Source organism: Anolis sagrei, chromosome 3, assembly GCF_037176765.1.
Source record: "Anolis sagrei isolate rAnoSag1 chromosome 3, rAnoSag1.mat, whole genome shotgun sequence".
Taxonomy (NCBI): domain Eukaryota; kingdom Metazoa; phylum Chordata; class Lepidosauria; order Squamata; family Dactyloidae; genus Anolis; species Anolis sagrei.
In genome coordinates, this window is record NC_090023.1 from 196,973,719 (window position 1) to 197,518,111 (window position 544,393).

Genomic DNA, 544,393 nt, shown 5'->3' on the forward strand with positions numbered 1-544,393 from the left:
TATACGTGTTTTGTTTTCCCTTCATAAACTGCCTTAGCTTCTGAAAACATACATTTATCTCCCGTCTCACAACTCAAGCACAAACGTTTAAGTCTTAAGTCAGAGATGAACTTAAATGAAATTCACTATTTGACTATTTCTCATTTAAATATCTTGCATAACATTTTCATTGTAAGTACATATGTGATGACAAGGGTCATTATAGTAAAAATTTACATCAACACAGGCCAATCAGAGCTCTATGATTGATCTTTTGCTTGCCAAAAATATAAATTGGTATCCCCTATGACAAGTATTTCAAAAAGAATGTGATTTCATCAATGCCAGAAGACAAACAATCCCAATTATAGAAAGCAGTAGAGGAGAAAGGATGTGTCCAGAAATGGAGGACTGGACTTTACTAAATGTTTTTTAAAAAAACAGAAGGAAACAAAGCAAGTACGAAATGACGGAGAGACTAATTACAATCAACATTTAAGAGACAAAGGAAAAAATTCAGAAGTCAACCAATAAGAACTTTTTATTTTTACTTTTGTTTATTTTTATTTTTTCTTTCATTTTTCATTTTTTTTCTTTTTCTACTATTTCATTTTTCTTATTGCCCCCCCCCCCCTTTTTCCCCCCAGCCCTCTTACCACTACTCCCACCTGTAGGGAAACCCCTTCCTTAGTTAATTCTCTTTCCCACCCCCTAATTCTTTTACTATCTCCCACTGAATTCCCAAATCTGCCCCCCCCTTTCCCCTTCTTTCCCCCTAAAATTCAATAAAAATATTTTAAAAGAAAAAACAGAAATGGAGGACTGATTGTTAATTTTACATATCATCTGGAAGGGTAGTCCAGAAGATCAAGAAGGTAAAGAATAAGAAGGAAGAGTAGGAACATAAATAACTAAACAAAAAATGGTGGATATCAAGTGGACAAGAATGAGATCTACTTTGTTGTTCATTCATTCAGTCGTCTCCGACTCTTCGTGACCTCACGGACCAGCCCACGCCAAAGCTCCCTGTTGGCCGTCACCACCCCCAGCTCCCTCAAGGTCAGTCCAGTCACTTCAAGGATGCCATCCATCCATCTTGCCCTTGGTTGGCCCCTCTTCCTTTTACCTTCCACTTTCCCCAGCATCATTGTCTTCTCTAGGATTTGCTGTCTCCTCATGATGTGGCCAAAGTACTTCAACTTTGTCTCTAGTATCCTTCCCTCCAATGAGCAATCGGGCTTTATTTCCTGGAGGATGGACTGGTTGGATCTTCTCGCAGTCCAAGGCACTCTCAGAACTTTCCTCCAGCACCACAGTTCAAAAGCATCTGTCTTCCTTCGCTCAGCCTTCCCTAAGGTCCAGCTCTCACATCCATAGGTGACTACAGGGAATACCATGGCTTTGACTATGCGGATCTTTGTTGCCAGTCTGATGTCTCTACTCTTTACTATTTTATCGAGATTGGACATTGCTCTCCTCCCAAGAAGTAATCGCCTTCTGATTTCCTGGCCACAGTCTGCATCTGCAGTAATCTTTGCACCTAGAAATACAAAGTCTGTCATGGCCTCCACATTTTCTCCCTCTATTTTCCAGTTGTCAATCATTCTTGTTGCCATGATCTTGGTTTTTTTGATGTTTAGCTGCAACCCAGCTTTTGCGCTTTCTTCTTTCACCTTGATTAGAAGGATCCTCAGCTCCTCCTCGCTTTCGGCCATCAGAGTGGTGTCATCTGCATATCTGAGGTTGTTAATGTTTCTTCCAGCAATTTTCACCCCAGCTTTGCATTCATCAAGCCCCGCACATCGCATGATGTGTTCTGCATACAAGTTAAAGAGGTTGGGTAAGAGTATGCAGCCTTGCCGTATGCATTTCCCAATCCTGAACCAGTCTGTTGTTCCATGGTCAGTTCTTACTGTTGCTTCTTGGTCTTGGTCTACTAATTCATAGCAAATCATCAATAGATGAATGCAAGAGAAAAGACAGTCCATTTCAAGAAATTTATTACAACATAAGCCTTTGTAGGTTGTAGGAATGGACTCTAGTTCATGAACATTCACACCATAATATATATGTTATTCTTTGAGGTGTCAAGTCATTGCCATTTTTGCTGCAGGAGGCTAACATGTCTACCACTCTGGAATAAGACAGAGGGAGGGATGAAACATAGAGAAAATGGAGGGAAGTAATGTAATGCAATTATTATTATCAGTTGACTGGATTGTGAGCTGAAAGGAGTGAAAGAGAAGACTGAACAAGAGCTTCATTTGAATCAGTAGAGGGGAGGGAGAAAGGGCAAATTTTATAGACATCATAAAGCAGAAAGCAGCATGACAGCAATTGAATAAATGTGTGGAGAGAAAGGAAGAAGAATTAAAGACCTCACAAAAGATGGAACAGACAATGGGATATCTAGCAGAAAAGAAAATGAAGGCCTAACATATCTGCCCTATTCATATATAAAGCGGAATGTTGATCTAACCTTTACATAAAAGGAGAACATAGTGGAGAAAAACAAAACGGCTCCCTGACCTACCTTACTTCACTGTGCACTCCACTGCTTCAAGCCGTTTTCTATCAGGCTAGCTCCAATACCAGAAGTGAACCAAAGAGGATGAACATGGCTTTAAAGCAGTGGAGGAGAATGTGGTCCTTTAGGACCCTAATCTGGTCCTTCACACCCTAGAAGTCTCAGGGCCCTTCAGGACAACCCTTTCACCCTGGGCATGTCTCGGGTTTACCTGAGGTCTCCAAATGATAACTCAGATAAACCCAAATTAATCCAAAGTAAACTGGGATTTCCCAGTTTACTCCACATTAAACACCCAGAAAGATCCAGATCATAAGGTAAGGTCCAGATGTTTGCAGGTGTGTACCCTGTGGGAATTGACTCTTAGGACTGCTTCTGCCATCTCCATGGCAATCGTAGTTCTTTGGGCTCCTGGAGCCTGAAGAAGAAAGATTGCACCCCAACAGTCCCCTCCCAGTGCCCCATTTAGCCCTTAAACTAAATGGGGTTGGCTGGCTGCATGCTCAGGTCCCTCTGTCAAAAGCTCCTGGCACATCAAAGGAAGGGCATGTAGCCCCCCCCCCCCCCCGGAAAGTCTGGGGTTTGGGGTGTGTGTATGGACTAAAGCTTCAGCCCCCCCCCCCCCCCAAATTCTCATGGTGGTCCACGAGAAGGCCTTACTGGTGCATTATTTAAACTGTTATGTTTATTCATATCATGATCTGATCACCATACTCAATATATCCCATATGCATGGGGGTATTGGGGCAATGATACAAAAGGTTTGCTAGGGTAAGGCCCTCTTTCACTCAGACTCAGCCCCCCCCCCCCCCCAAATCAAAATCCTGGCTACGGGCCTGCCTGTGCATCATGTAATGGGATCCAGCGGGCTCCATGCTTAAAGGGAAACCGATATGGAACATGCTGCCAATTCTACCCCCATCTGATGAGGCCATAGTATGTTAGATACTGAGTAAAGTCCACTGATTTGGAAGCAAAGGAGGAACTTGTGTACAGTTTTGCCTCTTCCTAATAACAACTGTATTTTTCTTACATTTAAAATGTAAGATATTTAAGAATGTTATTTAGCAAATAGAATCTAAATATGCACAGAAGCATCCTGAGGAGAACCACCAGGAGAGGGAAGGCAGAAGAGGACAGAGTGGAGAGAAAAAAAATGTGATATATTGCCCAAATCCAGTTGTTAATCCAAACCAAAGAAGATCCATTGAATCAATGAGAATTACATGTGCTGACTTAATGAGGGCTATTCACTCAATTGGCCTATTCTAATTAGAACTAACAGTTGAATTCAGTAGGGCTGGGCAATTCATTTCGTTAATTCGTAATTCGTTAAAAAATTCGTTAATTTTTGAATTACGAAACGATTACAAAACTTTTTTTTTAACCTGGAAGTGTTTTTAAATATCGAAACGGCAGGCGCCAAAAAATTTTGTATTTCCGTCCATTTCGGAAATACGTAAGATGGCCGCCTGCCGATGCTTGCTGAGAGGGCGAGCTTTTACTTTTCCTTGGAAGGGAGAGGGGCGAGCGAGCGGCGAGCGAGAGGGCCCGCCAGAGTGAGTGCCTGCCTTCCCTCCTTAATAATAATTAATAATAATTAATCCCTATTCTACTAAATTAATAATTAGATTTAAAAAATATTTTAAAAATATTGAAAAAAAAAGGGCGCCATCTTTACAAAATGTTTTGTAAATATTTACGAAATTTCGTAAATACCGAACTTTTTTTTTGGAAAATTTTGTAATTATTTTAAATATCGAAACAAAAAAAAACCCCAATTACAAATCGATTTTAGAAACAAATTTTTGCGTTGTTACCCAGGCCTAGAATTCAGCCTATAGATATCAGCAGAAATGAATAAATAATTGAAACAGGTTTGTATTTTGGCCTACAAGAGCTAAGAGAAAATATGCTATAAACAGAGCATCTCTTACCTATCACATTGTGTATTATGTAGGCCCCAGAATCTCTCCTTGTTACAATATCTTCCCCACACCATTTTTTTTCTCTTTGTTTGGGGTCATTTTTTCTTCTTTGTGGCATTTACAGTATTGAAATTTTGTATTTTCCTCTGAAGACATTTGGTAAGAGATGCCACAATGCTTTATTGCTTACTTTTTATTATTATTTTTCTATAAATTAGTTTTTTTAAGTTACTTTTTTCTGTTGACTCTTAAAGTCAGTGTCACTATTTAATTATTTATTCAGTCTTATGTTCTCTGTATAGAGGGTTATTTTAAGATGTATCATATTTCCCTTTATGTTCTGCCCATTCCACATTTCGACAGATGTTCCCCTCGATGGTAATAAAAAATGAGATTTCACAATTGCATCTGCTTTTGCTGCCTATTGTTCACCTGGAATCATTCTCTGCCCATTTTACAACACAGTAATTTTCATAGCAACCAGTTTTCATATAATACAATGCAGAACCTAATATATCAGTCACTTCGAACAGCGGCAATATAGATCAATTGTTATGAGCAAGAGCCATTGTGGGTGTATGCATGTTAGGGTACACATAAAGTTGGATTGAAAATGTCCATTTAGCTTGACGCTCACAAGGAAATGAAGAATTACTATATATAAAACAATCTTCTTATAACGGATTGATTTTAAGAACCTACATTCTTCAGCCAGAGCACCTAGGACTGGGTCCAATGCCAACTTAACATCGTGATTTGTGTTGCCATTTCAGGAATTGTTTCTCTTCCAAGCAATGGTCCATTGGCTTCCTACTGTGCTGCCAGTTGCATAGCTATTCTGTTAAGGTCACTCTGAGTCCCAGAAATGACACTCTATGATCCTTAGCACTTAAAAACGCAGATTCTGGCATAATCACGCATTGCCCCCAAAGATAGAAAATATTTTGTACAATCTTTCTTAAGAAGGGAGGAAAACGTGTGCTGTCATTGCTAGGAATAGGATGTCAGTACAGTTATTTTGGGATAAACCAATGTTTGCGACCTTTAGAGTATTTTAAATGTCTTTGTCCAGAGCTATGATATTCTATGACATACTCTAAAAATGGCTATTTGTATACATAGGCTTTATCTCAACCCCTTACCTTAACAAAGGAGAAATATAACAAAATACATGTTTTGGAATAATGTTATATGTATGACTGGCACAGCAACACAGACAGAAAATACTAACAGAATCAGTCAAAGCAATGCTAACTCTTAAAGCAATAAACTTGCCAAAGAGGTCTCTATGTGTTCCACTACTCCACTGGGGATAAGGGAGTTTAGATATAGAAACTAAACTCCAGATATGTTCTTGTTGCACCAACCTGAAATTTTTCCAGGAGCTATATCACACTACAGAATTATAGTTTTTTGCCTGAGGATTCTGAATGCCCCTTTCTAACTGCAAATCACCAGATTCTATGCATGGTAGTTAAAGTGGAATCATATAACCTTGTCACATGGCTGCTGGCATTGCTCCACTTTGTTGGGGGCATGGGGAATATGGCACGCCACACCCTGCAAGGCCTGAATCTAGGTGAGGGTGATCACATGGGAGGAAGCATGGAGTGTGTGGCTTCCCCTCATTGATTCTATGGCATCATGAGAAGCCTTTCATGTTGCCTCAGTGGTGGCATGCACCAGTTCTGCCCTCCTTCATCTGTGGAGGCATGCCAGCATCATCTGATGAAAGCCGGCCAGCTCAGTGGGTGACCTGGGCTTCAAGATAAGCAGCGAAAAAGCAGGTGTACAAGGAGTGATGTCATGGGAGGGAATTGAAGCTTTTAAGTGGGCTTCAAGTGCACAGCTCTTTGTGAGAACAACATTGCATTTCAAGTAGATACAACATATGGCCTTTCTCCAAATGTTCAAAGTTTTTGGATTGTGTGTCTTGTTCATGTTTTCTTGTTTAACTTTCAAGTTTCTGGTTGTAATTCCTCTTCAGGTCTCCATGGCTTTTGGTCTGGATTTTGCTCTGTTTTGTTCTCAAGTTCTGTATATAATTTTGTTCAAGTGTATGGATTTGCCTCGTTTCCCTGTAGCACCTCAAAGTACAGTTCCAAGTTTTTGCATTCTTGTGATTTGATTCATGGAATTGAATGTCACCTATACTCAGCAACTTTGGAGTTTCTGGATTTGTCTTCTGGATTTTGGATTGTACTTTTTATTGTGCTATTTCTTATCTTTTGTTTTTCTTAATAAACTTTACTTATTGGATTCTCTCATTCCTGTGTGGTGTCTGGATGAAAAGGTGTCCCACGGCTAACAGAGAAATGTAAAGACAAGTTTTTCTTCATATGGAGCTGCGCAATTTCAAAATTTTAAAAATCAAAAATCTATAAAAAGAAAACAACATTAATTTAAAATACATTAATTATGGCCTTCCCTAAGGTCCAGGCTGAGCGAAGGAAGATCGATGCTTTTGAGCTGTGGTGCTGGAGGAAAGTGCTGAGAGTGCCTTGGACTGCGAGAAGATCCAACCAGTCCATCCTCCAGGAAATAAAGCCCGACTGCTCACTGGAGGGAAAGATACTAGAGACAAAGTTGAAGTACTTTGGCCACATCATGAGGAGACAGGAAAGCCTAGAGAAGACAATTATGCTGGGGAAAGTGGAAGGCAAAAGGAAGAGGGGCCGACCAAGGGCAAGATGGATGGATGGCATCCTTGAAGTGACTGGACTGACCTTGAAGGAGCTGGGGGTGGTGACGGCCGACAGGGAGCTCTGGCGTGGGCTGGTCCATGAGGTCACGAAGAGTCGGAGACGACTGAACGAATGAACAACAACAATTATGGCCTTTCTCAGACTGGCACTGGAAGTGTACTGCCAGCCATTTTGGTGAAGGAGGATCAAGCAAGATGAAAAGACTGCCCCAAAACATGTCCTGAAAAACAGACCACTAGCACACAAGATAAGCTGCAGAGAGGTTTGCCCATCACACTGAAAATGCATTTCAGACATGTGTGGAGAAATTAATGGTGATTGCACCATGTTTTTAAAAAGATTCTTTGCCTACTCCGCTGAACTGGCCACGTTGTCCGAATGCCCGATCACCATCTGCCAAAGCAATTACTCTACTCCGAACTCAAGAACAGAAAATCGAATGTTGAAGGACAGGAAAAGAGATTTAAAGATGGGCTCAAAGCCAACCTTAAAAACTGTGGCATAGACACTGAGAACTGGGAAGCTCTGGCCCTTGAGCACTCCAGCTGGAGGTCAGCTGTGACCAGCAGTGCTGAAGAATTTGAAGAGGCACAAATGGAGGGCGAAAGAGAGAAACATGTCAAGAGGAAGGTGTGTCAAGCCAACCCCAACTGGGACCGCTTTCCAACTGGAAATCGATGCCCTCACTGCGGGAGAACATGCAGGTCAAGAATAGGGCTCCACAATCACCTACGTACCCACCGCCAGGACACCGCACTTGGAGGACAATCTTACTCAGACAACAAGGGATCACCTAAGTAATATATACACAATTTCTTTTCAGAATAAAGTTTCACAATTCAAAGCTCAATCTCTTTAACGCCATCATATTTCTTTTAAATTGCTTAATAGAGGATGCTGAGGTTTCTAATGTATGATTGCCGTCACCATGCAGAATCCAGCCCTTCAAAACCCTCATCTCTCAGAGTAACTCTGATACTCACCAGGTTCAAGTGAGTTCAAAACTGTTTTGAATGCATCTCTTTAACCATGCAGAAATAAAACCCAATTATTGCCTCAAAGGTTAATGTAAGATTGACTGAGTGTACCTACAAATGGTCTACCTTATTAAAAACTCGCTTCACAATGGATTTTACTTCTGTGATTCATCCAGCTGTATTTTGTTCATCAATTTTTGTTTCTTCTCTTATTTCTGTAACACAAAGAGGGAAGTCACACTGACTACTTAATTGGCCAAATACATCAGCTGAAGTGTTATGTTTTAGAAGCTGCATTGTTGTTTTCTTCAATTTATTTACTCTTCAAGGTGGAAAAATAGCAACGTTACCATAGAATTCAATTAAATTTTCCCAGGTTAATGGGTTCTGTGTCAAGAATGAATAACCACAAGTGCGTAGGCAATGAATACAACCATAAAGATTCATTCCTTTCACAGTATATTCAACTTCAGAAGCATATTAGATTTTTTTTTCTTCATAGGGAAAACAAAAGGAAATGCCCCTTTTGTTTCTCCTTTTACACAGCAAGTGCTTCTGTCATTCTTGGTTTCTGCAAATTCCTTATAATTATGCTAACCACTTTTCCTTTAAGTGCTAGGGGCCACTAAAAAGGGAAAAAATCTTTCACTTGGGTTAACTTTACTGAATATATTTAGTCAGTAAATTATTTGCCTTCTGAACTAGAAGAACCAATATACATTTATGTTCCAAGAATGGGTTGTTTTACTTACTTTATGAGTGAAGGCTGCAATAGTAGCTAAGTCAAAGGACATTTAATTAAGTTATATTTGCTTTTTCATGATCTTTTAGCTCCAGATTATAAATCAAGAATCAATGAGTACTTAATTTCCTCTTATAGCATTAAAAGTAATTGCTTCATAAATTCACTTTAGTAATCCAAATATTTGCACAGAGTACAGCACAAAGAAGTTGTTTCACTGATGAGATGCCTAGCTTCCTTCTATTCATTAGAAGAATATGTGATTTGCAAATTACAGGCCCGAGCTCAGTCCTAGAATGTGCCACATTTCTCCAAACATTGAGCTTTGGGAATGTTCAGAAAAGCTTTTATAATATGCTCATGTAGGGCTTTTAGATTATTCTTCTTGATTGACTTTTTCTGCCTGGCTCATTCCTGAAAACGTACTTCTCGGATTCCACTTTTTGTCTTTTTTGCTCATAGACACAATTTTAATAGATGCGTACTGTTTGTTTCTCTGTATATATGAAAATGCCCAAGGCTGGAAACAACATAATATAACAACAAAATAGAAAGAATGCAAACTGTCACAGAGAATGAAAAAAAGACAGATAGCAATTTGTGGATAAAATGGCAAAGAGATAGGAAATGCAACAATTTGACATACCATACTTCTAAAGGGTGAAAAAAAGATTGTAGACACAAGATAGAAAAGGGAAAAGCTAGACATCTCTAGCTAAAGAGTTCCAGAGTCTAAATGCAGCCACAGAGAAGGTGGCAAAAATAGCAGTAGACTAAAACTGCTCCATTCCCAGGTTACCCATATATAAAATCTACATGTGAGTCAAACAGCACTTTAAGAAAATAATAATAGAAATATATACACAGGTGGAAAAATGAAGGAAAGCAGGAGGGGAAAGGAGCTTTGTAAGTATTTTTTCAAAGAGTGAAAGTCAGACCAGATGAAATTGGAAGTAATATGAAGTAGGGTAAACTGACCCAGGAGAAGAAAAGAACAAGGTAGTTGAATTTAATAAAGATGGTGGTGGTCAAAGCAATTCCAGGGCAGTCGCAGACAAAGTTCACTTTTGCCTACAGATCATAATTTAGATGTTGCCTTTAGCCTATAAAGCCCTAAACGGTTCTGGCCCAGTTTAGCTGTCCAAACATCTATCTCTCTACAAACCACCAAGGAGTTTATGATCATCAGGGGAGGCCCTGCTCTTGGTCCCACCACCCTTGCAAGTGCAACTGGTGGGGACGAGAGACAGGGCCTTCTCAGTCATGGCTCCCTGGCTGTGGAACTCCCTCCCAAATGATATCAGATCTGCCACCTTCCTCCTGACATTTCAAAAGAAAACTGAAAACCTGGCTTTGTGATCAAGCTTTTGAGCAATAGATACAGCAATTGAATGAGAATGACTTATGCGACCGGCAATCGACTGATTCTGGATCATGATTTTAAACTGCGGAATTTTAAAAATTTTAAATGTAAAATTTTGAATGTTTATAATTGTTTTTAACTGTTGTTTAATTTGACTGTTTGATTTGAGGTTTGGCATCTAATGGTTGCCTATTGGAAAGCCGCCGTGAGTCCCCCCTTGGAGGTGAGAAGGAAGGGTACAAACGCTTGAAATAAATAAATAAATAGTTGCAAGAAAGTTTGACAGAATTTAATGACTATTAGTGGGTGAAGATATTCCTTAAACTTTCATAATACCAAATCATGTAAGTCTTTAAGGGAATGTATACCTATCGATATTTACTCAGAACTAAGCCTTATTGAATTTAGTGAGGCTTCTGTTGGAGCAAGTATAATGGATGACCTCATCAGACGGGAGAAGAATCAACAGCATTCTCCATTTTGCCGCCCCTTTAAGCATGAAGCTCGCCAGCTCTGATTACATGACATACTACTACTTCCAGAGGAGCTCAATGCTTAAAGGGGCGGCAAAGTTGAGCATGCTACCACACCAACATGGGAGGCTTCCCATGTTACCTTGGAGTAATGGGGGAAAGCTGGACAGTCAACACTTTCCCCTATGGGATTGCCTTGTGGGTAAGCCGGGCAATGCAGGGTGTGGGACAGTGGGTTCCCCACACACACCGACGGTGGTCACTGGATTTGTCATAGTGTGTGCTCTGGCAACCAGTGTGAATGGGTCCTAAGTGTGCACAGGATGACAGCCTTCGGGATACATGCCTAATACTATAAATTAAGTCTCGAAGTACCATGGAAATTCGATGTTTTAATTGATTATGTTTTATCATATGGTAGCTATGAAAATATCCAAGATAGTTTTCAAGCTTTCAAGAATGGGAAAATTGTGACATGGACAGAGATGAGGTATTCAGTTTCATCCAAAAGATACAACCTTGCCATTCTCTCCCTTCGTTGAGGATGACCTGGCAGAACTTCCATCTCCTGAGCTTCACAGAGGTCCTTGGCTACAAAAGGTGATAGCCTTGGAATACTTCAACTAACTCCTTCAGAGTGGATGGAACTGACAACACAAAAAGATGGCTTTCACTTCAGCTACAAAAACAGATTTCTATAGTTCTAATAGCAAAGGGTGTCAACCCTAAAAAAGTGTATGTGGCTCTCTTCCAGTCACCTTTTATACAAGAAAACCCTTGCTTTCTCTCAGTTTGCTATATATAATATGATTATTTTGACCACTTATCAGACACAGTCTGCCTGCTCGAACCTCCCTGTTCTTCTGAGACTGAACTCTCCTTCTCTCAGGGCTGACCCTATCATATGCCTCTGATGGCTTCTTTTGTGATTCTTAGTTCATCACAGAATAGAAGACCTACACTGGTTGCCTCCTGGATGTACAAGGTAAGCTTAAATTGTGTTTGGTCTATCCCTAGCAGTGTTTAAAATAGAAATTTGATATTTATTTAATATATATAATACTGATACCCATGGTAGGTTTGTCTTAGGAAACTTTATGTCGGAAATGAAGGCACACAACAACAGCAAAAGTCATTATAGTGGCTAGCTCTCTTGTCCATAAATATTATAGCAAGACAACTGATCACTGACAAAGCTTTGGCACAAGATCTCCTGAGCATAAAAAAATGAGCAAGGACATTCTGGATCTGTAAAATTTCCATGTGATCAAAAACACAACAGAAAGAAAGGACATGTTCTATCAAAAATGTAGTATTGTTGTGATAGGGCCTTCATGTTTCTGTTAGCTTTGAGCTTACGAGAGAAATGGCAACAGATTTCCCTGACTGAAATTCTTGGATCCAGCTCCATCCTAATGTGCTTATTTCTTTAACAGGTTATTTCAGTGAGATGAAAAGGGGGAAAGGAGGCCTGGGGTCAGAAACAACTGTTATATTAGGAGGAGATCTCCACCCAAGTGCAAGGGAATAATCAAGATTTATTTAGAAAAGATTGCTATTAAATAAACATTACAGAAACTTTCGACTATCAAGCTTATTTATAGCTTTAGGCGTGAAAAGCCACATTAGTATGTTGAATTATATGAGTTCACTGCTGCTAGCTGACAGCATGTCAAATTATTTGCAAATATTTTCTGGAACAGTAACCTTGAAGGATGCCAGCACTATTCAGTGTAACCTTATCACAAGACAGGAACCAAGTGTTGAGGTGAGGTCTGAGGAAATTGAGTTTTTAGAAGCATACAACCTCTAGCATTTGGCCTTAAAAAAACAGCATTCACCAGCAAAAAGGCTCCTTCACACCCATTTTTTGGGTAGTTCTTTGGACTGATTCTATGGAGAGACTGTAGAAAACGGTGCATGAATGATGCCTAACTGAGAAACTCTGCTTTGGGCAGGCATTTGTGAGTACATTAGTCACATTTAAGTGGGTTTATCTCATCCAGCCTGCAGTACCAAGCTTCTGCAAAAATTATGTAATCATTTTAACAAAGTGTTCTGTAATTGACATGAAAAAGGCAAAATAAAATTTTTAAAATGAAATTCTCCTTAAGCAGTTTATCCATTTTAACTGCAATCCATAAAGGGGGAAAGGGAGGGAAATTGGAATACAAACCCAAGATCTATATGAAAGCGGCACCCTTGTTGCAACTGCATGCTTTGTATCATTTCAAAGAATAATGCTCACCATCCAGAATGTTTTCTCGCTGAAAGATTGGCGGAAGAATAATTCCCAGCTTTTAATTGCTTGTTCAGTAATTGTTGTTCCACTTACGGGTTTGGTTTTCATCTATCTGAAATAAGGAGCACAATGAACTTCTTTCCTTTTCTAGCTTTTTGTTTGGTTTGTTCTCTACACCAGTCTATTAATAAAGTTTGAGCTTTGACTTTACCATTTTAGCTCACATAAATTTAAATCTTGGTTCCTGCAGCTGGGACTGGGGAAGATTTTTCATTTTGGACATCCTATACCTTCCCCCACTGGACTCCTTCTTAGCTTTCAACTACACTTTCAACATCTATGGTGCAAAGAGAGAGAGAGAGAGAGAGAGAGAGATGGGCTAAGCAATACCTGCCTGGTGCACTGTTATTCCTTATGGACACTGATCTTATTGCAAGCATTTCCTCCTCTGACATCTTCCTTGAAGTAAAAGAAAGGCAATCTGGGTTGATGGTCTAGGGCAGAGGTCCTCAAACTAAGGCCCCTGGTGATACAATGGGTTAAACCAGGGGTCCTCAAACTAAGACCTGGGAGCCAGATAAGGCCCTCCAAGGTCATTTACCCGGCCCTCACTCAGGGTCAACCTGTCTGAAATGTCTTGAAAGCACACAACAACAACCCTATCTCATCAGCTAAAAGCAGGCCCACACTTCCCATTGAAATACTAATAAGTTTATATTGTTTTAAAATGTTTTTTGCACTACAAATAAGACATGCGCAGTGTGCATAGGAATTCATTCATGCTTTTTTTCAAATTATAATCCAGCCCTCCAACAGTTTGAGGGACTGTGACTTGGCTCTCCGTTTAAGAAGTTTGAGGACCCTTGGGTTCTCAACCTTTGGGTCCTCAGGTGTTTTGGCATACAACTCCCATAAATCCCAGCCAGTTTACCAACTGTTAGGATTTCTGGGAGTTGAAGGCCAAAACATCTGGGGACCCACAGGTTGAGAACCACTGGTCTAGGGAGATACTTCTTCAGATGTATCCACGAGGTTCCGAGTCATTAAAAATCCCTGTTATCAATACAGTATTGAAACAACTTACCAATTAAACACCATCACAAGGAAATTAAGTCCCAATTGATAAACAATGTTCACATACGCCCCTTAAAGGAGGGAATCTGTTTTATTTCCTGGACAGATATATTTCATCCTGGTGCCAAAAGCAATACAATGTGGGCAGTAGTCATGCCCTCCTCTAGAAGATATTATAAAGTTTGGTAATAAACAGACATTATCATTCCTTCTGGAGTGGTACATTACAGTTCCACCTAAACCAATTACTCAGAATTCTATCAGTAGAAATCTATACTCATTGAAGTGTTAGAATCATGTAACGCATTGCAGTAATGTATTTTGGAAGTTACCAGAGAATGGATCCCCAAGCCAGGCTAGCCCTACTCTGGGAGCCCTCAAGAAAAGCCAATAAAAAGTGCTTCATGTTATAATTCCTTTAGTGACAATGTTGAATGCAATCCACAAGTAATGCAGGTTTGAACTTCAAACCTTTTTTAAACCCAAACTCTATACCACCTAACTATATTTGTATGAATGGGCCTTTTCAAAAAAGCCTTTTATCAAAGAGTTTGCTAATTTAGAAAGATGGCAGACCAAACTCAACGATTGTGATCAATTTCTGGTCCAAGGGAGAGAGGTTTTTCATTTCAATGCAAACGAGTTATGCTTTGGGAGGATCAAACATACTGCTTGGGATATGCTTCTCAGAGGAAATATTTCAGGTAAAAACCTGTTTAAACTTGACTTAAAGTGGTGTCATTCTTTTGTGCCAGCATTTTGCAACAAACTGTCATTCCTAGTTTAGTCTGTCTCAGGCATGGACAAACTAAGGCCCATGCAGCCCTCTGGATACATATATTCATTTTGCACTTTGCATTTTGCACTTTGCATTTTGCACCGGGAGCCCCTGGTGGCGCAGTGGGTTAAACCCCTGTGCTGGCAGGACTGAAGACCGACAGGTTGCAGGTTTGAATCTGGGGAGAGGCGGATGAGCTCCCTCTATCAACTCCAGCTCTTCATGCGGGGACATGAGAGAAGCCTCCCACAAAGATGATAAAAACATCAAATCATCCGGGCGTCCCCTGGGCAACGTCCTTGCAGACGGCCAATTCTCTCACACCAGAAGCGACTTGCAGTTTCTTAAGTCACTCCTGACAAGACTTTGAATATATCCAGAAATAACGTGACCTATTGGAAAAAGCTATAATTCATGATGAAGAGGAAGGCAGCAAGAAAACAGGAAGACCACATTACAGATGGATAGTCTCAAACTAGAGTCCTGAGTTTGCAAGACCACAGCAGACTATTGATGAGCAAGTCATAGGGTTATCATAAGTCAACGCCAACCTTATAGCAAATGTCAAAAACAATGACAATTCTGAATCGCAGTGAATATAGAGCCTCACTGCAGAGCTTCCCCTGATTGGATGTTAATCCTTCACTTACTGCTATTTTGTTATTTAAAGTGTTCAAAAGCATTGCTGAAGCTCAGTATACTATGTCTATTAACCTGCCATTTCAAGGTACCTGTTCTAGCATGATTTGTTTTTTTGAAAATCCATGTTGGGCAGTTCTATAGATATTCGACATAGCTCTGTAAAAAAAAAACCCCATATTTCACAGAATCTGTTTCATCTAAAATTTCAAGAGCTCAATAATGCATAGAAAAATCTATTAACACAAAATGGAAGCATTTGTGATTACATTTATGGCATCATAAAATTAGAGTTTGTTCAGTATAAAAGACAAGTAGATCTATTGAAGCTATCTTTGTCATGCAGTAGGCACTGAGGCAGTGGAACATATTTAATGACAGCACAAAATGACTTGAATATATAGTTAACCTTGACGAACAAGTGTGAAACAGTAGGAGAGCCATAAAAGTGTTCATTTTTTAATGTCTACCATTCTGTCTTCTGGATACTGTTGCACATGCCATCAATTCATACAATATTTTTGGGATTGGTGCCAACTGGTTTATAAAGTTTTGCAACGATGATCCATCACTGATGGGAATAATAGATGCAATCCTCACATAAAGCAAAGAGAAAAGAAACATAGACTGAGCCAAGGCAGTTATGTTTAGAGCCCCCTCTGAGAAGTCCATCAATGATGAGATTATTTTGCATCTTATGTTAATTTAGATTACTATCACAAAAGTAAGACTTGAGAACCTTCTTGGAAATATGTCTGCTACAAATAATGAGGCTACCCAAAAGACTCATTCTGAAGAGCAGATGCTCCACTTTGTGGCCAGCTTGCACAAACCTCAAGAGAGTACAAAAATTATAGAGATATATAAATATAATACTAAAAATATGCAGGGACAAGTCCAGAGCAAAGGACAAGAGAAAAGAAATCCAGATTGCCCTTCTCAAAGAGTTTGGAATTGTGTAGACTTCCATTTAGTCACCTAGTGTATTCCAGGTGTATAGGACTATAATGCTTATCACACCAAACTACAATGATGGGCCTTAGGTAGAAGGGCATCAATTTGGAAACATGAATGTAGTCTGAGAATGAGAAGACAGGAAAGCTTGGAGAAGACAATGATGCTGGGGAAAATGGAAGGAAAAAGGAAGAGGGGCGGACCAAAGGCAAGATGGATAGATGGTATCCTTGAAGTGACTGGATTTACTTTGAAGGAACTGGGAGTGGCCACGGCTAACAAGGAAGTCTGGCGTGGGCTGGTCCATGAGGTCACAAAGAGTCAGAAATGGCTAAACTAATAAACAACAACAACAATGTAGTCTGAAGGCTCAACACATCTGGGACAAGTGATGGGTCCATGAAAAAGTTTCACCATAGGGTCCATGTGTTATTTCAGCCAGCTCCTTTCCTGTGACTGATTTGAACTCAGAATTTAGAAATGTTGTGTATGTGTGTGGTGGTGCAGGGGGGAGGGGTGATATTTTTCCAAGCTCTTCCTTTGCTAATGTAGTATCCTATCCCATTAGTATCATAGCCATGTGCCACAACAATGCTTCAGATCAATTAAACATTACTTTCATTTCATTTACAATTTGTGATTTATTCAGGTAGTAGTGAAGGAACAAGATGTACCAAACTCATGAAAACCCGCACATGAATAGTGCCCCCTTTAACAGAGTGAACATTGTGTATCCAAATGCCATTTCTTTGTACCATGTTTTTAAAAGCATCCCATTTGGTTTGTATGTTATTTCTTACAATTGAAACCAAGCCTCCCTTCTTTTTTCCTTCTCAAGTGCACTTGCTGGGTATCGTTCTTTTGAATCTCTTGTTTACTCACTAGACACAGTATGTGACTGATATTGTTAGCTTCATCTTTGTTTAATTGGCTGCATTTTGGGTTGACACAGCAGAGAAAATGGATTTCTCACCATACGTCTGTTGGGTTAATGCTGGTCTGATCCTTCTGTGCACAACCACTTAGGGTGCTCCTGGAATTTGGAAGAATGCTCAGGATAGTATTCAGTTAAGTTTGCATGTTTCTTAAGAGCATTTTTCTTTCAATTTTATTGTAAGCTTTCTTTTTTTTTTTTGTTGCTTATTTTTGTTATAAACATCATGCTTTGCCTTTCACCAGCAAATTTTACCTGAGCAGAGGGGAAGAATATGACATTACTTGAATAAAGCTTCATTTAGGAAACAATCTCTAAGAGTCTTCAAAAATCATTGTCAATAAGTTTTAATTTTATTTTTTCTTTTGTATTTATTAAAAATAATTTCTAGCCAAGGGCATTTTGTAGCATTTCTGGACATGCATCCCTCCCCGAGATAGAAACCACTGATTAATAAAAAAAATTGCATTATCACGGTTAAATTTGCTTCGTAGATTAAAAACAAAAATAACAAACCCGTAATAACCAAGCTGGCTAATTTTATGGCTGCTAATTGCATTCGTTGCTATGCAAGCTAGGATAATGATAAGGGTAATCAAATCTCATGCTTCAGGGTATATGCTCATCACCTGTGGATGCTGGGAAGGATTCATCCCCCCTCTCCACACAGCGTAAGCAATTAGCAAGATATAGTGCAATTGTTGATTGCATTTTTGTTTATTTCTGTTTCCTTCTGAAACACCTTCTCCATTACAGCAGACTATGAAACAGGATACCAGATTCTTGGTACAAGCCAGGGATTGACTCACTACGGGAATTTCTAGGGACCTTCTTCTAATGTTGTGTGTGTAAAGAGGAGTAAGCCCCACATTGTCCTCTTTTTATAGGGATCTGAAAACCTGGATGTTCCTGCAAGTTTTCGAGAATGATTAGTCCCTGAGCCCAGTCCCTAGGTCGCCAGATAGTACTCTGTTCTGCACATCTTCCATTTCTCCGGCTCTATGATACATTGTTTGTACTATCCCTTGCCCAGCCCTTTTATCCATTTTGTAATCCTGGCCATTGGTTAGTTGAACCTTGCCTGATGGAGCTACAATGCAATTGGGTTTAATTTTTTTAGTGTGTTTTAGCAGAATTTTTGTATTTTATTATGCTTTTATTTTTATTCCTGTGTTTATTAAGTTAAATTAGGTTGTTTTATATTGTCTGATGTGTTTATCTTGATGTAATTTGTCTGTATGGTTTTCTTTTTGGCTGACCAGAGTCTCTTCGGGGAGATAGGGCAGTATACAAATAAAGTTTATTATATTTTATTATTATAGTTCAATCCAGAAGAAAAAGTGGGCAAGAAATTACTGAACTGTAACTCAAAACACTCAGCTGAGGAATGTTGAAAAGTGCAATCCTGCAGAACCTGGAAGCCCCTCTATATTTTGCTCACTTCCTACTATAGACCAGAAGAGCTTATTTGCCCGTATTTACTTGAGTATAATGTGCCATCTGTTGTAATGTGTACCTCAAAAATGATTTGTTGTCAAATATAACGCATGGCTTCCCCTCGGCTGTTGGCTATTCTGCCGCCCACCTTGGAACCATGCCTCTCCATCAGGCTGTGGCTGGCGAACTCTCCAGCCTCATCCTGATGGACAGGTGCTGGCTTCCCAACAAAGGCCTCATTCACAAAGCCTTCAAAACCAAGGGAGAGATTTTGAAGGCCTCATGAATGAGGTCAGTTGGGAAGATGTGTCCCCTACCTGGTCAGTCTGACACTGGTGATTCTGACATGCCATCAAATCTAATACACACCTCACTTTTGACTGTGCAATTTGTTACAGTAAGTAAGTGTGTGTGTGTGTGTGTTAAAGAAAACTTTATGCTGTTAATTATTATGTGCAGCTGCTAATGTATGTCAACTAGTAAGTTTGGACCACACCCGGTGGGGTATAACTGTATGGTTTTTAGAATACAGATCAGCTTTTGCTCTGAGGAGCCTTTGCTCAGGTATTTTGCTCAACCATTTCTACTGCTCTCTCATTTTGATGAAGATGAAGAAGCCTTATTCTGTATTGCTTACAAAGACTATGTAAGTTTGTTGCACTGTTTGTAACATCGCAAGTTTATGTTTTAACTCTGCTGATAAGAGTAAAGTTTTTCTGGGTTTTTTTCCTCTTGCCTGGGTGCAATGTTATTGTGTCTTCTGCATTGGACTTGACTGAAATATACTTAGCGCAACACAATTTAGCCCTAGAAGATGAGCATTAGATTCGAGTAAATATGGTACTTCCCTAAGTGAACAAGTGCAAGATTTCTAAAAAGAGGACAAGAGGAGAGGAAGAGAGAAAAGTCCATTTTAGGGCTCATTCACAAAAAAATGCACAATCCTTCATCTTATCATTTGAAGGATTCCTTTTTGAGGTTATTTATTTGTTCCTTGATGGCTTCTTGTGTACTTGAAGGTTACCCTTTGATAGTGCTACAGTTCTCAAGTAATGAAGGCGCATGCGATTCATTAGACTTGGAAAACATATGACTAATTTCAAGTACCACTGTTGTGGCATCAGTCACATTAAATTAGCTTGTCAAGCACTGGCCAAGAATATAACTAGGAACTAGCTTCACCATATCTAGCCAGGAAACAATTCTGTGACTATTTTAATAAAGGAGGTTGCCAAAATTAAATAAATAAAATTAGAGGAGTGGGAGAGGCACAATTTCAGAATTCTTTCTTATTTGACTCCAGCTATTCAAAAATCAAAGATCAGCAGCTGTCTCCATAAGTGATCACTGTCATTCTAGTGTGGATGCTTGTAAAGAATGGGTTCTTACTCTTTGTAACTCTAATATGCTCCTTTTATTAGAAATCCCTTCCTTTTCCTTCCTTTCTTGTTTATTTCTGTTGCTGCAGATCTGCCATCTAATTAATTGATTGGCCTTTATCTAAAGCCAAATGAAATTCCTCTGTTCCATTCTCTGCTGAAACAATCTATTGACATTTATACTTCCTAGCAGGCACCTTTTGTAAGTTTTATTAATGATCTGTGTGACATGCATGCATAATATTGCCATCTGTCTATAAGTATTTGGGATATAAAGAGTATGTTATGTCTATAGGTGCTCAATGGTATCCTTGAAGTGACTGGCTTGACCTTGGAGCCAGTGGTGGCGACGGTCAACAGGGAGCTCTGGCGTGTGCTGTTCCATGAGGTCACAAAGAGTCGGAAGCGACTGAACGAATAAACAACAACAACAGAACTATTTTGGAACAAAAGATTTCAAGTTCAGCCTCAATGTCTCCTCTCTCTCTCTCTCCCATCTATCATCAGTCTATCTATCTAACTATCCCTATTTCTATCTCTCTCAAGTGTCAGGTGGTAGGAAAGGCACTGTAAGAAGGTCTTTACCCTTCTGTGACAAATGATCCTGGTGCCTCACCAAACCACAATTCCCATGATTCCATAGGATTGAGCCATGACAGTTAAAGTGGTATCAAACTGCATTAAGTTCACAGTGTACATGCATCCTTCAATTGATATACCTGGGGCTGCTGGTGTCATTTCCCCACTTCTCACATTTCTCTTATCTTCTAAGGCATTGGTTCTCAGCCTGTGGGTGCCCAGATGTTTTGGCCTTCAACTCCCAGAAATCCTAACAGCTGGTAAATGGACTGGGATTTCTGGGAATTGTAGACCAAAACACTGGGGACTCAAAGTTTGAGAACCACTGCTCTAAGGAAAAGAATATAACTTAGATATACTGCATGAACAAGTGTCTTAATAAAAATTAAACAAAAAATTAATCAGGAAAGCAAGCTTTAAGTGATTTGACTCCAGGTAAAACTTACTTTAAACCAGAGGGAGCTTCCAAACAAGACCTCTACAAAAATTTTAACAGAGCACTTCTTCAGTGGCTAATACATCTGTGAGCTTTATGCCCTATATAAATGAGTCATGTTTAACATATGTTTCCAGGTTCAAGGCCATTAACTTTCATGGATCTTGTTTTAGTGTATGACTGGTAATAGTGGTAAAAATACAACAATATTTACAGAGTCAATGTCTTTTGGAAAAGTTAGTGTATGGAATATTTCCCTTGTTTCTGGATCCATTGTTCATGGATAGAGTAAAGATGCAGGTGAGCACAAAAGCTCAGTTGTTCTCTTCTGTTCCTTTCCTTTCTTTCCTTTTTTGCATATTGTCAGCACTCCAGATTGTATCCTAAACTAACCATCAGACTTAGGAGCAAACCAATAGCAGTGTTGACAGACAGGCATTTATGAAGGGTATGCGCGAAAACGAAAATACACTGTCTCTGATGAGGCTGACCTAGACTATTAATTATAGCACTCTTCCTTTCTTTTGAAGATGAATGCAGAGGACTTGAATAAGAGGCTTATCGGGGATTTGATCATTGCAAATGTTGAGAATCATGTGGGATCAGTATCCTTGTCAAGTGCCTAGGTATTTCTGTAATCTAAAGCAAGCGCATTGCAACCTATCATTTATTTTTCATTGTTCCTACCCAAAGAATTAAACAATGTGAGCTGTTTCTTTTTAGGTGGCTTTAAGAGTTCTATGATCATGTAATTATACAGAAATGGAAACAGATGCGGCAAATACATAATGCATCATAATTAGAAATGGAGAGTTTCCAGATGAACCAACAACACAGCACATAGCTTTCCACAGGTAACCAGGATCACCAGGAGATTTCCAGTTTCCTAGGATAGCAGCTTGATTTGCACATATTTGAGCACCCTTCCTTCTGGTCTACTTGCACTTCTTTCTTATATCAGATGTTTCTGTCAGTGATGACATCTAATGTCTTCTATGCTGAGGTTGAACTTGAAATCTGAAACGTTCATTTTGAACTATAAGTTCCACCAGCATACCTGGCAGACAAGCTAGTTGGAAAATTCTGAGATCTGTGGTACAAAATTAGCTTTTTAAAAAACTCTTGTCTCAATCAGAAAATCATAGCATAATAGAGTTGGAAGAGACCACATAGGCTATCTAGTCCAACCCCTTGCCATGCAGGAAAAGCACAATCAAAGTACCTCTGACAGATTTCCATCCAGCCTCTGTTTAAAAGCCTCCAAGCAAGGAGCTTCCACCACATTCCAAGGCAGAGAGTTCTACTGCTGAACAGCTCTTACCATCAGGAAGTTCTTCTTAATGTTCAGGTGGAATCTCCTTTCCTGTGCTTTGAACCCTTTGCTCTGAGTCCTTGTTTCTAGGGTAGCAGAAGATAAGCCTGCTCTCTCTTCCTTGTGACATCCTTTCACATACATGGCTATCATGCCTCCTCTCAATCTTTTCTTTTGCAGTCTAATCATAACCAGCACTTTAAGATGTTCCTCACAGGACATGGTCTCTAGAATATCCCGAACAAGTAGAAAAGAACACCATGTGTGTGAAAAAGAGATCTGTGTTGACTTGGAGACTTGCACCTACAACCCAATAAATACTTCAGGGAGAATGACAGGACAAATGACAGGACAAATGTTCACAAGCATCTTCTCAGTGTCTCCAACATGGCAATTGACTTTGCACAGTCATACCAGAAACTGTAGCTCAATGTTACAAAAAGAACTTTGCACTGACCTCTCCAGAAGGCCAGAACATGGAATTTGGATTTCTATCTAGAAAATTGTATCCAAGCTGTGCAACTGTACAATGGATTTATAAATACCAGACCTATAAAAACCTACTGATTACTACACATACAGACATGTCTCTAGTTTCCACCAGAACACATTGCCAAATCTATTATTTACAACCAAGTCATCCGACACAACTATATCTCCTCAAAACTCTTGGGTTTGCAATAGATATATTTCAAACTGCAATATCCACTTAAGAAGGTGAAGAAATAAATCAACAAAGCAAGATTAATACCCAGGAGCAATCTTCTACTGGACAGGCCAACAATGCAGAATGACAGAACATCTCTAGTGGTTCCCTGTGATCCCTAGCTGAGAACACTCAAATACATCATCAATGAACTGCAACCAATTCTGGAGAAAAGCACAACTGACGCTGGAGACAACATCCACATCTTAAAACATCTTCTTACTCCCAACAGGGACATACGCAAATGGTAACATAGGGATAAGAATCTGTCATAAACCCAGATGCCAATTTTATAATAGCAACCCCTGAGATTTTTCAGGCTCTGTTTTGTGTAACCATTGGAGGGAAGAATCAGAGGTCAGAATGAATATAAAGGTACTCATGAAGATTAAGATTCTTGAAAGACTTTTCTTTCAGATTACACTAGATCATAATGTAAACATTTATAGTCGTTGAGCTCTTGATTTCAACCAGAGTTGGATATTCTGCTCATGAGAAATTCCTCTTGCATTTGTTTAATGTTTCTTTAAAGTTTCACTCAAAGAGGTCAAAATAATGGCTGTGTTTTTCTCTGTTCATAACTCTCCTCTTCTTCCTTTCACAATTTTATTTGCAGTAATCCTAGAAAATAGTTTATGTTGAGGGATACTGACTGTACCAAGTAAAGTTTGTGGAACTGTGACAATTAGAAACTGGATCTCAAACCCATAGTTCAACACTATCCACTACAGCACATTATCTTTTCTTATATACTGTATCCACATCCTCCCAGCTTACTTCTACATTATGTATACCAGAATAAATAGTGATTCTTGAAAATGGCAACAGAAATAATCGAAGATTTAAATGGGAAGTACTGCAAGAGCTACTTAGTGCAACTCCCTGCCAGGCAGAAAGACACAACTAAAGCATGCCTGAGAAATTTCATAGATGGCCATCTAATCTCTGTTTAGTAAATCTCCAATGAAGGAGAGGCCGCTACCATCTGAGACAGTCTAGTCCACTGTTAAACAGCTCTTAGAGTAAATAGTTCTTCCTAACCTTTTGTAGGCATATCTTTTCTTACAATCCAAATGTATTGATTTGTGTTCTAGTGGTTAGAGTAGCAGAAAATAAGGTCACTACATGACCTCCTTTCAGAGAGCTGTTGTTGTTGTTGTTCATTCGTCCAGTTGTTTCTGACTCTTCGTCCACGCCAGAGCTCCCTGTCGGTCGTCACCACCCCCAGCTCCTTCAAGGTCAATTCCGTCACTTCAGGGTATCCCTGAAGTGACTGGATTGACCTTGAAGGAGCTGGGGGTGGTGACGACCGACAGGGAGCTCTGGCGTAGATGAAGAGTCGGAAACAACTGGACGAATGAACAACAACAACAACAGCTCTCTGAAACAACAACAACAACAGCTCTCTGAAAAGCTCATCTTGCCCTTGGTCGGCCCCTCTTCCTTTTTCCTTCCATTTTCCTCAGCATCATTGTCTTCTCTAAGCTTTCCTTTCTTCTCATGATGTGGCCAAAGCACTTCATCTTAGCCTCTACTATTCTTCCCTCCAATGAGTAGTCAGTCTTTATTTCTTGAAGTATGGACTGGTTGGATCTTCTTGCTGTCCAAGGCACTCTCAGAACTTTCCTCCAACACCACAGTTCAAAAGCATCTATCTTCCTTCACTCAACCTTCCCTATGATACAGCTCTCACATCCGTAGGTGACTATGGGGAATATCACTGCTTTAACTTTGCAGAACTTTGTTGCCAGTGTGATGTCTCTACTCTTCACTATTTTATCAAGATTGGTCATTGCTCTCCTCCCAAGAAGTAAGCATCTCCTGATTTCCTGGCTGCAGTCTGCGTCTTCAGAGAGCTAAAGATAGCTAAATCTCCAAATCTTATACTACTTTGGTCAGCTTCCTCAGAATATAGTCTTTCTTGGTTATTCTTCTGGAAATGTGGTACCCAGAACTGGACATATTATTTCAGATGATATCTGACCAATGTAAACTAGAGTGAAAATATACTCCCTTTGATCTGGGTAATATATTTGTGTTGATACAACTTATGCTGTTGAGTTTGTGGTCTACTAATAATTTGTGATCATTTTTTGTGTGTGGAAAGCATGTATTTGCCAGGATTCAACATACACCGACCAACATTTTACATTAGATCTCTGCATGAGGAACTATGAGATGATTGTACTTTACAAACCTGTGCACCCAACTAAATGCACAACTGAAGGAGCACTATTGCAAACTTCAGCAGAAGTAGACATATACACATGGGCTGAGAATGTGAATTCATATGTACAATATGCTCAACTCCAGTTGCATGATCTTGAACTATATGTCAATCCTCACATTGAGTAAAGTTTCCAACAAAGACACTTTCACAATTATGAAATACTAATAGGATTCAAGATTGAGGTGAGATATTAATAATTTTCTTACATGTATTTAATCTGCACCTAAAGAGGCAGCAGCCACTTGGGTGGCAATGTGTCGTTTCCCTTGGTATGAGAACCCAGGAGGAAGTATGCTGTCATTGCACACTGGTGTGACTGCCACTGGTGGGTGGAGGCCTGCCAATCACAACCACAAGGGATTTCTGCTCTGTTATTTTTTTTAATGCCTGTCCTTTTGCCTTCCTCTGGCAGTGATGGATATGTGATATGATATGTCACCACTTCTTGTCCTCCTTTCATCAGACACTTTTGATGATTCAGGGGACTGGGCAAGCAGGGTGAAGGAAAGACAAATATAAAGAAATGTTGAGCTGAAAGCAATAGTTTTAGTAATTTAATTACAATTTCAGTCAATAGAACCTACTTCCAGTCAGTGCATTAGAATATAAAACCTAATCTTTTTAACTATTTTGACATTCCGTGGCAAAATTTACAATAACCTTTGAGATCCTACATAGATTTGGATCCATACTATCTGAAAGATGTCATCACATTGGGTTGTTTTCGGAAGAAAAGTATTTAAAAAGCAATTAAAATCAGTCCAATAAAAACAACACAGCACCTTCTGAAACCCTTTAACAACATATGCCAGGATTCATTCCTACATATCTCCAAAATAATAGTGTAATTCTGGCATTTTATGTTTGTAAATTATTTGGTATACAATACATCTGTGGTTTTATAATCAGCTGTCATTTAACCAATCAGTAATTAAACAAGTACTCTGCATTTAGAAGGGACGTATAAACTGAAAATAAATTGCCTACTTCTCACTTGATACTGAACTATATGTATGCAGGGAGTGGAAAAAACATTCTGAGTCTGATGGGAGTTTGCTGTGTGCAAATTAATTTACAAGCACATGACGCTAGCATAACACAAGAAAACAGACCTATTTGACTGTTGATAGATGTGGGAGGAAAGATTATATGGACATTTTCAAAGGGACTTCTTGTTTAATGATTAATCTGAGTCAGTTTATAATCTTGCTCCTAATTTCTATCCCAAGTGGTACCTCCAATGTCATTAGGACAATTAATCCCCCCTGACCTTTACATCTAACTATAAAGGTTCTACTGAAGGTGCCTAACCTATTTTGAGAATCCAAAAGGAAATACATCACAGAAAAAGAAGGAAAAGAATGTGGATTTGTATGAAATGCACACATGCTAATTTATATTTATAGGAACAGGGCGTCTAGGAGCAACCTCTGATCCACTTCAGAAATAGAGCTGGTGTAGGCAAGCTCTTAGAATTTCCAGATCACTGTTTAACACTCCAGCATATCATACTGTTATTATGAGCCCTATATATACCCCTATTGTAAAAGTAAGCAAACCATATGAGAGGGCTATGTAATTTCATATATGCATAACCACACAAGTACACACTTTAGAAATCTACTCTAGATCCAACTAAGTTCCTATAAATCAGAAATATTTAAAATATAACAAGGACGGATTTTTCTACTTTTCTATGCAAAACCAGCCCTCATAGCACTGATGGTCTTGGTTTTTGGGCCCTTCCACACAGCCATATAAACCAGAATATCAAGGCAGATAATCCATAATATCTGCTTTGAAGTGGTTTATCTGAGTCCACCCTGCCATATAATCCATGAGATGCAGAGCTAACCTTAAGAAATGGGGCTTCAAAGTGGAGTCGACATTATGTGAATGTGGAGAAGACCAAACCGCAAACCACCCATTACAATGCAGCCTGAGCCCTGCCACATGTGCAATGGAGGACCTTCTTACAGTGACACCAGAGGCACTTGAAGTGGTCAGCTTCTGGTCAAAGGAAATTTAGTATAATGCCAAGTTTTTAACTTTGTTTGTGGTTTTTCTATACATTATAACTTTATTCTCAATTCACTTCTGACACAGTAAATTAAATAATAAATGTGGAGAATTTGACAAATCCCACCCCATGTGTTTTTTGCCATTTTCTCCAATTGTATAGCAGTTCCTGAGCTCAGAAGCTGATCTGTGCCCATATTCTTTCTCCCGTTTCCTGACACTTAAGAAACACTTTCTTAACAAGTCATGATGGATGTAGGCAGGAAATATCCTTGTGCTGTAGGATGGGCTTTGTTATACATTGGTTTCTTTCTGTATGTACAAAAGGGGTGGGGGGTGGGATAACATCTTTAGTTTTTTTGTTTTGTTTTATGTACATTTAGCTATTTTTTGAAAAATGATAATGTCTTGTTCACTTTACATGACGTATAAATATCGGAGAGATTTTAACAGTATTCTAAAGTTATGGAACAGAAATATCTGATGGCACATATTTAGTGAAATAAACCTTTTGTCATTTAAAGTTGTTTCTAGGTTGAATATACCATACTTAGAGCTGAACATTCAACAGCATGTATTTCCCTGAAATTAGATTTTAAAGGAGAGGCAGTGAAGACACTAAAAACTTTGAACACTAATTTAGCAGGTCCTAAAAGCTATGCATATAAATATATGTAGTGAAAAAGTTAATTATAGCTTTGATTTTAGATTTGGCTGGTATTGTATCATTTCAGATGCCCAAATTGACTCTTATTGTATTCTTTCGGTATGTTATTAACTAATCATATGAAATAGTGCACTTCTAAAAAGTTTCTGTGGAAAAATACATTGGAAAATTCTTTACGCCACATCATTGTCATAGTGAAGCAGCTGCCACTTCTGATAATGGAATCCAAGGTCTATTTTTCCCTGCCTAGAATTATAGCAGTTAAAGGTCCAAGAATTAGTTAAGTCCAAACTTATCAAGGCAATATGAGCTGATGTCTGAGGAAGTCGCGGTCAACCAGAACCAGAAGCAATTCAAAGAATACATCTATGAAAAATAATTCTGCGTTATCTCTAGATGAGAACTTCAAAAGGTTATACCATAAACATAGAGGAAGTTATGTTCACCATATGGCAAATTCCAAAGCCCATATGGTGGAAACACCTTCATTAGGTCATCCAGAAAGGCACAAAAGTCTCAATGGAAGCTTTTGAAACCCACGTTTCTTTATCAGTCAATTTGAAAAACACTAAAAAGTACTCCAAAAAGAAACGGCGTGCCTGTTATTTTGAGATGCTATGAGAGGAAAGATTGCAGACTTTCAAAGCCATACACCCCAATGGCCCTGAGCTCACTGAGAGTAACAAAGGATTCATCTGTACCGTCGAACTGATGCAATTTGACATCACTTTAACTGCCATGGTTCAATGCTATGGAATCCTGTGAGTTGTAGTTTTATGGGGTCTTTAGCCTTCTCTATTTCTGCCTCACCAAACTACAAATCCCAAAGCATTGAACCATGGCAGTTAAAGTGGCGTCAAATTGCATTAATTCTACAGTGTCTGAATCATACCATGGACAAACTGTATTGAGTAAATGAGCGTATTGTAATTGGGACTAACAGTAGGATTCAAGTCCATTGAATCAACTGACTGACCATTCAACAATCAATTCAATGGGACTAATCAACAGGATTCAAGCCATTGTTTTCTTTACAACCCTATTTTTATTTTTTGTGACAAATGAAGAAGGAAGACTGTGGTTTTATCAACGCTAAGGACCTAATCACATGGAGGTCCTTAAAGTGAACAACAGTAGGGGGATTCAGCGGGCAACTCAGCCAATCTGTGGAGCAGTGGGGAAACCAACAGCACTTTCCCCATCACACAAGGGAAAATGTCACTGTCCAGCTTTCCCCTGCGCTGTTACATTCTCTGCAAAGTCTCCTGTGTTCTCAGGTTTCCGTCCTAGGACACTTCTAGGGCGAAGCCAGGATGGACCCCCACCAGAAATAGCCCTGTGTCATGTGATGGGCTCCAGTAGGCTCCATCCTGGAAGCATCCTAGCATGGAGCTGAAGCCCAATGTGATCAGGACCATAGTTCACTTTGGATGTTACTTAAAGCAGCAGATTCCATATGCAGGCTTTCCTGTGATGAACATAAACAGCTCCAGAAGGGAGCCTTCTATGTGCTAGAACTGCCCTATAGAAAGGATAAAAGAGGAATTAAGAGGACGAGACCTAGATTGGTACAAGTATCTATAACTGGGTAAATGGTCAAGTGACATAAGGAAAAAGTATGATGGAGGTAGGGAATATACAAAAATAGAAAAGATGATAACTCAAAGGGAGACTAAAGAAGAGAATGCAACATTAAAAAGCACAGTAAGTGATATATATAAATTATTATTAATGGAGGAACAAGAACAAGTTTATTTGAAGGAAATATGGGAAGTAGATTTGGGGGGGGGAGTGAATAATCAAGAATGGGCAAGCATATGGAGTATGAGATTACTAAAAATATGTGTATAAGAATTAAGGAAAATTACTATAAAACGGTATGGAGGTGGTTTCTAACTCCCATTAGATTAAATCAGATTGATAAAAAAAAATACTCAAATCAGTGTTGGAGAGGCTGTCAGGAAATAGGGACGTACCTTCATATGTGGTGGTCATGTGAAACTATACAACAATTTTGGGAAAGTATATTTAAAGTAATAAGAGCAATAATAAAAATAGATATTATGATTACACCCAAATTAGCATTATTGCTTATACATGATAATACAATTCCAAGAGGAGAAATAATTGGTTTCTAATTTGATAACAGCAGCTAAATTGCTAATAGCAAAAAACTGGAAAGAAAATAAATTCAATTAGAAGAATGGTATAGGGAAATTTGGAATATAGCTATTAACGATAAGCTAACTTATAATATTAAAATTAAAAGGGGAATATGGAAACAAACAGATTTTTGGAAAATATGGGGAAAATTTATTGAGTATTTCTTTAATGAGGAAAGGGGTATAAGCCAGCAACAGAAACAATGACATTTTGGAATTGTGAAATAACATGAGTTGGTTGGTCCTGATGAAGGGGGCACAAACTAAGGGGAAGGGAAAGAGGGGGGGGGGTGGAATAGTATAATAATAATTATAAAGAAATAAAACATGTATAAGTAGATTAAAGATGTGTGGTAGAGTTATATGTAGTATAAGTTGTAATGGAAATTTAAAAATAATGATAAGAACTAAGCTTAAAGATGTTTTTGATTTTTTTTCTTTTACTGTTAGATTCTATATAATATGACATATTATTTTGTCTAAGATATTATAAAAAGAGGGAGGACTATATGCTTTTTAAAAAAATGTTCAAAAAATAAAGGACCAGTTTCACAAAAAATGAATATCCCAAAGAACTGTCCTACACAATTTAATGCCATAGTTCATACTAGAGGTTCCCAATACTGCCATTTGGTGACTGGTAGAGAAAGAGAGGCAGGAAAAGAGCATCTGCTATTGTGCTGGCACGGTAGTGCCAGGAGTTTTGAACTTCTTTTTCTTGCACTGCTAGTTTGTATGTATTTATTTAAGCCATGCTTAAATAATCGTTAGAGTCTTTAGACCCGCCCCTTTTCCCAGGGTTTTGGAGACAAAGGAGGATTTTGTTCAGTCTCACTATTTGGAGCCTAGCAGCAGGATGTGTGGGATTCTCTATCCCACCTGCATAAAGGCTTCACTACTCACAGTTCTGCTAGGGGAGTAAAGGAATAGTTCCACAGCTTTTGCTGGGGGAATACAGCCAGCCTTTGCTGGGGCAACAGGACAGTTCCTACAGCCTTCGTGGAGTAATCTAAAGGACACCTTTCAGCTTGGCAGATCTACAGAAATCTTGTCTGGTAAGGGACCACTTGGGCTATCCATAAAGGAGGGGTCAGAAGATTTCCCTAAGGAAGAAAGGAACAGTTTACCACCAGTTGCCTGCCCCTTGTTGGCAGATTGAGAAAGCTACCGGTTTTCCAAGGTTATAAAGCATTTAATTCATTTGTTTGAAGATTTAAGCCCAAATAAAGAATTTTGAGCCTCAATAGAACTTTGTGTTGGGAAATCTAAGAGTCTCTTCAGCTGAGGCATCCCGCCGTCCCGTTGGGCATACAGAAGGCACGTCTTGTAAACAGACATTATTTCAGGCCCAGCATGCGACAGCACAGCTATGTCTCCACAGCCCCAAATACATAATGACAACATCACCCTGAAGAACCTTAGGACAGGGATGTCAACCTCATTCTCACCAGCAGCCACATCAGCCTTATGGTTGCCTTCAAAGGGCTGTTAGTAATTATAATACTATGTAAATGTAAATACATTGCCCTGGTAGAGAAAGTCTCATGGGCCACATGAAATGATGTGATGGGCTTCATTCAGCCTTCTTTATTTATTTATTTATTTAAAACATTTGTATCCCTATCTTCTCTACCTCCATAGAGGGGCTCAGACCAGCTAACAGCAAGAATTCAATGCTCACAAACAAACCTTTTAAACATCATATACAAACAATAAGTTAAAAATACATATCAGATAAGAAGCATAATAAAACATTAGGCAGGATAAAAACAACATCCAACTCAGGCCTCATGTTTCATACGAGTGCTTTAGGAGTTTCTGGAAGATCATATTGTTGTTATGCATCTAGGGATATGGACATAGTGAAACTCTTCTCTGTCCCCCTTTCTTTCCACCAGCCAGTAAATGGCTGTGTTGAAGGGTCCTGAACATGAACAGGCAGATTTTAAGGAGACTGGGATTGATGAGCAAGGGAGATGCAGAACTCCTGTCTCCACGGTGATCAAAAATCATATACTAACAAGATGCCATCCTTTAAATTGGACAGAGACTTGAGAATTCAAAATATGTTGATTTTATTTTTAAAATGTTGCCTTGATTACTCTGAAATGAACGTCTGCTACTAAGTGAAGGAGCCCCATGTGATGAGGACGAGAGTAATTACTGGACAAGCAAGCTGTGAACCGAACTACAGGCATTTTGTGCCTATTTGGTATGGTGGCAACAGTATCAGAAAACTGCAGGAAATCAGGTTTAATTATATCCCAGCTATTTACCTAGCCATTTGTTCAAAGAACAGGATGTACAGGTTGGGGAAAACAATCTCTGTCCACAATGCTACTGATGATGGATGACATAGGAGCTGATAAGCAAAGGCATGCTCTTCAAAGGAAAGTGGAAAGCCCATTCTGCATTGCACCTGAACTAGCAGGAAGGTAAACAGATCTGTTGCAGGAAGCGAGAGAAACCGATCATCTAAATGAACAGAGACTTGCTTAAATCCCTTGTTTCCCATTACTGCATTGCTGACACATTCCCTTAATACCAGCCAACTTAATAGGCAAACTTGTAACTAGAAAGCCAGTGCTGCTGCTTCATTGCTTCACTTAACTCTGGCAAGTTTATTAATAGCAAAATTGATTGAACATGCCATTTTCGTCCATCTTCTACAGAGGAATTCTCCTCTTCATGAAATCTCTTTGTCATTCAGCTAGGGCTAGGGAATGTCAATAAACCAAAGGGCTTTTTCATGGAGAGGGACAATCTATATAAATAAAAATGTAATGTTCGTTTGTGGGATTAACGTAACTAAAAAACCACTGGGCGAATTGACACCAAATTTGGACATAAAACACCTGTCAGGCCAAAGAGTGACCATCACTCATAAAAGTACTGAAAAACACAGTGGAAGAGACTTAAACACCCAAAAAGTAAAACAAAAACATTACAATTCATGCATAAAACCACATATGTACACATATTATACACACACAAAACACATATACACAGACTGGGCCACAGCAACTCGTAGCAGGGGACAGCTAGTCTATATAAACAAAAATGTAATGTTCGTTTGTGGGATTAACATAATTCAAAAACCAGTGGACGAATTGACACCAAATTTGGACACAATACACCTATCAAGCCAACAAGTGACCATCACTCATAAAAAGCACTGAAAAACACAGCAGAAGAGACTTAAAAAGCAAAAAACAAAAATACACAACACATGCACAAAACCGCATATATACACATATATACACACACAAAACACATATACACAGACTGGGCCACAACAACACGTGGCAGGGCTGGCTAGTCTAAAATAAATTAGTTAGATATGTTATGTGTGCTGTTTTCTTATGAAGGTGGACTGGAAGCCATTGGCACTTGACCTTACAGTGGGAAAAAGTGAAGACATATCCCTCCGCCTACATGTTTCTGCTTGGGTACATATTTATAACGAAACTGTAAGACTTGAACAAGACATCAAGTGTAACAGTGGTATTCACAGAGGAGACTATTGTCACTCACCTGGGTGTATTGGTAGTCATGGGGAAATGTCTATATTAATTTTGTTTCTACCTCGGATGAAACACACACGCATACAGGAGTGGTATACATTATCTTCTTTACATTGGCAGATAAAAGATCTGTGACAGATGACAGAGCCCTTCATGAAACATATTTTGCATGTGTTCATGTCAGATGACATACATACATGTTTTAATATCAGTAGTGAACCATTTGAATGATTCTTTTGGTGTGTCAGGAGTGACTTGAGAAACCGCAAGCTCCTTCCAGTGTGAGAGAATTGGCCATCTGCAAGGACGTTGCCCAGGGGACGCCCAGATGTTTTTGATACTTTTTTAAAATCATCCTTGTGGGAGATTTCTCTCATGTCCTCACATGGGGAGCTGGAACTGACATTGGGAGCTCAACCTGCTCTCTCCGGATTTGAACCTCTGATCTGTCAGTCAACAGTCCTGCTGGAACAGAGGTGTAACCCATTGTATCACCTGGGGCTCCATATTTGGATGATGTTCAGCTTCCAGAGCAACCAAATAAATAAAGAAGGAGGTAGCGGTCTAAAAGCATGCCTGGATTAACTGAGTATGGTACATGAAAGATGCCAAAGAAGTTGGAGTTTGGTTAATAGAAAAGCAACTAGATGACCTTAGGAAAGTGCTCACTGAGTTTTTTTAATTATACATTTTTTATCAAATAAAATCTGCAGAGAATAAAAATAAAATAACAAAAACAATCTACAAACACAACACACAGAACTAGCAAATACATGCAAATACAAGAAAAAGATATAAAACTTAGCACCTAAAAATCTAAACTACCAAAATACAGAATAAAAGCCAAGACTAACAAACAAAAGAAAAATGATGACTTTCAACAACTTTTTCTGCAGTTATAATTTTAACTCCCATCTACCCTTACTTGATCTACAAATTGTACTTCATCTATTCATTAACTTATATTAGTTAACAAAACCAACTGTCATCATATCACCATCATCCCCCCCCCAAAAAAAATCTGAAATTTGCAATCATTCAAAAGGGCATATACTGTTCAAAACTATACATTTTTAAATCTATTTTAAATCTTTCAAGCATCTGTAAATAAGGAAATCATTGGAATGTATAGTCTTCATCAAAAAATGTTATTTTGACTTCACATTAAAATACTTATTGTGCTGAGGCTCACAAGAGGGTTCTCTGGCATAGTCTAGGTTTGAATTTAGTCCATAGTCTCAGTAAGGCGCATTTCACATAATGATTATAAAAATCAAAATTCACTGTTGAACAGTAAAAATCCATGCTATTCGAGCCTCTGATGAGGACCTTCTATTTCTAATAATCTTTATTCTTCAACACTATTCATTCATTTAGTTAACAATACTATATTTTATTGATTGATATTGAAACCTGCCAAATCCCCAGATTCTTTTAGCATTACCACCAATCTTTCTGCACTAGAGTGGATTTACCAAGAGAATCATCAGCAAACACCTTTAATTTATATATCCCCTTTACATTTTTATGCCTGTACTCTTTTCATCTTGCCTGATATCTGTATTCAAGAACTCAAGGGTCAAGATGAACAACAGTGGTGTCAATGGACATCCTAGTCTTGTTCCATTTTGGATCTCACACAGACTGGAACTCTCCATTAATTATTATTTGTATTTTTTTATGTAGAATAAATAAATCTAAACCAAAACTGTCTCCAAATCACATCTCTTCCAAATTTCTAAAAAGAAATGTTCAGTTTTAACTGTCAAAGGCCTTTTCAGCCTCCTCTTTCCACCCAAAATCAATGGAGCCAGTTTCTCATTGAGCCACTCCAAATATCTGCATATGTTCAGTACATTTCTGATATTATCTCCCAATTGTATTTAAGGTAAAAATCCACATTGGTTTTCATATGTAAAATCCTGAGGAATCGCTTCTTGTCAGAGGGTTGGTTGGACTGGATGGCTCATGAGGTCTCTTCCAACTCAATGATTCTATGATTCTGTAATTGTAAACAGCTTATAGTCATTGTTCAAAAATGATATTGGTCTGTAGTTCATTTTTTTGTCAGTCAAATCTTGATCTGTATTAAAACTACATTTGCAACTTTCAGGGATCTTCCCAGTCAGTAAAACCGAATTCTATAATTACATAATGTAATTAGAATTTTCTCTTTGGCCCCTTCTACACAGCTGTACAAAATCCCACACTATCTGCTTTGAATTGGGTTATATGGCAGTGTGGACTCAGATGACCCAGTTCAAAGCAGAGATTTTGGATTATCTGTTTTGATATTCTGGGTTATATGGCTGTGTTGGAGGGCCCTTTGAAGCATTTATACTAGAGTGTGCGCAGATACCTTTTCCTTCGTTACATCTGTTCTTTTGTTACGGGAGTACGTAACGGGAAGCCCCTCCTGATACAAAAATAAGTTAGACATGAAAACAAGTGAGAGTCAATCCTGGCTCTTAGTCTGCTTTCCATGAACAGACTCCTTACCTTTGAAAGAGTGTGTGTGTGGTGTGCAGGACCAGAAAGTGTGCGCACCTGCCTACAACCAAGCGATTCCTCTAGAGTAAGAAACAGAACTTGCCTCCTTGCCTTGGAAAGAATGCATGTGTGTGTCGTGCAGGCCCAGAAAGTGTGCATGCCTGCCTGCAGTCAAGTGCTTCTCCTCTAGAGTAGAGAAACAGGTAAATCTGCCATTTTTTCCTGCCATTATAGGAAAATGTATAAATATCGCTGTTCTTCTGAAATTTTAAGTAAATTCTGTTTTGTATATATTATTCCATTTTCCTCATTCGAATTTCCTGTCATTTATATACAGTGAAATAAAATCACTTAAACATTTTCCATTTTCTTTTGTTATTGGTAATCATAATGTTACCCTGAATTTTCAAGATCATTTTCTTTTCTCTGTGTGTGCAGTTATAATACTAGCATTCTCCTTAGCTTATTTCAAAATTCAAAATTATTTTGCTTTGCTTAGAAGAAGAAGAAGAAGAAGAAGAAGAAGAAGAAGAAGAAGAAGAAAAAGGAGGAGGAGGAGGAGGAGGAGGAGGCGAGGAAGAGGAAGAGGAACTTTATTTTTCTACCCGCCTCCATCTCCCCGAAGGGACTCGCGGCTGCTTACATGGGGCCCAAGCCCAAGGCAGAATACAATTAAAAACAAAGCAAAACAATTTAGACAGCATAAAACAGTGTAAAACAACATAACAATAATAGCTAGCAACAACAATAACAGCAGAACTAATTTGGGAGGAGGGAAGGAAAACCACTATATGAACTAGTTAAAGGATACGTGGTTTAGTAAGGTGGATAACAATGTATAACGGCATAGGAAATATCATGGAACCAGAGTAAATTAACAGGATCAGTTAATATAGTATAGAATTCGAACTTTTGCTCTATCTCATTTGCCATTAGCAACAGTAATCACCTATGTAAGGAGCCACGGTGGCTCAATGGGTTAAACCCTTGTGCTAGCTGAACTGCTGACCTGAAGGTTGGCAGTTTGAATCCACAAGACAGGTTGAGCTCCCATCTGTCAGCTCCAGCTTCCCATGCAGGGACATTAGAGAAGCCTCCCACAGGAAGGTAAAACATTCAGGCATCTCCTGGGCAATGTCCTTGCAGATGGCTAATTCTCTCACACCAGAAGCAACTTGCAGTTTCTCAAGTTGCTTCTGACACGAAAAAATCCCCTATGTAACAGTTTAAACTGCCAATCAGTTAAAGTCTTCAAAGATTAGGGAGCTGGGCCAAAACTAACAAAATGAATTTTGGCATAAAGGAATGTATGATATTACAGAAAAAAATGAAATGCACAGATATAGGATGGATGGCACCTGGCTTGAAATCAGTATTGTTATTCCTGTATGGATTCACTAACCACTCAGACAAATATTAGCTCTTGTAGAAAATTTTCTTCAACCCCTCTGTAGTGGGTGTCTTTTGCTTTTCTCTGTGGTTTGCTCCTGTATTATATCAAATCAGTAGGAAAGAACATGAAAGCTTTTTCTTTAAATAATGAATTTGTGTTTGAGCTTTGTATTGTTTTGCTGAAACACTTCTGATGTTCCTGGCCTTGTAGCTGCTAAAACCTTTTCTTCTTTAGCTACCTAGATCTAGATCTTTCATGTTCAAACTTCGCACTAGTTTTGTTTCAGATGCTTAAGAGACAATTCTCAGGGTAAACTCCTTTCAGCGGATTCTTTTAATAAACAATGTGTTTAGAAACACTTGCAAACTTATTCATCTAATACTAATTAAAATAATTGAAAGACTCCTAAAACTTTTCAAAATTCCCAATAAGCTGAGAGGCCTGGGGGTGGATGATTCAATAAGAGGTCTTTAATGGTTGCCAGTAAAAAGTTAATGTAATCTTTCTGGCAGCTTTTTAGGCACTAACCTTTAGACCTTCTGGCCAATTTTACAGTTCTTAACAATAACTGGTATTAGTGGAGAGAAGAAGAAAGTTCATAGTTCCCTATATAGATATATCAATGTTCATAAGTCACTAATCAAAAGTTTTAAAATCCACACTGCCGAAGTTTCCAGGTATTTCCTATATTTATTTTAGCCAGCTTTTCTCACACTAAAAGATTCCAGAAGGCAAGGGTGACTTGGATCTAGACCTGTTTCATATTACACAACCCCTTTTCCCAAGGCATACAAGTTTTGGGATAGCCATCTTGCCACAAGGAAGCACGTGAGAGTAATAAAAAGAGTCACCATGCCTTTGGCATTATTTGTTTTATGGTTGGACTGGCTGAGCAAAGAAGACCATGCACATTCTTCAAGGCTGTTTCTTCCCACTCAGCTCAGAATAATACAAATTCCTATTGCTTGGTATAAGCTACCACCATCAAACCTCTTGAAAAGAATGTTCTTCATAATGACATTTGCGGTCTAGAAAAATATATATCCACACATGGCCTCTTTGCATAATCTAAGGCAGTGGTTTCCAACCTTTTTTTGACCAGGGCCCACTTGACTAGATCCAACTTGATCAGGGCCCACTTTGATCAGGGCCCACTTGACCAGGGCCCACTTTGTCCAGGGTCCACTTTGTCCAGGGTCCACTTGACGAGGGACCACTTTGACCAGGGACCATTTGACCAGGGCCCACTTTGTCCAGGGACCACTTGACCAGAGACCATTTTGTCCAGGGCCCACTTTGACCAGGGCCCACTTGATCTGGGTCCACTTGACTAGGGACCACTTTGACCAGGGACCACTTTGTCCAGGGACCACTTGACCAGGGACAACTTGACCAGAGACCATTTTGTCCAGGGCCCACTTTAACCAGGGCCCACTTGACCTGGGCCCACTTTGACCAGGGCCCACTTGACCTGGGTCCACTTGACTAGGGACCACTTTGACCAGGGACCACTTTGTCCAGGGACCACTTGACCAGGGTCCACTTGACCAGAGACCATTTTGTCCAGGGCCCACTTTGACCAGGGCCCACTTGACCTGGGCCCACTTTGTCCAGAGCCCACTTGACCAGGTCCCAATTTGTCCAGGGACCACTTGTCCAGGGAGCACTTGACCAGGGACCATTTGACCAGGGCCCACTTTGTCCAGGGACCACTTGACCAGAGACCATTTTGTCCAGGGCCCACTTTGACCAGGGACCACTTTACCTGGGTCCACTTGACTAGGGACCACTTTGACCAGGGACCACTTTGTCTAGGGACCACTTGACCAGGGACCACCAGGGACCACTTTGATCAGGGACCACTTTGTCCAGGGACCACTTGAACACAGACCACTCTCCAATATTAGTACCAAAAGGGGCAGGGCTGGTCTGCTCTGTGGAAAGGAGTGTAAATATAATAAATAAAGAAATAAATAAATTAAAGAGGAAAAAGGTTCGCGGACCTGATTTTTGTTCTTGTAGCCCACTGCTGGGCTGCAGCTCACAGGTGGAGAACCACTGCTCTAAGGGTATATTCCTTCAAGTACTTGGTCATGTCCAATTTTTCCATTTATTTTTGATCCTCAGAAACTCAGAGTGCCTACCCAGTCAAACGGAGAGCTGTGGAAGAACGGGCCCATGCCTGTTTCCTTTCATACTATTTGCGAGAAGCTAAATCAAGATACATTACCTTCTGCCATTTTAAAAACCCTTAGATTAATAGGGATAGTAGGCACTCTACCATACTTTAAATTCAGGAGTCGGATATCTTGGCAGGAGTACATTGAGTAGTCAGCAATTCTACAGTAATGAGAACGTAGGCTTAGGCTGTTGTGAAATTGTGAGTAGCCCAACTTTCTTAATTAAGTATCCTCAGTAACCATTTAAGCTGTAACAGAGGAGATGTGGGTAGACTAGTGGAACTGATATGAAAACACAATATAGAATTTCTTGAAGAGGAGACAAGAAAACATGTCTCAGCGTTCATGAGCTGTCAAGAAGCAGGAATACAGTAATTATACATGTTAAGCACCAAAATGATGGCAAATACTAAGGATTCTTTTTAGATTAATATGTTTTTTATTTTCAGTTTACATATTCATTAAAAACAAAGAAACAAATATATATACATGTATACATGCATGAACCAATACAATACTTCCTAACATCTCGTACAATATTTGTATTTGATTATATTCTTCCCTCCTCCCACCTCTCCCAATTTAATGACTTCCCATCCCTTGGGTGGAGACAATCATATATCATTCCATTCTTCCTTCCTATTCCTTATTATTATTATTATTATTATTATTATTATTATTATTATTCCTTCTGGCCTGATATTATTTATAAATTCCCTCTACTGATTCCAACAGGTTAAATTATAAAGCCTTCTATAAATACTTTTCCTGTTTTTTCTTTTTTTTCTTTTTTTTTACAAAGTTTAGAGATGCTTCTCAGTCCTTGATAAAGTTTTTTTTTGGTGTTTTTTCTTTGTTCATCATTGTTAATTTCCCCATTTCTGCTATTTTAAAACTTCAACCATCCATTCTTCTATTATTGGGAGGTCCACCTTCTTCCAGAACTGTGTGTATAATATCCTTGCTACTATCATGTAGTGCACTACTTTTTAGTTTAATGATTTTATTTGTTTATTTGACATTCCCAATAAAAAATAATTCAGGCTCCAATCGTATCGTCGATTAAAAAATTCTTACATTTGTTTGTACCTTGCCCCAGAATGCTCTTGCTTTTTTTACAGGTCCACCACATGTGGAATGATGTTCCTTTTTGTTCTTTTCATTTCCAGCACTTGTTGTTTCTTCCCTTATACGTTTTAGCTAGTTTTACTGGGGTCAGGTATGTTGTGCCTGACATTTTTTATCCATTTAATCATACAATCATCCTTTATCAGTTTTGCTTCCATGTATTGTCAACGGCTTTCATGGCCAGAATCACTGGGTTGTTGTAGATTTTTCGGGCGGTATGGCCATGTTCTAGAAGCATTGTCTCCTGACATTCTAGAACATGGCCATATAGCCCAAAAAACCTACAACAACCCAGTTCTGTTTCAATTTCCATCTTCAATAATAATTTACATATTTTTCCAGTAAGATGTTCTTCATTAGTACACAGTTCCTTTTCAAATTCTGATTGGTCTCTTTCAAATCCCATATTTTTACTGTCTAGTGTAAATCTTTATTTCAGTTGCCTATATCTGTACCACTGGAGGTGAAGTCCTGCATGCGTCAATTCTTCTTTAGTTTTAAATCTGTATCTATCATCTTCATGTATTATTAAATCTCTGTATGCAATCCAGAGATTATAGCTTTCTACAATTAGGAGCCCATGGGATATTTTTATAGGAATCTGCCTAAGTAAGTAGTTCCAGCATAATCTTCTGTTCTTTCTTCTGTCTTCTGTTTTCCACCTACCCCATCTCAACATGTATCTCCAAAGTGAATCTTATTGTCCAGGAATGGGTAGGGATAGTCCAAATGTAACTCTAGAGCACAGCTTCTTAAATTGCATCTTCCTTTATAGTTTGGCTTGCAAGAGGATGGGCCATCTGCATCCATGGATTCAAACATTCACAGCTTGAATATCTATATCTAACTCAAATCTAGACTTTGCCATTTTATGTAATGGGCATCATTTTATTACACCCTTGTATATCATGGGATTTATGCATCCATGGATTTTGGTATCCAGTGTGTATCCTGGAACCAAACCACAGTAGAAACTGTGGGTCACTGTATTTTACTTAAAGGGTTTGGTTTTTATGTAGTTGGAAATTAGGCATGTCCCAATTGTTATTGCTGTGGCACAATTGGTTCTCCATATCCATGGATATAACCATCCAATATTCAATGGAAGTTTAACTTGTATATAGGCTATTTTATATATAGGCTATTTTATATACCTGGGGTCACATTTAAAAAATTCAGGCCAAAAGGAGTCCAGAGTAGAAAAGTTTAAGAAGCCCTGATCTAAAGCAATCACATTTTAAATCCAGGAATGAATAGACACAATCCAAAAGTAAATAAACTCCACTTCCAACAGTCTGCAACACAATTCTTGTCTTCTTAAAACCGAAACACTCTCTCAGGGCTCATCTACACAAACACGAAGCAATCTATGTAAGGAAAAAGTATAATATCCAAAGAGCATACAGTATATAATTTTATCAAAATTCCCAATATACAGCTCAATACAGTGGCATAAAGCAAAGTGAAAAGGAGTTCTGAGACTGATAGATTCATATATAACAGTTCTGAGACTGATAGATTCATATATATATATCGGCTTTAGGAATATGTGTTCACTGAAGAAATATTTCAAAGTAAACAGGCAATGAGTCATGCAGTCCAAAGGGAAGTCCAAATAATATCAAAATCCAAATAAAGTCCAGTGATAATGGGGCACCACTCTCAAAATCGTCTTCATAGGCAAAATCCAAATGGCATCGATAGGGGTGCCTGGGTATTTTTGGTACCCAGTTTCAGAGAAAAAAATCCCCTTCTTCAGGAGTAGATATGCACAGTGACTCTAGACTCATATCTAAACCATCTACACAAATACCATACTTCAAGGTTGGACCACAGCAGAAATACTATGGACTGGTCCTGGATTTTGCGGAGCTGTTCAGATACTCCACACTAGATTTGCTGCAGTGGTGGGAACAGAGTCCTGACCGTCCATTTCATTCCCGTGAAAGTGATCATTGTGCAGTTGGAAAATGTAATATTAAGAAGTTCAGTGTTCCTTATGGATCATGTTCAACACAATATAAAGCAGGACTTCAAGAAATGTTTAAAAGTAATTTATTTAGATGTCCCTTGCTCCAGCCACCACTGTTTTACTCACTGAAACCAACATTTGAGCTGGCTGTAGTGGAGATATGTAGAATATAAAGAAGGACAAACCAGATCTGTTGTTTATTAATTTACCCTTTAACACGTACTGTGTAGCATACATAAGCTATCAAGTGAGGAGAGAGATGTGTTCCTTTCCTCTTTGTGCTAAGCGAGCTTTCTTTCTTACTCTACTGCCAATCTGCACAAAAAGCCCTGACAGAAAAATTGTCATGAAAGTTAAACCAGACACGTCCAATTTTGTTACAGGATAATCTGTGCTAAAACATGTGCCAGTTTGGGTAACCTTCTCAAGCTCATACTTTGTTTTCTATTAAATGTCAGCTCTGATAGACTAGCTTGCTTATTGGAAAGGGCAGGTTTTTACTTCAATAAAAACAAAACCTTGTTAAAAAGACAGGCAGTCCCTCAATAATATAACAAAAAAAAAACCCTTACAATACACGAAATATTCACTCTTAATTGGCATGACTGCACTGCAAAGTTTTATTGGTGGTGTGAAGGCTACCAGAGATTATTTGTTTTCAGGGGATTGTCAAGGTTATGAAACATTTTCAAGGTAGCAGAAGATGCATAAATTAAGCCTGCGGTTGGTGATAATGTTCTCGTGGTGTTGAATTAAATATGCAGGAGCCTTCAGGAAAAGAAAAGTATATATAGATATATGTGATCACAATTTTGTCTCTATATTATCATCTGCAATGAAGTGGCTTTGTTTCCCATTGAGAGTCTTGTAATCGTATTAATGTACAGTTCTTCAAAATGTGTGTTTGCAGGTCCATACTTGCTGAATTGAGTATATTATTCTCAGAATGTAAGACACAAGGGAGAGAAATCAGTAACTTAGAGCAAATCTATGCTTATATCTCTCAGATGCATTGGGCTTAGCTCAATCCTGGGAAAACAAGGAATCTAGTAGTCAAATGACAAATGAAATAATTTAAGTAAATAAATACACACACACACAGGCAAGTCAAAAGGTTTTGCCTCCTGTGTCATAAAAATGCTATGAATAAACATATAACAGCAGAAGTTGCTAAAGATCATAGCCTGAACTGTCCTCTACACAAAACTTCAATTCAACATAGTCATAATTAATTTGTACATATTTATGTCATTGTTTAATCCAGGCATCAAAACTATTTTGGAAAAATGCAGGGTTTTGCTTCGTGACCCATTATTTTAAAGCTCTTTTAATATCATTCAAGTCATTGACTCTGAAACCACGTAGGTTGTCTTTCAGAGGTCCAAACAGGTAAAAGTCAGAAGGGGCCAAATCATAAACATTCTTCAAGCGATGATGGATTTCCTTAGGTGCACAACCTTCTTTTGCAAGAAATTCAGTGTCGACTCTTTCTTTTAGCTTCAGATTCAAGGTACTGTAATTAGTCAATTGGAAAAAGAAAAGACTATATCAGTAGAGTAAGGTTACCTCTATCATATCATGCATAGATAGTCCAGTAGCTGTGAAAGAAATAAAAGTTAAGAGTGATGGAGGCATTACTTTTTGACCCACCCTCGTGTGTGTTGGTGTGTGTGTGTCATAACCTCCCCTCTTAAAAAAATATGTATGTTCATCCGGAAAGACATAAGATAGGGGAGTAGCTATGGAAGGATGACAGCATTGCTTCCCCAAAAAGAATGATCTCCTCCTAAATGAAAATTTTCCATCAGTTCCCACATTTCTAGAATAACCGAGAGTGAAACATTGACAATCTTCACATCTACAACTCTTACATTTTATGTTTCCGTTTCCTTAGTAATTCAATCTGCACCTTTTTTTACATGCCTAATTTGTATTTCTATATGCCTGATGAAAATTTTAAATTAAATGCAGTGCTAGATATTTTGGGATTAAAAGAAAAAATAGTTGGGAAGGGGAAGCAAGATTTTTATCAGAAGGACAGTGCCTTCATTTTGCCACCTCTGTAGCTACAACCCTAACGCAAAGTATGGGGAAAGGATAGGAATTGATAAGATGTATGTCTGTGTGCCTTCAGGTTGCCTGTTGACCTATGGTGAATCCATGTATTTCACAGAGTAGGAGAAGACAAATCAAAGATTAAAAATGGAAGAGGAAGGTAAGAAGATGTCTTCATGCCAGATTTCAAAAACTGCAGGTAGGGCAAGGTGCAGATAGGAAGAGAATTAATTCCAGTGGAAAGGAAATGCAAGAGCAAAAGGACAGAGGTCTGGAACAGAAGACAGAAATTAAGGTTTTATGAGAGAGAGAGAGAAAAAAATCAGAAATGAAGGTGATGAGAAAGTGAATAAAGTGAAAGATGGTTAAGAACGCTATAAACACAGAATGGTAGTCAATGAAAAGAAAAATAACAAAGGAACAAAGTTTGGGGGAGGAACAGAAGCAGAGTTAAAGATGGAAGGAAAAGGTAAAACGGAGAAAGATGCAAATCAAAACGAAAATAATTACAATTATCAAATGGGGAAAGAATTACAACATTAAAGAGCACATTTACAGCAGGATATTCAAAATATGACAGAGATACATAAAGGTGATATGTAAAAAGAAGTACCAGAGAGGGCTTCATTATAATGCTTCCTATCTGAAAATGAATCATAAGGGCATTACCCATAATAAGAGAAAGGCAAGAACATTATTAAAACAAGAGGATACACCTAATAACTGAGGACTAAATTCAGTGGCAGTGCTGCTATAGTGTCAGCACAAATTAGCATAATGAAACTTTCTTCCACTCCTTCTTCCATCTTCAACCCCCCTAGAAAGTGGTTCTAGGTTTCCTTAACCTCCAGAGAAAAATCTGGGGATACAACTGGGGTTCCAAGTTGAGGGGAATCCTTTCCCGCAGTCCTTGTATCATTACATTCACTGTTGGTGGGGAAACAAAAGAAGACCTTCTTAGTGGGTTCTTATTAGACTCTGGAACTATCTTCCGGGAAGATCAGGATGGCCTTCTCCTTCTGGTCCTCCCAACAGCAGGCTATGCGTATAAGGTGTATATGAAGCATAAATCAATTTTGCGTTTAGATGGGAGTCTATCTCCAAGACATGCCATTATGCCCATATATGCAAATATAGGTATTCTGAAACCTGGGAGGGGGGGGGGAATAAAATCCAAAACACGTCTAGTCGTAAGCATTCCAAATAAAAGATACTTAACCTGTAAACGTATGGATGCACGTACACAATAGGAGTCCATCAGTGGATTTGTCCCATTAGCTCCTAGTTTTAAGGACTTCCTCCCACAACCCTGGGGAAAGCAGAGGAAACCATCTTACCCCATTTCCTACCATCTTTCCCAATCTTCTGGGATGACCAGCCACTCATATTCTTCCAGCACCAATGCTCGTCTTTCCCAATCTTTCTCCCACGCTTCTTTCTTTGGAGTTGTTTAGCACCGAACTTCTGAAGATGGGTGTAGGGCTCCATTACCATGCAATTCATAAAGAGTCCCATGGATTCCCACCAGAAGTGCCTTTATGTCATGTGATGGTTCCTGTGGGACTCCTGTGGGGCTCTGCTTCCAAAGCACATGGAAACAGAGCCCAAACCCCATAGGATGAACTCCTTAATGTTGAACATATGATAAGAAAAGGTAGTTTTATACCCACAGGGATCTCAGGGGGAGGGGGGACTGCTAAAAATTGATATTTTAAAAAATGCCAAAGTGGCTAAAGGTCTATGTCTAATTTGAGGAAAAAAATGTTTGCTGAAGTGAAACAGTACATGAATGAAGAAGCTACAAATATTTTTACGTAGTGAAATTTCATCCTTTTTTTCCTTGCAGCCCCTCAACCTAACATAAACACAGTTTTCTTCTGTAAGCAAATATTATGCAAATATTATTTCAGTTGCAAATATTTTAATGCAGCAGGAGATTCCTGAAGCTGCTATATATTTACTAGAAATTCTAATTTCCAAATCCTCTCCATTCATGTCATGTTGCTCAGCAGCGTATCTGGCTGATTTCTCAAAAGTCACTGATGCAGATATTTCTGGTCCCTGAATGTCCTTGTGGTTGTATCTTGTGATGGAGTCACATTTTAAGCTGAATCAAAACCCGAAGAATATAAAACATCCAAGGTAAATAATCATTGACATTATTTGCTTTTTTTATATGGCTACCATCATTTGTGCAATATAAATAGCTTGAAAGAGCCAGCTTTTGGGTAGCAATCCATTCCTTTTATCTCTCTCCCCATAAAAATCAAGACACAATTCTTTACTTTTACCGTCATCACCTGTTGTCATAGAAACTATTGCAACACATAAGTACTGCAAATGACTGCAACTTCATTGAATGGACAGGGGTGGAGATGTCCCCCCTCCAAGGGGAACACTTTAGTTTAAACAGGTGTGTCCGTAATAATGGGAGGGGGGTGATAAGAGGAATCATTCAATATCACAACAATACAGTGCGAACGACATCCTTTATTATGCTAACAAACTCCTGAAAGGGTATTTACTGAGCCTTTTGTTTATTTCCGTGGCATTGTTTTCCACACGATATGCAAATGTGCCTGAAAATAAGGGGGTTCATTGTCATGGAATGAATGAAACACACTCACACCCCCATTCAAGTTCTGTACTAATTTTATTTCGGAAGAGAATTAGGGAAGGCATGCGTGTACGGTTATGGATATGTACGTAACATTTCCACTTGATTTATTAAAAGATGTTTTAGAGCACCTCGTCGGTAGGTTACCATTGGCAAGTCTCGCGAATGATTTCATCACCAAATACATTTATTTTGTGTTAGTCATTTTTATAGCACCTGAAAATTGACTCTGCATTCTCTCCGGCTTATCTCCAGCGCTGTGCTCTTCTCTAGAATCAGAAGGTCAGTTACAATACAAGTTAGCATTTTTGTTCTTCACTCAAGCTGCAAAATGCCAGAAGAGCTTTGATTTGAAGCCTGGAGAAAACAGTTATTCCTGCATCATCTCGGTGGAATGCAAAAGCCCGACAGGTCCTTAGGATGTGTAAATGTCACGGAGATTCAGTTCTGCAGAGAAGCCATTGACACTCGAGTGACAGCAAGCTGCATTTTGCTTCTGGTTCAGTACAAATTACAGACAACTTGACATTAGAGACCTCGGAATGCAAAAGCAGACTAAAACCCTACATGATCAACTGACTTTTTCATATTTTGCAAAATGTAGCTCTCACTTAGACCTTTCTGAAGGGACATTTGGGGAAAAATGGCAGGGGAAGGGAAGAAAGAGGAATGAAGACGAAATGGCAAAGTTCCTAATTCATATTATTTTCTTCTCTGTACTTAAAAATCTAAAACGAGCAATGATTTTCCCTGCAAGATATTAAGCATAAATGCTGCTGGCATATTCTTAGGTTTTTAGTGTGCATCCCGCAGTCGCTAAACCCCTGTTGCATAAAGTATAATAGAAAGGCAGACCGTTTAAACAAGAAAAGATCTTAGCAGGTTTTCTGGCCCTTATTCCTGTTGTTTACTGCATATAAATTCCTACATTCTTTGTTTGCATTTACGTGGCAGCTTTGCTCTCATCTTGTCTCTTTTTTTTTTTACACGTAAGAGGCAATCTGGGTGTCCATTTTATCAAGAGGTCTTGCCGGTTCGATCCTGCATTTTGAATGTATTTACTGAAAACAAAGCAGGTGGTTAGAAGCAGCCTCTCTATCTTATCTTATCTCTCCTTTTCTGTCTCTATTTAACATGATACTAGGCCAGTGGTGAACATGACACCTTTGGTTCAGCTGAGAAAATAAACAAGATAAGAAGTCAAGGGATGTGTTGTACTAGGAAACTATTATGCCTTGGGCAGGTTGTTAAGAGTGGAAATCAAGGGACACAGCTAACTGAGAAGTGGCAATAAATCCAAACTTGACATACTGTCAGCTGGTACTTATGGGAATTCTTAAATAACACAATTATAAGTTTGATGGGGGGGGGGGGGATCAGAATTTGTACAAATTGATGTGCTCTTGCTTGAAAGAAGAATTGTACATTGTAAGCAGACCCTAAAACACTAAGAAACCCAAATTCCTATGGCAGAAACATCACTTTGTGCAACCTAACATGAAAATATAGTTGAAAATGGCTGAGCTATGGATTAAGTCTTCTCAGATATTTCCCTCATACATTAGTCCAACCCGTGAAGGGAGAGTGCAGAAAGAACCATTAGGCCCACCCAACAACTATATCATTTCTCAAGAACATCTTCAAGGAGAAACTGTCACACAAAAATCAGTATATGTAAAGGCACCAATTGTGCTTACAGGTAGATCTACGGAAGACCTTTTTCTATAGGCACTCTGACAAGTACATCTGTCTTGTCTGGATTAAGTCTCAATTTGTTTGTCCTCATCCAGTTCATTACTGCTGATAGGCACTGTTTTAGGGTCAGGATAGCTTCCTTGGCATTAGGTGGAAAAGGAATAGTAGAGCTGGGTGTCATCTGCATATAGGTGGCACAATACTCCAAAACTCCAGATGACCTCTTCCAGTACTTTCATGTATATATTAAACACCATGGAGGACAAATTGGAAGCCTGAGGAACCCCACAGGTCAGCAGCCAGGGGTTCCAATAGGAGTCCCCCAGCACCACCCTGGGTACAGCCCTCCAAGAAGGACCGGAGCCACTGTAAGACAGTGCCTCCCACTTCCATCCTAGCAAGATGACCCAGAAGATACCATGGTCAATGGTATCAAAAGCCCACTAAGAGGTCAAGGAGAACCAACAGATACACACTCCCCCATCTATCTCTCTTTGTAGGTCCTCCACCAAGGTGACCAAAACTGTATCTGTTCCACAACCAGGCTTGAAACTAGATTGAAATGGATCTAGATAATCCGTTTCATCCAGAATTCTCTAGAGCTGGAAGGCCACCACACTCTCCAAGACCTTACTCAGAAATGGAAGATTGGACACTGGCTGATAGTTGTCCGTTATAAAGGGGTCCAGGGATGGCTTTTAAAATAAAGGTCCCATGACTGCCTCCTTTATGCAGGTTGGAACTGTGCTTTGTTCCAAAGAGGCATTGAACACCACCTTCACCCACTCTGCCAGTCCCCCTCTGTCCTGTTTGATCAGCCAGGATACAAGGATCTAGAATACATGCGGTAGCAATCAATTCTCCAAGGATCCTGTCCACATTCTCATGTTGCACCAATTGAACAGTATCCATTAACATTGGATAAGCCGGAGCCAAAATTACATCCATTTGAACCATATCAATAATAGTATCCAAGTCGGAATGGATCTGAGCGACCTAACTGCAAACTGCCTTATAAATTCTTCACAGTGGGCTGCTAAGTGGCCAGGGATTTCTCCTTGAGGACTAGTATGTAATAGCCGTCTGACCACTCAAAACAGCTCAGCTGGACAGTTCTTTGGAGATGCAATGGTGGCAGCAAGGAACGATTTCTCTGCTGCCTACATGTTCAATACTAATTACTAAAACGTTTCAATACTCATTAGTAAATTAGGGGATGGGGGATCATTTCTAAAGTATTTCTGAAACTAGATGGGGTCCACATCATAACTGTAATGAGGTAGCTAACTTTTCGTTACTTTTTCATTAAGTAATTGTGCCAATCAGGAAACTTCAGGGACTCCTTTATCCCTCATTGTTAAAGCTATTGACATTTACAGAACATATTTATCACTGTTAGCGCACAAAGTTTCAGAATGTTTCACTCATCCACCAATCTAGGGGAAATTTTTAAAATTTTATGGGTGTCTGAATAAGCAGAATAAGCCGAAAACTGTTTTTTAAAGTGGATCCGGTCACAACCCTAGGAACTATATCTGTCATGTTATGTATTTAAAATGTGTTCACATAAAGAAATTGAATGCAAAGCCATTGCTGGAGATAGAAATATATAATAAGCTAAACAAGAAATAGTAGTTCGAATGACTTTAGATTGTGAAAACAGACCAAATTCTCTGTCTTCAACCTGGACTGATAAGCAATTGGGAATCTGGATGGGGAGTTGGGGAGAAATGCTATCAAGGTCATTTTTCCAGGGTAGACAGTGTGAACAACCACGATATAATGATGTTATTTAGGAACCGATGGCTGTTCAGGCAGGGAAATGTAATGGTAGAATATAGTGTTAGACAATGAACATAGCAGTGCATATTTTTGAAAGGTTATGCCTTTATAACTTTATGTAACTGGGTTAACCTTTTAGTCCTGACAACGAATAGTGTGTAGATTGCTTTTGCTTAAAAGGGAGACTTTTATTAAAAGACAGACTAGGCCTATACTCAGTATATTGGAAGAATTATGGTGATGTGCCCACACTTATTAGTTCTCCAGCATGATACAAATCTGTGCTTGCTTCTAGAGCAGGAAGATGAAATGCACAAAAATAGTCTGATGCAGTCTAGTACTTCATGCTTGTTAGTTATAACATGAACCTTTTCTGTAAAGTGTGCAAGGTCATACAATTAGCACAAATCCCAACCATCAAATCTTAGATTGCTAACTAAAACCAAGGAGACAGCAAAGTAGAATGACTATGTTTTACATGGAGTGAGAAATAATTTAAAGTACTCTTTCTACTGCATATCTTTTGGTTAAAAATGTACTTGTTCTTTTGTAGGATCTCAAGTGAAGCATATATAAATTCCTGCACAATTTGATGGTTATATCATTCACATCCCATATTAGGAGATGGCACTAGGTGATGCTCTTTTCTGTGTTAAGTCATATATTAACACCCACCAACCTCACAATGACTCAGTGAAGTCTTCACTAGTAATTCATATATATACTGGCTATGGAACTTCATCTATAAACTGTGGCTCCATCGTTATTTCTTCATGTTATAAAAGAAGGGAAAGCTCACATTAGCTTCTCATGAACTCTGTGATTTCAAGTGAAGTTATATTTGCTGGTGAATCAACTGAAAGGTATATGGCAGGGGGCATATACTTTTCAATTGATTCAGCAGCAAAAGCTTAAAAACAGAGCCCTTCTATTTGAAAAGCAGACCTTGCTCTCAGCTACAAAACTGAAGCGCAGTTTGTTTAACAACCTGTGCTTGATCCCTAAACATATAGAGAGAGTTTATGCTGCACCAGTTCAACTCAGGGCCCTTCCACACAGCTATGTAACCCAGAATATTAAAACAGAAAATCCCACAATATCTGAACTAGGTTATCTGAGTCCACACTGCCATAACTTCCAGTTCAAAGCAGATAATGTGGGATTTTATTCAGCTATGTGGAAGGGGCCTAAGTGAGAAATAAAAGCTTGCAAGTCAGTTTAGGACAGTAGCTTATCACAAGAGACAACTTTTGCTCTTGTTGACTCAACTTACCTAAAAATATAACATGAGCACAAAAAAGATTAATTAAATTTACCCTATGTTTTGGAACACTATCACAAAGTAACAGTACGTATTTTTGAGGTGGGAAAATAATAAAAAAAATTCAGTAGAGCTGAGGATATAAAAATGAAAATGGGAAGAGAACAAGAATGAGAATTTAAGAAGAGAACAAGAACTGAAAAATATGTAGTTGTGGGGGTCTTCTACAGACCTCCAAGCCAGACTGAAGACCTAGATGAAGCCTTCCATGAACAGATGACCAAACATGCAGAAAGAAGAGATACAGAAGTAATAGGAGATTTCAAGTATTCAGATATTTGTTGGAAAACAAATTCTTCCAAGAGTACGAAGTCCAACAAATTCCTCGCTTGCCTTGCAGACAACTTTATTGTTTAGGAGATGGAAGAGGCAACAAGGGGATAAACTATTCTGGATCTGATCCTAACCACACTGAGGTCCTGATCAACACTGAGGAACTGGTCAGTAGAGTGGATCCTTAGGTGGGAATGAACATGTTCTCCTGGAGATTGTGCATGCATTCTAGACTGTAAGAGAACTGATTTCAGGAAATTTTGGAAAATATTGAGTGTGATCCCATAAATAGGGAGTTAATGATGGTTGGGGGTTTCTTAAAAGTGAGTTAGTGAAGGCATAATTGCAAACAGTGCCAACAAGGAGGGAAAAAGACAAATCTAAAGAAACCAGAATGAATGGACTTTCAAGTGAGCGAAGATTTAAAAGGGTATGTATAAGAAATGCAAAAAGGAGGAAATCACTAAAGTGGAATTCAAAAGAATAGCAAACATATGTAGGGAAAAGGTCTGAAAGGCTACAGCACAAAATGAGCTCAGGCTTGCCAGAGAGATTATGTCAGCAGAAAAAGGAAGAACAAGGAAATGGTAGGGTCTTTGCATGAATAAGATGGTGAAATGTTAACAGGATAGAAAAAGGCAGAAGTGCGCAACATGTTCTTTGTCTCAGTCTCCTCCCAAAAGAAAATCAGTATTTAACTGGAGCAATATGGAGCAGACAAGGCAATGGGCAAAATGCAACCCAAAATAGGTAAAGAAGTTGTCCAAAAATACCTGGCTACTCTAAACAAATTCAAATCTCCATGAGCAGATAAACTACAGTGTATACAAGAAACATATATCCAAAAATAGAAGTTTTGCAACATTTTAAAATGTATTTGCTTTCTGCAAATGTATATTTTCAGTGACATTATACAATTTATTAAGGAAAAGAAAGAAAAAAGAAGTGAAAATAAACAGGGGAATAAATTACAAAAAATGGAAATACACATTTATGTATAAACTTTTGGAAAAACTAACACAAATGCACACATGCCCTTGATTTTCTTTTATTCAGCTTTAAATAGCTGTAATGTTTGTTTTTTAACATTTTAAATTGTTTATGTGTTGTTCCATTGTTATTCTTTGCATTATTTTAAATCCAACAGGTTAATTTTACTGTATGCTACCCTGATCTTTAAACAGAAAACAGTTATAAATATATAATATTAATACTACTACTACTGCTACTACTACTTGGGGAGATAGGGCAGCCTATGAATAAAGTATTATTATTATTATTATTATTATTATTATTATTATTATTATTATATAAAAGAAGAAGAAAAGGTGATCCTGTGCGTGTCCATGTAAAGCTGATGTCTGTAAGCCAGATGTTGATATAGTGAAAGGGTCATGAGACTTTTAGCCACAGAAAAGGACGTGGACAATTAATTTCAATCAATCAAAAGTTAATTTCCAACTTGTAGGAAAATAGGTCAAGAGCACATTTAGATGCACAAATTTCAAAGACTGCTGCAAGACAAAATTAATTTGAATGACAACTTTTCCCCAAAAGGAAACTACCACTGGGCATAAAACTGTTGGGTTAAAAAATGAACGCAACCAGCATTTAGGATAAATAATCAGACCTTTGCTAAATAAACATTTTTTAGACCTATATACCTGAAAACTTGTGTCTTTGATATATAAAAATTGGAATTTAAAGTCCCCAGATATAGCAGGTATGGTGCCCAAAACCATAAAACACAAAATTATTTTAAAATATTGTATAAAGCTACCTTCATGTTATGTGTATAAGATATACAAGGATCATAACTAGATTTCAGTTGGGTCCCATATATTAGATATACATAAAATCCAAAATCAAAACCATTTGTGGTCTCAAGTGTTTCATATTAAAGATACTCAACCTTTATATATAAGTAATATAGTTGTGTGCAGAATTCGTTTCTCCTGTTTCCTTTGTTTCTTTCGTGTCTTTCGTTTCTTAGGGAGCATGGACCAGGAAGGCCCCTCCTGCTATGGAAATTAGCTTGACATGAAGGCAAGTAGGAGTGGCTCCTGGCTTCTGGCCTACTTTTCAGCACCACAGAGTAAGAGTCACTCGGCTGCAGATGCTCCTGCATGCCATACATGCACTGTCCTTGGAAAGTGTGTGTGTGTGTGTGTGTGTGTGTGGCATGCAGGAGCACCCCACCTACCAGAACCTGCAGTCGAATGCCTCCTCTAGAGTTGAAACAGCAGGTAAGAAGAAGTCGCCTTAAAGTGAGCACTTGGAAGGGAACCTGGGTGGGAAGCCCCCGCATAATGGGCCAATATAAAACTGATCTTTCGGCACCAAAGAGCAAAAACAGATATCTGCACTCCCAATTTTGGGAGGTTCCCCAAAAATGGATTGGGGGCCCCATCTGACCACATTTTCAAGATTTATGTCCTAAGTGAAGCATTGAAGGACATATAATCTCACCTATATTTTTGAAATTGTTAATTGGGCACATGCAATAAAGAAACCCACAGTAATTTTAATAGGGTTGTGCATTCAGGGTAAACCCTGACCTATTTTGTGTCCCAGCTTTCATGCTCTTGTAATGTTCCAAAATTTCCCAACAATGCAAAAATACAGATTGTTGCAATTTTGACTGAAAGTGTTGGGTTAAAAAGTGGGAAAATATTTATTTGTGCATATTCATTTTATTAAAATATTTCTATCCCACTCTTTAGCCAAAGATTCCATATGTGCACAGTTTCACCTGATCATTGAATCTGGAGTTTCAAATTAAATAATTGTAAGGGTTTTCAAATTTTAAAATCTGCTTTTCTAGATCATGACCCGTTTCATGGGACATGAGAGAAACCTCCCACAGGATGGTAAAACATCCAGGTGTCCTCTGGGCAACATCTTTGCAGACAGCCAATGTTCTCACACCAGACGTGATTTGCAGTTTCTCAAGTCACTCCTGACACACACAAAAACCCGTTTCATGTCACTTTGATATGTTTCAGCTACAGAAAGGAGGGGAGGAAAGAGCCATCTTTTGGCATCCTGTTAATGGGTAGTGTTGTGTAGAGTAACCAATCAGAAAAGAAGGCTTAAAATGGCTAATTAAGTCAACTGTCATGAAATTAAACTATCATGTACATTGAAATGCGCCTTTTTTCAGGTGCGGTTATACTTGGGGAGCCCCCCTCCCTGTGCCTGTTTAGCTGTGATCCCTTTTGGAAATAATTGGTGTGGTTTGATTGATAATGTGTATTCCTCTTTAAAAGAAAACACGCTATTTTTCATAATCAGAAGCTGAATGCGTAATGAGCATTCTGGCACTGCCTTTAGCATCAGGTCTGTCAAGCTGCACCGTTATTTCCATATTGATGCAAACTAAGATATTACACTCCCTCATTACATTGACACGGCGTCTCTTTCAACAGTCAGCTCCCAATCATACGTTCCTTGCAAACAAAATTACCTTCATCTTCTCTTTTGCTGTGAAAGGAATCAGTCCTGGAAATGTGCCCTTAACAAGCTCATCAACTAATTTTAGGAAATGTTTGAACCATTTAGCAGCCTCAAAGAAAATAAGGAAGGAAAAGTTGTTAATGGAGCAGGAGGGATAAACAGAAATAAATAGACAACTGGTTGACTGAACATTAGCATCCTTGAGTTTGACTCGAGTTACAGTAGAATTCATTTCACAAGCAGGAAAAAAAGGATCTATTTGTTTCCCAAAGACAAACAACCTCATTTAGAATATACATACTTAGGTATATACTCTCCTATGCAATTAACAATGCATAGGAGAGAGAAAGGCGGAGAGGCCCTTCTTTTACGTACTCCATATTTCTTGCCTTAAATCCATTTACATGTAATCCACAAATAAATTTGAGTTTGGGTTTCTGTGCTGCAGATGAGAATTGTGTTCTTGGTCAGGGTCATTCATTTCGACCAACAGAAAACTGAAATGTCCCTAGATCAACAAAGAGTTACAGACTGTCTCATACCACTTTCACAGTGAAGCTCGACAATGAAGTGTGGCAGAAGCATGCTGACAGACTGTGATTTAACACACTAACAATGGGGATGGAAACAAGGAGGACTGTTAAGATGAACAATGGCAAGCAAGAGAATTTAATAGAGTTAACACAGAGAGAGCCTCAAAGCATACAGAATCGGCTAACAGAACTTGGTGCTGTCGGAGCGTTGTGTCCAAATAACCCCTTCTATCAATAAAATCATTTACATCAACGGAGTGGAGAGCAGGGAACTTCCTCTCCTGTTCACCTTTCATTTTGAAAAATCCCCTTTAAATTACATTAGTGATACAGCTTACTCATACCTTCATTACTAGGGAAAGAAATGCACTACAAGTAGCCCTTATTTGTAACTATTCAATCCCAGGCTCAAGCTTGGACATATCCAATCATCTCAACTGTCAGTCTGTGGTTAACACAGTATTTTAAAGTTATGTGCACAACTATTTGCCCTCTAGGGTTGAGTCCCAATCTGTCCCAAACTTGGCATGAGCCTCCGTGGTCCCTGAAACAATGAGGCCCCATGTGCTCACTGTGATTGCCTCTGCCTGAGGTCAACTCTAGACAGCACATTGTCCTGAGGCAGTAGAAGCACAAGTCAGATTCAATAGATGCAGCGACTTGTCTGGTGCAGTTGTGCATTTCAAGCAGATAAAGTTACCCAAGATTTGTAGAGCACATTCTGCCACTTTCAATAACAATAAAGGAAGACAAACAGAAATGTCTACTTTTTCAGACTATGGGCTCCTTATTTGTAATGATATGGACAAAACTAAGTATGTGATTGGATGCAGCTGACTTTCTAAACCAGTTGTACACTTCATAAAGGCAGGCATCCTGTTAATGACATAATCATGCACAAGTTGCAGTGCACAGAGGGTCAAATTATTCGCCATAGCACAATGACTGCACTAGAAGTAGAATGACACCACAGCAACACTGAGCCATGTGGTTGTGAAATTGTGGTTTCACATTGCACATAGTGGTGACACAAGAAACATAGTGTATCATTCATTGTGCTTTGCAGATTGATATGCAGATGATACCACTTTGATGGCTGAAGGCGAGGAGGATCTGAGGAGTCTTATAGCCAAGGTGAAAGAAGACAGTGCAAAAGCTGGGTTGCCGTTAAACATAAAAAAACCCAAGATTATGGCAACCAGACTGATTGATAACTGGGAAATAGAGAGAGAAAATGTGGAGACAATGACAGACTTTTTATTTCTAGGTGCAAAGATTGCTGCAGATGCAGACTGCAGTCAGGAAATCAGAAGATGTTTACTTATCGGGAAGAGAGCAATGACCAATCTCAGTAAAATAATTAAGAGTAGAGACATCACACTAACAACAAAGATCTGCATAGTTAAAGCAATGGTATTTCCCGCTGTAACCTATGGATGTGAGAGCTGTACCTTAAGGAAGGCTGAGCAAAGGAAGATAGATGCTTTTGAACTGTGGTGTTAGAGGAAATTTCAGAAAGTGTCTTGGACTGCAAGAAGATCCAACCAGTCCATACTTCAGGAAATAATTCCCGGCTGCTCATTGGAGGGAAGGATGATAGAGGCAAAGATGAAGTACTTTGTCCACATAATGAGAAGACAGGAAAGCTTGGAGAAGATCATGATGCTGCGGAAAATGGAAGGAAAAAGGAAGAGGGGCCGACCAAGGGCAAGATGGATGGCATCCTTGAAGTGACCGGCTTGACCTTGAAGCAGCTGGGGGTGGTGACGGCTGACAAGGAGCTCAGGTGTGGGCTCAACCATGATGCCACAAAGAGTCAGAAGCAACTGAATGAATAAACAACATTGCAGAATGGCAATTTACATGTGTTGTGCATTGTTGCTATTCTGCCCAAGGGTTGTATAGTGATAGTGTAGCTTATCTCCACATGTGGGTATTTATGCTGAACTGATGGGAGATTTGATTGCTGTTAAAGTCTGCAGGCTAATGAGAGAATCCCTAATTTGCAAAACTACTGGAAGGAGAGCCGGTTTTTCCACCAGTGATCCTATTATAGCCAGTTGCATCAAAGTTGTAAATGATTTAGCAAAATATGAAGCTTTAATTATGAACAGGTATATATCCAAGGGACTCTCTTTGTGTTTTCACATCAATGTAATCTCCAAAAAGAATGGCTTAAATGCATGGTGATATCGATATATTGAAGAAAAAGAAAAATGCAAATACCCACCATTATTTAAAATCAATGTAGTCAGCATTATCTGCTGACTAATCCCAAGAATGACAAGGTGTCAATGACAAGAATGACAAGAAATAAGACACAATAATTCAAAGATTTCTGTTGAAGTATAAATATTTCGTCTTTTCAGCTTGGTTTATGTATCCATAACATGTCTTCTGGGTCTCTTTTGCTGATGTTAAAATGCAGAGTTGAGTGTGTTATTTTAAGAAGATGGTACATTAGCTGATCAGTTATGAATGGCTTGATGAGGCCATTGATCTTATTTAAATCAAACTTTCCAAGTTCTGTTAAAATGTCACAAATGTTATCTTTGGAAGAGAACATTAATTGACTGAAATCCTGCAAAGTTTAGCAAAGTACAGTAGTTCCATGTGTGAAACTACACAACAGATGTCATCCATCACCACCAGACGTGAAATGATTAGATCATCTGCTAAGATCACCAGATCTCAGAAAGTGATGCAATCATTTTGCATGTGGGTACAGGACCACAGCCAGAATCTTCTCCAATCTCCCCCAACTACCAGACATAGTATCAGACACAGGAAAAAGGGAATACGATAACAGGAATCATAGAATCATAGAGTTGGAATAGACCTTGTGGGCCATCCAGTCCAACCCCCTGCCAAGAAGCAGGAAAATCACATTCAAAGCACCCCTGACAGATGCCTTCCAGCCTCTGTTTAAAAGCCTCCAAAGAAGCAGCACATATGCGAATGGACTTATACCTGCATACACTACTAATAGGACACCTGCCATTCTGCATTGAAAAAATACAGGTTTTCATATTTCCAATAATTTAAGTAAGGTTAAATTGAACACATTGCAACACGTGTTCAGTGTTAAATTCGTACTTTCAGAATGGGGTTGCTTATATCAACAATAGATGACCGCAATCATACAGGAAATCACAGTAAGAATAGGCACTTGAGGGGGAAAGTGTTTTTAGGTTGAAATGTTGTATTATGTTAGATATCTATAAGAGATTAGATCTGGACTATAAGTGGGCAAGTTCATAGGGGCCAATATTCCACCTCCAATCTCCCCCTGTAGGGTATACACTTCCTGAAGGTACCAAACTACTTTCCCCCTAACATGTCTTCCAGTTCTCCGGGCTGATGTCATGTCACTTCGTTTCATAGTTTTCCTGGGTAAATGGAGGGTAACAAGGGTGTTTGAGGGGTTGAGATCTCTGGGAGGGATTTCAGGGAAAGGGGTTCTTTTTGTACTTACTTGTTGAATGTAATTTTTGAGAGCATTGAATATGCCATGTCTCCAGGCCTGTAGCGAGGGGGTGGTTTTAGGGGTTCAACCCCCCCCCCCCCCGAAATGTTTCAGATTTTTTTTTAAAAAACCTGGTTTACTCATGAATTTTAACTGGTTAACCAAATCCCCATGCAAAGTCTATGAGATGCAAAATATTAAGAGTCCCTCCAGAACTGTAAGCACTATCTCAAGCAAATATAGACAATTTATTCACACTGTCATTATTTGCAGCAATAGCCGATGTAGTGAAGCAACCAAGTTGGGTATGTGTGTGTTGAATGCTCTCATTAAGGAGGCCAGACTTGGTGGAGGTGGTTGACAGGGGCGGCGCTGCAGGCTATTGAAGGCTGCTCTGCCCCCTGCTGTGCTCTTTGCTTCAGCGTGAGTTAGGAGGCAGGTTTTAATCCCCCCCCCCAAAGTTTCAACCCTCCCCGAAATTGTCAACCCCCCCCCCCCGAAATTGTCAACCCTCCCCGAAATTTTTTTTCTGGCTACGGCCCTGCATGTCTCTATCAATAATTCCTTCACTGTATTGTTAAAACCTTCTAATTAAGTATTTTGAAGCTATTATAAGACTAAATGTTGCCTTATATATTTTTCTCACTAACTTAAGAAAAATATTGTATGCTTTTGGTATGCCTAGCTGACTTCTTTCTTGTTTTATTCTGTGGAGCACCGTGTGCTTTGAGGATGCTACATCAACATCATTTTCATCATCACAGACTAGCTGCAAATATTATAGAAATTAGGTGAATATGATCCAAGTCCTTCTGTTCAAAATAAAAATTCCACGCATCCAGCTCATAGTCTAATTCAATCTCTATGTCATTTATTCAAAAATACATAAAAGATTCAGATTGTCTGAAGCCAGAGAAGGGCTTAATATTTCTTGTCCCATAGATTGAAGTGATTGGAATTGGTTGGCAAATGCTGAAAACCAAATTGGTATCAGTACGCATTTCAGAAAGGCCATTTTTTAAAAAACATGAAGCCATAATTTCATTTTAACAGAAGACAGAATATTATTTTATTAAAGTTAGAGGTCCACTGGATGAAGTCTCTTAAAAAGGAAAAATATGGGCTATATATTATGAAGATCACTAGAATTTATTGCAAGCTTCATTTGTGAGATTTTATTGTTAAAGAAAAGGCAAGGTTTTAGAAATCTTTTGTGTTTCTCTCTTTTCAGGAAGAGATCATACCAAATAAAAAGGATCATTAAGCTTTAAATTAGATTCTCAGAAAAGCAAGAAATTTCACTTTGAGTATTGCATAGTATCAAGATGTCATTACAATTTTTTTGCTCAGGCAGAGAATGGGTCAGAGACTGCACTGGCCTTAATTGTGCTGTTCAAATAATGACTTTAGATTCAAAAGCAAGGCTTCAGGTAGGAGCTGAGCATTTCAATTAACAGGCTGATGACCACAGCTAAATAAGAAGAGATAGGAATGTCCCAAATGAATATTTGTTTCCCAGGATGGATTTCTATCTGTGGAGCATGAAGCAAACTATGACTTGAAAACAACACATTCTACATTCAGGGAAGTGAAGGTGAATACCTGTATTTCACCACATAATAGTCGCACCTCCTTTTTTTGCCCCCCCCCCCCAAATTGGTATTTTTCCTTTCATCACATAATTGTTGCAGCCTTGATTCATCACCCCAATGTCTTGCTACTCTATACAAGCAACAGCATCACCCACACACCTTACTTTTTTCAGCTATGTCACTTTACATGAATGAGTCCAAAAGCACGGGGTTAAAGAGAGACAGTATTGTCACTCTCTCCAGACTCAGATGTGTGAAGCACCGTAACTGGAAGGGTGCGGGTGTGTGAAGCTGAGACGAGGGTGGGCACATGGGCAAAGCTATTGTTAGTATAGTGCAGATAATTGTAAATCACATAATAGTCGCACCCCCATTTTTCAGGTAAAGTGCAATGAAATGAAGTATGCAGATGATATCCAACTCTATCACTCCTTTCCACCTGCTGCTAAGGAGGCTGTCCAGGTCCTGAACCAGTGCCTGGCAGCTGTGACTGACTGGATGAGGGTGAACAAATTGAAATTGAATCCAGACAAGACAGAGGTACTCCTGGTTAATCAAAAGGCCAAACAGGGTATAGGGTTACAGCCTGAGCTGGATGGGGTTACACTCCTCCTGAAGTCACAGGTTCACAGATTGGGAGTTCTGCTGGATTCATTGCTGAGCCTGGAATCCCAAGTTTCAGCGATGCACAGGACAGCTTATTATTTATTTATTTACTTCATTTCTACCCCGCCTTTCTCGACCTCGCAGGGGACTCAAGGTGGCTTACAAATCCGGCAAAAAATTCAATGCCACACAGATAAACAATAAAATACCTATCAACAAAATGTAAAACAATCAAAACATATAAGCAATTAAAACATGCATCGATTTGCACAATTAAAACTTTGCACCAGTTGTGCCCATACCTTGGGAAATCAGACTTGGCCATGGTGGTCCATGTTCTTGTTACATCTCATATAGACTACTGAAATGTGCTCTGCTTAGGGTTGCCTTTGAAGAAAGTTCAAGTCCAACAGGTGGCAGCCAGATTGCTAACTGAAGCAGCATACAGGGAGCACAGAACCCCCCTGTTGCGTCAGCTCCACTGGCTACCAAGTACAATTCAAAGTGCTGGCTTTAGCCTATAGAGCCCAGCTTACCTGACTCAACGCATCTCTCCCTATGAACCAACTTGGATGTTAAGATCTTTTGGGGAGGCCCAGTTCTCAATCCCACCTCCTTCACAGGTGCGGCTGGCAGGGACAAGAGACAGGGCCTTCTTAATGGTGGCCCTTCGGTTGTGGAACTCCCTTCCTAGTGATGTGAGATCAGCCTTCTCTCTCCTGACAATCAGAAAACAAGTAAAATCCTGGCTTTGGAACCAGGCATTCGGAGACTAGCTACAATGAACCAGACAGCTGTGAATTATCGTGACTGGAACTGGATTGGCTCATGGACTCTGATTATGGGCTATGTAGTTGTTTTAATTGCTTTTTAAAATCCTGTTTTAATTGTATTTATATGTTATTGTTTTATGTTTAATGATTTAATGCTTAATGTATTTATAATTTGTTATGTTTATATTTTGATGTGGCATCGAATTGTGCCAAGTCATAAGCTGCTCTGAGTCCCCCTTGGGATGAAATAGGGCAGGATAGAAATATGGTAAATAAATAAATGAATAAATATGATGTCTCTCATATAATGTAGACAGTGGTGATCAATTTTTTTAACAGTGTAATCCTATGTGAGTCTTCTTAGAAGGAAGCAATACTGACTTTGCTGTTTCTCTGAAGCTACAGAAAATTTCAGTGTTCCCTTTCTCTGAGGATCACTTAGGCTTCGCTCTTGGCTCCCTATATCACCTTCTTCTCTCTTGGCAGTTTGATTTCCCCCTTTGGTCTCCAGTGTGATTGTTGCAATAATGACATCCAACTCTTTTCATTTCCTTCCCTATCTTCCTTTGTTCTTACTAATATTTCCAACTGTCTTACAGCTATTCCTGCTTGGGTGATTTATTCTTTTCTCAAACTCAATATGCAGAAAACAGAATTTATTGCATTGTTCCCTGCACCACTTTCACCTCCTTGCACTCTTTTCTCAAATGGCAACATCACTCTTCAGACCTCTTGGCAAGTTAAGCACTTAAGCATTATATTTTATTCCCCCTCCCATCCCAGCTCACATTACTATTCTGGCTGAAATCTGTCAATTCTCTTTTCATAATACATTATAAAAAATGTAATTTTAAAATCAGTAGTCCCATTTGCTTATCAGTCTTTCTGTTTTTCAGCTTAAAACTGTTGGACAGATTCCTGTTGGGTAGGCGTAACTGGAGTAGTCTCATTGAATCAATTGTGGAATGAAAGTCAATGGAAGTAAATTCCAATTATTCAGTGAGTCTGCACTGCTTGGGACTAATAATTTGATTTAGGTCATTACATTTGTTTGGCAGATATTCTGTGCACACTTTTCTGAATTCTTTATTCCTTTGTCTTCATTGACTTCCTTATTAAACTTCCATGTTAAGTTTAAATGTCTAATTTTAAAGTCTCTTCGCTACTTTGCCCTCTTTTATCAGTCTTCAAGTTCTCCATCTCTATTCTCTTTGATCTCCCCCTTTAACAATTGTTGCTTTTCTTTCCACAAGTTCCACCCTGTCCTGATATTTGTAACTTTCAGCCTCTGGCTATCCTTTGTGCATATAACTCTGTTCCTTTTAGGTAATCGGCATACCTCCTCTTTGTCCTTTATGAAATCATCGAGAGGTTTTTTTTCTTGCAGAAATTGTCTAAATTTGGGAGTTCTAACTTTACAAGATCTTTAGCCTTCTCTACCAAAGCGATCAGATGCTTCACTAAATTACAAATCTCAGTATTCCATAATATTGACCATTAAAGTGGTGTCAAAATACATTAAAATACGGCCCTCCAAGGTCATTTACCCGGCCCTCGCTCAGGGTCAACCTAAGTCTAAAACAACTTGAAAGCACACATCATCATCAACAACAATCCTATCTCTCAGCCAAAAGCAGGCCCACACTTCCCATTGAAATACTAATAAGTTTATATTTGTTAACATTGTTCTTCATTTTAATTATTATATTGTTTTTAAGTGTTTTTTGAACTACAAATAAGATGTGTGCATAGGAATTCATTCATGTTTTTTTTTTCAAATTATAATCCAGCCCTCCAACAATTTGGGGGATGTGAGCTGGCCCTCTGTTTAAAAAGTTTGAGGACCTGTTCTACAGTATAGCTGCACCCCAAGATATCTCATTACATGCATGCAAGTATTCCAAAATCCAAAAAAATCCAAAATACAGAACAGTTCTGGTCCCAGCCATTTCAGATAAGGGATGTTCAGCCTGTATACATACATACAGTTTATCCGTTTCAGGGTTGGTTTCTTTTTCCTAGACATTATTTTCTTCCATTTCAGCAAAGAAAGCCTTGAAGGCAATTGAGGAGGGGTTGGACATTTAGAAGACAGCTAACTTTTTGCCTAAAAACAAAATTAAAATGGGGAAGACAATCTGGTAGCTTGTGTATATGTTTATAAGCGAGTGGCTTCATGCAGGCCATGATATGCATTTTTCATGCCTACAATAAAACCACTGTGCAGCTGTGTATGCTGAAAATGCAAAAAGTTGCCATGCAGCCATGGCCATTAATGAATATAAGTGGAGAACTGCAAGGAAAAAGATACCAAACACTATAACTAGGTATAACTGGAAAAATATTTTAAAAGTTTTTTAACTTTTGAGAATTATCACCTTATTTGCTTCATAACCAAACAGACAAACAGAACTATGTTTACAAACAGGACATGGCCTTGAAAATATATTAGCTCCCAGACCAATTCTGGTGTATTCCAGACTTAGTATCTATCATTAATTGTCTCACAAAAGAGGGGTTGGGAAAGCAATATATCATTAAATTTCAGAATATTAATAACTATTCTCTCGGTAGAGTTGTGCATTTGAGGTAAACCATGACCCGTTTCATGGTGGGGGCCCCAATCCCATTTTGGGGGGGGACTTCCCAAAACTGGGAGGGAGATGTCTGTTTTCACTCTTTGATGCCGAAATACCTGTTTTCTATTGGTCCATTAAAGGAGGGGGGCTTCCCACCCAGGCTCCCCTTCCTGGTGCATGCTTTAAGGGGGCTTCTTCTCACTTGCTGTTTCTACTCTAGAGTAAGAGGTGCTTAGCTGTAGGCCCTGGTAGGTGCAGGCGCTTTGAGCCTGCATATCACACACATGCTGCCTTTCCAAGGAGAGTGTGACATGCAGGAGCACCAGCACCCTGCCAGGGCCTGCAGTTGAGTGCCTCTTACTCTAGGATGCTGAAAAGCAGGCAAGGAGCCGGGACCCGCTCCTCCTTTGCTTTCGTGTTGAATTGATTTCCATAGCGGGAGGGACCTTCCTATTCCGTGCTCCCTGAAGAAATGAACAACACAAAAGAAATGAAGGAAACGGGAGAAACTAATTCTGTGCACAACTCTATCTCTCAGTAGCTTTTCTATGGACATGGTGCTGAAACAGTAAATTCATCAAAGACATTGTGACATTGATAATGGCTTCATTTGCACATCCTGGAAAGAAATAACTCCTGGCAATGCATCAGATTTGGTGAGCATGCAGTCCTGCATGTATATACATTAATGTGGATGTCTGCCACCTAGTTCAGTGGAACAGACAAGAAGCCTTTAGAAAAACTGAGAGACAAGGACTCCACCAGTGGAGTAGAGAGCAGTGATTCTGAATTGGCACAGAAATAAGCTGAGCTCTACTTATTTCCTAGCCTATGTGGCTTGCCAAACTCAAGAAATCCTGCCAGGCACAGACAAGGAAATTGACACACTAATTTTTAAAGACATTGCCTCTGATATATCTGATTAATAAATGGTGTTACTAATCAATTAGTAAATGAAGTTAACTTTGCCAGTTAATATTATTACACAGGAATGTTAGACTTGGAAAATACAATGACTTGAACGTATATCTAGGAATAAGCACACCGATTCCCAGTTATGAATCTGAAAACAAAAATAATCACAGTTGCTATGAAACTAGAGAGATGCAAGTGTGATGAGATGCTCACTCAAAAAGAACTGGATTCAGCAGGTCCACCCCCACCTCACTCCTAAGTTCTTTATTTCTATAGCTCTTTGCATTAATAATAATAATAATAATAATAATAATAATAATAATAATAATAAATTTATTACCCACCTCTCCCTGTGGCTCAAGGCAGGATACAACATCATTAAAACAAGAGATACAATGCTATTAAAAGACACATAACAAAATATACACAGATAAAATACAAGTTAAAATCCACTGATAAAGTGCAGAATAAAATTCAAAATTTAAAATTAATTAGGTAGTTGTGCCAATAGCACTGAATACCAAAGACTGGATTTTTTTCTCACTGTTTTGTGTCCACAAAGTGCCTTCTTCAAGGCCATCTGCTCCTGGAAACCTGCTTCTTTGAAAGGACTCCCTTTGGTAAATCAGAATGATAATGTTTAACTTTTAGTATTACAAAGGCTTGGAAAAAGTGCAACCTTGAAAACATTTGCACTGTTCTCATATATTGCACAGAATGAAGATGGGCAGGACAATTGTACAATGTTGCTCTGCTGTATGTGGGGCTATGACTGCAAATAATGTTCAGGGCAACTCCCATGTCCACCAGAGATACATTCCCAAACTTCACATGTGTAAGCAAAACCTAGTTAATAATAAATCTGATTGAAATGAAATACTTCCTACTCAAGAATACCATAGAATTGTGCTGCAGGACCTTAAAAAAGTCGAGAGGGAATATGTGTATAAATGAAATGGTCCTGTATCCATGGTGGTTGACTGTACCATCTACCACAATGGTGTACGTAACAGGTTGAACTAGTGTTGCAAGGGACTTCCATTGGTTCTATCTACAGTCAGTTCTCCATGTCCATGGATTCTGCATCCACTGACTCAAGTAAAAAATACTTCCCAAAGTCAAGTCTTGCTTTTGCCATTTTATATAAGGGACACTGTTTGGCAATGCCATTGTATATCATGGTACTTGAGCACCCATTTTGGTATTCATTTCATGAGGAGTTCTTGAGCCAAACCCCAATAAATACTAAGGGCATACTGTACTTTAACTCAGCATAAGATTCCAACTAGAAAATTAGAATAATGCACCTCCAAGAGAGCTCACTTTTCTATTGTACTGTGGAAGAGTTCCACAAATATCACTAGGGACATCCCAAAGAGACATGGCTATTGCGATAGTGGGATAATGTTTCTCCACCTGCTCAGTGTTAGTACCTACAAGTAGCAAAGGGATTAAGGTGACTGTGCAGTCACACCTAGGTACTCTAATGGTTGAAACTATGATGTGCTTCTTTCTTTAGCCGGGTGGACCGCGGGGGCCTTACTTTGAAGCTCAGGAGTCCCAGCAACTAAGACATCTCCAGACTGAACATCAAACAAGATTTTTATTTTCTCAAAGTCCTCGACAGGCTTGGCACAACTTGTTGAGGTTACAAATACAAATAGTCAACTTATAAAATCATGTGGATGTTCCTTTCTTACTTTTCCCTTCAGCTGCTGAGTTAACTTCTTCCAATGGTGGAGAAATCCTGGAATACTCTCTACCCTAGCCCTGAGTTGCTATTCTAAAAAGAGCAGGTCTTTCCCTATCTAAACTCAAAGCTAGCTTGGAGGTGAAGTAGTTAGAGATTCTTCCAATGGCAGAGAAATCCTGGGATATTCTCTGCCCTAGTGCCGAGTTGCTATTTTAGAAAGAGCAGGTCTTTCCCTATCTAAACTCAGGTTAGTACTACGATGGCTTGTCTGAGCTGCCTGGCTTGACCACAAGCACATCTGAGTCTTTTGCTATACTGTAGAAGGCAGAAGAACCTCCCAAAATGGAGATTTCATCCCCAGGAAAAAGGGGCGGTCCCAAAATCAAAAAGATACTTTTGCAAGCCAACAGCAGCAAAGGCTTTGCAGGTTGACTTCAAGCCTCTGTTGATGGTTAACTATCAGGGTGTTGCTGAGTCTGTAACAACCCTGGAAAAAATGCAAAAGGGATGCCATTTCCTACAACTATGGGGCAATGCAAATCAAACTCCTGGGAGACGGAACAGTGACCCCATTTCATCCCATGGGTGGACAGTGACAGTGCATCTCAGTAACCAGAGAGCTCAGTCGCTTTGCCTCAAGTTGAATGCAGTATGGGTTGTTGTAGGTTTTTCGGGCTGTATGGCCATGTTCTAGAAGCATTCTCTCCTGATGTTTCACCTGCATCTATGGGAGGCATCTTCAGAGGTTGTGAAGTCTGTTGGAAACTAGAAAATTGGGTTTATATATCTGTGGAAACTCCTAGTTTCCAACAGACCTCACAACCTCTGAGGATGCTTGCCATAGATGCAAGTGAAACATCAGGAGAGAATGCTTCTAGAACATGGCCATACAGCCCGAAAAATCTACAACAACCCAGTGATTCCGGCTATGAAAGCCTTCAACAATACGTTGAATGCAGTATTCCATGCAGTGTCTTTCCATTTGTTTGTGTTCAGTGTGAGATGTCTTAACTGACAGATTATAAACTCCTCTTCTTCAACTCACCTAACTCAATTTTTCTATTCTTATTTCCGCTACTCTTTATTATCCATAATTGGATAACTTCTCTCAATTTTCTCCTTGGAACACTGAAGATAAGGTTTCTGTTTAATCATCCCACTTTAATACAGGCAATCACACAGGATATTGCTGCTTTTTAAAATAAGACAATGACATTTAATGACTTTTATTTCTCTGTATGCAAAAGATTAATTTATGTGCTGGGATCACCATTACATTTAGGAACTCTTTTCTTCTCTCTCTCTCTCTTCAAATGATTGAGTCTGGTAATCTGACTTTATTTGGCTATACAGAGATATATAGAGATATATTCCACTGCATGTACTTCACTGCATGTACGCTTCCTCCTATTATTTAATTTTCCCTTTTCTTTTAAATAGTTTCAAAGTAAGCACCCAAACAAAGTTCTGACTTTATTTTGTTTTTGGAAAGAAAGTCAAAGGAAAAGTGGCTAAATTTGAGGTGGGGAACAAGAGTACTACCAAACTACATATAGCTAATATACAACGGAAGGAGAAATTACACCTACTGCATAAAAGTTCACTGTAGTTTATGAATTTATTGAAAAACTAGCCATCCCTGCCATGAGTTGCTGTGGCCCAGTCGGTGTATATGTGTTTTATGTGTATATATATGTGTTCATGTGTGTGTATTTATATTTGTGTATATGTGTATATATGTGTGTTTGTGTGCATATATGTGTATTTCTGTGTTTATATGTGTATATGAATATTGTGTATATGTGTGTGCTTGTGTATATGCATATATGTGTGTATATATGTGTATGTATGTGTATAAGTATATGTGTGTATAATGTGTACGTGTATATGTATGTGTGTGCTTACATATATATGTGTGTATGTGTCTGTATGTATATGAATTTATGTGTATATGTATATATGGTTTATTTTGGGGGGTTTAGAGTCCGTTCTGCTATGGTTTTTTGTGTGTTTTTTAATATAAAAATAATACTGGCAGAGATATTAAATTGACAGACTGGACATTTTTTGAAGAATATATAAGAAAGAAAGAGTGCTGACAGTAAGGGAAGAAAAAGGGAAAGAGAACACATAAAGGACTGGAGGTTTAGCACAGCTGGTAAATGATCAGCAACTATAAGATCTATCAACCAAAAGTTCGAAGCCCCCGGTCGGTGTGAGCGGCCAACCGTCAGCCCTGTTCATTGTTTACCTAAGTACAGGGTGAAGCAGCAAAACTTCCTTTTGTAAAATACGTGCCATTCAGTCAGTTTTCTATGTGATTTTTTTGAAATCCCATGTTTATGTGAATCGTCCAAGGACCCTAAAAGATTTGAAGACCAACATCCAGGAAGAAATTACCAACATAATGCCTGCTATGCTGGCCAGAGTCATGACAAACGGCAGAAATCAGTTTACTCAGTGTATGGAGAATGGGGGAACGTCACCTACCTAATTGGATCTTCAAAACTACGTAAAACAAAACTTTAGGTATGTGCCTATATTAAAAAAATAAAAATAAAAATTTCTGATTCATACAATGGGTTTTATTAAGTTTTGAAAAAAGGAAGTTGTGCTGCCTCACCCTGTGGTACTGCTTAAGCGGGGGAGGTGTTTTACAGCACCATAAAGAAAAAGAAGATCAGAAAATGCTGGAATGAGGAAGTCCTAATGGCTCTTCATCATAGAGGATGGAACGACAGCACCCCCTGTGAACTCGAACCCAACCGTCCATGGCATTGAAACAACACCTCCTTCTGTTCTGTCTGTGTACTGTCTATACAAACGGGATTGAATGTTTGCCACGTATGTGTACTTGTGATCCACCCTGAGTCCCTTTCAGGGTGAGAAGGGCAGAATTTAAATAAAGTGTTGTTGTTGTTGTTGCTGCTGTCATTATTATTACTATTATTACTATTATATTATTATTATTATTATTATTATTATTATTATTATTATTATTTTCTGGTTATGAAATATAGCCTGAAAAAGTAAACAGACAGAAGGAAGAAGAATGGAAGTTAATATCCTACCCCTTTCCCACCCCTTCTTTTCTTAGTTTTTTTTCCCCTTAACCTGTCATTTCCTTTCCTTTTTCCACTCTTTCCTTCACTTTTTGTCCCCTTTGGCTTTCCTCCCCAGAATCTCCTTGAAGAACCCCCTTTGTTTCCTTTGTTTTATTGCAGTGTTAAACATTTCTCTTAATCAAAACATGGAACAGAAACATTCCTAGCCATTTTTCACAACTTATTTGAGGTTAGATACCATGTTATATGTGTTTTCTTTTAAATTACTGTACATACTAAATTTTATATCTTTGATCCACATTCAGGAGGTCATTAATGCCTAATAGGTATCACCATGAAAACTCAAAAGTCATATACGACGTCGCAGCTTCACTTCCAATCTATTAAGGGCAATTTGTGCATATCTAAATCCACAATAAAATTCTAAATGACTTCACTGGGATCGCATATTCGCACACTTAATTTCTTCTTTTGCAAACCTATGGGACTTAGTTTTATCTTTTCTATGTTCATTTGAGTATCTGACAGCAAAAATTGGGCTATGATCATTAATATGTAGCTGGCCATCTGGTGCTGATATTTTTCTCTTTGTTGGTTAAGGAAACAATCCTAGTACTGCAATTATTATAAGTATGATTTTTATTAGTTAATTTTCTTCAACAATCGGATGCCGAAAAGAGAATGAGATGTGGCATGACAGATTGTAGCTGTTGTATCTAGTGGCCCCAAAGGCAGCAATTTGTGTCTCAAAAATGCACTAATTATATATGTCTGCAACTGCCTGTAATGGCCCCCAAATGGTTAAGAATGGAGGATACTGTCACCAAGAGTTGCTGAAAAAGTACTAATCATTAAAATGAAATGTAGATTGTTCTTGGAATCTCATATAGGGCTGTTGTGTCATTTAATAAATAGAGTGATGCTGGTTGCTAAATAACAACAGTGATAATCCACACGAAGGCCTTAAATGGAAACAATCCAGTGGAAGTAACTGTGGATTTGTCCAACATTTTGCAAAAGCAAGAAAGCATTCATACCATATTATCAATGCCTGTCTGCCTCCACCTTCCACACACACACATTATGACAGGTTTGACTGCAGTTTTATGACTGGAAGTCATTTTATGACATCGCTTCAAGATTTGCAAGCATGATTTAACCCAGTCATACATACAATAATAAATTTTCTTACTTGAATCTGTTTTTTGAATGGATACTGATGTTGTAGATTTCTCAGTCAAATTAAACAGAGTCTGGACTTCAACTTTATCTTGCCCCAAGTATCACACAGTGGGCACAATTACCAAATTATGGCAGCTACAAAAGCACAAAACCTTAATGTATTGTCGAAGGCTTTCCTGGCTGGAATCGCTGAGTTGTTGTAGGTTTTTCGGGCTATATGGCCATGTTCTAGAAGCGTTCTCTCCTGACGTTTCGCCTGCATCTGTGGCAAGCATCCACAGAGGTTGAGAGGTCTCACAACCTCTGAGGATGCTTGCCATAGATGCAGGTGAAACGTCAGGAGAGAATGCTTCTAGAGCATGGCTGTATAGCCTGAAAAACCTACAACAACCCAAACCTTAATGTGATTATGAAGTGGGGAAGAGGTCAATGTGGTGTTTGACCAACAACTCTCAAATTCACAATGCACACAGTGGCTTGTTATAGACTTCAGTGAAAAACAGACCCTCCCCCCATACACACATACACACCCTCCCCAAATTAATTTGAATATACACCAACATCCATCATTATTACTGATGTCTGTTTCAGTCTTCCCATTCTTACAGTCAACCCGTATTATTTTTGTTAAAAAGAAATCTGTGAATTTTGGCAGTTTAGCAATCGCCCTTTCAGCTTCTGCTCTCTTTTTTCTTTTTGCAGCTTGCTTGTTTTAAAAATTATTTAATTTTCCAGATGATATAATGCAACAAAAAAGACACAGATTGGACCTCAGAGAAGGGACATAGTTTTTATGTTTTAATTATTATTTATATTCTGCCTTTGTCTTGGCATGAGATCCACCCTTGATCCTTTCATTCTAGCATGCATGGACAAATAATTACAATAGCGGTTGCTATGAGTTTTCCCCACCTCCTCCAAGGTGAACCACCTAAACTGGGCTCTTCAGGCCACTTTAGACATCAGAAAAGCATGCAACAAGAACAAGAACAAGCCATGAGAATAAAGGCAAAGATCCACCCAGAGGAAAAGTGTTATTACCAAACATCAAGGAAAGCACTGACCACATAGGGAAGCTGATGAAGAAACACAATCTACAAACTACCTACAGACCTATTAATCCAACAAACGCTACATTCAGCAAGGGACAAAAGGGGGTTCCTCTCACCTCTGTAAGCGTCTACCGTATACCATGCAGCTGTGGACAAGTCTTCATAGGGACCACCAAACCCATCGCCCAAACATGAATCAAGGAACATGAAAGGCACTGCAGAGTAACTCAACCAGAGAAGTCCACCGTAGCAGAGCACCTGATGAACCAACCTGGACACAGCATATTATTTGAGAACACAGACATGCTGGACAACTCTAACAACCACCATGTCAGACTACACAAAGAAGCCATTGAAATCCACAAGCATGTGGACAATTTCAACAGAAAGGAGAAAACCATGAAAATGACCAAAATCTGGCTACCAGTATTATTATTATTTTTTTAAAAAACCCTCTAAAATTAAATGCTAATCAGGTTGGCCAATTGCAACATTCACACTTGCCTCAAACAGACAAAAATTATTTCTCCCACCCTGGACATTCCACAGATCTATAAACCTCACTGGCTTAGTTTCCAACAAACCTCACAATCTCTGAGGATGTCTGCGATAGATGTGGGCGAAACTTCAGGAGAGAATGCTTCTGGAACATGGCTATACAGCAACCCAATGATTCTGGCCATGAAAGCCTTCAACAATGCCTAGTCACAATAGAGTTTTCCCCACTGTGGGAGAAAACAAATATTCCTCCACACTATTTTGCCCTTATCTGAGCATTTCTTTTGCAGAAAATGGTTTCACAACATTCAAAAACAAGGAGAAAACTGAACAAAATTCTCACTAGTTTATTAAATTTTCTAACAGAATTTTTTGACTTCTGAAAACCCTGTTTTTCAACACGTTAACAAATAATAAACAATATTTCTTCCATCATTACCTTGGTGCTGTCAAAAACTTTGATGCCTTTTCCAGACTCAGCATTTCCCTTCAAATTCTATGATGAAGAGATCTGAAGTTTACCGCACTGTTGGCCAAATAATAGTATTACACAAACAGGGATTTTGGAAATTAAAAATCAATATGAGAAAAAAAATCTGGTTTCTTCTGTTTCTGGGATCTCTACAATAAAGTGAGGTGCAATGCAAGATAGCAACCCAAATACTGTCCCTGAAAAGTGTCAAGAGAAACAGCTACAATAGAGTCTTGGATTTTTCTTCCCATTTGTAGTGTGAATTAGTCTTCCTCCCTCTATTTGTTGTAAGTCGTGAACTTTGCATGCCCATAGTTAATAACTGTTGCTTTACATGTTTGCAGACTTTCTGTTTATTTACTTTACCACATCAACTGTACTAATACTTTTTTTTAGCTTTTCTTCTTTGTGTTCCATTAGACCATGTGTTTTATTCTGCATAAGTATTAATAAACAAAGCTAACATTTATGCTTTTTATGGAAAAGACTAAGCTTATTTCTTGTCGTTACTAGACCTCATGTATGTGTGGATGTGGGACTTGTAATTATTCAACTTCTGGCTTACAAATTTGATTACTCTGCTTGAGGCATCCAGTGCTTTGTCTTCCTCTGAGACTGAAATAATGTGATTTGCCCAAGGTCATCAAGGAGGTTTCCATGGCTGAGCAGGAATTTGAACTCTGCTCTCCTGAATCAAAGTTGAATGCTCAAACCACCATACCATGCTGGCTCTCATTTAAACAAACAAGAATCTGCAATTTACCCCTTACACAGATATCATTGTGAAGTCTTGGTTCTGCCTTCTCCTCTCCTCTGCTTCAGTTCCTCCTGTTCATAAGCTTTCCCAATAGTGTAGTTACCTTCCTTTGTATTAGTTTTTGGATGGAGCATAAAAACACCCTCCAGAGGCCAATGTTAGTTGCTCTATTCCATTTCCCTGTATAGAACTCTTTTGCTGGACTCCTCCCTTTTCTACAGTCACTAGAGACTTGGATTTTGTCTGGTATCCTAAGCCTAGCAATCCAAAACAGCCATTCTTAGCACCAGTTGCATTTAGCAGTATTATTATTCCAACAGTCCAAAGGACAACAGAAGCTTTTGGCCAGCCTAAGATTCACATGAGATAAGATTAAAAAGTTTGTAAGCAACAACTTATAATACATCACTTTGCATCAGAGGCAGAAGATTCCAGAGAGTTATTTATTTATTTATTTATGTCATTTTTATCCTGCCCATTTCAGCCCGAAGGCGACTCAGGGTGGCATACAGCATCGGCACAATTAGATGCCGTATATATATACATACATATCTCAGTTAAAAGCAATTAAATTACATTATAAATGCATATAAAAACCATAGAAGCAATAAAAACTATATAAATCTATAAAACCAATGTCTTCCGGTTCAATTCCTCATCCATTTACATCATCTTATCCATTCCGTGTTCATATACCTATTTGAGTTTATCTGGTCACACTGAAGTTCCAAACGCTTGCTCAAAAAGCCAAGTCTTCAATCTTTTCTGAAAGGTCAAGGGGGGGGCAATCTAATATCCGTGGGCAGGGAGTTCCACAGCCGAGAGGCCACCACTGAGAAGGCCCTATCTTTTATCCCCACCAAACGCGCCTGTGAGGCAAACGGGATCGAGAGCAGGGCCTCCCCAGATGATCTTAAGTTCCTAGATGACTACAGCCAGCAAATTCTTCTTTTGTAATGTATTGTTTCACATTATCTTATAATAGTCCCGAGTGGAGTTAACCCTTTATTCATTTTGTTTCAGTAAACTCATTTGGTTATATTTTTACCTTGCCTCAAAGTGCCTTTGTCTGCTAAGAGTCTTAATCTTAACAGAAGGTATCACATAGCCCCCAAGTAAAGCCAGAGAATATAGTTTTCCCAAAGGCTCAAGCGTGCCATCACACATTGTGTTGTGATTAGTGATGCATACATTTATGTTATAATGTGTGAACTTTTGTCAGTTGTCAATAATCCCAAATGTCCAATTGTCAATATTCTATCCCCAAGATAGAACAGGGATTTCTGTTAGATTCAAATTAACTGTGGTGGTGAATCCACACCAGATTTTAGTTTAAAATATCTACAGCAAAGGACTGCCTATCATTAAAGTGAATATTCAATGTGTTATTTCATATTACCAGCCTTGCAAGCCTGTAAAATAATATCAATGTCAAGTGAAGAGAGAGACTAATTGAGATGTAGCAAATAGACTATGTTGGCCCTCTTCCTATATCTGAAAGCAAGCAATATGTTCTCACAGCCTTGGATACTTCTTTTGGACTACTCTGTACATATACTAACAAAAAGGCAACTCAGTATAGCACAATTAAGAACCTAGATGAACTAATAAGGTACTATGACATGTCTGATCAGATCAAATCAGACTATAGAATGGACTATAGTGGACTATATATTCATCAATGGATGGAAAACTGGGGCATCCAATAGGTATTTCACATTGCATACCATCCTCAAGCCCCTGAAATGCAGTTGACTCTTCAAACAAGGGATGATCTAATAGAATTTGGTAAGCAGATGTTGAGCTCAATAGCACTTGTGACTTCATCACATGATGGATTTTTAGCATCCTAGGACACTTTTGCTCCAGTTGAGTGTCACGTTGCCAAGGCTCTGCCTTATTTAGATAGAGATGAACCAAACTCCCAGTTTTATCAAACAGTTTAATTAAAACTTGCTGGCTGTTTTAATAGATCAAAATATAAAACAAAGATAGCACTCAGCCACAGAATAAACAAAAACTGATAGCAAAAGCTACACTGTAGTCAAAGGGTCCAGTCCAGTGGTCAAACGCCGAGGGTTCAATAAACAAAGTCCATGGATCAAAAGTCTATATCGTAAAAAGGCAGTCCAAAGGTTCAAGGTTCCAGGGTTTCAAGATTACAGGAGACAGGTCAGGATACCGAAAACCCAACAGACCTGGGGAAAAACCAGCAGCATCCACCACCAAAATATGACAATACTTTCCTCCCGAAGAGGAACAAGTCGCATGGTGACACTTCCCCACATGTGATGGGGAAGCATCTGTCAGATGGGCAGGGCACGGGATGCCAGGATTACTCTGTTTCCCCACTGATTTTGTCATGGAGGCTGGTGAATCAGCACAGGGGACCTCATCAATGTGCTGAGGTCCTGAATATTTTAACACAAATCAGTTCAGAACCTTGGATAACTTAGACTAAAACCTATGAAATCCTACTGGTTTCATAGCCACCAGCAGTCAATGGAAAGAGAGGCACAGTGTGGTCCTTCCTCAGCAATAGGTTTACCCAATAGATACCTCTTGCAAGGCGCATCTTCCATTTTGCTTGCGAATTTGGCACTGTAGTCATCATGAAGAATGACTAGACTCCAGACTCCTCATTTCTTTGATGCAGAGATAATTGTGCAGAATTATTTTTCTTCTGATATTGGCTGGATACGCATGTTACACAATTAGCCCTAAAAACCTCTCAGTTGGTGGTTGAAAATTGATATTAAAATGACAAATGGATTTAAGTGAAGGAAAGTACGAAGTGTAGCACACACACACAATAAAAACTCTTACTTTGTATCTATGCTGACAGAGTCTCAGCTGTCAGTGACCATCCAGAAAAGAGGTCCTGGTGTTGCAGCAAAGAGCTTGATGAAAATGACCCGCTGGGCAGCTGTGAAAAAGAAAAGACCCATTTTGGAGTTTATTAGGAGAAGAATTGAAAAGAACAAGCGATGGTACAGCCGAACTTAAGATATTGTGAACAGTTATGGTCACTGCATTTTGAAAAAGATTGTGCTGAATGCTGAAAAGTGCAAACAAAACAATGAAAGCACCAGAGCAACTCCTCTGTGATCTTTGGATCACAAACCATGGTAGCAAAATACTGAGTAATAAAAGGGAGATAGTTAACACCCCATCCCTATGAGGACACTCTTGGCCAGTTTATCATATCTCCTTTCTGGTTCTCAGACAGCATTGTACTACATTGTAATTAGACCCATCACACTTCTTATGGTTATCTATTCACCCTGGCCTTTGGCAACATCTTTCCTCTTGCACTGGTTCCTCAATGGCTATCCTTAAAATTGAACTTGTGCCATCTCATCACCATTGTAGGAGTTTTAGTACAACACAGTTCAAATAAGACATAGACTGTCTGTCTCAAATGGAAAAAAATAGAGACATAGGTTCACAGACCTCTGCCAATATTGAAACCATGGATAATAGCAAACTACATTTTGACTATACTTGGGCAGGAAGCTTACTATAGAATCACACTAAAATACCCGGAGAGACCCACACTTTTCTTGGAGTAAGAGTAGCTATTGAATTTCTAGACATAGAGGTCATGCTGAACAGGATTGCTTTACATTTCTCATGGTTGCCTTTGCTGGACTGCATTTCTTGTTCCAGTTGAATGGAGTTATTTGCAAGAGAGCAACTATGGGCGGGGGGGGGGGGGGGGGAGGAAAGGCGGCATTGCCTCAAAATAAGAATTCCACACCTCCAAATGAATTTTTTGTCAGTCCTCAAATGGCTAGCATTTCAGGAGTTTGAAGTTGACAATGTTGATATTTCATTGATATCTTTGTTTGCCCTTTTTCTTTAGATGTCTAAACTATATCTCTAAAAGCTCAGCAGAAGTTCTGTGTTATTGCAATGCAGGAACTTTGGAGATTAAAGCAAATATAATTGGGGTAGCAGAATCCTTATAGGGTGGCAATGCCCTAATTTTGCCTCCTCCATCCATCATTGACATCACCATTTGTCTGATGGTAAGGGTTCATGTCTGGAGTAGTGCTGAAGGATACCTGTATGGTTTCATGGCAAAACAGTCCATTCAGATTCCCATATGTGCTTTGTAAACTTCTCTTTTGTGTGTGAAGCCCATTTTTCCTGAAGTACTCTTCTGCATTGTGTGCCTTTTCCAATAGTCTCCCCTCAAAAGAACATAATAACACTTTATTTATATTCCATTCTTATTACATCATGAATAGATTACTGCAACAGGCTCAATGTGGGGTTGCTTTTGAAGACTGTTCAGAAGCTCCAATTAGTCCAATGGGCGGCAGCCAGATTGCTCACTGGGTGGTGTCCAGGAAGAACACCATCCCCCTGTTATGGCAGCTCCACTGGCTGCCACTCTGCCATCAAGCACAATTCAAAGTGCTGGATTTAGACTATAAAGCTCTAAATGGTTCTGGCCCAGCTTACCTGTCCAAACATATCTCCCTTTATGACCCACCTTGGAGGTTAAGATAATCGGGGGAGGCCCTGCTCTCGATCCTACCACCTTCGCAAGCGCGATTGGTTGGGACAACAGACAGGGCCTTCTCAGTGGTGGCCCCTTGTCTGTGGAACTCCCTCCCTAATGGAATAAAATTGCCCCCTCTCTCCTATCATTTAAGAAAAAACTTCAATCATGGTTGTGGGACGAATTATTCGAGCAACAGATGTAGCAATAATAATGTAAATGACTTATGTGACTGACAATGTACAGATTTCGGATTGTGACTGGTTTGGGATTTGTTTTTAAATAGATGTTTATAATTGATGTTTTTAACTAATAGTTTTAATTGTAAATGATATTATAATTGTTTGTTTTGCATCTAATGGTTGCTGGTTGTGAGCTGCCCTGAGGTCTCCTCCCCCCCCCCCCCCAGGTGTGTGAAAAGGATGGGATATAAATATCTGAAATAATAATAATAATAATAATAATAATAATAATAATAATACCACTCTATGCCCCCAAGGAGACTCAGAGCAGATTCCAACATACACAGATATGCAAACATTCAATGCCTTTTAATACAGTGGAATAACAATGACATGCAAACACACAGAACAAAGGGAAAGGCTTTCCCTTTCATTTCTGGCTTTCTGGAGGTGGTTCTCAACTCTGGCCATGAGGAGGTGCTCTTGTTCCATTTCCAAACCAAGGAGCCTGTTGTCCAAAGACATCACCTGATCGTGTTGCCAACATGACTGCATGGGTGCCTTTATTACCTTCCCACCAGAGCAGTGCCTATTGATCTACTCACATTTGCATGTTTATGGACTGCTAGGTTGGCAGGAGCTAGGGCTAACAGTGGAGCCCCAGTGGAGTCAGGGGAGCTCACCCTGACCTGTGGCTTCAAACTGTCAACCTTTAGGGCAGCAGATTCAACAGTTCAATGGTTTAGCCCATTGCACCACTGTGGCCCCACAACATGGGGCCAGAAAGATAATAGTCCTAGGTTGCAAGGCTGATTAATTGGTTACTTCTGTCAATTTAGGTTTGTACAACAGTGATAGTGTGTTGTGTTCCTGATTGCTGGATGTTGATTTAGACCACATTCCAAATTCAAGTGGATAAGATTGGCAGTGGTGATAGTCTAATTCAGCAGGGCTCTTCTTATATTCATATAACTGAGATGGAAGCGAGGAAGCTGGGCAGACAAGTAAGAAATCATATTCACAGCCAAACCTCTCTTATTATGGACCATAAAGAGCCACTGCTGAATTAAATAGATTTCATACCAATCAGAGAACAAACTCTTGATTGTTCTTACCTGCTTTTTTGTTCAAAGTAGCTTCTACAACTGAAACATTTAAAAGGTAACAAAGAGAAAATCCTTTCATTCAATAAGCAATCTGCTGAGAAAGATTTATGCATTCCTTCCGCCCACTGTGTGTATTTTTTTAAATACTGAGGGTTTAATAGCTAAAACCACATACTTGCAGCTCTTCGTTTAACTCTGACCTAATATGTTGAATCGGGATAGCCTCAAAGCCGCAGGGAATTATTCAGCCAAAAGTAAGGGTCTAATCAGCCCAAATTACTAACTATAGCTCTGGAAGGGCCAAGGTTGGGTTGATGCCTCTCTTGCCTCTTTAAAGCCATAGTTCTTTTTCATACAGCTAAGGTCTTTGGCCAGGCAAGACAGGCCCCATCAAGAGAATACTTGGCTAATGAACCAATATAGCATTTTGCTACCCGTTTCCTTATAAGTACAATTATTACTGATATCAAAGATGAGAACATTGCCTTGAGATATGATTTCCTGCAGAGGGATGAAGGTGATCATTCTTGTTTGTTTTTGTTTTTTCTCTTTTCTTCCTCCAGCCAGTTCCACAATAGCCACCATTATAATTTTGATTATATGCTCTTCTCATTTGGTCTACATGACACATTTGTTATTATTTTTATAAGGAGTTGAGGCGGCAATCCGCAGGATGGATTGCGAGGAGGCTTCCTATTTTTGCAGGAAGAGATTTGGGCTACGAACATTAAAGCGGCAAGCGTGATTTGTAAAAGTTTGCTTTTATTTTATTTACGTAAACTCTAAAAAGAGGAAATAACAGAGATATTTCTAAGAGACAGGAAAGCCTGCGGCTACTTGGCAACAAATGATTGCAATTTAGAATTCATGTACTATTAAGAAGTCCTGATTAAATTGTAAGGTCCTTGGGAAAAAGGGAAGTCACTGAAATGAAAAGCCAATGGCGTCTTTGCAGCTCGGGGAGAAGGCTTGCACTGGCTCATCTCCGGAGAGGCTAAATTTACAAAGGTGACCCAAGGGCTTTTTGCTTTGCTGGATGAGCAGCATCACAACTGGACATGAGATCAGTGGAGTAAGAAGTTATAGATACTTTTCTTTGTCAGCAATATGCCAGCATTGCTACCTATCTTGACGTCTTCTGGTCTTCCTATTTCACTATCTGTGCTATTTATGTACATGAAAATTGCTGTCAGGCTGCAGAAATGCCATGAGAGAGGCCCCTCCCACCTTCTGTACTGTACTGTACTGAAGCAGGAGCAACGAGAGAGCTGCCTATGGCATGCGATGAGAATGAATCTACATTACATAATGATAACACCCTGATACACTTCAAATGCCATTGTTCTATCAGATGGCATCCTGGCATTTGTAGCTTGGTGAAGTACTTAGATATCTTTGCACAATGATGTACTTGATAGCTCATGGACTCTGATTACAGACTATGTGGTTGTCTGAATTGTGGTTCTGAATCCTGTTATAATTGTATTTATACATGATTATTTTATGTGTAATGATTTGATGTTTAATGTATTTAGAATTTGTTATGTTTATGCTTTGATGTGGCATTTGATGTGCTTTGATGTGGCACCCTCAGGGGTGAGATAGGGTGGGATAGAAATACAAAAATAAATAAATATTTCAGGGGAGAAAATTAGAGACCACTTGGGGTGCAGCTACACTATAGAACTAATGCAGTTTTGCACCAGTTTAATTGACATGGCTTGATGATATGGAATCCTGGGTTTCGTAGTTTGTTGAGGCCCTAGCACTTACTGGCAGTAAAGGCTAAAGTCCATGTAAAACAACAGGCAGGCTGATACAGACAATCTGTATGTGAACTATATAGGACTTTGTAGATCACAACCCCCAGTGGCGCAGTGGGTTAAACCACTGAGCTGCTAAACTTGTTGACCAAAAGGTCACAGGTTCGAATCCGGGGAGTGGCATAAGCTTCCGCTGTCAGCCCCAGCTTCTGCTAACCTAGCAGTTCGAAAACATGCAAATGTGAGTAGATCAATAGGTATCGCTCCAGCGGGAAGGTAACGGCACTCCATGCAGTCATGCTGGCCACATGACCTTGGAGGTGTCTACCGCTTTGAGTCGCCTAAGGGCTGAGAAAAGCGGTATATAAATGAAGTAAATACATACATACATACATACATACATACATACATACATACAATACTGGCTCTTCGGCTTAGAAATGGAGATGAGCACGACACCCCAGAGTCAGACACAATTGGACTTAATGTCAGGGGAAAACCTTTACCTTTACCTAGATCACACCCAGGTATCCCAAACTAAGGCCCATGGGCCAGTTGTGGCCCTCCAAGGTCATTTACTCGGCCCCTGCCAAAATCATCAGCCAAAGCAGACACACACTTCCCATTGAAATACTGGTAAGTTTAAGTTGGTTAAAATTGTTCTTCACTTTAAATATTATATTGTTCTTTCAAAAAAAATTGCACAACAAATAAGATATGTGCAGCGTGTATAGGAATTCTTTCATGTTTTTTTTTTTCAAACTATTGTCTCCTCCCCACCCCCCACCCCCCAACAGTCTGATGTACTGTGAACCAGCCCTCTGTTTAAAACGTTTGAGGATTCTTGCTGTAAACAAACCTGTAGCTGGTGGAACTGTTGCAACAAAGGAGTTGTATGCTCCCTGTAATCATTCCCAGACCTTTGGACCAGCTCAGATTTTTGAACAGGTATACCCAAACAGGACGTAACTAAAGAATGTATCATCATAGCCAAGTCAAAAATCATAAGAAACAGGTGCTGGAGGAACAGAAGCCTTAACTGCGTGAACGTACTCCTGTCTACTGACAAAACTTGGGTTCTAGTGGCAAAAGTAAGATTAATGGTATAGTGTGGATGCATGCTAGGAGTGGACTTTAGGAGAGCAGCATGGTGCTAGGGCTGCAGATCTGGGACCTCTCTAAACTGCCTATTTTTCAGCAGCGGCAACAAGAGTTCAGTAGTTCAGCCACAGAACCCGATGGCTCCCATCACACCCCTGAGAAGTAGCTCTGTGGCTGAACTGCCAGTGCCCCCCAAAAATTGCTACCAGCAGAAAACAGGAGACTCTCAATTTTTCCATTAGAAAAGATGGGTTGAGCCAGCTCTAGAAGGCTTCCACTTCTGTGATAAAGGGGAGCCAGGGCAGAGTGGGACAAGAGTGACAGGTCTCTACATCCCCTGGGCGGACGTCACTGGAATTCCCATGATTTGCGGCGATACCCAATGATTCCAGTGGCAAGGTCTCTAGAAAGAGCACACGGGCCAGTAAGGGCTTGGTGTGGCTTTCTGGGTCTGATAAGGGTTATCATTATAGTATTTCCATCTTGTTATTTTTTTAATGAAATCAAAAGGTCTTTGCATGAAGATGCTTGTTTAATTGCTTTGATTTTGAAAAGTGTTGTGTTTTTTTCCTACAACAAAGCAATGCTCATTTCCCACTAAATGCATTTATCATCATGTAGACACAAACTCAAAATTATTCCTGCAGTCTATTCTATATGAGCTGAAAGTATAAAACTGCACATGGTCAGAATATTTCTTAGCAGTCTTTATAGCAGCTCAAAGAGAAAAGGAACAATGCCACCTGAACAGTGGGGCAAGGCTAGATGTAAGCATTGCCATACCCCCTTCATCTTTTCCCCAAGACCAACAGGGATTAGTGTCAGTAAGAAGAGTCCAGTAAAAGGCTGCTTTATCTTGATCCCTTGGTGCTAGCAGCCCTTGCTTGCGGACTCAAAGCCTTTCTTCTCTTTGGCTGGCTCTTCAAATAGCTTTTATATATCTGCCTAAACCTGCCTCCAGAGCCAATGTGAGATACTTTGCTGTTTAGGACAGGAAATAAAATGGTGACCTCAACCCACCCAAGAAGAGGTAGACAGTATACAAAGCCAGGCAACGAAAGTAGAAAACCCCATGCACATTTTTCTTGATTATTGGCACAATGACAAATTAAATGTCTAACAATCTTTTGGTAGTTCCTGACACCCTGCTCCTTGAGATGGCTTCCTCATTCTCCATAATAGTAAGGCCAGAACTGGCTAACTGTTACCCTTCAATACAGGGAGTAGTCCAGGCTTCCTGGAGTTCTAACTTTCCTTTATCACTGGACCTCATTAAACCTAAACTAAGGGATTAGTTGCAAGCCATAAATCTGTGGCAGACTATAATTGCTAGATTTTCCCCATTTACTAAATTATTAGTTTTTGTTCTCCTTGTAAATGCCTTAGACATGATGGTAAAGTGAACTATTATACTAACCATTTGCACTAAAAGATCTGGGTTGGTTGTAAGCCATAATGAAAACAAGCTGTTCTGTAGCTGCCACTTGTTTGCATTAAAAACTTTTGTGTAATTCAAGACAGTTGGCATTTTCTGCTCAAGGAACTCATGGGCTAGAAAAGGCGCTAGGAAAGAAAGGGGGGAATAAAACTCTAGTGATGTTTAATTAACAAATTCTATAAGTTGCAATCTTGGGCAAGCAATTTTGTTTTATTTTTATGTTTAAAAAGATGTATATATTTTATAGAATATCATTTTAAATATTTTGTAACATGAACAGATGTCTGAAGTGGTGATCAAGGTAAAAAATATGCAACAAGGAATATATTCATCTGAACTATTCATAATAAATACACTATCAAATCAAATGGTTCCTGTTGAAAGATATTTTCACCAGGCAGTGGGCAACAATATAATTGGAGCATGATTTACATACACAGGAAAGTTGTTCCAAAATCTAGATACTTTCATGGCATCTTTTAAAGCAAAAGAAGGCTCTCTTCTTTTCCTGGTTTAGATAGGTAACCAATGGTTACCACACAATTGAGAAGTCTTCATTCACTGCTTGGGTAGAACAATATGGGAGAAGATGTTCCCAGGTTATATAGGTAATTCAAAGTGCGGGTTTTGACCTATAAAACCCTATATGGTTCCAGCCCAGCGTACCTGTCCGAACGTATCTCTTTCTACGTCACACCTAGGAGTTTAAGATCTTCTGGAGAGGCCCTGCTCTTGGCCCCGCCCCTGTCATAAACATGGTTGGCGGAAATGAGAGACAGGGCCTTCTCGGTGATGGCCCCCCGCCTGTGGAATTCACTCCCCAGGGAAATTAGGTTATCGTCATCCCTCCTCTCCTTTAGAAGGAAATTAAAAACGTGGATGTGGGACCTGGCCTTTGGATAATCTTGCAGACTTGACGACGACAATGGCTATGGAAATGGTTTATGGACAAGCTTAATGGAGTCTTCAATTACAGAACATGACAGAACAATGGCCACCAGACTGGCTTTCCTTTTAGCAGATTTTATTGTATTAACCAAATGTTTTTAACTTTTTATAATTATTGTTTTTGATGTGTATTTTGTTGTGTTGCTTGTAGGCATCGAATATGTGCTGGCTGGAAGCCACCCTGAGCACCCCCCCAATGGGGGGTAGAGAAGGGCGGGGTACAAATACCCGAAATAAATAAATAATAATTAATCAATAATATTTCACAGCTAATGATAAAATCTTAAATCTTGACCATTATCATGCTGAGGTTTCGTGCGAGATATCGCAGGTGCTTATTTGACCCATATGAAAATATAATCTTCCAAATTATTTGCTAATTTGGAAGATTTAGTGAGGGTCATACATAAGATTAGACTGTAATATTCTTATGAAACTTGGTGGTAAAAATTCATCACACACTATGTTTCTCTTCACAATGTTCAACAAAAAAAGATTTTGTGTCTCCTTCAGGTAATTTGTGGCATTGAACCAAACAAAACATTTCCCAAACATTCATTGGCAAATAGTGAAAAGAAGAAATATCAGAAACCTGCATCAATCCCTTGTTTCCCTTCCAAGTGTTGAACAAAGGAGATATGTTATGCCTATTTTAAAATGATATTGGACCATCAGAATTTGCACACTTGCACTTGTCATGACATTTGTTGTTAGCTACCATCACAGTGACTTTGATTTATGGTGATCTCATACAAGAGAGACCTCCAAATCACCTTATACTCACCAGCCATGTTCAGGTCTTGCAGACTCAGGGTCGTAGTTTTCTTGATTAAGTCTATCCATCTGTAACATTGTCTTCCTCTTACACTACTGTCTTCTATCTTACCATGATTGTCTTTTCTATTTAGTCATATCTTCCCATAATATGAGCAAAATACAACTGTTTAGTCATTTTGGTTTTTAGGGAGAGTCCAGGCTTAGTTTGCTCCAGGGCCCATTTACTGGTCTTTTTAACAATTTACAGTATGCTTAGAACTCTTCTCCAGAACCACTTTTCAAATGAGTTGATTTTATTCCTGCCTGTTGGAAATAACAATCTTCTCAAGCCTCCACTAGTTATTTGTTATGTATATAACTCAGATTGTTTGCCATATTGTATTTGTGTTTATTGGTGTGCGATTTTACCGTAACTCTTTGTTGTGGGAGGGGCTTCAGACCATGTGATTAGGGCTGGGCTTGTTCAGGACTCAGGCGTGATTTTAGACCATTTGCTTTCAGACGCTAGCGGGAACAGTATGCTTTAGAGTTCAATAGGAACGGTATGCTTAGAGACTCCTTCGGTCTTTCAGACTAGACACTCTATTAGATTCTCAGAACAGAGAGATGCTTTGGACTTTGGACTGTTTATTATCAGAAATGATGCCCTGCATTATCTACACAGAGAAACTACTTCAAATCCTATTTGTAACTGGATACAAATTTCATGTATTTAGCATACAAAGTGCCTGTATGCTAAATACATGAAATTTGTGAGAAAACCAACTACAGTATGTTACTTTTAAAGAAGTCTACTTATTTTTGTTTCTTGAGAGCATCATTTAAAGGCAAATATATTTTAAGGGATAGTAGGTATTTTGGGGCAACTAAAAGGAACACTTCTGAATCTCTGCTCTCTCTCTCTCTCATATATATATATATATATATATATATATATATATATATATATATTGTTCGTTTGTGGGATTAACAGAACTCAAAAATCAGTGGGCCAATTGACACCAAATTTGGACAGCATACACCTAACAACCCAATGTATGTCCTTCACTTTAAAAAAATGATATTGTCATTTGGGAGTTGTAGTTGCTGGGATTTATATTTCACCTACAATCAGAGAGCATTCTGAATCCCACAAACGACAGAATTGGGGCAAATTTCCCACACAGAACCCCCATGACCAACAGAAAATACTTAAGGCCATCCAGTCCAACTCTCTTCACCAGGGCAAGAAAATGTAATCAGACAGAGCCCTCCTGACAAAGAGCCATCCAGTCATAAATATAGATAGATAGATAGATAGATAGATAGATAGATAGATAGATAGAGATATGATTCACACACATATAGTATAATAGATTTGAAAGGGACCCCTAAAGAAGGACTATGATATGTTGCATATTCCAGAGTAGACAAACCAGACACTCTCCACATCAATACTGACAACAAGAAACAACAAGAAATACTGTTTACCCACAAGCATAAAGAAATTACATATATTAGAAACCAACACTTGCTCATTACTTTATTTTCCAGATCACTAGACTGGGCCACAGCAAAGTGTGGCAGGGGATGGCTAGTGTATTATATAATACTAATAGTATAACATGCTGGTAGTGTATTATATATATTGTGGTATAATAATATAGTTCAATATAATATATAATAGTATAATTGTATATTATATATTACATGTAATATTACTAATCATATTGCAGTATAGTGGTATAGTGCAATAGAGTAATATATAATACTAATATTGTGCTGTGCTAATATGTATCTACATATAATGTTATAATACAATATGTAATACAATATATTACTAATAATACAGTAATATATAATATAGTAATACAAATATATTAAATAGAAGTACTACTGATACTATATAATAATATTATATTAGTAATACTAGTGTGTGTGTGTGTGTGTTATGTGCATTGGCATATCTTTGCCCCTAACAGTTCAAAGACATACCTACATACATCGGTTTAACAGCTGAGAAACCTAACTGCTTTACATGAATGCAATTTTCCCAAAAGGTTATAACTCTAACAGGTCATGCTTTTACCAAGAGATTATGACACCATTTTTCAAAATGTTATGACTTCTAACAAGGTCATGCATTTCCAAAGATCATAAAATATCCAAAAGGAGATTTCCATTTTCCAAAAATTATAAATGAGTTGATTTTATTCCTACCAGCTTTCCTCACTATCCAGCTTTCACAACTATACATAAAATAGGTAATAAGATGGTATGGAAAATCCAAACTTTAGTATTTATGATACATCTTTTCACTTCAAGACCTTCATAGTTTCCTTTAAAAAATCTTAGCCGTTTTCTTGACTGCAGTCTCCATTCTGATTAATGACTGAGCCAAGGTACAGAAAATCTTGAACTATTTCAGTGTCTTCATCATCTACTTTAGAAGTATGTGACCATTATTTTTGTTTTCTTCATGTTCAGCTGCAAACATGCCTTTGCATTTTCTTCCTACATGTCATACTGATTGATACTGGTAACCTGTAAGTCATAGGTTCTGGCACCACCTGGCATGTTGCACATTTATCCCTGATCCTTAGTCCTATCAGAAATGTATCTATGCTACCATTCAAACATTTGGTACAAGTTAGTAAACAGAAGAGGAAAAGGAATCAGACTAATCAGGAGAAAGTCAGATATACTTTTTTTTTTTACCTCTGGGGAGATTTTCAACTATAACAATGTGTAGCTTTGAGCTTCTGACAGATGCTAATGAATTGTTGTTTACATGTTTGATTTACTGCCTAAACAAAGATAAGACATGCTCTTGAAAACACATTGAATGCACAATCCAAACACATCCATTAAATCTGTCACAATAAACATGACAGCTTTCTTCTAACCTAACAACTGGCATGCCTCATTTACATATTAATGAGAAAACTGGGATCAGGCAGCACAAATTGCTTCTATCTGGAGAAGAGGAAGTTACTGATCGACAGACAGCATTGCACTCTGGAGCGTAAATACCAGAAGTAAATATCATTTACTGCCATTTTAATAGATCTTATTTTTATTTGCTGAATCACATCAACTGTTATTGATTAGTTGCCTTTGCTAAGTTACAGAGATAGATGTCAGGATTATATAAGAACCTTTGAGCCCCCCCCCCCCCCGATCTATTAATCACATGTGAACATTGTATTTTAGCATATGGGGGATTCTTCCCAGATCCATGAACAATTCCATATGTCTGCATGCACAATCACTTCATCAAATATCACAGGAAAAACGGTATTATTGTTGTGTCTTCTTAATCACTTTTTAAACATATTCAACAGTATGTGAAGAACAAAATGCAACTCTGCAAAGTCCGCTTCCTTGCAATGAAAGAAAGTTGGCAGATATCTTCAAAGAAGCAAAGGGTTGAATTGTTCAGCATATTTGCCTTTCCTGAGCATTATCTGACGTCTACAAATGTTGCTCCCCAAGGAAATGCAGGGCAGGTTTGTGAAGAGTAAAGCAATATTTTATGATAGTAACAGAAGCACAAATCTGTCCTAGATGCTGTACAAATAATGAGCTGATTTTAGCCTGGGGAAAATATCTTCAGTATAAGTGATGCTTACCATGAAGATATTGCAAATGTCACAATACAGTATGTTAAGTACTGTAGTTAAAATATTGCTTGGCAGTCAAATTACTTTAGAAAAGTTATGGAGTAGGTAAGAATGAAAAGCAGAGCTAGAAAATGTAGATCTTTTGGAATATACCTTCAAGCCAGCCAAGGGATTCCAGTAACTTTGTCCCAAAAAAGGAATCCTGCAGTACTGTAAACAGAAAGATTTATTTGATGAATAAAACCGAGCAAATTTGAGAGTTTCTGAGATCTAACCATCTAGTGCAGCATTTCTCAACCTGGGGATCGGGACCCCTGGGGGGGTCGTGAGGGGGTGTCAGAGAAGTCATTAAAGACCATTAGAAAACACAGTATTTTCTTTGGTCATGACGGTTCTGTGTGGGAAGTTTGGCCACATTCTATTGTTGGTGGAGTTTAAAATGCTCTTTGATTGTAGGTGAACTATAAATCCCTGCAACTACAGCTCCCAAATGTCAAGATCTATTTTACCCAAACTCCACCAGTGTTCACATTTGGGCATATTGAATATTCATGCCAAGTTTGGTCCAGATCCATTATTGTTTGAGTCCACAATGCTCTCTGGATGAACTACATCCAGATGAACTACAACTCCAAAACTCAAGGTCAGTGCCCACCAAACCCCACCAAATCCCAGCAACTACAACTCCCAAATGACAAAATTAATCCTCCCCACAACCCCAGCAGTATTCAAATTTTGATGTATTGCGTATTTGTGCCAAATTTCATCCAATGAATGAAAATATATTTTGTATATCAGATATTTACATTACGATTCATAACAGTAGCAAAATTACAGTTATGAATACCAACGAAAATAATGTTATGGTTGGGGGTCACCACAACAGGAGGAACTGTATTAAGGGATTGTAGTATTAGGAAGGTTGATAACCACTGATCTAGTGTAAAATATATAGTTAAATATCAAAACTAGGATTATCTATGCAATCATATTTCCAATTTCTATGTGTGGTTGTAAAAGCTGAACAGTGAAGAAAGCAGATAAAAAGAGAATCAACTCATTTGAAATATAATGCTGGAGGAAAATTTTGTGGATACTACGAACCGCCAAAAAAATAAGTGAGTCCCAAAGCAAATCAAGCCTGAACTCTTTCTAGAAGTTAAGAAGTTCTATGTTATTGCAATGCCAGAAATGTGGGGACTGAAGGAAAAAAATAATTGGGGTGCAGAACGACTTGCCTGTGCTTTTGAACTTGTTGAAAATGTTAAGAAGTGCCATTTCTACCATCTTATACCATTTTTGAACTAACTATTAACTTTGTTGTGTGACCTGGAATACACTGTTGCTGCTGTATCCCTTCAAGTCCATTCTGATTTATGGCAACCCTTAAGCATACCTATTGCAGTGGTTTCTTGGTAATTTTTTTCAGAGGTGATTTGCCTCCGCTTTCCTCTGAGACTGAGAGAGTACCAGTCACCTAATAGCTTTCCATGTCCAAGTAAGAATTCGAACACTTGTCTCCAAAGTTGTTGTCCAACATTCAAACTGCAGCATTCTGGCTCTCTAGAGCAGTGGTTCCCAGCCTGTGGTCCACAGACCACCAGTGTGCCACAAGAACTAAAATATGGTCCGTAGCCTCACCATAACTACGCCGTTGCAACAAGAGCGACTGGTCTCGCAAAACCTTCTTATAGTGCTGAAGCTTATTAAATATGGTTTTCTGTGGGTGAGAAGATGGCAACTACTGGATGGCATATGTTCTGAATCAGAAACTAGAACTGGTGTGGTCTATCCAATGCAATTTTTCTGAATCAGCACCCCAAATAACCAAACTGAATCTAAAGTTGACCAAAAACTGATTGGTGCTAATGTTGGAGAGTGGTCTCTGGTCAAGTGGTCCCTGATTTAAAAAAAGGTTAGGAACCACTGATCTAGAAAATACAGTACCCCATAGATCTAATGAGTTGTTTTTATTCAAAGGACCATTAATGGTACTAAGTCCCTGAAAAACTGGGAAATGTAAATTAAGCTACATGTCATTAACTGAATTATTATTGTTGTCCATCACATACATGACTAGGGGTTAGATTGCTCCTAAATGTCCTCTGTGTAATAAGTGTAGCATCCCTTAATCAGTTTTCTGAATCTCTTAATGAAGCATGACCTGGGTGGACAACCTGAGCAATAGTGGAGAAGAACCTTGGTGGAATTGAAGCACAGGTTAGAGCCCATTTCAGGGCCTTATTCTGGGGATAATTATGATAGTTGAGATTTGTCTTCTCTTGTGCACCACAGGCCCCTTCCACACATTGAACTGGATTATATGGCAGTGTGGACTCAGATAACCCAATTCAAAGCAGATATTATGGATTATCTGCCTTAATGTTCTGAGTTATATGGCTGTATATAACTCACAATGTCATTTAGAATCCATGGATAAGGTGGCCAAACTGCTTCATACTGTTCTTCCCCAAGCTAGTAAAGAGAAGCCTTCTAAGACCCACTGTAATATAATTGCTAAGACATTTTGTTCACAAAATTGGTCACAACCATGCTCATTTCTATTCTGCATTGAGCACAGATTCTGTAAAAGTACTTGTTATTTTTACTTCACCCAAAGGATGTGGAGTAAAGATTGGAAGTTCTTCCTTGAAAGATAAATACTAGTAAGATTGCTATTTTTAAAAGCTATATTTATCTCCTACCACTTTAGTAACTAATTGGACAATATCAAATCATCATGTTTGAAGTTGATGTTGAAATCACAGCTCTGCTTTCTCAGATGAACTCCCACTTTCTCTTGAGTCTGAATTTAGAGCTGGGTCATGGTCAGAATGAATGACATGTACAGGAGAAATGTGTCCCTGCTGGTTTTGCTGGCCTTCTTAGTAGCATTTTATACTATCAGCCATGGCATCCTTCAGAGATTCCTGGCCATATGAAACTCAAAAGACAATATGTTCAGTAGCTTCAGGCATATCTGGACAAAGGTTTCCAGCAGGTGGCACTTGATTCCTTGGCCTTTTGTATTCTTTGGGACTTTCTTTTGTTTCCTGTATGACAATAACTTTTAAACTACTTCATTGGGCCAACCAGTATTTGGGAACTGCGATTTAGCAATATGCTGCTCATACTCATCTCTATGTCTGCATTTCAGAGACTGAAAAAGAGGTTGTGGGATTCTTTTTGTGTGTGTGTGTTCAAACTGATTATTTATTGTGTCAGTATCAACCAGACAATTTATTACATTTTTAACAAATGTTTAACAAATTGTGGGATTCTTAAATGATTGTCTGAAAACTGAAAGGTTGCATCTAGGTGCCATCACTGTGTTTGTGTTGTTTGATAAGAAAACAAGCATTTGTGTGCAGAATCTGTTTTGGACAGAGTAATTCTCTTTCCATACCTTTCAACTATCACAATTTTTTTCGTCTGTTACCCCACTTTTCCAGTGCCTTTTAATGTATCCTCGTTATGCTCTCCCCTCCTTCATTGCTTTGGCGTGGAAGGCACCTCAGTTTGCATTTTCTGCAAACTGAGGTGCCTTCCACACAGCTGAATAAAATCCCACATTATCTACTTTGAAATGCAATATATTGCAGGTATGGACTCAGATAACCCAGTTCAAAGCAGATATTGTGGGATTTTCTGCCTTGATATTTTGGATTATATGGGTATGTGGAAGGGCCTTGAGCTCAAAGCACAAAAATAATTTGCAGCTAGTTGATTCAGCAGAGGGATGAGTGAAGCAAGCAATGGAAGCTTGCCCTTCCTTATAGACCTAAGCTGCGTCCTCACCTAGTTTGTGTGTTCCTCTTCATTAATAAATTTTACCATCATAACCACACACTGGTATTGCTTGGCCAGATGTTTCCTGGTTTTCATCTGTGAAATGAAAGAACCTGAAAATGTGGTGCAACAGAGGATTAAGCAGGACCGTTCCATGCTAATTCATGAAGTTGGGTGGGTTGTTCCCAAAAAATTAAAAATACCCATAGATTGTGAAGGAAAACTTGCCCCAAATCAGAGGAGTTTATTTGTGTTATTTGTATAAGTGTTCATTGAAATCACTAGTTGGCTCAACAACTCAGATTGCAAGGAGACGTGAGTATGATCAAGGGTATAGATATGGAGGGGGTGTGTGGGATGAAGACTAGGGGGTCTTCCACACAGCCCTATATCCCAGAATATCAAGGCAGAAAATCCCACATTATGAGTGTGGACTAAGGGTGGATCTAGACAGCCCCTTTATTGCGGAAACTTCCACAATAAAAAGAGGATTGTCCAGACAACATCCTATACAAACCCAAATTAATTCACCACAAAACCCAGGGAAACCACATGGGGTGTTAACACTTCCCTATGTTTTCCAAAGCTCTCTTTCTCTATTTGGCTGGATTTACACTTTAAAATGTTCCTGTTCTGACTTGCATACAAATTCAATTTAAGAACAAACCTACAGAATCAATGCTTTTCATAACTGCCTGTATACCTGATCTTTTAATAATAATCTGTAACTGTTTTGTTTTTTGTTTTTCTCACTTTCATCCTTAACTCTGATCAGTACTCCCAATCTTGTTATTTTCTTCTAGTAATATTCTCTGGAAATCCTAAATCACAGATGTTCCTTCTTCCGGGTTTTTATACATCCTTCCTCTCAGTAATCCCACTTTCCATATGATATATTCTGTATATATATCAAGAGATAGAGTCTTGTACCCTTGCCAATGGGAAAACATTCTGTTTTTCCATATTCTGCACTGACAGTGGTCTCTTGTGCATAGTATTGGCTGTATAAAATATTGTAGCACTCCCATTTCTTTTACAGTGACCCATAATTGTTCATGATCTACACGGAGGGCTTTGCTATCATCTATAAAACACAAGCTGATTTTCTTCTGAAATACTTCTGTGCTCTTCATTAGCAAACATATGCTTGCAACGTAGTGCCTTTTCTGAATTCACCTTGAATATCTGGTATTTCATATTCTGTATATAGTCTCTGCTATAAAATTTGAGGATCTATTTGTTTTCCTGGTGTCGCCTTTCTTGGGGATCGTGCAGCATTGAACCTTTCCAGTATGTGATATTGTTTTGTTTTTTCATATTTGTTTGCAGATTTTTGTTAGTATTTTACCACATTCTGTCTCCATAACTTTTTTAAAAAAGCTCTGTTGGTCTGCAAAAGCTCTGTTGGTCTGCCATAGGTCTCTTCCTGCTGATTTATTTCTACCAAGTGCTTTGATGGCAGTGTCCACTTCACTTTTTAAAATTGTGGTTTCATCATCAAAAGGTTCTTTCTTGAAGAGAATCTGTTCTTAGTTTCACATAAGGCAAGAAAGGCCTCTCAAACAACTATGAGCAATCAAATAGTATTTTTGCTGGCAAGAGCTGGTATAAAACAGCAGCTCTGATGCTATTCTGTATGGTTGCCAATGTCAGGGTGTGGTTTCTATCAGTCTCTGAAAGAATGACTACGGAAGAAAAATGTACAATACTGTAATGTATTGTACGATACTTGAGCCAGTCACAAACAAAAATATTGTATTACATTTTATAAGGCACACAATGACCCTTAAGTGCAAATCATACTTCGGACTGCAGCTCCAGGAGGCATTGCTTCCCAAAGAAGAATTCCATTCCCCACCACCATATGTCCCATGAATTTTCCTTCAATAGCCAAGTTTCTAGCTTTGCAGTAAGCTTAATCTAGATGTTTGGGAATTGTATGCAAAAGTAAATGAGGAATTAAAACACAGGAAATAAAGGTTGTCAGTGAGAAAGATTTTCACTGTCTCAACCTCTTGAATGCTGAAGGAAAATTTTTATTTCGGGATCATTGAGACCACACAGCCCTATATCCCAGAATATCAAGGTAGAAAATCCCACAACATCTGCTTTGGATCTGAGGGCCTTTCCAGACAGGCCATTATCCCAGAAGCATCCCCGCTTTCTGGGGTGAGTGTCCAGATGTTCTACTGGGACTTCCCAGTAGGCCACCAGGACATTTAACCCCTCCCCAGAAGCCCCCCTAGACACGGTAAAAAAATAGAAGAACTTACTTGGGCTCCATGAGACGGCTGCCGGAGTTCTCCTGGCGCATACAAATGACGCACCAGGAGAAGGGGGGGGGGGGAGGAAAATCGCTGTATAGTAAAGAAAACTGACTGGGTGAAAGAAGAGAATCATCATCTTTGAAATGTGGTACCGAAGAAAATGTTTACCAAATATCATGGGCCTCTAAGAAGACAAATAAATGGATTTGAGAGTAAATTAAATTTGAAGTCACACCAGAAGCCAAGAGGACCAAAGGGAAATTAAAGTGCTTTGGACATATCATGGTATGACCCGACTCATTGGAAAGGTCGATATGTCTAGGTAAAAAGGAAGGCAGTATGAAAAGAGAAACAACACCTTAAAGGTTGATAGATTCATTCTAGTCCATGGGCCTGAGCATCCAAGGCTAGAGTAGGCCAGCTGATGAGAAGGACTCTTGGAGAATTCGCATTCATCTAGTTGCCATAAATTGAAACTAACTTGATGGCAAATACAGTAAAGTCTTGCTTATCCAACTTTCGCTCATCCAATGATCTATATTATCCAACGCAGTCTACCTCCCACCCGGATCTACAGCTGTTTCAATACATTGCAATGTTTTGGTGCTAAATTCATAAATACAGTAATTACTACATAATGATACCATGTATTGAACTGTTTTTTTCTGTCAATTTGTTGTAAAATATGACGTTTTGGTGCTTAATTTGTAAAATCGTAACATGTAATTTGACTTTTAATAGGCTTTCCCTTAATCCCTCCTTATTATCCAACATTTTTGCTGATCCAATGTTCTGCCACCTGTTTATGTTAGATAAGTAAGACTCTACTGATTTACATGGCAGACAAACACCCACCAGGCTTTTTATGCCACTCCATTAATGTCTGAAGGATCCAGCTATCTGTGTTAAACACTTCCTATGCCAACATGCCCATGTGAACACCTCCCCACTGCTATGCCAGCTATTTATGAGCTGACCACTAGTTGGGGTCCTGATTTATAATTCTGAGATCAATATCAGTGAATTGCAGAGCATGCATAAATTATTTCTTTCACTTCAATTCCCCAAATTCTCCAGCCAGCAAGGCTAATTTTTGCCAAGCTCTGATGCCTTGTTATATGACCTATCAGGTATAGCATTTACCCCAGTTTTGATTGCAAAGGTACAGTGCTTTTAACCAAATCTTTTGGTTTTGTCGACTTCTTTCTTTATATTAATGGAAAATATTGCCATGGGGTGAAATCAAGCCTTCAGTAAAGAAGCCTGCCAGCCAGCCTCTACATCAACACATGAAACAGCTTAACTTTGAGGAATGTGTAAATGTGAAAGATTATTTTTATCACTGGTAAATTAGGAGAAAGTGAAGTTGGAATCCTAGAAAGGAGAAAGAACCAGATGGGAGGAAAACATCATCATTTCTGTTTCACTAAATGTGTTAATAAAATGTTACAGTTATTTTCATGGAGGGAGGTTTTTTATGGCTATGCCAACAATAAGTGCATTTATATTCCCTTTCCCTATTTCTACATTATTCTTTATTTATGTATTGGAGACTTTATAAGTAGCAATTGTTATCCTTTAACAGCTTTTATGTTGTAGTTGTCTATTTGGAGGCAAGAAATCAAATTAAGAGAAATAAAAGGCTCTTTTCAGCAGTGTGCAGTGAATTGTAGTCCTTGTTTTTATTTGATGCAAATTCGGTGCTAAATACGTTAGAGACTAGAAATACAGAATCATACAATCAACAGGAGAAACCTTAGATGTCACAACTCAGTGTACTGCATTGGCAATTGAAAACCTACATTTCTAGGATGAGTTTTCGAACTGGGCCTGCTCCTATTATTTTGCCTCCAAGCAGCTTTTCTGTGCCCTCATATTGTTAGTATAGTTGAGACTCCTTTATCCAAAATACTTGGGACCAGACATGTTTTGGATTTTTTTTTTTACATCTTGGAATAGTTTGATTTGCATACATGTACATAATGAGATATTTTGGCAATATTGTCCATGTTTAAACACAAAATGTATTTATGTTTTATATGCACCTTATATATTTCACCTGAAGATCATCCTGGAAAGAAGTGACGAGTGGAGTGCCACAGGGTTCCTTCCTGGGCCCGGTCCTGTTCAACATCTTAGACGAAGGGTTAGAAGGCATGATCATAAGTTTGCAGACGACACCAAATTGGGAGGGATAGCCAATACTCCAGAGGACAGGAGCAGAATTCAAAACAATCTTGACAGATTAGAGAGATGGGCCAAAACTAACAAAATGAAGTTCAACAGTGACAAATGCAAGATACTCCACTTAGGCAGAAAAAACAAAATGCAAAAATACAGAATGGAGGACGCATGGCTTAAGAACAGTATGTGAGACAAAGATCTTGGGGTCCTCGTGGACAACAAGTTAAACATGAGCCAACAGTGTGATTCGGTGGCAAAACAAGCCAATGGGTTTTTGGCCTGCATCAATAGGAGCATAGTGTCTAGATCCAGGGAAGTCATGTTACCCCTCTATTCTGCCTTGGTCAGACCACACCTGGAATGTTGTGTCCAATTCTGGGCTCCACAATTGAAGAGAGATATTGACAAGCTGGAATGTGTCCAGAGGAGGGCAATTAAAATGATCAGGGGTCTGGAGAACAAGGCCTATGAGGAGCAGCTTAAAGAGCTGGGCATGTTTAGCCTGAAGAAGAGAAGGCTGAAGAGAAGGACTGGACAGATTTTGCTCAAGTGATTTGTATTTTTTTAATAAACACAGAACATAACATAATTATTTTGGGGTCAGAACCTGGACAACCATGCAAGTCCAGGACCTCTATCCAAACGGAGAAACATAAAAACAGGTTTTTGGTCCTGCAGAGGTGTGCAGTGCAAATGATCTGCTAATCCAATGGGCCCAGGATCTGCTAAACCATTTCAAGTCATACAAAACTTACTGTCTGCTAATTTACTTCTTTCAATGAGAAATCCAAGATCTGTTAACAGAGAGTAAGTTGGCAAAAACCTGTAGATGGGTATAGTATCACACCTCAAATACTGTGCCTCTGACACACATAGTGAAAAAAGGATGAGTGCTACAGTTTCCTCAACTCTGCTTTTGGAGCTAGAGAAATCGGGTTGAGGAAACTTTAGCACCCTGGATGACATAACATTTTTGTGCCTAGTACAATTATGACAAAAATTCAAAACCAGGCAGGACTTCTACTTCCAGTTCAGATGCTAGGGGTGGAGAGGATGACTTTAAAGGGCTGTAAGCTCCATAAAATAACATTTAACTTTTTCAGACCTTAAGGTTAAAGGTTGTCCCCTGACATTAAGTCCAGTCATGTCTGACTCTGGGGTGTGGTGCTCATCTCCATTTCTAAGCCGAAGAGCCGGCGTTGTCCATAGACAACTCCGAGGTCATGTGGCCGGCATGACTGCATGGAGCGCCGTTACCTTCCCGCCAGATCTACTCACATTTGCATGTTTTCGAACTGCTAGGTTGGCAGAAGTTAGGGCTAACAGCGGAAGTTCACACCGCTACCCGGAATCGAACCTGCAACCTTTCAGTCAACAAGCTCAGCAGCTCAGTGCTTTAATTCACTGTGCCACCAGGGGCTCCTTTCAGACATTACAAAAGTAAAATACCCCAACTCTGACGCCCTTTGCAGAGTGGTTCCCATGGGTCTACCACATCACGCAAGGTCCATTTCATGGGTAACCCAAGGAAGTCGATGCAACAGTAGCTCTGCTACCATACCGCAATGCAACTTAATACTGAATATGTGTAAAAACAAGAGCAATTTCCTGCAGGAACTTGTTTACTTGTAACTTGGCCATATCTGGAGGGACACAACTCCCATATTCCCTAACTACTGAATATCTTAACAAGGGCTGATGGGAGCTACAGCCCAACAGTATCAGCAGGACCAGATCCCCTGTTGTTGCCTGACTGATATATCTTTGTTCTCCTGATAAATTTGCAACTGCTCTTCAAATTACAATTCATCACGGTCCCATTTTTAACAGACCACTTTTTTTACTGGCCAATGCTGGAGTATAAATCAGAAATTTGCTCTTCAGGCATTCCGGAAATAAAGCAAATAACTGTAGTGGTTTAGAGATGATTCCCAAGTGTGATTGTCCTTCTCAAACCCACCATATCCACTTGCCAATCATGAATTATTTCCAGCTGCCTTCTCTGCTGCCCTGTGTGTTCTGAAATTGTTCATTGCAAATATACTTGAGATGACAGCATAGCCTTACTACTTGAACATTTTCTGGAAAGATGAAAACATATTTCCTGTTTGGTTAAAAGACTTTCCTGCATTCTACAACAACTGTTCAGCTGTATGGCAGGATGGTTGTAATAAAGGACTTTTGAGATGGATTAGACTCCTTGGTGCCACATCAGTGATTAATCAGCCTCAACAGGCATTTATTACTTTGTATACTACAGAGCAGAGGAGACAGTCTCTTAAATATACTTGACTCTTTGGTATCATGCAATTACACTAAGGAGCCCCCCAAACATATACAATTATTTTGAACTACTTCACTTGCAAGGAGCAATTGATCGTCAAGAGTCTCTTCCTCCTCTTGTTACACTGATTAACCATTTTGGAGATATTTCCTGAAAGGAAAACATTTCCAAAAATAGATGATAGTTCTCATCTTAATATTTTAATTCCTTGAGGGTCCTCTACATTCTTAATGAAGCTCAGAGGGCCTTCCCCTTGTCGCCCTTATATTTCAAGGCTTCTATGGTCTAAGCACACACACATGGAGAGGAAGGGAGGAAGAGAGAGAATTAACCAAAATGACTACACAGAGATCCTACAGATTTATTTAATGCTGTTGAATATTTAACTACTCAAAACATTATCTTGGAAGAATCTGAAGATCCATAAACTGGGACCAATTTTCACCAGCACATGGTGATAGGAGAAGACAGCTTAAATATGAATCTGAGATTGGTGGGAACACAGGAACGCAAGGGATGCTAGCAGCACAAAGTTCGATAAGAACAACAGATACATCTAGGGATAGAAAACAAGCAAGCTGGGAGAAAACACAAATGAAAGTGCTGTATTGGAAAAAGAAGGGGGAAACTGTTAGGAATAGCAGAGATCCAATGAAGTTGCAGCATGTCACCACAGAGGTCCTCACAGAGCTACTCATTGGCAGGCAAACCAATGTTCACCCCCGCCCCCAATTTTCAGGTTTATAAAACCCCTGTTTTACTCACAAATTTAACTGGTTAATCAAATCCTAAGTCTATGAATCAAATGCTATGTCTATGAAAAGCAAAAATAAGAGTTCCTCCAGAACTGCAAGTACCATCTCAAACAAATGTTGATAATTTATTCACACTATCATTACCAATTTACATTGCAATAGCCGACACAGTGAAAGTGGCCATGTTTTGATGTTGCAGATGTTTAATCAACATTTTAATGTGAAGACTACATAATCCACTGAAAATGATATCAGAATTGGACTCCCCAGGCTAAACTCCATAAATACAATTTACAATATAAGAACATTTCTACTTGCTTTAAAGTTTGTACTTTATTTCTTTCCTAAACTATCAAGTATTTTAATAACTAGGTACCTGATTAAACGTATTTTATGTAGTTTCTTAAAAATGTAATAATATGTGTGTGTCACAGATCTTGATTTTTAGATATTCCAATTTAAAGTGAAAATGTATGTATAAGAGATATTTCAAAATACTGTATCTCTGATTCTAATCAAACATTTTGTGAAACTTGAACACAATTATGTTTTAGATTTTATTGTGTAACCTTTTTGTTTTATTCTATGTATTTATCTTTAATCATTTTTGAAATATTATTTTAAAAAGCACCTCAAAGTAGTCACATCAGTGTTCTCTTGCTCTTCCCCCTTTCTGAGCTCTCTCTTATGTTAACCTTCTTGCTCCTCCCATTGGGGTAAAAAAGGAAGGCATGAAAGCAGCTGTGGGTCATTTCAAACACAGCCGTCTTACTGTGAAATTGTTTGCTAACTTGAGTTGCTGTTCCGAGACTTAAAGCCCTGTCAGTTGCTATAAGTGTTTCCTTTCTTCCACCTAACTCCAGAACATGCCTAAACATCTATCAAACAAGTGAACGTTATTGAGTTTATGGCAAAAAAGAAAAGCCAAATATTGAAGACCAAGAAGGCAACTGGTTGAGAACCACTGCAGCGTCTGGTACTGATAAAGACCCCAGAACATGCATACCTGGATTACAGGTGAAAACTAAGGAAACTGTGGAAACTGAGGTGCCTACCATTGGTTCATCTTATCCAGTAATTCCCAAAGTGGGAGTTACTGCCCCCTGGTGGGTGCTGCAGCGATCTGGGGGGGGGGGGGTGTAATGGCCACAGGTGCATTTGGGGGCAATGAATAACTGTAAGGGGGCGGAGAAAGCATAAAAAAAGGAAGAGAAGATTTAGAAAAATGGATTTCCAGAGGGTAGGCCAAATAAGTTTGGGAACCACTGATCTAATCCAAGCCCTGCCAAAGAAACCATGGAACAGGAGCAAAGACAAGAAGCTGTGTCATTGTTAGACCTTGGGATTTATATGAACAAGACAGTTTCTGATGACTAAGTGAAAGCTTAATTCATGCAAAATCCACAGAATCCATTGCCAGGATATGTATTTCTTGTGGATAAGAAGAGACATCTAAGTTTTCAACCCAAATGGTTGAACAGATTTCCCTGGTTAGCCTACTGATTTCATGTACAAGGTGCACTCTGTAAGTACTGTGTGGTGTTTGGAGGAGAAGTTGGGCGTAATAGTGGTCATTAGAAGCTTTCTATCATTTGTATGATAGAAAGATGCAGTGGATACAAAAAAAAAGAGTACCATCAGAACAACTTGTGCTTGGCTGAAAACTTCTTGCTAATCCACAGTGAAAAATATCTTGATGTAACCTGTCATCACGATAAAGAAAATAAGAAGAAAGCAGAAGAAAACAGAAATAAACTTCTGCCAATTGTGGAAACTATTGTCCTTTGTGGTTGACTAGAAATGACTTTAGGAGGGATCAATGATTCAAGACCTATTGCCTGTGAAGAACCTTTGCACAATTATGGCAATTTCAGGGCCTTGTTGAGATCTCATGCCAGATCAGGAGACACTGTCCTGAAAATTCATCTCGAAACTGCTGTTATGCATGCCCAGTATGCTAGTCCTCAAATACAGAATTAACTAATATACATTTGTGGTGACAAGATAATGAAAAAATGTTGAAAGATGCAATGCATCACAGTGTTTTTCTGTTATGGCAGATGAAATTTTGGATGTGACTATCTCAGAACAGTTATCGCTCTCAGTAAGTTACATAGTAGTTGAAGCTGCAGGAATAAAAGAAGACTTTGTAGGCTTTGTGAAGATAAGTGATATGACAGGTCAGGGGCTTGCAGGTATTGTTTGAAAACACTGGAAAATTGGACTGAACTTGCAATACTTATGTGGACAGGGTTATGATGGAGCTGCTAATATGAATAGTCATATTAGTGGTGCACATGCAATTATATTGCAGAAGTATCCAATGGCTGTCTACATCAACTGCAGTGATCACTCACTAAACCTAACCTTATCAAAGACTTACAGCATTTTACCTGTCAGAAACGGCCAAGGAACAATATCATCTGTGTGGCATTTCTTCAGATCATCATCCATCAGACTGAAAATGTTGAAGAAAAATATAAAAGATTGAATTAAGAGCAAACAACCTGTTGCCAAGTTTGTGAAACCTATTGGATTAAGCGACACAATGCAGTTTTACATTTTGTTGAACTGTACAGTGTGGTGGTGAGAACACTTGAAGAACTAAAAGAGAATCCTCTATACAACAGTGAGACTTCTTCCCAAGCCGAACACCTTTTAGTTGTTTTGAATGCTGAATTTGTAGTAACCATACACATCCCTTCAGCTTAGCAAAACATTACAAAGAGTAGATATGGACTTTTTTTAAATTTGCAGCATGTTGACAGTGTCTTAGAAAAAGGCAAGGAGGTGTGCACAGGATCTGTGAAAGAATTTCAGGAAATCTTTGACACAGAAAGATCAGTGATTGAGTCCATGGATGGAAAAATTAGGATTCATCACATCTGTTCAAGGCAGACTTATAAAAGACACATCCTTGCAACTTCACCAACACCAATGGAATATTAAAGGCTAAATGTGTAGATCCCATTTCTGGACTTTTCTGCAGTCAGATTCAAGAAAGGTTTACCAGGCACAGGGAAGTAATTCGGGAACTGCAAATGTTCCTCCTTATTAATTATGGCCATTTAAAACCCACCTTGAACAAGATACTGACACACTAATGGAAGAATTTGACCTGTGGTGTAGAAAATGGAAAAAGCTCACACCTGCAGATAAACCAACTAATGCACAGGAAGCATATCTTGTCTGTGATAAACAGGGTTTTTTCCCTCCAAATGTGAAGAAGCTTCTTCAGATTTCTGCAACATTGGCACTGTCAATAGCTATAAATGAAAGGTCATTTTCAACAAATTGATTTCATTAAGTCTATATAAAAATATAGAATTAGTCATAGAATTTAAATTATTTTGTATTATGGACCTACACTTCATAATTCACTAAAAAAATGATATAAGCCCCCTCCCCCCTGCCCAAATTTTCTGTCTACTGACCTGTTGGCAGGGGCCACCTGGTGAAATTATCTGGCAATGTCCTGCTCATCACCAGATTCCTATTACTCCTATGCCTGGTTAGCTTTTAAGGGATGGGCATCAGAGTCATTTGTGGTTTTGGCAATAGTGTCACAGTCACAAGTAAGAATATGACGCAGTTATGATGTCTCACATCTAATTTATGACATCACGTTTTGCTGGCTAGCAAAATATTAGTCTTTTTTTTTAAAGGTACTGGGACTGAACAATAATACCCATATACCTTTTCTTGCCAGTTTTTTAAAAATAGTCTTTTCCTTGAGGGTTTGGAAGATATTGTGGTATTTGAGAAAATACAGCAGCTCAGGAGTCCCCTCCTCTTTCACTTTTACCTCTTTCCAAACTACTCCATAAAAAGAAAATTAGCACTGTGCCGGTGTTAGGATGATACTGGGTAGCGGCCAGGAGCTATCTTTCCCTATTTTTTATGTTCTTTCAGCATCTTTAAACTTAGAGTCAGCCTAGTTCTCTGTAAAATGAATTTCTGAGGCAAGATGAATATGAGGCTGCAAATGAATAGTGAGTGTTGTACTGTTCCATCTCCATCCCCTCTAGTTTGTACTTAGAATAAATTATTTGTCTTACTTTGTATTTTGGAAAGCAGGTTTCTGTTGTTGGAACAGGGCAATGTTTGTTCCACCGACCATAACCCCTGGCTCTGTTATCTCTCCTGCCCACTGAGCATTCAGCTGCTACTAGTCAGAAGGAGGGCATTGGAAGAAGAAACCCTCCTTGTTTTTCAGAAGTGTGGGATGCAAGCCTGGTATCAGTGGTTGGTATCATAGGGTATGTGCCAATGCCCACACTATACTGGGGTCCATCATACACTGCCCTTTCTGCTGTTTGTTCCTTTGCTGTTTCTACAGCCTTCCCAACTGAAGCTGAACATGCAGACTGCTGCTTCCTCATCCATGCTGGCCCCTGACCCAAATACAAGGCAGAGTACAAATCGGGACTGGTAAGGTGCCAGGATCTCAGAATGCCTTGGGTAGCAGAGTCAGCTTGAAATGAAGAATTCCAAACAAAAGCTGAGACCAAACCTGGAAAGATAGTCTGAAGGACAGTTTGATCTGATATCAAGGTTATTAAGTGAAACCAAGGATATTATCATAGAATCATAGAATCATAGAATCATAGAGTTGGAAGAGACCTCATGGGCCATCCAGTCCAACCCCCTGCCAAGAAGCAGGAATATTGCATTCAAATCACCCCTGACAAATGGCCATCCAGCCTCTGCTTAAAAGCTTCCAAAGAAGGAGCCTCCACCACACTCCGGGGCAGAGAGTTCCACTGCTGAACGGCTCTCACAGTCAGGAAGTTCTTCCTAATGTTCAGATGGAATCTCCTCTCTTGTAGTTTGAAGCCATTGTTCCGCGTCCTAGTCTCCAAGGAAGCAGAAAACAAGCTTGCTCCCTCCTCCCTGTGGCTTCCTCTCACATATTTATACATGGCTATCATATCTCCTCTCAGCCTTCTCTTCTTCAGGCTAAACATGCCCAGTTCCCTAAGCCGCTCCTCATAGGGCTTGTTCTCCAGACCCTTGATCATTTTAGTCGCCCTCCTCTGGACACTTTCCAGCTTGTCAACATCTCTCTTGAATTGTGGTGCCCAGAATTGGACACAATATTCCAGATGTGGTCTAACCAAAGCAGAATAGAGGGGTAGCATTACTTCCTTAGATCTAGACACTATGCTTCTATTGATGCAGGCCAAAATCCCATTGGCTTTTTTTGCCGCCACATCACATTGTTGGCTCATGTTTAACTTGTTGTCCACGAGGACTCCAAGATCTTTTTCACACGTACTGCTCTCGAGCCAGGCGTCCCCCATTCTGTATCTTTGCATTTCATTTTTTCTGCCAAAGTGGAGTATCTTGCATTTGTCACTGTTGAACTTCATTTTGTTAGTTTTGGCCCATCTCTCTAATCTGTCAAGATCGTTTTGAATTCTGCTCCTGTCCTCTGGACTATTGGCTATCCCTCCCAATTTGGTGTCGTCTGCAAACTTGATGATCATGCCTTCTAGCCCTTCATCTAAGTCATTAATAAAGATGTTGAACAGGACCGGGCCCAGGACGGAGCCCTGCGGCACTCCGCTCGTCACTTCTTTCCAAGATGAAGAGGAAGCATTAGTGAGCACTCTCTGTGTTCGTCCACTTAACCAATTACAGATCCACCTCACCGTAGTTTTTCCTAGCCCACATTGGACTAGTTTCCTTGCCAGAAGGTCATGGGGGACCTTGTCGAAGGCCTTACTGAAATCCAGGTACGCTACATCCACGGCATTCCCCGCATCTACCCAGCTTGTAGCTCTATCGAAGAAAGAGATCAGATTAGTCTGGCATGACTTGTTTTTGATAAATCCATGTTGACTATTAGCGATGACTGCATTTGTTTCTAAGTGTTTGCAGACCACTTTCTTAACAATCTTTTCCAGAATCTTGCCCGGTATCGACGTGAGGCTGACCGGACGGTAGTTGTTTGGGTCGTCCTTTTTTCCCTTCTTGAAGATTGGGACCACATTGGCCCTCCTCCAATCTGCTGGAACTTCTCCCGTTCTCCAAGAACTCTCAAAGATGGTTGCCAATGGTTCCGAAATGACTTCCGCTAGTTCCTTCAATACTCTGGGGTGTAGTTGATCTGGCCCTGGGGACTTGAACTCATTAAGAGCGGCCAGGTATTCCTGGACGACTTCTTTCCCAATTTGGGGTTGGATGTCCTCCAATCCCTCATCCATATTATAGGAAGCTGGTAGATAGGAGTTGGAGGAATTATGTTTGGTGGGCTAGCAGGATATCAGCCAGCTGGCTTATATGCATGCCTCTGTTTGTTACAATCATACACCGAGCAAAATTGGAGATAAAATGTTTTTTTCAGAATCCCATCCAAGCCAGCTGCAGACAGTACAGCCTTCAAATCCTGCTACTCCTGAGGAATCCTCTGCTTTTTTGGAGCTTATATCTCACTTCCAAAGAGCCAATTTATTCAAAAGGGTCCTTGTTTTTCTCAGACCAAAGGTATGGCTTACCTCAAGGGAAAACATTCTGCATCAGCTGGAAAGTAGCTTGGCCACAACTGACTGTGGCTGTGAAAGTGGTGGATGTTGGAGGTATGGCAGACCCATATCAATAAGTCATACAATGTTCACTATTGTAAAAGAAGGCAAAAGAATAGTTTCTACAGAGATGTACGAAGTTGTCTATAAAAGTCCTGGAGGGACTATTATGGTCTTCAGTGTCATTTATCATTCTTCTAATATACCTGAAGCATTTTGTCATGTTCTTCTTTTGTTCAGTTTGCATCTTATAATAGGGAACAGCCCTGCAATTTGGAGTTGGGAATAAACAACGAAATGGTCCAATTTGCAGATAATACCAAATTCTTCAGGTTAGTTAAAACAATTTAAAAAACTGCAAAGGGCTCCGAAAGGGTGTCTTTGAATAGGATTATTGGGAAAAACATGACAAGTGCAGTTCAGAGAAATTAGTGTAAAACTCCTGACTTTATATCACAGTTCAAGATCACTTGTTATTGCCTGCTACTACCCATAATAAGACCAGAAGACCAAAGATGTCAATAATGTTCCCAGCAATAAACATCAGTGAAAAAAATTATTTTAAAAGATAAAATATTGCAGCAGGTATGAATATATGAAATGTTTTCTTTTAGACAATACATTCTCTTCTACTACTTCTACAGAGTTTGAACTGGAAGTGCTTGAGATGAAGAAAGAGAACTTGAGGTTGTGATGGGATAGCTCCAAGAAAGATCTTACCTAGTATAGGAAATCTGTGTAAAAAACCAATTCCATGTCACAGGTCAGTGGGAAAAATATTGAAAAGAAATGTTCCAAATTCATATAATTATATGAGGCCAGACTATACAAGGAAAAAACAAGGGGATGATAACTCGAGTTTATACAGTTACACATGATTCATAAAAAATTAGTACTCAAAGTCATCAACTGAAGCTGATTGGCAAGAGATTTGGGAGCAATAAAGGAGATATGTGTGTCAACAATATTCCATTTTGGATGATATAGTGATAGCCACTACCTAACAAAAATGCACAGAGGGTGCAAGTGTTGATAGCCAGTTGTCATGATGTTTATATGTGATCTCCCATATGGGAAACAGTTTGCTTGGGAACAAAAATGGCCTGTTCATAGATGCCTGGTTGGATATTTGAACACAGGAAGGTAGGCTACATAGATCTTTGATTCGATTCAGCAGAGCCTTTCGAAATGTTTCATATGATTAACAACCACACTGAACAAATGAATCCATGAAAATTCCCTACTGGGTTGTTTTAAGAAATTTATGCACATTCAAGTCAGATTTCAGCTAACAAAAAGTTGAACAGATATTGATATAAGGCTCTTCTGGCTAAAGGCAGAGAAATAGAATTGTAACTTTATACTTTTTATTAAAGATCGTGCTGGAAGTTTGTTTCTGTGCTCCAGCTATAAAGCACAGTGTTCCACTTCTGCTAATTAATGAGAGCTCAAACTTCATTGTCTGGAAAGTATCAGGTTCATGTTGTACTGGGCACTCAGCCTAACACACACATGGTTGGTATGGCTGAGGCTCAAGCCAGTGTCAATATTCTGCCTGGCTTCCATTGAATTTATTTGGCTTTATGACTAGTACCTATGTGGCTGTTCAGATTTCATCTGTGGTTAAGCAGACTTCGTTCAGTTGCGTAACTGCAGGTGGACTCAGTTTCTTGGGAAATAAGGGAGTCTTCTACCCAAAGTTCCTGTATGTATGGACCCAAGCAGCTCTTGCACACTAAACATTTATAACACTGTAATTCCGCATTGGAATAATAGTAAACATGATGCACCACTTACCAACTGCAATGGAAGGAGTGGTTCATGACAGATAATAGACGCTGTTTCACATTACACAATCGTAGTTCTTTGACTCCACCTTAACTGCCATGGGTTCATCCTATGAAACCCTGGGATTTGGAGGTGAGTACTCTGAATTTTCGGCCAGATTGTGTTGGTGCAGCCTTTCCCAACATTTTCAGCCTGCAGGAACCCTTGAAATGATATATATGACTCAGGGACCCCTGCAGAAATAAACATAATTACAGCTAAAGAACATCTTGGTTTACCATACTGTAGTGTTTCCCTAAACTACAAACCTTCAGATTCTATCAGATTCAGCCATGGCAGTTAAGACAGTACCATAGGCCTTGGATACCGTCGACCACGGTATCCTTCTGGGACGCCTCACGGGGATGGGTCTTGGAGGTGCTGTTTTGCAGTGGCTCCGGTCATTCCTAGAGGGTCGATCTCAGAAGGTGTTACTGGGAGACACCTGTTCAACACCACAACCTTTGTCTTGTGGGGTTCCTCAGGGCTCAATATTGTCTCCCATGTTGTTTAACATCTACATGAAGCCGCTGGGGGAGATCATCCGGAGTTTCGGGGTACGGTGTCATCTGTACGCGGATGATGTCCAACTCTGTTACTCCTTTCCACCTGCTACTAAGGAGGCTGTCCAGGTCCTGAACCGGTGCTTGGCCACTGTGACGGTCTGGATGAGGGCGAACAAATTGAAATTGAATCCAGACAAGACAGAGGTACTCCTGGTCAGTCGCAAGGCCGAACAGGGCATAGGGTTACAGCCTGTGTTGGACAGGGTCGCACTCCCCCTGAAGACGCAGGTTCGCAGCTTGGGTGTGATCCTGGAACCCCAGGTTTTGGCGGTGACCAGGGGAGCATTTGCACAGCTAAAGCTTGTGCGCCAGCTACGCCCGTACCTTGGGAAGTCTGACTTGGCCACGGTAGTCCACGCTCTGGTTACATCCCATTTAGACTACTGCAACGCTCTCTACGTGAGGTTGCCTTTGAAGACGGCTCGGAAGCTTCAACTAGTCCAGCCATGATTCTAACAGGAGCGGAGCGCAGGGAGCATACAACCCCCCTGCTGCACCAACTCCACTGGCTACCGATTTGCTACCAGGCTCAATTCAAAGTGCTGGCGTTGGCCTTTAAAGCCCTAAATGGTTCCGGTCCAAGCTACCTATCCGACCGCATCTCTGCCTATGAACCCACTAGGACTTTGAGATCTTCCGGGGAGGCCCTGCTCTCAATCCCGCCTGCCTCACAGGCACGGCTGGCGGGGACGAAAGATAGGGCCTTCTCAGTGGCCCCGCGGCTGTGGAACGCCCTTCCCACGGACATTAGACTAGCTCCATCATTAATGGTATTCCGCAAAAAAGTGAAAACCTGGTTGTTTGAGCAGGCGTTCAAATAGTCAGTGCAATGAATGTAATGAACATAGGAATGGAACAATGGATGACGGATCTGGATCATGTTTTTAGTGATGAGACGCTAGTGAATGGCTATTGCTGTTAATTGTATATTGTTAATTGTATACTTTTCTATAATATGTTATGATGTTTAACTGTTTTTATACTGTGTGATGGTAGCATTGAATTTTTGCTGTTCTTGTTAACCGCTGTGAGTCGCCTAAGGACTGAGAACAGCGGTATACAAATAAAGTAAATAAATAAGTAAATAAATAAATAAATAAATAAGAAGGACGTCTTTCTATCTCAGGCCATCCCTTCCATTGTGTTTCCTATAATGGAAAGAAAAAGTTTCTATTTTTTTTTAAATGAGACATGTCACATTATCACAGGATGTTTATATCCCACACCAGTACAGAAATTATATGGTTAGCTGTTATTTATTTATTTACGCTATTTCTACCCCACGCATATCAGCTCGAAGGCGACTCAGGGCGGTTGCACCACCTGACATCCACCAGGAAGTAGCAGCCAGCAATGAAAGGACCAAGGCATTGACATCTTTGGCCCATCCTCTGTTCGGATATCAGCCAGCATGTCAATGCCTTAAATCAAGAAACAGCTTCCTAAGACCTACAGAGATATTCACAGGAACACCTCAGCAACTGAGAGTCCAAAAGTGGCAGGCTAAAACCCAGCACCTCAATCAGTGGCTGAGACAGGATCTGAAACTCCCTCCTGGGCACACAGAAGAGTGGATGACCTAGAAGGTGCTGAACAGGTTACGCTCTGGCACCACAAGACACAGAGCTACAAAGTGGAGTCCACGACATGCTAGTGCAGAGAAGAGCAAATGACTAGACCTACTACAATGCAACCTGAGCCCTACCACATGCACAATGGAGGACATCTTTACAGCCACACAAGAGGCACTCCAAGTGGATAGCTTCTGGTCAAAGGGCATTTAGCATAATGCCAAGTTTTTTTAAAAAAAAAAACCTTTGCATTTTTAAATGCATTCTAACTGTACTCTCAACTTGTTCTGACACAATAAATATTTTTATTTTCTGTTACCAAAAGCTGCACAATGAAGTATCTTGTGCAGTTAGTTCACAGACACCAGGTTGTGCTTTACTCCTGATTTTTCCTGGTTTCTTCATCCACCCTGCAAGCTCTTCCCTACTTAATTAGCCACATGTCCCACAGCTTATTTTACTCTACTCCTTGATTTTCTCTGCCCAAGAGCTCTCTTTGAAATGTCAGCCACTGTTCCTGCTTTGGCTTAAATGTAACTCCTTTCATTCAGATGATGCAGCCCAATTTTGTTGTTGTGAACTGCTACCAAGTTGACTTCAACTTATAGTGATCCCATTAGTGAGAAACCTCCAAGTCCACAAAAGCCCAGTTTGGGTATTTCAGACTCAGAGCCATGGCTTACTTGATTGAGTCTATCCATCTGGGATGTGATCTTCCTCTTTTCCTGCTGCCTTCTATTTCACTAAGCATTATCATATTTTCTAACTAGTCATGTATTCCCATGATAGAACCGGAACATGACAGTTTAGTCAACTTGGCTTGTAGAAAGAGTTCAGGCTTGGTTTGTACAAATTGTGCTTCCTATCTTCTCAGTCCCAGCTCTCCCAACAGATGTTAGATCAGAGAAAGACCTCCTACATGAGTGAAAATTCAATAAGATTTTTGAACCACATTGACTTGTGGTCAACTCTGGGGAACACAGCTGGCAAATACGTGTGCTTGTGTATGCATGTGTTTGAATGGTACATGTTGGAGGAAGTGTGTGGGGGATATTTATGTAGACGGATGTGTGAAATATGTGTGTGTGTGAGAATGGGGTATGTGACCTTTTCCCCACCATCCATGGAAAAAAGTATGGGGTAAAAAAGATATCAAACTCCTTCCTTCATGGTATTGTAAACTATCAATGTACAGGGTTAGTCAAAATGCATAGGCCAATAAGCCATTCAATTGAATGGCAGATTGGCCTATGCATTTTGACTAACCCTGTATAATTTCATTAATTGGAAATGATACCTCTACTGTAATTCAGTGTGCTTTAAAGTGTGTACCTAAAGTGTGCCGTTGTGTAGTTTCTATAGTTTATATCAGTAGAGAGGCTTTAATAAACAAAAGGTTGTTAATACAAAATGTTTAATCTTGTTCTGAGTTATAAGAGATAGATTTTTACTGGAATACAATGTTTTCACAATGCATCGTGATAAGTAAAAAAACATAACATTGAGCTTTATATATATATATATATATATATATATATATATATATATATCAGTGCTCATATTACATAGTTCTAAAAATCAAAACAAATGCTTTCAATTGGCAAGCCATATAAAGATGTCAGTTACTTTTCAGGAAATTATATTTAATATACTCTACAGTACAGAGACGAGGAGGGAACTGCTATGAACTATATTTAACCCCCACTGTACTAAATGGTGCATTTCCACATAAGTTATGGTTTTTAATCTAACTTAAACCACTATGTACATGGACACTGTGTTTTCTCTATTCTAATAACTCCCGTTTTAGGCCTACCAACCTTTTTTGAAGTCATTTCCCAGGACAGCAGACTTCATAGAAGCTTGCACAATGTCTCAAATTTTACTTTTCTCTTCATTTCTTTGGAAATCTAGTACTGTATTAAAAAACTGAAGCCTTAATTGGATATCCCTTTGTAGATATAAAACATACTGACCAGCCTGGGGGTGGAGTCTGAATGGCAGGATAAGAGACCTCTCTGGGGGACCATCTGCGTTCAGTCCTCATATTTCATTTGCATTGGAGTCCTTCCAGTGATCTACATTTAGCCCACTGCGCCCCTGATTAATATTTTAAAGATATTTTACTAGCACTTTAAATGAAGTTTTCTCCTGAGAAGATTAATTACTTGTGAAAGATATTGAAATCTTGTTATTCCAATATTTCATCCAGATAAAATTTAGTGTGCGTATGAAGTTAATAATATCACAAGAATGGGTGTAGTTTAAAATGTACATCAACTCACTTGTCTTTTTGTCATGTAACTATGTGAACGTTGCAGAAATCATATGGTCATAATGTTATAAACAAGTATCCATGTAATGTGATCTTTCAGATACGCACACACTAGAGGTCCCCTGCCATGCGTTGCTGTGACCCAGTCTGTTGATCTGGAAAATAAAGTAATGAGAAAGTGTTGGTTTCTAATATATGTAATTTATTTATGCTTGTGGGAAAACAGTATTTCTTGCTGTTTCTTTGTCAGTGTTGATGTGGAGAGTGTCTGGTTTGCCCACCCTGGAACATGCAACACACCATTGTCCTTCTTTAAGGGTCCCTTTCAAATCTATGATACTATATGTGTGTGTGTGAATCATATCTATCTATCTATCTATCTATCTATCTATCTATCTATATCTTTATCTATCTATGGCTGGATGGCTCTTTGTCAGGAGGACTTTGATTACGTTTTCTTGCCCTGATGAAGGGAGTTGGATTGGATGGCCTTAAGTATTTTCTGTTGGTTATGGGGGTTCTGTGTGGGAAGTTTGGCCCGATTCTGTCGTTTGTGGGGTTCAGAATGCTCTTTTATTATAGGTGAACTGTGAATCCCAGTGACTCCAACTCCAAAATGTCAAGGTTTATTTCCCCCAAACGCCATCTGTGTTCATATTTGGGCATATTGAGTGCTTGTGCCAAGTTTGGTCCAGATCCATCATTCTTTGAGTCCACAGTGCTCTCTGGATGTAGGTGAACTACAACTCCCAAACTCAAGGTCAATGTCCACCAAACACTTCCAATATTTACTGTTGGTCATGGGAGTTCTGTGCGCCAAGTTTGGTTCAATTCCATCATTGATGGAGTTCAGTATGCTCTTTGATTGTAGGTGAACTATAAATCCCAGCAACTACAACTCCCAAATGACAAAATCCTAATTTGTTGAGTGATGGTCACTCCTTATGTTGTGAGACGTTTTGTTGCCAAATTTGGTGTAATTTCGTTCATTGGTTCTTTTGTTTTTAAGGTACTCATTATGCACAGAGCATTTTTAAATATATAGATATATATATTTTAAAATCAGTATAGCATGACATACATACACGTGCTTTTGAGAGTATTCTTAAAATATTTTCTTCCATATAGATGTATATTTTTACTGAGAAGCAATAGAAGAAGTCTGTCAAATGAGACTTAAACTCTCAAGTCTCCCAAATCCAACATCCAAGGAGTCCCATCCCATTATAAACAATGGTGTAGTAAAATGGCATTTGGATTTCAGCTCCCACAGCTCCTATCAGCTGGTAAGCTGGCTGGGGTTTCTGGGAGTTAAAGTCCAAAACACCTGGAGACCCAAAGGTTGGGAACCACTGCCTAAGATAAAATGGCAAAATCAAGGTTTGCTTTTGAGTTTCCTAAAAAGATATTTTCTAGTCTTGAATAGCTGATACTGTTGGGATAGGGAAAAGATTCACCATTTCAGGCTAGTACAAAAGTTTACATCTTTGCTCTGGATACCGAAACATATACGTGAACATGTTAATTGTGGACAGAATTTATATTCCTAACTTTCTTTACAAGAAACAGAAAATAGTTCAGGGCATTAAAGAGAAGGTCAATGCTAGTTTTACGTTTTCCTGGGATGAACTTTGGTCTCATCATTTGACCCTCTATTCAATAAGGGGGATTATTCTTTTTTTAATTAAAAGTTAAGGTGCAGTACTTACATTAACCTGTAGATAAGCTGAATCAAGTTGTTTTTTTTTTTAACTATACAGATTCCTTGTTTTATATGTGCCCTCTTCAGATTTGGCAACTTCCTGCTGCGACTACAAAAAGCACGTTGCATTTGTTGGAAAGTCAGCTGTATGGTAGATTTTTTTAAAAAACGTATGTATCAATAGTGGGCCAGTAAGCAGCTGTGAGTGTGCATATTTGTTGTGTGTATTTTTGTGTTGGAAGCAACTTGTGAAACTGCAAGTCGCTTCTGGTGTGAGAGAATTGGCCAACTGCAAGGCCATTGCCCAGGGGGTGTGCAGATGTCTTACTGTGGGAGGTTTCTCTCATGTCCCCGCATGAGAAGTTGGAGCTGACAGACAGGAGCTCACCCTGACTCACAGATTTGAACTGCCAACCTTCAGGTCGGCAATTCAGCTGGCACAAGGGTTTAACATTATTATTATTTATTATTTATTAACCATATTTATATACCGCCTTTCTCAGCCCGAAGGCAACTCAGGGCGGTTTACAAATGGCACAATTCGATGCTTACAAAACAAAGAACAATTAAAACATTTAGCATAAATAACATTTGATATTTGATAAAATAAAATAAAACCGATAAAAATATAAATCCACAGTGTCTCATTACTAACATGTTTGTAATGTAAGAATGCTAGCATGAGAGTGTGAGGTGCATGGAATAAGGAAAATATTATATTGTAGGAGCTTAACAAGATGCACGTTTTATATTCACAGTTCCAGCAGCAGCAAGATTTTCACCTGCAATTTCTAAATCATTTTATCAACTCATTCATTTTCCATTTTTTATACCAAACTCAAATCATTATTGTCTGTATAAATTTAGAGGACATGAAGGTTCTTCATCTTGGGAAAACCATGATATAGTTAAGTTAAAAATAACAAAAGAGGACAGGTTTATTCACAGTTTGCACCAACCACTTCTGGTCTCTTGTGGATAGAAACACGGCAGATCCTACACCTATCCCATTACTAAAACTTGAATTTATAAACAGAGGAACAGAGCTTTAGTTTATGAAACTTGCACTTTTCAACTCAGGATCAATATGAGGAATCATTAGTAATAACCTTGTTTATTATCTTTCCTCACAATTCCTGGTATTTAAACAAGATCACACCTACCTTGAACATTTCTGGGATACAATAATATAGACATAGTGTGAATGAGTAAATATTTATGAGCGCATCTTTAATGTAACATACTCCATATTTTAGGGCCAAAAAACCCAAACTTAACTACTTTTTCAACAAGAGTGTAGAACCTAATTCTCTCCTCATTGTTCATTCTTTACCCATGGCTTAAAGAGTGTATTGCGGACATAGATGCAAAGGTGCCAACAACCAACAAAACCCATCAAATCCAAGAAACTATGTCCCAAGAATTTATTCCTGTAGACCAGTCTGGAAGGTCCATGTTCTAACATGACCGTTTTCTCATCCAGTTTAATTCTGGATAATTCTCAGGTTTTCCTTCCTCTTCTGTTTTACTAGCATCGTTGTAGATGTACGGAAATACAGATTCATTCCATGAGAATGAACGTTGGAGTCAGGATGATGTTTTTCATGGGGGGGGGGGGAGGATTGCCCCAACAGGACATATCTACTGGACCTAGCAGCATCATATGGGAAAGGGGGGGGGGCATGTCTTCAGAGTGGACCCTTCTTATGTTCAATTTGCAATGTGATGTAGACTCATGCACATGAAAGACAAGCTCTGATAGGGGTTCCTGAAAGACAAGGACAACATCATTCAACAGCAGTCAAGGCCTTCATCCAGTATGAGCTCTATTGACAATCCTCCAATATACTGGCATTCTTACTTCTACTCCTTCCAGTTAACAACCTCTCTGATCATTTGAACTGGGCACAAAGAGGGCAAATTGGTCACTCTGCACAAGCTAACCATTTACTCCCCATGCATTCACATTCTTTTGCGGTCTGACCCCCAACATCTCTATTTTCTGTCTGTCTTTGAATTTCTGGCTAATTAGGCGACTCTGCGTTCCCTATGCGACTGGCCTTTTGTGCAGAGTTTGTAATTAGAGTGGCTGTGTAGTGCTCTATTAATTGCAAGAATTGTGATTTTTAGATTAATGAGTTAATTGCTAATATCTGCTTACAACATTCCCTCAAGATGTATTACATTACAGTAAATAAACCTCATGTGTGGGATACAAGACGTTCAAAGGAAACTGCCACTATACCTTCGGAACTGTTAGATAGTTACATGAATATTTATTCGAGATGCAGTATTTGTTGAATTGGATTTCTCGTGGTACAAATCACTAATTTGTATGTAAAATAAAATATTTCTGTGGGAGGATGTTCAAATACCCTCAATGTGAAAAACAATTCACTCGTAGGCTGAGGTCCTGTATGAGTATTAAATTCTACCAGCATTCTCTAATTGGATTTCACCTTTTGCTCCCATGAACAAACCAAGTTGATGAAGCCAGGGTTCAACCTTCTCCAGTCAATAGCCTTCTCTGTAAACAAAAATAGGGTTTATTTTACAAATAATAAATTTAAAATATTTTGGATTACCAAAAATTATGAAGATAAAGTAATGCATTAGACCAGGGGTCCTCAAACTTTTTAAACAGAGGGCCAAGTCACAGTCCCTCAAACTGTTGGAGGGCCAGATTATAATTTGAAAAAAACATGAATGAATTCCTATGCACACTGCATGTATCTTATTTGTAGTACAAAATCACTTAAAAACAATACAATGATTAAAATGAAGAACAATTTCAACAAATATAAAATTATTAGTATTTCAGTGAGAAGTGTGGGCCTACTTTTGGCTGAGATAGGATTGTTGTTGTTGTGTGCTTTCAAGTAATTTCAGACTTAGGTTGACCCTGAGTAAGGGCCAGGTAAATGACCTTGGAGAGCCGCATCCGGGCCCCGGGCCATAGTTTGAGGACCCCTGCATTAGACTCTCAGTTAAATAGCATTCATAGAGATGCTAGATTCCAGATAAATGTAGTTTCTGGAAACTTGAGAATTACTATTAAAAATAGCTCTAATACTATACCACATACTATACCATACCATAAAATAATAATAATAATAATAATAATAATAATAATAATAATAATAATCCTTTGTTTATAACCTGTCCTATCTCTCCAAGGGGAGTGTGGTTTCCAACAAAAGTAACAAAGTGGCAAACATTCAATGACAAAAATGGACAAATGACAAATCAAATCAAAACAATAAATAGAACAATCTCTATATAAACTTATAAAACTAACAAAAATAGCTGAAAATGAAACTTAAATAAACATAATATGACATATCTTGCACAATTACTACCTAAAAGACTCTTAAAAGTTAAACTTAAAAGATATTAAAAGCACTAGATGGTTTACGGCATTCAAATGGCTGAGGTAGGTGTCTGATATAGAGATGTACTAGGCCTCCTTGTCTCCATGTGCTATGTGTTTATGTTTTAAAAACATGTGTTTATGTTTTAAAAACATAAATATGTTTTTAAAAGCTTTTCAAAGGAGATGACAAGGGGGCCATTTTTAGTTCTTTAGGGAGGGAGTTCCAGAGGTGGGGAGCGATCACATAGAAAGATCCCTCATTCCTTCCATCCACGTTTGAGATGAGGGTGGGACAGAGAACAGGGCTTTCTCTGCTGACTGCAGTGTTTGTACTGGTTTGTATGAGAAGATGCATCTTTTTAAATAGTCTGGGCCCGAACCATTTAGGGCTTTATAAGTAATAACCAACACTTTGTATTTAGCCTGGAAGCAGAATGGCAGCCAGTGGAGCTGCCATAACAAGGGAGTGGTTCTTTCCCTGTATAGAGGTCCAATTAGTAACCTGGCTGCCGATCTCTGAACCAGTTGCAGCTTCTGAATTATCTTCAAAGGCAGCACCACGTAGAGAGCATTGCAGTAGTCCAGATGGGATGTGCCTAAGGCATGGACTACCATGGTCAGATTTGGCATCTTGAGGTATGGGTGCAGCTGGCACACGTGTTTTAATTGTGCAAAGGTGCTCCTGGGCACTGCTGACACCTGGGGTTCCAAGGTCAGCAATTAATCCAGAATCTCCCCTAGACTGTGAACCTGTGTCTTCAGGGGGAGTGTGACCCCATCCAACACATACTGTAACCCCACACCCTGATCCGCCTTCCGACTGACCAGGAGTACCTCTGTTTTGTCTAGATTTAATTTTAACTTATTAACCTTCATCCAGTTCATTACTGATGGCAGGCACTGGTTTAGGAGCAGGACACATTTCTGTAGTTTTCCTAGTACAGGTTAAGCATCTCGTATCCAGAATTTCAAAATCTGAAATACTCCAAAATTGACTCCCATCTCCACTATATCTCTTGATATATGTACAGTACATTGCAAACATCTAGAGTTGGGAATCCAAAATCCAAAACACTTCCGGTCCCAAGCATTTTGGAGAAACATAGAGGTTGGTCTTCAGTCTTCCCCAGCTGAACCTCTTCAGTTGTGTAGGGCTAAAAAAAAAATCCCCCCCCCCCCATCCTCAGTTTGTTAGCTTTGATACGAGCTGTAATTCAGCACATTTGAAGTTCCCCAGGTTAGTCTTGAGTGTTTCTCTGAAGTTCTTTAGTGCTTTCTAAAAAATTGCAGTGTGCCATTGGGCTCTGTGATGTTCGTACAAACAAACACTCTGCCTTGGAACTATTCAATACTGTCAGATTTTCTTTGCTGTGAAGCTAAATTAAGTAGTAGTGGTAGCAGTCTTTAAAGATGCATATGTTTCAGTCCCAATGTTTGTTTGTTCTGATTTAAATCCTACTCTATTCAGTGCCATATATTCCCACAGAAATGTTTGTAGAATTCCAATCCCAAATTGGTTCTAAACACTGTACTATCACATTCCATTCAATATCTTTTATATTGTTTGTGCCATTTATATAGCGTGTAAACACAGGCAGAGAAGACAAAGGATGCATCTTCATTCGGAATTTAAAGTAATTGACAGTACTTAAGCTGCCATGACTCAATACTATGAAATCCCTGGATTTGTAATTTGCTGAGGCACTAGCACCCAGAAGGCTGAAGACCTTGTAAAACTACAACTTTCATCACCCAATAGCATTGAGAGTAAAAGTACTGTTGTGTCCAACTGCATTAATTCTGCAGTGTAGATGCATCCAAACAGAACATGTATGTTACTGACGTACATCACAATGGAAAGCAAAATAATTCGGGTTTTAGCAAGTGGGGGAAGCCTGCAGAGCTTGGAAAAGTTCCTTTTTTGGACAGCAACTCCCATGCTGGTTGGAGGACTCTGGCAGCTGACATTCAAGAAAGTAACTTTTCCAAGCATTGGGAGAATGCAGCAGTTAGTGAGTGCAATTTGAAACTCCTGCCGACTATGGTTGGTATTATTTTAAAACACCTCTCTAAACTGTTTGCCAAGATCTCTTATTTTATTCCAAGCCTCTCTTTTCTCATCAGCTTCCTAATGTCCTATTTTAGCCAAATTGTACATTCCTAATTCCTAGGTAATGAGAGTCCAGCCATTTGGATGCTACTGTCTTGTTAATTTCCAACACTATTTTATCTTGATTGGAAACTCAGTGTATGCAGAGTATTAGATTTCTGCCCCTTCTTTAAGGAGCTCATGGTAGTATTTTGTTTTCTACCCATCTTAGTGAGAAAGATGATGTCCTGAATTGGAGACTAGTTGAAGGTCCAAGAAGAGAACAGCTCTCTGGACTCGGGGTTTCCTGGCTCACTTTAGCCATTGTACTTCACTGTCATTGATCATCTGACATTGTGCACAAATTATCTGTGTGATTTTAAATGAAACTATCTTGATTTCCATGATTTGTTCCTATTTCTAGGGCACGTGAACCATGTCGACTTGCACCAGAAATAGAAAAGAATGAAAGAAACAGAAAATGCCACAAATGATGCAAATTCTGCAGTTCCATGATCACTTGTATGCAAATAGCTTGGCAGTTGCTAATCAGGCGATAATAGACATTTCAAAAGCTGAAATAAGGCAGCAAATAGCCTACACCCCAGTAAATAGTCTCTCCAATGACTAGGATGTAATGAGACACTATTTGGATGTATTTTCACAAATCGCACAAGTAAGCCTGAGAGAAGTGATGATCCCAAAGGAAGATAGCTTATGCAGAAGACCCTTTGTATTTTGGATTTAGTTCCAGGACCATCCCGTGAATATCAAAATCTCTGGATGTTCAAGTCCCACTATATACAATGATGGAGTACAGTGATATCTCTCATATAAAAGACACCATCACAATTGTTCTAACACAGGATTGCTATATTACTAGCTGGAGTTTACCTATCTTACAGTTTGACACTTACATTGGATTCCAGTCTATTTTAAGGGTTTATTTAAATGCCACAAAGGTTTGGGATCCAGTTACCCGAATGCCCATCCATGCTTATTCAAACTGTAAGGTATTCTTCTGAAGTTCAATTCTGCCAGATTAAGTCAGATAACACCAATGAAAAGGTATTTTTCCCGTTACAAAAGAGCTTTGTAATATTTCAGATTCCCCCCCCCCCCCCCACCCCGGTTCATCTTTTACCTCTTAAATAGCTTGCTATGGCTTGGGCCTCTCATCACTCTGAATTTTGTTTTGCCATCATAATCCTGTCTTGTTTCTGACTTTATGATCTGTTTTGAATGTAAACTTTTTTTTAAAAAAATGCTTATTGTAAGAGTATTTTAAACTTTGTTATGGAAGTGGTACACAACTGTTGTGAACAAATAAAAACAAAATATTGTACTCGATTCCAGAATGTGGAAGCAACATATGTATCTTTCCATTGGGAAATAGACTTGACTTCCTTTGCATACAGATATGTAAAAACCATTTGCTCACATAGAAATGGCTGAGAAGTAACTAGACTTGGCCACAGAACTGTTTTCTTTCACTTCATCCGTTCTTTCGTTACCTTCAAGAGCACACAACAAGAAGGCCCCTCCCGGTACAAAAATCAGCTAGACACGAAATCAAGCAGGAGCTGATCTAGCTCCTCACCTGCTTTTTGTGAGCATGTGGCTCTCCATGCCTCCTTGCCTTGGAAAGAGTGGGTGTGTGAGTGGGTGTGTGATGTTCAGACCCAAAAAGTGTGCACACCTGCCTGTAGCCAAGCGCCTTCTCTAGAGTAAGAATGAGAACTTGCCTCCTTGCCTTAGACAGAAAGTGTTTCGTGTAGGCCCAAAAAGCGTATGCGCCTGCCTGCAGTCAAGCACCTACTATAGAGTAATAATTAGAACTTGTCTCCTTGACTTGGAAATAGAGCTTATGTGTCATGCAGGTCCAGAAAGAACGTGTGCCTGCCTACAGCCGAGCGCTTCCTCTAGAGTAAGAATGAGAACTTGCTCCTTGCCTTGGAAAGAATGTGTGTGTGTGTGTGTGTGTCATGCAGGCCCACAAAGCGCACGTGTTTGCCTGCAACCAAGCACCTCCTCTAGAGTAAGAATGAGAACTTGCCGCCTTGCCTTGGAAAGAGGGTGCATGCATGCATGTGTGGTGTGCAGGCCCAGAAAGCACGTGTGTCTGTCTGGAGTCATGCACCTCTCCTGTAGAGTAGAAACAGGTAAGAAGCCTCCTTAAAGTGCATGCCTGCCTGCAGCTGAGCACTTCTACTCTAGAGTAAAACAGCTGTAATGCCTAAAATGATGGGAAGGGGAGCCTGGGGAGCTCCTGCCAACATAATGGGCCAATAGAAAATGTATCTTTTGGCACCCCAGAGTGAAAACAATATCTGCCCTCCTGATTTCAGGAGGCTCCCAAAAATGGATCTGAGCCCCCACCGAAAGTCATGAATTATAAACAACACCCTCATTGCAAAAAGTGCACATTCTTCACTTTGAGCTTAAAAGTAGTTTAATATTCTGTTCCAATTATACAGGACAGCCCAGCATACAGTTATCCTTTAAGCATTTGCAATGTATTTGTTTTCTAATTCCCTTCTTCACATTATAAGGTGTGGATATCAACTAAACACATTGTATCAGTGCAAGTCTTTGAAGTTGATAGCCTTAAACAGATTCCAAACTATTTCATTACCTGATACTGTCCATATCACTAAGATAGGAAAGAATAATATATTCGCTTTATTGATTAACCACATTTAAGCCAATTTGTAAAGACACTGAACTTTAAAGACATTCAGTTTTGATAGCCAGGGAGGAGTAGCCATAAACACACCTCTAACTGTTTGTTTTGAAACACCTGGCACACTTATCAAAACTACACAGCCATCAATCTTTAAACCAAATGGATCAACACAAGGATTATCTATGTAATTTATATGGAAGGGTTAATGGGAGTGATTTCAAGGATGTAGATGTTCAAGTAGTAAGTCTGTTGACTCGAAACCAGTAGGATAGATTACACCCAATCTGTGCACAAAATTTCAGAAAGACTTAGATCAGAACTTATTCAAAAATACAAGGTGTATAGGAAGAAAGAAGAAGAAAATAGTCTTCACTGTCACCAGAATGCATGCATTTCCAAAAGAGACAATTTGCCAGGTGTCAGCAAGTCCTTTTATTCGCATTTGCAAAAAGATGGGAATTTGAACATTTTCCACCAATGCACACATAGCTATTTGTAGAGAGGCAAAAAGTAATACATGTTTCTTGACTCTTGCCAATAATTCAATTCAGTAGGTTTTTTTATGTACAAGTCTCTCCCCTCCACTTATACTTTCCAAAAAAAAAGAATACATTTGCCAGCTGGGGGAAAGTGTGACATTTGATAAAGAATATCAGGCATCTTTAAACTAGTGTGACTCATTGAGATACAGGCAAAATCTAGTTTTAACTCGAACGTCTTTCATATTAAATAAGCATAGTATATAAAAGCAGGAGCATAACAGAAAATACATTATTCGATCGACCTGTGTGCTGATCAAATGGATAGTCCAATTCATAGATGAGCTCATTTCACTTTGAAAAGGATTATTTGTTTCGAGATTATCCTTGCTGAACTAGCATTCATAATATGATTTGTATGAGGTTTGAACCAGCCTGGCAGCTCTGAAAATTGTATCGTCTTTGCTAAAAATCATGCTAGGTATATTCTTAAGCACAGCACCCATGTAAAAACTCTGCATCATCAGTGTCTATATTTGCATATGCAAATGAGCTTATTTTAAGAGACAGTTTGTTCCACTTTACGATGGGTGTGATGTTTTAAGGGGAGAAAATCCATATACCTTACACAAAGGTATGATCTGTCACTGAAGGAAAGAAGAAAAGTTTGGGTTTGGTATTTTCCCTGGTTGATGTTGAGCAAATTGAAAGCCAATTCACAGGCCTGGAAATTAAATGTGAAAATTGCTGTAATAGTGAACCCAGGGAGAACTACTTACCGGCTGAGGCTGACCTAAAGATAAGGGAGTGACGTCTATATATTCAACTGATTTCCTAGAGAAATGTAAGTTTCAACCACCTCAGAACTTGCAGAATATTCATCCCACTTGAAGAAGGAAAGAGAAAGGAAGTCAGAAGTTAAGGGAACAGCCAAATCCATCAGTTATATCTATGACTGAGCAGTGCTGAGATGGAGGATGCATCAACACTGTTGAATTTATGTAGTTTGACACCACTTTAACTGCCATGGTTCAATACTATGACTGGGAATGCAGTTTGGTGAGGCACCAGCACATTTTGGGTAAAGACCATGTAAAATGACAGCTCTCACCATTGCATCGCCTTGAGTCATGTTAGTTAATAGAGATTTGCAATCCATTCAAATGGTTCAAAAGCCATTGCAAAAGTGTGTGTGTGTGTGGGGGGGGGGGGGTGGCACTTCATTTCTAAAGTGTTTCTAAAGTATAGTTTGCAAAAAATCATTACTATAACGAGAGTAATGAAATTTCATTACTATTTCGTTATAGTAATTGCACATAATTACTATAATTGGGGGAACTTCAGGGGCTTCTTTCTCCCTTATATTTAAAGATATTGTAGTGAAACTTGCTACAGTGGTAGAACACATTTGCCACTGTTAGCCCACCAAATTTCAGAACATTTCACATATCCATGGATTTTGGGGGATTTTCAAATTTTTATAAACAACATTTTAAAAAAGATTACAAGAGCTATCTACTTGAATTGTATATATAATGCACAAGATAACCAGGCCACCAATCCCCAGAAGTTTCAGAAAAATTCATGCATCTAAAGATTTTGGGGGATTTTTAAAATTTTAGGCAAAAATAATTTATTCCCTCACAAAGCGACAACAGCAATTCCCTTGAATGCCTGTCTGTCTTTATGACACACAACCACATTACTTCAACATAGCACATATTTATAGGATTGTTTACTTAAGTCCTCTGTGCAGATGCAATAATTTTATTTATTATTATTGGACTGACTCTAAACTGCTGGCTGCAGCAGCCTTCACTGGGCTTTCAGATGCTGAGCATTGCATTCTGGGAAATGTAGTTTAGGACAGGGCCTTTTGCATTCTCTGTAGTATGGGGCCTCGCCTTCCCAAACTAGATTTAAATTGGATGTGTTCTCAGTCGCCTGCCCATTAACTTTAGTCCTGCCCCCAGCGCCTTCCTTATGGTGATCGGGCCAAAGAAAAAGGATTGGTTTTTAAAGTACTTTATGTTTTCTTGGCTTTACCAAAGTTGCTTAATGCTTGTACTGAAAATTAAACTGACCGTGGGAGGCATCCAAATATTACAGAATCTTAACAAAAATTATTGGTGTTTCAGTTTCTAAATTCCCCAAACCCCCCCCCCCCTTTCCTGCAATTTTTCTGATATTGATCCATATGCACGAATTTAACGAATTTGATCCGAAATATGAATTAAAATGAAATTATGTACAACCCTAGTAGTTAAAGAGGTGTCAAACTGCGCTAATTCTATAGTGCAGAAGCACCTACAGAAAGCTGAGAAGCCTATTGAAAACAACCTCCCATAAACAAAGGCTCAAATCATAACCCAAGTCTTAAATCACTACACCATACTGGCTCTCCAATTTAAAATAACTAACGCAAAATAAGGGCTACTTATAATTACTATGATGTATTCATAAGTATTGTGTACTTCCACTACCTCTCATTCTCTCAATCATTCAAGGGTTTGGGTTTCTCTCTCTCTCTCTCTCTCTCTCTGTATAAATGTGTCATGATGTATTGTTTTAATATTTTATTTATTTATTTATTTATTTATTTGATTTGATTTGATTTGATTTGATTTGTATATCGCCACTCCCAATTTGGCTCAGAGAGGTTTACAGCAGTAGATTAAAACAATACAACCAACTTTAAAATACAACAAAAACGCGAAACAGACATAGTCCCGAGTTATTCATCCATCGAAAGCTTGTCAGAAAAGAAAGGTTTTACAGGCTTTCCGAAAAGCAAGTAGCTCTTAGATGGTTCGGGTTTCAACTGGCAAGGCATTCCATAAATAAGGGGCCACAATCAAGAAGGCTCTCTGCCTAGTAGAGGACAGATGATAAGTCCATATGTTAGGGACTTCAAGCAAATTTTGGTCCTCGGACCGAAGTAATCTCTGGGGTTGGTAGGGGGATAAGCGGGCCCTCAGGTACGCCGGCCCCAGACCATATAAGGCCTTAAAGGTTAGTACCAGCACCTTGAAAGTAATCCGGTACTCAATCGGAAGCCAGTGCAGCTGTTGTAGAATTGAGGTGATACGACACCTCGCCGGCACCCCAGCAAGAAGACGAGCCGCCGCATTTTGCACCGGCTTCAGTTTCCGGATCACTGACAAAGGAAGGCCAATGTAGAGGGCATTACAGTAGTCAAGCCTCGAGATGACCGTCGCCTGGATCACCGTAGCCAGGTCGTTCCTAGATAGGAAGGGAGCCAGTCGCCTAGCCTGACGTAGGTGGAAAAACGCAGATCTGCTCACAGCAGAGACCTGGGCCTCCATTGTGAGCAGAGGGTCCAATAAGACACCAAGGCTTTTTACAGAAGATGACAGATGTAATGTCTCGCCATCCAGGGTAGGCAGCTGGACCTCCCTCCCACCCGGACGGCCCAGACAAAGGATCTCCGTCTGGATTCACCCTCAACCTGCTGGCACGCAACCATCCAGTAACGGCGTCAAGGCACTGATGGAAATTTTCGGGTACAGAGTCTGGCTGGCCCTCCATCCTCAGAATGAGCTGAGTGTCATCAGCATACTGGTGGCACTCAAGCCCAAAGCTCCGCACCAGTCGGGCAAGCAGTCGCATATAGATGTTAAATAATAGAGGAGAGAGAATAGCTCCCTGCGGGACTCCGCAAGTTAGCGGAGATCTCTCGGAAACCATCCCTCCCCTCACCACACGCTGTCCTCGATTCTGGAGGAAGGAGGACACCCATTTAAGGGGTATCCCCCTAACCCCAGTCATGGCTAGGCGGTGGGTCAATAGATTGTGATCGACCATATCAAATGCTGCTGTGAGGTCCAATAACACAAGCAGCGCTGATCCCCCTTGATCCATCTGGCAGCAAAGCTGATCTGTGATGGCAACTAGCACAGTTTCCGTCCCGTGCCCCCTACGGAAGCCAGACTGGAAGGGATCGGGTCCGGCTGTGTCCTTAAGGAATTGCTGCAACTGTTCCGCTGCTGCCCTCTCAACCACCTTGCCCTTTACTGTTGTTGCTTTAATGTTTATTGGTTGCTTTATGAGTTTTATTGTTGTATTTGTTATGCTGTTGTTTTATTGAGGGCCTTGGCCTTTGTAAGCCGCACCAAGTCCTTCGGGAGATGTTAGCGGGGTACAAATAAAGTTAATAATAATAATAATAATAAATATACATACACATAGAGACACCTCAGCAGAACATAATTTCTGAACAATAACAGAATGTTTAGTCTTTCTTGAAAGTCTCCCTCGTAAGTGGCCTGAACAGAATTACAAGGTTTCCATTTCAGATCAACTGGAGCAATCTTCCTAGAAGAGCTTGGAAACACTACTTCTTTGCACATGAGTTCCCCAAATTCCCCAGGAAACACAGCGATGTTCATGCTGTTAGGGGATTTTGAGTGCGGTAGTCCAAAAAGTAATGGTTTTCAAGCTTTGCTTCTTAGCAGGTAGAAATATACTGCAACACCATAAATCGATGTATTGATGGATTACATATGCATTGCTCATGGAAATGAAATGTGTTTATAATAGAAGCATATATTGCTTTACTCAAAAATTAAAATTGATCAACAATAACTACTAAAATTACAGTCATTATGTTTATTCTTTTGTATTTTTGGAAAACTGAATACTAGGCTAGAATAATGAATATCTAGTGCCAGTTATTGGATGCTGTGTGAATTTAGAACTCAAATTAACCCTAGCTGTCATTTTTTTTAAAATCCAGATCAATCCTATGCTCCCAGGACTAGGTTACTCTCAAGCTGAGTATGAACACTTGTAATACTTGAGTGTATTTTACAGCTTTAATTTATTCCACAAACTTAAACCTTTTAAAGGTCGGAAGCATAAATACACTTTTCCTTTCCACTGTTTGAACACTGAAAACCAATCTGGAGACAGGGAGAGGAAAAAGATAAAATTGACCCATGGTTCTTTAAAAAAAAAAAAAACCTTTCATGTATTTCAAGGTTTCAGTTTTCTGAAAAAAGCAGCATCCACTTTTGTAACCAAGGTTAACATAGCCTGCTCTTTTGTATCATTTTAATATGTATTCATATATTCATTTGTTTATAGGAAAATAAGAATTCAGATGCATGGAACTAAAGGCCTTATTTATTTACAATGCCAGAACCAATTGAGAATACAGTTATCATGTTTTTAAAAAACTACAAAGTTGAAAACCTGGCATTATACTAAATTTCCTTTGACAAGAAGCTGGCCACTTGGAGTGCCTCTGGTGTCGCTATGAGAAGGTCCTCTATTGTTCATGTGGCAGGGCTCAGACTGCATTGTAGGAAGTGGTCTGTGAGTTGCTCTTCTCCACACTCGCATGTTGGAAACTTCACTTTGTAGCCCCATTTCTTAAGGTTAACTCTGCATCTCATGGTGCCAGAGTGCAGTCTGTTCAGTGCCTTCCAGATCGCCCACTCTTCTGTGTGCCCAGGAGGGTGTTTCTCATCCAGTATCACCCTCTGATTGAGGTTCTGTGTTTTAGCCTGCCACTTTTGGACTCTCACTTGCTGAGGTGTTCCTCCTATAGATCTTAGGAAGCTATTTCTTGATTTAAGACGTTAGCTTGCTGGCTGATTTCCGAACAGAGGATGGACCGGAGAAGTAAATGCCTTGGTTCTTTCATTATTCATTACTGGCTGCTACTTACTGACAGATGTCAGGTGGTGTGATACTAGATAAACAGTATAATTTCTGAAGTGGTGTAGTGTATAGACAGCCTGTGATGATGCAATATGTCTCATTAAGAGTCACATCCACTGTTTTAACGTGGTGAGACGTATTCTACACTGGGCATGCATACTCATCAGCAGAGTAGAAAAGCGCAAGGGCAGATGTCTTCACTGTGTCTGGTTGTTATCCCCAGGTTGTGCCAGTCAGCTTAGATATTATATTATTTGTAGCACTCACTTTTTGCTTGATATTCAAGCAGTGCTTCTTATAAGTCAGAGTACAGTCCAGAGTAATTCCCAGGTATTTGGGTGTACTCCAGTGGGATTCCTTCCCAGGTAATCTTCAGAGCTCGAGATGCTTGTCTGTTCTCAAGATACAAAGCACACGTCTGCGTTTAGACTGAACTATCTAAAGGCCTATCTAGTCTGGTATTGTTTCCAATGGTCAACAGTGGACATGCATTAGAAACACCTACATGGGTCCAATGTACCTTCCTACTCATGGTCTTCAGCAACAGGTATTGAGCTGGTGCATGCTCCCTTCAGTATCAGAAGCAATGAACTTTGGATTGCCCTCAACCCCAAATATGTGAGTGCCCTTCAATTAGTACAGAAAATATAATGTTGACTTACGGTGCTCTGGAAATCTTTTATATATATATATATATATATATATATATATATATATATATCTTTTTTAAAAAAACACAAACACACACAACCATCTTCTTTATATGCAAAAGCATTGAGTGAGATTATCTTTTGACACAATGGTATTCAATTTTAGATGTTTTCTCTCAGAGCAAAACTTCAGCTGGAAAAATGGGTCTGTGGCCAGCTTTATGTAGACTTTTTATTCTGGGGTCGATCCAGAAGGGCAAACACAGATCGGCCCTGGGATGATTTTGACTAACAGCTCACAGGACATTGTGGAGATGGTGGGGGGGGGGGGGCAGTCCTGACTGTTAAGTGGTGCTGAACCTGGTTTGGTGCTGCCTTCCCCATCTTGTTCTCGGTCATCGCAGCAGCCACCAAGTGCAAATGGCTAGTGTTGGCTGCTCATCACCTGGTGTGACATTGAGTAGAGGAGAGAGATGATGAATTGCCCATTCCTTTCCACCTCCTTCTTCAATTGTCTTTTTGCTCTGACTAGCATCACTCCAGATGAGAAGCAATGGACACTAGCCATGTTGTGCCCACTGGCCTCTACAACTATGAGAACATTTTATATGCTTTTGTATTGTGTTCTTTACATGTGTGGCACTCTGGAGTGCCACCCTGAGTTCCTTTGGGAGATGGTGGTGGGTTACAAATAAAGTTTTATTATTTATTATTATTAACAGGAAGGGGCAGTGAGTCTCATCCCATGTCCTTGGGCTACCCAAGCCTGGAAAATACAAGGTGGCATGTGAAAGGTTGTGGTTCAATCTAGGATCCTTCCAATCTAGGTCTGGATTCTTAGGGAGAATTCGGAGCAACCTATGACTTTGGTTATCGAGTTCAAGACCACATTAAGTGGCCCATGTTAACCTGAATCATCTCCATGCGACGTTGAATCACCACAAAGTTGATTCACCAGCTGTTCAGGAGAACTACTCAGTGTAGATGTGTCCTATGTTTAGTCATATAAGGTCTGAGACTTATATTTTCCAACTTGGAAGTACCTATTTATTATTATTTATTTATTTACAATATTTCTATCCTGCCATTCTCAATCCCGAAGGCAACACAAGGCGGTTTACAAATTGGCAGACATTCAATGCCATAACAAGTACTTCCTTTTAATGACAGGTCCTAATCCCAAAGAAACATGAGGGGCAGAAGTCATTAGTGAGATAAGAAAGCATGCACATCCTCAGAGGTCATCTCTTTTTCATTAGAGTTTTGTGGTTTTCCAGGACTGAGTCTTAGCATTGAATTTGGATGTAGATTGCAATCATGTTCATGCTTACCTGCTAATAAGCCTCGCTGAACCCAATAGGATCTCAGTAGAGACTAAGTCTTGTTCAGCTTTGATTCAAATCAATGTTTCTCCATTAGCAAAACCTCTATATACAATTGCTTGTTTTGACTAGAATAGACCTACTGAATTAATTGCTCAAAGGTAAGTCAGCAGTTGTATAATTTCCACTTATTTAATTGGTCTACTCTAATTGGGTCTAGCAATTGGATTTAAGGCCCTTGTGTTAAACAAGTATTTTATCAACTCTGGCGCTTTTGTATTCTAGCAACAGAACACAAAAAAGTCCAATTCTACCATCATTATTTCAAAATAGTCTGGATTTCGAAAATCATAAGAGGAAGCTGTTAGATGGGACAATTTTGAGCAGAAAAATATTAGATAGGGTAGATCTACTTTTCACTAGTTCATAATCATACTCCCCAAAGCTATATTTATTTATAAGTTTAGAATGAATAGTATAATAAATCCCAAACATCCTAACTGTTCAGTTCTGTATTTTCAGAAGTCCCCTGTTTTGGGCGATACAGACTGAAATAATAGTTCACCAAGATGGTGGAGGGTCAGCTGAACCAACACTTGGCCAGCTGATGTGATCTTGAATCCAAAGGCCTCACAGCCTTGTGTTCTTGGAAATGACCGCCCCAGCATAATTTTCTGCCAGCACTGTGTCCTCGAGCTGTGGGAGGCTTGGACTTGGCATAACATGGTTCCTTCATTTGCTCCATCCCTTCTCGACCCCATTTTCGGCTCTTTTGTTTACTGATCTCAGTGGGTGGAGCAGTTGTGCTGGCAAAGCTTCCTCTCAGCTGATCTATGAGAACAGCCAGCTAAGAGTGTGATGCCAGCATCAAGGCAGTTCAGCCAACAGAGACTTGTGCCTACACCCTGCACTTCTCTAAGTTAAAACTATACCAAACGTCTATGTCAGTGGACTCAATTCAACAGCACACACAGGATAGATGCTTCACTCCTCTGTACCCTGCTTGGTTGGCCTTCATATGAAACTGCATCTACATTGTAGAATTAATGCAGTTTGATACCACTTTAACTGCCATGGATCAATGTTATGGGATAACAAGATTTTAACATTTTATCTCGTGCATTCGGCCTGACCTTTGTGTTTGATTTTTATTATGTTATTTTGCACTGTTTATTTTATTCTGTTATTTTATGTATTTTGTTGTGATGTAATTTTTCTGTTGTTTTGTGTCTAACTTTGCTGTATTATTTTTGGGCTTGGCCTCATGTTAGCTGCCCCAAGGCCCCTTTGGGGAGATGGTGGCAGGGTATAAATAAAGATTATTATTATTATTATTATTATTATTATTATTATTATTTATCATTTTACAACTTTTTTAGCACTTTCTGCCAAAGAGTACTGGTGCCTCACCAAATTACACATCCCAGGATTTCACAGCGTCGAGTTGTGGCAGGTAAAAGTGTCAAATTGCATTAATTTTGCAGTGTAGATGCATCCAAACTAATGGTCCATCTAGCTCAGGAGCAGGGAGAGTATTGCTTGCAGGTGGTATGTGCCCGTGGGATCCTATTTTGTGCCCCATAACCCCCTTTGGAGTCCCCTTGAACCCCCAAATTTTAATATATATCTTTTTGCTGTATTTTCACACACACACCACAACATCCAAACCACTCAAACATCTACAATTCCAGATCTCAATGCAATTCATTTAACTTTCACTCCTCAAAGTCTGGCATTAGACTAAGCTGCTTCTTCAATAAACTACAATATAAACCCCCAAAGTAAAGGGACAAATCTCCAAATAAATATGTTTTAAGGACAACCTTGTCTCTTCTTGTCAGATAATTTCTAAATGCCCTGCCGCAGTTTCAGGTAAGACTGGGTAATCCTAATAGCCAATCCATACATTCAGAAAAATTACATTGCACAGCCTTCCTTGAACTGTACCACTTCAGAAGGCTGTCAGGTAATTATATGATTGAATGCCTCCCTTGAGCCTGAAAAACTCTCTCTGCATAAAGAAATGGGATGTTAAGAAGCTGAGAATCTTTACCTCTAACGCATGGATCTCCTATATAGAGCGAGCATACACTTCATGTGATTTCCCCATCTGTATTCTCTGAAGTAGTGTAGGCTAAGGATAGCTGAGGAGGCACTTACCTATCATTGGCCTGTATCACTTCAGAGAATACAGATGGATCTAAAGTGTTCAAGTTTAAAAACAGTTTGAAAGCTAAAAGATTTCCCTGCACATCTAGCATTCCTGACAGTATCGTGGGGACACGGGCGGTTAATATCTCATAGCTCGAGAGGGTGTTTCTCTACTTTAAGTAAGACTCTTAGAAAGATGTAAGTTGCTTTTGGAGTTGGGTTGTCCCTCTACAATTGGGGTTTTGACTTTTATGGATTCGATTATTCATGGATTTGATTACAATGTTCTCTCTTGCAACCTTGAGGTCCTCCAGTATGACTCTATAGTCAACATTTTCTGGTCATGCTGAGATTTCTAAAGAGAAGACTTCTGCAGGAGCCTTTATGTCCTCCACTGTTGATTCTATAGCCACTTTTCAACAGAAGACCTAGAGATTTCTAGAGAGTAGTTCTCTCTGGGGGAAAAAACCTACAATTTCATTATTTACAGGGTTTCACTTTTTCCAGAGTTCTGTTCCGTTAACCCAGTGTTTCTCAACCTTCCTAATGCTACAAACCCTTAATACAGTTCCTCATGTTGTGGTGACCCCCAACCATAAAATTATTTTGGTTGCTACTTCATAACTGTAATTTTGCTACTGTTATGAATCGAAATGTAAATATCTGATATGCAGGATGTATCAAAGAGAGGCGCAAGCCTCCCTCCAGCCTCACATGATCTCCCTCGCCCGCACATGTGCACCATGCTGCCATGTGGCGAGCACATCTGCTCTCCCCTCCCCACTTGGGAGTCTCAGAAACAGCCCTCCCCTTGACTGAGAGGCTGGCTGAGAGCTTGGCCAATTGCAGTGGAGGAGGGCTTTTAGTGGGAGGATTCGCTGTCTGTTTCCAAAAAGGAGAAGGACAGGCAGAGAGATCTTCTGTCTTCTCTGCCATCAGAAATATATGTCCCTAAGACCAGGAATACATGAGATGGAAGTAGAAAAATATAGACAAACTACTATACATGGTGACCACAGCAGCAAGAATCTGTTATGTGAAAAGATGGAAAAAGAAATACCTGAAGTTGAGTGGATGGCAAAGATATTAGAAATTAGAAATACGGACAGACTCATGTCAAAGAACAGAGGAACAAAAATTAAAAAAAAAACAGACTGGAAAAAAGTCACTGAATACTTTAAACAAAGAAATAAGAAGATTTTGATTTAACAGTAAAGAAATAAAAGGTAAAGGTTTTCCCCTGACATTAAGTCCAGTTGTGTCCGACTCTGGGGTGTGGTGCTCATCTCCATTTCTAAGCCGAAGAGCCGGCGTTATCCATAGACATCTCCAAGATCATGTGGCCGGCATGACTGCATGGAGTGCCGTTACCTTCCCGCCAGACCGGTACCTATTGATCTACTCACATTTGCATGTTTTCGAACTGCTAGGTTGGCAGAAGCTGGAGCTGATAGCTGAAGCTCACGCCGCCCCGGATTCGAACCTGCGACCTTTCGGTCAACAAGCTCAGCAGCTCAGCGCTTTAACCCACTGTGCCACTGGAGAAATAGACAAGATAAAAAGGAAAAATGTAAGAAAGGAGGGAGAGAAGATAAAAAGAAGGAGAAGGAGAAAGGAGAGGAAGGGGAAAAGAAAAGGAAAGACCTCTGGAAAATACCAGGAAGCCAACACCTCCTTTTTTCTCTCTCTTTTCCTTTATTATATATGTTTACTTATAAGTATGATTGGCAACACTATTCTACTGGCTGACTACTATCTTTCATTTTAACACTACTTGCTTTTTTAAAACTATAAATTCTAATAAATATTATTTTTTTTAGAAAAAGAAATATAAGTTTTCTGATGTTCTTTGGCGACCCCTTTGAACCTCCTTCGCGATCTCCCCAGGGGTCCCGACCACTAGGTTGAGAAACGCTTCTCTAACCCCAATCAAAGTGGAGGGCTGACTAGTATGGAATGCAGTCAAGTTCAGTGTCTCAGACTCTATTGGTTCATTTTTTTTTTTTGTCTTTCAACCTTTCTGCTTGCCTAGCAAAGTTAGTGACCTCCCTATCCTAGCAAAGTTAGGGACCTCCCTATCCTTTCCAAATGCAACAGTGTGGATTCTGCAGGCCATGATCTAGTACGGACAAGAAAAGAGCAATCATCTTGAATCTTCTTGCAGTCTAAGCAATAAGGAGCTCTACAAGTAAGGAGTGAAGACAGGGCTGCCAACATCTGTCTTGTAGAAAGATGATGTGCCTTTTGCTGCTTCATGCCAGGGCAAAGTTTGTCAGGTGGCACTTTCCTAATTAGCAGAGAACCATGACAGGAGCCACTGCCTGCCAAACGTCCTCCTGCCTCCCATCGAACGGGGAGCTTGGCAACTATCGTTGAAGGCACAGGCCCAAATTCGCACACCTTGTTCCCCACCAGGGATGTCGTATACTTTGAAATAGCTCACAACAGTTGACTTAAAGCTTTGAGAAAAGACGCTTTTTACATTGCTGCCTGAGGTTTTTAAAACGTGTGAGGTGATAAAGTTCCCCTGGCACATGTTAAAATCGCAACGTTTATCATGTGTTAACTGATACCTTTACAAGCCAACATAGCACTGAATCTCTTCTGCGCTTATGGCTTTGTGCTTTCCTTGAGAGCTCAACACAAATCTCTCTGTGTTCACACCACAAACGTAACTCATTATGAATTATAGTCATTATAGATTTTCCAGTATCACAAGTTATTTTTCAGACAGGAATGCATGCACATTTAACACAATATCACATACTAAAATTACTGACTGAAAAACTCAGTATTTGCATGTGTATGTGCCCTCTAGTTGCCTGTCTACTTATGACGGCCCCATTAATTTCATGGGGTTTTCTTAGGCAAAGAATGGTCAGAGGTGGTTTACTCCTTCCTTTCTCTGAAATACACTCTTCAACATCTATTCAGTAGAAATCCTCCATCCATGTATTAACAAGGGCTGATATTGCTTAGCTTCCTAGATCAGCTGAGAGCTGGTGCTTTTAAGGCACCATATTTACTCGAATCTAATGCTCACCTTTTTTGGCTAAATTTCCTTCCCAAAATTAGAGTGCACATTTGAGTTGTGCAATATGGTAATGTTAGTGCTGAGCCCCCCATGGCGCAATGCTCTTGTGCCAGCAGGACCACTGACCCAAAGGTCAGCGTTTCAAATCCAGAGAGCAGGGTGAGCTCCCATCTGTTGGCTTCAGCTTCTCAGGCAGGGACATGAGAGAAGCCTACCACAGGATGGCACAACATCCGGGTATCCCCTTGGCAACGTCAATTCTCTCACACCAGAGCCAATTCTCTCACACCAGAAGCAACTTGAGGTTTCTCAAGTCACTCACATGGAAAAAAAAGTGCTGAGCCAAACCAAAAGGGGAGAAGCTGGAGCTCCTATTACAGTAAAAATGGATTCATTCTACAGGTTTTCTTTTCCATTATTGAAAGCTTTGGCACTCTAACACTTTTGTTTTTAAAGAAGGAATTATAAGTATGCAGCCACTGTAATGCACACCTTTTTTTGCCCAAATTACAAAGAGTGCACTTTTTGCCACTGTGCATTACATTCTCCAGTGAATATTTTTTTGGTTTCAGTGTTTTGAAAACTGAGGTGTACATTAGATTTGATGGCGCATTAGACTTGAGTAACTACAAGTATTTTAAAGGCCTTAATTGATTGCGCTTACCTAGGCACGTAACACTCTTCAAACCTTAACAATGCAGCAGACAGAGCACATGAACACTAGTTTATCTGTGGGCGGATCCAGACAGGCCTTTATTTCAGGAGAATCCGTATTTTAAAAATGCTGATTTTTCCTGGGGGCTTGTCCACACCCACCCCAGAAAGCATGCACTTTCTGGGGTGGGTGTCCAGATGCTCTCATGGTATTGGCCCGCAAGAACATCTGGAGGCCCTCCCCCCTCCGCCAAACCCCTTAGAAAAGTAATGAAAACTTACCCGGCCTCCATTACAGGCTTCGGCCAGCTCTCCCAGTGCATAGAAATGATGTGCCAGGAGAACGGGAGGGGGAGCAATTTTCCTCTCCCCCCCCCCCCCATCCCTGCTCTCCTAGCACATCATTTCTACATGCTGGGGGAGCTGGCCGAAGCCTGTAATGGAAGCCGGGTAAGTTTTCATTTTCGAAGGGATCTGGGGATTATTTAGCCTGGTAAACAGTGGGAATACTGTCTGGACTGAAGTATTCTGCAGTCCAGAAACGGAAATAGTGGGTTTATCCCACGCTTTCCAAGAAGGCGTGGAATAAACCCACTATCTATTTAATTCGATACAAACCAGGATTTTCCTGGTTTGTTTGAGAATTAATTTGGGACTGTCCAGAGCGTTGTCTGGACAGTCCCTCCTTTATTGCAGTAGATACCGCAATAAAGGTACTGTCTGGATGGGCCCTGAGTGCACAGGGTTAGAACAGGACTCAGCAAGTACTTGAGCACCAAACATAATAGATATTGCCAGCACATAACAAAAGGAAAAATTATTTGCTCAGTTAACCCACACTATTGCTATGCACATACATTTCCTTCTTCCTCCTCCAGATACATTTCCCACCATATAAATGAATGGGATACTCCATATGGCACAAAATTGTTTCCGCTTCATCTTGAAGTAGCCAAGGAGGGAAAATGGGAGAGAGAAGATGGCAGAAGTGAACTGCTCCCAAGTTGTGGGATGTCTTTCCATGGGATATTTTCGTTTGTCTGCTCCCTGATGTCTTTCCACGACCATACAAACATCTTTCTATTTAGCCAGCATTTGTTTGTAACTTGTTGCAGTTGATGGAACTTTGAATGGGGTGTGGTCCGTCCGTGTTTGATTGTTTTCAAAATGTAAAAGTTTTTTTAATTTGTTTTTTAAAACTGAATTGTGGTTTAGTGGGTTGCTGTGAGTTTTCCAGGCTGTGTGGCCATGTTCCAGAAGCTAGCCATACAGCCCAGAAAACTCACTGCAACCCAGTGATTCCAGCCATGAAAGCCTTTGATAATACATTGAATTGTGGTTTAGTTTGAGAATTAATGCTTTTATAAAGTTGGAGTTTGTTTTAATCAGTTGTAAGCAACCACAAATCCTGTGCTGGGATATAAATTAAATAATGAATAAATAAATGGTTGGAGAAACAGGACAATGGATACAGACATAGGCAATAGTCTAGGGAACTACAAATACAAGAAAACTGAGCTGTGACTGTTCCACTGCGATATTCCTAGATCACAGATAGAACAAACACAGTTTTATGCCAACATTATGATGTAAAATATTTTATATTCCTTTTATGTTCTTCTCACCCTCTCCATTTTATTTAACAATTCAAGTGCAAAAGACTGAGCTGGATACTGATATTCAACTATGAGATTATTCACAAGAGTATTTCTTTCATTTGTGCTCTTTCTGTATTAGGTTACAATCATGGAAGAGAGGGTTGGGAATGTAACTTTCATCATTACTTTACACCAGCTTTTAGTGGTGGACTTATTATGAGTGAACTGTTTTCTATAGCTATTAATTCTTGGAATTTTAGTACAATTATTGTCATTGAGGGTAGTGGGAATCTGTTCCCTCTACAACCCACTCACAAGAAATTATCAGTGCTGGGTTGCTATGAGGTTTTTTTTGGGCTGTATGGTCATGTTCCAGCAGCATTCTCTCCTGAAGTTTTGCCTGCATCTGTGGCAGACATCTTCAGAGGTTCTCTTGACTTCACTTGCGTTACTGCCAACAGAACCTCTGAAGATGCCAGCCATAGATGCATGAAAAACATCAGGAGAGAATGCTGCTGGAACATAGCCATACAGCCCGAAAAACTCACAGCAACGCAGTGATTCTGGCCATGAAATCTTTCAACAACATCATTATCAGTGCTGTTTGTATTGATAATCATGTTGTTGAAGGCTTTCATGGTCAGAATCAATAGGTTGCTGTGAGTTTTTTGGGCTGTATGGCCAGGTTCCAGCAGCATTATCAGTGCTGTTTGTGGAGCCTCCGGTGGCGCAATGGGTTAAACCCTTGTGCTGGCAGGACTGCTGACTGAAAGGTTGGTGGTTTGAATCCAGCGAGTGGGGTGAGTTCCTGTCTGTCAGCTCCAGCTTCTCATATGGGGACATGAGATAAATCTCCCACAGGATGGTAAAACACCCGGGCATCCCCTGGGCAAAGTCCTTGCAGACGGCCAATTTTCTCAAACCAGAAGCAACTTGCAGTTTTTCAAGTTGTTCCTAGGCGAAAAAGTGCTGTTTGTACATATACCTCATGGGAAATCTGCTAATATTCATGGGTCAGAATAAAATACAAATACAGCAGTCTCTAACTGCTACATGCACAGTGAAATATAACACATGCTTATTCAGAAAGAAATTGTACATATTTCATTGAAATGTACTCCCTTGTGATTATCTACAAGATTGAATCCTTGTTCTCACTGGTCACTATTCACATCTAAATCCCAGGATCAAAGATTACCAACAATTGGATCTGGAATTTAAAGCACTGTACTATCACAGACATAAACTAAACTTCTGTTGAAAATATAAAACTCTTAACAGTATTTCACAATCAAAATCAAATGTTGATACTTATTCCACCAGATAGTTTCAAGTTTTTGCCTGGCTACTGGATCCATTGCCTCCTAGACAAGGCAAGCGAGCAAGAACTCCTAGAAGGAAACTAGACTTCTTATCCGACAAGAAAAAGAAAAAGATAAGATCACCACTTGCCTACATCTTTGTGATAAGCAAAGTGTAAGAATGACAGTGCTAACAGTCACCCTCAAAGCAAAACCCAAATGAGTATGTGCCTGACTGCGCTCTTGCTATCTTGCATTCAACATCTGAACACTGTCATGCAAGTGTATGATATTCAAATCAAATTTAGCGCTTTGTGGGGGTGTACATGTCAGCTCCTCTGTCTTTAAGAAGTCATCAGAAGGGGCTCAGCATGTCAGGTGGCCGAGGCTCTGCGACATCCATTTCAAACGGCATGTGCTCTGTACAGGGGTGGCGACGAATGTGTGATCTCAAAATCACACATTCAAATAAACATTGTTGGGGGGAAATGACAGGGTGGTGCTGAAAGGCTTCTAAGCGGCTGCAGGAAACCCTCGGGTTGGACAAAAGCGAGGACGGGCCTTGATGCGCCAACTGTTATTTCTCCCCACTTGCGTGCGACTAAGTGAGCACGCATAAAGGGGGCACACATTTTAAGGAATTAGATGTATAATTGCCATTATCTAAAACCCCAGCACATCCCAGGTTTCAGATTTCTTTGGCCTGCAAAGGTCTGTATGGCTGGCTTCCCACAGCGAAGGAAAGGCCTACATGCTAATGTGTCCAGCTGAGAGAATAAGAACCTACAACTCTTTTCCAAATCTTTTAAAGCTGATTTAACTCACTTGGAAGACATTGATCACAGTGCACTACTTATCCCAAGAAAAGAGCTATATTAAAAATAGGACAAAGCTTGGCACATTTACATACATTCCAGCTATTTCTGATTTGTCAGTTAATACTTTGTTGTACCACTTTTAAAGGTGTATTAAAACATGTCTTAGGGCCCCTCCACACAGCCCTATATCCCAGAATATCAAGGCAGAAAATCCGACAATATATGCTTTGAACTGGGTTATCTGAGTCTGAGTCCACACTCAGATAATGTGGGATTTTCTGCCTTGATATTCTGGGATATACGATTGTGTGGAAAGGCCCTCAAGCCCCTTCCATGCAGCTAAATAAAATCCCATATTTTCTGCTTTGAACTGGAACATATAGCAGTGTGGATTCAGATAACCCAGTTCAAAGCAGATATTGTGGGTTTTTCTGCCTTGATATTCTGCATTATATGGGTGTGTGGAAGGGCCCTCGGTTTCTCTGTTTTCTCCCTCTATTCTCAGATTTCTTCAGTTACTGCAAAAGTAGGGCCCTTCCACACAGCCATATAACCCAAAATATCAATGCAGATAATCCACAATATCTGCTTTGAACTGGGTTATCTGAGTCCACACTGCCATATACTCCAGTTCAATGTGGATTTTATACAGCTATGTGGAAGGGGCCGTAGTTTGCATACAAGTAACTCATGTCCCTTCTACACTGCCAAATAAAATCCAGATTTTCTGCTTTGTATTGGATTATATAGCAGTGGAGACCCATGTAATTCAGTGCAAAGGACATAATGTGGATCATCTGTTTTGATAATGTGGATTATATGGCTGTGTGGGCTCAGCAGGAAGGAGACAAGGCAGAATCATGTTCTTCCCAGAAGTTAAGCAAAAGCAAACTACTGCAGCCTCTTCTAATTTCAGTTTTCCTTTGTTAATATCTTTTGCCATTTTGCCCACTCTTTGGTGTTACTAACGACATGTGTCCTGTTTGCACCACCTGATATCCATTGGAAAGTAGCAGCCTGTAATGAAAGAGCAAAGGCATTGACTTCTCCAGCACATCCTCTGTTCGGATATCAGCCAGTATGCCAACATCTGAAATCAAGAAATAGATTCCTAAGTTTTACAGAGATACTTGCAGGAACACCTAAGAAAGTGAGAGTCCAAAAGTGGCAGGCTAAAACCCAGAACTTTAATCAGTGACTGATACTGGATGAGAAACTCCCTCTTGGGCATACAGAAGACTGGAAGGTACTGAACAGATTGTGCTCTGGCACCACGAAATGCAGCATCAATCTTAAGAAATGGGCTTATGACATACAAGTGTGGAGAAGAGCAAACCACGGACTACTTACTACAATGCAACCTAAGCCCTGCCACATGCACGATGGAAGACCTTCTCAGCAACACCAGTGGCACTCCAAGGGGCCAGCTTCTTTTCAAAGGAAATTTAGTATAATGCCAAGCTTTCAACTTTGTTTGTGGTCACAGACTGCAGCCAGGAAATCAGAAGATGTTCACTTCTTGGGAGGAGAGCAATGAGTAATCTCGATAAAATGGTGAAGAGTAGACATCACACTGGCAATGAAGATCCGTATAGTTAAAGCAATGGTATTCCCAGTGGTAACCTATGGATGTGAGAGTTGGACCATAAGGAAGGCTTAGAGAAGGAAGATAAGATGTTTTTCAACTGTGGTGTTGGAGGAAAATTCTGAGAGTGCCTTGGACCAGAAGAAGATCCAACCAGTCCATACTCCAGGAAATAATGCACAACTGCTCAAGGGAGGGAAGGATATTAAAGACAAAGATGAATTATTTTGGCCACATAATGAGAAGACAGGAAAGCTTGAAGAAGATAATTATGCCAAGGAAAGTGGAAGGAAAAAGGAAGAGGGGGCAACCAAGGGCAAGATGGATGGATGTTATCACTGAAGTGACTTGCTTGATGTTATGTATCATGTTCTGCAGATGATGGTGGTTGGTGGTGTTAGGCCTAGCAGTTGGTGATGGAAGGGTTGATGTAAGTCTTAGTTCTAAAGGATTGAGTAATCTGTAAGTAAGAGTTCATGGGTGAAAGCAATTAAGAGTGGAGGTATGCAAGAGAGATAGGTTGCAGCTGGGTGTTTCTGGATATGAGTTAGCCTTGGGACTGATCTTTGGGAGAAAAGTATTTATTTTGGTGTTATATGCTCCTGGTTTTTCCCTAGGTTTGTGGATTTTTGATATCCTAACCTGTCTCCTGTACTCTTGGAACCCTGGAAACCTGGAACCTTAAATCTCTGGACTGGCCTTTTTGATTATGATGTTACCTTGAACTTGCAACAGTTTTTGCTGTCAGTTTTTGTTTTATATTCTGTGGCTGAGTGCTATCTTTATATTTTGGACTATTTAAACAGTCAGAAAGTAAGTGCTGTTTTAATTGAAATGTTTGATACAAACTGGTTGTTTGCTTCATTCACCTCTGCCTAAATACAGTCAGAGCTCTGGCATCGTTACACTTCACCTTTAAGGAGCTGGGGGTGGCCATGGCCAACAGAGAGCTCTGGCGTGGGCTGATCCATGAGGTCACGAAGAGTTGGAGATGACTGAACGAATAAACAACAACAAAACTGTATTCTCAATTCGCTTCCGATACGATAAATAATCCTCAAAACCAGTGAATCCAATGAAGAAAGAGCCCATCAGATCCAGATTGTCTCAGGGTCCCAACCCCTGGACCGTTAAGCCTGGTTTGTATGGAGTCTACAAACCACAACAGATGGAAAGGTGCCACAAGTTTTCTTAAGGCAGATTGCATTTGGAGCAAACACGCCCCAGTTGTAAAACAGCTGCCAGTGTGCAGTACAATCTTGGGCTTGTTAGCTCCAAAGTCAGTCAAAGTATTACTTACTGGTAAGAAAATGACCCAAATTTCAGCCCCTGCACTTTATTTCACCTCCTATTGCCCTTTATCCCCTATTTTTGTCATCTGGCACTTGCACTTTATCTATCAGCCCTGTCCTCACAACTGAATATATCGGCCCCACTGGCCGAGCCCAGAACTATTTTGCTATTTCAGGCTACTGGTTGTCTGATGGTTGTTTTATAGTGTTATGCTGTTGTTGTTTTATTTTGCTTGATGCTGTTTTATGAATTTTAATGTGTTATATTTTAACTATGTTAATTGAGTTTGTCCCCTTGTAAGCCGCCCCGAGTCCCTTCAGGGAGATGGAGACGGGATACGAAAATAAAGTTATTATAGGTTAGAACTGAAGTTGTTGTTGTTGTTGTTTTACACACAGGGAACTTTAAATTAAGTTTATCTGGTAGCCACTTTGGAAAGTATGAGAGCTTCAAAGTGTTGTTCAAGGCTTTCATGGCCAGAATCACTGGGTTGCTGTGAGTTTTCCAGATCGAATGGCCATGTTCTTGAAGCATTCTCTCCTGACATGTTGCCCACATCTATGGCAGGCATCCTCAGCGGTTGAGGGGTCTGTATCAAAAAACTCTAAAATCAGGACTGTATATAAAGAGGAACATTAAAAAAGAAGTGGAATTTCAGACAAGAATCAATCAGGGCCAGCTAACACCACCCAACAAAGGATTTCCCTAGGCTATGACCAACCAAGCCTTGAAACTGCAGACCATTCAATGCTAACCAAGGTGGCCAATTGCAACATTTACACTTGCCTCAAGCAGACAAAGAGTTTTCTCCCACCCTGGACATTCTACAGATATTTATTTATTTACGACATTTATATGCCGCCCTTCTCACCCCGAAGGGGACTCAGAGCGGCTTACAAGTAAAAAGTAAATACAACATATTATATTTATTATTATTATTATTATTATTAAACTTTATTTGTACCCTGCTAGCATCTCCCGAAGGACTCGATGCGGCTTACAAAGGCCAAGGCCTCAACACACAATATAACAATACAAAACCTAAAGCAAATTAAAAACAATTAAAGCAATATAAACAACAGGCAAAAAACAATATGCTAAGACACAATAAAATTGGGCCGGGCCAGAGTAATGGGTACAGGATTAAAAGTGCTGATGTGACAGGTGGTATATAAGGCTTATAGGGCAAGTGCAGAGTGCGATGTGCAGCAATCTTAGTTCTAATAAAGTGCTTATGGGACTTGGTATTGGAGATTTCCTATTCTGGGAAGGCACATCGGAACAGCCAGGTCTTCAAGTTCTTTCTAAAGACTGCCAGTATAGGGGCCTGTCTAAGATCTTTGGGGAGGGTGTTCCAGAGTCGGGGGCCACCACAGAAAAGGCCCTGTCTCGTGTCCCCACCAAACGCGCTTGCGACGCAGGCGGGATCACGAGCAGGGCCTCTCTAGATGACCGAAGTGAACGCGTGGGTTTGTAGACGGAGATGCGGTCACGCAGGTAGGATGGTCCCAAACCGTTCAGGGCTTTGTAGGTAAGCACCTGCACCTTAAATTGGGCTCGGAAAATAAACGCCAGCCATAGCACAATATTAATATTATGTATTATATTGTACTATAACATTATACTGTAATATTACATTTAATATAAAATATATAATTATAATATCATATTATTATTAGTAGTATTATATTGCATTACATTATAATATGATCAATATTATATGTATATACAATGTATTATATTATAAGCACAGTGCAGGAGACAAGATGGAACTGCCTTCCTGGCCCCTCTCTTCACTCTGATCTCAGAGCAGATATATGAACCTCACTTGCCTAGTTTCCAACTGATCCCCCAACAACAGCAAAACAGCAGAGATAAAATTACAACAGCAAAACAGCAGAGAGGAAACAACCAGGCACATCTTAACACCTCTCAACAAAAGATTTTCCCAGGCTCAGCCAGGCCTTCAAATGCTAATGAAGGTGGTCAGTTGAAACATTCACACCTAGCTCCAGCAGAGAAGAGCTCTTTGCCCCACCCCAGCCATTCCACAGATATATAAACCCATTGTCCTAATTCCAACAGACCTCACTACCTCTGAGGATGCTTGCCATAGATGCAGATGAAACGTCAGGAGAAAGGCCTCTAGAACATGGCCCTATAGCCCGAAAAAAAAAAAAACCCACAAGAACCTAGTGATTCCAGCCATGAAAGCCTTCGACAATACATTGATCCCCCAACCTTTGAGGGTGCCTGGCAAAGATGTGGGCGAAACGTCAGGAGAGAATGCTTCTGGAACATGGCCCATACAGGCCGGAAAACTCACAGCGACCCTAATAAGAACTTCACCCAAGCAAGACATCTTCCCTTTCCCCCCTTCCCTCGAAGCGATAGGATTTCCAAGTTCTCAAAGAAAGGGGCTGTTCTGAACCTCGTCCACGGGCTGTTCTGAACCTCGTCCCCCGCTTAAGGCCGGAATTGGAAGATATTCCACGTGGTTGGAAAGGAAGAAAAAAAATGCCAGGAGCGGGTGTGCAACGGTCCAGATCCGAGGGGGTGCAGGACTGAGAAAAAGCTTGGAAATAAAGCATTCCTTCTTGCTCTCCTCCCCCCAAAAAACCAACAACAACCATCCCTTGGCTTCCCTTGAAAGAAACAACAATGCCTTTTCCTCTGTGTGTGTGTGTGTGTGTTGGTGTGCCTTGCTTTGGCACTTTCTTTCCTCTTCCCATTGTTGCCGCCTTCCTTTCTCTTTCGCCCAAAGGTTTTTTTTTTCTTGCGCTCTCGTTCTCTCTCTCTCTCTCTCTCTCAAGTCCTGCCAACTTGGAGCGGCGAAAGTCGAGAACGGGAGGAGGAGAAAGAGAGAGAGAGAGAGAGAGAGAGAGGAAAAAAGAGGGGTGGAAATTGAGAGACGCTCCTCCTTCCCCTCCTCCCCCCTTTCCCCCCTCTCTCTTTTCTTTCTTGCTGCGTCTGTTTGTACTTTAGCTGATCCACTAATCCCCTGAGAAAGCCTATTTGCAGTGAAGAGTATCTGTAGGGGGCGAGGCTGGTCCATGTGGGTTTGTGTCATTGGTTTGCAAAGAGAGACCCCGCCTATTGCCCAAAAAGAAAAAAAAGAGAGAGAGAAAGAGAGAGAGAGACCCTACCTCTCTCTCTCTCTTCCTGAGCTACTCAGCACAACGGAGGAGGGACATTATTTTTTGGTCAAAAAGACTTTTGGAAAGCAAAGGGCTGGCAATCCAAGTCCTTTTTCTCCCCCTTTTCCCTATCCATCCTCAGCAGGAGAGCCTTGGCGAAGGAGGCGAGGATTTAAGTTGGTGTATTTTTTGTGGTGTGTGTGACATTTTAAGGTGGATCTTCCCGGCAGCCCGAAGGGGAGAGAGGCAAGGAAAAAGAGCCAGCGAGCCATTGGGAGGCGATCGATCAAAGAGGGAGAAGATGCAGCTGTGAGAAAGAAGGCTTTGGCCAAAAGAGCGAAAAGGGAGAGAGGAAGGCAAGAGGGAGAGGGAAAGGGGGCACCGCTGTCTCTGCTCTCCTGCTGCTCCCTGTGGACATTAAGAGACGAGGTAAGAGAAGGGAAAGAGGGAGGGAAAGCCAGGCTTCTTTCCTCAGCTGCTTTATTTCCCATTCCTTCTTTCCTTTCCCCCAAACCTGCCTTTGGAAACGTTTGGTGCCCGCGTTGGGTCTCCAAAAAATGCGCCTTCGTTGGTCTCCAAATATGCGCCCTCGCTTGGCTGCGCCATCCAAGGCTTTGGAGAGAGAAAAACGAGCCTGGAAAAGGCGAGGACATCTTTGGCATACCTCAACCCCATCCTCCTCTTCCCTCCCATATGGAGAAACCCCTAAGAATAGATAAAATTGGGGAATGGGGTTGGATTTTGTTGAAAGAGGGAGGTGTGTGCGCATTTGGTCCCCAAACGCGTCTTGGCTCGAGTGGTGCGTAAAAGCGCGCAAGGCTTGGCGATTGAGAGAAGGAAGACTCCAGCTTTCTCCTTTTTGGCCACCTTTTGGAAGCGTTACACACACACATATATATACAGAAATGTGTGGACAGGTCTTCTCTCTCTCTCTGCGCGTGTTTGAAAGATCGCACTGGTTCCCAGCCAAGCTGGGACAGATGGGAACAAGTGGATCTTTCTTTGCGCCGGCTCCAAAAACAAAAAAAAAGAGGAGAGAGAATGGAACCGCGCTTGGTTTGGTTTATTTATTGTGTGTGTGGCTTTGGGAGGCCGGGGAGCGAGATGACAATAAGTTGCTGCCCTTCTCCTTCTCTTCCTGGAGCCTTTTTTGAAAGAAAAAAAAATCTCCCCACAACACCCTTCCCTCCCCCTTCCCCCCCCCCTCCCCTCTTGCTCAGGCAGAGAGAGTAAGTGAGAGACGTTAAACGAGGTGAAGTGGAAATCTTTTGTTTTGCTGGGCTCGGCATTGTTGACTTAGGACTGAGTGTGATGGACAACATCTGCCAGCAGATTAGCAGGGTAACCCGCTGCCAAAGTCTCGGCCAAGACAAGGGAGGGGGAAAGAGGGGGGCAAAGAGTATAAGGGGGTGGCGGGGAAGGAGGAAGGCCAGGGAGAGAGAGAGAAAAGAGAGGGAGGAGGAGGAGGAGAGGGTTCACACACAGCTCAGCCAGGCGACTTCCTCCTCCTTCTCCTGAGACTCTTGCCTGGTGGACTTCTCAGTTCCTTTCTTCCCTCCAAGCCAACCCGGATAAACTGTACTTCAGGGCCATAGCCAGAAAAAAAAATCGGATTTGGGGGGGGGGGGGGGGGTGTTTAGAAACTTTTTTTTTAGCCAATCATGAAGGGTAGTTCCTTAACACAAAATTATTTATTTAAAACATTTATATTCCGCCTTTTCCACCCCAAAGGGGACTCAATGTGGAGCACAGCATATATATGGCAAACATTCAATGCCAGGACAAGAATTCATATAAGTATGGATAATCATTAAAAACATTTATCAAAATATTAAAATACACCCTTTAAACCCATCATTGGTCATCTGTGTCAAATCTAAATCGGCCTGGTAAAGTTTCCTATCGCTGCCTTATTGCCCTGTCCCAAAAGCTTGGTCCCACAGCCAAGTTTTTATCATCCTTCTAAGGACAGGAAGGAGGGGGCTGATCTGATCTCATCAGAAAGGGAGTTCCATAGCCAGGGGGCAATCACCGAGAAGGCCCTGTCTCTCGCCCCACCAGTCGCGCCTCTGACAATGACGGGATGGAGAGCAGGGCCTCCCCGGAGGATCTTAATTTAAATCATATGGTTCATTCTCTATTTTTATCTAGTAAAGGTAAAGTAAAGGTTTTCCCCTGACATTAAGTCTAGTCGTGTCTGACTCTGGGAGTTGGTGCTCATCTCCATTTCTAAGCTGAAGAGCCGGCGTTGTCCATAGATACCTCCAAGGAACGCCGTAACGAAGCCTATATATTTTTATCTAGGCTTAATTAAATTAATTTTTCAATTTCAGTTCCAAAGTTTCAAGTCTTAAAATCACTGAAAACGAGTGTTAATTGGAAATGTTAGTTGCTAAGGAATACCACGACGTTTGTTGGAAACATTTGAAAACTGTGCCAATACATTGTCAAAGGCTTTCATTGGGCGGAATCGCTGGGTTGTTGGGAGTTTTCTGGGCTGTATGGGCCATGTTCCAGAATCATTCTCTCCTGATGTTTTGCCTGCATCTATGGCAGGCATCCTCAGAGGTTGTGAGGTCTGTTGAAAACTAGGAAAATTGGATTTATATATCTGTGAAAAGTCCAGGGTGGGAGAAAGAATTGTTGTCTGTTTGAGGCAGGTGTGAATGTTTCAGTTGGCAACCTTGATTAGCATTTAATGACCCAGCAGTTCTTACTGCTCAAAGGAATCCTTTGTTGGGAATTGATTAGTTGGCCCTGATTGTTTCTTGTCTGGAATTCCCCTGTATTTGAGTGTTGTTCTTTACTTACTGTCCTGATTTTAGAGATTTTTTAAATATCGGGATCCAGATTCTGTTCACCTTTATGGTTTCTTCCTTTCTGTTGAAATTGTCCACATGCTTATGGATCTCAGTGGCTTCTCTGTGTAGCCTGACATAGTAGTTGTTAGAGTGGTCCAGCATTTCTGTGTTCTCAAATAATATACTGTGTCCAGGTTGGTTCATCAGGTGTTCTCCTATGGCTGACTTCTCTGGTTGAATTAATCTGCAGTGCTTTTCATGTTCTTTGATTCCTGTTTAGGCAATGCTGTGTTTGGTGGTCCCTCTGTAGACTTGTCCACATCTGCATGGTATACGGTAGACTCCTGCAGAAGTGAGAGAAACCCCTTTTGTCCTTTGCTGAACGTAGCATTTGCTGGATTTTCTTAGTGGGTCTGTAGATAATTTGTAGGTTGTGTTTCTTCATCAGCTTCCCTTTGCAGTCAGGCAGTAAGAAGCCAGACCTTGAAACTCCTAGGCCATTCAATGCTAATCAAGGTGGCCAGTTCCAACATTCATGCCTATCTCAAACAGACAAAAGTTCTTTCTCCCACCCTGGACATTCTACAGATATATACACCCCATATTCCTAGTTTCCAACAGACCTCACAACCTCTGAGGATGCCTGTCATAGATGCAGGCGAAACATCAGGAGAGAATGCGTCTGAAACATGGCCATACAGGCCAGAAAACTCATAACAACCCTGTGTCAATACACTTTGATAGAAATCAGGCTCCATTGATAAACTTTGGTGGAAACTCCAGTGCAAGTCCAGTCAGTCTTTTTTTGCCCCATTGTACTTTTTTCTAACGTTTAAGAGTTGAAAACGACCTATTTATAGGCATAGCAATGGGAATCCTAGTATCTGTAAAAGGGGGAGGGGGAGCAAGGAGGGAAAAGCCTAATTCCCCATTAGGACCCTTCCTCCTACTTCATGCTGAAGCAAAGAGCACAGCAGGGGGGCAAAGCAGCCTTAAATAGCATGCAGCTCCGCCCCTGTCAACCGCCCAGACCAAGTCTGGCCTCCTTCATGAGGGCCTTCAAATCCCCTCCCACCCCAATGTCTTAGGCTTTGCCTACCAGTTATGGGAGGGCCAACTTGGTTGCTTCCACTATATTGGCTATTGCTGCAAGTAATGACAGTGTGAATAAATTGTCAAAATTTGCTGGAGATAGTGCTTGCAGTTCTTGAGGGACTTGTTTAATTTTTGCTTCTCATAGACTTAGCAGAGGGATTTGGTTAACCAGTTCAAATTCATGTGTAAACTTTGTGGGTTTTTTTTAACTTGAACCCTAACCCCTTCCCTTGGCTATAGCCCTAACTGTACTTGACTACAACCTGGAGAAAGTTTTCCTCCCACTGGAAGATGTGGCGATAAGACACAACGCTTTGGATGGCTAGAAGGGTGGGTGGGTGTGAGCCACCTGGGCCCTCACTCTTCTGTTCTTCCTCTTTTCTCACTCTTTTTTTTGTTTTTGTTTTTTTAAAACTCACAGAAAAGTGGAGAAGTGGCATATATACGATGGCTTGGCTTTTTTTGTCTCCTGAGCCAAGGAGCTTTGTGCCAACACAAAAGGTGGGGAGGGTGGGAAATAAGCAAGGATTGGGGAAAATCTGGAGAGAGTTGGATAGCTTTGGGAGGCCCTTTGGGGATCCTAATATGGAGGGGAAAGAGTTGGGAGATGGAGAGAACACAGCCCCCGTTTTCCTCCCCCTTCCTCCCCTTTTTGCTGGACCCGGATTCTCAAAGCTTTTTCTTTCTGGGTTGCTGTGAGTTTTCAGTGCTGTATGGCCATGTTCCAGAAGCATTCTCATCTGACATTTCACCCACTTCTACGGCAAGCATCCTCTGTGGTTGTGAAGTATATTGGAAACTAGGAAAGGGAGGTTTATATATCTGTGGAAGGTCCAGAGTGGGGGGAAAAAGAACTCTTGTCTGTTGGAGGCAAGTGTGAATGTTGCGATTGATCACCTTGATTAGCATTGAAAAGTGTTGCAGCTTCAAGGCCTGGCTGATTCCTGCCTGAGGGAATCCTTTGTTGGGAGGTGTTAGCTGGCCCTGATTTTTTTCATGCCTGGAATCCCTTGTTTTCAAAGTGTTGTTCTTTATTTACTGTCCTGATTTTAGAACCAATCTGGACACAGCATATTATTTGAGAACACAGAAATGCTGAACAACTCTTACAACCACTGTGTCAGACTACACAGAAAAACTATTGGACAATTTCAACAGAAAGGAGGAAACCATGAAAATGAACAAAATCTGGCTACCAGTATACTGTAAAATCAGGAAAACTCACAGCAACCCACTTTTTCTTTTCTTTTTTCTTTCTTTTTTTGTGCCTTCTGCTTTGTTTCATTGTGACGTTTACAAAGTGGGCTTGCAGTTGTTTTGTTTTACACTCCTCCATGGATGAGGAGGAGGAGAGAAGAGGCATCTTAATTATTTTTTGCATAACCTGCCTTTCCTGCTATTTTCTTTGTGTGTGTGTGTGTCTGTGCCTCCTTTTTCCTTCCAAAATAATGGCTAATGTTACTGATGGTGACGATAATGAGACGGATACTCAAATGTGCCTTTCCTGAGCTGGCCAGAGAAGATGTTTGCGTCATATATTGTTCATCACAGCTTCCCTGCTGGCAATTTGGGCACGGAAGGGGGGCACCAGATCTTGATTGTTTGAGTACTTTATTCTTGGAAGGATCTTATCCTTTTTCCCCCTTTCGAGTTCCCTCCCCACCCCACCCCTTGTGGAATACAGCAGTCACAAACAGCCTTGGGCATCTTTTTGAAATGGAAAATTGAAGTGCTGTGTTTCAAGAATGAAATGGCCGAGTGTTTTGGAAAGGTGTTGCCTTCCGTTCAGATAAACAAGAGAAACATCAACGAGCAATTGGCTCCTTAGCAACTCGGCTGGACACAGGATTTCTCTCTGTTTCATGCAGATGGTGTTCCTCAGGCAATGCTTTTGGTGTGACAAACAAAATGTTTACATCCGACCCTTGTAACTCTCCAAAGTTTTTTTTAGTATTTATTTATTGTGTTAAAAGCTAATTGAGGGTACAGTTAAAATGTATTTAAAATGCATACAAAGCTAAAAACTTGCCATTATACTAAATGTCCTTTGACCAGTAGCTGGCCACTTAGAATGCCTCTGGTGTCCTTGTGAGAAGGTCCTCCATTGTGCATGTAGCAGGGCTCAGGTTGCATTGTAGTAAGTGGTCTCTGGTTTTCTCTTCTCTGCACTTGCATTTCATGGACTCCACTTTGTAGCCCCATTTTTTAAAGATAAGTCACCCAGTCTTCTGTGTGCCCAGGATCCTGTATTAGCCACTGATTGAGGTTCCAGGTTTTGGCCTGCCACTTTTGGACTCTAATTTGCTGAGGTGTTCCTGCGAGTATCTCTTTAGATCTTAGAAAGCTGTTTTTGATTTAAGACATTTGTGTGTTGACTGATATCCGAACAGGGGATGGGCTGGAGATGCCACTGTCTTGTTCCTTTCATTATTGGCTGCTACTTCCTAACGGATGTCAGGTGGTGCAGTACCGGCTAAACAGTGTAATTTCCCAGTGGTGTGGGGGCATAGACATGCTGCATTATCTCAGGATGTCTATGCATTATCATCCTGTGATAATGCAGCATGTCTCATTAAGAGCCACATCCACTGTTTTTACATTTTTAGTGATCTTGACCATCTCTTTTTGCACTATATATTATTTCCTCTTGTCTTTGTACAGAGGCAGCATGCAGTTAATCCAAGATGCTTTATTATGTGGCGTGTGTCTAAAATCACATCAATATATATGTGTTTTCTAAAGATCTCTCTCTTGCATAGTTCTTGTGGAATGAGATGTAAAAAAAATCTTTTCTTGTTGTTTCAGCAAGTTTTAAAAAACTTTGACATATTAAACATAAATTGCAAAACGTAATATATGCTCTCAAATATAATGTTAGGATGGTTGAGTTGATTAAAACTTACTGCTCTTTAAATCAAGCCAGAAAAGTGCAAGGGTGTACTTTTGACAAAAGCTTAGACTACCAGTGGTATTTGCTTTGCTTTCAGGAAAAAAATGACTTTAGATTTTGTGAATGATTCGATATATCATTTGATGCTGTTGTCTTGTGACTTATAGAAGGAGAAGGGCAACTCAGGCATTTTAAAAAACTAATAATTAATTTAAAAACCCACTTACAGTGGTCCTTGAAAGTTAATTGGAACCAATAAATATTCATTAAACTAATAAAAATGCTGTAGCTGTGCATTCTTGATCAAGTGTAACATGAGCAAAACAAAAGAAGTCGACTGTTTCTATGTGAATAAGAGTGACGTCACATAAAGTTTGTTGATATTTTCTTGACTATTGAGAAAGACATTATAAAGAGGTATATGGGATTCAATTATTAATTGTTTTATCCTTGTTTGTTGGACAGTGGTAAGGAATATTAATTAGTATTTCTGGAGTGCAGTGAGCTAGGACATTCCCATGGATACCAAAATCCATGGATACTCAAGTTCCATTATATGCATAGTATATACTCTTGGCATCCCTTATATAAAATGATGAACAACTCAAAACAACTATCGGAAAAATCTCTGAAATGACAGGAGGCAGGGTACACCTACACATCAGCCAAGTGCGGCAAAATTGGGACTAGGCTGTTTTGGGACTTTTCCAAAAATCTGAATATTTTCTAGGTGTGGTTAGTTGATTCTGGAATCGGAACCTGTGGATAGGAACAGCCATGTATATGAAGATTTGGAAATAGTTGCAGAACAAGGGATTGCACAAATCAAAGTGTTGTGATTGACATCAGTAACCAACTGGGACCAAGTTTCCATTGTTTTCACTAGATCCTGATTGCATTCACAATGTACTTGTTTCAGTGAACAAAGTTGTTCAGAGGGGGAAATTTAGGTTTTTCTTTTTCGTTTTTGATGTATTGGAAGGTACTGAAGAAAACAACTCTAGTTGTGTGCTTTCAAATTATTTCAGACCACTGGCAACTCTAAGGAGAAAATATAATAGGATTTTTTTGACATTATTTGTTTGGGGAGAGTGTCTTTGTGTTCTCCTGAGACTGACTTGCTCAAGTTCATCCTGTGGTTCCCATGGCTGAGTAGAGATTTGAACCCCAGTCTCCAGAGTCCTCCTTCAAAGATCAAATCATAACACCAAAACTACTTAAACCTCTGGGTTGTTGTAGATTTTTCAGGCTATATGGCCATGTTCTAGAAGCATTCTTTCCTGACTTTTCGCCTGCATCTATGGCAGGCATTCTCAGACGGTGTGAGACCTCACAACCTCTGAGGATGCCTGCCATAGATGCAGGCAAAACACCAGGAGAGAATGCTTCTAAAACATGACCATATAGCCTGAAAAACGTACAACAACCCAGTGATTCCGGCGCATGAAATCCTTCAACAATCCTTTAACCCCTTTTAATAGATCCAGCACAAAAGAACTACATGGTAACTTAGTGCATAAAATAGTATGAAGTACTTCAGAGTTGACAGCCATGCCATCCCAGGTATACAAGCGTTTGTCAAAGTTTTGTTTTTGTAAGTTTTCTTTTGTGATTTTAATTTTTGAAATACTTGAGACAGCAAATCTTCAGGTGATGGAGCTTGCCAGAATGAATGCAAGTATTTATTTTGCAGTTTGCCAAACTTTTGTTTTGTGTTTATATTTGAGAAAGCTACAGATGTTAACATTCTCTTGTTAATGGGAAAGTCTAAGAGTGTATTTCTCATCATCTTCCAAGAAGGTAAAAAGATGTAGAATAAACATAGCTGACAGTTTGTTTTGAGGAAATGCAGTAAGACACTCATAAGTATCGGGGTTATATTCCCAGTTAGACCATGGTTACCAGACACTATGGATACAGACGAGCAACATTCAAGTATTCTGACTTCTGGTTGCAGCATACTATAGAGTTGTCTTGGAGGACTTAGGACAGTGGTTCTCAACCTGTGGGTCACCAGGTGTTTTGGCCTACAACTCCCAGAAAATTCCAGCCAGTTTAACCAGCTGTTGGTATTTCTGAGAGTTGAAGGACCTACAGGTTGAGAACCAATGACGTAGAATTTTCAAAAGAGGTCCATTTGTAGAAGCTGAAGATGAAGATTAGTTAGCTGCTCTAATTCTACATTGTAGAATTAGTGCAGCTTGAGGCTGCATAAGCTGTCACAGTTCAATGCCATGGAATCACGGGAGCTGTAGTTTGGTGAGGTCCAAGGATTCTTCATCAGAGAGAGCAGGAGACCTTGTAAAACTACAGCTCCCATGATTTCACAGCATCGGGTCATGACAGTTAAAATGTTATTAAACTGCACTAATAGTGTCAAACTTAGGTTCCTTCAACACAGCTAAATAAAATCCAACATTATCTGCTATGAACTGGGTTATATGGCAGTGTGGACGCAGATAACCCAGTTCAAAGCAGATATCGTGGGATTTTCTGTGTGGAAGGGCCCTTAGATGCATCCTTTGTCTCCATTTTTATAAACAAACCTGAATACTTGAGATCATGAGGAAGATGGCACTCATAAGTGACTGAAAAATTGTATGCCTCATGATGTGAGATGGTGAGGCTTCATTGAAGGAACTGTATCTATATAAATAAGAATGTAATGTTAGTTTGTGGGATTAATATAACTCAAAAACTACTGGACAAATCGACACAAAAGTTGGACACAATACACCTACCAGGCCAACAAGTGACCATCACTCATAAAAAAAAACTGAAAAACACAGCGGAAGGGACTTCTAAGGCACACACACAGAGAGCACATGCACAAAACCAAATATATATACACAAACACAAATATATACACACACAAAACACATATACACAGACTGGGCTGCAACAACTCGTGGAAGGGGACATCTAGTAATAAATAAAGCTGTTAACATGATTGTTTTGGAAATATCATTGGACATAAACTGAAAACAATGGAAACACTTCTTTGTAGGGACAAGCTTTTAAAAACTCTTCAGGTTTCGGATGTTTTTCGTGTTCACTTGTGAGGGAAATTCTTAACTTAGTAAAGGCTTGGTAGAACTAAATTCAATTCATGTGACAGTATGATGTCAGTATTTATACTACAAAACAGTTTGCCAAGTCTTTGCTCCTGGATCATTTCTTGATTTTTGGAAACAGTTATGTGATAGGATATAGGCACTTCTAAAGTTTAAATAACAGTTCGATAGCGTACATGAGAACCTCAAAAAAGAAATCCTGCTGTGTTCAGTCGGGTTTACTCCAAGAAATGTGTTTACTTTTGCAGCACAGAGGAATTCAAAATAGAACTGGCTATTTTTCTTTTAAAATAATAATTAAAAAACCCTTGTTATTCTCACTGGCAGATTGCCCTTCCACACTGCCCTATATCCCAGAATATCAAGGCAGAAAATCCCAAAATATTTGCTTTAAACTGGGTTATCTGAGTCCACACTGCCATATATTCCAGTTCTAAGCAGATAATGTGGGATTTTATTCAGCTGTGTGGAAGGGGCCCCAGATTTGACTGCTTTGAAGAAATTGGGTGCTAGGAGTCTATATCTTTTTAATTATTATTTTCTTCATGCAGACCTTTTAATGGTAAGGTTGAGAATTTTAATTGTTATTCATTGTTAATTATTGTGTGTACATTCCAATGGGAATGTAGGATTGTCCTGTTGGTTGCAAATCTTAGGGTTGTATGGTAAAATATTAATCTAAACATCTTATTAAATAACCAAATCCAGCTGACCTGTGAAGGGAGTTCTATTTTTAATAAGCAGCTGTGCTGATATTGACCCTGAAGTCAAAGGGTAGAAAAAAAAGGTTTCAGGAGAAACTTAATTGCTGTCGATGCCTCCTTTGATATAAAACATGGTTGTCCATCCCTTCACCTGGTTCATTCACCTGCTAGGAGCTCCTGGAGGTGCAGTGGGTTAACTAGTGGTTCTCAACCTGTGGATCTCCAGGTGTTTTGGTCTTCAACTCCCAGAAATCCTAACAGCTGGTTAACTGGCTGGGATTTTTGGGAGTTGTAAGCTAAAACACCTGGGGACCCACAGGTTGAGAACTTCTGGGTGAAGAAGAAGAAGATTATTTTTCTACCCCGCCTTCATCTCCCCGAGGGGACTTGAGGCGGCTTACATGGGGCCAAGCCCAAGATTAAATCCTTGTGCTGGCTGAACTGCTGACTGAAAGGTCGGTGGTTTGAATCCGCGGAGTGGGGTAAGCTCCTGTCTGTCAGCTCTAGCTTCTCATAAAAGGTACATGAGAGAAGCCTCCCCGGCGTCCCCCGAGCAACATCCTTGCAAACGGTTAGTTCTCTCACAGAAGCAACATGCCGTTTCTTAAGTCACTCCTGACATGAAAAAAAAATCACCTACCTGAGAATTCAGTCTTAAAAGCAGATGGTCTCTGTCCTGCCTATTGTTGCTTAGCCTTTGGATTAGCAGAAGTAGGGACTAACTCTGAATATATATAAAAAGACTCAAAAGATGAGAGAATATTCTCCACAATTCTCCACAATATTCTCCACCATCCCTCCCTGGCTCTGAGTGAGTGTGTGCCTTCAAGCTACCTGTCAACTAATGGCATCCCTATGGGTTTTATAGGTTTTTGTTAGACAGGGAATAGTCAGAGGTAGCTTACCAGTTCTTTCAAGTTAAATGTAGTCTATAGTACCTGGTATTCATTGCCAGTTGCCTATCCAAGTACCAACCAGGACTGACCCTGGCTAGCTTCTGATATTGGACAGGATCTGGCGGCTTGGTTTATACAGTAGAGTCTCGCATATCCAACATAAACGAGCCAGCAGAACGTTGGATAAGCGAAAATGTTGGATAATAAGGAAAGATTAAGGAAAAGCCTATTAAACGTCAAATTACGTTATGATTTTACAAATTAAGCACCAAAATATCATGTTTTACAACAAATCCACAGAAAAAAGCAGTTCAATACACTGTAACATCATGTAGTAATTACTGTATTTACAAATTTAGCACCACAACAGACAAGGGTTCTTTCTTTCTCCCACCCTGGACATTATTCCACAGGTATATAAACACTCCACTTTCCTCACCTGTGAATCTGGGTGGGAGGCAGACTGCGTTGGATAATACAGCAGGTTGGATAAGTGAAGGCTGGATAAGCTAGACTCTACTGTATTAGAGTTGGTCAAATCTATTTTATTCTGATGTTTGCTTCTTGATACCTTTAGTTGGGTCTCAAGCCTTTGTATTCAAAGGGGGTGACCATAGTTGTGAGTGTCAGAAATCTACACATATAGTCCTCAAAGCAGGACTGAGAGCTTGGACGCATTTCTAGAGATGGCACATTCTCAGACATGGCACCAAAACTTTGGAACACTTTGCCAGAAGCAATAAGAGGAGCCCCTACCCTCTTGGCCTTTAGGAAAAACTTGAAAACTTTCCTATGTGGAATAGCTTTTGACTAAGGTAATTGAAACCTAGGACCTACACCTTATAATTTTACCTTCCTGGACATTTTAGAGTACTTTTATCATTTTTGATATCTGACAGGGACTGACTTGGGATTATTTTAATGGGTTATTTATACTGTTATGTTTTATCTATTGTTGTAAACTGCTTTGAGTCCTTGGAGAAAGGTGGTATAGAAATGCCCAAATAAATAAGTAAATAAATAAATAAAATTACTGCTGAGGACGTGATTCATTGAAATGTATTTTTATTATGCTTATTATGTTTTTCATGTTTAAATTCTGTTTTAACACATGTGGCATGTTTTAAGGCACCAGGGAGGTGCAATTGTAAGTCGCCTTGAGTCCCCCTCGGGGTAGAGAAAGGTGGGATATAAATAAGGTAAATAAATAATAATAAATTTTGAAACTGGCCATTGTAGCTGGAGGATTCTGAGAGTTTTACTTCTCAAAAGTAACTTTTCCCAACTGTGGCAGGAACATATGCTCATTAGCACTCTACCTTCTCCCTTTTCCAGTTAGCAGTAATTCTACTGTATCACAAGTACAAAAACCAAGCATGCTGCCACCCATGATTTGCAATATGTCCTTCAGCTTAGCTAGGCTTTCCTTTTTTTAAAAAAAGTCAGGCTCTAAAATAAAGATGACTCTGCCAATTTGTTGCAAAGGACTTCCATGTGCATTGGCTCAGTGATTATTGTAGATTTTAGGAGTTGTACCATTTTAGCTCAGAAAGATTGATGATGGTGAAATTTTTATTCCAGATACAAAATCTACTTCTGCCTTAATACGAGGCAAAACAGTGAGTCAACAGTTTTCTGATTGTGTTTGGCAAGGCTTCATAGTATGTGTAGGATTGAAATCTAAGGGAAAACTGCTTAGGATTGCACTATTGTGTGTCTTTTTTTCTCCATGTTTTATGGCTGTCAGTGCTCCATGTGGGCACTGTGAGGGATATGCGAGGAATGCGTGCAATACACGCACACACACACACACACACACACACACAAACATTGTTCCGTGTGGCTGTACATGCTCTTTGGTATTATTTTGCTCTTTACCAGATTTTTTGTGTGTGTCAGGAGCAACTTGAGAAACTGCAAGTCACTTCTGGTGTGAGAGAATTGGCTGTCTGCAAGGACGTTGCCCAGGGAACGCCCGGATGATTTTTTGATGTTTTACCATCCTTCCGGGAGGCTTCTCTTGTGTCCCCGCATGGGGAGCTGGAGCTGGCAGAAGGAGCTCATCCATTGTCTCCCCGGATTCAAACCTCCGATCTGTTGGTCTTCAGTCCTGCAGGCACAAAGGTTTAACCCAGGGGTCCTCAAACTTTTTAAACAGAGGGCCAGGTCACAGTCCCTCAAAATGTTGCAGGGCCAGATTATAATTTGAAAAAAGCATGAATAAATTCCTATGCATATCTTATTTGTAGTGCAAAAAACACTTAAAAACAATACAATAATTAAAATGAAGAACAATTTTAACAAATATAAACTTATTAGTATTTCAGTGGGAAGTGTGGGCCTGCTTTTGGCTGATGAGATAGGATTGTTGTTGTTGATGATGTGTGCTTTCAAGTCGGTTCAGACTTACGTTAGCCCTGAGCGAGGGCCGGGTAAGTGACATTGGAGGGCCGGATCCGGCCCTCGGGCCTTCGTTTGAGGATCCCTGGTATAGCCCATTGCGTCAGCAGGGGCTTTACCAGATTTGCCCCATGTAAACACATGAAATTGGTCCTCAGTGTGTCTGACTCCCTATTACAAGTTGCCTGCCATTCATTCTTTTATCCCATTTATTTTTTTAAAAGATGGCTTTGTAGCTTAGCAGGTATAGGACACGTCTTTGAAAGCCGGGTTTCTTTGTGGTGTCCTTGTATTTAGATTCAGTTCAGCAGGGATAACTCTTGCTGGGTGACTTTTTGTGAAGCTCCAATTCCAGAATGTCAGTTAATACAAAATCACTCTGCCATGAATCACTTTTGAAAGCAAAGCTATACCCTTTGCCCTTCTGTGATTCCTAAATGGCGGGGGAAAAAATTAAGAGTTTGCAGTAATAGCAGACAGGAGCTACTAGCTTCCATTTTTAACACTGTCATTTTAGTAGAGAAGATGTGTCAACATAATATATGTGAGCAAGTCTTGGGTCCCAGGACTAATAATCTTCTCATTGTTTAAAAGCATCATCCCAAATGTGCTGTGTCCAAGATGAAGGCTACTGATAGCTTCTATTCAAGCGGAGGTTGGTGAAAACAAATCTTCTGTCAGGCTAGGTACTGAACAGATAATATTTCTGTAGTTTTTGCTGTGAGAACATCTTCATTAAAGAAAATCATGACTTCTGAATTTGAAGTGCTTGCCTGATGCCAAAAAACTCCAAGGTAATATTGACATCAAATGTCCATCAAGCAACCTTACCATCACTAGTGCAGAGAGAAATGACTTTGTAACTCTGGTCCTTAAGGTACTTAGCAGTCTCCAGTGTAGCAATAGTTTAGTAATGAAAGCTGCAGCTACTGTACTGGGCACACTTCCCTGGGAAATACACTTATTGAATGCATGACTAAACATGCATAGATTTGCACTGCAAGTATCATTGAAAGTCATGGCTAAGTTTAGTTGGATCAAGGGAACATGAGGCTTTCTGAACTGCAGCTACTCAGTAGAAACAGGTAGGGTTGGCCTAGGTAGCCTAGTTCAACGTTACTTGACATGAGAAAATACTTACTTAAGTGATCCCTCATAGCTCGAGGATGATGGTGTTCCATATGTGGTTTTTTGGTGTTGGGTCCGTAGGTGGTTGTGGAACCCTGTTCTTGATCCGCATGTTCTCCCACAGTGAGGACATCGGTTTCCAGGCGGAAGGCAGTCCTGGTCAGGGTTGGCTTGACGCACCTTCCTCTTGGCATGTTTCTCCCTTTCGCCTTCCATTTGTGCCTCTTTGAATTCTGCAGCACTGCTGGTCACAACTGACCTCCAGTTAGAGTGCTCAAGGGCTAGGGTTTCCCAGTTCTTGGTATTTATGACACAGTTTTAAGGTTGGCTTTAAGCCCATCTTTAAATCTCTTTTCCTGTCCTCCAACATACCATCTCCCATTCTTGAGTTCGGAGTAGAGTAACTGCTTTGGGAGAAGGTGATCGGGCATTTGGACAATGTGGTCAGTCCAGTGGAGTTGATATCGGAGGAGCATCGCTTCAATATTAGTGGTCTTTGCTTCTTCCAGCACACTGACATTTGTCTGCCTGTCTTCCTAAGAGATTTGCATGAGAAAGTAGTGAAAATACAATATATGCTATGCCTAGAATGACCTGCTATGGCTAAATGTCTGATTTTAATAGAATGATATTTTGACAACATATTGAGGCTTTTTGTTGTTCTTTTTCACCAAGATGACAGAATCATGGTGACTGCTATGGTGACTGACATCATTCCATACTCCCACTTTTTCTGTATGACTAGTAACCACCAACTGGTAACCAATAATGAACAGAGCATCTACTGGTACTCCAAGACTATTTAGAGAGAAAATGGACGAAACCACCATCTGAGTATTGCTTGCCTAAGAGAAACTTATGAATAATAATAATCATCATCATCATCTTTATTTATATCCTGCCACTATCTCCCCGAAGAGACTCGGGGCAGCTAACATGAGGCCAGGCCCAAACAGAATACAATAGAGCAAAAGTACATATAAAACAAAACAATAACATGAAATAAAATACTTAATAATAATAAACTAATGAAATGAAAATAATCATAATAAAAATGATAAAATGGTAATAGAATTAGACAAAGAGAGCTTAAGGACCAGAGTTACAAAGTCATTTCTCTCTGTACTAGTGATGGTAAGGTTGCTTGATGGACATTTGATGTCAATATTACCTTGGAGTTTTTTTGGCATCAGGCAAGCACTTCAATGGATAAAAATTGATAACAATTGATAAAACCCATGAGTGAGATAGATAGAAAGTGCTATGACTTGTGGGGGGCTTGGATGGGATAATCTTCAACTGAGGGATAAGATGAAGAGCATCAGAGAGACAAGTTGAACCTGGGATGGGACGTGGCATGGAAATTGGTAGTTCAATCCCCAAAAGCACACCGGAAAAGCCAGGTTTTTAAACTTTTTTTAAAGGCTGCCAGGGTGGGTGCCTGTCTAATGAAATGTATGAGGTTAACATAAGTCAACAGGTGGCTTAACAGGAGCCCCCAGTGGCGCAGTGGGTTAAGCCCCTGTGCCGGCAGGACTAAAGACCGGCAGGTCGCAAGTTCGAATATGGGGAGAGCACGAATGAGCTCCCTTTGTCAGCTCCAGCTCCTCATGCAGGGACATGAGAGAAGCCTCCCACAAGGATGATAAAACATCAAAACATCCAGGCGTTCCCTGGGTTACATCCTTGCAGATGGCCAATTCTCTCATACCAGAAGCGACGCAGTTTCTGAAGTTGCTCCTGACACAACAACCCCCCCCCCCCAAAAAAAGGTGGCTTGAATACACATTAATAATAATAATTTCTCACCTCTCCTCATAGCTCAAGGTGGATTACAGCATAATTAAAACACATAAACATTATAAAAATTCTATAAATACACATACTAAAATAAACAAATAAATGAAAGATTTCCAAGATCACTTGCTATCAACTGTTTTACTCAGGGCTTGCAAACTTAGGCTTTCTCAGTTGCATCAACCCAACTGCATCCTCTCGTTCTTGAACAACTTCATGTCATGATAGTAGGAACTAGGATCCAATTATTGTAGAAATAGATTGTATTGAGGACTGCAAGTTTCCTTGGGATGAGAAAGGAAAGAAATCAAGGCTCCAATTAGTTCAGTTGTTTTTTCCTTGTTATCACCACACATCTTTCTGTCAGTCATTTCTGACCTGAAAGGGAAAGGCAAAAACAAAGAACCTTTGTAAGTTTCCACTTCTTTTATCTCCTGGAGCCAGTTCTTATTTGCCACTGATAGCCAGGTGAGTGGCAGTCGACAACTTTCTAACTGAACAGTTCTTAACCTTACTTGTCATTCCTCCCACCTTTACGTTCTACAGAAGTTGTAGTGCTTGTCCCTCAAACCAGTGTTCAAGCTGCTGATCTTAAACCCCCTTTCTCTTTAATTCTAGTCATTTATGAGCTTGCTGTGGTTGTTTGTGGTGAGGAAAGTGATTATGTGTGTTTGGTAAAGATTCCTGTGGGGACACACAACTCCACGGGGAAGCAGATGTGTTCATGGAACCAACAAGAATGTCCTTCATCTCAAGACTTTATACTTTCTTTTTTAAAAAAAGTACAGACCTTGAAAAAACCTACATCTTTTGTCTGGTATTTTGTAATACATGTTTAAATAGCTGTTGGGGCTTTTCCTTTGGCAACGTAGAACACCTTAGTTGCAACCGGTGTATGTTATACATCTGTGGTGCTGTCAAACAATCAATTGCTGTTTATTTGCAGCAGTGTGTGCCAATTATTATTTAAGCAGCCCCCTGAAGCACAGTGTGATAAGGGAAGAAGGAGAGTGGAGAACAAATCTTTATGAGGAGTTGTGTTTTAATGAGACTTGGAGAAATGGGCGCGGATTCAGTGGTATTAAATAAGCCCCAATTTTACAAAGATGCTGACAGATCCTGCTTTGCTATACTTGTTTGCTGAATATCTCTGGAAGAGAAGAATTTGTCCATGGTATCTGATTTTGTCCATGGTAAATGCATTATCTCCTCCTTCCACACCATCTATCCTGCTACAAACTATATTCGGATCCACAACAAATGCCAAGAATGTTCCTTTCAAATATGCACAGCTAAAACCTGCCGCTCCCATGTCTTGTCTTTACATTTTGAAGTATTATCTTTTTCAGTTAAAAATGACTGAAACTGATATCTTCTCTTACTCCTTCTTTCAGCCTTTCCTTTATTTCTCTGACCTAACAAGTTAACTGCCCTGTTTGTCCTCATCTAACTCTTCCATGTGCCCTTCAAGTCTGTTGTCTCCCAATGTCTCTGAGCCCTGTGGGCTGCCTTGAGATCATTTTAGAAGAGGCAGCATATAAATCAAAGGCATTAATAGAGTGTCAGTCACAGAGAGTGCAAAGATGCTTCTGAAACAGGAAAATTGAGAAACGAGTCCTTTTTAAGATGAGAGCTGCAACTTGTACACATGTGCACCTTTTGCAGTTGATGCAGCATGCATGCATGTGTTACACTTGGGCATTCAACCCCAAGTGCAAGCAGAGTCTGGAAGTTTTTCTAAAATGTGATTTTCATGCAACTACATTTCCTGATTGTTCTAAATCAGAGATCCTCAAACTTTTTAAACAGAGGGCCAGGTCACAGTCCCTCAAACTGTTGGAGGGCCAGATTATAATTTGAAAAAAGCATGAATGAATACCTATGCACACTGCACATATCTTATTTGTAGTGCAAAAAAACCCCACTTAAAAACAATACAATAATTAAAATGAAGAATAATTTTAACAAATATAAACGTTTTCGTATTTCAGTGAGAAGTGTATGTCTGCTTTTGGAGGATGAGATAGGTTTGTTGTTGTTGTGTGCTTTCAAGTCATTTCAGATTTAGGTTGACCCTGAGCGAGGGCTAGGTAAATGACCTTGGAAGGCCTTATCCGGCCCCTGGGCCTTAGTTTGAGGACACCTGTTCTAGATCATAAGATTGTATGGAATGTTTGAGTACTTACTTAGGTGATCCTTCATTGTCCAAGTATGATGGCCCTTCAAGTGTAGTGTCTTGGTAGTGGATACTTAGGTGACTATGGATATTCTTGATCTGCATATACTTCCACAGTGAAGATGTCGGTTTCTAGATGGACGGCACTCCTGGTCAGGGTTGGCTTGATGCTCCTTCCTTTTGGCACATTTCTCCCTTTCACCCTCCATTTGTGCCTCTTTGAATTCTGAAGCACTGCTGGTTACAGCTGACCTTCAGCTAGAATGCCCAAGGGCCAGAGCTTCCCAGTTCTGGGTGTCTAGTTTGTTTTTATTTTTCTTGGAAGACGCCTGTGCATGAATTGTTTTAATGTTTGGAGGTTGGTTCACAGCTGATCAACACACAGTCTTTCCAGTGTCAGGTCCCAACCACTGGCATGGTTAACGTGATACTGATGGCTTCTCAATCTTTGCAGCCTTCTTTCCACCTTCACAGCCATTGTAACATGTAACGTGTTGTCCTCTGCCTGATCTGCTGTTGAGGGCTTCAGGTCTTCGGATTGTGCCTAGTCTGGAAGCTCCCCTGCAGCCCCTCCTGGAAGTGCATGACTCTGATGGTTACGCCCGCAGGTTCATTGGAACACAAAAGCCCCCTCAACACGACAAGGTGACAATCCAATGAGGGGAAATGTATGGAAATAACGTACCCAACTAGAATGGGCTTTTCCTATGATTCGGGAAGGAACTTATTTTTTTCCAAATTTAGTCTTGTTACTGTAGAGAATTATTTTGTGCTATCCATAACATTGATAGGATTAACTCAACCAACACTTCAGACATCTTGTTAGAATGATTATACTGTTTGTGCCCTCTCCTTTCTTCAGTGATTTATAGTTAGTCTTGATACATCTTTCAAAGGTTAGGCAGAGAGGGCAAAACTGTAGCACCTTGGCAAATGTGCTCACAAAACTACCTTTGCCGAGGAAACATGAAGATGGATAGAGAGCCATTTCTTTAGACTGTTTGGATAGGAAGGGTGTTTAATCTTCCTTGTGCCTACAGATTCCAGCATCAGTCCAAGAACTTTCCTCTGCCAGACATACGTCAAGATTTGAGTTCTTACTTGGAGGAAATGATTGAAAACAGTTATAAAAACTTGAGAACTAAATATATAAGCACTGTAAAAGTGAGGGAGTTTTGTAGTTTTTGATGAAAGGAACAATTCTAAATGCACCTCAATGATGTACCTGTGTTTAGATATATGCAAATAAGACTTTTTTATTGTGTCAGAAGCGACTTGAGAACATACTACAAGTTGTTTCTGGTGTGGTAGAATTGGCTGTCTACAGAGACGTTGCCCAGGGGACGCCTGGAGGTGTTACCATCCTGCTGGGAGGTTTCTGTCATGTCCCTGTAAGCTAGAGCTGACAAATGGGAGCTCACCCCGTCTCGCGGATTCGAACTGGCAACCTTCAGATCAGCAACCTAACCAGCTGGCACAAGGGTTTAACCCATTGTGCCATCACGACTCCATAATAAGACTAATGATCCCTCCTTTAATGATAACAAATTCTCACATTTTGCTGGAGTGGCTATGGCTATAAACATGACTTTAAAGCTCACTTGAATCCATTAATTAACTACCTAATTAATTCTTGCCTTGATTGAAGATAGGCAACAAGAATGTAATGAAATATCTGTCAATGTTTTTGCATTGTTCTGTATAGTTTACCATTGCTTGCCTCTATACAAATGACAAGTCTGGTACTGATGACAACATCTTTATTGCCATGGTCACTTCCGTTCCTCTTTTTTTCCAAAATTAAGGGCCATTAATTGTCCAGTTGTATGATTTGTATGGATCATCTGAATATTTTTTTTTCTTTTTAAACTGAATTCATTTTAATGTATGATAGACAAAAAAATATCTAGGTTGTTCGTGCATGGGAACCAGTGTGGAAGATTGTCACCCGTTAACTTCTCTGGATTTTTGTTTGCTCAAGTTTTGATCCGTTAGCCTTCAGAGCAGTCCATTCTTTAAAGAATCAACATCTGGTACATTCCACTGTGGACACATACTGGTAAAGAAAATAGTAGAGATCACGCTCTGTATTTTGGATAGCATGCCCGTCAAGTATACTGTGTCAAAGCAAAGCTTGCTCGCAGTTATTTGAAAAGGTGATAGAAAAAGAATGGAGCAAATTATAGGAAATCTGGCGATTGTGTGAATAAATTCAGCGCTGTGTAATTTAAACTTTAAAATAAGCAGTGTTTTTGAGTTGTCATCCAGTTTGGAAAGTCTCTAGCGCCAAGGGTAATCTTGTGAAAACACTACACATGATTGAAAACACAAGTTTAAAATTGAGGTCACTTAACTATAATAGAAGGGTGTTCTGCCATAACAAAATCCTAAAGTGTGTTGGCGCATACATCTGTGCCCATATTGTGTTTTAAACCAAGCTTGTTAAAAATTGAGTTTACAAAAAAAAAATGTATTTGCAGTTAAATTCAGATTTACATTCCGCAGTTACTGAGATTTGGGATATTATTTCTTGATATCAGCAGTACTTTTTATCAAACGGTGACATATTCCAGTTGCCTTTAGTGTTATTTTTAAAGATTATGCATGTGTGAGCTGGTAGTGGCTAAAGGACTGGCAAATTCCTGGTTGGAATATCCTCTTTGCTTTGAATTCACTCAGTTGCTTATGTTAAATTTTCTTTTAATAATAAAACTGAATCCATGTAGCCCTATTCAACTTCTTCTTCCCTCTTTTTTCTGTTTTGATACTCTAAAATCTGTGTGTGCATGTTTAAATATGTCAGTAAGAAGCATTCCAATGTCATATATTAACCGTGAAGGGATAACCACTCCCTGTCCAATTATAAAATATAATTATTTTGTCCAAAGTAGACTTATTTACAAATTTGTGACTTTACTCTCTAATTAAATTTTGTTTATTCAGAAGGACAAGGGTCTTTACAGAATAGCCTAGAAGACCCATAAAACATTGTGACTGCATCACACATCCTATGACCTTAGGTATAAATTACCTTGTGAATAATCATTTCCTCGTTGTATGTATGAGTTGGCGTGGTCTAGTACATGAAATCACGAAGAATCAGAAGCGATTGAACAAATAAACAACAAATGTATTGAGTAAATATTATTATTAGGGGACGAGGTATGGAAGCTCTTGTGTATTTGGGGAAAACGTGGCTTGCATTTTGGATTATTGGTTTGTAGTTAAGAGAATAAATCTACAAGAGTCTTGGATTCATGTATTCCTCCCTTGATTCCTCCCCTAGCATGGTCAGAAATAGCAGTTGTCTTGCTTTTTACTAATTGCAACATGTTGTTGCTATAATCACTTTAGATTAACTAATATTTTATAGTTAGATTAATTTCAGATTAACTATGTTTAATAGAATTTGTTGCAGAGCTGGTAAATTTTGATGAGAAATGAGTGACCGGAAGAAGAAGTTGTACAAAGAGTAGTACGTAGAAGGGAAACAGAGGGAACGTGTTTCTTGTCTAGCTGACAGCCAAGTTGTTGGTTGCCAATTTCTTTTTTAGTTGTTAGTGTTTTCAGGCTGTATGGAATTTCTGTACTTCATTCATGGTCTAAATACCCTAAAGATATACCATGTCTGATTTTAGTAGGTAGCTAAGTAGGGGCAGCTGTGGTTAATACTTGAATGGGAGATTGCTAAGGCACCTACAGAAGAAGGAACTAGCAAAACCACATGTGAGTATTCCTTGATTAAGAAAACACTATGAAATTAATGAGGTTGCGATAAGTCAGTAGGTAACTTCAAGGCCACAAGGTCAATGAGGTCCAGGCTTTTCCTTGTACCGGGTGAGGGAGCATAACTTCCTTTTTTTAAATGCGCACCATTCAGTCGGTTGAAGACGTAGCAGAACGCTAGTGGTTTCGTTCGAGAGGCGGGAGTATAAAGTTTTGTCCTGACACAGTTCAGTCGCCATCATGCACTGGAACAGTGAGAAGCGTGCTTTTACCATTGAGGCCTACTTTTCCAGCGGATTTGGAGTGGCCGGCCCGCTTTCCAGATTTGGCCCCTTGTGATTTTTTTTATAGGGTTTTTTGAAATCCTGTGTTTCTGTGAACCGTCCAAGGACCCTACAAGATTTGAAGACCAACATCCAGGAAGAAATTGCCAACATAATGCCTGCTATGCTGGCAAGAGTCATGACAAACGCCAGAAATCGGTTTACTCAGTGTATGGAGAATGGGGGACGTCACCTACCTAATTTGATCTTCAAAACTACATAAAACAAAACTTTAGGTATGTGCCTACATTATAAAAAAAATCTGATTCATACAATGGGTTTTATTAAGATTTGAAAAAAGGAAGTTATGCTGCCTCACCCTGTATATTACTTTAATTTGGTAGAGATTTAATTTAAATTCATTGTATGTTTTTAGATCAGGATAATTTGAAAAAACAACTGAATTATATACAGCACAACCCTCCTCCCCTTCTATCTGAAACTACGAATAATAGCGAGTCCTATATATTGACTATACTTGGACTGGAAGCATATCATAGAATTACATTGGAGGATCTAGAGAAGCCCAAAACACTTCTGAGATGGAGGATATTTTTGGAGTATAAGCAAATCTGTGAATATCAAATCCGTGGATAAGGGGAACGTACTGTATTGGGTTGGTGAAAAGCATTACTTTGATGTGTAGATTCCTTAGTCAAGATAAACACACAAAATAAAACAGAATACATGAGCTATGATATTCCCACAAGCAGTATTGTCACTTGCATGCAGTGTAATTATATTTTGTATACTTGCCAATTAAGCAGTTATGTTTTTGACGGGGGGAAAATTACCTCTTCAGTAGATTGAAGAGGAGCTTGCAGAACACTAAATCAAATAAACTGTACATATGCCAAAGTATGCTTGCATGTAGTTACAGTTTCAGAAATTAGCACTGCATCGACATATATTTGGCAATATTCCGATTGAGAGAGTACCCTCTATGCATCTTGAAGCCTTTCGAGGGGGGTGTGGGGGGCTATTACTCATATTCTTGTCTTTTAAAAGCAATATTAATCCCTGGAATTACTTCAGTACAATGAATGAGCAATGATCAAATGTGTCATTTCCACCTCTCTATTGCTTCTGAATAAGCTGTCAGTGTTTCAGATGATGACACGGCTTGGCCCATCTACATGAATGTTGAAGAGCATGGGACGGGGATAGGGTTTTTGGGTTGCTCTTAAAAGGCAAACTAATTAAATTGCTCCCTTTTGTATGTTATAATGAAGATAGATGGGTTGATCACTGTGCTTTACAATGGCACTGCTCTATTTTGAACTTGAACCACAGTTACAATCTTGAATTCTGAAAACTCTGTTGAAGTTGGAGGTGTATAATTTTTGTCCTTTGAAAACAAGGTGTGTGAGCTGTAATTATTGCGACCAGTGACTTAATGGGTAATTAACTAGTAGTCCTGATAACAAATAAAACTCAGGTGTTTGCTCTCTCATACCCATGTTTGTTTCCCAGCTGTTTCCACTTTGTGTGAACCCTGAGAAAAAGGAACTGTAATGATGTCAGTTTTTGATCTATGTCAAGAGAAAGTAGTTACTGTGATGCTTAAGGCCCCTTCCACACAGCTGTATAAAATCCACATTGAACTGGATTATATGGCATTGTGGACTCAGATAATCCAGTTCAAAGCAGATATTGGGGAATTTCCTGCCTTGATATTCTGGGATAAAGGGCTGTGTGGAAGGGCCCTGTAAGTGAGAAGGAGCTGTGTCAATGTTTAGTAATTTGTAGATATTCCTTAATAATACCAAACAGTTAATTAATAGCTCCATTGCTCTTGAAAGATCCACTTGTACAGCGAAACAAGAAGTTTGTATAGTAAAGAAATGTTTTAATTACTTCCATAGTTGCCTGGTCAGTAGTGGTATCCAAAAATCAAATTGTGGCAATGAGAAAGGAATGACTGTGGTGTATGGTAAATAACCTCAGGCTCTGTGGTTGGAACTATGATCCTAGTTCAGCCCTGTGGGTTTCCCCAGATGGGCACATTCCTTTCCCTGTGATCTCCCAACTTTTTAGATTTGTTTCTCCCACATTCTGAAAAGTTGAAGTATCGCTCTATCAGACTTGGCCATGGTGGTCCATGCTCTCGTCACATCTAGGTTAGATTACTGCAACTCCCTCTATGTGGGGTTGCCTTTGAAGACTGCTCAGAAGCTTCAAATAGTCCAGCGAGAGGCAACCAGGTTATAACTGGAGCGGCGTACAGGGAGCACACAACTCCCATGTTACGCCAATTCCACTGGCTGCCAGTTTGCTACCGGGCACAATTCAAAGTGCTGGCTTTGGACTATAAAGCCCTAAACGGCCCCGGCCCAATTTACCTGTTCAAACAATATCCCCCTATGAACCACCATGGAGATTAAGATCTTCTGGGGAGGCCCTGCTCTCACTCCAGCCACCATCACAGGCGTGTTTGGCGGGGACGAGAGACAGGGCCTTCTCAGTAATTGCCCCTTGGCTATGGAACTCCCTTCCTAATGAGATCAGGTCAGCCCCCTCCCTCTTGTCCTTTGGAAGGATGATAAAAATGTGGCTGTGGGACCGAGCCTTTGGGAGTGTGCAATGAGGCAGCGATAAGAACCCTTAGTATGGCAACCAAATTCGATATTGTTGTTGTGACAGTTTTAACTAGAGGATTTTAACATCAAGATAAGTGGTTTTAATGCTTTTGTATGTGTATGGTCTAGTATGTTTCCGCAGTGAATGTTTGCCATTGTGCTCCACCCTGAGTCCCCTTTTGGGGTGAGAAGGGTGGAATATAAATGCTTTAAATAAATCATAAATAAATATCCTTTGATGACTTTTACCATATTATGTGGTGCAAGTAAATGAAAGTTGCATTGCAGTATAAAATACCTGCAAATATTTGGCATTGGAAATCAAAATATATTGCAGGTCAAACTATTCTGTTGTGCTTCAGATCATTTCAGTGCAATCCTTGTAACCACTGTGCATAGCCCTTTCCACCCAGTTGGCAGATTTGATCATTGCTGTGTTTTCTAGCATACCTGGGAAGTGAGTTTCTCTGCTTAATTTCTGGGTACAAAGAATAAGATAACATCTGATTTATTATTGTGGCCATCATTTGTGCAGACTGGTGCCTAAATATCTGGTGTGGGATGGTAGGATTTGTAATTTTTCTCCCACCTCTCCCATTACATGCTTTGAAGGCATATTTCATAAAAGTTACATTCTTGCCCATCCGGTCAGATATGTTGGCAGTGATGACAACTTAACACTGCCTCCTTTTAACCATCTTTTGTCTCTTTGTTTTGGTGATATTGCAATTCTTAGCATCTGCATATTTTATTGCTTTTAATATCATGATTACTGCATTTCGATGCACTGTCACAAAGTGAGAATCTTGTTCCTTTTGGTTTTGGTGCCTGTTTATTTGGTGACTGCCTGGTGTGATTCTTTTTCTCTGCAGTTCTGTAACACAGTCAATATGTTCTGTGTAAATTGATTACTGCAGGTTTTTCTTCAGGTCTTCAGGTCTGATCATTCGGGAAGCCAGTTGTTAAGCTACTTCCCTTGTAATTTTTGTTTGTAGTCCATGCTTCATGCCTTTTGCATTGCCGGTGCCCATCTTACTGTATTTTGCTCCTGCCACTTTACAAGCTATGAGGTAATATATCCAGGAACATCAATATCTTTGTTTGGCTTCATTTATCTGTGGCATTTACTTTGCTCAGCCCAGACCTCAGTAAAAGGCAATTACTTGTGTTCTCCAGTATGACACTAAGCTTTTCACCTTTATTTTGCCTCAATGTGATATACCGAGAAAGACTTCCAGTTTATATGTATTGCGGTGCCTCTGCAACACTTTAGAGTTGAGAGGGGGAGACAAGCAGATGAAATGAATGTGATGATAATGAATGCCAGAGAAAAGAAATAAGCTGTGTATTTCACGAAAAGGGTAAAACTTGCACTGGCATCAGCCACCCTGCATCAGTGTATTTTGCAGAACATTTCCTGGCCATCAGATCCAATTAATAACAGATTCAGTTCTGGCTCCATTTTGCAGCTGGTTGCTAGCAGCAAGTTTGTGGGAGTCAGCGTGGTACAGCCGTTTAGTATCATGGATTCAACGGGCCTGATTCTTTGTTGCCCTGAGCTGTGTGCCGTCGCTGCACCACGCAAGCTGCCATACAATGAACACAGTGTGCCTAGAAAATAGTATTGCTGAGTGGTGTGCTTTAAATTCCTAGGAGATCCCATGCTTTGCTGTTTAAACTGGATTTAAGATTTTAAAAACCATTTCTGGCAGGCTCGTAGCTAGGATTTTGATGGGGGGGGGTTAGTTGGATTCGGGGGGGGGGCTGAGTCTGGGTGAAAGAGGGTCTACCCTAGCAAACCTTTTGTATCATTACCCCAATACCCCCATACATATGGGATATATTGAGAATGGCGATCAGATCATGATATTAATAAACATAACAGTTTAAATAATGTACCAGTAAGGGCTTCTCGCGGACCACCATGAGAATTTGGGGGGGGGGGGGGGGGGTTAAGCTACATGCCTGATTTCTGGTTATTCCAGTGGGATCCAGAAGAGAATGCTGGGTTTGCGGCATAAATTTGTATTGTGCCTGTGCCTTGATGATGTGTCACAATTGTGTGATATTTCTGGATTGGGATTCAATACAGATTTGAGTATCTCTTATCCCAAATGCTTTGTACCTGAAGTGTTTTGGATTATTTTCAGATTTTGGAATACCTGTATATTTTCATGTACATAATGAGATATCTTGCACTGTTGCATGTTGGGTTTCTTGTTAGTGAGGATGGATGCAGTACAAGACAAAAGTGATATTTATTTATTTATTTATTTAAAACATTTATATTCCACCCTTCTCACCCCGAAGGGGACTCAGGGCGGAGCACAGCATATATACGGTAAACATTCAATGTTGGGACAAAAATTCATATACACATACATAAACATTAAAAACATTTATCTCAAAATTAAAATGCACCATTTAAAACCGTACTGGTCATGAACCATCCTGAAAGAACTACTAGGGCACTTTTAGTCCCCCTGTCACTTAGGCAGGTCTGCTGACCGACAGGTCAATGGGCTCTAGTTTCCCATGTGGGGACATGAGAGAAGCCTTCCACAGGATGGTAAAACATCAAACATCTGGGCGTCCCCTGGACAACGTCCTTACAGGTGGCCAATTCTCTCACACCAGAAGCAACTTGCAGTTTCTCAAGTCTCTTCTGACACAGACACAAATACACACACACAAAACTTAGGAAAGAGAAATGGGTTATCTGTCCCATATGCTTATGAGTTTCTCTTGTATAAGATGATGCTATGGTAGAATGATTTCAATGTCAGTATATGTTCCCAATGAGTTTCAGGACAATATATGCCTTTGAACTAAGCCTAGCTATTTAAGACTATATCTTAAATAAAGAGAACATTCTCTATGATAGTTCTCTACATCAAATAGCTGAGAAGCACTGTTTATGTTCATTGTACATGTGGTGTGTCTATCATGTAGTTGTAGTTTGGAGTAGATGGAGATATGAACACTGACTATTTCATTGTTAGGTAAGTCTGGAAAAATGCAATGTATGGGCGGATGGGTACCTATCTGTTTAATATTGTATCACAGTGTTAGTTCTAGTAGTTTTTCATTTTGTATTGATGCGATTAACTCATTTTTCATCCAAGTTACTGAAATTAAACTTTCAAACTAAGTCAGGGGAGCACCCTGCTCAGGTAACATGCAGACTTTTAGAACAAATGAGTTAATGTTGTTCTTTTGATTTATATTATTACTTGTTTAGCTTTTGTTCTCCTATATTAATTCTTTAGCATATTTTCCTTCAGTCTCATCAACAATGTTTACTATGGAAACAAGTAAGCAAGGGTGTTGCCTTTTTCATCAGTTCAAAAAGATTGTTATCACAATGGAGTAATCATGTTGGGACACTCAATTTGATTTCTTACCTGGAAACTTGTGCCAAAAGCAGAGCTGAAAATTAATGTATTAGATGATTAGTATAGGTAACACAAAGTATTATTTATGGATTTTCACTTACAGTACATGCTTTAAACAGTTCCCTCGGTGACTTGCATAGCTGTGCAATTTATGTTCATCCAAATAAGGTAAGTTAATAAATAAACAACTTCAGTATTTTATGCTGAACAAAGGGAAAATATAAGAGACAAATCCTGTTTTAGACCATAAACAAACAAGATAACACATCAGTTCTTTCTTTGGACTAGGAAAAGAGCATGGTTCAGTGTGTTTCAGTATAATCATCTGTCTTCCTGTGTAATTTAAGAGCTGAGTGTAATGATTCATTAGGCTTAAAAGCAAATCCAGAAAAAGGTGTAAGCGATGTATCTAAGCAGATGGAAGTACAGATTCTCAAGAAAATCCTTGGTGTATATGTTCAGTTGTTTGTTTTTTTTTAATTTGCAAGGGTGTCTTCTTTCCTTCGCTTTCCACCCCCCAAAGCCAGCTTAAATTTTCATGCTACCATAGAAACTTGGCAGCTGGGAGTAGCGTATAACTATGAACTTCCAGCTGATTGAGAAGTGGGAGTTTGGCAGGTTTCCCTTCAGTTATGGGGATGAGAGTATGGGGCTTGAACTTGACTCTGTATCTTCTCAATCTGGTTTCTCCAGGTTTGTTTAAACTGTAAGAAGGAAAGCACTTTTTGTGTTAAAGGTTAGATAGAGAGGAGGACTTTGGAGCCACAGAATATATACCCCGTGGAGCCACTCATGTTTCAGCATTGAAAGGGCCATGTGTTAAATCAGCTGCTTATCAAATACAGAGGCATCATAGGACTTGCTCAAAGGTGGCTTAAGCTTGCACTGCAGGCATGTGATGATGGCAGAACCTTAAATTCACTCACAAGGAAATCTTGGAAATTTCTTTAATGCTAGGTTGCTTTAATTTCTTTAGTGGTAGTTGCGAATGAAGAAAACATTGCAAATTCCCAGTTCAATACCCCAAAATCCCTCCACCTCAATTCTCAAGACTCCCTCCATCCAGCCTCCAGTCTGAGCAGGCTCGACTTATCAGGCTCTTTCCCATGCCGGCCTCCAGATGATTCCACTTCGGTTGTTGTAGGTTTGTTGGGCTATATGGCCATGTTCTAGAAAGTCGTTCTCAACCTGTGGGTCCCCAGGTGTTTTGGCCTACAACTCCCAGAAATCCCAGCCAGTTTAGCAGCTGTTAGGATTTCTGGGAGTTGAAGGCCAAAACATCTGGGGACCCACAGGTTGAGAACCACTGTTCTAGAAACATTCTCTCCTGACGTTTCTCCTGCATCTATGGCAAGCATCCTCAGAAGTTGTGAGGTCAACAGTTCCAACAGACCTCACAACCTCTGAGGATGTTTGCCATAGAAGCAGGTGAAACATCAGGAGAGAATGCTTCTATAACAGCCTGAAAAACCTACAACAACCCAATGATTCCAGCCATGAAATCTTCGACAATACATTGATTCCACTTTGTTTTCATTCTTCAACTTCGATGGCAAGGAGGTCTTCTGGTGTCCTGAATACACCAAATAGGAGTCCATGACATACTGTACCTCCTAAAAATGTACCCACACAGACATACAGGTAAGAAAGGTATGAAGCAAGAAAGCAAGAATCATCAACAGGAGTATTAATACAGTTAGGATTTAAAGCAGGGATTTTAAAACTTTTTAAGCGAGGGGCTGGTTCACAGAGTATCAGATTAATTCAGGACAAAGCAGGGTTTTCTTCCGGTAAAACCATGGGAGCTCTCTTGTTATGGGTCCTGTCTGGATGGGCCCTGAGATGTAACCAAAAAACCCCTGCAGTATCAATTACATTTTCTTCCTACAAATCTAAACTTGTATTACGTATTGATAGTTGTAGTTTTCTTTTCAGATTGAGAGATTGTTCTGTTTACACTTCACTGCACTTTGAGTTCTGTAAAGTAATACCATTTTCGAATTCTTTGTAGTGTAAGATTCTTATAATGTGGCTGGCTTTAAGGCAGATGGTTTAGTATTGAGCTATTGAAGTCAATTTGTACTAGAATGATTATTGTTAGATACAAATGGACCTTTTCCAAGAGTGACCACAGATGGTGACTGTCGAAGTTAAAAACAACAACACTATATTGCCTAATAGTACTGTAGAGTTGAAAGAAGATATTTTTAAGAAGCAAATCTTTTGAAGAGTTTGTTATACTGACTTTTCTTTTAAATACACACACACACACAGTATTCAGCATTCGATGAAAGTCAGGCTGGGGAGGGGATGTAAATAGAGCGGATATGTTTAGTTTGGAATAGTAGACTTCTTCATATTTCTTTTGCCTTGACTTTAAAAGTTTTTCAGCGACAGGTTACTGATGGAATACTCTGTTGTTGCTTCTTCCTTTGGATAGGAGAACTTGAGAGTCCTCGTTTCTAGAACATGTGATTTGAACACAGACACTTGGGGGTATTGATTGTAAGTCCAACACGAGTGGGGCTCTCTTATCTCTGGCCCATATTATTCTTCAATTTTCATACGAAATAACTGAAACTTGTTCCCACCATTGTTTGGAGCAATGCTTTCCTTCCAATTGTGGACTTTACTGTTGTGTTTTCCTGTTTCTTACTATGGCTCCTTGTTTCTATTTAATGCAGTCTTGTATCCTCCAGCAATAAAATTGTAGTCCCAGCATCTAATAGTGTAGAAGCAACATCTGAGTTCCTCATTTTGCTCCCATGGCATATTCCTGGAGACTATCCTGTGGCATCTGTATCCTACATTTATATACTTTTCTCCAGTTGAAAAGCAACATGTGAGTTTTATGGGCATAGGTAATAATGGTGTTTTTTTTTTGGTCTTATTTGTGTAAATATGGCCATAATCATTCATGTACATCATAATGGTCATATCTGATCAACTACTCAGTATATACCTGTGCAATTTGTGCAATATATGAGCATGATGCCTTATGGAGATGTACCACTCGGAGTGTTTTAGTTGTAGAGAACACTCCGAGCCTAAAGGGGCCTAAATCCTGAAATACAAAATTGGAAAATGCAAGAAAATAGTGATTATCCTTTGGAGACAGGGATTTTTTTAAATTTATTTATTTATTTATTTATTTACTACGTTTATATACCGCGATTCTCAGCCTACTGGCGACTCATTGCGGTGTACAACATAGACAAAAGGTGCAAAATACAACATCAAATAAAATAATCTACAGTACATAATTATCAACATCATCAAACATCAACCTTACTACAAGATCATTCCGAGTCGTCTCATCGTCCAATTCACAATCCGATACCATTTCCGTTGTTCCATTCCTATGGTCAAGTTACCAGTCATTGCACTTCTATTCAAAAGCCTTCTTAAACAACCAGGTCTTCAGCTTCCTGCGGAAGATCAACAGGGAGGGGGCTAACCTGATGTCTATGGGAAGGGTGTTCCACAGCCGAGGAGCCACCACCGAGAAGGCCCTATCTCTCGTCCCCGCCAGCCGTGCCTGAGATGCAGGCGGGATCAAGAGCAGGGCCTCCCTGGAAGATATCAAAGTCCTCGTGGGCTCATAGGCCGAGAGGCGGTTAGTTAGGTATCTTGGGCCGGAACCGTTTAGGGCTTTATAGGCCAGTGCCAGCACCTTGAATTTATCATGTCAGGAGCGAATCAAACAGTTGTATTGTATTAAAAAAACAAACACAAAAAACCCAACACAAAGTTTGCAAACTTGGCATTCTTTAAATGTCCTTTGACCAGTATCTGGCCACTTGGAATGCCTCTGGTGTTGCTATAAGGAGGTCCTCCATTGTGCATGTGGCAGGGCTCAGGTTGCATTGTAGTAGGTGGTCAGTGGTTTGCTCTTCTCCACACTCACATGTTGTGGATTCCACTTTGTAGCCCCATTTCTTAAGGTTGACTCTGCATCTCGTGGTGCCAGAGCACAGTCTATTCAGTGCCTTCCAAGTAGCCCAGTTTTCTGTGTGCCCAGGAGGGAGTCTCTCATTTGGTATCAGCCATTGATTGAGGTTCTGGACCTGCCACTTTTGGACTCTCGCTTGCTGAGGTGTTCCAACGAGTGTCTCTGTAGATCTTAGAAAACTATTTCTTGATTTAGTGGAGACAGGGAGATGTATTTGGGGTGTACATTTGCTTTATTGTCCCGTAATGTTCGACACACATTCACTATCTTCTGTTAAACCTTCTCATACTGATTGGTGAGATCTGAAAATAAGTTTGACTCACATTCATTGTTTAGTAAAGCACATTTGGAGATGTGGGTCAGAGCCAATGCTTACAGTCTCACTTCTCCTCTCACTTTATCCCTCATGAATTCAGGCACATTTATTGAACAGGGCTATGGAGAAGAACATCATTTGTGCATTGATGACACCACATTCCCAATTTCCAGATAAGCTTTTCAAAGTATTATCAGGTAGTTGTTAGTTTGGCCATTTCTGCTGAAGAGGCCCTTCTTTTGCCCCTTCCTCTATCACAGACTCGTCTTATGGGAACAAGGGAGAGGGCCCTTTCCGCTGTGGCCCCCAACTTTTGGAATTCGCTGCCTAAGGAGATCAGGCAAGCCCCCACCCTAGCTGGTTTTAAGAAAGACCTAAAAACCTGGCTCTTCCGTTGTGCTTTTGGAGAATGACCACTCAACCCATCTGGTTGTCTTAGCCTACAGCTGCCCTCAGAATGAAACATCTTCCCACCCCTAAAATGGCTTAATCCCATGGCTCCTGTTGGGCTCCTCTCCTACAAATGCACTTTTATCCCTATCTCACCCAGGGTTTTAACTTTTTTAACATTTTACCTCTCACATTTGGCCAGCCCTCCGTGTCTGGTTTTAATATGCTGTTTTATTTTGTTGATTTTGTTATTTTATATTTTGTTATGATGTATTTTGTTACTGTGTGTTTATTATGTTGTATTATTTTGGGCTTGGCCTACTGTTAGCCACACCGAGTCCCTTTTGGGGAGATGGTAGCGGGTTATAAATAAAGTGTATTATTATTATATTATTATATTTTCAGTATAACCGTTGTAGATAATAGTGGTATTAGGTGGTACCTTTTTGTGTGTGCGTGCTCTCTATAATGAGTCTGCTATTAATTCTCCTGTTAGTAATCTTTTGGAGATGATTAACATTTAACAGTGTGTAGGTTTATTTTTAATGCCTTTCCATAGGGCACCGCACAACACCTTTTAATTAGCTGGGAATTAACTCTTTTCACATATCCAGTGAGTAATTATAGAGTACAAACAGAATTTACCCTGGAATAATAGTTAATATCTTCCACTTTGTTATAGAATCAGTTAGCAGGAAAAAAAGCTTTTAGATCCAGTGGCAGGCATTTCAAGTTCAAATATATAGTATTTGAACATACTTGCCCCCTATAGCAACATTTTTACAGGAGATAACTCATGAAAAAGACTCTTTGAATTCAGTTGGCTGTGAAGAGTCAACAAAGCTTGTACTTGATGAGACAGAGAAATATTTCACATTCCCGGTGTTGTCGAAAATCATAATTCATAGCTTGCTAAAAGATTGAACCAGAGGGTGAGAATAGTTTTAAAACTATAGTTAATGGTTTACTGGAGTTAACGTTTCTGCCTCCGGCTTCCATGTCACCATCACTTTCAAGCGCTGTCTTTTCCCTGTATTTTTACAAGAAATATTGCCCTTTCCTGAGACTAAATAATAGTAGTTGGACTGTAGATGGTAACATTATAAAATATATATTAGAGCTCGGTAATACATGTTGTGTCTGTATAGAGTAGTGCTAGCTTTTTCTTTATGTTGCTATTAATACAGTCTTCTGTTTAAAGCTATTAAGTACAGTGCTGTAATTGATTTATACTAAGTGCAGTTAAAAATTTTGGCTGTAAATTTCCATAGATGCTGGGGTGAAATCATAAATAATATCCCACCAAGTCCCCATGTAGAGTAACTATAATTTCACATTAATCTCTGTACAAAGTAACCAATGAGTTCTTTTCATGCCGCCACATTTTATGGGGTAGCTGCATGCTTAACGCCTAGTTACATGTTTTGGAATTATTGCGACTACAATGCTAATGTAAGATGCTGTGACACTTCTTTTGAAAGTGTTTCTATTAGAGGAGAAAAAGTAAAAAGGCTATGCTTAATCAACATAAATGTCACCAGCATATTTTAATAAATTCTTGATTTAGCGTGGACTGTTTGCCGTCATACATTTTGTAAGGCATCTGCCTTCTCCTTTTGAAGGTATGTGACATTTAAAAGATCTGTAAAGGAGATTGGCTTGACAGATCCAAATTACATTTGAAAGAGTTTGTCTTTTCAAAACAGAAAATGAATACTCCCCATTCTAAATGTCAGCACAAAGACGCAAACATATTTAATCAAATTTATATATTTAATTTATGTAAAATATGTTTTTTCCTTTTCTTATTCATTAGCAAGACACAGTTGCTGATTTTTTTTTGCCATTCCAAAGGTTTAACGAAGGTAGCATTCCTAAGCTTTCTGAATAAATGCATCCATTGTTACCAGAGGTTCTGGAATTCTTCAAAAATTCGAATTGGTTTTACTATTTGAGCCCCTTGATCTGCAGATATCTAACCTCTGGCTCTTAACAGTATGAACAGCATTGTTAAAAGAAAAGTGTTCATGAAAAATTGCTCGAAAACTGATAAAAACCTTCAGGAATAATAGAAAAACAGTGAGAGCAAACACTGCTTGTGATAGTTTAGTAGCAGAGGATGTTATCTTTAAAGCAGTGGTCTTCCATGGTGGCATATCCTAGAGGATTGTATAGCTTTGTGTTAGCGGAACACTTGGTTTTGAAGAACTCAAGGGGAGATACAGCAGTACGAAGCAATCTAGTATCCCACTCTGTATGTTTAGAAAATGAGTCTTCGCTGTGCTGTCTGAGGAAAATAGATGGAGGACATCTAACGTATTAGATGAAAAGCAGCAAGAAAACTTGGAGTTTCAGGCCATAGTAGAGCATGAATTTATGCTTGGATCATGAAGTGCACCAACTGTTGAATGTTCTCAGGTAGTCTAATTACAAACCTTCTAAAATTCCAGAATTGTTGCTTAGTGTAGCCTTATTGATGGCATGTATTATTTATTCAACTATTTGTTATTTAGTTATTAAAATGCTTAAATCCTGTCCTTTATCCAAAGAATTCAGAGTAGCTTACAATATCCTATTTCCAAAATTTATATACATATGTTCTAGACCGCACATAATAGTGAACCCTATTGAAATGGATTTCTGGCCCAAGAATACCTAGTCATGCTGGAGGACCTAAAAATCATACAGAGGTCATGTTTTGTCAGACATGAATAAATGAAACAGGATACTGTTCCTGCAAATATGGGTATTGTACTGTAATTACAAGTTTTTCAGGTGTTGTATAATATTTGAATGGGGTTACAGTGAGGAGTCTAGCTTCTGCATTTTTTGCTGGCTGCAGTATCTGAGTCTCCATCTCCATAGATTTCATTGCAGTAGTCTAATCAGGAAGTTAACAGTGCACTGATGACTGTAACTAAGTTATCTCTGCTCAGGAAAAGCTATAGCTAGCAGACCGGTGGAACCTGGCCACAAGTGCCTCCGCTTCTTCAAGGCAAGTGCAACCCCAATCCAAGGCAGGAAACCTACCTGCTTTCTAGACTTGAGAACTCCAATCTGCAGAACCTCTGACTTAACTGAGATTCATCCTCACTTTTCTCTCCTTCATCTAGCCCATTACATATCCAAGTTGGCTCTGATGACAAGGAGAAGTAGAGTGTTCTGATGGCATCCAACCCAAGAACTCCTAATGGTTTATCTCAACAGTCTCATAGATGTTGAACTACATGAAAGATAAAATTGAGCCTTGTGACACATTGTCCATGGGACTATGCAGGAGTCTCCCAATACCACTTTCTGGAACCGACCTTACAGGAAGCAGTGGAACCATTCTCCAAAGATTGTCCAGTAAGATACTACAATCAATGGTATCAAAACCTGCTGAGAAATCGGGATAGCACTTCCTCTTTCTTCTCCAGAATAGATTGTCCATCAAACCAAGATTGTATCCCTGGCCTGAAAGCAGACCGAAATGAGCGCAGACAATCTGTTTTCTCTTGAAAACATCTAAAGTTGCACAGGTAACAAATGTTTAAGCGCCTTGCCGAAATACTGGATATTAGTGATTAGAGCAGTAGTTATCACATGTCTTTAAGTCCAGGGAGGTCTGCTTCAGGAGAGGTTACACTACAACTTCCTTCAAGGCAGGAGGCACTTCCTCCTGCTGTAGTGAGTCATTTACCACCCTTTGAAACCACCCAATCAATCCACATCACTACATCTTAAGAGCCAAAACTACATGTTGTGGGATGGACCAAGTGTTTATCTACATTATCAGGCTGTGACAATTATATCTAAGCAGGATACAATAAGGCATGTAGCCAGAGGGGAGAGGCTTGAGGAGGCTTCAGCCCCTCCCCTGAAATTATCAGGGTGGTCCGCAAGAAGGCCTTAACTGGTACATTATTTAAACTGTTATGTTTATTCATATCATGATCTGATCACCATGCTCAATATATCCCATATGCATGGGGGTATTGGGATAACGATACAAAAGGTTTGCTAGGGTAGATCCTCAGCCCCCCCCCCCCCCCCCGAATCAAACTCAGCCCCCCTCCCAATCAAAATCCTGGCTATGGGCTTGGATACAATGATACATATTTCAGAACTAACCCTTATCCAAAAATCTGAAACGCTCCAAAATCTTTTTTTTTTACCAGTTGCCCGCTTCCACTTTCAAGATGTTGGCTACAGCACTCTTTCTTTTTCACTTGCAAGATAGAAGTGTGTAGCTGGCGGACTCACTGGAGACCCCCTGTTTAGTATGTTTTGTATTTTTTTAATATGAGGTACCGAATTCAAGATTATCCACCTGTGTTACTGAGAATTTAACATCTTTGCTTTTTAATTATTCGGTGTAAACAAACATTCTTTTAAAATTATAAAGCATAAAATTACATTTAAGCTGTGTGTATGTGAAACATACATGATTTTCATGTTTAGATTTCAATCCCTTCTCCAAGATATTTCATTATGTACATATATGCAAATACAGATATTCTAACCAACCCCCCTACCCAAATCTAAAATTGGAAATACTTTTAGTCCAAGGTATTTCAGATAAGGGATTTCCAACCTTGAATTGCATTGAGAGTTGTGACATAGTACTTTGATCATGTTGCTCCTCTGTCAAACTTTTGATTTTCTCAAATTTCCCTGTGTATCCTCTAACCTTTATACAACCTCCAGATATTTTCCCATTAACTAAAGATTTCTTTTCAATTGCATGGAATCAGACTGCTTCTCTTGTGACCATTCCTGCTCTGTTCCATATTGGAGTCACTACAATCTGCTGTTGCACAACAGGAGTTCAGTTTGGTCCATCAGATATTGAATTGGTTATTCTGAAATGAGAGTGGTTTGGTACAACCGCAACAAACTGTAATACTAGAAATGTGTGCTGTTCTCTCTTTCTGTTGGACTTCAGTTACATGTCATAATTTGTATGCATCATCTGTAAAGAATTATGTTCACAACAGGAAGCTATGTTTAGGATACAGTTTTAACTATTCTCAGATTGACCGTTGAAAGTACTGGCATGTTTAGCTATTACCCGTCCAATATTTTTTTGTAATTCAAACCAGATCTAATGCATCAGCTGTTATGCTAACTACAGTTTGCTTCTGGATCAATAGGCTCATCCTGACAATTTTGCTGTTATCTATGAATGGGGAAAAGACTGTTACGAGAATCTCTCTATTTACAGGATGAAAGTCTTCAGTGTTGTTTTTGTCATACTAAACAAACATGGTTTTGGGTTATATAACATATTTATTAACTGAGCAAGAACAATCTTGTAGCCCTGAATTTATTTTGGTAAAACTCAACCAACTATTTTGCTGGGTATTGAAATGCAATAAAGTCAGCAGGCATTAGCTTGGAAGTGAGTTTGCTATTTTGTTGGCCATTCTTTCTTTTTAAGGTTTAACAACAAGTAACAGATTGTACTGAAGCAGAACATTAACAGAATGGGACAAGTATACATCTTTTACAAAGTGTGAATTTCACAGGGTTTCATGATCATTTGTCTAAGTCAGTATGTTCATTAACCTCTGCTTCTACTGGTTTCTTTCCTACACTTTTTCCAGGTAGAATAGTAGTATAGTTTACTTTGTGACTCACTTCTCTTTGAGGAAAATATCTTCCTGTTGTCCGTAAAAAAAATAGCATTTGTAACCATTTTCAGAGTTTCTGAAGGAGAACCAGTATATTCGATTTTTTTGAGGTTGTTATGATGTTGTCGAATGTTTTATGTCCTGTTCATTGTATTTGTAGGGCTTCACAAATTTTCATCATTTGGATTTTGGAAAGGATACGCAATTAACAGTTTGTATAATGTGGCTTTTATGTCCGTCCGTCCCCCCCCCCCACCTACCCCTAAATGGGTCCACTTCAATTATGGCATTTTTGGAGATTATTTTTTTGAATTTCAGAGCAATATCGAATGAAAAGCCTGATATGGAACTGTTGAAATCAGACATTAATAATGTTTTAAATATTTTTATAAATTATTGTAAAGATATTTTAAAGTATTCAGACTTGTTTCTTGATCAAAGACTATTTGATGTACATTCTCCGTGTATATTATAGAAAAATTAAAATATGAAAAATGCAAAATACACCATATTTTATTCATAGTTAGCAGTCAGATTCTTTGAAATCAATTTAGTAAATTAAGTTCAGATAAATTTATTTCTCATTAAACAAAGATGGTGTAATTTTTAAAAGTTTGTAATATAATGACAAGATTCATATATACTTACACTGGTATGCATTAAAGTCATAGCAAACCTAACACTGTATGTTAAACTACATGCAGAATATTTATTATGACAGCAGATTATCTAAATTGAAAAAGAAAAATTGTAGTTTTATTTTTCAGTAGAATTATTGCATATACAAAAGCTTGGCATAGGCTTATTAGATAGTAAATAAGTCACCATGTATTTTTGTATAGTATTACATTGAACATATCTTACTAAACTAGGTGTCATAAGATGTATCTGTGTAGCTCTCAAATTTATTTCTGCAGTTATAGGTGCAATGGAATAAAGTGAAAGCTGTGCAGATGAGGTCAGGGAGGAGCTTGGATTGGTTTGAAGAGGAAGGAGGGTCATGGATGGAGAGCATCCAGCTTCAATTTCAAAACAACAGTGTCACATGTTGTTGTGTTGAAGTTGAGCTGAAAGTAAATCATGGGATTTTCCTGACCATTCTTCAAAGGTTTGCCATTGTTTTTTCTAAGGCGGAGAGATTTTGATTTATCGAAGGTCATATGGTAGATTTCCATGGGATTTAAAGCTCGATTTTTGCACCACATGTTCAGTAAGTCAAGTGCACCAAATATTTTATTTGAGAGGGAGGACAGTTCTTGGCTGATAATAATGAAGCTTTTCTATCACTTTAGAAACAAAACTTGATATGTCTAGTTGTTTATTTTCAGTTTATAGTGCAGAGGAAACATCCTTCTTAGTTGCGCCTCCCACCCTCTGAAATTCCTTTCCATGTTCCTCCTTGTTCTCTGCTAGTGGGCAAAGACATTTTCATTCAAGCAAACTTTTCATAAGTAAATGGGAAGACTTCTTATAGGAATGTGTGTACATTTAAAAACTTTTGTATATTTTTCAATGATTTTATACTGTTCGATGTTGCATTTTTTAATTGTATTTATTCATTTATTTGTTAAGTTTTTTTAATTGATTCTCTTTGGAAGTTGCATTGGATTCTACTCTGGGAGAGAGGCAGCATATGACATAAATAAATACTAAATTCAGTTTTTTAACCAGCTTTCCTTGTCGTAAGTCAGTACCGTATATTATTTCAGTGACTTTTGTCTGAAACTAAGGAGCTTGACACTCAATGAAAAGTGTTTTTGAATGAGTAATGGCTTAGTACTGCTCACTATTTCTTAACTACTTAAGACCATTCACTGTTAGTACTACTGCATTTTAGATAATGTTCCCAAGGTTACTAGTTTATATGCCCATATATTGTGCTATACTGCAGGCAGAGGAGGGGCTGACAGCATCATTCCTATCCTAGAGGACAGAAGGAGGAGGTTCTGTCCTCTAGCATCTATACTGGACATGGAAGCAAAGTGGAGTATAGTCAGCCCTTAGTATCCACTGGAGTATGTTTCTAGGACCTCCCCCGTCAATGGGTACCAAAATCTGTGGATGTTCAAGCCCCATTATATACAATGCCATAGTAAAAAGGTTTCCCTTATGAAGGTTTGCTTTTTGATATTTTTGGTTTTGTAATATCTTCAAACCATAGATGGTGGAATCCATACAGGGCCAACCATACTTCTTGCCTTTGCACCAGCCTGCCCATTTGTCTAGATAAGGTTCTGCATTTCTGCATACTCCCTTGCTTGTTTAAATTCCAGGAGCTGTTCACACTATGGAGCATCACATTATTATTCCACAAACAAACAAATCTGCAAAATTTAAACCCGCAAAGGTGGATAGCCAACTGTACTCTGAAGTGAGAGGCATGTTCTCCAAAGATCAATTCAAAAGCAGGTGTTATTTTGATTATTTCAGTTTGAGTATCTTATTGAGAGGACTATCAATAAGAATGGATGCAGAACATGTAGTTATTCTGATGTTGTTCAGCTGCAATTCCCAGAAACCCAGTTAGCATTAAGAGATGATGAAAGTTGAAGTACAGCCATATCTGGAGGGCCACAAACCATGCAGCCCTAATGTAGATATATCATGGCTATCCTCCAAAGAGTTACTATTTTCAAGAGAAAAATGCATGGTAGGCAGAAGGTAGAGCTAGGAAAACCTGCCTCTGTTGTAATTTGCACCCATATAGTAGTCCTATTTTTGAGGTCTCAGTTAAATTGTAGTAGCAGTATCTTGAAGTGCCTTTTCTTGTAAATGCCATGTTAGTGCAAATGCTTTCTGCAAAATCTTTGTAGCATTCTCTCACTAACCCAGACAAGACCTGTATAAATTGTCCATATTTATAGCTTAACATAGATTTTCTAGCCAGTGTCAAAATTAAAAAGTGGGAAACTGTTTGAAAGGCTATTCATACAAATAAAGGTTCTAAAAAAATAATACAGAAAATGAGTTCTTCGTGAAGAAAGAGGTAAGATGGGTTTGAAAAATCCTTTGACCTTTAATCTTGTACTGCTGATGATTTTTCTTTCCCCGCTACTGTTTTTTTATGTATGTTTTTTGAATGCCAATTAAACATGTAACCATGGAGCTTAGTGAATGAGCTACTGCTGTTTGATTACGTTTTCTGAAATATGTTTCCTAACCATAAAGGGACGTACGGGCAGGAATTTACATCTCACCGTAATTATGTAGATAATTATTTCAGTTTAAATTTTTCTATCTCAATATTTCCCCTTTTTGTTTTTAAACTTAGATAGATTTTTGTTTAAATTTTATTAAGAATTAGGGTTTAAAAAAGATATTAAAGCACCCAACAGTGCTGAAATCAGTTGAATAGCTTGACAAATAAATACAGTCAGCACTTCATATCCAATAGAAAATATCTTTTAAAAAAACCTTGATTTTTTATTTTAGAAACACCCTGAACTTACCCACAGGGAAAATACAAATCCTTATTTTTATCCCAAACCTTGCCCTTGCAATTGCATGAGATTGACTTACCCATGTATATATACGATTGAAAAAAGCACAGCAGGATAACACCACACTGCAAAACTCTTGTTGGTGTCAATCCTATAGGTGTTAAACAACATGGGTGATGTAACGAAGTTGTGCAGTACAACACAAGACAGAGAAATCACAATACATTGCTACTTTTCTGGAAATAGCCCACTGGGAAAAATAGGACCTTTGGAGCATAGCAACCAGTTTCTATCTCTGACAACTGGTCCAAAGGATTCCATAGAAAATATCATTTTAAGTTGCTGAGAGCAACATGGTCATGTAATGTGATATGCAATCTTGGTAATAATAATTTGAATTACAGAAAATGTGCATTTGTTTTGAAATAAGGAAAGTTTTACTACAATAAAAGGATATTATTGGAATTAGAGGTGGTCCTCCACATTTGCAAGTTTTACTTTTGCATATTTGATTACTATATTTTTCCTAGGAATTTAATAACAACAACAACAACAACAACAACAACAACAACAATAATATATTTGTACCCCAGCCCAAGGAACTCGGAGTGGCTACAGACATAAACATAATAAATAAACAATCCAATTAATAACATAACCAATTACACAATCAAAATTAACACAAGACAGATTAGCACATAAATCACTATAATAAAACAATTAAACAATTTAAACCACTGTTAATATCCAACCCATTGCATTAATCAGAATACACCATAAAATCAATTAAAAAGTTATTGCAAAGTTCTTACATATCACAATTGTCAAAGACCTGTTTGAACAGCCAAGTTTTCAGGTCCTTCCTGAAGGACATCAATGTGGGTGCTTACCTAATATCCCTGGGGAGGGCATTCGTAAGCCGGGGTGCCACTACCGAGAAGACCATCTCCCTCATCCCACCAATCACACTTGTGACAGAGGCAGGGCCATGAGGAGGGCGTCCCCGGCAGATCTTAAGGCCTGCACAGGTTCATAGGGGGAGATGCAGTTGCATAAGCAGACTGGACCTGAACTGTGTAGGGAAGGAGTCCTCAAACTTTTTAAACAGAGGGTCAGGTCACAGTTCCTCAAACTGTTGGAGGGCCGGATTATAATTTGAAAAAACATGAATGCATTGCTATGCGCACTGCACATATTGTATTTGTAGTGCATGCAAAAAACACTTTAAAACAATACAATAATGAAAATGAAGAACAAATATAAACTTATTAGTATTTCAATGGGAAGTGTGGGCCTGCTTTTGGCTGATGAAATAGGATTGTTGTGTGCTTTCAAGTCATTTCAGACTTAAGTTGACCCTGAGCGAGGGCTGGGTAAATGACCTTGGAGGGCAGTCAGTGAAGCTGCTTTAATGGGGGGTGGTTTGTTCCCTATAACTCGCTCCTGTGAGCAGCCTGGCAGTAGATCTTTGTACCAATTGTATCTTCTGAGCCATCTTCAAAGGCATCCCCACGTAGAGTGCATTGCAGTGATCCATACGAGATGTAACTAAAGCATGGACCACTGTGGCCAGATTTGTAAGTCTTCCACTACTACTCCACCAGACTTTGACTTTAGAATTATGTTGAAGGACCTAGAGTTTACTATAAGAGAATACATCTCTGTGCATTTGTAGGTCCTCCATTGTGACTTTATTGACATCTTCTGCCTGAAGGTCTTCATAAAATCATGCTAGGGAATCTAGAAATTCCTAGGGGGGGTGTTTTTTATTTATGTTTTTTGCACTTTTGCATGTATCCTGTGCCCATAACTCCAGTGAATGTGGAGGGCTAATCTAAACCCAGTGAATATGGAAGGCTAGTGTAATATGGTCACACTGACTCATGTATTTCTGAATCTGCCCTATAAAGTGTTCTACCCATTGATCGTGTTTTTTTGAGGAAGAAAATGCAAATATAAATCTGCTTACTACTTATCCCTTCAAATAACTAAATAAAGCTCCCTTTCAAACTCTTGCATTTACCAAATACCAAAAAAGTGAGATGTCAACTTAGTATCACACTTATTTTCTTAAGCATATAATCAGAAGGTACAGTATTTCACATAATATTATGGTGGTACTAACACTTTTTGTAATATCACAGTTTGGGGAATTTCTATTATTAGCCCCTCTGTTCCCTGGGGTCGGATTCCAACATTGACATGTACAGAAGGAGGAAACGTAGCCCAGGGTTTATCTTAAGGTTGATATGCAGAATACTGCAAAACTAGGTGGTCTTATTTGGGCCAGAGGCAGGTTCAAGTTCAATCATTTGGGCATCTTGTGATCTACCTAAAACAGGCCCGCAGTATGACTGAAAGTTATTTAAATTAAAGTCAGTTATCTTTAAGAGAGTGAACTGTAAAATATAGCTGAAGGTCTATAGAAGTTTAAAAAGAATACTATAAATGTAGGAGACAAATCTGGTGGGGGGGGGGGGGGAGAGAGAAAGCACTTTGAGGAGTCATTTATAATATCCCTGACATGGTTTTTACTTGACATTATATTTAGCCAAGCTGCAAGACATTTCTGATAGTGCTGGTATCTCCATGACATCTGAAAAACCGTTGACACAGTTGTAACTCCCCATTTCAGGTTTTAGAAAAAAGTCCTTTACCTTTTAGTATTATGACAAGTTCCATAGCAAGCTACAATTAATTGGAAATATAACCTTGTCAGTGTTCATACGTGTCCAGCAGATGTTCTAGCTGGATTCTGCTCCTGTTTTATAGTAAACTAATTCAGCTATTCCTACAGTCATTTTTACTTAAATTAAACCTAAAACAGCTTTCAATCATTCTACCGATAGTTCTCTATAGTTTTCTTTGATATGTATACCTGGGTATTTCATTAAGAAAGAAGACTAAAAGAAAATTGATATATATGTAATTTATACAATAGCCCTTATAATAGTTCAGTCATAATAGTCGCTATTATGACGGATTTAGCTTTTTTAAAGGAGGTATCTTGCAGAAATATTGTGGTGATGGTAGTGGTGACAAAGTGGTAGCAAGCTATCCTGGTTGTGTTCTGTGTGGAAATAATAATAATAATAATACAGTAGAGTCTTACTTATCCAACCTTCGCTTATCCATCATTCTATATTATCCAACACAGTCGGCCTTCTGCCTGGATCCACAGCTGTTTCAATACATTGCAATGTTTTGGTGCTAAATTCATAAATACAGTAATTACTACATAACGTTTGGCTTCTATTGAACTGCTTTTTCTATTTGTTGTAAAACATGATGTTTTGGTGCTAAATTTGTAAAATCATAATGTTATTTGACATTTAATAGGTTTTTGCTTAATCCCTCCTTATTATCCAATGTTTTTGCTTATCCAACGTTCTGCCTGCCTGTTTATGTTGGATAAGCGAGACTCTACTGTAATAATAATAATAATAAAATTTTCTTACCAACCTCTCCTCACAGCGCAAGGTGGGTTACAACATTGCTAAAACGCACAATCATTTGTGATTGACGTGAACTTTAGAAAAGAGGAGTGCTATGGTCACCTCCAACTACCTACTTTCTTAGTTCAGGAGTTAACACAGATATTAAAATATACAAGTAATCATTATAAACAATAACAATACTATAAAACAGTCATACATATTTAAAATTAAAAACCAGTTCAGTGCTAATTCCATCGGGCAAATTCAGTTTCCTATGGCCGAGATTCGAGAGTAGGCCTCGAGAACTATGGAAAGTCTGGGCTAATATAAATAAAACTTTTCCAATCCCAACCCCTGTTGGCCTGGGAATTTTTTTTGGGCGTGATCCCAGGTATATAGGTATATATAATAGGTATAAAATCAAACATTTACTGATAACAAATCAACATTTGCAAGACTTGCTAAACAGCCTAATTTTTAATGAAGTACAGCTGAAGCATCTTCTGCAGAGTGAGAGCAGTGTAACTATGCTGATACAATTGCTTTTGCATTCATGCCAGAATAGTATAATTGGTTGACTTGTGTTTTGTTTACGTATAGACTTGTATTTAGTCACAAAAGGGCAATATTTGCATAAATTTTGCCTGCCTATGCAAATTGGTAAGGATAGGGCTTCAAAATGCACTTTTGGCTTTTCCTTAATGTGGCCTTGTTATTCACTCCCCATGTTAATTGGTGTAACCCAATACAAAAAATAAAATGGCCTGGGTCGTTAAGTTAGTTTCAGACATGAAATGATAATTTTGTAGACTTTCTCAGTCTACACAGCACTCTTAATTGCTATGCTTTATCAGCTTTCATATTTGCATGCAAATGTATGGACTCTCAGTTTTGGACTTTAGATTCAGATTGTACCGGCAGGTATTCTGTGTTTTAGAGAACCTTTCTAGATTCGAGTTCAATTGTATTGTGGTATGGCTGTAATAATTCAGCAAATTGGGATCATGCCTATATATGTTATGATTGCAATTTAACTAATCTTTCATCTTCTTCATCTCCTCCTCCACCCTCTCTGTTTTCTTATCATCTTATTTTTCATAAAAAGTGCTTACAGAAATCAAAATAGATACAGATAACAATGTACACGTAAAAGCATTAAAATTACTATTACAAGGTAATTACACTATCTATAACCTCAATTATCTATGTTGGGATCCAGTGCTTGACGTCACATTTGAAAACAGCTCAGGTCATATAGTTAACACTGTGATATGTATGTCTGTATATGTGTATGTGTGTATAGATAGATAGATAGCATTTTGTAATATATGTATGTACTGGCAGATGCATCACTTTATTCCATATTGCATTTTCAAAGAAAGAGAGTGAAAGCAATTTTATTGAATAAGAGGATTGAATTCTTAACTGACTAATCAATTTTAGTAGTAAGTTAAAATGCCTAGTATTAATGGACAGTCACATCCATTAATCAAAGTTATAGTAGATTAACAGTTGTCAGCATTTATGCTAATAGTACTTACATATTATAGATTTGTGCAGTGCACTGTTTATGTGGTTATATTTTTCCTAAAATGTCTGGCAACACTTTAACATAGTGCTTACAATCTGTACCAGCCGTTCTTCTATATCTATCTTAGAATATTGTTGAAAGGGTGACTTTTTTTTTTTACTCTTCTGGTATTTCTGATGTTTCTTTACTGCATACTAAGCTTTTATATAAATACTAGCTGTCCCCTGCCACTCGTTGCTGTGGCCCAGTCTGTGTAAATGTGTTTTGTGCGTGTATATATTTGTGTATATGTGTATATATGTGGCTTTACGCATGTGTTATAATGTATTTTTTAATTTTTGGCTTTTTAGTCTCTTCTGCTGTATTTTTCAGTCTTTTTATGAGTGATGGTCACTCGTTGGTCAGATCGGTGTATTGTGTCCAAATTTGGTGTCAATTTGTCCAATGGTTTTTGAGTTATGTTAATCCCACAAACGAACATTACATTTTTATTTATATAGATAAGTAGAAATCACAGGATACATTTAAATTTGGGTATGGATAAAGCAAAGATAAACATGATATGAAACTAATTTTTAGAAAACTTTGGGATATTCCATTTGGGAAAAAATCATTTTTCAAAAAGTCTGGATTAAAACTATAAAAACCCTACTAGATCAAACCATGAATCCATCTTTTTTGAATATATATAGAAAATGCAATGACCCTGTCCCTTAGGGTAGGACTGTACCTATGTCTTAAATGTGAGACACACCTTTGGATGAAGAAAAGTCTGAGTAAGGGCACTATTATATGCCCCTCAATAGGCACAGTTTATTTATTTATTTAATTTTTATTCACATTTTATCCCCTATGGGTTTACAATATATGTTAAAACACATTGCATATTAAACTGCTTGCCTGTTGCACTATCTCAGCCAGTTGAAAATAAAAGTTGGGTTTAAATAAGAACATCTTCCCAGGGAATGAACTGAGTCTCCTTGGAAGAATAACTTCTACCAGACATATCTATAATGACCTTATCAGATATACCTTTAATTGTGGTGGGACCAAGACAAAACACTTTTTGTGAATCTTAAAGTTTAGGCAGACTCATATAAGGAGACATTGTTTTTCAGAGCCACTTTTCAATCTTTAGATGGATATTTTGTCCACCGTTGCATGGTTTAGAAAACCACAGTATATTTGCTTGGTTTAAATTTGAATTTTTGATTGTGTTTGTTTTTATGTATGAAGAGAACGAAGCCTAAATCCTGGATTTTTCTTAGTTGACTCATCAAAGGACCCTGTGTGCACACTCCAGTTAGTTGATAGCTATAGATTGTTCAGTGGCCCTGCAAAGCTCATCAAGATGTCTAATAGCTAGATCTTATTGATTGTCCTTCAATTAATCACGTCTGATGCTTTCATTTATCAAAAGCCAAATACATGTAATTAACTTTGAAGTGGGAGCTCATTTCATAGTATTTGCTACTGTCGCTGAAAAATATCCGAGAGTAGATTACACTAATGGGGACCACAAGTCAGAATTGAGCTTATGGTATCTTGTCTGTTAAGGAATAATAACTGGAATGTCAAACATCACTGTGAATCTGTGCAAAGCCAGGAAAAACCAGTCAACGTACTAAAACTACTGCTACCAAAACAAACACAAGTAATCCAATTGCCTCCCTGTATGAATCTTATACTTGCTTAATGTACAGTTGCTTGAATGCTGGAATTTATTTTCATTCTCCATGAATACACCTTGAGTGTGAAGCTTTCAATTGCAAATGGATAAATAAATCAGTCAGAGACAGCTGGTCAGACTTTCACAGCTTGTTTGTTAAGGTTTGCTGTTGTCATTGTGTGCCTTCAGGTGGTTTCAGGCAACCCTAAGGTGAACCTGTTATGGGGTTTTCTTGGCAAGGTTTGTTTCGAAGGAGCTTGTTTGCCTTTAAGAGAGTATCATCTAGTCAGTATGGCCTTTGCAGGAAGTTGTATTTATATTCATATTCACATATATCTGTCTGTCTGTCTCTATATATGTATCACACTTTCTCACTCCAGGTCTGGATCAATTGTTTTAACAGGATAGTATCAGCAACTTTAATTTTGATGCCATGCCCTGCAATATATTGATATGGCTATCTTAAAGGAAGAAAAGAGGTGGTATAGTTGTTATTGTTATTCTACATTTATATCCCGCCCCTCTCACCCCAGTGGGGGGACTCAGGGCAGCTTACAGATCATGGCATACAATGCCACATTACACATACAATAATAAACATATATCAGTTTAACAGTTAGCATATCAAGTTCAGCAGTTAACATATCAATTTCAACAGTTAACATATCAATTTCAACAAGTAAAATATAAGTACAATAAAACAGCCTAAACATAAGCATTCAGTCCCAACCAAAGTGGGCTGATGGAATAAGAGACCCAAAGCAGCAGGCAACAGGCAAGGAGGGGCAACCCCGAAAACGAAGTTACCCGTCTAAACTCGAAGCACCAATGGCGGGCCAGCAAGGCAATGTGAGCCGTGAGCCAATGGTCCGGGTAGCGTGGGGTGTGGCCGTTAAAGAAGCCGCACAGTGAGGCACCTTGGGTTATGGAGGCACCCCGTATAGGTGGTCCAATGGCCAGGCAGTGGGCGGCGTGGCCATTAAAGAAGCAATGCGGCGAGGCAGCAGGGGCTGTGGAGACATCCTGCACGGGTGGGTCAATGGCCAGGCGGTAGGCAGTGTGGCCGTTAAAGACGCCGTGTGATGAGGTAGGGGAGCCATGAAGGCACCCTGGACAGGTGTTCTTAGAAGAAGAAGAAAAGGAATTTGTCATTATTTGTGGGATGCCATTATTTGTGGAATTGAATGTTACCTGCATGCATAAAAAAATGAAAATGTAACTTCATAGTGTTGCAAATACTTGCTAATGGACTGACAACATTACTGTATTTCTAAGCTGCCCTTGTACAGATAACCACTTTTAAGTGTTGTTGTTATGCTTCTTTCTACTCCATTTTTTCTCTCCACCTGAAGACTCTTCACAAGTAGCCTCCTACCCAGGTAGCCCAAATGACTGGGTTTTGTATATTCATATGTCTGTAGCAGTCAATTTCAGAAAGATTAACTAAGGTATTTCAGAAAGAGTAACTAAGGTGTTCCTCCTTGGAAACTGTTCATATAGGAATTGAATTAAAAACTAAGCATTTAAGACAGCCTTTACCTATAAAGATGGGCCTAAACTTCATAGTTGGGAAAAGGTCTTATTTGGCAGAGACAACTATATGTTATCTTGATTGTTTGAAATATGATTTTATTTCCTTTGTTCTTTCAATAATGTCATTAAAACGCTGTTAAGAGTAAGGGTGAGCTCCGTAGTACTGAGTATAGTGCTGCTCGAATTTAGTAAAAGGGAAAAGAGGAATAACAGAACATTAGAAAGATGTATTTACAAAATCTTTTGAGAAATAGCTACTTGATGCAATTTTCAATTTGTAAGCTGATAAAAATATTAAAATGAAAGACAACATAGGACAGTCACTTGTCTTGGATTTGTTGACTGGTTGCTTTCTGCTGTGCCAGCTGCCTTATATTCTGCTTTTTCTTTCTTAAAGGAGACTTAAACCAGAGCTACCTGCAAGAAAAATCATAGTTTAATTCCACTGAGTAGAAATTAATTTGCAGTTTCAGGCAACCTGTTTGTATTGCTTGGCAGGACACTACCCCCGGTTTGCTTACATCCCAGCTCACTTTGTATCAGATTCTGTTCCACTCCACTGCATACCAAACCTGTTTTGCAACTTTAAATTTAGTCCTTCCTACCTTGTACCTTCTGTGATAACATTATCGTTCTGAGTGGATTTTAAAATGGATTATTCTTATGACAAGAGATGTGTATATTCTGCGGTATCTCAGACAATTTCCCTGTGTCTGCGTTTCCATCCTGATTATGATGTGTGCATGGCAGAGCGGCAGGGTGGGATTCTAATCTCTTCCCAAAAAAGATCCTATTATATTTGTAAATAACTTATACATGTGTGTGACAAACGGTGACGGGTTGAGAAATGCATAAATGTGTACAATGCAATTGCAACAGTAAATAAAACACAATCTGTTTGGTTTCCCAAACTCAGGCACAGATGAACATGTTTGAAAAGCTGTTGTATCCTAAAGTTAAATATTAGACTTCATGACTTCGTGAGCATCTTTGCAACCACAAAGGCTTTATATGTCTCATTGCTTTTATGCAAGTAGTCTGAGTGCTGTGCTCCTGTATTAGATCTCGGAATATGTCAGATTAGGATAACAGTGTACAGGACAACAATTGCAGTGGCTTCATTACCATATGGATAAAGTATATACTTGGATGTATGCTTCAGCTTGACTTCTGTTTTGGTTACCTATTATCCCCAACTGTATCATCATCCAATATTTTCAATCTGTGAAAGTAACATATTTATTCATTATATAACAGTGTGGATATTGCTGCCAATGACCCTTTCTGTGATCCTGCATATTTGGTATTGTATAAAAACAACCCCAAAGATTTAAGCGAACCATGAAATGAGACAGCAACTAGTTACTGTCTAAGTAAACATAAAGGTTTCCCTTTGACATTAAGTCTAGTCGTGTCCAACTCGGGGTGTGTGGGTGGTGCTCATCTCCATTTCTAAGCTGAAGAGCCAGCGTTGTCTGTAGACACCTCCAAGATCATGTGGCTGGCATGATTGCATGGAGAACTGTTACTTTCTAGCCAAAGTGGTACCTATTTATCTACTCACATTTGCATGTTTTTGAACTGTTAGGTTGGCAGAAGCCGAGGTTGATAGCAGAAGCTCACCCCACTCCCCGGATTTGAACTGTCAACCTTTTGGTCAGCAACTTCAGCAGCTCAGCGGGTTAAACCATATATACTCATGTATAAATCAAAAACAGGTTTTGGCGCCCAAATTGATTTTTATATGACCTGTTGCTAAGTCGAGGATTATTCAGAAGAAAGGGGACGATAACAGGGCCACCCCAAGGTACCAGTTACCCCAGTCACCACTGCCATTTCCCCATGCAGGCATTCAAAAGTGGCAGAGAGAGTAAGAGTGTATCCATGCATATTTAAGGATCTCCTGGGATGGACTACAGAAGGTTTGGCGTTGTTCTGGTTACTGCAGAGGGAGGAAAGGAATTACAATTGCTGTATCAGCCCTAAAAGTCATGGAAAAATGCCTGTTTAACAGAATGCCAGCTATGACGTGTCTGTTTTTGAGATACCACATGGATGCTGTTGGTATGTTGCATGCACATTATCCTTGAAATTATCAAATGTTGGTATTGGGAGGAGGAAATTGAACTCTTAATATTAAGTCAGGTAGTTCTGAAGAAGCAAATCCGTGTGAGGTGACAATGTGCCTCCATCTATTGGTACAATTTTGCTAACCTTTATCTTCCTCTTAATATGTGATGGGCATCATGAATGACCCTAGATTCAGGACAGATGGGGAGTATGTGGCTGTATTTTGCAGAGAGAGAAAAAATATTATTCCTTTCTTCCAAGAGTCGATGGATAAACTGTCACAGTGCAGAGGTGACTTTACTGGCCCAGAGAAAAATCCACTGTGTGTCAGACATGCTCCATAAATGTTATATCTCTTTCCCGTTGATTTTCTGCCCTGAATCCAGGGAGTACATTTCAGTAAAATCTAGAATGCTTAAGCAAGAAGGCTCCTGGAATGTACTGCAAGGAAAGGTAAACGAAAGTCTAGTCACCTCACTAGTCCACCTGACTTTAATGAAGAAATCTCTTCCCAGATTAGAGTGGGGGGTCCTCGTGGGTCAAAAGTGCAAAGCACAGAGATTGCCTTTTGCTCACAGAGCAGTCGTTCTGAACTGTGGATTCACCAGATGACAGCTTCTTGGTGGATTAGTTATTTGGGAAGGGAATAAAGAAAGAGAAAGATAGCTTTAAAAAAAAGAAAGGAGAAGCTTAAGTGGAGTGAAACCTGTGGAGTGTATGGTTCTTGAGCCTAGGAGTGAGGATGCTTTTTGGTTAGGTAGAACTCTTTACACAATGAAACTATACGTATGGCACTATTGGCATTTCATTGCATTTCGTTTTCATTTCCCCCCATTTTCTTTTCGTTGTGCTCATGGTGAGTGTGCCATAGTAAGCTTTTATTCTGTGCTAATCCTCAGAAGCAGCCCGAGAAATGACATTTATGCATATTTTATAATGTGATTTCTGTCGGCATACGGAGAAAACAAATCAATTTCTCAGCAGCACACTGTTTAAAAGAAACAGCAACAACCTGTGGGATAAGTTGCAGAAGCTGTTAAAATTAATTATAAATGGCAGAAAATATAATGTTAGGCAGGGGGAAATCTGCTAATGTGTAAAGAATATTAAAGCTTGGTGCATAAAAGAATTGTCTGATTATTTAAAAATTTATGTTTTCATAAATGCCATAACGTGTTAAAACATTGCACTGTAAAGACATCTTATTTTTGTTTGGATACTCGTAACAGCTTCATATCTTATGTCAAGTATTAGCAGTTGTCTTACTTTAGAGTTAAGATGTGAAGGTTTCAGAGTGCAATACATATGCTACTCTCTGGAAGTGAGCAGCAAATGTCTCCTGGTGTGTAATAGAGAATTGATAGATCAGTCAAAAAAAGTACAGCAAATAGAAATCCCACAACCAAAAATAATGTTGTTTGTTCCTATGTAATAGGTTAATTCCTAGTCCTCTAAAGCCAAAAGCTGGACAAACTGTTTTTGCCTTAGGACAGATTAATTGAGTATTATATTGGCTGAGTGATATGAACAACAATTATATGGTCAAATACTACATTGATTATATTTGTAACATGATGGCAGAAGGCAGGTCTCCACAATCCAGCAAAGCATGGGAATTGCACATTGTCCTAATGCAATGGACTTAATGTTTTGGCACAATGAACCTGTAACTGGATAGTCTGCTGCAACTGAGAGCTCATTTAGAACATAGAAAAGTTATCTTTTGTGAAATAGCAAGTCCTGAAATCCTCAGCCAGCATGACCACTGACGGGGTGGAGTCTTTTAGGGATTGTACTTCAAAAAAGTAACTTTTCTAAATTATGCTAACATTATGAAATTGTTCTCCATATACCTTCCCCCCCCCCCCCAAGTCCAATATAGCAAATCATTACTTTATCTACCTTTATTGAAATATTAGCTTTCCTTGTGCATGATATTATTTCCCAATATGGAAAAAGATATAAGTCATCTCAGGTGATACTGGAATAGGCAGTTTAGGTGGGGAATTCTCCAGAGCCAATACAGTATGATGCTTAGAGTGTTGGATGTAAAGGATAAAGCAGCTGGCCCGTGCAGATATCCCACCAATATTTTGGATATCCCACCGCTGCCACCAATTGTAACGGATAGGGCAAAGGACCTTAATTGCAATCCTACCCTGTTATAGGATTACAGTGACGTTTAGTTTTGAGGCCACCAAATATAGATTACCTCAACAGGCTATCTCCTTATATGTGTTGCTTGTATATGAGGCACACGTAGACTTTTGTTTAGTTGAAACAGAGAAATATGTGTGTTTATTTATTTATTTAGGCATATTAAAAGTAAAAATTAAATACCAAAGTAAGAAATTCCCCTTCCTCCCCCACACACACATATCCTCACATATAATATTAATTGGTGGCAGCGGTGGGATAACAAAATAAAGGTCCCGCTTGCCTGAAAGTTTATATCTTTATTTCCTAACTGATGGTGCCTCCACATTGGGCTATGACCCAGGGGGATCAGGATTCCCTTGGTCTCAAGAAGGTTGTAGCAAACCTCTTCTGATCAGATCTTGCCATGCATATAATGGAATGGGGTTAGCCTAAGGTTGGAAGTGACTGGAAGGCACACAACAGCAATGTTTTGAATTCTCAGCCAGGGAACTCTGGTGTCAAACTCAAACCCCAGGGTTCCATAAGTCGTGGTCACAGTTAAAATGGAATGCTTAATTGTGGAGTATGAAAGGTATCTACATTATTGTGAAATGAATCTATGATGAACCTGCAGTGAGTGGGTGGACCCCCTGAAGCTGATTAAGTAGGGCTTTAAAGACAGCATAGGAAGATGTAGGCAGACATAACCACTACGCTGTTGTCTTTCTCTTATCCTTTTATGTGATCCTAATATATCCCAGATGCCTATCAAAGACTAATTTTGTACAGTGTGCAAGGCTAACAGCTGAAATGGTTTAAAGAAAGAACTTTGTAATATCAAAATGGGAAAACAACAAGAGAAAGGAGCACTCTTTACAAGTGGTGGTATTGGATCATTCATAGGAGCCCTTTGGATTTAATTAGGATATTGGGGGGTTTTTTTCTTCAGAAACACTAACTTGGCTTTGTTGTTGAGCAAGAATAAAAATGGGCATTTTACTTTTTTTCTAATTCAGTACAGATTTTGATAGTCCTCATTTACAGTTCCTCCAGATGTTGTTTCCAGCAGAGTGGGTGTAACTTGCAGTTCCTTGAAGTGGAACAGCAACTATTACAGCTGAGATTTTACTTGCTTTGGCAAGGATACCCTTGTTCCGTTTTATCATGTACATTAAAGCATTGATTTACTACCATAAACTACTGTGCTTTCATTCCTCATTTTGCATGCTTTTGATTTTTAATACTAGTTTTTATTTCTCCCATTGAAAGATTCACCATGGAATTGTAAAACATATTCCTTTTAACCCCAAGTTGGAAACAGGAGGGGGAAATAAGAGGATGGGCCCTTTTTCTGGTGTTACTCCATATAAAGTAGATTGTTAACTTTTGTCTGTGATAGAGAGTTTTGTATGGTGGGCTTCCTTATTTGAATAAAGCTTTTGTATAGGGTGGGTTGATTTTTGAAAGAATACGGGAATTTGGCTTCAAACTTGTGATTTCTCATCTATGTCTATGTTTACCATCCACCCACTCTTCTATTTTCTCTTCTTTTTCTGTATTGGTGTTATCTAGATTTTCAATAGGGCCTCTGATGCACAATATCAGAGACATAAGTTAACTATTAGAAAATCCCTTTGTTCTCCACAGTTTTGTACCATACGATACATCTTTTAAAGCTCTTCTTTTGTTTAAATATTCGTTGTACAGTTTTTTCGTTTTGATTATTCCTTATTATTATAAAAACCAGGTGACTAATAAATGCAATGGGCTTTCTCATACGTTTCAGAAACTAGCATAACAGTTCCTACAATTTATTACAGCGTCTCATCATCTATGGACTGAAGTTGTGACCCTGTTGACTTAATCAATGGTAGTGTAAAAAGAGGAAAAGTTGGCAAATGGGAGGAAAAGTCTCCCATCCTTCTCTATGCTGTATCTTTTCCACATAATTGTGGTATGGATAATCATCACTTCTTCCATATTGCCTTGGGTCCCTAACACCACAAAAGCTAGACATTCAAGAAGCAAGTGACACAGAATAGCCACCTACACCATCCTGTTTGAACACGAAGAAGCTTAAATCACAACCATGATGGACTTGTTGGACTACTGTTGTGCCCTCAGTAGGTTTCTGGATTTAAATGTGTACTCAGCAGAAACTCATGCTTAAATCAATGATTATTCTAGAACATTATTAAATAACTGGAGGCTTTAGGTTACACAAAATAAAATTCTCCATCCTTTTAGATGAATGGCACTTTTCCTATTGATCGTAGGTAAAAAGGTTATAATGATACTGTCAAAGATATCTTTGTATTGTAATGGTATGACTATTCATCAATCAGTGTGATTGAATGTTCATATCTTTTTAACTTCTATTTGATGTGTGTGTTATGCTAATTCTTTAGTGGCATGGTCTGCGGAAATATAGCGGTAGAAATATACTTGGATTATATATATATGGATCCTGTTCTGGTTGCCTTTTATTACTGTTGTTTTGAGACATTTCTGCAAGACATGTTTTTGCATGGTTTTATGCAACAAACATATTTTGTATGTTTTTTGTTTGAAATATTTAGCATTTCCTCTGATATTAAAGAAACCAACTTGTTAAATGTAAAGTTTTTAGTGGACACCTCACATTTAAACAACAGTGCCTTTCAGGACTTTGATGACTACTGAATTATTGCAGAAGTTTTTAACACTTGCATGAAATGATCATCTAAGTTGTTCAAATTTAATTATACAGTATATGTATAAAGGCTACATGTATAGAATTTGTGCTTTGAGCGTACTTTGGCTTTTTTGAGCTAAACAACAGGGCTGAACTGTTCTTTCTTTTTCCTGAGTTTAGCCAAACAGATTTTGCCAAAACCTCTTCAGCAAAATAAAAATGAGTCTACATAAATATTTGGTGCAGAAGGAGTCCCTGGGCAGGGGCTTCTTTTCTCTTTTCTTCTTTCATCAATCTTCATTTTTAACCCTGATTTCCTTTCTGAGGCTGCCTCCCTTCCCAGATGCACCATGGGATAGAAGTATGGATGCAATGGCCAAGTCTGTTCTGCTTTTTCTGTGCCAATAAAACTGGTGAGGTGAATAAACAATAAAAAGAAAAAAAGGAGAAAATACAAGGAAGGAAGAATGCAAAAGAAGAAGAGTTTGAAACTTTTCCTCTTCTTCCTAAATAAATCAGTAATAAATTGTATCTTGTGGAAACTTCCAGGAACAGTTATTTCCCTTTAAAATAGGTTTTCAGTCCCCCTCCCCTGTGTTTAACATGGTGCCTCCCGATTTTTCCAAACTACTATTGACTTTTGGTTGTATTCTCCCGTTGTTTTGCAAGACTGTGTAATCCTTGGAAGATTCCAAGAGCACAACATTAGATCCATTGGACTCACTAAAATTGCTCGCGTTGATGTCAATGTAATTTAGTTAGAAACACCAGAGTCCAAACTGGAGACATCTCCTATCTCTTTAATGGCTGTATAGAAGAAGGGGGAATTTCAGTGTTGTTCAATATAACTTTTGTATATATTCACTAATGAGCATCTCCAGTTTTCAGTCTTTGCAACCCTATATTTCATACACAATATATGATGAACATCATTCCTAGATTCTATTTTCTGATTAGTTGTTTCTTGGACCGTGTGTGTGTGTGTGTGTGTGTGTGTGTGTGTGTGTCGTGAGCAGTCTAGCATAAAGTGCAACACTTAAACTGTAGAACATTGTTAAATTGTTAAAATTTAGTCTTTGGACATGCCAGATCCATCTCCCCATCTTTTCAGATGAATGAGAGTGTTCTTATTGATGGAAGGTGCAAAGAGTAAGGTAACATTGACAAATGCGTCATTTTATTGCAGTAGTTTGATCATTTATAAATCAATGTGATTGAATTCTCCCCTGATGGCACAATTGTCAGTTTTTCTTCTATTTTCCCTGTAGTACTTCCAGCAAAGTATGACACCTGTTTCAAAACATGTCTTATTTCAGCACAATTTTTAATGATTGTTAAGCCTTTGCAGTTGGAAAAATAAATGTGCTGATACACATCTTAACTACATTGTTTTGGGCTTGCGGAGAGGGTTTGATTAAGAAACACACTCTCCTGTGATTCCTGGTCTTGAATGGATTTTTCCCCCTAACTGCATGCCCATAGTAATTAATGCTAGTTAAATTTCAATCTGGCTGGTTTTAAAGTAGCCAGACAGGTTATTCTCCACTCCATAGCCTTTTCCCACCCACACCCTCTTCAAAGAAAGACAGTGTAGGCAAGAGGCACCCATTTTAAATAAAAATAATCATTGACTTGGGTGTCAGTCTTAGGCACAAATAACCCATTTTGTCATTAAACATTTAAACCTGTCAGTAAAATCACACCAACATTGTTTTTTCCCTATGCTAAAGAGGAGTGGTTTTTAATAGAAGCCACTGGACATTCATTAAAGTGGGAGCATGTTTGCTTATCAACTATTTTGTATTAGATGTACTCCTTATGCCTCTACTTCTGCATAATTGATTGAAGTCTATTTCTCAATGATATCCCAGCCAGGGTTTGAAGGCACGTAATGATGCCATCTCAAATGAAGCTATAATGGTCTACATTGGAGAGTACTATCCCAGACTGAGACTTGTGTATGGTGCGTTATGTTCTATGGCAGTGGTTCTCAACTTGGGGTCCCCAGATGTTTTTGGCCTTCAACTCCCAGAAATCCTAACAGCTGCTAAACTGGCTGAGATTTCTGGGAGTTGTAGGCCAAAAACATCTGGGGACCCCAGGTTGAGAACCACTGTTCTATGGTGAAAGAAATTCTGGATGGGAATAAACTAAACCAACGTGCAGTTATTCATTTTCTTGGACAGGAGGGAAGAAATATATGGGACAGAAGGTTCTAAGAAGGGAGGATGGTGTTGCATGGATCTCCTGGACAGATGAAGGAAGCGGGATGGGGAGGATGAAAAAGCCTGGGCAGGCAGGGTGGCAATGGCTTCAGGAGGAGGGCAAGGGCAATGGGAGTGGGCTGTCAGCTGTTTTTACCATGGCAGAAGTCCACCTTATTTGTCCCAGAAGACAGTGAACCATCCATCTGCCCCCCTTTCACTTCCTGCCCCATTCCCTCCATCCTCCCCCCCCCCTCGCCCAAGCGAGTATGTGAGAGAACATGCATGTGTTTAGGCACAGCTACTCCACCAGTTTGATTTCTCTTCAGACCAAATACCTGACCAATGACAGCCTCGCTTAGGTCAGATTGGACACAGTGTTATTGAAGGCCTTATTGAAAATAGTGTAGGGCAGCAGATGATCCGTGAACAATCGAATCCACACTGACATACATACACAAAATATTGATGTACAAAACATTTAGGAAAAACTAACCGTAACCAAATAATACAATAGAAAAAAATAGAATATATAAAACATAGAACAAATAAAACACAGTGTATCTAACCTACAACTAAACTACTACTTCACACAGAGTTGTACAAATGTCCTTCATCTTCTCAGCTAGCGGTTATAATTGTCCCAAGCCATAAACTATGTATGAAAGAAACCCCTTTAATTGGACATCTACAATAAACATAGCTCTACAAATATTTTGAGAAGTATTTAATCCTGTGAGGTCTTACTTGCAGTCTTAACATGCTATGCTTTAGAACAAATTGATTACCCTAGTGGAAACTAACTTGAGTAATTACCTTCTGTGGAATTTTCTGTTTTGCATACCTGGCAGTCTGTAACTTGGCTTAGTTATTTGAGACTAGTTTTCATTATTATGTGGTAATGTGCATTCTCAAAGATGTAGCGATGAACCAAAATAGCTAATAGAAATGAATCAGCATTTAAACAGTTCCTATTTAAAACGCATAATTGTATACATGTGTGCATATGCCTTCAGGTGCCTGTTAATTTATATCTTTCCCATGAATTTCATAAATTTTCTTAAACAAAGAATACTCATAGGTGTTTTTATCACTCATTTCAGAAATTATTATTCTAAATTTGAGTCTGTTTTACAGAAATACTACAAATGCTAATTATTTGTTAATAAAGTCCTACTAATTTTTCACAATTTATTTAGATTGAGAATTTGAAATTTGTTGTAAAAAGCAAACGAACAATCCTTGACTTTCACAAATAAGGTTGACTTTTTTGAGTCTCATTCTTTGGTCTTGGCTTTCTTTCATTTCCTTTTTTTAAAAAGCTCTTTCAGTCATTGCTGATGTGTTTCCACAATGATTTCTGCTTGTTCTTTATGTCATGAGCATATGGACATTAGCCTTAGGGCCACTTTATATTTCATGTGAAAACTGTGTTTGCAATGAATGGCAAACTATAGGAGGCTGGTGTATATAACATTTATGGATACAGGGCTGGCCCCACTGTTCAGAAAAGAAAGATGCAATATTAGCAACAACAGATTCCTAACATATACTAATTAAAAAAAACAACTTTAGACTATTCTAAATTACTTGCATTTTAACATAATTAATTTGTAATGGTTTTTTTCACTAGCTTTGTACTTGATGTGATTTTAACCTTTGTGTTAAACCACCTTGGGTTCCATGTGGGGGAAAAACAAGTAAATAAAACAAACAAACACATCTTGACTCTTAAGGCCATTCAACTTATTGTGGTCTTCTGAAACTGGCATGAAATCTCAAAAATATTGGAGGACTCTCCTTTGTTACTATTATTAGAGTAAAATTGAATTATCAATCCATTGATCATATGTACATGGAATAGGAAGAGCGTACCGTCTTGTCCTTTATCTTGGGCTGCAAAAAGTCTTGGGTCAGACCTCTCTGTATATATTATTAGGAGCCTGATTGGGATGTTATCCCCTAATACCTGTGTACACAAGTATTTATGGATATGCATTTGCAGTAAGAAGGGGCTCTTCCTCCGGGACATCTGGTCTGACAATGTGCTTCTTTTAGCTTTGCAATTTTAAGTGATACTTAAATGGATTCTGTTGGACTAGGGCCTGTTGGCTACCATTTGAGTTCTAAAAAACACAACCTTTAGCATCAGTGATGCTTGAATAGTTCACTTTCCCTTGCTATGACCCGGTCAGTAGCTGAGAATGCGAGTGGCATCTTTATTTGGGCTGTAAAAGAGACAAGGGTTAGCCGGAGCCGTCTAACAAGGCCACTCCATATGAAAGGCTATTAGATTCAGGTCACTGAATCTGGTCGTCTGCATTTTACAACAAAGTCTGAAAATGCAGATTTGTAGCAACCTATGTTAATGAATTCCAACTGCTTGAATTTCACACTGAATAATGGCTGGAATTATGAGCAATGCTGATTTACAAGACTTGGTTGAGTGCAATCTTTTTCACCCCCAAGATTAAGTTGATAGAATGCTGAAATACTATACTATTTTTATTAATGAATATTCTTTGCTGCAAATCATGTGTTGGCAAAAGAACTGAATTCCGTTTTTTAAACAATAAAGCAAAAGTGATAGATTGACAATGTCAGATGTCTAATCCATTTTTAAATGTAATTTTGTGCATATAGAGAATAGAAAATGATACCTTTTTACCCCAAGGCTGCTCAGTTTTCATACCTCAAAAATATTCTATTTAAATGCAGATTTTCATTTGCTAACTGGCACCATGTATAAGGTTGAAGATTGTAAGGAAGGCAGGAAATCTATATCTTTAAAGACCTAAATGTATATACTTTACATATCCTATCAAGGTGAGATGTTGCAGTCTGAAAATTTATAAATTTGTGTTATAAAATCTGTATGAAAGGTGCTTAATCTTCTGCATGATTCCCCCCAATCTTAGGCGGTACGGTAGAAATAAAGGTTTTTACTTTTTCTGCTTCAAGCAAGAAAAAATAAAGAAGAAAAATACAAAAGTTAATAATATATAAAAATTGCAGTGTATTTTGATCAGGATGAATGAAATCTTAAAACATCTTCACTTGGACCGGTCTGTATCCTTTGGTTGTTTACTGGAGCACAGCGACTACAAAATATTGTAGCAACAATTCAACCCTTTCTTACCTTCAGATCATCTTTTCTATTTTACTTGTATAGGACATTCTATAAGTTTCTTTCAAAGATGGAGCTAAAGGGGCAATTGCAATATGATTCATTTTATGGGATTGATAATCTATAAATGATAACCTATTATTTCCCAATTTTCCATGTGATTACCTTTGGTTGGGCTCAGCAATAGTTAAACTGAAGTTTCCCACATATTGTTTGCACAAACACACTACAAGAAAAATAATATTCATCAACTTTTGCTGGGCTTCTATAATTTCTATTTCTAGAAAGAGAACAAAGCCGTCTTTGGCACCTACATCGTAATAGTTATGAATCGTAAATGTTTTAAAAATGGAAATAACTTTGATTTGATTATAAGCTCAAGGAATTTGTAATTGTAGTATTGTTCAAGTTGAATTTTTCTAGGATTGCAGGTCGAACATATATAACATTGCAGAATAAAACCTATTTCTTGCCTAGGATTTCCTGAAATAGTGTGTGTATTATTTTAATATGCTTACTAATATCTGTCTGTCTGTCTGTCTATCTATCTATCTATTAGGCCTGGGCTGTTTCGTTTCGTTAATTCGTAATTCGTTAATAATTTGTTAATTTTTCCAATTACAAAACGATAATGAACCATTCTGGAGCAATCATTTAAAAAAACGAATTTTTAAACACGTTTTGTAAATGCTTCGTATTTCGTTATTGTATTCGTTTCGTTATTGTTCTGAGGTCGTTTCGTTATTATTTCCGCATGTCTGGGCCAGTTTTATGGTTTAATTAGTGAAAAAAAATTATAATATCACACCAACAGTCAAGAACAGAGGGAGAGGGAAGCTTCAGAAGTTTCTGGAGGATTTGTAGCGTATTTCGCGGTCGCGTCCGCCATTAACGAATCGATTCGTTATTGTTTCGGAAATCGATTCATTAATTTTTTACCATTTACGAAATTTCGTAAATATCGAACTTTTTAAAAGGAACATTTTGTAATTATTTTAAATATCGAAACAACCCCCCCCCCCCAAATACAAATCGATTTTAGAAACAAATTTTTGCGTTGTTACCCAGGCCTACTATCTATCTATCTATCCATTCATCCATCCATCCATCCATTCATCCTTTGGTGAGAAAACCTGAATCCTTAAGGTGTAGCCACTAGAAAGTGTGCTTTGGATAATAGTTTTTATATAATATATAATATTATATATTATTTTTATATTATGCAACTGAATATTAGTGTTGATCTGAAGCAGGTTTTTTCTGGCATATTTTCATTTTATGCTTTTGGGGAAGGTAAATGTTGGTGTGCCACCTTCTTTGGTTCTAAAAGAAATCATATAAAGATGGCATTTTTAAAATATTGCCTTCATGAAACATGTTAATAGTCCTCTAATAATAATTAATCCACTAATGGCTGGTGACTTCTATGTCAGTGAGATGGGTAATCCATTCTGGGTTTTAGTCTGAAGCTACCCAAGATGCTTAACTTAAGATAATTACTTCAAAATGGTGCTTCTCAAACTTGGGTCTTTCAAGTGCTTTGGACTTCCAACTTTCAGAAGTCCCAACCAGTTTGGCCAGTGCTCAAGGATTCTGGGTCCAGAGTCAAAAACACCTGGAAGACTGATTTTGGAAACTACTGCTTTGAAGTCCATACTAAAAGGCAGGGTGGATTCACTCTTCAGTGACATGAGTATAATTAGCTTGCATACTATAACTCGTGCTTTCTATTACTTGTGATTACATCTTTCCAAAGGTTTATACTTGCCACGGAAAACAAAGCTCTGTTCTTGTTAGAAGAAACTTCCAAGAGTTCTTGAACCTTTTAAGGCTAAAATCAGTTTTATTCTGTGTAAGTGGAATAGACGTTGATCAAATGCAACATATAGACATTACAAGACTACAACAATTTTGAGGGTGCACATCCAAAGTATAATGGAGCACTTCCAATGTAGGGATACATGCAGGCTATCACTCGCAGCCAAGTATGACCGCTTCCAAGCTCTTTCAGACCGCAGTCAACCACTTCTATATAGAATTCCTACATACATAATAAATGCAAAAAAGTCAGTTTCCTGAAAACTTGTGTACCCCTCCCTCCCAATACAAGTCTCTCCATTCTTTACACTGATTCATCTTGCACCTGATATCTCATTTTAGCTCATGGTACTTCAGACCGTCATTGAAGCAATTCAGGGTTCCTTCTTAATTCAATCTGTGCCTTATATTTGGTAGCTAATGGAGCTCCCATTGAAGCGCTGTTTTATGGTTGGATCTGAAGAAACACTAATGAAGAAGCACACTGAGAAGTGGAAATGAACCACCGAGAAACATGACATAGTGGACTGAAGTCCTGAACTGCCTAACCTGGAAATAAGTCTCATTGAGATTTTACTTCTGTAGGAAACTTGAAGGAAAAACATTTTTCCTATTTTTTTATTTTGTGTGTGTGTGTGGGGGGGTCGAAACGTATGCAGTACTTTCATGTTATACTTGAACTTAATTTTACTGCTTTGGCAACATAAAAAACTAAATTATAACTTTATTTATCCAGTAAAACTCACTCTTTAGCACTTTAGCAGCCAAAGTAAAAGAAATGAGCTTGCTGTTCTTGGAGTTCTGGTGTGTTTGCTATCTGGTTGCCTCCTCCTTCCACCTAGTTGTGGGAACCCCCCACCAAAACCTGAAAGTTGCTTTGGTAGGGTATTTGAACGTTCAGTGGAAGCTAGTTAATAGTTCCACTTTTACCAGCATAATTCTAATCAATCTTTCAGCTGAATATTTTTGTCTATGTTCTCCAAGGTTTTCTCCAAGTTTCCCATTATTGTGTTGAAAAATTATCAAAGGGATGGCAAAATTTATTTTTTTATAATTTTTTTATGTTTTTTATATTCTTGCTTTTCCAACAGCACTGGATTTAAGAGAACTTTAAAAAATTAAAACAGATGCAAATGAAAACTCATGACATAAAAATGCAATATAACTGTTAGAGTTAAAAGCAATTTAAAACATATCCATTAGGAAGGAAGAGGTAAGAACAATACAGCACATTACTAAAATCCATTTCCCCATAAGCAGTCTGTTCCTGAAAGCTTATTAAAATAAAAATGTTTTCTCTTGCTTCTGGAAGGTCACCATGTGTGTGCAAGCTCTTCTAGGAAGTCTTGTCTTTCGAGACAGAGTCTGGGAGCAGCTGCTGAGAAGGCTCTCTCTTGTGTTTCTGTCATGCATGCCTATGATGATGGTTGGATGCAGGCATGTAGCCGGGAAGGGGGGGGGGGCTTGAGGGGCTTCAACCCCCGCCCTCCCCCCCCCCCAAATTCTCAGGCTGGTCTGCAAAAAGGCCTTACTGGTACATTATTTAAACTGTTATGTTTATTCATATCATGATCCGATCACCATGATCAATATATCCCATATGCATGGGGTGTGATGGCATGCCGGGAATGGAAAGAAAACTATACGTGTCCGGCTATTTTCCCGGTGACCATAGGTGTGCCCTAATATGTTCTTTAATTCCCCAAAATAAGACTCTGGAGACGAGACTAAATTTAACCAATTAAGTTTACTGAAACAATCAAGGTGAATCAAAACAAGGTATTACAAAGGTGCAGCTTGATTACTGAATGATATAGAATTAGAATAGTGAAGTACTGATATGAAGTATAAACTCTGAGGTAAGTATAGATATCAGGAGACCATGAGGTATAATGATGGTATGTGCTCTGAGGTAAAAAACAAAACTATATTCTATGAGGTAAGTACTCTCTATGATGGTACAGCTCTCATCTATGGGGCAAGTACATCTATGTTTTTTGAGGCATGTACTGCTCTGATCTTTTAGGCAAATACAATAATCTTTGGTAAGTACATCTATGTTCTGATCTATGGGGCAAATACTGTTATTATCTATGACATGTACATCTTATATCTATGGCATGCTCTATGTTAGGAGCCCCTGGTGGCGCAGTGGGTTAAACCCTTGTGACGGCAGGACTGAAGACCGACAGGTTGGAGGTTCGAATCCGGGGAGAGCGTGGATGAGCTCCCTCTGTCAGCTCTAGCTCCCCATGCAGGGACATGAGAGAAGCCTCCCACGAGGATGGTAAAACATCAAAACATCCGGGCGTCCCTGGGCAACATCCTTGCAGACAGCCAATTCTCTCACACCAGAAGGGACTTGCAGTTTCTTAAGTCGCTCCTGACACGACAAAAACAAAAAAGAAAAAACCCAACTATCTATGTTCTTTGAGGCATGCACGTGCTTAGGATTGCCTGTTACGGATCGTCAAGCCAGACCAGACACTTTCTGGCTTAACTATCTGAAAGTTCTGCCAAAGAAGAATGGAGGGAAAAAGTCTTTCCACCAAACTCTGAGCCAGAAGGGCTGAACCAACAGAGCTCGGCCTCTAGGGGGATCCTAAATTCTGCCCCTAAAACTCATCAAATGGAACAGTCCACCTCCAAGAGAGCAAACAGGGAAATGGACAGAAGAGTAAAAACTAGGCTGAGATTTCACATGGAGATATTGGGATAAAGATACAAAAGGTTTGCTAGGGTAGATCCTCAGCCCCCCCCCCCATCAAACTCAGCCCCCCCCCCCCAAATCAAAATCCTTGCTACGGACCTGGTTGGATGGAGAAGGCCTACATTTGAAGATCTCAAGGCCAAGATAAATGGGACCTCAACTGCATAGAGCTTTATAGGACAAAAATTGGAATTCTGTCAGGAAACAGAGTGGTGTAAAGTTGATCGCCCATATCCACAGTTGCAGTCACATGAATGAAGTGCTGTATAGGCATACTCTGCTGTAGTTTCCCACCATTTCACAATTCTCAAACTCTCTCTAGCACCCATTCCAAATATTATTTGGTTGTATGCAAATATAGGTATCATTAATATATAGAGATTTTTGCCTCCACTTTTTAACATAGGTAATATGAATATACACAGATTTTGGTCTCCACGGGTGTCTGGGAAACAATTCAAGGTCTTTACTTTCCAAGAGAAGGATGACAAAGAAGAAGCCATTCAAGGCTTTCTAAGAAAGAAAGTCCAAAGTCTAGGGTTGCACTGCAAATAAAACACCACAGCAAAAAAAATATTTTTTCCTAATACTGCTCTTAGATACATCTTTATGGGGAAGGTGTCCAATAGGAAAGTTGGTACATCTAAACTCAGAAATAGCAAGATTCATGGGAAAAAGCAATACCAGATAATTCCGGTTAGATCCTCAACCATCTGAATATCCCAAATTTTGCTCTACAAGGACGGGAAAAATCCTTTGAATTCTGTAAGCACTAGATGAAATGTTGAGAAAACAGTAATGCTTTTGCAAATATGGTTGGGATTGTAACAGATGATGAACTTGAAAGTTGCAGATTTGCCTTCTCCCTGTAATATAGTTCTTCTTTGTTACTGTATTAAAATATTCCTAATGAGCCATTTGTAAGCAAGGAAAGCATTTGATAAAAGTTTTGTTTAGCTCTCTCTTTGAATTAGTGTCCTAGCTATAAAGCTTGCAAAATGTGAAACAGAAGATTCTGACTTTAGTTTGGTTTTGTTCAAATAGACTACATCAGCGGTTCATGAATTGGATGGCAGCCCATAGATCACAAAATGAATACACTGGATTAGATACAGATTGCTGGTTTAATGAGTGACTCACCGTGTTGATATAAGTGAGGAATAAGAGCTATTTAATGCCTGAAACAGATCATGAGACGGAGAAATGGATTTCGCTTGTCTGTTTTTATTGGTACAGTTCAGCATTGTGGATTCCCCGAATTGGCTGTTCAGTGTAATGCTATTTTTGAAATGCTGTATTGCATCTCCTGGTATGGGATGAGCAGCGTCAGTCCACGCACTTTCAGTGAGCCCTGTGTACTTAACTAAATGAAAAATGTTTGCTCATTCGGTGTTCTAGCTTAGATTGCATAGTGCCTCAGCATTTGTTGTTGTGTGCCTTCAAGTCATTTCTGAGTGATGGTGAACTGATCACAGAGGTTTCTTGGCAAGATTTCTTCCAATGGGGATTTGTTTTTTTCATCTCTTTGAGGGTGCAAGAGTGTATTTGCCCAGGTTCATCTAGTGGGCTTGCATGACAGAGCAGGAATTCAAATGTCCAATGCTCAAGCCACTAAATATTTTTATTATTATTAACAAATAATAGTAATAATAATAATACTTTATTTGTATACTACCCTAGCTCCCCAGAGGGACTCAGGACGGTTTCCAACATGTAAGACAAACATTCAATTGCCGGAAAGAAACTATACAGACAATTACATCAAGATAAACACATTCGACAATATAACACAACCTAATTAAAGTTAACAGGCAAAATAACAACTGAAAGCATCATAAAATACAAAAAAACCCTACTAAAACACACTAAAGATAAAAATATTAAAAACCCATTTCATTGTAGCTCCATCAGTAGAGGTTCAACAAAACCAAGGGCCAGGGTTACAAATGTTGGTTATTCAGTGCTTCACCATAGAATGGCTTTTTCCACCAAAGGTTTCTTTCTTTCTTTCTTTCTTTCTTTCTTTCTTTCTTTCTTTCAAACATTTATATTGTTTATATTCCACCCTTCTCACCCCAAGGGGGACTCAGAGTGAAGCACAGCATATACACGGCAAACATTCAATGCCGGGACACAAATTCACATACAATACATAAACATTAAAAAACATTTATCAGAATATTAAAATACACCATTTAAAACCGTCCTAGCCATCCGCATCAAATCCAATTGGCCCTGTCATCTTTCCCACTGCCGCTTCATTGCTCTGTCCTGAAAGCTTGGTCCCACAGCCAAGTTTTTACCATCCTTCTAAAGGACAGGAGGGAGGGGGCCGACCTGATCTCTCCAGGAAGGGAGTTCCATAGCTGGGGAGCAATCACCGAGAAGGCCCTGTCCCTCGTCCACACCAATCGTGCCTGTGACAATGGCAGGACAGAAAGCAGGGCCTCCCCGGAGGATCTTAATCTCCACGATGGTTCATAGGGGGAGATGTGTTCAGACAGATAATTTAGGCCGGGGCCATTTAGGGCTTTATAGGCCAAAGCCAGCATTTTGAATTGTGCCCGGTAGCAAACTGGCTTTAGGGTTGTCACTACTAAGAATCAGTTTTCCTGACTCTCACTGGCACATCCTAAACCTTTTCATACATCCTGAATTTTGTTAAGTAATCTCAATTTGAATAAGATTTTAGTATGACGACTGACCACTGTAGTTTTAAATATATGTGCTTTTTTAATGTTTTATTGTAATGTGTATTTTGATATTTTACCGATTGTATGTGTTTTTATGGTTGGAATCCGCGCTGAGTCCCTCTTATGAGGTGAGAAGCTCGGTATATAAAACGTTGAAATAAATAAATAAATAAATAAATAAATAATAAACCATTGATTCAGTTGTTGAATGGCAAGTCAACACCTAGATAAATCCAATTGACTCGATTAGTCTATTGGACCTGCCCCTTATAATTAAGTTTCAAGTTCTATTTGATTTGTGTAGATCAGGGGTATGACTTTCACCACTACTAGACGGTGCATCAAATACTGACAACAGAGTTTAAATACAGAGAAGTATGGAACCCATATGGTCACAGACAGAAAACACGTCGAAATTGTCTATAAGCCAGACTATTCGTTCCAGGTTTCATTTAAAAAAGGAAGGCATGTGTCACTCAGTCTATTTCTGGTCCATAGTCATACGCATTCACCATAAGTAAATTTTACCTTATTTCTGCATTAATCTGCTGTTTTAAAAATGTACATGAAAATTGACAATTTAGTATATTTTTAGATGTGGAATTCTGTGAAATTCTTAGCCACATTTATTTCAAAACAACTTTTACTGTATTTACACATTAGTTAGGGTGGAATCCTTATGAAAACTAAGTTCTGGTTTAAGGATTACTCCTAAAGTTACAGACCAGGTTAGTTTTTAATCATGATTTGTAAATTTTGCATTATTCATTATTTTGCATTATTCAAATACCCTAAACATAAGCTGGTGAGGGATTAATTCTCACCATGTAAGTACGTATATTTCCCTAATCTTTTGAATAAACAGTTGTAAACAAATCTGGACATTCCTTTAAGAACAAATAATGAAAAGCAAAAGAAATTTGGTTTTAATTTGCAGACACTGCAACTTTAAAAGACTGAAGTTCTAAAAAAAGCTCTGTCTGAAAAACAAACATCTTCATTTTCTAATGTTTGAGGTAGAGATGCTGGTATAATTTTAGTTAATAATTTCATAATTCTTTACCTCTCTTTTTTTTAAAAAAGAGTAAAATGATTTAACTGGGTTTACATATTGCCTTAACAACTTTCACAATAGTGTAAAGCTCCCATCAAGCATGTTATCAGATTATTTTATTATGCCAACATTAATATTAGAAGCACACACATAATCTGGAGTCAGCAGGTTCATACACTACTATCTCATTAAATTTTCAGGCAAAAGCTGCAAAAATTAATTGGAGGCGTGTAATAGTTTAGAATGTGAGCTGGCTTATGGTAATATAAATTACATGAAGAGAAGACAGTTTTATATACTGAGAGAGGGAAAACTGGTTTACTTTAATGAGAAGAGATAGAAATGTGGAGCTATTTTTTCATTACAGATGCACTCTAAACTGTTTGGACTTACTTGATGAATAGAGTTAATTCTCTGCTACAGTTCCAATAATTCATGTTGCACAGTTTAATGACTTCTAGATAAAAACAGGATTGAAATGTTAATTTCTATGAAGAAATTGGAGCACTCTCATATATCAGGCTATTTTTTCTATTAAACTACTAGTTAATTTCACTAAACAGGTCTCTGGAGATATTTCATGCTACACCGAGCTTTGCATGTCCTTCTTTTTTTATTAAAACTTGGTTTGGTTTTTAACGGTGGCTACTGGAGAATTTTGATTATACCGCAAAACCTTCTGTTTTTATGCGTTTATTTAGAAGTGAGGGTTGATGTGCTTTATTCCATTTTATTAGAGTGCTTGTTCATTCTACTGAGATTTCATTGGTGTTCTTCATTCTCATTTTTCTTTTTTCTTTTAAAAAAAGCTTTATATGTAATAATTTAGAATCAGGGGTGGCGCTAAATATGTCGTATTTTCCATGTGCTGTCGCACCCAAGCTGCTTTAAATGTCTTTAGCATTAACACATCCTGACTTTCTATCAGCTTGAGGGATGCTGGAATGCCTTCCTGTTTGAGCAAGGAACCCCAGAGAATCAATATCCATGCTATTGCTTTCAAGAAACAATAATGATTTATTAATTGGTCTTGGGTCTGTTTCCACTCAGGGACTATCTTGATTTCCCCACAACAAAGTTCATACTTAAAGTTTGAAGGTAACTGGTTGTTCTTGAAGTTGCTGGTCATGGATGATTCTAGAGACAAAGGACATATTTATTTATTTATTTATTTCAATCATTTCTACCCCACCCTTCCCCCCCCCCCCCCCAAAGGGGGACTCAGGGCAGCCTCACATAATCATCATACGATGCTATCAACATATAAACAACAAGAGTTACAATTAAAACAGTAAAAATCATTAAAACACATTATACAAATTTATTAAACAAGTTCATTTAAAAAGAAATTAACATGCCAAATAAAACCCATGATCAAGCCAGGGTAAATCCAATGTCGCAGATGTCCTAAATTTTCTTTCCAGTTACCGCTGTCCTCTAATTGAATGTCTGGTCCCAAAGCCAAGTCTTCAGTTGTCTTCTAAAGGACAGGAGGGAGATGGCCAACCTGATGTCCTTAGGGAGGGAGTTCCACAGATGGGGGACCACTGCCAAGAAGGCCCTCTCTCTCTCCCCACTAACCGGGTTTGTGAAAGTGGTGGGATCGAGAGTAGGGCCTCTCCTGACGATCTTAAGCTTTGTGATGGTTCGTAAGAAGAAATACGTTCAGACAAGTAATCTGGGCCAGAACCATTAGGGCTTTAAAGGTTAAAACCAGCAGTTTGAATTGTACTCAGAAGCTGATCGGTGGATGAAAGTTTCCATTGCTCACTTTCCCTGGTAGAGTGACCTCTGGAGTGCCCAATGCCCAGGACAATCAGGCCAGAAGTAGAGAGAGCAAGTCCTTCCAATTGAGGCCTGGCACCTCGCTGAAGGTGCTGGAAACTCCACAGGTTGTCACTGATCAGAGGTAGGCCAGTATAGCCAAATGAGTTCCCAGAAGAGTTAGTTAGTTAGTTAGTTAATTATTGACTTGAAATGGCTTGTCTAAGCTTGGATCTTGCTGGGACCAACTACAGATACATCTTGCTTCCAAGATGCCCTGGTGGTAATAACCCTAAACTAAAGATGGCTTTCTTTCCCTGGCCAAAGGGGCAGGCAAACTTATTGATCCACACCAGGAGGGGTTTCCTTAGGCTCCACCTTCGTAAAACGAAGAGAAAAGTGACTATTCTCAAACTGTGTGAGAGGCATCCTAACAAAATGAGCTGGGACTTGTACAATTCCATCACAGTCCACTTATAGAAGCATTGCATTACACCTCCCCCTAGAGCAGTGTTTCTCAGTCTCTAATGCCACGACCCCTTAATACAGTTCCTCATATTGTGGTGACCCCCAACCATAAAATTATTTTTGTTGTTACTTCAGAACTGTAATTTTGCAACTGTTATGAATCATAATGTAAGTATCTGATATACAGGATGTATTTTCATTCACTGGATGAAATTTGGCACAAATACCCTATATGCCCAAATTTGCATACTGTTGGGGTTGGGGAAAATAGACCTTGACATTTGGGAGTTGTAGTTGCTGGGATTTACAATTTACCTGAACTCCACCAACAATGGAATTGAACCAATCTTGGCACAAAGAACTCCCATGGGCAATAGAAAATACTTGAAGGGTTTGGTGGGCATTGACCTTGAGTTTTAGAATTGTAGTTCACCTACATCCAGAGAGCACTGTGGACTCAAACAATAATGGATCTGGACCAAACTTGGCACGAATACACAATATGCCCAAATGTGAACACTGGTGGGGTTTGAGGAAAACAGACCTTAACATTTGGGAGTTGTAGTTGCTGAGATTTATAGTTCACCTACAATCAAAGAACTGAATTCCAGCAATGATAGAATTGGGCCAAACTTTCCACACAGTACCCCCATGCAATGGAAATACTGTGTTTTCTGATGATCTTTGGCGACCCCTCTGACACCCCCCTCACGATTCCCACAGGGGTCTCGACCCCCTCGATGTTCACCATGGCCCCGGAGCCATGGTGAACATCTGAGACTGATCTGGTGGCCAGTAAGTCACCTGTTTATGGGCTACGTCCCTCCAAAAATGTTTTTAAAATTTGAAAAATAAAGCAATGTAATATCCCACTAAAGTTCCAGAAGCAGCAGCTCTCCTTTTCTTGACAGTTTTGTTCACAAAACAATAATGATGTACCCCACCCGTTCCCCAAATAAGCACAGACTGCATATGAATTACAAGGCCATGTGTTACCCATCTCTGTAGTGCAACTCTACAGGAAACAAGCAAGTCTAAATACAGGGATCTCCTCTTGTTTACATCAGAGTTTAACGAAGCTCTTTTGCAAGCAGGAGTGTGAGAACCACTGTGTTATTTTGTTTGTTTTAAATATATACTTGTTTGTGGTTTTCCTTTCCAGTTTCATAATTGAAATTTTCTGGATGGCAATTGTTAATGTAGCAGTTAAAATAAAAATATGATTTTTTAAAAAGGAAAATACAGTTATAATATAAAACACATAACAAAGATTAGTTTAGAAAATTGACACAGATAGGCCTTGAACCTTTAAAAGTCAAAACGCAAATTTAATTATAGCTCTTAAAAGCTTGGGAGAATAAAAAAGAGGGTTGTCTGGTATCTATGTGTGCATTGAGTTGTGTGAATTGGGGAGGCAAAGTATGTACCACTTGAATGACTTTATAGGGTGTTCCATAATCAGGATGCTAACATAGTAGAGCAGTGGTTTTCAAGCCCAGGTAAAGCTATATTTTGTATTAACTCAAGTTCCAAAGCCGGTTTCAAATGCATCTAGATCAGGGATCTTCAAACTTTTTAAACAAAGGGTCAGGTCACCATTCCTCAAACTGTTGGAGGGCTGGATTATAATTTTAAAAAAGCATGAATTAATTCCTATGAACATGGCACATATCTTATTTGTAGTGCAAAAACCCTTAAAACAATACAATAATTAAAATGAAAAACAATTTTAACAAATATGAACTTATTAGTATTTCAATAGGAAGTGTGGGCCTGCTTTTGGCTGATGAGATAGAGTTGTTGTTGTTGTGTGCTTTCAAGTTATTTCAGACTTAGGTTGACTTTTGAGTGAGGGCCGAGTAAATGACCTTGGAGGGCTGTATCTGGCCCCCGAGCCTTAGTTTGATGCAGTGCATTATGGTGTCCAATTGAACATGGGTAAATGCAAACCTTGACTTCCAAATCTCTGTTGGTGATGTCGATATTAGGCCAACCAGAAGGTGCAAAATATTACACTACCTTCCAAAGCTCTTTGGCCTTTTTCATCACGTGAAAGCGTGTGCAAAGTACATTCGGGGGAAAGAAAAGTGATGTTGGAATCATGGGATACAGGTGATCATGTTGATCTTTTCAGTGTTACCGAGTGTAACACAAAACATTGAGACCTCCCCCTTCCCTAAAAAAGTGAGACAGAAAAGTGACAGGAACAAAGGCAATAAAAGAAGGCTGTAAATTTTTATTTTTCCTTTGCTGCCATAAAATATTTTCCTCTTCTATATGAGATCATCCTTGTATAAAGCCAAACACTCCTATGTTGGCATAGTAGATAACTATCACTATACAGATAAGTTTACTGCTGGTTCATCAGTCAAAGGTAATAAAAGGCTCACGGTCGCTAAGAAAAATGTTATCACCAGTGACAACGTTGGAGCATTGAGTACTCGCAAATAGTGACTGATACTTTAGGAGAATGCATTTCCAGTTATCTGATGTTGGGGACCAGCAACTCCCTTTCCCATAATATTGGGAACTAGTATCATATTTGTTTTGAAACTCTAAAGAGATTGGCAGTTAATGAACTGCATACAGTGGTTCCTCCCACTTATTCGCAGTTTCGCTCGCCACAGTTTCAGTAATCTGCAGTCAACTGTGGTCTAAAAATATTTTATGGAAAAAATCCAGAAATGAGCAATTCATGGGTTTTAAATTGTGTGCTGCAATCACAAAACCTTTATTACAATTCTTTGTTATAATTGTACTGTTTTATTGTTACTGTGCATATCTTATAATTTAAACTTATATATGTATAGTAAAATACATTAAGTAGTGTGTGTGTGTGTGTGTGTGTGTGTGTAGGGTTCAGTACTATCTGAGACTTCAGGCATTCTCTGTGGGTCTTGAAATGCATCTCCATAGATAAGGGGGACTACTGCATTGACATCAATCCATGCACTGTTATTTTAAATACCAGCTGATTAGAGTTTCATTTATTTAAAGATAGTTCTGTGCAGAACAGTTGAATATCATTCAACATGACAAATAGGCCACCCCAGTAACATTTTGTCTAGATTGAATCTCACCTTAGTGGCCTTCATCCAGTCTATTAATGCACTGAACTACTTATCCATTGACTCTCCTGAATTTGATGAAACAGAGAAAGATGAGCATTACCTGCTTGTTGATTGAACCTCATTGAAATTTCCAGATGACCTTGCCCAGTGTAGATGCTAAACAACATTTGAGATAAGGAACCTTGAAGGACCACAGAACATATTTCCAAGATGTGTTTTGCCTATAAACGGTTATTCTTCCATAATGCTTTTTTGGAATCAGCCATTCAAGTAGGAATGAATCCTCTACAGTTATGCATCCAACTCAAGGAGCACTCCTGAAGGTCGAACCCAGTGAGGAGATCAAAGTGAATTAATAGGGTTTCATCTCTATTGTTTTTCTCTCAGCAGACATTGATTCAGCTGTTATAAAACAGCAAATGACATGTTGGCCAGTTAGAAGCAGAATCAAAAATAAAATTGCCATTATCAGACTGATCTTGTATCGCATACAGTTCTGATCGCAGGTCTTATAAAAGAATATGGTAGATGACAAAATGATGAAGAGACTGGTGAACCTATCTTGTGAGGAAAAACTACAATGTTTGGAGATACTTATTGACAATGAACTCATTTGAAATGTAGAAGACTTCTATGTGAACTGTCAAAAGGCAATTAAAAAGATCTTTGAGCAAATCAAGGTTGTTGTTTGCCACAAGGTGATGGCCACTGCAAATTTGGTCATCTTTAAAATGGGATTACAGGCATTCAGGTGGCTTCGTATAATCTTTAATATTAAAGTTTCTAAAGAACACAAGATAAAGGTACCAGTTACTGATGTGTGTACATGAGATAAAGGTACCAGTTCCCATAGGCAACTGGATGGCCAATTACTAAACATGTTACTGGGTTGGATGAGCCCTTGGTTGGATGCAGAATGGGTGTTTTTATGTTCCCAAATCATATCACTGACCAAAGCAGTTTCAATTTTAAAACTGGTCAGAATCCAGATTGAAATATATCTATAATATCAGCTGATTCGAAGAGGATCTGCAGTTGCACAATGTCCACTGATCACCTTGCCTAGTAAAGGAATATTGCTTACTAGCCTTATTTTGATTCTTGTTTGTTTTCTTGGCCTAACATTGTTCAAATTACTTCTCAGTCAAGGATATTAGCATTGTTACTGTCCTCAAAGAAGAATGGGTCGTCTCCGAGTTAAACATCCGACTTATGGACGACTCATAGTTACAAATGGAGGTGAGACAACAGGAAGTGAGATAAATCTATCCCTATGATTTTCACCCTAGAAAGAGGTATCATGGAAAAAGGTGTCTCCACTGAAGCAGTATTACCAATCCTTGTTTCCACAACGTGCCGAATTATTCAAAATCCAGTTACCACAGGGACAGAAAGTGAGGTGAAATCTTCTGCACAAGGGCACAGATAGCAAAACAAACACCACGGGGGTGTTAACCCTTTCTTGTGCCATCCAAAGCTAAGAAATATATAGTTTTGGCTGGAGTTGCTCTTTTAAAATGCACCTGTTCCGACTTACAAACAAATGCAACTTAAGAAAAAACCTACAGAACCTATCTTGTTAGTAACTTGGGGACTGCCTGTATTAGCATGTATTAATGGTGCTCTGATACCCCAACAATCATATTGTATTAATTTTGAAGTCCAGATTATGGTGGATGGGAAAGAGTTCATCTCCCGGATTTCTTATAAACAGGTCAAAGCATTCTACCAATGGTACCATTGTGTTTTTCCTTATTCTAATTTTACTTGTGTTGAAATAGTAGTTGAAAGGAAATCTTCCTTTGCTGTTGCCACTGCTACAGAGGATTAGGTCTAATATATGTTTGGACTCATTATCCATGTGCTTAAGAGAAAAGCAGTGTAAGAGTTTTTCCTGATACATCATGACAAGCCCATATTTATTCATGTGACAACATTAGCATGTATCAATATAAATTTATTTAATGTAAAATTGTGCAAACTCTTCTGTTGGCACAAGCATTAGGAGTACAGTACTAGTAGTTTTCCCTCTTCCAACTATAGTTCTTTGGAAATAATTCTTGCAGCTTATTTATCACCTTTTGGTCTGACTCCTCCTTAACTAACATAAAATCATACTAAAACAATTATAAAATAGTAGATTCTAAAGCCTACAAATCAGACCAAATTCAAAGTACAATAAAAGCCACTTATTCACACTTAAGAGAACCAAACAAGGAGATAAAGTCACCTTTTTGACACTCAGGAAAATGAAACAGGAAGACTTTAATAACTTTTTCAAAGTTGAGGAACAGTTATCTGGGCTTTTTAGTTGGAAGAAAAGCATTAGGTCTTCAAGCCAATGTTCCGAACAGTGTGCCCTGGAGGCACTTTTTCAGTTGTCCCCTGGTTAGTGTACAAATTGTGTGTAGAACAATATTCAGTGTGTGTGTGTGTGTGTATTTAAAAGTAGTAAGAAAGTCAAGAAAACAAGAGACAAATGAACGAAAACTTCCCAATAAAGTTTGAGAAAGGCATTGAAAGAGTGACAAAATATTCCATAGTGGAACAGAACAGCTTCTACTAACCATCTAAATAAAAAAATGAATGAACTAATATACAGTAATTCCCCTTAGGTGGTTGTTTGACATTGGGGTATAAATACCACAAAAGCCTTCCTAAGTAGTGGAACATAAAACATACCCTCCAATATGTATATATTTTATTTATTTATTTTAAAATGTACCTGTTTTGGAGATTTCTATGCCACCTTTCTCCAGAGCAGACTCAAGGTGGCTCACAGCACCTTAATGCATAGAATTTAAAACCATAACTAAAAACAGATAATCCATATTATAAACAGTAAAAATTGACAACAGACTAAAATTCCCACCCGACCGTAAAATGCCTGTCTTCAATGAAATCTGCTTCAAAAAGGAAGGTTTCACACCTTTCCTAAATGACATCAATGTGGAAGCCGATCTAACTTCCTCTGGCAATGAATTCCATACCTTTGGAGCTGCACCCGAGAATATGCCTTCTCTGGTGGCTTTTTGAACAGTTTCATACAAAAGAGGTTTGAAGATCAGTAACACCAGTAGTTACATCATTTTGAATTAAGTCCAAATTGGTAGCCCCTACATTTGCTTAATTTGAGACATGGTTATAGAATTCTGAAAGTTGTAACTTAGAAAATACACTCGTTGAGCTCTGGTTTAGTCACTGTTTAAGTTGAAGGTATTCTTCAGTGGTGGTTCCTCAAGAGCACAGTAATCTTCCACTTCCATGCTGGTGGAACATGAGTTCTTCCCCAATAACCGTCACAATGAATCGATGGTAAAAAAAATTGTTTGTTTCACTTTTTGGAGTGATCTGTCTCTGTAGATGCAAATGACTGTTTGATCAAAAGTTATCACTAATATTTGCAGTTAAAGATACAATTTAGTTTGAAAGGAACTGAAGAATCTTCCTGTCATCAAATGGTGTTGTCATACCTTTACTTGATAAAATCTTCACGTCTATCTCTATTTCTTTATGGGTTTCTTTGTGGATTGCAATTTTTACTTCTTTTTTGTTGATAAGAAAATCTTTGGTATCCAGATGTTGCTTGCTCGGGTTTTTAATGGAGTTCAGACACCCTGACATAGTGTATGCCGTTACAGCAGGAGATTAAATTGCATCTCAGAATCACAGCATAGAAAGAGACCACATGGGCCATTTAGTCCAACTACGGTGATTTCGGCTCATCTCTGGAGCTAGGAAAACTTAATGTTGTAGCTCAGTGGTTCTCAACCTGTGGGTCCCCAGGTATTTTGGCCTATAACTCCCAGAAATCCCAGCCAGTTTAACAGCTGATAGGATTTCTGGGAGTTGAAGGCCAAAACTTCTGGGGACCCACAGGTTGAGAACCACTGGTGTAACTGTTAAAGATAAAGGTTTCCTCTTGACATTAAGTCGAGTCAAGCCCAACTCTGGGGGGTGTTGCTCATTTCTATTTCTAAGCCAAAGAGCCAGTGTTGTCCGTAGATGTCTCCTAGGTCATGTCGCTGGCATGCATGGAACACCGTTACCTTCCCCCCAAAGCAGTACCTATTGATCTACTCACATTTGCATGTTTTTGAACTGCTAGATTAGCAGAAGCTGAGGCTAACAATGAGAGTTCATCCGTCCCGCCGATTCGAACCGCTGACATAGGCACATGCAATCTTCATAGTGCAATATGTAATTACAGAACATATGTAGAACGGCATATAAGTTCAAGTGCCCTTTTCACACTACACTTGACTGCCATAGCAACATGGCTATGGATGCTGATTGATTACTGAAAATCTTAAGTTTTCTGGCTGAATTTTTAAACTGAGAATCCCAGGATTCCATAAGATGTCAAAATTGAATCATTGTGCTATAACTTCAGCTTCTGGAACCTGGCTTTGGAATTGCAGGCACCTTCGCACCATTTTCAGCTTTCATTTATTGCATGGCATTCTCTAGAAACCCTAAGGGCAGTGTTCAAGCAGATATCCTTTCAGCCCTTGATTGAATTTCTGTAGGTGGTGGTTGCTGTTCTTCTTTTTAAATTTCTTAATATTGTGCTAGTGTTCAGACAATATAGTGAATGTTGTTTGGTTTGCGGGTGGTCGACTAGAGACAGGCCAGAACAGAAATCATCTTGTTTTGTCAACATCACTTAGTGAAAAAAGGAAAGCTTTATGTGGTTGCCTGAAACGCTCAATACTTCTACTGTTGTCTGATAGTTTGAAATGTAGTATATGCCATTGTTAGTATGTTGGCTCAGAAAAAAGGAGCAGCAGAAGTGAAGGGAAGACAGCACCCTTTTATTGAACCAATTTCTGTCATAATTTGAAGTTGCAAAAAACCCTTTATCAAGCAGAACTAGGCAGGAGCTGACATCTGGAAGGATTTAGTGAAGTAGCAATCCATTCTCCCTCCTTCACTAACCTGCCATATTTGTATTCTCTTGTTTTTAAACCCCAGCTAACTGCTTACAGCATTGTAAAGGGGTTTGAGTGTTGGGCTATGCTTACTTACTTACTTAGGTGATCCCAAGTCCAAGTGGGATAGTCTTCCAAGATCGGTGTACTGGCGCCGGGTCCGTAGGTGACGCTATTCTTTTTTAAAAAAATTAAAATGTTATTGATTTATGGTGCACACAGGAAACAAAACCGACACCAAAGGAAAACAAAAAGCAACCCCCCCCCAAAAAAAACAGGAAAAAAAAGATATACAAAAGAGTATGCAAGTTTACAGAATGATATACAGTCAGCTCTCGTTAAACATATAAAAAATCAACTGACAGTACAGTTTTTATACCTTAACATGTATTGTCCCTCTAACCCCACACCCGTTAATGTGGAGCCCTATTCTATATCTGCATGTTCTCCCGCAGTGAGGGCATTGGTTTCCAGGTGGAAGGTGGTCTCGGTCTGGGTTGGCTTGACACACCTTCCTGTTGGCACGTTTCTCTCTTTCACCCTCCATTCGTGCCTCTTTAAATTCTACAGCACTGCTGGTCACAGCTGACCTCCAGCTGGAGCGCTCAAGGGCCAGGGCTTCCCAGTTCTCAGTGTATATGCCAGAGTTTTTAAGGTTGGCTTTGAGCCCATCTTTAAATCTCTTTTTCTGCCCTCCAACATTTCGTTTTCCATTCTTGAGTTTGGAGTAGAGCAACTGCTTTGGGAGACGGTGGCCGGGCATCCAGACAACGTTGCTGGTCCAGCGGAGTTGATGACGGAGGACCATTGCTTCAATGATGGTGGTCTTTGCTTCTTCCAGCACGCTAACATTTGTCCGCTTGTCTTGAGATTTGCAGGATTTTCCAGAGGCTGCACTGATGGAATCGTTCCAGGAGTTGCATGTTACGTCTGTAGACAGTACACGTCTCACAGGCATATAGCAGGGTTGGGAGGACAATAGCTCTATAAACAAGCACCTTGGTATCCCTATGGATGTCCTGATCCTCAAACACTCTCTGCTTCATTCAGAAAAAAGCTGCACTCAGAGAGCTCAGACCGTGTTGTATTTCAGTGTCAACGTTGACTTTTGTGGAGAGGTGGCTGCCAAGGTAGTGGAAATTATCAACATTTTCTAATGTTACACCATTAAGCTGTATTTCTGGCATTGGAGAGGGATTGGCTGGTGACTGTTGGAAGAGCAAGTTGGGCTATGATTCTGGAGACTAGAGTTTGAATCCCTACTCAGACACAAAAACCCACTGGGTGACCCACTGGCAAGTCACACTTTCTTAGCCATAGAGAAAGGCAAAGACAAAATCCACTTCAGCAGATCTTGCAAAGAAAACCCTGTGATATTTTCGTCTTATGGTTCCCATAAATCAAAAGCCACTTCAGGGCACAGAAAGACAACAATTGCTTACTTACTGAAATCAAGAGACCTTTATTGAAAGGGCCCCTATAAATAAAGAAGGCAGAAGGATGCCAAGTATTCACTTTGAGTTGTGAATTTAAAGAAGATTTGGGGGAGGGGGGTGACTTATATGTGCACACTTTCATCGTTGAAATGGATAAATAATTGGTGCAAAGGGGAACATGCTACTTGAATTTTATATGCTCGCAATTTCAGTCATCTAGTTATTCACAGTGATGGCTAAATAAAACTTTCCTATTTAGAAGAATATTTTAACATTTTGAGTTCTAAGATTGCTCCTGAAGAGTCATAGTTGGAAGAGCAGAGCACAGCATTGGAATGTAGAATATCCCGGATTCAATCTCTGAGAAGTCCAGGTAGAGTGGAGTGAGGCCTCTACCTGTAACAGTGGAGATCTGCTGATAAGTCTGTAAAAACTCGCGGTTCTTAACCTATGATCTTCTTAGTGTTTTGGACTCTGAAAAGCACCAGTCATTAATCAGGGATCCTGGTAACAGGCTGAGCATCCTTCATCTGGAATTCTGAAATACTTCAAAATTGTTCACAAATATAGTGGTACCTTCGCTTTCTGATGGGCAAGCAGTGTTCGCAAAACTTGTTTCATGCATAAAATTATTTAAATATTATGTATAAAATTCAAGTTAAGTATATAAAATATATATGAAAAGTACATATTTATGTTTAGTCTTTGATGCCATCTCCAAGATATCTCAAGATGCAAATACAGGTATGACAAAATTATGATTATTATTATTATTAAACTTTATTTGTACCCCGCTAGCATCTCCCGAAGGACTCGATGCGGCTTACATAGGCCAAGGCCTCAACACACAGTATAACAATACAAAACATAAGGCAAATTAAAAACAATTAAAGCAATATAAACAACAAGCAGTAAACAATACACTAAGACACAATAGAACTGGGCCGGCCCAGAGTAATGGGTACAGGATTAAAAGTGCTGATGTGACAGGGAGTAATTAAGGCTTATAGGGCAAGTGCAGAGTGTGATATGCAGCAATCTTAGTTCTAATAAAGTGCTTATGGGACTTGGTATTGGAGATTTCCTAATCTGGGAAGGCACATCGGAACAGCCAGGTCTTCAAGTTCTTTCTGAAGACTGCCAATGTAGGGGCCTGTCTAAGATCTTTGGGGAGGGTGTTCCAGAGTCAGGGAGCCACCACAGAAAAGGCCCTGTCTCGTGTCCCCACCAAATACTCAACCCCAGGCCTGTAACTAGAAATGTGTCAGGTTAAAAAAAAAACTTAGTTTACTCATGAATTGGTTAACCTGTTAAAATTCATGAGTATACCAGGGTTTTTTTTTAAACCTGACACATTGGCGGGGGGGGGGGGGGGTTGAACCCTTAACACACACCCCCACTACAGCCCAGACTCATCCTGTAGTTGAACTCCAAAGCCATGCTGTGTAAATAATACTAAGCATAATGGAACAAAGGATTGGACAGCTGTATTGTCGAAAGCTTTCATGGCTGGAATCACTGGGTTGTTATAGGTTATTCGGGCTACATGGCCATGCTCTAGAAGCATTCTCTCCTGACATTTCACCTGCATCTGTGGCACAACCTCTGAGGATGCCTGCCACCGATGCAGGCGAAATGTCAGGAGAGAATACTTCTAGAGCACGGTCATATAGATTGGACAGCTTCTTATGTCCCCAGAAATGTCCGTGCTACTAAATGGATTGTTGTGTTCACTTATTTCAAAACTAGTTTTGCAACAGAAGCCAGTTAACAAACAAAGGGCAAAAGCCAGTTGCAGTCCTATCCATAAATAAAGAAACAGAGAAATCACAGTAGCTCTCTAGCCTGACCTTTGGCATTTTATCTAAATTATTTAGTTTAGTTAAAATGCCAAATCAAAGGCACTTGTAGTTCACTTAATTCTCTCTGTGGTATTAAAGGATTGAAGTTTTATAATTCAAATGAAGCAAAAAATGTAATTGGAGGTTATAGCATATTCCATGTTCATATGTGGTTATTCCCAAGTCTGGTGGATGCCCAGCCTGCCAATTGAAGTTGAAAATAGAGGATGATGTGTGCACATTTGGATTGTTCCATCTCTGAATTTTGCTGTATATTTAAATTTACTAAACTGCATTAGTTTGAAATAATATTTTTAAACAGCTATTTCAGGATTTTCGTTTTGTGGGGTGGGGAAGGTAAATTTTATGCTTTATCTTTGAAATACTTAAGAGTAGAGACATCACACTGGCAATTAAGATCTACATAGTTAAAGCGATGGTATTTCCTGTAGTAACCTGGGGATGCGAGAGCTGGACCATAAGGAAGGCTGGGTGAAGGAAGAAAGACGCTTTTGTACTGTGGTGCTGGAGGAAAATTCTGAGAGTGCCTTAGACCGCAAGAAGATCAAATCAGTCCATACTCCAGGAAATAAAGCCTGACTGCTCGCTAGAAGGAAGGATATTAGAGGCAAAGATGAAGTACTTTGGCCACATCATGAAAAGACAGGAAAGCTTACAGAAGACAATGATTCTGGGGAAAATGGAAGGAAAAAGGAAGAGGGGCTGACCAAGGACAAGATGGATGGATGGTATCCTTGAAGTGACTGGCTTGACTCTGGAGGAGCTGGGGGTGGCCACGGCCGACAGGGAGCTCTTGTGTGGCTAGCTCCATGAGATCACGAAGAGTCAGAAGTGACTGAATGAATAAACAACAGTCTTTGAAATAATATATCCGTACATATAAAGTCACTTGAGAGTGTGATATGTGTTTTGCACACAGATGGACAGATCTGCAAAGTTCATCCTTTTAAGAATTGAGTGTAAGGGGGGATAGTTTTTATATGGGTACACAGAGGCAGAGATTATTTATCAGTATGAAAGAAAAGAAATATATCCCCATTGTGACTCCGTTTGTTTAGTCTTTCCAATAAAGTTTCTACTTCGCAAGTCACTTGCATACCCAGCTCTATTTACTTAAACCCTCCTATCCCCACTTTTCATCTTGTACCATGTCCTCTGGGGTAATGGCTTATATTAACGGTTTTCTAAGTACAGATTGGAAATGGCAGGTGCCAGAGCCTTTGACAGCTTTGCCCCAAGGCAAAGAAATTCTCTGCCCAGTGACATTAGATCAGGAAATTCCACATCTATGCTGGAAAGCAGGCAAAAGGCATTTCTGTCTTCTCTTGCCTCCTGTTTGGCTTACAGAAAGCTGGGTGGGGTGGGTCTGCGGGGTGTAGACTGGCTGACTCTTGTACAGTACAAGATGTTTGTCAGGAGAGGCACTTTTTGAATGGATGCCCTCTTATATTGTAGGACCTCGGTATTTGACATTGGGATTAAACAAAGTGCTTCATGTACGTGGTGCGGTAGGCAATTACTTTAACCCATGTTGCTTCTTAGTGTGGAAAATCTGCTTAAAATGGACCTTGTGAAAATCATTGTACCATATACAAAAGGGTTATTAAAATGCATGAGAGAAATCGAAAATGGGATTAGGGGAGACATTTTTTGGCTTTGAGGCCTTCTTCAGCCTTATGGCCAAGATGTCTCCTTTAATCTTGCTTCCTATATGCTACCTTGCAATTTTTTTAACCCCTTTGTTGTCCCCACTCCAGTATTTTCAGTTTGTATTCATAGATGCGTTCAGTTCCCACTGGCTTCCCACTGGACTTTGTAAAGCATCTTTGCTTTGAGTGTAGCCCGTACTCTTCTATAAAATGCTTTTACGTTAAGTAGTCCTTATGTTTTGGAGCTGGAGTTTTTTGATTGGTTCTGTCTCCACTCTGGATTTTCATTTTCTTTTTCTCCATTCCAAAGCTTTGTTGTACTTTTACGTCTGTAAATAACACCTGGCAATTTTAAGTTATTTTAGATGAAGTAGTGCCTTTCAGACCATCGCTGAAGGCGACAGGAATTTGCAATTGAACACAAGCCTCATGGTAATTAGGGAAATCTGAAGAGATCAAAACGTTGCAATGATTTAATGTGCCTCATTTTTCTTCCCTTGAAATTGACTAGCCTTCAATTTGTTACCCAGTACATAATACTGGCAAATAAAACTTCCATTTTGAAAACAAAAATGCATATTTCTGCCTGCTCCTCAAAGTCTCCCTTCCCTTAAGTGATAAACTGAGGACAAAATTGCTCTTATTGATATTAGAGGGAATCCAAATGTAGGGGACAGAATTTGGGAAGGAATTTATTCCTGTATTCATTATATTGTTTATAAAGAAACCCCTGGCTGTTATTCTTCTAATGAAGGGGGAATTTTGGCTTTTTTACATAACTTTTTGTGCTTCTCATTACTTTCCAGTTGCTTTGTTACTTTTTAAAATGTAGATAAATCCATAAGATTGAGTCTTGCTAATGTTTACCATCTGTCTCGTTGAGGTGCCTGCAATAATTGTATTAGACAAATATTTTTAAATATGTTTATTTATTTCTTATTGTAAATTTGTTTTTATAGGTTACTAGCCATCCCCAGCCACGCATTGCTGTGGCCAAGTCCAAGTATATGTATTTTGTGTGTGTATATGTGCGTATATATATTTGTGTATATGTGATATGTGTGCTCTTTTATATATATATATATATGGGTTTGCACATGCATTGTAATGTAATTTTTGTTTTTTGGCTTTTTAAGTCCCTTCTGTTGTGCTTTTCAGTGCTTTTTTTGAGTGGTGGTCACTCGTTGGCCTGATTGGTGTATTGTGTCCAAATTTGGTGTCAGTTCGTCCAGTGGTTTTTGAGTTATGTTAATCCCACAAATGAACATTACATTTTTGTGTATATAGACTAGCTGTCCCCTGCCACGCGTTGCTTTGGCCCAGTTTGATGATCTGGAAAATAAAGTAATGAGAAAGTGTTGCCTTCTAATATATGTAATTTCTTTATGCTTGTGGCTAAACAGTATTTCTTGCTGTTTCTTTGTCAGTGTTGATGTGGAGATTGTCTGGTTTGCCTACTCTGGAAAATGCAACATATAATTGTCCTCCTTTAGGGGTCCCTTTCAAATCTATGGCCTATATCTATGGCTGAATGACTCTTTGTCAGGAGAGCTTTGATTACGTTTTCTTGCCCTGGTGAAGGGAGTTAGACTGGATGGCCTTAAGTATTTTCTGTTGGTTATGGGGACTCTGTGTGGGAAGATTGCCCCAATTCTGTTGTTGGTGGGGTTCAGAATGCTTTTTGATTGTAGGTTAACTATAAATCCCAATAACTACAACTCCCAAATGTCAAGGTTGATTTTCCCCAAACTCCATCTGTGTTCATATTTGGGCATATGGGATATTTGTACCAAGTTTGCTCCAGGTCCATGATGCTTTCTGGATGTAGGTGAACTACAACTCCCAAAGTCAAGGTCAATGCCCACCAAACCGTTCTAGAGTTTTCTGTTGGCCATGGGAGTTCTGTGTGGTTGCAACAGAACTTTCATATATTTGCCACATTATCCAAAAAGAAATCGGGTAAACAGCTTCCAGAAAGTTCATATGAATAAGCAGGAAGATCCAGATTTTGATTTAGCAGAATTTTGCTCCACCAGTAGACTCAAGAAGTCCCTAAAGGTAAAGGTAAAGGTAAAGGTTTTCCCCTGACATTAAGTCTACTCATGTCTGACTCTGGGGGGTAGTGCACATCTCCATTTCTAAGCCGAAGAGCCGGTGTTGTCCATAGACACCTCCAAGGTCATGTGGCCAGCTTGATTGCATGGAGCACTGTTACCTTTCTGCAGAAGCGGTACCTATTGATCTACTCACATTTGGACGTTTTCGAACTGCTAGGTTGGCAGAAGCTGGGGCTAACAGCGGGAGCTCACCTTGCTCCCTGGATTCAAACCACCAACCTTTTGGTCAGCAAGTTCAACAGCTCAGTGGTTTAATCAACTGTGCCAAAGGGGGCCCTAAGATGCCCTTATTGGGCACAATATATAGGAAAAATAGTGGTTTTCCATTGATAAGGAGGGTCAGACAAGGCTGCATTTTGTCATCCTATATTTAATTCAAATGCAGAATATATCATCTGGAAAACAGGATTATACTCAGAAGAAGCAGGTGCAAAATTGGAAGAAGTAAAATCAACAATTTAAGATATACATATGACACCATTACGTGCATAAAATAGCCAAGACTTAGAACGACTACTGATGAAAGTTAAAGAAGAACGTGCCAAAGCAGGGTTACACTTGAATATTAAGAGGATCAAAATAATGACCACAGATGATTTACATAACTTTAAAGTGGGCAATGAAGACACTGAAGTAATTAAACAGTTCTTATATCTTGGTTCAGTTGTTAATCCACTTGAAGACTGCAGTCAGGAAATCAGTAGATAGCTAAGACTTGGAAAGGCACAAAATAAAATCATCAACTGTAAAAATAAATCATTAAATACCAAACTGAGGCCAAAAAATATCTGATTTCTATGTATGGATGTAAAAAAAAAGGCAGTTAGGAAAGCTGACAGGAAGAAAATCAACTGACTTGAGCAGTGGTGTTGGAAAAGACTTCTAAAGATATTGTGCTAAAAAAAGACAAATGAATGGGTCCTAGAGCAAATCCGTCTCTAAACTTTCACCGGAAGCAAAGAGGATTAGCTGGTGCTGTCATACTCAGCACTTCCCATGAAACAATGGTCTCATTGGAGAAGATGATAATGCTTGGTCAAGTGGGGGGAAGTTGGAAAGAGTAAGACCATATTATATGGAATTTGACTTGGGAAAGCCATGTCCCTAAGTTGATAAGATCTGAACAAGTCCATTGATAAGCACTTGGAAGTCTCTCATTCATGATAGAAGTCAACTTGACTGTAAATCACCACCACCGGTGGAATGCCATTATTAGGTCCCCCTACAGAGGAAATCATTTAAATAAATATAATTTTAGTTAGCCATTGCTAACTTAAGCCTCATTACTTTCAGTGGATTTACTCTAAAAATGAAGAAATCCAGATACAATTTATGTTACATTAGCATGACCCAAATTACAACTGTAATCTACTTGATATGTAAATTCTGTAGATTTTAGAAGAGCTTATCTATAGATATGAGTCGTGTGCATACATTTCTAGTCGTCTCTTTCTTTCTTCTTAAAATAGTCATTGTGTTCTACTGAAAGTTCTCAGAGTGGACATTTTTAGTGACACAAGTTTGCTATTCCAAAGTATTTCATTAATTGCCATATTTCTAAGGTACTATTGATGGTAAGACACATACTAATTTTAGGTGGATGGATGGTATCCTTGAAGTGACTGGCTTGAGTCTGAAGGAGCTGGGGATGGTGACGGCCGACAGGGAGCTCTGGTGTGGGCTGGTCAATGAGGTCACGAAGAGTCGGAAACGACTAAACAAATAAACAACAACAAAATTTTAGAACCACCAAAACAAATAATTAGATACACTAATTACAAAGCACTTGTAATTAGTGTATCTTAGAATTGAAGAAATAGGGGTATATACTGAAATGCATTATATTCACCCTTCTTTCAGAAGTCTGAATTCTGCTTGTCAAAGAAAAGTGTGATGTGAATCCAATAAAATAAAAAATTACAAGGTAAAATGTGAGGTTGCCAACTACAAAGGGTGACAGAAGTAACAACATGCCAGTAGTACGGTAGAATACTTGCTTGTGAAATTTGCCTTGGGTGAAAGGTTGTGTCTTTCATTCAAAATTATGACTGTTTTCTATATGCGGTGAAGACAATGGTTCCCTTTTTGATTTTGCCTTTGGACAAAACCTGAAGTTTCCCAATAGAATCCAGTGTGATGAAACCATATGACTTTGTTGATACAGTTTTTCTTTTCTTGAACTGACTGAAGTTATTAGAATTTGGGAAATGTCAGATGTTCCTGACCTTCTGAAGCTGTGATGTCACTCAGTCTTAGAGATTTTCCTCACTTAGAAAGGAAGAATATTTTTGTTTTCTGGTTTTTTAATCTGACTCAAGGTCGTCAGATCTTTTGTCTGCTTGACTGACCAGTTTCCATGGATACATGCTGCTGACAGCTTCCACACAGCTAAGAAATAAACAGAATTTGGCTTTCTAAGAATTATGTATGTAAATCTGAAGATGTTTTGGGGTTCTCGAGCATTGCACCTTGACCTTTGGCCACTTGTAGTGTTTAGTTGTCTCGTTACTACTTCAATATGTGCCCGGATTCACGTTTCTTCCTTTCCCGAGCTTTCTAAATGTAAGAATCTTTCACACTATAACATCACATAAATCTTAAATCAGTTACACCTTTATTTAATGACTGATTTTCCTCCTTGCTTTGATTGTTCAAATCTCACAGCAAATTGAACCACACTTTGACCACAAACTCAAATGATATTAGGCTCCATGCAGTGTGAAAGATTATACAGTAATTGGAAAGCAAGTTGAATCGAAAATGAAAAATGAGTAGATTGTCTTAGTCACCTTGGATACAACCCTAAACCCATTTACTTGGGAGTAAACAGTACTACATTATTTTGGGTCTTAGTTCATTAGATCTGCCTTGGATCATACTGTTGATCCATTGTAGGAAGAGTGGTTTGTGCCTTATTTTTAAAAAAATGTACGTTTAGAGAAATTTTAAACGTGATTCTCTCCGTATCAGTTGCGGTGAACTGGATTTAATCCACTGACACCATAATTTGCAAGTAGAAATTAAATAGATGTTTATATGCATTGGAAGGAAGCCAGCAAATGCAAGGAGAACAAGGAGCAGGTGTGTAAATATTTTATTTAGTTGGGTATTTCTTCCTCCCTTCCCTCTTTTTTTTTCCTTGACAAGAATAGTGTACTCAAGAGTCAAACAAATGAAACTTAACTGCAAAAGGCAATGATTGATTACATCTTGGTAGAGGATGTAAAGTCCACGAGAAGAGAGATGTTTAACTGACAGAGTGGAATTATCATATTAGGGTATTGGCACCTGTCAAGCATGACTAGTGTGGTGCTTTCATAAAGTGTCACACAGCAACACTTGATAGGCGTTTAATGCAGTGGGACAAAAGAATGGGAGTCTGTGTTGCTAGGGATCTGGTTGGCATTTTAAGGCCATGTTTTGACTGCGACTGCCAAAGTTTTTTTTCTTCTTTTAAAGCCAGAGCAGTAAGTAATCTAATATTACACCAGTGTTTTGCTGGGGGTGACTGAATGTTTCTTTGGCGTATCTAAAATGAGAGTTGAGCTAACCAGCTAGTGCTCATCGTGCGTATGCTCCTGAATGTAGGATTAAATTAAAAATACATGTTTTCATGTTGTTAATGTGAAATTCGTCAAGTCTACTCAAAGCAATTGGAGAGCCTGGAGTTGGCCTGTACCATAAAAGATGAGGCGAGCTTTGATTCTGGTTTTTGCACATTGTGGTATGATTTGGGCTTTTTATGTATTGGTAAGTAAGTAGGGATGATGGTTTACTCTCTGAATTGTTCCCAGAAAGTTCCCAGGAATTAGGTCTTGAAAACAACTTGGCACCTGCTGAAACTAATGAGCATATAGATAGGTGGGTGGAAATTAGTCAAAACAGGCCGAGCAATGCCTTCAGCGTTCTGCCAGGCTTCAACAGAAAAAGATAAGGGCCACTCAAGGAAAGCGAAACCAGCTTGAGTGCTTGGAAAGGCTTAAAAGTTCCAAGCATGGAAAATACAGTCAGATGAAGCATTGTTTAGAATCATGCTAAGTTCTTGTCCTCGTCTTAGAGAAGCCTTGCTTTGAAGATTCATGCTTAAAGATTTCTTGTTTCCTGGTTTGGGTTTTGTTTCTTGTGATTACCTGCTCATGCCTTGGATCAATGTTTCCTGGTTCTTTGGATTATGTTAGAGAGTTGTGGACTTTGTTTTTGTTGAACTCTACCTTGGACTAATTTGTTCCTGCTTATCTTTTTACCTAATTGGATTTACCTATTCCTTTAAAGTGTTTTTCTTTACTTTGCTGTTTTTACTTATCTTCAATAAAAGGATTGTTTTCCTATCCAACATGTGGTGTTTTAAAGTCAGGGGTATTCCTGTCCTGAAGTGCAACACCTATATACAACTTGTGAACATGTATATCTTGTAAGCAAATCGGATCATGTAACACTGTAGAGATTAAGTAAGAGAGTGCAGTTGGTAGCATAAGCTTCCATAGACTAAGTCTACGAAAGTTTATGCTAACAATTTAGATCTCTTAGACTCTAAGGTGCCCAAGATCCATTTGCATGCTGTTATTCCAGACAGCTGTGTCTTTGAATATTGTATTTTGTGTGGGCTGATGAGGCATGCTAAGGTTCAAGTGCATGTTATGTGTCCCTATGTGTGTGCACGCATGCACACTTGCTCACATGTATACCTTAGTGGTGGTAAAGTGCCTTTCGTTAGTTATTAACACCTTGTTGGAGTGAATTTATCACAAACAGGTTCTTGCATTCATTTCTAAAGATTCAGATGAAACAAAGTATGAGGACAGCTGTCTATATGTATTGGGGACTACCTGAATATATCCATGCATTTAAATGACAACCAAGCTGATTTAGGCAGGTGTTAGCAACCTCCACATGACTGTGGTGAACTGTCCAGTGTCCTCTCACCATACAACACATGGATTTAGTGTTTAGGAAACAAAGGTGAAATTGGGGGAGTCACACTGTGCGGGAAATCGATAGTTACAGGGTGCTTCCCTGTTCCGCAGGGATTGTATCACATCCCAGTCTTTGTGTCGTGACACCAACCACAGGGCTGAAGACATGCATTGTGAATCTTCTAGTGTCCTTGGCCTAAATTCCGGTTTAGGTATAATACAGGGGCCTTGAAAAGGCATTAAAGTAAATGTTGTATATTCTTTTCTTTCCACCTGATTTAGGTGAGATTCATTGGTCAAGTACAGTTGGGGTGATTTCTGATACCATAAAGGCCAGCCTGTTACAAGTTACCTGTGTTGAGTGTTTTTGGCCTTCACAGCTCCGCTTACCAAGGGGGAAGCCCAGTCACCCCATTTAATAGAACTAAATATTTAACATGCATCATACGATTCTCAGTTCAGGATAAAAACAAACATAAACTGTGTAATAGATGAAGTTGAAATCCCACGGCTGAAAGTGGTACTTATAGATTGCCTAGATATTTATGGGACTTAACACTTTATGCAGCATATTATTTATTTTAATAACATTGCCCTTGTTTCATGGAATTGATGTATTTTGCTTCATTTGCTTAAAGTAATAACAGATCATTCAACTGTAGTTCTACATACGATGCAGCACTTCCACTGTTCTTGTCTTCTCTTTCCAGTGGCCCAGCCCTGCTGTCTACAGCACCGGGACAGAAGTTGCAACCATTGATGTTTCTGCATGAAAAGGCTGGGAAGGCACCTGTGCTTTTGCTGTTCAAAGAGCTTTGTGGAGGTAAAGAAAAATCAACCTCTGAGATTTTTTTTAACAACGATGCTTACAGACTCATTGAAGACAAGTAGGATGAAGCTTGAACACAGATGTCAGTTTTGTTGACATAGCATTGCTATTTTAAGTAGAGTGAGGTGTATAAAGCTGCACTAGTGAACAGATTATACTACAAGTGATTAGGTTTTGGAAGAAGCAATAGTGACTCAGTCTGATCGGTTGTAGGGGATTAATTTTATTATCAGAGTCATATACATCCTTAAATTAGAGTTTGCTTAACTCCAGAATATTAAACAGAAATGGGCAACTGTTTGAGGTCTAGGGGCCACCTTTCTACTACTGTCCCACATGGGTTGGAACCCACCTACCCCTCTCTATTTCTATTCAAAATGATGGCTGGAAATCGTTTCATGCCACTTTCATCACCATTTTGAAAGGTAAACAGAGAGGAAAGAAGGACATTTTATAGGAGGGAACTTCTGATATAGCTAAAAAGCTTTTTGCATATTTGCATGTGTTTCTGAGGACTTTGGGTGTTACTTTTGTCTGAATATTGTGACATTTTTTATTTAGGGGAGTAGGATTCATGAAGATTTGGAGGACTGGTGGGGGGTTCCTCGGGAATTGTAAAAATGAGCCCAGGGCCTGCATGTGATTCAAAAACCATGTTTCCTCCATCCCTGAGATAGAGGATGCAGCAAATATTTTTAGATGAGCAAAAAACGCTGGTGAAGTGGTAGCACAGAGTTACAATTATTTGCACATTCCGCCTTGAGGTATGCTATTAAAGGCATAAATATATAACAATGTTAACTTGGGAGAACAAATGTTGCTTCAGGTGCAGCGTTGAAGCGGTTTTGCATTGCTAATAAGGAAGGCTGGGAATGTAAACTTAATTTTTAAGCCCATTACAACTACTTGGGTTTAAGCAATTCATCCAGTGCTGTAGCTTTCTCAGTTCCTTATAGAAATCCAGCATCCAGATCAAGATTGAATGTGACTAGATCTGACTTTACTACTTAAGATAATCTTTCCAACTGAGGAAACAAATGTTCTTAGCAAACAAAGTATTATGTTTTGGAATTTTCCTCAATATTATAACACATTTATCATGAAGTTTGGCACCAATATATTATCATATTTTCAGAGTGCAGTAACTGGAAAGTTTTTTCATTCATGTGAGATTCACTGGTGAATGCCTTGGTGGATGCCTTGCATGATGACCAGTCCAGTCACTTTTTTGCATTTAATTGTGTTGGTTTGTGACACATTATTATTTACATTCTATATTGGGAAAATTCTCCCCTCCAAATATAAGATTGACTGGATAAGCTTCTAGAGACGGGAAGCTTTTGGTTGTTGGCATGACAGTTTCATAATATCCACATGCTCAAATATTAAGATACATTATTTATTTGCTGTATTTCCAGCTGCAGCTGAATAAACCATTCTGCAAGAAAATAAATAGAATTAGGTTGTTTCTCATCCTCCTGCCAATAAATATTGTCCCCATGAGAATAAACATGGGGATAGCAACACTACTGGTCAGGATTAATTACTCAAGTATCACCGGATTTACTTAAACTATAAACATAGCCTGCACACAAGATAGCAAAAATGCAATAGCTGGTTTGTGTTGCATTTCTGGAGATGTAGACTTAGATTGTTGTCTGCGATGGTGACTTTTCTTTGAAGCAGGCATGAAGTAAAGCAGCAGAAAAAATGATGTGTCTGTCTTACTTGAGTGCCTCCCCATTTTCTGATTTTGTCAACTTTTTTGCACCTATTGCTTTCTGTTCTCAACCACAGATTTGAAGAGACTCGGCTAAATGTATTTATTTGGCCTGCCTGTGCAATAGTTGTACTATCTTTCTGTACATAGTCACACAAGATAACTGAACTGTGTAATAAGGCCACTGTCACCTTGTATGTACTATACCGTCACCATAAAAGAAATGTCAAAAGGTTCCTCAGATCAAAACAAGTCAATGGGAAGTAAAGATCTGCACATATTTTTGGGATAGCAAAACCTACACAGATTGTAGTTCCATGCAAAGAACTGTAGTCTTTTCACATTAATCCTGAGAAAATCTCTATTCAAAAGTTTTTCAAGAATGTTTAGAGAGACGAAGCATACAAGTATGCTAAGAATTCTCTTTAATAGTGTTATGTACAGCCTTCCTTGTTTGTTGATACTGCAAAAATGAAGGAAAGCTGTTGCAAAAGATGTATAGTAGTTGTATTCCAGATTGTTGGTTTTCTTTTAAAAAAGAGAAATGACCTGCCTAATGGAGGGATTCCTCTCCTTTACTTGAGAGATGATGCCAAATGAAAGAGTAGGATGAATGAGTATCTCTAATCTCAGATCCTAGGAATTGCAGTTTAGGCTTTTTTTCTCCCTTCCAGGTTGGATAATTTTTAATGGTGTATATAAGTTCATGTTTGTGAGAATGAGAGAGAGAGGAGGTAAATATCTCATCTGAATCTTGAACAAGATTTTCCTCCTGCACAATGTTTTTGTATGGCTAAATATTTCAATGTCATGGTGTGATCACCTGGTAAATGGAAGGTTATAATCATTCATAATAAAAAGCAATGCTAATTGTGAAGTATAGCACCCTTCTTTGTACCAATTTATGCAAACCTATATGTGCTAAAGGATTGGTAATAGCATTCACCTTTGCCTTAATTTTAAATCAATATGGTAAAAACAGAATTTTCCCTTCAGATTTGTATCCTTTTCAAATGCTCCATATTTCCAAAGAAATATTACAGGTTTCTTCTTCTTCTATATACCACCTGATTTATTTTAATAATCTTTATTGAAAAAAATTGAGGGTGTGTGGGGGGGGGGAGGGTGTGAAGTTATTGATAAAAGCTGTAGCAGAAGAAGGATTGGGATAGTGTTGAGAAGGTGTCCCGGGGAGCAGACACGGGGAGAGTACGGGAGGAAAGAGATCCCCAGGAAAAATATTGGGAAAATAGTTGGTGGGCAGGGAAAAGAAGAAAAAAAAAACACCTCATTTGATTTGCTCCAGAGACACAACTTTGTTTCTGGCAACTTGTTGAATCCATGGGTTGCCTTCTACCCAGCCACTAGGTAAAAATTACTTAGTTGGGTTTTTTAAATTGTACTGCTAAGCAGAAACCTTTCAAAATTAATTTCTAGCATTGGTAATATAAATATTTATATTTGTTTTTTTGCCTTTGCTGTCTTTTTTCATTTTGCTATTGTTGAAACAAATCTAAGTAGTGAACAGATGCTACATTGTGTGAATAAGAGAAAACCTGCACAGTCTCTAGAAAATCAGACTCCATATAGTTCTTCGTTCTTTCTGCAATTCAGATTACATCCAAACCAAGCTGTTGTCATGACTTCATCAGTCATCCTTCTGCTTGCCTACAATTTTGTTTATTTTTGGTTGAGGAAAAAAAATCTCATTGTGGCATTTTTACTTAGCACTACTGTGTTTTGTGAATTTTAAAATTTGATTATGTGTTACGTGTGTTCGCTGTTGTAAATTTATGTTGTCATGGTTTATATGCTTATGTATTGTTTATTTTATGTGCGACACTCCAGAGTGCTTTTATGAGCTGCCCTGAGTCCCTTCGGGGAGATGGTGGCAGGGTGTAAATAAAGTTTATTATTATTATTATTATTATTATTAATTGACACAAAAGCACAGTATGTCACAGCAAACGAGATTTATATGCTGGATTCCGTATCATAAAATCACAAGTCGAACACTTCCCAAGCATCTGGGACTGTGTGATGTATTTTCGAATTATGCGCGCAGATCCAAGTAAGGTGGCCTTTGATAGATAGTGATTTTGTCGATGTTTATTGTTTCCAAATGCCGTCTGAGATCTTTTGGCACGGCACCCAGTGTGCCAGTGACCACTGAGACCACTTGTACTGGTTTATGCCAGAGCCTTTGCAGTTTGATTTTGAGGTCTTGATAGCAGCTGAGTTTTTCCTGTTGTTTTACCTCAATGCGACTGTCACCTGGTATGGCGACCTCCATAATCCAGACTTTTTTCTTTTCCACAATCGTGATGTCTAGTGTATTGTGTTCCAAAACTTTGTCAGTCTGGATTTGAAAGTCCCACAGTATTTTTGCATGTTCATTTTCCACGACCTTTGCAAGTTTATGATCCCACCAATTCTCCTCCTCCTCCTCCTCCTCCATCATTTATTATTATTATTATTATTATTATTATTATTTGAAACACAACAAGATGAGTCCACAGCAGACAAGATCACTCTGCTGGCTGTTGTATTGGATCATATGTCGGACACTTTCCAAGTGCCCAACTGTTTTTTACTGTTTTATGAATGTTTTACTTATTGTTTTAATTATTATATTTGTCTGTTATATGTGGCGGCATCGAATTGCTGCCAAATGTAGTAAGCCATCCTGGGTCTCCCTTCATGGGTTGAGAAGTGACAGGATAGAAATACCAATATTATTATTATTATTATTATTATTATTAGGACTGTGGGATGTATCGGCAAATAATGTGTGCAGATCCCAGTAAGGTGGCCTTTTGCAGCTGGCAGATGGCAATTTTGTCAGCATGATTGTGTTTAAGTGCAGGCCAAGGTCTTTAGGCATGGCACCCAGTGTGCCAATCACCACTGTGACCACCTTGACTGGCTTGTGCCAGAGTCTTTGCAGTTCGATCTTTAAATCTTCATTGCATCTGAACCGTTCAAGGCAGTAATATTGGCTTTGTAGACTGACTCCATACAGTTCTTTAAAGGAAGCCGCTTCGATGGTAAAGGCATTTGTTTAGCTCTTGAGCAGTCTGTAAATTTTTCTGCCATTAGCTAATAAATATCGCTGCTCCCTACTGTGTCTTATGTGGGATCCTGTAGTATTTTTATTGCTAGGGTGATCCCTCTTTTGCTACCATGCAGTGCTACAGCTGGGCCACCAAAGAGGTATCCTGCTTTGTGAAGATGAACGGAGAATGCGCTCCTCAGAAATGCCATGCTTAATGAGGCTAAGTTTCTGGTATTAAGAGATGTTAATGAGTTGGAGCATATAAACTAACCACAGGAAAAAACCCTTTTAATGGTAACAGCAGTAAAAAAGAAAGATGCTGTTAGCATTGAAGCTGAATCACAATTTACTGCAGCTGACTCTAAATATGAGAATGGGTTTCCATCACAACAAAAGCTTGGCCCTATGCTCTTCAGAAATAGGATGGAAATATCCGAACTTAATTACTGCAAAAAGTGATTGTCAGCTCCATCAGAAGAGCCTGGTTAATTGGGAAGTTTCCTGCCTGTAATAACTTAGGTATCTTGCCGTTCTTAACAGAAGAGAGCAAGCATGGTGTAGTGGTTTTAATGTTGGATTAGGACATTGGAAACCCACTGGGTGACCATGAGTAAATCACATACTCAGCCTCAAAGCCACTTTGCAAACCCGCTCTGAATAAATCTTGCCAAGAAAACCCCATGATACGCTTGCCTTAGAGTCACCATAAATCAAAACTGACATGAAGGTACAAAACAACAGCAACAAGCTGTTGCTAATATTTGTGGTTATTCAGTCTCCGCTTATAAAGTAATTTGAATCTACACTTCCCTGTTCAGTTTCAGTAGTTCAGTTCAAGACATTTTGTTCCCTTGGCTGTTTTTATTTGTCAGAAATGTGTTAGTTTCTATTTAGAGGCAACATTTTACAGCTGTGCTTCTCTTGATTTCCATATGCCTGTCAAACACACATTGTGTTGAATGCCGAATTGTATAGGTGCATTTGAGAATCCTTTTCAAGCATTATGACTGACTTTAGTTTAAATGCATAAAGGAGGAAAAGGAATTTGCAAACCCTGTGTACTCAGTGTTTGCTTGTGCTGCCTTTCTCAACTGGAAAGCAGCCTTTGACAATTCAGAATGCTAATTTGTGCATGTTTATTAACCAAGAAATTCTGGTATATTAATAAAGCTTGGGTGCGACTTATCTACAGAATAGGCAGTGTAAATTGAAAAGAAAATTTACAGTCTTAAAAACTAATTTTAACTCATTTTTTCTTTAGTCTGCTTCTCTTCAGTTGTTTTGGACTACAATGCCCAGCATTTTGACCCAATTTCTATAATGCCTCAGAATTGAGGCCCAAAATATTCTACAGCGCATCAGGTTGGAAAAGGCAGCACTCAGATAAACAGCTACATTATACAATTATGATGGCACGCCCGAGCCTATGGGAAAACTATAGTGTCTGGCTGTACTCAGGGGCTATCTGTATACCTTCTGTTAAGACTAAGACTCTTTAAGACATGGGGGCACTTTAGGCAAGGTGAAAAGATAACCAAAATGAGTTTACTGAAACAAGATGAATAAAGGGTTAACGCCAGCCGGGACTATCATTAGCTAACTTAAAACAGTACATTACAAATGGAGATCTTGCTGGTTGCAGTAATCTTTCTGGAATCGTTGGAAGTCTTTTGCCTCTGGTGTAAAGTTGTTGCTTACACACTGTCTTAATCTTCTCTCCTGTGAAGCTTAGGCTGGACAAAAGCTTCTGTTGTCTTTTGGACTGTTGGTATAATTATACTGCTAAATGCTGCAGGTGCTAAGAATGCCTGTTTTGGTTTGCTTGGCCTAGGATTACTAAATAATGACCCAAGCCACTGTTCTCTGTAACTCTGCTGCAGAAAAAAGGAGGAGTCCAGTAAAGGCGCTCTGTAAAGGAAATGGAATAAACCAACTAAGCCTGGCCTCTAGGGGTTTTTATGCTCCACCCAAAAACTAATACAAAGGAAGTTATCTATACTATTGGGAAGCCCTATAAACAGGGGGAACTAAAGAAGAGGAGAGGAGAAGGCAGAATCCTGCAAACAAAGGAACATGGCAGCTGGGCAGTGCTATCTTTTTTTATATATTGTTGATATTTCCTTGAATATATGAAGAGAAAGGCTTGGTCTTAATGTTTCAATTGCAAACCCTGCGGGAGAAGCCACTACAACTCTAAGCTTTCTTTAAATTCAGTCTTTGTAGTCATATGGAAAAGTGCCTTTTACTGAACAGACAGAACCTTATATCAAAACTTTGGGGGGGGGGGGGCACTCATCCCAATCCGTTTTATTGCCACATTTTAGGTAACAGCCAAAACAATGATTGCATATGCTACAGTCATCAGCTTCCATTCCCCCAAACAACACAAGTTGTAAAGAATTGTTCTGAAGAATCACATAACACTGCAAATACATCTCTTAAACTTTTCATTGATCCCCGGTCAGTTGTATTTACCAAACCCAAAGGTTTCAAGCAAACTTACTTTAACTTGGCAATTGCATCCTTAGAGATAATTCAAGGCACCTACATATATCAAAAGATGTAATCCTGCAGTAGGACGATTGTACAGATGTTGGAAGGAACTTTACAGGTGTCATGACTAAATTGACCACCATTTACTTGTCAAAATGTCTGAAAACCATCAAATGTTTTTGTGTGTGTTTGTTTTCATTTACCATTTGGCAATAAAATTGGCATATGTGTTGGAAGGAGCCAGAAGTTAAATTCTGTTTTTCTTCAATGGATTCCCTTGATAGAAGTAAAGACATATCTTCTCATGTCTGGAAAATCAATACAGGCTCTCTGACCCTAGTTTCTACTGCATTTGTTTTACCCCTAATTTCAATCACAGTCCTCCATCTCCAGTCCAAATCCAGTCATAGTATAAAGAATAAACCATGGATAAGTACATCAATCCATATTTTAATGTAAGTACAATTATACTGATTTTGTCTAGATTACAAATTATTCTATGTTTGAAGTTCAACAGTGGATTAATGCACTTTTCTCATTCATTTTGTTGTCCATGTTAAGAAAGTATGATAAACTCTGCATTGTTCAGATGTGCATTTGAATTCATTGGACAGAAAGGTAGGCTTTTACTGACAAAGAAGCAACCAAACAAGAGTAGGGAGATCTCTATCATTGCACTCCCCTATGCACTTTCAGAACCAGCTCCAAAGAGATAGCGAGAAGGATCTTCCAATGAGTTGGCTCTGTAGTGTTAGTTTCAGGTTGGACCTGGGCTTAACTGTTTTAAATATAGGAATGTGTTCAGGCAGTTGACATTTGTGAAATGAGCCAGGATGGTATGATGTTAGACAAAGTATTGACCTAGAATAAACCAATGTATGGACAGATAATAATTGATTTTTTATTCTGGGGGTGATCAAGACTATCAGATTTTGCATGGGTCCCCAGAAAGTTGTGACCACCAGCTGCCCAGTGGTAAGGGGTCCTGACTGCCCGGTTGTGCCAAATTCAGTTCAGCGTTGCAGGACAACCACTCTAACCATCCTCTGCAACATGACTAGTGCCTATCATTCATCATCTGGAGTCTGCCCATGCAAAGCAGGTGAACATAGCATTGAATGAAACATGCAGAATAATCACAGGATGTCTTAAACCTACACCTGTTGATAAACTCTACAAGCTAGCCCCCACCCCCACCCCCGATGTGCAACGGGAAGTTGCTGCTAAATGTGAGAGAAATAAGGTAGAAAACTCTTAAAACCACCCCCTACATGGCTATCAGCCTCTTCCCAGTAGACTCAAATCAAGGAAAAGCTTTATGAGAACTACCACTCCTCTTGGCGTCCCCCCAGCAATACTAAGGGTACCCCTCTGGGCAGCTAGACCAGGAAACCCCAACTGAATGGCCCTCCACGAGGGTCTTCCTCCAGGGGCAAACTAAGAATGGGCAACTTGGAAGTCCCTGAACAGATTCAGAAGTGGAGTGGGCAGATCAAAAGACAACCTGGCAAAATGGCACTACCTAAAAGAATCCCACTCCTTATGTGATTGTGGAGCAGAACAGACAACTCCGCATCTGTATGCTTGTCCACGATGCCCTGCCTCGTGTACAGAGGAAGAATTGTTGGAGGCTACAGACAATGCCATTGCTATTGACCGTTTTTGGTCAAAAGATATTTAGCCACCTGCCCTCCTTCTATTTTTATCGCTCTTAAACTAATTTATGCAATGCTTTTGATACGAAATAATAATAATCTAGATTGATGTCAGCAGGGGTTCCAGAGCACCACAAGAGTTGGGAGGGGAGGTGAGAGGACAAATAGCTCCCTCCTTTCCCCCATCACGTCTTCTATTGTCTTGGTAATAATAATAATCCTAGGTGGCAGTAGGATTGAAGAGAAACAACTGGAAAAGCTGACACGATATGAGGATTTAAAGATCGAACTGCAAAGACTCTGGTGCAAGCCAGTAAAGGTGATCGGCACACTGGGTGCAGTGTCTAAAGACCTTGGCCTGTACTTAAACACAATCGGCGCTGACAAAATTACCATCTGCCAGCTGTAAAAGGCCACCTTGCTGAGATCTGCATGCATTATTCACCAATACATCACACAATCCTAGACATTTGGGAAGTGTCTGACGTGTGATCCAATACAACAGCCAGCAGAGTGAACTTGTTTGCTGTAGACTCATCTTGATGTGCTTCAAATAATAATTATATTTATACCCCGTCTCCATTTCCCTGAAGGGACTCGGGGCAGCTTACAAAGGGACATGCCCAATAAAACAGGTTAAAATAAGCATTGAAAAACAAGCGATATCAAACATCAATAAACATATGACTAGCATTACTCCAGGTGATGAGCAATGACCCTAGCCATGTCACTCCCACCATGTTAGTGCCATCCTGGGTCCCTAGGCCACCCAAACCCTGTGTTAACAGTTGCGGCCCGTTACGTCTCTAAATCAGCTCACCTGCTTACATGGGCTTTGGATTCTTGGGGAGAATTTGAAGCAACTCACACTTTTGTTTGCTAGGTTCAAGGTCGCTCAAATCAGGTCTTTGTGTCATGCAGATGATGCACCCCTTGCAGCTAACATGTCAGTGTATGTGCCCAAGGTCACACTTTTTCACTCAGCTTCAGTATTATTGAAATGGGATTGGTAATTACCTAATGCAAATAGTTGTTGCAGAGGATATGTTGTTTCTAACCATAAATAATTTTTTACTTTGTGCTAGTATTTATTCTATTGAATTCAAGGGCATTGAACGCTCTCAGGTAAATGATTCAAGGTCCTAACCTCAGCTCACTCTCACCTTTAACATATGAATGAAAATGTTGAGTGTACTTTAAGGAGCTGTGGCCTCAAATGACATATGTACTAATGGCATTTATTGTTAGTTACCTGAGGATTTCAGTTGTCACATTAATTTTCATCCATATTTCTATTATATGTAAGATTAACAATTCTATAAATGTTAACAGACCTAAAAGAAGCTTCTGGGTTTTTAGCATATAAATCTCTTGGTATATAATTTAAATAATTAAGCTGAACTTGACTGCACTATTATCTGAAGTAGCTCTTGATTTGGATGGGTGGATGTCATTTATATTAATTGTTAATGTACTTAAGATTAATTTTCTACCACTGATACTGTATATTCTTCAAGGCACATCATTGTATATTCCTCAAACCTATCTATCGCCAGAAAATTAGGAAATGTATGTGGGGGATTCCACTACTTTATTTTTCACTTTAAAAGATGTAATTAACATTTTCTGAAATTGGATTTAATTTTACAGGCTTGGTATTGAATCATAAAGTATATCATTTGACTTTTTACAAACAGCTTGATAAGTCATGTTTATTTAAATATCCTTCCTTGAGTGATTCTTGAACTGAAGTACTTTTTTCCATGTCAGTAGCGACTTGAGGAACTGCAAGTTACTTCTGGTGTGGGAGAATTGGCCATGTGCAAGGACGTTGCCCAGGGGACATCCAGATGTTTGATGTTTTACCATTCTTATGGGAGGCTTCCCTCATGGGGAGCTGGAGCTGACAGAGGGAGCTCAACTCACTCTCCCCGGATTTGAACCGTTGACCTATTAGTCAGCAATCCTGCCCACTGCACCACCGGAGGCACCATAATTGAAGTACTTGGTACTGCCTTTGGTCTGACTGCTTTAGATTCTGTCCATCCAAGAAGAAAGCAATGCTCCTCTTCAGGCCTGTAGCCAGGATTTTGATTTGGGGGGAGCTGAGTTTGATTGGGGGGGGGGGGGGCTGAGTCTGAGTGAAAGAGGGTCTACCCTAGCAAACCTTTTGTATCATTACCCCAATACCCCCATGCATATGGGATATATTGAGCATGGTGATCAGATCATGATATGAATAAACATAACAGTTTTAATAATGTACCAGGAAGGCCTTCTCGCGGACCACCATGAGAATTTCGGGGGGGGGGGGGGCTAAAGCCCCTCAAGCCCCCCCCCCCCCAGCTACATACCAGCTCCTCTTGTGATTTTTGTAGTCAAGAAAGCCCGATACATGATTACTATTTGATTTATCTGCTCTTAACATACACAATGCTTGGTTACTTGAAGAAATGGTACACTTGTGGAATATATATATACTTGGTTGATTAATAGGGCCAGATCATAAATTTCTGTCATGTCCTATATTGTCATTTAATGATCAACACAGAATAGCAGTAACCACAAATGCCCTTTGATGTCCATATATAGACTTCAGACAAATGACACTATCTGTGTTGGAAGTATACTTAAAACTTAACAAATGTATTTTACATTTTTATTTTTAAAAATTGGGAAAGCAATATATATACGTTGCCAGTGAAGTTACGATAGAGTGGAATAAAAAGTTAGATCGTTCTGTTCAAAATTTACCAAGGGAACATTTCCCTAGTCTCAATGTCGAAAATCTCTTTAGATCTAAAACTATGTTTGATTCAGAAAAAGGGCTTTTGGTATATTTGGATGACACTGTTTTTGGTAAAATGAGTTTGCTGCTTTAGTGCTTGGGATTTTCACATGAATAGATAAAGTACTGTATTCACAGTCAATACTTACTTTCTATTGTCGAAGGTTTTCATGGCCGAAATCACTGGGTTGTTGTAGGTTTTTCGGGCTGTATGGCACCTGAGCACCTGATGAACCAATCTGGACACAGCATATTATTTGAGAACACAGAAATGCTGGACCACTCTAACAACTACCATGTCAGGCTACACAGAGAAGCCACTGAAATCCACAAGCATGTGGACAATTTCAACAGAAAGGAAGAAACCATGAAAATAAATAAGATCTGACTACCAGTATTTAAAAAAAACTCTAAAATCAAAACAATAAATAAAGAACAAATCTCAAACACAGGGCAACTTGAGACAAAAAATAATCAGGAACAGCTAATCACCTCTCAACAAAGGATTCACCCAGGCAGGAACAAGCCACACCTAAAAACTGTCAAGCCAATAAATGCTAATCAAGGTGGCTAATTGAAACATTCACACCTAGCTCCAACAGACAAGAGTTGTTTCTCCCGCCCTGGACTTTCCACAGATATATATAAACCCAATTTTCCTAGTTTCCACAAACCTCACAACCTCTGAGGATGCTTGCCACAGATGCAGGCGAAATGTCAGGAGATAATGCTTCTATAACATGGCCATACAGCCCGAAAAGCCGACAACAACCCAATACTGTGAATACTTGAAACCACGGATAATGGCTAACTCAATATGTTGACTATACTTTGGCTGGAAGCGTACCATAGAATCATACTGGAGGATCTAGAGTGGTCCATAAACACTTCTGGGGAGATAATTTTTGCAATGTGGATAAATGAAACTAGCTATCAAATCCATGGATAAGGGGATCATACTGTTTATCTAAGGATGTACAGAATCTGAAGATTTAAGGTCAATGGAAGGAAGGATAAAATGCATGCAATGTTAGGGTGTTGAATTAATTTTCTGTTGAGTATGATTCTCACTTACCTGCTGGATATGGATGTATCTTTGAGGACAGTCTTTTTGGTTGCAGTGGGTAGATTCCAAAGTCATTTTTCTCAATCCGTCTCCTTTTTAAAAGAAAGCAGGAAATGTGTGTTTTAGGACAAGTACCTTTAAGGGATTTTATGATATATCTGCATATGGTAATGAGTGTTGTTTGATTTACTCTGTCTTGTCTGTGCTTTTAATATAGCCACAGTCTTTCATCTTAAGTAGTGGCTTACTCTAGATACTTCATTTCCCCCGTTTTATTCTCTTTATTCCGTTCTTGCGTCTGGTCTGCCTGTTTACTGGGTGATAGCACAGTCATCAAAAATAACAGCTGTTGGCAGCAGCTTGAACTCACAAAGTTATTAGTTGGGTTGCTGTCATTAACTATTTGGTGGCTGGTTGGAGAAAAGACCCAGTTTAAATTGTCGTTGAAAGGAACAGCAGATGCATGGCAAAGAATAAGCTAGAAAAGCCATTTTTTGTCCCATTCTGGTCTCAGCATCACTTATTATTGGAAGGGCAAACATTACAGTTAAAACTCTGTATTGTGTCTTTAACAGTATTCACCTCATTTAAGTGAATTTCAGTTATATTGCCTTCTCCCCTCTTCAGTCATAAAAGAGATAGATAGCATTTGAAGAAAACACCCCAGAAAACGTTAGTAAGACTGAAAACTAGTTGGACACAGACTGAGTCAGGAAATATAATGGAACAAACACATTTGTAGCTGTGAATGAACTGCTGAAACACTTTGTGGAGTCATTTTAGTGATAGATCATGAAAGATGAATAAATAACAACATTTCACTGGGATTTGTAATACGAGGGGCTGCTGATAAGTCTTTGGCTTTGTGTTCCTTTTTTGTTCCTATGGTAACAAATGTTACACCACATGAAAGCCTTATGTGTCTAATATACGTTTTTAAAATTTTGTGTTTGTAGCTTATGGCAACAGTGATCTAGGCACGTGGGAAAACAAAATGGTGGAGTCTAAGGCAATATTCACAGCAAATGAGAGCAAAGGAGTGCTAAAGTTCTTGTTTATGCAAGTAAAGTCCACGAAGGATATTCATGGTGGTATGTCACAGACATTGGAAGATCAATGTCCTTCATATTCTACAGTTAAGAATTGGGTTGCCAAATTTAAAATGGGTCTCTTCAGCACCAATGATGAGGAACGCCCTGGACGACTGAGAGTGGTTGTTGTTCCAGAGATCATCCATGCTGTGCACAACCTCATACTGGAGAATCGGCGAATTTCAGCTAAAGGAATAGCAGACACCATTGGGATTTCTCATGAATGTGTTTGTGTCATTATCCATAAACATTTGAACATGAAGAAGCTATCTGCAAACTGAGTCCCCAAATGTTTTGCATCAGATCAGAAAAGCATGTGAGTGAAAACGTCCCGGTCCATTTGTCAGTGTTTCCGGACTAATAAGAACCTCCTGGATTGACTGATCACTATGGATGAGACCTGGATTTATTTGTATGACTCTGAAACCAAGGAGCAGTCAAAAGAGTGGAGGCACAGTGGTTCTCCTCATCCAAAGAAGTTCATGTTGCAAAAATCAGCAACAGAGGTGATGGCGTCTGTATTCTGGGATAAGGAGGGTGTGCTGCTAGTGAACTACCTTCAAAATGGTTCCACCATCAATGCAAGGTATTACATTGAACTTTTGGACTGATTGAAGACAACTCTGAAGGCCAAAAGTTGTGGCAAGCTGTCCAAAGGAATCTTGTTCCTGCAAGACAACGCCTCCGTTCACATTACATCTGTGGCAAAACTAGTGGAGCTAGGCTTCCAGCAGGTTGACCACCCACCTTATTCACTGGATCTAGCTAGCTCCAACTATCATCTGTTTCCAAACATGAAGAAATGCCTCAAGAGCACCAAATTTCACACCATTTCTGATGCCATGGCTGCTACGGATGACCGGCTTGAGGCACAACTGAAATCCTTCTTTTTGCAAGGCTTATAGAACTTGGAATACTGATGTAAGAAGTGTGTTGATATCAGTATGTGGAATAAATGTAAAGTTTCATCTTCCTATCTCATTTCTTTCTGGGTAAAGCCAAAGACTTATTAGCAGCCTCTCGTATAAGCAATCCAAGCTTTCTGGAATATCTGCTTAAATTCTGGTAGTCCTAGCAGCTTGGTCTAATTCACCTGTGGAAATCTACCATTTATAGCCTTGAGCAGAGAAAGTGTCTAATGCAAAATATTACGTGTTTTCTTGGCAATGTGTAGTCAACTTCTAGAACAGGGATGGGAAAACATTTTCATCTATCAAGAGATGTTGAGCCATGGGTGAGAAATCAGCCAGAGGCCACATGCAATTATAAATTCATAGCGTGAATGCATTCCTTGTTGAACTGTATTCTGTTATTTCAATTGTATCTGAACTGAGGTATGTAATTCAATATATTGGACAAACAAGTCAGGTTGGGACTCACTGAATGAGCAAGAAATACTATAATTATCTGAGAAAAGGGCGGGGGAGGAAGGTACAGAACCTGCTACTTATATTTTGGGCAGAGAAGGAAGGATCGAGACTGTTGCTAAAAGGTATTTGGAACATCATTACAGTTGTACCCAGCCATCTAGGTAGTCTTTTATTGTGAGCCATGTTGGATCCCACTTTGGGAGAAAGGTAGGATATAAATTAAACACATGAATAAAATAGACTAATACAATTTTTATGGTAAAGACTGGTCTTGTGATGCTTCTCCCTTCTTGAGACCAGTAAGGAGAAGGCTTTCTGGATTCATCTGAATTGGCTGGTTAATCTCAAGCAGTCTGGAGCAGAAGTGCTTTAGACTTGTCCCAGAGGTGGGCACATACAGTGTCCCAACTTATGTCTCAAGGCTAGTGTCACCCCATCATCTATGTTGGCAATCCTCCCTCCTTCTTCCTGGTCATATGGGGGTCTCTGCTGATGTCAGCATGGAATACCTACAACAGTGCAAAGCTCTCATGGATCTCCACAGCCATGTGGCAATGTCAGAGACAATGACATGTCCCCAATCTGTTCCCTTTGCCTTGTGCAGGGAAAAAGGGGAAACTGTCTGAATAGCGGACCAGTCTGAATCTGACTTGGTCCTGCTATCCACACTGCACCAGAGCTGTAGGGTTGCTCCAGAGTTTCAGGCAAACTCCAAATTACATTCTGACTTTTCTGGACATAGGACTACACTGAGTTTACCTCTCATTTGGCACTGAACATTGCAGAACGTAATCATCTGCACAGTGAGTCCAGGTTATTAAGCCAATGCAGACAAGCCATCAATTAGTGGATCTTCCAGGTAGGGTTGTAGAGCTGGTGGTTAAAATCAAGCAAAGTTCCATATCTCTCCTTGAGTTTCTTGCATGTGTTCTAATGATCTTTTCTACATCTTCCTGACTCACCCCATCCCTCCTAGCATTGTATAGAATAATTATTGATTGGCTGCATAAATACTGTTTTTGTTTTCACCAGGTTCTGGAGTGCATGTGTTTATTGTATTGCTGAATTGCACTTTGGCCCTTTTATTACATTTTGCTAATTTTATTTCTTATTTAACAGTTCCTGTCGTTCTAGAAGTCACTAGAGCTTTGTAAGTTCAGCTTAAAAGCATTTTAAATAGTCGTTGGGCTGTGTAACGATAGAATCAATCTTCTGTGCTATTATTATATCCAGAAAACTGGATTGGATATCCATTTTCACATTTAAAGCTAAATTACTGGCAAGCTGCCATATCATCTAAAACACAGAGAGTGGTAACCTGTGTAAAAGGCTTCGGTGACTGTAATGGCATTACCTTTGGGTGTGGGGTATTTTTCAGTAAATCAGACGCTGCTGGCAACAAAATGACTTCTGAAGAAGGTCTTTTTCTCCATTAAACAGCTCCTGTTTTAATGCTTTCATTTCCAAGCTTATTCCGTACTGTGGAGTCTACCTACTAATAATGATTAGATCTCTTTAATTGGAGTGTTATAAGCTTCAATTACCAGCTTGTCCACTGATAACTCTCCTTTGGGTGGGTGGGAATTGGTTAGTGGTAGATTTCTCTTTTCTTAAATTAAATGGAAACTAAGAGTGTAATGTACGTCCTAGGCAAATTGAATTAATTTCCTGTTCCACTTCTGCTTAAGGTAGGCAGATAAATGGCTGATTTGTTAACGGCTCCACCATTTCCCTGAAACTGTTGCACACAATATCGCTGAACATTTGTATTCTCCACCCCACCCCATACCCTACCTTTCAGGCCCACAGATATCTCAGAGGTCTCTCTGATCTGAGGCCAATAACAACAGACTTATCTGGCAAAAGTCAGATGCAATCCTAAGCTTCCTAGCAACAGAAGCCTACTGCTCTCCAGCCCTTCAGCAGGGTTCTCAAGTTCAAAGATGCAAAGCTTTTTAATAATGCTGTTTTAATTGTTCCAGTCCTCTCACTGCCAGAGATCCTTGCTGTTGTTTCCGCATTGCCCATTCTTCGCTTATCAGTAGTGACAGGAAGTAGAGCCACATCAGAGGATACTGTCTGGCAGTCGGCTCTCTTCGATGTTGGCAGTGGAAAGGCCAGTGGTGAGGGGAGAGCAAAAGGATAATCTTAGAATAATGAATTCCGAGAAAAGCTGTTCCTATAGTGGTTTTAACTGTGCAAGACAAGCCCCCTTTCTCTCTGCCTTATGCTTTTTTGCTTTGCACATTTTCCAAGAAAATTAATGTACTCTGAAAAGGGCATGGGCTCTTGTTCAAAATGTCTCCATATGACATCTCCAAAGAGAAATTTAGCCAATATGGGACAAAACATTTAACAGATAATTTAACCAAAGGGCTAGGTTCAATTTCTCTGTGATTGAAAAATATGGAAGTTAGGACCATTCAATATGAGATGTGTGGCTCTGAAACTTCGGAGGTATTAACATGCCCCAAATTCCCCATTGATTTCCCTGGACTGAACTTTTATGTACATATTTTTTAGGAATGTAATATTAGGGTATCTCCAGTTCTTTCATGTTTGTAACTGAATATTTCCATTCCAAAATACATTTTCAGGAGTAGTCCCATTTCAAAATAATATGGCCAGCAACAACCTTTTAATTGAAAAGATGTAGGTATTCATCTCATCATTAATCTCATCTGCTTCAACGTATACGTAAAGGTTCTGCATTGTGATTAAAGATCCACCAGTCCATAGATTTCAAAGAATGGATGAATACGCCTCATGTGAACCTAGTACTAGCCTTTTCTGTTTGATTAAGGAGATTCATTTTGGTGACATGTTTTGGGCAAAATTGTCAAAGTTATTTGGTTGGGCAAGGTCCAAGACCTAGGATACCAACTTTATTACCATAGGGCACAACCTAGCCCAGTATGGAGGGTTGTACTTTCCTACCAAAATTAGAAATAACTAGAACATGGATGGGCAAAAAGTGGAACAGGGACACCCTACATTTGTGGCCCCTTAAGCCTTCCTCCAAAGTCACAGAAACTCTCATATTTTTAAAATCATGTTTTCTGGAAAAACATACATACAAATTATACAGAAGAACCTTTTCCAAACATGTGAAAACATGCAAAATTAAGCCCTCACTCCAGAATCACTTTAGAATCCCATTCTACATCCAATATGCCAACTTTTCCCTGGACCTTGCAAAAATGGTGACAGGATAGTGATGTGACATAGATCCTTTATCTAATATAATTTTTGTGTAAAATGGAACTCTATTTTTCTTACCTGAAATGAAAGATGACTCAACCATACCATAAATTTTCTCTGGAGGTGTGAGATGTTCCTCCAGAAGTTGACTGTAGAATCATGCTGGACACCCAGAGAAAACACTTCTCTAAGCATGTTCTAAGGTCCTCAAGAGAGATTCTGTTGTATTTAAAGATATTTATGTATAAATGAAACTATGTTCAACTAGCATGCGTAATAAGGGGCCCTATTGTGTTCACTTTCTAAGGAATGAATAATGTCACAAGTAGTCCATACCTAGACAGGGATGAAAAAGTAGCATTATTTTAAAAATTGTAGACTTATTCTCCACTTCATCCAGTTTAGAAAAGTTTCCTGGGACCTGGGTCAATGGCTATACTGAGCTTCTTGGTTTCATACTACACTCCACCCTCCCCCCCCCCCCCCCAACAAACCCCATGCCTATTTATCTTATCTGGACAAGACCTTACTAAGATTGATGAAGTCGTACTGAGCAGAAGATAGAATATAGGGTAGGGAGGAAGTGTTTCTTTATTTGGCAAAGGTTGTCAGGATTCCTGTTCTAAAATAACACAGCAGATGGTGCTTCGTTGACAACTCCGGGGAGATTCCTGCTCTTGGGGAGGGGGGTTAAGGGAGAAAGAAGCAACTCTGAGTGAAATAGTTCAAAAAACCTGTGCTTTAGATGTTAGCTCTTTTGCTAGGTCACGTCTTACACAGCGATGTAAAGACCGATTAACATACTGTATTTTTAGCTGTGGAAATAGCTAAATGATTATATACTAGCTTACTTCAGCGTAATATTTCCAAGCTGGAGTAGCCAGGAACTGGACCACGCATGCCATTATCTTTTGAGAATTAAATGTGACTGTGTTTTATTACAGAAAACATACATTTATTTGTGTGGTCTTATATTGGGCTCTTTCTAACATTGTCTATTCAGGGTGATGTGGCCACATTTGTCAGCAAAAGAAATATTGGGGCATATGTTTTTTTTATTCCGTAGATGCTGAATATTTGTCAACTGTCATGGATTCCCAACCTGATTTGTCTCTTTCATTAAAATAATGTATTTCTTAGTGATCCAGAATACTCTAGACCTGAGTTTCTTAAACTTCTACCACTCGTGACCCCGTTCTTCCCAAGAATATTTCCATGTCACCTGGGTATATAGGTATATAAAATAGGGATAAAGATCAAACATTGATTGATAATAAATCAACATTTGTAAAGCTTGTTAAACATGCCAGTTTACAACTGAAGCATTTTCTGCAGAGTCCACCGTAAATGGCCCATGTTGTTACTAACGGATTCGTGAAAATATCAAGATGCATTCAGAAATCCTTTATGATTTCCAGATTTTTCATGGCTTCAATATTTAGCTAAGACAGTGGTTCTCAGCCTCTGGGTCCCCAGGTGTTTTGGCCTATAACTCCCAGAAATCCTAGCCAGTTTACCAGCTGTTAGGATTTCTGGGAGTTGAAGGTCAAAGTATCTGGGGGCCCACAGGATGAGAACCACTAAGCTAAAGGGACCCCACATTTGGGTTCTGGACCTCAAAAGTGCTCTAGACCAGTGGTTATCCAGGTTTCTTGGCCTATAACTCCTAGAAATCCCAGCCAGTTAACCAGCTGTTAGGATTTCTGAGAGTTGAAGGCCAAAACATCTGGGGACCCACAGGTTGAGAACCACTGCACTAGACAGTCTTGCAGTAGGAAGTATCATCACCTCCGACAACTATTGATATAGCAGAAGCCAGAGAGGAATTACCAAAAATTGCCAAAGATATCCCAAAAATCCTATTTAGTTTTTCCTTGGTTATTTGCTTGGAAGTTTGAGGTCAGAGAAGTGAGATGAAGTGTAATACCATCCCACTTCCATAAATCCAGGAAGTGATGTTGGCTAATTTTCTGTAGCCATAGTTCCTGGAATGGTTCCTGGGGATGATGATGTTACTGCCACATTTCCTGGAGTTTCACCCCATTAAAAATGATTTCTTAAAAAGATGTATCTTCAAGGGGGTGGGGGGGGGGGTGGCATTATTACATTTACCTGTAACTATTCTAAATTATCCTCCCTTTTCTCCCACTATTTTAATAGTAGTCCCTGCTCCTCTGCTGCTCATTATTTATGAGTTATATGTTGCTCTTTTAAATGATGCAGAATATGCAGCAATGGTGATTTATTTCTTTTACTGCATTTAAAATGTTCTAAGTTCCAAGAAGGAAGCATTGATGCATAATCAAATTAATGACCACAAACCTAGGTTACTATTAGCTTGCTCCAGGGTGTTTATCTAACACCTGGTGTGAGCCAAGTAAGGCTGAAACCTCATGACTTGCTCTAAATTTTACAAACTGTTCTCTGCAATAATTACTCATAGAATTAGACAGGTGGGAAAGGACTGAAAGGTCATATAATTCTAATGTGAACTAGAATAGCACAATGCTAATAGTTTCAGTTGGGAAAGTTTATTGAAATGCATTCAAGTATCTCAAGAAAGTCACCTGATGTGTTGTTAAAGTATCTCAGGAATGAGTGACACCTGGGGCAAAAGAGGGAAAAACTAGTTGTTACTTATTATTTATTGCTCAGGTTAACTGGAGCTCCCAGATGACTACATTAGAAAGGAAGATAGCTAGAAAATGTGTCCACTCTCATTCTTCCAACTTGCAAGAAAAGTCTTCTTGAAAAATGTAAAAGCCTATGGGAGTGCAATGTCACTTCGTATCTTCTGGCGTTTGCTTGCAAGACCACAGTGAATATCAAAACTCAAGGATGCTCAAGTCCTATTATATACAATGACATAGTAAAATGGCATTCTTTATATAAAATGGTAGGAGATCTGGAGATCTTTGTAGGAGTCTGTTTTAATGAACTGAACTTCCTATGTGCTTCTTCATAAGGAGAAATAGATATCTTTCATAAGGAGAAAGAGAGGGGCCAGGAAGACAGTTCCATCTTGTCTCCAGTGTCATCAGTTGGGAGCCCCTCTTTCCAGCACTAACTGCTGCTCTGGGACCAGAGTGAAGAGAGGGGCCAGGAAGACAGTACTATTTAGTCTCCTGTGTCATCAACTGGGAGCCACTGCCCCCAGCACCAACTGCTACTCTGGGACCAGGGTGAAGAGAGGGGGCCAGGAAGACAGTTCCGCCTTGTCTCCTGCACTGTGCTAATATTATAATATAATATATTGTATATACATATAATATTGATAATATTATAATGTAATACAGTATAATAATGCTAATAATAATGCTATGATATTATAGTTATGTATTTTATATTACATGTAATATTACTAATTTTTTGTCGTGTGAGGAGTGACTCCTGGTGTGAGAGAATTGGCCGTCTGCAAGGACGTTGCCCAGGGGACGCCTGGATGATTTGATTTGATATTACTAATAATATTACGGTATAATGGTATAGTACAATATAGCAATATATAATACTCATATTGTGCTATGGTAATAGTATAATATATTATATTTGCATATTACTTGTAAGCCGTTCTGAGTCCCCTTCAGGGTGAGAAGGGCGACATATAAATGCCGCAAATAAATAAATAAAATCTAGATATAGCTCTTGGCCTGAACCCGTTTAGATTGGGCTCCTTACTTTGTTACAACTTTTGAAGTGTGTGAACTCCAGGACACAGGGAAGTTTCACAAATATCTGGCTGTTTTTTCCATTTCTGGTGTATTCCATGGTATTAGTTGTATACAAAGTTTAAGAATTAGATGTCTCAAATGTCAGCAAGGGCACATCTACATTGTAAAAGTAATGCAGTGTGATACCACTTTGACAGCCAGGGCTTAATAACATGTAGTCATGGGGGTCCAACAGGGAAAACTGCATAATTTGCTGACTAGGAGCAATTTGCAAGGTCTTTAGCTTTCTCTGCCAAATAGTGTTGATGCCTCACCAAACTACATTCCCCATGTTTCCACAGCATTGTGCCAGGGCAGTTGAAGTGTTGTCCAACTGAATTGATTCTACACTATAATTCTAGGTGCACCCTTCCTTGAGTTCATCATGTTATATCTCTTAACTGCTCCTTTACAAATTTTTAAAGTTTAAAAGCTATCGGTTGCCTGGCATAAACAAATGAAATGATTTTGCTTTTCCTCCACTGCTTTGGAAATCCAGTCCACCAGGGAAAAACTGCGCAATTTGCTGACTAGGAGCTATGATAAAACAACAAAACTGAGCACAGTCATGATAAATGTGTGGCATAAGCAAGGTAGAAAGGAGGGGAAAGGTTTTTTTTTTCTGGTTAAATTTGTGCTGTCATACACAAAATGATTTCAAGGGCTTATTTATAGTCTTTTTAAAGGGCACATTTTAGACATTGCAAAATGTGCTCCTGTTAGCCACCCCCACAATAAATACAGAGCTGCTCTGCTTTTGACAAAAAACCCTAAACTTTAGTTTTCATGTTTTGTTTTGGACGCAGTAAATTCACCACATGGTCAGTTTTTCATCCATTTTAACAATCCTGATCTGGCATAAAAAATACCAGCTGCAACCATGTGAGGGCACATGCAAATGTCACATTTACTGCATTAGATAAACATGATAAAATGACTTTGTGATTGCATCGTGTCCAAAATTAACTTTTTGGGCCCATGGCCATTAATAAGACTAACCTGTTGGCTATGGCCATAATATAATTGATAGGTATTTAAAAAGCATCAGTTGCAGTTGATAAATACGAGGGTTGAATGAAAAGTAATGCCTCCACCTTTGTTACTTGGGTTTGGATGGGAATATCTTAATAAATCAAACATAGAAATAATCCTTAGAATGTGCTCTTTATCTACCACTATTCACTTTTCCACATAATCACCAGACAATTGGATACATTTCTGCCAACGATGAACACGTTTCCTGAAGCCGTCACAGAAGAAGTCGACACACTGTTTCCGCAACCCATCGTGCAGAGATCTTCCAATAGCCAAGCAAGGCAATAATGTGACCCACACGTTCTTGTGAAATGCCAATTATGCTTGAAATTTCTCTCTGAGTGATACGACTATCATCCTGAATCAATCTGTCAATCTTTTGCTTGTGAAACTTGGTGATTGCTGTCACAAGACGTCCAACTCTTTTTCACGCAAGTCAGATGTTCCCACCTCAACATCTTTAAACTTACTCGCCCAACGAGACACAGTACTCACATCAACACAATCACCATAAACACTTTGCATTCTCTGATGAATCTCCTTTGGGGGTGACACCTTCTGCTGTCAAGAATTCAATGACTGCACGTTGCTTAAGTTGCATTGACTGACCGTCTGCGCAGGGTTCCATACTTTGCACTTTGACAACACAACCGTTCAATGCTAAGGCTCCCTGCCAAAATGGAACTGTAGAGGAGAGTCTACTGAACAAGCCAATACCTGCCGCATACCAGTACTGCCATCTGTTGAGTTATGAAGGTGGAGGCATTACTTTTCATTCAACCCTTGTACTTGCTTTTCTCCCATGCCTTGTGAAAGGTATATGGAACCAAAAAGCCTAAACGTTTATTCCTCTTTGGAGTGATGTTGCTACAAATATCTTCACTCAGTCATATCAGAAGATTAGAGTAGCAAAGCAAAATAAATGGGACCCTTATCTTGCTTTTAGGCATGTACTTCCTCCTTCATTTTTCCACTGCAGCATCTCAAAGAAAAGAAATGACTTTGGAAAATTGGCAAATGCCAAACATATAAAAGTGGCCGTATGCCATTCTGTATAGATATTTTTGGAGAGAAGCTTATGTTTAGAAATGTTACAACAATGGATTAAGTGGCAAATTGTGTATGTGTGTTGTATGTGTGAGAGTGAGAGAGAAATAGTACAAACTTAAATGCAAGTCTGATAAAATCCAAATGATTACATTTGTATTCAGTTAAAAAGTGCTCCCAGCAGTCTCTTCTCAACTCATTAATGTACAGTTGTACTGTGCTATACATTTCATAATCTCTGTCCAGCATAACAATTAGTCATGGTGTGGGGATTATTGTTCATTTCTTCCCCATAGCACCAGATTGAGCACATCTGCCCCGAGAAGGTATGTTCTTATACAAATAAGGAACATCTCTGTCCCACGTTGGAGTCATGGTGATGTTGGTGTTGATGGTGAGGAATCGAGATTTGGTGTCTAAAGAATTCAGTTATTGTACTAAGAGAAACAGAATCCTGGTACAAATTGTCAAAAGTTTTTTTAAAAATGCCATTATCAATCTGTTGATAGATGCTTAATATTGTTAACTGAGGCTGGTTACAACTAAGGACCTCATCAGATGGGTTTAGGGCTCTGTTTCCATGTGCTTCAAAAACAGAGCCTCACAGGAGCCCCACAGATGCCATAACATGGTATAAGCGAACCTTTGGTAGGGCTTCATGGGGCTCTGTTTCCACAGTGAAAGCAAACAGAACCCTACACCCATCTTCAGGAGTCGGGTGTTGTTTGACTCCTAAGGAAGAAAAGAGGGGGAAAGATGGGCAACAATATGATGAGGACTTGAGATAGCTGGCCACCCCACAATATGGGGATAGATCAAGGGAACAGGATGAAGAAATAAAATGCACAATGCTAATGGATCTAATTGGGATCTCAATCTTCTCAATCCCCTTTGATGGGAACAAGGATGAGGTCCTCTCAGGGCCCTTCCAGACAGGCCCAAAAATGGGAGGCCATTCGTGCTTTTACCCAAGGCATCCAAACGACACCTCAGGTAAAAGCAAATTAATTTAGAACAAAGCAGAATTAATTAGATACCCCATTAGATCTGGGCCTTCCTGAAAGGCCTGGGTCTAATGGGATACTGGGCCTGTGGAGAATTACCCCGGGTAGTCCTGGGACTATCTGGGGCTGAGTGCCCATTTTCATCTTGCACCTTTTGGGCTCCTGGAGCCCAGAGGTGCGAGATGGTACCCACCTCCAATCCCCCAAAAGAACCCTTATATTAAAAAAACTTACCAGGCTGCCATTACGGTGGTCCTTGAGTCCTTCTGGCGCATAGGAATAATGCGCCAGAAAACGAGGAAAAGGGTAGCTTTGGGGAGCTTCTGGGTGCCATCCCAGTACTTACTGGGATAGCATATAGACACCCTGCCCAGGAAAGCCTGGGTTTGGGGCAGCTTTTGGGGACAAAAACCCATGCCAAAGCAAGTTTTTAAAACTCGTTTCGCTGCGTGTTTTTCCCCTGTCTGAAAGCGCCCTCAGTGCCTGCTCCGAGTGTTTAGAACACTCTTCCTAGGGAAGCCAGGGTGGTTCCCTCCTTCTCCTTCTATCAGCAAGTCTTTTTGTGCCACCAGGCTTTTAGAAACAATGTGATGGGCTTTTAATGAGGTTCTTTGTTTATGGTTTGCACAGTCTTTTGTTTTATTTTAATGTTTTTAATTTTAATGCTTCTTCTCTACTTTTAAAGCTTCAGCAAACTTACACAGACCCCAGTTTTAAAATTTTATTTGTCCCATTGTACAATAAAGCTATATGAATAATGCTTTCAAAGGATAAAGTATGTTGTAAATTTTACACATAAGCAATGCCCCATAATATAGTGTTTCGTAGATTATTCCAAGTTCAGAAAAACACTACAGGAAGCCCTCACTTATCTGATGGGTTAGGGACCCCAGTACTTTTGGAAAAGGGAATCCATCAAAAAATGGAACCTAGGCTTCTTTTGATCTTGAAAATGCATTTTGACTGCTGAAGAAACAAAAATGACACACTAAATTGTACTGTGAGAGGTCCAAACGGAGGTTCAGAAGCAGTGATGAAAGAGTGGACTTCTCATCCGATAAATGTTAACTATAATTTGCAAGTGTTGAAAGAGTGATTGATCAGAAAGCGAGGCATCCAAAGATGGGAGAAGCCTGTATTTAAAAACAATTTACAGTGCAATCCGTTATTGTTTAATAGTACATTTTTAAAAGCAACTTGAAAGTAATTTGCTACACCGGAAAAGTAACAGTGGTTGCAATTGTCCATGAGAGGCTCACACACACTCAGGTAGGCACTAATATATTAGCAAACAGTATGCTGAAAGATAATGCATCTGCCTCCTTCCTTCTAACAAGCCAAACAGATAAGAAGCATCAGGGTCCTTTTGCAACTACTATCACATTGACAAAAGGGAACTGGATCTGTCACCTTTCAGCACTTTGCTTACCAGCATTCCAAAACTCCATCTATTGGTGCGACTGTTTGGTTTTTAGGATGGGAGGGAGATTTGCAGTTATGGCAATGGTCATAAATGTGAGTAGCAAAAATTATGGGGTTGTAAATCTAGTTTTAAAAGGTAAAAGTTTTCCCCTGACATTAAATCCGGTTGTGTCCGACTCTGGGGGGTGGTGCTCATCTCCATTTCTAAGCCGAAGAGCTGGCCTTGTCCACAGACACCTCCAAGGTCATGTGGCCGGCATGACTGCATGGAACGCCATTACCTTCCCACCGAAGCGGTACCTATTGATCTACTCACATTTGGATGTTTTTGAACTTGGCAGAAGCTGGGGCTCACAGCGGAAGCTCACGCCACTCCCCGGTTTCGAACCTGCAACCTTTCGGTCAACACGTTTAGCAGCTCAGCGGTTTAACCCACTGCACCACCGGTTTAGTTTAGGACATTGTACATTCTGAACAGGATGCTGGCCATTATTTCCGCTTACTATATTACATTTGAAATGTGACTTCATTTTCTCCCACTATACAACTAACTATTCTAATTTTAATTAATTACTTCTGAGCTCTGCATATTCTTGTCTTCTAGAAATGTGGCCCACATGCAGGAAACTGGGTATGGGATTATAATCTTAAATCTGTGCTTCAACTTTCCTTTTCACCTTTATCTGCCTTCCAAGCTAGTTTTGAAGAGCTCCTCCGAGGTCAGGTGCATAAGGCAGAACTGTAATAAATTGAGTCGATGTTTCCTTATTCTGTGAGTAAAGAGTAGATTGCTCTTTTTTATTTAAAGCCTTTGTTTATTTAGAAAGTCTCAATACTTGGAAATTTATAAAACCTACAATATCCATAAAACTGCCAGTATTACAAAATGCAGCCATAATTCAGGTGAAATATTTCAGCCATTCTTGGGTTTGCTCTGTCCCTGCGTTGATACATGGTAGAGCTTCATTTGGTAAGAATCAGCAGTTTTATGTGGCAATTAATTTTAGCTTCAGTAGAGGAGCTAAAGTGATAAAAATTTACCCTTGGTTTTCTATACAAAGGTAGAAATGGCCTAATATTTATGATTAAGATTGCAGAACCATGGAGTACTATACACAGTAGAATGAAACACAGCTTTTAAGGTTTTGTCTAGAGCTTGATTTAGTTTATGGTGTAATCTACTCATTGAACCTTATTGCAGGCTTTCATTCCCCTTGGAATAAATCACATTTGATGCTGTGAGAAAGTCACCTCTTAAGTACCACACATTATTTTTCTTCTGTTCATGCTTGCTGTTTAAACATTTTTCATGTTTAATTAATTGTAGGCATAAAAAGTAGAAAATGAAGTTTAGACATTTAAAAACAAAGCAAAACACTACTTCATTTCCTAGTTTTTTTTACTTTAGCCTGCAACTGGATCAAAAGGTAACATAATGGTCCAAAAAGAAAGAATCTGGGTACAGCATTTAATGTTTATTTCACATATATTTCTTCTTTTAAGATTTTTTTAATCCTACCTATCAGTAAGCAGTAGACATCTCATGGTCGGGTAAGAGGAGGGGGAGGATTGTTATTGGACAATAAACCTCTTTGAGTATTTTGCCATTGTATCATCTGGTTGCACAAACAGTTGTACAAACAGTTGTACTATATGTACGATATGTGTTAAACTCAAGATCCGCGGGCCAAATTTGGCCCACTATGTTATTTTATGTGGCTCTCCCAATGCCACACCTGTATTCCTCATCATTAGATATCATGAGCTGATGGGAGTTGTGATACAGTAACAGCTGGAAGGCTGCAGTTTGTTCTGTTTAGTGAGGAGACTGGAGTTTTGAATTGAGATACAAGGCTTGTGGAGATGATGCCTGGCTTTAAAATGTCCTTTAACCTTTTCCCAACCTCAGATCCACAAGTGCTGTTGGGTTGCATGAGGTTGTGTTTATAAGTTGTTTATATTTTAATTACTATTCTGTATGTTTTATGTTTTGTGGAAACCGCCCTGAGTCCCCTAGGGGAGATAGAGTGATATATAAATAAAATTTTATTTATTTTTAATTTATTTTTGCATTTCCCATTATTCGTAATCTGCACGGCAGATAATCAAAAGTGATGGAAGTTGTCAATCAATAACATTTGGGGACCCAAACTGGGTAAAAACTAAATGGCACTGACTCACTCTACATGAATTCTCCATCCATGAATGCCCTTTGAAGGCAACCATAAGGCTAATGTGGCCCTTGATGAAAATGTGTTTAACACCCCTGATTTAAATACTTACATAAAGAAGTATCTAGTGTACACATAAACAAGCAGTGAAATGGAGAGCCAGTTTTCTGGTATCGTGGTCCTCTAGAATACTTCTTCTTGAACTGTAGTTTGTGGTCCCAAATTGGATCCCTTTAACTCAGGGTTGGGGCTCACAAAAATTGCCAATGGTAAAAGGTTTCTAATATTTACATGAATCTGTTAGCAACAGCATGCAGTGTTTACAATACGGAAAATGCTTCAGCTGTACTTCATACAAAGGAGAATCATCTTGTTTGTCAAGCCTTACAAAATACTGAATTATTATCAGTAAATGTATGTTTGTATATACTTTTCTTGTATACCTATATCCCCAAGTTGCATAAAAAAATATTCAGGCAGAAAGAGGTCATGAGTGGAAAAAAATTATGAAGCACTGCTCTAGAATCCATACAGCTTCCCCCTCCCCAATAAATAAAAATAAAAGAAACAAAAGCAGGAATGTCCAGAAACCCACCGGTTTTTGAGGGGGAAAGTATTTTATAGTGTTAAATAATGAGAAAAGGGAGAACCAGTCTGTTGTATTGGTGTGAACCTTTGACTATAACTCTGGCAATCAAGGTTGGAGTACCTGTGAGCCATGGAAACACATTGAGTGATCTTTAGCAAATGAGTCTCCGCTTTAAATTTCTGAAAAATTCTTAATCAAGAAAACCCCATGATAGGCAATTTAAGTGAGAAACACCTTGAGGGCACAAAACAGCAACAATGCAGTAGGAGGAAATGCCACAAAAGGTGGACTGCTGTCCCAAAACAGATAACTTTTTAATGGCTAGGAAAAGGGAAGATTGGTGAGTCAGATCAGAGAAATCAAGGGGGCAAAATCAGTCTTAAGACCTTATTACGTGGAGATCCTTGATGCAGGGGACAGCGGGAGGATCCATAGGCCAGTGGGGCAAATCATGGCGCAGCAGGGCAAATCCATTGCCCAATGCCCCACATCGCCCGCATGCCCATCACACACCAGAAAGCACACCTTTCTGGCATGCTCCCACATTGTCCCCATTATTTTCTACCTGAACACTGGTAGTCTCTTGTGTTCAGATTTGTCTCCCTTTAGAACACTTCCCCAACGCAGCTGGCACCGGAAGTAGGTGCGCGTCATGTGATGAGATCCAGCTGGCTCTCTGCTGTCTGCGTTGGCGAAGTGTTCTACGACGGGGATTTTCCCCATGTGATGGGGTTCTTAAGGAGCCTCTTGCAGCTTTATATCGGAACTTTGGCCACCCCTTCTTTAAAAGGACTTCACACCAAGTTTATTTGGATGCCCTGAAACTTAGAAGCCCAAAAGTCCAGATCTGATGTCCAGATCTGTTAAACATCACATGCTGGGAATGAAGCAGCAGGCAACTTGTTCAATTAAAGTAAGACACTGACAGTTACAAAATGAGCTGATGAAGGGCGTTTTGCACATCTAGCAAGAATTGGCTGGTGTCCCGAATAGTACTTTATGGCCTCATGGCTTTATTATATTGAAATGATAATTTATTCACTGTCCTAGATGTAGTCAGAAGAAGCAAATCTGAAGACTTTTAAAGGGAAATGGAAAGAGAGAAATATATGAAGCAGAATTCTCATAGAAAGCAAGCAAGGGGAAAGAGACATTTGAATATATTGAACTGAGTTCAGCCAGAATACAGCAATCGGATACAAGGAGAGGGATGTCTCAACAGTTGCCAGCAAGAAAGTGCTCCCAATGGTCCATTAATAACTTCCTAGCCAAACACTATTGATGACTGGAAAGAGAAGATAGTAGAAGTGAGAGTGGAATATAATTCTGGCTGGTAAACTGAAATTTAAATTGAGTTAAGTGAAATTCATAAACCTGTCGATGTTACCTATCCAGCATCTGATCATAATTATATTTAAACTTCCAGAAGACTGCTCAGGCCTCTTGGACTCTATCTCCATCACACAATAATAATAATAGTTTTGGAACACAATACACCGGACATCACGATTGTGGAAAAGAAAAAAGTCTGGATTATTGATGTAGCCATACCAGGTGACAGTCACATTGAGGAAAAACAACAGGAAAAACTCAGCCGCTATCAAGATCTCAAAATCAAACTGCAAAGGCTCTGGCATAAACCAGTACAGGTGATCCCAGTGGTCATTGGGACACTGGGTGCCGTGCCAAAAGATCTCAGCCGGCATTTGGAAACAATAAACATAAATAAAATCATGATCTGTCAACTGCAAAAGGCCACCTTATTGAATCTGCGCGCATCATTCGAAAATACATTACACAGTCCTAGACGCTTGGGAAGTATTCGACTTGTGATTTTGTGATACGAAATTCAGCATATAGATCCCGTTTGCTGTGACATACTGTGCTTTTGTGTCAATAATAATAATAATTATTATTATTTATTTATATTCTGCTCTATCAGAGGGACTCAGGACGTATACCAAACATAAAAGGCAAACATTCAATGCCCGAATACAACAATACATCCATACTAGCAAAATTTAAACAACCCGACATATAAACATGAAATTATGACTTTACAACTAAAATTAAATAAAAAAGCAGAGCCTGTTACAAAAGACATAAGACAAAACATTAAACATTGAAGAGAAACAATTTCCCATTTCCTTGGGGCAAATGGATTGATCATTGCTCAAGATGTCTATTGAGCTGGTGGGGCAAGCAGGGCATGGATATGGATGGTAATGTGAAACAGTTTGATTTCCCATTAACTGCCATTCTTTCCTCCTAGTAATCCCTGTGATTTCTAGTTTGGTAATATATTCAAATTCTTTCTTATAGTGCCTTCCCCTGAATGACAGCACTAGAACTCTTGTTAGAATAGCTTAAACAATGTAAATTGACAAGGAGTGGAACTAGAAAACATTGATTATTATAGTTTTAATTGTTTTTATATGGATTTTATTATGTGGTTTAATCTGTTTTTAACTGATGTATGTATATGTATTGTGGTATCTAATTGTTGTCAGTTTGTACGCTGCCCTGAGTCGCCTTTGGGCTGAAAAGGGTGAGATAAAGGTGTGGTAAATAAATAAAGAGGTACCAAATAGGATGGCACCATAAGACTAGAAATGGTATCAAACCGCTTTAAGTGTATAACACAGACACTCTTGGCGCGTATGAAGGGATGCAGAGAAATCTTTCTGCAATATACTTCGTTAGGCAGCTTTATGTTGCAAGTGGAGCTGGGTAGTCTTTAAAAACTTTATGTGGTTTAATAGGTTTTTAATTTTTAGTTTAACTATATTTTTAGTAAGTCCTGTGTTCATTTTTATTTTAATGTTTCTATATTTTGGGTTTTAATTTACATATTGTATGATTTTTAGTGTTAGCTGCTTTAAGTCTCATTTGGGAGGAAAGAAGTGGGATATAAATAAATGTACTACTAGTAGTAATAACTTTAAAGGGAATATATTGTCCCATTCATTTGCAATGGCTTCTCTTGCTGCTGAGACACACACACACACACCCTCCACTCACATACAAAATCAAAGTAGACGCCATGGTTATGGATGAATTTCTGCTTGCCGCTTTATTAATTTGACCACCCATCATTACCAGCATCTTTTATAGAAACATCATGCACTGTATTTTTTTAAATACAGTCCATTGCATGGAGGAGTTCAAAGCTGGTATGTCTAGAGTTAGTTTGGCTCCATTTCCTTGCATAAAAGTTCAAGCTCTTTGAAAGGGGAAGCAGTCACTGCCCAAAAGATTACTTACTTCTCTTGTTGGTGGTGTCTGTGAGTATTGTCAGATACAGTAAAAACTAGGCCAAATGTTGCCCCGCAGCGACGACTACATCTGTATGTTTCCAAGCAACTTGGTGAGTTGGTTCAGTTACAAAGGGCTTTTAAAGCACTCCATCTGGTTCCCAACCCAAGATGCGACCACCCCAAAGAATGATCTAATTCCTCTGCATTTAGACTTGGACTCTTTTCACCACTCGCTTCAGAGCAGGAAATCAAATAATAGCCTTTAGGAGCAATAAGATCCACATGCTCGTCTAATTACATGTCGAGCACGTTTGTTGCTCATATTTCAACATATGTATTTGACTTTGAAAAGCATGGTTTTCATGCTACCATTCCTTCTCCCTCTAGATTGTAATAAATTGTGGCACTGGCTGATGAGTGAGCGCTTAGGTATTAGCCTCGTACATCTGATTTGGCATGCCCTGTGCATAATGAATACTCAGACAAAACTGTATCCTTGGATATTTTTCTTGGCAAATGTAAAGTTTGTGTGTGTACAGATTTCTAAGGAAGGGGATACTACATCGATTGCTGATATTCTAATTCTGATGTATTTTGTTTTAAGATGAAGCTCTGGGGATTAATTGTTCTCTTTTTTTGAAATGTGCATATGGCTATCTATCTTTGGAACAGAAGACTGCTGCCAGCAAACTGTGCTGTTGCAGATTCACATAATTCCTGAGGGGAAAAGAAAAGAGAGAAAAAAACAGTGATAACTTGACACTAAGAACTTCTGCTGGCCATCTCACAATGCAGCTCTTTTAAAAAAAACACTCCACTGCCACTTTTCTCTACTTATAAATTAGATAACTCTCCTGTACTTGCACAAGCAAGCAGTTGTTTTCTTTTTTTATCTCCCCATCTTTCTGCTTTTTGTTGTTGTTGCTTCAGATGCTAGCATTGTATTGAGTGCAAGAAAAGTGGGAGAACAGCATAGCCTTGCCCCAGTTATATCTAACAAGCACTTTACAAAAACAATTTGCCTGCGCAAACCTGTGCCTCCACATCATGTGGGCTTTTTTACACGCAGAGAGTATAGCTGATGTGTTTGGGTACTTCTCTTTCTATACCTTCACTCAAATGAGCTTTGGTGGGATCTCTGTTAGTAAAATATTTCCTCAGCAATACAGGAGACGAATGCTGCTCAGAGCAGAGACTAGTTCACACCTCCTTAGTAATAGGGATGGGACAACAATTCAAGGTGCTGGTGTTAGCCTATAAAGCCCAAATGATTTGGGTCCAGCCTACTTGAGGAACCACATCTCCTTCTTTCAACCCACATGAGCCCTGAGACCATCAGGAGAGGCCCTCCTCTCAGTCCCACCGCCGTCAAGAAAGAGGGCACTTTCATGTTGCTAGTAGGGGTTTACAACAGGCTTTTTTTAAGTAACAGGGGAATCAGAACCTTTTCTGTTACAGATACCACAAGTTAATTGGGTGTGTTATCTGTTTCAGTATATAACAAGGCATTAGGTTTGCAAGCTTTGAGCTTTGTATGTGGCTTAGCTTGATGGCTTGTTTGAGCTAAAGAAACCTTTGGCTGTTGCTGGGAGTGGTTATGCAGCGTCCTGAAGCTGAAGACTGAAGCTGTTTGGAATGCCAAGGAAACTGTTTATAGCAAGATAGGGACATTCTACTAATATCTAAGCAGAGAGACTGTATTATTTTGCTGTGTGTTTGCATATTGTCATGTAAAGAAGAAGAGTCACCAGAAATATTGTTTGTTGTATATTGGTGAGAGCAATTATTCTGTTTTGCTTTGTGTTTTTGACCTACAATGAACAGAACTATATTTTTGTTTCTACTTAAAGCAACAGACTCATGTGTATTTTTTGAGTTTTTATCACACTGAAAGTAAAAGGGACTGAGACATTCTGCAGGCTGCTACCGCTACTCTGAAATTTTGGTAATGGCCCCAAGCTTGAAACTCTCTTCCCAAAGAGGTGTGCTCGGTCCCATCGCTATTAATAATAATAATAATAATAATAATAATAATAATAATAATCTTTATTTATATTCTGCCCTATCTCCCCGAAGGGACTCAGGGTGGATTCCAATCACAAAAAGACAAACATTCAATGCCCGAAAACAACAACCAATACATACATAATAAGAAAAAATAATAACCCAGCATATTATAAACAAATTATAACAAATTATAACATCACATCTGAAATTAAGGTACAACATAATCTATCAATTTATCAATTAAAGCTGGGGTCCTAAAACAAGGAGCTCCATGTCCACTCTGTTTATGTCTTTTTTTTAATGAAGCAAAAGCTTTATTCTTTGTCCACCATCCCAACTCTCCCTCTTGCAGCAGTCAAACCCTGAGAGGAGTTGCTGCTGCTTCTGATGATAGTGGGCCAATTCATCTATTGATAAACCAGATCTTATATCAGAAGATGAAGAACACAGGCGTGTTTTCTGTTCATATATAGGAATATGTTCTCCTCCTGCTCCCCTTGGAGATGCATCTGCGGAACAAAAGCAAATAAATAACAATAACAACAACAGCTTTTATTGGCATGTACTTGCAAAATTACAGCACAGATAAAAAAGAAAACATGGTTAAAATTGCTAATCTCAATAAAAAACTTGCAAGAGTCTCACAAAAGAATTCATCAGAGTTCTTCAGGAGGTATGGAATTTTGTAATACACTTGATGCTGAGAGCATTAAAAAAAATGGAATTCTTGTATTTCATCCTTTTCTTATTATATTTGGGGCATCCGGACAAAGAATGGTCAAGTGTTTTGACAGAAACCAGAGCAAACCCTTTTAGAACGTTCCATATTTTTTGATCTCCCATCCAAACAAGCTGATGGGAGCATGTTACATTTTGCAGTAGCCAAAGACAATATATACCCTATCTAGATGGCTGCTGCTTTTCTGGCACTGGTCGTCTGAGTACAAATACTGCAAATAAGAATAAAATTGTTGGTCAATCAGATTCAATATTATCTGATTGGCATTGGCATACCAGCATCTCGGATTGTCTTTCGTACCTCCATTTCACGTGTCCTTTGAACTGGAGATGTCAGGCTTTAAATATGGGACTCTCTGCATGAAAAATGTGTACTCTGACATATTCATTCTTGGACGTCATCTTAGATTTGACCAATGTTTTCTTTTTCATTTGTCTTCTGAGGATGCCAAGAAGCTAAAAGTTACATTCAAAAGATAGTGTTTGCTGGTGCATTTTCTAAAATAAATCATATGCTTATTTGCAAAACCATATTCATTTGCTTATGTTCAAACTGAAAGTAGTTTTTCAGAAGTGAATTGCAATACTGATTTGTTTAATTATTATTTTAAGTGGCTTTTAAAAAAGTATTACTGTAGTGTAATAATTGCTATTAACTATCTCCTATTTACAAAGCAAGTCTTGATTCATACTTGTGCTTTTATAACTCGGTTTCCTGTGGGAGATCTCTTTCAGGTCACAGGAAGTGTGACTGGGCACAAAGCCACATACATTCCACATTGTTAATTTTGTCAGACAAAAAAAAACACCCCAAAACAAATTCCAGAGCAGTGCCAGTGTGCTTCTAAAGAGCTGTCAAGGGAATATGGAGGATTTGTCGGGGGAAAAAGTTTTGTGGGCAGTTGGCAAAAACATGTTCTGGTTAGACTGGAATTCTGTCAGCAAATGATACAGATAGTTTTATTTGCATACCTGTGTCTTCCTATTTTCTGAGAAAAAATCTGTAGTGGTGTTTGTGCTCAAGAGAGTTGCAAGCTGATTTTGTATTTTATGTGTTGACTTAAATGATAACCTTTCATCCACTACCAGAGATCCATGCCTGGAGCCTTTCTTAAACTACCACACAAAAATCTTGAAACTGGTAGCATCTTGATAGGCTTTAACATAAAAATCTAAAACACAGACATGTACTTTTCATCTTAAGAACAGACAAGCATCTCGAGCTCTGAGGATGACCTGGGAAGGAATCCCACTGGAGCATTGCAGCGCACCCAAATACCTGGGAGTTACCCTGGACCGTTCTCTGACCTACAAGAAGCACTGCCTGAATATCAAACAAAAAGTGGGTGGTAGAAACAATATTATATGAAAGTTGACTGGCCCAACCTGGGGATCACAACCAGATACAGTGAAGACATCTGCCCTTTTGTTATGCTACTCTGCTGCTGAATATGCATGCCCAGTATGGAACACATCTCACCACACTAAAACAGTGGATGTGGCTCTTAATGAGACATGACGTATTATCACAGGGTGTCTGCGCCCTACACCACTGGAGAAATTACACTGTTTAGCCAGTATTGCACCACCTGACATCCGCCGGGAAGTAGCAACCAATAGTGGAAGGACCAAGGCAGTGACATCTCCGGGCCACCCTCTGTTTGGGTATCAGCCAGCATGCCAATGACTTAAATCAAGAAATAGTTTTTTAAGATCTACAGAGACACTCGCTGGAACACCTCAGCAAGCAAGAGTCCAAAAGTGGCAGGCTAAAACCCAGAACCTCAATTAATGACTAATACCAACTGAGAGACTCCCTCCTGGGCACACAGAAAACCGGGAGACTTGTAAGACACTGAACAGACTGTTCTCTGGCACCACGAGATGCAAAGCCAACCTTAAGAAATTGGGCTACAAAGTGGAATCCATGACATGCGAGTGGAGAAAAGCAAATCAGAGTCCACCTATTACAATGCAGCCTGAGCCCTGCCACATGCACAATGGAGGACCTTCTTATAGCAACACCAGAGGCACTCCAAGTGGCCAGCTACTGGCCAAAGGGCATTTAATAGAATACCAAGTTTGCAAACGTTGTGTTTTGTTTGTTTGTTTTTAATGCAATACAACAGTTTGATTCGTTCCTGTCATGATAAATAAATAAACATAAAAATGAGAGTTAGGGATGGTGTTTGTATAATGTCTAAACTTATAGCAAAATGCTATTCAGGTGATTAGATGTAATATACAAACTGAGTGTGGTTAAGATTTTGCCATTATTTTGTGTACTAAGTTGAGAACAGAAAAGACAGCACAACCTTATTCTTCAGCCATGTAGAAGTGCCATAAGAAGTCATGTTGTTGTGAGGTGGATAGCTACTTGGAAGGCAATTGGAAGGTTTTCATAAGTTTCTTTAACACTAAGTTAAGACATGTGTGGTTCTCTTTCAAGGAGCATAGACTTAACCAATAAGGACAAAGTAAATAGTGTTCATTTCCTGCTGATCTTATAACAAGAACAGATGTTTTCCCTTACAAGAACCATTAGCCCATTTTGTAGTGATTCCATTTTCATAGACTGTCGCAACTTAACCCCTTATTTGACTTTCCAGGGTAGCAAGTTAATTGCTTTTTTGGCATTTTCACACACAGTTTGGGGAGAGAGAACATTCAGAATCTCTGACTTCCAAAGAAAAAGTTACTGCAGTGCATTTATTATAGATGTGTTTTTAAATTATTATTATTATTATTATTAATTTAGCTTTGGCTGAAGTCATTCCTCCCTCCCTGGTTTTGTAGCCTCCACAGGGGACAACAGATGTTTCCTCTGACAAGCTCCGTGAGAGAGACTTTTGCAGAGGATTGTTCCCCTTGAGCTTTATTTTATTTTTGCCCACACATAAAGACAAAGTTTGTCTCAATACACACAGACTCATCAAATGAGAAAATGAGTGTAAAGTCCCCACAAGTTGAATGAAAGCTCTGTAGCGGACCAGCAAGGGATTTTATTTAGGTCTATTGCCGAAGCAGAGGTTTGTCAATTCTACTCGAAATGGTAAAAAATGTGTCCAGTTGTAAATCCAGAACGAGGATGGTGTGCGCGCATGCATGAGTTCAGTGATCTGGTTATTTTATGTCTGGCCTCTGTTTTAGCTCCATGTCTGACTACTTTTATTCCATATTTCATGCTTCCTCCCCTTTCTCGTAAATAGCACAGGAACACTATTTGTGATTTTTTTCCTAGGGCAACAAAGAATGTGTGGCCAGCATTGGGCATTGAAATGTACCTTTAATATCTGGATGCGTGACTTCCAGAAAAGTTTTTCTTTCTCATCTGTTCAGATTTGATGCATTACAATTGCAAGGAGAAGGAAACCGTGTAGAACAGCCACTCCAACCTGTGGAAAGTGAAATCAAATTCTTCCAGAAATGGAAGACCAAATTTATTTGCTGGCCCCTACCAGAAACATAGCTTCAGAAGAAGGGCAGGAAAAAGGCAATAAGAAAAAAAAAAGACTTTTGACCTCTTCATGAATTTTTCCTTCAGTCCCCTAATTTCTAGCATTGTAAAAGTAAGATGGTGATAAATAGTTCACACTTAAATCTCTTAATATTTTCTGTGTTTGCATGCTCTAAAATACATTGATTGTCATTTTTGATTGCCACTGGGGCTGTGGTAGCACAGTGGGTTAAATCCTTGTGCTGCTGAACTGCTGACCTGAAGGTTGGCAGTTCAAATCCTCGGGATGAGGTGAGCTCCCGCTCTTAGCCCTAGCTCCTGCCAACCTAGCAGTTCGAAAACATGCAAATGTGGGTAGATAAATAGGTACCGCTTCGGTGGGAAAAGGCAAAAAGACGAGGTGAGTCCCCGCTCTTAGCTTTAGCACCGCCTCCAGAGCCGGAAATGAAAGGAGAAGCCTTGGCCTTTGTCTGTGTTTGTGTGTGTGTGATTATAACAAGGCATTGAATGTTTGCTTGTGTCTACTTTATATGCTGTAATCTGTTCTGCGTCCCCTTGGGGAGGGGGTGGAATATAAATAAAGCGTTGCTGTTATTATTATTTAGATCAGGGGTCCTCAACATTTTTAAACAGAGGGCCAGGTCACAGTCCCTCAAACTGTGGGAGGGTCAGATTATAATTTGAAGAAAAAAAACATGAATGAATTCCTATGCACACTGCACATATCTTATTTGTAGTTCAAAAAAAAACACTTTAAAAATACAATAATTAAAATGAACAATTTTAACAAATATAAACTTATTATTATGTCAAAGGGAAGTGTGGGCCTGCTTTTGGTTGATGAGATAGGATTGTTGTTGTTGTTGTTGTTGTTGTTGTTGTTGTGTACTTTCAAGTCGTTTCAGACTTAGGTTGACCCTGAGCAAGGGCCGGGTAAATGACCTTGGAGGGCCATATTTGGGCCCCAGGCCTTAGTTTGAGGACCCCTGATTTAGATGCTTAAACTATATTATTCAATGCTCAACTGAAGTTGTAAGTCACTGTAATGCAACAAATATGGAGATCATTTGGGGGTGGAGTTCTTATTGAGGGGGGCTGTAGACACACACCAGTCCTAACTAAAACACTTTCTGAATAGTTAGCCAAAGGCTATGCGTGTTGCAAGTTCTAAGCTGAAGAGCTTCTAACATCCTCTTCCATTTTGGAGCTGATAAGGGGAAGCAGAAGTTTGCTGGTTTTGTGTTCACCAGACTTGCTGATGGAGGAAAATCCAGTGACCCATGAGGCATAAATCAATGTTCCTGTGTCATCTTGCTTCAGTTTAGATTCCAACAGGATGGGCAGAAGTTTGTTTGCTCTCTTGACTTAACAAATGGCAGACTTCCATCTACATAGGAGTCTGGAGAGTGGGGTAGAAATTAACTCCTTCTGGTACTCAAGTTGAGAAAAAACTTGTAGGCTTGTATTTCTTGCCATAGTCTGGCTAAATCTTTATCATGGGGAAGGGAATGAAAAAGAATAATTCAAATGTTGTATCTTCAGCTATTGTAATAAATACAAACTCAGTACATGCCAGATATGTTTACACAGATTCAGAAAGTGGTTGTTTTGCGCCACCTAATGAGGATCCTTAAAGTAAAAGTGTGTCTAGTTTAGATGGAAGATGGAAATAAGAACTACATGATGGTGTGGATGCATTCCTTGGACTCTTTGAGGTCCCACTCCCATCCCATTGTAGTGGGAGGTGTGGCATTTTCCCAAGCCAACGAGCTTTCTTCCTATATTGTTCCTCATGAATGAACCTTCAAGTATACAGACTCCTTCTTAAACAGTGAATCTTGGAGATAGCAACTTTATATGAAAGGCTAGATACCTAGCTGAGATATCAGGCCAGCCTTTTGTCACATTTGTATTTAAGGAGGCAAGTTGTTGTTATTTGAGATTTTATTGACAAGATAGAAAGGCATAAAAGCAGAATGTAGCGTACTGGGAAAGTAACATCTAAAACACCTGGGTCAACTTTCCCACAGGTAGGTGCATCTTAACTCTTATCAAAACAGGAACTACCCCCTTCTCTCACCAGAGTGGCAAAAGGCAAGAGCTTAGGCCATCCTGGGAGAACCGTAATGTACCGATCCCCTTCCTTCTATCTGCTATGGCTCTGTTTCTAGGTTTCTTCAATGCCTGGGTGGGGAAATGATGGTGGTAGCCATGGGCAGATAGCCCTCCAAGTCAACATTGGTGCTTTCCCTTTTGACCCTCAACGTATCCAAAGTGTTGGTCCCAGAACATGCCCTGAACTTGTGCACGAGGCCTATGTATACACAAGCATATACATACTTAAAATTAAGAAGGTAATTGTAATTCCCTTTCACTTCTCATGATGAAACCAAGTGCTTTTGCCTTGAGCTGTCTTTCCTAAAGCTGTTGCCCTCCAAAAAAATTTGGACTTCAGTATCTGCCCACCATAAAAGGTATGGGCAATTTGCAGTTTTCTGAATGGTGTTTTGAACGATGTGATATTATTGATGTGGTGGAATGAAAGTAGGCACACAAGAGTGAAACACAGGAGACAAACAAGAGGAAAAGCAAAACATAAATATTTGTTTCAAATATATTCCTGAAACAAATTCTGGCACGGTTTAGTCTCCACCTGCTGTGGACAATTTATCTGAAAGCTGTGAAACAAGAGTCGACAGATACATCTTCTCTGTTCCTTTCACTGATGAAAGTTCACAGGATGTCAGAATTGCAATGAGTAAACCTAGTCTCAAAGAACTTGTTTTGGAAGTCTTCTTGGCATTTATGATCAGTTGTATGTATCTGATTTTTTCCCCTGAGAAACATTGGCTTGGATCCTAAGACACATAAACTTCAGGAAGTTCATAGATGAAAAATGTTTCCCACCTTCATACCCTGACCCTCTCATCCCACGCTGAAAAGACTCTGTTGATCTTCCATAGAGGATTTTAGGGACTACAAGTTGAAAAGTGGCAACAAGAAATTTTCTTTCTGTGAATTTACCTAAATTAACATAATCCAGCATCAAAACTATTTTTAATGCACTGTATATTGTTAACAATTATTCAACATTTTGGGGGAAAAAATAGATTTATCTTCCCTGGTGATAGTGAATGTAGTATGACCAGATAGTTCTAGTAAAGTACATATGTCTAGTGCTGTAGTTAAAGGAAAGACCGTCTGCTTTCTAATGTAGAAAACTAAGCATAGTTATGGCGGTTGCACGATGGTGCATTTAATTAAAGGCTATAGGCCTTGTGTTTTTATTGTAAAATAAACAGTTTAAGTTTGCTTTTCTGAGAGGCAGAACCTTTCAATCTCCATCACAACTGCATTTGTATCTTCTTTATTTTTAAAGTGCACATTTATGCTCTCAATAAATCTGATAAAGTTCACTGACGAATATGGATTTATTTTTATGTTTTGACTGTCAAGCACATCCCCTATCTTCATTTTCTTGTTCTGAAGTTTTTAGTGTGAAAAAGAAGTTGATTTTATTACTTTTTTTTCACCTTTAATTGAAAAGGATGTAGAAGCATCATTATCCAAGTTGCATAGCAAGAATTGAAGCAGAAGCAAAGGATTGCCTATAAATTATGTCTTTGTGTAGTGCTTTTTGGATTTGATATACTTATCTAACTGACTTCAGCCTAGCTGTTCAAAATGCTTTTCTAATGGTATTGAGAAGATGTGTTGGTTGGATAAATTAATTATTGGCTGTTGTTCCAATGAGGTTATACTAAATCCTATTTCCTTACCCTGGGGCTATCTTTCCTACTGTGGTAGAGTCTCTTCCAGCTGATGTTCTTTCAAGAAATGGGCAGCTGTACCCATCCATTAAGACATTGAAGATAAAACCTCAGGACACTGCTCTAAATTAGCAAAACCTATTGTACAACACATTTCATTGTAATACATACTTTTCTTTGGGTGAATTAAAAGGAGACAAGTTGTCAAATAAGATTATATATATCTATAGATAGATGTGGGGGGGGGGGTTACCTTTTTGTGTTTCTGGAGAAGGTGGAATTTTGAAAAGTACTAAACAAGAAGAGTTATGTTTTGAGCATCATTTTGAGGATTTTCTCCCATCTCCAACTTTTGGTATGGAATTTCATTTTCCTTGTTTGGGAAGGAAAACAAAAGTAAGTGTCCCCATTTATTTATATCATCTAGCTCATGTATTCCAGAAAACCATATACATGATATAAAAGAAAACTAGAAATTGGGGCTTATTCAAACCTGGAGCAGTACAGTACTGTTGCAGAGGATGGGGTTTGGTCGTATCACGAGCGACTTGAGAAACTGCAAGTCGCTTCTGGTGTGAGAATTGGCCGTCTGGAAGGACGTTGCCCAGGGGACGGCCGGATGTTGTGGATCCTTGTGGGAGGCTTCTCTGATGTCCCCGCATGAGGAGCTGGAGCTGATAGAGGGAGTTCATCCATGCTCTCCCCGGATTTGAACCTGCGACCTGTCGGTCTTCAGTCCTGCCGGCACAGGTTTAACCCACTGTGCCACCGGGGGCTCCTAGAGGATGGGGTAGATGAAATGTACTGAAAGTATTAAAAAGCTGACGTATTGTGGAGATGACTAATTTTGGTTGGAGTGTTATTTTTACATTAAAATTGGCCTGCATTCAGAAGTGAAACAGCCCCAGAAGATTATATTTCTTCAGAATATAAGATCAGTGACTTGACTTCAAAACCAAACAAATGGAGTTGAAGAGTATATTGCTCTGCTAGTTTACAGACTCTGATAAGGAAATGTCATTTTGTGTGCTAATGCTTCACATCATTATCCCTGTGGAGTAATGAGGATGCAGCTGTATTGAATATAGCATTTTTTTAAAAAATATTTCCTTCTTCAGTATCTTATTACATATAATGACTAACCAAATGGGTAGCATATCAAAGCCAAAATCTGTATCTTCCGCAATTCTCTTTGGGAGAGAGGAAAGTTTAAATTCTCTTGCTATCTGGCTTGAAGTAATAGGAAAATGTAAAACTTTAGTTGGTCAGAAAGGTATTAGGCCTGTGCAATCAGTGAAAAAAATGTTTCAATACTCATTACTAAATTAGGGGAGATGTCAAATCTTTTCTAAAGTGTTTCTAAAATATCGTAAGGGGTCTGTATCGGAATTATAACAATATAAGGAAATTTTCATTACTTTTTCATTATTTAATTGCATAAGTGGGGAAGATTCCAGGGCTCCTTTCTCCCTCATTTTTGGAGCTATCGGGTTGAAACTTGCTACAATGGTAGAATACATTTACCCCTGCCCCACCCCCAAGTTTCAGAATATTTCACATATCCGCTGATCTTTGGGAATTTTAAAAAGTTTTTGTGAACAATATTTAAAAAACTCACTTACCCTTTCTTCCTTAAAAGAGAGGTCTCATCTAGTATCTATGTCATAAGCTAATACCTGCCAGGGTCTAAATACCCAGATTATAACAGATCTTGGACGCTAAGCAAGACCAGTCCTGGTTAGTACTTGATGAGAGACTGCCACTCAATATCAGGTCAATTTTTTTCAGAGGAAAAAACTGACAAAAATACTTCAGAGTATTCATTGCCTTAAACAAGACTATGTGAAATTCATTGTGTACCCATAAGTTTGCAAGTCCCTTGAAGGCATCCACACAAACATACACTACCTGCACTATTTGGTATGGCTCAGAAGTATACACCCTCACATTGGTATTTCCTTTCATGGTGACAGATTTCTTCCTCTTGCTATTGTTTCCGGATGCTTCTCTCCCCCCCCCCCCCAGTTGTTTCCCATGCTATAACATTGCTTATGGTTTTGTTTACTTAGGACTCTTGTTGTTTCCATTGACAAGGAATAATGCCTAGATAAAAAGCAGGCGTTTCATAGTTATTTGAGACAACTCCAACACATGAGAATGGTGCGCATATGGTTCTTTCTTCATTTCCCTGCCAGGATTCCACATGTGTAGCCCTGTGAGAAAATTGGTAGTAAAGCCAGTTAGTATAGGGATGGATACAGGACAGGATATTGAATCTGATAATCTTCCAAACCTTTATGGCCAATCTTTGCAATCGGCAGTTGCTTCTTTAGACTTTATATTGTTATTGTGTGTCTTCAACTCATTTTGGACTTATGGTAAACAAATCACAGGGTTTTCTGGGGCTAAGTGATTCACCCAGGGCCACCCAGTAGATTTCCATGGCCAAGTGGAGCATCTCTGGTTTCTAGAGTTGTAGTCCAAAGGCTCAATTTAGGGCAAAACTGATGTTAGCGATTGACAGGTCTGGGCATCTGTCACAGGTAAGCATGTGAAAAATGTGTGCAGATTTTCTCCTCTTTGATAAGAAAAGTTTTGATTGATACACAACGATATGTTGTAGAACAAACTGCACAAGACTGCAAATTCTTCATAGGCCTGGATTACCCCCCCTCCCCCCCCCCCCCAATGTGCAAATTCCCACCAGAAGTTGACTATAGAGTCATGCTGGGGCTGACTGTATATAGGACACTGTATACTACATTTACTCGAATCTAACGCTCACTTATTTTGGCTAAATTACCGTGCCAAAATTAGGGTGTGCATTATATTTACATAATAGGGCAATATTATTGCTAATCCAAAGCAAAAGGGGAAGCTGCTTCAGGAGCACTTGGAGCTTCTATTTGAGGGATGTCATCTGTAATTTAATTGTTATGGCTCAATGCTATGAAATCCTGGGATTTGTAATTTGATGAGTCATCATCACTCTTTGGCAGAGGAGGCTCAGGACTTACAAATCTGTAGCTCCATGACTCCTTAGCATTAAACCAACATCTCTACAGATGGCCAGTTCTCTCACACCAGAAGCGACTTGCAGTTTCTCATGTCGCTTCTGACACAATGATGATGATGATGATGATGATGATTATTATTATTATTATTATTATAAAAAAACAGCAAATACTTATCAGAGCAATGGTATTCCCCGTAGTCACCTACGGATGTGAGAGCTGGACCATAGGGAAGGCTGAGTGAAGGAAGATAGATGCTTTTGAATTGTGGTGTTGGAGAAAGGTTCTGAGAGTGTGGACCGTGAGAAGAGCCAACCAGTCCATACTTCAGGAAATAAAGCCTGACTGCTCATTGGAGGGAAAGATAGTAGAGGCAAAGATGAAGTACTTTGGCCACATCATGAGAAGAAAGGAAAGCTTAGAGAAGAATGATGCTGGGGGAAATGGAAGGAAAAAGGAAGAGGGGCCGACCAAGGGCAAGATGGATGGATGGTATCCTTGAAGTGACTGGCTTGACCTTGAAGGAGCTGGGGGATGGTGACAGCCGACAGGACGCTCTGGCGTGGGATGGTCCATGAGGTCACAAAGAGTCGGAAGCAACTGAACGAATGAACAACAATTTTTTTTTGGTTTCAAGGTTTTTGAAAATTGAGGTGTGCATTAGATTTAATGTAATGGGTATTACACACAAAAATGAGAAGTGATAGAAGAGGAAGGGCAACACTTCTGACAGTGGCACTGAGGAGGTAGAATGAGAGGGCCCATTGAGGCTGTCGTGCTCATGGACCCTCGGAAACCTGGAGCCACCACTGATTTTGTTGAGAAGTCCATTGTAACACTGTCTGTAAAAACAAGTTAGCTCTAGAAAACAAGGTAATAAAGTATCAGAAACATCATAATAATACCAAGCACCGCGAGTGCTGCCAGTGACCATTTTGGAAGAATGCAAACACATTTTCATTGAGTTGGAACAGAAGAAAGGAGTGGGTTGAGCCTACACACTTAAAGAGAGACAGATGGGTGGCAGTCGGCTTTTGTTGGGGAGGAAGAGAGAGAAGTTTTTCTTAGACATAGAGAAAGGGAAGCACACAGCAGGGGACCAGTCAGGATTCTAGTAATAGCAGCAGGGAGCAGGCAACAGTGCTGCTTTAAGCCTGATTTCATTAAATAGATGGGAGATGTCAAGATACGTGAGTGAAGAACCCCAAAGGTATTTGGGTTGGAAGGAGGGAAATTAAAAGGATTAAACAGGATGGGAGAGAAGGGAGAGAGAGAGAGAGAGATTGTCACTACTTAGCTGTAGTTTCTTTGTGATATCTTAAAGGTTGCTAATGCTTGAAAGAGCCCCGGGGGTTCAAAACTCATAAATCTATGTGCGGGCAGGTTCCGCTTTCAGTCTTCAAATGCTCAAGAGTTTGTAGACAGGTTAAGAAAATGTATGTTTGCTTGTTCACTAAACAGCTGTGTATGTGTGTTATGTGTATGATTTTGTCAACAAATGATTCCCTTCCATCTGTTTTGAATTTATTAACGGTAAAGTTGTCTTCAATGTTTGTCTTTCCCATTTTTTGTGCAGGGGGGGGAGTACGTGCATTTTTCCAATTGTCTTTCATTTGAACACGTTCGCTGACAATTAGCTCCTTTCACACACTTTCCTCAAAGCGCATTTCTGCGAAGCTGTCAATATCAAAAGACAGCCCATTATGTAGAGTAGGTTATGTTTGCTCTTTTCTAAAATTACAGGAGATCTCCTAAACAGCATTTTTGTACTCTCCTTCCCTACACAAATATCTGGCTGCATTGGGACTTTAATTATGAAGTCCTATTTTTCTCAAGTGCCTGCTTCTTTGCTGTGGAAACATAGAAGACTGGAGCCATAACGGCCTATTATGCCGGTGATCCATGGAATAATGCATCCCCAAGTAGTAGCCATTAACTTCTATAGTGGCACTGATTTGCGCATTAAAGGGACCCCTAGTAGGTGTTTCCAGAGGAAACCATAACAACTCTATAGGAGCCTTCACACTTCATTGCTTCAATAATCTGTATATTTTGCAATATGGCGACACAACTAGGCTTTTGGCACACAATGGAACATTATGGCTGCAGATGAGTTGTCATCGGTTCAGGTATAATCATTGGAAGGCTTTTGAGAATCCCAGAATAACCTTGATACAGGAAGCTGAAGAAATGTGCACACTGTACAGCCGGTACAAAAAATGGAGAGGAAATACAAACCTTCAGATTAAAAGAAGCAGAAGCAGCTGTATTTCAACTTGTGGTCGAAGCCCAAAAGGTTTGGATGTCTCCAAGCATTTTAGGCTCCAGTAAATTTTATCCAATTATTTCAAAAGTGGGAATGCGAAGTCAGTATATGCCATGCTATCAATTTTATGGTACTGCAAAGTTTTAAATTTCAATGGGAGTCACAACATTTTTTAGAGTTTCAGCATGCTGGAAAAAGGACAGTATTTTAAAATGATCCTCCAGCCATAAAATGAAAGAAATAACACTCTGAAATGTGGTGTTATAAAGGTAAAGGATTCTGACTACCACGTGTGCTTTCATGGTGCAGAGGTATATCTTTTGCAAGCTTTTAACAAAAGCTTCAGTAGGTTTGCCAGTCACATGCAAATCTACGTGATGCATTGAACCTCAGCCAGATGTCTCATTCTGTCATGGAATTGAAAGCAATATGTGATTAATTAATGAAATTCAAGAATAACTTTGATGTTAGGTCAACTTGTATGGACAGAAAAATATGTTCAGTGCAACAAAAAGAAGACAGATTGATCTAAGGCAGTGGTTCTCAACCTGTGGGTCTCCAGCTGTTTTGGCCTAAAACTCCCAGAAACCCCAGCCAGTTCACCAGATGCCAGGATTTCTGGGAGTTGAAGACCAAAACATCTGGGAACCCACAGGTTGAGAACCACTGATCTAAAGAGACATATACACTATAGAATAAATGCAGTTTAACACCATTTTAACTGCCATGTCTCAGTGCTGTAGTTTTACAAAATACTTTTTGTTCTCCCCCAAAGAAGACTGGCACCTCACTAAATTACAGCTCTCATTATTTCATAGCATGGTACTAAATGGTGTTAAATTGCAATAAGGCCCCTTCCACACAGTGAACTGGATTTTATGACATTGTGGACTCAGGGCCCATCCAGACAGGACCTTTATTGTGGGAACTCCTGAAATAAAGGAAGGGCTGAGCAGACAGCGTTCTGGGCTGTCCCGAATTAATTTGCTACAAACCAGGAAAACCCTGGTTTGTAGTGAATTAATTTGATAGTGGATTTATTCAGCGTCTTCTTGGAAGACACAGGATAAATCCACTATTTTTGGGTCTGGACTGCAGAATTCTGCAGTCCGGATGGTATTCCACAGTTTACTGGGCTAAATAAACCCGGTAAACTGTGGGAATACCTACCCCCTCCTCCCAAGCCCCAGACCCCTTAGAAAACAAATAAAAAATTTACGTGCCCTCAATTAGAAGGCTTGGCTGGCTCTCCCGGTGCATAGAAATGTTGTGGCAGGATAGTGGGGGGCAATTTTCCTCATCACCCCCCCCCATTCTCCTGGCACGTCATTTCTATGCACCGGGAGAGCCAGTTGAGGTTTCCAATGGAGAGCATATAAGTTTTTATTAGTGTTCTAAGGGGTTTGGGGGCTTGAGGGGAGGGGGGAGGGCCTCCACACATGCGCGCTTTCTGGGGTGGGTGTGGACAGGTCCCCAGAAACATTTGATTGCGGGCTACACTAGCATAGTGTACTTTTTTAAATGATTGTTCAATAGCTATGAAAAAAGGCAAGTAAAAACATAATCACCCAGAAGAAAGCTAGTAGTTCTGAGTGTCATCCTTCTCCAACATTTGGATCCACGAAGTCAGGTTGTTATGGGAGGGCTGTCTTGGGAAATTGTTGGTGCCACAGAAAGGCAATTTTCCAAGGCAGCTTTTTCAGAACATCTTAGCCATGTTCAGAAGCCAGCTGCTCAGCACTTCCTTTCTCCCAACAATGACTGAAAAACTTTGTATGCCTTCAAGTTGGAGCTACTGTCATCACAGTCTTTTTTCTTTTTCTTTCCTCGGGTCATAGAATACCAGTCGCATTCTGGTAAATGCACAATTGGGAGCCCTTCAACACCACTACTTTCCAAACTTTGTAGATACTATAACGTTTGTTGTTAGAGACAACAAGCGGGATCTACAAGAAGATAATGCAGTATCCTCCTACATAAGATAAGGTGTGTTCCAACAAGCTTGGAACAGGTGTATTTCAAGCCTCAGGGAAACAAGTCTGGGGAACCCAGAAGGAGAAAAGCTGTACTTTCCTATCCTATCCCAAGTCATTTCCCTGCAGTGCTAGTTTGGACTGGACTATGTTTTGTGTTGAGTTGATGATCCTCAGTCTTAAATTCAATTGCTACAGTCTTGAATCAGTGAGACCCTTTTTAGTACTAATTTACCATTCAGCAGTTATTTTGACTGGCCAACTGCATTGTTATAGAAAGGGCAGGGTGGCTCTGGAGAGTAGGAAAGTTAACTAATTTCCTTTTCCTTTCTCCTGAAATGCCCCTATTTACCAAAAGGAAAGGAGTTCCTGAAATTCAGACTACATATCCTCTTATAGATATTTACAGAGAATATGAGAAATATGAAATCTGTGAAATGCTAGTAGCCCCTGGACTGTTGTTGATGTTGTTGTTGTTGTTGTTTCAGTGGCCTGCCCCTTCCGTAGGAAAGAATGAGATGGGTTTCCAAAAATGGTTTGATCAAAACTACAATTTAAGAGCCTAAAACTTTGTCCTACCCAGTATACTCACACAAAAAAAAGAAAGAAAAGAAACTGGGGGTGAATTGGAAACCACTTCTGGATTGATTTTTTAAAATAGCTTTCTGTCCCCAGTTGTACTCCATTATAGATCCCAGAGGCTAAAACTCTCTCAGGTTTTCCATTTGCCCACCACTACCAAAGAGAGTATGGTAACTATGATGAATTGATAAGATCTTTCCTTTTGGGAATCTTTAGGAAATTTATTCTGTCATTTTTAGGAACTGATGGGCAAAATGAGGCTACTGGTGTCATCCACTGCTCCATTGTGTGCCATGCACCCAGAACTTGGAAAGTATCCTTTTGGATTACAACTCCAAGACTCCTCTGCCAATACAGAGCCAGCTTTCTCCATCCTATCACATCGTAAAGAACTTACACAGGAACATCTTCCCCAGAAAGCTCAGTAAACCTGGGGCTGCTGCAGATGAAATGTGTTACTTTTTCACTTGAGCACATATCTCCCCCCACCCAGCTTCTAGAAAGCTGCTGTAACACTCTCCTTATTGATACTAATCAGTGGGTGGCAAGCCAAACACGCTTTCTCCTCCCTCTTTTAATTTTCCTTTTTTGCTCAGCATCATTTACATCATCTAGAGAAGAAAAGAACTATATTAAGTAACATGAATTCCTCCAGGCTGTTTTGTTTCAAGTTGCTAAACTGGTGCATGTAGATGAAATCCCTTTCGGTCTGGTTTGTGAGCAGTAATGTGAAGCAAAAAAGGCAAATTGTGACTCCCAAAGATACTCTGTATGGATGAAAGATGACCGCTGAATGAATTTAACTTGTGATCGAAGGAAAGGCCTTGATCTGGGGAAGGAGGATAGTCTATGTATGATAGTGTTTATCAACCTTCCTAATGCCACGACCCCTTAGACAGTTCCTCATGTTGTGGTGACCCCAACCATAAAATTATTTTTGTTGCTACTTCAAAACTGTAATTTTGGGACTGTTATGAATCATAATGTAAATATCTGATATGTATGATGTATTTTCATTCACTGGACCAAATAGGGCACAGATACCCTATATTGAATACTGATGGAGTTGGGGGTGGGATTGATTTTGTTATTTGGGAGTTATAGTTCCTGGGATTTATAGTTAACGTACAATCAAAGAGCATTCTGAACTCCACCAACAATGGAATTGAATCAAACTTGGCACACATGACCAACAGAAAATACTGGAAGGGTTTGGTGGGCATTGCCCCTGAGTTTTGGAATTGTAGTTTGGCTATGTCCAGAGAGCACTCTGCACTCAAACAATGATAGATCTGGACCAAACTTGACATGAATACTCAATATGCCCGAATGTGAACCCTGGTGAAGTTTGGGGAAAATAGTCCTTGACATTTGGGAGTTGTAGTTGCTGGTATTTATAGTTCACCTACAATCAAAGAGCATTCTGAACCCCACCAATAGAATTGGGCCAAACTTCTCACACAGAACCCTCATGCCTTGAAGGGACTTGCTGGTGCGAGCCTCCCTCCAGCATTACATGCTCTCCCTCGGCCACACATGTGCATCATGCTGCCATGCACTGAGCATGCCTGCACTTCCCTCCCGCTTGGAGTCTCAGAAACAGCCGTCCACTTGGCTGAGAGATCAGCCAATCACAGCAGGAGGAGGGCTTTTGATGGGATGGCTGTTTCCACAAAGGAAGAGAAGGACACATGGAGCCTTCTCTGTCAAAGGAGTTCCTAAGACCACATATATATCAGAAAACATATAAATATATGTTTTCTGATGGTCTTTGGTGACCTCTCTGAAACCCCCTTGCGATCCCCCCCCCCCCAGGGATCCCGACCCCCAGGTTGAGAAACACTGATGTATGACATCTGGAGAGCCAGACATGCAAATTTATGGAAGAAAAAATGCATTGTTGTGAATGACCAATGAATGAGAAGTTTCTATGTTGGAAAAGAAGATAACAATCATGATAAATTTGTCCCTTCCTCCTCACTGTTGATCTGCTTGGCTATTTATGTCTTCACTTTTAAAAAGATGAAAGAATCAGTTGGCTTATCAAGGCGGACTTTGCATGAGAGAGTACAGTACATTCCTTGACAACTGCTGCCTTCTGTTTGACCCATCAAACCTACCATTATTCATGGTAACATTAAACGATTGCGGGCACACAGTGTCAACCACACAAGAACAAATGATGTCTGTGTCATCTTGCAGGGTGGCTTACGCTCTGAACTAGGGGAAATTACTTTTTTTTACTACAACTCCCAGGATCTTCAGTCAGCCTAGCCAGCCTTGTGGCCATGCTAACTGAGGAACTCTTTGAATTGTAGACCAAAAGGCCAAATTCCCATGTCCTGCTTAAGCAGTTCTGTTTCCGTGAACTCATTCAGTGTTTTTTGATGTGTGCATGTATTCCATGTCAACTTCTTGATGAAGACAGTGTAGTAACCAAAAGGAGATACTGGTTCAAAGTTGGGATGGGCATCCTGCATTTCGTAGTGCCAGTTCTTGAAGCTTCTGGACTACTCTGAAATTATTGGAGTCTTGCTGTTGAACTGAGTTAAGGAATACTGAAAGACTTGAATCAAGCAGTGTCTTGACGTATCATACATGACAATGACAACTTGATTTCATCTTTGCAATGTATAGAATCATAGAAACGTTGAGTTGGAAGAGATCTCTTGGTCATCAATCCAACACCCTGCCAAGAAGCAGGAAAATTGCATTCAAAACATATGGCCATCCAGCCTCTGTTTAAAAGCTTCCAAAGCCACCACACTCCATGGCAGAGAACAGCTCTCACAGTCAGGAAGTTCTTCCTAATGTTCAGATGAAATCTTCTTCTTTCTTATAGTTTGAAGCCATTGTTCTGCGTGCATGTGTCAGGAAAAATATGCTTCAAGACAACTGGAGTATGCTCTTTGCATTGCTGGTTTACGTCCAAAATGTTTCTGTAAGGCTATAAGGAACGGTGCTCCTATTATAACGAAATAGTTGTTTTTACAACCAGGTGGTTGAATGGATATTGATGGGCAGCCAGGAGCTAAAATTTATGAGTATTGGAAAATTGGCAGCCTGGAACCTGAGATCCTATCCTCCAGGAATATAACTTACGTATCACGAAGCAGATACAGTTGACTCTCCACATTTGCAGCTTAACTTTTGTCGATCTCATTATTCATATATTTGATTAATACTGTATATTCTTGCTTAGGAATCTCCTGATCCTCTAGTGAAACTTTATGGTCAATTTCTGCTGGAAGTTGATTAGAGTAATGCTTGTGGGTCTTGAGAGCATCCTAGAGAGCAGTTCACTCAGATTAAAAATACGTATTTCCACGGGGCCTTCGACACAGCGCTATATCCTAGAATATCGAGGCAGAAAATCCCGAGTGTGGACTCAGATAACCCAGTTCAAAGCAGATATTGTGGGATTTTCTGCCTTGATATTCTGGGATATAGGGCTGTGTGGAAGGGCCCATATTTGTGTCCCCTCCCCCCAATTTTGCAGGAGACCTGCATCTTTAGTCCCTTTAGGTCCTAGTGTGCTTGTGAGAGCAGAGCGTGGTACTGGCCATCACTGAGACTACTGAAGCATGTGTGAATCTTCATGATTTTTCACCCCTTATCTGGTCCAGTGTTACAAATTTAAGAGCTTTAATATGGGCAAAGATAGTATCCTGCCTGCTGCATCTTACCTAAAGAAAATGTGTGCCTTTGGAGTCTTTTCCACTCACATCTTAAGACAAATTGACTGGATGTTTGGTATACATTAATAACAAGGGAGAATCATCTGACTGTAAGTGGCCGTGGCTTATCTTTCTGACAGTTCGAAAGTTCAGCTTCCCTTTCTTCGTCACCGAAAGAGCGATAAGAGCGCTAACCTTCATTTCAGGAAACAGATAATGGTGCTGTGACACTGTTTACGGTTTGTCCACAGTTAATCATTTTTGGAAAAAAATTAAAAATATAATCTGCTGTTTTTTAAGATGAACAATGGATGGTTTTGTTGCATCTGGGGGTTGGGAGGAAAGCCACTACGGATATTGCAGCACAGACTGCATACCCTACATGTGTTTAAGCAAATTCTTTTTATGTCTCATGCCTGTTTACTTTTCTTCCTACTCCTCCATCCCCTTTACTATGTTTAGCACATGGAAAGGTTGAAAAGTGACAATCATGAAATGAAAGTTGACAGAAAATGCTGATTTTTTTTTTTAGCAATTGCAGATGAGGCTCACTCATGTACTGTAGTTCACAAGTTGTGGATAGGTCACACTGTAGTATGAAATGCCCTCTAATGGCCAAATAAGTATACAACCCAGGTTATAAATGCAGCCAATGTGTTTTTTCTCTTTCCCAGTGATTTCCACTGCAATAAATTAGTGCAGAGGTCAGTTGAATGCTTAGGAGTAAAAGGAATTTGACTTGTGAGAAAAAAAGAAAAAATCAGAACAATATTTTTGGAAATTCACTTTCAGGATAAATAGTGACACTCTGTTGAGCTGGAATAAATACATCAGGAAAATAATTAATTTTATTAATTTGTAATTGTTAGCAATATTTTGCTCATGTAAAGAACTTTGCATTAAACTCTAATTGTTATAATTACTACAGAGAGGGGTTTTTTTCACATTCAAAGTTGTCTTGGAACACCACTTTGAAAACCACTACCATCATACCAAGGGCATATCATCCCTATATAATGCCTGAAGTATCATCACCGTGGATGAAGTGGTTGTCTTCCAGATAAGGGAGGCTCAATTTGTATATGTTTTAATATTGCAGTAAGCATAAGACTGTGATCAATCCGATTGTTAATATAGTACTTTAAAGTGCAGCAATTAACATCCTTTACATCATTTCTTACGTGCCCCTATGTTTTACCCACAATGTATCTACAAGTCATATCAAAACCTGACCACAGCTTATATATGGGATCAACTTACACTTGAGTATACAGACTCTGATATGCACAGGGGATACATTTCTGGACTAACTGTGGAAATGTGAAATTGTAGATAATAGCATCCTGTAGAAATGTGTTGGAAGATATAGAGAGGAGTGTGAGTTAAAATTGCTGGACAAAACTTTAACAACCTTAGATATGCAGATGATACCATTTTGATGACTGAAAGTGTGGAGGAGCTGAGGAGCCTTATAACCAAGGTGAAATAAGAAAATGTAAAAGCTGCAGTTAAACATAAAAAACAAGATTATGGCCACCAGACTTATTGATAACTGGCAAATAGAGGGAGAAAATGTGGATGCAGTGACAGACTTTGGTGCAAAGATTACTGCAGTCAGGAAATCAGAAGATGTTTACTTCTTGGGAGGAGAGCAATGACCAATCTTGATAAAGTAGTGAAGAGTAGAGACATCACACTTGCAGTGAAGATCCACATAGTTAAAACAATGGTATTCCCCGTAGTAACCTATGGATGCGAGGGCTGGACCATAAGGAAGGCTGAGCAAAGGAAGATGCTTTTGAACTGTGGTGTTGGAGGAAAATTCTGAGAGTGCCTTGGACCTCAAGAAGATCCGACTAGTCCATACTCCAGGAAATAATGTCCGGCTGCTCACTGGAGAGAAGGATATTAGAGGCAAAGATGAAGTACTTTGGCCACAAAATGAGAAGTCAGGAAAGTTTGGAGAAGACAATGATGCTGGGGAAAATAGAAGGAAAAAGGGAGAGGGCAAGATGGATCAATAATATCCTTGAAGTGACTGGCTTGACCTTGAAGGAGCTGGGGGTGGCCACGGCTGACAAGGAGCTCTGTCATGGGCTTTTCCATGAGATCACAAAGAGTAGGAAGTGACTGAACGAATAAACAACAAAGTGAGGGATCACCTCTCTAGCATTTTTAGGTCCTCTGGTGTAACTCTTTGGTCAGCTTCTGGCAGAAGCATACCATAATCTCACTAGAAGACCTAGAAAATGCCTATGGAGAACATATTTTTTCAGGCATGGGTAAATGAAATTGTAGGTACTGGTCCCACAAATATAGAGATTGTGCTATATAATGTAGATATCCTGTCACTTTTCTTATTCACTTGTATATTTAAGCTTTAAATTGCTCTGATCTTCTATAAAATAAGGCTTGGAAAATTTTGCTTTCTCCTATGTCTGAACTTCAGCGAAGAGAACACGTCTTTTATTCCCAACCATCAGGAGTCAGGGTTATTACTGAAGTACGCTACTGATGTTTAACCTCTGGCATTTTTGCTTCCTTCGCTAGAGTGCAAGAGGAAACTTGCTTCCCTTTTCTCTCCTGTAGTTTTTGTCTTTGATTATAACAATATCACTTCCCCAGTCATTCTAGCTTCAGCTACTCTTGCTCTCTCTTTGTTATTTTGTGACCCTCTAATGTGAAAAGTTGAAAAAACAGCAGTTGTGATTGACTTGAAATGAAGTTCTCTGTGGAGAACTGTTAAATTATTGGTGTTACCACAAATCATTATATTTTTAAACCCAGCACCTAGGTCTTAGATTTGACCAACCCTCTTAATCCAAATCTCTATACCTCTGTATCCCCTGTTTCTAATGGAAAATGAGAACATCTCAGTTCCAGTTTGGATCTATGACGGCCTGGTCATTTATATTACAGAGAGAAGTAACAGAGGGGTGGCTTTCTGGAGGCAGTTTCACTCAGCCATGATGAACACAGACACATAGCTAAATATAGCATTGTAGACCATATGTTAAGCAACACAAGTATTTGTTGTGAATAGTTTATTCTCTAGGTCATTATTGTTTTGCTGTAGTTTCTCCAGGCTAATCCACTATTATTGCTTTAATTAGCCATATGACCAAAATTGATAGCTATGTGTATGAATTTGTCCAGATTGTCATTGATATTATAAATAAGGGGTGTTATTCCATGGCTTGAAATATCAGATGAAATTTTGAGCATGGAATGTTACCATCCTGCCATTCAGGCAACTAAAACCATATGTTTTACATGTGCAGTTCCTCTGAGTCTAGGGTGGGCAACTTGTCATGAGCAAGGGAATGCGTTGAAGTCCCTTTCTACTGGGAGTTGCACTAATAGTTTTTTTATCATGTCAGAAGCAACTTGAGAAACTACAACTCGCTTCTAGTGTGAGAGAATTGGCAGTCTACAGGGACGTTGCCCAGGGAACGCCTGGATGTGTTACCATCCTGTGGGAGGCTTCTCTCGTATCCCCGCATGGGAAGCTTGAAATGACAAATGGGAGCTCATCCCGTCTCATGGATTTGAACCACCGACCTTCAGGTCAGAAGTTCAGCCGACACAAGGGTTGAATCCATTGCGCCACCGCTGCTCCACACTAATAGTTGATACTCAACAATAGCCTTCAAAATTTTAAAGAAGACACAGTTTCACCAAAAATTTGTTAGCAGCCGCCAAATTCCAGGTACAGTCATATGCTTGACACTACCTCATACCTCTATGAATATTACAAGATTCGGCACAATCCTTGGAAAGAAGATGAGCTTTTTCTGAATGCTCCTTCAGTAAATTCTGTAAACACTGATCTGATTATAAATGAAACTGAATTTATCCACCACTGCCTACAACTACTACATTAGAGAATATAGATGTGACTTTTAGACTTGCCTATTGATCTAAACCTCAAGAACTTGTGAAGTCCCCTTCTTCACAGCCATTTAAAGTTTAGATTTTCTGCTTTAAACTAGATTATATGGCAGTGTAGACTCATATAATCAGTTCAAAGCAAATAATCAGGATTATCTGTTTTGATAATCTGGATTATATGGCAGTGTAGAAGGTGCCAGAGTGATACTAATCTAAATCTTTTGGCCAGCTGATGCAACAACTCTACTGTTTCCACAATCCATGTGAAAAATAAATTCCCATTTGACCACACGAAATGTTCTTATTATCAGACAAATGTGTAATCGTATTCTGAATACCCTAGAATATATCTTCATGATATAATTCATGGCGGTAAATTCAAGTAATAGAAGAAATGAAATAGAAATGTTAGTTTCCAGCTGTGTAATGTCTTTCCTCACATACCCTGGAGGGTTTCTGTTAGTTTCATCATGTCTGTTAGGAAAGTATGCATCCATGTGTGCCTTTTCCTATCGGAAGAAAAAATGAAGTTCTCCGTGAATATTCGGGGCCTTGATAGATAGTTATTTAGTTCTGCCAGGGTGACATTCAGTGCCTGTGTAATCATGCTGGAAAAGTTTAAAGGCAGTAAGATGCACTAGTGGCCTCGTGGCATTTTGCTTTTCCATAGATAATAGAAGCTAGTCCATTTCCCCTACTTCCATTCATCTTATTTTTTGTAAATAAATAAATTCACAGCAACATTTTACAGTGTTCCTTCCTATCTCTACTAATAGACATATTACATTGCGACATGATGGAAGGAAGTGAGAAACCATGTGGTCAATTGATGTGGTCTTCCATAAATATTAACATCTAACATATTTTATTATGCTCAAGAAAAGAGAATCGAGTAGAAGCTTTTCTGGTGAAACCCTTTCTGGCAGCCAGCGTATGTAGATGTTTTTGTAGCAATAAATGCCTCCATCTGAACACATATTTGTCTCCCACCATTAGCAGCATTGCCTTTAGGTTCTTCCCTTACTGGTTCATGAATCTTCAATCAAAGTAACAGGAATCACTGCAAGGAAGTGGGATTGAAGGGAGACACTGGGTCATTAATAGCCTTGTGCAATCCAGGTAAACATTGATCTGCTTCATGTCCCTGCTTTCGGTGAGGGCCCCCAGTAGGTCCTAAATTAGGAGGCCAGATATCTGCTCTGGGATGCCAAAAGATATGTTTTCTTTTGGCCCTTTATGGGGAGGGGCTTCTTAGGTTTCCCTTCCTGTCATTTTGGGCATTTCGGCTGGTTCTATTCTAGAGGAGAGGCGCTTAGCTGCTGGCAGGCACACGCTTTAAGGGAGGTTTCTTATCTGTTTTGACTCTAGAGGAAACACTCGGCTGAAGGCATGCTCGCACGCTCACATGCACTTTTTCCAAGGCAAGGAGGCAACTTTTCTGTTTCTTACTCTAGAGTAGACGGAGAGGCACTTGGCTGCAGACAGGTGCGCACTCACATGCACTCTTTCCAAGGCAAGGAGGCAAGTTCTATGTTTCTTACTCTAGAGGAGACAGAGAGGCACTTGGCTGCAGGCACGTGCACACTCACATGCACTCTTTCCAAGACAAGGAGGCAACTTCTATGTTACTTACTCTAGAGGAGACGGAGAGGCACTTGGCTGCAGGCAGGTGCATACTCACACCCACACTTTCCAACGCAAGGAAGCAACTTCTATGTTGCTTACTCTAGAGGAGACTGAAAGGTGCTCGGCTGCACGCAGTCATGCGGGCTTGCATCACGCCAGCAGCCATGCACTCTTTCCAAGGCATTTTAAAGAGGCTTCCCACTTCCAGGTATGGAAAAGCAATGACCTCCTAGAAGAGGAGAGTAGTAGTTTTCAGAGAATGAGGGAGGATTTTTTGTTTGCTGGGGGATTAATAAAAAAGATGAAACTGTCATGCCAAAAAGCAGAGAAGGAGCCAAAATTGGCTCCCGCTTGCTTTTGTGTTGAACGGGCTTTTGTACCGGGAGGGCCCTTACCGTTATGAGCTCCTGAAGTACCGAAGATACCCAAAAAAAACGGAAGAAATTGAGAAAACAGAAGAAACAAATTCAGCGCACAACTCTAGTCATTAATAGAAAACTGGGTATAAGAACAATGAATGAGGGTGTTTTTCTTATCAGGGTTCTATGCGCCTGCATGCAAAAATAATTTACTTTCAGGGAATAATAAACATGAATTTCTCTAGATTCTTGTTTATTTTATTTTTTTCAGGAACCATGCTAGTGTGGCTGTAAATATATACCCCATGCGGTTCCTTGCAATGCTAAATCCATGCTGGGAAGGATAAGAGTACACAAAATGAGATCATTACCATGAGTAAAGGAAGCAAACAAACAAAAGAATGAGTTTTATGTTGTATATAAAACCAAAGATCAGTTCTCTCCTCATTATATGCATACCTTCCATTAGCCAGCTACTCTTAATTTTTTTTTAAGTTACCCTACTGCAGTCTTCAAAGTGGGTTATTTAATTTCATGCATGTATATATTTGAATGGAAGTGTTTATTGCTTAGAGAGGAAATGGATTATACCATTCCAGTGTTAGAAGATTGATGGGAAAACCATATCACTAAGCTAAATACATTTCATTGTGGGAGGAACAGGGTTGGTTTGCTGCTACTTTTAGTTCCTTATTCCTTGTACTTTCCTTTGTTATGGATTGTGCAGGTTCACATACATCCTAAGAAGTAGTTGAAATACTTTTTTCTGTGGCTTCTCCTACTGCTTTGTACACTATCATGGTTGAGTACTTTCCCCCCAAATAAATATATACAAGTCTAGAGTAATGTCCGAATACTTTCAGGGAAATTTACATTTTGAAAGACACTGCTGGAGACTGACAAGGACATGCAATTACTATATGTAAATCGCTTCCGTTGTTTCCTAATCTTGCTGAAGAATTATAGCCCACCCATCTCTCTTCCCACTCACATTTCATTATATGCGGAAACTGTATGTGTAGTACGTGTCAACTGACCTCTGTGGTTTTAGCTATGTTTAGCCCATGTCCTATTATTATTACAGAATTCTGCTTTATTTATTTTCAGATTGATCTTTAATGCAGACACCTAAAAGCAAGTGTTAGGTGCATGAATCAGTATATCTCACTCAAGCTGCGTATCTGTGTTTCTGTGGCATCTCTATGCCTCCGCAATCCCGCTTGTGGGGCCCTGTTTCATTTTTAGCAGGCTTTTAAAATAGACTCTCATTACTGCATGGTATCATCGCGGACACCTGTCAAACATAAATGGAATAGGCCTAACCAGCAAAATTACATTAATCTGCAAAGAGTGCCTGCAGTGTGCATTATGATGAATAATAGGTACCTATTCTACCGAGGGTTTTTGAAAGTAACAACAACCATGTTTCAAAATAGCCAATGGTTTAATAGGCTTTGTGATTGCACTTTATGTACTGCAGGGCTGCCTTTAGCTCATAGTGAGCTAATTTATGGGAAGAATTAGTACCATGAAGTGTTGTTTTTTTTAGTACAGTGTATCTTCTTCAGCATTCCTTAAATTAAAATGTGTAGCATGTATGATCTTGGAAGTTAAGCAGAGTCAGCCCTGGTTAGTACTTGAATGTGAGATTGATAATGAATCCCAGGTACCAAGGCTATATTTCAGAGGAAGGAATGGGAAAACAATCTCTGAGGATTCCTTGCCCAAGAAAACCCTATTAAATTCATGGGTTTGCTATAAGTCGACATATTTTATTTATTTTTATTTATTTACTTTGTTTTATATCCAGCCCTCTCTCCCTCATTGAGGGACTCAACTTGAAGGCACACACATAGTATAGACACTCATTTTCAAAGTACAGTAGCGCCGCGCTTATCCAACATAAATGGGTCGGCAGAATGCTGGGTAAGTGAAAATATTGGAGAATAAGGAAGGATTAAGGAAAAGCCTATTAAAAGTCAAGTTATGTTATGATTTTACAAATTAAGCACCAAAACATCATGTTTTATAACAAATCGACAGAAAAGCAATTCAGTACATGGTAAAGTTATGTAGTAACTACTGTATTTACCAATTTTAGCACCAAAACATTGCAATGTATTGAAACAGCTGTGGATCCAGACGGGAGGCAGACTGTGTTGGATAATACAGAATGTTGGATGAGCAAATGTTGGTTAAGCGAGACTCTACTGTAAAGTGGTTGCTTGACATTCTTTTGACACATGTATCATATTGTAATCCCACTGGAATATAACATTATATGTTCTATGTATTGTCGAAGGCTTTCATGGCTGGAATCACTAGGTTCTTGTGGGTTTTTTCGGGCTATAGAGCCATGTTCTAGAGGCATTTCTCCTGACGTTTCGCCTGCATCTATGGCAAGCATCCTCAGAGGTTGAGAAGGTCTGACCTTGAGAAGGTCAGACCTTCTCAACCTCTGAGGATGCTTGCCATAGATGCAGGCGAAACGTCAGGAGAAATGCCTCTAGAACATGGCTCTATAGCCCGAAAAAACCCACAAGAACCTTATTATATGTTCTAGTAAAGAGTTGGGCAGGACTAACTGTATGTTCTCTTGATGAACAAAATGGAAAGTGGGTGCATCCTTATGGCACTGGTACACTGGAGCAAAAATGTGTGTGCCATGTGTGTGCAGCATGGCAAATCAATCTGAAGACAACAAGACACTTCACTATGAACAATAGGAAAATCATGAAAATTACTTCTATTGTGTATACAGTACTTAAAGAATCTAGTAGTGTTAAGCTAATTTCTCAGTACAGTGTAAAAACAATAGGTAATAAAACCATTTAAATGTTAAGAGGTGAGGTATAATATGTGTCAGTTACTAAAAAATATAGAAATATAAACTTGAAAGGTTCATAGATATTCTATCTTGTCCACAAAAGCCGCCCAAGTCATAAGAGGTAAGCTGGGATTGCAGGACCTTGGGTAGCTCCTAGCAGACTCTTTGCCTTGATAGTCTTGAAGCACGTTTTGAGCCCTTCTAGAATGTCTCTGTACTTGAAAAAGGGAAAGCTTTAAATCAGTGGTTCTCAACCTGGGGTCCCCAGATGTTTTTAGCCTTCAACTCCCAGAAATCCTAACACCTGGTAAACTGGCATGGATTTCTGGTCATTGTAGACCAAAAACATCTGAGCACTCCAGGTTGAGAACCACTGCTTTAAAGAATTAGGTTGTTTGCCTTGAGCCTAGTAGCCATCATCATACAGTCACTTCCTTAATTATGTGGTTTAACACAATATTGAATATAAGGTCCATTGTGTAAAACAGTGGTCCTCAACCTGGGATCTCCAGATGTTTTTGGCCTTTGACTCCCAGAAATCCTAACAGCTGGTAAACTGATTGGGATTTCTGGGAGTTGTAGGCCAAAACATCTGGAGACCCCAAGTTGAGAACCACTAGTGCAAAGGGAGCCATTTCCTTTGAACAATGGTTTTCAGCCTTTGGTCTTCCAGGTGTTTTGGACTTGAGCTTCCACAATTCCTAACAGCTACTAAGCTGACTGGAATTTCTAGGAGTTGAAGTCCAAAACATCAAGAGAATCATATAATGGAAACCACTGCCTTAGATGAACCTCTTTGAATGTGTTGTTTGAATGCCACGGATCTCAAATAAAATTGTCTTAAGATATGCCATAGGTGGTATACTACCCCCAAAAAATTAGGCCACATGTACAAAAACATTGATAAAAATTGTTGGAAATGCCATGAACATGAGGGGAGTTTCTTCCACATGTGGTGGACTTGTGGAGAAGCTCAAAAATACTGGAAATGCATACATGAGGAGACGCAGAAAAATACTTGGAATCAAATTTGTAAAAAAGCCAGAATATTATTTACTAGGCATTACAGACCCGGACCTAACCCTAGATCTAAACAAAGATATTCTTTTCACATACATGGCTATGGCTGCAAGAATCTCTTATGCGAGACTCTGGAAAACTGACAGGATTCCAGATACTGAGGACTGGATAGACAAACTAAGAGAAATCAGAGACATGGACAAATTAACTTTCTTTTTGAGAATAAACTCGGGAAGCCCAATAAAAGGAACAGATTGGACTCTATTGGAAGAATATGGAAAGGATAAGAAACAGAGAGATAGTGATTAATATTTCTTCTCTCTATGAAAAGGGATATAGCTTGTGTTATTACTTTTTTTCTCTTGTACTCTTTCCTTTTTTGTTTATTACTACATAGAATATGAATTTATAGAATAGGATGAAAGCCAAATTATTGGCATAAACATTAAAAAATTCACAAAGGATATGAGTGAAAGCACAGGATGGAAGTCAATGGACATAAAACACTGTGTCTGGGGTTTTTTTTTCTTAATTAGATTTACTCTTTTACTCTTCTTTCCTACTTTTCTGGAAACTCAATGTTCTCCCACTTTCCATGTATACATTAAGTGTTGGTTCTTTTTTTTGGGGGGGGGGGTCCCATAATGTCTACATAATAAAAAATATTTTTTTAAAAAAAGAATGTGTTGTTTCAATTTGACAGGAGAGAGTCTACGATGGCTAAAAGGACTTTTGTCTGCAATATAGGCTAGGTTCAGCATCTCCACAGCTTACACTCATCATTTTTATGAGTCAGAAGGTTTCTTTCTATATCATACTCCTGGCTACCACTTAAATATAAGGCCATGCCAATATATGTGCAATGTGCTCCCAAATAACCTAGATAGGTTCATAAACTATTGACATCTTGTAGTCTAGGAATATTGAAGAAAATTTAGTGTTATTTATGTTGGATGTTGAGTTGCTATAGATGTTGTGTTTTTGAATTATGCTTCAGTGTGTCTGAGTTGAGGTTAGAAAGAAAAATGAAGAGCAGAAGTTTCCAGTCTTGACGCCTATGGGCACATTTGTACTTTTGACAAAGCTTTGTGGGTGCTGGTACAAAACAGAAATCATGGGAGGTGACCATTCAAAAAATAGCTGCTGCCAGATTGAGACAAGGCAAAGTAGTGAAGTTGATATACGAGTAACTTGTTCATAAAACCGGCTACATGGCAGAGAAGGGGTATAAATCACCAATGATAAAACACATAATTCATCCTATACATATTGTATTTTGTGGCACCAACAGTGGAATATTTTTGCTACTACAGTCCATCATTTGTCCTGTCTTTTAAATTTAGGTTATAGTTATTTTTAGAACCAGACTTTTGTTCTGTTTTCTTTTTCTGCAAACACTTGAACTAATGTTTAGACATTTCTTATCTTCTAATCTTCTATTGATTGGTGTTCCATTAATCCATCTTAGCCTCCTTGTTTCCTGGCAGCATCTTGCTTCCAGTATTACTTTTTTACTAGTCATTTTGACAATGTTGCCCCACTTGTGATGTCCCTTTATTGGATGCCAGTCTTTTTTTAGTATCCTGTATAAGCTTCTTGTTCTTACTCTTAATGGCTTAGCTCCTCCACATTTCAGCCTGTATTTCTCATTATTGTCCTTGTTGATAGAACTCCATGTTCCTTAGTTGAACAAGGGCTTCCTACTCTTTAGTTTGTTGCCATCCTTTCTTCCTTGCTCTTTCATATTCTTGGAGTTTTCTACCTGCAACCTGCATCTTCAATTACTACTTTAAAATCTAGGCATAACTTTGTTTCCTAAAGCTCTTGGAACTCTGGTTAAGTATTTCCTTTATAACTCTATGTATGGGTATGTTGACAGTTTGCTGTTCATACTTCAACGCAAAGATCTCAAAAGCATGCTGTAATAATCTATAGCTGCATATTGACGTTGCTCTTGTTATTGGAAATCTCAAGAATTTTTTTTCCAGTGGAAGCTCTGTAAGTACATTGATCTCAGTGTGGTTACAGAATCCTTTTTGGATCTTTATGCTTAATAAGTGAAGATGTATAGTGCTGTCAGGTAAATAGAAATGTTAGGGGCCTAGAATGGCATGCATATCTGCATTCCCTACACAGTTTAGCCCTGCTTCTATACAGAAAGACAGCTATATTGAGTTGTGTGAATTCAGTGTTCTGTGTGTTTTAAGTCAGTATGGTTTATGAACTTGCATATCTTTTAACACATTTCATTTACCTCTGTTGTAGAGTGTTCTCACATGTACAGTTTTGGATTAATCAAACAATCCAACGAGATTTATTTTTATTGAGTTTCCAGATGCAGTGAGGGACTGCTTTATTTGGCTTTAAGTGTGCATGAAGCCTCTGAGCAAACAATAAATACAGATTTTTGCATTCCTTTTCTGGTTCAAAGTTGTATTTGTACATTCTTCAAGTGGTGTGTTTGACAGCCATCTTACCTCTAGCAAATATAGTTGTTTAAAGATAATTGATTTCTTTTCGTGTGTGTGTGTGTGTATGTTGGTGTGTCTCCCCTATATTATACGTTCAAGATTTGTAACATTTGTTAATTACTAGGGGAAAGTAGCTGGGGTTTCTTTTCCTTTCTAATTCTTCCATGCTCCTGATGATCTAAGAGTCCCTGCTGTTGTCAAGTGCAGTTGGCTTAAAAGCCAATATTTTACATGCAGAGATTCTGAGCCATGTAAATAAAGAAGCCATTACCAATTTAAAATGGCTGTTCTCAGCAATGTGTTTTTAACTGCATTTTTAAGGGTGATGGCTTGGCAACGAGAGGGACAGAAATATCAGTCTCTGTTCTGATTGCCATCACCACTAAGGCCACACTTCCAGTATGAATGTGTTGACAGTAGTGACGTTCAGTGCTATGTCACATGAAATGAAGAAACTGCTAGATCTGCACAGCTATGCAATCTGCTATTTCCACTTCCTCTAGGTCAGCATCTAGGTCAGGGGATGGGCTGCTTATGGTCCTCCAGATGTCAGCTGCAACTCTTGTTATCCTTCATCAATGCTGCCTAGGTCTTACAGGAGTTTCAGCCCAACAATATCTGAAGAGCTACCTTAATCAGTTAGAAGCTCAAATGTCTCTGCTGCAGATCAACACATGGTCCATTGCTCTATAATTCTATCTCAATTATCAGTTACCGGATACTACTTCATTTATTTATTTATTTACTTACTTTGCTTATATACCGCTGTATCTCAAGCCCGAAGGCGACTCACAGCGGTTCACAAACAGTAAAAACAGTAGAAACAGCAGTGGTTCCATACAACATATAACAATTGACTTAACACATTATCCATAAATTACCAATAAGCAATTACAATGCACAATTATTACGAAAAACAACCGTACCCAATCTTCTCATCATCCAAGCGTAGTCCAGGTTCGTCGTCCATTGTTCCATTCCTATGTTCCATTACCAGATTGCACTAAATTACTCAAACGCCTGCACAAACATCCAGGTCTTCACCTTTTTGCGGAATACCATTAGAGATGGTGCTAGTCTAATGTCCGTAGGAAGGGCGTTCCACAGCCGAGGAGCCACCACCGAGAAGGCCCTATCTCTCGTCCCCGCCAGCCGAGCTTGAGAAGCAGGCGGGATCGAGAGCAGGGTCTCCCCGGAAGATCTCAAGGTCCTGGTGGGTTCATAGGCAGAGATGCGGTCAGATAGGTAGCTTGGGCCGGAACCGTTTAGGGCTTTAAAGGCCAACGCCAGCACTTTGAATTCAGCCCGGTAGCAGATCGGTAGCCAGTGGAGTTGGCGCAACAGGGGGGTTGTATGCTCCCTGCGCTCCGCTCCTGTTAAAATCATGGCTGCCAAGCGTTGGACTAGTTGGAGCTTCCGAGCTGTCTTCAAAGGCAACCCCACATAGAGAGCGTTGCAGTAGTCTAAACGGGATGTAACCAAAGCGTGGACTACCGTGGCCAAGTCAGACTTCCCATTATCATGCTTTTTCTCAGAGTTGCTTAGGTGGCATTCTCCTTGGGTCAAGCCTTGTAGAAATGAAGTTTCGCTTGGAGCTGAAACAAAGGAGGCTAGTTTTTCTGCCACCACTTGCATGATTCAACATTGCAGGAGGTAGCCTCAGTGGTAAAAAGTTTCATCATAGCTTGCTTTGTTTTTAGCAGCTTCAATTCTCTGGAATGTGGTTGAAGCTGAAGCCCGTCCAGCCTTCCTTCTAAAGATGAACTGTACAGTTGTATGGTTGGATGTGGGTGTGATTGCATGACTTACAGGTTCTCTATTGATGGGCACAGATATTTGTTTCCATGGGATGTGTTGGTGCACATTTCTGTTGTTTGATATTTATTCTAACATGTGTGTTGCCCACTGTTGCTGAGGGCAGTAGGCTAATTCAGTGGTGTAGGAGAGACCACAGTGGTCATGTAGCTGAGTCCTCCAGGAGCAGGATTCAAAACGATCTTGACAGATTAGAGAGATGGGCCAAAACTAACAAAAAGATACTCCACTTTGGCAGGGAAAAACGAAGTGCAAAGATATAGAATGGGGGATGCCTGGCTCGAGAGCAGTACGTGTGAAAAAGATCTTGGAGTCCTCGTGGACAACAAGTTAAACATGAGCCAACAATGTGATGTGGCGGCAAAAAAAGCCAATGGGATTTTGGCCTGCATCAATAGGAGCATAGTGTCTAGATCTAGGGAAGTAATGCTACCCCTCTATTCTGCTCTGGTTAGACCACACCTGGAATATTGTGTCCAATTTCTGGGCACCACAATTCAAGAGAGATATTGACAAGCTGGAATGTGTCCAGAGGAGGGCGACTAAAATGATCAAGGGTCTGGAGAACAAGCCCTATGAGGAGCGGCTTAAGGAGCTGGGCATGTTTAGCCTGAAGAAGAGAAGGCTGAGAGGAGATATGATAGCCATGTATAAATATGTGAGAGGAAGCCACAGGGAGGAGGGAGCAAGCTTGTTTTCTGCTTCCTTGGAGACTAGGATGCGGAACAATGGCTTCAAACTACAAGAGAGGAGATTCCATCTGAACATGAGGAAGAACTTCCTGACTGTGAGAGCCGTTCAGCAGTGGAACTCTCTGCCCCGGAGTGTGGTGGAGACTCCTTCTTTGGAAGCTTTTAAACAGAGGCTGGATGGCCATCTGTCAGGGGTGATTTGAATGCAATATTCCTGCTTCTTGGCAGGGGGTTGGACTGGATGGCCCATGAGGTCTCTTCCAACTCTTTGATTCTATGATTCTATGATCCAACAGAAGGGAATTGTTGGAAATTAAAGAGAATCATTTCTGGGGTGTTAGGGGATGATTTCACTGTGCATATCATCTGCTATTTTGAGCCAGATACAGCACTGCCTAATGTTAGGCCTGGCCTGTAGACTTTCCATGGTTGCCTGTCTCTTGAGTTGGTCCCATCTCTCCCAACTGGCTTTTGAACAACCGTTATCTTTCACATTTTTGGTAGAAGGGTCATCCTAGATTGATGGGTCCTAGTCCTATCTGTCAAAGGATTTTGCATGATTACGTTTTTAAAAAATATTCTATCATCTTTTTTTTGTGGAAAGAAAAAAGATAGAAAAAAAGTGTAAAACATGGGGATTGTTGGTGATAAATGGCCCTAAAGCAGTGGTTCTCAACCTTTTTTGATCAGGAACCACTTTGACCAGGGATCACTCTCCAACATAAGTATCAAAAGGGTTAAAAATCGGTGTTTGGTCAACTTTAGATTCAGTATGGTTATTTGGGGTTCTGATTCAGAAAATTGTATTGGATAGACCACATCAGCTCTAGTTTCTGAAACAGAACATATGCCATCCAGTAGTCACCATCTGCTCGCCCAGAGAAACCCATATTTAATAAGCCTTGGCACTATAAGAAGGTTTTGCGAGACCAGTTGCTCTTGTTTCAGAGGTTTAGTAATGCGGAGGCCACTAACCATATTTTTGATCTTGTGGACCACTGCTGGTCCACAGACTACAGGTTGGGAAATACAGCCCTAAAGGGGCCCCCATATAATTGGCAGATCACTTGCATGAGAAAGCTTTATTTTAAAGTAGCCTAACCACCCTCCGTTCCAATCCAGTTTAGACTTACCATGGTCTATTCTTATTAGTATGGATGAGTACCAAAATTACACTGAGAAATGCTAAAAAATGGAAAATGCTTACCATGATCTATTCTTATTAGTATAGATGGGTACTAAAATTACACTGAGAAATGCTAAAAATGGAAAATGCTTTGTTTATCATTTCTACTGCATTTATTTATTGTAACCTTTTATTTATATACATGGCTTCTTCCCCACACCCCGAAGTTTCTATTGGCGATACCGTAACTTTAAAAAGAACTTTAGTGCCTAGAATACAGAGGTTTGGGTCCTTCTGAAATGCAGGATTAATTATTAATAGGAGTGGGAATCATGCTCTTTAGAATCTTCACAATTTGAGAGAAAAATCAATTAATTATTACTATAAATCTCTGTGATTATGCTGCAATCGTATTGCTCGGAAATTGGCCATTAACTACCAGGAAATCGCCTATCTCCTATCAGTCAGAATTCAGCAGCACCAGCAAGCCCCTATTCTTTTTATAAATTAACTATCAACGTGATACATAATTGATAACCATCTATAATAATAACAATAATCTCCATGAAATTGAGATCCTAGTAGGCAGATTTGTTACAGTCTTATCTCTCCCCCCAACACCCCCAACAGTGTTGTGTTTTTTAACTATTGATAGTTGCTTCTGAAAGCCAAACCTTTCCTAGCAAATGCTGTGTTGGAGAAATAGCTAGGATTATTAGTCTTAGGGAGTAGCTTTAATCAGGCTTTCAACATACAGCAAAAACCTGTCACAGGGATTTTTTGGGAATTTGAGTTTGTGACTTGCCCACTTCTAGGACTACCTTGAAAAAGACATTAAGCAATATTATTTCATGGGAGAATATCCACCTCTAGTCAAAAGAGGAGCCTTGACAATGGATATAATTATGATCTGTATCATTTAGTGCTCCATTAATCCATAACATTCAAACACCCATTTCCTTTAAACTGCAACTTTCCAAATGATTGAGGGCACCGTCTTTTGTGTGTGTATGAGCCTTTAAATTACTTATCAACTTAAAGTAGTTGTTCTCAACCTGTGGATCCCCAGATGTTTTGGGCTTCAACTCCTAGAAATCCTAACAGCTGGTAAACTAGCTGGGACTTCTGGGAGTTGTGGGCCAAAACACCTGGGACCCACCCATTGAGAACCACGGACTTAAAGCAACCCCATGAATTTTGTAGGGTTTTCTGAGGTAAGGAATACTCAGGGGTGGTTTTGTCAGTTCCTTCCTCTGAAATATAGCCTAAAGTACCTGATATTGATTGGCAACACCTGCTATTAGTTGGTGATCTCCCATTATATTTTATTGTGAATAAATGCTCTGTGCCCAGCACCTCCCCCCCCCCCGGGGTTGAGAAGGGTGAGGTAAAAATGCTGAAAATAAATACATAAATAAATAAACGGATAAAAAGAAAATAAACTCATTTGAAAATAGTGGAGAACCATTTTATGGATACTGTGGACTTCTAAAAAGGCCAATTAATGGTTCCTAGAGCAGATCAAACCTGAATCACTGGAAGCCAAGATGGCTAAGCCAAAACTGTCAAACCTTGGTCATATGATGAGAAGGCATGACCCAATAGAAAAACAATATTTGATGTTGTTGCTGCTTATTTGTTCAATTGCTCCCGACTCTTTGTGACCTCATGGACCAGCCCATGCCAGAGCTCCTTGTCAGCCGTCACCACCCCCAGCTCCTTCAGAGTCAAGCCAGTCACTTCAGAGTCAAGCCAGTCACCATCCATCCATCTTGCCCTTGGTCGCCCCCTCTTTCTTCTTCCTTCCATTTTCCCCAGCATCATTGTCTTCTCTAAGCTTTCCTGTCTTCTCATGATATGGCCAAAGTACTTCATCTTTGCCTCTAATATCCTTCTCTCCAATGAGCAGTGGGGCTTTTGTTCCTGGAATATGGACTGGTTGGAACTTCTCATGGTCCAAGGCATTATTTGATGTAGCAGTAGGAAAAGAGGAAGATGAAATTGAATTGACACAGTCAAGTAACCCATATCCCTGAGTCTGTAAGGTCTGAGCAGATCTGTTGATGTCTTGTAGGTTACTCATTCATAAGGCCACCATAAGTTGAAGTCAACTTGACAGCAGGTATCTACAATAAGTATCTTCTTTAGTTTGCTGTCCTTCCCTGTGTGTTTCTCAGTTGCCCCATCTTGATTCTAATCACGTGACATCCACTTTCTTGAATTCTTTATCAACAAAAATGGTTTTGATAGAAAATGATTAATAGGACACTGTAGAAACTGCAGATTCATAGGGTTAGGATTGACTGTTACATACACATAGTATTATCTTTCACATTTGATTTGACTTCCCTTTAAGTACGTAGGAGCTGTCTTTTTCCTCCAAGTAATTATGTTGATATTCAGGCTTTTTGCAAAGAAATCCACTTTGCTTTTAATTTACTTGAGAATAATGCTGATCATAGGGAGACTTTAAGAGAAGGTTGCCAGGTTGTTAGCAGGTGCAAGAGATAATGCTTCGAAAGCAGCTGACTAGGCTCTGTTTCAGCATCATAAGCTGGAACCAGCAAACTACATCAGTAAAACTGGAAGTGTCTTCAAGAACATTCACATGCTAGTCTAGTTAGAGCAGAGAATAGTACATATTGTCATTGCTATAGATATACACAGCTCCGCCGTTTTGAAAAACCCTGTATATTTCCTTGGGAGAGAGATAGGTAGAAAAACGTCTAAAGACCCGTTCAGAGAAAATATCTCTTGTAAATATTTTATAGGAATTTATCATTAGAACACCAAACAATACATTTATCTGGGTGCCCAGTTAAGTGATCTGAGCGAAACACATCAAAGACATCATTATCTAGGTCTCTTGGCCCCTACCCACCACTTTGTTATCCACCAAGTGATGAGTTCTCACTGAATCACTGGTGAGATTGTCTTACATGGTGAAAATTTAATGTGTTTTGTATACAGTTGCTTGAAATCTGATATTTACTTATTTATTTAGGTCTCTTTTTGCTTTTTCGCTTTTTCCAAGTTCATGTAATAGTAATGCCACATTTGCACACAAAAAAACCTCCAAGGAAAGAGAGGAATTTTTTTTACATGTGAGATAAAGTTATAGAATTAGGAATATATGGTGTTGCCTTGGATCCATTTATCTCACTCTTGTCTACATTGACTAGGGGCTCTTCCACACAGCCCTATATCCCAAAATATCAAGGCAGGAAATCCCACATTATCTGAGTGTGGACTCAGATAACCCAGGTCAAAGCAGATATTGTGGGATTTTCTACCTTGATATTCTGGGATATAGAACCATATGGAAGAGACCTATAAGAGCACTTCCAAGATTTCAGAAAGTAGTATTTCCTAACCATATCTGCAGGTCCCAAGCAATAAATCTGGAATCTCTCTAGTGAAAAGTGACTACAGTAAGGCCCCCATAAGTGCAGAAACCATATCAACGTTTTTACTTACCTGTGTCCAGAGGTGGGGGGGATGGTCTCTTTAGGAATTGGCTAGGTCTTCCTGGCAATTCTATGATATACTTCCCCTGGAAGTTACCATAGAGTTGTGTTGAAGGACATAACCAATTTCTTGAAAGGATACCTCTTAAGGAATCTCCAGATCTTCCAGCCGAACTCTATGTTGTGCTGAGGTAATTTAATGGTCTATGGTTCACATACCCACTACAATTACAAGGGTCTTGCTATATTATTTTTTTACTAAGCTTTTTTTTTCCGACAACAAGCCAAATTGTTTAAAATCCAATTATCACAGGGTCAGAAAGTGACGTGAAATCTTCTGAACAGGGACACAGACAGAAAAACAAATGGTACATGGATATTAACTCTTCCTTATGTTATCCAAAACTAAAAAAAAGTTTCTGTCTTGAGTTACACTTTAAAAATGTACCTGTTTTGTACATACAGGTGCATCCAAATTCAGCTTTAGAGCAAACCTACAGAACCTATCTTGTTCGTAACCTGGGGACAGGCTTTATAATGTTTTGAAGAATATCATAAACAAGGGTCTTGTTCGTTGCAAACTGTATAGCACCTATCATGCTTGTGTTATACCAGGGTGGACAGTTCTCAGGGGCTAAGGATCACTTCAACACACAAAGATCCCCTTCCCAAATATTAGGGTGAGGAATCAGTTGTGTTTTTAGGAGCCTCTAGGGGGCAGGATTAGCTTCGTGGTCAACTTAGCTGTTTGTAGGTCCAAAACTGGAGCTGACGTCTGACCACTTTTTGGAAACAATTAAGCTCCTCTGGGGAAATGGGGCGAGGTATAAATAAAGATTGTTGTTGTTGTTGATGTTGTTGTTATTCTGAGAATCCACATTCATTTTTACAAATTACGGTGAACACATATTATCAGTGTACAAACAATGTATGATCTAAGTACATACTTTACACCCATGAGCTTATGAAAGTGTGTATACAACAAAATCAGTTTCTGTCTTCCATTCTTCCTACTGTCTAGCATCATAAGGTGCCTGGGTATTGTGGAAATGGCCAGATGCTATAAAAATAATAAAGTAAGTCAAGCTCTGCCTACAGCTTGCAGTCTTACTAACTCTTCTGCAATTGTGTCTGACTTTTTAATAGATTCTGGTTTATGGTCTCTAGGGATCTGTTCAAATGCAGGAGCTCAGAGAGTGACATATAGCTTTAATAGCATTCTATCACAGACAAGTTTGGAATGAAAGGCAGCAACAAGTTCATGTTTAGGAGGAAATAAGTATTATAGCAGTTTTGTGCCTGCTATAATGTACAGCTCTTTACTAGCTTTTCCTTCTATTTAAGGCAGAGTTGGGAAAATCATGCCCATAGACGATTGTATTTATGTGAATCTAATGCACCATCAAATGTAATGCGCCCCTAGATTTTCAAAACTTTGAAACAAAACCAAAAAAATTATCCCAGGGAATGTAATGCACAGTAGCAAGAAGAGCACTATTTGCAATTTACTGATTTTGCTCCAAGTTTGAGGATGTATTCTCTAAAAGAAATTATTAGGCCTGTGTTTAATACTTCCATTGAATGGATCATGTGTATTGAGTTATTTAACTTTGAACATCATTCCTCTAATTTTTCTGGATTGCGTGGCCTTGTCATAAGGCAAAGTAGCATAGTGGTAGAGCATTTGCCTGTCATTCTGTAGACGGGAATATCAAGTCGCTGTGTATACTTTGTTTCTTAGTTTTTATTCTTGTTTAATATTGTTTTAAATGTATTTTAATCTAATGTTTTATCTTTTGTATAAAGTTGTACATAATGTTTTGTGTATTGTCGGCATTGAATTCCTCCTGTTGGAAGCCGCCCTGAGTCCCCCTTCGGGGGTTGAGAAGGATGGGGTAGAAATGTTGGAAAAAAATAAATAACCCATTCTTTTACTTACAAAAGTAAAATCCTCCCTAGATTTGTTTGTTTACGTGCTTCTTGTGTCATTCACCCTCATGATGTTTACTATTTTGATATAACCAAAAGAAGGAGAGCAGTCCCAGTAAGACTCTATCACCCCATGTAAAGAATGGCAAGCAGATACCCTACCACCACATGGCTTCACCTTTGGACAAGGTTTCTCAATCCAGATAAATTAATGGAATAGTGCTCAAAGTTTACCTGTGAGTCGTTCAGCAGAAATGCCCAACTCAGGTCTAATAGTGTCTTATGGAGAACCCTCAAATTCTGAGAGAAATCGATGAGCACCACTACATAGCCTCCCCTTTTAAGCCGAATAAAAGACCAACACAACGAGGGTACTTTAAAGTGGGTAGTACTAGCAAGGATGCACTACTGCTTGGTCAGCTGTGTTTTTCAAGTTTGCAACTGAATCTAATTCACACCATTATTTTCGCAATGTAATTTGATAAAATAAGGTGTACATTTTAAATTGTTCCATATGGAGGGAACAATTTTTTTGAGCTGTAATTGGTGAGCTATTGTTCTCTGGTACTAAAGCAGGTTTAAAAAGCCCCCAAGCATAGCAAAATGGACATGTAGGCAGAGGCGGCCCTAGGTAATTTTCAAGGGTAAGCAAACAGTATTTTGGTGCCCCCCCCCCCCCAACCAATCACTGATATATATTTTCTGTTTGTCGTAGGAGTTTTGTGTGCCATATTTGGTTCAATTCCATCATTGGTGGAGTTCAGAATGCTCTTTGATTGTAGGTGAACTATACATCCCAGTAACTACAACTCGCGTATGTCAAAGTGTATTTTCCCCCAAGAGCGCCTCAAGAGCACCCCCGGGCAAAATCAACTATACTGCAAATGCTTACTTTGCGTAATGGGTTGAGCCGCCTCTGCATGTAGGGCACTTCCTCTTTAGTGCTTATAAAAATGAACCTCGCATTAAAAAGGCCCAAAATTTTGGGAGGAATGAATTTTGCATATGCTGAGGGTTCTCTGATGAGCCAAATGACTTAGGAATCTTTGAGGTTTAAGTGTTGGATACTGTACCTTTTTTGGTGTATTTTCAAATTGCTTGAATATCAGTACTTTAAACTATTTAACCATATTTTAGTAGTATAGCTTTTTTTTATTCCTATCTGCATTTTAATCTTTCTGTGACCCGACTTGATTCCCACGTTTGGGAGGAAAGATTGAATGTAAATTGAAGGAAGAAAGGAAAAATACAAATGCATAGCTTTTTGCAGCTAAAATAAACATATGGAACTGACACAAAGATTTGTCTAAGCAGTTTCTCCTTTCATTGCAGAGTAGGGATTAGACATTTGGCATGCTGCTAACTGTCTTAGGGTCAAAAGAATTGAAGCTATTTTAGCCTGATAACATAGGTAACATCTGTACACATTTTTAATAACAGTTGAAAAAAAAACGAAGGGCCAACGATGTACAACTCTCTTTTCGTTTCAGGATTCAGAGTGACGTTATGCACTCAGACTACTGTGAATTTCCATAAGCTCTTGGAAGATTGCTTTGTCCTTTGGTTCCAAAAGTTATAAAACGCAATAGCGCAATGGCACTTGTGGACAAACATAAAGTCAAACGGCAGCGACTGGACAGAATTTGCGAAGGTAAGACTTGATGTGAACTCTGCTATATACAACATATGCCAGAAACCTCTGGAAAATTTGATAGTCATTCATTTATGTTTCTTTTATGGAAAACAAATAGAGCACAGGTGGTATCATTGAAATTCAGCACGATACAGAGTGCAGCATCCAAGTTATCATTTCGTATTTTGTAGTGTCATGGAGTTAACATAATTTTGTGTACCCTGGAAAGGGTAACCAAGAGACTGACCAAAAAAAAAAAAACTGGATCTACTTATCCATGTGTCAGCGTACGTATTGTGCCTTAACTCTTATATAAAAATGGTATCATCTCCTTCTCTGAGTAGAGTGGCGAAAGACTAGAGCATAGGTCACCCTGGGAAAACCCAACAGAATCACCAAACCCCTTTACCTTTTTTTTTTTTTTTGATGTAGTACCGCTTCCGGCATTTTGAATGCCTGGGTGGGAAAATGCTGGTGTAGCCAGAGACTGCTAGTCTCCTGAGGTGGCATTGGTGTTTCCCCTCTATGCAGAATGACCCTCAACTTATCCTCGGGTCATATCAAAATCCATAATTTTGGCTCAGAATCTGCCTTCAACTTATACATGAGGTCAACATATATTAGTATATATGTCCTTTGTGTACTAGTTACGAAAAGGTGTAAGTAGTAGTCAAGCAATGGCAACAGTCGAGAAAAACTTTGTGTCTATTCCATAAGATTTTTGTAATTAAAAAATCACTTGTGTGCCATTACATCTTGCTATATATGGTAATGTATGTTTTCTCATCTCTTATCCACAACTGTCATGGAGGAAGTGTGAGGAAAGGCTCTTTCTAGTGACATTGTAATGGTATTTAGGTAGTGGTTACATTACAGGGTATGTGGGATATTGTCAGTTTCCCACATAAGCCCTGTGTTCTGTCTAATGCCTCCATGATCTCCATGACTGTGAGATGGCTGCAATTTTTGTCAGTTTGCTTTACCTGCTCCCTTAAATAGACAACTTCCATGCTAGAAAAGAAGCCGTCTGCTTTCACTTGTGTACCAGAGTTATATTTCTGCACTTTTGAAGCCTAGATACATACATTCATTTGTTGAAATCAGATGGGATGCATGTGGTTTTCATGAAAGGGTAGAATGCACAGTTGTATTTTCGGCTTGAGTCCATTTTAAAGAATGTGTTTAAAATTTCTTCTTGGTAAGTATTTTTGCTGGTTGGATAATAAGAATTGAAAGGTTTTGTTGATAATAGGTTCATCATATAGGTTGAAAGGATATGTGCAATCTTAAGATTAATGTCTCTCAGAGATGGTATTTCTCTGTACAAAAGAGATGTAATTTTGACTGAGAAATTCAGCTATGCTTTTCACAGCTGTTATCAACTTCCAAAGTCCAGGCTGGAAAAAATGCAGTGTAAACTCTCATTAAAGTCATGAAGGATGGTAGAATATAGTCTGCCATGGATAAACATTTCTATCACAATTTCCAAGATTTTAAAAATAACATCAGCTATGAGCTAGAATCCTTTGTTGAGTTTCTGGAGCACAATGGTCTAGCACAAGCATGGGCAAGCCTAGGCCCGTACTCCTTTGGTTTTTTCCTCTGGCCCTCATCTCAGCCTGGGCCTCCACAGGCTGAGAAGACAGCCGGGGGAGAGACACATGGCTGGCGAGAGCCCTCCAGAGCTCTTGCCAGCTGCATGTTTTCTCCTCTCAGCCTGACAACCTGGTGGGTCGCCATATTCCTAGACTGAAATGAGAGCCAGGGGAGAGACACATGGCTGGCGAGAGCCCTCCAGAGCTCTTGCCAGCTGCATGTTTTCTCCTCTCAGCCTGGCGGCCTGGTGGGTCGCCATATCCCTAGACTGAAAGGAGACCCAGGGGAGAGACACATGGCTGGCTGGGGACCTCCAGAGCTCTTGCCAGCTGCATGTCTTCTCCTCTCAGCCTGGCGACACAGTGGGTCACCACTGAAAGGAGACCCAGGGGAGAGACACATGGCTGGCTGGGGCTCTCACCAGCCATATGTCTCCTTTCAGCCTGGGGAGAGAAACATGGCTGGTGCGAGCCCTCCAGAGGTCTTGCCAGATGCATGTCTCCTTCTCTTCTCAGTTTGCCAGGAGGACCCCCCCTCCCGGTGCCAACCACCCCCAGGCCAACCACACCTAGCCTCCTCCCTTGCCTGCCTTCAGCCCTGCCTGCCTGTCCTGCCCAGGTCTGCAATGCCGCCCTCACAAAAAAAGTTGCTCATGCCTGCTCTATCAGCACACTTCCACACAGTTACTCATTCTGCACCTCATAAAACCAGTTTCCAAATCCAAAAACATGGCTCCATAGCCATATAGTGGCCAGCGAAAGAGTACCAAGGTATGATGTGCTTCTCCAAGAAGGATACGCCATTTTTCTAGAGATCCAGGAGAGGGCAATGGATACCGTCTTTCTAAGTAAGAGTCTCTCTTCGGGTTACTGCACAAAGAAATATTGAATACTTTAACTCCAAAATGACACAAACTGATTTAATCCCATGTTATGAAAGAAAACTTTATTTTTGTCCCACCCTATCTCCCCAGAGGGGACTCAGGGCAGCTTACAACAAATAAAAAGGACAAACATTCTAAAAATACCAGAAGTCAAAAGGTAAACCCAGTTTACATCTACACAAGCGGCAAGCACATTCAGACAATTAAACATATTCACATGATGACAATTTCACATTTAACAGATTTTAAATTTTAGAGTTTAAAAGAATTAAATTAAAAGTTTTTTTAAAAAACCAAAACAGTATATCAATGTATTTCACCAGCAGCATTCTTACCATGGCACAGAGGCAGTCTAAGAAGTTAAGGATTTTGTTCTGTGTGTCTTGTGTTTATTTCCTTACAAAAGTGAATGTAGAATTTCTGTATGCATTGTTTGAAGAGCCATTGAAATTGAAGGCGATTGCTTTTGGCAAATGGTGATATAATATACTGTTTGAGTGGAAACTATGCACATGAATCAAGTTGGTATTGTTCAGAGGATTTTTTCATAGTTATCTTGAAGTCATGATATACTCCATCTGTGTTGTAGACATTGAGGATGTGGTTTCTTGACAAGTGCACTCCACAGAACACTTTTCCACTTTAGTTGTTTTTTTCTTTTATTGGATATTTCCAGGATAATTATTAGCATGAAAACAAAACCACTGCCAGTAGTTAATTTGTCTGTACCACAAGTCTTAGACAGTGTGTCTTACATTTATTTACTTATAAGACAAATAAAAGTAGAGTCGGGATTGAAAGTGTCAGATTTTCTAATGAGTTCATTGATATGTCTGTTTGATGGCCATCTTATAAAACTTTTACAGACAGTAGGGGAAAAATAGCAGAGTGTCATTCAGTAAGCAGTAGTATAAATCATGCCTTGTGAGTGATTAGCACCTTCTGAGATTTGCCCAGCAAGATGGTTTCCAGCTGTATGATTCCTCGAGAAATTGAACCTAGGCATGCATAATAAAATTTGAAATGTTTTAAGACTGCTTTATTATATATATTTTTAAAGCATAATTTCTTCGAAGATAAGAAAGAGTATTATGGTATTGGCTTAGAGGAGGGTGACTAAAATGATGAATGGTCTGGAGAACAAGCTCTTTAAGGAGCAGCTTAAAGAGTGGGCATGTTTAGCCTGAAGAAGAGAAGGCTGAGAGGAGACATGATAGTCATGTATAATTATGTGAAAGGAAGTCATAGAGAGGAGGGAGCAAGCTTGTTTTCTGCTGCCCTGGAGACCAGGACGCGGAACAATGCCTTCAAACTACAAGAAAGGAGGTTCCACCTGAATATTAGGAAGAACTTCCTGACTATGAGAGCTGTTCAGCAGTGGAACTCTCTGCCCCAGAGTGTGGTAGAAACTCCTTCTTTGGAGGCTTTTAAACAGAGGCTGCATGGCCATCTGTCAGGGGAGCTTTGAATGCAATTTTCATGCTTCTTGGCAGGGGGTTGGACTGGATGGCCCACAAGGTCTTTTCCAACTCTATGATTCTATGATTCTGTAGACCAGGGTTCTTCAAACTAAGGCCCAGGGGCCAGATACAGCCCTCCAAGGTCATTTACCCAGCCCTCGCTTAGGGTCAACCTAAGTCTGAAATGACCTGAAAGCACACAACAACAACAATCCTATCTCATCAGCCAAAAGCAGGCCCACACTTCCCAGTGAAATACTAATAAGTTTATATTTGTTAAATTTGTTCTTCATTTTAATTATTGTATTGTTTTAAGTGGGGTTTTTTTGCACTACAAATAAGATATGTGCAGTGTGCATAGGGATTCATGCTTTTTTCACATTATAATTCGGCCCTCCAACAGTTTGAGGAACTGTTTAAAAAGTTTGAGGATGCCTGCTGTAGACCGAAGATACCTTCATTGGAGATATGATATTGAATAAGTCCTTTTCAGCAAAAGCTGTTTCTACATGCATTTGTAAGTTGGGAGAGCGTGTTTTTCTGCAACAGGTCTTGGGCCAAGACACATGTGCACCTCAATGTCTTACAAAGATTTTTTGTGGAATATTTGTGGCAGTAGATTATTCTATGGTAGACCTATTCTCTTCCCTCCATACACTCAGACAACTTCGCCCACTGGCTTCAAAGTTTGCCATGAATTATTTAGTCATCTGCTGGGAGTAGGATAGTGGTGGTGACTGATTTCCACACACAGGCCTCCTGCCAACCATTATTGAAACCAGCATCCCTTGGGAAGCAGGGCTCCCTATAAGACCAGGGTAAATTTCAGACTCAAAGCAGAGCGAGTGTGTGGTTGGGGTGGGAGGGAATGGAGGGTCTCCTTTTTATCATGTAATGCAGAAAAAATGTAAAAGCCATTCCACCTGTCAGTTTAATTAACCCAATCAAAATTGGGTTAATCTTCTCCAGAGCAGAGTGAAGTATGCTTTCTTTGTAATCCTGAAAAAAAACTGCTGACAACTGCCAGAATTATACGGCGGGGGGGGGGGGGGGGAGAGCGAGACAGAGAGAGCTCTACCCATCAGAATGCCATAAACACACAGGTGTAGTGCTCTATCTCATCTCTAAAACAGACTTTGAACCTAACTTAAAAGGGTTCTATCAGGCAGCTTTAGATTTTTCAAAAGCCACCCTTCCAGTTTGATGTTTGCTATCAGATGTGGTTGCTAAGTGTACAAGAAACTTAGGCGGATCAGAGGACAAGGCTACTAACAGAGCATTAGATACAATTGAAGTTTAGATTATTTTGCACTGAACAATGGGTTTGACAAGTCTTTCTCTTCCATCTGAGTTCTCTGGCTAAAATATTATTTTTTCTAATCTGTAAAGGTGCAGTTTACATAAAACCAAAAAAAAAAAAAACATTTGTAGTTTGCCAACTACATTTGCAATTTTAATTATACTGAAGGGATTTGCTGCTGTCACACACCATACAACATGCTTTTGTAACTAGTATTAAAGCATTTATGGGAATAACAGATTATGTCTAAATGCAATTAATAAATACTTTAAAAATAATACTGAGAAATAATTTCCCTGGCTAAGGTTGATGTGTCTTCTATTCATTTACAGTCTTTCAGGTGGCTATTTTTGTTAGATGGCAATAAAGGCACACTTGTTGGAAAGATACAGCTTTTTAGCTCGTGTCATATATCTCGAGTTTCGAAAACTGGATGTTTAACTGCAGAGATAATACAAACAACTCTTTGTTAATTTAGTTATGACCACTTGAGTTTATTACAGAGGAATACGTGTTAATCCATCCATTTGTAATATGCATAAATATAAGGGTCCACTTGCAATGTCTATAGTTGCGATAGAATCTTCTTATGTAGGAGAAAACACTGCATGACTTACTACAAAAAATAAAATAGGCATTGCTTGTATTTGGTATAAGAACTATCCATTTAAGATTAAGTGTGCTAACTCAGTGTGTGTTTGAACATGTTACTTTTTGGACTTCATTTCTCATAATCTTTTATATTGTCTATGGGCTCTCTGAGAGTTTTAGTCCTAAAAAATAACTTTTCCAAGCTTTGTCTTAAGACCATGCCCGCACAAGAATTGGACACCCCATAAGGCCATTTATTAGTGTATCTGTGCTAAAACAAATGTGTGACAACCAATACTTGGAAAAACCTACATTATGCCATTGTGGTCTAGCCTTCTTCGCCCCTTTTCTAGTATCTGCCATATAAAAAGAATGTGTATTGGCGTATATGGGAAGGTGTTGCTCAAGATGATGCATGGAGACAGAAGAGTCCTTTAATTTATTGTCAGTGTATTGCAAATATTGGGGGCAGGCCTATAGCCAGGATTTTGATTTGGGGGGGCTGGCTGAGTTTGATTGGGGGGGGCTGAGTTTGATTGGGGGGGGCTGAGTCTGAGTGAAAGAGGGTATACCCTAGCAAACTTTTTGTATCATTGCCCCATGCATATGGGACATATTGAGCATGGTGATCAGATCATTATATGAATAAACATAACAGTCTAAATAATGTACCAGTAAGCCGTTTTCGCAGACCACCATGAGAATTTCGGGGAGGGGGGGGGCTGAAGCCCCCAAAGCCCCCCCCCCCGGCTACATGCCTGATTGGAGGCAAGCATCAGAGAATAAAGAAACTTGTGCCAAAATGTCTGCAAAAGGCAATGTGCACTGTGTCAACTATACCAAATTTATGTAGAACACTTACATCATTTTTCTCCCACATTATGAAATATACAATATTATAATAATATAAAATAATCAAGTTATTATATCCAAGTATTATTTATTTACAGTATTTATATTCCGCCCTTCTCACGCCGAAGGGGACTCAGGGCGGATCACAGAACACATATAAGGCAAACATTCAATGCCATTATAGACTGACAACTCTACACAGAGGTATATATCAGCTTTCCCATATTTGGCATCTTGGAGGATTGGGCTTAGATCCGGCCATGGGGGGAGTTGCTGTTGCTCCATCATTCCTGCCGAAGAGCTTTGTTTGTATCGCCTTTGATTGAATCGCCTCATTTTTCTGGCATTTCCATATGGGTGCCTGAAATACCTCCCTGCTTTAAGTGCTACCTCTTTATCTACTTGCATTTGCTTTCGAACTGCTAGGTAGGCAGAAGCTGGAATAAAGATTAGGAGCTCACCCTGACCCAGGCTTCAAGCTGCCAACCTTCTGACTGGCAAGATTTATTGTAGCCGGTGGTTAACCTGCTGTGCTAAAGCCCATCCATGTTATATCAGTTTCCAGAAATTAAAGAAGGAGTAGCCTAGCCTTCCATCCTATGGTGGCACTACTTTGGGATATTGAACTATTGCCTCTGCTTGTGCCACAGCAACTGAGACTCAGAACTCTATCACTCCGCTGACGATCTGCCTCCTCTGTACAATTAGCCCACCCACTGATATTGACAAGCAAAACCCATCAATAACTTGGAACCCTACAACCTTCCCATCATCTTTCTTGTATGGTGGGTCCATTCCTCTCCCACTCTTCTCACTCTACTTTTCTATGCCCAAGCTGCCTGTTTTGTGACTATCTGATATTTTACAACTATATCTGCATATTTTTTGTTAGCCATTGTTGCAACTGCAAAATTGCTATATATATATATATATATATATATATATATATATATATTTAAAATATAGAGCAGTGGTGGTGCATGAAGACGGGTTTATGAGACTATACAGAAGTATGATTGTGGGACCATTCATTGTTGATTCAACACATTGATTGATTTAACTCCTGCCCTGTTTACCTGTCCGAACGTATTCTCCCCTATGAATCATCTAGATTGTTAAGATCGTCTGGAGGGGCCCTGCTCTCAGTCCCACCGGCCTCACAGGTGCGTCTGGTGGGGACGAGGGACAGGGCCTTCTTGGTGGTGGCCCCTTGGCTCTGGAACTCTCTCCCACTGGAGATCAGAACTGCCTCTTCCATCTTGACGTTCAGAAAACAGGTGAAAACTTGGCTATGGAGATTGGCTTTCGACGAGTGAGTCAATATTCTGTTATATGGATGGACGATGATGAATGACGAACAACAAATTTACTGTGACGACTGACCATTGTAATTATGTGATTGCATTTTGCTATTTTAACGTTTTAGTGTAATATGTAATATGATGTTTTTAATGACTGTTTTTGATATTACTGTTGGAAACCGGCCCGAGTCCCTCGACAGAGGAGAGAAGACCGGTATACAAAATAAATAAATTGTGTGATTAAAGAGAGATGTGATATTGAAGGTGTTCATACAATATCCGCTATCTATGATAGTGTGATCGCCATGGAATAACAACTTTATTACAAATCATTGCCTGCAATCATTGCTGTAGCTCTTCTACCCCTGGATGTTTAATAGAAGCAAATCTAGCCAGGAAGCAGAAGTACTAAAGCATAGGAGGTGACTCCAGCATAGCCTTTGCAAATAAAGTAAAAACTAGCATTGATAGCATATATGTCTCTATAGATACATTAAAATCAAAGACAAATGATATCTTATATATAGCCAATGTTATTGTTAACAGAGTTCAAGTGAATGCTGCTGTTCTGTGTATGTACTTAGTCATTTATGGTCCTTCTCTAGTGAATGTTCCCCTCTGGCTTAAGTGGACTCTGCTTGACTTACAAATGAGGTGCTGCTTAGGTTCCAAATTAGACAGATGTGGAATTGTTTCTATCCTACTGAGGAATGTAATTCTGTTCTCCAAGCTGTGCACATGTTACTCCCTTGTCTTACATCAACGAAAGTTGGAGCACAGGGGAATCTTATTTGACAAGATTTAGAATGTGAGGCAGACCTGAAACAAGCTGTGCAGATAAACATCTTGTACATTGCATTTAGTGAAGTGTAAAACAAGTGAATGAAGCCCCAACAGCTCACTGAGCATTACCAACTTTGCTCAGGAATTTGTTAGGAGCAAAAATGAAGGAGTATTGTATTTGCGTCCTGTATTTGTGTATTCCTGCATGGCAAGAAGTTGGACCGGATGGTCCTTGTGATTTCTTCAAACTCTACGAATCTAGGCTTCTATAAGAGAGACTGGGATTTCCTTTGATGACCACTATGGGATTGGAACTCACATTATTACTTGCAAAAGGCCATTCTGTGTTGTAGAGTGGGAAGAATCAAATGTATCAGCACTGAAAACCTTAGAAGAAACATCTCAGGTGTAGGAGTGCTATAGCAATATTTTAGCATATTCTGTTTCATATACGGTAATTACTAGGCATGGATAGAGTTGCTCAGATAACTCGTTGCTCATAATAATTTCATTTAAATTACCTTTTTGAAGTGATATCGAAGCTTTTTAAAAAACCGGAAGTCCCTTTGCCCTTCCTAAGCTTTTTCCGCCATTTTTGTTACGACTCAGGAAGTGAGTTGGAAATGATTCAGCTTTTTCCCGCTTCTTGTCTGCGGCCTTGGCTCAAGCCAGAGAAGCCAGTTTAAACCAGGGAAGGAAGGAATTTCCTGACTTTGGCTCAAGCCAGAGAAGCCAGTTTTAAAGCCAGAGAAACCAGTTTTAAACCAGAGAAGGAAGAAATTTCCTCCGCTTTCTTTTCCCTGTTTCTGGGCCCTGGCCTCGGCTCCAGCCAGAGAAGCCAGTTTTAAACCAGAGAAGGAAGGAATTTCCTCCACTTGCTTTTCCCTGCGTCTGGAGTAAAACAGCTACTTTCAAAGTAAAGGCCACCCAATGAAACAGGAAATAACACTTTCAAACCATTAATGAAAAGATTCGGAAGTCTCAAAAGTTTCAAAAATTTAGATTTTTTTTCTGTGAAAATCGGAATTGACTTTTGAATTGAACCAGCCGAAACGAGTTTTGAACCCTTTTTTTTTTTGGATCAACCAAGCCTAGTAATTACACTAACAAATAATTTAAGTCCAACAGCCTCTGGATATATATGTTGCACTTAATCTGCAATGCTGTTATTCTGCTGCTAGCTGTAAAAGGGAAAATAATTTGTTTCAAATATATGTTGGGACTAGAAATAGTTAAATTTCAAACCACAGGACAGATTTGAAGGGGTTTTTTTTCCTAATCATGTTATTGCTTTCAATTCATTTTGTGTACAAAAATGCATTTTAGCAATCAATAGAGCCAGTGTCTAATCTACTTAACAAAAAAATGAAAGTTGGTACTCTGAGGTTGTGTGCCTTTGATTAGTTTTGTGGAGTGCAAAGAGCTTATTACCAGTGCAGCAGACCTGATCTTTTGTCAAAAACTCAGTAATGTACAAATAGAATGAAGGGAGTAGTCTTAGTACAAGAGGAAACGTGTATTTGCTTCTTTCAAAATAAAGAACAAGCCATACACTTCAGTACTATAAAATAATGCATGCTATCCAGAGAACACTGATGTATTTTTTTAATGAGATGTTCTTGACATGGGTATGGTAAGCCTTGCATTTCTTTTCTTCTTTTAAAAGCCTACAGTGACACTTATGGAAATGCATGGTATAATAAGCACTTGTTTTTTCATGTGCCAAAAGTTTACAAGTTCTAAAATCTTTCAAAGGAGGGGATACATGGTGGAAGCGTTCTAGTAGATGATCACAGATGTGTACAGCCATCTTTCCACATTTGTGGTTTTGACTTTGATGGATTTGATCATTCATGGAGTCTCTCGAGGAATCTCTAGGTCCTCCAGTGTGATTATGGTCACCTTGCTCCAGTCATACAGCAGGGACCAAAGAATTTCTAGAGAGAATGCCTGTGTACGAATCTCTAGGTCCTCCAATTCAATTATGTGGCCCGCTTCCTGTGTAAATCAGCCATTGTGTAATGATGGAAGATTTAGAAATCCCTAGAGTTGTGCTAAAAAATAGCGTTTTAGTTAATTGTTTTTCACTTTCACGGGGGTCCTGTGCCCCTAACGCCAGAGGTTGTGGAACGATGATTGTAAACACCACACTGTATACAACATGTATGAGCAACTGTGAAACCAATTTCTCCAGTAACTTAGTCCCATATACTTGGGCTGAATCCTAAAGCAATGAGAGAAATTCTGCTTAATATTTCTTTTGAAAAGATATGCCGCATGACCTCTAGAAGCTTTGAGTTTCTTCAATCTATTTTTTATATTAACTATTATCAGAGGAAGAAAGAATAATACTTGGAGTTACTTAGAGTCCAGATATAAAACTAGGAGGAAATTAATTACTATCTTTACGCATTAGTGTAAACTTGGAACTTGCCTTTCTTATGTGACAATATCTGCTCCACCAAAAAAGACAGGTCATATTACTGTACTAATTTTCATTACGTTTTACTAGAAAGAAGTGTCCCCTAGTGCATCTTACCACAAATACTTGCAAATGTCATTTTAGTAATTGAGTAGCGCCACCAAAGACAAGCCCTTAGATTGAGATATTAAGCTTTTCAATAAAAGATAGTAATGAAAAATTATTCTAATTTATACATGCGGGTCAGGGATCAATATTCTAAGAATTATTAATAAACCGAATTTTGCAAGCCTAATCTAAACTGTGGGTTAGCTAAATCCAGGCTTTTATCATAGAGTTGTTTCCAGATTTCCTTTGCTATCAGAATGAGCTTTGAACTGAAGATCCAATAATCGGTGTTTGAAATTCTGAAAGAATTATTTTCAAAGAACCCTGAGAATATTTCCTTATGGATATTGAAGAGAGTTGAAGGCTATATATTTCATTTTGGAATCTAAGCTTGTTTATTCTTGAATGGCCAGACTATTTTTCATTTCTGCTTTAACACTGTTCCAAATTAAGATTTTGGTTTGTATCCTGTATCTCTTGGCCACCTCTTCCCCATGTATAAGACCTAGATTTCAGTCTGTATTCCCTATATTTTAATTGTTCATATGTATTAATTGTTCTGAATAAAGAACTCAGAATGTAAGAGTTATTTCTGAGTCCCTTTGGGGAGAGAGGGCAGATTATAAATAACGTATTATTATTATTATTATTATTATTATTATTATTCCTTCACCTTTCAGTCCAGTTTCATAGTGATGTTTGTCTATATGTTCATGGGGTACCTAAACAGTAAACTGAGAGAATATTTTTCCCATTCCTCTTGCAGAAGAACTAAAAGGCACTAAAATGTTGAACCATTATCCAGACACAAAAGCTAGCAGCATAGCCTATCACTGCGAGGTGAATATGGAAGACATTAAACAAACAATATTGTATGTATTTAGTGGAATCGGAATGTATATAGTATTAAGAAGAGGCAAAGGGGAAGAAAAGTTGTAAATTTATGATGTTTTTAAAGTAGTGGTTAGTGTTTTTCCTACACTGACCATATGAGTTTTAAGTTAGATGATACAAAATACTGTATTCCTGGACATCTTTATGAGATCTTCTCTCAAGAGGGAGGAGACACAGACTTGTTTTTATGTGGATTTCAATTTTATATGATCAATGGAGAGTTCAGTAAAAACAAAAAAACCCTTTTAAAGACACCTTCTGATCTTAAAGATTAACAACATCCATATATCAAAAAAGTATCCAAATAATTGTGGCCATTTCTATGTAGTTGTACAAAGTATATTGGGTAGCGTATTTGTTTTAGTGTGATTCTCCTCTTTTGTAATATAACAATGATTCCCATATAAATGTAGACATGGGGAAAAGACCTCTGACGCTAGTGTAATACAACAAAGTAAGACCAAAGTAAGATGCTGCCTAGATGAAGAAATTGCTCAACAGTGTTTAACACCAGAAAGTCTATGATGAGAGAAAGGGTACAGATTGAATCTGAAATACTTGGGCCAAAAGCAGTTTGGATTTGTAAACAACTGTATTTGTGTATACATACAGAAAAAGATATCTTGGTGATAGGACCCAAATCTAGATTTGAAATTTATTTATGTTTCATAATCACCAGGAAGGTAATTACACAATATTTTAAAATAATTTTGAACATGAAAAAGTTTGTATACATTGACAGCCAATGGCGTCGACCTCAAAAATGTAGAAGAATACATCTACCTTGAAAGGTTGTAAACATCAAATAATGAACTAAAGCCAGAGTTGAACCGATGCAGGAAAGCAGGATGTGCCGTTTGCAATTCTGTTTAAGCCGCTACAGACTCAATTGGAAGTACATTTCTACGAGCTCAATTGATTGACTTGAATGTTCTAGCTGCCCTATGCTGTGGTGCAGAGACATGGACAATGACGAAGGCTCTCTCACACATGCCTGCCTTGAATGCCTCTTTGAACACAGAGAGAACACGGACTGCACAATGAGGATGTTCAAAAAATATCAAATGTGAAAGATCCTCTACGCCAGGTTGCCCAACTCAAACATTGCTTTGCAGGCCACGTGATGCACAGAACAGATGGGTGCTGGAGCAATGCCAGGGCTACATAGTACCCGAGAGGATGGATGGGACTTCTTGGTTGTCCTCCCACTTGATGGTCTGATTCATTCCATAAGGCATATAATGTGAGAGTCGAACATGGTCATACAATGGTATAATGGTCAACTCATGCTCAAAATAGATACGAATGGGGTCGATTAGAGAAAATGTTATTTGCATGAAAGCTGAGAAACGGATCCTCTAAGTGACTAAGAAGTGCATACATTGAACCATCAGAAAGCAAAGATGTCGCTATCTCATCTACTAATACTTGGAATCATTTGGATTTCGGATAAGAGATGCTCAATTTATAATTATATCAAAATTAGGCAATAATTTTAATGGAGCTGGGCCACCTTCTCTGTATTTTAGATCAATCTGTGGAGCCAAAGTCATAGAATTTGCAATCAGTTTTTGGTCATAATACCAGAATGTAGAATCCCTCGACTCAGCCTTCATATAGGGCCACTTCCATGATCCCATATGAACAAAATAGATAAACCAATATCCAAAAATAACCTATATGTTTAATTATGTGATTAAGAGTCTAAATCCTCATCATTCTTTATCCTCCAACTAATAGGAAAATACCATGGTGCAAAATGGAGAATTAGGAAGAGGTAAGTGAAGTTCCACAGGCATACTCAGCCTGTTTGTATAAGCCCTAAGGAGTTGTTTTGCTTCTAGTCTTAATAAAATGACATGAAACAACAAAGAAGATCAGAGAATGGTTGGTGAGGCAGGAACAAAATAATGGAGGTCATTCTCCTTTTTGAAGCTGGGTAAGTGCTCCTGTGCCGGAGCAGTGCAGCTGCACAAAGAGAGCTTTTAAAACCATTTTGAAAAGAAGATTAAAAGTTCAGAAAATGGGATGGAGGAATTTATCTCTGGTCAGCATTCTATGTAGTGGACAATCCTCAATAGGATATAAAAACTACAGCTCAGATGCAGAACTAGCAATTCATCTGAATTGTGCTCTGATTCATGAGCTAGCATCCTATAGACCTAAGTTTGGTCTCGTCCAACTGGATTTTCTGTTAGTTCCAAATCAGATTTTTAAAAATATAAGCATAATCTTGTCAAGGAAAATTTTAAGTATGTTGTGTCTGTATATAAAATTCTGAGTACAAATCCTCTTCATCACACACTGTCTCCTGCAGTTAAAAAAAGAAAGAGGGATTACCAAGACATCCCATCTGTATTTGGGTCAGAAATATAGCCCAGAGGTATTTGTATGATAGATGCATTAGACTGCATTAGTGACTTAGCTATCATAATAGCACAATATGCCATCATGTGATGGCTGGGCTTCAAACACTTTAATATGGATAAGCCCTAAAAATGTCAATAACAACAACAACAACAACAAAAGGCTACCATTCTTCTGCTGGTTTTGCTCCTTAAAGTCTCAAATGTAAACTTCGCATAAGTGCCTGTATTGATTCAAAGAAGTAAAACATTATAGAACTCATAGTATGTGCTATAGTTTTCTTCCCTTTTAATAAATGTGACAAGGTATATAATAAATGTGTTGATTGAATATTTCTACTGACTCTTCTGATAGTTTAGCTTTTGCCACGTTTTCTTTTGTTTGTGATGGGGGGGGGGAAGTATTTGATACAATATTTTAGAATGTTAACCAAATGCAAAAATTGCTAATAGGTTTACAAAACATGGCAAAAGCTAATAGGTTTACAAAGGCTGAGTACTTCTTTCTAAGGGTTTTCACCTCTTTTTTTACATGAATGTACAATTTACATTGGCACCAAGAGAATATAAAATAGAAGACTTTTGTGTACATTGTGTTTATGTGCACATGCATTGATCTGTATGCATGTCTTTATAGATGTGAACATTGTACCAAAAGACCACCGGTAAAAATCCTTGTCTTTGGATTTCATAAAACCAAAGCTTTAGAGCCTTTGATCCTCCTTTTTTTCTCTGACCTCTTCTCAGATCTTAAAAATTATAAATTCCAGATTACACCTCTGCAATTTTCTTTCCTGGGATGATGAAAGGATTTGAGAATTATGGCAATAATACAAAGAATCCTTTTGGAGAATAATTAGTGAAGCTAGTTTGAGACTAGCCTCTCATATTCTTTGTCTCCCCTCTCCTCCAGTATTTGTGTGTATGTGTGTATTGTGTGTCCGCTTGCACGCATATAGTGTATAGTGTTCATCAAGTATGGCACAGATGCCTGTCTTGTTTCTGAGCGTGATATTATATATTTGGATACCCTGCTTCTTGGGGTCAGGATGGCTGCTCCTGTTTAATATGTCCTTAGCTCTGTGTGGTGGATTAGCATTTCATCAGGATGGATTAAGATTGAATTGACATTGACGCTCTCTTACCATCCCCCATCTCCTCCCTCCTCCTGCTGAAGCTTTTTGCCAAGAGAGAAGGGTGGTATAATTTTAAAGAAATCCCATGATATGCATAGGAAACATACAAAAAATAAGCATGTGGTAGCTGTGATCTGAAGAGGGATTTATATCTAAGGTGGGCTGGTGCACTAGGTTGCATCAGTCTAAAATGGTGTCACATGGAACAAAAGCTTTAGGGGTTTTATTTAGCCTTTAATCCTCACACACTGTATGACTAGTTGTCCATGTGAGCAAGCCATCCCAGGCAGGAAGGGATAAACCATCTGGATTAAGTACAGCAGCCCTTTTCCGTGTCTGAATTGTGCAGAAAAGACCGTTTCCATTCTACTGTTTTTAGAGCAGACTGAGTTACTGTTTGGTATTTTCTGTGTTTTGCCTGCTAAAGTTTCAAAGAATTAATAATTCAAGCAGCACTTGGAAACACTAAACCACCTGTTGGACTGTCTCCTGGAGCCACAGAAGGATTCGGTACAGTGTGTTTTTGTTTTATACGTGTAACCGAAGATTTGACGAGAGCTTCCTTTTTCGTACTTAAGCTGAATATTGACGGGGTTCCAATGCCAATTCCAAGCAAACATATTGGCCGCTCTCAGAGCTGGGATGCTGCAGGATGGTATGAAGGCAACTGGGAAAATGAAAATCCATTTGACTATCAGAGACCTCCAGGGAGAAGGAATTCTCTAACCTATGGTGGCGAGGGAGCTTGGTACGAGCAGCCAACACATAGACCACATGATATCATCTTACAGGGAGGTGCTGAAATGAAACAAGAGCCATATCCCTACCAGGAGCCGGTTTTTAGCCAAGGTCCGTTGCGGAAAAGTTCTGTTCCTGACTTCGTTTATTATGACAGGCAGCCTGCGATGTCTTCACGAACTTCCTTGCCACCTCAGGATTATTACAGTGATCCATCCTTAGCGGCTAGATCACCTAAAGATCAACGCTACTATAGAGACCACATGATTAACAGACCATTATCGAATTATGGCATGCCTGGTGCCAGGTTGGCTTGGGATCAGATGCAAGTACGGTCACCTGGCCAACACGAAGCAAATCGCTTGTATAGGGATCCTATGACTAAAATGATGCCCGAGGCACAGAGGATTCGAAACAGAGATCCTTCGCCAGCCAGGTATGGTGCTGAAACTCCCACACCTAGATATGGCACAGAACCTTCACCCTTTCCTCACCGGCCAGTTTATAATGACACAATGGAGAGATCTATGGATTCAGCTGGCAGCAGGCAAATTGCTCCAACATGTTTGGTAGTCGACCCAAATTCAGCTCCTGCGCCTGATGGAAGTGTTGTTCTCCCTGGCACTCCAGTAAACCGTGGCTATGGACCAGTCAGAGAAAATGTCAGTGCAAAGGTTTCTTACGATGGCTATGAAACAGCCACTACTCCTTCTCATGCTCAGGTACCTGCACCTTTTCCAGGACAGGATATTAAAAGAAATGTGGATCCAGAATTTTTAGCACTTATGCGTTCTGAAGGAATATCCGAAAGCACACTCGGTGCCTTGCTGCAGCAAGGATTTGATTCTCCAGGCATGCTAGCTGTGATGGAGGAGAACGATATAAAATCAGTTGCTCCGAATCTTGGGCAGGCAAGGGTGCTCGCTCGAATTGCGCATACGTACAAAACCGAAATCCAGTTGCAGAGGCAGGATAGGAAGAACACCATGATCCGTCCAAGACACAGATCAAACAGCTTTAGTCACCGAGGTGAATTGCTCCAGAGTGAGTATGGGATGCTTCCTGCCACCAGTCCAATGGCTGATGGTGCAGCAATGCATCAGCCACAACTCCATTCTATGCAACCAGTTTCTCCAAGAATTGCAGAATTAAGTCGCCGTCCTGCTAGTGCCCCGACACAACATCTTCTGGAAACTGCAACTTACCCTGCAACCGGCTTGACTCATCAAATTGCCCCTTTTGCTTCCAGTTCTGCCTATGGTGCTTCTAGCTCTGCCTATGGTGCTTCCAGTCCATGCAACCTGCAAGCCCGACAAACAACTGGCTATTCTTCTCCAGCAGGCATACCTATGAACGCACTACAGTCAAACCCACATCCAAGTCCCAAAACAGCATACTCAACCACGTACACTGTACCCATGGAGCTGATGAAGAGGGAAAGGAATCCACCGTTGTCCCCAATGCACAGTCCTCATAACAGTCCTCAACTCCTTCGAAAGCAAGGATCCCAAATGGAACCCAACCTGGCACCAGCAGGACCGGGTTTTCCGATGCAGCATTCTCCGTATCAGAAAGTTACAAGACGCACAGGGCCACCAGTCATTGTCTCTACTATGGCATCACCGGAGCCAAGTAATTATTTTCAAATATATTACTCTGTAGCTTTCCTTAGGACTCTTGTATTTGTGTTGTTTAGAAAAAATATTCAGTGTTCTAATAACGTTAGAAACAAACTATTAAACAGATAGTTTCATAAATCAGCGTGAGGCAGTGTTAATCTACTCTCTATATAATAAATCATGCCAGCTCTGGGATTAACGGTGTGATTTTATTGAGGGTTGCTTTTAGAAATTCCTGTTGGCAGCAAATATGCCAAAACCATTGTTCCACGATGAATTGTGGATTTTTGGGCGGGGGTGTGTGTGTGCAAGAAACAGAAGATTAGATACTATACACTTTCTAGGCAATTAATCTGAAGGATTTCATTTTTAGACTTACTTCTCCCAATTGTTATCAGCATACGTTTTTTTTCTTGGGGGAAAAAGTAAGTAATGATACAGTCTTATTAAATTGGCCAAAGTTTGTAGTGATTGTTTTTCTACTATTTTCTTTCTTTCTTTTTTCTTTCAATAGTTGGCTGTCCCAAATAAACTGAATTTTTGTTGCAAATAGGTGCATAGAAACAGTTAACACAACAATTCTACATTTATTGATAAAGCTAATCATTAACCATCGGAGTGATAAAAATGCTTTTCCCTGACTTCCCTTCTTCCTTGCTGCTTTTGCCCTGAATACATGAGTTGATAAGTTTTTGAAGTTGACAATATTAACCAAAGACCAAGTTCAAAAACTCATTTCGAATAATGGATATGGTCAAGAACAACATCACTTAAATAGTTGCAGTTTCCTTTATTAATAACTATATGAGCTGACATAACTCTTCTAGGCATAAGCTGGCAAATATTCCTCATGCTGCAGTGAATGTTATGTGCACTGTGTTGTGTAATAGTATATTTTATATTTGCCTACTTGGGAGTAAATCAATTGAATTGCATGGAACTTCCTGCTGAGCAAATAATTCTGTGCATGAGTTGCATGTCTCATTGAAAAACATAGACCAAGAAAACCAACTGAAACCTTTACCAAAGCTATCCATTTTATTTCAGAGTGAGTTCTATTTAAATACGCCCTTAACTTTCTTCTACTACTGTTTAATATATTTTGAATTATTCCTTGGTCTATGTGGCATCTTAGAGTATCTACTTTATAGTCATTATAAGTTTATATTGATGTTGTTTTACTCATCGCTTTGATTTGGTTTGTTTATTTCTCTGTCATATCATGGCATTGAATGTTTGCCATTTTTTGTTGGATACCGCCGTGAGTCCCTTCGGGAAGATAGGGCAATTAATAATAATAATAATAATAATAATAATAATAATAATAATAATAATAATATAGATAGGAAGAATCTCAATACGCAACAGCTGTATTAAATTATATTTATATTAAATGAGGAGGCGATTGATTTAAACTTTCAAAATTCAAATTTTGTGTCTTTTTGTTTTCAGCACTGATGGCTTTTTAGTTAGGTTTTTGGATCTCTGAAATAAGCACATATATATATTCATAAATTGTATCACTCGGGTGTTTCCATTAGCTCCAGTCAGGATGGTGAATGGCCGTGTATAAAGCAACGAATAGGGCAAAACATCTACTGGACATAAGACTGGAAAATACTGTCTTGTTTAGACCAGAACACTGTGTGTATAATATATATTAGAAACTAGATGAGATGGTATAAATTTTAAAAAAAACTTTTTCGAAAAAAAAATGATGCTTAAATTGAGAGATATGATGCTGTACTATCAAATTTTAAATCCTTATTATGCCAAAATAGAAACTTCCTGATTCTTTTTAAAATCATATTGGAAGAAACGGGGCTCATGGTTATAGTGGTTGCAACTGGCACTAACTGGATAGTTTTTTTAAAACATGCTCAGTATCTTTTTTGATACAAATCAAGAAATTCTTAGTTTTGAGCAACAAAATGCTTATTGAAAAAACAATATCTAGTGGCAGCCAATAACCCAACACTTCTTTCATTTGTTGTTTAGTGAGAATAAATCCCTAATTCAATGGCGGGGATAGAGTTAGAACAAGAAATAAACAGCCAATAAATACAGTTATACAATAACCAAAGCTTTTAAATGTTTGTATTTGAGTTTGGGCATTGAATGTCTGCCTTTTTTGTGTGTAAACCGCTCTGAGTACCCTTGGGGAGAGAGGGTAGTCTATAAAGAATAATAATAATAATTTTTATTATCATCATCATCATCATTAACATCTTCTAATAATTGTGAACACTGAAAATTTCATATATTCGCAGGTCAGAGAGAAATATTGGCTCTTAAAATGCTGGAAATTGTTTGAATGACTTGGGGGGGGGGGGGGGCGTCCTGATCACAAATGCCTCGGAATAGAGATTATCTGTGTATTGTTTCCATGATGCTTGAAAATATCTATATTTACTTTTTACTCTTTCATCGTTCTCCTTTAATTGAATATTTGGGAGAGAAGGTGGCTTCCTTTTTTCCACTGGTAGTCTAACGTAAGACAATACCAACTGCAATGTTGAGATGCAGAGCAGCTCCCTTCTTGAGTCAAACGTTCTTTCTCTACAACCAATTCATTTGCATGAGGATGACATTTGTTGCTCCAGTAATTTCATCTGATAATGGCCAGCTTGCAAAGCGGATCTGAAAACATATTCCTTAATTATGTGTTGCTAAGCAACGAGAGGGTTTGGTCATAATCACAGGAAGATTATCTTTCTATTGAAGTCACTGAAAGGGTTTGGCTGAAGTAGGACCTTCAGCTAAAATTTGTCTGTATTCTTGTCTCTCTTCCCCCACCCCACTCCCCCACCCCGGTTTTTATCCCCGTCCAAAACAACAGAGGAAAGTATTTTTCCCATTGTCTTAAAATGCATATTTAACTACGAGTCAAGGTAGGATCCAAATGTGAGCGAAATGAGAGTTCCAATATAACTGAATTAGGTAAAAATGTATGTCTTTATGCAAATCCATTCATAGCCACCATACTTTAACAATAAATTGATGCCCATGCATTATAACCTCAAGTTTAAAAATAGTAAATGGGATATATTTGTTGTGCCAAAGTGTCCAAAGTAGAATATCCATACTTTTTATTTTCTAGTAGCAGGGAGACATGCACAGCACTTGAATATCTTTTGGTATAACTTTAAAAGTGGGGAAAGAAGTTAATTGAAAAACACTAATCCTAAACACATTCCCTATACTCACTAAATTCACAAGAGACTCCTTCTGTATCAATATGGGTAAGATTGCATTGTTAATCCATTTTGATACGTGCTTGTAGTTGCCCATTAAATTTCAGTCATTTTGACTGACTGCATTGTTCGCACATAAAGCATTATTTTTATCGTGTGCAAATTTATGATATATACACTCCAGCATATATTTTATGGTGGGTACAATTTTAATGTTGATTTTAAAGAGCATTTTTATGGGTAGTGTAGATTTTGTTTAAACTGCAAATCCAACTTAGCAGAGAGTAAAGCTGACTTAATAATGTCAGTGACTTTGATGAGAGTAGATCACATTGTACTGGTTGGGTCCAAAACTTATTGTAATTTTATATTGCTAATGTATTCATATGCTTTTGTGTACTTATGATATTGTTGTTTGTTGCTTGTGTTTTTGGTTTTATTTTGCTGTAATTTGTTGCTTGGGCTTGGCCTCATGTAAGCCACCCCGAGTCCCCGTTGGGGGAGATAGTGGCAGAGTATAAATAAAGTAAAAAAGAAAGAAATAACTTCTACCCATATGCAGTAGTGTTTGAAAGTCATCACAGGATCCCACTAGAGAGAGTGATGGAGAAGTGGTATGTGTGTTTCCTTCCATAGACCCACCAATGCAACTTTTTGCATTGTCCAGGAGCAATTGTTTTCTTTCTAGAGCAGATTTGTTTTTGAAGGTCTGGAGGTGACAGGAAAGTAGCAAATAAATAAAAATATACCCCCTTCCCAAATTTAGTGAGTAGTTTTTACATTTAGGATGTTTGCAACTTACAGATGTTTTGATGGCAATGACAGCCAAGCATTAATGGTATTTATTTAAGGGAAGAAAAGTTGTAACAGTAGTATTTGCAATACACTTTGATGTGAACAACCTATACACACACACACACATGTAACACACACACATGCATGAAGAAAAAACAAGGAATTTGTACTAAGGACCTCAGCAGATGGGGCTTTTTCCCTGTCCTAGGACACAGCTGAGATGCAACCAGAATGGAGCCTACCAGAGCCCATCACATGACATGGAGCTACTTCCGGTGGGATTCTGTCCTGGCTCCGTTCTAGCTGTGTCTTGGTAGCATGTTGAGAGGCTACCTTGGGAATATGGGTAACTACCCGTGTAGTCATTGGCTAAGCCGGGGACAGCGCAGGGTGAAGTCAAAGGTAGATGGAAAGTACTGTAGGATGATAAGGGGGTGATTCAAGGCGCTGGTCAAATGGTTTCCCCTACTGCCCCATGTATTCATCCCACTGCCCCATGGAGTTCCCCACTGTCCTAAATTATAACATAGGGAGTCAATAAATTGAAAGGAGGTAAGGAAGAAACCAAGGTAATGAAGGTTGAATGTGAGCAATACTACATATTTCACAATATGAATTGAACCTCCTTAAATTAAGTCCCAGAGAGGAGCCGAGTCCACATTTTTCATATGTTCATGTTTTTCATTTCATTGTTTGGACCATTTTTTCACCTTATAGATACATGGTTGGAACCAAACTGAAAATATTCATAATAAAAGTTTTGTAAATGGATGTAGAGAACATACTGAAATTTTCTCACTAAAATACCCATTGAGTTAATTTTTAAAGCAAAAAATGTTTAAAAAAATACACTAAAATTACACTAAATTGTTCTGAAATAGGAGTAGAATTTTTTCAAAACACATACCACTCTGCAAGGAGAATTTTCTTTTTATTCTTCATTCCTATGTGAAAGAACAGAATAGGGGAAGATTGGCATCCCTACTGTTGAGTCCTTTTAATTGTCTGGCTTCAAATATGGTCAGTTTTGTTGTGTTTTCAAATTCTTGTTCAAGTGGTTTGTTCAGTGGTTCTGAGAACTTGTGTAACACAATTATTGCAGATTTATAAATCTGACTAGTGTGAATCTCTTCTCTGATATGAACGCCATACAAGACCATGGGGATGCCACTCAGTCAGTCTCATTTCCTGCGTTGCATTTTGCAATACGGAGGATTATTGTGCTAACCTCCAATTACTATTAAAGCATACTAAATGTACATGGATTTCTCATTAGGATGAATATAAATGTTAAATTTTAGAAGCAATGGTGTTATATTGGTACTGTGTGTTGCTTTTATAAGTTGCCTGAAGTCAGACTACTGAAAAGAATGTAACAAATAGGGTTAAAGACTGAAAATAAATTGCCATTGCTTGAACATGGCCCCACACCTACTAGTTTCCTATTTTACAAAACACTGCCTTAACTTGCCAATTAATTCATTCCCCAGTACTGGAGTAGACAGTTACTATGCTTTATCCACAAAAAATGATATTCTAATGAGGTGGAAAAGCAATGTATTTCAAATACTTTACAAAATGAGTGTAGGAATAATTTGGTACAGTTTAATTTAGTGACTCAAATTGGGAAAGGAAAGAGTAAGGCAGAGATCTTTTTTGTTATCCATAATGGGAGAGGCCAATATTATAAGAATGCTGAACACAAAAAAGGGAGACAGGCTTTAGTTGGCCTCATTATTTCTGAACATTGTTAGAGCATTCTCTAGAAAGCAAACAACTGGGTCTCTTTTCATTTTTTATAAATCTGCCAAACCTCTTATTGTTCCCAACATTTCCCTGGAAATGTAAAGGAAGGAATGGGACTGCAATTTGTTGCTAACTTTTAGTAACCAATTAGAACTAGACTAAGGAACGCCCCCCCCCCCCCGGTGGCACAATGGGTTAAAGAGCTGACCTGCTGAACTGAAAGGTCACAGGTTCGAATCTGGGGAGTGGCGTGAGTTCCCACTATTAGCCCCAGCTTCTGCCAACCTAGCAGTTTGAAAGCATACAAATGTGAGTAAATCAATAGGTGCTGCTCCGGTGGAAAGGTAACAGCTAGGGTTACCTTCCAGTTCGAAACCTAGCCAACCTAGCAATTCGAAAACATGCAATTGTGAGTAAATCAATAGGTGCTGCTCTGGTGGGAAGGTAACAGCGCTCAATGAAGTCATGCTGGCCACATGACCTTGGAGGTGTCTCGGGACAATGTCGGCTTAGAAATGGAGATGGGCACCAACCCCCAGAGTTGGACACGACTGGACTTAATGTCACGGGAAAACCTTTACCTAGAGTTAGGCGTAGTCACTGTTTTCCCAAGTTGAGCTCTTCTTTTATAACTTGTGTGAACTTCTGTATTCTTTCTCTTTATATTAAGATCACTGTTACATGCAACAATACAGTGCAGAAGAGACCCAAAAGAGAGATTGACTTTTTGCTATTGATTCAGTCTCAGTCTTACCAATAGGAAGATCCCAGTGAAAACTATCCATTTTTGTTTATTTGTTTCTAGAGCTGTCAATTAGTAAGAGCCAATTGGATATTGAAAATTATTATTTCCAAGAATATTATTTATTTATTTACTACATACTTCCTCAGCCCACAGGCGACTCAAGGTGGTTTACAGAGGCAAAAATCAATGCCCAGCAACATCATAAAACATTTAAAACATTAACATAAAAATACAATCATAACAAGGTCAATAAAACATAGATTATCAACGTCTCCTAGTTAAAATCAAGGTCCAATCTCATCCAGTCGTTCCATATTCCTATGTCTGTTACACTGCCTTTCCAAACGCTTGCTCAAACAGCCATATTTTTGTATCACAGAACTTGATACATTGAGTCCCATTGTTAATTCTATTTGAGATTAGTTTGGAGGAATACAGTGTGGGCATATCAGATTAAAATAGTTCATTCATGAGCCTAGTTGAGATACCATGGAATTTGGGCTGTGATAAGAAAAAGTTTGTTACTTGCAAGCTGGGAGAGTCATTTCCGAATTCTCTGCTCCCAATCCTGAAACTCTGTAACATCAGTAATAAAGACTGGCTGAATACTGATTCCTTTGCCAAGTAATTCTCTCTGAAAATGTAAAAGATTAACCTTGGTAACCCAGCAATGACAACCATTTTAAATGCCTTTCATACCTACCTCTGTTTCAAGCTTTGGTTAGAAAAACAGTTGGAAACCATGAAAAACTGAAAGTGTCGTGAATTTAGATTTAGAAATAATCTCTTTCAGCTCACGATGAAGTTATTTGAGGCTCATGATACAGTTACATTAGTTAGCAATCTCACTAAAAGGCTGTAAATATATAATCTACATAAGCCACAGGTCTTGAATTGTTACTTTTTATAGTAACAGTTTTCAATCATCATTACTGACCGCATTGACTGGCACATTCAGAGTGTTGTATCTCAAAAAATAACTGTTTCACACTTGGCTCTAGTTATGTTAAGAAGTTCCTTCCATAGTTTACTAGATGTGTAGACAAGGGAATGCCGCCACAGATTGATCCATATTTGTGTTAGCCATCTACAGTTAAAACAAGTTACTGTCTTTCCAAGTTTATATGGGATATTAGGCTGGGGATTATGCAAAATAAATACAGAATCTGTTCTTTCCTCACATATGGATAAGCGAAACAGAGGAACAGAGGTAGCTGAAACTCAGGATCACACAATTTCTATGGGCAGCATAACCAAGACAAATGTTTGAAAGCAAGCTTCAGTCCCCGGTTTCAAATGAATGGAACGATAACTGTGGTTAATGTTGATCTTTGTTGGTAGCGATATAGTCAACCCTCTAGTTCACTGAAGTAAGGGGCTCAGAACCATGTGAACGTGAATTTTAATAAAAATAAAAATAGGAGAACACCTTTTTAGGTATCTCTAGGTTCTCCAGTTTGACACTTTTGCTTGAGGTTGACCATAGAATTGCACTGGGGGACCTTGAAAGACCATATGAATCCAACCTGCAAATAATGAAATCCACCGAAGTCAAACCTGCAAAGGTGGAAGACTGACTCTAGTACACAACTCAAATCTGTAATGAATTTACAAACACAGAAGAAGAGTTAACATTGAAGAAGGAAGAGTACCACAGTCCACATCCCAGTTCTAATCTCTTAACTATGGTTACGAAGCTGGCAGCATTATGTCTACCTTAAGCATGTAAATCTTACTTGATCTGCACATTGTCCTGACAAACTATAACCACTAACAGCTCAGTGTTAATCTGGGTATGGCTCATGCTTGCTAGATCCTAAAGTAGAAGAACGAGTAATGACAACACTGGTTTCAAGATAAAAGAATGATTTAATGCAGAAGGCTTTTTCCCACTTAAGGTGTCCAAATGCTGCTCATGCCATGAACAAAAAACATGCGCAATTTCATCTTGATAAATCATGGGCAATTTTAGAGTTAAACAGAATTGTCAACTCTTTGAATTATTTACTTCATCCTCCAGATGTAAAATGGTATCACAATTTTTGAATAAATATAGCTATATACAGTGCCTGTGTACATTTTGAGAACCTACTGTGTACATTTTGAGAACCTAGGGTGAGGAAGCATAACTTCCTTTTTTAAAATGGGCGCTATTCAGTCAGTTGAAGACGTAGCAGAGCGCTAGTGGACTCGTTCGAGAGGCTGGAGTATAATGGGGGACGTCACCTACCTAATTTGATCTTCAAAACTACGTAAAATAAAACTTTAGGTATGCGCCTACATTATAAAAAAAAAATCTGATTCATACAATGGGTTTTATTAAGTTTTGAAAAAGGAAGTTATGCTGCCTCACCCTGTATCTTTTGTTGCTGATATGGACCTTCCCCAGCTATGTAATTTTATCAGTGATACATGAGGATATAAAAAGGAAGTTGATGAAAGGTGATGAATTACACTGCTGATTTGTGATTAAGTTATAGAGGTTGGCTTCTCTCCTCTTTTGTTCTAAGCAGGAAGGCAGCTAAACATTAACCCCTGTTGTTCACAAACTTTCTATTAGCTCACATGTCATTTTATTGCTACCATGGCATGACAACTATCACCCTACAGCTTCGTGCACAAATTTGACCCCTCTCTCCATAAATGCATATTTAACTCATAGTTCAGTCTCATACATATGTACAGATAACAGTTACACAAAATAGTGTGAGAGATGGCCACATCTAAGAGGGTGCTATAAATTGTCATAAGTTAGTGGGTCTCTCTTGACCTCTTTTCAGGGCCCTGGAGTCAATGTAGTATGGAGGGCATAGAGAGGCCAAATACAACTCTTTGATGTTCTGCTCGTCAGCTTTCCATGTCTATCACTTTGCATTCTACCTTTAAAAGGTCCTAATAAGAAGTAGACTTCAAAACCTAAAAGGTTCTTTAAAAAGTCTGTACTATTTTATGAAGCTGCTTCATGTTAAAAATTGCCTAGTATTACTCGGTTTCCAGGCTGCCTTTTTGCTTTTGGTGAAAAAATGAGCCTACCAGGTAGACTTCCTCAGCCAAGAACATGTAGATTTTCTTAAGTTTTGCATAATTTATTTGAAGAGCAGTTTATTGTTTTGCAAGTCTGCAGGATTCTATTGAGTCTGAGTTGGATACCTTCAGCCAGGAACACATTGTGCATGTTCTCCACATGGCAATAGCAAATTTGTATATGTGTGATTATTTACACAGTACGTCAACCATGGTTCATACTTGGATGGGGAACCACCAACTAATGCTAGGAGCTATATTTCAGAAGAAGGAACTAGTACAACTACTTTTGAGTATTTCTTTTCTAAGAACCCTCTAAAATTAATGGGATAAGTCGACAGGTGACTTGAAGGCACAGACACATACACATCAGAGTAGATCTGTCATAAAGTAGTGCTCACAGTGTGTTGATCCCGGATGTTTACCTATTTATCTCTAATTGTAAGGTTCTTTATTTGAGCTCATAGCAAATTTGAATATGTTTCAGCAAATTGGTATGCTTAATTAATCAAAATTGAAGGGTTATAAAATAGTTTTGAGTGATTTGCCACATTTTTTTTAAATCAGAGTTTTTGCTATGCAAGGCCTGAAGTTGAAAAGATGAGACTGAAAACTAAATCCTGTTGGTGGGGTTCAGTATGTTCTCTCTTTCTGGGAAAACAAGTAATTCACTTGTGCAGCCAATATGGAGGTGATTTCAAAAATAAACAAATAACACGTCTCACAAATTTGTTCTGGATCTTAGAAATACAATTAATTAATTAAATGTATGTATGTAATAACAATCATCATCATCATCATCATCTTTATTTATACCCCGCCACCATCTCCCCACAGGGGCTCAGGGCAGCTAACATGAGGCCAAGCTCAACAATTACAATAAAACAAAATAAAACACATACAGCAGGAAATAACTCAAATAAAATAAAAACAATAAGAAATAACACAATAGGGTAAACACACGGTATGAAATAATATTTAAAAAGTTAAAATAAAAAAGTATGTATTCTTGGAAATGTTTGCCTTACTGTTATATTATTAATTTCGGACAGGTCAGATAACTTTGAAAACTGTAGCAATGTTTATGAGTAATATGAGACCCATACTGACTGAAGAAGAATTATCTAGGATTTCTAATATAGTCTTTTATGCTATAGCTGTCCCATGTGACTCTGGAAATAAACTTCATAAATCTTATAAAGTAGTTTTCATTATTGATTTTTATAAAATGTAGACTGACTAGGAATGATCTGAAGAGATGGTTGCAAAAGCATATGTTTGGGTGAGCTAGACAGAGCATCCTATAAAAAACTAGCCAAGTCTGTGACATGGCAAACACAATTGCAGTTCTGGTTCATTCGTCTATGCCAGATTACCTTTTCCATTGGATCTCATTGCTGTATCTTTACTTATTTATAGGAAGCAATATAACTCTTATAGAATGAAGGTCCTTCCCAAGCATAAGGAGTTTCTCTTTTCAACATACAGTAGTCTTGCTTATCCAATATAAATGGGCTGGCAGAACATTGGATAATAAGGGATTAAGGAAAAGTCTATTAAATGTCAAATTATATTATGATTATACAAATTAAGCACCAAAACATCATCTTTTACCACAAATTGAGAAAAAAATATTTATTTGGAGCATTTGTACCCCGTATTATCGACCTCCGAGGAGGGACTCAGGACGACTACCAACAGGCAACAATTCGATGCTAAAACAATAAAACACATCATAAAATACAATCAAATGCCTAAAAAATAAATATCAATATACATTAAAACAGTTTGCCAGGTTAAAAGCAGTTCAATACACAGTAAGGTTATGTAGTAATTACTGTATTTACGAATTTAGCGCCACAACAGACAAGGGTTCTTTTTTTCTCCCACCCTGGAATGTATATTTATTCCACAGGTAAATATGCACACCACTTCCCTCACCTGTGGATCCGGGCGGGAGGCAGACTGCATTGGATAATGCAGAATGTTGGATAAGTAAAGGTTGGATAAGCGAGATTCTACTGTATTAAAAAAAACATACAATGTAGTATGGAGGGCACAGAGAGGACAAATACAACTCTTTGATGTTCTGCTTGTCAGCTTTCCATGTCTATCACTTTGCATTTTACCTCTAAAAGGTCCTGATAAGAAGTAGACTTCAAAACCTAAAGGGTTCTTTAAAAAGTCTGTACTCTTCTAACATCTGTAATCTTCTAACAAAGTTTAGAAAGTCTTTTTGTCCAGAAGTCTAGTAGATGCAGCTGATCAATGTGGATTAGCATAAGACTCATATGGCTCTTCAGATGGTGTTGAAACGCAATTTCTGATATTCATCATTGGTTATCCTGGCTACGGATGGTGTGACTTTCAGTCCAATAACATCTGAAATCCTTACTGCTTTTTATAGATAGTACTTAGTAAGATGTGACAGTTTCCTTTATTTCAGTCTGTCATATTAGCGATGTGCAAATTACTCAATGGCATAGACCAGGGGTCCTCAAACTTTTTAAACAGAGGGCCAGGTCACAGTCCCTCAAACTGTTGGAAAGCCAGATTATAATTTGAAAAAAAACATGAATGAATTCCTATGCACACTGCACATATCTTATTTGTAGTGCAAAAAACACTTTAAAACAATACAGTAATTAAAATGAAGAACAATTTTAACAAATATAAACTTATTAGTATTTCAATGAGAAGGGTGGGCCTGCTTTTGGCTGATGAGATAGGATTGTTGTTGTTGTTGTTTTTGTTGTTGTGTGCTTTCAAGTCGTTTCAGACTTAGGTTGACCCTGAGCGAGGGCCGGGTAAATGACCTTGGAGAGCCGTATCCGGCCCCCGGGCCTTAGTTTGGAGATCCCTGGCATAGAAAATGCAATATTCCTACTAAGCAGAATAGCCATACGTTGACACAAGGAAACATACTGTTTTCATTCTAGATTTCCTTCTTGCTCTCTTTCCATCTGACAAAAGAAAAATCATGGAATGAGAGATTAGTGGCCCTGGCGTTAGTGTGTGACATGGTTAATCAACATTTTTCATACTTCCTCCTTACAACATTCTTCTTTGTAATCTTTGGTCTTCTCATCAAGCATTTACCACTACAGGTCATATCTTGTTCTGCTTTTCTGCCAAAATGAGGACATATTGCTAAGCATTTCTCATGCTAGTGAATTACTTCGTGACGGATGTGAAAGACATAAATATTGGAAGCTCCCATACCAAATCATTGGAACTCATCACACAATATTATCTAAATTGATTGACAGCTTCTACCCAGGGCTTCAGATAAATGATTAATGGTCAGAAATGAACTACTCATTCAAGAATGGTCAGTTGCTTGGTTAATTTCTATCTGGTCTCAAAGAGATTGTGGAACATAATTATCTTTAACTTTTATACACCTCTATACACAATATTAACTATGAATAATGTTTCCTTATACTTCAGAAGGCAAAATTCATACTGATGCTTTAGTGACAGTCAGTAATTTCTAACACTAAATGTTTTTACAATATTTAAAATGCTGGAGCATTTGTCAAATGGGAAAATAAGAGCTTTTTCATAAATAACTATGTAAAGTGCTCTGCCTTTAATAGCATCTTACATTTAACCACTGTGGTCTGTATTCATTCTTCGTTGTTGGAGGCAAAAAATTCAAGGAGTAGGAAAGGAATGGCCACTCCATTCTTCTGAATTTCTTTCCTACGATTTCCATGGGAACTCAATACAATAGAATAGAGTTGGTGTGGACTCTGACATATATGCCGAATCAGCCACTATTGATATAAGCTAGTTGAATAGAAGAAAATTGTAATTGTAATAGCTCTTACCTCACTATGCTACCCCTCTGTTCAATTTCCCTGCATGTCAGTCAGTGGTAAGGCAGCTAAGGGAAGATGAAAAGTGTAGCTCAGTTGAAGTCTGCTGAAGTTAGGATCTTTTAATGCAGTGGTTCTCAACCTTTCTAATACCACGACCCCTTAATACAGTTCCTCATGTTGTAATGACCCCCAACCATAAAATTATTTTCGTTGCTAGTTCATAACTGTAATGAATCGTAATGTAAATATTTGATATGGAGGATGTATTTTTATTCAATGGACCAAATTTGACAAAAAACCCGATACACCCAAATTTGAATACCGGTGGGGTTGGGTGGGATTTATTTTGTCATTTGGGAGCTGTTGTTGCTGTGATTTATTGTTCACCTAAAATCAAAGAGCATTCTGAACTCCATCAATGATGGAAATGAATCAAACTTGGCACAAAGAACTCCCATGACCAACAGAAAATGCTGGAAGGGTTTGGTGAGAATTGACCTTGAGTTTTGGAATTGTAGTTCACCTACATCCAGAGAGCACTGTGGACTCAGACAATGATGGATCTGGACCAAACTTGACACAGATAATCAATATGCCCAAATGTGAACACTGGTGGAGTTTGTGGAAAATATACCTTGACATTTGGAAGTTGTAGTTGCTGGGATTTATAGTTCATCTACAACCAAAGAGCATTTTGAACCCCACCAATGATAGAATTGGGCCAAACTTCCCACACAGAACTCCCATGAGCAACAGAAAATACTGTGTTTTCTGATGGTCTTTGGTTACCCTTGCAAATCCTTCCCCCAGGGGTCCCAACCCCCAGGTTGAGAAATGCTGTTTTAAGGGAAGGGATAGAAGGCAGTAACCCTGGGCCTTACATACAAGGAAGGTCTCACATATGGAGAGAGACACTGCATTAGATAAAGGTTGTCCCCTGACATTAAGTCCAGTTGTGTCTGACTCTGGAGGTTGGTACTAATCTCCATTTCTAAGCTAAAGAGCCAGCGTTGTCCGTAGACATCTCCAAGGTCATGTGGCCGGCATAACTGCATGGAGGGCCAACATATTTCACAAAACATACTCATTCTACTATGTGACCAAGATGTTTGCAGCTAGAGGTGATGCAGCAGTACCCAACCCAGTCATGCACAGATATTTTTTTCCTCTAAGGAATCTACGGTGGCTTACAAAATCCTCTCCTTTCCCTTTTTATTCTTTTCACAACTTTGTGAGAAAGCTTAAACTGAGAGTCAGTGATTTGACAGAATCAGGAGATGAACTTTATATGTAATATAGACTAGAATCTGGATGTTTGAGATTCAGCCCCAACAGTTCCAATAAAGAACCTCCAATAAATGTTCTGCTTTGCATCTTGCAGTGCTTAAAAGCGTATTGCTGAATCAGGGAAATCTGATGTGCAGAAAAACATACTAACCCTAAAGTTAAATTTGTTATATTGGTCATTTCACCCATCATCTACAAAATGTATGCTGTTTCATTTGTCAGGAAGAGCTTCATTGTGTTTATTTCAAAATATCCTGATTTGTTTTAAATACATTTTTTCTGTCTTTCCTGGCCTTGGGGTAGATCATAGTTTCAAACATTTTTCAGAGGATCCTTGCCATCTTTGTTGGACCCAAAGGCATAAACATAAAATATGGCAAACGAAGAGACGTTTAGTTGCCAAACATGTGGTGCTCAAGCAGTGGAAATATAATTGCTTACCAAGCTGTGAGTGGTGGGTGTGTCAAAGAAATGTTAACGCAGGGAGCCTCCAGAGCAATTGGCAGATATAATGGGAGAAAATTTGGAAGAATTTGAAAGTGTTTGCAGGGAGCTTCTTGGAGTTAGATTTGGATTTGGATTAAATGCTCTTTGGACAATGCTAGGTGGTTTTCAATTATGTGAACTTTGGCTGTAGCTTAATACAGGGGAACAGAGAGACAAAGAGAGACTTAGATCTACCTACATTGGCTTATTTTGTTAGTTGAATTGCAACACAAACCACAGAATAAGCAAAGTTATGTAGCCATATGCTTTATATGGCTCTGCAAGAACAAATTAAAAAAAAAACAGTTGTACAACTCCCACTGAGATACATTCCCAAGCAGCAAAGACCCCAAACATCTTCCTTGTCATAGTGACACAAAAGTTCATATAATGGGACATTATGTCAACCATAAGCATAAAAGTTGTTATAGCAAATAATTTGCATCTTGAATTTTCCATAGAAGAAATTGGCAGCTAAAAATTGGTTAAACATATTCCGCCCTAGCATTGTGGAGTGGTCAGCATTTGACAGTAACTATAGTTTCTGTTCTGGTTCAGCTATTACTCCTTGCAAGGGAGGAGGCAATTAACACTGCCTTCTTAAAACAACTCCAGCTAAGGTAGGGTCTGTAAATCAAAAAGGCTTCAAGAGTGTCCTTGCTTGTTAAAGTTTGTTTGCAGAAACACAGTCAAGTCAGTCCAAATTCTGAAATAAAGCAGGATCCATCAACCAGTCCAAAGGATCAAGAACCAGTGCTCATCAGCCAGTCTGAGGTCCAAAAATCATGAACAGGTCAACAGGTATACAAGCACGAAAACTGTTTCCAGCAGATAAGAGTGGCTCTTTATTGGCTGCAAATGGCTGCCCATAATTAGGAGTGTTCTTGGTTTTCTTTGTTTGTTTGTTGTTGTTTTTTTGCAAGGAACCTCATTGACCATCTCTTTTCTGTTGTCTTCTCCACTCATTGGGTCTTTGTGCTGCTTCCTTGGGTGATTTCTCTCATAGGTCCTCTGCTGTTGGGTCCCAGCTTGATGCCTCCTGAACAGGTCAGATTCAGATCTCTCAGATTCAGAGTCTGATTCCTGACCCTTTTTATTTTCCTAGTGGTCTTCGAAGGCAGTGATTCTCAACCTGTGGGTCCCCAGATGCTTTGGCCTTCAACTCCCAGAAATCCTAACATCTGGTAAACTGACTGGGATTTCTGGGAGTTGTAAGCCAAAACACATGGGGACCAACAGGTTGAGAACCACTGTTCGAAGACCTTTCCAGTGTAGAGTATTTTGATGTAATTACTGCTAGAGGTTAGAAGGCAAAGATAACGTGAGGTTATGTCCTCACTCTCTAAGAAAGAGCTTTGGATTCATCCCTTTATTTCACAATGGCTGGGATCCAAAATGTTTCATTATGTCTGCTTAATGCCTTAGCCATCACTAACAGACTGATTGAACTTCTTCTTTCACCTATAGATCTCAGCCCTCAGTAATGTATTACAAACTAATATGTGTGATTTGGTACATTATTGCCAGTGTGCTTATCTTTTCTTGTCTCGTGTTGACAATTCACTGACAATACATGTTGGATTACAAGCATGAAAACTCATATGGTATGAAAACAAAGCAGAAGAAATTATGTGTTATAAAGCCTTTTTCTAGTTTCTTCGCCTTTTTGAAAAGAACATATATAGCTGCTGGTGCTTTCAGGTAATAATGACACATTTCTCTGCTATGATTTGATGCTGATTCTAGCCTTGGTCACTGTTAATTGTGAATCATGTAGTCCCATGTAAATGGCACATTTCCAAGTATTCCAAATGGTTCAGCACAAATACAGATAGTCCCCAAGTTACAAACAAGGTAGGTTGTGTAGGTTTATTCTTCAGTTGAATTTGTACATAAGTCAGAACAGGGACATTTTTAAGTGTAACTCCATCCGTATATATATAAGATGGAAGGGTGAACGACACCCCTGTGATGTTTGTTTTGCTATCTACGTCCCTGTTCACAACACTGGGTTTTGAAAATTCCAATTTGTGGGGAAATTAGTAGTGAGAAAGCATCAGCGGAGACTCCTTTTCCTCATGATAACTCTTACAGGAGTGAATTTCCATTCCTAAAGGTAGGTTTTTGCCATTTTCTGTTGGCTCACCCCCATTTTTAACTATGAATTGGATGTAAGTCGGAGGTCTGTACCCAAGGAACTGCCTGTAATTTTCTTCCGATTCATTCAACAACCAGAGTTTAGAAAAGCAAAATTGTTTCATAAAGGTTAGTATTCTATCAGCCAAATATATCCCCTGGAAGGGAATTTCACCTCTGGAAAAGTTATCATGGGGAAAAGGGGTCTCCAATGAAGTTTTCTCACCAATTCTTGTTTCCACAAGAAACCATTTTTTTTTCAAAATCCTATCATCAGAGGGACAGAAAGTGAAGTGAAATCTTCTAAACAGGGGAACAAACAGCAAAACAAAATACTACTGGGATGTTAACCCTTCCCTATGCTATCTAAAGCGTACACACACACACACACACGTGTGGCTGGAGTTACACTTAAAAATGAACCTGTTCAAACTCACATACAAATTCAACTTAAGAACAAACCAACAGAAGCTATCGTGTTTGTAACTGTGGGGCTACGTGTACCAGTGGCCAGGCTGACTGGGGGATTCAATGTAATAAGGAATTTGTACAGGTGTTAATCTACCTCTAACCTCTATGCAAAGCATATATTTTTGGACTCATATGTTTTTGTTCCTTCTCTTCTCATACCATGTCCCAGTACCATAAAAATACACTCAAATCATGAATGGTTGAATCCATGGATGCAAAATCTGTGAATACAGAGGGCTGACTGTAGTTTCTATACACTATTTAGTTAATTGCTTTTAATACTGAGAAAGGAAAAATGTGAACCAAAAAGATGGTTTTATTTACTATATCTGTATACCGAAGGTGGTTGTCATCCACCTTCCTACGTAGCTCCTATAAATGTAAAGAGGACAGGCATTTACCATCAAAAGATGTATTTATGATTGATTGCAATGTTAGAAGAACACCAAGTTTTAAAGGGAGCAACCTGGGAAAGTTTTAATGGTTTAAGTTCCTGAACTCGGGAATACTTTGGAAAGGTAATGCTTAAAGGTTTAGATTTGCAAGTGCAGTTAAAAACAGAATGTTCCTTGTAAAGAGGGTGATAAGCACAGCTGGATGGAGCATGAATTTAGGAAAGGTACACCAGAGAGAATATCTTATTTCAGAGAGTTTATGCGGAGCAAATAAGGGATTCTTGTGCTCTATTAAGAATAGAGAACGAGCGATAGAATATCATTGTTGACTTACCTGCATTTGAAACCAGAGCTTGTGGAGTTCAATATTGTGTGTTTAATTAAAAGAGGTTTCTCCCCCAAGGAAGCACCATATCATTACTTCTAGAGACCTGAGGGGGGGAAGGGAAACCTTCAACATTTCTTATCATTTTACATCTCTAGCTCTTTTCGCAACTGTTCACCAGTAAGACTACTGATTGTTTTTGAATAAGCAAGCAATAACAACTCTATCACACTGGATTGCTATAGTGCTATTACTCCACTAACTGACAATAAAGCATGTAATCTTGGGCCTTGCAGTTTAGGGAGCAACATTTAGACTTCTTAGCCAGAGAGCTTTTGAACTTCGCTAAACCACAAACCCCAGAAGCCTACAAGATGTTGATATGGCAGCTAAATTAGAGTAAAATCACTATAACAGTGTAGTACAGTGGTTCTCAACCTTTCTAATGCCACAACCCCTTAATACAGTTCCCCGTGTTATGGTGACCCCCAACCATAAAATTATTTTCGTTGCTACTTCATAACTAATTTAGCTACTGTTATGAATCATAATGTAAATGCCGGATGTATTTTCATTCACTGGACCAAATTTGGCACAAATACCCAATACGCCCACATTTGAATACTGGTGGGATGGGGGGGGGGATTTATTTTGTCATTTGGGAGTTGTAGTTGCTGCGATTTATAGTTCACCTAAAATCAAAGAGCATTCTGAACTCCACCAATGATGCAATTGAACCAAACTTGGCACACAGAACTCTCATGACCAAGAGAAAATGCTGGAAGGCTTTGAGAGCACAGAGAGCACTGTGGACTCAAAAAATGATGGATCTAGACCAAACTTGGCACAAGTATTCAGTATGTCCAAATGTGAACAACGGAAGAGTTTGGGGAAAATATTCCTTGACATTTGGGAGTTGTAGTTGCTGGGATTTATAGTTCACCTACAATCAAAGAGCATTTTGATCCCCACCAACCATAGAATTGGGCCAAGCTTCCCACACAGAACCCCCATGACCTACAGAAAATACTGTGTTTTCTGATGATCTCTGACAACCTTTCTGACACCCCCTCACAATCCTTCCAGGGATCCCGACACCCAGGTTGAAAAACGCTGGTGTAGTGTAATAAGCTATTCATTGCTTAAAGTACTCTTTTCCCCCCTTGAACCATCTTTCAATCTGATTTTAATTGCCTGTCAGGTTAAATGTGATAGAAACAATTCTGCTGATGGTTGTTTAGACAACATAACCAGGATGTATATTTATAATTGAGTTGGATGCTAGCACTTAAATAAATGTGTGTACAAATCAAAAGTCGGCTTTTTTGGGGGGGGGGGGGGTTGTTTTAAGGATTCTCAAATTGCTTATGCTTCTGGAAATCTGAGAACCCTATGTATTGAATATGTGACTTCACAAAATTGGTCCCATCTGTTAACAGAAAGGAAACGTCCTGAAGAAGCAACTTTTGTCTCATATTACACCTAGCAGATGCCCCCAAATCTAGACTGCTTTCTAATGGTGAAGGCAAATTCAACTCTTGTTTCATCTGAGAGTGCCACAATTTTCCCCCCAAAATGGCTTTGTTTGATGTGCCACTTGATACGTCTGAGCTCTGTTTCATTAAAAAAAAAAATTAAAAAATTGGTTACTATCATTTCTTGACCAGAAACCTAGAAGCAGCTCACTGCATTCATAAAATACAACAGGAGGAGAGACAAAGATGGCCTGTTCCTTTGCCTCCCTCTTCTGGTAGTCTCTCACAGGACAGTTTATACATGGCTCCTCTAAATGGGAAGTGAACCGATTTTGCATGCAGTGATGTCTTTGTCCAACTACGTCTCCCTTTTGAAGCATATCCAAAGCATGCAAATCCTGAACAGAAATCAAGGGCATCAAACTTAGCTTACAGCACATATACCCCAGCAGTAAAAAAAAAAAGGAAGGAAAGGATACAAACAGATATAAACACTCCAGATTTGCATGTGTTGTTTCGTAAATTTATAGTAGTACTCAATTTTTCCGAAGGGAGCCTGCTATGGCAGGTGACATCTGGGACAATTAAGTAAGTTGTGATTGGCAAAGTCAGCAGCAATGACTGGATATGCCTCACTTTTTGCATCGCATCTGTTACCCTTTTTAGTTTCCAAGTTTCCCTTTCTGATTTCCCTCCACAATTACTTGTGTTTTTAGGACACTTCAAAGGACCACTCCCTGTTTCTTGAAGTGTTGGGAACAACTGGTGCTTATTTTGTTGGCGGGCTGGTATGGGTGTATTATGCTAATCATCAAGATGCTTCTGAGCACTTGTTTCCCTGTGACAAGTGACATTGACTCTGATGGTAAGAGTTAGACGTGGTTTCCACGGATACTTTCTTGGCCGCCACTCTACTGGCAAGGCTATGGAGACTATTCAGTGTGATTACACAATAATGAACTTCTTACTATTACAGCTTGGGCAGTGATCATTCACTATGAGAAGATTATTCTCAGCAGCATCATGTGGGTGACTATAAGGTATCATTCAGCTCTGATTCCAGCCAAAGGAGGAGGAATGAGGAATGGTGGATGATGATTTGTATGAATCTGGAAAAGCTTTGCTAAATACATTTTTTTCAGAGGGAGCTAGAAGGAATGAATTCTTTGTTTCAATATAAAAAAACAAGTCATACATGCAAATGTGAGTGGACCACTCTGGCGGGAAGGTAACAGCGCTCCATGCAGTCATGCTGGCCACATTGACATTCGAGGTGTCTACGGACAATGCTGGCTCTTTGGCTCAGAAATGGAGATGAGCACCATCCTCCAGAGTCGGACACGACTGGACTTAATGTCAGGGGAAAACCTTTACCTTTACTATGTGATAATCTATATAAATAAAAATGTAATGTTTGTTTGTGGGATTAACATAACTCAAAACCCACTGGACGAAATGACACGAAATTTGGACACTACACCCCTAACAGACCAATGAGTAACCATCACTCATAAACCCCTCCCTAAAAAAAGTGGAAAGGACTTAAAACCTCCAAAAAGCTAAATGACAAAAAGCTAAATCATGATACAGAAAAAAAAGGAAGGAAGAGGGAGGGAAGGAAGGGGAGAAAGAAAGAAAGAAAGAAAGAAAGAAAGAAAGAAAGAAAGAAAGAAGCATGGAAACAAAGAGCGAAAGAAAGAAGGAATGAGGTAGAGAAGGGAGAAAGAGGAAAAGAAAAGGGGAAAGGAAAGAAAGGGGTAGAGAAGGAAGAAAGGAGAGAAAGGGAAGGAAAAGAAAAAGGAAGGAAGGAAAGAGGTAGAGAAGGAAGAAAGAGAAAGGGAAGGAAAAGAAAAAGGGAGGAAGGAAAGAGGTAGAGAAGAAGAAAGGAGAGAAGGAAAGAAGAAAAAGGAAGGAAGGAAATAGGGAGCGAAGGATGGAGGGAAAGGAGAGAAAGAGGGAAGGAAGGTTGGCCACAGCAACGCGTGGCGGGTACAGCTAGTCTATATAAATAAAAATGTAATGGAGGGAAATGAGAGAAAGAGAGAGGGAAAGTTGGCCACACCAACGCGTGGCGGGTACAGCTTGTCTATATAAATAAAAATGTAATGTTCATTTGTGGGATTAACATAACTCAAAAACCACTGGATGAATTGACACCAATTTGGACACAATACACATATCAGGCCAATAAGTGACCATCACTCATTAAACCACTGAAAAACACAGCAGAAGATACTATTTATTTCAAATCAAAAGCATTGCATAAATTAGCATAAAACTGATAAAAATAGAAGGTGTGCAGGCGGCTAAATATCTTTTGACCAAAAACAGGCCACAGCAACGGCATTGTCTGTAACCTTCAACAATTCCTCCTCTGTACACGAGGCAGGGCAGAAGAGACTTAAAAAGCCAAAAAAAATAAATAAAATAATACATTTACATTACAGCGTATGCGCATAACCACATAAATACACATATATACAAATATACACACACACAAAACATATACACAGACTCGACCACAGCAACACATGTCAGAGGACAGCTAGTACTTTATAAAAATGATATTAATAACTCTGGTTAGGAGAATACCTGAAGACTGAATGACAAGAGTGGAATATTAGGTGGAGTACATGAATACTGAGAGATGAGTGTAGGATATTTTCTTAGGGATACTTGACTGGTAATAGTGGAAAGAGCTCTTAGAATTAAGTGGTGAGAGCAGGGGTGAGAGAATCAGATAGGATTCAGATTTTAAAGATAACAGAATGGAGAGGAACTGAGAGAGAGAGAGAGAAAGAGAAACTATGAGATATGATTGCTTTAAGATGTAAGTTTTTAGTAATGAATGAAAATAGAGTGGAAACTGCTATTTCAAGTGTCTTGTATTCTGCTAAGTACAAAGCGAAATTATTCATATAACATCATAAGATGGTTTCATATTCAATCTTCATGATGTTGTAAGCTAGACTTATGACTTTGTAAATTTTGCAATTCAAATAACAGTTGTGGCACCGTTGGTGTGTCTACAAACTCCTCAGAAGGGTCACTGCCACTTCTCATTGCACTGCATCTTGAAACTTGGTGAGACGGGCCGGGACAAGTATTCTTCAGTGTATGGTTGGTTCGGCTGCCTGGTTTCTAAGGAGTGTTTTGTGAGGTCAAATTGGGAGAGAGTATAATTGTGTCACCCTAGCTAAAGTATAATTGTATTATCCTACCTGTCCGAACGCATCTTCCTTTATGAGCCCGCTAGAACACTAAGATCTGCCGGGGCGGTCCTACTCTCACTCCTGCCATCATCGCAGGTGCGATTGGTGGGGACGAGAGACAGGGCTTTCTTGGTGAAGGCCCCTCAGCTGTTGAACTCCCCATTGAGATTAGATCGGCCCTCTCCCTCCTAGCGTTTAGGAAACAACTTAAGACCTGGTTGTTCAAGATGATGAATGACAGGAGTATGGAAATATGAAGTAGTTAAAGATAAAATTAACCTCGGGATCAATGTAAGTCCTAAATATTTTATGTTGCGTTTGTGATTGTTGTTTATGTTTTTATAGTTTTAATCTATTGTTATATGTGGTTAATTTGATTTGTAATGTTTATATGTGTAAGGCATTGAATTTTGCCAAGGATTATGTTGTGAACAGTTTTGAGTCCCTCCAAAGGTGAGAAAAGTGGTATATAAATACAATGAATAAATAAATTATACCATCCATATACACAGGACAGGGATCCACAGTTTTACGTACCCTTGTTCAATCAAGACCTTTTCTAGGTCTTGCAGTGGGGCTCTATGGTATTCTTGGACTAGGAATCCTTCATTTTATAGGTTTACTGTTATCTGCAGTTTTGTACAGTTTTCCCACACTTATCGCGGATGTTACATTCCAGGACCACTGCAATAAGTGAGAATCTGCAGTAGCGACGCTATATTTATTTTAATATTTATACATTATTTCAGTAGTTATACACTATTTTAAGTCTTTGTAAACCCTCCCCACACACTTATACACTACATAACCCTTTTCCTTTACCTTATAAACAAAAGCCTTCAGTCACTTTAGTTGAACAGCAACTTTTAGACCACCCTCTCTTAGGAGTGGCTTTGCCCACTTCTCTCTCCCCTTCCCCCTTCGTACTCACTCAATCCCTTTGCCTTCTCTTTCTTCTCATCTTTCCCCCTCTCTTCCTCTCTCCCCTCTCCCCTTGCACACCACACTTCCCCCTGGCTCCTCGTCATGCGCCTGGCTCCTCTTCCTCCTCCTCCTCTTCCTTTCCACTCTCCCCATGGCTCCCCCTACCCGCTTCCCTGTCAGTGTGGTGGCTGCACTGGGAAACATGGTGTCGGAGGGGATGATTTTAACCCACCATGAACACCAAATCTGCATGGGGGTCCTTACAGGTAACAGGCAAGACTCATGGCTCCGGGCTGAAAGGGTGCGTGGAAGTTGTGAGGGAGAATATTTAAAATATTTTCAATAAATATTTTAAATTCATATTTATTGAAAAAATGCAAAACAGCGAGTCCGTGAAAAGCGAACCGCAAAGTAGTGAGGGAACACAGTACATCCACACAACGTTGGAGAACATATCCCCTGTGATATGTATTGTACATCTCCCATGGAAGATTTGGCTCGTATTTATAATTCATCAGAATCTATCTTGATCACAGTACCCATAATTAGACCTGGAGAGCCAAAAAACAATGGTCTTAGATATCATCTGAGAAGTATATCTAGTTAGTATTTGGTGGCACCAATATTCCAGGAAGACTGGGGATTTGTGAGGGATAGCCACAAGTAATGGTTAGCTGAAAGGAAAAAGAGTTCAAGATAATTATTTGGAGAAGGAATAGAATTAAAGTGCGCTAATAGCAATTTAATGGACTAATTTAACACTACCGCTGTCTAACAATACTTATCACTGGAAAATCGTGCACTATCATACCCAGTAGTAGAAATGACACAGAATTTAATAATCATGCTGAATCAAGTTTCAAAGCGTTTTCAGACAATATCATCAAGATCATGTTTGACATTGTCATCTTCATAAGCAGTTGAATGACATTACTATCACTGCCTTCATATTCATTCTATTCGTTTATGACTTTCTCAAGGCAAAAAAGGCCAGACAGACTCTCAGTTCCCCCCTTAAACGTCCATAGAAACATTTTGCAGCAGGAAAAAAATGAAAAAAAAACAAACAAACTCTGTTTTAATCTTCAATATTCTGACATTTCTTTCCACTGAAAGGTAAGCAAAGAATGACATGTCGTGCCAGTCGCCTGGTTTAGCTTCAACAAAGTACCCTTCATAAAAGCTCCAAATCCTCCTCTTACTATATAACAAGTATCAGGGATTTTTCCTCCATTGGAGTTTTATATGAAAAAATAATAGCTTGCAGAAGTAAACATCACTTTGTGACAGGCTTTAGTGCTTTACTGCTTACTGGGCTTCAAGCCACGAAGGATTTAAAAAATCATTATACTTTAGGAGAAAGTTGAAGGGAAAGGAAGGAGAGGCCAGGGCTTCTCTAGCCAGCTGTCGTGATTTGGGATAACACTTATCTCCATCACAGAAGAAAAGTAACTGAGATTGAATGAGTCAGCCAGATCTGAAGTAACCACTCCCAACAAGATTAGGACAAAATTACAGCCCCAGTTTGGGTGAGTTTCCTTCTCTAATACTGCAGACATTATGAAAACTAATGTTTTATCTCCGTGAGTTGGTTTGGGTTCTTAACAAATCATCCTCCCAAACCTTTTATCACAAAACATTATTCTTCAATTTTTATCTGATTGCTTTACAGCATGTATGGATGGCTTAGGATGGAATAGTGCTTTGTTAAATAGACACACAGGGGGAAAGCTAGTTTCTTGTTGCAAAGAACAAGTGCATTTTGTTGTGTGTTTCCATATTTAATGTTCAAGGACAGCTTCCTCCAAGGATTATTGTCCGGGCAAGGACAGCACAATTTGTTCACTGTGGTACAATGCCATGTAGCACTTGTAAATAACATAAGCATCTACTTCTCTTCTTTCATTGTCTAGGCAGATTCTTGCTTCGTTTAAGGAATAAAGCTGTTATTGATGTGGGGCAGGGGGAAACATCTGTGTGTCTCTGATGAGTATACAGTGGACCCCCAGTATCCATTGGGATTTGGTTCCAGGACTCTTGAGTGGATATCAAAATCTGTGGATGCTCAAGTCCCATTATATACAGTAGTGTAGCAAAATATAATTCCTTATGCAAAATAGCATCCAACTCAAACAAATACATTATTTCTCCCCTAAAATATATCAACCTGTGGTTGGTTGGATCTATGGATGCAGAACCCATGGATATGGAAGGCCAATTATATGTGTGTGCCTTGATACATTTGAATGATAAGCATTATCACTTTAAGTTGTGAATTTTAATCTGGATTTTATCAGTGGATTTTAACTTGTATTTTAACTCTGTGTATCTCTTTTAATAGATGTTTAGCTCTTGTTTTAATTGTGTTGATCCTGCCTCGAGCTACAGGGAGAGGCACGTAATAACTTTATTATTATTATAGTATTATTATTTTACTGATACGACAACACAGTATGTCACAGCAAACAAGATATATATGCTGGATTTTGTATCACAAAATCACAAGTCGAATACTTCCCAAGCGTCTAGGACTGTGTGATGTATCTTTGAATGATGTGTGCAGATCCCACCAGTTCTTTACAACTGGCAGGTGGTACTTGTGACATAAGTTCCAATGAATCACTTGAGCCACAGAGTTGTGCCACAGACAGACTACAGTCTGTCTGTGCGATTTTTCTTGCATCATCATCATCATCATCATCATCAAGCATGTTCATAAATAAATGATGCAGTTTGCAACTCCACTGTTGATCCTCCACCTCTATTTTTGTTGTTGTTAGCTGTTTTAAATGCTGTTTTTGGCCGAAAGGTGAAGTCCAAATTAAATAATGAATACTTTTTCTTCTAGTTAACATGAAAATTACTTTGTTTATGTAACGTGTGAAAGTTGTGATGTTCTTCCTTCTGTATGAGAAAAATACATCTTAATATTCCTTTCTATATATTTTCTGCCACCTCTCCCCCTCCCCCTATGTTTTGTATGGCAAATTTCCTAGGTTTAGATGTTAGTAGTGGATTGCTGCATATATTTCTGTGTATATTGAAATTTTTTAGACAAAAAAAAACTAACCCAAAAAACTTGCATAGACAGGTCAATTTAGAAAAATGGTGATAGTTGCAGCTCTTTGGGACTGCCCAATCATGATGAAGAAAGCAGAGAGGGTTGGTTCTTCCAGAATGATGGAACCCTAAACAACAAGGCCCCACACTCACACTCCTATTCTGACTTTTTTTTTTTGGCAGTGGCATGCTTTTCTCTTCTGGTTCCTAGGCTGCCAGGGATACAGTAGAACTGCTTCAGTGCCATTGCCAGAGCCATCCTGTCACCTTGACACCAGAGGAGAGAAGTCTGTCACTGCCAGAGCTGACAGAGACAGAAGAAGAATGCAAACATGGCCTCACCAACCAACATGAGGACAGTCACGTCCGTTGCACTCTTGGGTGTTCCAGAAGAATAGATGTATCACAGGGATTGTGGTACAGGAGAAGATCCATGGGGTTACAACATGTTTTCCATGCAGATTAGGAGATTCTGGAGGTTCTTTGGGTGTCACTCCCTCTGATAGTGTCACCCAGTGCAGTTCTCATACCATTAGTGATGATACTGGTAAAACATATTTTTAAATGCCTGAAGAGGTGATTGGCAGTGGCCAGGAACAGATGACCCCAAAATGTGGTGCTGTTGCTTTTCCCTCTCTTTGGAATGACCCTCAACTTACCCACAGAACATATCAAAATCCATAATTTTGGCCCTAAAACCTGCCCTCAACTTATACATGAGCTCACCTTGTACATGGCATGTGAAAACTAACAAAAATGGCTCGCGGACATCTGTTTCATTAAGTCTATAGGAAAATTTAAACAGCTAGAGAAATAATGTATGTCAGTCAGAACTATAGTGTGCACGGAAAATCAATTACACAAGCAATGTGTTATATCTGGATTGAAAAGAAGGAATTGTGAATAGGCCCTCTTGGCTTCATACCTTTTATCTGTGCTTGCTGTAAAGTCAAGCAAACAAAGCACACGATCCATAGGATAAAAGTAGATCAACTATGGTGCGATTTGCTGCAACTTGCTGGTAGATCTATAAGATGATTGTCCTACATCCAGATGAAAGCCAGTAGAAATATGAGTGTTTCTCGCTTCTCCCATCCAATACTATCCAGTAGTATGCCTAGCTTCCAAGATCAGGCAGTAAGGAAGAATGTAACTGTGTGAATTAAACAAAATAAGTTAAAACAAAAAACTACAAAAGAAATCACAAAATGAAAAAAAAATGCTGTTTTCACTTAGAAAAAAGGTATACACCTAACCCCACCACCTAGGCCTGAACAAGTATTGTTTAATTGTTTGTAAAATGTTCATTATTTTGAATTATTTTCACACTGTGTGTTGTTAATTAATTAATTTTAAAATGAATTTTAAAAATGTACATATTCATGTCTGTATGTTTGCAGTTGTTGAATTATGCAAAGCAAAAGTTTCTGTCTGCAAACCAGGCCTTTGACAAACTCTTTTGAGCAGATTGTTCTTCCCAGAAGTTCGTTTTTCTCAGCTAATGACAAAATAAATTGAAACACCACAGGAAATAGTTTCTAAAATCTTGTGATTTGAGCTCCTGGGTATTTTTCCCTATTTGTTGAAAACATTTAAGAAGTATCTATAAATATAGGAACTTTCTCTTCTAAAAAAAGAAATGAATACAATTTGTTAAAATGGTTGCAGATGGACCACTTGCTGAGAGTTTAAAACAATGGCCGAGAACTCACACTGCATTCATAACTGAATAAACATAGTTACAAATATTATCTGGGACCCACCTGAAATGATAGAGCACATCTACGTGATGGAGGTCTACAGTGCAGGCAAGTGGAGTACTTCACAAAGTTGCAGTTAACCTCCTCTTGCCCTGAACTCTGTTGCATTGAGCTTGCTCTTGTGGCTAAAATGCATTACTATCATGGTTTAGGGGCAATAGGGGGCTAGCCAAAGACCTTCATTAAACAAAGTGGCTCCCCTGAGGTTTAAAGTTGCTTCCAGGGGTATTTAATATGTGGATTTTGGTTGTGTTTTTTTTTAAAACATTCTCCAAAATCTTTTTCTAACAAACAATTATTCTTCCATTTTTATCAGACTGCCTTATTACAGGTCGATCATCCTTTGTAAGGAATCCCATAATCCAAACATGGCAGGCAAAAAATCCAAGGAACCGAAACCAAAAGTCAAGAAGCTCAAGTATCACCAATACATTCCACCGAACCAAAAGCAGGACAAGGGAGCACCTCCAATGGATTCATCTTATGCCAATTGATTGGCATAAGACCAATTGATTGGCATATGGATTCATGCAAAAAAAATTAAAATATTGTGTATACAATTTTCTTCAAGCTATATGTATTAAGATTATATGAAATATCAATGACTTTCTTTTTTAGACTTGGGTCCCATCTCCAGGATATCTGGGGTGTATGCAAATATTCAAAAATCCAAAATTCAGAATTTCGAATAATGGATACTGAACCTGCATGGATGGAGAGACAGACAGATGTTCTAGAATGCAGTAGTGCCACAATCATATACCTTGTCTGAATATAGATCTGTTATGGATCTGTAATTCTCGTCAACAATTCAGGATACCAGGTAGTATTTTAAAACAGTCTTAGAAGACTGTTAAAAGGATAAAATATAGGACACATTGGGAGATATAGTCTTTAAAACAGTCTGAATTCATATCAGGTAAATGGGAGAAGAGGAGGGACTGCAGCTGGGAAAATAATAGAGAATGAGCCAATCTTGTGCTCATCTCAGGATTTTAGAACCAGAGGGGATGGAATGCTTTTTTATTCTACTATTTTTCTCATAAATCTCAAGTTATGTGCATAACTTGAAAGGATGATCCATCCCTGCATGTGTACTCTTTCATAAATGACACACAGTGCATATATTTTATTTGGGTACCTCAAACTAAGTGCAAAACATCTTACACGACTAGCCTCAGATTGGTTAAAATTGCTCACATTTTTGCGATGAGAGGTAGATATGTTATTCCCACCACCACCATATTATTAAAGTTTTCGTTCTTGTATTGTGTTCCTCGGTTTTTATTGATGACTTAGGTTTAGTTTGGACATGTGTGTGTGTTGAAAGCAAAGTTCAGTTATATGACTAGAGTTCTTAGGTGATGTATTTTATTTAGGCAATAAAATACAGAAAACCATTAAAGGAAAATGGCTTACTACTTCAGTGTAGTTCCACTGAACTTCATAACGTTAGGCACATATATATATTTCCTCCGCCTCAGTATACATTACAGGATGAACATTCTTTATCCAAAATGCCTAGGTCCAGAAGTGTTTTGGAATTTGGATTTTTTTTTCTTCAGATTTTGGAATATTTTCATATGCATAATGAGATATCTTGGAGATGGAACCCAAATCTAAACATAAAATTCACTGTATTGTCGAAGGCTTTTTTCAAATACACATTCTACACACATCCTGAAGATAATTGTATACATTTTGTGTGTGAAACAAAGTTTTTGTACACAACCATCAGAAAACAAAGGTATCATTATATCAGTCACCTATGTGGACAGTTTTGGGTTTTGCATCATTTCGAGTTTCTGGATAAAGGATACTCAATTTGTATTAGATAAATACACAATGTGATCTCATCTAAACCAGAACTGACATTCATTTTCTTTGAGAATACAGTACAGCAGGTGGAAAACAAGTATTGTTTATTCACTACATTTTAGCATTTCAAACTCTATCCAATACACTCTTGCCCTTTGGAAATGGGGCACAAATCACACAAATGATATTGTTCATTGGTAGTGAATGTTCCTAGTCAATAAATACATCAATACCTAATACTATATCTGCCAAAAACTCAGGTCTCAGGATCAGCTTTGAGAAGGGATCTCTTTTTAAAAATATTTTTTATTGAAAGTTAATTTTATTTACAAATAGGTAAAAAAGAAACACAAGCTGTGGGGGGAAAAGAGGGGGAGGGCTGAATGGAGTGGGCAGGGAGGGGGTCTGAAAGGTATATCTATGTTGATCTGTGTTTCATATAGGTCAAACTTTGGGGGGGGGTTTAAAAAAGAGGTGTAAAGGAGTAGGGATGGAAAGGAAAGAAGAGGGTTGTATTTGACATCTTCCAATCTTCTTCTTCGTGGTTAATTTATAGTCCATAAGTCCTTTTTCCTTAAGTAAAATGCTTCTCCTTTTCCTTTCTTCCATTTTATTGGAACAGTTTTCTTCTATATGGATTGGATTATAATATCATAATCCTTTTATCTGAGTTCATATATTCTTTTAATGGTTGCCAATCCGTTATTTTTTTAGGTCCTCCTAAGTTCTTCATCATAATTTATCTATGTCCATGATCTCTATCATTTTGATTAGCCATTGTTCTTTTGTCGGTATTTCTTTTACTTTCCAGCTTCTTGCATATACAATTCTTGCAGCTGTTGTTAAGTAGTTAAAAATAGTATCTTTATTTATATCCATATCTAAAAGAATATCTTTATTTATATCCATATCCATATCTATATCTATGATTCCTAATAAAAATATTCTAGTTTCATTTGTATTTTTATTTTAAGTATCTTCTGGGATGTTTCCTGAATCTCTTTCCAATATTCCTTTGCTTTTTCACATGTCCACCATATGTGATAGAATGTACCTTTTTAATTCCACATTTCCAAAATTTATTCTGCATATTCTGCATATTTTTGTAAAAAAGTTCCTAAGTTTTGTGGAGTTATGTACCATCGATACATCATTTTATATCAGTTCTCTTTTAAATCTATTGCGTGTGTGTATTTCAGTTTTTGATTCCATAAACATTCCCATTCCTCTAATTTTATTGGGTATGCTATATTGACTGCCCATTTTATCATGCATTCTTTTACTTGTTCCGTTACGAGATCTCTTTTAATTCATTTCAATGTGCATAGCAAGAAAAAGATGGCATATCCCTTCCCCACTACTTATGTTAAATGTCAGTCCAAAAAAAAAAAAACTTTTATGAGCTCTACTTCACCTCCGTGTGCTTCTTTGGGTGAATTTGTTATTGTTTTTTGCCATACGTTTCCTCTGTTGACAGTTTTTGGTCATAGAATCATAGAATTGGAAGAGACCACAAGGGCCATCCAGTCCACATGAAAATTTTACTTTGCAGGGAACTTGGAAGTTTCAGTGCTATATTTCAAAATGCATAATTGAAAATTTAGACTACCACAATGCTAGAATTTTGGGGACAGAAATAAAATATCCTGGGCAAAATTCTTACTTGTGGAAGCAATAGCCTCGTTTTGCCCCTTTCTGTAAGATTTAGATTTAGATCAGATCTAAATATAATCTGAGAAATTGAATTCAACGAACATAAGTTGAATTGTGTCTACCTGTTTGGGAACATTATAGTTTGCAAAAATGTTGGTTTTAAGATGGGGAAAAAGCAAACCAGGGCCAGAATTCAGTTTGGTCCTTACTCTGACAGAACATATGTTGATGAACAATTATTCCCTGCATGCCACAGTAGAGAAGATGTTTGACTTCTTCTACTCTCCCTCATATACTGTGAATTCCAAAAATGTGTGTAAGCAACATCGGGGGGGGGGGGGGGTTAATTCCAGGTATTTATAATATCTTAATATGGCTGTTCACTCACATGTCAGACTGAAACAAGGTGAAAGATGATCAGTACATAAGGCAGATGGTATTAAGTGTCACACTGTCACCAATTCCCTTTATGGAAATTTAGGTGATAAAGATAATTTTAAGACCTTCTTAAACATCTGTACTGATAGAGCCAAACAAATATGAACCAAAATAGAGCTCTGAAACTGTAGAACCACTGCTGAGATGACCACATCTCTTGCATCTATAAGTCTAGTTTGTTTTACTGCTAGGCGCATGAGCAGCTCTAAGTAAAAGATGTGTTGATTGCAAATATTATGGCCGGGGGCAGGGTGGTAGACATACACACATTACTAAGAGTAGTAGAGAGGTCCATTACCTTTGCAGACTTGTAGATTGAGCCTATCTCTCAGCAACATTAATTTTTATTCCTTTTCCCAACAACAATAGCACTTAAAGAAGTCTGTCGAGGAGAGGTACTTTTTTTTGCAAATAACAATTTATTGTATATTACATTATCTGCATTGCCTGCTCCTATTCCCCCTCCCTTCATAAGACTAATCCCATACAATGTGGCAACACAGTTCTATTTAAGACAAAATCTAATTTTCCTTAGATGGCACATTACGATAATGCTTGTCAAGGATATTTTAAGGCTGTATTAAAGAGTAAGGCAGCAATCCTACACTCCGTTACAGACACGCAATTCCCATTGCTCTCAGAGGGATTTAAATGTGTGGAACTGAGTGCAAGATTACAGGCTAAGATGCAAAAAATAGATAATCTTTGGTGACTGTTTCTCTTAGGTTTCTGGAAGTATAAGCGCTATAGTTTTGATCCTCACTGAACCATGCTCATTGATGACTGGATTGTAGCCTTAGAGACTCACATTTGATTAAGCCTGGAAGATTTGTATCGTTTCAATATTTTGTTAATGGAGGGAAATATGATGATCATAAAGCATTACCCCACATGTTTTCCATACACTTTTGAAATGTTCTCAGGAATCACATATCTTTAAAATAAAAAGTGTTTTCCAGTATTGCCACAGTTGGTCTGGCGGTAGCAGGATATTTTGCAATAATGAGTTTCATATTTGGAGACAAGTCCTTAATCACTGCTTCCATTTAAAGATACACAATTCTGTTACTGCAAAGCATGATTATTATAAGTTAGGCTAGTATAGGGGAAATTCAGAAAAATGCACGACTTTGCTTGATGCTGTTCAAGCAAAGTCTAAGCAGCTTTGGTCTAAATTCAACTCCTTGTGTTGTTTATCAGCCACAGAATTGATTCATAGAATCATTGAATAATAGAGTTGGAAAGATGGCCACCCAGCCTCTCTCTGTTTAAAAGCCTCCAAAGTAGTTGCTTCCACCACACTCTAAGGCAAAGTATTCCACTGCTGAGCTGATCTTACAGTCAGGAAGTTCTTCCTAATATTCAGGTGGAATCACTGGCCTCTAACTAAGGATGGATCCAGACAGGCTATTGTCCCAGAAACATTCATGTTCAAAAAAGTGGATGTTTCTGGGGGCCTGTTCACATCCACCCCAGAAAGTGTGCACTTTCTGGGGTGGGTGTCCAGACGTTCTCTCAGGACTAGCCCGAGAGAACATCCGAAGGCCCTATTCCTGAACCCCAGACCCTTTTGAAAAGTAAAAAGAACTTACCAGGCCTGAAGTATACCCTCAGAGGAGCTCTCCCTGTGCCTGCAAATGACGTGCCACGAAAGCGAAGGGGAGCAATTTTCCTCCTTCCTCCCTCCTTGCTCTCCATTTGTATGAACCGGGAGAGCTGCTCCGAGGGTATACTTCAGAGCCGGAGGCCTGGTAAGTTCTTTTTACTTTTTTAAAGGGTCTGGGGGCTTATGGGGAGGGAATGGGCTCATTTAGCTCTGTAAACTGTGGGAATGGTGTCCGGACTGTAGTCCAGACACCGGAAATAGTGGATTTATCTCGTGCCTTCCAAGAAGGCGTGGAATAAATCCACTATCAAATTAATTCACTACAAACCAGGATTTTTCTGGTTTGTAGCAAATTAATTCAGGACTGCCCAGAACATTGTCTGGACAGCCTCTTCTTTATTGCGGGAGTTCCCGCAATAAAGGTGCTGTCTGGATAGGCCCTTAGTGTTCACTGTAGATGTGCCCAATGTCTCGGATGTCCAACCAAGCCATATTGTAGAATCATGCTGAAGGACCTAGCAATGCCTAGAGAAGTGTTTGCTCTAGCCTCCAGTGCTTTTTGTAGGGTCAAATTCCAGGGAATATTGATAATGGAATCATACTGGAGGTTTGGAGAGAATACTCTTCTAAGGATCCCTAGGTCCTCCAGCTCAATTCTGTGGTATTCAATGCTTTTCACATATAATAGCCTGTAGTGAGCTCGTGTAATATGCAGGCCTACTGTAGTTGATAGAAGATGCTGTATTTGAAAGTCTCTTTGTGACTAGAAAATACTCAAGCTTTATTTTTTAAGTAGCACTCAGTTTCCCTTTTCATTTGTACTTGTTTTGATCTTGTCCACATTCTTTACTCTGTGGTCATTAAAAGATGGCATTGAAGAGCATTCCTTTAACTCAGTTTTGGCTAAAGAAGATGACTTTGTTCATATCAAAGCTTAATTTTCTGTGTTGAGACATCCCTGGACCTCTGTGACACTCTCTCCCCCACAGTTTAAAAACAAAGAAAATGAAACAAGAAGTAGTGGTGATCATTTTAGCAGAGGACTGGGAGACTGTGTACAAGTGAGCACAGCCACATTGCCAGCAGATACATAAACAGAGGATATTCTCCTATAGGAGAAGCTAATATTAATTCTCCTTTTCCTCACCTGCACCCAATCAGAACAGATGTAGGTTTCTTATTTAGTTTTAGAGAGGGGCGACCTGAGTACTTAATTAGAGCATTTGTGACTATGTTAAAACAATAACACTGTGTAACACATAAAAATACAGTGAACTATTGGTATCCACAAAGGTTTGATCCTATGGATCTCTCTCTCTGAATATCAAAATCTGTGGGTGCTCAAATCCCATTACACTATGTAACATTTTTGTTCCTGCATTATACATGTCATTTCCTAATTGGTTCTATCATAAAACATCGAAAAAGTTTATTAAGCTGCAAAAACATTGTTTTTCCAGGACATCCTGCAGCACATTTTGCTATAGTTTTTCAATGAATATCTCATCGAGTCTCAACCAATTCAATATAGTTTGTGGCAGCGACAAAAATGTAGTTTCTGGAATATAACAACTACTTTCAAAGTAAGTACTGCACAATTAAACAGGAAATAACACTTTCAAACCGGGATATTATTATTTTTTTCAAATTGTGTTACATAGTGTAATTGGTATGCCTCATAGGGTCCTCACCAGCAAATATTCAAAATTCTCTTTCAATTGGTAGAATGATGTGGTATCACTTTTGTTGCAAGTATAGTCTTAAAATCCATAACCCAAACTTGGAAATGTGTGTAACTACAACTCCCATAAGTCTTAACAGGCATAAACACTGACTAGGTTGAAATGAATTTTTGCCCGTGAAGGTGTGTGTGTTTATATGCTTATTATTACCTAGAGTTTTATTTCAAAGGCCATTCTATTAGCAAATATTTCCTCTGCTAAAAATACATACCATACTTGGTTAAACATTCACATTGAGATGTCTTAAAATGTGATTTTTGCCTATGAGTTAAGTAGAAAAGCAGAAAACTCTGTAATTCAGATTAGAAAGTATTACTTATATTGGTTTGCATTTTATGTAATTTATTTTCTGATCCTTTGTTGTGTTTTTGCATTTATATTGGGGTTTTTTTTTATTGTATTGATGGGCTTGGCCTTATGTAAGCTGCCCCAAGTCCCCTTGGGGGAGAAGGAGATGGGGTATAAATAAAGTATTATTATTATTATTATTATTATTATTATTATTATTAGAAACATTTTAATTACCATAACTGTTTTTTATACCAACCTAAAATATACCACCATTCTGCTTTTAGAGGTGGGAATGAAGGTTGGGAAATTATGAGATCAGCTTTGAGTTGACAAGCAGTAGCAAACCTTCCAAGTCCACAATGGCTGATACAATCTGTAGCAACAGTGTTTCTCTTCCAAAAATTAATTTGCTGAGTTTGGAGATTGTTTATGTGAATGTCACTCTGGATCAGTGACTCCTTAGCGAGCTATTGACCTTTCTCTTCTTCCTAGTGTTGAAAACAGCAGGGAGTGGTGTGGCATCAATCCCTTTCCATCAGAAACATTGCTCGTGTCCTTATGATGGTGGATATAAATCCACATTTAGTAATTATTCTTTGGACTGCTGTTCAGTGGTTTTATATTCTCCCAGCTGTAATTAATTTCTATATCCCAGCTAATAAATAACAAGTATTCCTTTGGAGGTTTGTGTGAGTGTGGATATTTTTCATTTATTTACTTACTTATACTAACATTTATTGTTTTGCTTTCCAAGTTAAATAGTATACTGTTAAAAACGCAATTAAAAACCAAGCAAACAATAATTCAAGTAATAAATACAAAGATCCAAAAAAGTAAAATTCCCAAAAGCAAACTTTGAAGACGCCCTTTTATATATTCCATTGTATACTGGAACTTTTGCTATCCAGGGGCAGGGTGATTGAATTCACATGTCCAGTCAAGAGGTCCTTAAGATACCTGGTTCTCTAGAAGTTTGGGACTAAAAATTAAAAGCAACAGTAGCTTGTTTTAAGAAACAGGGTGGAAATCCATGCAGCACTTTTAAACTGGCCAAAGTACTTGCATATTTGTTGTCAAAGGCTTTCATGGCCAGAACCACTGGATTGCTATGTGTTCTGTCGCCGCTGGGCCTATAGCTAGTTAACTTTAGATATAGAATGTGTAACCTTTACCCAGCGGGAAGCCAGGGGCCCTAGGAAAAGTTCTCAGAGGCTTCCTTTACAAAAGGAATCTTCAAATGGCTTAAAAGGTATAACAAAGTCTTTTATTAATGAATCAAACAGGAATTGTAAAGCTTTCTTGGTAAGGTATCAGTTCTCTCAAACTTGTCCGCAGGGAACAGGCACTATCTTCAGTAACTTTCTTCAAAGGAAAATTCCCCCTTTTAACTTCTCCCAAGGCTAACTAAAATCCAACTCTCACTGGTGTGGACTCCTCTGCCAGGCCGAACTGCTTCTCAAAACACTGAGAGGGCCTACCAGACAGGCGATGGATGTCCTTTAGAGTTGGCTGTCTTCCTGGAAACTCCCAATGCTGTAGGAAGGAATCCCTGGAGTTCTTAGGAGACGCTTAAAGCTGTGGGAATGCTTCCCTGGTGGTCTTTCCCTGGAGCTCTTACATGTTGAAGCCTTTGTACAGGGGAAGTAAACACATCCTATACATTGGCTAACCTTGCTGTGACTGACTGGAAAAGGCTCCCTTCCCTCCAAAGCCTAGAAAGGGGGTGGAACCAGGGAACCCAATGATAATTGACAGGTGGCTTGCCCTATGAATGCAGCCAAAGGAAGCCACCTATCTGCAGAGTCCCTGAAACTTAGAACTATAAACAAACACTCAGTGCAAAGCACAAAATTGGAGCTCCTGGAACAGCTGTTCCAGAACACTATGAGTTTTCCGGACTGTATGGCCATGTTCCAGAAGCATTCTCTCCTGATGTTTTGCCCACATCTACAGCAGGCATCCTCAAAGGTTGTGAGGTCTATTGGAAACTTGCATATTTTGCTCCAGCTATATTTCTAACCAACTGCATTGCCAAATTGCTGTCAAAAGTGGTTGTTACTAGTGATCCATGAAGTGAAGTTGTCTCTGTCCAGGTGGTTCTACACCATGTACAGCTTAGCAGAAGATGTTACATATCAGAAAATAATTTGAGCTGCCAATGTCAATTCATCCAAAAACTACAGTACAAACCTGGCCCTTGCTCAGATACAGTACCTACCAACAATCCATCTTGGTCAGGATTTTAGTGTGTTGATTCTCTCTAAGTCTATTACCAACTCAAGATGCAAGTTCACCTTGTTGGAGGGAAAAAAGGAAAAACAGAAATATTTTGAAATTTTTTATTTCTCCATCGCACTCTATATTATTTACTACAGAGGTGCCAGGATATATTGCAGTTAGCCTCCCACATTAACAGGGGTTAGAGGCACGGGGTCCCTGTGAAAGTGGGAAAACTTTGCACTATTTTTAATCTGAGAGATTATTTATTTATTTATTTATTTAAAACATATATATACTCCATCCTTCTCACCTCGCAGTGGACTCAGGGCAGAGCACAACATATATACGGCAAACATTCAGTGCCAGGACATAAAACCATAAATATATACCAACATTAAAATCACTTATATTCACATTAAAAGTTGCTTAAAAACCATCTCAGGATTTAGATCTTCTAATACAATTATGATCACCTTTCACTGGATATTGATAACAGAATCACGCAATAGATTCCTAGAGATAATATTTTAATCAAATCTGAAAATGACAAACTCTAATGTGGAGGGCTGACTGTATTTATGTATTAGACTGCAGAGGTATCAAGATTATATCTAGGATCTACTGCTGGCAGCCAAAGGTCTCAGGTGGATCCTCATCACGTGCCCTCTGATTACTTTTAATTTATGATTCCAGGATTGAACATGGTATCTTCTGCATATATGAAGGATGGTACCTCTCCAGGCTGAGTATCCTAAATAACCAGATGAATAATTTCCATATCTTGAATATGCAGATTGTTGCAATGACAGCGATCCTTCCTGTTCCTCCCCAAAAATTAGAGTAAAGGCAGCTTGAATAAGGGTATTTTCGTAAAGTGTGTTTGTCGTAAGCACATCACAACATGGTGGTTAAGAGAATAATATTTCAGCCAAAACAAGAAGCATCCTGCCACCATTTTTATGCTGATTTCAATGAATGTTTTGAAGTATCAGGTAAAGCCCAAGTCAAGGAACAAGGGAGAATGTTCCCAATGAAATTCAGCAAGCATGAAAAATAGGATACCCAATATTGAAAAGGAACGCTTCCTTGAAAGCCTTTCCAGATGGCTGTTTCAGGTGTCATGCACACCTGCAATGTTGTAATCCATATGAGGTCAAAAAGCAGACATGGGAATCTATCTCATTTAGTAAAGATGGCACATGTTGAAAAAAGAATATATAGAGACTGGTATACAAAATGCAATACAATATTATACAATACAATATTATACAATATTATACAATACTATACAATACAATATTATACAATACTATACAATACTATAGCCCGAAAAAACCCACAAGAACCTAATACAATATTACTTTCTTCCCCAGATTTCCTCCTGCTTTTCAGGTTTAGCTCTAAATTAAACACCTCAGCAACACAGGAAGCTCCTATCTTGATCCGGGCTTCTAGTTTTGTCACCCATAACCCACAATTTGCAAAAGTACTATAAAGGTATTTGCTGACATCTGTTTAGTTGTTACAAGATTGTAAATTGGATTTGCAGTCTTGTAAAATCACTGTAGACAAGCATCCCAGTGCAGGATCTCAGCCATAGCATTCAAAAAACGTTGAAATATCCTTTAGGTACTGTTAGTTCTATAGATTTCCAGGACATTAACACAGATGTCATACTGAGTACTAAACTAACTCCAGATTCTGCCTAAATTAGTCTGCTTACTTGAGCATCGTAACCAGTATCTTAAGGGTGGCATATACAGGTGTATCTTGCGCTATGCATGTAGAGTGATCTCTTTTTGGTCATTGCAGAATGGATGGATCATGCTGATGGTAGCAGTAGCGGAGTTCTGTATGTGGAACTGTTGGAGAGGTGCAATAATGCATCTAGAGCAGTGTTTCCCAACCTAGTGGTCGGGACCCCTGGAAGGGTTGCACACAGCATCTATTGGTCATGGGGGTTCTGTGTGGGAAATTTGACCCAACTCTATCATTGGTGGGGTTCAGAAGGCTCGTTGATCGTAGGTGAACTATAAATCCTAGCAACTACAACTCCCAAATGACAAAATCAATCCCTCCCCCCAAGTATTTAAATTTGGGCATGTTGGGTATTTGTGCCAAATTTAGTCCAGTGAATGAAAATACATCCTGCATATCAGATATTTACATTACACTTCACAACTGTAGCAAAATTAGCAAAATGACAGTAGCAAAATTAGCAAAATGACAGTTTTGGTAACACTTTCTTAGCCGGAATCACTGTTGTAGGTTTTTCGGGCTATATGACCATGTTCTAGAACATGGCCATATAGCCTGAAAAACCTACAAGACTTCTAAAATTACCGTTGTGAAGTAGCAATGAAAATAATTTTATGATTGGTGGTCACCATAACATGAGGAACTGTATCACGGCATTAGGAAGGATCTAGAGTATGGTGTCAGTGTGCATTTCAAGTGGCCTGTGCACATTCTACTATTGTGTAATGAGTTGAGAGCTATGTACATTCACTGTTACTCATGTGTTGTGATATGGTGATATTCAGTATAGGGATTGTACAGTGCAAGCTATACTATAATCCTTCCACTAGATACTTACACTACACTGAAATAATATGTCCTGTGCAGGACTGCCTCCAAAATGGTATGAGTGGTAGTAATCTATGTGGCAAATGTTGGCTGTTAGGCAGTTTTGACATTGCAACCTAGACTTACAGCCTTGTAACTGTTTGGTATTCAATTGTATGATCATGGCACCATTGCCACAATCTCAGACACCTCCCAAACCCACCTTAAAATCCAGACAGCCTTAATGAGTGACAGAATCATAGAACAACAAACATAGGGGGTCCTTGTTTCTCTTTTCCACTACTTGCAGGCAGGAAGGGAGCTTGACACATCATGTTTCATCACCTCCCTTACCAGTTCTGCATAACGCAGGCTGGATCCACACTGTCATATAATCCAGATTATCAAAGTAGCTAATCCAAATTGAAAGCAAATAATTTTGATTTGATCTGTCATATAATCCAGTTTAAAGCAAATAATCTAGATTTTATATGGCAGTGTAGATGGGACCTCAGTACAGCTACATGAATTTTAAAATGGGTTTGGAGGATCAGATCAGGAGGCGGAGTATAGTCACAACTTTGCAGCTACGTGTCTGATATGTGATCTCGGTCCTTGTTTATTTTCTTATATGTTTGTGCTCTGTGCACATATGCGTGTATACATGTGTTTGTGTTTCTGCATTTCGAGCGCTGTGGCTTTTTATTGTCATTGCAAGCATGAAGTCAATGAAGAATATATTTCATGATTAGAAACAAAGTAATGTTGTGCAGCCTCATGTAAATATGTTTGAAACAACCAGGGAAAAAATGGGACTATTAAAATGCATCAAGTATTTTGGGTGGGTGGGCGACGAGACATCCCAACTCTTCAGAGCATACAGTGTAAGATGTATTTGTGTTTTTGAGCCGTGCTCACATGATTTGATTCAAGGTTTGGGAAAGAACTTTGATTAGTTAAAAGCAGCAGCAAGGTCTTGAGGGAGTGTTTGAAAGAGTTTGGAGCCGGGAGAGGTGACTCTTAACTGCTGTAGCAATTTCAGACTATTCTTCTGTAGCGGGACAAAAGCCTTTTCTTTTCCCCTCCCACGTTCAAAGAGACATTTGTCTCCAGACTTTGCAGCTGTGAGGCCATGGGGGTGCTTGTTTGAAGATACCCCTCCATAGACCAGAGTAGACCAGAGGAGAGGCGGCACACCAAACAGTGGTGTAGTATTTATACTCTTCCCTTCCCTCCCTCCTTCTCTCCCTCCCTCCCTCCTTCCTCCTTCCCTCCTCCTCTACTACCATGTGCAGTTTTTAATCAGAAGAAGAATGTGGAGGAAACCTTTTCAAGGCAAGGGGAAATTTCCTGTTTTCTTTTCTCTGTTTGTTTAATAAAGTGTGCCATTGACTTTTAGAACTGTTGCAAATGAGTAATTGTGAGAAGTGCTTGCCTAACGCCTTGATGCATTTTTATATACTGTTGGAGAAGATGTTTAAATCCTTTTCTTTCTTTTTTTTAAAAGAAGACGAACAGCATGACATAGGCAAGTGAGATTAATAAGAATTAGGCAAATGGCTTCTTCGGCTTTTGTTTCGGCCAGATAGTACCAGCCGTCTTGCAGCCATACAAAGGCTGCCATTTACTAGAGAGTACTCCCTAATTCTCTTGGCAGGGGTGCCATTGGAATCGGATACAAGTGGGTGGCAATGGGGAGGAGCTGCCAAAGAGGACAAGCAGGCTTTGTGTAATTTTTTTCTTTTTCAAAAATGCAACAAAAGCACTTTATACATTGAGCTGGGTGCAACAAGCTGTGCATCTTGTGAGTCAGGGTGGAGTAGTTCTGAGTTCAGTGTACATAAAAAAGCCCTCCCTGCCAACAGCCCCTTCCTTAAAAGCAATGGAGCGTTGGCTAAACTCCACCGAAAACTGGGAGGGCCAGAAAATATTTATTGAGCAATGCTGCAAATAGTTGGCTTTTTAATGGGAAGCTTTGGGGAAGAGAAAGCAAGGCATCTTCATTTTGAAAACAGTTCTGGAGCACCTTGTTGGTATTCTGGTCAAATAATGAGATTCAGTTTCCATCCTGTTGTTCACACCTCTCCTGTATTTGGGAATTCCCACTAAATAGTATGCCCCTTTAGTAATTTGCTCTGCCTTTAATGCTACACACACACACACACACACACACACACACACAGTGTTTCCCCGAAAATAAGACACTGCCTTATATTTAGTTTTTCTCAAGAAGACACACTATGTCTTATTTTCAGGGGATGTCTTATTTTTATTAAGGATGGTACAACAGTCTGTATTTATTCACATATAGTGCTGAGTGAAACAGCAGCCACAGCTTTACTTCTTCCCCCTGATGACACACAATACCTAAAGCAGAGCATCCTGCTCCTCACTGAGGAGACTTCCCAGGGGATAGGTTGAAGGGAAGCAGCCCAGTTGGAGCTGGTGATTCACTCCATCTCTCACTCACTGGCATGGCCTGAAGGGAAGAAAGAACAGAACGAGGAGAAAAAGGAGAAGGAAAATGAGGGGAAGGAGAAGGAGGTAGGAAGTGAGAGGAAGGGAAGCTCGGACTCGCCGCCACCGCTGCGGAAAGTTCTTGCATTTCACTTTCTATGTCCCCATCTATGCATAAGCTTGTATAACTACGTCATATTTTCAGAGTATGGCTTATATTGCAACAGCTTATTTTATAGGTATATCTTATTTTTGGAGAAACACGGTATATACAGACACAACAACACACAAACATGGTATACACACACATACTAATTTATCTCTTTTTCTTTTGTAGAGTCCTGAGAGCTAGTATGATGTAGTGGTTTGAGTATTGGATGATGGCTTTGTAGACCAGGGTTCAAATCTCACTTAACCATGGAAACCCACTGGGAGATCTTGGGCAATTCACACTTTCTCAGCCACAGAGAGAGGTAAAGGCAAGCCTCCTCTGAACAAATCTTGCCACCACCCCCCCCCCCCCCATGATGGGTTTGCCTTAGAATTGCCATGTCAGAAATAACATGAATGTACACATCAAAAACAATATAGTCCTGTGGGTTGATACCCATGTCCTAAACCCATGGTTCTCAACCTGTGGGTCGCCAGATGTTTTGGCCTACAACTCCCAGAAATCCCAACCAGTTTACCAGCTGTTAGTATTTCTGGGAGTTGAAGGCCAAAACATCTGGGGACCCACAGGTTGAGAACCACTGTGCTAAGCCAAAGTACTTTGAGATGTTAAGATATTTGTAGGAAGCAATTTTAAGGCTTCACAATTCAATCAAATGTGATTTAATAAACACATCTCAAAAATTCATTCTGATTTTTCATTCAGAAATAAGTCACACGGAGTTCTTTGTAATTGTGCTGAAAACTCTAGCCAAAGTCATTTATTTTTAGACTGTTATGTTCATCATACATTTGAGCTCTTTTGTTTGATTTTTTTTCACCCACTCTAACCGCTGTGTTTACATTCTGATACAGTATGTGTGATTGTAAAAGCCTTTATACTATAATCTATATTCAACTGCACTATGTATCTGTGTTGCTGGTGGTTTGATGTAGAAATCAAACATTTCAAATAATACAGTTGGACATGTATTGCTTCACATGATTTTAGACTTCGAATCTTTAGCATGTGTGTGTGTATGTGTGTTTATTCAAATGTAGTTACTTGTACATCCTGTTCCCCTTTACTCTACTTTCAAAGTTTGTTTCTATGGAAGTTGAAATAATTGACTCCATCCAGTTGTTCTGAGTTTTGAAAGAAAAGCATTCTTCAACATTAACCATATTCCCTCATAATATATATCTTTGCAATATGAAAAAAAAAAAACCCTAGTAGTAACTTGGTAATGTCTACAAAGCCAGGCTCATTGCCTCATTCATTAGGTGGCAAAGATACAGATGTTTTGTTTGGAGGTGAAGAAAATTTCTCTTGGCCTGCAAAGTTACTTATGTAATCAGATAATACATCTTGTTAAAAAATTCCTGTTTTCTTCACAGGTTTTTTTATTGCAGATACCAACCCCACCTGCAATATTATTAGTAAGTGTTTAAGCTCTGATTACAAATTACTGTGGGATATGGGGAGTGATATACACTGTATACTGTAACAGGCAGTGACTGTCTGAAGCCATTGTCCTGGTGGGGAGTCCAACCTCTATTGCCTTCCCATTTACTTCTCTATTCTGCTTTTGACAGTAACAACGAAAGGCTGTCATTAAGCGGTAGTCTCAGTCCCGGAGACTGTTCATCAGAGTCAGTTGTACAGTAGGAACTCTTTATTAAACCAGGAAAGGGGTTAATCTGGACAGAGCATAGCAATTCAGGGGCGCTGGATTGCAAACCTTTCGGTTTTTTATGTGTTTTCCCCTTTAATCCTGGTTATCTGCTTAGGGCAAGCTTCTTTCACTTATCCAAATCATCTCAGCGTTCTGCTGTGCATACTGCGACACAGTTGCACTTCCATCTGGATGAAATGCTGAAAGAAGCATTGCTTTGCAGTAAATGGGAAATACAAAGGGGTGGATACAAAACAGTTGCCGGTTATTAAATTTCAAACATCTTATTGAGCTTTCTGCCTGCCTTTCCGCTTTGTGATATCTCTTAAACACTTAGGGCACAAATGGGCTTTTGCAACGATTCCAACAACTTAAAAAAAGCAAACCCAAATTATTTATTATTTATTTATTTACGTCACTTTTATCCCACCCATATCAGCCCGAAGGCAACTCAGGGTGGCGTACAAATTGACACAATTAGATGCCATACATAAAACGGTTAAAAGCAAAAAAATCACATTGCAATACATTTTAAAACCATAAAAGCAATAACAATAAAAATTATAAAAACTATGTCTTCTTGTTCAAATCCTCAACCGTTCCATCATCTTAGCAGTTCCTAGTTCATATTCCAATTTGAGTTTATCTGGTCATGCTCCAAACGCTTGCTCAAAGAGTCAGGTTTTCACTCTTTTTCAAAAGGCCAAGAGGGAGGGGACCGATCTAATATCCCTAGACAGGGAGTTCCACAGCCGAGGGTCCACCACAGAGAAGGCCCTGTCTCTCATCCCCGCCTGACGTGCCTGTGAAGCAGGCGGGATCGAGAGCAGGGCCTCCTCAGATGATCTCAACTTCCTGGAAGGCTCATAGGGAGAGATGCATTCGGATAGATAACAAAGATAGATAATTATACATTCCTTAAGCCAGTTCAGAGCATTATAGGGACTCCTCGCACATAGCCTTGTCCTTTCTTTCCACTATTTCTGCTACTCTTCCCATGCTTTATTATTATTATTATTATTATTATTATTATTATTAAACTTTATAACCCACCACCATCTCCCCTCAGGGACTCGGGGTGGCTAACATGAGGCCAAAAGCCCATTTCTGCCCTAAGTGTTTAAGAGATATCAACAAATATAATAAACAAGATACAATACATACAGCAAATAATAACTCAAATAAAATACAAACAATAAAAGAAAGAAAATAACACAGTGGGGTAAAATATCAGGTATAAGGTAAGATGAGAAGTTAAAAACAGATTTGAATCAAATTCCAAGTCCAAACCCTTGTGCCGTCAGGACTGCTGACCAATAGGTAAACAGTTCGAATCAGGGGAGAGTGGGTTGAACACCCTCTGTCAGCTCCAGCTCCCCATGTGGGGACATGAGAGAAGCCTCCCACAAGGATGGTAAAACATCAGTTATCTCGGCGTCCCCAGGGCAGTGTCCTTAGATGGCCAATTCTCTCACACCAGGAGTGACTTGCAGTTTCTCAAGTTGCTCCTGACATGGAAGAAAAAGCATGACCATGTTGACTTGGTGAAAAAGATTATAAGGTGTCTCCAGGAACTGCCAACATCTTCTTGTAGCTGCAATCTCACAGTCCATATTTCTAATTTGTTTTACTAATTTGTTTGTTTGGGTTTGGTCTAAGGTTAGAGTTATGTGAACTAACATAGAACCAGGTTGTTGTACGTTTTTTTCGGGCTATATGGCCATGTTCTAGAGGCATTCTCTCCTGACGTTTCACCTGCATCTATGGCAAGGATCCTCAGAGGTAGTGACTACCTCTGAGGATCCTTGTCATAGATGCAGGCGAAACGTCAGGAGAGAATGCCTCTAGAACATGGCCATACAGCCTGAAAAAACCTACAACAACCCGGTGATTCCGGCCATGAAAGCCTTCTTGCTCTTGTTGTGAACCGCGTTGAGTCGCCTACGGGCTGAGAAACTGCGGTATACAAGCAAAATAAATAAATAAATAAATAAATAATTCAACAATACATTAACATGGAACCATTTCGCTGAAGACCACTAGGCCATAGTAAATACCCCGGTATATTGTACCAAATGCTATATACTTAGGGTTTGATCCAGATTTGGTGCAATCAACTGGTTTGGCAGAAGCAAATTAATCTGCCCCCTTCCGTCTCCTGAAAATCCTGCACAAATGGACAAGAAACACTGCTGAATGGGATAAGCTTCAGGGAGTGGAAAGATCCTCCTAAATTGAGGAGAAGGACATGGAAGGCAGAACTTGGATCCAGCTCATTGATAGAGAATTCATCAGAACCAAAGTGTCACACTTTCACAGTTTTGTATCACTTTTCTTTACCTTTCCCTTAAGTCAACAGTGGGAATCATGCAATCATCAAAATACTGTTGGACTGCAATTCCCAGCATCCAAGCCACTGGTGAGAAATACTGGGAGCTGTACTCCAGCATCTTCTGAAGAGTCACAAGATTTCCACCTCTGCCTTGGATATTGCTTTTCCCTTCCTCTAGCAGTTACTTGGATTCTTTTAAATATCTGATCCTTTCAGGTTAAGACTCTGGGGTGTTATCTCAAATGCTGAGTCAAGTGCACTTAGCCTATAACTCATCTTTCATCCTCTTTCTCTCTCAGAGAATTTTAAGGCTCAACAAATCTCTGATTCATAAGTATTTTAAAGCACTATAAAAAGGAGAAGAAACAATTCTGTGTACTGATAAATATAGTACTTAGATTTAATGATGGAGAAAAATCAAATGACATCCATCTTGATTTTTTGAAGATCTGTATAATTAGCAGACATACCTTCTTGCATTTTAGTATTTTTTATGGATTTCAATCACAGGTGAATTAAATCTCACAAATACAGAGTCTTTCCAAAGTTTAAACCCATTTGCTTTGACTCTCCAGTGCTGAACAATCGAATGTTTATCAAAGCAGCCATCTAAAAGAACGCTTCCGTGAGAATGGAGGAAGTTCCTGGCTTAAGGGGGGGAGGTAGTCCTAAAGTAATTAATAAGTTCTTTCAGTGCTTAGATAGAATTGCAAAGAATTCAATAGCATGTGTTACAATTGAACCTGAACCGTGGCCCCGAGCCTTTAAGAGGAAAATCCAGTAAAATAATGCCGTTTTCTTTGTCAACAAAGCAATCCCTCGGGGCAAGACTTTCAAAAGTGCCCTTTACTATTTGAAGTTCCTGGCCTGTATCACATGTAGCCTCAGCTATTTGTGTGCATATTGAGGTTCGTAGCAATTTTCAGAATGGATCGAAAATGTAGGAGGCTTAGCCAGCCATAGAAATTCAAGCTGTGTTCCAAAGAGCTTTTCAGGTAAACTCAGAAGTTCGTACTCGCATAGTAGGATTTAGAAGGAATTCTTCCAACTTCAAAATCTCATGTTCCATATCACACACTCTTTATGGATTGCATTCGTTCAAAAACATTCTTACATTTCTTACACAGAAATTTTGAAATCTCCAAGTAAAAAGTTCAGAGAAAATTGTGATGAATCTGAGACAAAGAGTACTTCAACACCTCTATCTTTTATCTAAAGCTGCAACTCCACAACACAGTGGATTCCATTTTAACTCTTACGGATTTGCAGTTAAAGGAAGGGTGTCATTTGGTATCACTTGATATCAGATTGCTACAATTCTGCTGCGTGTGTATACTCTTAAACCGAAGCAACAGATTAAAATGTCAAAGAGAGAGAAGACATATTTAGCATTGCGTAGTAAAAGTTTTGTTAGGCAGAGCTCTCTTTTTGCAAGCCTAAACAAAAGACTCTTCCTTAACATCTGGTATTGTTAATTTTGTTTATTACTGTTGTCTTTGTGTGTTAAATCCGTCCTGTCTCCATATCGAGTTGTGTTTCTTGTAGCTGAAATTTTCACTTTAAAATAGCAATGTGAAAATAGATCGTTATACACTTGGATGATGATTGTTACTAGATGTAACAATCAAAACAATAATCATTTCCATTTTGAAATGTTATGGAACTTGAGTTTTCTTAGTATTCAGAGATGAAATTGATTAATATTATTATATATTGATTTGTATTCCACTCTCATCTCTGTAGTTGAGACACAAAGTGTAGCTTGGGCCACATCTGAACCCATAAGAATATTTTGGTGGCTCACGACTCCTCTAAAGAATGAGCTTTGTTCTGTCCATCAAAAAGTAGGGTGAATTGCTATGCCTGAAAGACCTGCTTCATTTGCTCACCTTTGCTCAAATGCCTGTGCTGGGACAGTTTGGTAAAACTAAGCTGATGGGAATTCTATCAATGCATTGTTTTCCAATGCTTGGAACAGTTCCTACTTTTTACTACAGGTTTTAGAATCCTCATGGATTCTGTTTGAGGAAGTCATTTAAGAGTTGCAGCCCAGAAAAAGTAACTTTTCCAAGCTCTTCCAAGAACCCTAGGTGACCAGATGTTAGATTATAGATCTGTAGACAGTTACCTGAGTAGGAGCCCCCAGTAGTGCAATGGATTAAACCCTTGTGCCGGCAGGACTGAAGACCAACAGGTCGCAGGTTCGAATCCAGGGAGAGCGTGGATGAACTCCCTCTGTCAGCTCCAGCTCCCTATGCGGGAACATGAGAGAAGCCTCCCACAATGATGGTAAAACATCAAAACATCCAGGTGTCCCATGGGCATCATCCTTGCAGACAGTCCATTCTCTCACACCAGAAGCGACTTGCAGTTTCTCAAATTGCTCCTGACAGGAAAAAAAAGTTACCTGAGTGAGACTTTTTACTGAATTAGCATCTGAGGAATTTCACTGTTAAGCTATCTAAAGGAAAATTCAGAACAAAAACTTTGGGAGTTAAGCTTGAGAATCCAGCTCTGAAGAGTTTCCTTGTTCTTTTGCAAAAACAGCATATTGCAGTTTCAGATAACCCCATGTCTGTATTGATTTAACCTTTACACTCCATTTTGTTGCAGGTATTCGCCCACAAATCATGAATGGCCCTATGCATCCTCGTCCACTGGTGGCTTTATTAGATGGAAGGGATTGTACAGTGGAGATGCCAATTTTGAAGGACTTGGCTACTGTTGCGTTCTGTGATGCGCAATCAACTCAGGAAATCCATGAAAAGGTAACATGATTTTGTCTCCTGCAAATTGAGTTACAAAGGAAGGTATAAATGCCTGGTTTTATGCTTCTGCTGAAACACCACACAAATAATAGAAAAGAATTGATTTTAAACATAAGTTTCTACTCTCTGATGATAGTCAGTCTGAGATTGTACTTGGACAAACTGTACATAAAAGAATTAGATGGTTTGAGTCCCTAAATCCACAGAAAGGGGATTAAAATAAAGTAAATAAATAAAAGATACAGAAAAATAATATTCCTGAAACAAAGGACCTTAGGGAAATGATAGAGTAGAAACATTTGAGTGGAGTCCATCAAGGGGCAACGGTGGTGCAGTGGGTTAAACCGCTAAGCTGCAGAACTTGCTGAGTTCAGGTCGATGGTTTGAATCTGCAGGATGGGGTGAGCTCCCACTGCTATCCCCAGCTTCTGCCAAGCTAACAGTTCAAAAACATGCAAATGTGAGTAGATCAATAGTTACTGCTTCAGCTGGAACATGCAGTCATGTTGGCCGCATGACTTAGGAGATGTCTATGGACAGCACCAGCTCTTTGACTTAGAAATGGAGATTAGCACCACCCCCCAGAGTCAGACTCGACTAGAAACCTTTACCTTTACGTTTTACATCAATTATGTCTTTAAATCTTTAGATCTACAACAGTCATCTTGAAGATTGATTTTATACTTGTTTGTATACATGGTTGATTATCCTGTTAGCATTATTTCTTCTTCATATTTCTACTGATTTCTTGAGTCTCATAATCAATGAGGGATAGTCCTGGGATCGAGATTCCTGAGCACATTAAAAATGTCTTTGGTGGCATCTGTCAGACCCTGGAAGATCTCGGAAACAAAAGCACCCTCACAAAGGCAGATCCTTGGAAACAGCTTTATTTTTCCTTCTTGCCAAGGAGAAGCGAAAGCTAGTTCTGACTATTTCCCCCGCCAACCTGGTAGTATATCATCTAGCTGACCCATGACCCCTCCTACTATCTACTTCTAAGGGCTACATTCCATTCTCACAGACCATGCTACAATTCCCAGGTCTCCCACCCCGCTCCCCAATCCAGATGGCTCTTATCAGAAGCAAGTGCTTTACTCCCATCCCAATCAAACTGGCATGGAGTGGACAAAGCAGCTTGTTTGTTTAGCTGGTATGGACACATCCTGACAGCATCTCTCTTGATGTATTTGATAGATGCATGCATTAATTAAATTTCTTCTGGAACTCTTGGAGACATGACTTTGTGGAAAACACTGACACAGATTACTGTTACTAGATATGTCTTATTGGTGGTAAATACCACAAAAAATGATATAGGTGGAGAAGCAGTCCAGCATCCTTTCATACCCAATTGTTGAAGTTACCTGCAAAAGCAATTGTATCCAAACTATATCTGGCAGCAATTCTCTCGAAGCTGACTTTGGGACTCCTGGGCTTATATGTTTGGTGTGAGGCCAATAGAATATAGATTTCTAAGGATCATATAGAACAGGGGTCCTCAAACTAAGGCCCTGGGGGCCAGATATGGCCCTCCAAGGTCATTTACCCAGCCCTCGCTCAGGGTCAACCTAAGTCTGAAACGACTTGAAAGCACACAACAACAACAATTCTATCTCATCAGCCAAACGCAGGCCTACACTTTCCATTGAAATACTAATAAGTTTATATTTGTTAAAATTGTTCTTCATTTTAATTATTGTCTTGTTTTTAAGTATTTTTGCACTACAAATAAGATGTGTGCATAGGAATTCATTCATGTTTTTTTCAAATTATAATCCGGCCCTCCAACAGTTTGAGGGACTGTGACCTGGCCCTCTGTTTAAAAAGTTTGAGGACCCCTGATATAGAATATAAGCAAAGAAGGAAAATCAGAGTGTGAAAGCATGACCCATTCCCACCTCCCATAGCTTTGACAGGTGTGCAAGCTGATTAGCAACAGAGAAAAAAATAACTTTCTCAGTCCGTTCTCAGATTTCCTGTCTTTTCCCAGCCTCAAACTGCCAAGTTAATGTAGAAAGTATCAGGCAAGGTCAGTAATACAAATTAACCCATATTCAGCTCCTGGACATAATGCTAAAAGAGGACTCCAAAACCTATCTGCCTGCTTGGATTCCAAAAACCCTCTCCAAAAACGACTGAAAAACTTGGCTAATATTGTTCGATAGCCTTTAAAATGTGTAGCTAAGAAGAAAGGAGTTAATGCCAGTTATGTAGCTAATGCTGGAGCGGTGTGCCTTGAATTTAGTGCATTTGTGAATAGCTTTCAGTAAAACACAGCATGTGTCCATGAAGAATGGATTTAGCTATTCTGGACTGATCGATTCTCTTAAATGATACAAAATCAATAGATGAAAGCAAAAAGCATTAATGCGTAAAAGTAGATCAAATATACTTGGATTTCATCTAAACATTAGACAACTGTTTTCCAGTAACTCTTTGAACCTGTCTCAGTTAGAGACCTTATTGAAGAGACTGGTAAATGGCAGGAACGGAAATGATGCCTTGTGTTCTGCGCCAGAATAAACTGCTTGGTGAAGCAACTTAAGCTCGAACTACACAGAAGAATGTGTAACATTGGTTAACGTATCATTTTTTGCATTCAACAAAAGAGCAATACAGATTGTGGAGGTGCCTAGTCACTTTTCCGCTGACTATTGTTTTCTGCTTGGAACATACAAACTGCCTGTCTAGATCATATCATAGACCTGTCTAGTCCATCATTTTGTTTACAGAACGCCACCCCATTGCAAAATCTGTCAGCACGACAAATAACAACCTCACCTTCTTGTCTTGTATCTCCCCAGCAGTTGACATATGGTGTCAGATACTATATATGAATTTAACTCCTATCACAACTGTCTTCTCCCTACAGAATCCCAAATTTGTGTTGGCATTTTTTAAAGTTACAGGAGTATTCGAAGAATGTTTCACACAAGTCTCTGTGTAACATCTAAGCCCGTGTTGAGCATATTTAGTAAGAACTCCTCAATAAGGCTACATATACACATTGAGTTCTAATCATTTGAATATAACATAAATATTAGAGAGATTCTGACATTTAGAAAATCAGAAAGTTTGGAAAATCTATAATTAAGACATTTTTCAAGCTGTTACAGTTAGAGAATGCTCACAACAAAATCTCCTAAAATGCAGAAGAAACTATGTGCGCTTTGTGGTGTTAGCTTTATAGAATGTCACTAACTTGTACAGTGTGGCATTTAAATATCAAAATCTAAACTCTAAATTTATCAAAGGAAAAGGTGTTTTATAGATGTTTTCAAAACCTGTGAAGTTGATCCTGGGAAAGATTCTGAATTAAGAGGTGTGCATTTGTGCAGCTTTGTGTTGCCTGTTGACTTATGGAGACCTCATGAAGATCATAGTTTTTTTTTGTTTTTGTTTTTGTTTTGTTTTTTGTTTTTTTGGTGATATGGTGGTTCTTCCCCTTGAAATACAGGCAACAGTACCTGGTGTTGAACTGCACATTTAACTTCCTTTGTTGTCTTCTTTACTCTAAACTAAGCATATATAACTGCCAGTGGGGGTTTCCTCCGTCCCTCTTTTCCATCCTATCCATCCTTCTCTTCCCTTTCCTTCCCCTTCCTTCCTTCCTTCCTTCCTTCCTTCCTTCCTTCCTTCCTTCCTTCCCCTTCCATTTTGTGAGGAGAGAAAGTTTTGAGAGGGACGCGTTTATAGAGGTAGTGGTTACATTTATGCTTCCATGTGTGCGGTGGTTCCAGTCCAGATCAAAGTCTAGCACATTTTTTCAGAGCATGGAAACCCACTGGTTTGAGGAACATGTCCTCTTTTCCAACACCATTCTAGGTTGGGTGACTCTCGGAATCTTATTAGGGCCCTGGCTTCAATCATCTTCCCCACTTCTCCATGCAGAGGTGGATAAGGAGAACTACGCTGGCTCCTGCAAGGGTCAGTGAGCATGTGGTGTTTTTATCTGCCACTCATCATCCAAATTGGGATGACAGTGTGCACCATATTCCCCATTCCTTTCTCTGATCAGTCATACAAGAGAACAGAGAAGGGTTGCTGTGAGTTTTCTGGGCTGTATGGCCATGTTGCAGAAGCATTCTCTCCTGACGTTTCGCCCACATCTATGGCACACATCCTCAGAGGTTGAGGTTCTGTTTCCAACAGACCTCTCAACCTCTGGGGATGTCTGCCATAGGCATGGGCGAAACGTCAGGAGAGAATGCTTCTGGAACAGTGCCATTCAGCTCGGAAAACTCTCAGCAACCTAGAGATTCCGGCCATGAAAGCATTTGACAACACATAGAACAGGGAAGATTTCTTTGGATATCTCCTGAACGAAAGGGCAGTGATTCTTCCTGTCCCTTTCAGTTTAGCAGAGGTAAATATTTGATACAAGGTTGGGAGCCACTTTTCAGACTAGGCATGGGCCACACTTCTTTTTGTTTTTTTAACTTGGTGGCTAGTTGAAACATGTGTGTGTGTGTGTGTGTGTGTGCATGTAAACAAATTCAATTTGATTTTAATGAATGCCCTAATGATAATGAATTTTAAAATCCTAAATTGAGAAAGGTACTGAATATCCTATTGACTATAGTGCATGTCTCCATTGATTCTAGCACATGGCATTTTTTTAAATGAGTGCACCTGCAGAAAAGGGCTTTGGGGCTACATTTCTGGTTCCCCCTGTTCCCTATATAATAAAGAGAAACCAAAAAGAGAGCTGTGTACAATTTGATTCTGTAAGATGCTCTTGTTCCTTCTGAATCTCTGGAGGCACTCAAGCAGCAGCAAATAAAAATGATGACAGAGTCTCTGGAAGGACAAACTCCATAGAACAGGGGATTGGGAATTGGAGGCACTGTGCTGCAGTGGTTCTAGTCATACCTCTCAGGTGATAGCTGCTCCTCAAAAAAAGGAGCTGTTATGTGGCATTCTTCAAGCTGTCATTCTATCGTATTGTTGAAGGCTTTCATGGCCGGAATCACTGGGTTGTTGTCGGTTTTTCCGGGCTATATGGCCATGTTCTAGAGGCATTTTCTCCTGACGTTTCGCCTGCATCTATGGCAAGCATCCTCAGAGGTAGCGAGGTCTGTTGGAAGTAGGAAAATGGGTCATTCTATCCTCGGTGCTTTTTAACATTTACGTGAAACCCCTGAGTGAGATCATCTGGAGACAGGGAGTGGAGTGCTATCAGTATTCTGATGACACCCAAATATATTTCTCCATGCCTTCAAAAACAGCTTTAGCTAAGGATAATGTTTTGCCTCTGAATGAATGCCCGCAGGAGGCAATGGGCTGAATGAAGGAAAACAAATTGAAACTGAATCCAGACAAGACAGAGGTGCTTGCCATTAAAGGTCCTATTTATTATTTATTATTTGCACTTGTTAACCGCCACTCTCAGCCCGAAGGCGACTCGTGGCGGTGTACAGAACATAGAACATAAAGACAACAGTTACAGTAAATCAGGATCATAACACACATCTTACTAACACACAGCTAATTAAACTAAAAATCCGCTTCGTCTTGTTTGGGCCATAATCAATCTCGTCGTCGTAGTCCATTCCGGTGGTCATTCCAAAAACATAGCACTTAATTAAAGGCCTTTTCGAAGAGCCAGATTTTCAGGCCCTTACGGAAGGCCATGAGGGAGGGCGCCTGTCTAATTTCAGCGGGGAGGGAGTTCCACAGCCGGGGGGCCACCACCGAGAAGGCCCGCTCTCTAGTCCCCGCCAAGCGTGCCTGTGAGGCAGGCGGGACCGAGAGAAGGGCCTCCCCGGATGATCTCAAGGTCCTCGTGGGCTGGTAGGCCGAGATGCGGTACTCAAGGTATTTTGGGCCGGAACCGTTTAGGGCTTTGTAGGTTAACACCAGCACCTTGAATTGGGCCCGGTAGCTGATCGGCAGCCAGTGGAGCTGGGACAGCAAGGGCGTTGTGCGCTCCTTGCGTCCTGCTCCGGTTAACAACATGGCTGCCGCGCGCTGGACTAGCTGGAGCTTCCGGGCCGTCTTCAAGGGCAGCCCCACGTAGAGAGCGTTGCAGTAGTCGAGGCGGGATGTGACCAAAGCGTGTACCACCGTGGCCAAGTCAGACTTCCCAAGATTCCTAACCTTTAATGTGTCAGTTAGTTATTTTATGAGGTTGCATTCCCTCTGGAAGACTGTGTTAGTAGTTTGGGAGTGCTCCTGGATTTGTCTCTCCAACCCAGGTAGATGTGACAATGGTTACTACCAGCTTCGGCTCAGGCTCCTCTAGAGTTGGAGGACCTATGGTAATGCACACACTGGTAACTTCAAGGTTGGATTTCTGTGATGGGCTTTACACTGGGCTACTTTTGTGCAAAGTTCAGAAACTTCGTGCAAATGCATTCAAAATACATGGCAGTCAAACTAGTTAAAGAACACCCATACAAAAGTCACTCCACTGGTTGCCAATTAGTTTCTGGGCAAAGTACAAAGTGTGGGCTTCCACTTTAGAAGCCCTACATGGTTTGGTTACCTACAAGACCACCTTCTCCCGTACAATCCGCCCTGCGCACTGAGGTCCTTTGGGGAGCATCCTGTAACTAGCCAGAATCCGACTGGTTACTGTCACCCAGAGGACCTTTTCATTGGCTGCCTCAAGACTGTGGAATGACCTGCCAGAAGAAACCCAACAGCTAAATGAGCTGTCAAAATTTAAGACACAACTTAAGACCTATCTCTTTTGGCAGTCCTACACAGTCAATTTTTAACTTGTGAATTTTAAGCTGCATTTTATCTGTGTGCATGTTATATGTACTGAAATAGTGCTTCAGCCTACCTCACTGTTTTAACTATGTTGTACCCCGCCTCAAGGAGAGGCAGTAATACATTTGTTGTTGTTGTTGGCAGGTAATAATTTTTTTTGTTGTTAAATTTGTTGTTGTTGTTGGCGGGTATTAAATTTGTTGTTGGTGTTGTTGTTGGCAGGTAATAAATTTATTGTTGTTGTTAAATTTGTTGTTGTTGTCGGCAGGTAATAAATTTGTTGTTGTTGTTGTCGTCGTCGTCATCTTCCACACTGACTTGGGAAATTTCCCATTCTTTCCTGTATTGTACTACCCTTGCCTAGATAAATGCTTTTATATGACTTCTTGGCCCAGGATGTTGTTATCAATGGCTGTCTTTGAACAAAGAAAGACAAGCTAAGCGGTGGTTCACTAGGAATGCCATGTAGAAGCTGATCCTTTGGGATGGCTAGAAGACTGAAATCCACGTCTCTTAAAAATGAACATAAAAGGGGGGGGGGAGAGGCGAAAATGACAAAATCAAAAATGACTGGGTGGAGGTGGCAGGCAAATCCTTAGAAGGCTTACTGTCACTCATAGCTCAGTCTGTCCTCAGGATGCTCACGACTTAAGGAATTATCCCTCAGTAGGGCAAGCTTCAGTGCTAGTTTAAAATAATCGGCAGTAAATAGCCTGGTCAATTCAAATATAAGGCGGTATCCATGGAATCTCAGCATAGTCACTGACTGCTTGTAGCATTTTCTGCTCTTCAAGCTGTGTTTACACTTGGTATGGAATAATGAGGGCAAATATAACTTTACTCTTAGTGACTCTCTGGCAGACAGTATAAATCTGTGCATTAGAGTGTAAATCCCGCTGGGCCATGTAGGGTTTTCTGAGCTGTAGTATCCAGTCACATGAGGCCAATTGGATGTCACAGGCTGTTGTCTTATCTGTTCCTCCTCATTCTCTTACCCGGTGTCTGGAAACGTCATCTTTCTCTCTTCAGCATCACATCATAACCTTTTTCAGATACAAATCCTGCCTTGCATTTTTCTCATTTCACATTTCACATCATCTCATGCCAACATTATAGTACATAACCTACTAGCCTGTGAGGAAGCAAACAATAGCTCAGTGATGGTTGCTGGGTAGCTTACATGGTTCCTAGCTGAGATCTGAGCATCATAACATAACAAATGATACAGTAGAGGAAAAGTGCCCTAAATGAGTACGTTCAGAATTCATAACATACAGCTTATACTAAAATAATGAAACACACAGGACTTCAATGAACACACATTAGCTGTAATTCTGTAAGTGACATGCACACTTGTAAGCATTCCCTATATATTCAGATGTCTTTTTTTTTTGGCACTGGGGGTGGAGCTGTATTTCTCCCTTTTGACCAGGTCTGTGAAATTTGTGGCCCTCCATGTATTTTGGACTTCAGCTCCTAGAATTCTTGACCATTGGACAATCTGGCTTGAGGTTCATGGAATTGGAGGCTGAAACATTTGGAGGATCACAGGTTGTGCAGGCCTGCTCAAGACTGGTAATAGCTCTTACCAGTCTTACTGCCTCCAAAGTTACTTTACACACTTACTGCCTCCAAAGTTACTTTACACAGCCATCTCATTCTTCGTAGCAAGAAAGCAGAATCAGAGAAGCATAGCACTGAGATCCACCAGCTTCCTTCATTGTGCTTGTGGTTGTGGAGGCGTACCCTTTAGACCCCTCATAATTCACCCCTTCCGATTTATTGTCAAGTTTCTGAAGATACTCCGCACAGCCGTCCCATGCTTTGTGACAAGCAGGAAGGTCCAGAGAAGCATTTGGCTACAACCCATAGTCAGAAATGATGGCATCAACACTGAGATCCATCAGCTTCCTCCATTGTGCTTCTGGCTGTGGAGACATGACCAAAGTCTTCTCTAATCTTACCTGCTTGCCACAAAGCATGGAATGGCCATGTGGACAGCCTTCAGGGGCCCTCTAACAGGTTGGCGGAGAAGATATATAGCTTAGCATAATGTAGATCCACATATGGATATATACACTACACAGAGGGGATGTTGGAATGAAGCCATTATCTGAGTATTCAGGAGAGCTTAGTAACAAATGTTTGCTGGCAGAAGTTCAGTATACTTTGCCAATTGAAAGTAGTAAGCTTCTCCCATGACTTCTTTGGGGCATACCAGTTTATTTTGGAGACAGAGATGGAGTCAACCAGTCCTGGCAGCTAAGAAGAGGAAGTAACCTATTTTCCCTACAACTTAAACCAGCTGTGCCTAGCACAGGAAAAGCAAAATTTAATCAGAAATCCAATCAGGGATTTTTATTGTCGTATAAAAGTTTCACTAGTCTCTCCATTTTTTGGCATTTGATCCAAGGAGAAGGGGAGCCTGCACAGTTGTATTAGACTAGGGAGGGACAACCGTGGCCTATGAGCCACATGCTGATCTGATATAATTTGTTGCTTGCAGAATAGGTTGGCTTAGCTCCTTTTTTGCAGTACAATTCATATAAAAGATCAATAAAAATGTTCAAGCTTTATCAGGTATAAACAGAATCTTCTGAATTAAAACTTAAATTTAATGTTCATACTGAGTGCCATATATTTATGTACAAGTCAACCTCATGTACAAGTCAAGGGCAAATTTTGGGGGGGAAATTATGGATTTTGACATGAGTTTTGGATAAATTGAACGTTATTCTACAAAGGGGGAAGCACCAGTTCTGTCTCAAGGTGGGGGAAGTTGCCTCTGGCTTTGCCATTTCCCTGTCCCGGCTTTTAAAAAATCCAGATGTGGTGTCATGGTGGAGTTAGTAATGGTGGTGTTGATGCTGATTGTTCTCCTTGTGAATCAAAGAGAACAATAATAAATCATTTATTATTTTAAAGAACATACAGTGAAATTTTCCCCTACCCTAGATTCTAATTTATGATCAGAATTGGAAGTCCTGTCAGGTGGAAAGACTACATGCTGAAATGGTCATCTGTATTCACTTAGAGGTTTGGTTATACCTATAGCAAGTTTCTTCAACAAACAAGGCAGTCATAGTCTACAAAATTCTAGTGAGTATTCAGAGTAAAACAAGTTTATTTTCCAGGTTTTATCTCCCTTCCACTTAGCTGAGTTCAAACATCAAGGAATGAAATCTTTTTTGTGAGCTGGAGAAAGAGGCAGGGAAGATATCTAGGAAGAATTCTAGACATATTCTTCAAGAAAAAGAAAACCTGCCATTTCACAACATGATCTCTTTAGCTCTACTGATACACTATGAAACTTACTCGTTCTTAAAGCAATAAATGTGTGCGGATTTTCTCGTGTCCTAAAGGATAACATAAAAGGCTAGAATAATCTCCTGGTTGATAGAGAGAACTGAGAGAGAGTTGTACTCTCATTTTGTTGCAAGGCTCTTGGGAAGACACACCTGTCTTTTTATCATTTTTAAAGACTGTTCTAGAAAGAGTGGTATAAGCCGGCAACATAAGGGATTTAAGAATGTTTGATGGTGATTGCCCTACAAAGGATGGCATATTGGTCAGCATTATTTGGATGTATGCAACAGCATGGATTTGTGTGGGGACATATACTGCACTCAGAACATTCAGAGTATAATGTACAAATGAGATAGCTTGGGCCCTCCAGATTTTGTGGGTTACAAATCCGAGATTCTTTACCACAGGTCTTTCTGAGTGGGTCTGGTGGAAGTTCTGAAACTTCTGAAGGCACCAAATGTATTTATTTATTTACAGTATTTGTATACCGCCCTTCTCAACTCCAAAGGGGACTCAGTGTGGTTCACTATGTTGGCAACAACTCAATGCTATCGATAAAAAACAGGATAAAGCATCAAAATTGTCCCTCCCCTGATAAAACCTTAAACGTTATTATCATTGCACTTTCAACTTTCACTTCAACCTTAAATATCTCTATTATTTATTTATTTATTTATTTACCGTATTTCTATCCCGTCACTTCTCAATCCCCAAAGGGGGACTCAAGATAGCTTACAGTGGGCACTGTTACTATGCCACTACATAACAATTACAATAATAAAACCACAATTGAACATAAATCATAGTTAAAACAATACATAAGCAATCATTAAAAACAGTAAAACAGTCTCATCAGCTGTATCGCCATTCCAGTCAATGTCCCTCTAAAGTGCTGCTTGCATCTACTGTCCGAAACGCTGCTTGCATCTACTATTTGGTCCCAAAACTATGATTTTAATTTCTTTGGGCCGAACGCTTGTATTCCACAGCCAGGTCTTTAGCTGTTGCCTAAAGGTCAGGAAGGAGGGGGCCGTATGTAACACAGTACACAATACTGTATGTAACACAATACACTCCATAACTGAAAATTGTTGAATGGCACAGGGACAAAAGGCAAAGTCTTTGTGGCCATTCCCCCCTCCTCCAAAATAGATTTTATTATACATGTTGAGTATTCTTCATCTAACATATTTGGGACCAGAAGTGTTGGGAATTCAGATTTTTTTTTTGTTTATTGGATTATGGGATATCTTATACTTGCCTATCTGTATGTAACGAGTTATCTTGGAGATGGGACCCTCATATAAACATGTAATTCATTCATGCTTCGTATGCACCTTATATACCTAGCCTGACAGTAATTATATACTATTTGTTTTCATGAAACATTTGTATACATCAAACCCTGAGAAAGCAATGGTATCACTATTTCATACATTCACGCAGACAATTGTGGAGCATTTCAGAATTCTGGAAAAGGTATCCTCAACTTGTATCAATAGAATAGATCACTGCAATGCACTCTATGTGGGGTTGCCTTTGGAGACTGTTTGGAAGTTTCAAGTGGTCCAACGAGTGGCAGCCAGATTTCTCACTGGAGCAACGTACAGGGAGTACACAACCCCCCTGTTACATCAGCTCCGCTGGCTGCCAGTTTTCTACCGAGCACAATTCAAAGTGTTGGCTTTAGCCTATAAAGCCCTAAACGGTTCCGGCCCAGCTTACCTGTTCAAACGTATCTCCCTCTATGAACCATTACAGAGGTTAAGATCTTCTGGGGAGGCCCTCATCTTAGTCGCGCCTCCATCGCAAGTGCAGTTGGTGGGGATGAGAGACAGGACCTTCTCAGTGATGGCTCATTGGCTCTGGAACTCTCTTCCCACTGAGAGTAGATCAGTGCCCTCCCTCCTGGCATTCATAAAGAAAACAAAGGCATTGTTAGGCCAAGACTTTGGCCAGTAAAGTGCAAAGAAGAATTAGGGATTATGTACAATGACAATTGGATTGGCTACGGTCTACTATTTTACTAGGATGTTTTAATGCTTTGTCTTAATGTTTAAATGTTATCTATGCCTAATGTTTAACAGTTTTAATTATTTTAATTCACAGTCTTAGTTGAATTATGTTACTGTTGAGTTATTATGATTTTTTAACATGTATGTTGGCATTGAATATTTGTCATTAAAATATTGTAAACCACCTTAAGTCCCACCAGTAGTGAGAAAGGTGGTATATAAATACAGTAAGTAAGTAAGTAAGTAAATACAGTGCAATTATATCAATTGAAATAAAGCCAAGTTAAGTATCACAAGACTATCAAATCATAGAATATGTTTTATAAGATAGCTAATTATATAATTCTATCATAATTAGATCTGTGATCGGACATTGTTCTAAAGGATGTTATGAGATCATGGAGGCATTAATATATTTTCATTATACTTGGCATAATCAGCAAATAGAAAGCAAACAGTAAAGGAAATGCTTCTATAGTGTTTATTTTTAGAGTATCTGATCTTACCACTAAGTTTCTCCATAATTTATTTATTTATTTCTAATATTTATACCCCTTTCTTCTCAACCCCCGAGGGGGACTCAGGTCGACTTACAACTGGCAATCATTAGATGCCAACAAACAAGCAATTGCTGTACAAACAATTAACATTAAGCAAACCAACAAGATTATAAAAATACATTAAAATATTGACAATAAGGGCAAGGGGCCACACTGATATAATCTGGTTTTGATATGTGGAAAGAGTACAAAGAACATGCAAGTTCTCATGCTCATGATTTTCACTTGGTCAGTTGCCCTTTTTACTCAAGAGCTTACAAGAGCTGCTATCCTCAAGTGAAGATTTGCCCTTCTCTTATGTAAACACTGGTTTTTGTCTACATATGTACTGGAATTCTTTATAAAGTGTCATTGCTACTTGGGAGTCTCTGAGTGTTTTATCAAATTGATCCATGTGCCTTACTAGATACTTGCTTATGACTCACTGCTGGACTTCAGCAGCTGTTACTGAAACACCATCCATCTGCTTCACTAATGCCTATAATTTTCTTCTCTTTGTGCCTGTATGTGTCTGTTAGGTTTTAAACGAAGCTGTTGGAGCAATGATGTACCACACTATCACCCTCACCCGGGAAGACCTAGAGAAATTCAAGGCCTTACGAGTCATTGTTCGGATAGGCAGCGGTTATGACAACATAGACATCAAAGCTGCAGGGGAACTTGGTATGTTTAGACTCCACTCCAACCAGACCCCTTAATCAAGCTGTTGGTTTTTCTTAAAAGTGGAATAAATGCCATAGCTGTCTAATTGTCCCAATCATGTATACATCCTAGTTTTGTTTGTGGGTAACTTCCTGTATCCAAAGGCACAGCTTTATTGTTTTTGATGTGATACAGCTGTTCCGATGTCTATGTGGGAGTTCCACACCAGATACGCATTTAAGTGTACCTAAGGGCTTCTCAGCTTTGTATTCCATGGACTAAATTGAATGTTTTATGAAGTTCTAATATGGACATAAAATAAAATAATTTTGTAACATAGGTAAAAGGCAGCAGGTAAATTACAATGTGAAATAATCAACAAATGCTAATGCAATTTACTTTTTGGGTCATTGCAGAAGTTGGAATTTTGTTCGGATCGCATAATGATCAAAATCCACCCCGCCCCTATCCATTTTGTGAACACACACATACACACACACAAAACTCTCCCTTCCTTTTGTCTTGCCATTATGAGGATGTATGCTTTTGCTTCCATTTTCAACTTGGCTTGTCTGGTTATTCAGTGATTAATGGAAGCAAGCCAACTTCACACTCTGATTTAGGAAGCTGGCCTTTTTCCTCTACCCATAGTTGGTGACCACAGCCTTGACAGCAAACTAAGCTGTAGATAATCTAAAATGGATGCTTCTAATCTGCTCGCAGCCATACTAGAAGTATGTAGAAAGCACACTGAAACTCATTCTTAAACTATTAAACCATATTGCATGTAAGCAAGTTATATGGAAAATTGTTTATATTATTCCATCATTTTTTAAAACCGTGGTCTAGAAATGTAGATTAAGGAGGAAAACTTGGTTTGACATCGATAAATGATGTGAACACACATAGCTAAATTTGGATTTCTGAACTTCTGATAGTTTTTCATTTTCTCAAAGTTGCCATCCACTTTGAGGAGCTAGCCATTTGTCGTTGTGCTTTTTTAAATAATTAAGCTACTATTCAGTCCCTGTGGGTTATCAAACAATTTTTGAAAGTCTTCGTGTTTAAGAATAGCCTTAAGAGTGTTGTTGTTATTGACATGGATCTGTTCAGTAGACTCAAAGTGATGGTCCCTCAACCAGAGTTATTTGGTCCCAGATAAGCTTCTAAGGCAGTGGTTCTCAACCTGTGGATCCCCAGATGTTTTGGCCTTCAACTCCCAGAAATCCTAACAGCTGGTAAACTGGCTGGGACTTCTGGGAGTTGTAGGCCAAAACATCTGGGGACCCACAGGACCCACTGTTCTAAGGAATAAAAAAAGGACATAATATAGTATAGGTCCTTGACACACGAGAAAACAATATTTTTTTGTATTGCCCACCACCAACACCACCACACACATAATCAAAGAGCCTGGAGATCACTATTGTAGGTATTTAGGTTTTTCATATACAGTAGATTCCCACTTATCCAACATAAACAGGCAGGCAGAACGTTGGATAAGCAAAAACTTTGGATAATAAGGAGGGATTTAAGGAAAAGCCTATTAAACGTCAAATTACGTTATGATTTTACAAATTAAGCACCAAAACAACATGTTTTACAACAAATGGATAGAAAAAGCAGTGCAATACACGGTAATGTGATGTAGTAATTACTGTATTTACGAATTTATTTCCAAAACATCACAATATATTGAAAACATTGACTGCCGAGAGAAATAGCTATGGATCCGGGTAGGAAGCAAACTACATTGGACAATACAGAACGTTGGATGAGTAAAGGTTGGATAAGTGAGATTCTACTGTACTTTAATATCCACAAAACTTTTTGTTCTAGATACAAGTTTTGGGAAACATCAATGTCAATTTTATTTGCATTCCACTGTTCCGTATCAGTCTGTTCGTGTATCAGCCTACCTATCTGCTTCTCTACGCAGTTCAAGGTGGTTTACCTCAAAACCAACCATTTTAAATCCAATAATCACAGGAAATCTGCAATGTTTTCCAATTTAGAAAAGTTTGACTTCATTGTGTTACATGGTATGCCTTGTGTTGATTATTTTCATAAGTGTATTTACAACTGCTTGTCCACATTCTGTTACATGCTTTCAGCATCATTTAATATAACAAGAGAGGAATTGGTGGCATGTTGCTGACTTGTAATGTTCTCTTCAGAGCTCAACCTTTTTGCATTTGCTCTGCCTGGTTGCCATTTCATGATTCGTTGGCCACTTGAGTAAACTTTCCTGGCACAGCCATCTTTTGTCCCTTGATATATATGCACAACAGCGGCACATGCACACCAGTATTTCCACGAAGAGAGCACTTGACCTGCTGTCAGTATTTAATAAACTGAAATAACATTTTCTCTCCATGGCTTTCCCCCAATTCTCTTTGCCTTCCCTTTGGGGACATGACTTTGTCAGGGAAATTTGCTTAAGCAGCCACCACATCATGAAATGGCCACTGGGCAGAGCCGATTTAGAACTGCCTTGCCATGGTTTCAAACTAGGTTTCTAGCATATGCTGTCTTGCTACACGGATTGGCCCTTTGTATGTGCTTTGTTTCCACACTACTACAAACTGCCAGAAGGCATATTTGATAGCTGCATTGAAACCAAGCATATGGTGAAATACAATCAACAGGAGATGTTGTTGAACACAATTTCTACGCTACCTGAAATATCCTTATTAGAGAAGACACTCCAGGTAGCATCTGTATGATGAGCATTTTGCGGGAATTGTCCTGAAACACCAGTAGTATAACAGAGTCATAGTTCTTATCACATAACCGTCATATACTTACACAGAGAGGTGTTCTAAAACCCAACTCTGATAGTGTATTTAAGCCTGTGACTTATTAATTGTCAGTTCAACAGTTGGCATATTGTTTATACTTAAACTCCCTTTTTGTTCCATATCATGGAGACATTATTCCCCCCTTGATTTTATGTCTCTTAGCATTAAAGTCGCTCTCTGCCTGAGAACAAACAGAGACAACTAATTATGTTATGCTATCCTTAACTAGATTTAAGAATTATAACATATTGGCCGTTTCTGCCTCCTACTAAAATGCTAGTGAGCTGTTTGCAAGCGGCATCGTTAATTGTTTTACCACTAATGAGTACCATCGCATTAGCATATAAAATAAAATTGATCTTTATAGGGTGCCAGCTGTATATGTTTGTCAATAGGGTGTCATTAGACTGATTAATTGCTTCAGAGTACTTCATTGTAAATCTTAATAAAACTGAAGAAACACATATCCTTTGCAGTAGTCGTTCTAAACAAGACACTTCACTGAATCATTTGCATAAAAATGTTCTCAGTCATTTGGGAATTCTCTACTGTTTTCTTTACAGCATGGCATGGCAGTCATTACAAGAATAGAGCAAGCTGCTTCTAGGGAATATTTTTTAATAATCTTGCATTACAGCGGGACCTTTAGTCCCGTGTTGTTATAGAATCTACATAGATGCATAACTACAATAATAATAATAATAATAATAATAATAATAATAATAATAATTTGTATTTGTATTCTGCACTATCTCCCCAAGGGGACTCAGGGCGAATTCCAGCATAACAATGGCAAACATTCAATGCCTACATAAAACACATGATACTAACAAAAAATCCCAGAAACCCCCCACAAATAAATGTAACATTAAAGCCTAACATCAAATTAAGACCTAACATCAATAAATTAAACGTAACATCAATAAATTAAAATACACATAATCAGACAAAATTCTGTAATAATCATGTATGTCTTCTATAACACTACGTAACAAAATTGGGGGGGGGGAGCTGTTCCTGGTTTGAAAGCATTATTTCCTTTTTAATTGTGTGGTCCTTATCTTGAAAGTAGTTGTTCTCCCCCTGAAACTTCATTTTTGTGGCTGCCACAAATTAGCTTGAATTGGTTGAGACTCTATGATGAGATATTCATTGAAAAACTATAGCAAACTGTGCTGCAGGATTTGTTTTTGCAGTTTCATAAACTTTGTTTTTGCAGTTTAATAAACGTTTCTCATGTTTTAATGATAGAACCAATTGGGAAATGTCATTTATAATCCAGTAACAATAATCGTGTTACACAGTGTAATAGGGCTTCTTAAACTTTTCCACTGTGAACCCCTTTTTGCGTGAGAAATTTTTACATGACCTCGTGTATATAGGTATAAAAATCAGACATTAATTATAATAAATCAGCATTTGCAAGGCTTGCTCAATAGGCTGGTTTTCCTTTTTATGAAATACAGCTGAAGTTCACTGTTAACACTGCACAACATATCTGTGTACATGTCTAAAACAGCCACTAGGTGAGGTTCAGAAATCTTTTACCATTGCCAATTTTTTTCAAGACCCCAATATTGAACTAAGGGTACCCCATTAGTACAACTAATTAATACACCCCATTAGTGTGTTCCATAATCTTGTCACCTGCACAACAGGGGAGTCTTATTTGTTTATTTTATTTATTTCTACCCTGTCCTTCTCAACCCTCGAAGAGGGACTCAGGATGGCTTACATTTGGCACAATTTGATGCACAATTCTATTCCCTCTCACCAGTGAGCAAAGCTAGTAGGAGTCATGCTTCTGATTGCCATAGACTTACTTGCTTGATGGGGATGGTGGAAACATCCTCCTCCTTGTTCCCCAACTGGAAACTGAATAGAATTATGAACTGACCATGTATTGATCACGCACACACATCCAGCTCACCTTGTAAACAGTTCACCAACCCACTTCAACACAGCTATTTTCATAGTCTAGGAGAGCAGGATGGTTAGAAAGGTGCATCCAGTTATTTTCTTGTAGCTGCATACGCTGCAAGGATGTCATCTGCAGAGATGTTCTGGGAAGCTCAGAGGTATCTGCAGATAGCTGTCACAGTGAAAGGAGGAAGTCCTGGTGGCTTTTTGTAGACGGTGGAGCTACAGCACCCCCCTGTGGCTGGATTTGAGCACAACCTCCAAGGCACCAAAAACGCTGGACGTCAACCCAACATACCTCCTTTCTGTTCTGTCTGACTCTGTCCTGTCTGTCCAAAACGGCATTGAATGTTTGCCGTTTATGTGTACGGTGATCCGCCCTGAATCCCCTTGGAGAGATAGGCTAGAATATAAATAAGTTATATTATTATTACTACTACTACTACTAAAGGAAAATAACTGAATATGTCTTCACTCATTCCCCCCTCCCCATCCAATGAAGGATACTGCTTACAAGGTGAGCATTTTTTTTTTCATGTCAGAAGCGACTTGAGAAACTGCAAGTCACATCTGGTGTGAAATAATTGGTTGTCTGCAAGGATGTTGCCCAGGGGACGCCCGGATATTTTACCATCCTGTAGGAAGTGTCTCTCATGTCTATGCATGGGAAGCTGGAGTTATCAGATGGGAGCTCACCCCGTCTCTCGAATTTGAATCACCAACCTTCAGGTCAGCAGTTCTGTAATAAAATTCTGTAATAACCAGCACAAGGGTTTAAACCTTATTAAGAGTGGGGGATACGTGTTTCTATGTGATACATGTACATCACTCGATACAGGATCTTGGTCTGTGTATGTGAAAAAATAATAATAAAGTGCCTGTCAAAATTGGCACTAGTAATCTGAATGGACCATTATTCTGACTGGTTATAAGAAATCTCTATGCATAGCTATGCAACATTAAAATAAAAAGTCCAGCAGTAATAGAGAAAAAATGTATGTAGCTGTCAGAGGTGTTTCAGTCTCGCAGATGTATGTATTACAATTGCATCCTGTTTTTCTCTTTTTTTCTTATATTTTGCCCATGGCAGGCTTTTGATGGCTATTAATAGTTGTACTTTTGCTTGACTGGTCATGTCATTTTTATACTCCCTCCAGCTCTCCTGCTTTGTAACATGCTTATTACCTAGTATGATTTCAGGAGAGTTTTTTGTTAAAGGAGAAATTCCAAAATAAACAGAGGCTTGCAATGTAATATAATACATAATGGAATGCATTGTCGGGCAAAGACCTATTTTCCTCTCAACTGTATGGATCAAAGGTGATGTAAAAATATTACAAAGCATTACTATCTATTCGGTGTTTTGTAAGCATTCTGTTTCAGAATCTGGTTGTTGAATGTCTATTTATGTGATAAAACTATGAAATTTGGGGAAGAGGAATGAGTTTTGCTTTTGAATCCCTGCAGATAAATGGAGGGGGGAAATGGCAAAGCCATCTTTCATAGAGCAGCTAGGACATGATTTTGTGGGAAGAAAATTGTGCTGAGGTCATCTTTCTTTGGAATCCTGGCCTGACAAAATTCAATTAAGTTGAGTAAACATGGTTACACTTCGCCAAAGCTGCTTACATGTCTTAACCCTGCCCTGGTAACGTGCATGGCTAGGCATCACCTTGTGAGAGCAATGCAAGTCCTCTTCCTGCACGTAGGCAGGACAAGGAAAGGAAAGCAGCCCCCTTTTGCTATCTCAAGGATAAATGCCATATATTAGAAACATACAGTAAGATGTATTGGAACCCAGTCTAAGAGTTGCCATGCAAACTTTATGGGGCCTTATTATTTTGTCCAGATACCTTGGAGTTCCACATCCTTCCCTATTAGCAAACCTGAAAAAATAGGATTTATTTTTTTTTTGCTTCCAAGTAACCTTGTGATTGACATTTTCACTATGTTTATTGCCATAATATCACAGGACTTAAATTGGAAATACTACCACTCAGTCCAAGGGACATTTCAGTGCAAAATAACAGCAACAAGACCCGAGGCGCTAAGAACATGGTAAAAATGCCCTACACAACACCTCACACATTTTGGAATAATTTTAGACCCCCTGGAAGCCAGAAAAATACCTCTATGGACCTCACATAACTCACAAGCCACATTTCCCCAACCTCGTTTTAAATGTAACTTAATTCCACATGCAGCTTGGATTCAGGAATTGGACACTGACCTACATACCTTCTAGAGCACTTCTTCTTAAACTGTGGGTCCCAGCCCGCAAAAGGATTCCCCTTAGCTCAGTGTTGGGTTCACAAAAAAATTGGCATCAGTAAACAGCTTCTGAACGCCACCAATTGACACAAATGTATTAGCAAAAAACTGCAGGGTTGAAAATTCTTCAGTTGTACTCCACAAAAACTAAAATCAGCCTGTTTAGCAAGCCTTGCAAATGGTGAATTGTTTTCAGGAAATGTTCAATTTTTATGCCTATTCTATGTGCCTATATATATCAAAATTTCTTGAGCAGAAAAGGGTCATGAGCAGAAAGAAGTGTAAGGAACACTCTTCTAGAGAAGTGAGGTTTGAAAGTCTAAGTCTGGTTGATTTGATTTGGTTTGGTTTGATTATGTTCTGTTTAACTATTTGAATATCTTGCTTTGTTTTTGTTAAGTTCTTGCATTGTTTCGTTTACTGATTTTAGTTGGGTTGTTTATTGGTTATTGTTCGTCTGGCATTGAATGTTTGCCATGTTTCTGTTGGAAACCACCCTGAGTCCCCTCGGGGAGATAGGGCGGGTTACAAATAAATTATTATTATTATTTTACTGACACAAAAACACAGTATGTCACAGCAAACGAGATCTATATGCTGGATTTCGTATCACAAAATCACAAGTCAAACACTTCCCAAGCATCTAGGACTGTGTCATGTATTTTTGAATGATGTGCACAGATCCAAGTAAGGTGGCTTTTTGCAGTTGACAGATCGTGATTTTGTCAATGTTTATTGTTTCCAAATTCCAGCTAAGATCTTTTGGCACAGCACCAAGTGTGCCAGTTACCACTTGGACCACCTGTACTGGTTTATGCCAGAGCCTTTGCAGTTAAATTTTGATGTTCTGATAATGGCTGAGTTTTTCCTGTTGTTTTTCCTCAATGCAAGTGTCACCTGGTATGGCGACATCAATAATCCAAACTTTTTCTTTTCCACAATCATGTTGTCAGGTGCATTGTGTTCCAAAACCTTGTCAGTCTGGATTTGAAAGTCCCACAGTATTTTTGCGTGTTCATTTTCCACGACCTTTGCAGGTTTATGATCCCCCCAATTCTTTACTACTGGTAGGTGGTACTTGTGACATAAGTTCCAGTGAATCATTTGTGTCACAGAGTTGTACCTCTGTTTGTAGTGTGCTATTATTATTATTATTATTATTATTATTATTATTATTATTATTAAAAGTAATATTACATGAGAGAGAAATGTTGATTTCACAGTATTTTTCCTGATTGCTAAGATAAGTATTTCTGTCTCATGATTCCAGGAATTGCTGTTTGCAACATCCCCTCGGCAGCAGTAGAAGAGACGGCAGACTCCACTCTGTGCCACGTGTTGAACCTCTACCGAAGGAACACTTGGCTCTACCAGGCACTGAGGGAAGGAACCAGAGTGCAAAGCGTGGAACAGATACGGGAGGTGGCTTCAGGCGCAGCTCGCATTAGAGGCGAAACACTTGGCCTGATTGGATTTGGTATGTTAGTGGCTTCTATGGGAGAACTTAGGAAAGAAGATGTTGATATTTATAAAATGTGGAGGCCTTAAAACAGTGGTCCTCAACCTGTGGGTCCCAAGATGTTTTGGCCTTGAACTCCCAGAAATCCTAACAGATAAACTAGCTGGTATTTCTGAGAGTTGTAGACCAAAACACCTGGGGAGCCACAGATTGAGAACCACTGCTTTAGAAGGAGACCTAAATGTGGATTCTTCAGTGAGACTTGATAATTGTAAATTCGCATTGCCTGAAAAGCATCCATACTCATGTGATTCATTTGATTCTCCTTTCTAGCTTTCTTCACTAAAAGTCATCACTCCCACTACTTTTATCCCATTTGAGGACATATTATTTGTGGTACGAGTAGGTACTATTGAAGAGAACTATTTTGGACCTTCCAGATGTTTAGGATTCAACTACTGGAATCCTCAGCAGGATAGTGGCACTAGTAAGGAATGATGGAAACTGTGATCCATGTTAATAAAGGTTCCTGTGTCTGGTTTATGGAGTTGAAGGGATTCAGGTTGTCTATAATAGTAGGACAATGTAACTAGGCGTGGACAATCCATGGTTCTAAATGGTTCTAAAGTACTTACAAAATTAAAGTTCTGGTGGTGAAAACTAGGGGGCGCTGGTGCTTTGCTTCTATAGTTCTGGTGGTGAAAATTTCAGAACTCTAACAAAACTTTCAAAATTTCATTATTATTTCATGATTGCCAATTTTTATGACAGAGCCAATTAGGAACTGCCATTTATAATGAAATTTTGAAAGTTTTGTTAGAGTGCTGAAATTTTCACCACCAGAACTTTAGTTTTGTCAGTACTTTAGAACCATTTAGAACCATGGATTGCCCGTGCCTAGATACACACAACCTGGTCATAAGGAGTTCATAGTTCCTGATTATCCTGTGAAGAATCAGGAAGTGTGATAGCCTGCAGTAGAGATACTTAAGCTGCTGCCCAGTGGTCAGCCTTATACTTACAATAGCTATTAGGAGGCTCTTTGCTGCCCACCCCGGCAGTTTCTGTGTTCAGAACAAATTAGGTGGGCTCGTAATCATTGGTGCTTGCATCTGAATTTGCAGATTGTGCCAAGCACTGTGGTGAAAAGTGTTAATAAGCCCTTGATATCAAGGAATGCCTGAGTGTGTCTAAATATGGCAGTCAAGAAAGGAAAGGGGTTTCCCTCGATTTATAGCCTCACCAAACCACATTTCCATTAGGGAGGCTTATTTGTTTGGCTTCCACTCTGCTTTCTGTAAAAGAAGACTCCTGTCTTGATGTAGGAGTCGGGTAGTTGAGCTCAGGCGGTGACATTGAATTGGAATGACATTGTGGATAATGACCTGCTGATTGCACTGCAGCTGTCCCTCTTTATCAGAAGAGCCTTATTAAACCTTTGCTTCCAAACCATGACAGTTGTCTTAGTCATGCCCAATTAAATAGCCATTCAGCAAGAGTGCAGAAGGAAAAAGGTGGGGGGGGGGGAGAGGATCCTCCAGCAAACAAGTTGCTTTTACAATAAATAAGGCTCAGAAGGGGTTTGTCATTACTGTTGTGCCAAAATCCTTTGTTGTAATATTTCTTTAACATCATATCTGTTTTAGGTGGGAATTGAGAGGCCCCACAGAGACTTGGATGTGGCTAGAAGATAAGATTTTAGTAACTGTTATGTGTGCTGAAGATCAGCACCCTGATATTTGGGGAAGACCTGCCTCATGCAAAGGAAATCAGCTTGCCAACCAGTTTCTGATGCTTGCCTCCGCCCAGCCCTTATTTCTCCAATATGAGAATTTGGCACTGCCCCATCAATAGTTCTGCATTGCCTATGAAAGCTGAGGCATGCTTCAGCGTCCTCATAGCAACGTCTGTTCACATTAATCGCCTCTGAAGTGCAATGGCAAACAGTTAATGGACATTTTTGAAAAATGCCATAGCTGCTTATATTCTAAAAGCAGATTTGAGTAATGCCCTTGTACACGCTGCATTACACGGTCTGTGTTTGACCTTCAGCTAAGTCAGCAGTAAGACGGTCTGTCCTAAGAATGTGTCTCTTGGAGATTTAAGATCAACCAGCAGGGAGGGAGATGAAAAGAAGGGCACAAAGCAAGGTGTTCTTGGTGAATCTACAAATAAGGAAATATTTGAATAGGTCTCTCTTATATGCACAAATAGTGCCTTAAAAGAACTCCAGGTGAACTTAAATTGGATGCTGAGGAAGGCAACAGCAGGGGTATCTTGGCATTCAAAAACAAAGTCATTATTTATTTGCTCAATTTATAATCCCACCTTTCTCCTATGAATGGGATTCAGGGTAGCTTAGAATAAAATAATATAAATCTTATTATGTCCACACAGCCTGAAAAACTCACAACAACATATTGTTCTATTTTAAACATGCTTTTTTAAAACTTCTGTGTTTTAAACAGAATTCTACTATGGTTTTCTTTTAACTTTTAGATTAGTCGTTTTTTAATTGTACTTTGTACTCATGATTTTAAATCACCTTGAAACCTTTACCCGGAGAAAAGCAGGATATTAATGAAATACAGTATGGGCCCCTGGTGGCACAGCAGATTAAACCATTGAGCTGCTGAACTTGCTGTCTGAAAGGTTAGTGGTTCAAATCCGGGGAGCGGGGTAAGCTCCTGCTGCTAGGCCCAGCTTTTGCCAACCTAGCAGTTTTAAAACATGTAAATGTGAGTACATGAAGTCGTACTGCTCCAGTGGGAAGGTGACGGCGCTCCATGCAGTCATGCCAACCACATAACCTTGGAGATGTCTATGGACAATGCCGGCTCTTCGATTAAAAAATGGAGATGAGCACCAACCCCTAGAGTTGGACTCAACCAGACTTAATTTCAGGGGAAACCTTTACCTTTACCTTATGGCCCCTGGTTCCTGCAGTTTCAGTTATTCACCTAGGACAAAATATGTTCTTTCTAGGATTTTTTGAGGTCCTCCTTGTTACTCTGTGTTTTGTTTTGACCAGAAGATTCCATAGCATTGCCCTGGAGGACTTTGCAAATTCAGAGAGAAGATACCTTCTATATTTTTTCTAGGTTCTCCAAAGCAATTTTATGACACCTTCTGGCAGAAGTCATTTATTTCAGTAGGGTTACTGTTTTCCACTGTTTCCTGTTTCCACAATAAGTTATGTGCAGATCTGGGAATCGTGCTACGAATAAATAGAATATATTGTATAAAGTGAATTAAGGGGAAACCATGGTAAAGGACCATTTTAATTATTTATGGCTTTAGTGTCTCTCATTAACTCGGTATTTCTTATTAGTATATTCATGATACATAGTCATGAATTCTTTTAGTCTAAAATGGGTGGGAACATTGCACCCATCCAAATGTTGCTGGGCTTCAGCTTAGCCTTCTTCGCCAATGACTGTTCCGGGTAGCATTACTGGGATTTGCAATCTAATAGTATCTGGATACCCATATGATGATTTGTGCCCTTGGTATGAAGAAAGACTTTTTGTAATTACAACTTTGAGGACAGAGGAATATAGCTTTTTCTTTCTTTCTTTCTTTCTTTCTTTCTTTCTTTCTTCCTTTTTTTTTTTTTTGGTTGTGTCAGGAACGACTTGAAAACTATGGTATTAGAGCAAACTTGAACGGTGCAAGCGAAAAATAAAGCCTACTGGTCCTTGAGCTTGACAACTCTTTAGCTCTGAGCACTAAGCAGCTGGCAACAATAGGAGGTTTTCCAGACACTCGTATGGATCAGCATTCTTGGTGGACCACAACATTTTCTATACCGAATAATCTGACTAGGCTGTTCTGTATCCAAAAACAATAGAACCATTCCCAATGGATGTGTCTTTTCTGCTTGTCCCTTCTTCTTCTCCTCAAAGGCAGGAAGTCTTCATAAGACAGATGATCTTTCTCTATGATTAAAGTAGTTTCCTAGTTATTCCACATTATAGTCATTATATTATTTATAATTTTTATGTAAGGGTAGATTACAGAGGGGGCACGGGACAGCATGCAAACATTAAAAAAGTAAACACTGCCATCCTGTTCAGCATTTACAAAATAATAAGATGGCTGTGTAGTACCATAACTGCTGAGATCTATGCTTATGGTCATGAATGACTGAGTGCAACCTCAAAAATGTACTTTTTCAAACCTGTAAACACCAAAGCATTTTCAAAGCACTACAGAACAAGGGATTGAGGAATGTTGTGTTCAATGCTCTCCTAGTTACAGGGCATGTGGAGAATAGGCAGTTGTTCTTGAAGGAGCCTACAACTAGGAGAGTACAGAAAACGCCATTCCCATTGCTCCAAGCTGTAGCGCTTCAGAAACACTTCATTCAGGGCGAGGATGGCATTGTTAGGTGTAACTACAACAGAGTTCTGACTTCGTAGTTACATTCTAGGAATTGCGTGGAAAATGCCTTAAATAAGGTAAAGGTTTTACCTTGACATTTCTAAGCCAAAGAGCCACCATTGTCCGTAGACGCCTCCAAGGTTATGTGGCCGGCATGATTGCATGGAGCGCTGTTACCTTCCCACCGGAGCAGTAGCTATTGATCTACTCATATTTGCATGTTTTTGAACTGCTAGGTTGGCAGAAGCTCACCCCACTCCCCAGATTTTGGTCAGCAAGTTCAGCAGCTCACCAGTGTAACCTATAGCGCCACTGGGGGCTCCGCAGAATATCATCCTCCTCTTTTAATGTATTTTTAAAAAACAGTTTGCTTGGAAATTAGCAAAGCAAGGAGACATTTTTTTTCTGAGTGCAGAAGACAAGGCATCAAAAGTTGGAAAAATACTCACCTTACTAAAGAAATTCAGCTTTGGAAGGCTATAACACACAAAACCCCTGCAATTCAGTGCATTTCCAAAGACTTAACAGAGCTGAGAAAATAGCAAAGGCTCTCTGCAGTGAGAGAGTAGTAAAAGCAGAGAGGTTCCTGCACTGCATTGAGAGAGTAGTAAACTCACAAGGAGGCTCCTGTACTATTACCACTGTACCACTTTATTTCCCTGTGCAAGTGCAGCATTTCAGCAGTCGTGACAAAGGGATAATACAAAAGAGAATCAGTGCAGCATGGATGCCTTTAACGTAGTTGGAGAAAGTGTACTTTGGCAGCAAGTTGTGGCAATTGGGACTGTTGAATGCACTCTTTGGGATTTATGCACTGCTACCGTGTTGCCAAGCCTATCATGACAACTGTCTGCCTTTCTGTTTTTGTTCTTTTGGCTTAGGTCGCACTGCGCAAGCAGTTGCAGTTCGAGCCAAGGCATTTGGATTCAATGTGATCTTTTATGACCCATACCTGCAGGATGGCATAGAAAGGTCCCTGGGCGTCCAGCGGGTCTACACCCTCCAGGATCTGCTCTACCAGAGTGACTGTGTGTCCTTACACTGTAACCTCAATGAACACAATCACCACCTTATCAATGACTTTACGATTAAGCAGGTAATTCCTAATGGAAGGTGGGATTGTCTATCGGGCTCCAACTGCAGTCTAGGAAGATGTGACTGTGGAGTGCTGGAATTCCTCTTGGCAGAGCTGTACTATCAAGCAGATGCAAAGAGTAATTGTATGTATTTTTACCTTTGGGATAGTTGAGAGTTATAGCTAATTGTCCATCTGTCTTTTTGCACATTATACATCAGGTGATGCCACTTCAGTGGGTCATTTTAATGCTCTCAATAAATTACAAAGATCCTAATGTTACAAAATGTTACAAATGAAGGATTGTTTTTCTTTATCTGTTTTATTGGCTGCAGTCTTGTCTGTGTACCAGATTTGCTTACACCAGTAAGCTTTGTAAAACGTTTCAGCTATGATCTTGCATTGAGAGATGTAGCTATAATAGTGTCCCATCCTATCCATCATCTAACACCACCTTTTCTCATCTGTAGCCTCATGAACTCAGTAATTACCTGGGGAGCAGCAGAAAAATATAAACCTACCATATTTCATCACGTAATAGTAATATTTTTACGCTTCTTTGGCCAAAAAAAGGGTGCGACTATTACGCGATGAAATAAATTGTGCTGCTAGCAGGTGAATTTCATACAGTATAGCCAGCGGAGGAAGACAGCTTACCCGCTGTAAACAGTCTAGCCCAAGCATATGGAAACTTTGGCCCTCCAGGTGTTTTGGACTTCATCTCCCAGAAATCCCAGCCAGCTTACCAGCTGTTAAGAATTGTGGACGTTGAAGTCCAGAACACCTTGAGGGCTAAAGTTTGCCTATACCTGGTCTAGCTAGTGTGGGAAAGACTCCATGCTTCAATCTCCATGTGTCTTGCTGCACTGTACAAACATCAGCTTTGTCCAAGCACCTGCCCCCGCTTAACTCGGCTGATATTGTCACTCTCCTCAATCCATTGCTTTCAGACTCAGCTGAGTGAAGTGCCATAGCTGAAAGGGGAACAAGTGCCTGGGCAAAGCTGTTATTTGTATAGTGCAGCAAGACACCTCACACTAGCTAGACTGTTTACAGCGGGGAAGCTTGTCTTCCTATGCTGGCCACACTATTTATTTATTTCAGGAATTTCTATGGCACCTTTCTCCCGGCAGACCCACTATATGCAGATCATCCACCAGCAATGAATTAAGACTGTGATGATTATGAGAGGAAAGAAAATTACCAATTTAGGGGATGCCTAAATTACGCGACTGTTATGTGGTGGCAACTACCATGTGGTATTATACAGTATTTTTCTATAGCTGAATGTACAGCAGCATGAAGGATTTCCTGTAGACAAGTGGTTCTCAACCTGTGGTCGGTGGACCACAAATGGTCCACAAAAACCAAAAATATGGTCCGCAAGCTTACCGTTATTACACCGTTGCAACGAGAACGACTGGTCTCGCGAAACCCTCTTATAGTGGCAAGGCTTATTAAATATGGTTTTCTATGGGTGAGCAGATGGCAACTACTGGATGGCATATGTTTTGTATCAGAAACTAGAGCTGATGTCGTCTCTCCAATGCAATTTTCTAAATCAGAACCCCAAATAACCAAACTGAATCTAAAGTTGACCAAAAACTGATTCGTAACTCTTTTGGTACTAATATTGGAGAGTGATCCCTCATCAAAGTGGTCCCTGGTCAAGTGGTCCCTGGTTTTTAAAAAAGGGTTGGGAACCACTACTGTAGACTATAGTATTGCTGTGTATCCAACTACAGAAAAATTTTGGAAGCAGCTGCTGCGAAAAGGTAGGTTTTGTTTCCCATTCAACAGTGAATTCCAGCTTTTCAGTTACCAAAAAGAAAGTTGTGATGGCGTATGTCCGTGTCCAATTTAGACCATCATTCTCCAACAGGTTGTGGAAGTGAACTGGTTGTTAGCAAACAAATTTAGGAATCTTATGTCCACAAATCCCTCCTCACCATCCATAGTACCACACATAGTGCTATAATGCAAAGATGATGCTATAATATAACTGTTTTGATTTTTAATCTTATTCTAACTATCATATCCTGTGAATTTTTAATGATGTGTTTTCTAATTTGTTGTAACCAGTTTGAGTTCCAATCTGGGGGGAAAGGAGAGATAGAAATAATCAATAACAACAACAGACCCAGCCAAAAATAGTTACTCAACTATGGCCAGGGAAAATGGCAGCTGAACGACTGGGCATTGTGTCTGCCAAACGAAAGCTCAGCCCTCAAATGTTCTTTCATCCCTAGTTCAGCAGTGGGTAAATCCTTTCAAAATCAAGCTCATTTCTGAAAATCTGAAAAATCCCCGTGGATCTGCTTCTGCCCTGCAGTTTTCCTCCTGTGCTCTGCAGTTAACTTAATTACCTCTATTCTGTACAGAGAGCACATAAATAAGAAGCAAATGGGCACTTAGCATAATATTCCTCGTACAGCATTTAGGAACCTAGGAAAGCACCTTGAGGACTCAAAGCATCCATGTAAATAGCTAATGCAGCCATAAAAGATTATTCAGCGATGGGAATTGTCTTTACCATAGCAAAGGTTTCCAAAAAGTCTATTTGCTAGGCTTGGGCCCGAATCAGTTTGGACAAAAATTATTTGTAATATTCGGTGGTCCGATTTATATAATATTCGACAACAGAACAGTGAAGAGAGAGCCGCAAAGCCCAGCAAAATGGATTAAGAGAGCCAGATTTTATCAGTTCTGGAGAAGGAGAAGTTAGGTCTGCAATATACCTGAGGGAGGGATATTTTGCAGAAACAGCCTCCGTCCATTTCTTCTTGGAAAGTGCCCTCCTCCTCCAGAGAGGGTCCTGGGAATTCGCTTTCCCAGCAGCACTTGCATAGGACAGGCATTGAAAAGGTCATCTCAGAGCATGATGAGAGTTGAAGCTTTTCTCTCTCTCTGTTTCTTAGCCAATAAAAAGCCTGGTTGTGTCCATGCTCTGATTGGCTGAGAATGGACACAACCGGTGACTACAATTTCCAGAACCCTCTCTTACGGTTTGTCTTATTTTTAAAAAATGTTATAGTTAAAACTAAAAATTCTAAATTCTAAGAAGTCAATAGATTGGTGAATTCATTTGAAACTTGACAGTTGTAAATGGGGTCTAAAACTGAGTTAGGTTTCATGCAGATTGGCTTTAAAATGTCTGAGGATTGAGCCTTTAAAGTTTCCCATTGTAGTAAATGGGCCGAATCTTCGCTGAATAAAAACGGCAAAACCCCTCCCCTTTCGAGTAACTTCCTGGTAAACAAAATGAGAGGTCCCCAAAATGGCATACTTTTTGGCCAAATTGCACACCTCTACTATTTGCATCACTGCAAGTAGATTGACTGCAAGTAGATTGCATGCCTTATGGCATAGGTGATAGTGTCTCCTCTGTGGGAGAAGACAGGAAGAGGCAGGACTTAAGCTAGTGCTACACCCAAACAATACTAAATTTGTGTTTATTTAAGTGAAAAAGATTTTGCCCTCATGTCCTGATTATGAGGTTCTACTACACAATATCCCAGAGTACTTGTAAGGTATCAGCACAGACACAAAACAATCTATGCGTAATGTCAATGTGTATTATCAAAAGAGCATATAGTATTCCATTTACCAAAATCCCCAGTACATAGCTCAATTCAGTGGTACACAAAAATCAAAAGGAGCAGCTGCTCTCAAACGTAACAGTTCTAGGTCTGGATAAGGATTCCACTGTATATAGGCTTCAGGGATACATTCAATAAGAAAAGTCATATAAACAAAGTAAGCATTGAGTCATGAGGCTATATGTAAACTGAAGACAATAATGAAGATGAAGCGTCACTCTCAAAACAATCTTCATGGGAAAAATCCAACTCAAGTCCAGTGAAAATGGAGCACTGCTTCTCAAAATAAGTCTTCAAAGGAAAAGTCCAAATGGCATTCAACAGGGGTGCCCGGGTATTTTTGTACCCTGTTTCGGGGAAAGCAATCCCCTTCCTCAGGAGTTGATAAAGTCAGCAACTCTAGACTCTTATATCATGCCAGATAGCTTATACAAAAAGTGACTCTGCTTGAAGTAAATTCACACTGCCAAAAGCATTACATAAATTAGTATAAAACTGATAAAATAGAAGGTATGCAGGCGGCTAAATATCTTTTGACCAAAAACGGGCAACAGCAACGGCATTGTCTGTAGCCTCCAACAATTCCTCCTCTGTACATGAGGCAGGGCACAATGGACAAGCATACAGATGCAAAGTTGTCTGTTCTACTCTATTGCATTAATGGAATGGTTGACTGGAAAAGGCCTTTGATCAATCCAACATGGCTCTTCTTTATGTGCTTAGAAGAATAAGCTGCTTCAAGACCCCTTACCCTAGATAAAATCTGTACTTGAAGGAGCATTTTCTTTTCAGGAAATAACATTTCTGCTTTTTTCAGTTTATGGGCCATGTTGGTGTCCTGTGGTGTTCTGGTTTCTTCCATCCTGATTGATCTAAAACTAGCCCCAATGTAGAATTATCCATTAGGGTTTCGCTGCTAAGATACAATAACTCTGTTATTATGTTGCAAATAATAATAATAATAATAATAATAATAATAATAATAATAATCGAGACTTGCCATTACAGTATGTGCTTAGGAGTGAGATGTGCCATTTGAAGCTGCTTCGGCTACATAAGGAAATGGTGCTGATGCTCCATAGATGCATAGAGTCATAAAAAGATGCTAGAATGCACTTCCTTTTTTTCCTGGCCCCAACAGATGAGACAAGGAGCATTTTTGGTAAACACAGCCCGTGGTGGTCTGGTGGATGAAAAGGCCTTAACCCAAGCCCTGAAGGAAGGAAGGATACGAGGGGCAGCACTAGATGTTCACGAATCAGAACCATTTAGGTAAGTTGGACTTTTATAGCATGTTTTATGCCGCCAAACATTGTAGAGTGGTTCTACATTTGCCATCGTGGAAACATCATGAAGATAATAATAATAATAATAATAATAATAATAATAATAATGGTACTTCCAAATTCAGACTGACAGAGTTATGGAGCACAATACTCTTGATTGTGTTAAAAAAACAAAGTATGGATTGTCGATGTTGCAATCCCAGGTGACAGCAGGACTGAAAAGAAACAACTGGAAAAGCTGACACAATATGAGGATTTAAAGATTGAACTGCAAGCCAGTCAAGTTGGTCCCAGAGGTGATCGGCACCTTAGGTGCAGTGCCTAAAGACCTTGGCCTGCACTTAAACACAATCGGCGCTGACAAAACTAGCATTTTACTGGGATCTGCACGCATTATTTGCCGATACATCACACAGTCCTAGACACTTATCCTCATCATCATCTTTATTTATAACTCTCTACCATCTCCCAAAAGGCACTTGGGGCAGCTTGCAAAGCACAACAAGTGTAGTATTTAACATAAACGGCACACGAATATAAAAACAATATCACATAAAAGTTATAAAAACAACCACTATTAACACATCAAATAAAATAAAAACAAAAACACACAGGGTAAAAAGCAGACCACCTGTAGTTAAAGCTAGTTGCCTTCAATTCACAACTAAAGTGCCAAAGTGTCAACCTCAGATAGACCCATTTCAGCCTGCTTAAGAATCCATGTTTTTAGGCTGGATTGGAAGGAGTCAAGGGTGGGGACTAACCTAATCTCTTTTGGGAGGGTATTCCAGATCCAGGGAGCCACCACAGAGAAGGCCCTCTCTCTCGCCCACACTAACCACGCTTGAGATGGTGGTGGAACCGAAAGAAGGTTCTCCCCTGCCAATCTCAAAGCTCATGACTGTTTATAGAAAGGGATGCGGTCTCAAAGATAGGTTGGACCCGAAGTGTATAGGACTTTGTAGATAATAACCTGCACCTTGAATTGAGTCCAGAAAATTGTCGGATACACACGGTACAAGCTAGAGCTTGAAATGATTTCTTTCTTGGACCGCTGCTGGTCATGCTGCCTTTTGGGATTCAAAACACAGAGACTAGAAAATAAATTTTCATTGTTCCTCTGCAGTTTAAGGGGGAATCTCTAGGAAATTGTTGCATCATTTATTTAAAAAAATCTGGATATTCCCTAGTAAACTGTTGCAACATTGATAACATCTATTCCATTGAATTATTAAAAATTAGGAAACAGACTCACAATGAATTTAATACCTTACCTCATTTGAATTGAGGGTGCCTTGCTCTTCTGGTTCTATCATTTGAGTACCTGTTTAAGCAGAATCCTCCAGCCATTGAAATTAGAACCGAGAATGCCTCATAGGATCTCAAGAAGCAGTCCAAAAATAAATTATAGCAAAACTTTCTAGCAATGTTTTAAGGATAACCTAACCATTGTTAATATTGCTCTGTTCAACCTTCCCATGGCGTCTCACACAGTTGAACTCTTCTGCTGTATGACTGTTGATCCAACTCCTCACCCACCTCTGAAGATCATATTTAAGGAAGCTCCATCTATGGTGATGCACATAACAGCATTTATAACAGGGATAGCTATAGGAGGATTCTGGCCTACTCAAGAAGCAACTAAGTAGTCAGCAAGTCTGCACATTCATTTTGCTACTAGACATTCCCATCGTTTCCAGTTGCTGCTCCATCTCCTTTGATTGCAACTACTTATCTCCCCATTGTCCTTTACTGATTTTCTGTGGGTCAGAATATTTACAGTTGACCAAATCCACAGAATATTCATCTCCAGATTTCACCATGCACAGCTTGGGGTATATATAGATTAAAAGCTGTTAGATTTTACATTTTTTTTGTAAGAGACACTATTTTACTATACCATTGCGTATAACATGGTGTAACAAAATTTGGAAAAAAAAACCTGTTCCTGGTTTTAAAATGTTATTCCTGCTTAATTTTGCAGTACCTACTTTTAAAGTAGTTGTACTATTCCAAAAATGTCATTTTATGGCTGCCACAAACTATGTTGAATTGATTGAAACACAATGAAATATTCATTGAAAAACTAGAACAAAATGTGCTGCAGAATGTCCCGCAAAAACAATATAATAATAATAATAATAATAATAATAATAATAATAATAATTTAAAGAAAATGAATACGTTGAACTCCTCTGGGACTTATCCGCATTATCCGCTGATACATCACATAGTCCGGAACACTTGGAAAGTGATCCAATACAGAGTGATCTTGTTAGCTGTGTACTAATTGTGTAGTGTATAAAATAATAGTAACAACAACAACAACAATAAAAGTCAAAAATATTTAATATAGTACCTTTATATATTGCCTTTCCTCAGAGTACCACAAGATGGCATATTATGGACTGAAAAATCCCAGGTCTACCAACTGGGGAGGATATTTAGTTTTAAATGTTATTTTAATTGTATCTTAACTGTTGTAACTTTTGTATCAATGGCACAAATATTTAATTGTTTCTCAAATTTTCATTTGTCATGTCTTTAAATTTATTGGGTTGTGTCACTTATTGTAAGCCGTCTTGAAATAGAAATAAAGATGGAAATCTGGGCACACTGGTAGTGATGCACACTGGGTGACGATGGTGATGATGATAGCCTGGGCCAAAAGCCAGTTGGAATTAATATAAACATTGTAGTTACAGTGCTTTGCACTGAATTCTTTGCAAATCTTCCTAATCCTCACTTACTGGGAAGCAGCTATTGTAATCAATATTTCTCTCAGAAATCAGTTAACTGACAGTGGCATCCCTTTCTGTGAACAATCTCTGATGTGACGGGCATGATCAGGGTCCCTGTGGCAGTTCTCCCTCACATCAGAGATCTCTCACATAAAAAGAGGTAGACTGTCAGCCAGTTGCTTCCCATCAGCGGAACTCAGTCCCATCAATCCTGTCAACTGGGCCCAGTGTGTATCAGCATCACTACCAGTATGCCCAGCTATCCATACCCGTGCATAGAGCAAGCCCTCTTCAAGTTGAGTAGGTCCATAAGAAAAGGGGAAAATCGAATGCTCTGTGAAGGTATTTATTTTGGAACTCTTTTTATGGTCTGTATTCCTTTGTTGTTTTTCCCTGTAGCTTTGCTCAAGGGTCTCTGAAAGATGCTCCTAATTTAATTTGTACACCACACACCGCTTGGTACAGTGAACAGGCCTCACTGGAGATGAGAGAAGCCGCTGCAACAGAGATACGCCGAGCGATTACAGGTATAGCCGTTGAGATCCCTGTGGATTGCTTTAAATGTGATTGTTAGCACCAGGAAACCAACCCAGAATTCTGATTGCTAGTGGTTCCCCCATGTGGGAAGTGCAACCTGTTGTCTGAAGTCTATTTGTCAGCACTATATATCTAGGGTGCGGTTTTCACGTAAACACTGCATAGGTTCAGAAATGCTCAGCATTATGATTGGCTTCCTGTCAGTGCAGGTACAATACTTAAAGTATTGGACTCTTTAAGGTTTTTCAGAGAGAACTCCCTACCTCCCTTATGCAATACTCCCCACAAAATTCAGCTCATAGTTTCCCCCATCCATCACCAATAATTGCTTACTGGTCAGCACCAGGACTGTGGCGCAGCTGGCTGGGCGTCAGCTACATTAAGATCACTACTGACCAAAAGGTCATGAGTTCAAAGCCAGCCTGGGTTGGAGTGAGCTTCCAACCAATTTGTGTAGCTTGCTGTCGAGCTTTGCAGCCTGAAAGATAGTTGCATATGTCAAGCAGGAAATTTAGGTACTGCTTATGCGTGGAGGCTAATTTACGAGGCCATAAAAATCTCCAGCAAGCATGCAAAGAATGAGGAAGTACTTCATCAGTGTCACAAATGAACTGTGAAGCGACAGCTCCCCTGGTGGCCAGAATACCCTCATGAAAAAGCTGGAATGTTAAATAGCCTCTGTGTGTCTGTCTATATATGTTATGTGTCTATGGCATTGAATGTTTGCTATGTATATGTACATTGTAATCCGCCCTGAGTCCCCTGCGGGGTGAGAAGGGCGGAATATAAATACTGTAAATAAATAAAGGGTTTGGGATTTAGGAGAAGCATCTAACTATGATAAAATATTGTTAGGGGGTCATTGTAGATTGGCATCATTGTTGTACAAGTGGTTGCAGGGATATAGCCTTGTTAAGAGAGAAAAGTGTCATATAAATATAATAACAACAACAAGAAGAAGAACAACAACAGAGATGCCTCTTGATCCCCCCCCCCCCCCCCGCCCCCCAACAATTCCCCATTAGCTTCTGCATGTCAATATGCGTGAGAGGCTTACAGGAGGAAAGTGAGTTCTGCAGTAAGGGACAGATATATTTTCATTCATCCTGGGCAGTACTTCACTATATGCATTTCATTAAATAATCTCATCTGTACAGGTCTGCAACATATATCAACTAACTTAGCAAGCAAATTCCTTTGCTTCTGTGAATTAGGTGCATGTTTGTTATGCAGATGTAACATTTAACTCAGACAATTGGTTAATACGATTCGTTGAATCAGTCTCAAATTGTGTTTCAATCTATGTCAGCCATACATATACATCATGATTCTCTATCATCCACAGAGCTTGGTGAGTTGTAAAGCTCTCTGGTGCTAAACAACTAAATTGAGCCACAGGAGTAAATATTCTCCTTGTACACTAGTTCATTAGCAAACAGTGAAGTGTGTATTCTTCACTTGGATAAGCATCTCCGTGGTCTCACCACTCAATTTCGTACTATTGGATATGCAAATCACATTAATGATATTGGATTCCTAAAGTAGGAGTGAATCATGTGCATCCCTCCAGATTTTGCCGGACTGCAGTTCTCATCATCCCATGAAGGATGCTTAATATAGTCCAGCAATAGCTGGAGGGATGCACATTCCGCTCCTATTTTGAACATACTGTTACTTGAATGTATTCAAGTTAACACAGTATAAACACGTCGTACTTCTACATCCACACCTATACAGTAAACAGTACAACCCCCATATCCACACACCTGAACTTTGCATGGATATGCAAAGTTCAGATAATAGTAAACACTATTGAAATGAAGGACTTCTAGCCCAAGAGAGCAATCGAGCTATGCCGGAGAGCCTAGAAAATGCTGAAAGAGGGCATACTTCATTGGATGTGGATAAAGGAAACTGCAGGTACCAATCCCGTGGATATAGAGGGCATACTGTATGCTATGGCATTTATAAATAAAGAGCACTTCAGATGTTTTCTTTGCTGTGCCCCTTGCTCAGAATAAGTGCTGCTTGACATAATTACAAGGGGTACATAACTCCCTTATTGCAACACAGCTCAATTTCCAGATTATTTGAAAGATTAAACTATGTAACAAAATTTGAAAAAAAAATCTGTTCCTGGTTTGAAAGTATTATTTCCTGTTTAATTGTGCAGTACTTACTTTGAACGTAGTTGTTCTACTCCAGAAACTTGGTTTTGTGGCTGCCACAAACTATGTTGAATTGGTCGACACTCTATGAGATATTCATTGAAAAACTATAGCAAAATGTGTTGCCCATGATTCCCATGATTTTATAGTAGAACCAATTCAGAAATGACATATATAATCTAGGAACAAAAAATAGGTTACATTGTATTATATTATCTGGTAAGAACCCACCCACGTCTTTAAGATCTTCTAGGGCAGTGGTTCTCAACCTGTGGGTCCCCAGATGTTTTGGGCTTCAACTCCCAGAAATCCTAACAGCTGGTAAACTTGCTGGGATTTCTGGGAGCTGTAGGCCAAAACACCTGGGGACCCACAGGTTGAGAACCATTGTTCTAGGGAGTCTTTGCTCTCTGTCCCATCAATCTTGCAGATACATCTGATGGGAACACAAGAGAGAGCCTTCTCCATGGCTGCTACTAGACTTTCAAATGACCTTAGGTTCAACTGACCTTGCTGTCTTTCTGCTAGAAAGTGGGAATCTTTTTATTCCAGCAGAAACCTTTGAGAATTAATTTGTTAGGGGAAACACGCCATGTATTATGTGCTGGACTTTATTAATAGTTCATTTTTTTATAACTAGCCTTCAAATTTTTGATAGCTACTTAACTTTGTTAGTAAAGTTAAAGGTTTCCCCTGACATTAAGTTTAGTCGAGTCCAACTAGTCGAGTCCATTCTCCATTTCTAAGCCAAAAAGCCGGTGTGGTCCGTAGACACCTCCAAGGTCATTTGGCTGGCATGACTGCATGGAGCACCGTTATCTTCCTGGTGGAGCAGTGGCTATTGATCTACTCACGTTTTGCATATTTTTGAGCTGCTAGGTTTGCAGAAGCTGGGGCTAATGATGGGATCTCACCCCGCTCCGTGGATTCAAACCACCACCCTTTTGGTTAGCAAGTTCTACAGCTCAGTGGTTTAACCCGCTACATTACCATGGCCCCTTATAACTTTGTTAAACTGTGAATATTTAGCTATGTTTGTTTCAACCATGGTAAGCTCCCTTCGATCCCAGACTAGGGAAAAAATACACCAATAACAACAACAACAGCAACAACACTTTATTTATATTCCGCCCTTCTCACCCCGAAGGGGACTCAGGGCGGATTACAGTACACATACACGGCAAACATTCAATGCCGCTTTGTATAGACAATACACAGACAGATCAGAACAGGAGGTGCCATGGAAGATTGGGCTTGAGTCGAGGGGGTGCTGTTGCTCCATCCTCTGTGACGAAGAGCCGTCAGGACTTCCTTCTTCCTTTTGGTCACCCAGCATTCCCTGATCTTCCTTCTTTTTATGGCGTCGTAAAACACCTCCCCCGCTTTTTTAGTGGTATCTAATTTCTCTAATCACAGCTAAAGCTGTTTTCAAATTGCTTAGGTAAACAATTAGCTAGGCTGACAGTTCACACCAACCCGGGGCTTTAAACTTGCAACCTTTTGGTTGATAGATCTTATATTTGCTGATGATTTACCAGCTGTGCTAAACCTCCGGCCATGGCGGATTCTGACCATGATGATGATGATGAAAACTCAAATAATTGTGCCCCAATCCTCTATTGCAGTTACAAATCTATAACTTAGGGACTGTGAAAGTCCCCCAATCCCCATTTACCATGCAGCAACCATTGCAGTTGATGGATGCCTGTTCCTGTCTCTGCCCTGAAGCAGCTTGATGTTCCCACTCACATCCTAATAAAAAATTCTAAATAACAATATGAATAGCAATATTCATAATCATAACAAACATTAATAAATCTTCTTCCTAGTGAATTTGCAGAACAACCAGGAAACAATTAACTGCAGTTGGACAAATGGCTGAATTCAATAAAAGGCCTTTCAAAACAATTCTCTTTGGCCTTAGGAGTTGTGTGACGAGTATGAGCAAATTCCACGATTTTGGCAGGAACTGAAGGGTTTTCTGCCGATCCCCCTTACAATAGAAAAAGAACAAGTTGGGTGTATCTTGTTGCTTTTCAGTATGATCAACTGGGGCCTGAATGAAAATTATAAATTTGAATTATTCCTATCTCAGGTCGCATCCCCGAAAGCCTACGAAACTGTGTGAACAAGGAATTTTTTGTCACAACAGCTCCTTGGTCAGTAATAGATCAGCAAGCCATTCATCCAGAGCTCAATGGTGCCACATACAGGTAAGAAGGAGGAAAGAATATCTTTTTTTTTCTTTCTCTCTCTCTCTGGAATTCTGCATGCAACTGTGGAGCTAAAAGAATGAGTCACACAAATGCTAACCTTTCTCAGAAGATGGTATTTCTTCAACAGTGGTGTCATGAAAACTTCTTCCCCCAGCCCTCAAATATATATACACACACACGTCTTTATTCTCTCCATAACATTACAGACAGTTCTGAGGTGTCATCTCACAAGTTCTCACATTGCACATTTTTACCTTTCCCTAAATTACCCATTGTAATCTCCTCTTTTAACATGACAAAAGGAGTTGCTAGGAGATAATTTGAATTACCTCATTTATTTGGAGAGAGAGAGAAAATTTCCAAGGTGCTACTGAAATTTTTTTACCAGTGTAGTAGTGCCAAGAAAAATATAATTATAGTTGCCTGAATATGCCTGTATGTATATACAGTATGACCTCTGTATCCATGCGGGATATGTTCCTGGATTTACCATCGAAACAGGAAACCGGATAAGAGGAAACTTCTATTGAATTGAATGGCGTCTTCCAAAAGTTACCATAGTCATCCTGGAGGATCTAGAAAATTCCTTTGGAGGTGTCCTCTCTAGGTCCTCCAACACAATCATGGTAGAAGAATACCATAAAATTGCCTGTAGGTAAAGATAAAGGTTTACCCTGACATTAAGTCTAGTCGTGTCTGACTCTGGGTAGTGGTAGTCATCTCCCATTTCTAAGCCAAAGAGCTGGCGTTGTCCATTGACACCTCCAAGGTCATTTGGCCAGCATGACTGCCCAGAGCACCATTACCTTCCCACAGAAGCGGTACCTATTGATCTTTTCAAACTTGCATGTTTTTGAACTGCTAAGTTGGCAGAAGCTGTACGTAACAGTGGGAGCTCACTCCACTCCTCGGATCCGAACCACTGACCTTTCAGTCAGCAAATTTAGCAGCTCAGCGGTTTAGCCTGCTGCACCACCAGGGGGCCTAGAATTGCCCGAGGACTTAGGAAATTCCTAAGGAAGACATATTTTGTTGGGCAGGGGTACAGGACAGGGTACAGTATGAGTAACTCTTAAGAATGGTAATAACTTTTCCAGAGTCTGATTACCTGGATGAATTAGCACTGCACTCATTTGAAAAAATGTTATAATCTTACATCATATGACAAACTGAGTTGTTAGAACTGCTATTTTATCTCAGTGACAAATTTGCAAGGGATGGTCTTAAAAATGAAGAGATTTGCTATGACACAAGTCTTCATTCGACCCATTATCCCTTCTTTTCCTCTGATAGTTGGTATTCCTGCAGAAACGTTAACACTTTCCAGGCTTATTGCAGTGAGAACATCGCTACATGACAGTAAGCTGATCATCTCCTTCACTTGGTTCTTATACATCAAGGGTGGGACTCATGCAGCCATACAGCCACAATTGTATTTCAGTACCCGTCAGTCCTCGTCAGCATTGCCAATGCTGAATTTGTTAGGCATTGCAGCCCAACAACATTTTCCCCACCCTGTCTTAATCCAGTTTCTCTCCCTGTCTTCTGTAACACATTGCATTTGGATTTAAATGCAAGATGTCAGTGTTTCCTGTGTTCATATTGTCCCTTTACATCTTAACCATTTATAATCTAAGACTGGCCTAACAGACAAGTGAACGGATTACGAGGGTTGAATAAAAAGTAATGCCTCCACCTTGATAACTGTGGAACTCCCTGCCTAGGGATATTAGATCAGCCCCCTCCCTCCTGACCTTTCGTAAGAGAGTGAAAACCTGACTCTTCGAGCAGGCATTCGGAACCCCAGAATAGATAGTCAAGCTTGAGATGGAGAATGACCCAGGAACGGCCAAGACGATGAAACGGATGAGGATTGGAATGAGAGGATATAGCTTTTTTTAAACTGTTATTGCACTGTCTTTTTTGTCTAAATGCACTTAATTGTTTTTGCTTTTGTATTGTATTGATGGCATCGAATTGTGCCGATATGTAGACCGCCCTGAGTCGCCTGCGGGCTGATATGGGCGGGATATAAGTGATGTAAATAAATAAATAAAACTCCTCAACAGATGGCAGTACTGATAGTACTGATACTCCTCTACAGTTTCATTTTGGTGGGAAGTCTTAGCATTGAACGGTTGTGTTGTTAAAGTGCGAAGTATGCAGCCCTGCACAGAAGGTCGGTCAATGCGACTTAAGCAACATGCAGTCATTGAAATCTTGACAGCAGAAGGTATCACCTCAACATCTTTAAACTTACTTGCCCAACGATGCACAGTACTCACACCAACACAATCACCATAAATAGTTTGCATTCTCTGATGAATCTCCTTTGGGGTGACAAATCAGTGTTACCTCTGAAAAATCCTGCAAATCTCTTAGGAAGACAAGCAGACAAATGTCAGCATACTGGAAGAAGCAAAGACCACCAGCATTGAAGTGATGCTCCTATGCCATCAACTCTACTGGACTAGTCACGTTGTCCGAATGCCCGATCACCGTCTCCCAAAGCAGCTACTCTCCTCTTAACTCAAGAATGGGAAACATAATGTTGGTGGACAAAAAAAGAGATTTAAAGATGGACTTAAAGCCAATCTTGCAATGCAACCTGAGCCCTGCTACATGCACAATGGAGGACCTTCTTACGGCAACACCAGAGGCACTCCAAGTGGCCAGATACTGGTCAAAGGACATTTAATCAACTACCAAGTTTGCAAAATTTGAATTTTTTTATCTGTTTGTTTGTTTTGTTCTCTTAGAAATGTAATACAATGGTATGGTTGCTGATGACACGATAAATAAAAATAAAGAAATAAGCCAACCTTAAAAACTGTGGCATAGATACCAAGAACTGGGAAGCCCTGGCCCTTGAGCTCTCTAACTGGAGGTCAGCTGTGACCAGCAATGCTGTGGAATTTAAAGAGGCACGAATGGAAAGCGAAAGGGAGAAACATAGTAGACGAAGCACATCAAGCCAACCCTGACCAGGACTGCCTTCCGCCTGGAAACCAATGTCCTCACTGCGGAGAACATGTGGATCAAGAATAGGGCTCCACAACCACCTACACACCCATCGCCAAGACACTACACTAGGAGGACCATCATCCCCGGACTACAAGGGGTCACCTAAGTAAGTACGTCAAGATCCTGAAGTGTCAAGATACAGCAGTGGACACTAAAGTTAGGGTTGCATTTCCCATTGCTGTATGTGGTTGTGAAAGCTGGACAATAGCGGTCTCATAAGAATGAGCCCCTGGTGGTGCAATGGGTTAAACCTGTGTGCCGGCAGGACTGAAGACTGACAGGTCGCTTGTTTAAATCCAGGGAAAGCGCAGATGAGCTCCCTCTGTCAGCTCCAGCTCCCTATGTGGGGACATAAGAGAAGCTTTCCACAAGGATGGTTAAACATTAAAACATCCGGGCGTCCCCTGGGCCGCGACCTTGCAGACGGCCAGTTCTCTCACACCAGAAGTGACTTGCAGTTTCTCAAGTCGCTCCTGACACAAAAAAATAATAAGTCACCTTGAAGGGAAGGGAAGTTGACCTGATGGCAGTTAAAAATTGAGTGGTCAGCCAAGGAATCTTGATTTTTTCTTTACAAAAAGAAAAAGAATGGTCATGGAGCTAAAAGTCAAAGTTTCATATTTAGTAAGATCTTTTAAAAAATCTGTATGGATCAATGTGAAGTAGCTTCTTGCTCCCCTCTTTCATTAGCAGAAATGGACAAAATTATAAAGAATGTGTCAGTTTCTCAAATGCCTGGATTTATAGAGGCTGGAGTTTAGCTTCAGCTTAGCAGAGAATATCAACTCTTCAGAGTATGTGGCCTTGCTTGTGATACATTTTTCAGTGGTGAGAAGTTAATCTGTTGAAGATGCAATTCTGTCAGAGTGGGATGAAAAGATTGGCAGTGTCACCTTTCATCTCTTCATTGCCCTTGTACATTTAACAGCCACAGCAATGTATTCCCAAGAGTTGGGGCACCACGGAGTGCAAGATCATCTCTACACAAAAATAGTTCCAGTGGAATTTGGAAACTTTGGAAAGTGCCCCCAGCTTTAAAATCATTCTGGCATTATTGACAGGACAGAAGTATAGCGAAAACCATGACACTTCTAGACTAGCTGTGTGTTTTGTTAAATCATGACCTTCAGCCATGGCAGAGCCTACAAAATTAGTTTAAAAGTAATTAGTTACCGTTATATTACCACGTCCCCAGAAGTAGGTGGCTTTTAAAGTCAATATAAAGGCAGTTCTTTATTACCTAGTTCACAACTAACCACAAGTTTTTAAAAGGCACTTGAGTACTACAAGCCACTTTTCTTAGTAAAGGTAAACATTTCCCCTTGACATTAAGTCTAGTCATGTCTGACTGGGGAGTGGTGCACATCTCCATTTCTAAGCCAAAGAGCCAGCGTTGTCCGTAGACGCCTCCAAGGTCATGTGGCTGCCATGACTGCATGGAGCGCCGTTACATTCCCGCAGAAGTGGTACCTATTGATCTACTCATATTTGCATGTTTTCAAATTGCTAGGTTGGCAGAAGCTGAGGCTAACAGTGGGAGCTCACCCTGCTCCCTGGATTCGAACTGCCAACCTTTCATTCAGCAGCTCAGCAGTTTAACCTGCTGTGCCACCGAGGGCTCCCCACTTATCTTACAAAGGGAATTCATTCTTGCCCACATTGTCACCTGAACATGCACAATTCAACTGTATAATTTTTAAATTTCAGTTTTAAAATTTGCTCTTCAGAAAAGATTAAGTTACATTGACAGCAGAGTATCTATTCCAAAAACAATTTTTTTAACAACTTTTTAATTCTTTAATTCCATCAACCCCTCACTAGTTACGCTAAGGACAGACACAACTAAAACTACTTAGACATCCTAACTCGCAAGTTATATTGGGAATTTTTTTAAGGAATCGATTAGAAATCCAAACCACCGGCTTAAGTTGGAAGACTAATGAAGCCTGTATGTTCCATTGTTTTGCTTTTCTTTATAGCAGTGGTTCTCAACCTGTGGGTCCCCAGATATTTGGCTTTCAATTCCCAAAAATCCTAACAGCTGGTAAATTGGATGGGATTTCTGGGAGTTGTAGGCCAAAACATCTGGGGACCTACAGGTTGAGAACCACTGCTTTATAGCATCTCCATAAGCCGTCCTGGCACACTGTTCTCCATTAAGTTCCTTAGAAAAATACTGGGGATTATGTGGCCTATCAGATCCTCACTCCTGTTAGTCAGCATAGCCAACTGTGAACAATACTGGGAGTTGCAGTCCAGCATCCATGCTTTAAAGCATCCATACTTCAGCTCCCAGAAATCCCAGCCAGCTTACCAGCTGTTAGAAATTGTGGGAACTGAAGTCCAAAACAACTGGAGAAGCAGTTTGAGAAACTCTGCTTTAAAGGGTGCCTCCTCAAAATCAAAATGTTTCAGTTGCCCTTATGAAACTCTTAATAAATTAACACCAAAGGAGCTGATGATATAATTTGACTCTAGAGATACTAATTTCAGTTCACTAAAACAGACTTATAAGAAAGCATGTCTGCATTTGGGTTGTTCATTGATGGTTGACATTACAAGCTGTTGGGAGTGTGTCAGCTGTTCCTGTTTGAAGCATGCAGGTGTTGAAAGAACATGAATTAAGATGCTTGGGAAAAGAAACATTGGAAGCACAGTACCTTGAGGGCAGGTTTGGGGGCCAAACCTAAGGATTTTGATCTAACCCGTGGATAAATCAAGGATTATTTCAGAGAGGGGAAGGCAACCGTGTAAATTCCACCACCCTTTCTCCATCAAGGTATACAAAAAGACCAGAAAGAAGTGCCATGGCCACTTGACCAGGGCCACTCTAACATTTGTACCAAAAGGGTTACGAATCAGTTTTTGGTCAACTTTAGATTTGGTTTGGTTACTTGGGATGCTTTCAGAAAATTACATTGGATAGACCACATCAGCTCTAGTTTCTGATACAGAACATATGCCACCCAGTAATTCCCATCTTCTTGCCCACAGAAACCATATTTAATAATCTGGAACTGATGTGGTCTATCCAATGCAATTTTCTTAATCAGTACCCCAAATAACTCCAGGAACAGACCTAAAAATGAAGACACCAAGGCGCCCCCGCTTCCAGATGCCATATGGAACAGCTCCACTCAGGGAGGAAGGAGGAGGAGAAGAAGAAGCAGTCAGGAGGCTTGTTGTCACATCTTTCTTGGGTTGTCATCCTTTCCTCTCCCAACATCCCCAGTGCCTTGGCAAATATAAGAAGATTTTGCAAGACCATTTGCTCTCATTGCAGTGGTGTAGTAACCGTGAGGCCACAGACCATATTTTAGTTCTTCGTGACCACTGGTGGGCCATGGACCACAGGTTGGGAACTGCTGATCCACAAGGATGTACTGTGATCTCACCATTTCCTACTGTACTCCGAGAAGGGGATAGAAAGAATTAAGATACAGTACTATAGATAAGTCATACCAGTTTTGTGGGTCAGTTATTTGATGAAGGCTGGATCTACACTGACCTATATGCCAGAATGTGATCCCAGATTATCTGCTTTGAATAGGATGATATGAGTCTACATTGCCAGAAAATCAGGGATCAGATCCTGGCATATAGGTCAGTGTAAATCAAGTCACAAATTTATAGAGTGGAGTATATTGATTAGTTTCTTGAATGTGTTCCCACTATTTGATGTGGCAAAGTATAGCAGAGAGGTCCTCAAACTAAGGCCCGAGGGCCAGATACAGCCCTCCAAGGTCATTTACCAGGCCCTCACTTAGGGTCAACTTAAGTCTGAAACTACTTAAAAAGCAAACAACAACAATCCTATCTCATCAGACAAAAGCAGGCCCACACTTCCTATTGAAATACTAATAAGTTTTTATTTGTTAAAATTGTTCTTTAATTATTGGATTGGATTGTTTTAAAGTGTTTTTTGCACTGCAAATAAGATATGTGCAGTGTGCATAGGAATTCTTTCGTGCTTTTTTCAAATTATAATCCGGCCCTCAAACAGTTTGAGGAACTGTGATCTGGCCCTCTGTTTAAAAAGTTTGAGGACTCCTGGTATAGGAGAACAGACTCTATTCTGTAGGGGTTTTGTGTGTGTGTGTGTGTGTGTCAGGAGCAACTTGAGAACCTGCAAGTCACTTCTGGTGTGAGAGAATTGGCCGTCTGCAAGGACATTACCCAGGTGATGCCCAGATGTTTGATGTTTTACCATCTTTGTGGGAGGCTTCTCTCATGTCCCTGCATGGGGAGCTGGAGCTGACAGAGGGAGCTCAACCCACTCTCCCCAGATTCGAACCCATGACTGTCGGTCAGTCTTGCCAGCACAAAGGTTTAACCCATTGCACCACCAGGGGTTCCATTCTGTAGTTGGTTAGCAAAGAATAAAAGTGCTCTCTCAAGAGGCTATTTGTTTGCATTGTTGCTGTTCTCCTTACTTCATAATCTGCTCTTCTTACACAGTGTTTACATACTGATTGCCTTGTAATTCAGAAACTCTATCTTTCTAGATATCCACCAGGCATGGTGAGCGTTACTCCAGGAGGGATCCCGGCAGCTATGGAAGGTATCATCCCGGGAGGGATTCCGGTTACCCACAATCTTCCGACAGTGGCGCATCCTTCCCAAGCTCCATCTCCTAACCAGCCCACAAAACACGGGGACAACAGGGAACATCCAAACGAGCAATAGCAGACCATTCAAACACACTCCTATTTGGGACCAAGAGACATTGGAAAAACAGAAGAGTAATTACACACAAACTGGCAGGAATTTGATACAAAATTTGTAAGTTTGCTTTTGGACTGACGCACCACGATGTTCCAGTGTTAACTACAATATATATATATATAGGAGTCAAGACTTGGGGGAGGGAGGGGAAACCCAGAAGAAGTCACCTGCTTACTGAAGCACTGAAAACTAGGATTTGATGATGCATAACTGATCAGCTTCTGTTATTGTGTGTTTAAGTTTCCTTCATCTTTACATCAATCACAAGAATAATGTATATTTCTTCTCAGTCCCTTGGAGGAATAGCAGCTGGTTGACGTACCCGCAGCTTAAAATATGTCCAACAGTCCTAACAAAGCTTACATGATATTAAGAGGAAACCCATCATGTGACTTCAGCCCTTTCCTTCCTCACTTACCTGGCTCCTCCTTGCATAGGCTGAGGAAAAAAAATAACCCAGAGGTGGAGAGTTTTGCTTGTTGCAGTTATATATGGCCACTTAATGTATTGGAAGGATGCTACTCAAGCTTAACTACAGCTATTGTAGGTCAAGGGAGAGAGAAAAGCCTGTGTTAACTAGCTGCCTTTTAATTGCAGAAATCGATGCTTCTCCTACAAGATACACTTAATAAAGTAGCTGTACATTCAATAACACACGCTGACGATGCAAAAAAATAAAATAAAAGTGTTAAGTCTCACATTTATACTCAGATATATTTTTCTCAGTTTTAAATCCACAGCTATTTTATTGAGTGGAAAAGTCTTGAGCTGGAAAGGGTTCAAGAATAATGTTGCATTTCCTTATGTCTCAGGAAAAAAAAACACTTTTTATGGTAACTTGTCAGACTGTATGAACAAAACCCACTTTTTTAGACATTGAAGTCTTCTTTTCTTCATGTGATATTTTATACAAAGACACTTCAGAAATGTGTTATTAGATGTGACTGATTTTAACAAATCCTATTAGATTTGTATCAACTAGTTACATGTTATATTCATAGTCTTTTGTGAATCATCGCCTTTTTTTGTTGAAAAAGATGGCCTATTCTGAGCCTTTGTATGGGTACATTCCTGTTTCTGTGATAAGAGTTTTAAAAGCTGTCCCAAACAAAAAACAACCAATGGCTACCAGAAGTATGTTTTGTTTTAGTGTGTTACCGTTACTGTATTTGTTTATTGTAAAGGTGGACATATAGCGTTCAGTGCAGTTTTCAATAAAAAGTGACAATTTCTATAATTTGATCTGGACCAGGCCCTCAATGTTATTGAGCCTATAGCCTATACAGCAGTGTTTCTCAACCTGGGGGTTGGGAACCCTGGAGGTTGTGAGGAGGTTTCAGAGGGGTCAGCAAAGACCATCAGAAAACATACTGTATACAGTGTTCCCTCGCTACTTTGCGGTTCGCTTTTCATGGACTCACTGTTTCACAGTTTTTAAAAAAATGAATTTAAAATGTACAGTCCAAGTAGCGGGGGAACACGGAGCAGAAAGGCCCCGCCACTGTGCTCTGGATGCAGATCTGGGAGACCTCGCAAGGCCAGGCTGGCAGTGGCGGAAGCAGTAGCGCCATAGGCTCAGCCTCTTTGCCCTTTTTCCTTTTCTCCTCCTCGACGCCTCCCTTACTGCCAATTGAGTGAGAGAGAGGGGAAGGGAGACACCTCATCCCTGTCTGGGCCTCTTGCCATTGCTTGGACCCCACGATGCCTCCGCCGCCTCCCCAAATGAGGTGCCTCTCCCTCACTCACTCTCACTCAATCAGCTCTTCTTCCTTCCTTCGGGGGCAGCTCTTCTTCCCTCTTCGTCCTCTTTATCTTCCTCCTCCTCGGCGCCTCCCTTCCCGCCAACATGCCCAGCCCGGGCACCACGACTGCTGCTGCTCCAGAAGCGGCGAAGAAGGCACCTCATCACCGCCCGGGCCTCTTGCCGCTGCTTGGGCCCCACGATGCCTCCGCCGCCTCCTCAATCTCTCCAGAAGCGATGCCTCCTCCGCTGGGACTATTCACTTCTGGAGTGATTGAGGAGGCTGCAAAGGCATTGCAGGGGCCTAGCAGCGAGGTGCCTCATCTGCTGGTTCTGGAGCAGCAATAGCTATGGAACCTCGGCCGGAAGGGAGGTGCAGAGGAGGAGGAAGATAGTGGGCATGGAGGAAAGAAGAGCCACCCCCGGAGGGAAGAAGCGGAGCCGATTGAGTGAGTGAGAGTGAGTGTGAGAGGAGGGGAGCATCCCTGATATGCAGAATTTCACTTATTGCAGGTGGTCCTGGAACTTAACACCCGCGATAAGTGAGGGAGCACTGTATGCTCGAGTATAAACTTAGTATTTCAGCCTTTTTTAAGGCTGAAAAAGGCCCCTCAGCTTATATTTGGTTGAGGGTCCTGGCGGAAAGGCATGGGGCTGAAAGAAGGGCTTCTTTCAGCCCATGCCTTCCTTCCAAAACCCTCACCCCTCCACACAGCAACCCAGCTCTCCTTCCTCTCCCCCTCTCTCACGCAGTGCACACCTTCCTCTCCTCCTCTCTCGGTGTCAGTCTTTCCCACTTTTCCTTATTCATATACACACAGCCTTTTCCCCAAAATCTATAGTTAAAATAAACTATGGCGATTATTGGAAGGATATGTATCCACATTTACACTGAAGAAAGTTAGAATAATGATTTAATCAGAGTTTAACAGTCTTATCTTAAATTTCAGTTTTATGCAAATATTCAGAAGCATTTAAGCTTCTGATGCCTCAATTAATGTAGTTTTATTGGTATCTATTTTTACCAGTAGCTGCTGCATTCACCCTCAGCTTATACTCAATGTTTTCCCAGTAAAATTAGGTGCTTCGGCTTATATTCAGGTCGGCTTACACTCAAGTATATACGGTATATTTCTGATGGTCTTAGGAACCCCTTTGTCAGAGAAAGTTGAAAATCTCTCCTCCTGTCCTGCTCTTCCTTTGTGGCAAATCCTCCCACCAAAAGCCCCCCTCCACTATGATTGGCCGGCCTCTCAGCCAATGGGAGGGCTGTTTCTGAGACTCCAAGCAGGGAGGGAGGAGCAGGCGTGCTCAGCACATGGCAGCATGGTGCAGGTAAGGGGGAGTGCATAAGGATGGAGGCTTGCGCCAGCTAGTGCCTTCAAGGTATGGAGGTTCAGTGTGGGAAGTTTGCCTCAATTCTATCATTGGTGCGGTTCAGCATACTCTTTGATTGCAGATAAACTAAAAATCTCAGTAACTACAACTCCCAAATGTCAAGGTATATTTTCCCTAAACTCCACCAGTGTTCACATTTGGGCATATTGAATATTTGTACCAAATTTGGTCCAGATGCATCATTGTTTTGAGTCCACAGTGCTCTCTGGATGTAGGTGAACTACAACTCCAAAACTCAAGGTCAATGCCCACCAAACCCAGTATTTTCTGTTGGTCATGGGAGTTCTGTGTGCCAAGTTTGGTTCAATTCCATTGTTGGTGGAGTTTAAAATGCTCTGTGGTTGTAAGTTAACTATATATCCCAGCATCTACAACTCCCAAATGACAAAATCAATCACCCCCCAACCCCACCAGTATTCAAATTTGGGCCTATCGGGTATTTGTGCCAAATTTGGTTCAGTGAATGAAAATACATCCTGCATATTGGATATTTACATTACAATTCAGAACAGTAGCATATTTACAGTTATGAAGTAGCAATGAATATAATTTTATGGTTGGGGGTCACCACAATATGAGGAACTGTATTAAGGGGTCACGGAATTAGGAAGGTTGAGAAACACTGCTTTAAAGAATAAGAACATATTTTGAAGTCATGTCTGTGAGCTGAGGAAACGACAGTAATTCCGCTGAGTGGTTGGAAAGTCAAAGTGGAGAAAAAATTGATATTTCTATACTCACTAATCTGCTCTAAAAATGTACATAAAGGATTTCAGTTAGTTAAAACTGAAGGATTTGAACAGTTTTAGTCAAACTCCTCACAACAGAGACACAAAAGGTGCCGAAACACTGGCACCTTTCTGAACCCTACACAGAAGAGGGGGACAGTTCCAATCTTCCATGTTCATGTTCTTCCCCTCATTACAATCAAATTTAAAATGTATTGGAAGAATTTCCTTTTATTTGAATGTTAAATCTCTTAATCCACATGAAGAGTTGGAAAGCAGCAAGAAAACCTCCTATTGAATGCAAAGTGGACTTTGAGACCCACAAAAGGCTGGCATTGCTTCCGATAGTTACTTACTTTGGTAAGATCAAGTATGCAGTTCAAATTCTTTGTACTATCAGCCGTTCACATTTGCATCTTTAATCTTTGTAGATTTAATATAGTCCCTCTAGGAATTTCTAGATCCTCCAGTATAACTCTCATTGTCAACTTCCATAGAGTTACTCTAATATAAACTTATTAGAGATTCATGTTTTCCCTACTTTTGCTGGGATTCTATGCCTCTAATCACAAAAGTCTACTGCAGTCACTAATACATAATCGGGAGCCTTTATCAAGTCACCTCAGTCTCAAACCACCTACACACACCCCAATTATATAGGGGTACTTATTTTGTATAAAAAGCATTGCATACATTACTTAAAAACTGATAAAAATAGAAGGACCACAAGCAGCTAAATATCTTTTGACCAAAAACGGGCAACAGACTTGTCCGTAGCCTCAAACATCTCTTTTCTCTGTACATGAGGCAGGACATTGCAGACAAGCATACAGATGCGGAGTTGTCTGTTCTGCTCCACAGTTGCACAAGGTGGAGTATTCTTTTAGGTAGTGCCATTTTACAGGGGTACTTTGTGTGTGCGTGTGTCAGGAGTGACTTGAGAAACTGCAAGTTGCTTCTGGTGAGAGAGAATTGGCCGTCTGCAAGGACATTGCCCAGGGGACGCCTGGATGGTTTTATGTTGTAGCATCCTTGTGGGAGGATTCTCTCATGTCCCTGCAACAGGGAGCTGGAGCTGATAGAGGGATCTCATCCACACTCTCCCCGGACTACAGTCAAGATGGTGAAGATATGTGTTTGGCACTAATAAAAACTTTCTCCCCAGACCACAACTTTTGGAAAACTCAGCAAAGCAGCAGTAAGAATTCAGCTCTTCTTTCCTGTTTTAACTGCATGTGTATGACTATGGGAACAACATGTTCGGGGGGGGGGGGGGGGAATGTATAAGGGGAGTTTTATCTGAAACCCAAACTCACAACCCAGTTCCAAAGAATTCAAATTATATAAGTATACCATTAGTTTTAACTTTTCAGTTCTTTTAAAGGGAGTTGGTTAACAAGAAACTATTAAATTCTAGAGCACACCTGTACAACATATGGCCCACATACCAAAGGATTTTGGACAGCCCACAAAAAATATGTAGAAGATGTAAAAAAAAGTAATGGTGTAACAAGTGCTTGCTGGAGAAGAGACACCTTTTTTGGGCTGGTGGCAACAGGACCGCATGCGAACAGACTCTTTTTCTGCCCCAGGAAATAAACCAGCTGATAAAACACTTCTGGAGTAAACCAATAAAGCATGCGAGCTTCTGTCCCCTTTCAAATCCTCAAACTGAGGCACTGCAGACCCCATCAGCTAGTAAGTTATGTGCCACCTGCTGGGCAGAGAGATGTCTGATTTCTTCTGACCTACAGAGCTTGTAAAAATCACTTTTGAACTACAATTCCTAGAATCCCCAAGGCATCATGATACTTATCTTGCTGGATGGAGCAATTTGGGAGTTATATTCCAAAAGTGAGTTTACCAGGGCCCGCTCAAATAGGAATCCATAATGTGATCAGGTTCTCCCATTTCAGTGTCAAAAGGCACATTAGAAATAATGCAGGGTTGTTGTAGGTTTTTTGGGCTGTATGGCCATGTTCTAGAAGCATTCTTTCCTGAGGTTTCACCTGAACCTCTGGCAGGCATCCTCAGAGGTTGTGAGACCTCACAACCTCTGAGGATGCCTGCCATAGATGTAGGCTAAACATCAGTAAAGAGCGTTTCTAGAACAAGGCCATACAGCCCTAAAAACCTACAGCAACCCAGTGATTCCAGCCATGAAAGCCTTCGACAATACAGAAATAAAGTGGTTTGGCATCAGTTCAACTCAATGCTATGGAATCCTGGGAGTTTTAGTTTGGTGAGGTGCTACCTGCAGCCCACAGAAGTTTAGCCTACTTTATTTTTGGCCCCTACCGACTGCCAAGTTGTGCAGGTCTATTGTGGAGGTTGAAGTAGAGGGAAGAGCAGACACAAAACAATGCATTGAGACAGAAATCAAAGCCAACCATTGGTACAAAACTTGTATTTGTTTTGTTTTAAATTAATGGAAAAGCACATTACCAGCTTTGAACATATTCAAGGGAGTCAACTTCATAGCTGTGTCAATGATCTAACACTGCAATTATGAATAACTTACCATAGACACCAGTATAGAGCAATCGGGTGGAGGAACATTGGTGAGTTACAGAGAACATTTAGAAAGCCACACAAATGAAGGTGAAATAATAGAACATTTACACTGGCATTAGTGACTTTTAGAAGCTGATACTATTGGGATTTTGTTCTTAAACCAGGCAGTGGCATTCCAGATAGGCATAATTAATGTTGATGAAAATGGAGACTTTCTAACAGAATAACTTTGAGGCAGGTTCTTCTACCACCCATGAATGTGCTAGGAACTTCCGGCCCAAAATTTGGCTGCTTGGAGGCTGTTAATGCCATATGACTTCCAGGTACTAACTCGAAGAAAAATTCCCTGCTTAAAAATAGATCCTACCCCTCAAGGAGGTTTTTAATCCAACTTCATAGAAATGCTGTAGCTTTGAAAGCAATCTTCAAATAAGAAATATATAAATCATTTAGGAAATGGTACATATATGTGTGTCTATGAGTGATTCAGAAAGCACAGGTCCACTGCAGTAGAACAAAGCTTTGTCAAACCATCATTGGTGTACTTCTCTTCTAAAGAGGTTGTAGAATTTAAAGCCAGAACTAGATAGAACCAAACTATTTCCCCGGTCAATTTCCTGCATCAGAATACGTAACTGAAATCCCTGTCCAGGAGAAACAATATGTATCTCTCCACAGTACCTCCGTGCCTTCTCCTCTCTGTCCAATTTGATGGCCAGTGGAAAGCAGGGCACACATGATAGCTAGATGTACAATGGCATAAACCTCTGGGATCTTCAGAAGAGCTTAGAGAAAGTCCCAGATGAAGATTTTGTTCTGGATGTAAGAACATAGCCAAACACGTCTCCGATACCCCTTGCTCTCCGCCAGCTATTAAACAGCAAAAAGGGGAGATAACAAATGCTTCCCTCTGCACCAACTAGGAGAGTTAAATACACAGGCAGAAGTCTTATTTACACCTGTGTGTGACACTAACAGAATTCTGGACACTTGGGAATAAAACCATTCAAGTATTCAAAACCCAACAACTCTTTTTCCGCCAGAAAGGCAGATTGCCTAACCTCTATAATTGTAAGTTTTCTATTGAAACACCACACATTGCTATGGAAAATCAACTAAAACTAGACCTTACCCTTTGGTTTTCAAAACAGTGGTACAACTTTTACGACACAACCATAATTCAAAATGTGACCAAGTCTTGTTTTCCGACACAAAGACTTATCAGGTGAGAGGGTCTTGCATAACCGCAAACCGTGTTCAAGGCACAATTACAAATTTACTTGGTATGTGCTTTCCGGAGCTAGAACAGCTGCTAGTACAATCTATAAAACCACCTCACGGATGCACCGAGACTCAGAAGTGATTTAGATGGTTATGATGGCGTCTTGTAGGACGTGGGGATATGAGACAATAAAAGTTCAGACTTATCTTTATCCTTGCCAAAAAAAAGCAACTGCTTTCATTCGATAATATTTTAAAGGGTTTGATACTGCAGTGGGATAACATGGCTACTAATTTAGTCATTTTCACCTACTATGATCACACTAATCAAAGTAAAACAGGTGTATCTTGCTGGAAACAGCAATTTAAGGTAAACTGTGACTCAGACTTGGGGTGCAAAAGTTGCATCATTTCAAGTAACTACCTCCTCCCACAATCACAATCATCTAGCTTACTTTACTGGTCCAGGCATGTGGGAACTTTACTGTGAAGTATGTAAGGTAGGCAAAAACGTAAGGTACTAACTTTATGCCTGTATTTAGAAAAAATTAGGAGTGTACATTAAAGCAGAATCTGGAAGAGAAACCCAATTATTCTACTGCTTAGGAAGTTTAACCCATCACAGGTAAACATGCATTGGTATTTAATAATGTATGCATGCATTGAGAGAACCCACGACAAAATACACACATATACACGCACACGATATGCTTGTGTCAGAAGTGGGGAAAGGCGATATTAATGCATTTCTTCTGTGTTAGTACCTTAATGAAATTTCAGTGGAGATCTGTCACTAGGATTTATTTTTAGGTTTTGCTTTCAACACTAAGCCACATTTAGAAAAGCAGCAAATTCTGATGAGTTCCAGGGATGTTGTGTTTGTTTTTTTGTTTTTTTACAACTGTAAAAATATGTATGTGTAACTGCATGTATAACTGTCCAGATTCCTAAACAAGGAAATCCATTTCACTAGATATTCCTTGTCATCATTTCCACCATCATTAGTCTTCAAAAAGTGCTTATCAGGATCCGCTTACAAAACTATTCAACCTTTAGTGTTTTTTAAAGTGAGGTTTTGGATAGGCTATACCCATTCAAGATAGCATGGCTAAAGTTATCAAGTATAATAAAAAGATTTTTTTCTACTGGAGAATATATTCTGAATGTATACTTTCAGGAAACTTACATATTCAAATGTGGCCACAATCAACATGCAAAAAATTCCAAAGTTTACATATCAAGAAAAGATAATATACAGTACTTAAAACAAACTTCAAAAGGAAGGCTTTTAAGGAAAACGGCCAAAGTGCTTTCTCACTCGAGTTTAATGACCAAGGAGAGCTCCTCGATGGAGGCTATTTTAACTGGCATGGGGAGAGGCTTGATTTAATATTAATCTCTATTGTACAACTCACAGCAATACCGGGTTTGAATAAAATGCATTTTTTTAGTTCAGTTTAGCAAACGCCACACAATTGTTTAGCATAATAGTTCTCTGGAACAGTACTTCTTTGACTATTTTAAGTAGACTGGAAGGGGTAAAACTACCCAAAAGAAATGATACAAAATATTAATGGACAGCAGAGAAGCCTTTACAGAAAACAAAATCAAAATTCATCATCCCTTCCATAGTTTTTTCCCTTTAATATATCATTTTATTATTGTGGGCACAACATTAATTCAAATCTCAATAAAACAGTAAATTTGTTTATATTTTCTAACTTATTCTGGATATATGGCACCACCAACAAAAAAAGCCACATGATCTGACTTGGGCATTAGCAAGATTTTATATGAAATTAACGTTGACGGAGGTGTGTCAGGATGCTTTAAAAAGTGACGCAGAATAACCAAGTTTTACTGTAAGCCAAAAAAGAAAAGAAAAAGGAACAGATACTCATCTATGATGTGCTTTTTAAGTGCCCTTATTCAAAACAAATTTCTCCAATAATTGTAAGATGCTGGTAATACTTTTTCCTATTACACAACCACATGCGGTACATTTATAGGCAGATGTACAATTGGAAAGAAAAATGCTTTCTGTCCTGGTAATAAAAGTAGGGCTTTGTTTTCTTTTTCCTTGCTTTTTTTTTTAAACAAACGGTAGTCCAATCGACATAGCTGTCTTCACACAGCCGAAGAGCTTCTGAATTCTCCCCATGCTGATTAAAAATCCTGTGCAGGATTCGTCCCGCTATAACTGGGTCATCTTGTAACAATTTGCTAGACTGCACCCCAAGTGCTGGGGTTGTCACCACACGTTATATGCAGCCAGGTATCTCAATTTCGTCATTCATCATCGTCGTCTTCATCTTCTTCTCCATCTGAAAGGGATGTGCAGGGGCGGATTTGTCTATAACGGTCAAGCCATTTCTCTACCATCTGCGTTACCAAAGGGTGGTTGCGCCGCCGACAGCTTTTCTGCATAGCAACTAGGACTCCACCCTCCGTCACGCAACAGTCCAGCCACTCCCTGAGCAGCCTCTCCTGCTGCTCCTCATTACCAATCTTCAGGGGGAAAACATACACATACATTTAGGACATGCGTCTGTTCAAATCAGTTCACAGCTTTAAAAGGGGCTGGTGTCAAGTGATTTTTGTATTGTACAGTCAGCCTTCCATGTTCGCTGAGCCAATGGCAACGGACCCCCACAAAAGTGAAAAACTACAAATAAAAAATATGCTTTTTGAGTTACTTGAAACAATACCTTCCTAGGAATCTTATAAGTCCTCCAGCACACCTCTATGCACACTGGAGGACCTAGAGTCCTACTGGAGGACCAAGATTTTAATCAAACATTTAAAAGTCAAACCACAAATGTGGGGGACTAGCTGTACAGGCAGCCCACAATGTACAAACATCCAACCTACAATAAGACTCCTAGATAGAGAAATCTATCCCTGTAAGGCTGTGGTTCTCAACCTGTGGGTCCCCAGGTGATTTGGCCAACAACTCCCAGAAATCCCAGCCAGTTAACCAGTTGTTATGATTTCTGGGAGTTGAAGGCCAAAACATCTGGGGGCCCACAGGTAGAGAACCACTGCTGTAAGAGTTACCACGAGAAAAAGGTATCTCAGCTGAAGCTTTATCATCAAGCCTTGTTTCCACAAGCCAATTTCAAAATCCAATTGTCTAAACAGGGACACAGACAGTAAAACAAAGGTTACAGGAGTACTAACCATTCCCTATGCTATCCAAAACAAAAATTGGCTGGGGCTATACTTAAAAAATGTATCTGTTCCGACTTACATAGAAATTCAACTTAAGAACAAAGCTACAGAACCTATCTTGTTCATAACCAGGGGACTGCCTATATTAGGAATAACACCCCAATAAAATTCTAACTGGATTGTTGTGAGTTTTCCGGGCTGTATGGCCATGTTCCAGAAGCATTCTCTCCTGACGTTTTGGCTGCCTCTATGGCAGGCATCCTCCGTTTGCTGGAAACTAAGAAAATTGGGTTTACATATCTGTGGAATGTCCAAGGGTGTGAATGTTTCAATTGGCCACCTTGGTTAGCATTTAATGGCCTAGCAGTTTCAAGGTCTGGCTTCTTACGGCCAGGGGGAATCCTTTGCTGGGAGGTCCCCTGATTCCCCTGTTTTTTAGCGTCATTCTTTATTTACTGTTATGATTTTAGAGTTTTTAAATGCTGGTAGTCATATTTTATTCATTTTCATGGTTTCTTCCTTTCTGTTGAAATTGTCCACATGCTTGTAGATTTCAATGTCTTCTCTGTGTAGTCTGACAACCTCACAACCTCTGAGGATGCCAGCCATAGATGCAGGCAAAACGTCAGGAAAGAATGCTTCTGGAACATGGCCATACAGCCCAGAAAACTCACAACAACCCAGTGATTCCGGCCATGAAAGCCTTCAACAATTCAAAATTCTAACTGATCTAGCTTAACCAAATTCTATATAACTTATTAAAAACAGTGCTCTGAAAGCTTTCTGTAAATATAATATAAAATAATTAACAGATCTGAGTTTTCTGAACATAGAAATTTTAGTGGTTTAGAAAGTCTGTTCTGCCAGTAGTTGTTTACCAAAAAATTCACCAGTAACAAGGATCCATTCTTTCCACTTCATCTGTCATTGTAGTTTTTGCACTCCTTTAATGATGGCTCAATGTTATTGGAGGTCTTGTAACCCTTTATATATATATATTCTACTTTATATATATATTCTACTTTATATATATATTCTACTTTCAAATGTCTAGTTAACAATTTTCTAGAAAAACTCAACTTAGGATCTCATTGTTTTGACAATTATTTGTGGCTGCCAGAACTTTCTCAGAAGCTTTACTACTATACCTGCTTAACACACAATTCTAGCAGCCATGTCGGAATAAATTGGAACAGTGAAGCGACCATAGTTATTCAGCTCACAACCCATCTCACCCACCCTCCTCTGCTCTCTATTACTGACTTTCAAATTGTTCTGCAGAATAACCTGTACAATGACTTTATAATATATACATTCTCAGTTTAGGCTTTCATTTAACTGATATAATGTCTCTGGAGCTTATTTAACTCCATCTGAACTGTTTAGGTTTTTTTTTTTCTTACCTCTTGAGCAGACAGGAAGTGAATGTGTAGCAGCTTCCTTTCACTGTCAACCAATGGTAAAAAAGTAATAGTAACATCATCATCAGTATTCAAGTTAGCACCAGCACCTCGATTGCCATAGCCATCATTTTCCATGGCAACCAAAGCAGAGAAGTGGCCCCTCGTGTAGCCCAGAGCAATAGGGCTTTTCCAACAAAAACTCTGTTCCCATAATAAAGGCAAATAGACACCTAGAAATAAAAGGGAACAGTCAAAAGTGTAAATCACCAAAAAATCTGGGCACAAAATATTTTTAATTAAAATTTTAATGTCAAAGTAGAACATTAAATGAGTATCTCAATATACTTTATGAAGCAAGAAAATATCTACATCACATAGGAGGCTAAACTCTTCTTTTATTAGTGTATATAAAATGCTGTAATTTTATCCTGATGGCATTTGCTAGCCACACAACAAACACCCTCTTGCTAAAATCTGAAATCAAAGAGACTTATAGTGCCATGGGCACCAGGAATAATTCCTAGTTAAATGGCAACAGAGACAGGCAAGTGATCCAAGCATTTTACACATGCCTTCCTTTCCCACCATATAAAGGCCTGGGTACCATCTTAAAATATCAAATGTCCTATATGGTTAAACAAATAGAATAAAGTCTTATTTGGTTTAGTGCCAATCAACCCAGTCCCCATAGCCTTTCATTACATATAATTGAATTGGCCAGCCCTCGCAGAAACATCAGAAGTTATTCACAGAGACTTCAGCAGAACAACTAAGCCAGGAACGTGCCCTGCCTTGAGAGAGTTTAAAAATAGCAGTGAGTAATCCAAGTTTATATGTAACATAGCAACCCTCCATAGTGAAACTGCATCCAAAGTATCTGAACACTTTCTGCATGCCTCTCAACCAACAAAAAACCAATGGATCTTTTGAAACCAATGAGCACTATTTTGTATTCTCAAAGATATATACCTGTCAGTGTATTTAACCACCCAGCAGTTAAAAAATATGGTACTGTGAACACTACAGTCAAGCTGTGCTCACATCAAAACTGGCTTTACTGTACACTTTATATTCCAGATATGATACTAGAGTGTTTAAAAGATACAAAATTTGGAATACAGGCAGTCCTTAAGTTACGAACAAGACAGGTTCTGTAGGTCTGTTCTGAAGGTGAATTTGTTTGTAAATTGGAACAGGTACATTTTAAGTACACAGATGGCATTCAACTCGACTACTACTTTCCACCTACTGCTAAGGAGGCTGTTCAGGTCCTGAACTGGTGCTTGGCAGCTGTGATGGTCTGGATGAGGACGAACAAATTGAAACTGAATCTAGACAAGACAGAGGTACTCCTGGTTCTTCAGTCGTAAGGCTGAACAGGGCATAGGGGTTACAGCATGTGTTGGATAAGGTTACACTCCCTTGGAAGATGCAGGTTCGCAGTCTGGGAGTTCTCCTGGACTCATTGCTGAGTCTGGAACCCCAGGTTTCAGCAGTGGCTAAGGAAGAATTTGCATAATTTAAACTTGTGCACCAGCTGCGCTTGTACCTTGGGAAGTCAGATTTGGCCACGGTAGTCCAAGCTCTGGTTACATCCTGAATAGACAACTGCAACATGCTCTACGTAGGGTTGCCTTTGAAGACTGTTCGGAAGCTCCAAATGGTCCAATGGGTGGCAGCCAGACTGCTCACCACAGTGACATACAGGCAGCATACAACCCCCGTTACGCCAACTCCACTGACTGCCAGTGTGCTACCGAGCACAATTCAAAATGCTGGCATTAGCCTATAAAGCCCTAAACGGTCCTGGCCCAGCTCACCTGTCCATACATATCCCCCCCTATGAACCATCTCAGAAGTTAAGATTGTCTGGTGAGGCCCTGCTGTCAGGTTCTGCTCCTTCACAGGTGTGACTGGTGGGGACGAGAGACAGGGCTTTCTCAGTAGTAGCCCCTCGGTTGTGGAATTCCCTCCCCAGTAACATTAGATCAGCCCACTCCCTCCTGGCCTTCAGAAGGAAAGTGAAAACGTGGCTCTGGGATCAAGCCTACGAAGAGTAACTGTAGTGCAATAAGAGATATGGAATATGTGCTATGACTATTGGAATTGCACCGGATTATGATTATGGATAATGAGGTTTTAATATTGAATGTAATGTTTTTAAATGTTAAGTGTTATTTAATTATATGTTGTTTTAAGGCATTGAATGGTTGCCTATATGTAAAGCACCTTGAGTCCCCTCAAGATAGGCAGGGTATATATAGGGTAAATAAGTAACTCTACCCAATATATATATATATATTTTAGCTTTGGATGGCACAGGGAAGGGTTAACCCCCTGTGGTGTTTGTTATGTTATCTATGCCCCTCTTCAGAACATTTTACTTCACTTTCTGTCCCTGTGATCATTGGATTTTGAAAAAAAATGGCTTGTTGTGGAAACAAGGATTAGTGAGAAACCTTCAGTGGAGACACCTTTTCCCCACATCTCTTCCAGGAGTGAATTTCCCTTCCTAGGGATGGATTTCTCTTATTCCTGTTGTCTCACTCCCATTCTTAACTAGAAGTTGAATGTTCGTAAATCAAGGACTGCTTGTAATGCAATATGCTTCACATCAAGCTCTCTTCTGATTCTTCACTACATTAAAAAGAGCAGATATAATATTTCAACAAAACACAGGAGATGGAAAACTAACTGTTGAACATGGCAGCTAAAACTTAAGTACATAAGTGTACATACATATACTGGTACTTCTTCAAACTACCATCTTGTACAATAACTCTCCTCAAAACTTAAAGTTTAAAATCTCGTCTTTATTTTGTCATACTTACCTTGAAAACGGGTATACCCTAAAGTTTCTCCCCTGAAACTCTTATAATATTTTACTCCATAAACTATAATTGGTCTTCTAAGAATATGTGCAAGTACAAAAATGTGTGTCTGTTCCAAACTCGCTCCAGGCTGTATCAAAGAAAGAAAATTACCAACTATCAGATGAAGCAGATATTAATTGTATTATTATTATTATTATTATTATTATTATTATTCAGTGGTTTTAATACAACTAAAATTCCATGGCAATACTTACCAAAGTTTACAAATAAAAATTCAAAAAATATTTGTATCTGGAAAAGAAGAATCACCCCAACCTGATATAGACTAATATAATTTTGTGTTGATAGTTCCATGAGAGAGAATAGAATAGCCTTATTGAAATTGCCTTGTTTAATCTGCTAAATTTGCCTAATTTCAATTAAAATCATGATTTCTGCATATATTTCTTGAAATAGCAGTCAAAGTAACAGAAGGCCCCAAGGATTTGGCTTTCCTCTGACACTACTGTAATTTGAGCACAGCTAAAGGGAATTGGTTACACATTCTTGTAGTTGACTACTCACCCATCATGAAGCAACAAGGAATGTTACAAAGGCACAAGACTACTATAACACTGCTCTGAGCAGGCTATACTGAATTAAAGCACAAATAGGGCATGTAGTGTCCCAACAGGGACAACCCTACCACTTAGAGAAGAGGCAGGGCACCGCTTGAGGAGACTGCTCTTAAGCTGGGGGTCGGCACTGCTCTGACTTTGGTCTTTTCCAGATACCTCAAGATGCTCTTAGAGCTTTGAATGAGCTCTTCCTTAGAACACCCTTTGCTTTTCTTACCAGTGGAAGATAAGAACAGAACAAAATGGGCAGCCACATGAGGAAAAAAATGGAATGTGATTGAATGAAGCTGAGTGTGTCACCAATGGATTTGTCCTTTTCAGGTGTGACACTCAACCACAAATGGCTACACACAACACGGTTTCAAGAATTATATTTGCAGGTTCTCAAAAGTAAAAAAGATTGCATGTTACGCAAATTGGGAAGTAATCAATATGCAAATGTACTCAGAACCATTTCCCATCAAATTCACTGAGACATACTCTTACATAAAGAGAGAACATATATCATATGGACTTTTGTATTTTAATGTACGGAATGAATTGCACCCCGGGTTCGATTAAGCCCAACTTTTAAATTTATTTTCAAGACCTATCAGTTTCATTGGGGGATAAATAAAGAATGAGAAAACTTAGATCACTCTTAAGGCTGATTTATACTGACTGGTTTGTGCTCATGGTATTTAAAATTCTATGATCAATTTAAAAACGATAGTCATAATATTAGAGATCAAGTAAATAAATCATTTAATCTTTCAGAAGCTAATCTAAAAATGTACCGGGGGCACCCAGAAGGACAGCCCATACAAATAACCTTCACAACAAATTTTGTCTTTCCCATATTTATGATTTACAGCGGCTTACCTGACTGGCAAGAGAAAGTATAAATGCCCAGTCCTCCTGCCATTGCTCTTCTCTCAATGAGAAGTGTAAACCAAAGCTTTGAGAGTACCAAGACTCCCACTCTTTCCATCGTGTATAAAACCTACAAACAGTACACAAAGTCAAAGACTGAAGGGTTGTTTTTTTCATAATCCAAAATCACATTTCAATACCACATAAAGGAGGACTTGGCAGATTTTTTTCCTCATACTGAAGTAATGTTCTACCCATTTTAATAAAGTATTTTACAACAAGAGATGTGGTCAATGTGAACACTCAAAGTTAAGTGCTGCTTAGTGTCTTTTAGTACCATGTATATTCGCGTATAAGCCAATCCGAATATAAGCTGAGGCACCTAATTTTACCACAAAAAACTGGGGAAACTTATTGACTCGAGTATAAGCCTAGGGTGTGAAATGCAGCCACTACTGGGAAATTTCAAAATAAAAAATATATACTAATAAAATTACATTAATTGAGACATGCAGCTTCTCCTCTCTTCTTGGCACAGCAACCCAGATATTGCTGAAATGGAAGGAGGCGTGCGACTGGAAAAAGCCCTGCAAAGGGCTTCTTTCAGCCCAATGCCTTACCGTCAGGACCTTCACTCGAGTATACCTCGAGGGGGGCTTTTTCAGCATTAAAATGTGATGAAAAACTTGGCTTATACTTGAATATATATGATAACTACTTTTAGGGGTACTGTTTGAAAATTGATGTGTGTACAGTCTCCATCTTAAATGTTTAGGGACTCTGTTTCTGAACCTTAACAAGTTAAACATATGAAAGACTACCACCCACTTAAGAAACTAATTGTTGGTCTGTTCTTCTCACTGCTCTTAAAATGATAATTTCAGCTTTGAAGAGGGAGGATAAGGTCACCTGTCAGAACTTTAGAAATTTTAAAAGCAGTTTAATGGCTACATGTCCACTGCCCAACAAAATTAAACATGAAACTGTAGGACTGGGAGGAAAAAACAGCCTGTCAGCTGTGAACTAGGGGAATGACATCAAGAATCAGTGATTTTTTCCAAACCCATAAAAACATAAAGAGTTGTGGTTATTTTGTTTACTGCTCCATACAAACTCAATTTTAAAAGCAAGCCAAACTATTTGAGCATATATGTATAGTAGCATAATGTAAAATTTGTGTGGTATTGTGGTTTGAGTGTTGAATTCTGGAGATCAGGATTCAAATCCCTTCCCAGTCATGGAAACCCATTAGGTGACTTTGGGCATGTCAAATTTTCTCAGCAACAGAGGAAGGCAAAGCAAAAACTCTGAATAAATCTTGTCAAACACAACTTGAAGATGCATAACAAATACTTTTGTGTTATAAAATGAGGCAGAACAGTTTTATTAACTGCAAGATAGTTGAGTAAGAATGCAACATCCTTACGTCTTCAGGGAACAACAGAATACCAGGTAATTGAAATCTTTCACAGAAGCTTTTGGATTTTTAAAAATGAAATAATGACACAAGATATGATTCATTTTTGTTCTAAGAAACTAAAATATAAAATCACCATATTTGGGGATTACTATAAGTGTGAATGTTTACTTCTAAAGCATTTCTGCTTACCAATGGGAACAATCATGTAAACTGTCATGAAGAGCTTTACGTAGCACCGAATCTTTGTCATAAATGCCCCAGGTAGCTTGTAGTACTGAATCAAGCAGGCAGTCCCCTGCAGTCCGATTCCAAAGTGCATAAAGTCTACTGTCTAAACGCGTACCCAGTTCCAGTGACCAGTTTATAATGGGAGATTCTTCTTCTAGTTCTAGAGGACATAAAAAATATAATCATAGTTATCTGAACTCCAATTGAAATATATCATATTTCAATATATTAATATATATTAACCTACTGAAACACTGCTATTTTTAACATTACATGGTAATTCCACATCAGTTAATCTCATGCAATAATTCTAAGATAGTAAAGGTAAAGGTTTCCTGACATTAAGTCTACTCGTGTCCGACTCCGGGGGGTGGTCCTCATCTCCATTTCTAAACCGAAGAGTTGGCGTTGTCCATAAACACCTCCAATGTCATGTGACCACCATGACTGAATGGAGTACCATTACCTTCCCGCAGAAGCGGTACCTACTGATCTACTCACATTTTCCTATTTTTGAACTGCTAGGTTGGCAGAAGCTGGGGCTAACAATGGGAGTTCACCCTGCTCCCCGGATTCAAACTGCTAAACTTTCGGCCAGCAAGTTCAGCAGCTTAGTTGTTTAACTGCTGTGCCAACAGGGCACCCTTAATTCCAAAATGTAACCATACAAATCAATAACAGTGGTGAACTTCCAGGTGCATGCCTTGTAATTTATATGAATTTTAACTATGCTTCAGTGCTACAATACACAGCTTAGGTTGACTTCTTACATTTCAAATGCAATCTTAGAATCACACTGGCAATCAAATCCAATTGAAATCACTGGGACTTATTTCCAATGAATCATATGTAGCAATACACTGTTGAACACTTTTTCCGGTGTATCAAAGCAAGAAGTTTTACTTAAAAATATTAAAAGGTATGATGCATGTAACGCAAGGAGGTAACATCAAGCAGATGTCAAAAAACTAGACTTGTGAATTAAAAAGCCTATAAACGCTACCTTAACCAACTCTAAAGATCAGACTTATTAAAGAGATGCGAAAGTGGCACCTGTTCTATAATACATCTTCAAAAATTCCTACAATGATACAATCTCAACATATGGGCAAACGAATTCTGCAAGGGTTCAGATCACCAGCATGGATTTAAAATTCTCAAATATTTTGAACAATTTTAGCAGAATATAATGCCACACATGTGAAGGTTTATATAAAATGTCCTTAGATCCTACGTCCAAGATAGATTTTACCATGATAACAAAGAACAGGCATCAATGAATATACTATATTATTATGTTCAATTCGTCCTTGATTATGTATATAGTTCTATTCCCTGGTTCATCAATATTCAACAGATCTTAGGCAAAAGTAATTAGTAATAACCATGCAGCATAAGCAGTGTTCCATATTTACCTTTCTGAACATCCCTATCAAGTACTTCATCAAATAGTTTCTCTTGAACTGTTGGTGGCAGGTCTTCAATATCTGCAAAGACAAGACATTTCACAAATCTGTATATGACAAATGGCTTAAGTGTACCATTCATCATATTCCAGCAATTTGAGGGCTGCTTCACAAGCTATGACAATCATTAGGAGATTGATGATTACACAGTGAGTGCTCCATACAGAAAGTAGTCTATGTCAAGGTGATATGCACAAAATAGCCTGACATGCTGCCACAAAAAAGGCATTAATGCGGTTGTCATACGGTGAGGCATTGTCCTACAATCCCTTAGGTTGAAGGTTGACTTCTTACATTTCAAATGCAATCTTAAGAGTCACACCAGCAATCAAATCCTACTGAATACACTGGGATGTATTTCCAATGAAGCATATGTAGGAATACACTGTTAAACACTTTTTTCGATGTATCAGAGCAAGATACACCGGTAAAAGACAGGATTAATCAGCTTCTAATCAAGCACACAATATGAACGGTATTGCACATTCTTCTGCATGCAATTATAAATAGTTACTTTGGTCTCTGCCCATAATTCCTAATTAAGAGGCTTTTTTCACAGGTTTGCTCATTTTTAGTTCTGTAAGGTCCAAAAAACCCTCCAAAACAAAAATTCACTATGCTAGTTGTCTTGAATATTCATATAACTAGTGTATTACATACTATATCATCTGAAACACAAGATTCATTTACAAATGGCTAAGGACAGTTTAGTTTGATCAATTATTTCCCCATTTTCTAAAATGGTTCATCTTTTTTAAACACCTTGTACCTACACTCGTTTGTGTATTTGTGGGGTCCAAGACATTGAGGATTTGCCACATTCTTTGCTCTTTTGTACACAATATCCAGAACAAAGATCCACATTTTTGGGATCTATTCTGTCTAATACATTCCAATAATTTGTCAGAAAATATTTTGAATCTCCTATGTGATACAAATTCTGTGGTAATTCGCATGGTTTCTCTTTTCACCCTGGCAGCAATAAAATTCAGGCTAAATGTATTGCTAATATTATGGATGACTGAAATAGGGGATACTCTCAGCTAACATAATTTTATCTAAACTAAATTTTAATATTGTTATTTATATTTGAGGCGCTATAGTGTATTTTAATGTTATAGAATTTAATAGGCAAGGTCTGTGTGGCAAACGTTTTATGTAGTAGTTTTATACTGTTGCAGTATTGTATTGTATTGTATTTATTTGTTTGTATAAAGACGGCCTATAGTCTAGGGCAGGGGTCCTCAAACTTTTTAAATAGAGGGTCAGGTCACATTTTCTCAAACTATTGGAGGGTCAGATTATAATTAGAAAAAAATGAATGTATTCCTACGCACACTGCACATATCTTATTTGTAGTGCAAAAAACCCACTTAAAAACAATATAATAATTAAAATGAAGAACAATTTAAACAAATATTAACTTATTAGTATTTCAATGGGAAATGTGGGCCTGCTTTTGGCTGATGAAATAGGATTGTTGTTGTTGTTGTGTACTTTCAGACTTAGGTTGACCCTGAGTGAGGGCCAGGTAAATGACCTGGGAGGGCCACATCCGGCCCTCGAGCCTTAGTTTGAGAACCCCTGATCTAGGCATTAAGAAACAACCAACCACTCACTCTTTATGCAATCGCATCTGGACACTGCTCAGGACACCATGATTTCTTTACAAAGAGCAATAATGGAACTCAGCCATAAGCAAGTACATAACTATTCTACAAACAATGATCTCCAGCAAATGTAGGCTGTCAGAATTAGAATCAGCCTCTAACCATTTCTATTACAAGTGTTACGAATAAAGCAGTTAACTCCAGTACTGTACTAAAATATAGACAAGAAAAATAAGGAAAGCACAGAAATCTCAAACTAATTTCAATGTTAACATGGAATTGTGGGGACAGTCTTTCTACCTACATTTCCTGGTGATTCTGAAGATCTCTGAAAATTGAAAACCCAAATTGTACATTCTGTAGCAAGAAGAGTCAGAAGACACGAGGTGGAAATCTTATATCATTCAAACTGATCAAGGACAAGTTAACAGAGAAAGAAGCTTTCACTATTACCTGCAGGTAACGTAAATGTTACAAGATCAGTTAGGAAATAGCAAGCAAAATCTCCCTTCCGCTGATGAAGAGAAGCAGCAATTTCACGCCGGATTTGTTCAGTAAGCTCTGGGCACACCATTGCTGGAATGCACTTGGCTGCATGCTGGGATACCTGCAAGAGAGAATTTATTATTTTTCTTGCTTAAGAAAGAAAGAAAGAATCACACATATTAAACACCCAAGAATGTGTTTTTTCTTAAAGCAATGACAGCATCAAGAAAGAACTGACATCTTGCATTTTTTAGATTTTTTTACTTGAAATAGGAACACTTTGATTCCAGTTCCTGCTAAACAGACTCTATCTGGACTTGAAGTACAGTAGTCTTGCTTATCCAACATAAACAGGCCAGCAGAATGTTGGATAAGCGAAAATGTTAGATAATAAAAAGGGATTAAGGAATTAAACGGCAAATTACATAATAATTTTACAAATCAAGCATCAAAAAATCATGTTTTATAACAAATTGACAGAAAAAGCAGTTCAATACACAGTAATGTTATGTAGCAATTATTGTATTTACTAATTTAGCACCCAAACATTGCAATGTATTGAAACAGCTGTGGATCCGGGCGGGATGCAGACTGGAGTGGATAATACAGAATTTTGGATGAGCGAAGGCTGCATAAGCGAGACTATTGTAAATGGTTGACATTTAGTCCTAATTTTTAAATGTCACAGCAATCCAAAGAAAAAGTTCATAAAAATAGTTGCCACTTAATTGTAAACCGTATTTGGACTGACATAATTTCTTCAGATAAAAAACAAAATTATTTCAATCGGCAGTCTTATTTCCCAGTAATATCTTTCTCATATTTGGCTTTGTATGTTCCCAATATGAAGTAGTTCTGATTATCAAGCTCTCAACATGCCAAGATATTGGAGATTGCTTCACATAGATATATTTTCTAGAGTGACAGTATCTCCACATCAGAAAAAAAAAATCAAACTCCATTGTCTTTCTGTATCAAAAGAACTTGCATTGCACAATTCATTTACCTGTATGACCCAAACTAGCATTACTTGCATTACACTGAAAGAAAAGAAAGAAGTGCCAAGGTTCCCCATTGCGTTTGGTATTTTTTAGTGCATCAAGGGCCTTGCAGAAGTATTCAACCCCCTTGGACATTTCCACAATCTGTATTTAAAATGTATGTATTTGGCACTGTTTCATTTGATGTACATAAGAAACACTGTGATGGTGCAAAAAAAATTTCTGTGGCACACAATGAAAGGAAATAAAAACAAACTGGCATTTGTTCGTGCAAGGGATGGTAGGATAAATGTGTTCTGGTGTATCCCACTGTTTCTGAAAGTCACATAAGTCTGTAACTCTAAGACATATGTTCTCAGATTAAAGATACCTGTTTTGGGAAAGCCACAGAGTTTTTTGGAGAGTGTATCTAAAATAGCATCATAATGAACAAAGAGCTATCAGAACAACTCCAAACGAAAATTGTGTAGATGTATCTGAGTTGGTTAACATAAAAAATGAACCAAGAGCATTCACTCCTACACAGTCATAGTAATACTAGATATGGTTTTAAGGGGAAAAAAGTGCTAATTTGTTTTGTTTATTTAAATCTTGTGTCACAATAGAAACATTTTGTACTTTTATACTGTTGAGGTCTTTGCGTACATAGAAGAACTATTTCTGAAATCATCTCAAGGATCAAACTGAAAAAAACAAGGAAAGTTTCATAATAAAGCTTATTTATTAAACAGCTCTTTTTAATTATTTCGTTATCCACAGAATCATATTCATAGAGCTCTCCATAAATATAGATCAGTAAAAATTATAGACTTACCTCTGTTAATAGAACTGCTAACATATCTTGTCTTTGAAAACGTATAGCAAGATGAACAAGTGTGTATCCCACATCAAAAGCAGAAGGACGATTTAACAAACGTACTTCATCTGCAGTTAGCTGTCGTGCAATATCTCCTCCTGATGATTTGTATGCCTCAATAGCAGCTAGGTCACCTTCTACCACCCCTAGGAACATAGAAGACACATGAGAAATTCTATTTTTTGTTGAAGATTTGCGTTGGTACAGGAGTATTACATTCAGTTGTCATAAGGCATACAGCTTTGTAGGCATATCACTCGCACTGATAATGAATATATGCCTCACAACTACAGAACATTTTATAATGTCTATTAATGTGGGCAATCCATTAAGAAATGATCCATGGAAGAAAGTGCAGATCATATCTATGCAGGTCTTGTTCCTTTCAACATTTGTCCACATTACAGTTCAAAAAGGGGGAGAGAGCCGTTAGGAGAGGTGGGCAAAAAATAAAATATATTATTATTATTATTACATGCAAAGGTTTCAAGTCCATGAATAATAAGATCCCTTGTTGCCCCATGTCTTAATGTTAACAAGAGATCATCTAAGAAGTTTTTTTTTATTAAATACATTTCAGAATCACATTTCCCAATAATCTCTCCGGGGTTTTGGTCAGACATATCACATTTGAAGACATATGTGAAAGCCCACATGACAGACTTGTAATTTTCTTGAGGGTGCATTTCAGACATTGCTAGCATGATGCCACAGAATTCAATGAGGGGAAGAAGTGTACAAGAGTCAGTTCATATCAGAGCTATCTGCACTTTCCTCCCCAAATCCCCATGTGATGACAGAAAGGGCAGTGGGGCAATGCACGTTTCCCCCCCCCCCCCCATGTGGTGAGGGGAGAAGGGAGGGTGTGCGGGACACCACGAGCCATTCCGCACACCCTCCCATTCGCCAGCGAAACAGCATGGGCCAAAAGGACTGTGTGACAAGGTCCTTAGAGTTCTTTAACCTAAGGCTTGCCATAATGATTTTTCTCCCTGAAACATCTTCAATAAACTAAGAATTATGATACAGTAACTTTTTAAAAAGTACCACGTTCTACTTATAAGTGCAACATGGGTATATTGTAGTTAATCAGAGAGATATGTGCATGGACACTTTAACAGAAAAATTGGAATGAGAGACAGGAAAAAGATGGAAATAATAGGGATAGATTCCTATGCTGTTAAACATGTTTTAGCAAACCTTTTATTGAAAACTAACAATATGTATACATGGAATGAAGCCACCCGTTCATATTCTTACATGTTAAGAATACTTTGAATTTTCTACACACCAACTGAAAGATTTTCCATAATGAAACCAGATTTTTTCCCCCTCTATCAGCCTCCACTTTTCTTTTTATTCTCATTATGGCCTATAGCTCTCTCTGCTTTTTAAATATGCTGGGGATTTGCTTTTTCCTTTTCACCCTTTTACTGCTCCTGCATGCTCAGAATGGGATTTACCTTGGCTGTGGTAAGTAGTCACACTCATTTACGATACGACTGTCTACAGTAGAATGTTATCCCCACCTCAAGCTTTACTGTACTATTTACTGCACGCACGCACACACACACACACTACTGCAACTTGGCATCATAGGTACGTATTTTTCCAGGCTTACTTCATAATCCTCTCAATTTGTGTTCAACTAAAAAACTTCCAGCTAGACGAGTGATAAGGAACAGGGCCGAGGTGGGGTAGGGTGAGGTGGCATACAAAGACTTTGGAAAAAGAAGCTTCTTTGTCATAGGCTTTGGTAACTGAGGTATGCCTGTAGTCAGCAGAAAGCAGTTCATAAACATCATCATCACCACAGCCAGAAAACATCTATCAGCTGATATCCAGTTGTCCAAATCAGGTCACTAAAAGAGCATGGCATTCATTTCCAAAAGACAAACGTGTATGCTCAATTATTTTTATTTGATTAGGGGAAATGAACCAGGAAACCGAAGCAACACTGTTTCCAAAAAAGAGTGGCAACCTGCAACAGTGTTCTTTTGTTCATATTGGAGACACTTAAATTATTCAAAGCATGTTCATCTTTCCGCTGTCTTTTCGGGAGACACTCTTCTGACTAAACTTTTCAAAACTGCAAAATACTGTTTTCTAAATATGATCTCACTTTAGCTTACAATCATAATGTTTTATGTTTATAACTAAGTCTTTCTGCATAGGATTATCAGTCTAAACCCTTAATTTCATATAGATCCCCCTCTTTTGGAAGCATCTACTAATTCAATGTGCTAATGACAAGTATCCCAACCCTCTCGTGAGAAAGACTGCTATTCTCTTCCCAAACACCTCACTTATTCATTTATGTGGAAAATCTAAGAAACTCAGAAAAATCTCTTTATCTTCACTACAGGCCAACACTGAGAAGACAATCATTGTGCATTCTCCAAATTTCTGCACATGTCAGAGTCTCAGAAAGGGATTAGTCTTCAATAGCTTCCTTTACTTACCAGACTGGAAGAAAGAAGCCAACAAAAATGACTTTGAGTGTCCGAGAGAAGGACATGAGATTTTTTAAAAATTGACAATCCAACTGGTTATTCCTGTTTCCCAGCTCAATAATTATGAATGACTTTGTAAAGACTCTAAGGGCTCTCTGCTTGACCTTAAGTGTCCCTTGCTCCTCTCTGTGTCTAGCACTGGGACCAAAGTACACAGGGGCATAAGGACTAGATTGTGACTAAAACCAAAAGGAATTTTAATTTTGTTTTTCTTTTACATATATGTATTGACTAAAGATAAACTAATAGAGTAGATTCCCAATTAACTGGTACCCATGGGAATTGGTAGATGTCAGATAAATGTTGTTCCTGTTTGCTGGAGAGATACTATTAATAATATAATAGTATAATAACAACAACAACAACAATAAATTTTGTACCAGGACTGCAACTCGCTCCTGGTTTGAGAGAATTAGCCGTCTGCAAGGATGTCATCCAGGGGACACCTAGATGTTTAACGTTTTACCATCCTTGTGGGGGTCTTCTCTCATGTCCCCACATGGGGAGCTGGAGCTGACAGAGGCAGCTCAACTCACTCTCCTGCCAGGACAAGGGTTTAACCCATTGCACCACTGGGAAGTTCATAATAATAAAACTTTATTTCTAGACTGTACCTCTCTCCCAAACAACACAAAAATGGCAAAGATTCAATTACTTATAAAGTAACAAACAGCATCAGGAATAATACAAAATAATACACAATAATAGCTATAAACTTATAATGAAAAATTAAACGTTGAGATGGGGGATAAACCAATTAGACAATAAACTAGGATGTATAAACATTAAACAAATATAATTAAAAACAGTTAAAAGTGCACCTAATTATATACCGTATACTATATACCGTATAATATACCGTATATACCGTATAATATACCGTATACTATACCATACCATAATTTTGTATTGACTTTGCTATCGAAAAATTGACCCCCCCCCCCCAATCTTTTAAAATAATAACTATAAATTTAAAACATATTTTTACAGGTTTTAGCTGGGTCTCAGTCCCAGTCCAACTCCAAACATTCCTAGATGGATTCAATGCCCCCCCCCCCAAATCACAGACAATGGCCACACATCTTATAGAGGTTTGCATTGACAAAACATTTTAGGCTTTCCTAAATTCAAGTGTATGCTTTATTAATAAACAGAGAGAGAAGATTCACATGTATACACAAAAAACCACAGTACAACCAGACATATTTCTGGGCACCCAAAGAAACTTGATATAAAATGTGCTTGGGAAACTGTTCAGAAACAGAACATTCAGAAGCTCTAACATATTAATCTGATCAACTCTCCTTTTGTGATTCTGAGAAAACCCCTGGAGTCAAGATTAGGCAGTGTCTATTCACCTTTCCCTCACTTCCCAAGCCCCACCCTCTCAGCCTCAAGAGAAATAAAAACAAAAACATAAAATTCTCCTTAACTCTGTCACCCCAAGAAACACCTATACATACAGATATACAGGCATTCCCCAAGTTACAAACAAAATAGGTTCTGTAAGTCTGTTCTTAAGTTGAATTTGTTTGCAAGTCAGAACAGATACAGCTTTTCAGTGTAACTTCAGATAGATAAGATAGATAGATAGATAGATAGATAGATAGATAGATAGATAGAAGCTTTGGATAGCATAGGGAAAGGTTAATACCTCTGTGGTGTTTGTTTTGCTGTCTGTGACTCTCTTTAGAATATTTCACCTCATCTTCTGTCCCTGTGATCATTGGATTTTGAAAAATTGGGCTTTGAAACAAGGACTGTTGATAAAGCTTCAATAGAGACCCCTTTTCCCATGATAACTCTTTCAGGGGTGAATTCCCCTTTCGAGGAATAGATTTCTTATCCTTTCTATGAGTCATTTGTAAGTCGAGTGTCTGTAACTCAGGGACTGCCTGTATATTAAATCATACATTTATTTAGTTAACAAAACAGACCCAGCTTTTTCTCTCTGTTTATTGGGTTTCCCTTTCCTTTATTCTCTAACTTCTTCACTATTCCAAAATTTTGCATAATTGAACTGTCAGCTCCAATATGTTACCATTCTGTTTCTACAACTGAGCCCCTGCTGTACAGTGGACCAGCACAAGATCCATTAGACCTAAGCTTATCAAACATCATAACATATTATGCAGTGCTCATGTGACTTTGGACTATATGGCTGTCTTGAGAAACAATACAGATACTTTCAGTGGACTCCCTGATGAGAGACAGATTGCCAGCAACTCCCAGAACTCATCAAGAACTTTGTTTACCCATTTGATTGACTTTCTGGTTTCCCAAGTCTCACTCTCTGTGCAGAGATTATTCCAAGCTTCCAAAGTACATTAGTGCAAAATTAAATACCAATTCTTTCAAGTGTGGACAATGGGGCCTTTACCCTCAGAGGCGGGCACAATGACAAACCTTTAATTTTGAACCCCACCAATCCCAGTTGTTCTCTTTTCCTCTCCATCCCAATCTGTGATGTCAAGAAGAAGTCTCGAGGAATGAGGCAGCGGATCATAGGAGGCACTTCTCCTGACCAACCAGGGGAGGGAGTAGGAGATTTGAGTAACTGCTAACTGTATAAAATGTACTGCACCTTGCTCTAGAACAGTGCTTCTCAACCTGAGGTCCCCAGATGTTTTTGGCCTTCAACTCCCAGAAATCCTAACACCTGGTAAACTGGCTGGGATTTCTGGGAGTTGTAGGCCAAAAACATCTGGGGACCCCAGGTTGAAAAGCACTGCTCTAGAAGTTATGTTTGTTCCTTTAGTGATTATGCAGTTATGTTATCCATCTGGCCAGGTGAATAAGCCTCTGTTATTGCCTTCAAACCTGGTCATGCTTTTCCTGGCTTTCAAAGTAGCTTGCTCCCTGGTGGCCGATAGCTGACTTTGGGAACAACTTGATATTAATATCAAAATGCAGTAATTAAAAGCAAATTCAGACAAATATAGACAAGCAGAACTTAATGTAACAGAGTGTTACTATATTATAAAAAAGTTCTTATCCTTTCTAAATAGTTTTACCGTTAAGAGTCACAATCCAAATAAATACTATCAGCCTCTACACTAATAACAACATTTCCTACATATAACACAATAAAAGGGACACTATCTGAATAGGAAAGGAACTTTAGGAGAGATTACACCACTCCTGCCAACCATCACTATTCTACACTAATGGTTAGTGTGCAAGGCATTAAGTTCACCATACATACCAATAACAAATGGTCTTTGCCTAATGGTCAGTTTCTGGTGCTACTTATGATTAAGTGGGTAAACAAACAAAAAAACAGTTTGGCTTTTTTTTTTTTTAAGCAGTGGAAAAGACAAAAAATTGAGAATTCTGGCTCTCCCCTCACTAAAAAGAACTCTGCACTGGCCTTTAAAAACACTGGGTGATAAGCAGATCAGAAGAGAGAAAGTGTGGTTTATTTCCCAATTAAGGCCTGCATCTCACTCTGAAATGTGAAGAAGAAGAGGTCAGCCAAACCACTTCTCAATCTGCTTCTTCCTCCCTCTCCATTCTGCTCCAGCAACAGAAAGCATTTCTAGTAAGAATAGGAACTAAGATGCTCATCTAAAATTTAAGATCAAAATCAAGGAAAAGCAAAATAAAGGAGCAGTTTAGAAACTAAGCAGGGTGCATGTACATGGTAGAACAATGCCATTTGAAACCACTTTAACTGCCATAACCCAAAGCTATGGAATCACAGGAGTTGAGTTGTAGCTTTATAAGGTCTTTAGTCTTCTCTGTCAAATAGTGCTGGTTGCCTCACCAAATTACAAGCCCAGAATTCCACAGCACTGAGCAATGGTAGTCAAGCTGCATTAATTCTACAGTATGCATACACAAAAATTACACACACAAAAATTAAGTATCACCAAAGACACAGGACAGATTCTTGTCAGATGATTAAAAAGCAAGTACTGGTACCCGATGAACATGACTAGGAAAAGCATTAGGACCATAAAGTACATATGGAAAATATGCTGATTTTTTTTAAATGCACATCATCTCTTAAAATCATATTATTTAATGCATACCTGTTCTGCGACAAAAATGCATTCCTTCCCCTCCACATAAGACCAACAAATTATTTTTGTAATGGCTTTAAAATTCCATTTATGACAATGAACAGCAACAAATTAATACAACCAAAGGACAAAAAATAAGAGAAAATAAATTTGTGCTGTAAACCTATTTCCTAAAATTAGGAGAATTCTGAAAATAGGAATACAGCCAATTTCCCTAAACTACTTTACAAAATGAGTAGAAAATGAGCATCAGATGTTAAAAGCGAGAACTTATTTTAGATCAATTATATAAGGGCTGACAGGATGTGAGTGGATGTCACCTCAAAAATTACTCTGAAGGTCTTATGTAAGGTTACATTATCACTTCTCAGTATGGGTTGGGTTGGTTTTGTGAAAACACTCACAGCTTTGAAATCAATGAACCTATATGGACATATTACAAGCCAAAACAAAGATACAGTGTCGCAGACTACGTGAGCTGTATATCAATGAGCAAGTCGATCAACTTCTCCCTGCCTCTCATTTTAAAATTTCCAAATGTCAATGTTTGACTTTTTACTGTATTTGAACATCTTTCCAGCTAAATGTATTATTATGCTTAGCACTGTACCACAAAAGTAATTTAAAATCTCTAAATGTAGTAATATTTTCATACTTCTACTGAATGACTGGTTCCCATTTTTAATGTGTCAGAAGCAACTTGAGAAACTTTAAAGTTTAAATTATTTAGAAAGTTATATGTTTACTTTCAGTGTGTGTGTTTGTGTGTTTTTGTTTGTTTGTTTGTTTGTTTTTTGTCGTGTCAGGAGAGACTTGAGAAACTGCAAGTCGCTTCTGGTGTGAGAGAATTGGCCGTCTGCAAGGACATTGCCCAGGGGACACCCAGATGTTTTGATGTTATATCATCATTGTGGGAGGCTTCTCTCATGTCCCCGCATGAGGAGCTGGAGCTGATAGAGGGAGCTCATCTGAATTCTCCCCGGATTCGAACCTGCGACCTGTTGGTCTTCAGTCCTGCCGGCACAGGTGTTTAACCCACTGTGCCACCCGGGGTGCCACTTTTAATGGTTTTCCTATTTTGTTACAAATGGAGCTATGAATTGATGGACCCTTTAAATACTAATATCTTGTTTTTATAATTAGTTTAATTTATATCCTTGTTCAGGGCCTTAAAATGTCATTCTACCCTTCTGGCCTTGCACAAACAGGCCAATCTCTAAAACAGAGGCTAAATGGACATAAATCAGATTTTAGGAATGAGCATACACAAAAAGCAGTTGGAGTATACACCAATCTTCCTAGACATCCTATCTGAGATCTCAGACTTCAGAGCAGTTACTGAAAACAAACATTTAAAAAAGAAAGAGAAATGGGACAATCAGGATACATCCCCAAACTAATGCAATGACAGGTGATTGAACAGAAACAATGATTTCCTGGCACAGTACACATACTAATACTAGTTAACAGCCTAGCCTCATGAAAGTTCTCATTTCCATGTTTTATGCATTTGCCTTTGAGTCACCTGTCCACTTATGTTGACCCTATGCATTTACAGGGTTTTCTGTGGTTTTACCAGTTCCTTCCTCTGAAATATAACCTATAACACCTCACATCTCTTTTCTGGTTTGCATCTAGTATCAAACAACATTTCAAAACCTCAACTACTCTTACAGTTATCTATGCATCTTGACTTCAGGCAATATCCTTTCTCCCACTTTAGTTCTGTCAGTGACCTTCATTAAAAATGCACCTGTCACCTCATCATCTTACCCAAAACTTTATGATTTCTATTACTATTTGCACACACAATAATTAAGCCAAAAGCCACAAAAGAGCAATACCTTAGCTAGCCAAACAAAATGCACAAAACACATCATGCAAGCTTTTGAAGCTCCACTGATTTCCTAAAAGGGATTTTTTTCCCAAATGTAGAAGCACAGCAACGTTAAAGTTTGCTCAAAAATTTAAAAATGAAGGAAACAAGCATGTCCAGTAAAATTCAATGTTCTCTGCCTAGAAAAGAGGCCTATGGCTTCACAAAAGACAGACACGCGGAATTCAAGAGGAGTTACTTTACTGCTGTTCATGGAGTTACTTTGTCTTCCACATGGCCAAGACAGGAGTAGCCTCTGCCTGCATTGAGATCCCTCAGGAAAAACTGAACTACAACAGAAAAAAAAACATAAAATGCAGACCTGTGACTCTAACACTATCACTTTTCTTGTCATATAAGATTTTAAGCACATTTTACCTGGTGAAGAAGCCAGTGGAAGCTTTGAAAGTTTACATGATTTATTTTGAGCATTTGGTTGGCCAATAAATATGGTGCTTTTTGTGTATTTTGTTTTATTTTGCTGCACGGCCAGCACTCAATATATTCACATAAATACACACCACCCATTTATGAATACAAATGTTCATCCACAGACACTTCACTCCATGAATCTGATGAAGCAGCCAACAAAATGTAATGCTACAAACTTTTTTGTTAGTCTTTAAAATGCCCCAAGATCTCTTTGCATGATGTTTGGGCATTTCAACACCAATATTATTAGACATCTTAAGTAGCATTTCGATATGTCTCCATAATCTGCAAGTCATTAAACTGAACACAGATCACTACAGGAGCCTGGCACTTCATCTAGGTAGCTATGTCTTTCAAGTTTTGCTGTCCAACTATATAAAATTGAGAACTTTTAAGGAAATAGGAGATCACACTATGTCTGATTTGCTACGTTTAGCTTAGTAGACTTCAATTTATTGTATTGTGGAATATGCTAACTATGGAAACCTACAGGTCTGAAGCCAGTCCTATCAAAGCCAAAGAACACTATTCAGTCATTTAAATTATTTTATCTATAATGAAGTAATAGTTTATCCACAGCTTTAAAAGACAACTAAGGTGATGTAAAGGTTACAAAAAACGACTGACTACTGATTTACATGTTGACACAGAATGATCCAATAGCTCTGAATATATCAATAATTAAGCATTCAAGCCAACTCATTGGAAAGTACTTCAGTCATTCAGAACACAGTTCCCATACATGTATCATATTACCTCAACCTTGATCTTAGTGAAATGCCTACTTTTAACTTTCTTATAGAAATGGAAATTGCTTGACACTATTATTGGTGTCATCTTGGGAATATAAATAAGCAAGGTTAGGGGGTTTAATAAAAGCAGAAGTTAATTACCTACTACACCTGCTGATTTCTAAAAATGGCACAGGCCACTTTTATATCACAAATGAAGTGACTGTAGAGAGGCACATGTCTCTTAGAGTCATAGTTAATTCATTCTCTGCTACGAGCATGACTTAGAACCAAACTACAGCCAGGGTAATATATATACCATGCCACTGCGAGTTTAAGAATTCATAACGCCACCAGGATGACATATCAGCTTAAGCATGAGGACTAAAGTTTCGGTACTCGCAATATTAATTTGTGTGACTTTGTGACAGGTAATACAGACAGAGTTTCCTTTGCTATCATCAACTGCTGTAACAAGATCTCCTCCTAACATCCCACAAATCTCCAGTATGAGCCAAGGGTAAGAAACAACATGCAAATTCCTTTGGGAAATCAAAGGAACTGTACTAATACAGATTTAAAAAATGTTGACACTTTCAATTTTTCTACACCTAAACTACACCTAAACCTAAACTAACAACCACAGTTGTGATGCATTCTGAACATTTGTATACTTATTGAAAACCAGATAAACATGCTGATTTCACTAGCCAGTTTCATCTTTCCAGGATACTTCTCAAACACGAGTCTTTGTAGAGTACACAGTGTGATCTGATGTTACCAGAAGCAGAAATGCAACTAGTAAATAGCCCAGAGAGCCAAAGGAAAATATAAAATTAACAAGCACTCAACTAGAAAAGAAGAAGCAATATGATCAAGTGTTTCTACTGCATTGCAGACTAGGGAGTGGGAATTAGTAGCATGCATGTTGTTAACTTCTAACTGTAAGAACTTTCTACAAGCTCGTACAAACAAAGAACATTTAGAGGGCTAAACAAGTGTGCACATTTTGCAGATATTCAAAGTCTCCACAACTTGAGCATTTTATAGCAAATTCTTATTTCATGCATATGTACTCAAAAAATATTCCCGTTACAATGACGTGCAGTACTGATTTTTTCAATAAAGCTCCTTTTAAACATGGGAAAGGTTGTGTTTTTGAATACAGTTTTTGGGCATGTTTAAACAGTTTGTTTCAGTGTAGATATGCAGAATTCTTCATTCATTTGGAAGAAAAAAATCACAAGATTTGAACGAATATATTACAAAGATGAGACATGTTCGATTCCTTTATCTTATGATCAAGGCTCTCAAAACTCAGAGGTACAAAATTGGTTACAGACAATAGTACCAATTCACAAGTTCTACATTCAAATTCAATGTGTATTTTTCATTAATACTAAAAGAAATATTCTGTTCATGAACTTTGGATAAAACTGTCTATATCCTTTGCCTTAATACAGATGGGAACCTCCAATGGAGAAATGTTCTCCAACTAGCCTGCAAGGATGTTAAAGGAAGCATTTACCTCTCTCTAAGACACACCACATGCATCATTTGCTCTCCAAATCAGAGATAAGAGCAGGATTCTTCAAGCCCACCCGCAGCCTCTCAAATGGAAAGGCATGCGAGCCAGGGATATCCACGCCGAGTAAAGCAGAGAGCCAACTTCACTTGCCCTACATCTTCTTAGGATAGGGCAGAATGTGATGAATAACACTTAAATTTTGACTTAGCTCACTGCTGCAAGAGCAGTCTTACAGATAGCATCTAAAGTATACTGGGGTGGCTTCACTGAATGCAGGCTTCATCTATTTCGGCAAATATGCATACAGGGAAGCAGGTTCCCTGGCTTAAAGTACAGTTTCAGAAACACTTCTGCAGTTGGTTGTTGAATCATGCACAAGATTTCTGGAAAGCTTCATTCTCAGCAGGGTGATTCAGAAACTGGCTGCAGGGGGATTCTTGCATCCAACCCCTGGTTAAGGCTGGTTTCAACTACCCATCCTTTCCTCTTTGGGAAAAATACCAGATGTTGAAGACAGCCCTACATAACAAATCACATTACATAGAGTGTGTAGTTACATCCAATGCTATTAGACCTGCAAAGGGAGGCGAATTATCTACCACTGACCCACCTCATTAAGCTCCTCATCCATGCCCAAGAGCAATTAAGAATAAAATCAGATGTGTTTCTGAATCCACAATTAACAACTAAACCAAGGTTAATGATCCAAACTCTAACTCAAACTAAAGCTGCAAACATCTACAGATGTATAGAACTGTAATGTTTTCCATTTTTGTCAATAGGGAAAGCCTTGATTTTCAATTACTATACTTTACTTTAAAATCTTTTCTGCTATAATGGATCAAGTATTTGTAATGGATTTTTTGCAAATCGTTATACACATTTGAGATACAAACGAGGTAGGATTTACTTGATTAATTTCAACTTGATATTTGAATATGTATAGGCTTTCACATGTCTTGAATTCTTTCAAAAGGCTCTAACCTTAAACCATGTGCATGTGTATTTGTAAGCAAATTTGTGGTGTTTCATGTATACTAATTTATATTTTAGAATATTTGCTTCTTGATGTAATAGGGAAGACTCCATAATGGTCTTATGCTTGATGTGGAAGAAGCCTTTTATTCTGTCATCTAAGAACAGCTAGTTTACTCCTACTTACTGCCACCAGAATGACAGTTTTGTTAAAATGCATCTGCCCCTGATATCTGAGCATGAACTGATCTATGGAAGATGGTTCCAGATTTATTTTTTAAAGTGTATGTTACTATCTAGCTTTTTCTACTTATTTCTTACTAGCTGAGTGTACTGGCACATCTGGGCCCAGAATTAATAAGGCTATCAAGAGACTTGATTTTTACCTTTTTGCTACAGGAATCTTAACATTGTTATCTTAGAAAGCATTTTGCTTTTCCCCATCTTTTTTCCCTCCCTTAAAGATCTTAGAAGCAGTGGTCTAATGTGTCCTCTCCTGTTTTCTAGTCCTTTACAAATCTTTCCTGATGAATTATGGCAGTTTTCTCTTCTTGCTTTCAGGAAAACCACACCTTTGAAATTTAAACTTCAAACCTGCCATCAGAACTTAAGCTGCAAACAAGAATACATCAAAATGTGAAGCATCTACTTCACTAGTTCCAAGTGGTTTATCGCTTTTCTATTTTATTTTCTCAATTGTTACATGCATACATATCTATATGGCTTTCTTGATCTTATTTTATTGCTAAATATCTTACTATCCTTGTTTGAATTTCTATCTTTCCTTCCCTAGCTCTAAACACAAGAATCAAACACTGTGGTGTTGTGGTTAGCTTCAGGGGAAAGGTTTCCACTTGTGTCAACTGTATTAAAGATTTTAAAAGCATGAATTCTATTTTGACAATATAGTAACATGTTTAGGACCAAGAAGCAACATATCTGAACATGAGGACACGGCATGACTTTTAACTACCTCACATCTACATAACATCTATACTGTTTATGAAGAATTATGAACTGAAGCTACTGTCCCAAGGCATGTCTTGCCATTCCAATATGAGCCTCACATTTTAAATTAAGGAAATTTTACATATTAGGAGAATTTTGTTATAAAACAATTACATCAATTATTAGAAGTGAAATACTTACCTTTTTTACCCATATGTCTATCCAGATAGTTCTTCAAATAGGATTTTATTTTTGCAGTTGCTAAAGCACAAGCACACCTAGTGAGAAATACTTTTGACATTTTTTTCCATCTCAAAAACCTTACATGCACTTAATGTAACTTTACCCTCATCATCTAGTTGTAATCCTGATATCAACCTATATAAAGCTTTAAGGTATGAGTCTCATGTGATGATCAATATATACTGCACTTCTCCTGAACATAAAATCTAACTTACCAATACAAGCGTTGAGAAATAACCAGTCAGTCTTCTTCATTCTGTTCTTTATTTGCTTTAGTTTTTTGAAGTCAACTTCAAGTTCTTCTTTACTGCCAACAGCTCCAGCCAGCTCAATTCTCTGAAAGTCCATTTTCATTTCAGATTCCCGTTTGGTTGTAGGAGGGGATCTTCTTTGGCTATTACCACTACTACAGCTTCCCCTCCATCGAGTTCTATCTTGCTCATTTATTATTGAAGAAGCCTCCTCTGTTTCTGCCAATTCTATTGCTTCAATGTTGTTGGGTCTTGGATGATCACACACAACACACTTTTTGGCCTTAGCCCAATTTTCATATGTACAAACAGAACAAGTCCAATGCTGGGTCCTCATGTTCAGTTTATTTCTATCATTGTACTCCTCACAAGGATCCACAGAGAAAGGAGCTGGTCTTGAACCAGACCCTGAAGACTGAGGGGATTCTGTGGGGCTCCTGGTCCTACGTTGAGACAAGCACTGAGTGCATCTTATTGCACGAGGCCAGTTCAAGTATGTGCACATGTGGCATGACCACTTATTTGCACTTTCCATACTGTAGGAAGATTTTACTCTTGGTCTTGCACTGGAATCTGGACATATCAAAGGGCTGCTGCCTCCTTCAATACTTGCAGGATCCCAGTCTCTACCAACATCACTTGAGCCGCTCTTGAACGGATCTTCTGTAATAATAGTTCCACTAGGTCTTTGAGCACGGCACATGGTACATTTGATTGCAGAGGGCCAGTTTTCATATGTACAATACTCACAAGCCCATTTTATTCCACGTTCTGTCATCCTGCACTCCTTGAAGTAGATTGTTCCAGGCAGAAAGCTTTAAAAACAAATTAAGAATATATTAGAACACATATATTACGTATCAGTCAAAATAAGTGGAAAAAATTCTTCAGATTATTTCAGCAAAGTAATTAATTACAAAGCTTTTGACCAATTCAGGAATGAGCAAAGCATGGTCTGTATAGCTCAGAAGACCTCTAAAGCTTTTTTGCAACCCATATGCTTTTCAAAAATGTTAAAAGGAGTTTCTGGTTCTAGAGGCCTTTGAAAGGAGTTTTTGCGGAGGTTTTGTGTTTAAACAAATTCAAATACCTCTAAGATTTTAAGAAAAATAATTTAAGAAAAAGAAACCCCAGATATTGACTTATGTCCCCATTTCATTTATTTTTAAAGCATTTTTCAGGACCTGACGCACCCACAGAAAGCCTGAGAGGGGGGGGGGGGGTAGAGATTGACTCAAGTCCATGTAAAGTTATTCAACTTTGTTTTGGTTTTAATAAACCACGGCAAGACAAGCATCAGAATCATGTACACCCTTGTTCCCTTTTTTCCTCCTTCATGTGAAGAAAGATGGATGATTACAAGTTTCAGCTTTCAGTTTTGAACATGCAATGATCTTTGGTAAATTGCAGTTTATAATAGTAATAATAATAACAACAACTTTATTTTGTACCCTGCCTCCATCTCCTCAGGGCAGCTTACATGGGGACAAGCCCGAGATTCAACCTAGTTAAAATATAACAACAAAATTCATAAAAACATTTCAAACAATATAAAACAACATGGCGAATGTGAACGTCTAGCAACCTTCAATGGTCTGAATAGTGCACAGTACTGAGTTTGAGCGGGCGACTGGTGCAAATCACTTGTCAAAGTATAGGATTGATGGATAAAGTGGTAAAGGAAAATGACAGGATTAGGACCTTGAGGGTCATATAAGGAGAGCACTATGTCTATAAAGGGGGTAATGGTAATGTGTAAGATCTGATTATTGATCAAATTGGGAGCCAGAATTATTTGAGGAACTAACTAGTCAAAGGCACAGTGGAACATCTTTAGTTCTTTCCAGAAGGTGGACAAGGTGGGTGCCAGTCTAATCTCCCTGGGGAAAGAGTTCCAGAGTCAGAGGGGCCTCCACCGAGAACACCCTCTCTCTCATCTCTTACCAACTGTGTTTGTGACAGGGGTGGGAGCAAGAGAAGGGCCTCCCCAGGAGATCTTAAGAGATTGCGTAGCTTCGTAGGGAAAGATGTGGTTTCCCATTGGTCGGCCCTCCAAAGATTCTTCATCAAGATTCCATCATCCATAGTTTGAGTGTATTTTTTAGAATTCCAGAAAAAGCAAAAGGTTTTTGCCAATTTATATAAGGATCACTATTTATAATAAACCATTGTATGTAATGTTACTTCAGCATCCAAGCATTTTGGTATCGAGGTGGGGGGGGGGGGGGACTATATTTCCTCATCTGTGATTAGCATTTTCTCACTGCTTAAAAATAGTATGGACTTCTTATGTGAAAACTATTTTTTTGTAGAAGTTTACACAGTAATGTGTGATAGACACACTGCAAAATATATGTACAATGGCCAAGTCAGATCTTTATACAGTCACTCTCCATATGTTAAATAATCAAATAGCTATCCAAGGTTCATGCAGTACTCGGTAAGGTATCTGTGACTATCACCAGCTACTTTTGAAAGTCACCTCAGTTTCAGGTATGGTCCACTAAGCATAGAGATCCTATGACCTGAACAGGCTTTGTTATATGTAGCAAAGTCAACACAGATTTCTGTTTGCTTTTAAAACCCACAAATGCTGGAGCATTAAGATCTTATTCCTATGTCTAATTTTGTATATGTGGTATAGAAAACAAAGAAGTACAAGGGCAATTTAAATTTCCCCTCCCACAGCCCCGTTGACTATATTCCAAATTCTGAGAAGTTGCCCTTTTCCCCAGTCACATAAAATTCTGTTTTCTTTTAAAACACATAAATTTGAGTCTTGCAGTTTTGACATTTCATCTTTAAGCACACAGAAAATGCTACTATAGGGTAGAACTTATTGTAAGTTGGGAACAACCTGAAGGCACCTTTTTAAAAGCATTTTGAATGAGTTTCAGAACACTGGACTAATTTATATGGAAAACATGGAAACAACAATGATAAGAAATTGTGCACTACTGTATTATAAAGATCACAGATAGAAAACGTTCAGAGAATGCTTACCTTGCTAGTATTCAAGGTTAAGAAAAAGAAAGTAATAGTTTCAAAATTAGCACCATTTAAAAGTTCTAGCAAAGGGCAATAGCTTCAATCATCCCCAAACTTTCACTCCAGGTCAGATGTATCATAAAGAGACTTTGACAGAAATTCTGAAATAGCAGTGTACTGAACTCTTTTCCTGTATGGAACTAGGTCAAAAAAATTATACAATGCACAGTTCTTCTTACAATACTCAAAACTACAGAGAAGAAATTGGCAATTGAAGTAAATTTGGTCTATTTTCTGCATTTGTAACCCTTCTGAAGCAATACAATCTACCAAAAAAGATTGGTACAAAAATTAGAAGTGGTTGAAAGTCCACTTTTGGTTTTAAAGGAGGACAAGTTATGCTGAACAGTACAGTATAACCTGTTTGACAATGTAATTTATTTGAAAGCAAACTTGTTAGTCCTGCGGCCTTCCAGGAGATGTAATTCACTTTGTACTGATCTGCAGAGTTTGGAGGACTCAAGGGCTACAAAAACAGGCCTGAAGCCTTGCATAAAGGTCCAGGGCCATGTCTGATCTTAACTGTTAAACCTATATAGATTTAAAAAGTTTACTCACTAACAAGATCAAAAGATACAAAAGGGATGGTATGGCTGTCCAGATGTAGGGCTACAATTCACAGAACCCCCTAACCAGCATCCAATGGTAAGGAATGGTATGAGTTGAAACACCATATCTGGAAGACTGCATTTTGCCCACCACTATTTTTAGAGTGAACTTACTAAAAAAAAAAATCAATCCTGCTTTGCAAATATTTATTTTTCTGTCAAGTATCTGATCTGTCCAATAGTCAACTTTAATCATATTGACAGAAGTTAGGAAAATCTCCCTCCCCCCCCCCCTCTAAATTCCACCGCCATGCTGGCTGAAGGATTGAGTTTTAGTTCAAAAGCATTTTCTCCAAGTTCTTCTTATAGATTTATGCATGAAAATATACTGCCTTTTATATCTTCAACTGTAATCCAAATTGCAAGGAAACTATTTATTTGTTAAGCAATCTTTTTGGTTCAAAATAAGTTTTATGTGACTTGATTATAGCTATTCAGACACACCTACTACATGCTTAGAAGGGAAATTTTGCATGCATTTTCCTGGACCACATAGACCCATGCAGTGACCCCAACAACATCACACACACCATGGTGAGATTGCCACACATTTTCGCCTAGTATTTTTTTAAATTTATCGTGCCAGAAGCGAATTGAAAATGCAGTTATATTGTTTATAAAAACAAAACAAAAAACCTTGGCATTATACGAAATGTCCTTTGACCAAAAGCTGGCCACTTCGAGTGCCTCTAGTGTCGCTGTGAGAATGTCCTCCATTATGCATGTGGCAGGGCCCAGACTGCATTATAGTAAGTGGTATGTGGTTTGCTCTTCTCCACATTCGCATGTCGTGGACTCCACTTTGCAGTCCCATTTCTTAAGATTGCCTCTGCATCTCGTGGTGCCAGAGCACAGTCTGTTCAGCACCTTCCAAGCCGTACAGTCTTCTGTGTGCCCAGGAGGGAATTTCTCATTCGGTATCAGCCACAGATTGAGGTTCTGGGTTTTGGTCTGCCACTTTTGGACTCTCACTTGTTGACATGTTCCTGTGAGTATCTCTGTAGATCTTAGGAAGCTGTTTCTTGATTTAAGGCATTGGCTTGCTGGCTGATATCCAAACAGAGGATGGGCCGGAGGGGGATAGTAAAACATCTGGGCATCCCCTGGGCAATGTCTTTGTAGACAGCTGACTCTCTCACACCAGAAACGACTTGCAGCATTTCCCCTAGTGAACTCACCTCAGTGTAAGGGAGCTATCAACAATCTGAAAACCTTTGTGTTGTTTTTTTGCCACATGGTGTCGTCACACCTACTTCTCTTCCCCTGCCATGCATGTGAATATACATATTTCCTGTTATGAGGTACTCCTGCATTCAGCTGTAAACTCATGACCAGGTATCAGCAGTGCCCAGGAATGCTTTCGCATTATTGCATAATTAAAGCTAGTTGGATCTGGCCATGGTGGTAGATGCCTTTGTTATATCCTGGTTGGACCACTCCCTGCATGGGGTTGTCTTTGAAAAGTACTCAGAACCAGGTAGACATCTTCAATCTACTGGGGAGGGCCTTCTCTCTGTCACACCACCTTCTCAAGTGCTTTTGGTGGAAACACGAGGGGGCTTTTTTGGTGGCTGCTCCCAGACTGTGAAACTCCCTCCCAAGAGAGATCAAGATGGCTCCATTCTTGTTGGCTTTCTGCAAGCAGATCAAGAATTTCTTCTGCCAGCAGGCGTTCTTCTGTCAGCAGGCATTCCACCAGCCACATGCTGGTGGAAAAGTGAGGGGGAATGTGTGTTTTAAATACTATTTTAAGTTTATTTATTTTATTTTAATCTGTTTTTAAACATAATCCACACTGTATTATATAATTGTTTTTTTATTTTTGTACTACGCTTTTAAAAGTATGATCAAAATGTAGAATTGTTACCCACCTTGAGTCCCCATAGAGAGAAAGGCAGGGCATACAAAAATAAACCAATAATATTTTTCACCTTACTCCTTCTACTGCAGTGTTACCAGCCCTTTCATGTCTTGCCAAAATGCTAATCCCTCTCTCCATTTACCACCTTTCCACCATAAAGACTTTCCCCTTCTGCTGCCACATTTTAAAACTCCTTTCCTAATGATCCATGTCTTCCTTACTCTTCTCTGCACAATACTAAAGAATCACATGTGGCTCAGGTTACCTCCCACCAACTGTTCAACTCAATTCTAACACCTCCTCTCAACTCCACAGCAATGCAATCAAGCCATGGAAGGCCAGCCACACACCACAAAATCTGGATTTTCTTGAAAACTATAGCATAAAAGTCAAGATTTTTTTGAACCACATTGAGACCAAGAGGAACACAGACTAAGAGAATCACTAGGAACATTGTATGTCTAGATTACAGAGGCAACTGCCTGAATATGATTTTTAAATGTGTGTAACACACTTGAATTACTGCTATGACAAAGCAGAAGCAGGGAGAATCAAGTCTTTCTCCAGTTCATATTTTTCTTATTTAGTTTCTAAGTGGACAAAAGTATAAAGGGATGTCTTCTCTGTGCCACAGAAGTCACACAGAAATGAAGAGAAAAGAAGTTATGTCAGAATTCATAGCAATCATAACCACCTAAAAGGGGAGGGGGACAACGAAACAGAAGTGCAAGCAATTATGAGCAAATTTAAAGTTCAGAGAGTTTTCATTATGGCTCATGATTGCTTTTCAGAGTATGACAGACCTAGCATCCTCCCAAAAAAGAACATTTAAAACAAAGTTAATTATTTAGTCTTATTAATGTCAATAGAAAATTGTACTTTTCTCTCTCATTAGAATGAATGACAGAGTCATTTACTTCTCATTAGATTATCCCTTACATTTTGAAAATTTAACATTTTTGTAAACTGTTTCTCAAAAGCTTCTTGAGATTTGCTAAAGAGGTTTTGCTTCTAACAAAACTTGTGTCTTAAGATTTCATTGTGCATGAGCCATCCTTACAATTTTGCTTGATCATATTGTTACCATTGAAGAGGCACAGTCAATAGTTCCTGCCTACATATTCTCAGATGGATAATTTTGATATTTCTGTATGTCGCCTGTCAACATGGGGACCCCATACATTTCATAGGGTTTTTGTAAGCAATGATCCTCAAGTGTGCTTTGCCATTGCCTACTCTGAAATATTGCATATAATTTCTAGTATTCCTAGGTGGTTCCCCCATCCAAGTAATAACAAAACCTAATCCTGCTTAGTTTCCAAGATCAAACAGAATTTGGTGCCTCCAGGGTAGGTAAGCTTATATTTGATGTAGACCTTTCCTTAAAAAATAAGCCACAAAGTGATTTAATTAAAGAACTGCCTGATATTATATGACAAATGGAACAGGGCTGTGGAAACACAGAATATCTGTATCCAGTGTAATATATTTGGAGTTTATGAAACCAGAAATGATTTTATAATCCCATTGAGATATTTCATAAATGGAATGGTGAGAGGTGATAGCTAAATACTGCTCAAGTACCTTGACAGACTATTTGCTCACTCTTCATTTTCACTCTTCCATTGAAATCCACAAGCATGTGGACAATTTCAACAGAAAGGAGGAAACCATGAAAATGAACAAATGATGACAGAGACATTTACTTCTCATTAGAATCTGGCTACCACTATTAAAAAAAATTCTAAAATTAGAACAGCACAACAAGAGAGAGGAAACAAACAAGGACATCTAATCAGCTCTCAACAAAAGATTGCTCCAGGCACTGTCAGGCCATTATATGCTAATCAAGGTGGTCAGTTGAAACATTCACACCTAGCTCCAGCAGACAAGAGTCCTTTGTCCCACCCTGGTCATTCTCAGATATATAAACCCATTTTTCCTAGTTCCAACAGACCTCACCACCTCTGAGGATGCTTGCCATAGATGCAGGCGAAACGTCAGGAGAAAATGCCTCTAGAACATGGTCATATAGCCCAAAAAAACCTACAACAACCCAATATTTTCTTTGATTGGAATGGGAAACAGCCACTAGGTAGTGTTCAGAAACTTTTTACTATTGCGATTTTTTCCCCAAAATCCCAACATTGAACTAAGGGGACCCCATTTGGAGTCAGGACTCACAGTCTAAGAAGAAGTGGTGTAGGTAATTATTCCAGCATTCAAGAAACTACTATGGATTCCAGATTCTGTCTTACATGAAAACCATTAACTATATAGTACAACTCCCATAACTATAGAACGAAAACACTCATTTTAATTTATCCAGAGTTTCCGTTATGGCCTCTTCTACAAGCCACACTCTTCATAGTACCTCTATTTTCCATATACTTGGAAATAAAGCTTGTCATTATCTGCAACCATGAAGAGACTATAAGTCTCTGGAACTTTCTACTATAAAGCCTATGAGTTCAGATTCTTATTATTCTGATATAAATAACATATGAGTAGCAATTTATGAACCAACTACTGAATGATATTAACAAAAAGTGTAAAAGAACTTACTTTATATGGCACATGGTGAACGTTTTAATTGCATTTCAAAGAATTCAAAGAGTAAACCAGCATCACAATATTCTTGTGAGTATATAGCTACATTATTTCACAACCAAATACAAAATGTGTCTAAAGATACTTTTCAATCAGAAAATTGTCCATCCATTAATTGTCTCTAGACAGCAGATGTTCAATTATTACTGTCTCCTAGCAACAAAGTTCAGACTATTTTCACATTTTTAACCCTAATATGAAGACTATGTGCTTGAATACTCATTTATCACAACATTTTCACGATTTGCAGAAAGGAAGAATCTAGCAATTTGGCAGAAATAGCTGTAGTTCAATATATTTCTACTCCTACGCTACCTTCAGATTGTGGATAGTGATGCAACATGTACCAAGATGGCTTGGCAGAGTCCTCTTGGCATTTGGTTACTGCTGAAATTAGCCGAATTGAACTACGGGTAAGTGCCAAATAAATAAGAAATGTGTCACAGAATAGATTAAAAGAAAACAAGGAAGAACACAACGTTAAAGCAAATAAGCAATTTTAATATTTGAGAGTAAAACAGAAAACACAAACCCCACCATAGCAATGTCATCTGATAGCATATATTGGTAATGCACTCAGGATCACAGATATAGCTTTTCCACACACATTTCAAACCAACTGTCAGATAAGATGACCTGCATGAAGTCAATGCAAAACTAAATAGAAGGAAATGCCAAGGAAGGTGGATTTCTTGACAGGTCAGAAGCATATCTGAAATCAAACTTCAGATACAGAACCAGAGAAAGAGACAAAGTAAATATTCAGAAGTATTTGCGTAAGAAATTATTGAGAGTAATAATAGGCTAATATTTATTGCTCATCATTGTAGTATGCCCAAGTTCTACGTGAAATTAATCTGATTTCAATCTTTAAGCATTAACTTCAATATATTTTTCCAATGAAATTATTAGTATTGTAGATATAATATCAAGAATCCCTCTGCAATGGCACTCTTTTCTTCTAATGAAAACCAAATGGGCATTACAGGGCATTCTTTTTGGCAAAGTTTTCACTCCTTCAGGCACATCAAATTCAGATCAATTCCAATACTACCACTGAGGTAACAGATACCTTTGATTTGAGTAATCACTCCTAATTTAAACCTCCTCTATGATTTTGTACCTAGCATTTCTCCTAATATTAACCTTCTGCCTTGCTAAAAAGGGACTGTTTTTTCTTCATTAGCTGCTGTAGAACCAATGGGTTCCAGAACAGTAGAGACAAGCATGATTTGATTTGATTTTGTCAAAAAAAGGGCTTATCAATTACTGCCTTTTGCCAGAAGACTTTGTCTTAATTGAAATAGTAGACTATCTAGCCTTAAAGAAACTGTGTAAATACTTCCATCACATCTGAACTGAAAAAGAAATGTACCAACAAGGAAAACATTAAGACTTTGTGCCTTTTTTGTAGGATGTCTTCATCAATATCATTCCAAAGAAACAGATTTGTTCTGTTTAATATAGTACAAGCATATTGTAATACTGCTCACTTCTGATAAATAGCATGCATTCATTGACTCATTTACCAAACAAATATAGCAACCTGCTTTTTAAAATCTACTCAAAGAATATAAGCATTTCAAATTCTCTCGGTACTAAAATTATCAGGATAAGTAAAACGATCTCTACTTTATACTAATAAAAATGTTTCTGTGGTTTTTAAGCAATCCATTCATTATTGGACACTATAACCTATGAACAAATTTCTCACCTGCAATACAAGTGATTATACAATTTACTTCTAGGAGACTAGTTCACTATCCAAGTCAATAGACATGACTGAGTCCACCGTATTTTTACATGTACAAATAAAATGCAGTGAATAGCAGAAGGAATTGTCCAAATTGGCAACCTGACAAACATTAAAATTAAAACTAGTACCACATTGCAGCCAATTAGAAGTCAATCTGTACTATTCAACATGATACAATAAATAATTTAAAAAGTCATCTAGGTTTTTTTTATTTATTCCCTTTCCTTTTACACCCACTGCTGAGCAGCTGCCATGTGAAACATTAACAAGATTCAAAAGGTGACTGCTTTTCAAGTTCCACTAGTATACTCAATGGTGACCTACTAGCAATGTCTAAGGTCACACAGAATGACGCTTCTCATTAAACAGCTAAGGACAAAGAATGATATCCCAGCATAACAGAAATAATACATACCAACACAGCTATTTCACTCTAGCTTGAATTGCTAGGAGGTCACTTCCTCCCTCCCTGTAAACACTACTCTCACATGAGCAGAAGGCCTAGTTAAATACCAAAGAGAATGAACTGAGTCGACATCACTACTTCTATTAAAGATTGTTTTGAAACTGAGCTATAAATAATGGAACTGTGGGCTTCTATATGGAAATAAAATCAACAAAGTACCTAATATAAAGCTTATGTAATTAGAACCCACAAGTGACAATTTAAAAAATTAACTATATTTCTTTTTTAGTCAGATAATATTGTCATGCAACTTTTCCAAAAGTTTTTCAAAGGAATACAGAGCTTTTTATTACTATTTTAGCAGTACTTAGCAAGTTATTAATATATCTTGTACATTACAGTAGACCCCCCTTATCCAGAGGGATAACGTTCCAAGACCACCCAGGGATGGCTGGAACCGCAGATGATACCAAACTCTATATCAGTGATATTTTCGGTGGTTGACCACAGGAAACATAAACCACAGAAAGCGAGTGTGGATAAAGCGGGGGGGGGGGGGGGCAGCGGCACTATAGAATATTTTCAGATCACAGTTCACTGTGGGTAACTGTAATCATAAAAAATGACACCACAAAAAGGGATAGGGCTATTGTATTTTTCTATATTTTAAAATGGAGAATAATTTGGAAATGGGGGTTACTTAAACTTGCTTTACAAAAATAATGGACAACAATTGTCTTTTCTATACATCTAAATGTTGTATTTAGCATTTTGCTGGGGCAGTTCTCAGATGTTGCTTCTAGAATGCTGCTTCTAGAATTTATCAGTCTAATGTCATTTAGGCTGCCCCTCTGAGCATAATTTAGGGTTCCAGTTCTTATCATTAAAAGCTCAGGATGTGGTTAAATGATTGAAATGCAACATAGATTTGTAAAGAGGATAACATTGTCAGATGTCAAATTAACAACCATCACTTTAAGGAAGACTTAAATGTGGGCTGCAAGTTGTTTTGTGTTTTCCTACAAAATTTGTTTCATTTCTTCTGCTTATTTCTTTTATTTCACTATTTGTAGCATTTTATGTTTTCATTGTGATCTTACATTATCTGGTTTCTGTTTCAACAAGAGCGAACTAGTTTTGTTTTTAAATCCATGCAGAAGGTTTAGAATTCAACAAACAGAAATAAACTGAAATAACTTGAAAAATGTGGTTATGATTGTCTTACTGATTTAAGCGGGCATACAAATATCAAACAGAAGTTCACAAACAGAATCAAGAAGCAGAAAAACAAAAGGAAACAAATCTGCATGAATTCATACCTTTACTGATTCTAATGAAAATAAATGATGAGACTTTGTGTCCATGTTTGGTTGGTAATAAAGGTTGTGTTCTAAATCCATAAATGGTTAGGACTGGGCAGAATGCATCCTGTTATTTAAAGGGATGTAACTTGTTTTCAATTGCACCATGATATGATTGCAAAAAAGTAGGTAGATATTTGACCCTGAAAGCAATAATATGCAATCAGAAGAATGAACAGTTATAGTGTCATTACTCATGACATGCTGGAAAACAATCCCTTGGTCATACCAAAAATGTGTGATTACAAAACTGCAAGGCATAAACTCGACTGACTTTGGAGGTATTCTGTTCTCATCTCACCAATGCTACTATGTGGTGGTATGGGTAATATACTAAAGATCAGAAGAAGGAGTAAAATACAAAAGATATGTGTCTATTAATTAAATCCCCTAACACATGCAAATTCAACAAGAGGACTGCAAGATACAAGGTTTGAGGGGTATACAATTCTTTCAAACTGAAGAAACATACAGTCTAAAGAGCTACTGCTGTGAAAGACTGATATGGATTACTAGATGTTGATTTCATTATTTAAGCAATGGTGAATAATTTAACTACCATGTCATTAAAACAAGCAGTGTTTGCATCATATTTGTAACAGAGGAAGAGAGAGTCAGACACAGGTTATCATCTATGAATAAATGAGGAAGAGGAGGGGCGGAAGATGGAAGAGGTATGACCTCACTGTAGTAAGATGTAGGGACTGCAGCACTAAATGTGGATAACTATGCACACAGAAACATCCCTCTGATGCATATGCCAAGCTGAATTCAACACATTGCTGACGGATGTAGTGGGTGGACCATAACCAAGCATTGACTGTAGCAAATCCCCCCTTCCTTGTTGAATGCAGAAGTGATGCCATCAAGGCAAACCACAGCGTCTTTTAAATGCCGTCGCACCAGCATCAAGGCAAGCAAAACAAGAGTTGCAATACTTCGTGGTTTCCTCCAGAAAGCCTGAGAGAGGCAGCAAGTGACTCAGTACAACATCAGGTACGCATTAATACTGTTAAAAATTCAGAAAGCCAACCCTTGGCTGAGCCACCGTCATGCGCTGCATTTCCTGGTAAACAACAAGGCAGTTGCAACAGCAGCATCCCTCCAGGGCAGGTGCCTCCAAATCCCAAATCCTCGCAAGGGACTAGGCTGGTGATGTCATTACATCCAAAACACAAGCACAGCCTCCCTGTAATAGTTGGCCTTTATCGACACTGCCAGAAAAAGCAGTTTGGAACTGCATTATATGGTGAGTGTAGACTCACAAAATACAGCTCAATGCAGTTCCAAACTTCACTACATGGCAGGGGTGATAGGGCCTCTTGCTCAGCTCCCCACCACCACAACGTAAAAGTTTTAGAAAATCACCTTTCTCTCGAAAAGATCCCTTTCCTCACCCAAGCAAAAACCTTTCAAGGACAAAAACCCCAGAAATGGGGGGGGGGGGGAACAGGCCCAATTTGAACAAAATGTGACTGTTTTTAAAGGTGGCAAGAAAGAGGTACAACGATCACAAGATAAAATACCAGGAGCATCTCCTATTTGAAATACAATGTTGTTTTGAAGGAGAGAGGACAGGGGAAAGAAAGAGATAAAACTCCCACAAGATAAAGCCCAGGAACTTCTCCTATTTTAAACCAAATGGGACTGTTTTTCAGAGGAGAAAAGAAAGAGGGACAACTCTCACAAAATAAAGCCCAGGAACTTCGATTTAAAACAAAATCGGAGTGTTTTTTTTAAAGAAAGAGGTACAACTCTCACAAGATAAAATCCTAGGAGCATCTCCTAGTTTAAACAAAATGGGTCTGTTTTTTAAAGGGGAAAGAAAGAGGTACAACTTTCACAAGATAACATTTAAGAACTTCTATTTAAAACAAAACGGGACTGTTTTTTAAAGGGGGGGAAAGAGACAGAAGTCTTAGCAGATAAAATCCTAGGAGCATCTCCTAGTTTAAACAAAATGGGCCTGTTTTTTAAAGGGGAAAAGAAAAAGGTACAAATCCCACAAGAGACAGCCCAGGAACTTCCATTTAAAACAAAATAGGAGTGTTTTTTTAAAGGTACAACTCTCAGAAGACAAAAGCCCTTGAACATCTATTTTAAACAAAATGGGGCTGTTTCTTAAAGGGGAAAAGAAAGAGGTACAACTCCCACATGATAAAATCCTAGGAGCATCCAATAATTTGAAATACAATGTTGTTTTGAAGGAGATAGGACAGAAAGAAGTACAACTCTCACAAGATAAATGCCCAGGAACATCTCTTATTTAAAACAAAATGGGACTGTTTCTTAAAGAGGAAAAGAGGTACAACTCTCAGAAGATAAAATCCTAGTTTAAACAAACTAGGACTGTTTTTCAAAGGGGGAAAGGTAGAGGCACGACTCTCACAAGGGACAGCCCAGGAACTTCTCCTATTTGAAATACAATGTTGTTTTGAAGGAAAGAGGACAGGGCAGGGTCCAGCTCTTCTAAAGGAGCGGCCTTTCTAAGGCATCCTTTACCCTGACTAAAAAGGGAGGCCAAAAGGAACCAAATTAAACTGAAATGGCGAAGAGGAAAGCAGGGGGAGGCCCTTCACAAACCCCCCTTTCCCCCCAAAAGTGCAACCCCCCCCCCCCCCCGCTTTCCTCCTTCAAAGAAAGGCCTCACCAAGTCCATCTCCCTCAGGAAGCTTCGAAGTCCCGAAAGGTAGGTTCTGCTGTTCCTCCTCCTCCTCTTTCCCTAATCCCGACCCCAACACAAACAACCCCATAATGGAGGAGAAGAGCTCTACTTTACCTTCCAGGGCCGTTCTTCTAATCCGGCGGCGGCGGCGGCCTCCTCAGAAGCACCAGCTGCGGCCCATTCCCCTCCGCCAGCCGCCCGCCTGCCTGCCTCCCACCCACCCCAGCCTCCCCCCCGCGCGCGCTCAGGACATGGTTTCTTCCGGCTCTGGGAGGGCAAAAGGATGTGGGAAGTCGAAGGGAGGGCGGTACCACTTTGGCCAAAAGGGGGAGGAGGAGGAGGACCTAATGGCGGCGGCGGATGGAGTGTCCCAAAGCAAAATAAACCCCCGTACGGCGGAGAGAGAGAGAGAGACGGGAGCTCGCACGTCAGCCCGCCCGACTTGATGCCTTCCCTTGCGCTGATTGGCTAGCGGGAGGAGCCTTCCCTGCCAATGGGGACGCGCCTTTTTGGAGACGAGCGACTGATGTCATCCCAGTCTTTGGGACGCCTCATTGTGAAGAGGCTGCAGGGGGGGCGCTCTCCTCAGTTCCCCTCCTTGGCGTCTCTTCCCCCCCCCTCCCGAAAGGCATAATAACACTGCCCATATATATCTCTCTACACAACACACATACGTGAGGGGAAAGGCCGAGGCCTAGCTCAGCACGCCTCAAGTAAACAAGGCCGCAATGGCCTGTTCAGAGCAATTGAGGAACGTTTGTTTCCTCCCCATAAAGGCTGTAGTTAGTTACACCACTGGCGTATGTGTCTCTATCTTAGGTACTCGAGGAGAGAGCTTTGGCCTGCACTAAGTTTCACAAGACTCCAGCAATACATGAAGAGAGAGTTGGCAGATGTACAAGCTGGGTTTAGAAAAGGCAGAGGAATGAAACCAGATTGCCAATATCCGTTGGATAATGGAGAAAGGCAGGGAGTTTCAGAAAAACATCTACTTCTGCTTCATTGACTATTCCAAAGCCTTTGACTGTGTGGATCATAATAAATTGTGGCAAGTTCTTGGTCGTATGGACATACCAAGCCACCTTGTCTCTCTCCTGAGGAATCTGTATAAGGACCAAGTAGCAAGAGTAAAGAGTAGAGACATCACACTGGCAACAAAGATCCGCCTAGTCAAAGCCGTGGTATTCCCAGTAGTAATCTACGGATGTGAGAGCTGGACCTTAGGGAAGGCTGAGCGAAGGAAGATAGATGCTTTTGAGCTGTGGTGTTGGAGGAAAGTTCTGAGAGTGCCTTGGACTGCGAGAAGATCCAACCAGTCCATCCTCCAGGAAATAAAGCCCGACTGCTCACTGGAGGGAAGGATACTAGAGACAAAGTTGAAGTACTTTGGCCACATCATGAGGAGACAGCAAAGCCTGGAGAAGACAATTATGCTGGGGAAAGTGGAAGGAAAAAGGAAGAGGAGCCGACCAAGGGCAAGATGGATGGATGGCATCCTTGAAGTGACTGGACTAACCTTGAAGGAGCTGGGGGTGGCGACGGCCGACAGGGAGCTCTGGCCTGGGCTGGTCCATGAGATCACAAAGAGTCGGAGACGACTGAACGAATGAACAACAAGCAAGAGTAAGAACTGACCATGGAACAACAGACTGGTTCAAGATTGGGAAAGGTGTACGGCAAGGCTGCATACTCTCACCCAACCTATTCAACTTGTATGCAGAACACATCATGCGATGTGCAGGGCTTGACAAATGCAAGGCTGGGGTGAAAATTGCTGGAAGAAACATTAACAACCTTAGATATGCAGATGACACCACTTTGATGGCCGAAAGCAAGGAGGAGCTGAGTAGCCTTCTAATCAAGGTGAAAGAAAAAAGCGCAAAAGCTGGGTTGCAGCTAAACATTAAAAAAAACAAGATTATGGCAACAAGAATGATTGACAACTGGGAAATAGAGGGAGAAAACGTGGAGCCCATGAAAGGCTTTGTATTTTTAGGTGCAAAGATTACTGCAGATGCAGACTGCAGCCAGGAAATCAGGTGACGCTTACTTCTTGGGAGGAGAGCAATGACCAATCTTGATAAAATAATGAAGAGTAGAGACATCACACTGGAAACGAAGATCCGCATAGTTAAAGCAATGGCATTCCCCATAGTCACCTACGGATGTGAGGCTGAGCGAAGGAAGATAGATGCTTTTGAACTGTGGTGTTGGAGGAAAGTGCTGAGAGTGGCTTGGACAGCGAGAAGATCCAACCAGTCCATACTTCAAGAAATAAAGCCTGACTGCTCATTGGAGGGAAGAATAGTAGAGGCCAAGATGAAGTACTTTGGCCACATCATGAGAAGAAAGGAAAGCTTAGAGAAGACAATGATGCTGGGGAAAATGGAAGGAAAAAGGAAGAGGGGCCGACCAAGGGCAAGATGGATGGATGGTATCCTTGAAGTGACTAGATTGACCTTGAAGGAGCTGGGGGTGGTGACGACCGAAAGGGAGCTCTGGCGTGGACTGGTCCATGAAGTCACGAAGAGTCGGAAACGATTGAACGAATGAACAACAACAAAGTTTCAAAAAATAAGGCCTCGCAAGTCCTGGCAAAAAGCCTGTGTGATGTGTTGTATAATATCTCTCCACAATAGAATGAGGTGTCTTGGGAAGAGAAGCGGACAAATGTCAGCGTGCTAGAAGAAGCAGAGAAGCAGTATCAAAGCCATGGTCCTCAACCATCAACTCCTCTGGACTGGATGCTTGACCACCGTCTCCCAAAGCAGTTGCTCTACTCCGAACTCAAAATGGAATGTTGGTGGGCAGGAAAAGAGATTTAAAGATGGGCTCAAAGCCAACCTTAAAAACTCTGGTATAGACACTGAGAACCAGGAAGCCCTGGCTCTTGAGTGCTCCAGATGGAATTCAGCTGTGACCAGCAGTGCTGTAGAATTTGAAGAGGCACGAATGGAGGGTGAAAGAGAGAGACGTGCCAAGAGGAAGGCGCATCAAGCCAACCCCGACCGGGACCGCCTTCCACCTGGAAACTGATGCCCTCACTGCAGAAGAAGATGCAGATCAAGAATGGGGCTCCACAGTCACCTACAGACCCACTACCAGTACACCAATCCCTCTCCAACGCCAGAGATACAGCTTAATGGTGTAACATTAAAAAATGTTGACCATTTCTGCTACCTTGGCAGCCACCACGTCACCAAAGCCAGCATCGACATCGAAATACAACACCACCTGAGCTCTGCGAGTGCAGCATTTTTCCAAATGAAGCAGAGAGTGTTTGAGGACCGGGACATCCGTAGGGATACCAAGGTGCTTGTTTATAAAGCTATTGTCCTTCCAACCCTGCTATATGCCTGCGAAACGTGGACTGTCTACAGACATCACATGCAACTCCTGGAACGATTCCATCAGTGCTGCCTCCGAAAAATCCTGCAAATCTCTTGGGAAGACAAGCGGACAAATGTCAGCGTGCTGGAAGAAGCAAAGACCACCAGCATTGAAGCGATGGTCCTCTGCCATCAACTCTGCTGGGCCGGCCACATTGTCCGGATGCCTGACCACCATCTCCCAAAGCAGTTGCTCGACTCCAAACTCAAGAACAGAAAACGGAATGTTGGTGGACAGGAAAAGAGATTTAAAATTGGGCTCAAAGCCAACCTTAAAAACTCTGGCATAGACACTGAGAACTGGGAAGCCCTGGCCCTTGAGCGCTCCAGCTGGAGGTCAGCTGTGACCAGCAGTGCTGCAGAATTTGAAGAGGCACGAATGGAGGGTGAAAGAGAGAAACGCCTTCCAAGAGGAAGGTGTGTCAAGCCAACCCCAACTGAGAACGCCTTCCTCCTGGAAACCAATGCCCTCACTGTGGGAGAAGATGCAGGTCAAGAATAGGGCTCCACAGTCACCCACAGAACCACAAGAATACTGATCATGGAAGACTTACTCGTCCAATGAGGGATCGCCTAAGTAAGTAAGTAACTGTAAATCCCAGCAACTACAACTCCCAAATGGCAATATCAATCCCCCTCCCAACCCCATCAGTATTCAAATTTGGGCGTATCAGGTATTTGTGCCAAATTTGATCCAGTGAATGAAAATACATCCAGATATTTATATTACAATTCATAACAGTAGCAAAAATACAGTTATGAAGTAGCAACGAAAATAATTTTATGGTTGGGGGTCACCACAACATGAGGAACTGTATTAAGGGGCTGCGGTATTAGGAAGGTTGAGAAGTGCTACACTAGACAATGCTGATACAAAATCCAATTCACCCCTTTCCAGAATGCCTCAGGCTAGATCTACAGTGCCATATAAAGCAGTTCCAAGCTGCATTATATGAATAGCATAGACATATAAGGTAGTTCAATGACTGTGTTATATTGCTCTACATTGACCATACAGTGCAATTCCAAACTGCATTAAATGGCAGTGTAGATCCAGCCTCTGAAACAGATTCCCCAGTTAGAACTACTGAAGAAGAGAAACTAGAAATGACCTGCACTCCTTCCCACTCCCACCAGCTATTTTTAGATAATCTGCTGTTATAGATAGCATCCGCAAAGCCCACCGCACATTACAAGAGAAGAAGTACCAAAATTAGCATCATAGAATTGGAAAGGACAGCAAGGGATACTTAATCCAAACCCCTGCCATGCGGGAATCAGCTTCTAAAGCTTCTCCGTGAAGTGGCCTTTTAATCTCTGTTTTAAAACTTCCAAAGGAGGAAAGTCTGAGGCAGTATCTTCCACTGTCAAATATCTGTTAGCATTAAGAAATTCCTCCTCAATCTTTATTCGGAATGTCTTTGACTGTAATTTGAATCTATTGCTTTGGGTCCTGGTGTCTAAAGCAGCAGAAAACAATTTTGCTCCAAGGCAGCCAATTGTGAGAAGTATGTTTCTTACATATATTTTGAACCTTCTGAATTGTTCAATCCACCCAAGAAGGAACGCCTAAGTCCTTGAGGCTCCATCTACACTGCCATATCATCCTGTTTCTGAAGCCAAATTATCTGCTTCGGACTGGTTTATATGGCAGCATAGTAAAGGTAAAGGTAGTCCCCTGACATTAAGTCCAGTCATGTCTGACTCTGGGGTGTGGTGCTCATCTCCATTTCTAAGCCGAAGAGCCAGCGTTGTCCGTAGACACCTCCAAGGTCATGTGGCCGGCATGACTGCATGGAGCGCCATTACCTTCCCGCCGGAGCAGTACCTATTGATCTACTCACATTTGCATGTTTTCGAACTGCTAGGTTGGCAGAAGCTAGGGCTGACAGCGGAAGCTCACGCCGCTCCCCGGAATCGAACCTGCGACCTTTCAATCAACAAGCTCAGCAGCTCAGTGCTTTAACCCACTGCGCCACCGGGGGCTCCATATGGCAGCATAGACTCATAGACTCATATAATTCTGTTCAAAGCAGACAATCTGGATTCAGAAACTAGATTACATGGTAGTGTAGATCCAGCCTAACACAACTCCTTAGTTCTCATTTCTCAACCTTCTTAATGCTGCGAACCCTTAATACAGTTCCTCATGTTGTGGTGACCCCCAACTACAAAATTATTTTCATTGCTACGCCATAACAGTAATTTTGCTACTATTATGAAATGAAATGTAAATATCTGATATGCAGGATGTATTTTCATTTACTGGACTAAATTTGGCACAAATACTCGTACGCCCAAATTTGAATACTGGTGAGGTTGGGGAGGGGGGTTATTTTGTCATTTCAGAGTTGTAGTTGCTGGGTTTATAGTTCACATAGAATCAAAGAGCATTCTGAACTCCACCAATGATGGAATTAAACCAAACTTGGCACACAGAACTCCAATGACCAACAGAAAATACTGGAAGGGTTTGGTGGGCATTGACCTTGAGTTTTGGAGTTGTAGCTTACCTACATCCAGAGCACTGTGGACTCAAACAATGAGGATCTGTCAAGCCATTATATGCTAATCAAGGTGGTCAGTTGAAACATTCACACAGAGCTCCAGCAGACAAGAGTCCTTTGTTTCACCCTGGTCATTCCACAGATATATAAACCCTTTTTCCTAGTTCCAACAGACCTCACTACCTCTGAGGATGCTTGCCATAGATGCAGGCGAAACGTCAGGAGAGAATGCCACTAGACCATGGCCATATAGCCCAAAAAAAACTACAACAACCCAATGAGGACCTGGACCAAACTTGACATGAATACTCAATATGCCCAAATATGAACACTGATGGAGTTTGAGGAAAATAGACTTTGACCTTTGGGAGTTGTAGTTGCTGGGATTTATAGTTCACCTGCAATCAAAGAGCAATCTGAACCCCGTCAACAATAGAAATGGACCAAACTTCCCACACAGAACCCCCATGACCAACAGAAAATACTGCGTTTTCCTATTGTCTTTGGTGACCCCGCTGTCACTCTTTCCTGCCCCCCCCCCCCGGGGTTCTGACCTCCAGGGTGAGAAACACTGTTCTAGTGGAACCAAACCTACATGTGTAAATAGACCAAACAAATACCCTTTCCCTGTTTCCCTCCATATCCAATCTATGATTTTATAAGATCCTTAGACATAAATGTGTATGTTTGTTCTCAGTCAGTAAATCACAGTTTGTATTGATGGAACCATGAAAATGAAACTATTTAAGTATGTTGCCCTTCTATTGATTATATAAAACATTGAAAAATATCCTTCAAAGCAGTGAAGAACATAATGCTAATAATATACTAATCAAGCTGAAGTTTGATTCCAGGACCCAAATATGGATACCAAAATCCATAGACACTCATGTTCCATTATCTACAATGGTGTAGAAAAATGGTATGGTACTTATATAAAGTAGCAAAATCAAACTATGATTTTTAGGTTTTTAAAAACATTTTCAAACCATGGATGGTAGAATCTATGGATAAAGAATGTGTGGATAAAGAGAACCAACCAAAGATTTTTTTTCTGATCAATCATATTATTTTGCTCATCTTAATAATATAACTTTAATTTGTCTTTTTTCACTATAATTAATTTTCTTGATTCTCTTCTTATTCTTTATTCTGTACTCTTCATAATTTGCTGAATTATTTATTGATAAGTTCACCACTATTCATTTTTCTATTAACTACCACCTTCTCTCTCAAAGGCCTTCTACCGTTCTTCCTTCCTTCCATTCATCTCTTCTTACCTTCCACTGGATATAACACCATTCCTTTCAAACAGCTTTAAGATACAATTCCACCTTTCTCTGCTATTGCTACTTGTATTATGCTATTCTAATGATTTCAGCAGGGACCTTGGATAGTGGGTCCGTGCCTGGTGAGCTTCCACTATACCAGATCAGCCAAGGCAGAGAACAAAGCACTCCAGGATTGAAGGCAAACGACAAAAGTTTATTACAGTTTAGCCAACAGGGATGCAAGTACCGACTCACAACTTGAAAATATGAAAGCATATCTACTCAGGGAAATACATGACATTATATACACTTTGACAGCTATTCAAATTTCCTGCACCTACTAGGATCCAGCTAGGATCCACACAGGGATTGCCTGGGAGTTCCCTTTGCATCACACAAGGGAGGAGGGGTTCCCCATAGTGGGAAAAACAGCTGATCACTGGAGAGTTTAAAGGTCAAGTCCAATGTGTTGACACCTCTGTAAAGGACGTGAAACTGAGGAAGATGATGGTGTGGATATGCAGATCATTCCTTGAATAACTTAATGTCCAGTTTTGAAAAAAGACAAAAGGTGATAATGCCAGATATCCAGATGCTTGGTTACCCATTCCAAAGGTTGAGCTATTCATCGTTACTTAGCCTTATCTTCCGTGGGAATCATAAGCCTCTGGACACATCTGGATAGGTAAACAGTGTAAAACATAGCCCTGTTGATAAAGGGATTATCTGTCTTTCCCTAACACATACAAGGATTTCATTTCTAGGCTTGGGAGATCGCTGGAGGGATATTTTCTAATGGCTCAGTGATCTCTGTTCCCAGGGGTTTATGCTAATAGAGGGGTCTGGACGAATGGGTGCCTTCACAAATACATGTGATCCCGCCTGCTTCACAAGCACGGCTGGCGGGGACGAGAGATAGGGCCTTCTCGGTGGTGGCTCCTCAGCTGTGGAACACCCTTCCCGTGGACATTAGACTGGCTCCTTCCTTGATGATATTCCGCAGGAAATTAAAGACTTGGTTGTTCAAGAAGGCATTCAAACAAGAAGTGCAATGATTGGTAATGACTATAGGAATGGAATAACGGAAAATGATACTGGATTGTGATTTGGACGATGAGACGACGCTGAATGGTTTCGTAGTAATGACGATGTTTTTGTATATTGCCGGATTGTGAATTGTTTTTATACTGTGTCTTGAATTTTGTTTTTCCTATGTTGTACACCGCTGTGAGTCGCCCCCGGGCTGAGAACAGCGGTATAGAAGCAAAGTAAATAATAATAATAATAATAATAATAATAATAATAATAATAATAATAAATGTGATTTAATTTCATACAATATTAATTAATACAACATACACCAGAATATCATTTAGTACATTTATTAAAGGGTTTAGTCTGATAAAGCATGGGGTACAGCTATTGCTGGGTCCTTCTGAGACTTTTAGCTGCTTCACAATAGTGGAACGTCGATGAAGTAAAAAAATGTTAAAAATAGAAACAAAAAAATCATATAAATTTATGTGAAGTCTTTTAAAGGTCCGGATTAATTTGGGATGGGGGGATATGATGACTTAATACCACTGCCCCTTACTCCTTCCTATACTTAACCACTTCCACTGTTGCAGCTATTTTAAAATAACATTTGAATGCCCTGGTCTTCTCTTTCTCCCCCACTTCCAAATATCTAAGATTCCTCACTTTCAGTGTTTTCAGTTCTTGCCTTCTATTTTCCATGTTATTCCATAAAGAATGGAAATCATAGGTCACTAGTCTTTCTCTGTCTATTTGTTTTTCTTTTTTTATTTGTACAGTTACAGTACATTCCTTATTTAACTTTCCACCAGCATTCATTGTTATTGCCACATACTAGTAAGTAACACTCTATACACACACACACACACACAATTGGACTTCCAGGTCATGGCATACATGCATGCACAGAACAAACAAAGTAAAAAAGGAATTCATCAGGCTCTGGCAAATATGCATGTGCTGTTGTTTCACCTCTTTCTCCAATTTTATTTCAAGGTATGTCTTGTTGCTCTTGTTTGCAAATTAATTCTATAAGACTTTTCCCTATCAGTAATTGGAAACAGTATCAGAAAGGACTGTAACTGAATGGCAAACTCATGTTTTTTGCTTTGCTGGAACTCAATTCTAAAGACCAGGAGGGATCCAAAGACATTTATTTCTGTCTTCTGAGGCATAAATATTTTTAAAGCCATCTTGTGCTTGTTCACAAATATTCATTGTGAATTCCAAATCAGATATAATGTACAACTTCAGCTACTGATATTACTTATTGGCCTATTCTCAGCGTCTCCTACACCAAGGAGAAGTTGTGTACCCTGTTTTGAGGATTTGCACACTGGGTTGTTATAGGTTTTTTCAGGCTATATGGCCATGTTCTAGAGGGATTCTCTCCTGACGTTTCGCCTGCATCTATGGCAAGCATCCTCAGAGGTAGTAAGGTGATTTGCACACTGTTTCCAAGTTCTACATCTCTCTTTGCTGTCTTACAGGAATAGGATACAAACTGCCTACTCAGACACTCGGAAGTGATCAGGATGTTTGTATGACATTGTTGATTTATTTGCCTAGGCAAACTCCTCTGCCCTTGCATGTGTGTGACAGACAATTGTGTAGTGAGTGCGTGATGTTCCCAGTCTGGAGGTTTTCTCTATGGAGCATTAGATGTGCTCTCTGACAGGCCACAGTTGAAGAGATGATTCTCTCAGCAGGATCCACTATGAAGGGGAGTGCTTTGTAACCCTTCAAGTGCAGCATTTCTTTTGACTGACTGAGGTGCATCTGGATGGAGAATCATAGAGTTGAGTGAAACCATGAAGGCTCTCCAATCCCACCCCATTCAACCATGTAGGAAGACACAATCAAAAGACTCCCAACAAATGGCTATCCAGCCTTTGTTTAAAAAAAAAACCTGCAGAGAAGTAGTTTCCACCGCATAATAAGAAGGGCTTTCTTTATGTAGAGTTGTCCCCAAAATTTGATCCATGTTGTCCTTAAAATACATCTCAGTATGTATTAAATTTCTATGCACAATGTTACAGTTCATCACAAACATTGCAAACTTCAACACAGTTCAGTGAGTTACAGAACAAAACAGTATGTAAACCAGTTTCAGGCAGCATTTTGAGATACAGATGCACATCCATAAGGAACTGCATCATGTAAAACTTCTAATGTTACACTCTATGCTAGGAGTACTTTTACAAACCCAGAGCTATTGCTGGCACCAGGACCGGGACCATGAGGGGTGTATGCCAAACGGTTCTCTAATGAAAATGCTGGTAGCTTCTGCTCATGTCCTGGGTACTTCCATTCTATATTGCCTTGACTCTCCTCCCCCCGTGCCCATATACATCATGCAAAATATAATGGGGAAGCCTTTGCCTTTGTCTGTGTTTCATTCTTTCAAGGCAATGAATGTTTGCCAGTGTCTGTATATATGCTGGAATCCACCCTGAGCCGCCTCTGGGAGAAAGGGCAGAATACAAATAAAGTGTTATTATTATATTATTATTAAGATTCACCTCAATTTCCAGCAATGAAACTCAAACTCCTATCTTTGGCTTTGCATGGAGTACACAACTTTGAATGCAGAATGTAGTACTAGGGTGTGTGTCTGTGTTTTTGTGCATGCACAAAGCAGGGAAGAGTGTTCACATTTTATATGATGGATTTAAATAAGTAATTATTTGTATCAGAAGCCTAATAGCCACTACACTTTGCAACATTCTTAGCTTCGGCCCAGATCTCACCGTCACATCTGTTGTCTACAGATCTATTATACAACTTTCCTATTATACAACTGTATCTTTTCCAGCTTGTCAGATACAATTCACGAGAGTCCTGTCAGAGCCACAATTTACAGATTTACATCAGACATTTCTTAGATCATAATAGCCTTTGAACTGACAAGGGCAAAAAAAGAACAGACTGATATATGAAAATAATCTTCTTTAGGTAGACTCAGAAAAGAAAGTGACAGGACATCACTTCTAGTTGAAATGACTGTAATGTATCAACAAAGAAGCTCATCTTAGACAATATTACACTTGTCTGTCACCGGCATTAGGTGGCAGGCTTATCAGACTCTTGACACAACTCCACACTAGCAATGGCAGCTTGGCTAACAGAGCCATGGACACAAAGACAAAAACTTCCAACAAATCTAGATCCAGCTGCCCCCATGTTTTCCCAGGCGTCACAATTACAGGACATACACAAGCAATATAATTAGAGTTCATTCACCTGCTCATCTTCCAATATGACTTACATTTGCTTTTATCTGCCAGCAATGTTCTTCTGGAGCAGGGGTTGTCAAACTTTTTCAGTTGCTGAGCCCTCTTTGAACCAAAAGTTTCTCGAGGAGCCCCAGGAAATGTTTATATTACACACACACACCAGTGGTTCTTAACCCGTGAGCCGGAGACCACCAGTGGGCCGCGAGGATGAAAATCTGATCCACAAGCCTCCTTCCTTTTTATTTTATTTTATTTCCGCTCCTTTCGTGCTGCTTGCCACTCGTTCCCTGGCAATGACCAGCCCCGATCCATTGGAGAGACTACATCAGCTCTAGATTATTAAATATGGTTTTCTGTGAGTGAGCAGATGGTGTCTACTGGATGGCATATGTTCTGTATCAGAAACTAGAGCTGATGTTGTCTATCCAATGAATTTTTCTAAATCAGCACCCTAAATAGCCAAACCAAATCTAAAGTTGCACAAAAACTGATTTGTAACCTTTTTGGTACTAATGTTGGAGAGTGGTCCCTGGTCAAGTGGTCCCTGGTCAAAAAAGGTTGGGAACCACTGATAAATGGATGGATGGATGGATGGATGGATAGACAGACAGACAGACAGACAGACAGACAGATAGATATCAGGCACAGGCAAACTTTTAACACATTATGTTTTAAAATTTGACAGACAGGCCAGGCCAGAGGCAGATGGATGGAGACTGTTTGTGTGAACTAATTGGGAAAAAATGAATAAATTCCAATGCACATTGCACTTATCTTGTTTATAGTGCGGAAAAAGGAAAGAAAGAGCAATGCAATGTACAAAACAAAGTACAATTTTAACCAACATAAACATAACAGTATTTCAGTGGAAGATCCCAGGGACCATCCAGTCCAACTCCCTTCTGCCATGCAGGAAAGGCACAATCAAAGCAGCCCCAATAGATGGTCTTGCAGCCTTTGTAATAATAATATAATAGGAGCAATCACAGGAACCATCTGTTGGTGAGGTAAAAAGGCTTTTGGGAGCGAGGGAGGCAGGGGGAGGAGCAAGAAAGAGAAGAAGAAGCATGGAGTGGGAGGAGGAGGGAACTATGGAGCCCCTCAGGATGCTTCACAGAGCCCCAAGGGCTCCATGGAGCACACTTTGAGAACCACTGTTCTGGAGGATGCAGTCTAATATCAATAACAAAGATTATAAGGATACAAATCTGACATTAGGCAAGACAGTATTCAGAAATTAGTAAGAGAATACTGCGGATTCCTAGGATAATGTTTTGATGACCTGAACAATTGAACTTCAAGTGAAATCTCCAAAATGAAACTGTTGAATGAAACTTATTAGTAAGTTTAATTGCATCATCTTGGGTCCCATAAGGAAGAAAAGCGGAATATAAATAAAGATTTATTATTATTATTACCTCCACCACCACCACCATCATCAACAACGGATTAAACCATACTCACATAGCAATACTAGGATATGAATAATTGTTGTGCTTTTACTGAGTTCTCTGGATCCACGGAATCCATATCTGTAATTTTCAGCAAACTTGGATTGACCGACCCCATATTAGTAAATGACAGCAATATGAACACGGACATGCTGAAGTATGTACATTCAACCATTTAATAATGTGAGTGTGACCAAACCTGCACAGATATGGCAGGGACACTTTTATTTTTTTACTTATATTCTGCTTTTCTCCCAAGGTTGAAATAGAAGGAGGTTTTACAGCATATTAAAATGTCTAAGTGAAGCACAATTGTACATATTAATTTAAATATATTCATTAAAATGTTTTTAAAACAACCCATTAAAAATTGAAACATTTAAAGTCCTGCATCTTTTTTAAAACCTATTTACCGTAGTTATGGCAGGTCTGCTTAAATAAAAAAAAGACCAGTGCAAAAACAACAGGGAGGTAGTCTAATCTCCCTAGGAACAGCATTTCATAATCAAGAAGACCTTCTACTATGGCGTTAAATATAACACTAAAGATGGAGGAACAGAGAGAAATTTTTCGCTTGCAGACCTTCAAAACTGATCTCCTGTTACAACAGTTCCACCAGCGATCGATTGGTCCCTGGGCACAATTCAGCAGTATAGGTCATAACTACCCTATCTATCCATCTTACCCAAGGTTTTTATATTTTATATTTTATTCAACCTCTTGTAACTGATTTGTTGTAATTGTTCGGGCTTGGCTTCATTTTATCCGCCCCAAGTCCCCGTTGGGGAGATTATAGTGGGGTATAAATTTATTATTATTATTATTATTATTATTATTATTATTATTATTATTAGCAGCAGCAGCAGCAGCAGCAGCAGTGGCTCATATGGGAAGCCATTCAGCTAACCTAAACCAAGCCATATACTGCTTTATAGGTCAATAACCAGCACTTTGAATACTTCCCAGAAACTGACCGATAACTGGTGAAACTGTGGTAACAGGAGAGTTTTGTTTCCTGTAACAAGCCCAGACAATGGTCTGCCTGCAACCATTCTGAAATAGCTGCAGTTTTTGAATACACTTCAGAGCTGCCCCACATAGAACGCATTACAGTAATCCAAAAGGGATATAAGTCAAGCATGTGTCACTGTTGCCAGATCAGACAACTCAAGGAACAGACACAGCTGACACAATAGCATTAATTGTCCAAAAGCACTCCCAGCCACCAACGAAATCTGAGAATCTAGGCTCGGAGGTGAATTCAAGAGTTTGCCAAGACAGTAAACCTAAAAGAAATGTAATCTCATCTAGGAAGCACCCGTATCTTGTCTAAGTTGTTTCCATCATTCTCCTAATCTAGTTTTGGGGCTTATTCTGCATTTATTTGAGATTTAATGTATTGGTCATGGGCTGTGCACTTGTCATTTCACATGAATGGAGATCTGACTTAGTGCTGTAAGGACTATTTATATGTAATTCTCTGCTCCACTAACCTCTGAGTATATCTACCTGCCAACAGCCAAGAATAACACTTCATTCATCCGAGCTGCATATACACAAAAGATTGTGCTATAATAATATTGTCAGTTTTCAAGTTGGTGAGACTTTTTCTAATCATACTTTGCTGTTTCTTATTCTGTCCTTTCAACACTAACTGCCCTATTAATCCTTCTACTCTTCTTCTAACTTGTGTGTGTCCTTGTTTCTATTGCTTCATCATAGCTATTGAATTCTTCCATTACATTAATATGGTTATGCTCTACAGCAGGCATACTAAAACTGCAGCACTCCAACGGTTTTGGCCTCCAACTCCCAGCAGCACTAGCAAGCTTGTTCAATGGTCAGGAATTCTGGGAATTGAAGACCCAAACAGCTGGAGGGCCACAATGTGAGGGCGCCTGCTCTACGTTGGTAAGGTTTTCTACAATAAGGCTATTTAGAATGTTATTTTGCTCTTGTGGTCTGATAATTTTTGTAGTTATTTACATCTTTATTATTTTCATACATTTTTATCGTATCAGGAGCAAACCAAGGGTTCACTTGTAATTTATTTTAAAAATACAAAGTTTAAAAAACTTGGCATCATATTAAATGTCCTTTGACCAGTAGCCACTTGCAGCACCTACGGTGTTGCTATAAGAAGATCCTCCATTGCGCACATGGCAGGGCTCAGACTGCATTATAATAGGTAGTCTGTGGTTTGCTCTTCTCCACACTCGCATCTTCTGCAGAGTCCACTGTAAATGTTGCATGTTGTTGTGGAAATGGGTGGCACTGAGGAAACTTTTACTGTTGCTGAATTAATATTGAGCTAAGGGGACCTCATTTGGGATTGAGAGCCACAGTTCAAGGAGCAGTTATTTATTTATTTATTGTGTCAGGAGCAACCAGACAGTTGTATTACATTTTTAACAAAACAAACAGACAGACAAAGCTCAAAGTTTGCAAGCTTGGTAGTTGATTAAATGTCCTTTGACCAGTAGCTGGCCATTGGAGTGCCTCTGGTGTTGCCGCAAGAAGGTCCTCCATTGTGCACGTAGCAGGGCTCAGGTTGCATTACAGCAGGTGGTCAGTGGTTTGCTCTTCTTCACACTCGCATGTCATGGATTCCACTTTGTAGCCCCATTTCTTGAGGTTGGCTTTGTATCTCGTGGTGCCAGAGCGCAGTCTGTTCAGCACCTTCCAAGTCGCCCAGTCTTCTGTGTGCCCACAAGGGAGTCTCTCATCCAGTTTCAGCCACTGATTGAGGTGCTGGATTTTAACCTCCCACTTTTGGACTTTCACTTGTTGAAGTGTTCCTGCAAGTATCTCTGTAGATCAGGGGTCCTCAAACATTTTAGGCAGAGGCCCAGTTCACATTCCCTCACACAGTTGGGGGGCTGGACTATAGTTGGAAAAAAACAAAAAATGAATTCCTATGCACACTGCACATCTCTTAATTGAAGAGCAAAAAAGAAAGAAAGAAAGAAAGAAAGAAAGAAAGAAAGAACAATACAATAATTAAAATGAGGAACTATTTTTTACCAACAAAAACTTCCCAGTATTTCAGTGGGAGGTGTGGGTCTGCTTTTGGCTGGTAGGATTATTATTGTTGTTGTGTCAAGTAATTTCAGACTTAGGGCAACCCTCAGTCTAAAGTTTAGGGCAGGGGCCAGGTCAAGGGTCTTGGAGGGCCACATCTGGCCCGCGGGCCTTAGTTTGGTGACCCCTGCTGTAGATCTTAGAAAACTATTGATTTAAGGCATTGGTGTTCTGGCTGATATCTGAACAGAAGATGGGCTGGAGATGTCACTGCCTTAGTCCTTTCATTATTGGATGCTATTTCTTGACGGATGTCAGGTGGTGCAATACCAGTTAAACAGTGTAATTTCTCCAGTGGTGTGGGGCGCAGACATTTTGTGATAATGCGGCATGTCTCATTAAGAGCCACATCCATTGTTTTAGTGTGGTTAGATGTGTTCCACACTGGGCATGCATACTCAACATCAGAGTAGCAAAGCGCAAGGGCAGATGCCTTCACTGTATCTGGTTGTGATCCCCAGCTTGTGCCAGTTAGCATGGGACATGAGAGAAGCCTCCCCGCAGGACTGCAACACACCCGGGCATCCCCTGAGCAACATCTTTTTAGATGGCTGATTCTTTCACACCAGGAGCAGACAAGCGACTTGCAGCCTTTTCATACATAGAATCCTAGAGATGGAAGAGACCACAAAAACAAATCATCCCAGCTTCTTGCCATTAAGGAATAAACAACTAAAGCACTCTTGAAAGATGTCCATCCAACCTCTGTTTAAAGACCTCGAAAGTTGGAATATCTACTGCTCTCAGATGCATTTTTCCCACTGTTGAACAGCTCTTAAAAATCCTAATGTTTAGGTGGAATCACATTTCTTGTAACTGGAATCTGTTGCATTATGCTCTAGTTTCTGGAGCAACAGAAAACAAGTTCACTCCATCTTCTACATAACATCCCATCAGATATTAAAAGTTAGCAATCATGTTATCTTTCAGTCTTTTCTTCAAGCTAAACATGCCCAGTTGCCGCAATCGTTCCTCAGCTTTCTTCTGTTCTTCCAGCAGTGACACAATCTCTTCTTATTGTTGTCAAACACAGCACCCCCACCCCCCAAAGGATTTATGTTTCACCAAAGACATTCAAACAGAGAGAAATAAAATGAATTCCCTTTTCCTGCTCCACGAGGCCTCCATAACCCCACGACGGACCAGCAGCAGCCAATGACCTCCAATGCCCACTTTTCCACCCTTTGGTATATATATATATAGTCCATAGAAATGTGTTGATTCATACCAGCAGACTTACAAATGGAGTCTGTAGCAGTGGATCTCTTGAACAGAAAACTCAATCTTTTCCTCTCTCATATAATGTATCCTTTCCCCCTCCAATATGTCCATTTTATATACTTTTGTCCACTGCCATGTCTTCCCACATGTTTCTCCTCATACGTCTATACCTACATGCCGACCCATATCTGCACACGTGTGCATGAGCAGAGCAATAACCAAAATATAGCAACAATGTTTCTAACTGTGTCAATGAAATGTAGCCAATATGATTTGCTTTGACTGTACCCTATGTTCCCATTTATGAAATGTATTAATTAAATATTATTTTTGCACTAAGCCAGACACAGAGGTCATCGCTCCTTGCTGACCTAGCTGAGGAATTTCCTGAGACATCGGGGATGGGCAAATCCTGAGACAAAGGTGATAATCAAGACACATGCTAGACATCAAGCGGTTTCCTCTGTAAAATCAGATAATCCCCAACTGATACCTGCCCAGCTAATTGCTCCCATTGAGCTGACCATGGAAGCAGGAACCACAAGTGTACACACGTACTGGATTTCTATGTCTGGCACCCAAGGCTTGATTACAGAGAATCATCACCTTTTGTCTCAGTGCATCCTCACCCTCACCTTTCTCAGGAAACATCTTCCTCATCCAACATCAGGGCATTTAAAACAATCAAAGACTTATTTACATATCCCTGAGGTGGATACAGGCTTTTCTGGGGCTCAGCTCTTGACAGCTGATTGGCCCTTCCTGGGCTAGTTCCCTTCCATCACCTCCCCTCCATCAGGGAATCCCTGCCTGGAAGCAGCAAGGTCATCAAGACAGCAGCCAATGGAGGTGCGGATCCAAACCAGCCCTCACTCCATCAGAGAAGGGAGCTGGCAGTGTGGGAAGTTTGAATAGCTGTCAACATCTCTGTATTCACATGATGTGTGTATTTTTGGCACTAGCCTTACATGTATCCCTTATGTCCAGACTGTGACTAAAGCTCTGTTGCTGCTTTCAACCTTGTTGAGTGTGCTTTCAATTGGGGAAAATCTGGTTTACTGTAATGCTCGCCAGGCAGGACCTTCCATATCCACTGTCCTTACTCTAAATTCAACCTCTCAATTTCCAATATTCTTCCTGTTTTTTTCTCTCTCTTCACTTCTTACGACACAGCATTTGCTGTAAATGTTTATACATTGTACAGTACCCTGTCCATGTCAAGTGCTAAATAAATAATAAATGAGCACAATTAGATGGAGAAAACAAAGTAAGCCACAGCTATGACAATGCTTGTTTTGAAAGTTTGTTCAATCCAAAATACAGAGGAGGAGAACACTAGTAATATATATTACAATTGCTATATGTTAAGCCAGACTGATTTTGGGCATCAAGACCTTATTTCTTTATTTATAGTTTTTTACTTTTTACAGAGACCCTGTGCCCCTAACCCCAGTGAATGTTGGGTTCTCAGAATACAATTACCACTATTAGAATTATAATTTGTTTGTATGCTTCCATTTTTCCAGCTCTGGGGCTCATTGCTCTGTTGTCAACACAGAGTTAGTGTGCAAGAGAAATTGGAAACCACTAATAACCGAAACTAACATCATTACAGTAAAAAGCTTCAAGTACAGCCATCAGGTGACTGACAAGGAATAAAAATGCATGACAGATTCCCTTCAAAGGAAAAGAAGTACTCCAGTGGCACGAGCAATGGAAAATATAATAAAAATCACATGATAGAGAGGCATTTAAGTAACCTGATACACTCATCTTCTTTCTGCTTACTGTCTCACATGCATTACTTTAGGTTACATATGTAGCTGAAGCAGATACAAAAATAAATAATATAGACTACAGTTGCAATAAAATAAAATAAACATCTTTTACAGCACAATCTAAAAACACATTTTACCTGTGTTTATGATTCTTCATCTTATGGCTAGTGACTTAAAATAGATTTGTTAATTGCAATTTTCCCTGCTACTTCTCTTGCCTCTGAAACTATATTCTGTGTATAATTATTTGATTCTTTAATTTAAAAATTGAGACAGCACATACTTAACTGTATACCTGAACAATGACATGAAAAGGCTAACCTATAGCTGGACTAACTGTAAGATTGTAGAGGTCAAATATAAAAAGGACAGGTTCTTAACCTTTTCTTTACCACAGATCCCCTTTAGATATCTTATGCTGCCACAGACTACCAAGACTTAACTCAAGATTAAAACCCTAAAATGCACCAAATGCTTATATAAAGTTTCTCATCAATGGTCTTCAAATTTGGAGATAAATAAATAACTCAATTCAGAGGCTCCTATTATAATATTTGTATAGGGAAGATTCCATACATCATTAACATCATCATCAATGCTTCATGAAAAAATATTTTTCCTCATTGTTTTGATCTTGTGAGAGCAACTAACCCAAAGTAAGTCCTTCTTCCTTCCTTCCTTCCTACCTACCTACCTACCCCTACCCACTTTGGCTTTTGGAAAACAATGTAGAAATAATCCAAAAAGGTACAGCTGCTGGTGGGAAGGCCATGGCCATGATTACTTCCCTTAGTCACTTACCATAATGTTACAGTAGACAATTTTGATATTTTTTCGATAAGGGATACTCAATCTGCATCTATTCTGTACATAGTAGAACACTATAGTGCTTTGGCTTGTATTTGCCATAATGTTCTAGCTAGTGTGAAATGTATGTTAAGTGAATAATATACATAGAAAATGAAATGTGGAAGTGCTGTGGGGTATGGTTGATATTACGGCTATGTAAGCCTGTCAAGAAGAAAACTAATGCTCAAATAAGAAATGGTAGTGGCGTGAAGCAGCAATGAAAAAAGATGCAACATGATCTGGCAATGAAACTTATTGAGTTTTTAGGGGACAACGTGGAAATACTTGTGGTCCTTGTCAAAGATGGACTTAGAGGCTTTCAACTCATCCTTCTGCCCTGACATAGATATCTTGGCCTCTTCTCCCAACCTGAGCCTGCCATGCCTGCACATCACCAGAAATGTAGTAGAAGCAATCATTGCCCTGCTTTGTCTGGCCTCATTTAGTTGGATAGCAATAGAGGAGAAAAGTGACATATTTACGGTTGCTGTTTTATCAACATCACAGAGACAGCCCCGCCCCTTCAATCAATGGTGGCACCTTAGTGAGTGTCATCTCAGAGAAAGTTGTAAGAGACACTGGTTGCCAAATGTGGATATCCCCCACTACCAATGACAGTGGAAGCTCGACTTAAGGGTGTCCCAACTTAAGACCGTTTTGAGTTAAGAGCTGTTGCTTAATCCAGATTTCGCTTTGACATACAAGCAGGATTTTGAGCTAATAGCCAGAGAGAGTGCTAGCGCCAGAGGGAGCGAGAGTAGAGGTCTTCAGGGCTTCAAGGGAGCAGCCTGTATGCCTCGTACCTTGGTGTCTTTTCCTTGTGCCCTCGTGCCTCCATACCTCATGCTTTTGTCCACTTTGGAAGATTGCTGTCAGCTTTGCTCTTATTCGCTTTGAGGAACTTTTGGTTAGTTGATTTTGTGCCAGTGTAAGCCGCCTTGAGTCGTCTTTCAGCTGAGAAAGGCAGCACAGAAATGCAGTAAGTAAATAAATAATAAATAGTTTCTTTATTCCTGGTATGTTTGGCTTCATGAAAAGAGAGGGAGAGAGCGAGCAAGACAGGGAGGGAGGCTGGAATGAGTACATTATGAAAATTCACTTAGAAATAAAACTGATTTGAGTTTAGAACTCAATCATGGAATGAATCAAACTTTCAATGCAGGATTTTACTGTACAACGTCTCTTTCTACCCAGCACACTGCCGGGCTAAGCCAAGCAGAGGCAGGGATGGATCTCCTAACTTTCTGGTCTGGCCTTTCCTTTGAGATGTTTCTTGAAACCTTCTTGGCTCCCCTGTGAAGACATTGTGAACCTCTGAGGGTTTGCAGGCTACAGGCGTAGATCAAGGATTCTATTTTGTGTTTCTTTCATCAACACATAAAAGTCTTTCTGATGCCATGGCTATGTCAGTCAAATGTTCAGATGTATCAATTTTATCATAAAAAATATAAGAGAGTAATGGGGAATCTCTGAGAATGAGAAAAATACATTTCTTGCATAAGCTTTTGTGAATTGTGTGTGATGAAGTTGACTGATTCTGTGAAACCCTGTGTAAGAAATTTTGTTTTTCCTAATCTCAAAAGTGCTGTGAGATATCCTTATTTTTACATTAAATGTCCAATTAATATTGCAATAATAACATTAAAGATGCTATCAATATACAACTATTAGATGTCCTATTTTGTATCTGGCCAATTGAGGGTAAACTATTCTTCACAGTTTTGTCTCCAGTACAATTTGTCTCTTTACTATTCTGGCCACCATCGTGATTCATCTCACTTCCGTCCCCTCAGGTGTGCTTTCTGATGGTTCTTCAAAGCTTTCTTGGCTCTTGTACTGTTTGTTATAGAGGCTATCGAGCTCCGCTCCTGCTTTTATCTTCTATTCACATCTTTTCAATCCTTTATTTCTTTCCTATATAGGAATTTCTGTTAAGATATACTTTTCTTTAGAGTACTACTAAACCTTTCAGATCATTATGTGAGTGATTCCCTTGTTTCTCAAAATGCCTTTATTGCATGGTGAAGATCTTCAGGGCACAATTTCCACCTTTATATTACAGTGTACAATATTGTATTTCATATGATATTGCCAGAATAAAGAGATGTTATGCAGTTCTCAATAAAAGCATCAGAGCAGACTTCTCCATTATTCTAGTTGATATTTTCTGTCAATGCATATACTGATAACTCAACGCCAGACAAAACAAATGTATATAATTACTATGCAAGTGAAAGAAGCTTCCTACATATTTAGCAAATTATTGAAGTTTTCCTGTTGCAGGAACTATATTCTCTTGTAGTTACAAAGGGACCCTGCTACCTTCAGGTGAAGTACAGGATATTATGAGTGTTGAAATAATTTTCAAGTCCCAGCCCAGTTGGTGCTGGGGAATATGAGAGAAGGTACGTTATATAGTACTAGCCATCCCTGCCACGCGTTGCTGTGACCCAGCCTGGTGATCTGGAAAAGAAAGTAATAAGAAAGTGCTGGTTTCTAATATATGTAATTTCTTTTATGCTTGTGGGTAAACAATATTTTTGTTGTTTCTTTGTCAGTGTTGATGTGGAGATTGTCTGGTTTGCCTACTCTGAAACATGCAACATATCATTATCCTTCTTTAGGGGTCCCTTTCAAATCTATGATACTATATCTGTGTGAGTGTGTGAATCATATATATCTATATTTATGGCTGGATCGCTCTTGGTTAGGAGGGCTTTGATCATGTTTTCTTGCCCTGGTGAAGGGAGTTGGACTAGATGGCCTTAAGGCAGCATATTTCAACCGGGGGGGGGGGGGGGTCGGAACCCCTGGGGAGTTGCGAGGGGGTTCAAAAGGGTTGCCAAAGACCACCAGAGAGCACAGTATTTTCTGTTGGTCATGGGGGTTCTTTGTGGGAAGTTTATAGTTGCTGGAGTTCAAAATGTTCTTTGATCGTAGGTGAACTATAAATCACAGTAACTACAACTCCCAAATGTCTAGGTCTATTTTCCCCAAACTTCACCAGTGTGCATATTCGTACCAAGTTAGGTCCAGATCCATCATTTGAAATTTGATACAAATATGCAATATGCCCAAATGTGAACACTGGTGAAGTTTGGGGAAAATAGGCTAGACACGTCCATAGTGTTATCTGGATGTAGGTGAACTATAACTCCAAAACTCAAGGTAAATTCCCACCAAACCCTTCTAGTGTTTTCAGCTGGTCATGGGAGCTCTGTGTGCCAAGTCTCGTTCAATTCCATTGTTGGCGGAATTCAGAACGCTCTTTGATTGTAGGTGAACTATAAACCCCAGCAACTACAACTCCCAAATGACAAAATCAATTTTTGAGTGATAGTCACTCCTTGGGTTAGTAGGTGTTTTGAAGCCAAATTTGGTGGCAATTAGTCCAGCAGTTTTTGAGTTATGATGTCATTCATAATGGACAGAGCATTTATAGATAGATATAGATAGGTAGGTAGGTAGGTAGGTAGATAGAGATAGATTCAATAAGCAGAAAGTGAGCAGCAACCAGTCTCACACTACTACCATTCACACAAAGCATTTAGTAGAAAAATAAGGTGGACTTAATCTTCTTTATAATCTTCTCTATAAAGAGGAATATATTCGTATTTTTATTTATAAATGCTAAAGGCTTCATGGTGACATGCTCTATAACCTGATGGAGAGAAATGAAAGTGTAGACTCTAAAATAGAGATGGAGCACATCCAGACAAACATAGTAGAGAAAGATGTGCCTAAGACAACACACAATGCCACGAATACTTGCTATGCCTCAACTCTTACAGAAATGTGTAAACTATCAACTACAACCCATAGGCATGCTTCTGTAAATTGAAATGGGGAGGGGGGATGTACCACTTGATCTCCACCTCAAACAACAAGATGTCTAGAGCTTCCCAGTTCATCTCTTCATGATGGGGCACCAAATGGGTAAGGCAACAGGCTCCCCATCATAACACACACATGTGCATTAGAATGGAAAGTCTCCATCTTGCCCATGGTGTTGTCATTGGAACATACTGTAAGTAAACAGGAGCCACCAAAGATGTACCTTGTCTGAAGCACCATTCATTGCATAGCTGCCTTCTTTGCAAGATACTTGTTTTCATCCTCCAAACAACAAAACAAACTCCCAGAAGAATAGTCTCACAACTGCCTGTATGTAAAATTCACATTCCTTTTCGAAGAAATCAATCACTTATGCAAGCTGTTAACTAGTAGCCTTTGGAGACCCCCTATATCAGTGCGGGAAGGAGTACGTCCATTAGATTCCATGATGCAGCATGGCATTCCTGCCAACACCATCAACTCACTGATGATCTCCATGTAAAGGTACTGTAGATGAACAATAGTGTTGTAATTAGAATATAGGTTGTGAGAGTGATTGTCAGTACAGTTTAGTTTTTTTCAATGTGTTTTTGCATACTCTAATTCTCTGTGACATAAATGTGTGGCTTTTAGGGGGAGAATGGGACTGTGGTCTGCCAGGGTGCCAGGGATGTCAGTCCCCTGGTCTTTGGAAGTTGGCCACATCTGACATGGAAGCTTAAAGGCAGTTATTTTATCACATTAAATTCTATGCTACCTACAATATTGCTATTTTGAGAACCACCCATATTTAGATTGACAAAGTTCCATAAACATGGTTTTAAGGTTCCATTATCCAGATGGAGGCCACCTGGGGGCGCTAGAAAGAGAAGGTTAGTCCATTTTACGGGAGTGGAGGACCCCCCTGCTGTTCTGTTATTCCTCCAACCATGCTCCCGTGGTGGAAACAACCCTCCTTTATGATATAAGAAGGGGGGAGGGGGAATAACCAGTGAAAATGGGGAAAATTGTTTTCCTCCTTCAACTCCCCCTCTACATTAGTTGAAGTATACTTGTCTCTCTAGCGGCCCCTAGTGGCCTCCCCCTGGATAATGGAACAGTGCTGGTTTTAAAAATTTGTTTCAGTAATTGGCCATAGCCATATACAGTCATACCTCTACATTTGCACAGGATACCCCTGAAAGTGAAAAAAAATGCAAATAAAATCCTTTTTTTAAAAACGGAGAGAACAAACAAGTGTGTTTACTCAATTAACTGCAATTAAAGCTATGACAAACTAGAATAATTATCAATAATAATAATAATTAATAAAACTTTATTTATACCCCGTTACCATCTCCCCAAGGGGACTTGGGGCAGCTTACATGAAGCCAAGCCCAACAATTACATCAAAGCAAATATACAACATAAAATACTACATCAATAAATATAATAAAAATTAAAAATAAAATAAAAAGCGATACAAGATAAGCACAGAGTACAAAATAAAATTGCAATAGTTGATCACAATGGGCAGGGCCGGTTGCAAAGATTAAAATGTTTAAAAACTCTAGGTGAGATAAGTAGTGTAATGTATCCAGAAGGAGGTTCAGGTGGGACGAAACAATGGGGTTTAATTGAACTAGAGCAGTGTTTCTCAACCTTCCTAATGTCGCAACCCCTTAATATAGTTCCTCATGTTATGGTGACCCCAAACCATAAAATTATTTTCGTTTCTACTTCACAACTGTAATTTTGCTACTGTTATGGATCGTAAGGAAAATATCTGATATACAGGATGTGTTTTCATTCACTGGACCAAATTTGGCACAAATACCCACTATGCCCTTATTTGGATACTGGTGGGGTTGGAGCATTCTGAACTCCACTTGGTCGTGGCACAAAGAACTCCTACAACCAACAGAAAATACTGGAAGGGTTTGGTGAGCATTGGCGTTGTATTTCACCTACCTCCAGAGAGCATTGTGGACTCAAACAATGATGGGTCTGGACCAAACTTGGCATGAATACTCAATGTGCTCAAATGTGAACACTGGTAGAGTTTGGGGAAAATAGACCTTGACATCTGGGAGTTGTAGTTGCTGGGATTTATAGTTCACCTACAATCAAAGAGCGTTCTGAACCCCACCAATAATAGAATTGGACCAAACTTCCCACACAGAACCTTCATGAGCAACAGAAAATACTGTGTTTTCTGATGGTCCTTGGCGACCCTTCTGACACCCCCTCATGACCCCCTCAGAGCTCCCGACCTCCAGGTTGAGAAATGCTGCAACAGAGTGTGAGATAAAGTGCGTCCGAGGGCATTTTATGCTGGATTTGGTCAAGGTCAGGGATTATTAGCCGATATTCAGCTAACTAAAACAAAGTCTCTCTGAGGACCACATCACATTAGAGCCTGAATCCACTTTAAATCCAGTTGTTGCCTCCCGCAGAATTCTGGAGTTTGTAGTTTAGGGAGGGGCCTTTAAACTGCTCAGTCAGACAATTCCTATGCCTCCCTAAACAATAAACCCAGAATTCTGCAGAAGGCAGCAACTGGATTTAAAGTGGATTCAGGCTGTAGTGTGATGGGCAGCAAGTTCAGTCAAGGTTGACAATGAAAGGATAGGGATCTGGAGGAGGACGACTTGGAACCAGATTCCAGACATGGAGGTCCTCTTTGCCTACCTTGATTTACAGCCTGGCTTGGCACTTGTGAAATATGCTATGAAAAATACGCTGCTATATTACTTGTTGCTAAAAAATGGGAGAAGGAGAAAGTAAGAGAAATGTAATCTGAACGTGAGGACAAAGGAATATTTGGAAAACAAAACATTTGATAAGAGCAAAGAAATTGAGAAATGCCTCTTGTGGAAAAGTCTCATTCCTTTTCACAATAGCAGATGTAGCTGAAATACTACTGGGGGTGATTGGAAAACCATATCTATGTCAAGAAGAAATGAAAAGTCATAAACTGTTTTGTTGCACTGGATGAAAATCATCCCACAGAGAGGTACATATATGAAGCACATGTTTGAGAAAACTACTATGTCTGTTATCTACACAAAACTAAAATTAGACTTTCAAGGCCACCTAGCAATCCAAATATTGGTATTTACTTATGGATCTAGAAGACTTAGGATCAAGGTACAAAATTTTCCTCTTCAAAAATGATGACCTTACAACTTAAGAAAGTGTTTCTCACCCTGGGGGTCATGAGGGGGGTTTCAGAGGGGTTGCCAAAGACCATCGGAAAACGCATATTTCTGATGGTCTAAGGAACCCTTTTGGCAGAGAAGGTTGAAGATTTCTCTTCCTGTCCTTCTCATCCTTTTTGGTGTTGGTGAACTACAACTCCCAAAATTCAAAAACAGCCCCTCCTAACTCCACCAGTATTCATTATTGACCACGTAGGTAGTGTGCCATGTTTGGTGCAGATCCATTGTGGGCTGGGCTTAGGGTGCTCTTTGATTGAAGATTAACTACAACTCCCAAATGACAAGGTCCATTTCCCCCAAACTCCACCTGTGTTCACATCTGGGCATATTGAGTATTCGTGCAAAGCTATATCCACAATGCTCTCTGGATGTAGGTGAACTACAACTCCAAAACTCAAGGTCTATGCCCAGCAAACCCTTCCAGTATTTTCTGTTGGTTATGGGAGTTCTGTGTGCCAAATTTGGTTCAATTCCATAATTGGTGGAGTTCATAATGCTCTTTAATTGTACGTTAACTATAAACCCCAGCAACTATAACTCCCAAATGACAAAATCAATCCCTCCCCCAACCCCACCAGTAATCAAATTTGGGTGTATTGGGGATTTGCACCAAATTTGGTCCAGTGAATGAAAATACATCCTCATATCAGATATTTACATTACAATTTATAACAGTAGCAAAATTACAGTTATGAAGTAGCAACGAAAATAATTTTATGATTGAGGGTCACAAGATGAGGAACTATATTAAGGGGTCGCAGTATTAGGAAGGTTGAGAAACACTGACTTAAGAATAATTCTTAAACCTCATAACTGAAAATTTATCTGATTTTCAATGTTATAACTCTAGTTAACTGAAAGAAGAAGACATAATACTGAAAAAAAATGATCATAAATGTTAGCATTAAAAAAAGCCCAGCTTAACAAATGTCCTATCTTGATGCTTGATAAAACCGCATTGAGTCGCCTGTTTGGCTGAAAAATGCGGTATAGAAATAAAGCAAATAAATAAATAAATAAATAAATAAATAAATAAAGTTTTTCTGGGAAGAGATCCACAGAGCTTAGGGCCACTGAGCATAGTCTTCCAAGAAGAATTGTTGTGTGCACAAAATGATAAAGACAGAAAGGCGGTCTCTTCTGAATCTAAATAGCTAATCTCCACTGATCTGAGTGTTTACTGATGCTTTGTAGATCATCTTACTTTTGAAAGTCAAATCCACAAAAACAAGACAAACTGCCTAACAATGGGCGACACAATAATTCTGAATTGCAAATGCCAGGATGTTTTATGTCTGATTGTACTTATTGCCAGCATGTACTGTCTTAGTATCCCTCTGAGTCTTCTGCTAATAATTTGTTTTCTATAGCCTCTGTCAAATAAATTTATAATGCAGTGCTAGTTGATTGAAACTTCGGGTCATTGACAATTTTATGAACTTGTTTCTCAATCAAATTACCTATCCAGACCAGCATGCATAATCTTACAGATGATGAATTTGTCATTTCGATAGTAACTACATTGCAAAGCCAAAAAAAAAGTGTGCATGAAAAGTTGATAACAAATAAGCATAGGGAAACCTCTTATCTTCACACTCTCAGCCCAGAGCTCTGAATGCTACTAGATTTAAGTGTATAGAGCTGAATTTCTGGGCTTTTTTATCATGTCAGAAGTGACTTGAGAAACTACAAGTCACTTCTGGTGTGAGAGAATGGGTCATCTGCAAAGATGTTGCTCAGGGGACACCCAGATGTGTTACAATCCTCTCTCATGAGGCTTCTCTCATGTCCCCCCATGGGAAGCTGGAGCTGACAGAAGGGTGCTCACCCTGTCTCTCGCATTTGAACCACCGACCTTCAGGTCAACAGTTCAGTTGGCATGAGGGTTTAACCCATTGTGTCATTGTAGCACCTAAATGCTAGATGATGTATTCTTCCTTTTTCTGCTACCATGGCCAAATGGTGAGCTGTGGATACTAGCCTAATCTACCTTCCCCTTTCCTTCCAGAATTTGATTCCTTGCTCAGCCATGGAAACTGGCTGAGCAAGGAATCAAATTCACTGAGATCCAGAAAAGCTTGTGATAGGTTTCCTTTAGATTTGAATAAGTCAGAAATGACTTCAAGCTACAGAACAACAACAAAGGACAAGTCATCAGTCTCTTACAGGACAAAGTATCCTTACTGAAACACAGGTTGAATATTCCTTAAAATTTGGACACCTTGTTGGAGCATGTAAGAAACAGTGAAGAGTGTGTATGTGTGTGTGTGAACTGTAAAATAAGATGCACTAAGCTAATTGGTTGGGGGAACTGGCTGAGCCTGGGACTTTTGGATACTGTTACATTTTTTAGGCTTGAGCTATGCAGGTGCTTGGAGAGAAGCAGGCAGAGAGAGACATTTTGAATTGTGCTCTTGCTTCATGAGCTGCTGGAGGATGATTCTCCACATGGACAAAGAAAGACTGTGATGGCGCGAGTGGCGCCACCTAGAGAGTTCCAGTTTTCTATAGGAGGGCAAGAAGCAATCCCTTGGAGGAAAGATGCCATGTCCATGCCTTCTTCATTAAGAATAATAGCCCCCAAGCGCGACGGCACAAAGACCATTTTAAATCTCTCATAAAATGACATTATGTGAGTCAATGTAACTGATCACATAATTGTACATAGGTTGTTCTGAATTACGAAGAGTAAACTACATGTTCTTTACTGTTCCTCTGTGTGGCATATTTTCTTTCTCTGGCAAGACAGTGTGTGGGCTGATCAAACATGAACTACACATGATTTTCATTTCATCACACACCTGAGGCATGAGTACTGTAGAGTAGACATGCAAAAAATATGTACTGCAAAAAGTATGTTTTGCTTCAATTCTATCACTGGCACTAGCCATGCATTCGTTCTCATCCTACTTCTCTGTTTAGTAAGCTATATTGCATTACAATTGGGTAAGGTTGCAATTGTGACTTTCCTTGTTGCCTGTTCTGCTTTCCCTTTCTGGCAAATGTACCGTCTCTTTTAATGGCTATCCCTCCTGACAACTGAACCTGAATTTATTATCAAACAGAATTACTGGGTATGGATATTTTGGCAAGTGTTTGCTTTTTCTTCCCTATGTGCTGGGTCACTTGTAGCTGTCTGTGTGCCACAGGGAAAAGATGTGGAAGAATTCAAACTCCCTTTTAGATACTGAACAGTTTTTGTCTGCATCACAGCAGCTCATGCTGCAGTAGTTGATGATGCTGTCATTGTGTCTGGGGGGTTGTGCATTGCAGTGTATGCGCATGGCGTCATAGCTTGATATCAACAGTTCCTGCATAGGTTGGCTCGAATCATGCATGGCTAATATGGCAGCCTGTTATTTCCTGAGCAATGGGAGTTGCTGTTCCCCTAAGTACTGGAATAAAAGGTGCTTATGTATATTGTAGGTGGAGGTGTCACTGTTTTGCTCTTGACATTGCTTTTTGAATGCACCCATCATCTAAAAAATATGCTCGCTGGCAAAAGGTTTATATAGTAACCACATCAACCTGTCATCCCATACCAATAGTTTATCTATTGCTAAAGCACTAAAATATTGTGCTCTTCTATTCCTGCTTAGCTAAAGTGGGAAGGAGATATATGCATTATTAAAAAGGTGACAGGGTTAGAAATGGTATTTAATGAGTAAGATGATAATTCGAACAATGCAACACATCAACTTACAATATTTATTTTATCTATATTTTCTATGACAACGACTGCTCTTGTGGTGTGTTGCAAAGAAGAATTTAAAGACATTTCCAACTATATGATTCATCCACATTTCTCTAGGTTTTGTGCAATGCACCACTGATTTCCAAATCTCACAGAGCTATGTGTGCATTATGCGGGAGTGCAGATTAATGTATCGGCTGGTCAGGAAATGGCAATCTGTATTGACACAGAGAATCATATTCTCAGTTAATGCCCAGAAAACCCTTGTCCTATTTACTGAGTACAGTATTTTCATCGCAAATTGAATCACTGCCACCTAATCAGATTATCGGATAAGCAGGGGAAAGTGAGACTGCGTTCATGTCGGACATCATCCACTGATGCATTGTTTAGGCATTCAGCCCAGGCTTTCCTGAACAGATTGCTGCGTTTTCTTCACTTGGGTAGGATTAAGCAGACCTGTGTGGAGCTTTACTTTGAGCAAAAGAATATAAACGTTAGACCAGAAAGATGCTTTAACTGTCACACTAATAGCTGACATGGCGGGAATGATTTTTTAAAAGGAGTTTCATTAAAAAGAAGATAGAAGGGAAGAGAAAACAAGATACATTTTCAATAGTTTTACCGGGAATAGCCTTAATGGTGAAACAATATTTAGTTTTACCATTAAAACTAAATAGTTTAATGCAGTTTGAACTGCATTAAATAGTTAGTGTGGAACTATATAATGCAGTTCAATGAAGTTCAAACTGCATTATATAGTTCTACACTGACAATATACAGTAGAGTCTTGCTTATCCAACCTTCATTCAACCAACATTCTGTATTATCCAACATAGTCTGCCTCTCAACCGTATCCACAGCTGTTTCAATACATTGCGATGTTTTGGTGCTAAATTCGTAAATACAGTAATTGCTATATAATGTTACCATGTATTGAACTGCTTTTTCTGTCAATTTGTTGTAAAGCATGCTACTTTGGTACTTAATTTGTAAAATTATAATGTAATTTGACATATAATAGGCGTTTCCTTAATCCCTCTTTATTATCCAACATTGTTGCTTATCCAACGTTCTGTCGGCCCATTTATGTTGGATAACTGAGACTCTACTGTAATTCAGTTCAAACTGCATTATTTATAGAACCAGCTCAGTTTTCAATGAAAATTCCATGCATAAGCAAAAACAAATTATATTAGAAGGCAACCAGCTTAAGTAGCAATGCACATTCTCATCCTGAGATAAGAGAGCAATTAAAAGCAGGCCAGGTCAGATTCCTCAGCAGAGCCATTCCTAACCTTGGTTGCTTCCTTCTCTTTTGAAGCTTAGGAAAACTGGACAGAGAGGCACTGGGTGCTACCGGTTAGAAGGCATTGTACAACCATGCCGCTTTTCATTGATTATTGTATGTGTGGGTGTGTAGGTGTAAAAGGAAAAGCAGAACATTGGAAAGCACAGAAATGCTCCAAGTGAGATACAATGAAGTCTGAACTGTCCCTACAATTCCATTAATGGAGTGGAGTGATTGCAAAAACAAACCCTATATAGAAGATCCATGTCTATGTCTGCCCACTAAAAATCCTGACTCTGAGTAGAGTTTCATCATTTGGAAGAGGGAGGGACCAGAACAAATGTTCAGGATTACCCAGAATGAACCATATATCCCACACTGTTCCAGTTTGGCAGGTAAAGTCCAGGTAATCTTCCAGTGCACCTTCTCAGTTGCTTTTTAAATGCCTTTTAAATGCCTTGGTTTATTTCTTCTCCTCCTTCTCTCCATTCTGAGCTTCCATCAGTTGTTGCAAATTCAGATCAAAGTACAGAAGTTATTTCCATTCAACAGAGAGGAGATAATAGATTGAATATCCCTTATTCAAAATCTGTAGGATCATTCTTCTCCAGATGTTGGAGGAACTAGATTTGCATATATATAAGGAGATATTTTGGAAATGGGACCCTAGTCTAAACAGTAGTAGTTTGTGTTGGATAAGGGTACTGAGAGGTCAGGGTTACAATCACCATTTAGCCATGGAAACCTACTTGCGCAAATACATTTTCTAAACCTCAGAGGGAGGTGAATTCTGCCAAGAAACTCCCACAATAGGGTTACATTAAGGTTGCCATAAATCAGAAATGACTTAAAGACACACAACAAAATAAATCCCTTTAAGGTAGTAATTTTTTTTCAGCATGGCTTTTCTTAGCTGATTTCATTCCATTTATTTGCTGGAGCTAAAAGAAATTCTGTGTTGAAAAACATGTAACCATAGTGAGCTGTTTCCACTAGAAAAGTGAGCTGATACAGGTAGTTCTCTGTCTAAATTGTTTTGATATTATTTATTGCACCATGCTGAAGCACTGAAATATAACCTTTGACTTGTTAACAGAGGATAGTTAATAGTGTATATACAACATTAGGTGGTCAACAATATATTAGAGTTCACTTGCATTTCATTTAGCTTTCTCTCATCACACACCCTCTGTAATTTTACTTTGATCACCCTTGTTCTGAGCAATTTTTAGTCGGTCTCCTTTTTTCGCTGAGTAGACATGTTGCATATATAATACAGAAAATATGGGGAAGGAAGTAGCCCTTTGCCAAAGAGAGTAACAGACTTTTCATGTTTACATTAGTTAATGTAATCCTGTCTCAAGCACTCCTTCTTAAATTGTGTCATGCTATGAGATTGACCTCAATTTCTGGATGCCTTTGCTATAAAAGGGCATTGGGTTTACTGTACAGACCTGACTAGTTAAACAAGAGTCTATTATTGGTTCAGGCGTTGGGCTTCATCGAGCATAGGCACAGAAAATATGAGAGCAGGTGGCCGAATGTATCTTGACACCACACCAAGTTTGCATATCTTATATGTTTATTCATTGAAAAAGAAGACTTGTAATTAATTTCCCAGCATTATGGCCAATGTTGTTGCTGTTTTAATTAAATGCAGCCACAGGGCTGCTGGTCATTAGGAAAGTAGTATTGGAGTTAGGGGTTTTTCATCCTTCTGTGTAAGCCTATTCTTTAATATATATCTCATACACCCAACATTATATTAATGTTTTACCTTCTCATCTTCTTCCTCCTCTTCTTCCACTTCTCTTTCCCCTTCATCCTCCTCTTCATTTACTTCCTCGTCCTCTTCTTCCTCCTCTTCTTCCCCTTCTCCTTCCTCTTCCTCCATTTCTTCCTCCTCTGCTTCTTCCTCATCCTCTTCTTCCTCTTCTCCTCCTCCTTCCTCTTCCCCCATTTCTTCTTCCTCTGCTTCTTCCTCTTCTTCCCCTTCTCCTCCTCCTTCTTCCTCCTCTTCCGCCTCTTTTTCCACTTAGTCCTCCTCTGCTTCTTCCTCCTCTTTTTCTTCCTCATCCTCTTCTTCTCCTCCTCCCTCCTCCTCCTCTTCCTCCTCTTCTTCCACTTCATCCTCCTCTGCTTCTTCCTCCTCTTCCTCCCCTTCTCCTCCTCCTTCCTCCTCTTCCAACACTTCTTCATCCTCTGCTTCTTTCTCTTTTCTCCTTCTCCTCCTCCTTCACCACCTCCTCCTCCTCCTCCTCTTCCTCTTCTTCCCCTTCTCCTCTCCTTCCCCTTCTCCTCCTCCTCCATCTTCTTCCGTGTATTTACATTCCACATTTTCCTCAGTTTGAACTCAAGGTAGTTTACAACAGACAAAGTTTGCATTAAACCAAAGTTAAGCAATTTAAACTATCAAAAGATTAAAATAAATTAAAATGTTAAAAACACAAATTGAAAACAGTATAGCATGCTATACAGAAGGTCCATTTCCTTATATAAAAATACTTCTCAAAAGCCATCTGAAACAAGAAGGTCTTATCCAGCCTGTGGAAAGACAGTAATCTGTGTGCCAATCTAAGCTCTCTGGGATAAGAATTCCAGTTTGGGAGCAGCCACCAAGAAGGCCCTTTCCCAGGGTTTATGAAATAAAGAAATGGACCTCCTCAGAAGACTGAAAACATGGGCAAGTCTCAACAAAGGATGTATGGTTCTTCGGACAGCTTAGACCTGAGCCATTTAGGACTTTGCAGGTCATAAGCACCATTTTGAATCAGAGACCATGTCATCCAGCATGGTATGGAAGTGGTTACCCTTATGGACCTCCTCCAGTACCAGACCCTACAGGATCCTTAGTAATGTTTTTTGTACTAATGTCACTTGTAAATTGTAATTCCCATATATCTCTGAATGTAATGAGAAAATTAGTAACTATAAAAAACAGCGACAATGAATACACAACATGCTTTTAGTGCATGCGTAACAAACTACCTGTTTTGAAGTGTCATTGTAATTAGGTAAAAATGACAGTTTTGACTAAAGTGCATGCATATTGGAAATTTCTAACATTAAATTAGCAGAGTTTTAGTCTTCTAGATATATCATTGCAGTACATGTAAAGTGGACTTATGGCAGTAGTTCCCAACCTGTGGTCCGTGGACCATCAGTGGTCCACAAGAATAAAATATAGTTTGCGGCCTCACCATTACTACACCATTGGTTTGAAATCAGGTGGCAATGAGAGCAACTGGTCTCACAAAACCCTCTTATAGTGCCGAGGTAATGGGGATGTCAGAAGGGGAGAGGCCGACTGCCTACAAAAGATTGCTACTACCACATCAGCTCTAGATGATTAAATATGATTTTCTGTGGGCAAGCAGATGGCGACTGCTGGATAGCATATGTTCTATATCAGAAAGTAGAGCTGATGTGGTTGATCCAATGCTATGGAGAATACCATTGTTTTAACTATGCGGATCTTCGTTGCCAGCGTGATGTCTCTACTCTTCACTATTTTATCGAGATTGGACATTGCTCTTCTCCCAAGAAGTAAGCGTCTCTGATTTCCTGGCTGCAGTCGCGTCTGCAGTGATCTTTGCACCTAGAAATACAAAGTCTGTCACGGCCTCCATGTTTTCTCCCTCTATTTCCCAGTTGTCAATCATTCTTGTTGCCATAATCTTGTTTATTTTTTTTAACTGCAACCCAGCTTTTGTGCTTTCTTCTTTCACTTTGATTAGAAGGCTCCTCAGCTCCACCTCGCTTTCGGCCATCAAAGTGGTATCATCTGCATATCTAAAGTTGCTAATGTTTTTTCCAGCAATTTTTACCCCAGCCTTGCATTCGTCATGCCCTGCACATTGAATGATGTGAACATTTGATAGGCAGTCAAATACAATAGAATAAAATCATGAATTTTTAATCTTCTCAGAAACAGGATCATTCAATGAGACTGAATGGTGGGAGACTGAGAATAGGGGGAAACAGTGTATAGGGTATGAACAGTGTGTAGTTAAATAACAGATTTTGCTGCAAGATGAACACATTTTCTGCTTCCTGCACCCATGATGGCTGTCAACTTTGACAGCTTTAATGGGGATTAGATAAATAAAGGTTAGAGCCATTAAGGGCTGATTGTTGAGATTGTTACATGTCACCATGAATATCTGGTGTAATGCGTTTAGATATCAGTTGCTTGGGATTCCAAGCGATGTGTATGTGTGTGTGATATCTATTTGGCCACTGTGAACACAATGCAAACTAAATCCCCAGCAACTCGGTGGCTGCCAAAAGCCTGTCTGAATGAAAACAGTATTTGCCTATCAATAGAAAGACAACAACAGTTTACCTCTTGTTTGAGTCCCTTCCTCATAAAACAATAGTAAGGATTATTTTTTAATCCCTTCAGGAAACAGTTCAGTGCACATAATAACAAAAATATTTGGGTCCCAACTGGTTATAAGCCATGCAAAAAAGAGAACAAGCTTGCCATATTTTTAAGTGGGGAAACTGAACTATAGTAAAAAAAAAAACAAAAAAACCCAGTGACTACACTTTCTTAACAAATTATACAAACATAGGCACCAGACACAAAACAGACGTACCAGAGCATCTGATATTTGTACTGTAATGTACTTCCTTTCCTTTGAGATGTTTCCTCTATAGTCAACACACAATTTCCCACATTTCAGTATTTGAATATATTTCTGTGTACTTGTTGTGGAAGTAAATGGAACAATAGCTCTTAGGAGGTGCGTGGGAAATTTCTCCAAACCACAAGTAGAACTTTGGATTCCCCAAACTCAGCATCAGGATGCAGAGGAGGAAAGGGAATGGCAAATAAAACAAAGGGAACAAAAGCAGAGCCTTCTAAAATACCCAAACTAAGCAGTAATGAAAACTAGGGGGATCAAGGCAAGGGGACATAGTGCAATCCATGGGTGGCATGAAGACCCCAGAGACTTTTTAATAATAATAATAATAATAATAATGGCTTCCCCTTTGTCTCTGGCTCTGGGGGTGGTGCTCATCTCCATTTCTAAGCCAAAGACTTTGTGTTGTCCATAGACACCTGCTAGGTCATGTGGCCGGCATGACTGCAGGGAGCGCCATTTACCTTCCCGCTGAGGAGGTACCTATAGATCTACTCACATTTAGAATCATAGAGTTCGAAGAGACCTCAAGGACCATCCAGTCCAGCACCCTGCAAAGATGCAGGAAAATTGCATTCAAAGCACCCCCAATAGATGGCCCAGCCTCTGTTTAAAAGTCTCCAAAGAAGGAGCCTCCACTAGACTCCAGGGCAAAGAGTTCCACTGCTGAACAGCTCTCACAGTCAGGAAGTTCTTCCTAATGTTCAGGTGAAATCTCCTTTCCTGTCGTTTGAAGCCATTGTTTTGCACCCTAGTCTCCGGGGAAGCAGAAAACAAGCTTGCTCCTTCCTCTCTATGACTTCCCTCACATATTTATACATGGCTATCATGTCTCCTCTCAGCCTTCTCTTCTTCAGGCTAAACATGCCCAGCTCTGTAAGCCGCTCCTCATAGGGCTTGTTCTCCAGACCCTTCACCATTTTAGTCACCCTCCTATGGACACATGCATCTTGTCAACATCTCCCTTTAATTGCAGTGCCCAGAATTGGACATAGTATTCCAGGTGTAGTCTGACCAAGGCAGAATAGAGGGGTAGCATGACTTCCCTGGATCTAGACACAATAGTCCTATTGATGCAGGCCAAAATCCCGTTGGCTTTTTTGCAGGTTTTTGAATTGCTAGGTTGGCGGGAGCTAGAGCTAACAGTGGGAGTTCATCCTGTCCCACAAATTTGAACCACCAACCTTCTGGTCAGCAGCTCAACGATTTAACCCGTTGTGCCACTGTGATCACTAATATGCCTCTGGTGACTAAAACTCAAATTCATTTGATGGTTGTCTTCTAATTGGGACCTCTATTGAATTTAGCGCACTATGTAGTGCTAGAGATATCTGTTCATTAATATATTTTCCATTATAATATTCAATATCTTTAGCAGTTAAAAACAGTGGTTTGAAAATGTCAAGTAGCATTACAGAGAGGGTGAGCTTCTTGCCTTAAATATTCTCAGATACAAATGTCAACATGTCTCCAAAGTCATACCTATAAATAATTCAAACTCTAATCAAAACATTGAGCTAGAGTTGAATATCCCCCAGATCCTGGCAAAAAAAGTTCATACCCAACAAACATTGAGTGCAGAACTCCCAGTAAAAAGAGAAAGAAAGAGAAGGAAGGAAGGAAACAGAAGTACTTACCCAGCCTCCATTATAGGGCTGCCAGAATTCTCCTGGCATGTATAAATGACATGCCAGGAGAAGGGGGGAGGGCTTAAGTGATTTTCCTCCCCCCAACTTTCTCCTGTAGCATCATTCTACGCACCAGAAAAACTCAGGTAGCCCTGTAATGGAGGCCGGGTAAGTTCTTTTTTTACAGGGCTTTGGAAGGCTTTTGGAGAGGGGGTTGGTGTTTTCATGGTTTTCTGGGCTAATTTAGCCTGGAAAACCATGGGACTACTGTCTGGAATGCGGTCCAGACACTGGAAGTAGTGGGTTTATCCTGCGCCTTCCATGAAGGCACGGAGTAAGCCCACTGATTAATTTGGGTTTATCCAGGACAGCCCCCTTTTTATTGCGGTAACTCCTGCATGAAAGTAGCTGTCTGGATGTGCCCCAACTCAACAAAAATAGTTTCCTGCCTTTTACTACCCCATCTTTTTGGTCAAGTTTGGGTGTGTCTCTCAAAATACATGCCAAACACTTTTTCCTTGTGGTCTGCATGGATAAAGGACAGATATGGTACAATTTACATGCAAATACCAGGCAAACATGTTAGGAAACATGTTAGTAGTTGGTTTTCTAGGGCAAATAGAACTAGAAGACCACAGGGTGTCCCTATGGAAGTGGGGAAATGAAGTCATTATCCTAAACAAACAAAAAATCCCTCCTCAAAATATTTTTTTCCTTCAGTCTCCCAATTTGTAGCATTGCAGAAAGGTTGACAACTCTTATATTTTGCTAGTTTCCTATTATCATGGTAACTTTTCTTATACCTTTTCTTGAGGTGCCTAAACTGCATTTCGAAATGTCGTTTTAAGTTACTTGCGAACTAGAAATGTTGGAACATTTTATTTGATGCAGGGCAGAAATCCATAATGAGAGATGAAGCCTATGTCTATGGTTGTTCCTGCCTATGGTTGTTCTGCATAGAATGATCTCATCTGCTGCTCAATATACTGTACAGTTGAGCTAGCGATCTGGATACCTGAGACAGAAATTGCCCTATAAGGTTCTCCCTGGGAGTATCAATAAAGCAGTGAAAGTAACTATCAACTTGCTGCCCTTACATGACCTTGTCTCAGGCAGCTGCCTCACTTTGTGTTAGGGTCAGTTTTCACAGCACAGTGGCCATTTTTGCTGGAGAATCTTCACATTGTTATCTCACTACTAGAACCAAACAGCTGAATCTGGCAAGTTTATTGAGCAGGAAAAACACCTCTATTATGAAGGATCTTTTAGATGTTGCCCTGTTCCAACTCCAGCTCATGGACAACAGCTTCTATCCAACAAGAAAATGGTTGAGGGCCTTCAAGTGATTTCTGACTTATGAGGATCCGCATAAAAACCTATCATGGGTTTTCTGGGACCGAGAGTGTATGACCTCACTCACAGTTATCCAGTGGATTTCCATGTCTGAGAAGGGAATTAACTCCTTGTCTCCAGAGTCAAGAGGCACATCTACATTGACCCTTTATTGTAAAGTGGAGGAGGAATCAGTTACATGGTGGCCACACAACACACATAGCTGATTAAGGTTGGCAGACTTGACTTACATTAACAAAAGTCAAGGGTTGCTCTGAATTCTCCAAACCATGGACCAAACCTTGACTTTGGACCCATGTAAGCAGTTGGGCTGGTTCCAAGAAGGAAGCAGCCACAACTGTTTGCATGGCCATTCTATAGGGGATGGCACTCACTTACTTCCTACTGTTCTCATTGGACTGCTGACTGGCAATTGTGACATGGCTACTGTCCCTCATTTGTCACCTGGAGTGACACCAGCCTGGGCTATTGGAGAAGGGATGAGGAAAGGAGAAGGTGATTCCTCCTCTGTGTTGCTCTGGTGCCTGGTAAGTGTTACTTCAGGTGACAAGTGACCAGAGGTGGCCCTAGGTAATTTTCAATGGTAAGCAAACAGTATTTTGGCACCCACCCCCCCCCCCCAACCAATCATTGATATATATTTTCTGTTTGTCGTGGGAGTTCTGTGTGCCATATTTGGTTCAATTCCATCATTGGTGGAGTTCAGTATGCTCTTTGATTGTAGGTGAACTATACATCCCAGTAACTACACTTGCCGCACTTGCTCCCTTACCTGGCCTGCTTTGGGTCTGGAAGCATGCCTGAAGACCCCGGCGTGTGCACCAAAAGTCACCTCTTCCTCCTGACATTCTCCTCAGCCATTGGGACCAAGAGAGAGAGAGAGAGAGAGAGAGAGAGACAGAGGTGGAGATGCCCACCTTTCCTGAAGGTAGGCGCAAAAACAAAGGAGGGAACGGAGGTGGGAGATATCTCCAGCCAGAGGGGCTCTCTCTCTCTCTCTCTCTCTCTTGGTCCCAATGGCTGAAGAGAAAGTCAGGAGAAGAGGTGACTTTTGGTGCGCACGCTGGGGTCTTCAGACATGCCTCCAGACCAGAAGCAGGACTTGGCCCACCTGTGGATTGGGGAGAGGAGAGGAGGCGGGTGGAGCGCCGGGGGATCGGGAAAGGGAGCCGGTCATGGGGAAGGGATCAAACACAGAGAACGACTGAGCTCGCACACCCGGTGGCCAGGTGAAGCAGGAACGAGAGGGGCTAGACGAGGCTCAAGGGACCGGCCCCTTTGGGAAAAGGATTGCCCGGCAGCAAGGCAAGAAAGCCAAGGCTCCCCCCGGACTGCTAGGGCTGTTGTGAGCTTAGGGGGCACTCCTCAAGTGGCGGTCGAGGGGCATTTACAGAGGTGCCTCTGTGCCCCTGGCAAAAAAAAAGTGTTCTGCAACCGCTTACTTTGCGTAATGGATGAGCCGCCCCTGCAAGTGACGGCCACTAGCCACATCCAGCCTACTGGCCACCATTACAACAAGAATGGGAGGTGCATAGTCAGAATTTTTTCTGCGTCTAAAGAGACTGGAGGCTGGTGGTCAAAACCATCCTAGGACTAATCTAGAGTTTGACACTCCAGATCGGCCCTTGGATAAAGGTCAGTATAGATGTGTCTGTAGTCTGATGCTCAAACCACAATATTACAGTTTTCATACAACTTGATAAAAAAACACTTAGCTATGAAGATATTTTCTGTGTAACATCTTTGCTTTCTACATCTTGACATATTCCTTGTTATGCTACCAGGTATCTTTAAATTTAATGCCACACAAATGACTGCTACTGAAATTGTGTAGGCAGAGAAGATTACACATCTGTTAGTCACATCACCTGTCAAGGTTGGCTAAATGGGGCTCTGGGGGTGTATTTTACATTTGAAAGAAGTAAAATATACTTTGGAGTTGAGAGTATATATTTAAAAATAAGCCCTCTTTAAATCAAAAGTCATGTGTACATGTGTGTATTTATGTGCATGTGTGTGAAACTGGGTTATAACTGCTTCTGTGGTTTCAAAACTCATAGCTTTCACATTGCCTTGCATGATACCAAGTTGGATACAGTTCAGCTAGCCAGCAAACCTGTATTTTCTTTAAGTCCTGTTTTTTGAGTACTGAAGGAAGGGAATAATGTGTTACTACACTATCCAAAAAGAGAAATTATCTCAGAAATACTAGTACCGGTACTTCTTGCTAGCTGAGCAAAGAATCTGATTTCAGTTGCCTCAAATGGTTTAACAGGTTTAACAGAGTCTCTTCGCTATTCTAGATGTTGTTACTAAAAAGCAAGTTCCAATGAGTTAAACGTGTGTCTCTCTCTATAATGTATTTAGTCTGAGGTAAAGCATAATACTTACTACATTATTCATTCAGTTGTTCCTTTTCCATTACTAAGAGGCTGATAAGTAATATTAAGGTTGGGTTGTTGTAGGTTTTTAGGGCTTTATGGCCATATTCTAGAAGCATTCTCTCCTGACATTATAATCATCTTTTGTAAGAACAGACCACGGAACCTATTCAACTTGCATGCAGAACACGTCAAGTGATGTGCGGGGCTTGATGAATCCAAGGCTGGAATTGCTGGAAGAAACATTAACAACCTTAGATATGCAGATGATACCACTTTGATAGCTGAAAGCGAGGAGGAGCTGAGGAACCTTCTAACCAAGGTGAAAGAAGAAAGTGGGTTGCAGTTAAACATTAAAAATAACAAGATTATGTCAACTAGACTGATTGGTAACTGGCAAATAGAGGGAGAGAACATGGAGGCAGTGACAGACTTTGTATTTCTAGCCGCGAAGATTACTGCAGAAGCAGACTTCAGCCAGGAAATCAGAAGATGTTTACTTCTTGGGAGGAGAGCAATGGCCAACCTCAATAAAATAGTTAAGAGTAGAGACATCACACTGACAACGAATAGTTAAAGCAATAGTATTCCCTGTAGTAACCTATGAATGTGAGAGCTGGACCACAGGAAAGGGTGAGCGAAGGAAGATAGACGTTTTTCAACTGTGATGTTTGAGGAAAATTCTGAGAGTGCCTTGGACCGCAAGAAGATCCAACCAGTAAATACTCCAGGACATAAAGCCCGACTGCTCATTGGAGGGAAGGATATTAGAGGCAAAGATGAAGTACTTTGGCCACATAATGAGAAAACAGGAAAGCTTGGAGAAAATAATGACGCTGGGGAAAATTGAAGGAAAAAGGAAGAGGGGCTGACCAAGGGCAAGATGGTATCCTTGAAGTGATTGGCTTGACTCTGAAGGAGCTGGGGGTGCTGACAGCCAACAGGGAGCTCTGGCGTGGGTTGGTCCATATGGTCACAAAGAATCGGAAGCGACTGAACAAATAAACACCAAAAATCATCTTTTTCTCAGAGAAAGAACGAGAGTTTGAAATGTAACATTGTTGCATTCGTATCACTTAAACAAAACAATGTATTCCAGGTAACTACACTATTTGTAGCTAACTATTTCCAAGCTGTTAAGCTTCCTGCCAAAATCTCAGTGAAATTTTAAAGAAACGAAGATAACTAAATCATGATACCAGATTATTGAATAGATAATCTGCTATCATAATTATATACACAGAAATATATTTATATGTGTGTTTCTCTTTTAAAAGGAAGCTCCTTGAATAGTATTGCAAGGCAAAGTACAAGTGATAAAGGGGGCATTGCTGTTGAGAGAACTAACCCAAACTGTTTAGGTTATCTCTATGGCCTTAGCTAACCTCTGAATTGAGGAGACCGCCAACTTTGCATGTGACATGAAATCCTAGCTCATTTATCAGGAAGGGATATAGAGATGCCAGGAATAGTTTGCAGTGTGATGTTGATGTGTTCAGGCTTGAACATATTTTCGGTAAAAAGAAACTTCAAAGCTTATAATTATATCTCAGCAGGGAAATCATCAAAATAAATATTCTGCATTTTACTGAGGGTCAGGAAAATGAATAATGTTTCTCATCCTGAGTATCTTACAATAGATTAATACTGGTAAGTTTCTGGAAAATAATGTTATCATTTTAGTCAAGGTACCATTATATATCTTTGAAAAAAATATATTAGCAGTACAGTTGGTTTACTACTGAGATAAAAATAATCAAAGTGACTGAACGGACAGACAGGGTAAATACAAGAGTCATATAACTGGGACAAGATCATTCAGTTCTAGACATGTGGTAAACATCAGATTGAATTTCAGCAAGCAGAGAATTAAGCAACAGATATTAGAGTGAGTAGCAACCATATCTGATTAGGTTTTCACCTCTAAGGAGAGAGAAAATGTCAGTAGCTCATTCCATGCAAGGTTTTGGGGGAAGGTTTGCACTTCCCATCTATTTCCAAATATAGTATCTGTAAGATCACATTTCCTTCAGAAAAATCAACCCAACTACTTTTAGGAACCACCCCAGTTTTGGGGATTTGTAATCTAAGCCTTATCTTTCCCGAGATTCAGTTCATACTTTGCTCCCGTACACAAAACATGTCCTCTCCTAGAGGGAAAAGTAGAAGCATATCCTTTGACCTTGTCCATGACTTCTGCACCTGCTATGGAGTGTATGGAAAGGGCTGTACACCTGTAAGCTACTAAGTATGCCTCTTATAGCATGTGGGATCACATCCACATTAATAAGTGAGGTAGAAATTTCACTGTTTTTTTTTTCTTCATTTATTAGATAAGGGATTATCAGACTTTTGCAGCTGCAGAGCTCTTTTTGAAGCAAAAGTTTGTCATGGAGCCCCAAGAAATGTTTATATATGATATTATATATCATATATAATTTATATTTATCAGGCATGGATTGGACCAGTGGCAGATGGATGGAGAGTGTTTGTGTGAACTAATTCACACAGTGAAAAAAAAGGAAAGAAAGAACAATACAATATTAAAAATGAAGAACAATTTTAACCAACATAATCTTAACAGTATTTCAGTGGGAAACCCCCAGGGCCATCCAGTCCAACCCCCTTCTGCTATGCAGGAAAAACACCATCAAGGGGCCCACAATAGATGGCCATACAGTCTTTGTAACAACAACAGCAGCAGCAGCAGCAGCAGCAGCAACAACAACAACAAAACAACAGCATAATAGCAGAAACCCCAACAACAACAACAACAACAACAGCATAATAGCAGAAACCCCAGATGGCCATACAGCCTTTGTAACAACAACAACAACATCAACAACAACATAATAGTAGAAACCCCAGAAGCCATTCAATCCAAAGGTTACCCATTGGGTTTTGTAGCTAAACAAGGATCTGAACCCTAGACTCCAGAGTCGCAGTCTAGCACTCAAAATCACCATTTCACATTGACTCCCTAGCATATCATTGCAAGTTAGCACATCAGCTGGCAGCACCAGTTTTGTGGTATAGGTCAATATAAAGATAAAAGGTCAAACTATACACTGTGTAGATACATCCTGAGTGTAACTACTTTATATGGTTGGGTTGCTTATACAGTACAGGCTCACTTATCCAACAAAAACGGGCTGGCAGAATGTTGGATAAGTGAAAATGTTGGATAATAAGGAGGGATTAAGGAAAAGCGTATTAAACATCAAAATACATTATGATTATGTTATGATTTTACAAATTAAGCACCAAAACATGTTTTGCAACAAACCAACAGAAAAAGCAGTTCAATACATGGTAACGTTATGTAGTCATTACTGTATTTACGAATTTAGCACCAAAACAGACAAAGGTTCTTTTTTTCTCCCACCCTGGACTGCATTGGTTAATACAGAACATTGGATGAGCGAAGGTTGGATAAGTGAGACTTTACTGCAATTTGAGGAAAGGGAGAGACAGCACCAAAAGAACGCAACCTTAAATAGTGAGGTCACAGGACTTTCTAGGATTGGAGAGGGGTTAGGCATTAAAAAGAGGTTTCCCGGCTCCCTTCACATCACCTATTTTGTTTTTTAAAACCATATTTATTCATAAATATTCAATGAGATTGCAGACTTCTAAACTCTACAACGTGACAACTAATCCTAATTCAGATTCTCAAAGTAGAAAAGCCACAGGTGGTACATAACTGACTGCAGCAGTCCACAATTGCGGTATATATCTCTGCCCCTCCTTCTGCCTAATATACCTTTCTCTGCTTTTGCCACTAGCTGAAGGGCATCATATTCCAAAGCTGAAGAGAAATTGCATTATGAACAGTAACTATTTTTGTCTGGCACCGAGTACCTAGCTGTGGAAAAGCACTGTGACTTAGTATGTAAAGAAGCTCTTAAATGCTTGTTAGAATCTAAGTTCGATCGAGTTAGGAATTTAGAGTATGGCAAACTCTACATTCATACATACTTTCAACATGGGTTCCTGGACAGGAATTTCAACCTTTGGTTATCAGACATTTTTGAATATCTTTCAGCAGCCCTAACCTTGCCATAGTAGAAGATGTAGGACAGAAGGTTGCAAAACACTGTTTTGAAGCACTTGGTAAGCTGACACCATGCCAGTTCATTGGAGAGTCCTGTGCTTTGCTTTGAGTGTGGAGCCCAGATGTAGTCTCTTTTGTAAGAATGCCTCTTCTGTTTTCAATTGACCAGCTCTTGCAACATGCACATTTAGAGTTGTAAAGAACTTGCTGATCAGCCATGTAGTAAATCTAAATCTCCCATTTGCTATCTGGACCACTATATTGGCTATTACAATAGATGGCTATTATTGTATTATTAGATAAAACATTGTTTTCCTTCAACGCTAGGATTTTAGTGACTTTCATTGAAATGAAGTTGCGCTCTTACTCAACTTGACTTCCTAACAACGTCTGGAGAGGCTCGGTTTTTCATACCACTGGATTTAACTCTGTACGTGCTTTGAAAACTGTTGGTAAATAGCAGGAATCAAGAAGATGGCTCGATTTTATGTTTGTAAATAAAACTGGAATACATTTCTACCATCTCCCCCCCCCCTTTATTTAAATATTTGGATACTTGGATGCATTTTTTAAAAAGTGGAATTCTTACTGAAATATCTTTCTACATGCAGATTGACTAATGCATTCACTATCATGAGTATTCAGCGAGTTGTAGTTTGGTGGTGCACTTTTTGGCAAAAAAAGGCTACATATCTTGTTAAACTACTTCATCCCTGATTACACAAGTATTGAGACATGGCAGTTAAAGTGGTGCCAAACTGCATTAATATTTATTATTTATGTCTGTCATTTCTATCCCGCCTTTCTCAATACCGGAGGGGACTCAATGTGGCTTTACACAAGTATTCAATGCCTTAAACCAGTGTTTCTCAGCCTTCCTAATGCCATGACCCCTTAATACAGTTCCTGATGTTGTGGTGACCCCCCCCCCACACACACACACACCCCATAAAATTATTTTTGTCCCTACTTCATAACTGTAATTTTGCTATTACAAATCATAATCTAAATATCTGATATGCAGGATGTATTTTCATTCAGTAGACCAATTTGGGCACAAATAGACGATACGCCCAAATCTGAATACTGTTGAGGTTGGAGGGGGGTTTGATTTTGTCATTTGGGAGTTGAAGTTGCTGGGATTTATAGTTAACCTAAAATCAAAGAGCATTCTGAACTCCGCCAATGATGGAATTGAACCAAACTTGGCACACAGAACTCCCATGACAAACAAAATTATTGGAAGGGTTTGGTGGGCATTAACCTTGAGTTTTGGAGTTGTAGTTCACCTACATCCAGAGAGCACTATGGACTCAAACAATGATGGATCAGGACCAAACTTGGCACAGGTACTCAATATGCCCAGAAGTGAACACTGTTGTAATTTGGGGAAAACAGACCTTGACATTTGGAAGTTGTAGTTGCTGAGAGTTATAGTTTACCTACAATCAAAGTGTATTCTGAACCCCACCAACATTAGAAATGGGACAAATTTCCCACTAAGAACCCCCATGACCAACAGAAAATACTGTGCTTTCTTATGGTCTTTGGCGACCTCTCTGACACACCCTTGCAACCCCTCCAGGGGTCCCAACCCCCAGGTTGAGAAAAGTTGCCTTAAAATAATGTACAATTAAAATAAAATTTTAAAAATAAAATTATAAAATGCATTAAAACATATAAGAACATTTAAAAACAATAACTTCACCATTAACCACGCTATCCACGATTGTAATCCAGGCCAATCCAATACTCGTTGCACATAATTCCATATATATCTACTGCACAGGTTCTCCAAAGGCTTGATCACAAAGCCATGTTTTTTGCTCTTTTACGGAAGATCAGGAGGGAAGGGCTGATCTAATATCCCTGGGGAGGGAATTCCACAGCCAAGGGGCCACCACTGAGAAGGCCCTGTCTGTAGTCCCCGCCAGTCGCACCTGCAAAGAAGAGGGACCGAGAGAAGGGCCTCCACAGATGATCTTAAACTCCAAGATGGTTCATGGTGGAGATCTGTTAGGACAGGTAAACTTTATTTATCGTGTCAGAAGTAAATTGAGAATACAGTTACAATGTATAGAAAAGCTATGAACTAATTTTAAAATGTGGCATTATACTAAATTTCCTTTGACCAGAAGCTGACCATTGGTGACTCTGTGAGAAGGTCCTCCATTGTGCATGTGGCAGGGATCAGGTTGTATTGTAGTAGGTGGTCTGTGGTTTGCTCTTCTCCACACTCGCATGTTGTGGACTCCACTTTGTGGCCCCATTTCTTAAGATTGGCTCTGCATCTCGTGGTGCCACAGTGCAGTCTGTCACGCGCTTTCCAAGTCAACCAGTCTTCTGTGTGCCTAGGAGAGAGTTTCAGCCATGGCTTGACGTTCCAGGTTTTAGCCTGCCACTTTTGGACTTTCGCTTGCTGAGGTGTTCCTTCAAGTATCTCTGTAAATCTTAGGAATCTATTTTTTGATTTAAGGCGTTGGCTTGCTGGCTGATATCCAAAGAGAGGATGCATTAATACTACAGTGTAACTACACTCATAGGGATAATAATGAAAAGTTTTGATCTGATGAAATGTCTCGAAAGAGAAACAAGCTGGCTGTGTCCAGACAATGGAATGGGTCTTTGAATCATGGGTATCGTCACAGAACAAAGTCAGTCCATTCTGGGCTGTCAGTAATTTCAAAAAACAACAGTTTCCTGGGTATTAGATGCAATGAGCTTTGCAGCATCATATGTGGTGTCATTCTCAAGCTCTGTGCAAATGTTCTTCTCCTATGAAAACTCTACACACAAGTAAGGGCCGAGCATCAGCATACAAGTTCCAGCCCCTCCTCCTGCACACAAGACAGTATCTGGCAGGGGTTTCCCAGTACCCATCCTTACACAAAGAATTTGCAAGAGAGGAGAATATCCAAATAGTGTTACAGTAAACCACCAGACGAGAACATCACTTGGGGAAAAACAGTTCCTGTTTGAATAACAGCGGTCAAATGTATTGTTCCAAATTGCTTTGGAGGGCCCTGTACATTACACAGACCTGGACAAAAGCCAGAGCACAAGGGGACGGGTCTGCTGATCTTTTCAAAGCCATCATTACATTGTTGCCTCAACAGAACACAGATGCTTTCCTTTTATTGAGTTAAGCAACAGGCCTCTTTGGTTCCTTCTCCTGCCATTAATTCTATTCTATATGCACTTTTCAAAGTGGCAGCTGGAACAGACTGGAGGCAGGCTCTTTTGTGATTGTCTAAAAATAGGACGGAATAAAATAAAAACACATCTCTGAAAAGAACTTTGAGAGACTGTAAGAACAGGAGTGGGAGCAGGTTAACCCCTTCCCTCCACTCCCCCCTTTTTTGTTATCACCATTATCTCCTAAGTTGCTATTTTGTACAAAGGAAGTTTTTGATTGAGAAAATACGAGGAATAGTAAACACATTCTCTTGCTAGAAGACCATAAACATTGACACTTGCTGTGGCTAATTCCAGCAACTGAGTGGAATCATAGAATCATGGAGTTAGAAGAGAACTTGTGGGCCATCCAGTGCAACCCCCTGCCAAGAAGCAGGAAAAACACATTCAAAGCACCTCTGACAGATGGCCATCCAGCCTCTGTTCTATCGATCGTATCAGGAGCGAACCAATGTATTTGAGAAAACACAAAGTTTGCAAACTTGGCATTCTATTAAATGTCCTTTGGAGTGCCTCTGGTGTTGCTATAAGAAGGTCCTCCACTGTGCATGTGGCAGGGCTCAGGTTGCATTGCAGTAGGTGGTCTGTGGATTACTCTTTTCCACACTTGAATGTCGTGGACTCCACTTTGAGTGCCTTCCAAGTTGCCCAGTCTTCTGTGTGCCCAGGAGGGAGTCTGTCATTTGGTATCAGCCTCTGATTGAGGTGCTGGGTTTTAACCTGCCACTTTTGTACTCTCGCTTGCTGAGGCGTTCCTGTCAGTATTTCTGTAGATCTTAGAAAACTATTTCTTGATTTAAGGCATTGGTGTTCTAGCTGATATCCGAATAGGGGATGGGCCGGAGATGTCATTACCTTGATCCTTTCATTATTGGCTGCTACTTCCCTGAGGATGTCAGGTGGTTACACTATCTACACTGCCATATAGATAGTGTAATTTCTCCAGTGGTGATAATGTGATAATGCAGCATGTGATAATGCAGCATGTCTCATTAAGAGCCACATCCACTGTTTTAGCATGTTGAGATGTGTTCCACACTGGGCATGCATACTCAGCAGCCACCTCTGTTCAAAAGCCTCCAAAGAAGGAGCCTCCACCACACTCCGGGGCAGAGAGTTCCACTGCTGAACAGCTCTCACAGTTAGGAAGTTCTTCCTAATGTTCAAGTGGAATCTCCTTTCCTGTAGTTTGAAGCCACTGCTCTGCGCCTTAGTCTCCAGGGCAGCAGAAAACAAGCCTGTTCCCTCCTCCTTCCACATTAAGGGCGACGATGTACAAGTACGGTAGAAGAAAATCCATTCATTAGGATTCGTGGACTTAATGCGGTGCCGATGGTGAGGTGAAGGGGCACCTCACCGGGAAGGTGTAAGTGAAAGGCGTTGCAAGCTGCAGGCATCCGGGGCGCCTGGGGTATGGAAAAAAGAGATAGAGTGTCTCTGGGCCCAGAAAAACACAACTCTCACCTGTCTGGCCCGCTCTTGTATCCTATTACCATACCTCCTCCTCTGCCTCTCAGACCTCGCTCCTGAAGACTGCAGTGAAGTGGTGCAGGTGCACATGTGCGAGATCTGAGAGGCAGAGAAGGAGGTACAGTAATAGGAAAATTACCATATTGAAATCAAATCTGATACTTTTTAAATTTTATTTGGTGTGCGTTGGAAGAAAGGTAGTCTTATATGTCGCATATATCCCAAACTCTGAAAAGTTGGGGTCGTCTTATACGCCCAGTCATCTTATATGCCGGAATATAAGGTATGTTGGTTACTTTACTTAAGAAATAATATTGAATATACTATACATGTGTTATTCCTAAACTCTGGTTAGCTGTACAAGCTCATCAACATCTGGAAGACTGAAGGTTTTCACTAATAACCAGAAAATTATAAAAAAGAATGAGTTCCTCTTGCTAGGTTCTCCAGTATCAGGACGCTCATGTATCTATTTGGCCCCTTCTATACTGCCATATACTCCAGGTTATCAAAGCAGGTAATCCACATTATCTGCTTTGAATTGGATTATATGAGTCTACACTGCCATATAATCCAGTTCACAGCAGATAATAGGATTTTATATGGCAAAGTAGAAGGGGCCTTTGTCAACCATAGTTTTCATGTTCTGGCAACTTGACAATGGTATTTCTTCCTATATCATTAGAGGATGTTATTTTCAAATCAGTTCTTACATTAGGCTTGGGTGTTACATTGTTATTGTTGTTTTTGTTGTTGTTTTTGTGTCAGGAGCAACTGGAGAGTTGTTATATGGTGTGCCATCTATATTTAATAAAGGTGCCTATATTTCTCTCCAGCCATGGTCTCTTGCTCCAAATCTGATGACTGCAGTAGCTTGATGTATTTTTTTATAATAGAGTTTCTAACCATTGCTGCTAGAAATAAGCACTCAAACCTTTCCATAAGCTGTGAAATAAGTAATTTTCATGGGCCTCTAATGTGCATACCAGCTGGGTGAATAGTTATAATCGTATGCCATTAAAATCAGAGGCATTAGGCACTGATTAAACTGTACACATGGGGAAAATACCACCATGTACAACCTGTTATTCTCCATTGTTGTTGTTATGTACCTGACCCTAAGGCAAACCTATAACAGATTTTTCTTGACAAGATTTGCTCAGAAAAAAATTGCCATTGCCTTCCTCTGGAGATGAGAGAGTTTGACTTGCCTAAGGGTCACCCAATGGGTTTCATGGCTGAATGAGGCAGATCCTGGTCTCCAGAGTCATAGTCCAATGCCCAAACCACCACACCATGCTAGCCCTTCATTCTCCTGTGCAATACAGTAAAGTCATTCACAAATAAGGGGGGAAATAAATGGTTGCTCCAGTTGCCACATTAGATCAAATTGGGGGTACCGGAATAACTGGAGAGGGAGAATCTAGGGCAATGTTTCTCAACCTGGGGGTCAGGGCCCTTGAGGGGGGTTACAAGTGCGTGTCAAAGGAGTCGACAAAGACCAGCAAAAACCACAGTATTTTCTGTTGGTCATAGGGGTTCTGTGTGGGAAGTTTGGCCCAGTTCTATCGTTGGTGGGGTTCAGAATGCTCTTTGATTGTAGGTGAACGATAAATCCCAGCAACTCAACTCCCAAATGTCAAGGTCTATTTTCTCCAAACTTCACCAATGTTCACATTTGGGCATATTGAGTATTCATGTCAAGTTTGGTCAAGTTCCATCATTGTTTGAGTCCACAGTGCTCTCTGGATGTAGGTGAACTATAACTCCAAAACTCAAGGTCAATGCCCACCAAACTCTTTCAGTATTTTCTGTTGGTCATGGGAGTTCTGTGTGCCAAGTTTGGTTCAATTCCATTGTTGGTGGAGTTTAAAATGCTCTTTGATTGTAGGTGAACTATAAATCGCAGCAACCACAACTCCCAAATGACATAATCAATCCTCCCCCAACCCCACCAGTATTCAAATTTGGGCGTATGAGATATTTGTGCCAAATGTGGTCCAGTGAATGAAAATACATCCTGCATATCAGGTATTTACATGACGATTCATAATAGTAGCAATATTACAGTTATGAAGTAGCAACGAAAAGAATGTTATGGTTGAGGGTCACCACAACATGAGAAACTGCATTAAGGGGTCACGGCATTAGAAAGATTGAGAAACACTGATCTAAGGGCAAATAGTATCCTTGACCCCCAGTTTTAATCAGTTCATAGCCTACTGGAGAGATCTGGTTAAAAATATGGGGGACAGAGACCCCTTATTATAATTCAAAAACTGACATTCAAATGAAAAACATGATTATTGAATTTCCTTTTCAACACAATTATTTCTTAGAAAAGGGAGAGACTGTAGTTACTAAATTTCTTCCTTTGAGACTGTGTGCTATTGCAATATATTTGGTCTCAGTATTCTTATTTCCGCCTGTAATCTTTTGTCAGAAAAATAGATGTTGTGAGCTCAGTCGCTTGCTTGTTCTCAGAAGGACCTGACAATGCAGACTCACCCACCTGCGGCTGGGTGTGGCTCCAAGCCTTTGTTGGAATGAATATTAATGCCATTGCCAAGTACTGGATCGGCTCTTTGGCACGTCTCCCAGTCAAGCTCACCACATTATGTCATTAGGAGAGACAATTACATGGTTCCTGCTGTAATTCCAAAAAGCATTATTTTCCGTACGGAACAGGAGAAAGGCGGGAGCGCACATGGGGGAACGAGGAACATTGTGTTCAGTAGGCTGAGACGGTTGCCAAGGGACAGGTACCACTCGCAAAACCAAAGGACTTTGGTCTATAAACCTGGAACTCAATGTGTGACAATATTGCAATAAATCTGGGATGGACAACATTGGAGGTGACTTCCAGGGCCATTCATTCTTTCATTTGATATCCCACCTTTCTTCCAATATGGGTCCATTTCACCATTGAACATTACAAAAATATTTATGCTGCAACATTAGTAGATTTTTAGCCACTTCCACTTTTTTTTCCGAGCAAGGGCATTTTTGGCAATCTATGGGGCCCCTGGAATGTCTCAAGAAAGGAAATTGGACCCAGTCCTGCCTATTCTGTACTGAATTATCTCCTCTGTCTCTGCAAATTTTAGACTTGGCCATATCTAAAAGGGATCCTATTATTATTATTTGAAACACAACAAGATTGGTACACAGCAAACAAGGTCACTATGATGGCTGATGTATTGGCTCACACGTCGGACACTTCCCAAGTGTCTAGGACTGTGTGATGTATCAGAGAATAATGCATGCAGATCCCAGTATCGTGGCCTTCTTCAGCTGGCAGGTGGTAATTTTGGCAGCACTGATTGTGTTTAAGTGCAGGCCAAGGTATTTAGGCACTGCACCCAGTATACCAATCATGATATTATTATTATTATTATTATTATTATTATTATTATTATTATTATTATTATTATGTTTATTATATTTATTATGTTTACTATGTTTATTTATACCCCACATTGTCTCTCCATAAAGAGCCTCAAAGCAGCCTACAATAAAAGTATTTCAATGCAATTTATAATTTCTACAAATATACAAATATTAAAACAGAATTAAATGTCAGTAGTATTTTAAAAATCAGTTAAAACTCATAAAATCTTATTTATTTTTATTTATCGTGTCAGGAGCAAACCAAACAGTTGTATTGCATTTTTTAACAAACAAACAAACAAAGCACAAAGTTTGCATGCTTGGTAGTTGATTAAATGTCCTTTGACCAGTAGCTGGCCACTTGGAGTGCCTCTGGTGTTACTATAAGAAGGTCCTCCATTGTTCATGTAGCAGGGCTCAGGTTGCATTGCACAGGTGGTCTGTAGTTTGCTCTTCTCCACACTCGCATGTCGTGGATTCCACTTTATAGCCCCATTTCTTAAGGTTGGCTCTGCATCTGGTGGTACCAGAGCGCAGTCTGTTCAGCGCCATTTTCTGTGTGCCCAGAGGGGAGTCTCTCATTTGGTATCAGCCATGGATTGAGGTTCTGGGTTTGAGCCTGCCACTTTTGGACTCTCACTTGCTGAGGTGTTCCAGCGAGTGTCTCTGTAGATCTTAGAAAACTATTTCTTGATTTAAGTCATTGACGTGCTGCTGGCTGATACCCAAACAGAGGATGAGCTGGAGATGTCACTGCCTTGGTCCTTTCACTATTGCTTGCTACTCCCCGGCGAATGTCAGGTGGTGCAATACCGGCTAAACAGTGTAATTTCTCCAGTGGTGTAGGGCGCAGACACCCCGTGATAATGCGACATGTCTCATTAAGAGCCACATCTACTGTTTTAGTGTGGTGAGATGTGTTCCACACTGGGCATGTGTACTCAGCAGCAGGGTAGCAAAGCGCAAGGGCAGATGTCTTCACTGTGTCTGGTTGTGATCCCCAGGTTGTGCCAGTCAGCTTTTGTATGATATTGTTTCTAGCACCCACTTTTTGCTTGATATTCAGGAAGTGCTTCTTATACGTCAGAGCACGGTCCAGAGTGACTCCCAGGTATTTGGGTGCGCTGCAATGCTCCAGTGGGATTCCTTAAAATCTGATCAAAACATATTCAGAGCTAAAACCACAGCACCCCTTGACTTGATCTTAAAAACGGTCTTCTTCAAATGCATGTCTGAATAAAAAGGTTTTAGCCTGTGCCTGGAAGGACAGCAGTGAGGGGGCTATTCTGGCTTCCCTGGGCAGGGAGTTCCAGAGTCAAGGGGCAGCCACCGAGAAGGAAGGCCTGTTCTCTTGTTCCCACCAGCTGAGCTTGAGATGGAGGTGGGACTGATGTAAGTCCCATATTTGCATGGTTAATGACGAAGAATGCATAGGGTTACACTTTCATTCATATATAAAAACCAGTATGTGTGGTATTTTGGGGTGAATGTGTATGTGACTGTAGCCCTTTTCTCCAATGGCAATGAGAGCATATTGGGTCGGTAATATGTTATACAGAGACCTTAAAAATATTGAAATATGGAGGCACTAATCTCATTGGGCAACATAAATGTGTAACGGGAAGATCAAATTACTCAGCATGTACTATTATCAACTGCTATCATTCCTCTACTTTAAAAGCATTAATCTTTTAAAACGTTTCCCTCTTGGCACAGATGAACATGTTTACTCTCTTAATTGTTGACTTGGAGAAGCGGTAGTCCAAAAATTAACCCATTGTGTTTGGTATAGAAAAAAATGTATAATGTATTGTCGAAGGCTTTCAAGGCCAGAATCACTGGGTTATTATAGGTTTTTCGGTCTGTATGGCCATGATCTATAAGTATTTTCTCACGTTTCGCCTGCACCTATGGCAACCTCTGAAGATACCTTCCATAGATGCAGGCAAAACATCAGGAGACAATTCTTCTAGAACATGGCCATACAGCCCAAAAAACTACAATCCAAAAATGTGTATAGCTTTCTTCATGGAAAACTATTTTAAAATTACACTGCGGGGATTGGCAGGCTGATTAATAGCAAATGATCATTTTTCAGGGGGTAATTTCTGGAACATTTTTTTTACAGAACATAGTGGAGGTGTTTGTGGAAGTTGTAGTTGACCCTGCATCCAGAGCATTCTGAATCCCATCAATGACAGATCTGGACCAGACATGGCACACAGAACCCTGGTGACCAACACAACATTCTGGAAGAGTTTGGGGGAGGACTAACCCATCCACGTGGGAGTTGTAGTTCACCCTGCACCCAGAGAGCATTCCAAAGCCTCCAGTGGTGGACCTGGAACACACATGGCACACAGAACCCTGATGGCCAACAGAACATACTAGAGGGGTTGGGGGGGGGGATGACCCACCCACGTGGGAATTGTAGTTCACCCTGCATCCAGCACACTCTGAACCCCTGTATAACGGATCTTGACCAAACTTGGCACAAAGACCCAAGATGCCCAACTGTGAATACTGGCGGAGTTTGGTGGTGATTGAGTTCACTTGCATCCAGAGAAACAATGACCCCCACCAACAATGGATCGGGACCAAACTTGGCACAGAGAACTCACATGACCAACTGAATTTATTTTTATTTATATTCTGCCCTTCTCATCCCCCAGGGGACTCAGGGCAGATTACAATGTACACATACATGGCAAACATTCAATGCCATAGACACACAACACATATAGACAGACAGTCAGAGGCTATTTAACATTCCAATTTTCTGGCCACCAGGGGAGCTGTTGCTTCACCATCCATCAGCGACACTGATGAAGTATTTTCCGCATTCCCCGCATGCTTTTGCTGGAAATTTTTATGGCCTCATAAATTTGTTAAATTAGCCTCCCCACACATAGTTGGTACCTAAATTTCCTACTTGACCGATGTAACAGTCTTTCGGGTTGCAAAAGTCAACAACAAGGTACACAATTGGCCGGAAGCTCACTCCGACCTGGGCTGGCTTCGAACTCATGACCTTTCGGTCAGTATAGATCTTAATGCAGCTGACACCCAGCCAGCTGCGCCACAATCCCGGTGTTCATACTGCACGGGTTTGTGGGAATGGATCTTGATTTTGGGAGTGATAGTTCACCCTTATCCAGAGAGCACTGAATCCAACCAACAATGGATCTGGATCACACTTGGCACACAGACCCAACATGGCCAGCTGTGCAT

General features: G+C 39.4%; 2 protein-coding genes across 8 annotated transcripts; one reads left to right on the forward strand and one right to left on the reverse strand.

Annotated features, from left to right (window-relative positions):
* The first annotated feature begins 148,170 nt into the window (after positions 1–148,170).
* On the forward strand, positions 148,171–437,064 carry CTBP2 (C-terminal binding protein 2). 6 transcript variants are annotated; one of them, XM_060768611.2, is made up of 11 exons: positions 242,643–242,730; positions 319,608–319,768; positions 382,997–383,038; positions 388,220–388,374; positions 401,494–401,638; positions 409,880–410,086; positions 415,333–415,547; positions 420,267–420,397; positions 423,552–423,679; positions 427,953–428,070; positions 435,603–437,064. In XM_060768611.2, the coding sequence occupies exons 2-11, from the start codon at positions 319,711–319,713 to the stop codon at positions 435,781–435,783; spliced, it is 1,380 nt and encodes a 459-aa protein (XP_060624594.1). In that variant the 5' UTR covers positions 242,643–242,730; positions 319,608–319,710; the 3' UTR covers positions 435,784–437,064. The 6 variants fall into 6 exon arrangements, with proteins under 6 accessions (XP_060624595.1, XP_060624594.1, XP_060624596.1 ...); XM_060768610.2 differs by lacking the exons at positions 242,643–242,730; positions 319,608–319,768 and adding exons at positions 335,684–337,812; positions 429,367–429,432 and having other exon boundaries at positions 435,603–435,670; XM_060768612.2 differs by lacking the exons at positions 319,608–319,768; positions 382,997–383,038 and adding an exon at positions 148,171–148,769 and having other exon boundaries at positions 242,618–242,730.
* A 5,004-nt stretch (positions 437,065–442,068) lies between these two features.
* Positions 442,069–487,665, reverse strand: ZRANB1 (zinc finger RANBP2-type containing 1). Of its 2 annotated transcripts, none has more exons than XM_060768605.2 (10): positions 487,320–487,665; positions 472,855–473,705; positions 459,327–459,514; positions 457,479–457,632; positions 455,365–455,436; positions 453,911–454,109; positions 452,311–452,431; positions 450,830–450,959; positions 447,999–448,228; positions 442,069–445,932 (listed from the first exon to the last, which is right to left on the reverse strand). In XM_060768605.2, exons 2-10 carry the CDS (start codon positions 473,666–473,668, stop codon positions 445,714–445,716), a joined length of 2,127 nt encoding a protein of 708 aa, XP_060624588.1. In that variant the 5' UTR covers positions 473,669–473,705; positions 487,320–487,665; the 3' UTR covers positions 442,069–445,713. The 2 variants fall into 2 exon arrangements, with proteins under 2 accessions (XP_060624588.1, XP_060624589.1); XM_060768606.2 differs by lacking the exon at positions 487,320–487,665 and adding an exon at positions 487,191–487,254.
* Between the last annotated feature and the right edge of the window lie 56,728 nt (positions 487,666–544,393).

Excerpts from the sequence above, each read along its gene's own strand:
- CTBP2 (XM_060768607.2), top strand. The coding sequence starts at position 336,042 with ATGCCAATTCCAAGCAAACATATTGGCCGCTCTCAGAGCTGGGATGCT. Across the intron at positions 388,375-401,493 it reads CTCAGGAAATCCATGAAAAG|GTTTTAAACGAAGCTGTTGG; the intron begins GTAACATGATTT and ends TGTGTCTGTTAG. Across the intron at positions 401,639-409,879 it reads CAAAGCTGCAGGGGAACTTG|GAATTGCTGTTTGCAACATC; the intron begins GTATGTTTAGAC and ends TCATGATTCCAG.
- ZRANB1 (XM_060768605.2), bottom strand. The coding sequence starts at position 473,668 with ATGACAGAACGTGGAATAAAATGGGCTTGTGAGTATTGTACATATGAA. Across the intron at positions 459,515-472,854 it reads ATTTCTCAACGCTTGTATTG|GGGTGGTAGAAGGTGACCTA; the intron begins GTAAGTTAGATT and ends CTATGTTCCTAG. Across the intron at positions 455,437-457,478 it reads AACATTTACGTTACCTGCAG|ATATTGAAGACCTGCCACCA; the intron begins GTAATAGTGAAA and ends TTGTCTTTGCAG.